This window comes from Orcinus orca, chromosome 16 (genome assembly GCF_937001465.1).
Source record: "Orcinus orca chromosome 16, mOrcOrc1.1, whole genome shotgun sequence".
NCBI classification, from domain to species: domain Eukaryota; kingdom Metazoa; phylum Chordata; class Mammalia; order Artiodactyla; family Delphinidae; genus Orcinus; species Orcinus orca.
Genome location: NC_064574.1, coordinates 46,658,557 through 47,235,127, shown reverse-complemented (window position 1 = coordinate 47,235,127; position 576,571 = coordinate 46,658,557). Strand labels below are relative to the sequence as shown.

General features: G+C 45.2%; 5 protein-coding genes, 4 long non-coding RNA genes and 3 pseudogenes across 12 annotated transcripts; 6 read left to right on the top strand and 6 right to left on the bottom strand.

The window, feature by feature from the left end:
- The first annotated feature begins 132,145 nt into the window (after window positions 1–132,145).
- RIN2 (Ras and Rab interactor 2) lies at window positions 132,146–230,862 on the top strand. Of its 3 annotated transcripts, XM_004270414.3 has the most exons (12): window positions 132,146–132,191; window positions 134,637–134,729; window positions 169,422–169,522; window positions 190,943–191,135; window positions 194,587–194,698; window positions 198,017–198,089; window positions 202,131–202,222; window positions 205,519–206,673; window positions 219,753–220,058; window positions 221,812–221,943; window positions 226,055–226,218; window positions 229,006–230,862. In XM_004270414.3, exons 2-12 carry the CDS (start codon window positions 134,673–134,675, stop codon window positions 229,327–229,329), a joined length of 2,709 nt encoding a protein of 902 aa, XP_004270462.2. In that variant the 5' UTR covers window positions 132,146–132,191; window positions 134,637–134,672; the 3' UTR covers window positions 229,330–230,862. The 3 variants fall into 3 exon arrangements, with proteins under 3 accessions (XP_004270462.2, XP_049555065.1, XP_033285286.1); XM_049699108.1 differs by lacking the exons at window positions 132,146–132,191; window positions 169,422–169,522 and having other exon boundaries at window positions 134,642–134,729; XM_033429395.2 differs by lacking the exons at window positions 132,146–132,191; window positions 134,637–134,729; window positions 169,422–169,522 and adding an exon at window positions 169,579–169,922.
- Window positions 153,384–154,074, top strand: LOC125961387 (short coiled-coil protein-like; annotated as a pseudogene).
- Window positions 164,260–171,824, bottom strand: LOC125961392 (uncharacterized). The gene is made up of 3 exons (XR_007472074.1): window positions 171,459–171,824; window positions 168,444–168,487; window positions 164,260–165,022 (listed from the first exon to the last, which is right to left on the bottom strand). It is a non-coding gene; the product is annotated as an uncharacterized LOC125961392 (long non-coding RNA).
- LOC117201526 (uncharacterized) lies at window positions 202,216–205,520 on the bottom strand. Its single transcript, XR_004483593.2, has 3 exons — window positions 204,369–205,520; window positions 204,153–204,273; window positions 202,216–203,596 (listed from the first exon to the last, which is right to left on the bottom strand). It is a non-coding gene; the product is annotated as an uncharacterized LOC117201526 (long non-coding RNA).
- Window positions 230,863–231,764: 902 nt separating the features above from the next.
- Window positions 231,765–233,173, bottom strand: LOC125961393 (uncharacterized). Its single transcript, XR_007472075.1, has 2 exons — window positions 233,079–233,173; window positions 231,765–231,889 (listed from the first exon to the last, which is right to left on the bottom strand). It is a non-coding gene; the product is annotated as an uncharacterized LOC125961393 (long non-coding RNA).
- Window positions 233,174–244,416: 11,243 nt separating this feature from the next.
- Window positions 244,417–270,684, top strand: NAA20 (N-alpha-acetyltransferase 20, NatB catalytic subunit). The gene is made up of 6 exons (XM_004270416.3): window positions 244,417–244,806; window positions 249,191–249,215; window positions 264,149–264,239; window positions 264,721–264,856; window positions 269,587–269,732; window positions 270,163–270,684. Exons 1-6 carry the CDS (start codon window positions 244,754–244,756, stop codon window positions 270,246–270,248), a joined length of 537 nt encoding a protein of 178 aa, XP_004270464.1. The 5' UTR covers window positions 244,417–244,753; the 3' UTR covers window positions 270,249–270,684.
- On the top strand, window positions 256,489–263,574 carry LOC125961391 (uncharacterized). Its single transcript, XR_007472073.1, has 2 exons — window positions 256,489–256,669; window positions 261,781–263,574. It is a non-coding gene; the product is annotated as an uncharacterized LOC125961391 (long non-coding RNA).
- Window positions 270,685–272,653: 1,969 nt separating the features above from the next.
- On the bottom strand, window positions 272,654–295,707 carry CRNKL1 (crooked neck pre-mRNA splicing factor 1). 2 transcript variants are annotated; one of them, XM_004270418.4, is made up of 14 exons: window positions 295,265–295,707; window positions 293,531–293,683; window positions 292,598–292,689; window positions 291,625–291,783; window positions 290,994–291,160; window positions 282,038–282,216; window positions 280,709–280,879; window positions 279,117–279,308; window positions 278,074–278,133; window positions 277,328–277,408; window positions 276,344–276,583; window positions 274,829–274,930; window positions 274,125–274,373; window positions 272,654–273,224 (listed from the first exon to the last, which is right to left on the bottom strand). In XM_004270418.4, exons 1-14 carry the CDS (start codon window positions 295,313–295,315, stop codon window positions 273,039–273,041), a joined length of 2,082 nt encoding a protein of 693 aa, XP_004270466.2. In that variant the 5' UTR covers window positions 295,316–295,707; the 3' UTR covers window positions 272,654–273,038. The 2 variants fall into 2 exon arrangements, with proteins under 2 accessions (XP_004270466.2, XP_033285292.2); XM_033429401.2 differs by lacking the exon at window positions 277,328–277,408 and having other exon boundaries at window positions 295,265–295,422.
- On the top strand, window positions 295,497–551,491 carry CFAP61 (cilia and flagella associated protein 61). Its single transcript, XM_049699137.1, has 27 exons — window positions 295,497–295,545; window positions 299,159–299,309; window positions 306,484–306,634; window positions 309,589–309,665; window positions 310,461–310,528; window positions 310,765–310,891; window positions 324,218–324,350; window positions 337,950–338,109; window positions 366,174–366,265; window positions 372,253–372,327; window positions 374,672–374,850; window positions 376,304–376,343; window positions 380,034–380,173; window positions 405,988–406,114; window positions 410,505–410,582; window positions 412,726–412,932; window positions 415,810–415,944; window positions 453,042–453,169; window positions 467,377–467,475; window positions 472,967–473,135; window positions 482,496–482,670; window positions 493,126–493,418; window positions 497,957–498,284; window positions 499,618–499,709; window positions 505,559–505,764; window positions 543,622–543,712; window positions 551,007–551,491. Exons 2-27 carry the CDS (start codon window positions 299,167–299,169, stop codon window positions 551,205–551,207), a joined length of 3,714 nt encoding a protein of 1,237 aa, XP_049555094.1. The 5' UTR covers window positions 295,497–295,545; window positions 299,159–299,166; the 3' UTR covers window positions 551,208–551,491.
- Window positions 319,118–320,085, bottom strand: LOC105748020 (3-hydroxyisobutyrate dehydrogenase, mitochondrial-like; annotated as a pseudogene).
- On the bottom strand, window positions 360,223–361,242 carry LOC101282392 (bladder cancer-associated protein-like; annotated as a pseudogene).
- A 7,080-nt stretch (window positions 551,492–558,571) lies between the features above and the next one.
- On the top strand, window positions 558,572–561,594 carry INSM1 (INSM transcriptional repressor 1). Its single transcript, XM_033429461.2, has one exon. The coding sequence runs from the start codon at window positions 558,911–558,913 to the stop codon at window positions 560,462–560,464; it is 1,554 nt and encodes a 517-aa protein (XP_033285352.2). The 5' UTR covers window positions 558,572–558,910; the 3' UTR covers window positions 560,465–561,594.
- The last annotated feature ends 14,977 nt before the right edge of the window (window positions 561,595–576,571 follow it).

Here is a 576,571-nt window from a genome sequence, read left to right as displayed (position 1 = left end):
TCTACCCACACGTAAGTGCAAAGCAGTGAGGGGATTCGGTCAGTCACCTCCTCCGGGGGACCTACAAGGGCCTGGCACAAGAAAGCACACCATTGGAGCTTTGACACATAACTTCTTATATCCCACCACCAGAACAAGGATACAGAGAAAAAGTCCTAAGTATGTCAAAGTACAGAGTAAGTCAAAGCACACATTCAAAAAGTTTTTCGAGATAACTCTCATGCAAAAATAAAAGAAGGGGACAAGTATAGGTCTAAGAATTGTTAACTCATTATTGCAGGAACCAGTGACTTGGTAGAGCTGGTCCCAGGGGCACTTTGAGGATCTGGGGGTTTGGAAGTACATACAGGGGCTGAGTAAAGAAAAGTGCTGGATACGGCATTAAAACTTCTGTGATGCTTCTCACTCTAAGTGTGACACATGCACAAAACAGTGAAAAACTGAAACATAGTATAGTGTTAATTTCTATTTGAAGGTATTCTACAGAAAGAAAGAAATTAAAGCATTATGAAAGAAGCTCATTCTTAAATATTATTGTCACCTTAAAAATAAGATGAAGCGGGCTTCCCCGGTGGCGCAGTGGTTGAGAGTCCGCCTGCCGATGCAGGGGACACGGGTTCGTGCCCCGGTCCGGGAAGATCCCACATGCCGCGGAGCGGCTGGGCCCATGAGCCATGGCCGCTGAGCCTGCGCGTCCGGAGCCTGTGTTCCGCAACGGGAGAGACCACAACAGTGAGAGGCCTACGTACCGCAAAAAAAAAAAAAAAAAAAAAGATGAAGCAAGAGACAAACTTTGGCTTCCTTTTTAAAAGAGATACACTGACTTTATCATAAGTAGATGCTGAATCTTGTCAAAAGGTTTTTCTGCATCTGTTGAGATGATCATATGGTTTTTATTCTTCAATTTGTTAACGTGGTGCGTCACACTGATTGATTTGCAGATATTGAAAAATCCTTGCATCCCTGGGATAAAGCCCACTTGATCATGGTGCATGATCCTTTGAAGGTATTGTTGGATTTGGTTTGCTAATATTTTGTTGAGGAATCTATGTTCATCAGTGACATCGGTCTGGTTTTGGTGTCAGGGTGATGCTGGCCTTGCAGAATGAGTTTGGAAGCATTCCTTCCTCTGTGATACACTGATTGTTTTCATGCTTGTATGAACACACTTTCTCTATATGTGTTTTGCCATTCATGGTAGAGGGCTACTTGTGTTTCTCACTCTTTTTTCCGATTGCATGCATTAATTAGGAGCTTAACAGAGGTGAGAGCATGTATTTTTCAATTTTTCAGTAATCTAGGTATTTATAAACCAGTCTTTCTGTATTTGAAAAAGTTGGAGCTATTGGTAAAGCTAGGAAAATTTCACAATACTATTGTTCAAAGAATAACAAGATTTGTCACATTTTACTATTTTGATTATCTTTTAATTTACTTTGATAATTGTTACAGATTGAATTGTATCTCCCCTGGCCACACACACACACACACACACACACACACACACACAATGTTCAAGTCCTACACCCTGCAACCTGTAAAGTGGCCCTATTTGGAAATAGCCTTTGCAGATATATTCAAGTAAAGATGAGACCATACTGGAGTCAGGTGGGCCCTAACCCAATGACTAGTGCCCTTATAAAAGGGAAATTTGGACAGAGACACACACGGAGAATGCCACATGGCCACGGAGGCAGAGGCTGGAATTATTCTGCCACGGGCCAAGGACTGCCAACAACCACCAAGCAACTCAGGGAAAGGCATGGGACAGACTCTCCAAGTCATTTCTCCGAGATGAAAGTCAAGGATCTCCACCTCTTTCTGCCTTCGGGGGTCCCCCTTTCCTTTAATATCCAAATACTACGTTTCTAGAAATCGTGTTCCAAATGGCAGACTAATCATACACATTTCTCTCCCTCCCCTCCCCAAGTCCTCTTAAAATGAAAGTAAAGGTGAACAAGAGGAATTAAATCCATAAAAACAATGAGATCTACATGAAATTCGTCAGGAAATTTGAACCTATGATAAATTTATTGAAGATAAAAGCAGATAAGAGGATACTGATGGATACAACAAAGCAATGTAGACATACAACAAAGCAATGTAGACATGTAGACATTCACAGACATATCCCTGTGAATTTTACAACTTGGAAGATTAAGAAAACTTTCCAGAGGAAAAGAAAATCAGATCAATTATAAGGAGAAGGAGATTCAGACCAGCATGGATTGGATCTCTTTTCAACAACATCATATAGTGAAGCACAATGGAGAAATGTCTTCAAATTAAGAGGGAATGTATTTTGAACCTAAAATGTCACTGTTAGTCAAAATATCGATCAAGCATGAGGGCAAAATAAATATGTTTTCAGACATATACAGACTCTGAAAGTTAGCCTTTTGGCGCCCTTCTTGAGATAAAATAAGGAAGAAAAGAATTTGAGATCTATTGATAGAAAACAATGGATCTACCCTGGAAATACAGGGACAAGAAAAAAAAAACGGCCTTGGGTCTATAATTCCCTGCAGATCTAGAAAATAAGGAATTCAGATTGGAGCGGAAACGCAGAAGTCTCTGGAAGCACATTTTCAGAAAGAAAGCGGATTTTCTGCAGCAGTTTGTAGAATTGAAAGTCTGGATATTTCTGAAGGTCTGTGGTAGTAAATGTCCTCTGTTGACAGCAGAAACAATAAAAAATTGTAAAAGGAAGGACAGATGGAAGAGAGGGAGGGAGGGAGGGAGGGAGAAGGAAGAAAAAGAAAGGCAATTAGAAACCTCCTGAGGAAGGGACCATTTAAGAAAATAAGGATTCAAACATGAAGTGAGCTGAAATACAGCACAATCATAATTTTGAGCAATTGAAGGGGGACGAGAAGAGAATTCATTTGACCTTGATGCTAGAAACATTTCCCTTTAAATGTCATGGGAGTAGTGACGCTGGAGTCACAGAGAAGGAGAATTCATCTTAGCTCACGATGAGGCTGCAGAGTTAGCACCGGTTATCAGTGTTAATGTGGTTCATTGGTGTTCAGTCTGTAGAATCAACCTCTAAACAAAGTCTAGAAAACTGACTTATGATTACAGAGCAGGACGCACCTGTAAAAGTAAACCTGTAGCTGACAATGACAGTGTCACCGAGGCCGTCAGATGACGTTTGTCCTCTACACGACGTCTCCTCTCCCAGATCTGTTGGGTTTGTTGTTCAACACGCCTTGCAGGGCCCAGCTCTGCACCTCGGGCCTGGCTGCTCTGTCTCTCTCCTTCCAGCCAAGGGGATCTACCCTTCAGGCTCCAGCCGGCTCCCTCGGCAACCCCAGTGGATGATGACCTCTCACTGCACGTTTGGGGACGGCTTCTCAAGCTCAAGGTGACTACCTGATGTAGGAGATGGGGGATGTTCTCTTAACACTACTTATAAAATCAAAAAGCGTGCTGAATGTGATAGCAAAGGGAAATTCCAGTGGCTCCTTTAGAAAACTAGCCTACAGCTGGGAACCTGATCTATCCTTGAGCTAATATTCTTGATCGTTTCAACTTTCAGGACAAAAGCAACACACCCTTTGTTCTCGTTACACTCATTATCCATCACACTTAAACTGCACATGCCCCTTTTCTTACTGAGAAGAGCAGAGGACCAAGCCGGTTCCCTGAGGGCACCTTGCTATCTGGATGCAGGACCAGCGGTTCTTGCCGTTGGTTGCATGCTGCCATCACCTGGGGAGCTTTGGAAAATCCTGACCTCACTCCAGACCAGTTCCCTCAGAACCTCTGGTGCTGGGGCCCGGGCATCAGTGTTTTTTTAAAAGCTTTCCAGGTGATCCCCAGGTATAGCAAGGCTAAGAACTGATTTGCAGGCTGCAGCTTCTAGACTTTTCTACGACTTTGGCTACATATTAAAATCACCTGATAGCTATAAAGCTGCTGTGGCCGGCACCTCACCCTAGAGACTAATAGGTCAGGGCTGTGACCTGGGCCTCAGGGTTTTATCAGACTCTCCAGGTGCGTGTAATGTATGGCCAAGGTTGAGCCCCGCTGCCCCGTGTATAACAGAGCACTGATGGTGGAGAGGAATGGGCGAGAAACCCCGTAGCAGGAGCCAGGGGATCCTGCATGTGAAGGAAGCCACGGAAGAGACAAGTAACGCTACGGACGCATGTGATGGTGTTTGAGGGAATAGAGTTTTTCACTTACATCATTAGAGAGACAGAGAACTGGGTAGTGGATTAGGTGATCAGTTCCCACTTTTAATAAGAAGAAAGCTTCTAATTTCTGCTCTTGCCTCTCCCCCCGGACCCCACTACCCTGCAACAGCGGCCATGGGCCCTTTCCCCACAGGAATCAGCCAGCATCCTGTGGTGACTGTCCCTGGAAGGAGGCTCCCAGGACCAGCAGCCCCTGGGCATTCCTTCCTCGAGACCCCAGGGTGGGGCTGGCAGAGCCTGGGGGAAATGGTTTTCTCCCAGTGTTGCTTCTTCTACGAATTTAAAGATGAAACCTGGGCCAGGGATGTTTTCGGTGGAAGCCAGTAATGGGCGTGACCAACAAATGTTCTCCAGGGCTTGAGGCGCTGCTCAAGGGCCCCTCCCCTCCCCCACTGCAGTAGACAGAGTCTGACATGGGGTCAGAGGGCCTCATGCTCCCCAGCCCTGGAGTTCCATCCTGTAATCCTCTCCTCCCATTTGCACAGGACTGTGACTCACTTCTAGCCTATAGAACATGGCAAAGGTATGGCTGTCACTCCTGTGAATACATAATGACATATATTAAAAAAACCCTGTCTTACTAGTGATGAAATAAAATTTATATATATATATATATATATTTTTTAAGATGTTGGGGGTAGGAGTTTATTAATTAATTAATTTATTTTTGCTGTGTTGCGTCTTCGTTTCTGTGCGAGGGCTTTCTCTAGTTGTGGCGAGCAGGGGCCACTCTTCATCCCACTCTTCATCGCGGTGCGCAGGCCTCTCACTCTGGCGGCCTCTCTTGTTGAGGAGCCCAGGCTCCAGACGCACAGGCTCAGTAGTTGTGGCTCACGGGCCCAGTTGCTCCGCGGCAAGTGGGATCCTCCCAGACCAGGGCTCGAACCCGTGTCTCCTGCATTGGCAGGCAGATTCTCAACCACTGTGCCACCAGGGAAGCCCCTAAAATTTATATTTTAAGGCAGGACAAGAAAAATTAAACATAAAATTCTCTCTCTGCATTTGTTTGGGCCTCCTCCCTCCTTCCCCGCTGGGCAGTGTGCATCTGAATTACACATGAACCAGAGCTCCTCAAAGATGGGAATGCCTGCCCAATGTAAAGATCGATTCTTTTCTTTCCTCTGATGCTCGCAATGCAACTTCTTAAAAGAACAGTGTTCTTTCCCAGCTCCGTGGGGAGTCACGGTGACGTGCTGCTCGCTTCGTAGGTGCTTACCGGGACTATGTGTCCTTCGTGAGCTTTATGTAAAATACCTGATGTCACTTTGATGTATCATCCTTTGTCTGGAAAATGTGTATGACTGTGCCTTCCACTTCTAACAGGCGGAACAGTTCTCAGAGCTTTCTGAGAATCTGCTTCCCAGGTTATAAACTTCAGTTTGGATTGAATAAAATTCCTTTTTATTTCTTCTTAACTTGATAGTGAGTTGAATTTTCGGTGACATTAGAACGCATTAGAGTGACAGATGCTCTCTGCTGGTCCCGAAGAAGCAATTGCCGTGTTGTGAACGTCCTAAGGAGAAGGCCATGTGCCAGGGGCTGCCTCCAGGAGCTGAGGACCGGCTGTACCAACAGACAGTGGCCAGGCCATAGGTAGAAAGAGAACCCTGACCCACAACCTGCAGCAACCAGCCCAGGAAACCAAGCCGTTATCTACAGTAACCAGGAAGCGGCCACCCCATTTACAAGTCAGACTTGTAGGACATCAGACCGCTGTCTCTAGCCACTGGTCCAGGAAGACAAACAATGCCCTCTGTAGCCATTGGTCCAAAGTGCCCAGAACTTTTGTATGAAGGGAGAGAAGGTTAATGCTCCCCTTGACAAAACAACCAGAACTTGATGAATAACTGACAGCCTCCTGATTTTGTCCCGATTTCCATCGTGGAACCAAGCAGAGAAACCTAAACACGCTACTGAAGAAGCCACACAGGATGCTCACAGCAAGTCAGCCCGCCTCCTGCTTCCCCAGCACAGTAGCCCTGGTCCGGGCACACCTGAGCTGAAGCTGCCTCTTTTCTCCACTGTAAAGCTTTCCCAGCCCCCTACCTGCCTTCGAGTCTCTGCCAAACTCAAATAATGGTGGCCGACTCCCTTGCTATTGAAAGCTCTGAAAAAATGGCCTTTCCTTGTTGTCATTTGGTTGGTCTTAATTTATTGCCACCGAGCCAAGAGCCTCAGCCACATAGCTGCAAGGGAGTGGATTCTGCCAACAAACACATGAGCTTAGAGAATCCAGAGGAGGGAGCAGGGGTCTCAGCTGAGGTCGCAGCCCTCGCCAACACCCGGATTGAAGCCTCGTCAGGACGGGAAACCCAGCTAAGCTGCACCCAGACTCTTGACCCACGGAAACTGTGAGATGATACAGGTGTGCTATGTCGGGCTGCTACGTGTGTGGCGATGTGACATGCAGCCACAGAAAAGGAGTACACAGATCCTTACACGCACGAGGAGTGACACAGCCTGGAGCTAGGCTTGGACCCTCCCCCAGTACATCTACCAGTTAGAATAGCCAGTACCTTCAGAATGTCATGCCTGAGGGGTACCACTGCCAGAAAGGGGCAGCAAATGTAACAACATACACCACCTGAAGCAGAATTACTGGAATGGCCACACCAAAATTTTCAAATAAGCCTGATAAAAATGTTAAGAAGGAGAAATTAGCCATATGAAACAAGAATCAGACATCACACCAAAGGGAAGCAAGTGGAAATATTATATGAAAAAGAATAATTCAGAAAATGATAGGTGGAATAAGGAATAGATGGATACCGGGAATTCCCTGGCAGTCCAGTGGTTATTACTCCATGCTTTCACTGCTGAGGGCCTGGGTTCGATCCCTGGTTGGGGAGCTAAGATCCCACAAGCCACACGGCATGGCCGAGAAAATAATAATAATAAATGGATGCAAAGAACCGATGAGCGGGAAGATGTGATCCAGGACCTCTCCAAGGGGGCCTCGGGGGAGACTGGAGATGGGAGGTGGAGAAGTTAAAGGGCTCGGAGGACGGAAGTCAACGTGCAGATCCAGAAGGAGAGGAGGAGAAATTTAAAGGCGTGTCTTTAACTTCCCCCGAATTAAACAAGATGAAAGTCTACAGATGGAAAGGTACATAGGGCACCTCACGGTGGATGGGGAAAACGCTCAGACCCCATCATAGTGGAATTCAAACACATTGAAGACAAAGCTATTATTCTTCAGCTTCCAGATGACAGAAGCAGACCACCTACAGTGGAGCAGGAATGAAACTGACCTCAGGCTTCTCAACAGCCGTGTTCTGATCAAAAAGACCAGGAAGTTAGATTTCTGAATAAATATGACTCTGGACCTAGAACTTTATAACTAGCCAAACTGTCATTGAACTGTGAGGGTGTAATAAAAACATCCTCAGGTCTATAAAGTCTTCAAAAGTGCACTCTGTGCCAGTGGTGCAGATATGCAAAGGACCACAGAGAAAACAGCTCGTGCAAAGGCTCTGAGGCTGGAATAAGCCCCATGTGTTCAAAGAACAAAGGAAAGACCAAAGTTGGGTGGCTGGGGGGTGATGGGGTTAAAGCCAGGGCACAGGCCAGAGTGTGAGGACTCCGTGAGCCTTGAGAAAGACTTTGGATTTCCTGAAGAATGATGAGAAGCCAGACGGGTGAGCAGGAAAGGAATGTGATCCAATTTCCCCTCTAACTGCAGTACATCATTCTGCCGGCTGTGTGTAGAAAATCCCCGTAGCGGGCAGGAGTAGATGCAGTTTTCCAGGGAGAAGGCTCCTGGGCTTGTGACGTGGTGGTGGCTCAGCCTAGCCTGGTGGCAATGGAGATAGAGAGAAGGGGACAGATTCAGGTTAGCTTTGTGGGGAGAGCAGGAAGGTGTCATCGATGTGTCTGTAGTTGGAACCAAAGAAAAAGCAAAAGTTATGTCTTTGTAGGTTAACAGATTTGTAAACAGACTTATCGTGGGGATCATTTTGAAATGTATGGAAATACCGAATCACTTTGTTGTGCAACAGGAACTAACTGTAGTGCTGTAGGTCAATTATACTTCAAACAAACTCATAAAAAAGGAGATCAGATTTCTGGTTATCAGAGGCAGGGGTTGGGGGGAGGGGGGGAATTGGCTAAAAGTAGTCAAAAGGTACAACCTCCAGTTATAAGATAAATAAACACTAGGGATGTAACGTACAACATGATAAACATAATTAACACTGCTGCATGTTATATATGAAAGTTGTTAAGAGAGTTCCCATCACAGGGAAAACATTTTTTATTTCTCTAACTTTGCATCTATAAGAGATGATGGATGTTCACTAAACTGATTGTTGTATCAGATTGATGTATGTAAGTCAAATCAGCATACTGTACAATATACAGTGCTGTATGTCAATTATATCTCAATAAAACTGGAAGAAAAAAGGTAAGAGAAAAAGAAAAAGCAAGAAATTAAGGAAAATGCAGAGATAGGGAAGTCTGGGGAGAGTTTTACGGGAGCAAATTAGGAGTTCTAACTTTGGTATGAAAACACTGAGTAGCTGTTACCTCCCAAGCATAGAAGATGTAAGAGGATCGTCGAGTATAGAAGTTTGTCGAACACGTGAGAGGTCACGGCTGGGGTTACAGATTCATGATCATTGGTATAGATAAAGTGTTTAATTAATTCCCCAGAGAGAGTGAATGTGTATAGAGATGGGGCACGGGAGGGGGAGGGGGGACTCGCTGGCGTCTGGTGTCACAGGAAGAGGCAGCAAAGGAGAAGAAAGGGAAGCAGCCCAGGAGGAGGCGCAGATCCAGAGAACATGCTGTTGGCATAGAAGCCAAGAGAAAATGGGGCTTAATTGTATGAGGGAAATCAGTTTGTGTGGGGTAAAATGAAGAGAGGGAAGTGCCAACGGAATTGGCAACATCCTGGCAATGGCGACTGACAAAAGCCATTTCAGCCTAACATCAGAGGAAATGGTGGGTGAGGATGACGCGGACTTGGGACAAGAGTGGCGTGATTTCAGAGTTACAGGTGGCCCAGTCCAGGGGACAGCAGACTTTTCAATAAATGGCCAGGTGGTGAATAGTTTAGTCTTCGTGAGGAAGATGATGGTTTAAAATGTAGGTTTTATTATTATTCAGGTTTGGCGAGGCAACAGCTCAGGAGAGGACTGCCACTGAAAAGACAGTTTGTCACTCACAATTTCCAAGGGAAGGGGGCACAGCACACCACAGGGGGCCTCGTGGGGAAGCACCAGGGTGGGTCAGGAGGCAAAAATGCTTAAATTAGAAACATGAATAAAAAGTCTAAAAGCAGGGCTTCCCTGGTGGTGCAGTGGTTGAGAGTCCGCCTGCCAATGCAGGGGACACGGGTTCGTGCCCCGGTCCGGGAAGATCCCACATGCCACGGAGCGGCTGGGCCCGTGGGCCATGGCCGCTGAGCCTGCGCGTCCAGAGTCTGTGCTCCGCAACGGGGAGAGGCCTTCACAGGAAAACCCCCAAAGTGGTTAAGCCTAAGTGCTTATAAACTAGGTTGAACAAAGAGTGATTGTGAAAAAGCAATTGAAATATACGAGGAAGCAAAGAGGAGATAAGAGTTCTTTTCATGTGTTTGTACAGATTCTTCTGAGGCTCATATATTTATCATATAGCCACAGTGCCTGGAACTGTGCCTGCCACCCAGAACAGAATCATAATTGAATACAGGACTGAATGAACTACTCTCGGTAAAACAAGAACTACACTTTTCAAATGACTGGAGAACCTACGAAGAGATAGAGTACAGTCAGCTTAACCCAAAAGCATAGAACTCAGGAAATGGCAGGGGTTTAGAAAACCCCCAAACCATAAAACAAATGGCAAAAATGGAAACAAATTCACCAGTTGGGTTTAAAAAGAAAATTCAGTTATATAACCGAAAATTCAGTTGCTTCAGAAAGGCTCATCTAAATAAAAAGATGCAGAAAGATTTAAAATAGAGGATAGACAAAAGAATTTATTAAATGAATACAAACACAAAGAAAGCAGGGGTCATGATATGAATTTCAGAATAAATCAGGACAAACACACTTAATGGGGCAAAGGAGGTTTATTATACTGATAGCTATGCCATCCACGGTGAAATCACAATACACGTAAATATTTATGTACTGTGTAACAGCATGAAAATGCTAGAGTATGAATGGTAGAACATTCAACGAAAAATGTCAAAACTCCAAGTGAAATGGAAGATGTTAACACATCTGCCCTAAGTCCATTTTATTCAAGAAGGTGGGTAGGGGAGAAGGTAGGATATCAATTAGGAGATTGGCAAAGAGAATAGTAAAAATAAACGACATGGAGAATTAAAATAAATATAAAAGATGAATTCACATTTAATTAATTGGTATTCAAGTTCAGTAAAAAAGTTTTGAACAACTACTATATGCTACGTATGAACTAGATTATGGGGGGCGTTTAATAAACATTCTTTTTTGATAAATATAGAATTTTTTTTTCAAAATAGATCATATACTAGGTCACAAAGAAAGCCCCAATTAATTTCAGGGTGGCTATGGGGATTGAGCAAGGTAATGTTACCCATTACCACTGCAGATGAAAAAATAAAGAATGGCCATGATTATTATCATGATTACGGTACAGCTCAGACCCTGGAGTACAAAACCACTCTTTTGCAGTCATTCTGTGTGCACAGGACACTCACCTCTACGTGCCCTGCTCGACAGAGGAGAGAAACAAATTGCTGAGTTGCCAGCTCTGGGCAGTGCTTCCAGACCAGTGCTGCTTGGTTTACTCTGGAAGGGAAATAACTTCATTAGAAATGACATTTTCTTGGCTGGCTGGCCCTCAGCTGACAGAAGTGCCCCTGGAGCACTTGTGATCTCTGCGGCTGATGGAGTGCACGTTGCCATCTCCAGGGACCCAGAGCAGGAGGCCAAACCTGCCGAGTGTAAGTCCCGGAGAGGGTCCAAGCCTTGTTATTTTAGAGTTGTTTGTTTTTTTTTCCTGGAGTTTTCTCTGACCACCTACCTTAAATCGCAGCCTCCCTAGCACCCTCTCTTCCCCCTCAACCAGGTTAACTTTTTTCCATGGTACGTTTCATCAACCATGTCACATATTTTCCTTGCTCGTCTGGTTTCTGGCCTCCCTCCCCATGAGACCGTGGGTTCCAGGAGAACACAATGTTTTATCTTTTGGTTCCCTGCTATCGCCCCAGAGCCTACAACAGTGCTTGCACATACACAGTTGCTCCTCAATAAATAGTTCTGATGAATAACCCCAAATCCATCTCTACAGTAAGATGTTTTCCGGTGGTGGGGGGTGGGGTAGGGGACAGGGCCAAATGGGCCCCGAGTTCTGGAACAGATTGAGCCTGTGTCCACAAGACGAAGGAAGTTTTCAGGAGGGTGCCTGGAAAGGGAGACAGGGAAAAGAACAGGAAGAAAGGAGCAGAGGCCATACCTGTTCAGCATTTACCTGGGGCACTTTGTCTACAAAACACAATCAATCCGGTGGAAGAAGGGAGAAGGAGGAGGAGAGATGTGGGACCAGGTCTGTCTCTGTCTACTTCTCCCTTCTGCCAACGTATCCAACCGCAGAGGAATTCCTGACTGTTCTACCTGCAAAATAAATAAGAATCCATACTTCCCTCCAGCTCCAGTGCCACCACCCTGCTCTGTGCCACCTTCATCTCCAGCCAGGATTATCTCAACAGTCTCCTAACTTGTTTCCACCTTTGCCCCTTACAGTAGACGCTCCTATACAGCATCAGGCCCATCTTTCAGCAATATAGCCAGACCACATCACTCTCCACTCAGACCCTCACGATTTCCAGCCAGCGGCTCAGAGCCTTTGCCCCTAGTTCTCTCCCCAGGTATTCCCTTCCTCACCTGCCCAAATCCCACCTTCTCAAGCAAGCCTCCTCTGCCTACCCCACCTGTTGGATCCCACACACTGCACCACACACTAGCACTCCCCAACCTCCTTATTTGGCCTCCTTATTCTACTTTTTCTTTGGTTCCCTATCACTGACCTCTTCTACCATCCCAGATAATTAACTCATTGATGTTCATGGTTCACCCTCTGCCCCTGCCCCCACAGAAGGCCAGCTCCACCAGGGCAGGGAGATCTTTGTTTCTAATCAATAACAAAGATCTTTTCATCTTTTGTTCCCCAGCTCATCCCAAACATTAGAGCAGTGCCAGGCACATAGCAGGTGCTCAATTCTTTATTGAATGGTTGACTTGGAGCAGAAGAGAAGCACAGTGGGCTGTTTTCCTGGGAGCTGAGCTGATTACAAATGAAAAATAAATTTGGGGATTTTAGAAGGCAGGATTCACAGGAGCCAACACCAGTGAAATCTAAGTCGCCTCTTTGGGTACTGGTCTGAAGCAGAACAGCAGCAAAAATAAGGTCTTTGTCCGTTTGTTTCCTTTTTCTGCTCTGTCCGAAACAGGTGTCTTTGCGTTTTTGGTTTTTTTTTTTTTTTGCGACACCAGCTACTTCGGTAACTCGAACGCTGTTAGGTATTTCTCTGCAAAGGTGCTCTCCCCAGCGCGGAAGTGGGAAAACTCAGCAGCTCACCAGGGACCCGCCCGACTCGGAAGAAAGACTGCTGGTTCCTGGCCGACAACCGGCCAGCAGCTCCCCGCCTGTCCGCGTCGCCTCCCCAGGGGTGATAAAGGTCTCCCAGCGCGGAGCCAAACCACATCCCTCCTCCCCGCCACTCTCGCTCCCGCGGGGCCGGGGCTGGGTGGCCCTGAACACACAGAAACCAACCCAGGCGGTCCCCTACCCAGCGAGGACGAGCAAAACACCTCGCGGCGGGGACACGGCGCGGCCAAACCCGGGACAAAGGGCCGCGCCCACGCGGGCCTCCCCAGCTGGGGCTCCCAGACCGCGCGGCGGATCGGGGTCCGCTGGGGGGCGGCGGGGCTCGTCACGGGAAGGGGGTGCAAGCGTGTGTGCTGCCCTGTGATGGGCGGATAGAAAGGAGACTGGGCCGAGTCTCCGAGAACAAAAGTCCGGTCCTCCCCGGGGACTGAGAAGAGCCGGGCGGCGGCGCCGAGGCGGGGCGGGAGCCGGGCCAACCAAGTTCGCTCCGGGTCAGATCAACTTTCTGGTCCAGCTCTCCTCCCTGCAGCCTGGGTCCCTGGTCCCCGGGTGAGCGCAGAGGCTGCGCGTCCCCGCAGCGGAGGGTGGGCGGTACCGGGGGCGCTGGGGGCCCCGGTCGCGCAGGCGCCTTCCTCGCCCCCTCGGATTCCCCCGCCCCATCCCTCCCGAGCTCTGTAGGGCGGTTGGGGGAGGGGGATGGCTAGAGCTGGAGCCGAGGGAGGGCGGGAGGCAGACACAAAGCCCTTCCCTCGCCTCCACCTCCCCTCCTTCTCTTCCTCCTCCTCCTCCCGGGCGGGGAAAGTCAGCCCCGCGCTAGTCCGCGGGGCCACCGGTCGCCCCCGCCTCCAGGACCTGCGGGGAGGACCTGCGCGAGGTAAGGGGCGGCGGCAGCGGAGACCCCACCCCCTGTGCCCGCACCCGGCGCGCCGGGAGACTCCTAGACTGGGGCGGGGGCGTTGCGGGGTTCGAGGCACGGGTGCCGCTCCTCGCACGCTCCTCCCCTAAGGCCTGGGGGCAGAGCGAGCGAGCGGCCTCGGGGGTTTTGGGGACGGGCGGGGGAGGGGGGAACAGGGAGTGGGGGCGCCGGGACGGGGGCAGGGTGGGCTTCCGGGCAAGGATCTTCAGCGGACCTCTGCCGGGGTGGGGGTGGTGAGGAGCCGCCGAGGCTGCGGGTGCGGGCGCACGGGGTGCGGGTGCGGGCGCGCGCGGCGGAGGAGGTAGGGACTTCGGTCGAATTCTACCTGCGGGGACGCCTACGGGGTGTCAAGTGCGCCCCGCGCCGGCGCGCGCGGCCCGGAGCGGGGTCGCATGCCTGGGTGCCCGGCGAAGACCGGGTACGTGCGCTCAGCCCATGAGCGGGGCGGACGCTTGGGCTAGGGATTTCCTCCCCCGGGGGGAGAAGCCGGACTGGGGGCAATGGGGTTTTCGCGGTGATTGATGGCAGGCGGAGGAGGAGTCCGGGTTCCTGCCGGGAAGCAATGGGGCCACTTTCCCACTTTGAGGCCTCCTAGCCCCCCACCCCCACCCCCCGGGCTCGGCCTCCACCCTTGGCCTCGGCTCCCACCAGCGCAGCGTCCACCCACCCGCGCCCCTCGACGGCCGCGGAACGGCGGGGAGTTTGCAGAATTCAGCTTTAAACCCTGTGATGTGTTGCCAAGAAATACAGGGCGCGACCGACCCCCTGGGCCCTAACCGGCGCCTCGCTTCTCCTCCGAGCTTTCAGATCCTGGGGCGGGGTGGGGGTGGGGGGCTTTCCTAAGTCAGCAGAGGAAGCCGCGCACGAACCCGAGCGCTGTGGAGCGGTAGTTTCTTGCAGGCCTGAGGGTTTCAGGCACAGTGGGATTTCTTAGGAACATGCTGTCATCAACAAGGAAACCCCAGAGCAGTCTTCGGACCAACAGGACTTTGTAAATATTGCAGCAAAAGCAAACATCTGGCGGAACTCGGTCATTAAGAAAAATAGTGTTTTAATGCGATATTGAAAAACATCAAATTTCATGTAAAAAATCCACAGTGAACAAAATATCAACATTTTACATCAAGTCCGGGTTGTGGTTATGACCTTGCATCATTGTTCAATGGAAGCAGTGTTTCCAATCGCCCTCAGTTTATCTGGACCCCACCTGGGGGTTTATGAGGCTTGACAGTGGCATGCAGCAGATTATGCAATGCCGACTTCGTATATAGTCATGGGTTTTTTTTGGTTTTACTATGAAATTTTTTTAAATTGAAGTATATAGTTGATTTACAGTGTGTTATTTTCAGGTTACAGCAAAGTGATCAATTACACACACACACACACACATATTTTTTTTTTTTTTTTCAGATTCTTATCCCTTTTATTTTTTTGACTGTGGAACTCTTACTAACTTTTTACTCAGGTCAGATATGCGAGAGTATTTTGACGAGTGGACATAAAGGTGGGCATTTTCTCTTTTCCAACGTGTCTCTAGAACAATCGTGCAGTCCCTGCTCTGGCACCTTCACAGAGGGCATCGGGGGCCGTGGGTTGGGAGGGGCCTGGGGGGAGACTCACATTTGGGACTCTAGAAAGTAGGCTGTGGGTTGACAGGAGCTTTGGGGTTTGGGGACTCCGCCTTCAGCATTTGGAGACTGGGGATGTGAGAAGACCAACCTGCTACCGTGACCTCTTTGTCTGGAGACACTGTCCCATAGACAGGTTATCTGAGTAGAGAAGTAGCCCTAAAATAGTCCACCCTTGACTCCCCACTCCAATGCAGGGGCAGATGGGAGCAGCTTGACTCCCAGGTCTGTGGTATGCGCTTGTTTAGAGATAACTTCCCAGCAGCCGCCCCACCCCATGAGGTCCTCCTCCCCTTCGCCAAATTCAAGGGCCACTACCCACAACAAAGAGGAGTTCCTTCTCCAGAAATACCTCTTTTCAGAGGTAAATCCTCCCCCTCTGCTTGGAGGAGACAGATAACTCATTTCTCCTCTCTCCAAGGGCAGTCACCACTGGGAGGTCAACCTCAACTGGGCCCAAGCAGCACACACGGCCTGCATTCCATCATTTTGCTCTGTGTCCCATTCCCCTCGTATATCCGATCCTCCTGATGATCCTTCAAGATTCCTAGTGGTTTCAGCTGGGAAGGATTCCCTGGTACGGCACCAGAATTCCTTGGGTGTGTATTACTTACGAGCAGTATGCAATGGCCGCCATTTGCCCACGGTGAACTTCCTAAGGGTGAGAGCCAGCTCCTAGTTCTAACACTTAAGGAATGGGTGTTGAACAAGTGAACAGAAGTATCCCCCTGTTAAAAAGCATTTTGAGGAGTTACAGGGCAATAAGTATATCCTTAGCAGATAATATTTTTTTTAATGTCACTATTATTGCCCTTGACATTTTATTTTTTTAATATTTATTTATTTATTTGTCTGCACCAGGTCTTAGTTGCGGCACGCGGGATCTTCGTTGCCACGTGAGGGATCTTTAGTTGCAGCATGCGGAATCTTTTAGTTGTGGCATGCAGGATTCTAGTTCCCCAACCAGGGATCGAACCCGGGCCCCCTGCATTGGGAGCGCGGAGTCTTAACTGCTGGACCACGAGGGAAGTCCCAGCAGATAATATTTTTATAGTGCTTTATAAAATGCTTGTCCAGATAATATCTCAGTTGTTTCTCACAACAATACTAACAATTGCATTTGGTAGGTGGGAAAACAGAGGCCTGGAGAGGTCAAAGCACCAAAGTTGGAACCAGGGCTCCAGGCCCAGTAATCATTTTGCTGAACCACTGCTGACTTGCTAGAGGTGACCCTGCTCAGATGCACATCCCACGCAGTGTATGTCCAGAGCAGAATTTACACAGTGGTGTTTTAGGAGGCGGTTTTACTAAGGAATTACTAGAGTTACTCGGGTAAAATGCTTTAGAGAAATGCTAGTGTTAAGCAGGTTTTCCACTGCAGGACTTTCCAGTGCCTTTATTATCATTATGTGCATTGGGACTCTTTAGGATGACTCCATAACATGTAATGTTTGCCAGCTTCTTTTGGCCACAGAACCATGGAACATCTTCCGGATCCAGTGTTCTAACGGGTCCACTTGGGGAAATGTTGCTTAGTTCACTCAAAACCTTCTGACATCTAGGCAGTGTTCAAGGACCACTAGTGTGCAGAATAGTAAACAAATGTATGTTCTGGACATTTAAAAGGCACAGTAATAACCCCCTTGTAAATTTAGAGTAAATTGCTGGTTCCCCAGCTTCTGTGCATCTGATTAACACGAGTCAGTTCTCCCGGGTTTGATCAGATCTGAGGGAACTGGAGGAGTTGGGTAGACAATGCAGACAGGCCCTAGAGAGCATGGGCCCTTCATGCTGCCAGCAGCAGGCAGAGCTCACCCGGCCTCCCCGGAGAACCCCTCAGATGCAGCTGTTTCTATGGAGTGGCCGCTTAGGGCCTCTTGTCCTGATGGTGGCTCGTCTTTATTGACCGCACCCATCGAGTGGGAAATACAGTTGCCTCCCTTCTTCTCTCCCTGGGAGCTGTGGATCCTGTAGGGGATCCATGTCTACATTTACTCGTGAAGAGGAAGCCACGGTCACTGTCTGAGTGCCTGGGATCAGAAACGAAGGGCTGCTGACGGTCATCCGTCATCCAGGTCCCCCACTGCAGGAGGTGCAGCCCCCAGTTCAGACACGCGCATTGTTTGAAATTGTTTTGAATTAGAGCGGGCCTGCAATCCACTGTGAGGTACTTTTCACAGATCAGTAACCCTGGCTGTTCAGGCTTTATTGCATTTAGGAGAGGAGATGAACAGTGGATTCCAGAGTTTGTATTTCAGGGATTCAGAGGAGAGTGGTGGGTTTGGAGGAGCCTTGGGAAAGGTGATGCCGGATCAGAGAGAGGCTGGGTGAATTTAACGTCCGTCTGCTTTTGGATGGAGACATTTCTAGGTTTCCAGTGCTGAGCAAATTATCTTCCAATTTGTTTCATAGATGTTTCCAAAGCACAGAATCTAAGCAGCTCATTTAGAGATCTGTAATTGAATAGGGTGGTGTCACAGAGGGCAAGGAAAGGAATATTTTGAGAAAAATGACCTATCAGATGGGATGGGTGTTCGTGAGAGGAGGATGTGTGTGTGTGTGTGTGTGTATGTGTGTGTGTGTGTCCTTCTGCATGTGTGGCCAAGGAAGAGAGTGGGGAGGAAATACTGAGTGTGATTTCCAACCCGCTGAGTTTTGAAGTCCTGTATGTTACCTGATAGAAATTGTCAATAAGCAGGCAGAGGCAGGGGTCCACGGGGGTGCTGTGGGGGACTGGAGCAGGGGAGTTGGTGAACTCACCCGGAGAGAGGCCACGGGCCAAGCAGAATGGCGTCAAGGTAGAACCTAGAAGCCCACATCCAGGTCCAGGGAAGGAAAGAGAAAGAGCCTGCATGGATGACGAGCCGGACAACCCAGAACTTTCAACCCACTAGTTCCTGGCCAGCATGTGTTGTGATTGACCAGGGCCCAGGCTTACCCCAGGTTGTGAATTTTTTTTTAACAGACATCATATTAGTTTCAGGTATATAACTTAATGATTCAATATTTCTATATATTGTGAAATGATCACCATAAGTCTAGTTAACGTCCGTCACTGTTGAGTTACAGAATTTTTTTCTTGTGATGAGAACCTTTAAGACCTATTTGCTTTCAGCAACTTTCAAATATGCAATACAGTATTATTAACTACAGTCACCATGCTGTTCATTACATTCCATGACTTATTTATTTTATACCTGGAAGTTTGTACCTTTTGACCATCTTCACCCATTTCTTCCCCATCCCTACCCCCTGCACCTGCAACTCTGGCAACCAGCAATGTGTCCTCTGTATCTATGAGCTTGGTTGTGAGTGTGTGTTTTTAAGATTCCATATATAAGTGAGACCATAAGGTGTTTGCCTTTCTCTGTCTGACTTATTTCACTTAGCATGATGCCCTCAACGTCCATTCATGTTGCTGCAAATGGCAAGATTTCATTCTTTTTGATGGCTAGGTAATGTTCCATTATATATATGTACCACATCTTTATCTGTTCATCCATCAGTGGACACTTAGGTTGTTTCCATATCTTGGCTATTGTAAATAATGCTGCAGTGAACATGGGGTGCAGATATCTTTTCAAGTTAGTGTTTTCATTTTCTTTGGATAAATACCCAGAAGTGGAATTGAAGGATCATATGGCGGTTCTAGTTTAAATTTTTTGAGGAACCTCCGTACTGTTTTCTATAGTGGTTGCAGCAATTTACATTCCCACAAATAGCACACAAGTGTTCTCTTTTCTCCACATTCTCACCAGTATTTGTTATCTCTTGTCTTTTTGATAATAGCCATTCTAATGGGTGTGAGGCGATATCGAATTTCCCTCATGATTAGTGATGTTGAGCATCCTTTCATATGCCTGTTGGCCATCTGTACATCTTCAGAAAAATGTTCAGATCCTCTGCCCATTTTTTAATCAGATTGTATGATTTTTTTGCTATTGAGTTGTATGAGTTCTTTATGTATTTTGGATATTAACCCCTTATCAGATAATATGATTTGCAAATATTTCCTCCCATTCAGTAGGTTGCCTTTTCATTTTGTTGATGGTTTCCTTTGCTGTGCAGAAGCTTTTTAGTTTGATGTAGTGCCACCTTGTTTGTTTGTTTATTGTTTTTGTTGCCCTTGCTTTTGGTGTCAGATCCAAAAAATCATTGCCAAGACTGATGCCAAGGAGCTTGCCACCTATGTTTTCTTCTAGGATTGTTATGGTTTCAGGTCTTATGTTCAAGGCTTTAATCCATTTTGAGTTGATCTTTGTGTATGGTGTAAGATAGTGGTCTAGGTTCATTGTTTTGTACGTGGCTGTCTAGTTTTCCCGACATCATTTATTGAGGAGACTGTCCTTACCCGTTTTTAAAATTCTTGGCTCCTTTGTTGTAAATTAATTGACCATATATGTGTGGGTTTATTTTGGGGCTCTCTTTTCTGTTCCATTGATCTAATGTGTCTGTTTTTATGGCAATACTGTACTGTTTGATCATGATAGCTTTGTAATATAGTTTGAAATCAGCAAACTTGATGCCTCCAGCTTTGTTCTTCTTTCTCAAGATTGCTTTGGCTATTTGGGGTCTTCTGTGGCTCCATACAAATTTTAGGAGTGTTCTAAATATTTCTGTGAAAAATGCCATTGGAATTTTGGTAGGGATTGCATTGAACCTATAGATTGCTTTGGGTAGTATGGGCATTTTTAACAATGTTAGTTCTTCCAGTCCATGAGCACAGAATATCTTTCTGTTTAATCCCTGAGAGATGTGGAGTGTCAGCTGAGAGTGTGAATAGATCCACATCAGTTAATACTAGCAAACTGACTCTACAGAATTATCACATTTTGAATGAATGAGTGATTAAATGACACTGTTTTTGGTAGTAGAAACTTTTAAAACTTGCTAATGCTATGGTGAAAGTCTAAACAGAGCCATTTTGCAGAAGTTTCTTAAAAGCTAAAGTTGGATTTGAGGAGGAGCAGGGGATGAAGTTATGGGCACTCCATGTGAGATGTCTTATTCTGGTCAAGAATCTTTGGTGGCAAGGAACCCCATTAGTAACTTTGAATAAGCCCAAAAGTTGTAGGAGGGTTTATGAAGGTATGCTGATTTGTTTAAGCCATCATTTTTTTTTTTTTTTGGCAAAAATCCTTATTTTAAAACCTAAAGGAAAGAATCACATGTCCACTCCAACAGCTTTACCGGCATTTTAGCAGTGATTTCAGTGATGATGCTGTGCTTCATAGTGTACAAATGAGAAACTAATTTAGGAAGTGCATTACCAAACTTGGGTCTACTCGCCCACTGCACAGCAAAGCCAGTCTACTGACACCAAGTTGTGGTGAAGGGCACCACAGGGCACCAAGCAAGGAGAATGCCTGGGCTCAAAATACCTGAACTCCCTGATGGCCTTCAGACAAGGGTTTTTCAAGGCAACATTAGGGGTAGGGGTCATAGGCTACATGGTCAGCTCGTGGACATTGTTCTGATTTATTGGTGGTGAGGTGACAAGGTGAAGTTTCTGGAATCTCAATCATCAATCTTCTGGTTCCAACGAACATGTAGACGTCATGTAGTTGCCGTCCTCCACCTGGGTGGGGGTCTTAGTTTTTGCAAAACAACTCGAAGATATGCATCAGATGTTAGCTATATCCCTTGAGGAGGAACTAGGAGTCCTGCGACTGTTTTATGGCTGAATTGTTGTTTAAGCTATTATTACTTTTCTTGTTGGACTGCTTTTCCTTTGTTTCTGCATTTTCTCACTTCTCTAATTATTCACTACCTGACTCTGCTCTTTGGAACTCGTGGAAGGCCTAGGAGACTAAAATTTTTTTACAGACAAGAAGTGCGGGACTCTGAGGTCTCATACCTCTGAAGGCCCTGCAGGGCCCTGCTTGGTTTCAGGTGTTCTAATTCCTGTGAGCTTCTGTCTCATTTGTATTTGATCATGACTTGTGGTCAAGTGACGGTCAACGGAGTTATTATGTAATTCCCCCACTTGCTTGAAATTCTCGAAAGTTGAGCATTTTAAAGATAAGGCTTGGGTGAAACATTGGTATTTTACCATTTTTAATGAGTTAAGTCTATTTTAATTGAGTAGGTTAAGTCTAATTGAGTAGGTTAAAATTGAATTAAGTCTATTTTAATTGAGTAGTAAATGAGATAAACGACAGGTATTTTAGATTTCATGTATATGATTTCATGTTAGGTCAGACATGCAAAATACAGAAATCCAAACATTCAGCTAGTTGAAATATTAGCTCGATGAACTTTATTTGCTTGAAAAAGCTTTTTTTTTTCCCTTTATTGAAGATAACACCACAGGTTTTATTACAAATATCTAACTCCCCATTGCATTTAAACTCAGGTTTGAGTACAAGAACATTTTTGAAAAATGAATTGAGGCAGATGTCTCTCCTGGATGGTTAGGGAGGGGCACCTTCACAGGTCAAATTGCTCCTGGACCCTGTGTCCCCAGAAATCAGCCAAGACCCCCCCCCCCATGACCCCGCAGGGCCAAAACCAGAGACCGTATCTCTGTAACCAGCCTGGGGTTTGGCTGCCTTCAACATGTGGCGACAGAAAGTGAGACGTCATCTAAACAACCATCCTCGTCTCACGATCCAGACTTTGTTCAACTAAGTGCTGTGCGTTCGTGACTTTTTATCACACAAATACTTTCACTTTCCATGTAGTCAAATGCCTGGACTTTTCCTATGGACTTCTTTAATTGGCTTCTGTGCGTAGAAGTCCTTTCTGCATCCTCAGTCAGCGAGCCGTGTACAGTTTCATCTTATTTTGATGCTTTCAGTTTTACAGATGACTGTTGAAATTCATTTGGAATCACTTGGCAGATGGTCTGTGAAGTAAGGATGCAACTTCATTCTTTTTGGTCCCCACTAGTTTGCCCAAAGGCCCAGCGTCATTTGGTGAATGAACCCAGCTCTCCCCAGCTCTGTAAAACGTGCTGTATTTAGCTGAGCAAATCCCACTCCACTTTTCGCCTCTTTATCTTTCTTTCCTTTTGTCCCCCAGATTTTCTTGGCAATGTTCGCCTTAATTCTTCCCATTAGTTTTATTCCATGGCGTTAGTTTGGAGTTGTATTAGGCCTAGCCACTGGTTTGGGAAGACCTGAGACATCGTTTTGATTCTCTTCCCCCATTAGTTGAATTAGAGCCTGTAGGCATTTCTTGTGCAGATTCAGGCCTCACTGATTTCCTAGGCAGCAGGATGCCTGGGGGAGAAGATACAAACCTGGGCTGGTCCTGCAGGGATGTGGTTGCTTTTGGTTTCAGTGATGCTGGGAGGTGTGGGTCCTGGCTGACTTCTGGGATGGGCGCCAAGGTTCCTTTGGGATCTGACCTCTGCAGGTATCCCTCTGTAATTCCCCGCCTGAAGGGCCCCTAGCCTTGAAGGGGATACTTACAAACACTGGTGAGGACGGGGCAGGGTGGTCAGTGTTCCACTCATGTTACTGAGTCCAAGCTCATACCGCTCGCCACATGACAGGCCAGTAAATGGAGAAACGAGTTGTTGGGGGAAGGAATGGTGACTTTATTTGGAAAGCCAGCTGACTGAGAAGATGGTGGACTTGCGTCCCAAAGAGCCATCCCCCTCTCTTGAACTCTGTTTCCCTGGGACTGTGGTACCTCCTGGGGGTGGAGTCATGTCAAAGCGCAGGGAGCTGGCAGAGGGCAGCGACCTCCTTCTTCCATTCAAGGGTGGCGTGGTTGCACATAGAAGGGGCATTTCCTCCTGTCTTGGGTGTCACAGAGGAGCGCAGTGGAAGGGATTAGCTGGATGGACGGGGTGGTGGGTGTTAGCTGGTATCTGCTGGGTTTGGGATAGAGGAGGGTCCAATGCAAAGAACAAGAACCAGGAGGAGTGTGGACGTTTGGGGGAAGAATGCGTTGTTCACTGTGGCTCCATTATGGACCCGAGCTTCCCCGCCTGTGAAGTGTGGAGAGAGGGAGGCCGTGGTCCAGGCCCTCTGAGGGCTCCTAGACCAGGGAGGCAGGTGCGTCACATGCGGGACCAGCAGAGGCCGGCTTAGGGCAACATCATGTCCTGAAGACCCAGACCGTGTGGAGAGATGGAGAGGGTCTCGGAGGGAAAGCTGTCATCAGCTGCCCTGGGTGGAACGGCTCAGGCCCTGCGGGGAATTGTGCTCTATTTTTGATCTAAGTAGAATCTCAGCTTCCTTTGTCTATAAGAGGAGATAAGGGGACATCTTCACAGGAAAGTGCTGGAGACAGTGTGGGACCCAGGAGAGTGGCCGGATCCGAGGCCAGCTCACTGGACGCAGGCATCGTTGTGCCCCCTCGCGGGTCAGTCTTTGGCCGAGGGCTGCCCCAAGCACTTCTGGCTCCTGCACGCAGTCCGAGCAGGGCCCGTCAGCCTGAAGGCTGTCCTCCCGCAGAGACAGGGGCGCCGGCGGTGGGAGGGAAGATGTGTTTGAAAGTGGCACAGGGACCCGCGCAGACCTCGGCCTGGGACGCTTGTTCTCAGCCCCATAGAAGCCGGCAGGTTGGGTGGTTGGAAGATGGTCCCTCCTCCATTTCTTGGGATGGTGCGAGGCACAGGAGTTTCTTACTAACCCTCTGCTGTGAGGGATAATGTGTGCGGCTTACTGGCCCGTGGTGGTCACACTGGCTCACCAGAAACCATCTCTGAAGCTTCCTCACCATGTTGATTTCCCTCAGTTCTGCTGCAGGTATTCATGCCCTCAGATCTTATTGGAAATAGTCAACATAATCACAGGGTGCCTGTAACTGTGCAAAGAGCCTTCGTGGACATAGTGAGCCCTTGGTTTCTACCACTGTTGGCTCCCAGTTCCTTGAAGACTGATGAGGTATAGGACAGGGGACATTGAGAACCTCAGGGAACTTTAAGATCTGAAGAGCTTCTTAATCCTGTCAGGAGACGACAACATAAATCCTCACTGTCCCGGCCAGTCACTAAATACACCTAAGCATCTGAGCGCATTAGTACCTGCACCTTCCATCTTTTCTGTGCTGTAGTCACCCTCCCCCTCCCGCCTCCCCCCACCCCCACCCCAGTTCTGGTAGTTTGCACCAGCCCCGCAGTGGAAGCGTAAGACCATGGACTTGTGAATTGCTTCAAACTAGCCAATCACAGGAGGCTTCAGAGATGAATGAAACCCATGGCTACCAGGGGCTGCAATTCAACCTGCAGACCCTCCCGTGATAAGGAGTCCACTCATCTGCTCTTCTGAGAACCCAGCAGCTGGAATAAGGGTTGAGACAGAGAAGCCAGAATTACATGACAGTACCACATGGTCTGAGATGAGATTTTTTTTTTTTAATTGAGTACAGTTGATTTACAATGTTGTGTTAATTACTGCTGTACAGCAAAGTGACTCAGTTATACATACATATGCACTTTGTAAAATATTCTTTTCCATTATGGTTTATCGTAGGGTATTGAATATAGTTCCCTGTGCTATACGGTAGGACCTTGTTGTTTATCCATCCTATATATGCTAGCTTACATCTGCTGACCACAACCTCCCACTCCATCCCTCCCCCAACCCCCTGCCCCTTGGCAACCACAAGTCTATTCTCTATGTCCGTGATTCTGTTTCTGTTTCATAGACATTTGTGTCATATTTTAGATTCCACATATAAATTATATCATATGGTATTTGTCTTTCTCTTTCTGACTTCACGTAGTATGATAATCTCTAGGTCCATCTATGTTGCTACAAATGGCATTATTTTGTTTTTTATGGCTGAGTAGTATTCCATTGTGTGTGTGTGTGTGTGTGTGTGTGTGTGTGTGTGTGTGTGTATATATATATATATATATACACACACACATACCACATCTTCTTTATCCATTCATCTGTCAGTGGACATTTAGGTTGTTTCCATGTCTTGGCTATAGTGCTGCTATGAACGTAGGGGTGCGTGTATCTTTTTGGATTATAGTTTTGTCTAGATATATGCCCAGGAGTGGGATTCCTGGATCATATGGTAACTCTATTTTTAGTTTTCTGAGGAACATCCATACTGTTTTCCACAGTGGGTGCACCAACTTACATCCCACCAACAGCGTTGGAGGTTTCCCTTTTCTCCACACCCTCTCCAGCTTTTGTTATTTGTACACTTTTTAATGATGGCCATTCTGACCGGTGTGAGGTAATACCTCATTGTAGTTTTGATTTGCATTTCTCTAATAATTAGTGCTGTTGAGCATCTTTTCATGTGCATATTGGCCATCTGTATTCTTTGGAGAAATGTCTATTTAGGTCTTCTGCCCATTTTTGGATTGGGTTGTTTGTTTTTCTGTTGTTGAGTTGTATGAGCTATTTGTATTTTGGAAATTAAGCCCTTGTAGGTCACATCATTTTCAAGTATTTCTGAGATGAGATTTTAAACATTATGATTCAAGCTCTCAAGAGATCTATCACCAGATCTAATTTTAACTATCGATATAAGGTAGAAATATCTATTTCTTAGTTTTTTCCTAAGGTATTTTTCATTTCGTGTAAGTATCAAGAAACCATTAAAATAAGAATTGCAAGAGAAAAAAATGATCAACTGTAAGGGTAAAAGAAAATGAATAGTTTGAAAATGTAGCATTTTCACTTCTGTTTTTCCATAAGTCCATTTAAAGTCCTGGGTCTTAGTTGTTGTCTACTGTTCTGTGGGATTCTCTATACATCCCATGAAAGATGATACATCCCGTGAAAGTATGGGAGGCTTCAGGGTAAGCTGTACTCAGTTCTTCCAGAGAGAGAAAAAGAGCCTGGCATAAGAACCAAGACTTCGTAGTTCTCAAAGATTTTGATGCTTTTATAAATTAAACAGCATTCTAGAAACAGAGATAAAAATCAATAAATTATGGCCAAGTAGTTGTTAAAGGTTGACTGAACTGAAGGTACTTATACAGCTGCATCATTAAGTGTTATATAATTTAGCAAAACTGCCTTTGAGGAAACATTTTTTGGTGAGTGCTAGGAAAATGGACCAAGCTATTAAGCCATTTGACTTCAAGCACGTTTACACACCATGTGAAAACCCAGCACAGAAGCAAGGAGAAAACCTTCTGACTGATAAAGCATTTTCCAATAAACTTAACGTTTAACAGAAAAGGTCTTCGAATGGACGGTGAGGGGACGCGATCCGCCTTGCCCTCTGTCTCGAGGAGGGGATGTGGAATCTTGTTTTTCCTGTAGCGTTGCTTTGGCTTGGCCACAACCATGCTCTACAATCCATTGACCCTGCCACCTGGTCACTGCCCCTCGTCCATGTCACATCCTCACCTGCGTCCTTCTCAGCCTGGATCTCGGTGTCTGGGGTTATAGCTGTTCCTTTGCATAAACCTTAATTTTCTTGTCTCTCTCAGGGGACTCCCCTGACTGAATCCAAACCCTGGTCTGTGTCTGCACCAGGCAGGCAGACAGGCTGGAAAACCACGGGCGCGTTGAGGGTTTGTGGCCATTGATCTCAAGGGCTCCTGTTCCATTTATCAGTCCGTCCGCTGTCTTCTTCAGATCAGATCTGACAGACTTAAAAAAAAAAAAAATCACATTCACATATATACGAGAGATAAAGTTTCAGAAACTAACACTGCTCTGATGTTTCCTTTTTGCCTTCTCTCTGATCCTATCCTATTTCATTTACTTAAAGTGTGCTGATGGTGACCGTCTAAATCGATTTCACAGCCCACTAATGGGCTTGGAAAAAAAGAAGCCCCGGATTATTTCATGCTGATTCCTCCCTTCTAGAACCTCCCACGCACTCCTTGCCCTCCTCACTCTCAGTTGATGACCTTACTTCTTATTTCACTGAGATGCTAGAATTAGAAGAACTTCCATGACTCCTGCCCTGAAACTACCAACAGACCTGCACCTGGATGTACCTTCTGTGTCCCCCTCCTGCCACGATGGATAGATCGTCTGTCCTCCTCTCTGGGGTCCACCCCTGCGCTGGTGCAGTGGACCCCAACTTTTCCCCATACTCGAGGACATCCCTCCCACAGTGGCTCCCTCTGTGTCCTGGATCACCAGTTTCCTGGCGTCTCTTCCGACTCACTTCCGTCCAGGTACAGTCATACCGTCGTATCACCCATCTTTAGAGAAGCTTCCCCTGACCCCACACCTGCCTCCCACTCCTCCCTTTTCTCAGGGGTGTGTTCTCTGTCCCCACTGCCCCGTCCATTCTTTCCTAGACCCACTCCCATCAAGGTCTTGTAACCCCATCTGACCTTGTCAGGGGCACCTGTGACCTCCACGTTGCCACATCCTGTGGCCAGTTTTTGGTCTCCATTTCCCTCCGTCTTCCAGTAGCATCAGACACAGGTACCCGCCCTTCCTTCTTACAAATCCTTGGCTTTCAACGCCACACTTTCTCTCGCTTTTCCTGATTCTCTGGGGGCTCCTTCTCAGCCTCCTTTGCAAGCCCCCCTGCCTTTTCCTTAATCCCTGACCATCGAGTGCCTTGGGGCTCAGTCCTTGGTCTCTTCTAGTTGATTCTTCCGCTAGGCGATCTCATCCAGCCTTGCTGCTCTCAATCCCACCTGCGCGCGATGGTTTCCAAGTCAAGCCTCCCCGAAACTGCAGCCGCTCTTGGGTGCCCAGTGGTCTCTTGGGTATCTCCGCTCGGTGGGCTCGTAGGAATCTCAGACTGGATGTGTCCCAAGCGGACTCCTTGTCCTGCCCGCCTGGTCCTGCCCCCTCCTCTCATTTCCCCAGTTTATCCAGTAGCACCATTCTCCCAGCTTTTCAGGCTCAACACCATGGACTGTCCCCCTACCCCAATATCTTGCATCCAGTCCCTCAGCAGGTTTGATCAACTCTGCCTTCAAGCAGTATCCCTGAGCTGTCCACATGTCGCCTGCCCACTGCCGCCACCTCTAAGCCCCCATCGTCTCTTACGTGGAGTCCTGCAGTGTCCGCCTGACGCATGGCCTTGCTCTGTTCTTGCCTCCCTGCAGTGTTTCTCTCCACGGGGTACTCACAGCCGACTTCTAAAAACATGTCAGTGCCTCTCCTTCCAGTTTTCATCTCACTCAGAGTAAAACCCACAGCCTTCTCTACAACCCGCAAGTCCCTTTATGGCCAGGGCTCAGCACCCGTCTCCCCTCCCCTCCCGCCCTCCCAAGAGGTGGCAAGCCTGCCCGCGTCCCAGCCCTGTCCGGCTCCTCCTTAGCCAGGGATGGGCCCCCTCCAGATCCCCACGTGACCCGCCCTCACTGCTTCTGGTCTCTCCCGAGCATCACTGCAGAGACGGTGTCCCTGACCGCCCCGTGAAAAACGGCAAATCGACCCACGCCCTCCTCTGTTCTCCCGGCATCTGTCTGCACCTGACACGCGCTGGGCAAGTCGGGGGTCGTCTGGTTTGTCCCCAGAGTAGTGCTGGCATATCTATAGCAGGTACTTAATAAAAACTTGTTGAATTAAATAATGAAGGCACAAAGAATCGTGAAGCTTGGGCGGGGTGACTAAAGGGCCAAAATATCCCTTCGGGCTAAAAATAAAAGTACGCCTGTTGTGAGGCAGCTTTCCAGCTTCCTGCAGGAGATGCTGCCCACTTGGCTGCACCAGCCCAGGGCGCGGGGGCCGTGCTGTGGAATCAGGAAGAGCACGAGCCTTGGAAGCTCTTTCTCTTGATTCTTTTCCCCGAACCCTGGAAAAAGTTTCTGCAAGAGAGATTCTTTTAAGTCTAAGTACATGCAGTGCTCAACTTTAACACAGAGATAAAGACATTTGGAAATTTGAATGCAGCCTCCAGAAGGATGGGAGGGATGGGCCGAGGGACTGGGATGCTTACAGCTAATAAAGGCTCCAGACCCGGGAGAGTTGCTTCCGTCCTCCGGAAGAGGGCGCCGCCCTGCAAACCCCGGTGACAGACAAGTTTCAACCCACGTGCGTGACTTGAGGGGCCAGGCAGGACCGCTACATAATTTGCAGGGCTCAATGCAAAATGAAAATGGAGGCGCCCTGGTCAAAAATTATGAAAAATTTCAAGGAGGTGTCAGAGCGTTAAACCAAGAGTAGGGCCTTCCTGAATGCAGGTCCTGTGCGACCACACAGGCCACGTGAGACGTGAGCGTCCGCTGACCAGGGCTTCAAGGTCCAGCTGAGGAGCACACCAGCCAGGGGCACCGAGCGCCTTTGAGGTGGTTACCCCCTGTGTTGTCCCTTGGGACACAGGAAGTGGTTTTATTTTTCCCTCTTTTCTTCAGATCGTAGACCCGAGGCACAGAGAGGTTAAGTAACTTGTCTGTGGTCACAAAGCGTGAAAACGGAAGAGCCGAAATTCAAAGCTGCTCTGTCAAATGCCAGGACCTACACTCTTAGCCACACCCATCACATCTCCAGAGCATCTCTTTGTGGAAATACGAAGGTGTATTAGAGCTGCCTTTAACTCCCTCTGGAGGTGCCAAGGACAGAACCGGTCTGGGCCCCTCTCCTACCTTCTGGTGGCCTTGGGCAATCCTCAGCCTGAGGACGCAGGGCTCCAGTCTCCACCTGCGTCCTCCGGTGATGTCCTCCCTCTCCGTCCGCACATGGCCTTCCCTCTGCACGTGTCTGTGTCCAAATTTGCCCCTTTAATAAGGACCCGGGTCACACTGGATTAGGGGCTTAAAGGCCTCATCTTGACGAAATCAGCATAGACCCTATTTCCAAATAAGGGCCCATTCTGTGTGGCGCTGGGGATCAGAACCCCACTGATCTTTTGCAGGACACATAATTCAACCCATAACAGGATGTAAAGTTGGAAAATGATCAAATATGCAGGAAGTGTGACCAGTGCACATGGTCAGAAGTAGAGTCAGGCATTCTCGGTGGTGAGTAGTTATTCTGTGGTCAAAGCGCCCGACAGGAGTCACCTCACTCCTGCCCTCCTGCCTTGTTCTCAGGGCAGGGAGTCCTCGGCACCCGCCCAGAAGTGGAGGAAGCCGAGAATGGGAGCCGAAGGCTTAAAGAAATGACAGGTGAAGTGGGTGGATCTCGACTGCTGGTTTGGAGGTGTGCTGTCTGTTAAACCAGCAGCGCTGGGTGCCAGGGTCCCTGGAGAGTCAGCCCTTAACCAACCACAGCTTCTCCTTCTGCTGCCTCAGGGAGTGCTAGAGACCAAATGACTGGATTTGGGAGATGAGTAATAGAACTTCCGAATTCCTAAAAATGCAGATTCTGATCACAGCCTATTAAAAATAACATCATGAAAAAAAAAATAACATCGTGGAGTGTGACACTAAAAATAATAAAAAAGATTCTATGATATTACACAAATACCATAAAATAACATATACATGTAATTAAAAGAGTAGATTTAGCTTTGTAGAAAACTCATGGTCCTGCCCTTGCTTTCCCCCTGACCAACACCATGACCTTGGAGTTTCCTCCGTTCAAACCCTGAGGTTCTGTCCCGTGGAACCACTGCTGTCACACAGGGGCAGGATTCACAGGTCTCAGCAGGCTCCGCTCTTTTTTCTCACAGAAAACTGGTGAGGGCAGAGCTCAGGTTCCTGAACTCAGCTTACGTAAGGCATCTGAACTGGCTCCAGCAACGCCTGCCCCTTCCCACCCCCCGAAGCCCGGCACTGAAGTAGGAGAGAACCTTGGGATTGTTCAAGAGGACGGGTGACAACACCTGCACTCAGTGGAACCAATTGTAATAGGATTTTATCTTAAAAAGATCACGCTGACTGCTGGTTACAGAAAGGGTTTCAGTGAAGCAAGAGTGGCCTCGAGGGGACCAGATGGGAGAGTCTTATAATCCTTCAGAGGGCGGCTGTGGGTTCTCAGGAAGAATCAGAGGCACTGTTTAGAGAAGACCCAGCAGAGCTCAATGATGGATTTGCTGTGAGGTGTGCAAAGGAGGAAGTCATCCGGGATGGCCCCAGGCTTCCTGCACTGACCACTTGGGCTAGCGGGAGTGCCATTGAAGGAGATGGTAAACCTGGGAGGAAAAGGCGTGACACTGAAGAGTCCTCTGTTGTACGTGTTAAGTTTGCAGTGACAGTGGGAACTCAGGCGGAGGTGTCAAGGAGACTGATTCCAGGGTCTGGAGCTTAAGAGAGCTTTGAGCTGCAAACCCACAGTTAGCCGTTTTAGTATATCTAAATCCAGGAGAGGGTGACATTGTCTATAGCAGAGGTATGGAGGTGTTGTCCTAGGGTTAGCTCATGGAGCAGGATGGTCATAAGTGCAGAATTTTATGTTTCTTGATCTGGTGACAGGAGTCTGAAAATGTTGCAGCTCAAGGGTTGCTGCTGGTTCATTCCTCTTAACTGCTTATCTTCCCCGCAGACAGAGCCCCTCTGATAGTTGGGACTCATCTGGCGCCCTCTAACACACGGTTTCTGAGTCTGATGGAGAAGGGCCTTGGGGCTGAAGAGACCACTTGATTTTGTCGATAGAGTACTGAGGGCTGACTGAACTGGGCATCATGGTGAGAGCTGACCTTTATTGAGTCTGTGCATGTCTCGTACCCCGCACAGACCATGCACTGTCTTTTCAAGTGCTTGCAGCAATCCTGAAGATGGGTACTCTTCTTATGCCCATTTGACACTGGGAAGATGGAAGCTTGGACAGCATGAGTGACCTGCTCAAGGTCAAGCTAATCAGGGCTGGAACAGTTTGGCCCCAGGTGTATCCATGGACAGAGCCTGATTCTCCGAGTCAGCAGGCTGAGGAACTTTCCATCACGTGACCCACCGTTGTACAGGTGGGTGTGACAGTTGGTGCATCCGGGAACCTGTGTTCCCCCCACCCTCCCTTGTCCGAGCCTCCAGCTTGGCTCCCACCACAGCTGTGGAGAAATGCTCAGGAAATCTGGTTTCACAATTTCCCTCTGAAATAGAAATACTTAACACAAATATTTTTGTGATGTTTATAGTTCGTTTATAGTTCACTTTCCTAGGCATTCTCAAACCTCCATCCTTTCTGTGCCCTCAAGTCTACCAATAATTTCTTTGCAGTGAGTTGATGAAATAGGAAAAGGGGTGAAGGGCGGCAGTGGAGGTGTGAAGGCGCACATGTACCGCCCCACCCCACCTTTAACCATCTTCTCTCTTATTTGTAAGCCTGTATTGCTGGTGGACCATCAAATTCTTTAACAAAGAAAGAATTTCAACTAATAGACTGGTTATAGTTTTTTTCCCTTCTTTTTTAATTGTAAAATATAACAAAATTTACCATCTTCACCATTTTAAGGGTACAGTTCAGCGACATGAAGTGTATTCAGATTGCTGTACGTCCATCCCCACCTTCCATCCACAGAACTCTTTTCATCTTTCCGAACGGAAATACCCACTAAACAATAACTCTCCATCCCTCTGTCTCCAGATCCTGGCAGTCACCACTCCACTCTCTGTCTCTGATTTCCACAGCTCTAGATGCTTCATATAGGTAGAATCATACAGTATTTGTCTTGTTTATTGGCTTATTTCATACAGCATAAATGCTATGTATTTACCACATGAAATACTGGCTTATTTCACTTAGCGTAATGTCCTCAAGGTTCAACCGTATTGTAGCACGTGGCAGAATTTCCTTCCTTTTTAAGGCTGAATGATAGTCTATTGCATGTAATACCACATTTTGTTTATCTGTTAATCTGTCAGTGGACAGCTGGGCTGCTGCTGCCTTTTGACTATGGTAAATAATGCTTCTCCGAACATGCAAGTTCAAATATCTCTTTGAAAGAGATATTTGTTTTCAGTTTTTAGGGGTGTATACCCAGAAGTGGGATCGCTAGATCATATGGTAATTCTATTTTTAATTTCTTGAGGAACTGCCATACTGTTTTCCATAGCAGCTGCACCATTTTGCATTCCCACCAAGAGTTCACAAGGGTTCCGATTTCTCCACATCTTCGCTAACACTTGTTATTTTGGGGTTTTTTGTGTGTGTGTGTGTGTGTGTGGTTTTTTTGGGTAATAGTCATCCTAATGGGTACAGCATAGTATCTCACTGTGGTTTTGATTTGCCTTTCTCTAATGGTTACTTACGTGGAGCATCTTTTTATTTGCTTGTTGGTCACTTGTATATCTTCTTTGGAGAAATTTTTACTCAAGTCTTTTGACCATTTTTAAATCTAGTTGTTTGTTTTTGTTGTCAAGTTGTAGAAGTTCAGTCTATATTGTGGATATTAATCCTTTATCAGATACATGCTTTGTAAATATTTTCTCCCATTCTGTGGGCTGCCTTTTCACTCAATTGCTTGTGTCCTTTCAGGCACACATGTTTTTTAATTGTGATGTAGTTCAATTTATCTTTTTTTTTTTTTTCTGTTGTCTGCTTCTGGAGTCGTACCAAGAAATCATTGCCAGATACAATGTCTTAAAGTTTTTCTCCTATATTTTCTTGCAAGGGTTTTATAGTTTTAGCTTTTACACTTCGGTCTTTGATCTGTTTTAATTTTTGTATATGGTATGAGTTAAGGGACCAGCTGCGTTCTTTTGCATGTGGATATCCATTTTTCCTAGCACCATTTGTTGGAAAGGCTGTCCTTTCCTCATTGAATGGTCTTGGCACTCTTATTGAAAATTATTTCACCATATATGCATGGGTTTATCTTTGGGCTTTATGTTCTAATCTGTGGGTCTTTTTGTCTATCTTTATGCCAATACCACATTGTTTTGATTACTGTAGCTTTACGGTAAGTTTTGAAATTAGGAAGTGTGAGTCTTCCAAAGTTGTTCTTCTTTTTCAAGATTGTTTTGACTATTCAGGGTTTCTGGAGATTCTATATGAATTTTAGGATGAATTTTTCAATGTTTGCAAAAGAAAATATGGTGTTGGTATTTTGCTAGGGATTGCATTACATCTGGTTAGTATTGACATCTTAATATAAATCTTCCAATCCATAAACGCTGAATGTCTTCCCATTTATTTGTGTCTTCTTTAATTTCTGTCAGCAACATTTTGTAGTGTTCAGTGTATGTCTTTTGCCTCCTTGGAAAAATTTAAATTTATTCCTAAGTATTATATTCTTTTTAATGTGATTATAAATGGAATTGTTTTCTTAATTTCCTTTTTGTACTGTTCATTCTAAATGTATAGAAATGCAACTGATTTTGTGTGTTGATTTTGTATCCTGCAACTTTGCTGAATTCTTTTATTAGTTCTAATTGTTTGCAGAATCTTTAGGATTTTCTAACATATAAGATCATGTCATCTGTAAACAGGGATAACTCTTCTTTTCTTTCCAATTTGGATACCTTTTATTTCTCTTTCTTGCCTAACGCTCTGGCTTGGGCTTCCAGTACTGTGTTGAATAGAAGTGGTGAAAGTGGGCGTCCTTGTCTTATTTCTGCTCTTAAAAACAGGAGGGAGTGTGTTTTAATCCTCCTCCATCCTTTAATCCTTCTCCATCATTAACAGCAAAGTGTTTTGGATTTTTGTTTGTTTTTTCATTCTGTTTGAATGTGAAGCCTTTAAAGGGGCTGAGGATGCAGGCAGAGGCTGTGGAAATCCTGGTGAGGCGGGGAAAGGAAGGATGCTGATGGGCATTGCTAGGGGAAACACAAGGAAACGGGGAATAAGAGTGTGGCTGAGCCGTGCCCCCAGGAGTGGGGTTACACCAGCTACTGGTGGCCTGGTCCATACAAGCTCCTTCCCCTCTAAGCCCAGGGGACCCCTTCCCCATCCCCAGTCCACCAGGGCCCCTTCTGCCTATGGCTCCGTGCTCACCTGTCTGCTGGGGTCTTTGCTGCAGTGGAGAGCCAGGGTAGGGTAGCCCCAGCCACACTGAGGAAAAGATTGTTTGGAACCTGAGCTCCGCTTTCTTCACATTTTTTCCTCCACACAGGAAGTTTTAAATCCCACACTCCAGTTACCATAAAATGACACCACAGGGATTAAACAGGCTTTTATAAATTGTTGATTAGATTTGACACCGCCCCCCAAATAGCCTGGAGGTTCCAGAAAATGACGATTTTAAACTAAACCCTCAAGCCAACTGGAGCCATCTTGACTCATGGCAGAAACTTCACCAATATTTTTCTCTGACTTTGTATTTGTTTCCAGCTGAGAATCAACCTTCTTTGTGATGAGGGGGATTTCCTGTTCACATGAACTCTTTCATGGCTCTGGTGCAGTTTTCATTCCACAAGAATTAAAAAATACTGTGAAAAAACAAATAAAATGCTCAGGGGGAGCAAAGCCTTGCTTTGTGGCATCCCTGGGCTTTTACTCTGCGGTTTTCTAAAGTCAGATTTCATTCTTAGAAACAAAAACATAATTGAATATTGGGAGACTTGGGACCTCTGATTACAATCGACACGTGCTACACTCCAGTCTTACGGGGTGTGATTTTCCTCCAAATCTAATGAAATTCCCAGAAAGGCAAATAATGCTATAGAAGCTATATTTTCAATGGAAAAGAAAACAATCACGTCTCTGTTTGAGGTCTAGCTGAATAGATTTTTATTTGTTTGGAAAGGAAAAATAAAGTCTCCTGATACAGAAGTGATAACTTTAGAAATGCAAGGGGTATTATTGCCCCTGGGCATTTACAAATTTATAAATTATCTACACGAACATGCTTCCTTGACAGGTGTTATAAAACAGGTGCAGTATCGGTGTTCAGACAAGATGGTGAATTAAATTTGCATAAGCATTTACGTAGGCAAAGAACTTTAGATAACAAAAGACCCTAAAAATCGTTGAATCCTAGCACCTAACTTTACAGAAGGGGAACACCAAGTCCTAGAAAAGTTAAATTATGTGTCCGGGTTCTCACAGCACACACACTTCACGTTTGAGGCCCTGTGGGCCATTTATTTAAATGTTGCTGGGGTGAATAACAGTTATGTTTGATTTTAATCTCACATCACTAGTTGCTTTTTGTCCCCTTTCTGGAGAGATCAAGAAGTCTAATCTAGCAGGAAAGACATTCTGTGTTTTTGTTTGCTTTTATGAGATATGCGAGACTGTAAATTGTACTTTTATGACTGAGTTGTTTTTACCTATTTGGATTTTCCTTTTAGTTTCTTTGCTTCCTGTGTGCTACCTGCTCTAATTTCAAACTTATCTTTTTCTAATTTTTTCAAATTAAATAAGTAAAAAAAAAACAACCCAGAAACCAGAAAACAAAACAGCATTATCTTTGCTCTCTTTGCTCTTGACATCACAGAGGACAGTGTCACCTGAAAAAAGCCTGAGTGAAACAGTGATCCAGCGGAGCTGGACTCTGAGACCTTAAACAACTGATTTGCTCATAGTTATCTTTTTATGGGTTTGTCCAAGAGTGGTTATGGTTTATAAAAAACGTGTCTTAACTTGAATAGAGCTCTTTTGATGAGAATTTTTTTAAAGTCTGTGATTGAAAGAAAAGTAGTTCCCACTGTGCTGGGAACCTTCTCTACGTCATACCATTCAGGGTCCCCACATAGTTTGTGAAGTAAGCTCCTTGATCCCATTTTACAGATGGGTAAACACAGGCTCTGAGAAGTTAAGTAAGCTTGTCCCAAGTCACAGAGTTCGTAAGTGGGGCCAGAGCCAAGATTTAGAAACCAGGAGCGGACTTCCCATGCCACGTCCCGAACACAGAGCAGATGCTGGGAGAGCCCCGAGCCCGTTGGGGTGCAAGGAAGGGAACTGAGGCCCAGAGAAGCCACAGAGCTGCCTCGTTAGTGTCTGGGATGGTGGCCCAAGCTTCCCGACTTTCCCACGACTCCAGGGTTCCTTGAAGACCAGCAGTGGAGAGGCTGGATCTTGAATTGGGGAACACTACAATGAGTAGAATTTGGATTGGGGAACATATTAAGTCAAAAGGTATGAATACCCAAGAGAAAATTAAAAGTAACTTAAAAGAGAAGACAGGGGACTTCCCTGGTGGCTCAGTGGTTAAGAATCTGCCTGCCGGTGCAGGGGACACGTGTTCAAGCCCTGGTCCGGGAAGATCCCACATGCCATGGAGCAACTAAGCCCGTGTGCCACAACTACTGAGCCCACGAGCCACAACTACTGAGCCCATGTGCTGCAACTACTGAAGCCCACGCACCTAGTGCCCGTGCTCTGCAGCCACTGCAGTGAGAAGCCTGCGCACTGCAATGAAGACCCAACTGAGCCAAAAAAAATTTTTTTAATTAAAAAAGAAAAGAAAAGAAAAGAAAGAGCATGCAGCTGACCCTGTGAGAATGCTAATGGCAGTGTTTCGGAGGATCTATCCACTTGGGTCACTGCAAAGTGGTACGAGGAGACCTGCCTGGTGATGTTCTTTGCAATTCTGTGTCCAAAGAAGCGGTGTCAGGCCTGGGAGGGGATTGCAGTGCGGACGGGGAGGGTGTCTGACTTCTGGCTCAATTCTCACTACATCAGCCAGTTCTACAAGATAAATGCTGCATCTTGTGTGTCAAAGCGAGAGCAGGCATTCAAAGCCCAGATAAAAATGACCTTCACAATAATAATAACAACAGTAGTTACTCTCCATCGTGTGCTGCCCTGCAGCTAAGGGCACTTCCAGTTATGTTATTGAGTCTTCCAGTCATTAAGCTGAAGGATTGTGATAGATATCAAAAAAGCACACAGTCAGCAAAACCAGATGCTGAGGAACAGTGTTGAAGGAAACTTCTGGCTTGTGTTTTCAGAGGCTCACTTCTGAGCACGGCCGGCCCCCAGCCAGTGTGGAAGGGAGGAGGGACGGAGTGAGCAGCTCGTGGGGCAGCTTCTCTGGGCCAGGCCCTGGGCTGGACGTGCCACCGATGTCAGCTCATCCCATTCCTACTACATCCTGGGGTGAGCTGTTACTTCCCACTGTTCATGGATCAGCAGAACTGAACTTCGGGCGGATGTAATTCACTGGCTTGGGGTCCCAAGGTGAGAAGATATGGAAGCGGGGATTTGAGTGAGGAGTGTGATTCCAAATCCCAGGACCCGTGATGCCTTCCAGGAAGAAAAACATTCATTTTGGCCGCTCTTGTCAAACTGTAGCCAAGCCGAGAGCCTCAGATAAGTAAGCATCCCAGATCCAGAAGCTAGAAATGGGAGTATATTTACAAACCTGAACACTTAAGAGATTTTGTAAAATAAAACCTTTGCTGCCGAGACCGTGCCGCCGCACCGCACTTCTAAAAGTATCACAGCTGTTGCTTACAGAGCTCAAGTCAGTGCGATTGATTTGGTTTCGATCGGTACCAGCATATTTTGTGCCTCGAGGGAAAGAAGACACCAAATCTCGAGTCAGTCCAAGCCTAGTAAAACCCACCCCACTCCGGGAGTCCGAATGTTTGCCCTAAAAAACCGCTGTTACGGCTGGTGTAATAGTTGAGCGTTTCTCCTCCCTGTGAGTCCCTCTTTAATAGATAATAGCTTTCATTTCTGATTATAAAGGTACTATCTACCTATACACAATTAGAACAATTCCGAAAAATTCAGAGACGAAAATATAAAACACCAAAGCTCATTGATGGAATTCTTGGGCCAGAGTGGAATGTGATTCAGAGCATGAGTTGGTAAAGGAGAAGATATTTCTTGAGAAACTTCATCCATCGTGGAGGCAGCTCTATACCCGGGGCTCTGTTCGAAGGAAGGCATTAAAATAACCTGGAAGCAGTCGTTTCCCAGGGCTGTTTGCAGAGATAGCTTCCCATCACGGTCATGAATTTCTGGGTTTTGAAGAAGCACTGTCTCCCAAAAAGTCCAATCACAAGGGGCCATGGTGTTTCATTCTTTGCTGAGACATCCCGTGCCCTGCCCTCCTCTGAACCTAGGGTGTCATAAATCTCAGGTCAAACCAAGTGTGGACAGGGGTATCACCGTGGGACGCCCGTGGAGCAATGCAGTTAGGTGAAGCACGCAGCCTCCAGGAGATGGCTGGGGCGGGAGCAAGAGGCTGGCGGAGAGGCAGCGCTGTGTGGTGAACAAGAGCATGTGCTGTAAAGCCACGGGGCCTCACTCTAGCTGTGTGTATCGAGGCAAATGAATGAACGTCTCTGAGCCCCAGTTTCTTCATGTGTGAAATGGGGCTAAGAACAGCCCCTGTCACAAAAGAGAGAATTAGAAAGAGTTATGCGTGCGTCACAGTTCAGTCCGATGGGCAGTGAGGACGATAATGGAGGTCCTGAATGGGAGGCAGGGCCTCCGTGCATTTTATGCCAGGTTTCCCAGTAACAGAGAGACACAGGGCACGTCTGACCAGATGGTTGCGTTTGTCTGGAGAGGTTAGTAAATAAACCCCAAACTTTCGGAGCTTAACACATAACGGTGTGCGTCTGGCAGTGCGTGTTGGATGGCTCTTCTGCAGGTCGGGGCTCAGTGCCCCGGGCTGTCCTTTACTGCACCAAGTCATCAGGAACAGACAGTTACAAGGTCACTGCAGGAGGGGCGAAGGGGCTGCAGACTGGGATGGTTAAATCCCACGTCTAAGAGGGACACACGTAACTACCACCCCTATGTAGCTGGACAGAACCCAATCCCATAGACTCCTCAGATGCAAGAAGGTCTGAGAAATAGACGGGGCACGTGGGTGCTTGGGGAGCAGCCGTGGCGTCTGCCGCAGGGGCTGCCGTGCTGGACGCAGTGCTGTTGGATCACCTGCTTATCATACTGCTAGATATAATCATAGAGCGCAAGAGAGAGAGCACCGACTGTGGCTTTGAACAGGTGAGGCTGGGGAAGCTCATGTCCCGGCTTTGGGGGTCTGTTTAGAAAAGCAGCAGTGTTGCATCACCTGGAAATCCTGCATCCACATCCCCTTTACCGCGCTTTGACGAGAGGCCGATGCCAACAGAGGAGGATGGTGTGCTACTTGGTTTTGTTTTTTCCGGGAAAGGTGTATCCAGGTGGAAGTCTGTGGCCAGTCTCCCTAACCTGTGCTTGCACTTATAATGCTCCTCACAGTGAAGGGTGCAAAGCCTTCATGCAGACCTATGCACTGAAGGTTGTTGACCATCAAAGGTCCCATGATCAAGGTCCCAGAGCATCACAGAAATGTTAACGTTTCTCCTGACAGGTTGCTTACTTAAGGGAGAGTGATTTAGAACACATTTTATATAAAGCCCTGTTTAATTCTTTGAGGTTTTAATGCCTAAATGGTTAGGCATTCCTTATCTGGGCTCTGTGACCAGATCCCACAGACCCACATTAGACAAAGTAGATATTTACAGGAGAATTAGTCATAAAATATTCAGTGGATTGATTGCACTAGAGTGGCCTTTCTCACAAAGCTCCTTGAGGGGAGGGTCAAGCTGGAGCCTGCCTGTTCCTGGCCGTGTCCCCAGTATCTAACCCCATGCCAGGCATGAAATGTGTATTAAAAAGTGTTGATTGGGCTTCCCTGGTGGCGCAGTGGTTGAGAATCTGCCTGCTAATGCAGGGGACACGGGTTCGAGCCCTGGTCTGGGAGGATCCCACATGCCGCGGAGCAACTAGGCCCGTGAGCCACAACTACTGAGCCTGCGCGTCTGGAGCCTGTGCTCTGCAACAAGAGAGGCCGCGATAGTGAGAGGCCCGCGCACCGCGATGAAGAGTGGCCCCCGCTCGCCGCAACTAGAGAAAGCCCTCGCGCAGAAACGAAGACCCAACACAGCAAAAATAAATTAATTAATTAATAAACTCCTACCCCCAACATCTTTAAAAAAAAAAAGTGTTGATTATTGTAAAATAATGAAATTTAAAAATAACTGTTGATTTGATGAACTGATGTCTCCAAGAATTGAAAACAGCGGTGATCTTGTGTGTAAATGTTCATCTTTCTCTCCTGCGTTCAAAATGCTTCCCTTGCTCCTGGGTAGGACATGAGCTTTGCGTGGCCTCTTCTGAAACAGGACCCAGGTGGACTGTCCTTGTCTGAATCACTAAGGTGGGCCCTACCTGGTGAACAGGTGCATTGATCTCAGCCCCTCAGTGAGCACTTCGTGGGCTCCACTGCACTGGATGCTGGGATGCCAGCTCCTGCCTCTAATGGGTGGGGTGGGGACGTGGGGCGGGGACGTGGGGCACCCGCCAGCCTTGTGGCAGAGTGAGGGGCTGGGGAGGCGCCCGTGAGCCGTGTCCACGTCTCCACAAATGACAGCTCCTTCCACATGCGACCTCACCCAAGAATTCGCCGCAGAGGATGCTGGGGGTCGGTGTCGGGTTTTCAGAGCCCCACGGTGGCAGCGGGAGGGATTCTGTCGAATTCAACTCCAGCTCAGCCTGCTGCCCTGATTTCTCTATTGCATCAGGAAACAACAAATGTTCCCCTGTTGTTCGAGCGCTGACCGGAAGAGGCTTCCGTGGTGAACAGGGTTTACGTTAGTGCGGTTCCCTCACGCTGAACTCCTCCCTTCCACAAATATTTACAGAGACGTTGCTGTGTCCACAGGCCCGGGTCAGAGAAAGCCGGGGGTCCTCCTCACCACCCGCCCTTTAAATGCTCCGCCGCAGCCCCACCAGTGGTCCAGACTCTGCTCGGCACTCCCATCGGGACCAGCTCGGGAGCCTCCCAGACCCGGGGGCATTGCATCCACGACCCCGTCCATCTCGCCCTGTTTGGGGCTGCCTTCCTTGCTCTGACCTGGGCGATGACTGTCCCACTGGAGGCTCTGGGAGGCTGGAGGAGAGGCTCCCCCAGGAGGCTGCCTCACTCCGGGTGCCTCTAGAAGCAGGCCCTGAGCAGAGATCCAAGTGTGACTCATCGGGGGAGGGGGATGTTGGGGCCGGGGAACCCCAGGAAACACCGGGAGGGGAGCGGGGGTGCTGGGAGGCAGCTGATCCAGGGTGTGTGATCTGTCAAATCAGCCTGCGGACAAGGTCGGTGACAACCTGACTCGGTCACCCTGCTGAGGGTGAGCGCTGGGGGGGGCCAGGATTCCAACGCCTGCTCCCAGCAGGCCTGAATGGGGGCTGTTTGGCGGGAGTGGGGGGCAATTCCCAGCCCTCAGGCCTGCTGTGCCCCCGGGAAGGGCCTGTCCTCCTCTCCCCCAGCCACAGACATCCTCCGGTGCTGGGGGGACAGCGTCTCCTGCAGGGTGTGTCTGAGCCGGGCTGGCACCGAGGCCAGGAGCGCCCTCCTCCAACCCTGAGGATTATCTGAATTTAGGCGGAAACTTGAATATCCCAGGGCAGCTTGAAACCCGGATGTGGCTTTCCCAGTGACTTCTGCTACCTGAGGTTTCATTCAGTGTGGCAGATGGTGTCAGGGGCTCTGCCCTCTGCTGATCTGGTCGGGGCAAGTTGGGATGTTTTGGTGACAGCTGATGGTATTTAAGAATGTTTGCTCCAGTCTGCTTTAGTTGTCAGAAAGTCTTTTAAACAATTGGTTTTGTGGGTGCGTGTGTGAAAGCATGCTAGTGATGACAAAGTGTTCCTTGTTTAAAAAGTTACCTATACTGCTGCGCTGAGACATTCTTGTATTGTGAAGAGTATGTAGGTTTGGGTAGAACGGACCTACTTAATGCAGTATATGGCATTTCGACATATAGAGCTCTGAGTTACAATAGAATGCTGGTTACTTAGGTCCAAATATCTTTGCATAACTTCCCCCAAAATAACCCAAATCGACAAATAGAGCAAAGAAAACCATTGTTTACAGATGCCGTGCATATTTCAAGGAGACAGAATTCTTCAAACTTCCAAGTTACCTGTGATTAATGAGATAAACACCCAAGTCCAGCCAGGCAGCTCTGGAGTCCACCCCTGTCCGGAGCAGTGGGCAGAGATAGCAGAGAAAATGTGGAGAAAAGGACAGGAGTCTGGGAAGCCTGTGGTGACCTAGCCCAGAAAACATCACCCCTAGAAAGACAAGCCCCATCCTGGGTGGAAATACTGGAATACGTGTGGGACCCGAGGCTTCGAGACAGAAGGGGAACCTTGGAAGGTTGTCCCTTGGAGAAGATGTGGAGAAAGAACAGTGGAGGAGTCCTGCAGAGATGAAAGAGATCAGAATCGCCCTCGCCAAGAAATGCACTACGCAATAAAGAAACTGCACTTCACCAAACCAACAGCAGGGGGCGAGCTTGAATCAAGAAACCTCGTTAGCCACCCCAGGCCCCGTCCCTTGTCTGTGTCCAAGCTCACTGCCGGTCCAGGAAAGAAAATCTATTATAAAAGGAACAGAATGCCGCAGGCCACATGCACGCAGAGCTGCAATCAGAAGAAAAGAAGAGTTTGAGAATCCAAACGTTTCAGGGGTTAAATGTTCACCCCTCTCTAAACACACATATATACCCCAAAGCAGAAGAAAATGGCAGTGTTCCAACATTAGTTAATTAAATATCCTGAGATAAGCATTTTCTTTTAAAAGTTTTTGATTCAAGGTTGTCGTACATATATTTGTCATATATATATTTGTGTATGTGTATATATATATGTTTATGTACGGCAACCTTGAATCAAAGACTTAAAAAATCAGAACTAAAATGGACAAAACCCAGGAAGATGTGAAATGAGAGTTGGCTGGACCCAGGAGAAGAAGTGAGCTTCAGTTTGCAGACGGTAATGTTGTCCTTGGGACCGTCCCTTCCGAGGACAGCAGACTGACCAATCACCTGGCACCTGCTGTGTTGCACTTTCTTTCCTAAACTGCGGCCCAAGGCAAGCATTCCTTGCCCACAGCTGTACTTACTGTCTCATCCAATGAGAAACAGTTTATAAGGCCAGTCTTGGTGATGGTTTTTACTTTCCAAGTTCTCTATTAAATGAGACTCTAGGAAATACCCAAATACTTTCTAAGGGCAAGTCAAGTGCTACTTGTTAAGAAGATAAAACTTGCCAAGGAGAGTGTCATCTCCCTTGATAATATGTCAGAATTTCAGAGATAACAAACTTTTCAGAGATGTTTCCAAATTGCATTGAATGATCACGACAACTTCAAGTTCACAAAGTACTTTCCGCATGTTGTATTATCTTTAAAGTTGCAAAGGGGCTAAAACACAAGGATATGATGGTTTCTCCCCCTCCTCTGTGTGACAAGCAGCTTAGAAATGCTTTGCCTGGTGTACATACCTCAGAAATGAGAATGGCGATGGTTTCCTTGTATGTGACGTCTGCCGTACACAGCTAACCTTAGACTGGGGGAGGCTCACTTCTCTAAAGATGGACGCACCGTCGTCACATGTTCTCTTTGCCCACCCGCACCCCACACCCCAACAAGAGATAAAGTCTCATCTCTTCCCTTTGAATCTGGCTAGGTTTGAGTCTCACTTGTAACCAGTAGAATGTGGCAAAAATAACACTGCCTTACTTCTGAGGATGAGTTGGAAAAGGTGATGCATTCTCCACCTTGCTCTCTGGACCATGCTGAGGCTGCCACGCTGTGAGGAAGCCCAGACTGGTCCATGGGAAGAGACTGACTGCATGGTCTGAACCTACAAGAAGTAAGAGAAAGATGCCCTGCCGCTCTCCACCTGTGCCAGCTGTCTCTCCGCCCCCCACCCCCACTCCCGCCCTTTATTCCAGCCCCAGCTCCTTTCTCTGTGGCTGCAGTCACATTGAGCACTCTCATCCGGAACCACCCAGCCAAGCCCTGCCTGAATTCCAGACCCTCAGAAACCAGAGAGAGAATAAAATGATGGCTGTTTCAAGCCACTGACTCCTGTGGGGATTTGTTATGCAGTGATGGGTATCTAGAATGAATGGGGCCTCAGTGACTAAACAAATAAGGACTGTTTTGATGGAGGAGTAACTATGCCTAATACCTTTTGTAGTGGTTTTGTTTTGGATAATTTTTAACCGGAACGTCTCTAGATGTAGCTTACAAACTGACCTTTCTACTGGTAAAGAATTGAGTTGTTTTCAGGTTTTCTTTTTTGTAGTTTTAGAGCTTTAAATATCTACTGCTTTTGGCAAAAGTAACTGATAGGAGAGAATGCTGGAGAGATCTGTTTACCTTGTCCTCAAATGGGGTAAACCTCCAAAAACGCAGCAACTGAGAACATGGGTACCATCCTCAAGCTTTCCAATGGAGCCCAAGGTTGGGTGGCTCCCACGCTGGCTGGTGGTGAGCAACTTGCCTAATGCCCTAGGTCACAATGGAGAGAAGTGACCTCAGACAGAGGGCTGGAACGAGATTTCATTCCTAATGGTGCAGTGGCCATGCTCTGGATCCCACCCGGCCTGCCCCTGGAACCTCAGACTCAACTCATCCAAAAGTGACATAATCACACACCCACTCAATTCCTCTAGTTTTAATGAGGCCAGCGGTCAGGATGCCTGCTTCCCACACAGGAAACTTGACCCCTGGGCTTGTCGATCACAAGGGCAGCTGTTAACCACTTGTCCTTCATTCTCCATCTGTGTATGTGGGTTTGTGGGGAGGGGACTTCTATGCTGAAACCGAAATACACATTTATTCCTGTTAATTTTTCAACTAGTGTTGGACTTTTCCACTTAGACTCAACTTATCTAAAAATATAATAATCGTCACCTGCCTGCACCAGCTCCTTCTCACGGCATCCTTTTCCTCTTGGGGGCCCTTTTGGAGCTTCCTCACGTACAGCAGTTGCCTTCTGTAACAGCTCTCGTGTCCGGTACCGTCTTTCCTAGTTCAAGGTCGTAGTTCATGGTTCAGGTCTTCATTATCTGCCCTCAGTGGCCCTTCCACCTCCAGCACCCCACCCCGACACAGACTTCGGTGACTCCCCTAGGTTTACATTGTACAGTGGAAGCCCCACCCTTGGTCTGGGCCCTTTCCTGGACTGCCTGTCCTCTCCCATCCCCAGGCCTCCCAAGGCCAACTGGTGTTCTAATGCTTTGACCTCGGCACACCTGCTTTTGGCCAAGTGGTTTTCTCTAAAATGCCTTTCCTCTCGCTCCCCCGTTGAAACTCCACTCGTCTTCTGCATCTCTTTCAGATGCTCACATTTAAAAACAGGGCCCTGTCTGTGTCCCCGCAGTGTCCAGCTGAGACCTTGAGCAAAACCCAGCCAATATTTATTAAAGTGAATAAACAAATAAACTGCTGGCCCTTTCCTTAACTGGCAGAATAGAAACAGGAATGGTTGCAGAATTACCACGGTTGTGTCTGCATTCCTAGAAATGCTGGTCATTTCTGAAGCTAAGAAGACGTTTCCATAATAGTGAACCTATTTATTCGAGAAAATTCTTTAAAACAATCTTGTAGATCTTATTTAATTTAATCGTACATGTTTAAGCAAAGGTCAAAGAATCTAATTTAGTGAGTTAGTACAGTGCTAAGGTTTGGATTGTCAAAGGGCAACAAAATTCTTGATTTGTCCTTTGAAAGAAAACATATCAGAGTAAGAGATGACCCACCAGGAGAGGAGGTGTGCCCCTCCCCTGGAAGTGAGAAAAATTTGCATAAGGAAAGTTAACTAACAGGTCTATTTTAAAGTAATCGGAAGTAATCTAAAATTTCTCAATTACCCAAAACTCTTTGGAAAGGGAATAGAAAATATATAGCTAATTTGAATTCTTATTTCATAGGTATTGTAACTTCTATTAATATTACCAAAAAGTAAATTATTTCTTGGGATAAATGTTCCTAGAACTGTTAACAGAAGATGTGTTTTGGGAAATGTTCCTATTCTCATGCAAAGGCAGCATTTGGAATGATTTATCTATCGGTGTGACTATGGGTGTTCATTCTGACTTTTTTTTGTGCCCACTCAGACAATAAAATAGCTAAAGGTTAGAGTCTTCTAGACTTACCAGAAATGTTCGTGTGTTGGAAATACCCGTAATTACTCTCCTAATTCCTTACATATTTCCTTCCTTCCCTCCCCCATCAGTTTCTTCTCAGGCAGTTTTCTGTGGTTGGGTAGGTGGGGGTCAGGATGCCCTCTAGGGACAAGGTCAAGGACAGGGTCAACCTGACAGCATGAGGTGAACGAGAGAAACTAAGAAGGTCCTCACAGGTGGCCCTGCCGGAGGGGACCTTAGACGCCCAGCTGCTCTCCTTTGCCGCCCCTTTTAGGTTCCGCCTGTCGGCAGCGGGCGTCCACACCAATTTCCCCAATTCCATTTTCAACAGCCAAAGTTTATTATTTGTAAAAGGTGGTGAGAGGAGGACATTCAAATATATAATATGCTGTATTTTAGTCAAACACTGACTGAGGTCCCAAAGTGCCGTGTTCCATGAAGACTTAAGCAAGAGCAGAGTTCATCCTGGTCTTGAGAGGAAATTGTGTGGGTCAGACAAAATCAAGGTCATGACAGTACAACATAGTAATCCACGCTGTGGAAAGGCATGTAAACAGAGATGTATTAACCAAGTTCAGTGAGCCTTCAAAGGAGTGAGGGACACATGCTACACGGGACCCAGAGCAGACTTGGGGAGGGGGCAGGGGCCACCACGGGGGTTAAAGGTGGGGACAGTGGGGACAGATCTGGGTTTTGCCATGACCAGCTCATGGAGCTAAGCAGCTCACTTCACTTTGTCCTGCTTTCAGTTGAGACTCTAATGCTGCTTGCCTCATGAGGCTGCTGTGATGGTGTAGGGGAGTCGGGGGAAAGCAGTTGGTGTAGTGCCTGGCGTGCCGTCAGTCCTTCGTACGCGCCCGCGGTGACCTGCTGTACTTTGAGATGGATATTAAAGGAAAGCCTGGATTGGAGCAGGAGGTGGCAGCAGAGGGTGAGGGGTTTTAGACTGAGCATCCTCCTGTGTGTGTGTGTGCATGTGTGCGTGTGTGTGTGTGTCTCTTTGTGTGTGTGTCTTTGTGTGTGTGTGTGTGTCTTTGTATGTGTCTTTGTGTGTGTCTATGTCTGTGTCTTTGTGTGTGTATGTGTCTTTGTGTACATCTGTGTGTATTTATATGTACGTGTATTTATATGTATGTGTCTGTGTGTGTCTTTGTGTGTGTGTATCTGTGTCTTTGTGTGTGTGTGTCTTTGTGTGTGTTTCTGTGTCTTTGTGTGTGTGTCTTTGTATATGTGTGTCTGTCTGTGTCTCTGTGTGTGTGTCTTTGTGTGTCTGTGTGTGTGTGTGTTTGTATGTGTCTTTGTGTGTGTGTCTCTGTGTGTGTGTCTGTCTTTGTGTGTGTATGTGTCTTTGTGTACGTCTGTGTGTATTTATATGTACGTGTGTTTGTGTCTTTGCGTACATCTGTGCGTCTTTGTATGTATGTGTCTTTGTGTGTGTGTGTGTTTGTGTCTTTGTGTGTGTGTGTGTGTGTGTTTAGAATACAGCAAGTACACCAACCAAGGCATAGGAGACAGTAGTACTAGGAACCCATAAGACTTTGAGGGCTGTTCCACAGAGAAATGCTGTCCAGTAGAAATATAATGTGAGCCACATATTCTAAATTTTCTAGGAGTTACATTAAAAAATGTTAAAAGAAATAGGTAAAATGAATTTTAATAATATATTTTATTTAATACAATGTATTAAAATATTTCAACATGCAGCGACATTAGTGAAAAATGGGTGCTGGAAGCAACATTGAATTATAATTTGCTTGTGTGGCAAGAGCACCGGATACCTACAACTATAGCCTGATGTTAGGAGCACGGTAACTATTGAGATATGGCTGGGGATAGCAAACCCCCTTTTCTGTAAGGCCAGATAGGTTTATCAGCCTCCCTAGTATACTATTTTGTTAAATCCAAGTTGGAAATCTATGCCAGAATGCTAAAACTCAGTCAACAGGTATTAATGCAAATGCCTACTTCATGCTCCGTACTGTGCGATGCACCAGGGTGTATGGACAAAGGAAAACTTAAGACCAGCACCTCTGCACACATTGAAACAGTGTAATTAAGCTCTAAGTTTTGGGGTCCACAATGTAATAATTTCAGGATATTTCAAGTAGACAAAACGCTGCCTGATAATATAGTTGTGAAATCATGGTTAGTGGGCAAAGCAGAACATACACAGACATATGTGCACACTGAGTGGACAGACATACGAGTTTGGCCTTTCCTGTTTTGTCAAATGAGAGATTGGAGTATAATGAAGATTTTCAAAATGGGCATCTGTAAGTATGGACTTATGCTCAGGAATTCATATATCCTCTTTGGGAATGTTTGAAGTGTGTTTTTATTTTAAGGATAACGGTTCATAATTCATCTAACTATATTCTGGGTCATCTAAGGCAATGTTTATCAAACTATGGGTCATAACTTCTAGTGGACTAGTGGCTTATGACTCTTTAATAGGCATGTCCAGCATTGCTTTCAGTAAAAGTGAATGGACTGGAAAACATCAGGATGTAAGGGTTAGGTACTGTTTTATAAAATGTTTGTTTCTGTGCTGTATGTGTGCGTGTAGGTCTGGGTCATGATGTGAACTGTATTACTGTGGGCAGATGTCCAAAGAGATTGAAAGCCATTCATCACTAGATCACTGGTTCTCAACCTTCACTCAACATTGGAATCACCCAATGGGCTTTGAAAATTGAGACTGTGTGGGTCCACCCCCAGAAATTCTGCTGTAATTGATTTCAGGTGTGACCTGGCCATGAGGCTTGCTTTGTTGCGTAAACCTTCTTAGCTGTGCAGCCAGGGGTGCGACCCTGGCAGGGTTTGAGCCTTGTAGCCAAGTCTTGCCAGGTAACTTCAGTCCTGCCTCTGGTTTGTGTTTCTTTAATTTGCCTTGGGGCCAAGTCTTCCCACAGACTGGAATTGTTGGAGGGTGGGAGGAGGGAACAGGGGGGCTGAGGGCATAGATGCTTTGCCCCAGGTGAAGGCAAGTGCAGTCTAGTGGGGCAAGTGGATGAAGTTCACAGAGGTTCAGGCAGAGACACGTGGGTTGGGGTGAGGAGAACACAGAGAGTGGAAGAGAGGTTGGTATCATTTGAATCGTGTGAGCAGTTTCACCTGCTCTTCCCCTCGGAGTCTGCGATTTCTCCAGGTGGTCTGTGCGTGGGTGCCTCCATACAGCAGCTTACCTCGAAGGGTGACCCTTGACTGATTCTCTTCCGTTAGCCCTTCCCTCACAGAAGATGCAACTCCACTATACTCCCGTCACAAGGGACGAGTTTCAGCAGAACAACATCATCTCTTACATTAAATTAATCTTGTTACTTCTAATCGTATTGGTTACATTCTTGTTCTTATATAATTTGTCATTGTGCTTGGTTTTATAATTGTACAAGCTCATGAGAATAAGGTATTGATGCCTAGTTATTTTATTTGTCTATACTTAATTAATATAATAGAAACAATATAATGGAGAAAGCACTGGATTTTTTGTGCCTTGAAAGGATAAGCTTCCTTTCCTCGCTGGGCCCCTTTGCTCTGTGTGACTGTGCAGCCCACCTGGATACAGTGGCCAGTAAATTAACCCGACCTCTTATTGATCTATTAGCAAAGATCAGAAGACATTGTGTAGTGTAACGGAAATAAAAACAAAAATAAACAAATGGGACCTAATTAAACTCAAAAGCTTCTGCACAGCAAAGGAAACCATAAACAAAATGAAAAGACAACCCACAGAATGGAAGAAAATATCAATATTTGCAAACGATGCAACTGACAAGGGATTAGTCTCCAAAATTTACAAACAGCTCACTATCAAAAAAAACCCAATCAACCCAATCAAAAAATGGGCAGAAGACCTACAGAGACATTTCTCCAGAGAAGACATACAGATGGCCAAGAGGTACTTGAAAAGATGCTCAGCATCACTAATTATTAGAGAAATGCAAATCAAAACTACAGTGAGGTATCACCTCACACCAGTCAGAATGGCCATCATCAAAAAATCTACAAACAATAAATGCTGGAGAGGGTGTGGGGAAGAGGGAACCCTCCTACACGGTTGACGGGAATGTAAATTGGTGCAGCCACTATGGAGAACAGTATGGAGGTTCCTCAGAAAACTAAAAATAGAACTACTATATGATCCAGCAATCCCACTCCTGGGCATATATCCGGACAAGATGAAAACTCTAATTCGAAAAGATACCTGCACCCCAATGTTCGTTGCAGCACTATTTACAATAGCCAAGACGTGGAAGCAACCTAAATGCCCATCAGCAGATGAATGGATAAAGACGTGGTGCATATATACAATGGAATATGACTCAGTATAAAAAACAATGAAACAATGTCATTTGCAGCAATGTGGATGGACCTGGAGATTATAATACCAAGTGAAGTAAGTCAGATAGAGAAAGACAAATATCATATGATATCCTTATATGTGAAATCTAAAAAAAATAATAATAATACAAATGAAATTATTTACAAAACAGAAACAGACTCACAGACATAGAGAACAAACTTATGGTTGCCGGGGGGAGGGGTGGGGGAAGGATGGATTGGGAGTTTGGGATTGACATGTACACACTGCTATATTTAAAATAAAATGCCTTTCCATGAAAAAAGAAAATAATTTTTAAAAAAGAGAAGACTTTATAAGTGATGTAAATGGAGCTTGAAGCTTATTGGGATTATTTTTCAGTAGCCCTATCTACATGTGAAATAGGGGTTCCGAGGAAAATCTGAATTAAGGAGGAAAATGGGATTTAAATTATTATCAAAAAAAAAAAAAAGGTGAGGATGATGATGACAGCGACTGATGTTGGTGATGGTGGGTGGCAGTTAACATTTATTGAGCATTTGCTGAGTAACCTGAAATGGGCCTGTGCTTTCCATGGTTATTTTACTTGACCCTTAGAACAACCCTTTGAGGCAGGTGCTATTACAATCACCCCACTTTACACAGAAGGAACCCAAGTAAGTAACAATTAAGTAACTTGTCTGAGAGATTCAACTGGGATTCAAGATCAAATATGTTGCCTCCAGGCCTTAGAGCTGAGTCTTAAGTACATGGAGAGGGCAGGGAGGCTATTCCAGGCCAGAAAATGTGAACCCAGGGAATGATGGAGGGGGTGTGTGTTCCTGTGCTAGGGAGGGTACCAGGGGAGGTGCTGGCAAGGAGGTCAGCGTCCATTTACACAGCCTGGCAGAGCAGTGAGACTATGAAATACTGATGAAAGAGTTTAAAAAAAAAAGGATGAGTTCATCCTTTTATACTGTTGTAGGAACCCCGATAAGACATCCTGAGAATGGAATAAGCAATGTGCAGGACGACACAAACATTTATTTAGAAAAGAAACACGTGTGTGTGTGTGTGTGTGTGTGTGTGTGTGTGAGAGAGAGAGAGAGAGAGAGAGAGAGAGAGAGAGAGAGAGAGAGAGAGAGATTAAATGTTTGCACAGAATTGATCTGGAAAGATGTCCTTCCAAGTTCTGACAGTGTCCATGTGAGCCAAGGATGCAGGCTGCAGGTATTAGTGGTGACAGTCAAAGGAAACTTGAGCTTTTTTTAATTTAATTTTTATTTTATATTGGAGTATAGTTGATTTACAATGTTGTGTTAGTTTTAGGTGCACAGCAAAGTGAATCAGTTATACATATACATGTATCTATTCTTTTTCAGATTCTTTTCCCTTATAGGTTATTACGGAATATTGAGTAGAGTTCCCTGTGCTATACAGTAGGTCCTTGTTGATTATCTGTTTTGTATGTGGTAGTGTGTGTATGTTAATCCCAAACTCCTAATTTTTCCCTCTCCCATTTTGGTAACCACACGTTTGTTTTCAAAGTCTGTGAGTCTGTTTTGTAAATAAGTTCATTTGTATCATAGTTTAGATTCCACAAATAAGTGAAGTCATATCATATTTGTCTTCTCTGTCTGACTTACCTCACTTGGTATGATAATCTCTAGGTCCTTCCATGTTGCTGCAAATGGCATGATTTCATTCTTTTTTATGACCTGAGTGATGTTCCGTTGTAGTTATGTACCACATCTTCTTTATCCATTCCTCTGTCAGTGGACATTTAGATTGCTAAAGGAAACTTGAGCATTGATCTAGCATTTATGTTTTGTTTTCTGTTTGTTTGTAAGCAAGATGACTGCATTCATGCACTTAGGTAATTCTGAAAAGGTGAGGGTGTTGTTAGGAGAAAAGAAAAAAATGGAATCATTTGGGAATTTCATATTCTGTACCATCTCCAAGTCCTAGGCTTGAAGATTTCAGGACTGTTCACATTGTTGGAGCTGAGGTCATGCAAGGGCTAAAGGAACAAACTGTCACTGAATTCATGGCGAAGACAGCATCCTTGCTGATCAGTTCCTTTTTTAACGTGGAAGACTATTTGGAGTTTTAGAAATCTGAGCATTGGCATAGGGGTGTAGAGAACGTTCTGGTAAAGCAAGTCCCTTCTTGCGTTACCTGGCCCAGAGGTGGGAATAGGGATCAAAATAGGAAGAAAAGACCCTTTTTTTTTTTTCTTCTTTTTTTGCGGTACGCGGGCCTCTCACTGCTGTGGCCTCTCCCGCTGCGGAGCACAGGCTCCGGACGCACAGGCTCAGCGGCCATGGCTCACGGGCCCAGCCGCTCCGCGGCATGTGGGATCTTCCCGGACCGGGGCATGAACCCGTGTCCCCTGCGTCGGCAGGCGGACTCTCAACCACTGCACCACCAGGGAAGCCTGAAGCATGCTATTCTTGATGAAGGAAAGGCTGGCTTCTAACTTTCCCAGATATGAGAACCAGGAGAAAAGACATGGAACCTTGGATAGTGAAGATAAAAAATTTTTTTAATTAAAAAAATTTTTTTAATTGGGAGAAGAAACTTCACAGCCACCAGTGTGTTAACAAAGGGGAGAACAATTGTTAGCATTTGACTAAAGGGCTCCAAGTACAGTCAAATATAAATATTTATTGAGTAACCCAGCCCAAGGCATGGAGCTTAATAATAAGGAACTTGGACGTTGTGGGTTTTGGTATCCACAGGTCCTGGAACCGACCCCACGCAGACACCAAGGATGACTGTGCCCTCACCTCTCAGCACCCCCTCCCAGCCAGGTGAAGGGCAAGTCCCCGTGTGGTTTTCGTGGCATTTTAAAAATGCATACAAATGCTAAGTGGCCAATTCTGTGTGTTGTAGATGGATAAAGGACATGTGGACTTTTGAGCTTCTGCCGGAGAAGATAACAGTTCAAGCCCTTCAGGATGCTGGGCAGGTGGGGGCTGGAGTGAGAGATGCTGGCGTGAAGGGTAAGTGACGACTGAAGCCCAGTGCGCCATGGCCTGGACTCTGGTTTCCAAGTTCCTCAGTGTGCAGGGATATGGTGTGCTCTGGCTTGGTGCGCTGCTGTGGATGTGACCTCTCTCTGACAGAGGATCAGGGAGGATGCTTACCTGTTTCCTGGTACCTAAGGGATTCTGTTATCATGCAGTGGCTGCAGGGCCCAACCAAGATGAGGACAGCTCAAGAGCCCCAGAGCGTAAACTAACCGTGCACCTTTATGGAGTGCCAACTGCGTGGCAGGCCCCGGCGCTTTAATGCATTAATTCATTTCGTTCTCATCTTAGAGCTGGGCCACCAGGGAGCGCAAGGAACCTGGTTGATTACTGAGAGCATATGGTCCTGATGGTGGCCCCATCCCAAGGGAAAAGCCTCTTCCTCTTCCTCATACATCCCCCGCTCGCCTTTCTCCCCATGCCCGCTTTTCATCTTTTTTTTTTTTCATGGAATCATAGATCTCTGTATGAAAGGGACTTAGCATCAGAGGGACGTCAGCATAGGTCACCGTGGCGGATCATAGTTTCCCTAAATGGCCACCGTGGTATCGCTGCTCTTCCAGAACCTTGCAGGGTCCCCTCAAGCTGGGAGGTCTGCTTTCCCTCCTCTTGAGTCTGGGTGGGACTCGGCGCCCACCTGCACAGGGAAGGCGGCAGAGGCGACACTGAGTGACCTCAAAGCGGAGATCAGCAAAGCGTACGGGGCTCCCAGCCGGCGCTCAACGCTCCAGGCAGGGCTGCCTGTGAGACCAGCTGGGCCCCGTGGAAAGGCCCCGAGTAGGGGTTCCAGCCGACAGCCCCTCCAGGGCCCCATTGACACGTGAGGGAGACTTCCGATGGCGCCAGGCCCCAGCCTTGGAGCTGCCCCACCACTAACGAGTGGACAGAGGACAAAGTGAACTGTCCCCGCGGAGCCCTGTCCCCACAGCAGATTCAGGAGAGGATAAACATCGTCACTGCTTGGTGCTCTCTCATTTAAACCCACCACGACACCGTTGAAGGTAGATGTCATTCATTACACAGATTTACAAATAAGAGGAAGGAGGCCGAGTCAGATGAAGTGACTCACCCAAGGCCACACGAGGAGCTGGGATTGGAACCCAGGGCTCCCTGATCCCCAGCTTGTGAGATCCTCCCCTACCCCAGGGCCCGTTCCTTCTGGACTGGGAGCTGGGGCCTTTGCTGCCCCTCAAACACAGCCCTCTCAGAGAAGGCGAACCATTTGGAATAGGAGGTCCAGAGAATACAGCTTTGGAGAACTAGCTTTACATAGTTGGCTCTGACTCTCTTTCCTTAATTTGAATCCTAGTTAAACCCTGGGATCCTGCCTTAAACATACAGTCCTCTCGGGAAGCTGCCTGCTTTCCCTCCCAGAGCTTAGATTCGTGGTATCTGCTCATGTTACACGAGATTCAGATCATGTGAAGTAATAATCATGTTTCTGTGTCATCCCTGTTTGACTTCAGGCTCCGTGAGGCCAGAGCCTGGCCTGTGTCTCCTATTCAGTTTTTAGCACAGACTCTAACCTGTAGTAGACAGTGAATAAATGCAAGTTAAATAAATACCAAAGAGCCCTTAAGTGTGAATTTTCTCGAGAAGGATGGTGGTAGCATATAAGGAAGTACAAAATTCCAGGTATAAATACTGAAGTCTTATCTTGGTGCTAAAGGTTTGTCTTTTGAGGCCAAGGTTTCTTTGTCATTTCCTCTGTTTCTCCTGTTAGATAAAACATCTTCGGGTTTCACTTTTATAAACAAAGAACTTCCACAAAAGGCAACAGTAATCTAAACAATAACAGGAACTGGCAGAGCTCTGAGACAATATTTCTCGGGTTGTTATTCAAGTGGAAGATATTTTCAGATGTGCAGCATTGGAGAATTGACTTTGGTATGAATGTTGAAATGTGACATGTAACGTCCACACTCATCGCGGTCGACCTTTGCTCATAGTATCGGTGGCCTTGTGTCTTTCAACTTGAATTTAGTTCCGTGTCTGCGTGGCATTGCAGCTGCTCCAGAACTGGGGACAGCTCTTCTCTCTACGTTGTCCAGTGTCCAACACTGGATCCTATGCTCAGTAGGTGGAAGATCCGCAGGACCAGAATACGAGGCTATTTGTTTCTTTTATTTTGGCCTCTGGGATCCTAGTTCCTAGTTCCTAGTTCCTAGTTCCATGGCCAGGGATCAAACCCTGGCCATGACAGTGAAAGCACCGAGTCCCAACCACTGGACCCCCAGGGAAGCCCCGAGGATTTTGTTTTTTAAGAAGGAGAAATGAATGCATGCAAAATGTTAGGCAAGTTTAAATCCTTAATCATCTTTTTTTAGTGCCTAATCTATCTGTCAGCTTTTGCCGTCTAACAAACCCCCAAAACTTAGTAGCTTCAAATAATAGTCATGGATTTAGTTCACGATTCTGCAGGTGGGAAGTTCAGGCCACCTGGGTCAGCTGGTCTAGCTGGGTTTTCTGGGCTAACTGGTTGGCTGGGAGCTGACAGGTGGAGGAAGCCTCGGCCCAGGTGACCCACCTCTGCTCTGCTCCCCTCCCCCCAGCAGGATTCCAAGAGGACGCACGTGCACGGCTTCTTGAGGCTGGGGCTCGAGAGGAACACAGGGCTACTTCTGCCGCTTTCTATTGGCCAGAGCAAGTCACAGGACACTTCAGATCCGAGACATGAGCAGTAGGCTCCAGCCCTTGGTGGCAGGGTTTGCAAAGCCTGCAAGGGGCAGGCTCGCAGGGAGGGTGGAGAACTGTGGCCACCGCGGAAATGCACACACCCAGTGAGATGCGGCATTGCGCGGGGGACGCTGGCAGCGCTACGGTGCAGGTGGTGGAAATGAAAACTCCTTATGTGCTTTATAACTTATGAGAAAATGGGACTGGAGTGAGAGGAGAGGCTAGCAGGAGAGGCTGAGATGGACACAGAAGAGAAGAGCCCTGGGTGCCACACCTCCCCCCAGTTCTCCAGCTCCCAAGTCTGGAAAAGGGGGTGTTGAGACAGGTCGGGGTAGGGGAGATAGAGGCAGAGCACAGGGTGGATAGTTGGTCGCAAAGAGGGTTTCTTTTCCTCTGCTGCGGTTTCTCTCCCTCTGTCTGCTGGGGGTGGCAGCGGATCACAGGTGAAGAGTAAGGAGCCGCCTTCACGTCTGAGTTAGCGGAAGGCGCCCTGCGCGGAACCCGACGACCCGGGGACAGCCTCAGTGCCGCCTGCTTCCGGCCCCTGAGGCTTCAACTGCATCTGTTCGTCTGATGGGTTTGTTTGCTGGAGGGGAGGGGAAGGGTCGAATCGTCCGTCTGCGGCATCCCTTTTGCCATGGCATTTCAGGGAGGCGTCACCTTGCACCGCCGGGCCCCAGCCTCCTGACATCTGTTTTGCATCTCTTTGTCACAGTGGCCCTAGAAGGCTGAGACTGAGTTATCGTCGCTTTACAGATGGGGAAACCGAGTGCTGAGAGGTTCAGCAACTTGCCTGGGTCACACAGGTGGGCGGTGGCCAGAGCAGGGTTCGAAGCTGGGCTATGCTTTGGGTTCCACGGTACATGGCCTGCAGGTCAGACAGAAACGGCTGCCCAGCCAGGTGTAATCAGGACAGCGGGGTGTCATCCCTTCCCCTCCCTGGCCGCTGCTTGGAAGGAGGTCTGAGGTCTGAGGACTGTGCTTAGGAAGGTGTCACCCTAGAGAATTCAGCAGCAGCAAGAAGCAGCTACCTGGGGGAAACCCCGCTCTCCCCCAGGTCATCAGGAGCCCCGGGTAATCAGGGTGGGGAATTTCCAGCCTCCTCCCCTGGCAGAGTCCTGAGCCCCCACCCCACCCCCGAGGCCGGGTCTGAGCACCCTGCTTCACAGCAGCCCTGGGAATGCTCTGGTGGGGGCTGGGCAAGCCTGGTCCTCTGCCCAAGTCCTCGGGCCGCTGCTGAGTCTGTTTGAAATATTCCTCACTCGGTTCCTCCCAGTTCCTCTGGGAAGGGCTCGTGCGCCCCAGCCACGTGCTCCGAGGAGCAGGACCCCGCTGGCATCTCCCCCCGGACGCCCCTCTTGTACCATCTCTGGTTCTCAGGCTTCCCCTGCTCTCCATGCACAAGAACGCCCTGAACCAAATATAGTCGATGGAGGATGCTCGTTTATGGCCCTGCTCATGGTTTAGTTAAAAGCAGTGCTGCCATCAGCTGGCTGAGACTTTTAAAGTGGTTTCATGAGGATGGAATGTGTTCCTTTTTCTTCATTCTCTTTTTTTTCCTTTTTCTTTTCCTCAGTCCTACCCATTCTTTCCAATAGGCGGATGCAGCTTGGAAGCCCGACGGTAATAAGGAGAAGCAGGAATTGCTCGAAAATAGTAACATTTATTAAAGGCTTTGCCACAAGCCAGGTCCTGTTCTAGGCACGTTACGCTTTCTTTTCTCACAACAGCCCTGAGGGGCACTGGTTTTGTCCCCATTTTACAGATGAGGAAACTGAGGTACAGAGAGGTGAAGTCACCTGTGTGTCATGATGCCTGGCACATTCAAGTGCTTGATATTATTTGTAAAATGAGCCATGTCTTAGTTTGAGTCGAAAATTCAGGTGCAAGGGTTTCTATGGGCAGTTTCTATGGGCAGTACAGAAGGGCATAAGGGGGTGCAGCTGGGGCAGGGAAGGGGGAGAGGCCATTCAGGGTGGGGCCTGAGCAGGTGACTGCTGTGGGTGACCGGGGCTGAGTTCCACTGGGGACCTGTGACAGACCATGTAGGGGGCATCTGGGAATTGTCTCACCAAGGGACACGGAAGCTGGGGTGTTCCTAGCGAAATCGTGGGGACCTTTTGAAGCAATTGTGAATTTCATAATTATATCCTATAAGTTGCCCCCATTTGTCCAGGGAAGGAAGGAAGGAGAACCTATTGTGCAGGATTCCCCTGGCTTGCCGAACTTCCCCTTGGTTCTCTGCATCTCAACTCTTCCTGTGCAACAAACTGCCCCCAGATGCAGTGGAAAAACTAATAATAAGCGTCTGTGTAGCTCCTGCACTGAAGGTTGGCTGGGGCTTGGCTGATCTGGGTTGGGCTCAGCTGGGCAGCTCTGCTGACCTTGGTTGGGCCAACACACATTGGAGGGCAGGGGGAGTGGCTGATCCAGGCTGGGTTCAGCTGGGTGTCTGTTTCCGGCCTGGGTCCAGCTAGGCTTGGCCTCTCGCTGAGGTCTGGCCTCAAGCCTGCTCCACCCGAGTGCATTCTAAGTCCAGCCTTACAGACAGTGGCAGCCCAGGGCAGCTCTTCTCATGACCAGGGGAGAGGCAGGGGGTGCAGGTGGAGACCCAGAGGCCTCTGCACTGCTGCTTCTATGTTATCGTATTGATAACGCAAGTCACACGGTCAAGCCCAAGTCAAGAGGCCGAGCGGTGAACTCTGCCTGTCCTGGGGGTTGTCTCCTGCTGGCCTTGGTCAGGACCCAGAAAGCCCACTGCTTCTGCCTAACTGGGCAAATACAAGGTGAAATTTAAAGGCCTTTACCAATGGCAGTTTTGGTTATAACTCTGGGCAAAGCCTCAAACCTTTAATGACAGTCTGAGTTGTTATTAATGGGAGATGACGTGGTTATTAAAAGCTACACGGCCTCAGGTTGCAGAAACTTCTGGTAGCTCAGACCTTCCCCGGGGATTGCTGCCCCACCTGGTCCCGCGGCTTTGCTCCTCGTGGACTTGGGAGGTGTCTGGGGTTGTCCGGCTCCCTCAGTGACAACCCACTGCCTCCCCACAGCTGCCTAAAATGGTTTGACTTGGCATCAGTGCGTACTGGTTGCTCAAGTGTGTCGGACTGAAATAAGAGCAGCCAGTGGGATGAATAAACTGTCAATTACATATATGTGTATGTTGTCCTCCGTTTTGGGAGAATGCTCTGAGTTCTGAGAAAATGTCATTTCTTTGCCTCGATCAATACCTTGGCTCTCCCGCCTGGCACAGATACAGTTGAGCTGGAGAGGCGGCCATGCTTCTGTGTTGGTTGGAATTAGCAGCAATATATTTACAGGACTTTTTCCCAGTGAGCATGGAAAAAACTTGCCACTTTATGCTTTTTGTGAGTTCTCAGTCATAAAGCATTCTGCTGAGGGTGGCTTGACTGTTGTGTTCTTGGCCCTGAACATCTTTCCAAACACTTGTAAGTTATTCATACTGTGTTTGCACGTTGGCCAAGCAAGTAATAAGACCTTGCTGAATGACGGCACCGTATCTGGCCCGACAGAGCTTTCTAATTAACCGATCAGTGCAAAGCACACGCCTTACGAATGCTGCTAAAATGCCTGTGGACTCAGTGGCTTGTCTCTATCTTCGTGAATGCGTAGGGATAAGGCAGAAAGTACCAGATGTGTGAGCCAATTCGTGTGTCACTTCTGGGTGGGAAGGATGGTGGGGGAGTGGAGAGGTGAGACGAGAAACGGAAGCAGGTGTGTTCACAAGCATGTGACCACTGTGGGCAGCTGGGTCAGGCCCGCCGGGGAGCTCTGGGAGATGGCAGTGACCTCACCTCAGAGTTACTTCACCCAGGGAGTGAGGACCCTGGGGCGTTATCCACCAACCCCCATCCATCATTGGTGAGGACCATTCCAAGGGGCAATAGCTCTTTGGTCTTCCAGCCCACCTAGGCGTACCCCTGCCCACCTAGGCGTACCCCTGCCATCAGTCTTCAGATCAAAGAGAGATGTGGGTACCAGAGGATGGTTATTTTGGAGGAGCTAGGTAATTTGTGATATTTTTAAAGAAAAGTAACATTGATCTTTCTTAAAGTCGAAAAAATGGCATGTATGGGAGGGTGGTGCTGAGGGGGCATGGGTGAGGCACCCTTAGCATCTGCTATGGGGTGTGCCAGACAGTTTGAGGAATGGAAGGAGGGAATGCGTAGCTTTTAAATCTGAGCACAGCGGAAACTAAATCCCTCTGAGGCCTTCGGACGGAATGGGGAAAGGAGAACATTTTTTTTGGCGTGGCTATTTAATTTATTTCTGTTTTGTCATAGCCATACAATGAAACATTATACAACCACTAAAAAAGGTAGAAGAACTACTGTGATGATATGCAACTGTCTTCAAGTTACAGTTTTGAGTAGAGAAAAAGCACAATACAGAACAATCTTTAGAACAGGTTCCTAATTATAGAAATAGCTTTATTGGGATCTAATTTACATATCATAAAATTCATCCCTTTTAAGTGTACAGGTATGAGTGCTTTAGTAAACTTTTACAGTTTTCTAGAACTTTCTTGCAAATGGAATCATACACTGTGTGGTCTTTTGAGTCTGGCTGTTTTTACTCGGTCGTCCGAGTCTGTAGCATGTCAATAGTTTGTTTCCTTTTTACTGTGGAAAAGTATTTCATTGATTGGATATATCACTTTTTGTTTATCCATTCCACAGTGGATAGACATTTGGATTGATTTTAGTTTTATTATTATGAACGATGCTACTGTGAACATCCACATACAAGTCTTTATATGGACATGGATTTTTATTTCTCTTGAGTAGGTGCTTAGGAGTGAAATTTCTCGGTCGTATGGTGAGTGCTTGTTTAGTTCTTTAAGACACTGCCAAACTGTTTTCCAAAGAGGCTGCTCCCTTTTACTGCATTCCCACCAACAATGGGAGCCTGATTTCTTCCTGTCCTCACAAACAGTTGGTGTGGTCAGTTTTTTTTGGTGCTCGCCACTCTGATAGACGTATAGTCGCATCTTATCGTGAGTTTAGCATTTCCCAGTGACTAAGGATGTTGAATATCTTTTCATGGGCTTATTTGCTAGTGGGTTATCTTCCTTGGTGAAGCGTCTGTTCAGATCTTTTCTTTGTGTTGTGTTCTTTATCTTCTTATTCACTAGTAAGCGTTCTGGACTATTGCCATTTTTTCTATAAGTCTGAAATTATTTCCAAATAAAAAGTTAAAAAAAAAGTCTAACCCCCACCACCCTCCCCATGCCCCTTCAGGATGGTACACCCAGGAATTGTTTCAGCGTGGACATGCTCGCTAAAATAATTCAAGGGAAGGGAGAGATCAGACTAGGAATCTTTGGCCAGAAGGAGTCATTGTCTGGTAACGACACAGTGGCTCTTTACTAAATCGAGACATACTTCCTTGACCACTTTTTCACTATGAGTGGGAAATCAGTGATTAAAGCATGTCCAGATGTTGGATAAAGGAATGCATGATAGAGCTTATTAATATCTCCCTTCCTCTCCTTACTGTGGAAGTTACTCAGCCTCCTTAGCCTTCCCCTTCACGTGTGGTCAGGAGGCGCCTGGTGGGCAGGTCACACGGTGGGTCTGGAGGGGTGGGCAGGGCTGCGCGGTCCCTGTTCTGGCAACGAGAGAACAGACACACCTGTGTGCAGTAGGCCCCCCCACCGAATCCCCTCCTTCTTCTGTAACTTCTCACATCATGAACGTGAACCAAATCCACGCCTGTAGCTAAATGTACTGAATTCAAACAGGACTTAATGGGCTGATTTAGTCAACAGCAGAGGAAATAAGGATGATGAGGTGGAGAAGGAAGACCTTCCAACCCACTTGCCATCTCCCTGACGCCGGCCACATCGGCCTGTACTTACCGGCTTTCAATTTTCCAAATATTTAGCGAGTATCAACTGTTCATTGTTTCATTCATTCACTAAGTCTTTATGAACTCCTAACATGCCACTCCAAACTCAGCCACTGTTTGAGGCTGGGGGTAGGGATGGGAGGGGGGATTAGTAGTGAAGCAAAGGGGCAAAGTGCTTTCCCTCAAGAGGCTTCCATTCTCTTGGAAGGAAGAAATAGATGGATGGAAGTGGGAGAAACAGACAATAAATAATTAAGCAAATAAATACACCATAGATATCAGGTTATAATAAGCATTACAAAATGAAATACAACACAATAAGGAGGTTGAGACAGATGGGTTCATAAAAATTCTGGAAGGATGTACTCCAGAGGATTAACAAATAGACCTGTAGTTTTAAAAAATTTACGTTAGTAATTTGTTTTCTAATTTTTCTATAACAAACTTCTATTGCTCTTTGTGGTAAAAAAAGTTATTCCAAATTTGCCAAAAACATTAGACTTTAAGTCCATATGATTCATTGTGTCACTTGTATCGTAATTTTATAACCAAAAATATTGAAAAAAATCAACTGGAAAATAATACATAGTCTTTATTGTCTGCAGTGTGGTTTCTGCATGTTTTAGGAATTTTGATATGTGGAAATATAAGATCAATAAATTATGGAAAACCAGACATGTTTATGAAATGCCTTTCTGATGGGTAACTTGGAATGATGAATGGTCTCTTCAAGTCTTGGTCAATTACAAATATTTCTAAGTTGGCCAGAATAGAAAATAGTAGCATTAAATGCAAGATGCGGAGACCAACCATTTGAGCCCCAAATGCTGCTTCTAATATTGTTTTGTTTTCACTGGCAAAGCGAACTGCAAATGTGTGTCCAGGAGTTCACACAGCAGAACATACAGTCATTGGGTTAGCTTGGCCCAGGAAGACTCCCAGACTTGTAAAGTCAGACAAAAATAAAACATTTTAAGGCCCCACCCAGACTCTTTGCCTGGGGCTCAGCTCCCAGGAACATGCATACATGTATGATTACGTTGCCCCTCCCTCCTTCCCTCCTTCCCTCCTTCTCTCTCCCCTCCTCCGTGCTTCCATATGACTAAGTCTACCTTTTCATTGATTGGTGCCGCTTTCCAAAAAAGGTGACACTTCGTCTCCTAAAGTCACCACTGCTTATAACAACCGCTCATGACAACTCGTGTGGTCACACAACACTCCCACCCAAGACATCCGCCCCAAACCTTCCCACGCTACACAGTCAAGTCATTCCGTTTCTGGTCTAGGCTGACATTAAAATCCACTTGGGAATACATCAGATCCCATCCAAATAGTAACTTCATTGGATGGTTTGCAAGCTTGGTCATGTTTTCTTATAACTGATTCAAATTCATAGTTATCCATATACGCACTGATAAAGAAACTCAAAATCTGCGTCCACGTGAATTATTATTATTTTTTTGGTTGTGTTCGGTCTTCATTGCTGCACGCAGGCTTTCTCTAGTTGCGGTGAGTGGGGGCTACTCTTCGTTGCGGTGTGCCGACTTCTCATTGTGGGGCTTCTCTTGTTGTGGAGCGTGGACTCTAGGCGCACAGGCTTCAGTAGTTGTGGCACGTGGGCTAAGTAGTTGTGGCTCACGGGCTCTAGAGCACAGGTTCAGTAGTTGTGGTGCACGGGCTTAGTTACTCCACGGCATGTGGGATCTTCCCAGACCAGGGCTCAAACCCGTGTCCCCTGAACTGGCAGGTGGATTCTTAACCACTGCACCACCAGGGAAGTCCCCATGTGGATTCTTAATTGGCTCTTACTTTAAGTCGGAGTTCCGTGGCTCTACTCACTGTTTCCAGTGGTTTCCGTTGTTCCAGAGCGATTGATCCCAGTAGCTTTGAGGTTTCTTTTTTGTTTATTTATTTTTTACTTCCTTGTTGATTGGATTCTAAGGAGCCCAACTGTCACTCCTTTGTTTTACGTTCCTAGATCACTCATTATTGAGAAATTAAATGATGCTACTTGAGAGAAGGCTTATAATGAGGCAAGAATTCTAGCTACAAAGATAAAGTACACTTTGAGCAAAAGTTAACTTTTTTTTTTTTTTTTTTTTGCGGTACACGGGCCTCTCACTGTTGTGGCCTCTCCCGTTGCGGAGCACAGGCTCCGGGACGCGCAGGCTCAGCGGCCATGGCCCACGGGCCCAGCCGCTCCGCGGCATGTGGGATCTTCCCGGACCGGGACACAAACCCGTGTCCCCTGCATCGGCAGGCGGATTCTCAACCACTGCGCCACCAGGGGAGCCCAAAAGTTAACATTTTAAAGTTTGATAGTATTCAACAAAAGTTAACGCAGGTATATAAAGGAGTATTTGACATTGAGTGAAAAATAATGTATTGGTTCCTTTTTTCTTATAACAAATTCTAGCTTCACTAAAAAGAATGCATTTGTTTTTATATAACTGCATTTTGCATTGTACTAGTTCAGTGTTGCCATAACTAGGTTTTATTAGGCTTTGTTTTGAAATTTTGCCCTTTTTTTTCTTCCTTGGACTTTAAAAAGCGTGTCACAGTGACATGCTCAGTGTGGCATTTGCTGATGCGTAAGAGTGCCTGTGGTTTTAATTTTTGGTTGTTTTTTCTCCCTCGACCTTTTCTTTTAGTTAATGTGAATCACATTGCGTTTTCCACTCCTGAGCACTGATTATTGCCATCCACTTCCTCTGGAGCTATTTCCTCTACGGTCGGTATCAGCTCCAACAACCGTGCCTTTAGGAGGAAGATGAAAACTGCTGTAGCGTCTTCCTTTGGGGAAGGAATAAGGCCTCAGTTTGGGGGTGTGTATGGCTTGTCACACTCCCTGGATTCATCTTTATGATATAACACACAGGCGATAGGATATTAAGAAAGACAGAGATCTCATTTGGTTATGAAGCTTCTCAGGCACACTTCTGCCCTCAGGAAACAGACATCAGAGTTGATCAGAACCTCTTGCCTGTGGCACGTGCATAATGTTTGGGGATGGGCTGAATCTTAATATACTGATGTGATTTTGAAAACCTTGGAACAGGTTTATTTATCTCCAACATGTTTTCACCTAATCTACTTGAGTCTAATTTCAGAAAGTTTCAAGCCAAAGGATTTTTCTGTATAGGCCAGACTTATAAAGACATTCCCAAGGTCACGCCTTAATCATATCAATAACTGTTGCTAGGTTTCAGCTTCCATTTAGCATCATTGATTGACAGCTTGTGACCCCCTGTCCCCAGGTGTCGTCGCCATCTTCCCCCCATTTGGTATCACCTGACCTAAGGGTGCTGCGGCTGTGGTCTCTATGATCGGGAGAACTCTTTGATTTTCCTATTCAGAGTGAAGCCCCTTCCAGTTTGAGGAACTAGAGCAGCTGAAGGGCAGGGACCAGTGGTTAACCAGTTAGAGAAACTGACCAAGGTGTCAGGAGATCACATTTTGGTCTGAGCCGGGGGTGGCTTTGGGGAACTGTGTGTGCCGCCCTCGGCCTCAGTTTCTTTGAGTCTGTTAGCTTGTAGGGGGGCAGAAAGGCCAACCCCGAACAGTGTAGCCAAGTGAGCACCGGGCATGGTGGCCCTGCAGTCAGAATGGGGTCACACAAACAAAAAGCCTGACCAAACATTAGGTGGACATACAGGGAGTATAAGCCCTTAACCTTCACAGTAAAAAGGATTGCCAGCTCTGTTTCCCGAGACAGCGGAACATTCGTCTGGAGGTTCTGCTGTTGCCTGTCCTGTTGGTCCTCTGGAGCTCAGGGGCACACAGAGCACAGTAACCCTCCTGATCAGTTACAAGTTAAGGGTTGGCGCGCGGGTAAGACGACCCCGAGAGCCACGCTCTACCCCGGCGCTGGCCAGCTGTGAGGACTCGGGGAGGTAACTCAGCCTTCGGACCTCACCTTCTTCCCTGGTGGAATCAGAGTAGGGCCTCTCTACCTGAAGGCCGGGAGTGCTGATGGAAGAGGACGCTGGGGACCCCACTGGGAAGTAGCACCACAGCTGTTACCAGTGTCTGCAGCGTCCAGGAGAGAGGCAGCAGCCCCTACCCACCATCCACACGCTCAGTGAGCTCTCAGCTCCCTGGGGCTGACAGCTGTCAGCTGTGACTTGCGGCAGGTCCAGAAGCCCTGCCTGTTGCTCACATCATGGATCACTAGCTAGCCTGAGCGCTGGCCAGAAAGCGATGCAGGCACAGACACTAAGTCTTTCTCTGTCTGTCTTACTTCCCTCAGGATGATAATCTCTAGGTACATCCATGTCTCTGAAATGCGTTATTTCATTCTTTTTAATGGCTGAGTAATATTCCATTGTATATTTGTAGCTCATCTTCTTTATCCACTCATCTGTCAATGGACATTTAGGTTGCTTCCATGTCCTGGCTGTTGTAAATAGTACTGCTATGAACATTGAGGTGCAGGTATCTTTTCGAATTAGAGTTTTCTCCAGATATATGCCCAGTGGTGGGATTGCTGGATCACATGGTAGCTCTATTTTTACTTTCTTTTTTTTTTTTTTTTTTTTTTTGTGGTACACGGGCCTCTCACTGTTGTGGCCTCTCCCGTTGCAGAGCACAGGCTCCGGACGCGCAGGCTCAGCGCGTCCTATTTTTACATTTTTTAGGAACCTCCATACCATTCTCCATAGTGGCTGCACCAACTTATTGTACCTTCCCACCAACAGTGTAGGCGGGAATGTTCAGTTGTAATTATCGTGTCACTCCTGGCTGGTACGGTGAGGAACAGCAGTTGGTGTCAATGTGATTCCAGTAATGTTTGTTCTCTTTAGCCTTTTCTTTACTTCCTATTTTAGTCGCTTCACAGGACTTAATTTCGGGAACTTAACTGGACGTGGTGTGAGCTGGTCCCAGCACATCGCTGCAGGTGATGCTGTCCTCTGATCTAGCGGAGCCCTCTGGCTTTACCTCAGATTTCATTGGTGGCATCCGTTAGCCATCCCGCCTGTGCTAACGCTGTCTCTCCAACCCCTGGCCATGTGCCCAAGCTTCAAACTCATACCCAGCTCTGTCGGTCATCTCCACTTTGGTGACCCACGGTCTCTTCACATTCCACTGCTCTAAAGTTCATCTGTTTTTGTTTCTCCCACTACACCTGCCATTTTTCTGGATGCCATAATTTGGTGAATTCTACCACCTTCTACCCAAGTTTCCTACAGCTGAAACCTGAAACTTCTCTGGGAATCCCTATCCTCTACCCACCTCCCACATGTATCAAGTCCTGACCCCCTTAAATATTTCTCACCTATATATGCCTCACGCTTAATATGCATGGATCATCCTCCCACCCCCCCACTTGGTTGGCCCCCCAAAATGTCCATCTGCTGCTCAGAGGTATCCATTGATGTCTTGTCATCACCCATAGGGTCAAATCTACATTTGTTTGCTTGGCCTACAAGGTGATCTGTTCTGTGCAACCCCAGTTCCGCTTCCACAGAACCCTTGGGGCTCTAGCAATACTGAGAAAGATTGGATTTATGGTCTCCCCAAAGCACTTGCTCACCCCTCGCTTCTGAATGGCATTTCTCACCCTCTTCTCTCTGCCTGGAATCCCTTCCACTGCCTACTCATCCTTCCAGGCTCAACTCCGATGCTGCCTTCTTTGTAAAGCAATCCTGGTCTTTCTCAGAAGAACTTACACTTTCTATCTTCTGTTGCCATTGTGCTGGTCACAAATCTCAGGGTTTTTTTTTTTTAACATCTTTATTGGAGTATAATTGCTTTACAATGGTGTGTTAGTTTCTGCTGTATAACAAAGTGAATCAGTTATATATATACATACATCCCCATATCTCCTCCCTCTGGTGTCTCCCTCCCACCCTCCTTATCCCACCTCTCTAGGTGGTTGCAAAGCACCGAGCTGATCTCCCTGTGCTATGTGGCTGCTTCCCACTAGCTATCTATTTTACATTTGGTAGTGTATATATGTCCATGCCACTCTCTCACTTCATCCCAGACAAATCTCAGTTTTAACAGTGATCTTGCTGTACATATCTGGGTGCAGAGGGTAGCTTTTTTTTTTTTTTTTTGGCCACTCTATGTGTGGCTTGCAGGATCTTAGTTCCCTGACCAGGGATTGAACCCGGACCCATGGCAGTAAAAGCGCCAGGTCCTAACCACTGGACCGCCAGGGAATTTCCAAGGGTAGCTTTTTAATATGCCTGTTATCTCATGCTGACAGCCTGGTGCCTTGTAGATGCTCCACCATGTTTGTTAAATAGAAGAATGGTTGAATGAATCATCGGCCAAGATACACCCATCCTCGGTGCATGGGTTGGGAAAGAGAGAACTGGCAAGGTGGATGCGAGGTTAGAGCAGGCTCATTCCTCTTCTGCAAGTTTATGGAGGATGTTTTCAGACTACTCATGAATATGGTCTCCAGAACCTTTAGGCCCATGGAGTTTATTCTAGTCTGTGTTCCATCCTTTAAGATGGACCCACGTGTATTTTATTTCAAGGTGGCTCAGAGGTCTGAGCTTCCTGGGAGATTTGCAGACTAGAAATAGTGCAGCACATGTCCGGGGCCAGTCGACCAGTTCTCCAAGACTGAGGTGGTGGTATGGAAACCGCCTAGATTTGACTAGTGGCAGCTCTGGTGGGATAGCAGCACTATTTTTTTCCTCTTGGGCTTCCTGTGTTTTCTCAGAGCTTACAGATGAGTGTCTTATCATGAATCCAAAGAATGGCAAGAATTTTCAGGGGCTGGATCAATGGAATAGATGGAAGAGCCCATATTAGTACGAAGAGACACGGGGAATAAGGAAATTTAAAAGCCAAGAATAGATTCTAAACTAATGTTCTGATTTGATCTATGAAGCTGTCTTGCTCGGGGCCATCCTTCCATGACCCTCTCTAAGTACCTTTATTGTAGCAGATACTGTGCCCACTGATCAACACTGAGAGAGAGACACATACACACAATTATAAATCCTGGATGCTAAAATACCACGTACATCTATTTGGATGAGAAGAATGAAGTTTTAATTATTGATGGTCACTATTGCTCATGCTAATATATGCATTCTTATGGCTACATAATTTTGACATAATTTAACTTGAAAGTACTTTGTGTGCATTTAGTGTATCCTTTCTTCACAATGTACTTTGTAAAAGGAAGTGGCTGTTTGCCCAGATACTTCTTAGCTTGGCCTAGAAACTTAGTAAACCGTGCTTTAAAATTAAAAAAAAAAAAATTCTAGTGATTGATAATAATCATTAGAATAGCTAACATATATTAAAGATGTACTGTATTCCAGGCATTGTACTAAGAAGTCCTTTTCCATAGGTTATTTCATTGAATACCCACTTTACTGATGAGGAAACTAAGACATAAGGAGACTAAGTCACTGCTCAAAGCCTCCCACTTAGTGAGTCCCTGGGAGGGGGGAACCCTTCCCAGTTTAAATAGTCACAGACGCATAGCAAAGAGATGTTGCTGATTGTTGGAGTTTCTTATCTTAAAATCAAAGCTGACTGATAGTGAACATGGTAAGGAAGCAAAAGGTAGTGAAAATGTTCATGCTCTGAAATCTGGACACTGAGTTAAGTTGGATTTCCCCCCTGCGTAGCTGTTTGACCTCTGAGCAAAAGCGAGTGGGTGGTAAGCGAATGAACCTGCTTTGTTCCCTTCCCTCCTAGCGGCTGGGTGAGCACTGACTGAGTTAGTAATTGTATAAACATTCTTTGAAAGCTGGACCTGAGCAGGGTCCTGCTTTAGGGGCCTGAACTAGGCTCCTTCCAGGTGACTCTTTCGGGATGAAACCTAGGGTAGAGAACGAAGCATCTAAGACTGTCTCCTATCACCACTTATCCAAAGGGATTATGTCTCCCTTTGGTTGAACATGAGATGATTTTAGATGGACCAAAGATAAATCTTCTTTGAGCTTAGGGATTCGTTTTAAGATTATTTAAAATACATGTAACTAGTGCATCAAATTGTGATACCACCATGATTATTATTTAGGATGAGTTTAGATATATTTGGTTTTAAGTGAATTAATTTTAAAAGGTAAATAAATAATAGTACAATATTCCATTTACATGGCAAAAATTACTGCAGGCAGACGTAGATTTTTGGGGTATCAAGTAACACTCAAGGGTCATGTAGGCCCTTGCCTTGCCCTTCCAGTGGCCTGTAGGCATCTTGCATTAGTAATTTTGTATTCTTTCCCATTAAGGGGGCTTCCAAAATGGAATAAGCCTCGGGCCCCCTAAAGCCTGGGTCTGCCCCTGCCTGACTTGGACGTGGTAACAATTACAGGAGCCTCTTAGAGAAGCGAGATTTTTGCAAGTTCTGGCTGTCAGGGACACAGTAGGGGCCAAGAAGAAGACAAATGGTCTCTAACAGTTTTTTAAAACTGAACTCAGACATTAGTTACAAAAACTCAGGGGCCACCAATCATTTCCAGGTGGAGAGGACCACGCAAAAGCCACCTTCCTAAAGCACCCAGGTCTCCTCACAGGCTGGGGTGGGTGTTGGGTTCTGATGGCATCACAGGGGCCCCCTTCTCCGGAGACCTGCTCTCAGTGACAGTTAGGAGGACACACCTCACAGGGTAGGTCAAGCCACCTGCCTGACAGTAAAAGGCAGGCCCCTGCCTCCTGTGGGATAAGCGCAGTTCCGGTCACGCTACAGAGCTGCTCGTGGGGTCAGGCCAAGGCTAGACTTAGCTGCGAACACAGGCTTGCTGGGGTCTTTATCCTTCCCCTCTGCCTCTCTCACTCCCAAAGACACTCCCAATAAGCCGTGTGCATCTGAATCCCCATCTCGACCTCTGCTTCTGGGGAACTTGGTCCAGGACTAAGCCTCTCTCAGCTCCAAATGCTTGAGCAGCCTGTGCTTGTCCTTCCCAGCAATCAGGGGCTCCCTCCTTCCAGGGCAGCCAATCCCGTTTGTAGGCAGCTCGGATCATCCGATGGGTCCTTCCTAGGCTGAGCCCAGCAGGCTGAACCTATTTGTAAGAAGACAGCCCGCCTGCCCCATCCTACCCTGCTTCTCAGTCTTCCCTGGGAAAACCTTCCCAGGCTGTCAGCTCATCTTTTTGTGGCCAGGATTCTGTTCACCTCACCCCAGTCCAGTGTGTCAGAATCCCACCCTTGGTGCCCACCAAAGCTGAGCCCCGCATTCTCAGTGAGAGCTGGGGACTCACGGAGCAGGACTTGCCGCAACGTAGAAACTGCCTCCCATGAGCCCAAATGCACGTCAGGGACTCGGGCATCTCCATCATTTTGCAGGAAGAGTCAATTCAATCCAGAGTCCCTTTCACGTGTGCTCCTGGCCCACAGCACCGTCCCCAGCATGTGCTCCATTAATGCTTTCTGTACCCCTGCTCACAGGAGTTCACATTTATTTCTACCAAATTTCATTTTGTGAACCTGTTGTCTCAGCCAGTTGAGTGGTATTTTGTATCCCAATGATGTCACCTGGTCCCATGTTTCCAAAGCATGTTACAGACACCGCTAGAGATAGCCCAGAAGATTTTTAGGTGGTACTGAGATGAGCATTTTTTACACTTTTATTTCATTGTTCGTTTTAATTCTTATGAACTTAATTTATTATATAAAAATGTAATTAACACATCAAATACATAGCTTCTTTTTTAAAAAATTTAAGTTTAAAATGAGTCAACTTAAAGAAAATCCTTAAGCCCATGTGGTGAGAATTATGAAGGCAGTTCACAGAGAACTGATGTTTAGAAAACCCTGGCTTAGAAGATTTACCATTTCTCTCAACTTTAAGCCATTTGTCAGTTTAACCTTGATGTACTCCTTATCCTAATTTAACTTTTTAAAAAACATCCTGAACAGAACGGTCATGGGAAGAAACTTGGGGCCTGCTCCCGTGTGATAGTGATATATCAACTAGGGGCTCTGGGTGTGTGGACGTTTAACAGCTGTTTTGTCATCCTGTTACACACAATTTTCCATCTTGCTTAAAAGGTATCGTTACTTGTCAGCTCCTTTTTTGAAATTCAGATCCATGTCTAACGGGTTTTGACCATTCCTAGTCTAACAGCCCTGCCAAAAACATAGCAAGTGTGAACAGCTATGAGCTGCTCTGAGCACCCCTGAGCTGACATAGCTTGTCTTTAGAAACCCAAGGTGACCCCCCTTGGGGATGAGCACTTTTGGCCAAAGATAGACCTTTTTGCCAGTAATCCCAGTTAGAGTCATGCGTAAGATGGCCCTGAAGCCCACATCTTCATAAGGAAGAGTCCAGTGCCTTCTCTGATTTTGAAACCAGGGGTCAACATTACGTACCCACCTTGTCTCAGCACCTCTTCAATTCCCTGTGAATGCTGGATGGTGACCACAAATTATGTCACGTGCATTTTAGTTTTAATCAGACCCCGGCAGGTGGTCCCTCCAGGCTGGGAAATGGAGATGCCCATGGAACACCCAGATGCCCTCTTACAGTGGTGCCGTGGCCTTGAGGATCCAGTCCTGCTTGTTAATGCTGGCCTCCTCTTCCCAGCCCAGAAGTCTTACTTCTTTCTTTATTTGCTCCTGTCACGGGTATTAAACACTCCAATGGACAGGAGTTGAGTAGGTTTGTTTTCTTTTATTCTGCCACCAGTCAACCTTATCTTGTTCCAAAAACACCTTTAAAAAGTTCTTTGATGATTTTCTTTAGCTTTATTTGCAAGACTCCCTTCCCTGGGTCTTAGGCTTGTAGACATCATTCATTTAGACCCGTCTCTGCCTCCGGAACCGTTCCTCGTAGTTTGTCCTTTCTAGCCGTGAGTTCACTGCAAAGTTGTCGGCGCAGACACAGCAGCTTGTTGGGATTCTTCTACCTCTTCACTAATGATTTGTGTTTGTGGTGTCAGAACCCCATTTTCAAGAACGTCTCACCTTAACTGAGAAGGAGGACTTTTTTTTAAGATTCCAACTCACCTTTCAACTTTTTGGAATCTCTGCTCAGAAATGACAGGATTCGGGTGGCGCAGGGGTTAAGAATCCGCCTGCCAATGCAGGGGACACGGGTTTGAGCCCTAGTCCGGGAAGATCCCACACGCCTCAGAGCAACTAAGCCCGTGCACCACAACTACTGAAGCCTGCGTGCTCTAGGGCCCGTGTGCTGCAACTACTGAAGCCCGCACACCTAGAACCTGTGCTCCGCAACAAGAAAAGTCACAGCAATGAAAAGCCCGTGCACCGCAACAAAGGATGACCCCTGCTCGCTGCAGCTAGAGAAAGCCCACGCTCAGCAAAGAAGACCCAATGCAGCCAAAAACGAACTAAATTAATTAATTAATTTTTTAAAAAAAGAAAGAAAAAGAAATTACGGGATTCTCAGCCAGACTAGGTTTCTCATTCCTGGCCATCGTGAACATAAATGTGACGTGAGTGTCTTCCCTTGTGGTGCTGGTCACTTCCATTTCTCTCATTGCTTCCACTTCTCCCATCACTTCCTCCTTGTTAATTGGAAGTAAGTCAAGACCGGTGGCCCCTCCCACTACTTTCTCAAACTTCCGAGGCCTGGATCTGTCAGTGAGTTGGGTCAAGGACGTGTCAGGCGCAGTTTTGATCACAATGACACTATGAGAATACGTGTGCACAGTTGAATCCCCACCAGTTCTGTCTTTGATGTTTCCTCCTGATTTCTGTAGCAGAAACAATCAATCATTTCCTGTGTTTGACAGTGGCTGTAATATCCTGCTGCTACAGTAGCACTTTTCTCGATTCATCCCCATTTTTATCCAGCGTGAGAACTGGTGCATAGATGCATAGATTTATTTGTTCTTTTTTTTTTCTTATTAGTTAACTATTTTATTCATGTTAGTGTATATATGTCAATCCCAATCTACCAATTCATCCCACCCCCTCCTATCCCCCCTTGGTGTCCATACGTTTGTTCTCTACGTCTGTGTGTCTATTTCTGCCTTGCAGACCGGTTCATCTGTACCAGTTTTCTAGGTTCCACATATATGTGTTAATGTATGATATTTGTTTCTCCCTTTCTGACTTACTTCACTTTGTATGACAGTCTCTAGGTCCATCCACCTCACTACAAAATAACTCAATTTCTTTTCTTTTTACGGCTGAGTAATATTCCATTGTATATATGTACCACATGCTTTATTTGTTCTTGACTTCCAGAGACAGCTTACTGACTCTTCAAACCAACCAACCAAAACTCTATTCCTTATCAACAGAACATGACAGAGCACGCCCTCCTTTTGTTGTATTCTAATTAGAGTCTTGTTTCTTGTGGTCCTCCTGCCTCCTGTGACCTTTTGCCGAGCTGTCGTGGCCTCCACTGCCCCAGATCCAAATTTGCTTTTCCCTGACTCTGCTCCGTGTGGCAACCGGACTGACCCAACCAGCTACATTTCCTCGGGCTCCCTTTGCTAACTGGCTCCCCGCCGGGTTTGGCCGATGTGAGCACTGGTGGGTATTGGGGTGGAAGGAAGAGAAAAACCAAGGCAATTCACCAGCCTTGGTGTATTAGTGATTCAGATTTGTGCCTCCGCAAACTTACAGATGACCTGCGGTTATCACTGCAGCATAGTCATGTCTGCAAATGGCAGGCCCACGAACGCTAAGGGCTGTTGAAATGACCCGTCAGAGGATGCGAAGCAGCCACTGGAAAGAGCTTTGGGAAGAGTGCGCAGGTAGATAACATCATGCCAGACATGCTAGGAAGAGGGAAGAGTAGATAAACAGGTCTGGAGACGCAGAGTTGTAGGGCAGGCAGTGCGGATTTGCTGGGAAGGACTTAGAACAGGAGGCATGATGGATAAAGTAGAACAAAACAGGTTGGGTCCAAAAGAGGTTGTAATTCCCTTTCCACTGTTGTCGGTGACAGGAAGTATATTGGTCAGAGTTTTTAGATGCATACAACTGAATCGCCCCTAGCTGGTTGATATAGGAAGAAATGTTGAGGAACAGAGCTCTCAGGCCCCTGCGCTCCATCAAGAAGTGGGTTGGGCTTCCCAGGTGACTCCCAGAAAGATACAGCAGAATCAGCCTGCCAAGGGTCAGGAAGCTGGTGAGTCAGGGGACCCCTTCCCAGCTGCCACTCAGGCCACACCAGCTCTGCCTGGCTCCTGGCCCTGCCTCTACTCCTGCCCCCTTCCATTCCCAGCAGAGGCTCCCTGGAGCCCTTCTGCTTGGCAGAACCTAAGTCACACGACTGCATCCCAGCAGCATGGAGGCCAGGAAGTGAGGGTTTGGTTGTTTGATTTTCTGCATTCTCCATTGGAAAGACAGGAATTATCTTGTAAGGTGTTATCGATGTGGGTAGTATGGTCAGAGGGGCATCCACAAAGGACAGGTGTCCACTTCAGGAAGGGACTTAATGTTTTAAAGGAAGGAGTAGAGCGTAATGTCCAGCTGCTGCAGCAAAACACCAGGGACTGGGTGGCTTATAGACAACAGAAATTTACTGCCCACAGTTCTGGAGGCTGGAAGTCTGAGGTCAGCGGCAGCGTGGTCAGGTGAGGGTCTTCCTGGTTGCAGATTTCTTTCGTGTCCTCACGTGGTGGGAGGGACTAGGGAGCTCTCTGAGGCCTCTTTGAAAAGGGCGCTAATCCTACTCATGTGGGCTCTGCTCTCATGACCTGAGCACCTCCCAAGAGTCCCATCTTCTAATTCCACCACCTTGGGTGTTAGGTTTTCAGCATGAATTTAGGGGGGGTGCACAGACATTCAGATACTGGGGATAGATTTTTCAGTGTAAAATATCACTTTGATGAGACCATTTGGTTTTTCAGCCAAGGCTAATCCTAACGATTGTGTATAGAGTCTGTGACTGCTGGCTTCCTTAGCTAGCGTCACGTTTTATTTTGACTAGTTCTCTGAATCTAGGTAAGCAGTCCATTAGTTTTTTTGTTTTGTTTTTTTTTTTGCGGTACGCGGGCCTCTCACTGCTGTGGCCTCTCCCGTTGCACGGCACAGGCTCCGGATGCGCAGGCTCAGCAGCCATGGCTCACGGGCCCAGCTGCTCCGTGGCACGTGGAATCTTCCCGGACTGGGGCACGAACCCATGTCCCCTGCATCGGCAGGTGGACTCTCAACCACTGTGCCACCAGGGAAACCCAGTCCATTAGTTTTTACACCAGGTCTCAAATCATTTTTTACTCACATGGCACAAGCCTGAAATCCTTTCCTGGTCCCTCTCTGCTACATCACTGGTGCACAGTTTGGTGAGTACCACCTGCTGCCTGAGGTGCAGCGCCCTCCCATGGCACATGGGGAACACCCTAGTGATGGAAGAGTCAGCCATGAACTCCAGCCCTTTGCAGAGTCATTTCCCACCCGGCTGTTAAATACAAGCAACTGTTTATCACAACCTACTCCACGCCGCTAATTCAGACTCCAGGACCCTAAACATGGTTTGGCTGGAATTTCCTGTTGCTGTGGAATAAAGCTTGTGCAGTTGCCCCATGATGGGTCTCTAAAACGAGTGAGGCGTCGGGACTTCCCTGGTGGTCCAGCGGTTAAGAATCTGCCTTCCGACAGACGGTAGAGAATGGACTTGAGGACACGGGGAGGGGGCAGGGTAAGCTGGGACAAAGTGAGAGAGTAGCATTGGCATATATACGCTACCAAATGTAAAATAGATAGCTAGTGGGAAGCAGCCACATAGCACAGGGAGATCAGCTCGGTGCTTTGTGCTAGAGGGGTGGGATAAGGAGGGTGGGAGGGAGACGCAAGAGGGAGGAGATGGGGGGATATGTGTATATGTATAGCTGATTCACTTTGTTATAAAGCAGAAACTAACACATCATTGTAAAGCAATTATACTCCAATAAAGATGTTTAAAAAAAAAAAAAGAAAAGAATCTGCCTTCCATTGCAGGATGGGGTGCGGGTTCGATTCCTGGTCAGGGAACTAAGATCCCACATGCTGCGGGGCAACTAAGCCCGTGTGCTCTAAGCCTGCGCTCCGCAGCAAAGATCCCGCATGCAGCAACTAAGACCTGATGCAGCCAAATAAATAAAATAAAATGAGTGAGGTGTCAACAGTGTGGTGGACTCTGTGGTGTGCCACCAGACCGTCTTCCAGGAGGGACTTGTCCCCCAGCTCTTGGGCGTGCCCACCACCGGCAGCCCTCAATGTCAGCCCCTGCAGGGGTGCTTCAGCTGCAGAGAGCACCATGGTCAGGGGAATAACCATGACCAGGGACTGATGGCCTCAGAGATACAAAAGCCCAGCCATCTCAGCCGAACTCAGGACAGCTCTGCACAGCATTCTCGCTCCCCATGGGGCTGGCCGTACCTGCACCGCGGCTGCACTTCTCCCTCTGTGACTCCTGCTTTCTCCCCCTGGAGGCCACAGGCATTCGTCCCATGGATGCTTCTTCATAAACTTCTTGCCTCCTGGAGACCCCATCCTTCTTGCAATGACTAGCATCTGTAGGAAGCAGGTAAACAGAGGCCGAGTGCCACATTCCAAGCAAATGCTGTGCCCACCCAGGGCATTAAATGCTCCTTAGAAATGAAGAGCTGCCAGCTACTCTCAACCAGGTAATGTCCTGGTGCTTGGAAGTGATTTTCATTCATTTAAAATCTCATTGTAAACTTTACGTTAAAAGAATAAAAACTGAAAAAAGGCTGGACTCTAGTTAATTGTATGCATGGTGAAGTATATATTTAGGGGAGAATACAGATGTCTACAATTTCCTTTGAAATACACCAAAAATAAGATGGATTGATGGATGAGAAAGGGATGGATAGATGGATAAATACGTGATAAAATAAGTATTGTAAAATGTTAATGGTAGAATCTAGGCGGTGTGTATATGGGTGTTCACTGAAAAATTCTTTCGACTTTGTTTGATATTTTTATTATAAAATATTGGAAAAATAACTATGTATAACCTTCCTAGGAAGGGCAGACTGGGAAACTTGTATGAATTTATTTCAAAGATAAGGTTAAGCCCATCTAGTACTGAAGATTATATCAGTATACATTCCCTGATATTTTGAATTCATTATTTATTCAGCAGACATTCATTGAACGTGTACTATGAACTTGTATATAGAGGAGATGTTCCAGGGAGGATAAAGAAATATAAGAGCTTTTTTCTGCAACTGTTATTACAGTAGATAAAACAAATACATAAAGAAAGTTAAATAATAATCTTTCATGTCATATCATCCTTGACATAGATTTTTTAATGTGTTTATTAGTTCCACTGTCAGATACCATGTCTGGCAATTGGTAATAATTAATCATGACAATGACAGCCACTTACACAGAGCTCACCGTGTGCCCGGCCCCGTTCCAAGGGCTTCACGTGTGCAGGTTTCCAACTAAAGGGGACATGACTGACTGAGGGCCCAGCCACTGTGCTCTGTAATCTGTCACCAAATTTCCCAGCCAGTGACTCACCCCAGCAGGGATACTGAGTCCGGCCCATTGCTGAGAGATGGGGGGCTCCTTTGATGGCCATCACTGCCTCCGTGACCCCTGGGGCCTCCCCAGCCTTCCTCAGGCTGCACAGTGTTCTAGGGTGTTCCTCTCCCCTCCCCCTTTCTCCCCTCCCTCCTTCACAGGGAGGAGGCTTGCATCTCAGCCGGATGGCTCTCCCAGCCTCCCACAGGCATCCCTCTAAGACAGTCTTTGCACAGTTGATCCTGTCTGGGTATCTTCATCTCAGAGGACCTGCACTAACACTTCTGTCCTATGAGCAGTAGTGTTTTTATCTTCATTTTACATACGAGGAACCTGAGGGAAGTAACTTGCGAAGGTCATACAGCTGAGCTGGCATTCTGACCCGTGTCTCTGGCAACATCTTATTTCTAAGAAGATGATGCTCTAGGGTGGGTCTTGAATGTTATAAGTTGGGAAGGCAGCATCTAGAGGTTATAACTGAGGAGGAGGAGGAGGAGGATGGTGATGGTGATGATGACAACTCGCGTATGAATGGTGCAGGCACTCTTCATCCAGTTTAATCCGCAGCAACCTTGCGCGTGGTATTATCTCCACCCACATCAAGCACCTGCTAAAAGGCAGAGCTGGCTCCTCCCCTGTGACTCTCCTTTGGGGTCTTACTCTTTTTTTTTTGGGGCATCTTTATTGGAGTATAATTGCTTTACAGTGGTGTGTTAGTTTCTGCTTTATAACAAAGTGAATCAGTTATACGTATACATCTATCCCCATATCTCCTCCCTCCCACCTTCCCTATCCCACCCCTCTAGGTGGCCACAGAAAACGGAGCTGATCTCCCTGTGCTATGCGGCTGCTTCCCACTAGCTATCTATTTTATGTTTGGTAGTGTATATATGTCCATGCCACTCTCTCACTTCATCCCAGCTTACCCTTCCCCCTCCCCGTGTCCTCAAGTCCATCCTCTACGTCTGGGGTCTTATTCTTGACTTGACGTGCTGCCACACTGCTATGGAGAGATCTGGTATTTAGAACCTGCCCCTTTAAGACAGAAGGCGTGGAGGAGAGCAGTGCTGGAGGGGATGTGCAGCTCTCACCCTGTGTGCTTGGTTTGTGGCACGGGGGCGGGGTGGGGGGGCCACTGATCTTACAGAAAGATACAGGTACAGTGTATAGTGTTTGAGGGCAAGGCCGGGCTTTCACGGGGAGTTCTGCTTCACCGAGGTAAGAAACTTGGTGCCTGGGGCCCCGGGGATGCAGAAGAAGACAGGTGGGCAGCAGAGGCAGGACTGGGGTTTGACCAGGCCCTCCAGATAACAAGCTGCCTGGGCCGCTCAGGTGCCCTGGACCGTTGGGCTTGGTTGTACAGCCCCTTTCTTCAGGTTTGGGGCCAGTGCATCAACCACGTCCTGTATCTTCTGCGTTCGGACGTATTAACAGCTGGGGCCTTGCTGACCCTCGATTTAGTAACATCCTAGAAATAGTCAACCACTCACCCCAGTGAGGGCACCTTTCAAATGCAAACCCACCCATCCAGAACCCACACCGCCACCACCCCCTTTATGGGCCTCTCCCAGCCTGGACCACTATCCCCCTGCCCTGATCACCCCAGGACCAGGCAGCAGACCACCTGGGACAGGCCTGTGTCCCGGAGCCCACTGAGCCAAATGTAAGCCTGCCTGCCCTTCTCACCCATGTCTTCCCCGTGGAAACCACAGTGAAGGCTCTTGTCACAATACCAAGGGGGAAAGCGGGGCGGTGGGATGAACTGGGAACTTGGGATTAATATAGACACACTACTGTATATAAAATAGATAACTAATGAGAACCAACTTTACAGCACAGAGAACTCTACTCAGTGCTCCGTGGTGACCTAAATGGGAAGGAAATCCAAAAAAGGGGAGATATATGTTTACGTGTAGCTGATTCACTTTGCTGTACAGTGAAACTAACACAGCATTGTAAAGCAACTATACTCCAATAAAATTAATTTTTAGAAAAAAGTCTCCTGCCACAGTTTCCCCCTTCCCTCTGCCTCCTCACCAACCATGGTGCTTCCCCGTGTGGCCCCCATGGTGACGGAAGCCAAGGGCGGCCCTTGCCAATCACTGATCTGTGTGTGAGCACCGTGCTGGGAACAGGCAGGTTGGGTCGGGCTGTCTGGCTGTCCAGGGCGACAGACAGGCCCCCTCATCCTGCACACCCAGAGGGAGATCTGAGCTCCGCACCAAGCATGTTCAGGACAGACCATGGGTTGAAACGTGGCCACTTCCTGTTCCAGTGATGTCATTCTGTGATGTCATCCCATGATGTCATCATCCCGCACAATCTGTCCTGTGCTCTGCTGGGCAAAGTGGATTAAAGAATGAATGTATTCCCAACCACATGGATGGAACTTGAGGGCATTATGCTTAGGGAAATAAGTCAGACAGAGAAGGGCAAGTGCAGTATGATCTCATATGTGGAATCTAAAACAGAAACTAAAACCAAGGTCATAGAGGACAGATCGAGGCTGGAGGTGGGGTGTGGGGTGTGGGGAGCGGGTGAAGGGAGTCAAAAGGCACACACCTCCAGCTGTAAGTAATGGGATATAATATACTGCATGGCGACTGTAGTTAACAGTACTGTACTGCACATTTGAAAGATGATAAGAGGGTAGATCTTAAAAGTTCTCGTCACAAGAAAAATATTCTGTAACTATGTATGGTGAGGCATGTGAACTAGACTTACTGTGATCATTCTGCAGTATAAGCAAATACTGAATCCTTATGTTGTACAACTGAAACTGTTGTCGTATGTCAATTAGACCTTAATTTTAAAAGACCACAATAAATTCGACCATAAGCACTAAAAAAGAAAATGGTGAATGCATTTAAATTCCTCACCATGATAACGCTGAGCGTAATAGACTTCCTACCCTCCCTCCCCATTTCTTTCTAGTTTCAGTTAAATAAAATCAGAGTGAATTCTTGAGTGACTGTTTCCTCAGAGCATCACACCAAAGCTAACAGGATTTACCCTCAACACTCAAATCAACAAGTTAAAAATGACGCTATGAAGAGATTTATAATTCTCCTTGTGTATCACCAGCTTGTTCTTCGGAAAAACTGAGCTGATTGAATTCAACTTCATTCCTTACAGTTATGTCAGTGTTTTAGTTGGAGTTACATTAAATCTCTATTAAATTAAGGAGTACTGTCACCTGTAGTATTTTGGGACTGCCAACAAGGAGACCATGATTTCTCTCCCCGTTATTTAAATCTTTCTTCATTTTTCCCATTAGGGTTACATAATTTTAAATGGTTCTTGTTTATTGAATTATATAGTTCTTTTCTATTTAATTTCTGTAGCTATTATGATGGGGGAAGATAGTGAGTTTCTACTCTGTTACTAAGATCAAATAATGCAATTGATTTTTCATTTATAGGTAACATCCTATAATTTTCCTGAACCTATTTCCTCAAAGAAATTTTTTGTTGATTTTTGTGCAACCCTAAGGTATGTAAATCATACCATTATGAAAACAACAGCAAATTATTAGACTCATAACCATGCAAGTAATAGATATTCATTTTAGAGGAATTGGAAGATATCAAAAGAGGATCATTATGGCCATCCCACCATTGTTATTGCTGTCACTTATCACTTGTCATTTGCAGGTACTTCCCTTAAAGCTCTACTTGTCCCCACTTTATGGATGTGGAAACTGAGCCTCAGAGAGGTGGAGTAACACAGAACATTGAACACACACACTCTCACAGACACCTTCACACCGTAACTTACAGTGCTGGGTTTTAACCCAGTTCTGACTGAGTCAAAAGCCTTTACATTTAATAGCAGCAAAAAAGGAAACACTTGGGAATGAATTTAACTCAGTTAACATGGGGAAATGTTCAAAGAAAATTAAAATACCTCAGGGGAAAATAAAGGCTCTGAGAAATCAACAAATTTGTGCCTTGTCTCTTTCCTAATTTTGGCTAATTTCATAAGTGAGAAACAGCCTTACATTGTCAGTTTTATTTGCATTTTTATTCCTAGGAAGTTTCAACATTTTCCAATTAACCACATATCTTTTCTAAACTGTGTTTTTTCATGCCTTTTTTTTTTTCTGTTCATAACTTCTGCTAATTTCACCATTGGGAAATTTGACTTTTTACTGACTTATTTGAATTAATTATATATTATTTTTTGTCAAATTCCTAGCAAATGTTAAATCATCCTTTTACTTTGCCATTTAATTGTGTTCATGATGTGTGTTAATGTACAGATACTTTAATTATTTTTAAATATAATTACGTTTATCAGTCTTTTCCTTTTTGATTCCTTTGTTTGTTTTTCTTGGATTGGCCTTCCCCATCCAGAGATGAGATGGATGAATGCCTGTAATTTCATCTAGTTTTATTACTCGTTTATTTAATTCTATAATACATCTGAAATGCATTTTGAGTTGGGGGGGCAAGAAAAAGAAAGCACTTTATTTAGTTGCTAACACAGTCACTTCATAAAAATCAGGTCTTTTTTTTTTTTTTTTCTTTTTTACTCAAAAAATTTTCAGAGATTTTAGCTTGAAAATAAAATCACATCTTCTCTCATTTGGGAGGCTGTTCTGTTCTTCCTTTAGCGTGAAGATACTTTTGTTAGTTACCTTCTAACTTATTTTTAAACAGATTCTGCATTGTCAGTCTAAGACTGGTCTTATCATATGACACAGGGTGAGAGGTTGTGAGATGAGCTGGCCTTTGCTCCGTGTCTTGAGGAGCAGAGGTCTGCCCTGGACAAATAGACTAGATGCTGTGGTTAATTAACTAGTTTCTTCAACCAAGTTGAACAGTGGCCCTAACTTTAATAAGACCATTCCTTTTCTTTTTACTCTTAAAAAATTGAGATATGATTCATATGTCATAAAATTCACCCTTTCAGAGCCTACGATTCCATGGCCTTCAGTATATTCAGAGTTTTGCAACCATGACCCCTATCTAATTCCACAATGTTTGCATCACCCTAAGAAGAAACCCCATAACCATGAGCAGTCACCCGCACTCCTCCTTCCTCCCAGCCACTAGCAACCATTAATTTACTGTCTTTCTCTATGGAGTTGCCTATTCTGGACATTTTGTATAAATGGAATCATACAACATGTGACCTTTGTGTCTGTCCTCTTTCACTTAGCATAATATTTTCAAGGTTCATCAACGTTGTAGCATATATCAATACTTCATTCTTTTTTAGAGCTAAATAATATTGCAGTGTATGGATATACCACCCTGTTTATCCATTCATCAGCTGATGAACATTTAGGTTATTTCCACTATTTGGCTACTATGAATAATACTGGTATATAGATTCACATACAAGGTTTTCTGTGGATATGCACACAGGGTTTTCGGTTCTCTGGGGTATACCCAGGAGTGAAATTGATGGGTCAGAGGATAACTCTGTTTAGCTTTCTGAGGAATTGCTAAACTGTTTAGTATTGGCATCATTTTACAACCCCACCGGCAATGTGAGGGTTCCAATTTCTCCATATCCTCACCAACAATTGTTATTACCCCTCTTTTTGATTATAGCCATCCCAGTGTGTGTGAAGTGGTATCTCATTGTGATATTGATTTGCATTTCCCTAATGACTAACGATACTGAACATCTTTTCATGTGCTTATTGGCTATTTATATATGTTCTTTGGAGAGATATCTATTCAGATCCTTTCCCCATTTTTTCATTGGGGTAGTTCTCTCTTTATTGTTGTAAGAATAAAACAAGTTCTTTATAAATTCTGGGTACAAGTCCATTATCAGATATATAATTTGTATTGTAGCTTTGTAGTAAGTTTTGAAACCGGGAAGTTTCAAATTCAAAGTTGAATCCTCCAACTGTGTTCTCTTCGAGAGTATTTTGGCCGTTCTGCAGTCTCTTTCACTTTAGGATCAGCTTGTCAATTTCTGAAAAAAAAAGGTTTTGAAAGCAATCGTGTTGAATATGTAGATCAATTTGGGGAGCACGGCCATCCTAATATCTTCCAATCCATGAACATGGAATGTCTTTCCATTTATTTATATCTTCCTTATGTCTCTCAATGATATTTTGTGGTTTTCACTGTTCAAGTCTTATACTTCTTTTGTTCAGTTTATTCCTAAGTATTTTGTTCTTTCTGATGCTATTGCAACTTGAGTTGTTTCTTAATTTCATTTTAATTGCTAGTGTATAGAAATACAATTAATTTCTGTTCACTGATCATCTGTCCTGCTAAACTTGTTTATTGGTTCTGGTTTTTTTTTGTGGATTCCTTAGGATTTCCTGTATACAAGGTCATGTCATCTGTGAATAAATATAATTTTACTTCTTCCTTCCTGATATGTAAGTTTTTTATTTCTTTTTCTTGCCTAATTGCCCTGGCTACAACCTCCAGTACAATGTTGAATAAAAGTGGCAAAAGCAGACATCCTTGTCTTGTTCTTGATCTTAAGGGGAAAGCTTTCGGTCTTTCACCATTAAGTATGATAGCTGTGGATTTTTCATAGCTGCTCTTTATCAGGTTGAGGAAGTTCCCTTAGAGTCCTAGTTTTTTAAGTGTTTTTTTTATCATGGATTAGATTTTATCCATTGCTTTTTTCTGCATCTATTGAGATGATCATGTGGTTTTGTCCTTTATTTATATGGTATATGACTGATTTTTTTCAACTTTATTGAGGTATAATTGACAAATAAAATTGTAAGATATTTAAAGTGTGCATCATGATGATTTGACGTATGTATACATTGTGAAAAGATTCCTTCCATGTAGTTAATTAACACATCCATCACCTCACGTTTCTTTTTTCCCCTTCCTTTGCATGAGAACATTTAAGTTCTACTCTCTTAGCAGATTTCAATCCTAGAATACAGTGATATTAACCATAGTCACCAGGTTATACGTTAGTTCCTCAGACCTGATTCATCTTTTTTTAAAAATAAATGTATTTATTTATGTATTTTTATTTTTGGCTGTGTTGGGTCTTCATTGCTGTGTGAGGGCTTTCTCTAGTTGCAGCGAGTGGGGGCTACTCTTCGTTGCAGTGCGTGGGCTCCTCATTGCCGTGGCTTCTCTTGTTGCGGGCTCTAGGCGTGTGGGCTTCAGTAGTTGTGGCACGTGGGCTCAGTAGTTGTGGCTCGCGGGCTCTAGAGTGCAAGCTCAGTAGTTGTGGCACATGGGCTTAGTTGTTCCGCGGCATGTGGGATCTTCCCGGACCAGGGCTCGAACCTGTGTCCCCTGCATTGGCAGGTGTATTCTTAACCACTGTGCCACCAAAGAATTCCCCCTGATTCATCTTGTAGCTGAAAATTTGTACCCTTTTACCAACTGCTCCCTATTTCCTCCCCCCCCCCCAGCCTCTGGAAACTAATGTTCTACTCTCTGTTTCTATGAGTTTGACTTTTTTAAGACCCCACATATAAGTGATACCATGCAGTATTTGTCATTCTCTGTCTGGCTTATTTCACATACCATAGTGCCCTTAAGGTGTTGTTGCAAACAGCAGGATTCCTTTCCTTCTTGTGACTGAATAATATCTCCTTTATCGATTCATCCATCAGTGGACACCTAGGTTGTGGTCATGTCCTGGCTATTGTGAATAATGCTGCAATGAACATGGGAGTGCAGATATTTCTTCAATATCCTGTTTTCATTTCCTTCAGATTCATGCCCAAAAATGGGATTGCTGGATCATACAGTAGTTCTATTTTGTTTTTTAAGGAAACTTTATACTGTTTTTCATAGTGGCTACACCAATTACATTCCCATCAGCAATGTATAAGGGTTACCATTTCTCCACATCCTTGCCAATACTTGTACACTGATTGATTTTATATGTTGAATTAACCTTGCATTCTGGAGATCAATCCCAGTTGGTCATGATGTTTAAACCTTTGTATATGTTGCTGGATTTGGTTTGCTTGTATTTTGCTGAGAATTTTGCACCTATATTCACAATGCATATTGGATTGTAGTTTTCTTTTCTTGTGATGACTTTGTCTGGTTTGGGTATCAAATAATATGACCTTATGGAATAAGTTAGGTAGTGTTTCCTCCTCTTCTGTATTTTGGAAGAGTTTGTGAAGTATTGGTATTAATTTTTTAACAATTGGTGGGATTCATGAGTGAAGTCATCTAGTCCTGGGCTTTTCATTGTGGGAATTTTTTTTGTCTTTTTTTTTTTTTTTTTTTTTTTTTGCGTTACGCGGGCCTCTCACTGTTGTGGCCTCTCCCGTTGCGGAGCACAGGCTCCGGACGCGCAGCCTCAGCGGCCATGGCTCACGGGCCCAGCCGCTCCGCGGCATGTGGGATCTTCCTGGACCAGGGCACGAACCCGTGTCCCCTGCATCGGCAGGCGGACTCTCAACCACTGCGCCACCAGGGAAGCCCTTTTTTGTCTTTTTAAAACTAATTCTACCTCTATCTCTTTTGAGTCAGTTTCAGTAGTTTGTGTCTTTCTGGGAATTTGTCCTTTCATCTAGGTTATTTAACTTGTTGGCATATAGTTGTTCATAGTATTCTCCTATAATTCTTTTTATTCTTTTTAATAATGTAAAGTAGATAGTAATGTCTTCTCTTTCATTCCTGATGTTAGTAATTTGAGGCTTCTTTCCTTTTTCTAATTCAGTCTACTTAAAGGTTTATCAATTTTGTTTATGTTTTAAAGAAACAACTTTCTCAACTTTTCTATTCTTTAATTTATTTATTTCCACTCTGATCTTTATTATTTCCTTCCTTCTGTCTGCTTTGGGTTTAATTTTCTATTTTAAAAAATGTCCTAAGGTGAAAGGTTATGTTATTGATTTGAAGTCTTAATGTCTTTTAAATATAACCATTTTACAACTGTAAATTTCCCTCTAAGCACTACCTTAGCTGCATCCCATAAATTTTGGTATGTTGTGTTTTTGTTTTCATTCATCTCAAAGTATTTTCTAATTTCCTTTTTAATTTCTTCTTTGATCCATTGGTTATTTGAGTGCATAGTTTAATTTCCACATACATGGAAATTTCCTAATTCTCCGGCAGTTGATTTATAATTTCATCTATTGTTGTCAGAGAACATGCTGTGTGTAATTTTAATCCTTTTGAATTTGTTGAGACTTGTTTTATGACCTAAGATATGATCTGTCTCGGAAAATATTCACGTGTACTTAAGAAGCATGTGTATTCTGCTGCTGTTGGGTGGGACGTTCTATGGATACCTGTTAGGTCTTGTTGGTTCCTAGTGCCATTCAGTCTTCTATTTCCTTGCTCATCTTCTAATTCTTCTGTTCATTATTAAAAGTGGGCACTGAAATCTGCAGCTATTTTTGTTGAATTTCTGTTTCTCCCTTCAATTCTGTAAGATTTTGCTACATGTATTTGGAGACTCTGTTGTTAGATGGATTGATCCTGTTATCCTTATAAACGTTCTTTGTCTAGTAACAATTTGTGTCGTAAAGTCCATTTTGTCTGATATTAGGATAGCCCCTCCATCTCTCTTATGGGTACTGTTTGCATGGTATAACTTTTTCCATTCTTTTACTTTCAAGCTGTTTGTGTCTTTGAAGAGAAAGTGAATCTGTTACAGATAGGGTATCAGTCAGGGTTCTCCAAAGAAACAGAACCAATAAGATACAGAGACAGAGATATAAATATATGAAAAGATTTATTATAGTAAATTGACTCACATTATTTTGGAGACCAAGTAGTCTCACAATCTTCAGTCTGTAAGCTGGGGAACCAGGAAAGCAAGTGGTTCAGTTCAGTCCAAGCTCAAAAGTCTGAGAATCAGGGGAGCCAGTGACGTAAGCCCAAGTCCAAAGGCCCTATAATCAGGAGATTGGGGGGTGGGGGTATAAGTACCAGTGTGAGTCTAAAGTCCCAAGAACTTTAGACTAGAAGCAACAATCTCTGAGGGCAGGAGAAGATGAATGTCTTGACTCAAACAGAGAGAGCAAATTTGCCTTTCCTCCACCTTTTTGTTCTGTTCAAGCCTTTAGCAGATTGGATGGTGTTTGTCCCCACTGGTAAAGGCGATCTTCTTTACTCAGTCTGCATATTCAAATGCTAATCTCTTCTGGAGACATCTGTACAGACAGACCCAGAAATGATATTTTACCAGCTCTCTGGACATGCCTTAACCCAGTCAAGTTACATACAAAATTAACCATCACAGAGAGCATATAGTTGGATCAATGAAAAATTTTTTCTTCTGCCCATCTCTGCTTTATTGGCGTGTTTAGTCCATTTACATTTAATATAATTACTGGTAAGGTAGGGTTTACATCTGCCACTTTGCTATGTGTTTTCTATATGTCTTATGCCTTTTTGTTTCTCTATTCCTACACTGTTGACTTCTTTTATATTAAATAGAGACTTTTTAGTGTACCATTTTAATTCCCTTGTTATGTTTCTTTTTTAGTTATTTTCTTAGTGTTTGCCCTGGGGATTACAATTAACATATTAATTTGTAACAATTAAGTTTGGACTAATACCAACTTAATTTAAATAATGTATAACAACTTTGGGACTTCCCTGGCTGTCCAGTGATTAGGATGCTGTGCTTCCACTGCAGAGCGTGTGGGTTTGATCCCTGACTGGGGAACTAAGATTCCACATGCCAAGTGGCACAGCCAAAAATAAATTATTTTTATATATATATATATATATATATATATATATATATATAACAGATTTGCTTCTGTATAGTTATTTCCTCTCCTTTGTGCTAATATTCTCATACAAATTACATCTTTATATACTGTAAGCCCACCAACACAGTTTTATAATTACAGTTTTATGCAATTGCCTTTTAAATCAGATAGGAGAAAAAAGATGTTTTGAGCAAAAATTGAGTAAATGAGCAGTGTGGCGGGGAATGCATCTATGGGCAATTTAGCACTGGAAGGAGATGAAGATGGAGTGGGGGCCTTTGGGACAGTGGGTGGTTGCAAAGCGCAGGGAGTTTCACAGCACTTGGGTCAGATTGTCATTGAGGCCACTCCCTTCCCCGGGGGCATCACCCTGGGGTCCGCTGCTGGCTGTTCCCTTCCCGTCTCTTTCTTGTCTGGGGAAATCACAGTCCCAAATGTGGTAAGATCTAAACCAAAGGCCTGGGTAAGTCTATTGAGGAAGTTTGGCACTGTTTGTGGCCACAGTGGGCTGGATGACCCGGCACATCTGGGCACACCCAGCTGCCAGCGCCTGTTTCCCCAATGTGGGCTGTGGCTCTGGGTGGAGCGCTGACGCCAGGGATGCCACCCAACGCCATACACCGGACCGCTGGAGACCTCACCCAATCCTCTGCTAGTCCCTGTAACTCCTCCCAGTGGCCTGACAGCACATGCTGCTCAGCTTGGCAGGCCTCTGCGATCCTTTTTAATCTGTACGTAGGTGGACCAACCTGTTTATTAAGAGCAGGAGTCCAGCAGGAACTGTGGGCTGAGGTGGTTTTCTCAGTGGGAAGGGCCCGAGTCCCATCCTGCGCTGGCCTGTGCTTGCCACCTTGCTGTGTCATGCCGCTCGTTCTCACCCCAGGTCTGCTTTAACCTTGGCTTCATCACCACGCAGTCTCCACGGGAGGAACACAATAACCAGTGAGAAAAGCTCTGTGCACACAGGCCCTTTTGTGGGTCTGTAGCTGCCCAAATACTTATGAAGGAAATAAAGGCCAAAGTGGGGGAAAGCCTCCTTCCCATCGTGGTGAGAATGACTTGCCGTGTAGACGCTCAGAGCTTGCCTGCAGCTTTCATGAGCTCATCCATTTTACCCTCCCGGCCACACTTTGCAGTAGGAACCATTGCCTACATTTTACAGATGAGGAAATGGAAACTCAGGGGAGGTTCAGTCACCCACCCAAAGTCACAAAACCAGTTCCACAGTGGAGCCAGACATGTCTCCTGGCCTAATGCTTTTCCTCTACCAGTGGCTGCTCAGCTACTCAGTCTGCTGTGTCATGAGCAGTGTTTGAGGAGAGAAAGCCCTGGTCCGTTTTCTCCCTCCAACCTTCTCCTGGAGGCTCTAGTTCGGTCCTCGGCCCTGGCTGCTCCCCTAGGCTTTCTTCTCGTATCTCTGTTTCCCCGTCCCCCTGCCCCTCCCCACCTCGGGTGTGATGCGGTCCGCAGGGTTTTCCTCTTTCCACCCATCCTCTGAATGAATCATGGATTATTACAGTGGGCATGTATTCTTTCTATAATCAAGGGAATAAAAACACTAAAAGCTAGTTTTTCAGTACTAGCAGTTTCAACCTCAAATTTCTCGAACAAAGGGACAAAAACTCATAGAGAACATGCCTGGTCCAAGGTCGCAACAGTGGAACCGGCCAGATCCAGGTCTCATAGCTCCTGTCTCCGTGGCTTTCCCCTGGCGCCACCCGTCAGAAGAGAGTGGTCAGTCTTCTCAGCACTTACTTGGGCAGGAGTTTGCGGTTTGGTGTTTGTCTGTTCCTCAGCAGGTGCCTGAGTTTCCCTGATGTGACTCAGAGCAGGCAATGTCTAGAGAGACACAAACTGAAACAAAGAGATGGCCCTGTTCTGTTTTGATTTTTAGCATACAGACATCATCATTCCCTCTCCACAGAGAGCCCTCCCCACAGTTTACAGCAATGTTTTCTTTATTTATTTACTTCATTTTTGACCACGCTGCGAGGTATGTGGGATCTTAGTTCCCCAACCAGGGAATGCAACGCATGCCCCCTGCAATGGAAGCACAAAGTCTTAACTACTGGACCACCAGGGAAGTCCCCAGGAATGTTTTGTAGTTGTTGACACAGTGTATTCACAGGTCCCTCTCAAGGCTAAGTCTCCATGCCCCTGAATCCAACCCAAAAATCCTTCTGATAATTAAGGAGGTGTCTTTACACGTCCAGTCATGCCCTGAATTGCTGGGAGAGCATCTCTGGCCACGATAGGTAGCGAGTGACCAGCCTCAAATGCACACTGTCCTGGGGCCTGACCGAGCCTTTTCCGTGCACATTTTCCAAGGTCCTGTCCTGGACATCTTCTCGTGCCTGGACTTGTCCAAAGCAATAGAGCAACAGATGGCTTTTCTTTCTAGGAACTCACAGGTTAAAAATCTTAAAATTTGGTCAAGGTATTTTGTTGAAAGGTAAGTCAGATTCAGGAGTGTTCCCATCATCCCGATGTGGAGATTGTGCACCACTTTCTCCTTTCTTCTCTGGGTCCTCTCATTCCCTAAAAGATGTCTGTTCTTTTGGGGGCATTTGATCAAACGGGCTATATCCAGTCCCTCATCCATAACACGTAAGGACTTTTTCAAAAGGACTTTATTATGATTGTTTGGCATCACTGCCTTGAACATGAGTTGGCCTTTGTTCTTTCAGCTCCACTGAAGCGAAGTGAATCTATAACTTAACCTAGAGTTGGGAGTAACAAGTGCAGCCTCATAGGGTGTGCCGGCTTACGGAATAAAAAGGCCACTGTTGAAAGGATGATTTGACCCATAGAGGCAGAGCTTCCTCTTTGTCGTCTATAAGTGTTCATATTCATTTTGGAAGATGATCCGATGGTACAATGATGTTTCCTCATTGTAAAGGGGCTTATTGTGTGATGAAAGGGACCTTTTCAAAGGTCAAAACCTTTGAGAGCCTCCCACAGTCTAAAATCAAGGGGAGGCTCTGGGTCCACCGTGGAGGTGCGCGGCTGGCCCCCGTCCCTCCTCCGTGTGGGGTTCTGTCAGGGGCGTTGGTCGATTCTGCACTAAGGTCCCAGTAACGTCAGTGCTCCGTGGTGGAGAAGGGACCTGGGGAGAAGTAAGATGGGGGTAGGATAGCCCCAGGTGTCTGAGGAAGCTCTCTGGAGGGAGGTGGGGCTTGAGAAGCTCTTGACGGGTGAAGTTCAGACAGCAGAAAGGCGGGAGGGAGAGTGGCTCACCAGATGGTCCAGGGCTGTTCAAGCACCTGACAGAGGTGATGGGGAATCTTTGCGGGGCTGCTGTGCTGCCCTAGGCCATTTTGATGATTGGTTCAGAAACTCTGCTGCCTGGAAGAGGAATGAGCGTGTCACTCGGCCACTAGCCACAGCCATGGCTGCCTGTGAGGAGGGGGGGTTGGGGATCCCAGCCAACAACCTCACACCCGCCCCCATCAGCAAGGCAGCTCTGCCCTTTTCTGGTGAATTGAAGAAAGGAAATCTGGTAAATAAGTAATGTAGGAATTGGCCACTCCAGGCCTTACCCCGTGCTAAATACAGGGAAACTGAGGCTCAGAGGGGTGAGGCTGTTCCTTTGTAGACTGTCCAGCTAGTCAAAGACAGATTCAGTCAGCCTTATGCTACCACACCCCACCAGCATGTCCAAAGCAAAATGGCAAGCCATGTTGAAGCGTAGCCACTTTCTTTGAATTCTTTTGAGAGGAACTTCTGGTTAGAAGTAGAAAATTATTCTGACAAAGTAACTTTCAGCCCTCAAAATGTTTTCACGTAAAAGATGTTGACTTTATAAAGAACACATTTCATAGTTCTGTAAAACATGCAATGCCGTGGCTCATAAACTATAACTTAATACAACATGACAGAGGTACATAAACAAGATTCAGGGAACAGATAGCTGAACTGGGGATGCCAAAAGACAAAACTGCTTGTTTCCTGATTGTCAAACATATTTAAATCCTCAAGTGTGTCAGACTCCAAGGCCATAATAATTTAAGAGAGAATAACTCTAAAAATGATGTTGGTGGAGTGTTTTTCCAGTTTGGCCAGTGATATTGGAAAGAGTTTGTGATCGCAATTGTGTGCCCTTGGGAGCTGCCTGTAGACACTATATCATCTCGGATAATTAAAGGATAAAAAAAAAAAATCACTTGCCTCTGAATCTGGGACCAACTATTCTACCAATATATAAGCTAAAGGATCAAAGCCCCTCAAGACTGAAACCACTAGAATATAAACCTGATAAATAATAGTTTTTACTCCTGCTAAAATTTTCCCCATTGCCAATAAGATGTAACTGCATTGCTTTCAACGTTAGCCTGTCATACTTCCAAAAAGTTATCTTGGTGTCTCAAAGTTATGTCTACTGAAGAGGTACAGACTCAAAAACAGGGACTCGTATAAACAGGTGCATGGCTGGTGTGTGATGACCCGGAAGGATGGGGACTGTGGCCCGCTAGAGAGCACACATGCCATCTGTGGGCGAGAGGCACCTGCCGTTCCGTCCACCCAACCTGGGTTCTCAGCCCTTGTCATTTTTCGAAAGATGCCAGAAATTCATTGGTAAGCGGTATGTCTTAATTTTTAAATAGTGGCAGCTATTTAGTTTTGTTTGTTTGTTTCTGTAACACTAGGCAAACCAAAATTGAATTCATGCTTTGCCCTGCAGTCAACATTCTTTTATTGCTAAATAGAATAATCACACGGCTGAATTGCCAAAGATATTCTGAAGGGATGTTCATCAAGTCCTCTTTTCCTTCTGTCCTTCTTCTGACGCCTTTAGCGTTTGTTTATTTTAGCTTGTTTATTAGCATCGTTTCCCCCTGACAAAGTTTAAAGGGTTCTAATACTCCCCATCAACTCATTCTGCCTTTTCTTGTAAAGCTGTGAGTATAAGCAGTTCTTTCACTTTTTGTCCCAGGGATGTGTTACAAATAAAACTTGTAAGAATTCTGAATGTGATTCTTCTAGTCACTTTTTTTTTTTTTTTTTTGCGGTACGCGGGCCTCTCACTGTTGTGGCCTCTCCCGTTGCGGAGCACAGGCTCCGGACACGCAGACTCAGCAGCCATGGCTCACGGGTCCAGCCGCTCCGCAGCATGTGGGATCTTCACGGACCGGGGCACGAACCCGTGTCCCCTGCATCGGCAGGCGGACTCTCAACCACTGCGCCACCGGGGAAGCCCTTTTATTCACATTTTTAAAGAATCAGGGAAGCTTATGCCGCATGGCACATGCAGTTGAAGGGGAGGAGCCCAGGCTGGCAGGGGGGTGAGCCAGGGGGTAGAGGTGCAGGAGCTCCGGGTTCCGAGAGCCAGAGGGTGTTCCAGAACTGTGCTGTCCAACATAGTGGGCCCTGGCCAAATAGGACTGTCCGGCACTTGAGTGTGACTACAGTGAATTGAGATGTGAAACACACAGGCTTTGGAAACGGTATAGAAGAGAGAGAAAATGTCTCATTTTTTATATTGATTACATGCTGAAATGATAATATTTTAGATGTGTTGGGCAAATAGAGATTAATTTTACCTATTTATTTTTTACTTTTTTCTTTTTTTGTTTATTAAAGTATAGTTGATTTACAATATAGTTTCAAGCGTACAGCAAAGTACACTTATTCAGTATGTATATTCTGTATGTATATTCAGTTATACATACATTTTTTCCAGATTCTTTTCCATTATAGGTTATTACAAGATATTGAATATAGTTCCTTGTACTATATAGTAAATCCTGTTTTTTGTCTATTTTATATGTAGTCGTGTATATCTGTTAATCCCAAACTCCTAATTTATCCCTCCCTCACCCCTTCTCCTTTGGTCACCGTAAGTTTGTTTTCTGTGTCTGTGAGTCTATTTCTATTTTGTAAAATAAGTTAGTGTGCTAATTTTTGAAAATACATCAGGCTCTTTATGTATAACTGGCATATTTGTGCATATGTACACTAAAGAGCTGTCTTAAAAAGAGCCAAAGATGTGCGTCTGCTCTTGTCAATCAGTGACCATCCTCTTCCCACTTTAAGAGTATTAAAAACAAGACAACAGGCCCCCAAATGAAGCCCAACACCACCAAACCGAGTTAATGACAGTTTCAGCTCTCCCAGAAATGGAATCTTAAACCAGTCACGGAGTTGCGTGATCAGCGCTAGTGAGGTCACCTACCTGATCGACCCCTACCATCCCCTAAAGGAAAGTGATCTTACAATAAACAACCCACTTTTTTACCTGGTGTAACTTCCTTGTTCCTGCTCCCTCTGCCTGGGGAAGTCTTTCATTTTTGTACAGCTCCTCGGAGCCCCTTTGTACCTGCTAGATCGGGTGCTGCCCGACTTGGATCGATTTTTGCTCCAATAAACTCGTAAACGCTTTGATATGCTTCAGTTTATCTTTTAACAAGAGTGAAACCAGTTTTTTAGTTCTCCACCAGTGGTCAACCATTTAAATCATCCAAATCATTTGGCTTTTGCCCCAAGCATCTGTAACTCCTATCTTACTGTCCGTTCGTTCTGTACAATGGTCACTACCTTTGGGAGTATCGTGCAGGGAGAAAAGTCAAGCTCCCGGCCACGTGGGGGAGTTTTAAGGGGACAGAATTCAGTGGATGTTAAAATCTTAAGCTGTATTAAAGCTGCATGGCCTTAAAGCACCAGATTTTGCCAATTAAAAAAAAAAAATTCTGATTCCCTATGAGCTCATCTTGTCTGTAGAATGAATAAACGGTTTTAAGATTTTCTCAATGAAGTATAAACAGCCAGAAAGGTATGACTTTCCCTTCTGGACCTCGATGCTTACCAGCTCTCAGGGCACTTGTGGGTGCCTGCCCGCTGGGATCTACGGAGAGAGCCTGGAAAACGGGCGAGGTCTGGGCAAAGGAACTCCGTCCGCAGGCATCCTGGGACACAGGGAGCATCCTTCTACCCCAGATCTTTGCTTCTGCTCGGCGTCGAAGTTGCAGGGAGAGGAGCCTCCAGAAGTGGAAACATTTTTAAATCAGTCTTTTAACTTTTCGCCTGTGGATCCAGCTGCGTTGACACAAAGCCACGTTTGAGCCTGATGTCTCGGAAGCCTGGCACCACGGAGTGTTTTTTCTACTGGGACCCATAATGGCTGCTTTTAAGAGTTCAGTTCTATCAATGTGGTGCTTGAACCGGCTTTTCAGCTGACCTCCAAAAGGAAATCGTTTTAAAAGGAAGAATTTTAAGTCTGCCAAGAATCAGATAATGGCACAGCACAGAAAAAGCAAGGGTTGTGTGGTTTTTATATTAAAATACAAGTCTCTTAATGCCTCAAAACAGCAGCCTCCAGAAAATGTGAAGTTTCATCGATGAGGCTAGAAAAAACAGTTTTTTAAATATCCAAGTTTTCCCTCTTTGATCCTTGTGATTTATCAGAAAGGAACAAGTTCCTTCTTCCTGAATCTCCTCCTGCCTCTATTTTGAGTTTTACACAAGCGACTGTTGTCATTAAAGTAAATTTCAAAGTTCTCTGAAAGTGGCTATGCTGTGGGCACAGCCTCCCCTGGGGAGCTTTGAGCCTGGCCCTGCGGAAAAATGTGCCCAGGGACAAAGGCCACTGACATTTGCTTAATCCCACATCATCTTTAAACTAACATTAAGAGAACCCTCACTCGGTTTCTGTTTTCTGAGCAGGTCTTGTGTAGCTAACCCCACCCCCCAGCTCTCCTTTTGCCAGATGCAGAATCGACTGAGGCCCCCCGAGGACGAGGGGATGGTTCACTGTCCCTGCACATCCGTCTGGCTCGGGGAGGCTGTCATTTCTCCTAAGAGAGATGGTTTGTAAGGAGAAATGCTGTGCATCCCGTCATTGGTGTGGACTCTGGCTGGACTCCAGATGGGACATAGCACATGGATCAGTCAGTTCGCGAGTGATGTAGTCTATGGTTCTCACAGACCTTTTGGCCACCGTGGTCATTTTACCTTCTGTTTGCAGCCGTCACAGTCATAGGTGCGGCTGAAAGCACAGCACAGGCTACTAGGAGGCTGGGTGTGGGGTACCCTGAATTCAGCAAAAATTCCACCTGCACTCTTCTCACCCGGTGCTCGCTCCTGGTGCTGTATATCCAGTTCTGAGATCAACTTCTAAGGGAGTGTGTGTAGGGGTTAGAAATGGCCCCCAGAAGGGAGGCTGCCTAGTGACCCTGGACTCTGACAATGACCTCCAAGCCTGCTGGGAACTGGGGCAGGGGGAGAGGACAGTGCAGCAAGGCAGCAGAGAGAAAGCCTTGAGGAGTATGAGATGGAGGTGGAGGAAGGAGTACAGGTGGTGCAGAGGTGACGCTGGAGGATCCAGTCCAAGGGGGAAGAAGGATTTTCAGTTTCTGGAGTCCCAGACAAGGTGAAGCTTGGAGACAGGGACAGTCAAAGGGGATTGGGAAAAGTTTCCAGCTCCGGGGAGGCCTACCCAGCTGCCTGAGACCCAGAGGGACAGAGAACCCTGGGCTCCCGAGAGCTCCAGGTGGGGTGACTGCGTGTTGGTGGTGGCACTGTGGCAGCCAGAGTGAGACTGGCTGGGAAGGTGTATCAGTCAGCTGTCATCTAAATGGTGCTGCTTAACAAAGCGCCCCCAAACTCAGAGGCATACAACCACAAGTGTTTCCTTCTCGCGGTCACATCTGCAGGTTGGCTGGAGTTCATCTGGACATGGCTCCCAGGCCTGGGCTGGTTCAGGTGTGCACGTGCCTCTCAGCCTTCTGGGCTCTCTGGGATGTGTCTTTCTCATGCGGTGACAGAGGTGCGTTAGGACACAAATCCCACTGCACAAACACTTTTAAGGCCAGTGCCCACATCACTGCTTCTGTTGGCCAAAGCAGGTCGTACAACCAAGCCCAGTGTCGAGGGTGCAGGGAGATATGCTCTGCCTCTCTTGAGGGGAACTGCAAGGTCACGTGGTGAAGGGCATGGACCAAGGGAGGTGTGAAGAGTTGGAGGTGGGTAGTATGAACAAGTTGATTTCTGCCAGCATGTCCAGGTGGTGGTCACGGCTCAGATGGACTCCCGCTAGCTAAACTCATGCAGCTGTCCCGTAAGCCAGGATGCCAGTGGATTGATTTGCAATGAGAAACCAGAATATGCTGTGGATCGGTAATTCTTACCATCCACTCTGTGTATTCTTTTCTCCTAGGAAGCCTACTGAGAGCACCTAATCATAATTCAAATTTTGCTTATGAACATGGAGACAGAGCAAGGGGCATGGTTGGATGATCTGAATGGCCTGAAGGATCCAGGTCTGGTTGCTGAAGGCTCCCACCTCCTCTACAGGAAAATATCCACCACAGGGGGACCGGGCAGGCCATCCCTATTTAGGTGGGGACCATGTCAACTTGTTGAACTACTCTTTCCTAACCTCAGATCCTTCTGAATCTCCATTCTTTCTTTAGGTATGACTCAAGTATAGTTTTAGAGATCCAAATGGAATTATTCTTCTCTGACCTCAGGCCGACCATCCTGTTGAGAATTAAGGCATATGCAGAATTCCGCAGCCACTCAAGTTATTGACTGTGACTCAGGACAAGGTGCTTTGTATTCATGTCTCTGAAATTGTGGGTATCACATCTGGTGGCAGGGTGCAGTCCCTGCCAGCCACATGGTCATGTGGTGGTGGTTCTTTCCTGTGTGTGTGCAGACGTGCTTGTTATTCTTGGGGACCTGACTGAACATCTGTCGCCTCAACGTTTCAGTCCACAGAGCATTTCAGGACCATTTGAGGAAGGAATAAGAATCTAGGTTGTCATCTGAAAACCTTCCATTGACCCCTTCTGTGAGATCAAGAAAATACCAGCATCATGGGACTTTTCTGGTGGCGCAGTGGTTAAGACCAGACTCTGTCTATGGAGGAGTTTCAAGACTATATTAATCAATTTATTTTGCTTATATTTTCCTTTCAATGTGTGCAGAAAAATTATATATGATAGCACTGTATGTCTAGATAAACCTTCTGGCTTTTGAGACCTCTTTCAGTAAGACTGAGGTAAATTCTGAGGGATTAGAAAGCATCATGTCATGGTTTAATTGGCAATGTTTAGCCTATGCTGGGTGGTGTGTAGAATATGGGCCTTTTGCTGTCACCGGTGACTTAGCAGCTTTCAAATTTAGTATTTCTCCACTGAAGCATTCCAGTGATTGGTCACCAGAAATAGGGAACTCTACTCAATATTCTGTAATAACCTATATGGGAAAAGAATCTGAAAAAAGAGTGAATATATGTATATGTATAACTGAACCACTTTGCTGTACACCTGAAACTAACACAACATTGTAAATCAATTATACTCCAATATAAAGTAAAAAATTAAAAAAAAAGAGACAGTCAATCTCAGTAAGAAAAAAAAGGTGGACACATGGTATTTTCACATTTTGTATAGTGACAAGAAATTTGATAGAGCTAGAATAAAAGATTCATAGTTGGGAGTGATATTAAAAAAAAAGAAATGGATCTAGAACCCTGAGTGGAGTGATTCTAGACTCTGCAGCATGGCTAGTAAGGAAGAAACAGGAAGGGAGACCGCTTTCTGTATTGATTTTTAAGGCCTTTACTGGCATATCTTAGCCTCTATCTGCCCTCATTATTTTAAAAATTATTTTTATTGAGACATGATTTTCGTACAGTAAAAGTAAAATCTTACATGTACAGGTCAGTGAACTTTTTGCGTCACACCCCTGTAGCCAGCACTCAGATCAAGGTATAGAACCTCTTCATCACCCCAGCTGGTTTTTGTCAACATTATTTCTGAATAAGAGTGGCCACTATTCTGATAGCTGTCACATAAAGTGACATAAAGTATATATACTTCTGTGATTGCCTCCTTTTGCTCAATGTAAGGTTTTTAAATTCATTTGTGTTGTGATATATATCAATAATTTGTTCCTTTTAATTCCTGGGTACTTATTCTTAGTATGAATATAGCATCATTTTTTTTTTTTTGCGGTACGCGGGCCTCTCACTGTTGTGGCCTCTCCCGTTGCAGAGCACAGGCTCCAGACGTGCAGGCTCAGCGGCCATGGCTCACGGGCCCAGCCACTCCGCGGCATGTGGGATCTTCCCGGATGGGGGCACGAACCCGTGTCCCCTGCATCGGCAGGCGGACTCTCAACCACTGTGCCACCAGGGAAGCCCTATAGCATCATTTTTGTATCCATTTTCCTGTTCATGGATATTTAAGTTGTTTTCAGTTTGACCTTTTATGAATTAGGTTGCTTTGGATATTCTTGTCTTTTTGTAGACACATACACTCATTTATCCTAGATGTATACCTAGATGTGGAACTCCTTGTTACAGAGTAAGCATAGACATTAGTAGATATTCTAGTTTTCCAGCGTGGTTGAACCAAATTTTACTCCCACCAGCAGTGAAAGAGAGTTCCAGTTGCTCTACGTCATTGCTGACACTTGATGTGATCGGCATTTTAAATTTTATCAGCTGCTTACAGGGATGTATCTCATTGTGGTTTTAATTCTGATTTTCCTGATGAGTAATAGCATTGAACACCTTTTCACGTGCTTTAGATTTGCATATTCTCTTTACTGTAGGGTACATTCAAGTCTTTTGCTCCTTTAAAAAATTTGTTTTGTCGTTTTTCTTACTGGTTTTCAGGGTTCTTAAAAATATATATTCTGGGTATAAGTTCTTTATATATTCACTTTTTTTTTTTTTTTTTTTTTTTTTTTTGCGGTACGTGGGCCTCTCACTGCTGTGGCCTCTCCCGTTGTGGAGCACAGGCTCCGGACGCGCAGGCTCAGTGGCCATGGCCCACGGGCCCAGCCGCTCCGCAGCACGTGGGATCCTCCTGGACCGGGGCATGAACCCGCGCCCCCTGCATCGACAGGCAGGCTCTCAACCACTGTGCCACCAGGGAAGCCCTATATATTCACTTTTTAATGATGTTTTTTGTTGAACAAAGTTTTTAATTTTAATGAAGTCTATCCCTTTTTAATGGTTTGCCCCTTTTAAATGTTTTACTGATATGGTTCTTGCTTTTTACGTCCTATTAAAAAAATCTTCGCCCACCTGTCGTTGAGGGGGTCAATTAGAGATAATTTCTCTTGACAATTCAGTTGCATGCCAAAGTCAACATATTTTCTTGATTAGGGAGGACAGAAGTCAGATCAGGCTACAACTGGGTGAGGTGGGAATTATGCCAGAGGTTGTCAGGAAGATGAATTCAGCTGATTTGTAGAATTGAAGCAGAAAGAGGCCCAGCGCTGTTAGGTTTTGGTCCAAGGACTGAAAGGAAAAATGTATTCTAGAGGCTTTGTGGTTGGGTTACCAGACAATTGTCTGTATTGCTGTCTGGCCCATGTTGTATTTCTTAAGAGTATTTTGAAAGGCTTGTCAAACTCCTTCATAAAGTCAAACACTTAGATGTTCACAGCCCCTGACCTATTGCTCAGAAACCTTAAAAAGTCAAGAAATTCATGTTTTAGAGACATCATGCTCATGTCTACCAGCCATCCTTTTTTTCCTAAGTGCTCAGAACCCACCCTCTTAACAATTCTTTCATAACCATATTCAGGAAATAAAATTTCCCCTTGAAATAACATCTACCCAACCCTCGCTCACTCCTCTCCTGTTCTCCATAAGTTTTCCTGAAAAAAAATCAATGTCAATAGTTCCGTGATCTCATCTGTTTTCCTGCAGTCCAGGGTAAATGTTTGGGTCTGCTTTTCATAGTGAGACCCTGGCAGGACTGGGATGGAACTGCCCAGGCTTGGGGACAGAGCCAAGTGGAAGTTGGCAGGAGGCACAGGACATGTGGGGAGAAGGCAGGACCACTGTCAAGTCCGTGTCCCAAAGTGGGTTGAGCTCAGGTCCAAGCAGCTGAGCTGAGACCCCAGAGCTGGGAGGGGGACTCCGGAGGCCATGGGGGCGGCAAGGCTTTCCTGGGAAGATAATGGGAGGTCCCTCCATGCCAGGTGTTGGGAGGTGGAGCTGTTGAATAATATCCTCCGAACTGAGAAGGAACTTTGAGAATGAAAAATGGAGCAGACAACTCCATAAGGTGCAATTGTGAAGCCTGTTGTGGGGAACTTACATAGAGGCAGGAAAGATGGGGCAGACAGATGATCCAGAGGCCTTCGAAGCTGCCTCTGTGCGGCCGAAAGGGGGACAGCGGGATTAGAGGGGCCAAAAACAGAATCTGACTGCCGAGTGAGAAGCACGTCCACACTGACTGCAACTGGGGGTTTTCCTCCACCCAGGGGTCTCATGACCCTTAACCATCTGTGTCAGCAAAAGGCACGCTTCCAGTTTTCATATCGGATGAAGGCAGGGGTGCGCGTTGATAGGGAGCTCATCTGGCTTGGGTGCATTCCTCGCGAGGAGGCTGAAGAGGGGAGTGGGGGGACTGTGGGCCTAGGAGGGAGCTGGCGAGCGGAGTCAGTGTGGTTCAGCTGCACACCAGGCCATCCCAGGAGTTCATCCTTAGAATGTTGGGACAACAGCAATGGAGCGGAGTGTCCTAGGGGACAGTAAGTTGGCAGGAACAAGGTGGGGAGTAGCCACTCACCTTCCAGGAGGGTGAGCTGGCTGAGGCCACAGAGGTGCCCTTGGGCCCTCACCCTCAGGAGCAGGATGGATGGAGATGGTGCCGCAGAAGGGGAGGGCTCTTGGTCCCAGCTCTACCGCTCCCTAATTGTAGGACACTGGGCAAGATGGTACCTCCATCCCGAGACTGACAAGGAGATCAAATAGAATAGTAAGTGTAAAATGCTGACTTTCCTATTTTCCTCCCATTTTTTTAGCCCTTCCTTCCTGTTGCTACACCCAACAGGAAGCTTCCAGGCCTTGTCTTTTCTGCCCACTTTCCACACTGGCTCCGTTGAACGGTCACAATGTCTTGAAATAAAACCTGCCCTTGGCTCCCACGTAGATCCCTCTGTTCCATGACAATGGCTACCATGTTGTATTAGTTGGCGAGGGCTGCCATAGACGGAGTGGGTGGTTTAAACAACATGAATTAATTTCCTCACAGTTCTGGGGGCTGGATGTTCAAGATCAAGGTGCTGGTGGGTCAGATTCCTCTGAGGCCTCTCTCCTTGGTGTGCAGATGGCCACCCTCTTACTGCTTCTTCACATGTTCTTTCCTCTGTGTGTGTGCATCCCTGGTGTCTCTCCCTGTGTATCCTGATCTTCTCCTCTTACAAGGACACCAGTCATATTGCCGTGGGGCAGCCACCCTAACAGCCTCATTTTAACCCAGTTACCTCTGTAAAGGTCCTGTCCATAAATACAGTCACGTTCTGAGGTACTTGGGGTTAGGGCTTCAACATTTGAATTTTGGGGGTGAACTTCAGTCCATCACACGTGTACATGCTGACAACTCCCATGTTTCTATCTCCAGCACGTGTCCCCCCATCAAGAGCCAGGTCAGTGGATGGACCTATCTCCTGAACTTCCCTACTGACAGCTCAAACTCAGCAGTTCTCAAATTCATGAAGCCAAGACTGGGTTTTGAGGTGGGGGGGGGGTTCAAAAAATCCTACTGTTTTGTATATAAATCCCTGGTGGCGCAGTGGTTAAGAATCCGCCTGCCAATGCAGGGGACACGGGTTCGAGCCCTGGTCCGGGAAGATCCCACATGCCTCGGAGCAACTAAGCCCGTGAGCCACAACTACTGAGCCTGCGCTCTAGAGCCTGCGAGCCACAACTACTGAAGCCTGTGTGCCTAGATCCCGTGCTCCGCAACGAGAAGCCACTGCAATGAGAAGCCCACACACCGCAATGAAGAGTAGCCCCCGCCCACCACAACTAGAGAAAGCCCGTGCGAGCAACGAAGACCCAATGCAGCTAAAAATAAATAAATTAATTGATTAATTTAAAAATTAATTAAAATTAGGGCTTCCCTGGTGGCACAGTGGTTGAGAGTCCGCCTGCCGATGCAGGGGACGTGGGTTCGTGCCCCAGTCCGGGAAGATCCCACATGCTGCAGAGCAGCTGGGCCCGTGAGCCATGGCCGCTGAGCCTGTGCGTCTGGAGCCTGTGCTCCACAATGGGAGAGGCCACAACAGTGAGAGGCCCGCGTACCGCAAAAAAAAAAAAAAAAAATTAATTAAAATTAATTTTAAAAATCACAGAGATACATCTGACAACGTATAAACAAATATACAGTATGTCTGTGGTATTCAAATTTAATGAGGGGGACTTCCCTGGTGGTCCAGTGGTTGGGACTTCGCCTTCCAGTGCAGTGGGTACGGGTTCAATCCCTGGTCGGGGAACTAGATCCCACATGCCTCAGGGTCAAAAAACCAAAACATAAAACAGAAGCAATATTGTAACACATTCAATAAAGACTTTAGAAAAATGGTCCACATCAAAAAAAAAAATCTTTGAAAAAAAAATTTAATGAGGGAATTCCCTGACAGTCCAGTTGTTAGGACTCCATACTTCCACTGCAGGGAGCATGGGGTCGATCCCTGGTTGGGAACTAAGATCCCGCATGCTGTGTGGCACAGGCAAAAAAAAAAAAAAGAAAAAAATTTTAATGAAAGGAATCAATTGGAAAACATTGTCTAAAAGTCTCCTGGAAGAGGGGTCAGGCAATAACAATAATAACAAAACCCCAACGGCTTATAACAGGCAGGAAAAGTTACTATTGACATTACCCTGGCTTTGGACCATCTTGGTGGCACTATTTAGTTTGCCGGGTTCATGTCCTCTTTTCTGGAGCTGGGAGTTAACAGCTGAACTTTCATAAAGTTGTTTGGTTAAGTTTGCTCTGAGAGGCACCAGGCTTTTTGGCAAAACATCTGTCTGTTTGTGGTTAAGATTTTCCTGGTTCTTATTACAACAAGACTTGGTACATTTCAAGAACCGTGAAGCTTGGCTCTGGTAAACAAGGGGCCAGTTCATCAAAGACGGTGTCTTTTGAATCTTTCCTTCCTCACTTCTCTAAAGCTTCTCCTCCTCTTGGCTGACAGAACTGAATTTGACAAGAAGAAAAAAGACCAGATTCTTTAGTTCCAGCCCGTATTTCCTTTGTCAAAGTATGATCGTTAAAGAGTTTTTAAAATATAGCTCTCCTGCAGACGTCAAAGGTACATGACCTAAAGATTTTCTTCATCCCTTAAGAAAGCATCAGCAGAACGACCAAGCTAATTCCAAATAGGTTACAGGAGACTGATGCATATATCGTCAACTCGAAGCAAGGCTGCTAAAATAGGCTCGCAACTTAGAGACCCAACTAGTTACTGTCCTACAGGGCAGTCAAACTATAATCTTTGGAGTTCTCCTCTACTGGACAAATTTAATTTGTAAATTGTATTTGGATGATTATATCTGGATATTTTGGACAATTTTTCTAAAATTGTCATTTGGATTCACCTTAACGCTTTCTATACCAGTCTGTCTGGGCTATGAAATCTTAACAAGCTTTAGTTCTTCATTTTCCCTTTGGAGTATCTGAAAGGCTATCTGAAAAACTTTTACATCAAAGGCACCTAGTAGCTAGGTGCCTCCACTGGTTTGCTGTAAATGTTTATAGCACCCCAGTATGTAGTACTTGCCTATTTTCGTGGTGTAAATACTCCAGTCAGGGTGAATTTCGGCCGACTAAGGCATTGAAGACAGAGTGGGGAAGAGATTTATACAGTCACTACTACGTGCCAGTATTTTCTGGTCCCAGCACATCATTGGTTGTGTGTTGTGACGTACATTTTATGGATTATTGCCATGGTGTTCAAGTTACTTTCCAAGGGTGTGGAATCAAGGTCACTGGGTAACTATCTTTGAAGAGCCTGAGAGATTAGCTCATCCAGTTGTTCTAATATTATAATCCTTGGAACTATAATATTCCTTGAGAGTACCTCAGGAGTTACACAAACTTAATTCAGATTTCTTTTTAAAAGTTTGGGCTTCCCTGGTGGCTCAGGGGATAAGAATCCGGCTGCGAATACAGGGGACACGGGTTTGATCCCTGGTCCAGGAAGATCCCACACGCGGTGGAACAACTAAGCCCACGAGCCACAACTACTGAAGCCTGCCTGCCGAGAGCCCGTGCTCCGCAGCAAGAGAAGCCACTGCAGTGAGAAGCCCGCACACCGCAACAAAGAGTAGACCCTGCTCGCCACAACTAGAGAAAGCCTGCGTGCAGCAACAAAGACCCAACACAGCCAAAAAACAAACAAACAAACAAACCATGTAGCACTGTGACATGTACATAATGTGATAGGAAAGTGGTACAGCTACACTGGGATGTTCTAGTGGTTTCCAAAAAAAAAAAGTTTTATTTTTAAAAATATGATGAAAATATACACATATACATATATGTAACAAACATAAAAAGAAATATAGGGGGGCTTCCCTGGTGGCGCAGTGGTTGAGAGTCCGCCTGCCGATGCAGGGGACGCGGGATCATGCCCCGGTCCGGGAAGATCCCACATGCCGCGGAGCGGCTGGGCCCGTGAGCCGTGGCCGCTGGGCCTGCGCGTCTGGAGCCTGTGCTCCGCAGTGGGAGAGGCCACAACGGTGAGAGGCCTGCATACCGCAAAAAAAAAAAAGAAATATAGGGGACTGATGAGCACTAAGTTTAGAATTCTTGTAACTGCTTTTTAATTTAATTTGTTTTTATTTTTTAACTGAAGTATAGTTGAGGTACAATATTATATATGTCACAGGTGTACAATATAATGATTCACCATTTTTAAAGATTATACTCCATTTATAGGTATCATAAAATATTGGCTATATTCCCTGTGTTGTACAATATATCTTTGTAGCTTATTTTATACCTAATAGTTTGTACCTCTTAATCCCCTCCCCTATGTTGCCCCTCCCCCCTCCCATCTCCCCATTGGTAACTGCTAGTTTGTTCTCTGTATCTGTGAGTCTGCTTCTTTTTTGTTCTATTCACTAGTTTGTTGTATTTTTTAGATTCCATGTATAAGTAATATCATACAGTATATGTCTTTCTCTGTCTGGCTTATTTCATTTAGCATAATCCCTCCTAGTCCATCCATGTTGCTGCAGATGGCAAAATTTCATTCTTTTTTTTTTATTAACATCTTTATTGGAGTATAATTGCTTTACAATGGTGTGTTAGTTTCTGCTGTATAACAAAGTGAATCAGCAATATGTATACATATATCCCCATATCCCCTCCCTCTTGCGTCTCCCTCCCACCCTCCCGATCCCACCCCTCTAGGTGGTCACAAAGCACCGAGCTGATCTCCCTGTGCTATGTGGCTGCTTCCCACTAGCTATCGATTTTACATTTGGTAGTGTGTATATGTCCATGCCACTCTCTCACTTCATCCCAGCTTACCCTTCCCCTCCCCGTGTCCTCAAGTCCATTCTCTACGTCTGCATCTTTATTCCTCTCCTGCCCCTAGGTTCATCAGGACCTTTTTTTTTTTTTTAAGATTCCATATATATGTGTTAGCATATGGTATTTGTTTTTCTCTTTCTGACTTACTTCACTCTGTATGACAGACTCTAGGTCCATCCACCGCACTACAAATAACTCAATTTCGTTTCTTTTTATGGCTGAGTAATATTCCATTGTATATATGTGCCATATCTTCTTTATCCATTCATCTGTTGATGGACACTTAGGTTGCTTCCATGTCCTGGCTATTGTAAATAGTGCTGCAATGAACATTGTGGTACATGACTCTTTTTGAATTATGGTTTTCTCAGAGTATATGCCCAGTAGTGGGATTGCTGGGTCATAGGGTAGTTCTATTTTTAGTTTTTCAAGGAACCTCCATACTGTTTTCCACAGTGGCTGTATCAATTTACATTCCCACCAACAGTGCAAGAGGGTTCCCTTTTCTCCACACCCTCTCCAGCATTTATTGTTTGTTGATTTTTTGATGATGGCCATTCTGACCAGTGTGAGGTGATACCTCATTGTAGTTTTTGTTTTTTTGTTTTTTGTTTTTTGTTTTTTTGCGGTACGCGGGCCTCTCACTGCTGTGGCCTCTCCCGTTGCGGAGCACAGGCTCTGGATGCGCAAGCTCAGTGGCCATGGCTCACGGACCCAGCCACTCCACTGCATGTGGGATCTTCCCGGACCAGGGCACGAACCCATGTCCCCTGCATCGGCAGGCGGACTCTCACCACTGCACCACCTGGGAAGCCCTCATTGTAGTTTTGATTTGCATTTCTCTAATGATTAGTAATGTTGAGCATCCTTTCATGTGTTTGTTGGCAATCTGTATATCTTCTTTGGAGAAATGTCTATTTAGGTCTTCTGCCCATTTTTGGATTGAGTTGTTTGTTTTTATGATGTTGAGCTGCATGAGCTGCTTGTATATTTTGGAGATTAATCCTTTGTCAATTGCTTCGTTTGCAAATATTTTCTCCCATTCTGAGGCTTGTCTTTTCGTCTTGTTTATGGTTTCATTTGCTGTGCAAAAGCTTTTAAGTTTCATTAGGTCCCATTTGTTTATTTTTGTTTTTATTTCTATTTCTCTAGGAGGTGGGTCAAAAAGGATCTTGCTGTGATTTATGTCAGAGTGTTCTTCCTATGTTTTCCTCTGAGGGTTTTATAGTGTCTAGCCTTATATTTAGGTCTTTAATCCATTTTGAGTTTTTTTTGTGTGTGTATGGTGTTAGGAAGTGATCTAATTTCATTCTTTTACATGTAGCTGTCCAGTTTTCCCAGCACCACTTATTGAAGAGGCTGTCTTTTCTCCATTGTATCCGTTGCCTCCTTTATCAAAGATAAGGTGACCATATGTGTGTGGGTTTATCTCTGGGCTTCCTATCCTGTTCCATTGATTTATATTTCTGTTTTTGTGCCAGTACCATACTGTCTTGATTACTGTAGCTTTGTAATATAGTCTGAAGTCAGGGAGCCTGATTTCTCCAGCTCCGTTTTTCTTTCTCAAGATTGCTTTGGCTATTCAGGATTTTTGTGTTTCCATACAAATTGTAAAATTTTTCTTCTAGTTCTGTGAAAAATACCAGTGGTAGTTTGATAGGGATTGCATTGAATCTGTAGATTGCCTTGGGTAGTAGAGTCATTTTCACTATGTTGATTCTTCCTATCCAAGAACATGGTATATCTCTCCATCTATTTGTATTATCTTTAATTTCTTTCATCAGTGTCTTATAATTTTCTGCGTACAGGTCTTTTGTCTCCTTAGGTAAGTTTATCCCTAGGTATTTTATTCTTTCTGTTGCAATGGTAAATGGGAGTGTTTCCTTAATTTCTCTTTCAGATTTTTCATCATTAGTGTATAGGAATGCAAGAGATTTCTGTGCATTAATTTTGTATCCTGCTACTTAACAAATTCATTGATTAGCTCTAGTCATATTCTATTAAATTCTGCTAACTCTGGGGTTTTTTTGTTCTTCTTTCTCTAATTGCTTTAGGTGTAAGGTCAGGTTGTTTTTTTGAAATTTTTCTTGTTTCTTGACGTAGGATTGTATTGCTATAAACTTCTCTCTTAGAACTGCTTTTGCTGCATCCCATAGGTTTTGGGTCGTGTTTTCATTGTCATTTGTTTCTAGGTATTTTTTGATTTCCTCTTTGATTTCTTCAGTTATTTCTTGGTTATTTAGTAGTGTATTGTTTAGCCCCTGTGTGTTTGTATTTTTTACAGTTTTTTTCTGGTAATTGGTATCTAGTCTCATAGCATTGTGGTCAGAAAAGTTACTTGATATGATTTCAATTTTCTTAAATTTACCAAGGCTTGATTTGTGACCCAAGATATGATCAATCCTGGAGAATGTTCCGTGAGCACTTGAGAAGAAAGTGTATTCTCTTGTTTTTGGATGGAATGTCCTATAAATATCAATTAAGTCCATCTTATTTAATGTATCATTTAAAGCTTGTGTTTCCTTATTTATTTTCATTTTGGATGATCTGTCCATTGATGAAAGTGGGGTGTTAAAGTCCCCCACTATTATTGAATTACTGTCAATTTCCCCTTTTATGGCTGTTAGCATTTGCCTTATGTATTGAGGTGCTCCTATGTTGCATAAATATTTACAATTGTTAGATCTTCTTCTTGGATTGATCCCTTGATCATTATGTAGTGTCCTTCTTTGTCTCTTTTAATAGTCTTTATTCTAAAGTCTGGTATTTTGTCTGATACGAGAATTGCTATCCCAGCTTTCTTTTGATTTCCATTTGTATGGAATATCTTTTTCCATCCCCTCACTTTCAGTCTGTATGTGTCCCTAGGTCTGAAGTGGGTCTCTTTTAGACAGCATATATATGGGTCTTCTTTCTGTATCCATTCAGCCAGTCTATGTCTTTTGGTTGGAGCATTTAATCCATTTACATTTAAGGTAATTATCGATGTGTATGTTCCTGTTACCATTTTATTAATTGTTTTGGGTTTGTTTTTGTAGGTCTCTTTTGTTTTCCTTCTCTTGTGTTTCTTGCCTAGAGAAGTTCCTTTAGCATTTGTTGTAAAGCTGGTTTGGTGGTGCTGAATTCTCTTAACTTTTGCTTGTCTGTAAAGGTTTTAATTTCTCTGTCGAATCTGAATGAGATCCTTGCTGGATAGAGTAATCTTGTTTGTAGGTTTTTCCCTTTCATCACTTTAAATATGTCCTGACACTCCCTTCTGGCTTGCAGAGTTTCTGCCGAAAAATCAGCTGTTAACATTATGGGGATTCCCTTGTATGTTATTTGTTGCTTTTCCCTTGCTGCTTTTGATATCTTTTCTTTGTATTTAATTTTTGATAGTTTGATTAATATGTCTTGGCATGTTTCTCCTTGGATTTATCCTGTATGGGATTCTCTGCACTTCCTGGACTTAATTGACTATTTCCTTTCCCATGTTAGGGAAGTTTTCAACTATAATCTCTTCAAATACTTTCTCAGTCTCTTTCTTTTTCTCTTCTTCTTCTGGGACCCCTATAATTCGAATGTTGGTGCATTTAATATTGTCCCAGAGGTCTCTGACACTGTCCTCAATTCTTTTCATTCTTTTTTCTTTATTCTGCTCTGTGCTAGTTATTTCCACTGTTTTATCTTCCAGGTCACTTATCCGTTCTTCTGCCTCAGTTATTCTGCTATTGATTCCTTCTAGAGAATTTTTAATTTCATTTATTGTGTTGTTCATCATTGTTTGTTTGCTCTTTTGTTCTTCTAGGTCCTTGTTCAACGTTTCTTGTATTTTCTCCATTCTATTTCCAAGATTTTGGATCATCTTTACTGTCATTACTCTGAATTCTTTTTCAGGTAGACTGCCTATTTCCTCTTCATTTGTTTGGTCTGCTGGGTTTTTACCTTGCTCCTTCATCTGCTGAATATTTCTCTGTCTTCTCATTTTGCTTAACTTACTGTGTTTGGGGTCTCCTTTTCTCAGGCTGCAGGTTCGTAGTTCCCATTGTTTTTGGTGTCTGCCCCCAGTGGGGGAGGTTGGTTCAGTGGGTTGTGTAGGCTTCCTGGTGGAGGGGACTGGTGCCTGTGTTCTGGTGGATGAAGCTGGATCTTGTCTTTCTGGTGGGCAGGGCCGCATCCAGTGGTGTGTTTTGGGTGTCTGTGAACTTATGATTTTAGGCAGCCTCTCTGCTAATGGCTGGGGTTGTGTTCCTGTTTTGCTAGTTGTTTGGCATGGGGCTTCCAGCACTGAAGCTTGCTGGCCGTTGGGTGGAGCTGGGTCTTAGCATTGAGACGAAGGTCTCTGAGAAAACTCTCACCAATTGATATTACGTGGAGCCAGGAAGTCTCTGGTGGTCCAATGTCCTGAACTTGACTCTCCCACCTCAGAGGCTCAGGCCTGACACCAGGCTGGAGCACCAAGACCCTGTCAGCCACATGGCTCAGAAGAAAAGGGGAAAAAAAAAGAAAGAAAAGATAAAATAATTAAAATTTAAAAATTATTAAAATAAAAAAGTAATAAAAGAAGAGAGCAACCAAACCAATAAACAAATCCACCAATGATAACAAGCGTTAAAAACTATACTAAGATAAACATAAAACTGAGAAACAAGTCAGTTGCAGACAGCAACCCCCAGTCTACAGTTGCTCCCAAAGTCCACTGCCTCGATTTTGAGTTGATTCACTGTCTCTTCAGGTATTTCACAGATGCAGGTACATCAAGTTGGCTGTGGGGATTTGATCCGCTGCTCCTGAGGCTTCATGGAGAGATTTCCCTTTCTCTTCTTTTTTCGCACAGCTCCCGGGGTTCAGCTTTGGGTTTGGTGCCACCTCTGCATGTAGGTTGCCCTCAGGCTTCTGTTCCCACCCAGAAAGGACGGGGTTAAAGCAGCAGCTGATTAGGGGGCTCTTGCTCATTCAGGCTGGGCCAAAGGAGGGGTACGGTAGTTATAACTGGAATGCGGGGTGAGCCTGTGGCGGCAGAGGCCCGTGTGACATTGCAACAGCCTGAGCTGCGCGTGTGTTCTCCTGGGGAAGTTGTCCCTGGATCATGGGACCCTGGCAGTGGCGGGCTGCACAGGCTCCCGGGAGGGGAGGGGTGGATAGTGACCTGTGCTCGCACACAGGCTTCTTGGTGGCGGCAGCAGTAGCCTTAGCGTTTCATGCCCGTCTCTGGTGTCTGCACTGATAGCTGCGGCTCACGCCCGTCTATGGAGCTCGTTTAGGCGGTGCTCTGAATCCCCTCTCCTTGCGCACCCCTAAACAATGGTCTCTTAGGCAGTTCCAGACTTTTTCCCGGACTCCTTCCTGGTTAGCTCTGGCGCGCTATCCCCCTTCAGGCTGTGTTCATGCCGCCCACTCCTCTCCTCTCCCTGGGCTCTCACCTCCAAAGCCCGAGCCTCAGCTCCCAGCCCTGCCCTCCCCAGCGGGTGAGCAGACAACCTCTCAGGCTGGTGAGTGCTGGTCGGCGCCAATCCTCTGTGCGGGAATCTCTCCTCTTTGCCCTCCGCACCTCTGTTGCTGTGCTCTCCTCCGCGGCTCCGAAGCTTCCCCCTCGCCACCCCATGTCTCTGCCAATAAAGGGGCTTCCTAGTGTGTGGAAACTTTTCCTCCTTCACAACTCCCTCCCAGAGGTGCAGTTCCCATCCCTATACTTTTGTCTCTTTTTTCTTTTGCCCTAATCAGGTATGTGGTGAATCTCTTGCCTTTTGGGAAGTTTGAGGTATTCTGCCAGCGTTCAGTAGGTGTTCTGTAGGAGTTGTTCCACATGTAGATGTATTTTTGATGTATTTGTCTGCAGGAAGGTAATCTCCACGTCCTACTCCCTCGCCATCTAGAAGGTCTCCCCCCTCTTTTTTTAATTGAGGTGCAATATACATAACTTAAAGTGCACCTCAGAGATGTAAATACCATTTACATGTGTATATACCCATTTTATCATCACCCAGGTTAAGATATATTTTGTTTCTTTTAAATTAAATTAAATTTATTTACTTATTTTTGGCTGTGTTGTGTCTCCGTTGCTGCACGCGGGCTTTCTCTAGTTGCGGAGAGTGTGGGCTGTTCTTCTTTGTGGTGCACAGGCTTCTCATTGGGGTGGCTTCTTTTTTTGTGGAGCACAGGCTCAGTAGTTATGGCATGCAGGCTTCAGTAGTTGTGGCACACGGGCTTCAGTAATTGTGGCTCGCAGGCTGTAAAGCGCAGGCTCAGTAGTTGTGGTGCACAGGCTTAGTTGCTCCGCGGCATGTGGGATCTTCCCGGACTAGGGCTCGAACCCATGTCCCCTGCATTGGCAGGCAGATTCTTAACCACTGCACCACCAGAGAAGTCCCTCATTCTTTTCTTTTTTTTTTAATGGCTGAGTAGGATTCCATTGTGTGTATGTGTGTGTGTGTGTGTGTGTATCACATCTTCTTTATCCATTCATCTGTTGTTGGACACTCAGGTTACTTCCATATCTTGGCAATTGTAACTAATGCACTATGAACATTGGGGCGCATGTATCTTTTTGAATTAGTGGGGGAGGGGTTGTATATACATCCAGGAGTGGAATTGCTGGGTCATATGGTAGTTCTATTTTTAACTTTTTGAGAAACCTCCATCCTTGTACACTGTTGGTGGGAATGTAAATTGGTACAGCCACAGTAGAATTCTGGTAACTTCTGAAAGGGAGAAGAGGATATAATGAAGGGAGTGCTCAGGGGTGGTGAGGTGTGTGATACTATCTTAAAGCTTTTCTGCATCTCTGAAATACTGCATAAGAAATAATAAAACACACACCCACAAATGCATTTTATATCAAATTTCAAACCTTTAAAAACCACTCACCCATCAAATTGTGCTGCCAGACTAACTTATTTTGTATAAGCGATGGCATAAAGCTTTCCCCCGCCCTCTCTGTTTAATTGAATGTTTTCCAGTGTTGTATGGTGAGCTGTTCAAAAATATTAAACTGTCACTAAAAATCTTGTTTTATATTATTTTATAAAACGAGGCAGTGGAATGTACTTTCAGATTTTAAAGCAATTTCAAACTTAATACATGTTGCAAGTGTAGTACAAAGAATACTAGTATGCCATTTATTTACCCAGATTAATAAATTTTTTTAAATTTAGTTTATTTATTTTGGCTGCGTTGGGTCTTTGTTGCTGCACACGGGCTTTCTCTAGTTGCTGCGAGCGGGGGCTACTTTTCATTGCAGTGCGCGGACGTCTCATTGCGGTGGCCTCTCGTTGCAGAGCTCGGGCTCTAGGCACGCGGGCTTCAGTTGCTGTGGCACGCGGGCTCAGTAGTTGTGGCTCACAGGCTCTAGAGCACAGGCTCAGTAGCTGTGGTGCATGGGCTTAGTTGCTCCGTGGCATGTGGGATCTTCCCGGACCAGGGCTTGAACCCGTGTCCCCTGCACTGGCAGGTGGATTCCCAGCCACTGCACCACCAGGGAAGCCCTGGCTTAATAAATTTTAACATATTCCCACATCTGTTTTATCATTCTCTCTCCTACAAACACACACACACACACACACACACACACACACACACACACACACAGCCCTTTTCCTAGAGGTTTTGAGAGGCAATTGCAGGCATCATATCTCTGTACTACTTAACACTTCAGTGTTTATTTCTTGAGAACAAGGACGTTCTTATGTCACCATAATACAGTTACCAAATTCAGGAAATTTAACATTGATGCAATACAGTCCATATTCCAGTTTCAGCAGTTATCCCAGTAATGCCACTTAGAGCAGTTTCCTTTAGATTTAGATCCAGTCCAGGATCATGTGTTGCATTTATTTGTCATTTCCTTTTAGATCTGTCCTTTCTCCCTCAATCTGAAATGGGTCTTCAGCCTTTCTCTTCCAAGACCCCGACATTTCTGAAGACCTCAGGCCAGTTGTTTTTGCAGGGTGACCCTCAGTTTGGTTTGTCCATTGCTTCTGACACGTGGATTCAGGTCACATGCTCTTGGGCCCAGAAGACATGCTGTATCCTCCTCCGTGCCCAGTTTCGGGAGGCATGGGGGGCTGCAGCTGTGTCCTCCAGTGGGAGGTTTTTGAGAGCCATGATCTGACTAAAAATGAGGGATGAATCAAACGGAGATTATTTAGATCTTTCAGGGTGATGCGTCCCAAGTTGCTCTGAAGAAGTCATCTCGCTGGGTGAGCGGGCCTGCTCTTTCAGCTGTGAGGCACTTTGGTGCCCCAGAAAGGGACTCTGCTCGGTGGCAGGAGCTGCAAAAGCCATCATGTCCGTGTGTCTGGCGTGGGGCCCCCTGGGGCATGAAGAGCTAACACCCACCAGGCCACCGGGATGATTGCGGAGTGTGGCTGTTTGCCCCCGGTTCTCATTTGATGATGTGATACTTGTGATTTGTGGCTTTTCTGAGATTTCCCTTTTTCCCGTATGAAATGAAGACAGTCTTTCTCCTAAGCCAGGGCCGGGCTGCCCATCATGCATTGCCCAACCCAGACTGGGACAGTGGCCTCTCGGAGAAAAACAGGAAATTAGAACATATGCAGTGGCCACGTCTCGGCTAAATCTTGCGTTTCTCAGTGGTTCCATGTGGCTTGAATAACGGTAATTTTCCTTCCCAGAGTAAAATACCCAACCTAATTAAGATGTATTTTATTGGGTAATGGTTTATTTTAGTGAGTTATTTAGTGTCTAGCACTATTGTAAGCACGTTCACAGATTGACTTATGCAAATCATTCCACATAGTTTTACTGGGCAGGGAGCACGTGGTGTCGGCAGGGCAGACGTGATGCTCGGGTCCATGGTTTGTGGGTATGTGGGCACTTTCTGAACCTTAGACCATAGCCGGGCTTTGCCCTCCAGAAGCATAAGGCCTGTGGGTAGCAAATAGAAACATGGACTCATACATCATGGGAGGCTGTCTGAGGGGCCGAGGACACCAGGAAAGGGAAGGCCTTGTTGGGGGGGTGGGGAAAGGTCATGTAGAGGAGGTGCTCCCTGAGCCGAGTCTTGAGGGACAGAAAGTGTTTACCAAGTGGTGGGGGGTGGAGACATTTGAAACAGAGGGATTGTTGCAGAGAGTCGGGGGTGGCAGGTGAGGGTTGGCTCATGGGGGTGTCGGAAACGGGAATGAAGGTTCGAGTGAAATTGGAGAAGACCTGGGGTATCTGCTGCATCAAAGCGTTTAGGGAATTTATGCTCAAGGTGCCAGGGGCGTCCTGATTAGATTCTGTGTGTTGGAGCAGGGTTTCTCAGACGTGAGGGAAGAACAGGCCCTCACTTGCCCTTCTGAGGGGGTGGGAAGCCTGGGCCCCCCACCAGCCCGTTCACCCCGGCCACTCTGAGGATGGGCAGCGCTGACCCCAGGAGGGCAGAACCGGGAGACAGAAGAAAGCCAGGGAAAGTAGGGCCTCGTTGAAGTCACGGAGCCACTGGCTTGGCCCCCTGGGTCCCCTAATGGCTTTCACTGCTCAGTGATTGTTAAGTTTTGATTTTGAAATACTTTCAAACTTCAAGAAATTTGCAAGAATGGTTCAGAGAACCCCCATTTACCACTTATGCAGATTCACCAATTTGTACCATTTTATCCCCAGGCTGAATCCTCTCTGAACCCACTGAGAGCAGATAGCGGACATCACGCCCCTTGAGCACGTGCTACTTCCGTATGTTGTTCATCAGAACAGGGACCTTCTCTCACATCCCTGCAGTCCTATCACCCAGGACGGGAGCTTAATCATTGATACGATAGTTTACTCTAAACCACAGATACCAATTTTAATCAATTTTCCCAACTGCGTCCTCTATAGCAGGGGTCCCCAACCCCCGGGCCATGGACCAGTAGCGTTCCACAGCCTGTTAGGAATGGAGCCACACAGCAGGAGGTGAATGGTGGGAGGGCGAGCAAGTGAAGCTTCATCTGTATTTACAGCCGCTCGCCATCGCTCGCATTACCGCCTGAGCTCCGCCTCTTGTCAGCATTATGGTGAGGTGTATAATTATTTCATTATGTATTATAATGTAATAATAATAGAAGTAAAGTGCACAATAAATGTAATGTGCTTGAATCATCCCGAAACCATCCCCCAGCCCCCCAGTCCGTGGAAGAATTGTTGTCCACGAAACCAGTCCCTGGTGCCAAAAAGGTTTGGGACCGCTGCTCTATAGCATGTTTCTTTCTCTAAGTCCAGCATCATGTGTTTTTGGAGGTTCAGGTCTCTTTAATCTCTTTTTATCTGGGAATGATTCCCCAGCCTTTCCTTGTCCTTCATGACATTGATATTTTTGCAAACTCCAGGCCAGTCCTTTATCGAGTTCATGTGATGTTTCCTTATGACTGGTTTCAGGTTCCCTGCCTCCTGTTGGGATACCCTGTAATTGATGTTGTATTCATCTCGAGTGTGGAGGAACACAGCATCTCTCTGCCCTCAGCGGGGTATTCATCTTGCTCACCTGGTCCTGGTGTGGTCTAGTTTCTCCACCGTTTGATGACTATCATTCCTCTTGCAATTAATGTACCATCTATAAGGAGACGTGACTGTTTATTCTTAAGCCAATTTGAATTGGGTTTTCTGTTGCTTACGACATAAAAGCTCCTCACTGATTCAAGGGCCTATTTATATTGTGGGATTAATTGCTCATTACCATGGGGAAACAAGAAAGGGATTATGATGAGAAAAATCAGAGGAGTTTCTTAAAAGCTCTAATTGTGGTCAGATGGGAGCAGAACTGGACCAAAGTGCATGGGTATCCTGAGAGGACTTGTCCTCCGCTGACACTTCTTAGTCTTTGAATTTATTTTGCAAGGGCTAGACAAAGAAAAGATTCTCTAGTAATACAAATTACATCCTCGTTTAAAATAGATTTATCATTAGTTGCACTGAGTAATATAACATTTTAACTTATTTGCAAATAAGTCTTTCAAATTTTTTGCAAATTTGCAACAGTTTGCAAAGTCAGTCTTTTGTTTCCATTTTTGCCTGGAAATTGTAAGTTATGCTCACAAAGAATATTGGTTATTTACAGGGACATAGAAATTTTATTCAAAATATGTTTGTGTATTTTTTCTGGATTTTATATTGGCAAATATGTTTCCTTTAATTGTGAATTCCGTACCAGATGAGCAGGATTCCTAAGAGAACTAGTGAACCAGTCTCTGAGACAAGGATTTGTGTAGAAGTCACCTTCCTGGGAGGTGATCTCAGGAAACTGGGGACAGGACACAGGGCAGGGCGAGCAGCCGTTAAAGTGTGTTGTGCACGTGTGTGTGTGTGAGTCTGTGATTGTGATTGTCTTGGTTTGGGTGCCCCCAGAAGCAGACTCTAAGATAAGGATTCAAGTGCAGATAGTTTGGGGGGATGGTTTTTTTTAAGGACCAAACTTTAATATTTCAAGGACATCCCAAATGCATTACTGGTGGGCGTCACAGAAGCGTGCATTCACACCAGCATGGCGAGAATCAAGAACTCTGAAAGTTAGAGCAGTTACCTCTTTGGATACATAAAAACAGCATATTAAAGTGGGTCACAGAGTACAAATAAGGAGGCATTCAGCAGAGCAGAAACAAGCAGCGGGCTAATTGTCCTAACAAGAGGGCAGGGGAGGTCCTGGAGCTCACAGACCCAGAAACAGTCAAAAAGAAGTGCAGGCATGGCTTTGGGCTAATTCTCATTACAGCTAGTCAGAGGAAACCGAGGTTTAGATCTCCTGTGTCTGCAGCTGGATCTCACAGCAAAGAGAACCTTTGGTTACTTGTCACAAGGAGGCCAAGCAAGGAGAGAGGGGTGAGGTTTAGGCAGCGATGCTCACCCCGGCCAACATCTCTGCGTGAGCTCTGAGCCCGTCCTCTGGTCAGAGGATGTGAAGTGAGAAAGGAAAGGTGAAGGGGTGTGTCGTCAAGCCAGCTCCCACCCTTGGGCGACTAGAGCCTGATCTCACGGGGACCCTGGGAGACAGCGCAGGATGGCGCCTGGGAGCTGCCCGATCTGGGCGGTCCGGGAGCCGGGTCCGGGGAGGCATCGCTGTTGCGCCAGGCATCACATGCCTTCAGAATCTCACCTGCCAGCGGCTGCCCACTTAGGCCACGTCACCTTGCTGGTCCAGGTTTGCGGTGTGGCCGGAAGTGACAGTGTGCAAATGTCAGGTGTGAAACACCTCGAGGATGGGGGTGTCAGTGAGGAATGTTCTCCTTCTCTACTCTTGTGGGAGCTCCATTCTGGAGGGGACGGGGCCGGTCTGCACACACATCACTGCTGAGGTTGGAACATCAGGCTGGAAACAGATTGAAAAGGGGCCATGAATACTCACCCAGGGAACATGGACATTAGGTTCCTAAAAACGGGCTTCAGTGCAGCAACAGGAAGCGGGATGCTGGAAAGGGCCATTCCCTTGAGGTGGACCCGCGGGATGAAGGGTAGCAGACACACAGTGGGGACCACAGATAGCAACAAGATGCCCAAAACATTGAGGATGCCTTGGTCCAGGGCCTGAGTGGACGTGGGGAGTGGGGAGGAAGATGACTGAGGTTTGGACAAGAGACCCCGCAGGACTGGGGGTGATTGATGGGAACAGTGAAGTGGGAATTCAAGCCTGGTGTTGTCGTTAAGAGACGGGAGCGCGGACTTCAGGGGAAAGGAATGCTGAGTGGAAAGTCAGCGTTTCAGAGACAGAAACCAAAAAGGAGTGCTTCTTTTTGTAATTTTTTGTAGGCAGATCTTTCTGAGTTCAGAAAAGGAGGTGGGGGAGGAGTAAGAGGACCCGACAAACACTTTTTGGTTTGGTTTTGCTTTTTTTAATTCCTAAATTGGAAGCGGACAAAACAAAGAGCTGTGATCCAGAGATCACACGTGAGCCTGCCAGCTGAGTGATTGACTTCTGCCCACTCTCTTTGTACACCTCAGTGAAATCATAGAGGGATAGAAAGTAATCAAAAACAGGGAGCAGGGGGCTTCCCTGGTGGCGCAGTGGTTGAGAGTCTGCCTGCCAATGCAGGGGACAAGGGTTCGAGTCCCGGTCCCGGAAGATCCCACATGCCGTGGAGCAACTAGGCCCATGAGCCGCAACTACTGAGCCTGCGCGTCTGGAGCCTGTGCTCCGCAACAAGAGAGACCGCGAGGGCTTCCCTGGTGGCGCAGTGGTTGAGAGTCCGCCTGCCGATGCAGGGGACATGGGTTTGTGCCCAGGTCCGGGAAGATCCCACATGCCGCGGAGCGGCTGGGCCCGTGAGCCATGGCCACTGAGCCTGCGCGTCCGGAGCCTGTGCTCCGCAAAGAGAGGCCACGATAGTGAGAGGCCCGCGCACCACGATGAAGAGCGGCCCCCGCTTGCCGCAACTAGAGAAAAGCCCTCGCACAGAAACGAAGACCCAACACAGCCATAAACTAAATAAATAAAAATTAAAAAAAAAAGTAGGGAGCAGGAAGGAAAAGGAAGCACTCGAGCACTGAGAACAGGGTCCCTGGAGAAGACGCGGTTAAGATAGAAGCTTCCGGCTGTAGGGGAGCCTCGTGTTTGTAGATGGAGGAGCCTGTGATGCCATGGCAGGCAGGTGAGATGGCTGTATGGGTAAAATCCCTCTGTAGAGCAAAATACCACACACCAATTGGGTCGCTGTCCTGACAGCGCTGGGACGATAGCTCTGGTATAGCCAGACTCCTCCCCCTACGATCTGGGTTAGGCCAAAGGGGACTGTGAGTAGCACGGTCTGGCCCTGCACTGAAGCAGACATAGACTCTCTTCCCGGCTTTGACGAAAACACTTTTGGCCTCGTGGAGAAAAGCGAAAGGATAAGGCCTTCGGGAAGATGAAAGCATTCACCTCTAATCTTCCCCTTTGTTGGGGACCTGTTACAGCCACCCAAAGAGAGGGAGGCCTTGTTTTACCAAGATAAGCAGCTCGGGTGGATTCTCAGGCATGTTATCCAGTGTTCTGTTATCTACAGTAACTCGAGGTCAGTAGAAGCTGATTACAGAGGGTCATAGAATATCCCCAAACCCTAAGCAAGTGTGCGTATAGGGCCTTGATCTCAGACACAGGGCAGAGGTATTTTGTCAGTGCGTACTGGGAGTGTTTGGACCTCGGCAGTGAGGATGCTGGGAGGAGAAGGGCAGCTGGTTTAGGATGAAGACAGGATTGGGGGAGAAGCCCAGGGTGGTAGACCCATAGTGAAGGGGCTACAGTGTTTCAGGATAGCTGGGGAAGGAGAGAAGGCAGAGGAGAAGCATGATGGCTGGGCTGCTTTGAAGGAGAGAACATGACCTTGTAAACTGGAATTAGAAGCTAGAGAGAGATTAGGAGGCCTTAGGGCTATTGAATCCAAGCTTGTCTGTTTTCTCCAAGTGCCACAAGGGTGTAACTCAGGTCACTTGGGACTGAGCCTTACACACCTGCAAATGAAGGTCAGGTGAGGGTGGGAGAAGCCCCGAAGCAGTGGTGGAACCCGTGTGCATCCTTTCGTGGCCCATGGAATGACCCAGTCTGCCCTCTGGTAGTGTCCTTAGCCCCACTCTAGCCTCATCCCTCCCCATGGAAGGAGAAGTCTACAGGGTCAAAGGCTGTGCTGACCCAGTGCCCGCATCCCCCGATGCCTCTTGCTTCAGATACACGTTCCTTGGAATCCCTGTCCTCACGCCGCACACCTGCTTGCCCTGCCTGTGCAGACTTCCCCCACATCCCTCCACCCGAGGGCTGGCTCTGCTTCTGGAGACGTAGTTATTACACTTCCGTAGGCTGCGGGTTTGGGAGGGAATGCGAGATGGACAGGGCTTGGACGGGAAGGCTGGGGTGTCCACCAAGCTGCTCCAGGGAAAAGAAGGGTGACAAGCCAGGGAGTAGGTTCAGGATGGCCCGTGTCCCCACAGTCAACACAGAATACTGAAGAGTCTGAACATTTTAAATTGCAACCAGGCTTCCCAAGTCCTTCTAATTTCAATTTGTTGTGGTAGAAGAATAGAATACATTTTAGTTAACAACGTCTTGTCGTCTTGATGTATAACTTTAAAAAATTCAGACATAAAGTATCTGAGTCTCCATTTGTCCTCTTGCCCTGAAAATACTGGTGTCTGCCCAGCATGCCCTTGAAGGCATGAGAGCCCGGACACGGTCAATGGCACACTGACTGCCCTGTCCACTCAGACCATCCGTCCGTGAGTCCATTTGACCCCATTGCCTTTGATTTCTTTTTCCAGGACTCTGACCCCAACGCTGTCATTATGACCCAAAGCTCTCTCCTCAGATGTGAGTGTGTCCCCACCCGCCAGGACTCCCGATGGAAAGGGGTGATCCAGCTGCCCCCCTGCCCCCTTGGCCTCCACGCTAACTGTGCCTGCCTGTCTGGCCTCTGTGCCCTAAGCCTGGGTCAGACACCTGACCAAGAGGATAGAAGGGGTAGACCACTGAGAGGAAAGCCCTGAGCTTTAAAGACAGCCTGCAGAGCCGGCAGAAACTGTTTGGTACTTGTAGCTTGTGCCAAACCGAGTAACATGAAACTGGATTTGTGAAATGCCCCAGTCGTCTGTGCTTGTCTCTCCCAGCAAAAGCTGCAAGTGCCCTTGGCCAGCTGAGAGACAGACTTTTTAAACACGCCCGAACTTCGGAGGCACAATTTCAGACAAAAACCACCTTTTTGGTGATGGCAGCAGACATCACTGAGAACCTTACTGACCTCTGTGGGTTTCCATGACTCTTTTGCAGACACATAAAGTAATAAATTATTTTGGAGAGCAACTGTTTATACCTATATGCACCTCCCTTGATAACACGGATTCTGGCTGTGAGATAGTATTAATACATGTTAATGGGGCACTTACTCTGTACAGAAGGTATCGTGGTATTTCGTTACTTTGGTGTTGGACGGTGCGCTTCTGCTTAGCACCCCACGTGGAATCTGCGGGCTTAGAAGGAGGGTATCTCCAGAGGAGGCTCAACTGTTCTCCATCCCACTTCTTAAGAGGAAGGATGGGAATTTTAAGGGTCTCATCCCCGTAACACATGATGCAAGTGCGTGCACAAACACACGGAGAAGCCCACTTGCTCGGTTAGTTATGTTTCATTGGGAGTTTGGCATCTTTTCTGTGGATTTCTTTCGTTTTGTGGTCTCAAGTGAAGCTGTGCTAGCTTGGACACACACCTGGAGGCCTCTTGAGGATTCTGTTGGTGCAGAAATGAAAGAGCTGAGGAACATGAGTGGCTGAGGATGCGGAGAGAACAGTGGGTCTGTATGTTATAGAGAGAGGAGAGGCTTCCAGATCACAGACTCCACAGGAAAAATCCAGTCGCAGGGAGAACACATGGGCTCCATAAGCCAATGTTCCTGTGTTTCAAGGTGGTATAAAGAACGTTTCTTCCAGCATGTTGTGTGGGTCGACAGCATGGAATGCACGTTCCTGGCATTTGAGCTTGCCTTGCCGTTCCTGAAGCTGTGTTCTTCCTATCGTCTTCTGCTTGGATGAAACCATTCCTTTAAAACCCTCCCTTTCAGCCTCAATGACGTGTGTGTAAGATCTCATGCACTTACTTTTCCAACACTTATTGAGCACATCCGTGCCAGGCACTGTGTACGGTACTGGAGAGACTACTCCGAATAAGGCATGTGAATCCCCGGTGTCTGTGGGCCAAACGAAGCTCTTCTCTTCTTCAACCTTTAGAACATGGCACCTTCTAAATCTAAAAGAACAGACTGAGCGTATAGCTTCCTTCAGTGTTCCTGATGGTACCATTTAACGTGGTGAAGGTGATAGCCAGAAATATTTCATGTCTTACTAGGGACAAATAATGTGTTTTCATGGAGAAAGCACTGGTTTCAGTCTGGAGATCCCGTTTCTTACTTTTGCTCTCTTGTATGACTTCCGTGTATGAAGAATCAAATAAAAGCAACCTCTTCAGAGACCTTGTGGTGGAGAATGGGTGAAGGGGGTGCAGTGGGAGCTGAAGCCAGTTCTCTCTGCTCACTAGAGCTGATTGTTAAATTTTCGTGAATTCTACGAGCCTGCTGCTGTCACGTTGCTAGCTTGAAATTGGCCCCGATGGGAGTATTTACCCGACAAAGGCGGCAAATGATAAAACTTGGAGCTTTTATTTCCCAGGAAGCCAGTTGTTGGACATTTTCCAGCATATCACTGATTAAAGGGGAAGATAAATATTCTAATGATGAAGTGGAAAGTTTGGAAAGATGTCGGCATGTGCAGGATCAAGATGAAGGAGAAGGAAGCAAATTAGTCCATGAAGTCCCAGGCACTCTCCACCCTAGTTTATTACATAGTGATGACGTCGTCGTTTTTTTTTTCCTTCATAGAGGTGGTTGTCATGACATTTTAACCTGGGACTGTTTTATTTCACTTTATTTCGTTTCAGTAAGAACGCTGAACATGAGTTATGCTCTGTTAAAGAGGACATTTTTCTGTGGCCGTTTGGACCTGGTGTACGTTCTTTACTCTTTTGTCAGCTAATGACATAGGTTGTTACTAAACAAACCAAAAAATATTACAAGAATAAATGGTATGGAGTTTGGAATTATAATAACCCATTGCTGGGGTATTCCTTTTTTACATTAATTTTTATTGGAGTATGGTTGCTTTACAATGTTGTGTTAGCCTCCACTACACAACAAAATGAATCAGCCATGCACATACAGATATCCCCTCCCTTTTGGACTTCCCTCCCGTGTAGGTTACCACAGTGCATTCGGTAGAGTTCCCTGTGCCATACAGTATGTTCCCATCAGTTGTCTGTTTTATACATAGTATCAATAATGTATATGTGTCAATCCAAGTCCCCCAATTCCTCCCTCCCACCCCTTCCCCCCTTGGTATCCATACATTTGTTCTCTAAGTCTGTGTCTCTGTTTCTGCTTTGCAAATAAGATCATCTATACCATTTTTCTAGATTCCACATATATGTATTATTATATATTTGCTCTCTGTTTCAGACTTACTTCCCTCTGTATGACACTCTCTAGGTCCATCCACGTCTCTGCAAATGACCCACTTGCCTTCGCTGTGGTGTTGCTTGAGTGCTCTCAGAGGCCCTGAGGAGAATCACTTTCACTTTTCTCACTGATTTTCTAAGAAATACAAAATATCCAGTAATGTAGCCAGTTCATAATGAAATAGATAAAGCTGCACTGAACATAGTTTGTGATAGATCCAAACCTGACGTTACATTTGTGTGTAGTTTTTGAAAGTGAAAAATACTTGGTCTGAGAAATATTTTATGCTGGTAGACGAAAACCTGACAACAGCTAAAACTGCACAGTCATGTTTGTTATTGACTAAGATTTTACGGAAGCATCAAATAATCTTGCAAGATATGTAGTCAAAATTTAACACAGGAAAATTGGGACAACTTCATAGAAATAATGAGAATAAACACAGCCACCCTACAGGGCAGGGACTTTAATCAGTAGCATTTCATGAAGACAAAATTCTGTTCGATCAATCACAGCTCTGATATAAAGTTTGCAAGGAACAGAATTCCCTAAAAACTAGTTTCCATAAATTTAAAATTAAATGGGTATCCATATGGAAAAATAAGGACTTTAAAACCCCTGCTTTCCACAGAGAAAGGCAATCACAGATTAAAAAAAAAGAAAGAAAAAAAAGACCCTGCTTTACACCATACACAAAAATTAATTTGAGATGGATCATAGATCTATGCATTAAAGCTAAAACTATAGGGGCTTCCCTGGTGGCACAGTGGTTAAGAATCCGCCTGCCAATGCAGGGGACACGGGTTCAAGCCCTGGTCCGCGAAGATCCCACATGCCGCGGAGCAACTAAGCCCATGCGCCACAACCACTGAGCCTGCGCTCTAGAGCCCATGAGCCACAACTACTGAAGCCCGCGCATCTAGAGCCCATGCTCCCAACAAGAGAAGCCACCGCAATGAGAAGCTAGAGCACCACAACGAAGAGTAGCCCCCGCTCGCAACTAGAGAAAGCCCGCGTACAGCAACGAAGACCCAACACAGCCAAAAATAAAATAAAATAAAATAATTTTTTTTTAAAAAGCTAAAACTATAAAGCTTTCAGAATAAAACACAGAATATTCAATAGCTTTAATTTCTTATGTTAGAAAAGAAGGTACAAAATTAAAATAGGACAGAAGAAAGTTTTAAACAGTTGTCTGCACTGTATAAGAAACTGATTAAGGAATTAAGATGGCTTAATGGAGTTTGCTCCAGAAAATATTTTCTCCATGAAAATGATCGATATTGGTATAATTCCAATGAAAATATTTGTGCTTATTAACCACTGAGTTAAAACGTCCTTGAGGACACAGAGACCAGATTAAAATAAGGTAAAAACATCTTTACAACAGTCCACAACTCTTATCAGAAAAGCCGACTCAATTCCATTTCTTTTAAGTCAGAAACTTAAATTTTTTTTTTCTTTGACCTCACCGCGCAGCTTGCCGGATCTTAGTTCCCTGACCAGGGCTGGAGCCCGTGCCCCCTGCAGTGGAAGCGCGGAGTCCTAACCACTGAACTGCCGGGGAAGTCCCAGAAACTTAATTTTTTTCAAAGAGAAGAGGTCCACCCAGGCAGCAGAGCCCACACACACCTTTGGGATCGTGATAGAAGACGGGGAAATGTGTCTTTTGCCCGTCCTCCTCACCCCACAACTGAAGCATCTTCCCTCGGATGGTCCAAAGGCCTCCCTCTCTCATACTCACTTAGGAAACCCCCACCAGTGGAGACATCTGCAAGTTCTGTTCTGGTTTAATGGAGCTTTTCCTTTATCGGTGTGTGCTTTATTCCAAGATCTTTGCTTTTTTAATTGAAGCATAGTTGATTTACAATGTTGTGTTAGTTTTAGGTGCACAGCAAAGTGATTCAGTTATACATATACATGTATATGTTCTTCTTCAGATTCTTTTCCATTTTAGGTTATTACAAGATATTGAATATAGTTCCCTTGCTGTACAGCCGGTCCTTGTTGGTTATCTTTTATATATAGTAATGTATATCTGTTAATCCACAGATAATTTGTGGATTAATTTATCCCTCCCCCCCTCCTTTGGTAACCATAAGTTTGTTTTCTATGTCTGTGAGTCTATTTGTTTGGTAAATAAGTTCATTGCATCATATTTTAGATTCCACATATAAGTTATATCATATGATATCTTGTCTTTATCTGGCTTACTTCACTTAGTATGATAATCTCTAGGTCCATCCATGTTGCTGCAAATGGCATCATTTCATTCTTTTTTACGGCCGAGTAGTATTCCATTGTGTGTGTGTGTGTGTGTGTGTGTGTGTGTGTGTGTGTGTGTGTGTGTCTTTATGCATTCATCTGTCAATGGAAATTTAGGTTGCTTCCATGTCTTGGCTATTGTAAATAGTGCTTATGAGCATGGGGTGCATGTGTCTTTTCGAATTGGAATTTTCATCTTTTCTGGATATGTGCCCAGGCATGGAATTGCTGGATCATATGGTGACTGTATTTTTAGTTTTTTAAGGAGCTTCCATACTGTTCTCCACAGTGGCTACGCCAATTTACATTCCTACCAACAGTGTAGGAGGGTTCCCCCAAGACCTTTGAATTAAACATTTGATAAGATGATGATAAACAGCTTGAAGAAGCTCTTCTGGTCAAAGCATATGTGATGGAAGGGAATATACATCTATCCACCTGCTCAAGAAGAGGGGACCCTTATTGTCAGGATACAAGATGCCCTGGACCCTGGCACTGCCAGGCCTGGTGGGAAGTACAAAGCCATCAGCCTGAGGCTGAGATTCAAGACTCTCCCCTCCCCCATCCCCCCCACCCCCGTGGTCCAAAGGCTTCTCATATCTGCTCACTCAGGGTATCTGCTCCTCCTTAATTAAGCTGGCATGTGGCTCACAATCCAGGTTTCATGGGTAAGCACGTACCCTGTGACTCTCAGCTCAGAAGGTTCTCCCTCATCTGAGAACAGCCAGTGAATTACTAGCCTGGGTCATATGACATCACTAGGTCATCCAGTCAGCCGAGAGAACCGAATGGGCAGAATCACCGCCCTCTGCACGTCAGGCAGGAGCTGGGCATGGCAGGTGCTTTACGAGGGGTGTGGTAGGTCAGGCAGGGTGTCTGGGTACAGAGAGCAAACCTGTGGGCACTGTTGAACTGGAGGAGCTCACATCCCAGCCAGAGAGAACCCTCCAAGCCAGCCAGCCATGGCCATTCTGGGATGACAGCTCACTGTGACAGAGAAGCTAGACACCCACATTTTAGGCAAAATGTCCTGATATTTTTGAGCCGCCAGGTGTAGCAGACACTGTCAAGACCTTCCCGTATCCCTTGGGTGTTTGGCATTTCCACGCATGGTGCCCTGATTTCCACCTGCCAGCTTTGCCCAAGGGCTCTCTTCACCCCAAGAGCCCACTTTGCCGGCACCAGGCATATGTTGGAGGTGCTGGTGACCCAAGACCCCCTGGGGGGAGTCAGAAAAATACCCCTCAGTTGGGACCACCTGAGCCATGGTCTACACTGGCTCTCAGAGTTCCCAACCCCGTCACCCACGCTGATTGCTTGCTTGGTGATGCCCTTTGTACTGCTGCCCTTCCTCCCCTGTGTCACATCCCCTCTGCCCGACCAGTGTGTCCTGAAGTCACCTCTCATAAACGACTGGGACATGAATTTTTGACTCGGGGTCTCCGGAGACTGTTCATTCAAATTGTTAAAAAGTGTGTTACTTCGTCTATTGTATCTGCAGCGTAGACTCCATCCAAGAGCCGCCTGGTTATAAACCTCCAGTTAAAATTAACCACCAATGTAGACCCTTTTACCATCGTGGCCAGAGAACGTTGGGAAGCAAAGCTCTAAACTCAGGTGCTCACGTGTTGACGGTAAACCCGGGGGAGCCCTGGAGGGTGTGGCTTCCCTCTGTGGTGTCCTTCAGGTTGAGGGCCGATGTGGCTTATGGGGCTTCATTGTACGTGTGGTCTCTGCGCATGAGTGCCGGGTGTGACCGCTGACTACGGGGCGCTTTTCAAGTGAGGAGGTTAAAAGACACATACTTCTGAGAACGACCTTGTGGGGGGGTCACCCCCCTCCCTTCTCAGCCCTGTTCCAGGCGGGCAGGGTGCAGCAGCCCTGAGGCCTGAGAAGCTGTCGCCCTGCAGGGACAAGGGGCAAGGAGAAGGAGGCGGGAGGCTAACTCTTGGATGGCTGGAGGGGTAAAATGAGGGCATCGGGTGGGAGGTAAGAGAGGCAGATTCCCATGCGAGGGAAGGGGGAACTTCCGACAGCAGAGCTGCCCACCTGTGTCCAGGGCACGTTCATTGCCTTTGGGGGAGATGTCCACACCTGGGCTTCCTGGGCAGTGGCAGAGCTTCTGCAGCGTCTCTGTGAGACATCTGTTTTCCAAGGACGAAAGGGATGGACCTCCCCTGGAATTTGTTACAGGCCAATCCTGTGAGTGGCAGAAATGCACAGTCTCACCTGTGAGCACCTTCCTAAAAAAAGAAGAAAAATTATTTTATTATCCTTGGTTACTCTTGTGAAAGTCAAGACAAAGAGCATTGTTCCTAGTTCTATTTAAAAGCAGTTATCGAGGGCTTCCCTGGTGGCGCAGTGGTTGAGAGTGCGCCTGCTGATACAGGGGACACGGGTTTGTGCCCCGGTCCGGGAAGATCCCACATGCTGCTGAGCGGCTGGGCCCGTGAGCCATGGCGACTGAGCCTACACGTCCGGAGCCTGCGCGTCCGGAACCTGTGCTCTGCAGCGGGAGAGGCCACAACAGGGAGAGGCCCACGTACCACAAAAAAAAAAAAAAAAAGTTTAACAATTGAGAGATAATCGGTGCTGGGCAGTGATACAAGATGCTCAAAGAACAAATTTTAAATTTACATAACTTGAATTGTCAAGGCAGAGGCTGGAATAGAGATTTTCTATTCCACTTGTAAAATCCGTGATCATACAAAGATAATTATGGAAATATTCAGAGACCTTGCCTGGATCCAGACACAGAACCGCCCCACTGGCTTTTACCTCTTAGTAAAGACGAAAAGCATTCAAAAGAGGGAGGACCTGCCATCCTCGGAGCCACTCAAGGAACCAGGCAAAAAGGTGACCTGCCTGTCTCAGGACTGGCCTCGACCTGACAGGTCCCCAGGAGTGAGTCACTTTCTTTTACTTCAGTCAGTTTGGCTGTAAAATGATTATGAGCTCTTGTTTACCAAGAAGTGAAGTCCGCTTTGCCTCGCTTTATTCAACTGCTAGAAACAAGAAGGGAGAACGGAGTGATTAGAAAGCTTCTGTGGCCGACTTTCACAGCAGCAGGTGATGAGAACCCCCGTGACTTGAACAAGACGAGTCTCTTTTAAATCAGACTTGGGGGTCGTGGTTGCCAGTGTCAGTGTTACTGCTGCTGCTTTGTGGCTTTGCACTTGTGACCTGAGGCGGATGGAATGGGAAGGGTATGGGCTGACTAAATAAATCTGGGTGGACAGGGGGAGGACGAGGTCCCTCTCAGATGTAAACCTGTCTTGCCCAGATTTGGCAAGCTGGAATTTCGAGCAACAGCTGGAATTTTGCCAGTGACTTAGCTCCGTGGCTCAGTGAACTGAAAACCAGGCTCTGGGTGTTCCAGCCCCGTCGGCCAGCCCACAGCCCAGGGCCAGGTGGCGGTGCCCCAGCGCTCCCAGCGGAATGGGCTGGAAAGCCGGCCGGGAGCCATCCTGCTTAGCGGCAGTCCATGCAGCCTGGCGCCCAGCCGGACGACTCAGTGAGTCCTGGAGGCTGAAATCTCAGGACAGACTTCACCTCAGCACTCGCTCTTGGGGCCACATGGAAGCCACTGCGCGCCTCCCTCCAAAGTGGCCGAGCCCGGTGTTGGGGGAGAGTCAGGAGTATTCACTTCCTGCCTTTGTCTTTTAGCCGGACCGCAGCGACCAGCTTCGTTTACATTCCTTCAGTGCTGTTATTGAAAAGCCTTGGCAGCTCCAAAGTGCTTGCAGTGTCCTTTAGTCCCATTAGGGCTTTTTTCTCTCTCTCTCTCTCTATTTTTTTTTTTTTTTTTTTTTTGCTAGCTTTCAGCTAGCATCTGGAAAGATCCACTGGATGTGCTAGGCTCCTTTTTCGAGACTCCGCTCCGCCATTCAGGGAAACCAAGCAAGAAGCAAGCTTCCACCGTATAAGTCTGGAGGAATTTTACAGCCTCTCCAACTACGGTACCTTTTCTGTTTCTTGGTCCAGTCTGTTCCTGGGGGTGGTTTTCGGATGAAACTACCAGTGTAACCTAACCCTTTGGGGGGAAGGGTAGGAACCACAAGTGGAAAGAATGTCTCCTTATAAATTGTATTAAACGTCTGTCTGTGTTGAGTTGGGGTGTCAGAGGCTATGCTTTGGGAAGGACTATTGCTACGACAGGAAAGACCTGAAACCCAAACTTCTTTGGGGCCCTTAAGAGCTTTTTTAAGAATTAGAACAAGGTGTGATGTTCTGTCCACTTGGATTTCATTCTGTGGGAAGGGCCTGCCGTGGCCCCTGGCCGCCTGTCTTTGTCACCTGCTCTCATCTCTATCCTGGAGCAGCCTTCTGAAGAAGCGGGGATGCAACCTGCATCCTCTGGAAGAAATGTGATGGCTCTGCCGCTCTCGCACAGAATCCAAACTGGGTGTTTCCTTGAGGACCACTTGAGGTGGAAGTGTTCGTGTGCAGTTTTCAGGCAGCTAATTAACGTAGTAAACGTGCGGAATCCAGTCTGCTCCATTGTTATAGGCAAAATTCCCTCCCTGTCCTGGATCATCAGAAAGGGTTTGTACTAGGAAACTTTCTGAACAAAACAAAAGGACTTAGGTCTGGATGAGGAATGAACGGCTTGGCACTCCCCAAGCTCTTCCTTCACTGCTATGCCATGCCAGATTCCTTGCAGAGAAAGCGTCTGGAAGAAAAAGAATTACAGGCATTAGGCTTGGTTTCAAGAAGTGTACTTTTTTCTTTGTGTGCTTCTGGGTTGAAACAGTTAATCATTTGTTCCCCAAGGTTACAGTGTGGTTGTGGTTCTGCTTCTTGTTCTGAAGACAGCACCCTACTTTCCTTCTGGACTCACTCCAGTCCGTGGACTTCGCTGTTAAATGATGAACTTCAAAGGGCTTAGAGCTGGGGCTGCATTCAGGGGCTGAGCCCAAGAATGTGAATCTCAGAGTCAGCAGAATCGCAATAGAAAGCTCACCAGTCATCTCAGGAGGCTTTTGGAAGGTTGACCTTCATCCCAATGGGATTCCAAGTGAGAAGAATCGCAGGGAAGATACCTCTGAACCTTTAAAGGGACCGAACCACGGAGAAACGACTAACATAGGTGACGGCCCCAGAGGAGGGGTGGGTGTGCGCTGCGTTCTCATTTTCCGAGATGGAATTCCACGGGTCATCACAGCGCACCGCGGATGTGAAGGGAGGGGCCGATCTTGGGGCAGAAATGTGCCTGTCTCCAAAGATCCTTGCTTCCTGACGTATGCAGTTCTCTGCAAAGTCATTATGCTTTTCCACTTGTTGAAATGCCCTTGAGTGCAGCTGCCTCTCTGTTCCCCGGCTAATAATGAAAGAGCCTCAGCAAACTGGCAGCGGCTACTGTGGCTTTGGTGCCTTACCGCTCTACCCCTGCAGCTGAACCCCTTTTAAGATTCCCCAGACATGTTTTCATTTAATGTTTCCTTTATCGTCCTTCCACCAGGCTGGTTGTGGTTAGGACCAGCCACATCTTGTGCAAGTTATGTGAGCGGGAGTTGGTTTCATAATTGCTGCTGGTCCAGGAGATGGTTTGGGGATGCTCCCCCAGGTATCCTCTCCATGCATGCTGGCCGGGGCGGGGCCAGCTGCGTGGGAGGGTGTGTGTGTGTGTGTGTTTTATTTACAAGTGGACACGGAAGGCGTTGCAGCCAGGAGGGAAGATTATTGGGTTCTGATGCTCCAGTGAGGGAAATTCCAAGCTCAAATAGCCACAGTTGTGATTCAGAATCATATCATGCCCTTAAATTCCTCTCCGCGTTCCAAAGTACACTCCCCTCTTCCCCGGTTATCCTGGAGCTGTTTCTTACACAAACTGATCTCTGAAAACAGGGGCACAGGATTTCATCCCAGTCTTTGATTTCTTTGGAGAAAATAGAGGGATTTATTCCCAGTGCCCTTGTGTTGACCTTGCCGGAGGGAGAGGGCCAGCCCAGCTCATAATGACCTCATCCCATTCCTGCAGGATTTCCTGGGACATGCAGGCCCTCACTCTTCCGCTGGCCTTGTGTGATCAACCACATTAAGCCCATGAGCTTTGGAGCAGATTACAGTGACATCTAACATAGTCCCTTTAGGACTTGAGCGTGAGGTCAAGCAAACACACAGAGCAATCATTATGCTTTCCGCAGTCCCAGGGGGCTTCGGCGTCAGCTGGAGGAGCGGGCGGGGGGGCAGCGGGCAGCGAGGTGGGGCTGAGTCTAGGAACTGTGCTGTCTGTAGCAGGAAATCAGCCTGAAAGGAGATGGAAGGGCTTTGGTGGGAAATAAAATGGCACTCTGTTGTTGATGGAAAAAGATCTTGGCAGGACTGTTGTTGTGAGTGTTCTGTGGCTTAGAAAGGAATTTCCTACAGGCTGGACTAACCATTACAAATGTCTCTACCTTCAGGAGTCCCAGGCGTGCAGTAGAGCCTCGCCGCGGGAAATGTCAGCTTGGACCATGGGCGCCCGCAGTCCGGAGAAGCGAGGAAGTTTCTTTAAGGTAAAAGGAGGCCTTGATTGGGGCTGCTAACGGGCATCTCACTCCCTGTGCTGGCTGCACGGAGAGCTGCAGGGCTGCAGAGAACGGTGGGGGAAGCCTGCTCTCTGAGCCAGCTCTGGCTGGTGGGGGGGGGACCCTGCCTGAGCCCAGCTGTGAGCTATTCCCAGATTTTACAAGAGGTTGGGGCTTTTGTGAGTCAGTGTGCTTCCAGACAGGCCCAGGACCCAGGCATGGGGAGATGCCACCTGAGTGAGACAGTTGAGGCATCCTTCCTTTGTCCACCGCCAACCTGGTCCTTTTTCATCTGGACCGTTTTTGATGGAAGCTGGACTTGGCATTCTAGTGAGTCGGTTGTAGGCTCCTGTGCTTATACACGTGGCTTGATTCTGTGAATCACTTAAGTGCTCATTAAAAAAAGAGAACTACACACAGATCCCTGGGCCTTACCCTAAACTGACTGAATGTTTTTGCTGGTGTATTTTATCAACACCCCAGAGGCCTGAGAGAACCAAGGCAGCCTGATTAAAACTGGACCACTTTTCTCCATGCCTTTTGATGTCAATGGGAGACCTTGCTAGCTTAATGAGATGAGCTGCTCAATGGGTATTTTATATACTCTGTGTGTGTGTGTGTGTGTGTGTGTGTGTGTGTGTGTGTGTTAAATTAAGACCTGACAATCGTTTCTAACATACACTTGGGAATTGATTTTCTTCTTATGGTGTTTGCTTTGCATCCTCTCACTCACCCTCAAAATAATGCAAACTCATTGTGGAAAATTTGGAAAATACAGAATCATGTAAAAGAGGAAGGAAGTGGAGGTGAAATGTGCGTTTGAAATCTGTCATAGGCTAGTCATAGCTTTTATATGCTTCCTGTTTCCAAGAGGCCAAACCTGATTTATTCTGTCAGTTGTGGGCTCAAAAAAATCCATCAGAAGAGGCTGTTGGTAAAGCAAAGCCAAGTTCATTCAAGCAGCTGCTGTCAAGGTGGGCGTCGCCAGGGCACAGGCCTATTGGTGTCTAAGGTCAGGAGGCATCTTAAAGGGTTTAGAGGTCCAGGCCCAAACCCTTTAAGCTGTGCTTCTCAAGGCAGAGAATCGACTGGGTTTCAGCAAAGTTTGTGACGTAATATAGTTCAGGATGGGTGGATACAGCAGGACGAGGGCCTTAAAGGGAATCTTGGCGAGTAAACCATTGATCAGCAGGCTGTTTTCCCAGGTGAGCAAACTGTGCCAGGACAGATTGTTTCGTAGGAATTTCCTGCCGTGAACAGCAGAGTTACTTATTGGTTTACAATAACTTCCTGGAAGAAATGCTTAAGTTGTGTTGACACAGATGGTCTCGATTCTCAGTCCTAAGAGTTAAGCTTTGTGGACGCAGCCATCTTAGTTCGCAGCCCGTTTACTTGATTTGAATCAAACCTGTGTAAAATCCACCACTGGAGGCACAAGAGGGGCCCCTCAAGCCCCCAGTGGACCAGGCTCCTGACTCCTCTTTGGTTCCTGGATTCTGTCTTACGCTGAGATATTCATTTCCTCCTGGTGGACAGGGTGGACCCAAACCCCCCTTCTCCCAAGGCACCGCCTACATCAGCCTAAATATTGGATCGTCCGTGATCACCACCTTAGGCTCAGGAAGTGCAGTGGGGCTGAATCTCACCTAGTAGTTAGGTTTTAAAGTCCCAGCAAAAGGAGAAAATGGAATAGAGTCCAAATTGCCGTTGAAAATTCCTGAGGAATTTGTTGGACCCAATACTACCTACTGTTAGGTCCAATGTAGCCAGTTTTTCCTGCAGTCCTGGGAAAAATCTTTTTTTTTTTTTTAAGTTGTGTAGCAGGTAAAGTAGTTAACTTGTATTTCTGGGCCATGTCCTGTGAAAGAATCCATCAGACAAGAGGTGAGAGGCTGCCTGAACCCACTGAGGGCAAGTCTGCTTCTCGCCTGAGTCAAATGCCCTTGAGGAAAACGTGTGGAAGTGGCTGGAACTATAGAACTTGGTGTTGTCTTTTTTTTTTTTTTTCTGCAGAGCTTAAATTGTTTCGTTTATTCATTAGATGGTCCAAGTGGATGATATAGTTACCTTATCCTTCTTTCTCTCTTCTTTATAGACATTGTTACTCTTTACTATGGCTATTTCGTAGTTATTATGGAATAATAATATCATTCATTATTATAATAGTAGATAAATAATATTGTTAGTTATTATGAATTATTCCACAATTTAGGCATGTAGTTACCCATGAGGATGAAGACAACTGCCCCTTGGACATGTAATACTGACTCCTTGGAGGTTCGTTGTAAAAATGGTTGCCAGGGTAGCCCTCGGTCGCTGAGATGGGCTGTCCCTCCGCACAGCCCTGGACCCACTGGCTCTTCGTTTACTCGTCATGCTTATTTTGACTCACATTGATGGAGCACCTGTGATCAGCCAGGCTCTGTCCTAGGCGCCAGGGAGAGAAAAGCCAGAAGCCACCCCACTTCATGGGGCTTTCAGTCTGGTACCAAAGAAGGATATTGATCAAATATAATATTAAACCCATAATAATGAATTATAAGAGAAAACAATGCTTTGTGACAGAAGTTAAAGGGACTCTGAGGACAGATGACCTGAGTGGGGCCCCAGCGCAGTCTTTCCTAGGAAATGGCCTCTGCTGGAGAGCTGGGGTTGAATCTAGGGACTCAGTGAACCTCTTGTGTCCCTGCAGGGCTGCCCTCCACCACACCAGCGATGCCCTACATCCAGGTAGGACCACTTCATAAGGTGGGGATTCGTGGTTACATTCTGGGCTCACAGCTGGATTCCACATGTTCATTATCCCTTTCTTGGTTATTAGGGCTCACGTGATTTTGTGCAAAGCGTGGGTCATTGAAAGACGATCAGCAGACCTCTTTTGCAGCGTCATCTTCTCCTATCCAGTGTGTGCTTTTAAGCCAGAGCTGCTAACCACGAGCAGCGAGCCTTGATTTGTGGTTTCGCATCTGTCCTGGCTCCTGGAAGTGACCCAGATGAGTTGCAGGACGCAACGGTCTTGGGGAAGGTGGATGGTCTGAGCATTCTGGTGTAATTGACAAAGCCCCGGGGTTGTGGTGCTCGTGGAGTCTCTTCCTGGAAGCCTGGCCACAGAAATCCTGTGCCGGACAAACACATGGTCCACAGCCCTTCCCAGCATCATTGCTAATGTTCCTCAACCACCTGTGAGAGAAGTATCTTCCTGCCCTGCAAGGTCTCTGTGAAAACATGTGAGGGCAGACAGGTGATGCCCTAGACAAGGCAGCAAAGTTATCTGCACCTAGTCATAGACGTGGACGCAGAGAGCTGTCAGATTGCAAGGCTGTGTTGTGTGAAAGAGACAGTAAGAAAGGCATCATCTGGGCTGGAAGAGTTCTAAGTGGTCCTGGCTGAGGGCCGAGAAACTCAGCATCATCTTGGAACCCTCCTTTTCCTGGATTGCCTGGCTTCCAAAGCCACCCCTCCCCAACCCCATCCAGGCGCCCAGTGCTGGCAGATCCCCCTCGAGTCTTCAGGATCCACCCCTCCTTCCCTTCTCTACATCCAACTCCCTGCTTAGGGTCTCGTTCTTCCCTTTGCGGACACTGCAGATGATGCCCGGAATCCATCTGCACCACCTCTGAATGTGGTTGGTTGGTTGTTTCTTGTCAATCATTCCATCCATCTGAGTTGCCTGCTTGCAGACCCCGGCTCCGTGCTGCACCCTGGACCAGGTCTGTACTCTTCACCTTGACATTCGAGGACTTTCAGACGGTGCTTCCACCTTCTCCCAGCTCTTTCTCCACCGGTCTTGTCCCTGTGCCCTCACGGGACTGCCTCTGTAGCCCAAACCTGCTGTGTCTCTCCCTCCTCCTGCCCACCTTCCACCCCTCCCCATCAGGCTCCCAGCTGCCCTTCCAAGCTGGTGTCAACCCCCTTTATCCATTGACAACGGAGCTCATGTGGGCTGAGCGGGTGTCTGCCTGGTGGTAGAAATGTCACGTAGGCCTAGCCGTGGCCCCGGCATAGTGCCAAGAAGTCATCCTCAATTCACAGCTTGAGCACTGCCATGAGAGATTCGTTCTGTCTTTCGTTGCCATGTCCGTGACCCCGAGGGGGATCCTCTTGGAGCAGAGAACGGTGCGGGAAGAGGACTGGTGTGATTGCCCCCCTGAGCAGTTCTACGTATACCTATACCATTCTTTTTTAGATTCGTTTCCCATATAGGTCATTACAGAGTATTGAGTAGAGTTCCCTGTGCTATACAGTAGGTTCTTATTAGTTATCTATTCTATATATAGTAGTGTGTATATGTCAATCCCAATTTCCCAATTTATCCCTTCCCCCCCCTTTCCCCCCGGTAACCACAAGTTTGTTTTCTACATCTGTGACTCAACTTCTGTTTTGTAAATAGGTTTGTTTGTACCATTTCTTTAGATTCCACATCTAAGCGATATCACATGATGTCTGTCTTTCTCTGTCTGACTTACTTCACTCAGTATGACAATCTCTAGGTCCATCCACCTTGCCGCAAATGGCATTATCTTGTTCTTTTTTATGGCTGAGTAATATTCCATTGTATATATGTACCACATCGTCTTTATCCGTTCCTCTGTCGATAGACATTTAGGTTGCTTCCACGTCCTGGCTGTTGTAAATAGTGCTGCAGTGAACATTGGGGTGCATGTGTCTTTTTGAATTATGGTTTTCTCTGGGTATATGCCCAGTAGTGGGATTGCTGGGTCGTATGGTAGTTCTATTTTTTATTTTTTTAAGGAATCTCCATACTGTTCTCCATAGTGGCTGCACCAGTTTACATTCCCACCAATAGTGTAGGAGGGTTCCCTTTTCTCCACACCCTCTCCAGCATTTACTGTTTGTAGATTTTTTTTGATGATGGCCATTCTGACCGGTGTGAGGTGATACCTCATTGTAGTTTTGATTTGCATTTCTCTAATAATTAATGATGTTGAGCATCTTTTCATGTGCCCCTTGGCCATCTGTATGTCTTCTTTGGAGAAATGTCTATTTAGATCTTCTGCCCATTTTTTGATTGGGTTGTTTGCTGTTTTGTTATAGAGCTTCATGAGATGTTTCTATGTTTTGGAGATTAATCCGTTGTTGGTCGCTTCATTTGCAAATATTTTCTCCCATTCTGTGGTTTGTCTTTTCATTTCGTTGATGGTTTCCTTTGCTGTGCAAAAACTTTTAATTCGGTCCCATTTTGTTTTTATTTTCATTACTCTAGGAGGTGGATCAAAAAGATCTTGCTGCGATCTATGTCAGAGAGTGTTTTGCTAATTCGTCATAATAATATTGCAAAGCATACCTGACATCAGTATTCGGTGTGTCTTTTCTTTCTTCCTAGATGCTTACACCTGGAGAGGCCTTAGAGCAGTGCTGCCCCATAGAAATACAAAGTGAACTGCAGATGTCATTTTAAATGTTCTAGTAGCCACATTTAAGAAAACAAAGGAGCGACATTGATTTTTAATAATATATTTTATTTAACTTAGTATATCTAAAATATTGTCATGTCAACATGTAACAATATAAAAATATTAATTGGATATTTTACATTTTATTTTAGCACCACGCCTTTGAAATCCAGTGTGTATTTTACACCGAGTGCATCTTGATTCAGGCTAGCAGCATTTCAAAGGTTCCACAGCCACACGTGGCAGGTGGCTTCCGTATTGGAGAGTGAAGGCTTATGTTTTGTGGACTCTGTACCTCCTCCTTTCACAGATAGTGAAACTAAGACCCAGGGAGGTTGGAGTGCCAGGGGCTGGTTATTAGTCCCCAGCAGGGGTGGGAATTGCACCTGGCCTGACTTTCTCATGTGGCACCCCCATCCCACGTAGCCTTCCTGACGGTTCCACTCTGGTCGCTTCACCCTTCTCCAGAGAGATCCCCCAGGAAACTCCATCTGAAGAGGTCATGGGGACAGTGGCCTCTTTCTGGAGCATTGGTTGGGTTTTTTTTTGGACACACATGCATATCTTTCACCATCTGCTCCAAATGCTTCCAGGACACAGGCCGCACACCCTGCACCCCTACCGCCACCCAGGGCCTGACTTTCTAGGAATGCCCTGAACATTTTGGACAGCAGTTCCTGTTCGTGTTTCCAAAAACAGTGGATTTCATGGTTTTAGAGGGTAGTTTCCCAGCACATGTTGGCCATCCATTTCTGATATTAAATGTTGCGTGTTAGGCCACAACACGTTCTCACTTGCTTCTGCCTTTTAAACATCGGGAGTGAAATAGATTCCCCCAGGTCCCCTCAACCACGTTATTTCCACAGGCTTACTTGTAACTCTGAGTTTTTATAATTAGGAGGATACCAAGGAAGAAGATGTAGGTTTGAAGGACTCTTGTTTCAATGTATGATTTTCGAAAAATTAAATCATGCAATATAAAATGAACACCTCACACAGTATAAAAGGAACATCTGTCAAAGCTTTATTCAAACCATGCATGAATCCAGGAGGCCAGTGTAAGGCTGGTTCAAATAACACTTGGACAGATGATGTATTTGTAGTTGACTTAAAAAGTCATTCTGTAATAAGTTTGCTAAGTTCAAGTCAAAACTGGTAGTAGTACTACAGGGCAATAAAACTGTGTCCTTTGGGGTAATCTTTTTTTTTTCTGAACCGAAATCTGCAGGCTGACTTGTATCTTCACAGTGCCTGAGTCCTTCATTAACAGCACAGAGCAAAGTCAAACACAGGTGCACCCCTTAGATAATTAAATAATCTTTAGGTGACCTAGTTAAACAGTGCCAGAGCATGACAATGAAAGGATGTACTCCCTGTGGGTTCTTATTAACATAGAAACTCCCAGGCCCGTCTCATATCCATAAATCAGAACCTCCAAGGGAAGGAACGGAAGCCTCTGGCATTAACAAGGGCCCTGGTGATTCCTGTTTTTGGAGCCACCAGAAGACACCGATTCACCAGGTAAACCTGTCAAGGTGAGATGCCCGAGTCTGTGTCTCTGCATTTGCCTGCATTTTAGGAAGTAATTGACACGTGAAATGTGGTCCCCGGACAGACGGGCAGTGTCGGCATCACCCGGAGTTTGTTACCGAGGCAGCCTCGACTAGTGGTTCTCAAAGTGTGATGCCAGCTCCCCGCGTCAGCTTACCTGGAGACGTCTTAGAAATGCAGGTTCTTGGATTGTGGAATGTGGGAATCAGATGATGGGGTTGGGGCCCGTGGTCTGCGTTTTAACAGGCTCGCCGGGGGGCGTCAGGCTGGAGAATCACTGCTCTATGTCTTAGATTTGAATGACTAAACAGACTGATAGAAAAAAAACATAGAAATGGCTGAATTCTGGGCTTGTCTCCATGTCCCCGTCTGGAAAATGCAGTGACATCACCTTCCCAGTGGAGTTGTGAGCTCAGACGTGGTACTTTGATGATTGTGCCCACTCACTCTCTACAAGCCTTGGAATAATTGCCACCGTCTGATAAGATGTTCTGTTTTATTCTGTCTGTGCCCTCACCCCACGCCCATGTTTCATTCACTCTCTCAAGAGCGGCTGCACACAGACACTGAGGCACCTGCCCCAGCCCCTGTAAACCAGAAGCCAAATCGCCCACCAGGCCTCCGACACCTGCCCACCGGTGCTCTGATATTCTCTAAGCTGAGGTTCAGAGACGTGGGCTCCTCCCCTCTCCCGGGAAGGCTTGGGGGAGGTTAATTTTTTAACTCTGTTGTTGGTCTACACGGCCGTTAGCCAAAGGAACCGAAGAACAAACAGAAGCAGCATGTCCTTTGCTGGATGCCTGGCATGTTGGCAAAAACTACCATCCTGGTGCCACTTCACATGCACAGCCCACCTTCCTCCTTATTCAACTACTTTTAAAAATTTATGTTTAGTTTCACACTCTCCCAGGCCTGTTCCAAGCACTTTCAACCCATTGAGTTATTTAATCCTCACACTATCGTTATGCCCATTTTACAGGTGGGAAAACTGAGACCGGGAGAGGTTACAAAACTTGCCCAGGGTCACACCACTTGTCAATTCTGTGGTGGTTCCCTGGTGACTGTACTTCAACTTGGAAGGAATTTTGTAGAGCTGGGACCTAGCACCCTCGGGGCCTTAAATTGTTGACCTTGTGCCTCGTCCAGTGCTGAAATGAGATACTCCCCCCACACGTCTTTCCAGGTTGCAGCCCCTGTATTGGACGCTGGTTAACTAAGATGTGAGCCTGACTCCACTTTCCCTGCTTGTCACCCCCAGCCTGTCCTCTGCTGGCCACTCACAGATATCCCTTTCGGACGACCGCCTCTCAGAGTTTCCTGCCTCAAAAAGTGGGGATTGTTCTTTCTAAAGACACCCAGGAACACAACCTGCATCAGAGTCAGGGTTTACTAGCTGCTGCAACTGCTGAGAACATACTAGAAGAACCCTCAAGCAGAGGACTCTCAGCAAGAGGGCACCCGGAGGCGCATAGTATAGGATTTGGGCTAATTCTAAGGAATTAGGTTGCAGACTGGCAAATAAAAATACCGGACACCAGCTGAATTTGAATCTCAGATATAGCATAAGTACATCCTATGCAATATTGGGGACATACTTACATTAAAAAAAGTATTCACTGTTTATCTAAAATTCAGATTTAACTGAGCACCCTGTCTTTCATCTGGCAACCCTGAAGGAGGCTTGGAGTGTCATCAGGAAGTGAGGGCAATCCCGTGATTGGGCAGCGCAGTGAGTTTTATCCAGAGGCAGGAGGAATGGAGGAAGTCAAGGCGCCAATGCTAAGAAGCAGCGACACTGTGTGTCAGAAGAGGGGGCCGTTTAGTCATTTTTGTGGTTTGAGTGTCTGTGTTCTGTCTTGTTTCAGACCTGGCCCCTGGCAGCCTTGTCGAATTGGTGTGTTGACATTCTGTGTGTGTTACTTAAGTTCAGGTGGAAACAGGCCAGTTCTCGTTGAACTTCCCAGTTCGGGGCTTGTTTCCCGAGAAGCTGATGGCTGAAAATGCAGATCCTCCGGGTTCTGGTCCAGGACAGCCAGTCCAGTCTAGGCCGCTGGTTCTCTGGACATACTTTTGGTTGTTATAGCTTGGGTGGGTGTGCAGCTGGCGGGCTTCCTATCACACACAGGCAGCCCCCAGAACAAAGAATCATCTGACCCTGAATTTCCACTGTGCTGAAGTTGAAGACTCCTGGTCTGCAGTGTCAATTAGGAAATAACCCATTTCTGGGGTCTCTGTCTCTGGGGCAGGTCTTCCAGAAGTAAAGAAAGCAAGGAAAGTGTGAGTGTAGTTAGCACCCACTGTCCTGGCCATTAATAGTAGATGTTCAATAAATATGCTGAATGAATGAAAAAGCGTGTAATGCATGTATGTGTGTATTACCCATATATCGTTCATTTCTTCAACCTGTATTGATTCAGCACCTATGGTGGCAGGGCCAGCCCTGGGCACTGAGTGTGCGGTGATGGGGAAGCAGATAACGATCAGAGAAACTTGAGCTTGAAGGACAGACAGGTAGGCAGGCCTGAGGGGGGAGGGCTCGTTGAGGAGGTGGTGTTTAAGCTGAACCCTGCAGGAGAGAAAGAGGCAGGGAGAAAATTATTCCCAGACAAGGGGGAAGCACACAAGCCGGGGAGCAGGGCCTGAGACTCTGAAAGAACAGGGTGGCCAGTGTCTGGGTGGTGGGAGACGGGGGGGCATGAGGTAAGGGCCCGGTGCGGGGGGAGTAGCCAGGGCCATCGTGCTGACTGGGTGAGGACCTGGGAATCATTCTTAGTGCAGTGAAGCCATGAGCATTTGGGGGAGAGGGAGTGACATGATCCAACACGAGCAGCCCTCGGAAAGCTTGGCAACAGCACCCTGTCTTTAATCCATCAACCAAGAAAACCAGAGTGCAATTCACATCTTCCCTGGCCCCCACCCCTCATAGAGTGCAGAGTGGGCCTCCCACCCAGCACAGCTCAGCTTGCTGGTCAACCCACCCGTGTCCCCGTGCCTGGCCGCTCCCTCCAGAAACATCCCTTCTCCCCTCTCCCAAAATGCCTCCCGAGTCTCCCCATCACCTCCGGTTCACTCTGCCTCACCCTCCACCTTCTCATCTTTATTGCGCATGTCATCTTGGCCTGTCTGGAGCCGTGGACTTCGTGTTTTCCTTCTCTGAACCTTCTCAGAATCGGCCCTGGGAACGCTGGACCAGAGCCACTTGAAGTCAAGGCGTTTAGGAATGTTGTGAGGTCTTGGTGTGTATTTGTTGCTCAGGCCCGCCCCAGAGTTTTTGAAATAACTTCTCTACCTGAAATATGCGGAGTAGACCGGAGGGCAGACACCCAGGCAACCGGACAGTCACTTAGGGCAGAGTCAGCAAACTGCCACCCTCAGGCCAGACCCGGCCAGCACCTGTCTCCATGGTGGGGACACAGACACACCTGGTCACTGAGGTGCTGTGCACGGCTGCTTCCATCCCACGGTGGTGGAACCAAGTTGCTCCAGAGACCATACGGCCTCCGGAGCTTAACATATTGACCCTCTGGCCCTCTGTAGGAAGAGTTTGCTGAGCCCTGACTTGGGAGATAATTGCATTTTGCAACTGAATTCTCAAAGGCAATCTTGAGTGTGGGTAGCAGCGCCTCCAGTTTACAGATGAACACATGACAGGGCCACTAAGGGCCTGGTCTCCAAGGGCGTGGCCCATGCGCTTTCCCGAACCACATTCCCTGCCTCCTGTAGATCATCAGAAGTAGCCAGAGTGAATATACCAGAGCTCTCGACCTCTGGTGCCTACAGGGGCCAGGCGCATAACCTAAACCAGTCGAGCCCTCCCAGGTGCAAGTTGGTAATTGAGCACTGACCTTTGGTCTCAGTATTGGCGAACAGTAGGGAGTGGTGGGGACTGAGGCAAACCAGAAGCAGATATCCCGTATAAAGAGGTCAGCATCACCACGGCCCAGAGTTTTTCAGTTTCAAGAAGCTAGAAACCTAGATTTTTATGGAAACCTCCTGATTTTTTTTGTAGGAAACATCATATGTTTAAATGCTGAAACCATTTTAGTTATAAAAGACAGGACAAGCCCACGTGGGGCGAGTCAGACAAAACATAGCTGAGTGTGTCCAGAGGCCTCCAAGGACCTCTGATATATGACATCCACGTTGGAGGGACTGTCAAAGCCGTCCTCGGGAAGGGCGGGTCCCTAACGAGATGCCAGGCAGCTGGGAGTTGCCCTGGGCTCTAACCAGGGGAGCTTCCGTACCAGCCTTTAGCCCTGGCTTCTGGGCAAGCCTTCAGCTGGGCATGAGAGCAGCTTCAGACTCCAGTTATGTTCTGTCCATAAGAACTTCAGAAAGACTTTGGACATCAGAGAGAGGGGGAGACTAACCCACTGGTAACTAGAATCATGGTGCGGAAGGAGTCTCTCATCGCGGGGCATACAAGTGAATGAGAGTTGGGGATAATTTGAGGAGCGCAAAGACATCATCATTTATAACTAAGGCTTCAAGTTCAAAAGTTCAGAGTTTTTCAGAATCAGACTGGAGAGAGAGAAATGACTGCCAGGCCGAAGAAGGTAACGCTTCATTTCCATTCGGAGAGATTCGTGGTCATTTGATGAGCATCTCCTGTTTGAAGGAGCTGTATTTCGGGCTTGAGTGGCGGAAAAATATCCCCACCGGGAACACTATGCCTGCTCTCAAGTTTTTGCTAGTAATCTACTAAAGGACATAAAACACCTGTCCCCAGTGCAGCCCATTTCATAATCTCCCCCCGAGCCCCCCTCCCTGTCTCCTTCACCCCTGCCACTCACCCTACGGTGCTTTCCTGCCCTACCCCAAGACCACACTAAATGCCTTTAGAGTTTCCCAAAGCCTGAAAAATTCTGTCCCACCACCACCATTTGTATATAATTTAAAATATTTTTTTATTTTTCCCACGTGACACGCAAGTTAACTATATGATGAAATTAAAATGCTTCCTTCCTGGAAACGTTTGACAGCCAAGTGCTGGGCTCAGCAGCCTCCACCCACCACCGGCTGGGGCTCTTATGGCCACAGATGTGCGGGCACCTTCCCTATGCTGGTTCCCATTCATCCCCCCACCAAGTGATCATCACCCCTTGTACAGATGAGAAGACTGAGGCTCAGGGAGGTTACGGTCTCCCCCACGGGTCCCCCAGGCGGCAGGAGCCCAAGCTGGCCTTCCAACCAGGGCTGTGTGGTTCTGGGGCTCAGCAGGAAGCTCGGCGGGTCTGCCTGGGGACCCCTGAACCTTGGCTCGCCAGGGGGCTAAGCAGGAGCCCCGGTGAAGGGGCTCAGCTCGGTGTGGTCAGGGTGCCCAGGGGCCATGGCACAACCAGGCCTTGGAGCCCAGTGGCCTGTGCAGGAAGAGGTGTGTCGGCCACACTTCCTCTGACGAGGGGTCCAAGCGTACTGAGACGCAGATTTTGAGGGTGAGGAACAGAGCTGCCTGAACTTTCCAAAGCAGAGATTTCCCAGCAAGAAGAGTGTGCAAAGTGAGCTTTGGAGATGAGCTGGGAGAAATTAGGGAAGTGATTCCTGGCAGCCTGTTTTGTTTTTTGGGTTTTTTTCATCTTTACTGGCATATGATTGCTTTACAGTGTTGTGTTAGTTTCTGCTGTATAACAAAGTGAATCAGCTATACATATACATATATCCCCATATCCCCTCCCTCTTGCGTCTCCCTCCACGCTCCCTATCCCACCCCTCTAGGTGGTCACAAAGCACCGAGCTGATCTCCCTGTGCTATGCGGCTGCTTCCCACTAGCTAGCTATTTTACATTTGGTAGTGTATATAGGTCAATGCTACTTTCTCACTTCGTCCCAGCTTCCCCTTACCCCCTGTGTCCTCAAGTCCATTCTCTACATCTGGCAGCCTGGTTTTCATTCTTAAGTACGTTGTTTTAATTCCCCCCCACCCCGCCCCGGGGGTAGGGGGTGAGGGTTTTGAGTGATATCATTTCAAATTTACAGCAGAGTTGTGACGATGGCACAAAGGATTCTTTGTATTATATACTGTCATGTATGTTATATAGTATCACATATACCTGCTATACAATTTCAAATTTCCATATAAAGTTGCAAGAAGAGTTCAAGGGCCTTCCATATGCTCACAGAAGTCATCTGGCCATAGACAAGTTTCTTGTCTGAACCAAAATGCTCAGATCCAAAACCAGGCGAGAGCTTTCGGGCATTGCTTGTAGGCACCAAAGGAAGGCATGTGGGGTTGGACCCAGCTCTCTAGCTCCGACCCCGACCTCAGGCCTGCAGGTCGATGCACCTGTTGTAAGATCAGCTCTTCCCTCCTGGAGGGTCTCAGCCCAGCCGCCTGGTTCCAGGAGGCTTGTCCAGCATTGGGAAGATTCCCAGTATCCTGGGCTGGGCTGGTCACTCCTAACCATCTTGGTGTGTGAACGTCAGGCTGTTCTCCATCCTGAGTGTTTGTTGTCATCAGGAGACAGAAGACGCCGAGGTGTAGGGACACATGACCGCGGGGGCTGCATTTTATCCCGGCATCAAGAGGCCCTGGGTCCGTAGGTGTGGAATCGGTGGACAGGCTCTCCAGAGGTCACATCTCGGACCCTCTGGGGCTTCGCTTCAGACGACCGTTACCTTCTTAGGGGACCCCAGGGTTTAGAAGCTGCAGCTGGGCCATTGTAGCTTATTTCCTCCAAAGACAGTCCCTGTAGCATAGATCTGTAAAAAAGACAAAACAAAAAACTCTGAAACCCTGTTTTCTGACTTTTGTGGATTCTGGTTTTTAACTGTGGTAAAACATACATAAAATTTACCGTTTTAACCATATTTAAGTGTGCATTTCTGTTGCATTAAGTACATTCACATTATTGTGCCCCCGTCCCAACCATCCATCTTCAGAACCTTTACATCTTCCCAAACTGAAACTCCGTACCCATGAAACACTCACTTCCCCTTCCTTCCTCCCCCCCAGCCCCTGGCAGCCACCATTCTACTGCCTGTCTCTATGAACTTGATTATACTCTAGGAACCTCGCATCCGTGGAATCGTACAATGTTTGTCCTTTTGTGACTGGCTTATTTCACTCAGCATCCTGTCTTCCAGGTTCACCCATGATGGAGCATGTATCAGAATTTCCTTCCTTTTTAAGGCAGAACAGTATTTGATTATGTGTATAAACCGCATCTTGTTTATCCATTCATCCGTTGATGAACATGTGGGCTGCTTCCCCCTTCCACCTATTGTGAGTAATGCAGCTATGAACATGGGATGGATTCTGCTTCTAAAAGTTTTTTTTTTTTGTGGTACGCGGGCCTCTCACTGTTGTGGCCTCTCCCGTTGTGGAGCACAGGCTCCGGACGCGCAGGCTCAGCGGCCATGGCTCACGGGCCCAGCTGCTCTGCGGCATGTGGGATCTTCCCGGTCCGGGGCACGAACCCGTGTCCCCTGCATCGGCAGGCGGACTCTCAACCACTGCACCACCAGGGAAGCCCCTCTAAAAGTTTTTAGTTCTCTTGCCCTGAGTACGGACATTAAAACGTCTCTAATAGAGGAACATCACCCACAAGGCACATGAGCATGTGTGTTGTGGGGAGTGTGTGCTACGGCTGAAGTTAAGCCTGAGTCTCTTGCAAAATGCAGCTCCTGGTGTCTGCCCGCTGGGGCAGGGGCCATGCAGTCCGCTCGGTGAGCAGAGGGGCGGCACTGTGACTTAGGACCAATTAAAGTTGTTCAAGTCACTACCGGCTGTGGCCACTAACCAGGCATGTGTTTCCTGTTACTTTTCTCTGTCTTACCTTTCCGGTCACATTGTAAGCCTTTTTAGGGACAGGGACAATGTCTTCTACGTCTTTCAGTGTCCATTGAGCCCAGTTCCCCAAAGGTGGCCGATCTTCAATAAATGTGTGTTGACAGTGGCTCTCATTCCAAATCTGCTATCTCCCCGTGCTGTGCATGGACATCTTTGGTGTCCGGATATGCCAAGTATGTACTTTCCCACCATCAGAAGGACTTTTCAACAGCTGTTCTCGTGTTTGCAGCTGAGCAGCTGAATTAGTGAATGGAAGTCTTAAAACAATTCGAGTTGATTAACCTATATATATACATATATATTGGTTTTGTCCTCAGGGCTCTTGGACCCCTAGAACCTTGTTGCACGTCAGCCGAGGAGTTTGTTGAAATGCAGAATCTCAGGCCCTACCCCAGACCTAGGAACCAAGACCTGCGTTTCTGACAGGATCCCCAAGTGATGCGCGTGTGCATCCCAGTTTGGGAAATACTAGTCTGGGGAATATTATTCTGCTAGTTTCATTCTGAATGATAAAAAGGGTTGAAACCCTCTTTATCAAACTTGTCCTGTTTGTGTAGAGGAGAGATGAGGCCAAGCTAGCGCTGGAACGCTGTGCCCCATTCTGGTCACTTTACGTAAGCAGAGTTGCAGGAATAGTCCCGCGTATACCTGTTACCTGGGAACATTAGGGAGGGACCAAGGCACCCAGCTGCCTCAGGTGGAGGAGGTAACCTGAGAGGCCTTGCTCTGAATTTATAGTGAAAAGAACCACACCGGTTGGGGTCCCCAGACGCAGGTTCAGAGAAAGGTTATGAACACCAGCAGTCTGTTTAGGAGGTGACCACCAGAAGCTCAGGTCGGGGCATAGGGAGGTGAGACAGAGAAGGGAGAACAGCCACTGGGGCTCAGTCCCGCTGGGGGCCTTGGGGAGACTGTATAGTGAGCATCAGAACTGTCCCTCCTGGGTGAGGGGAAGCTGGGGTGTCTGTGCATGGAGCCCCTCCTGCTCAGACCTCATCCGCCCACAGAGCATCTACAGCCTTGGGCAGAGGCGTCCACGTGCTTGCAGTGGAGCCTGAGGGAGCAGCGACCCCGGGAGGTACGGGCGGGGTGCTACCTGTACCTGCTGCCTGTATCCCATCTGAAGTTCTGGGGTGCCTCGGCTGACATCTACATCAGAGCTCCAGGTCCTGATTAGAAACAAAGCCTTTGCATTTTAGTCAGTTTCAAAGCCTCAATGATTCATTGCCTGCGAGTTACTAATCATCTTCACAAGACTGAAAATGACCAGACTTTACATTGTCTTACAATCCAAAGTCCCTTTTCATAATCCCTCTGCTTTCTTCCTTCCCTAAATTAAATATATGTGCTCAGAGGATGTTGTCATACTCAATTTACAGAAAAAAACATTTTTGATGATCGATTCTAAATTTTTCATCTTCATGTTGCAAGTTGGAGATTCATGTCTCCTCTCCTGTTACTTTCCCCTTGAATCCTTACTCCATTTCTCTTTTTAAAAAAAAATTAAAATTGAAATTCCAAATACGGCAGTTACTATTCCTAGGGGCCATGTCAGCATCTCCTCAAGTCAGCATTTCCTTAAGAGTTTCTGTAGAACACTGTTCCTCGGAAAATGTCCTCAACAGAGTCTTAACGATCAGAAGGGCTTATAAGGGGAATCTAAAAAACTAATAAGACACATGAACTTATTTATAAAACAGAAACAGACTCACAGACTTAGAGAATGAACTTACGGTTACCAGTGGGGGAAGAGTTGGGGGAGGGATAGATTGGGAGTTTGAGATTGATATATACACACCACTATATATAAAATAGATAACTAATAAGGACCTACTGTATAGCACGGGGAACTCTACTCAGTACTCTGTAATGGACTATATGGGAAAATATCTAAAAAAAGAGAGGATATATGTATATGTATAACTCACTCTGCTGTACACCTGAAACTAACAAAACATTGTTAATCAACTATACTCCAATATAAAATAAAAATTAAAAGAAAAAAAAGATCAAGAAGGCTGTGGAATCCTACACACTCTGTTCTCTTCCTGGAGACCCTCACTTACACCGGCTTCTTAAAAGGTTCTGAGGAGTCCACGTGAACTTGTTTAATTGAATGTTTAACCCAGTTTCATTGGCTATTTCCAATGTTACTGGAGCAGTAACTCTTGTTTTGAAATCATGCCTGTTCACATCCCACACTGCTAGTGTTGGGTGAAAACATTTGAAGAAATGCCACTTGAAACACTCTCAGTGCATTTGAAATTAGTAGCACTGGGGTGGGCTGAGCAGAGACAGTGGGCACAGGAAAATTACAGCTCAGAGTTTGCACTGCTTTTTGTAGCTAGGAAAAAAAAAAGAGAGAGAGAAAACTTCCTTACGTGTAACTGAGGTTTTGGAATGAGGAGTGACTCTGATTCCATGCTGAAGTTAACCCCTGGCCTGTAATTGAGTAGACTTGTCAAAAAAAAAGGTGGGCTGTGTGGGTGAGGTACAGCTCTGAGTGTCAACCTGGCCTCGAGGGGAGAGGAACATAATTCATTAGCTCAGGCCATGACAAGTGGCAGAGCATCCCATTTCCTTAGTTTTATCAAGGCCTGCACCAACCAAGTGGTATATTGCTGGTACTTCCATTAGGCAACTTTGAGCACCTACTGGCCGACTATCATATTGCCAAACCCAGGAGCTCTGAAGACTGATCTAACTGCTAGGCTGTTAACTCCGGGCTCTGTATGAATTCCACCCGTTGAACTGTTCTTTTACTTCTCTTTTTCCCAAAGAAGATAGCTATTTTTCCTATGGAAAAAAAAAGCTATTGCAGAAAAAATTCTTAACGTAAAGAAGAACGAGAATATCACCTATATTGTACCCTCTTTAATTGCACCACCTGGAAATGAGCCCTGTGAGAATCTAGATGCTGATGAGTACAGAATTTTGCTTTCTCTGTTTGTAATTCTAGTGTATTATATTAATCCATAGATAAATATATTACATAAATGGGCTCAGAGAATACATACAACTTTTTTTCCCACTGAATAACAGGTCTCTGTATGTATATACTGACATATCAATAAACATATATATGTGTGTGTGTATATATGACAGAATCACCATTTTAAGGGTTGTATAATATTCCAATACCTTGCTGTACCACACTTTTAAGGAGGCCACTGTTATTAGACACTTAGTCCTTTTTCCATTGTTCATGATTATAAATGATGTTCCCGAGAACCTTCTTTAACATATATCTGACTGCTTCTTTGGATCAATTCCTAGAATTGGAAATGCTGAATTCGATAGTTTGCATACTGAGTTGCAGATATATACATTCAGATTGACTTCCAGAAAGGGGGAGTCATTATTTCTCCTCCAGGGCTTATTGAAAGTCCTGTGCAGGCAGCTGCTCGGTAGGAAGCTGGAGGTGGTAAAAAGGGAAGTGAATGTGACTTAGATATTTATGCCACTGCATTCCGGAAAGGCTAAGGGGGGCAGCTGGCCGTCACCAAGAGTTTGAGCCAGAAGAGGCGTTAGAAATCCATTGATGTATTGAATGCTTGAGGAAACTGAAGTCCAGAGAGGTTAAGCGACCCACACCCCTCACCCTATACACACACAAGGCCAAGGACCCACAGTCGTCAAGTCTCTTAGAATGGATAGACGTGAAAAACATAATTCTCATACAAATACGTAGTGAGCGTGTGTCAGAGATTGATTTAACTCATTAAGGAGAAAATCAACAAGTTATTAAAGCCAATCATAGATGGCAGAGACTAGCAAATAAAGAGTGGGCCAGTTGGTCCAAGTGTCCAGACCTTAGTTATCCTCTGGCTCCCTCCCCCTGCCGGTGCCTCAAACGGCAGACCATTCACCAAGGATTTTGTATCCAAGGCCCAGAAGTTTTGTTCCTGAAGGTGATGAATGCTGACATGGATGCAGTCGATGCTGAAAATCAGGTGGAACTGGAGGAAAAAACATGACTTATTAATCAAGTGTTGGAACTCCAACACACACTTGAAGATCTCTCTGCAAGAGTAGATGCAGTTAAGGAAGAAAATCTGAAGCTAAAATCAGAAAACCAAGTCCTTGGACAATAGATAGAAAACCTCATGTCAGCTTCTAGTGTTTTTCAAACAACTGACACAAAAAGCCAAAGAAAATAAGGGATTGATATCCCTTATGTCTTATGGAATTGCTGCTGACCTTTTTTTCTTTAAAACTTGGATAGATTGCAAAAGTTATAGTACTTTTGTTTGTGGCTTCACTGAGTACTTATGAAGATAATGTCAGATCTAAGCAAAATTAAGAGCATAACAGGAGACTTCCATGAGTTTGTGTATTATGTTAGTCTACAAAAATGTGCAGACGTAGAGACTTTATAATTAGAAATGCATATATTTGTGAAACTTGAAAATGAAGTTATGTCAAATTTGCTTTGATCTATAGGTTTAGCATTGTCTTTTATTATAGGCATAGTTAGAGATACAAGAAGATAACCACCGTGTTGTGAAAAAGTGACCAAAATCATGTACTGAATGCACAGCTTTATACACCCTGTCCACCATCGTGTGTCTCTTCTCCATTTGCTTTCTTCCCATTTTCCTTCCCCTAAGGAAAAAATTGGTTTCACATTTGTAAAAAGTAATTTTAGTTAATCATCTAAGAGAGTAGCCCGAACTCTGTTGAAACTTAACCAAAGTAAGATACTTTCTCGGTTTAGGGCTTATTTGTTATATTTAGTAATAAGATAGGATAGTTGGTTTCTGTTTCATCAATTGAAAACGGGGGCTATAAAGATGAAGATTTTTCTTTGAAACTGAATTATCATATTGGGAAGATTTGTCATTAAAAACTTCCTTTGCACAAGATAATCCACTTGATATCTGAAAAGACGAGCTCTGGTTGTGTGTGTGTTTGAAATAGAAAATTTTGAGGAAAATAGAAATAGGGTAGGAGAAGTATTCAATACTTGGTAAGTACTTATAACCAAGTACTTGGTAAGTACTTGGTAAGTACTTGTTTTTAGTCCAGATTTGTGGTATCTCTGGCACAGATTAGATTTGGGGGGGAATATATAAGAAAATGGATTAAGTTTGGCTAACCTTATGTAAACCACACCTAGAAGGGAATAATTTTGGTCTCAGGTTTATTTGCAGTTCCCAGATGATCAACTTTGCAAAGTCCCTTAAAAGTGTTTTAGTATCAGAATCATGAATAAAATGGGAGAGTTTTACATGTATACGAATTGATGCTTTCTCAGTATTTTATCTACTTCTCCCAGAATTTTCTGTAAACCCAGCTACTGGTTTGCAGAGTTTTAGTCATTTAACAGTTTTTTAAAATTTAGTTTGTAAAAAAAAAAAAAAAATTAGTTTGTAGATTCCGTTTGGTAAAGAAATCAGTATCAGAAGTAATGTTAAAATAGTAAATAGGAAGAGAGATCCACTAATATAGTTTATGGTTATTAAATTTAGGCTAATCATGGAATAATCTTAATGTTCGTATTGGTGTAAGATTTGATGACTTTAGCTGTATATATGATAGTCATACTGCAAACATTTTGCATCCCTTTGTGACCTAATTTTCAAACATTTAAAGTTTTCAAACATTTAAAGTTGTGTTGCCATTATGCTTTGCTGTTTAATAAAAAGCTGTTTCAAAAAAATAAATAAATAAAGAGCGGACAAAAGTATTTTATCTTGAACCAGCTTTAACATCTGCCACTGGCCAGCTTTGTGTATCTAACTTTGCAAAGTTAGATATGGGCTTGATATTGCCGATATGCAACCATTTTTTGCACTTCCAACACTGCAATTTTATATAATTCAGCCTAACACAAAACTGGCTCAACGTAGACAGGGCAATAAAACCAAAACCTTTGGGGTTATCTTTTCTGCCAAACAAATATCATTTGCACCGTATCAATCTTCCATAAGTTCTGCATCTGACTTTACAGGATCTGAGCCTTCATCAAAAGAAAAGAGTTGAGGGAATTCCTGGCTGTTCAGTGGTTAGGACTCTGCGCTCTCACTGCCGGGGTCCCGGGTTCAATCCCTGGTCGGGGAACTAAGATCCCGCAAGCCGTGCGATTCAGACAAAAAAATAAAAAAAAGAAGAGTTGAACAAAATGAGATCCCAGGCGACGCTTAGGCAGGCTTGTTAGATGGTGCCCAACTAGGACTTTGAAGGGAACTTTTTTTTTTTTTTTTTTTTTTGCGGTACGCGGGCCTCTCACTGTTGTGGCCTCTCCCGTTGCGGAGCACAGGCTCCGGACGCGCAGGCTCAGCGGCCATGGCTCACGGGCCCAGCCGCTCCACAGCATGTGGGATCTTCCCGGACCGGGGCACGAACCCGCGTCCCCTGCATCTGCAGGCGGACTCTCAACCACTGCGCCACCAGGGAAGCCCTGAAGGGAGCTTTTTCGCTTCAAGTTTTGCATAGTTTTTCTTAACTGTAGGAACAACTTTTGTGGCTGAACCGATGGGTGGGCAAGGCTGATTGTAGTGGTGAACCTACCCACATTGGGATTCCTCCGAATGCTCGAAGGCTGAAAGGGCAGCACATTCGGGCTTTAGCTCTAGTTTCCCATGCGATCGGCCTCCCAGTTTCCTTTTTCCCAGGACCTGAGCAGAGATGCCTGCTCGCTGTGTGGGAATCTGCTCTGGCCAGTCTTCCAGCCTCTGACTTTGTGGATCACCTCTCGGGAGACTGTCACACCTGGAGGGGGTGCCAGGTGGAGCCCAGGAAGCTGGAAGGCTGGCTGGTCATCCGACCGCACCCGTTTTGTAAGTTCCAGGATGTTAGTCACACGCAGCACGTTTGTTACTAAGAAGACAGCAAAACAAGGCACTAACAATCGACCAACACAACCTCAGGCCCTTCCACTTGAGCTCCATGAAGACAATTGACAGCGCATTTCGATTCTAAGATGTACTGATTTTCAAGCTTTACCATCTCTGAAGTTATTTGTATCCTATAGTCAAGGGTGTGTTATAACTGGCAGATCTTTTTTTTTTTCTTGATGGTGTCTTATAATGATACTATCTTAAATTTGATGGAGCACATTGTATGTCTTTCTTCTCTGTTGTTGACCTAGAGTACTCTATATATGTTTCTTTTTTTTGCTTATTTTCCCCCAGCTTTATTGAGATATAATTGACATCCAGCACTGTTCAGCATAATGATCTGACTTGCATACATCATGAAATGATGATCACACGAAGTTGAATGAACATCCATCATCTCATATAGATACAAAAGAAAAGAAAAAGAAAAAAGATTTTTTTCCTTGTGATGAGAACTCTTAGGATTTACTCTCTTACATTACATCCCAGTACTTATTTATCTTATAACTGAAAGTTTATACCTTTTGACCACCTTCATCCAATTTCCCCTCCCCGACCCTCCACTCCCACCTCTGGGAACCACAAATCTGATCTCTTTTTCTATCAGTGTGTTTGTTTTTGAAGTATAATTGAGCTACAAGACCAAGTTAATTTCTGGTGCACAACACAGTGATTCAGTATTTCTGCACGTTACAAAATGATCACCACTGTAAACATTTCTTTAAAATCTTTTTAAAATATGCAAAATCAAGACTTCAGACACAAATGCGGAAGCCAGGGCTGTAGAAACATTAGTGCCAACTCTTAGAAAGAGCTTTGTGCTTCTGTCGGTTAGCTTATTATTTCACCTTAAAACACAAAGCCACGGGCAGTGATATGGCGATATCTGTGACATCTGAGGTCATTGAAGAATCTAACGCAACAGTGGCCTCAGACAACTGACAGAGTAAACCAGGACCTCAGCCAAATGACTGTTTCAAGGTACACCACACTGGCTGCTTCCATGTTTCGTATGTAGAACTACAGACACTCTGTGTATCTTTATTTTTTAATCAATTTATTTATTTAATTTATTTATTTTTGGCTGCGTTGGGTCTTCGTTGCTGCGCGCAGGCTTTTTCTAGTTGTGGTGAGCGAGGGCTACTCTTCGTCGCGGTGCGCGCGCTTCTCATTGCGGTGGCTTCTCTTGTTGCGGAGCACGGCTTCTAGAGCGTAGGCTTCAGTAGTTGTGGCACACTGGCTTAGTTGCTCCATGGCATGTGGGATCTTCCTGGACCAGGGCTCAAACCCGTGTCCCCTGCATTGGCAGGCGGATTCTTAACCACTGCGCCACCAGGGAAGCCCCACTCTGTATCTTTAAAAAAATTTTTTTTTCCAATGTAACTAAATTTAAAGTTATATCAGTGTTTGCTGTGGAGGATCATTTCAAATATGGCTAAACTAACAGACAGCTTTGGGCTGGGCCTCTAGAAGTGACACCGATTTATTCCCCATGTTTGGTGGCAAGTGTCTGGCAGGGTAGAGCCAGTGCGGGTCTCTCTTACAAGTCGACAGAAGCAGTTTACAATTGAGTCATTAGAGAGGCCGTGTTTTAAAGCCAACGGCTTCCGCTCAGTGAGAGCTTAATCATGGCTCAGAAGAGAGCTCTGCGCTCTGCATGTGCAACCACATCGGTGTGTTTGCTGGTGAATAATTGAAAACTCTTAAGCGGCACCTTTGCAGTGGCTGCCGCAATGTCAGCTACTTCCCCATGGTGTCCAGCTGAGGCTCTAATGGTCGGGCTGGAGCGCCACCCACTCTGTGTCCTGATTTACCCCTGGTCTAGAAGGAAATGAACAGGGAAGTTACCAAGAGGAAGGCGGAAGAGGGGAGAGCACCCATTCATTCAACAACTCCTGGGCCCCGGACTTTCCTGAGTTCAGAGGTCTCCACAGAGCAGAAGGACACCGTTGCTGCTGTACAGAATTTACATCCAGGTGGCAGCCATTCGAGAGAGCCTCTGGCTCCAGGGGGGTCCCAGGTGCAGGACCATCAACCTCAAGTGGTGAAAGAGGGCGGCCAAGTGGGAAGGTTGGGGGCATCTTGGGTCAGTGTCTCCAGAAACAAACCCAGAGCTAAAGATTTTCATGAAAGTGGCTTATCAAGAAGTGCTCCCGAGAGAAACTCAGAGCGGAGTGGGGCAGAGAAGGTCAGCAAGGGTCCAAGTTCAAGCACAGTCCCCTGAGGGTAACTTTGGCTCCATCTTAAAGGAACAGAGCTGAGGGATCTGGAGTATTTACACCCCAGCGCCCATCAGTCAGTGGTCCAGAACTGACTCTGAGGGCCCTTCTGGGTCTCTGTGCACCAGACAAATCAGGTTCCGTCCTCCGACAAGGGACTTGGGGCTGCCGTGGAGGGCCAGTTCCCTTCCCCTGAAGGCATTGGGGAAGCACCTAACGTGTCTGGCAGAAGCACCAGTCTCGGGGGAGGCCACTGTGCAGCAGGGCTCTTCAGATGTGGGGAAGGCCCAAGAGGCTAAGCGCTACCGAAGCCTGGTCCCTCGATGAGGTCCTGCAAAGAGTACCAGTGCACGTAAGGGGCACCAGTACTGATTGGGTCTCCCGGAATTTCAAATATTTCTACCCGTTCAAAGTACATCCATGCTGGACTTCCCTGGTGGCTCAGTGGTTAAGAATCTGCCTGCGAATACAGAGGACATGGCTTCGAGACCTGGTCTGGGGAAGATCCCACATGCTGCAGAGCAACTAAGTCTGTGCACCATAACTACTGAGCCCACGAGCCACAACTACTGAAGCCCCCACACCTAGAGCCCGTGCTCTGCAACAAGAGAAGCCACCGCGATGAGAAGCCCGTGTGCCACAACGGAGACCCAACGCAGCCAAAGATAAATAAATTTATTTTAAAAAAACAAAACCAAAGTACATCCATGCTTATCAGGCCCCTAACAAGCCCCGTGGAATTCAGGTGCCGGGAGGACATAGCACGTGGAGGGCTCCCTCATGGGCGTTGTCGCAGGACCTGCGTCCCCAGCAGATACAATCAGCCAGCACATACTGCATCCTTAACCCCAGCCCATACTTCTGGCACGCCTGAAACCAGACTCTCACTTTTCTGTCCTCCAACGGTGGTGGTGTACATCGCTAAGCCCTCTCCCCACGGGCAAACACTAAAGGTGCCCGTCTGCTGCGGACTTGGCCTGCAGCACCTCCTGGGACTCTTAAACAGCCCTGAGAAGCAGGCCTCAGAGTGTCCTCAGTTCATGGATGAGAAAATTTAAGGGGTCAAATTATTTCCTCAAGGATGCCTTGCTTGAATTAGCAGAGCCAAAGGAATTTGAAGCTGGGCCTTTAGCCAAAATTCTGCTTTTAAATATTCAGTTATTCACTTGTGTTTGTTTCTTCTAAATACTGCTATTTACTGCTTTGTGCTAAAAACAGAAAGTTACTCGTGTCAAACCATTCACTTAACCCAGAGGACGGGGAGGGGTGGGTTGCTCGTCAGCTTTTCCTCTGCGTGAGTGTGTTGGAGATAGGCTGTATTTTTTTTAATTACAAAGGAGAAAGTGGAATAAAAAGGTAGTGTGTGTTGTTTTTTGGTAAATGGGAAGGTTCTGATTGTGGTTAAGGGGCCGTTTTGGATCAGCAGGGCTAGTAGGGACTGTGGCATAAATACTGTGGCAGCCTTTGGCTTTCCGTTTGGAATGAAAAGTCCAGGGCAGAGCTCATGCCTTGTGGGCCACCCCCAGCCTTTGGGCAGGTTGAGGAAAAGCAGCCTTCTGGGCACATTCTTTGGTCTGCAGAAGGCCCTGGGGCAGATGTAGGCATCCCAGGGCCAGGGTTTAGGGGCGGGGGACCGGGGGGCATGGGTAACCAGCCCTGGCCTTACTGTAGACATCTCTTCACCTCCTCGTCCTGACCTCACAGCACACTCAGAATTAAGTCCAGATGGATGAAAGGCCTACAAATAAACAAATACATCATATGTACATAGGAAAACTATGTGTGTCTTAGCATAAAACAGAGGAGACTTTATTGCTTCAAGATAAGGTATGTCTTCCTAGCAAAGTTCAGTCAGCAAGAACCGTAAGGAACTTTTGATTCTATCAACATTGAAAGTTTAACGAAACGTAAAAGACAGAGACGCAGGATGAGAGAAAATCTTTTAAATATTTGAGACAATGGACTCATATCCACAACTTACACAACTTACAAAAAATCAAGAAGCCCCAAAACGGCAACAAATAAATGCACAGGCAGTCCTTCGAGGAGGACATACAAATGGACAACAAAACAGGTAGGGGAGAAAAAGTTGCCACCCCAAAATATCTCTTTGGCGTGCAGATTATTTGGAGTTGAAAACAATCACCCAGAAGACTCAGGAAGGGGACTTCCCTGGTCGTCCAGTGGGTAAGAATCTGCACCTCCAATGCAGGGGGCCCGGGTTTGATCCCTGGTTGGGGAACTAGATACTGCATGCATGCCGCAACTAAGGAGTCTCCATGCCGCAACTAAGACCAGGCACAGCCAAAATAAATGAATAAAATAAATATTAAAAAAAAAAAACAACTCAGGAGGAACCTTTGACCTTCCCCCTAAACTGCCTAAAAGAATGCAGATAGAGGACCTGTTCCAGGAAGGGAGCCGTCACCATAAATACCTCTAATATGAACGAGGTGGTGGACAGGAAGTCTGTTCATACTCCTCTCCGGGTCCCATTGTCTCTGCAGGGCCCAGCAAACCTTTGTTTCCCAAACATCTGCTGTTCCATCTCATGTGAACTGCCTTCCTCCCCTTTGAAACCCCAAACCACTATCCCAACATCCTCTTTTGTCTTGAGCTGAAGGTGGTATATAAAGGTTTTGGCCATTTGGCCAGTTACTCAGTTCTCCTGGGTCTCTCCCATGTGTACGTGTTATTAAACTTCTGTTTGATTTTCTGCTGTGAATCTGTCTCCTTTTAATTTATTTAATTTATTTCAGTTCTTAACTCTTAGACCAGCCAGAAGAACCTAGAAGGGTAGAGGAAAGTTTATTCCTCCCTGACACATCTAATCTGGGCAAAGCACATTAAGACAATAAAAAGCCACTTGTACTCATCAGATTAGCCAAAGCTTAGAAGTCTGATACCAGCAAACACTAAGTGAGGTGGATGTTTTCAAAGAAGGTGGAGGCACTGTAGCTGGACACGGACCCAGGGAGAGCCACGTGGTACCACCTCAACCTATCACGTGCCTAGAACCTGGCATTTTCTCTGAGGTTTCACACAATACACAGGGCTGTTCATTATGGTAAGGATTGTGACAGCAACGTATTGGAAACGACCTAAGCGTCTATCAAGATAGAATGGATAGGACTCCCCTGGTGGCGCAATGGTTAAGAATCTGCCCGCCAATGCAGGGGACACGGGTTCAATCCCTGGTCTGGGAAGATCCCACATGCCACGGAGCAACTAAGCCCATACGCCACAACTACTGAGCCTACACTCTAGAGCCCGTGAGCCACAACTACTGAGCCCGTGAGCCACAACTACTGAGCCCACACGCCACAACTACTGAGGCTTCACTCTAGAGCCCATGCTCCACAAGAGAAGCCACCTCAACGAGAAGGCTGTGTGGAGCAACGAAGACCAACGCAGCCAAAAAAAAAAAAAAGATAGAATGGATACATGGTATATTCCTCCTGCATGGTTTATCCCTCTGGTGGAAAACCACTCCCACTTAAAATGAATGAACCAAGGTTTCGTGTATCAACATGGATAAATCCTACAAGATTTCCTTGGGTGAAATGAGTGTAGACAAGGTATAGGACAATACGTCAGTACGATTCCATCTGGTAGAAAAAGCACACAGTGATAACATTCAAGAGCGATACGTACAAAACTGATCGTTGTGGTTCCTTCTGAGTAGGTGGGATTATAGGTGTTAGTCCAGGGAGGTTAGTTTTGATTGTTTGTGGCTGCGCCATGCGACATGCAGGATCTTAGTTCCCCGGCCAGGGATCGAACCCATGCCCCCTGCATTGGGAGCGTGGAGTCTTTAACCACTGGACTGCCAGGGAGGTCCTGAGGGAGATTAGTTTTAACTATGTGGACTGAAAAAAATGCACAACCTAAAAGTTGAGAATTATATTTTATTCGGTGGACATCCTGAGGCGATAACTCTGAGGGACTGTTCCAGAGAGGTCAGGGAGGAGCCAGATATATAGGAGTTTTTACAAAAAAGAACAAGTAGTCCGAACATCAAAAGATTACTGTTCATTAAAGAAAAAACAGACATCTCAAATTAATGAATTTAGCACTTTCCTCTGGGAAAGATGCAAGAGTCTGGGCTCATGGACATCATTCCTCGGAATGCGCCTAGCTATCTAGGGACACTACGCTGTGTTGAGTCCCCTCAGGGTGCACAGGCAGGGAACTGCAGTGGCTGCTGGCCTGATGGCCCTGACATCCTTTGTTTACTGATATGACAGGCAACACTCTTCATCTACAACTACCATAATCTGTGTTTTTCATGGGAATGTATTATGTTTGTAATTTTAATTAAATTTCAAAAATGTAAATGCAAACACTCTTGGGAGACGTGACACACACAGAGTAAAAGCAAAACAAAGAAAAGGGCAAGGTTCCGAGATGCTCCAACATTATTCCCCAGACACTCCTCTGCAGGTGAAGGGAAGCAGCTTTCGTTACTTCTTGGTTTCCATGGTGACGGTTCCTGGGGGCAAAGATCATTTGAAAGTTTGTAGGAAGTCCATTATTTTCCAGACTGCTTCAGAAAAACTCCAGGGTGTGCCCGCAAGACCGGGAGCCTTCTCCAGCTCAGCAGAAGCAGACAGGAAAGGCAGTTGTCAGGGTCAGTGGTTGTTCAGGACCTGGAGTTGGGTCTAATCCCACAAAGCTGATAGGATTGTAAAGGCCAATCACACCCCAAGGCCAAGTTGATGCACTTGGGGAATAGAAATTCCGTGGCTAAGGGCCAAGCACTTGACTTTTCCCACACCCTAGGTTTCAAGTCTTCATCTTTCAGTGGTACATCCTTTTCAGAACCACGGGTAACATTCCTGAGTTGGTCCTGGAATTCCAAGAGCGCTGTATCAGAACTTGCTCTATAAGTACTTTCTCGTTTTATTTTTGCTTGACCTTCAAGAGAATTTTTCTCCTTTTATCTAACCCTGAAAGAAAGAAAACAAGGTTTGGAGTCCCTCCCTTTTCCCTCCCTCCAGGCTGCCCTGCAAGCAGGGGTGGCAGACAGCAGCTTCTCTCCCGGTCGGTGGTGGAAATTGACATCTAGTGGGCAGATCTCGAGATGAGAGACTTCTGGGCAGACAGGCAGAAGGAGGGTTGGAGTCTGCGAACACTGGTCTTTTGTAGATCCTGTCGGCTGCTGGGGATGAAATGGCCTCTTTGCAGGCTGGGAGGTGTGTGAGTCCGTTTTAAGTGTCAGTTTTATCAGCTCTCTGCTTCCTAGCAGGTCACCATTGATAGAAAGAGAGGATTTAACTAGGAAGAGAATGCGAGAGCATTTAGGGGCATGCTGCAGGATGTTTTAATGTCATCATCCTATTTAATCATCCAACTCTCTCCCCCAAAGCATCCAAGGTCCAGGGATGAGTGGGCCCAGATGGGTTCAGGACTCAGCTGACAGGGGGCCGAGGTGGGATTTGAAGGCAGGTCTTTCCGAGCCCAAGCTGGGGCGCTCACCACCCCTCCTTGCTGCCAGACCACCCGGGAGTGGCTGGAAGCTGGCTGCCTCCACACTGTGCCCGCCTGCTGCTGGAAGTGTGGCCCCGAAGGTGAGCTTCCCGCCGACTGGGACGTTACCCAGAATGATTACAGAGTGGTCCACATCAGTGTAGACTCCTGTGCCAGGCTAGAGCCCGGCAGGTCCCGCCTTGTCCAGGCCGAGTCCTGGGTGTGATGTCGGGAAAGAACCTGGGACTTCCCGAATTCTTCTCCTGCCCTTGGCCTGGCTGCCGGGAGAGTGTGAAAATCGCCTAGGTGAGCACTTCCTGTGCTTTGTTTTGGTGCCCCGGGGTGCTGGCTTTCTGAGCAGAATGAGGGAGGGACCCAGAGACCCAACCCCTGGCTTGGTACCCCTGAGGCGGCTGCAGAAGGGCTCGTCCTGCTGGTATGTCCAGCACACCAGCCCCGTCTCCCCAAGGGGCGTGGCGGACACAGACAGTGCCCTGGCTCTATCAGGGCGTCTCTGCCGTGCTCTGACTGTGTCACTGCCTGTGGAGCTTTCTGGAGAGGTGGATCACACCTGCTGTGTTTTGGTGCAAGAACTACTGTCTCACCAGCTCAGTGCCCTGAAACCTGATGGCCCATCTCTGGAGAAGATTCACTGAAGAACAGCCCTTTGGCTCTGTTGCCTCCTTCCCAGGTGTCCACGGCATGTCCTGGGCGGCCAATCAGGGTTGTGGACAGAAGCGCTGGCTTCCCAGCTTGGCACGTGCTTAGGCAGCCCCTTCCCCCTTGAAGGAATTCTCGACAGGGACCAGGATGTGTTGGGGTTTCGGGTTGTGTAAGTGGGTTTGGAGAAATTTTGATGAGGCAGCACTGACTTGGATAAAGCGCATACGTTGAAACCACTGTTGGCTTTAACATGGGAAAAGGCTAAAACTTAGGTTCAAACTGGTCCCCTTTGGTGGGTGGTAAGTTTTCTCTGTTTGCCCTCAAGGCCTCAAATCTGGAAGAACATGAGAGCACAGGGTTGAGGTCAAACATCTGCAGGAATTAAAACCAGTCACACACACACACACGTGTATCTGGGGACAATGTGGGGAACAGCTCAAATCCCATCAGTGACATCTGGGCCGACCTCAGGGGGTGGCAGAGATTTCAGGATGACTCTTACTTTTGGAGGGGCCTGGCTGGCGTATAAACAGGTCACTCAGAGGCAGGCCTGGCTCTGGACCCCTAGCCTCTGCTCCATTTGTCGGGTAAATCTGTGCTGTCAGGCGGATGAGTTGGGGTCGAAAGGGATGGAGGGGCTGAAAAAGCCCTCATCCGGCCTGAAGAGTCCCATAGCCATCCAGCCAGGGGCAACCTCTGTCATCACCCACCTTTGTGTCTTGGGAGCACTACGCCTCCCTCTGCCTTACAGATAAGCAGTATTACCTGTGATTTGCCATCCAAGTGCGGCTGAGTGGCAACCACAGTTTGTAGTGTGTGTTTGGGAAAAAACAGCCTGGCCGGAGCGGGTCAGCTGCTTTTCCTGGGGAAAGCCATTTGGGAATTTTGACATTCAGATCACAGTTGTGGCCGTGAAGGGGACTGAGGGCGGAGAGGCTGAATGTGCTGCAGTGGGAATCTTTCCTCCGAGGTTTGCCGGAGGCCGAGGCTTGCCCGAGCCCGAGGCTGGGCCTCCCCAGGGCAGACCTGTCTGTCCTGTGTGTCCCTCATGGGCTGTGTGTGGCGCTCCTGTCCAGGACCCCAGCCACGGCCTAGAATGGGAGGGGGGACCTACCAAGCTCACCCCACTCCTCCCACCGTTTTAGTTCGTCCTTTTTCCATTTTCATATGCATCCACCCTTTTTCTTATTTTCCTAATAATTTTGATGATGAAGTCGTTTAAACATACAGGAGATCACACATGATACTAAAACACACATCACTAGCTCCGTCAAATCTCATCATTTTGTCATTTTGCTTTCAGAAATGAAAAGTTGCCAGAGGTTGAGCCCCTCTACCTGTGCTCACCTCCATCCACTTCTCTTCCTGAGGTTTAGGAAGATAACCCTGTACTGCATCTTGCAGTTGTCTTTATTTATGTGTATATCTACAAACCCTCAATAGTACAATTTTGCCTGGTTTTAAACCTCATGTACTGAATGTAATCCTTTTCAACCTTTTTTGTTTTCGCTTTTATGAAAACTTGTTTGAGCTTTTGTGTCTATATATGTGTTGATTCATATAATCTGGTTCATTAATTTTAACTGCCACGTAGTATTCTATCCCTCCATTTATCCATTCTCCAATTGATGGACATTTAGGTGCGTATAATCTGGTTTTCTTACAAATGGCGGTACAGCCAATATTCTTCTCAAGGTCTCCCTGTACCCATGTGCACGAGTTTCTCTCGTATGTAGTACGTATGCAGGTCTGTGTATCTCCAGCTCTACAAGAAACTGCACGTCACTCTCCAAAGTGCTCTCCAAATGCTCCTCCAGCAACACGTGGGGGTTTGTTTCCCCACGTCCTCGAGTGTTTGGCATTGTCAGACTTTTTAATCTGTGCCCCTGGACTGTGTGTAAAAGGTCTCCTGGTCTTCTCTCCCAAGGCCCCGGTGCTTCCAGAAGCTCCACCTACAGCCTGCACCCCAGTCACACACGAAGGGGATGGACTTGGCTGGTCTCCTGTCCCCTGACCTCTAAGTATTGGGAGTGCACAGAGCTGTTTGCTGGGGCTCCTTCTCTAACTTCCCCACCCCCGTAGGTAATCTCTCCTTGTCACAGGACTTTGAAACAGTAACACCTATTCCAGTGACTTCCAAACGTACAGGTTGTTCCACCCTTCATATCAAAAGCCACTTAATACATTTAATTGATGGCCAATAAGCAACTCAGTTAAAGCTTAACCTGGGGTTTCCCTGGTGGCGCAGTGGTTGAGGGTCCGTCTGCCGATGCAGGGGACACGGGTCCGTGCCCCGGTCCGGGAGGATCCCACATGCCGCGGAGCGGCTGGGCCCGTGAGCCATGGCCGCTGAGCCTGCGCATCCGGAGCCTGTGCTCCGCAACAGGAGAGGCCACAACAGTGAGAGGCCCGCGTACCGCAAAAAAAAAAAAACCTTAACCTGCGCAGTGTCCAGCTTGATTTCCTCCTCAAATCTAATCCTTCCCCCTTTTTTCCCAGCTCAGTCAAGGGCGCTGTCATCTAATTGCTCAAGCCAACAACTTAGGAGTTGTCCTTGACTCTTCTCTTTCCCCACCGCCACGTTCAGCCCATCAACGTACATTAATTTCCGTGTCCAGTTGTTCCTGGATTTCCCCCCTTCTTTCTAATTCCTCTGCTACCACTTTGACCAAAGCCACCCTCACCTCTTGGCCGGACCATTGCAGTTGCCTCCTAACTAGTTTTGCTGCTTCTCCTTACAAACCGTCTCTAACCAACAGTCAAGGGGATCTTTTTAGAACATAAAACAGGTAAAATGCCGTTCCCCCACTAAAGCCCTCCAATGGTTCTCAGTTGAAAACTCAAATCCAAGGGTACCATGATCTAGAAGGCGGACAAGGTCTGGTCGCAGGCAGACTGCACCCTTCCACATGCCTCCCTAACCTCTGGGACTCTGTGTGGATGGCTCTTCCCTTGATCTTTTCATGGCTCCCTTGTCATTCAGGGCTCCATCACTTCCCGGAAGACCTGTCCTGACCACCCCGCCATAGCTAGGGTGGCCCTTTAGCTGCTCCCTGCAGCATCACTTGACTCTCTTTTCATTCTGGAACGTCTCAGTGCTCAGTGCTCTGGTCTGTGTCCCACCAGAATATCATCTCCGTGAGGACTGTCAACCCTACTCTACACTTGCAGTGCATGGCAGGAAGTGGGTAGCCATAAAGTTATGAATGAATGAATGAATAGATGGACGTCAACATTTTGGAACAGTCTCTAGGCTCAAAATGAAATTGCTCCCAGAGTCTGGGTGGGATGAAAGCTGCTTGAGGCAAGACGACACCTGTCTTTAGCCAAAACAGTGATTCTCAAGCGTTTTATAAACCCCAGGACCCCTTCACACTGTTAAAAAATTATGAAGGGCCCTACAAACTGCTTGTGTTCATGTGTATTATATCTATAGATACCTGCTGTACCGTAAGTCCCCTACATACGAACCTTCAAGTTGCGAACTTTCAAAGATGCAAACGTGCGTTCGCACGTCCAGTCACATACGTTAGTTCACGTGTCTGGTGTACATTGTCATGTGCATGCATCCTCTAGAAGTGGTTGTGCTTTTGTGTACTTTACTGTACAGTACTGTATAGAGTGCAGTAGTACAGTATCTTTATTTCAAGCCCAGGATGTCCGGAAGCAAGCGTAAAAGCAGCGGTATATAGCCAATTGTGTTAGTTGGGTCCCTAGGCTAACTTTGTTGGACTTAGCAAACAAATTGGACTTACCAACACGCTCTCGGAATGGAACTCATTCGTATGTAGCGGACTTGCTGTATTACGAAATAAATGAAGAAAAAATTTTAAATATTTATTTTAAAACAGTAATTGATTACATGTTGACATAAGTAACATTTATGTGAAATAATTAACTATATTTTAAAAAAATGGATGAGCAGTGACACTTTGAGAGCCTCTGTTCCACACACGCAGAGCCGGGTTAGCACCAGTGAAGATGCTTTTGAATGAGCAGTTGGGGGTGCTCAAGAATTCACACCAAACTTCAGGGTCAGATGTAGCCTCTTCCAGGCATGTGGGCGGGGAATGCGAGCCCACACAAGTCTTTTCCAAGAAGAGGACACATTTACCCATCTCTTCCCCCTGTGGCTCCCTGACTGCCCACACACCTGCTCCCAGCCCCACACAACCCTCTCTCTTCCCTTTCCCCTAACAATCTTCTCATCAAAAAAAAAAAAAGAAAGAAAGAAAGAAAAAAGAAAGCAAGAAAGCAAAGAATAAGACGAGAAATAAATTAAAGTCATTGGAAATTGATTTGCCAAGTGTATATATCTTTGAAATAGGCTTCTTTCTGTAACCAGAATAAGGATGGTATACATTTTAACCCAGGGCATCCTTTAGGAGTTTTCACTTTGGCAATAGGAATTTTGAGGCCTGCCTGGTTTTGCCAAGATTTACTTATTCCTCTTTGTAGTCATGTTGAGAAGCCAAACTGGGTGTCAATATTTTTTTATTAGGGTGATACCGAAACCTAAGTTCTTCCTCTTTCTAAGAAGCTGCTCCCTCCCTCTCTATTTTGTGCCCCCCCCCCCCCCCGCAGCTGGGTAAAGGAAATTCACGAAGCCAGGATTTAAAAAAAAAGAAAAAAAGGTGGTCATCTCTGTGCTCCTATTGCAGCGGCTGGAGCTGCCCAGCTCTGCACACGCCTCTTCCACTTCCTGACGTCACACTATTTTTGTCTTTGAATAGCTCATTGACACAATCGCCTCGGAGATTGGAGAACTGAAACAGGAGATGGTGCAGACAGATGTCAGCCTGGAAAATGGCCTGGGACCCACAGAAGCCCACAGGTGACCGAGGCGATTAGGCGTCGGGCGCGTGATGGGGGCGACGTGAGCCTGTTAGCCACGAGGACTGCCGTTCCGGTCACCCCTCAGGTTTGGGAGCTGGGGGTGTGGTAGCCGCTCCAGAAGAAGCTCTCTGTAGGAGGTGGGAGTGGCCTAGGAACCAGTTGTCTGGGTTCCCGTTAAGCCCTGTGAAGGCACTTGAATTTTACACCTTCTCCATTCCTCCTGGCATCAGAACCTGGAAAGCTAAAGTTCTGTCTGTCACATCCACCTACTCACAGTGATGGAAACGGTAACGCAGTGGGATCCTCCGTGTGCAAAGTAGAATTCAGTGTAGCCCGTGTCAGTCTCCAGAAGGTTTAAAGGGAGCACTAAAGAGGATGGACTCGTTTTGCATTCTCAGGTCAGAAAACACCCCAGCCCCTTCCGTGGCCCTTAGCCTGAAATGCGATCCAGCCCAGCGTATTGGAAATCGGATGTGGTTGTGAGTGATTAAGGAAGGCACTGGTTAGATGTGTTACAATGTGTTCACATTGCACGTGGTCTAGGTAGGTAGGTAGGTAGGGACTGGCTTTTTCTGCAGAATGGGGGTGCAGAGGTCGGGGTGGGGGGCAGGCGGAGGAGATTCCCCCAAACCTCTTCCAGCTCTTGGAGGCTCTAGTTCATTTCTAGCAAGGACAACAGAGCATAAGCAGTACAGAAACGGCATGGACACTTGCTGCCCCGGAGGCCAGATTCATTGTCAGCTTCCCCCTTTTCTCGGGAAATGGAGTCGAGGTTGCCTGGTGGGTGCAGGGCAAGGGTGAGATCTGCAGAGTTGGTTTTGCTTGCAAGTCATGAGACGGGCAGGAGGGGTCCTGCAGAGGCAGACGAACCAGGTTCTGGTTATCCAGGCAAGTTTCAAACCAGCCAGACTTGTTCCTGCCCTGGAGGAGGGGAGAGCTGGCAGTCCCCGCGAGGCACCCTGCAGCTGGGAGATGGTACTTCCACACCCTGCGTCTCTGGAGAATTTCCCCCTTAGCCGTGGAAAATTCTCGTGCCTTCCATTTCCTCTCCTTCCTACAAAAACGACGGAGGTAGACCAGGTGGTCCTCGCCGTGGTATTGTGTGATTCCCCTTGATCTCGGTGTGAACAGCTTTGGTGGTTTCATTTTTTTCCCCATAAACTAGACAAATGCACAATGATCTTTGATTAGAGATTTTCTGCTCCATGTTCAGAGTAGTTCCAAACTCTTGGAACTTTTAGCCAGAGGATCTCTCTTTACCCTTAACATCTCCTTTAAGCTTTTCAAATTTAAGAGTGACTGTAAGCATTCCACCATACCTTTTTTTTTCCCCAGGTTAATGTCAGTTATTCTTGAATGCTCTGTTGGTTAACACTGAATTTATGAATTTTAAAAGGCGTTTTCCTTGTTTTTTTTTAAATGGGAATCAGAAAAGTCAAGCTTGTCTTTATTTAACGATCTATGTGGTGTTTACCACGTGCCAGCCACTGTTGTAAGTGCATTACAGCTGCCAACTCATTGAATCTCCTAATGACCCTATAAAGGAAAGCTCCCTCATGACCCTCGTTCTGCTGGTGTGGGACCCACGTGACATGGAAAAAAGCCAGCCTGAGGAGGCTGTGGCTCCTGTGCTGGGGTCTCTCATTGATTGTTCGGAAGCGTGGAACAGTGACTTTGTTTTAACCCCTCCACTTTGCCCAGCAGAGAAGTCAGGAGAGCCAGATGACGGGGGCAGGGTATGATGAGGAACACTCTGAGTTGCTTCCAAAGTGAAGGCAGAGCAGAGCTGTGGTCACAGGGAAACAGCAGGTCAGCCTGGCACCGAGCAGCCCAAAGGGCAGACGAGAGGGAAGGAGAAGGAGTAGGGGTAGCAGAGTCATCTCAAGTGAGACCCCAGGAGAGAGAAGAAGCAATTCCCTGCCCATCCCCCATACCTGGGCTGGGCACGTTCTGGTGGCCGCAGGGATGCGTCACAGTCGTCTTCGTGGCATCGTCCTTGGTGGGGGTGCCTGTGAGCTGTGATCTAACCTTACCTGCCCCAGACACAGTCATCAGGAAGTGTCTGGGCTTCCTTAGCTTGTGGAATCCGAGGTTAAGTGCCAAGCTGGCGCCCTAGGTTAGGTTGCTGTTCCCCAACCTGCGGTGGCTTTTGGTTGTTCACCTGTGGTTAATATTGAGATGAGCTGGAGATCTTTAAACCTTTCCTGGTGTCATGAACCCCTTCTCAGGGTATTTTAAATGCATGGTATAAAATATGTAGGCTGACAGGGGAAAGAGTTGTATTGGGATACAAGGGTCAGATTTTTTTTTTTTTTTTTTTTTTTTTTTTTTTTTTGCGGTATGCGGGCCTCTCACTGTTGTGGCCTCTCCCATCGCGGAGCACAGGCTCCGGACGCGCAGGCTCAGCGGCCATGGCTCACGGGCCTAGCTGCTCCGCGGCATGTAGGATCTTCCCGGACCGGGGCACGAACCCGTGTCCCCTGCATCGGCAGGCGAACTCTCAACCACTGCGCCACCAGGGAAGCCCTAAGGGTCAGATTTTTAACATGTGTGATTTCACAGCATAGGTACTTCTTTACTGACACGTTAAAAAGCCAAGTGAGGCTGTGGGTCTAGGAACTGCTGTCATCTGGAAGCAGAGATGAGCACACAGGGTACTTCTGCACCGACGGTGAAAGCACCTAGGGCTGCTGCTGGTGACAGAGTCTCAGGGGCTGAGAGAACTACTGGGATTTGTTGCCTGCATTCGAAATGGGAGGAAAGTAATTTCAGAACCGGGTTAGTGAAAGCAAAGCTGTCCCTTTCTTCCATCCAGTGGTCAGCTTCCACCTCCTGTCCCCTGCAGGGACACCTGTGGGCTTTGGGGACACCATGCTGCCTGGTTTCCTCTCACCTCACCTGCCACTGCCTCTACTGTCCCGGCTGGTTCCTCCTGGTCTCCCTGCCCTCCTGACCCTGGAGTACCCAGAGGCCTCTGCACTGTCCCCTTGTCTCTCTGAGGAAGTGCCTTAGTGTCCACATCAGTAAGATGGGGATAATAGCGGAGCTTTACCTCCGAGTTGTCAGGACGATTGAGTCAATAGCTGTAAAGGACTTATTGTTAGCACAGTGTTGGCACGTGGTAAGTACAATATGTTGTCTACAGAGAGATCTGTAGAGTAACTTTGTGTGCGATCTCATCCAGGCTTGTGGCTTTGATCCTATCTATATGTTGGTGATTCCCAACTTGTATCTATCCCTACGTTGGTCCTCTCTTGGAATCCAGATGTTTGCATCCAGCTGCCCACTCAGCCTGACCTTCGGCATCTCAAGCTTACAAAGACCGAGACTGAGCCCTCGGTTTCCCTTCACAAACCTGCTTCTTCCCTGGTCTTCCCCATCCCAGTAACCTGCCTCCAGGTGTTTGGGCCTTGCATCAACCCTGATGCCTCTTCTCTCATAACCGCCTTCCCCTCCCCCTCCAGATCCTTGCAGTTCTACCCGTAAGATAGACCCAGGGTCGGACCACCCCTCACCACCACTGCAGTAGACCCCTGCCTGGTGCCTCTGCTTCATCATCACCGACCCACCTTCTCTGGGCTGTTATCTAAGCAGCAGAGAGGATGCTCTGACTTTAGTTCCTCTGAATCCAAGTCATGGCACTCCCGTTCAAAGCCCTTTAGTAGTTTTCCATTTAAAACCAAAATCCTTCAGCCCTAAGGGATCCGATCCCTCCCCGTCCTCGCTGGCTCTTCTTACAGTGTCTTCCCCTCTATCTGTCTGCTCCAGCACCCCGGCTCCTGGCCAAGCAGGCTCCTCCCCTCCGGCCTTTGTACCTACTGTTCCCTCTGCCTGGAATGCCTCTCCTCCAGGAAGCAATCACCCATGGACCTTCCCTTCTTCTGTCCCCTTAGCTGGCTTTATCTTTTTTTTTTAATAAATTTATTTATTTTATTTATTTATTTTTGGCTGTGCTGGGTCTTCGTTGCTGTGCGTGGGCTTTCTCTAGTTGTGGTGAGCGGGGGCTACTCTTCGTTGCAGAGCACGGGCTTCTTGTTGCAGTGGCTTCTCTTGTTGCAGAGCATGGGCTCTAGGCACGTGGGCTTCAGTAGTTGCGGCACGTGGGCTCAGTAGTTGTGAGTCATGGGCTCTAGAGCACAGGCTCAGTAGTTGTGGTGCACAGGCTTAGTTGCTCCACGGCATGTGGGATCTTCCCAGACCAGGGCTCAAACCCATGTCCCCTGCATTGGCAGGTGGATTCTCAACCACTGCGCCACCAGGGAAGCCCCTGGCTTTATCTTAATTTGTAGAACTTGTACAGACCTGACATAGATTCACTTGCCTAATCATGTGTCTTCTGACTCCCAGCACTAGAAAGTAAGCTCTGTGAGAGCAGGGATTTGGTCTCTGTTCAGTGCTGTTTTCAGTGCCCAGAATGGTGTCTGGCATATGGCATACACTCAGTAAATGTTTGGTGAATGGACAAATGACAGATGCCGGCCCCTTGGAGATTCTAAAAGTATTCAAGCACCGGAAGCCTCTTGCAGAAACAAGACGTCACGCTCGTAAAGCCATTAGGGGATCCCAGCTAGTGCGTAAAAAATAAAAAGGGGCCTCCCTGGTGGCGCAGTGGTTGAGAGTCCGCCTGCCGATGCAGCGGACACGGGTTCGTGCCCCGGTCCGGGAGGATCCCACATGCCGCAGAGCGGCTGGGCCCGTGAGCCATGGCCGCTGAGCCTGCGCGTCCGGAGCCTGTGCTCCGCAACGGGAGAGGCCACAACAGTGAGAGGCCCGCGTACCGCAAAAAAAAAAAAAAAAAGTTGAAGATGTGTGATAGGCCTTAAACTTCCTCCCTAGCAAAGCGGAGGGAGGGCCCAGAACCCCTTCCCGCTGTGTTCCAGACATGCTTCCTCCATCAGTTCTGAGTTACAGGCTGTTGTAATGTTTACCAATAAGGGAGCAGCTGATTAGCTCCGCCCCAGGCCCTCTGCTGGTGTTTTACTGGAGAGAAGCTGGGAAGCCCGGAGGAGGCTGACGGGTTTCTTGCCGATGCTCTCTCCAAATGCTGCAGCTTATTCCCTCTTTCTCCCCACCCCTTTCCCCCAAAGACTAGAGTCTGGGAAAATAAAGGCTTTTTACTTTCCCCTCCTTCCCCCGCGATTTCCCAATCCCTTTGCAGTTGGGGGAAGGGTGTCTCTGGGCAGGCACGTCATCAGTGCTCCCCCCGCATCCCCACCTGGACTCATCACCTCTGGACTGAGGCCCATCTCCAAAGATCCCTTTGTCCTCAGGTAGAAAGAGGGATCCAGCAAAACAACTTCACTAAAAGAGGCTCCGGCTGGGTGTGCAGGCCCCCTGGGGATCCCGGCTGGACCAGGTCATGATGGCTGTCACTGCCCCTCTGTACAGCCCAAGTGGATGGCTGGGGGTGCCCAGGCTCCTGAAACTCCACCCCCATCAATCCACCCCCCAGTTCAGACACACAGAATTCAAAACTCCCTTGGCCAGCCCTGCCCAATGCCACGGGGTAGCAGGCGTTCCCCACCACTGGCCACTTCTGGAAGGGTCTGTGTCCCTGGGGAAGTTGCAAGCTTCTTAGCAGCTGTGCAACAGCATTGATAGCAAAACCACAAGACACTCAGACTGCCCGCCCCTGGTACAGCCCTTCACTTCTTCACTTGGCTAGAGGTTGGAACACGAGATTGGAAGAGGAGAGTGGTGGCTTACAGTCTGGGGAAGAGGCACAGCCAGGACCTGTTAGCTGCCCTGTGGCTTCTGAATGAAACCCTCTCGCATTCAGTGCTGCATTTCAGAAAGTCCCACCAGAGTAAAACAAGATGAAGAAAAAGCACACACATCAGTTCGCAGTTTGATGAGTTGTCACAAAGTAAACACAGCACAGCACCTAGATCAAGACACAGAACATTCTCAGTGCCCCCAGGGGCTCCCTTCTGAACACTGCACGGCAAGGTAACCACCTTCTATTGCCATCGATTAGTTTTGCCTCTTTTTGAACTTTATGTGACTGGAATCATACAGCACGTATTCCGTTCTGTGACTACAACACAAGTTGTGTATCCATTCTACTGTTGATGGATATTTGCGTTGTTTCTAGCGTGGGACCATTTTGAATAATGCTGCAGTGAACATTCTTGTGCGTGTCTTTTGGGGAACACATGTGACATGCTTCAATTAGGGGTATGGGAGTGAATTGTTTGGTTGTAGGATGCTTATATATTCCACATTAGTAAACGGTGCCCAGGAGTTTTCCAAAGTCATTTTGTCAATTTGCACTTCCACCCACAGTGTGTGGGAGTTCTGAATGCTCTGTTCTCATCTATACTTGCTATCGGCTACTTTTTCTATCTAGCCATTTGGATGGATGTGTGGGTGTAGAGCTTCTGAAACCATGACGGATGAACGCAGGTGTGATTACCTGTATGTTGCGACTCAGTGCTTATCTCAATGCTCTGGGAGTCAGGAATTAGGGACTTTCCAGTTTTTCTGTTTTGTTTTTTATTTTATTTCTGGCTGCGTTGGGTCTTCGTTGCTGTGCGCGGGCTTTCTCTAGTTGCGGCTAGCAGGGACTACTCTTTGTTGTGGTGCGTGGGCTTCTTATTGAGTTGGCCTCTGTTGTTGAGGAGCACGGGCTCTAGGCATGCGGGCTCAGTAGTTATGACACATGGGCTCAGTAGTTGTGGCACACGGGCTTAGTTGCTCCGCGGCATGTGGGATCTTCCCGGACCAGGGCTCGAACCCGTGTCCCCTGCACTGGCAGGTGGATTCTTAACCACTGCACCACCAGGGAAGCCCTGACTCTCCAGTTTTAACAGAGCATTCTTTTACCATTTTCATATGTCTAGATTCAAGGCTAAAGTCCTGGGGAATTCTGAGCTGACAGCCAATTCATTGGGTGATATTTATGAAACCTGTGAAGTTATGGAAAGGATTATTTGGGGGAGGGGATGAAAAGAGACAATAATCCAGAAATAATGAGAAAAAATATGTACCTTTTATTATTTCTATTTCTGCTTGTGAATCTTAAATCATAAACCTGCAGCAGGAAAGAACTGCCAACAAAATTCTCTCCATCTCTTAAGCTTCTTCTCCTTTACTTTGCTCAGTACTTACATGCAGAAATATTTAGCATCGCGTGAATTGATTTGACCAAGGCCATTGGCTGCATCATAACTGAGAACTGAATGTGCCCAAATCTGATACAGCTACTATGGGCGTTTAAATTCTTCTTTTAAACTCAGGATACATCTGCCTCCAGTACGGTTTCCCATATTTAATAAATACATGTCCTCAATGTCGGTAACTTCAAACGCAGAATTTAATGTGACTTCATATTATTCCTTTCCATTTTTTTTCTCTTGGAACGTCACATACAGAGTGACTATTCTTCTCTGATTTATGGCTACTTCTGCTCTTCTGAAGATCTTGGAGAATGTATTCATGAGGTCATTTGGAAGCAAGTTCAAGTCATTGGAGGCAAAACTCGCTTTGCATTTTGTCTCCTTGCATAGTGTCTGTGTTGTGTGCAGTGTTAGCCAGAAGAACAAACATTTTCCTCTTTTGCCGTATCTGGAAACCTGCCTGTACCTCAGGCCATTCGTTCAGATGCTGTGGCATCTGAGGGCAGGCCACGCCTAGAACCAGCCACACCTGTCAAAAAGGTTGGTTTGCTTCCTGCAGCAGACACAGGAAGCTCAGAATGATCATTTGCTACAGAATATTAGGTGTATCTTTCAGTATCTTAGGTCCCTTCTAAAAAATGTTTGCTGTTATCAAAGTTTATGGCTTTGTCTTACACATGATCTATTGCTAAGAATTGTTAATGCACATTTCCACTAATTCTAATTTGTCAGTGCTTGCCTGTTCACATTCTCTCTCAAAGAATATCTGATGGCAAACAGGATAGAGAAGCTCTTTGCTTGGGTTGAAAACAGTTGAAACTCCATTTGTCTGAAACACCCCAAGGGACACCATAGACACAGCCCCTCTTGCCTTCAATGGAAGCAGGACAGGTGGGGTGCTTTGGAGGGACATAGCTCTGTTCATAATTAGCAGTAACCGTTTTGCAGTAAGACATTTACCTATCACGCTCATCGAGGATGTTCTTTTTTTTTTTTTTAATTTATTTATTTGGCTGTGTCGGGTCTTAGTTGTGGCACGCAGATTTTTCGATGACGCATGTGGGATCTTTTGTTGCGGTGCGTGGGCTTCTCTCTAGTTGTGGCGCGTGGGCTCTGTAGTTGAGGCGGTGAGCTCAGTAGTTGTGGTGCACGGGCTTAATTGCCCTGCGGCATGTGGGATCTTAGTTCCCTGACCACGGATCGAACCTGCATACCCTGCGTTGGAAGGAGGATTCTTTACCACTGGGCCACCAGGGAAGTCCCGAGGATATTCTGCTATGACTAGCTTGATCAATTTGCCCCCAGTTCCTTAAGGTGTTTCCTGATTTCAAGGCACCACGAGTGTCTGGAACAGTGTGTCAAGGAATTCTATGAGGATTGACCAACTCCTTGCTCACACTGTTACCAATGTAGCAACAATTAAGTTCAATTTACAGAAACTATTTCTTGAGTGGGTGCTATTTGCTAAAATACCTATAACTCTTCAGGGGAGCCTGAAGAGTTACCCAACCTAAGGGAGAAAGAATTGTAAACAAGTATTGAAAAATGGAATGAGGACATAATAGGGGACTATGCCAGATGTCCCGGGGACCTCGGAGACAATGCAGGTAATTCCAGGTAGGAGGTGGTTTTAGGAAAGATGAGACTCAGCCTTAAAGAATGAGGTGAGCAAGTGTAAGTACAAGTTCCCCAAACAGCTGTTTTGCCCATCTTGATTGGAGATATTGGGGAAGGTTTTTAAAAAGAACATGTAAGATTTCTTTTTTTAAAAAAATTTTTATTGGGAGTATAGTTGATTTTAAATGTTATGTTAGTTTCTGCTGTACAGCAAAGTGAATCAATTATACATATATCCACTCTTTTTAAAATTCTTTTCCCATATAGGTCATTACATAGTGTTGAGAAGAGTTCCCTGTGCTATACAGTAGGTCCTTATTAGTTATCTATTTTACATATAGTAGTGTGTATAACGATTTCTTTTTTGATTAGCAAAGTAGAACATGTACATTGTGGAGAAAGCACAGTGCAAAAAATAAAAATAAGTATTACATGAACCACCGCCTGAGATAGAGCCACTTCTGATTGCTTGTTGGCTATTTTATTTCTTTGCCTGGCTGCGTGTCCTGCCAGTGTTTTCTGTGCGTCCAAGTGGTAGATCGTGCATGATTTTCGCTGACTTACGAGGGCGTTTTGGATCATCCTGGAAAGGCACAGTGTGTCCTAGAAGTTGATTCCATCTTTGTTTTGGGGCTGGCGTCCCTGCCCACACTGCACTTGGGCACACAATTTTGACAGTGGCATCCTTTGGAGTTGGATCCATCTCGGCCTTTACAGACCCTGGCTGGCTGCTACATTGGTAGTTGACTCTGCCGCAAAACATCTGCTCGGTTAGATGCAGTGGTGATTTAGTTCAGCTCGGAGACAACAGCGGTGTGACCCAAAGGAGAGCTGCCTTTCCGTGAAACCCCGCACTGGCCGCAGCCCGGGCTCCAGGGTCAGCGGGCGAGACCCAGCCGGCCTGGCCCCTGCTCCTGCTTTCAGCTCCAAGCGTTCCCAGGACAACAGGTTCTTTGTTCCTTTCTTAGTTTTACAGGAACGAGTGAAGGCCCCTGCCAGCTCTGGCCCATATCTGCCCTTTTCATCTCCCACTGGAGAGATGACGGCAGGAAGTTCATAAGCAAACAAAGTCACCAAATCCTTCTCCTGTCGTGAAAATGGCAGGGCCTCCTCCCCGAAGGGGAAATGTTCCCTTTTCTGTGCTGTTCTCTCCAACTGGTCCTCAGTAGATGAAGCCTTTTCACAAAAATCCTCCTACCACGTGCTTTTAGAAATCTCTTTGAGGAAGTTGAGGCCTCCTCCCCCAGAAAGCAGCAGCCCTTGAGGAATAAAGCCCGTGACCCAAAATCTGTTCATCTTTTTCCTTGCAGAGTTTAAGGGTACAAAAAGGCCTTGAGGAATGAAAATATCCATTTTCATGGTATAGGGAAACTGCACAGGTCAGGACTGGGCCCAGTTCTATCAATTTCTAGCGTTTTGACCTCAAAGAAGGCAATAAACTAAATAAATAAAGCCTGTGCTCTGCAACGGGAGAGGTCACAACAGTGAGAGGCCCGCGTACCACAAAAAAAAAAAAAAAAAAATTTGGAACTTGTCCTTTTGCCAGAAATTTTTATTAGATGGATCTGTTTGGGATGAGCTGTTGTTTTCTCTGTCTCTCTACAGAGGAGTCTTTTTCTGCTAACATTTTTCTAGAACCTATTGATGTCCTGATTCATCTCCCACCAAGCCTGGCATCTTAGCCACTTCTTGGTATTTGGGGTGTGTTTGGATTCCTTCTGATACATCGGCAAGGATCTACTGCTCCAAGAGCAAGGCCAGGGTGGACGCAGGGCTCCGACTTCTGTCTGGTCCTTAATTCTGAAGACAACTCTACACTGGCCTCTTGTAGCTGGAAGGCTGAGCCCTCTGGAGGGCCGTGTCCAGGTGCATCTTCCTTGCCATTGCAGCTGGTTCATCACGTGAAGAGGTTCTGTTAGGCTGGGGGGCAGCTGAAGGCTCAACACGGGCAGAACGAGGAAGGGAGTCTCCCCGAGAGGGAGGATATGCCTGGAAATTTCGACACAGAAACATCAGGAGAAGTAGCTTTCCATCCTTACTTTTTTCCATCTGGAGGTTGAGGATGGCGAGCACCAGAGTCCAGGTTGGGACTCGACCCTGATGATGGACGGAGGGCACCCCAGCTAGAGGCACCTGCTGGGAGCCATCCTCAGGAAGTCTCACTTTTTTTTTTTTTTTTTGGCCGCACCACGTGGCTTGCGGGATCTTAGTTCCCCGACCAGGGACGGAACCCGGGGCCCCTGCTGTAGCAGCGCGGAGTCCTAACCACTGGGCCGCCACAGAATTCCCTGTAGAATAGTATTTGAATAGTCTAGAGTGAAAAGACATTGCCTTGTTTCTTTTTCTGAATTTCTAAAAATTAGGAGAGAATAAGAGACATCCTGGAAACTACTGAACAGAATCTACTCGTAGTTCTCAAGATGCTCCAGGCTCTTCTACTCAGCTCTTTTCGGATTTTGTTTGTTTTAGTAACAGATTCCTTTTTTCAACAAGAATCCGTCTCTAGAGACGGGGCAACTGAGACTGGAGGACAGGCAGTAATGGGCCCAAGCCTCACAGTTAGAAAGAGTCAACTGAGGCTTTGATCCAGGTCTGACTACAAATGCTCTTCCCCCCAAACCACTGAGGATCATGAGGCTTAGCGGACCCTAGGATCGGGGTCCACGTGCCTTCCAAAACATTGCGTCTTGATATTGCCTCGTTCACATGTGTGGGAAGTGGGGGGGTTTGATTCTGAGTAAATGAGAATCCACTGATAAATGAATGGTACGTCCCCAGGAGATGTGTGCGTGAGGTTCCCACTTTGGGTTTTTCCTTTCCTTCACCAAAGGTAGCTTTCCTGCCAGGAGGATCTCCCGATGCCTCCTGTGCTCAACCAGCTGGGGCACATCCGGCCACTTTGGTTGGAATTCTAAGTCTCATCCCCAGTGGTGGGGGAGGCATTCTGTATCGGGGGGCCTTGATTGGAGAGCTTAGCACCAATGCCCTTTGTCTGGCAGGCGTGGAAGTACAATTCTAGACCAAAACTCAGCAATGACTTTTACACTCAAAGTCTACCCCTTCTTGCTCAATGGGAGGCTGGAGGGGGTGTCCATGAGGGAAACACACGAGCAGTGAGGACAGAGCCGCTAAAAGTTTGGATTTGTTGCCCTGGAAGGATTTGGGCTGCTTCTTTTCTCGCCCCAGACCCTGAGATGGCCAGAGGCCAGGGGGCTCTTGCTGGCTCTGGTGATTTTTGCCACTGTAGGGGAGGAAAACTTTCCTTTCTACCCTCTAGCTTCTATATTGATCTAGTAATTAAATTGACATAAGACCTTAACAGGAGAAAAACAAATTTTGTACGTAACAGGGCCCTAAAGGCGTGAAGCCCAAAGACGGTCAGCAAACAAGTCTTCTGTGCCATCCTGAGCTAAGAAAGGGCTCAGGATCTCCTTCAAAGAGGAGAAGACAGTTCACAGGAAGGCGAGAGGAGCAGGTGTTGGTAAACAGGTGTCTGCGATGCAGAGAAGTCTTTCTGTTATGGAAGGTCACCTTTGCCAGTAGCTCTCTTCCTGGCCAGGGCTCTATCCGAGTTCTTTCAAGCAGTTAAGGGGAAGGTGGCTCTCTCTGAGTCAGCTGGGCTGAGTCTTCAACTTGAAACAATCCACTTGCCAAAGTGGTGTATTTTGGGGTGGCGTATCTGCTTCCCCTCCCCACCCATTTCCTGGTAAACACAGAGACAAGAACCCTTTGTCTCCTGAGACAGGAACCAGTGGCCAGATTCTACTGTCGGGGCCTGGCTGAGGACAGGCCTGAGTCAGAGGATGTGCAGTGGGGACCCAGGCAGAAGCTATGGAGACCCAGGGTCCCCCACTTCTCTTTGCCCACTGAGCTTCTCCCCTTTCTCCGTCACAAGGAATCAACCTCCTACCCCACCCCTGTCATGCCCAGAGCAGGCATTTATTCCACGCCTGCCCAGGATTAGGCCTGAGTATGGCCAAGGGATGAAGTAAGGCTAGAAAGAGATACGTGTGATACAGAGTAAAATGGGGTGAGCGCCCCGGAGGCATATAAACAGTGGATGAAGGAATTCAGCGCAGCTGCCGGGGCCCGGGGCGGGGTGGGGGGGGCGCTGGGGACAGGATTTGAGCCTGGTTTTGACAGGCGGGTCGGAGTCAGTTATGGACACTCAAGAACAGCTTGAACGTGAGCAAGGAGGGGGCTGAGCAGAGGCAAATAGATGCTTGTCTCAGGATGACCTTCCCCCTTGAAACTAAGAGAAGGGTTTGTGAAGATGAATACGGGAAAAATATTCTCTTCTCATTTGAACTGTCTCGGCCCAAGCTTCATTGATTGTGCCATGATTTTTCCCTTATTCATGTACCATCTTTACTCTTCATTTACCTCATGTTTTTCTTTAAATTGACTCGTTACATTTATTTTAAAATAAATTTAATAAGTCAGTCATGAAAAGACAAGTGCCACGTGATTCTACTTAGAGCTCAGGCTCAGTAGTTGTGGCGCACGAGCTCAGCTGCTCCGTGGCACGCGGGATCCTCCCGGACCAGGGCTTGAACCCGTGTCCCCTGCATTGGCAGGTGGATTCTTAACCACTGCGCCACCAGGGAGGTCCCTATATGAGGTATTTAGAGTCGTGAAATTCATAGGGACAGAAAGTAGAGGGTGGTTTCCAGGGACTAGGGGGAAGGGAGGAATGTGAGTTACTGTTTAACAGGTATAGAGCTTCAGATGTGCAAGAGGAAAACAGTTCTGAACATGAATGGCTTTATTGGACGATTCTCAAATCAGGAAGCATCCCATCTAGCCAGGAGAAAGGAACTCCCTAGAGCTGCAGAAAAGGAAAGGTTTTTTAAGGTAGAGAGGAAATGGAAACATGAAATTATTAGCAAAGAATTCGTTGTTTTTGGCAAGGTCACCCTCCTAAGGGAAAAGAAGGGGTCTCTCAGGCTGAATATCTTATTAGTGCTTGCAAGGAAATTTCAAGCTGGCTGGTTAAAGGGCACATTCCTGGGGAAGGTTGAAACCATACTTAGGTTAGGTAGTAAGTTTTGATGAGCTCAGCACAAGTGACTCCATTTGGGACCTGTTGTTTCTTTTTGAACAGTACTGATGGTTGTACCACAATACGAATGTATTTAATACCACTTAAAAATGGTTAGGATAGTAAGTTTTATGTCATGTGTATTTTTCCACAATAAAAAATGGGGAAAAAAGTAAATATCCCCACCATAATTGGGAATTACACTAAATACATGTAACTATTATATTAAATACTGGACATTAAAATAAAAATTGTGCTTCCATGAACTACCTTAGTGTATCCAGCACTCTTTGGGAATTACTGTCAACTTTTAATAAACCACTGAAAAGTTATAAAATATCAAAATTAATCTGTTCTATCCTACCAGGTAGGATTTTGTTTTGTTTTTGAGTTCTTCGCTTTGTAGCAGGACTGCAGCTCTCTATGTCAGGCAAATAGGCAATGAGATGAATCTTAAGCCATAATTAAGTCCTAGACAAAAGCAACTTGGAACCTTGGGCTCTTCTCTTGTTTGTTTTTGTTTTGTTTTAATGACGACGTTAGCATCTTATTGATAATAATCAGCCCCATCTGCTTCTCTTGATTCATCCTCTGACTGTTTATTAGGCCTTTACAGTGTAAGTAAGGAAAAACGATTAGTTTTCTTAAAGGTCTGGAAGGTCCACTGGTGACCTTCAGGGAACCAGCCCTTGGGCTGCAGGAAGAGCTCTGTCTTCCCTGAGAGTTATCTTTGCTGGAAATCCAGGTAGGGCCTGGGAGGTAAGACCCAGGTAGAGCCTGTCTCTCACCCCTTCAGATCCCACGAGGCGGCCCTTGTAAATTACTCAGTCCCACATCCAACGCCAGGATTGGCCTGAAAAGAGCAGGCACGGCGGGCAGGGTACTGCTTCCACGAAGAGAACTGCCTTTTGTAAAGCCTGATAGAGGAGATCAAGGGTGGTGCGTGGGGCAAGGAATCGAGGAGTAGGGAAGAAGGAGACAAAGGCCGAAAGCCAAGGTGTACTTTAGGGGGTTTTCATAATCCTTCCTCCAAATAATCCTGCAGACTTAGTCATCCACATGTCTCCACATGACTCAACTTACAGGGCCCACTAGTTCTGTTAGTAGAGGCAAAGCAGAAAACCTAGTTAAAATATAAGGACGGCTTTTCCATGAAGGAGATTGCAAAGGTAGCGAATTCCAAGGTAGATGGGATAGGGTTTGTGCAAAGGTGCATTGCTCTCCTCCGTGCAAACACACAGAGTGAGCCAGGGAGCCATGGAATCTGGTTTGGGAGCCCACCTTATATATATATCATATAATTACATAGATATAATTCCTCAGAGCACTTGCCATTCATTCTACGAGAGGTTTTCTCAAGTTGTTGATTGACTAAACCTGTCTCTTTTTTCATTGAACTGGGATATAACACTCTGCTCTAGATAGGAAAAGTCTTAGCACATTTAAAATATTTAATTGAAATAGCTTTTGTCCTTAAAAAATAATCAAGTACATCTTATCATAGGTGTTGATATAAATTATCCATTTAAAAAATGTAATTGTTCAGCTTCATGATGTGTTTCTAATGCACATAGGAAAGGTTTGGAGGGCTTTCTGTTTTCTTCTGTATACTTGTTTTGTCCCCGTGTCCTGACTGAGGACAGAGCCCCCCAGAGCACTGCACTCGTGCTGAGACCCATTCGCCAGATGGACGTGTGCCACCCTTGTTGAGAGTCACAGTTGGGCATTTTGCCTTGTATCTAGTTCCCTTAAAGTTCATTTCTGCTATTCGACAGCTGAGCTAGGATTCTTGTATACAGAAGGCTGTCGAGGGTATCGACTGCACTGAAACAACTTCACGTCAAAGTTTCCCGTATTTTATGTATTGCTTTCTTAATTGCCTGTCTTTATTTGAAAAAAAAAAAAGACTTAGCTGTAAAGTAATGTGTTGTTGGGGCTGGAGCTGGGGAGAGGGAGTGGTGTGTTGGGAGGGACAAGGGAGCCTTTCTGAATATACTTTGGTTTAGACCCTGGACCTTAGAAGCTGCCTCAATGAACTGTGCCATCCTCTGGGGTTCTGGATTAGGAGGAAAAGAAAGCATCCCTTGGGAACACTGCTGCAAGTTTGTGGTTTCTCTGAGCTGAATCTGATTCTGTGATCAGGTCTTTCTGCCCGTCCTGCATTAGGATGTGCGGGCTGCCATCACTTTTTCTTGCACCTGCCTAGGCTACCAACGCCTGGTGCCGGGAATGACGGGAATACAGCCAAGTGGAAAGGCCACTCACATCCCACACTCTGAAGAGTCTTAAATTGAGTGTGACCAGAATGTTAGAGAGCGCGGCTCCTGCCAGAGCCGGTGTAGTTGCCACCCATCTGCCGTAGAGCCCTGAGGCCCGGGTTGGTTGGAATGGGAGCACATACTGTCTGAGTTTTCCAGTGCTTTTCTCTCTGCCCCTGGAGGCACCTTAGGTGTGTGGGGCATTCTGTGCTTTGCCCAGTATTTTCACATGTAGGTGCGGGTCTCACTGAATCCATAATTGAACTTCATCTCCCCATGAAAGTGGGCCTAGACACTTGGCAATAGTAGTAATAGTTGAATAAATAAATGAATCCTATGGTCATAAAAGCCCAGTGAGATGCTATATATTTTCCCATCCCATTTCCCCCAACCTATTATTTTAAGAAATTTCAAATTGCAGAAAAGCAGCAAGAAGAGTACTATTCACCCATACTCACCAGTTGTTGAAATGTTACCACATTTTCCTTACCTCTGTATTTTCCCCTTTTTTTGAGGGGGTGGAAGGGCATGAGGGGCTGATCATTTGGTACTTAATTTCTAACATTTTCACACTTTGCCTCTCTCATGCATCTTTTAAGAACAAGAACATTTTCCTACATAACCATAATAAAGCTAGCACAGTCAGGAGATTAACTATCAATAAAATGTTATCTAATATCTACCCTTTTCAGTTATTCCCAGTTGTTCTTTATAGCTGCTTTTTTTTTTTTTTTTTTTTTTTGGCGGTACGCGGACCTCTCACTGCTGTGGCCTCTCCCGTTGCGGAGCACAGGCTCCGGACGCGCAGGCTCAGCGGCCATGGCTCACGGGCCCAGCTGCTTCGCGGCATGTGGGATCTTCCCGGACCGGGGCACGAACCCACGTCCCCTGCATCGGCAGGCGGACTCTCAACCACTGTGCCACCAGGGAAACCGTATAGCTGCTTTTTATTCTGAGGCCATATGTGATCAATTCTGTGCACTCAACATGGTTATCACATCTGTTTAGTCTCCTTTTATCTACAATAACCCACAGTTTCTTTTCTTTAAATAATCTTTCACCACACTGACATTTTGAAGAGTTCAGGCCAGTGGTTTTGCAGAAGTCCCTGAATTTGGATTTGTCTGTTCCCTCCCATGTGGATTCAGGTTAAATACATTTGGGGGCAGGAGGACTTGGTGGTGTTATAACCTTCGCAGAGCATCAGAGGTCAGAGGTACCATGTCAGGTGCTGGAGATGTTGACCCTGATCGCTTGGTCAGGGAGATGTCTCCCAGGTTCCTCCACTGTCAGGGCATCTTCTCCTCTTCAGGATAAGGAATCCGTGGGATGATATTTTAAGGCTCTGAACGTTCTGTTTCCTAAGTCTTTCATTAGCATCCATTCATGAGATGTTATTTGCCACTTTCAGACAAAGCTTAAAAAGGGAGCTGGCCAGGTCTCAGGCTCCAGTCTTCCCACTGTGACCATCTCCTGAGTCTCCTACTCGGTGGTTTATCTTTTATAAGCCACTCATCCTTTGCCCACCTTCACATCTGCATGCAGACATCTGTCTTAGAAATCATGGTTCTATTCATCTCATCAGGTTCTTTCTTGGGTTGGATTCTCTAGAAACAGAGCCAGAGACGGGGCTTATAGGATGGGATGGGGAGGAAGCCAGGCAAAGATGTGGGGTCAGCAGGGGTGTTGCCTCTGCCTGACCCTGCAGGGAGCTCTGAAGTGGGACTAGCACCCCAGACACGTCCCACTCATAGCAGCAGGGGCATGGATGCCTGGTTGGTAAAGGCGGTCTAGGCGGGCAGGGCGCCAACAGCATCCACTACAGTTTTAGTATTTCCCTCATTAGTTCTTTCCCAAGGCTTGTCCCCATAAGCAGGACAAGCGTGAGCTTAGTCATTTGCAAAGACAAGGTCTAATTTATGGTTGCTCCTTTATGAGGCCCCATGAATCTTATTCACCGCCTTCCTGTCTGGGCCGTGGTTTTTATATTTTTTTCTTTTGCGGTACGCGGACCTCTCACTGTTGTGGCCTCTCCCGTTGCGGAGCACAGGCTCCGGACGCGTAGGCTCAGCGGCCATGGCTTACGGGCCCAGCTGCTCTGCGGCATGTGGGATCTTCCCGGACCGGGGCACGAACCCGTGTCCCGCATCGGCAGGTGGATTCCCAACCACTGCGCCACCAGGGAAGCCCTGGGCCGTGGTTTTTAAAGGTGAGGTCTGTTGTCAGAACAAAGTCTTTATAGCTTCTTTTTTGGGGGGGGGGGGTGGATCTCTCTCACTCTTATATTTCTTTTCTTTTTTTTTTTACCATCTTTATTGGAGTGTAATTGCTTTACAGTGTTGTGTTAGTTTCTGCTGTGTAGCTTCTTAACAACTGGATGAGCAGGGTGGGCCCTTCTAAGGAAGGAAGAAGTGTCAACTCTCAGCACGTGAGTGTCAGGATTGCCGTGTTACAGGTGGTAGAATTTGGTCTTGGTAAAATATCGCCAACTTGAGATGACAGGCCTGAAATATATCTTTATTAGAGTTCCCAGAACTCTTTCAATGGCTTGTTACCTGTCTCCCCTGCCCTCCAAAAAAAAAAAAAAAAAAAAACACCTAATTGGGTCTGAGTTCAAGTGCATATTTTGCTCTTAGGTCTCAAGCACGTGCTCCTCAGGTTCTGGGACTGGCAGCATCAGCGTTACCCCAGAACCTGCTACAAATGCAGAATCCTAGGCCTACTCCGGACCTGCACAATCAGAATATCTGGGGCTGAAACCAGGAAGTGTGGCTTCACACTCCCCAGGAGATTTCTCACCCAGGCTCAAGTGCTGATGCAAAGCAATGGTTGTAAACTTGGCTGTACCCTGGGGAACCTAAACCATTCTGATGTCTGCGTTCTGCCCCAAAGTGTCTGATTTATTGGATCTGGGGGTGCAGTCTAGCCATCACAAAAATTTTAACTCCCCAGGCGATTTTCATGGGCAGCCAGGGGTGAAAATCACTGCCATAAAGTTGCCTGCCTTACCTCATGGGAAAGGAATTTTAACACCAGCTTCATTTTGAAGAGTTTGTTCCTAGAACTGCAAAGATTCACTTCAAAATACCTGGAGGCCCTGGAATGGCATTTCCAGAATGAGGAACTGCCCTCTCTGGGCACAGATGGTCCCATCTGGAAAACTGCAGCAGCGGTAAAGAAAAACACTCACATATCTGAGAGCAGAGGAAATGTAAATCTTGAATGGGAACACGAGATTCTTTAGATCTGGAGCGAGTCAAGAGGTGATGGAGAGGGTGTGGGGAGGGGGGGTCTCTGGCGGCCCTCGTGCTGTCATCGTGGGGGGCTGTTTCTGAGCCTGCATGCCCCAAAATGTTCACTTAGGTGGGCTTCCTCTTAGGGGTGGAGTGGTCCACGTGGGGGTGACACACTTCCTTTCCCTCCCTCCCCTTCATTCAGACCCACCACCTGTCTTCCTCACTGTTAAAGCCTTCCTCCAGGCCATACATTTGGGTCTCTTTGGGTGCAGACATTTGAAGATGGTGTGTACCCCACCTGAACTCGGCTGTGCAGACATGGATGGTCAGGCCTGGTGGTCCCACTGGCTGTTCCAGGGCCATGTTGATGACCAGCTCATGGAGAGCTCTGAGCGTGGTAGAGGGGAAGACACCCCAGAGCTTAAGCAGCCTTGGGCGGGGGTCTCCACCCTCTCTTGACAGAGGCCTGCCCTTGGGCAGGCTCCTCAAGGAAGGAAAGAGCCTCCTCTGGTCCTCTTTTTGAAAACTGGGATCCTGGCCCCTCCTTTCAGGGCTACCGTGAGGAAGGGATGAGAAAATATTGATAAAGGTTGGGCCAACAGTAGGCACCACGTGATACAAGCCTTCCCGTGTTCACGATCTCACCTGTTACTTGCAAAGTTGGAGGAACACCAGACCTCTGGAATTTCTACCTCTGCCATTTCATGGTTGTTTATTACTCTGGACAGCTCGGGAGCTTCTTGGGGCTCAGTTTCCTCATTTGTAGAATGGGGATTAAATACTCAATAGCAGGGTTAGGGTTGGGTGCCAAGGGAAATGACGGACAGCAATATGGTATCTTTTTTTATAAATTTATTTAGTTTTGGCTGCATTGGGTCTTTGTTGCTGCACGCGGCCTTTCTCTAGTTGTGGCGAGCGGGGGCTACTCTTTGTTGTGGTGCACGGGCTTCTCATTGCGGTGGCTTCTCTTGTTGCGGAGCATGGGCTCTAGGCGCGCGGGCTTCAGTAGTTGTGGCTCGCGGGCTCTAGAGCGCAGGCTCAGTAGTCGTGGCGCGCGGGCTTAAGCTGCTCCGTGGCATGTGAGATCTTCCCGGACCAGGGCTCGAACCCGTGTCCCCTGCATTGGCAGGCGGATTCTTAACCACTGTACCACCAGGGAAGTCCAATTTTTTTTCTTTTTCTTTTTTGAGATTTCATCACATGCCATGCAGTTCTGTGGTTTTCAGTATTTCACGAAGTTGTACAGCCATGAGCTCACTTCATTCCAGAGCAGTTTCGTTACCTCGAAAGAACCTCCACTCCCATGAGCAGTCATGAGATACCCCACGCCACTCCCCATCCCCCAGCAGCCACTAATCTTTCTGTCCCTATGTTTTTCCCTAATCCAGATATTTCATATAAGTAGAATCAGTACACTATTGTGTCGAGCTTCTTTCACTTAGCGTGGGGTCTTCAAGGTTTATTCATTTCGTAGCATGGACCAGTGCCTCATTCATAAAAAGAATGAATGACTCTAATGGCTGAATCAAATTCCATTGTATGGATAGACCACATTTCATTTATCCATTCTCTAGTTGATGGAGATTCGGGATGTTTCCACTTTATGTATGGCAATTATGAATAATCATATGATTTTATGAATAGCAACAACACACCATTCAACTGTGGTTTTCTATTGGAAATAATATAGTAAGGAAAATGAAAGTGCCTGGAAAGAAATGAAATGCAGTTCTTTGGGTTCAAAATGAGTGTGCGTGAGTGTGAGTGTTTGTCTTTGCTTTTAGCGCTTGCCTGGTCATGCTCTTGATACCACGGTTACCATACGGAATTTAGCGTGTTTGGCTCAAAGTTAGAAATGTTCTATGGCAGAAGACAGAGTAAACAGCATTTAGGATGTTTAGAACCTTGTGAAAACTGGGTTAGAAGTAGAAGGTTGGGTGTGTTGAGTGTTGTTGCGTACTGTCTGTAACGTTAGCGTTAAAGAGTGAACTAGAACTTTGTGTCTGTCCCCGGAAAGCTTTCAGTCTGGAAGGGAAGGCAAAGGAGGTGGTGATGACAGGACAGCCCCATCAAGGAGACCGAGAGATGCTGTCCTTGTGTGGGGGATTGTGCCGCAGCCATTTGACCCCTGCCAATTCTCTCTCCTAGCATGGTGAGACACAAGGACGATGGCTACCCCGAGGAAAAGGATGTGAAGACCTGTCCCCGGGACTCTGGCTACGACAGCCTGTCCAACAGGCTCAGCATCTTGGACCGGCTCCTGCACACCCACCCCATATGGCTGCAGCTGGGTCTGAGCGAAGACGAGGCGGCAGGAGTCCTACGGGCACAGCCTCCGGGGGTAAGACTCAGAAGCGGGAAAGCAGGTGGAGGTGGGCAGGGCTGCCGCTTCCTTAAAGAGAAAGACGTGGACTTCCAGAGAGCTCTTCCCAGCCTGCAGGGAGCACGGTTCCCAGTGTGTACCTCGTTACACCGCAGAGAAGTTCTGGAGGCAGCTCCCAGGAACAGAGCCCTTCGTGATTTGTCTTTCTGCCTTCCTCTGCCCGGTGACCATGTGTACCCAGGTCTGCAGGGTAACCGGGCACCGGGGTCCTGAGGAGGGGCCGTTGGCTGGAGGCCCTGGGCCTGCCTTCTGGAGATATGACGTTGGGGATGAGTCTGGTTGTGGGGTCCTCAGTTGCCCCTGTGGTTTTCCTTTCAGCATGAGCCTGGGAACCCTGCCAGGGCCCAACCATCCAACATGGGACCCAGTCTTCAAAAGTTCCATGTCCATAGTCTTGTCTGCTCTGGCTGTCAGTGTGATCCTCCTTTCCTTGGATTGTCTCAGGGACAAATCAAAGTCCAGTTGGGTTTTTTCAGCTCCCCCCTACCCAAGACCAGTCTCATCTTACTCAAGCCCACTCCATGACGCTAGAGAAGTTTCTCAGAAAATGTTAGTCAGTGATGGGTAGGTATTTCCTGTGCTGTCTGTCATGGTAGCCGCTTGCCTCATGTAGCTATTTAAATTACATTAATAAAATAAAATAGAATAAAAAATTCGGTTCCTCTGTGGCATTAGCCACATTTTAAGGGCTCCCTAGTCCCAGGGGTTGGTGGCTACCATATTGGATGGATAGATCAAAGTAGTGAACATTTCCACCATCATAGAAAGTTCTACTGGACAGCGCTTGTGTACAATGTCTACTTCCAAAACAAGGATAAATACAGTAAATCACAGATAAACTAATACTGGAAACAACACATAACAAGAGATAGAAACTAAGAAATAGATGGAGAGGCAAGGAGAAAATTCCTTCCGTAGCTGGCTGAAGAATGTTGTAACAGTTGGGCACAAAAATAAACTTTTAAGTTTCCTATCAGCCAGAGCTTGTCAGTGATCACTTTTTGACTTGTAAGTGAGTCTTTGTTTCTCATCTGACAGAAGCAGACAGGACTAAGTCCTCTGTTGGAACACACTCAGGGTGACAAGCGCAGTATTCGATCATCTCTGCAGAGAATTCCTTGGCCAGCGTGCCGGGTTGTTGCCCTTGGTTTTGGTCTATATGATCAGGACCCCCTTCTGTGAGGCCCCCACTTTTTTCAGGCTGAGTTGTCTGCTCCTGTATTTCTGCAAAAAATTCTAAAGAGGGAGGTTGCCATGTTGCTAGGCAACAGTTCCCCTCCCTGCCCGTCCCAGTTCCTGGAGTCAGGCACGTCCATTCCTGCTGAGACCTGATGGGGAACGAGTCAGGCAGAGCCCTGGGCAGGACCTGCCTGATGGGGTGGGGCAGGCCGAGGGTGGGGTGAGGACGGGAGAGGCCATGGTTCACCAGGAGAAGTGAGGCTGCTGAAGAGAAAGAAGGGCAGGTGTGTGAAGGAGAGAGATTTGAAAGAGCAGCTCTGGTGGCATCTGGTCCTTGGGCTGCCACCATCCCTGATTCATCTACAGCCTAAGACAGTGGCCGGCAAACTGTTTCTATAAAGAGTCGGAGTGTCACTATTTGGGGCTTTGTAGCGCATACAGTCTCTGTCACAGCCACTCAACTCTGCCATCGTAGGGCAGCCATAGCCATAGACAGTACGTAAACCAAGAAGCAAGGCTGTATGTCAGTAACACTGTGTTTGTGAAAGCAAGCAGCAGGATGGATTTGGTCTGTAGGCCAAGCTTTACCAACTGTTGACCTAAGGTTTCAGACGTTCAGGAGATACAGCTTAGAGGTTGTGCCCTCCCTGACCCCGAGGCTCAAGGAGATCCCACCTCCCTGAGGGAGCATACGTCTTTCCACCCACCAGCAGCTACCTCCCACCAGTACTTTGGGGCTTTTACTCAACCTGATAGCACTGAGGAAACACCTGCTTAAGCTTCAGGGTGACCCAGAGCCATTGACTCCCAGAGCTGGCAAATTTTTTGGCTGCCTCTCTATGGGTGCTGGGAAAAAAGAGGGAACTTAAGATCTTCCTGTCTCCTTACCAGATACCCAATTCCCATTACCCCTCCTCCCCCAAAAATCATCTTAGAAGCTATTGACTGGACATCGAGAAACAAATGAAGATTAGGTGGAAAAAATAAAAGGCTTTAGAAAAGCAGGAGAGAGTAGGTATCCAAATGCAGAGGAAAGAGACGTAGGTAAAGAAACAGGACAGGATGGGATCCTTGGAGAAGGCTCATGTACCCCAGGAAGGAACAAGGACGCAGCGGATCACCACACTGCAAACTCCAAGGAGTGCCATTTGATTTGTTGTCTAAATAGGTGGCGGCCCCTGGAGTTGTGCAGTGCATGGCCTGCACAGAGCAGTACACGGCATACTCACCTCTGCAGTGACAGAGGCTAGGACGGTCTCCCGAGATCAGCACCGGGGCTTGGGTGGGTTTAAACATACATCTAGGGCTTCCCTGGTGGCGCAGTGGTTGAGAGTCCGCCTGCCGATGCAGGGGACGCGGGTTCGTGCCCCGGTCCAGGAGGATCCCACATGCCGCAGAGTGGCTGGGCCCGTGAGCCATGGCCGCTGAGCCTGCGCGTCCGGAGCCTGTGCTCCGCAACGGGAGAGGCCACAACAGTGAGAGGCCCGTGTACCGCAAAAACAAACAAACAAACAAAACATACATCTAAAGACATTATTTGGAACTGGAGGGAGCTGTCACAAAGTGAAGCGAGTCAGGAGTAAAGTTAGGACCGCCACCTCAGTGTTGGCTGTGGCGAACCTCAGAGCCCAGCTACCTGTCTCCCAAGGAAAATTGCCATTTTCAGCTCCAGCGGATGTGGCCATGCCTGGTCTTGCCTTATCATCCCATTCTCCAAGAGAAGCTAGACATTCGGATTTTAATGTGAAAAACAAAACACCTTGTGCTTTTTCACTGTTGGCAGCAAATTCAGATTTCTATCTTAAATACACCCATAAGCCAAATTAGCCAAAGAACCTCTAATTCACCACCTATGGCTTAGCCGTGTTACCTGTGTCTAGAAATTTAGGGTCCGTCAACCAGGATGCCTTTATCAGACACGGGCTAGAGAATATGTACCGTGAGCTGTAAAGCAGTCACCAGGCTGAAAATGCTGTTGCAGACTTAGCCTCACGGAGAAGGTTCTGGCAAAGGGAAAGTGGGATTCTCCTGAGGCCAGTTACCCAAGAAGGGCACCTGTGGCCTGTCTGCTCATCACCCCTTTCCATGGCAGTAGTGTTCTGCCTTAAGCCGTGTAGCTCGGCTGCAAGAGGGGCTCCACTCATAGATGCTGGGTGTGCAGGTTATCACATGCCCAGGTCCCAGCCTTTGAGATGTTTACTAAGCTTGAATTTTTTTTTCCCTCCCCTAGATCTTCCTGGTTCGTAAATCCACCAAAATGCAGAAGAAAGTCCTCTCCCTTCGCCTGCCCTGTGAATTTGGAGCCCCACTCAAGGAATTTGCCATAAAGGAAAGCACATACAGTAAGTGGTCATCGGGTGGTTGGGTCCCGGTGACACGGGGGCCTGGGGTCTTTGAGCCAGTAGAATAGGAGAGAGCCTGCACTTTGAGACAAACAGACGTGGGTCTGTGTCCCAGCGCTATCGCTTGTCCCAGGATGACTGGGCAGGTAACCTGCCCTAGGAGCCTCGGTTTTCTTATCTGTATAGCGACATCTGTACGGTGTTAACAGTTCAGTTAAACAACTTGTGTGCAAGGTTCGCGTTCTACTGCCTGGCATACAGCAGGGGCCTAACAGAGGCTGGTTTCCTCGCCCTCTTCCCAGTTATGCAGGGCGCGGTCCCCAGGTTTGCTGATGACTGAGCTGCAGGGTGGGCTGTACCGCTGAGCCTTTTTATGGGCTCTCATGCCAAAGAGTGTGTCTGCACAGCTCTGTGAATAGTCCTTGAGGGGATATGTTCCCTCTAGGCCATCGCTGTTCAGTGTGCTATGAAAGGCAACTGATCGTAGGCAGAATCTAGCCCTTTGGAAAAAATGGACCGGCTGAAGTTTTGGAGGGATCGTGGTCAGGAGTGTCGGTTTCTTTCTGCCGAACCATGGTCATTGGAAATCTGAAATCTTGGAAGGCCAAGTTTTCAATGGGAAAGGGAACAAACAGTCCTGATGTCCTGACAGGCTCCCAGCCGCCATCAGAAGATGGACCTACGCCCCCAAGGGGGAGGCTTCACTGAGCCACAGGCGAGCAAGCTGAGGTGTGAAGGCGAGTTTGGATGCTGGTCAACTATCCAATAAGATGACGGAGACCAGGTTCTCGTTATAACCTGAGCGAGCCTCAGTCCCTGCCTTGGAAGGAGCCGAAGGTCCTGAGACCAATTTCAGGGCAGATCCTGGCTTCCACTCAGCCCAGAGTTCATAGTCTTGCTGAGCCCAAGAGTCGTTAACTGGGTCTGGAGGAGGTGTTTCTGGAGCAGCCTCTCTGTGATGTATGACTGGCCTCAGGTCCCATGATGTTTTCCCTCCAGGCCTCTCCCAAGGCCCCTGGCTTCAGGGAAAAGCTTCCACGTGCAAAATCATCTGAGCCATCACTGAACCTGGCTAATGATCCCCGGTTTATTTACGTTAGGAGGGAATCAGAAGGTAGATTTCAAACCCACCATCTGAAAGGCAATGAATTAAATATTAAATGAAGAAAGGTGGTTCTGAGTTGGCTTTTGAAGCTCAGCTAGCCAAGAAGTGATATATCTAAATGTTTTTTTTTTTTTAAATTATATATTGACTTTTGGCTGCGTTGCGTCTTCGTTGCTGCGCGCGGGCTTTCTCTAGTTGCGGCGAGCAGGGCCTACTCTTCGTTGCGGTGCGCGGGCTTCTTATTGCGGTGGCTTCTCTTGTTGCAGAGCATGGGCGCTAGGCGCGCGGGCTTCAGTTAGTTGTGGCACACGGGCTCAGTAGTTGTTGCTCACGGGCTCTAGGGTGCAGGTTCAGTAGTTGTGGCGCACGGGCTTAGTGGCTCCGTGGCATGTGGGATCTTCCCGGACCCATGTTCCCTGCATTGGCAGGAGGATTCTTAACCACTGCACCACCAAGGAAGTCCCCTAAGTGGTTTTTAAATACCTTCTAACAGCCAGAGTTAACCATGATAAGTTAGCCTGCAAATCCCTCCTTCCCCTCCTGAAATAAGTACAGTTAGTGTTTGTAGTTTAAACTTTACTTGTTGTTCACCTGAGGTCCCTCCCTGGCTGAACAATTTCCTCCCTATCTTGTAAAGACTTTTATCACTTCCCTAGTCCTCTCCAGGTGACTTAAAGTGGCTGAAAGAGCTAGTCTGAGCAAAGAATTAACCTGCCTATAACTGATTACCACAAGGCCTCAGTCCCACCAGGATGGCCCCTTCCCGGCCAGGGTCTACCTTCTCTGCAAATTGAGGTGCACTGAGAGAGGAAGGGCTGGCTTTAAAAACACAGATATTTTATCATAACATCTGGACAGTGTGTTTCATAATAAGTACCACCTCATATCTGTGTAGATTTCTTTCACACGTTACTCCATTTTTTTTAAATGTTCATTTACTTACTTATTTGGTTGCGCCGTCTCCTTAGTTGCGGTATGCGGACTCTTAGTTGTGGCATGTGTGTGGGATCTAATTCCCTGACCAGGGATTGAACCTGGGCCCCCTGCATTGGGAACGTGGAGTCTTACCCACTGGACCACCAGGGAAGACCCTAAGTTACTACATTTGTTAAAAAATTGCACTTCCCACTACTATCCTTCTGGGAGACAAGGGAAGTACAGTTATTGTCCATTTTACAGATGAGAAAACCGAGGCTCAGAGAGGTTAACCTACCCCAAGTCCATTCCCTTTTACTTAACTCACAAAACTGTGGTGCACATGTGTGTGTGTTTCTGTTTCTGTGTCTATCTGTCGCTCATGGTATATGTGTGGAGGTATAGATGTGTTTTGGGTGCTACAGAAATAGTAAGTGAAATAATACAATGTAAGCAAATAATAAGCAAAATAAATGAGGCTATGGAAGGGAGAGAAACTCGTCTGATTGAGGAAATGAGGAAATCTTCACACAGCTGAGGCTCTTTGGAATGTTGCTGGAAGAATGGCTGCAGGGGTGGCATTTCAGCAAAGAGGGACTGAGGAGTGGTTGGCAAACACATGAATTTTTGAAGTCAAGCCACTCTCTGTTCCATCAACTAGAAGACGTATGAAATGGCACACCGACTTGACAGAATATTTCTTGCACGCTTGCACGCTTGGTGGTGGTGGTGGTGGGAGTGGGTAGGGGCTAAATAAATTAATTTTAGAATCTTTCCTACAGAGTTGACCTCAAAGCTGATTTATGAGAACCCCATGTTATCCTCCAAGCCTCGAGCTCCTTCTCTGCCTTGTGTCTGTACCAGAAGTGGCCCGTTTTGACAAAGAGGGTTGTGACCCAGGAGGTCCAGCCCGGGAGGGTCAAGGGCTGGTGGGGCCTTGGTGTCCCCCAAGCCCTGTCTCCTGATGGCCTCTCACTCCTGCCAGTCTGGCCCCTGGACCCTGCCCAGCTTTGCATCCCAAACTTTAGCTGTGTCATTTGAGTCTGTGCTGGTCTGTTTACCAGGCACTGGAGCACGTGCTCCAATGAGTCAGGGGCCAGACTTCTAGGCCCCCAGCCCCTCCCCTGGCCTGTGTCTGGCGGCCGCACAGCTGGTTCCCGTCAGCCGTGTGAGAGTCGGTCAGGGAGCACAGGGATGCTCCTGCCCTCGCAGCAGGCAACATCCAGCACTGAGGGCCCTTCCTTTCCCAGGATGCGCTCAGGGACACTCAGCTGGTTTCCAAACTCTCTCTTTTCCAGCCTTTTCCCTGGAAGGCTCAGGAATCAGTTTTGCGGATTTATTCCGGCTCATTGCTTTCTACTGCATCAGCAGGTAAGGCTCTTCGTCTCCCGATTTCAAGCCCCTGCTTGGCGTGTGCGCTATCACCGGCCCCCGGGTTTCTTGATGCGTCCCAGGCGCAGGGCTCTGGAAGGCTTGTCACCTATTGAATGTCCCTGGAAGGATTGGCCCCTGAGGTGAAAGGGTCACCAGGCCCCCTGTACCAGGCTTAAGATCAGAATAACTAGCCCAGCCCCTCTAAGTGTAAAATAACACACATGCAGAAAGGGGCCCGTGATGCAAGCGTGTAACATTTAAAGGTCCCTGATAATGTTTCTGAAAAACCCCCAGTGGATGCAGTTCATCTAGAAATGTGGTTCCTTCAACCAGTCCGTAAATCTTGCATCGCTCTCCTTCAGGCCTGCTGGGTACCCCTGTCTTTTTTGTAACTAAAGGGACTGTTTCAGTCTACATGAAGCCAAGCCCCAAATCCCGTGTTAAAAAGTGTCAGGGGAGTGCAAGCTGGGGAAGGCTTTCTTCTTTCTTTTCTGTGAGCCATCCCAGTTTCTCAGGTCAAGGGTTCTTTCCACGAATGAGGCTCAAAACTCATCGTCTGCAGAGGTCGATGTTGCCTCCCCTCAGGTCGCCTGGCTCAGTTGGCCTCTTTGGTTTTTCTTGTGCATCCGTCACAGCCGATAGAGCAGAGACGGGCTAGATCCTTGGGGGTTGGGGGGAAGGTAGGCACCAAGCTGTCCACTCCTGGAGGTCCCCAGGCCAGCCCAGCCGAAGCTGCAGTCAGTGGCCTGATGGGGGAGGGCACTTCCAGAGGGGGAGCCCAGCGGGAAGAAGTGGGGGGCTTCCTCCAGAATGGGACCAGAGCCCTGTGAGTGCCCTGCAGGGGCCGCCACCTGCCAGGGTGTGGGCAGGAGCCCTCACCTGTGTGAGGAAGTCCGCCCAAATCGAGGAGGCCAGTGCAGAAGCCCTCACATCCCCAGGCATGCACACCTGCACTGGCATGAGCCCGGCAGCCCCTGGGAGTGACTGTCAACCCTGGTATGTCGGTCAGAGGTGAGGCTGGCCGGCATTTACACGTTATAGTTTGCTCCTTGATGAACCTGCTGTTGTTGTGAAAGATCATCCCACCTATAAAACAGGATTTGGCAGCCATGCACGAAAGGTACCATCTCTCCCCTCAGTGGTCACTGTCAACTAAGTGTCGCTGTCTGGAGTCGCTTGGTGACTGAAGGGGACCGAGTACCTAGAAGGCTTGGTGACCCACAAAGCATGATGCCAACACGAGATGCTCCCAGGCAAAGCCCTACGTTGACATTTTGAGATTAATAGTCAGTCTCCTCCTCTTTAGAGATATGACATGTAGAGTAAAAAAATATTAAAAAAATAAATTAACTTATACATGCATTAAAACTCTTGAGTGAAACGTTTATACAGAAGATGGCTTTATTTTGTCTGTTATGCAAGTTTTAGAACCAGGGTTAGGTGAGAAGGAGGCGCCCCCTCTTGTGTGTGTGTGTGTGTGTGTGTGTGTGTGTGTGTGAGAGAGAGTGAGTGAGAGAGAGAGAGAGAGAGAGAGAGAGGAGAGGCTGTATCATGCCCTTGGCTGGCACGGCGGGAGAGTACTCACGCACAACATCTAATTTTCTAGTAGATCAAAGCCTAAAACCACCCATTAGTGAATGACGGGTGTGGTTTCCTGTCATCTCTGTCATTAAGGAAAACCCAAACCAATTATGCAATATTTTGGCTCTAGGTACTGCATTGGGCAAAGTAAAACCTTAAAATAAACGTAGGTTGGTTTTGTTATGTGTGGCTTTCCTCCCAATTGCCTAAAGAAAGTAGGTTTTCATTAAGTGGGTACAGCCATGGAAATACAGATTTGCATGATGCTTTGACGTTACAAAATTCTGGTCTCAATAGTCTTCATTTAACATCATAATCAGGGCCATGGCCTCTCCTGGGTCCGGCAGCAGCTCTTATACAAACGCTGCATCCCCTGACGCTCCACCTGCTTCATCCAGAACAGATGCAAGTGGACGAGGTGCTCACAACGGGGACAGATGAAAGGGTCTCCTGGAAGCAGGAGGCGACCCGGGCTTAATACCCCAGGAAAGAGGAGCCTGCCGACTGCCAACTCCTAGCATTTATGTGAGCCCTCGTGTTTTGCTCTTTCCATCGACCTTACTAATTTGTTATTCATTGCCAACAGCCTCAAGGGTTCCAAAAGTCTCCAGTCATCCAGATTTAATCTGATTCAGCCTACAGCGTTGCCCAATGTTACCGTAAACGACTAGTTGTTTGGTATAGTTATTTTCTTCAGTGGAAACGTTCAGGTCATCTTGTGTTGACAGAACACAGGCAGGAGCTCCGAACTTTGTCCTCACTTTCTCCACCCCAGCCACGGGGGCGCGGGGGTGGGGTCTCCTTGCTGTTCTTCATACATGCCAGACCCTCTCCCACCCCAGGGCCTTTGCACCTGCTGCTCCTTCTGCCTGGAATGTTCTTTCCCTCATAGTTTACTTCCTGGCCACCTTTAGATCTTCGGTCAAATGCTACCTGCTCAGGGGGCCTTCCCTGGCCAACTCTCACACGTGAACCCTCTTTATTTTTCCCCTTTTGTGCTTTACTTTTATCCATGGGGCACATCCCCTTCCCGTGTATTCTATGAATTGCTTTATTGTTCTCTGTCTGCTGGCGTCCGCTGGAGTGAAGCTCTGTGCAGGTGGGGACTTTGTCTGTTTTGTTCCCAGCACCTGGCACATCATAGATGACCATAGACTTTGCTGGATGGATGAATGAATTCTTTCTTTGTAACACCAGTACCACCACTGAAAAAAATAAGTCCTTTTCTGATAAGTCACCCTTGTCATTGCATATTCATTCATCCATTTATTCAAAACACATTCTCTCCCTATCTGTGTCAGGCAAGGCCCTGTGCTGAGCCCCGTGAGGATTTCATCAGTGCTTAGAGCATGATCCTAACCCTTGTGCATGAAGATGAACAAGTGCTTTTGAAGTCTGCCTCTGCCCTTTCGGAGAAAGCAGGAGGTCATGGTGGCGACGCTATGCCCTGGCCGCAGCAGGACCCTGGTGCCAGCCCAGCTCCTTCCTCTTGGGTCTGCTGGTCTGTGATGCTGCAGTGCATTTGTTTCCTGGTCTACACATGGCATGATGCTGCTTGGGGGAAATGTTGTCACATGAGGTCCTTTAGATTTGCCTTTCTGCTCAAAGCATGGCCCAGGGTCAGGGGGCTTGACAGAAACGCCCAACCTCCGGCCTCCCCCAGACCTGCTGAGTCAGAGTGCAGACTCACAAGACCCCCCAGAGATTCAGGTGCACATTACAGTTAGAGAAGCACTACCTTAAGACTCAAGAGGGAGTTTTGTCCCCAGCACACAAAGGACAATACATGGGCTGTAGCCGGAACACGTCACAAATAAAACCAACAGACATTCATTGAGAATCTGCCGTGCCTAAGGCAGTGGGGTAATACATTTTGGTTTAGGATCACACATTCCTGCCCGGGGAGTCGGGGCCCAACATTCAGAGCATCTAGCAAATCAGTACCTAATGTGTTATTTATGTGATGGATCCACCAACATAGTTAGCGATTCTGATATTAACTCTAGATACGGCTTAGCTGCCCAGGAAGGCAATTTGGTCCTCGCTGCAAATACTGAAACCATGCGGGCTTGTCTCTCAGCCTGTCCTGCGTGTGTTAACACAGGCAGGAGTAGTGATCCCACAGTCCTATCAGTAAAGACGGGTCTGGTTGGGTATGCTGTGATGTCTGGGCCATCTGAAATAGTTTAAGCTATAGACAAACAACAGGGACCTACTGTGTAGCACAGGGAACTATATTCAGTGTCTTGTAATAACCTATAATGGAAAAGAATATATATGTATAAAACTGAATCACTTTGCTGTATACCTGAAACACTGACTGTAAGTCAACTATACTTCAATTAAAAACTAAAACAAAAATAAATAGTTTAAGCTAAAACATCTCTAGGATGGAAATGAAAGCAAGAGACAGAACAAGACATGTAATTACATGTATTCTCTCTTTTGAAAAATCAGGGACGTCCTGCCGTTTACCTTGAAGTTGCCTTATGCCATTTCAACAGCCAAGACTGAGGCTCAGCTTGAAGAACTAGCCCAACTGGGACTAAGTAAGTGGGTGCCCCTGCCCGGTTTCTCTTGATGTGAAAGCATGGAGCAGAGCCAATGGCAGACGATACATCGTTGCATCAAAAAGCAACCCTCATCTCCATGGTAGAACTCCATGAGGCCCTGAGTCACACCTTCTGAGAGTCTTTTTCTAAGTCAAACGTCCAACCCGCTCTCAGAGGCAGGTGCCGAGTTTGCCTGAGTAGCCCACGAATTCTCCCCAGCATCTCCCGTCGATGAGTTTGAGCTCCCCAAAATGTCCAAGTCTTAAGGTGAACCTCTGTCATGGGTCCTGCCCTTCTGTGGCATCTTGCTGGGGAAAGGCCGTGCCTGATGGACAGGGAAAGCCAATGCAGGCACCTCGTGTGCATGAGTTTTATTCTAGAGGAACACACGGTATTGATGGCATTTCTGTGCTTTGAGGAATTTGACAGCGCAGGCTTCCAGAGTAACATCTGTCTCAGTTCCTCTCTTGCTCGGTTCCGGCCCTGGTGTTCTGGGCCATGTCCCTTACGCCGCCGTGTATCCTCACTCTGGCCAGCTGGGCGCTCGCTTCCCCTCCTGCCCCTTGCCAATGCCCCTCAGCCCAGCCCCGTGGTGGACGGTGGATGGCAGGGGCTCAGGACACACCACTCCCCCAGTGTCACTTCTTGGTTCTGTTGCCCTGGGGAACCCGTGTGGGTTTAACTTTCACAAAAAATGTTTTCCTCCTCGATGGGAAGGGGGAATTCTCTTAAGATTTTGGGGCTTCAGTCTTCAGATAGATGAACAACCAGGCCATAGTATTTGAGTTTATATACCAGTAGATAGTATTTGAGTTTGGGATTCTGAAGTGCAACTACCAGGATTCCAAGGACCTAGGAAACTGTGATACTTGACCCAGCAAATAAGAAATATATGTGTCCCTCCTTTGGCCAGTTTGCCCCTAAATCTCAAGAACTTGTTCTGAAGCGGGTACCGTTGCCAAGAGAGCCTACAAAACGCATAGAGAAGCCCGGAGGTGGATTCACATTCCCCTCCGAAACTTGGTTTCCAAAGAATTGCCACGTGCATCTGAGGCCTGTCTGATGGGCAGCTGGGTTTCAGGATTGGGAAATAGAATCCAGGTAAACATATCAGGGCCGCATAAATGTTCCCGCTGAAAAGTCACACCATCTCTGCCACCGAGCTTTACACACCTTTGGAGAGAGTTTAAAACATTTCCTGAATTTAAGAGCAGATCCTCCACTAGATTATAGGCCTCTTGAGGACAAGCGCCAGGTCTCCGTTTCCTCTGGTGACCTCCATCCCCAGGACTCCTGGTTCAGGGGTCAGCCTGCTGTGTGTGCTTCGTGCCAGGGCTCCAGGACCGCAGTATCAGGGACAGCACTCGTGCCCTGCAGAGATCGAAGCAGAAAGAGCTCGCTCTGGTGGCCGCTCACCGGAGGCAAATAAGGTCTCATTCAGAGATATTCCATGTGTAATGGTCAACGTGCACCTTATCCATTTCGTGAAGAGACAGCACTTTAAAAAATTCTGTACCTAATTTATTTGTTTGTCCAACAAGTCTTTCTGGAGGGTCCGCTATGTGGCAGACGCTATGTCCCACAACAAGGGTTCAAAGATGCATAGGGTCCCTCCCTCTCCCCCACTCCCCAGGTTTAGTCTGCATGGGAGGAATACATAACATGGGAACTAAGTGTTCTAAGTTTGTAAAGTCTTACAACGGTGGCAGGGGGAGTCTAAGGAGGACGCAAAGGAGGCGAGAGCTGCTCTACACTGGCCAGTAGAAATAGATGTAAGGCAAGCCAGTGTGTACCTTTAAATTTTCTAGTAGCCGCATGAAAGAAAATTAAAGGTGCAATTAATTTTTACAATTTACTTAATGTGATATCTGCAATGTTATTTCAGTATATCATCCCTATTTTTTAAAGTATTGATCAAATATTTTACCTTCTTTTTTTCATGCTAAGTGTTTGAAATCCAGTATGTATTTTATCCTTATAGCACATCTCTATTCAGGCACTAAATTTTTGTCAGAAGTACATGGATCTGTATTTAGATTTCGTTACATCTACAATTGAAAAAGTAGTTTCATATAAAGTTTCACATACTTTAGAGTTTCCCAGTAACTGAATTGTGTCAGTTTTTACATTTAAATTGATTCACCTGAAATAAATGGAAAATGGAGCCCCTCCGTTTACGAGCTGGATTTCAAGCGCTCACTGGCCACAGGTGGCTGCTGGCTCCCCTATTGGACAGCACAGACCTAGAGGGAAGGAAGGATGAGAGAAAGCGGGCAACACAAGTCAAGGTCAGGCATGTTCACAGCACAGACAGGACAGGGCCAGGGCTCCCAGCCTCAGCCTCTCCCCAGGCCCCTGTGACCAGCCATTCTGGGCCCTCGGGAAAGAAACACAGTTTCAGCAAACACAACAAGGCAGAACTGTAGAGACAAGAACCTATTCCAGATGGAAATTACAACAGGTGTTCAGCACCACCACTGCCTCCCTCGATTTGTGTGGAAAACGGACCCGTCTGTCAAAGGGCGCCCAGGCAGTACGGCTGCAGTCAGCGACGTGCACCACTCCAGAGTGCTGAGCACCGATAGTCAAGGCCAGGAGGTTGTAGGATTTGGGAAGGATGGGCAGCAAACCACAAAGATGGACGGGCGAACTTGCACTTAACCTTTGCATGAGCTGGCTGTCCTGTTTTTTGCTGATGGGACCCATGAGTGTATTTTTCCTCCTTTCGGGTTTTAATGCTGAATGTGTCAAACCCAAGGCAGATTGTGTAACGTCCGCCAGGCCCAGCTGCTGGTCCTGCCTATTAAAGGGGAACTGCGGGCCCCCTGCGGAGGGCACCCCGGGAGAAGGAATCAGAAAGGATGCTGCTGCTTAGTGGGAGGACTTTGTGGAGCAAGTAGGGAGTCCCACGGCCTTTTCCAAGCTCGTACTGTAACCACCCCAGTTCCTTTTTCCTCACCTGGGGAAAGGCCTGGCCGGCTCAGTGCCACAGCCAAGCCATCCCACAAGGGCTTTGAAGGTGAAAAGCCTCCGGAGCCTTCCCAGGAGCCGGCAGCTGGGCCTGGCAGCATTTCCACCCTTTCCAGTAAAGGAATGCAGTGAAAACAAAAACAAAAAAAAAAAAGAGAGAGAGAGAGACAGAGAAAGAAAGAAAGAAAGAAAAACACCACACTCCAGTACAGCAGCGCCTCCCCTTCCAAAGCTGTGCATTGCCAGGCAAGTGTGATTTTTTGTGAAGGACTGACCGAGTGCACTGTATTTACATTCTTGTGTTCACTGATAATGACTTTCAGATTTTTGGAGCTCTCCAGCTGACAACAAACCCCCAAACCCTCCACCTCCCCATAGGCCTCTCTCCTCCGACGGTGTGGGTCCTGCCTCGCGTCAGCTCTGCCTTATAAATGGAGTGCATTCTATAAAAACCAGGACGCCCTCGGAGCTGGAGTGCAGCCAGACCAACGGAGCCCTGTGCTTTATTAATCCTCTGTTCTTCAAAGTGCACAGCCAGGAGCTCGGCGGAGGCCCGAAGCGGCCCTGCACCCGGACTCCCCCCGACGCGAATGGCACGGACAGGCCTCGGTCCCCCCCACCCCGGCCCCCGCCCCCCGCTATTAATAGTGTGCACGGCAGCCCCCAGCTGTCCGGGCCCGCGGCCGCCGCGAGCATGCCGGAAACCGTGGCCCATCACCAACACGGCGACGGAGCTCGGCTTGGAGCGAAACCAACCCCCGTCCCTCCGCCCCGGCTCAAGAAGCAGGCGTCTTTTCTCGAGGCGGAGGGCGGCGCCAAGACCTTGATCGGCGGCCGGCCTCGCCCGGAGCCCGCGGCGGGCTCGGCCGGCGGCGCAGGTGGAGCCCCGGCGGCGGTGGAGGCGGTGGAGGAGGAGGCCCCGCGGGATTGCACAAGGGCCCGACCGGCCGCCGCCCCTGCATCCCCATCCCGGGCCCCGTGGCGCGGAGGCCGACAGAGGCTGAGTGACATGAGCATTTCCACTTCCTCCTCCGACTCGCTGGACCTGGACCGCAGCATGCCCCTGTTTGGCTACGAGGCGGACACCAACAGCAGCCTGGAGGACTACGACGTGGAGAGCGACCAGGAGACCATGGCCCCCCCCATCAAGTCCAAGAAGAAGAGGAACAGCTCCTTCGTGCTGCCCAAGCTCGTCAAGTCCCAGCTCCGCAAGATGAGCGGGGTGTTCAGCTCCTTCCTGACCCCCGAGAAGCGCATGGTGCGCAGGATCGCCGAGCTGGCCCGCGACAAGCGCACCTACTTCGGCTGCCTGGTGCAGGACTACGTGAGCTTCCTGCAGGAGAACAAGGAGTGCCACGTGTCCAGCACGGACCTGTTGCAGACCGTCCGGCAGTTCATGACCCAGGTGAAGAACTACTTGTCCCAGAGCTCGGAGCTGGACCCCCCCATCGAGTCGCTGATCCCCGAAGACCAAATAGGTGAGTACCCACCTTGCCTTAAAAAAAAAAAAAAAAATATATATATATATCTAATCGCTTATATGTGGAATCAAAAAAAAAAAAAAGACCCAGGTGAACTTATTTACAAAACAGAAAGAGACTCACAGACATAGAAAACAACCTTACGGTTACCAAAGGGAAAGGGGGGTAGGGATAGATTAGGAGGTTGGGATTAACAGAGGCACATTGCTCTATATAAAATAGATAACCAACAAGAACTTACTGTATAGCCCAGGAAACTATACTTAATATTTCATAATAACCGATATGGGAAAGGAGGCTGAAAAAGAAAAAATATATATATATATCTGTATATCTGAATCACTTTGCTAGACACCTGAAACTAACATGACATTGTAAATCAACTCTACTTCAATAAAACTACAACAAATATATATATATATATCTCTGTAGCCTGGCAGGACAGCGCATCCTGTGTTAGTTCTCTTGGATGGAGTTTTCTCTGGAGTTCAAAACAGCAACACACTGCAGCCCCTGGGCTGATTTGAACTGGAAACACAGCTTCTTGAAGGAGACTTCACGTTATACCTGACTTGGCTGCTGTGCGCCACGCTTGGACGTGTTTGGGGTGGGGGGTGACCGATGGAGCAGCAGATGGGTCTGTTCAGGGACGGAGCTTGCCTTCTGAGGGTCCGTTAGCCCACCTGATTTTGTGCTGTGTGTGTGACACGACTGTTGAGGGTCTCCTGAAGGTGCGTCTCTGCAGGTTGTGTGCAAGGAAAAGGCGTTTTTTGCTGTCTTCTGAGAGGCGGGGGGTTTGCGCTGCTTTGGTTGGGAAGTGCCCTTTTTACCCTCAGAAGAGGGCAGAGCCCACGGTGTGCAGCTGGGTGAGTTTCCACAGGGAACAAGCCCCAGCCCAGCAGAACATGACAGCATCCAGAGCCCCCTGGGATCCCCGCCTTGTCCCCCTTCTCCCCAGAGGGTAACTGCCTTGCCGGCTTCTCATCACAGAATTCAGTAAGTAGCACTGTGAGGGAGTAAGCAAAAAAAAAAAAAAAAAAAATCAAATGGACAGGTTGGTTTGTGTACCTTTACACTAAGTCACATATTTGGAGGTCACATGAAAGGTGTTTTCTCCAAAGTCAAGGGGAAATACTTTCTTTATAACCTTGTTGGAGGGCTGAATTGCTAGTGGTTACTTTGGCCAAGGGAAAATTGAATTTGGCAAGCCATCTTTTTTTTCCAGGGCGAGAGTGTTAAGGGATTTTTTTTTTTTTTTTTTTAACTTCAGAAGATTGACTCTGAAAGGCTAGTTTCAGAGACCTCATTGACTGGGCACAGCAGCCAGAAGGGCTCCCAAACATTTGCAGGCAGTTCGTAAAGCAAAACCCCAATTTCTCTTTCTGATTGGGTCCGTTTGACGAAAGGAGTAAACAGTGTGTGGTAGCAAGTGTTGTCTCTCTGTCTCTCTCTCCTTCCTTCTCCCTCTCTCTCCTTTGGGTTTCAGCAGCTTTTTGATTTTCTCACAAAGGAATCAAAGCCTTGTTTGTTTTCCTATGGCTTGTGCCTGGGTTGATGGGGCGTGGTTAGAGCTGGGCTGCTGGAGAGAACGCTGGAAGGAATGTGCCCCAGGATATGCCTTAGAGATGGAAACGCCTTCGGGACAACAGAATAGCCACCCAGGCCCCCTCTGTCCCCGCCCCCCAGAGCCTGCCTCTCAGAGGAGACCCACTCAGACCCCGAACCGGCAGGAGCAGCTTCCTCTGCGGGCGCTGATGTCAGCCCTGGGTTATGTGGCCGGCAGCGCCAACCAGCCCACGGAGAGGAGGCTCCTCCCTGGGGAACCAGGCCTTCCCTTCCTTCTCCGCCGATGCTGTGATCACCAACAGAAGCGCCCGTCCCAGGAAGCTCTCCTGCCAGCTTCTTTGTGGGTGAAGTTCAGAGAGGGTACTTGCTCTTGGAGCACCAAATCTCCTTTTCTCCAAAAACAAATTTGAATTTGGCCAGCAGTCTTTGCTGCAGACACTTTGCTGCTCCGGAAGGATGCAGCTTTCAATTTAAAATCTAAGGTCGTAAGGAGAAGGGAAGCTGACGTCTAGGGCGCCCCTAATTTGAGCCAGGCCGCCTGTCCAAGCGATGGCAGTGGGTCCTGGCCTCAGCCCAGTGAAGCAGGCATCCGTGTGCCATGTAGCAAGGCAGGGCTCTGCCAGGTGGAGCGGGGTGTCCCAGGGCCACGCCGGCCAGGAATTAGCCCGTGCAGCTTCTGAACTTCCTTCTGTCGGATTCAAAGGCCATGGTTTTTGAACCTCACCCCTCTCGCCTGCTGCGGCCTATGTTCATATTTTCTCATCAGAAATTAAGGGGGATAAGGTGGGATTGACAGGTACACGCTGCTGTATTTACAATGGATAACCCACAAGGACCTACTATATAGCACAGGGAACTCTGCCCAATATTATGTATCAACCTAAATGGGAGAAGAATTTGAAAAAGAATAGATACATGTATATGTATAACTGAATCACTTTGCTGTACACCTGAAACTGTCACAGCACTGTTAATCAACTGTACTCCAATATAAAATAAAAAGTTAAAAAATTTTTCTCTTAATAAAGATAAAAAAATAACAAGAACATCAAATGTTCTACAAGGGAAAAAGAAAAGAAATTAAGAGGATTGGAAAACTGTTTAATTATGTTATACACCTAAAATGAATATGGTATATGTCAATTGTATCTCAATAAAAATTAATTTAAAATTTAATTTAAAGGGGAATTAGAATACAGGCTTACCCTCAGTGGAGGCAGCTCAGACCGAAGCTGCCTATGGAGGTGTAGGTGTGCCCAGCCCGAGCACTGCCTCACTTTTTTATTGGTTCGTTTTGGTTTTTTAAGCTTTTGCATTAAAGCAGACACTTCATCGTATCTGTTGCTTCCCCAATGAAATCATTATTCTGTTTTGAAAAGTGCAGTGAACGTGCTGGGCTTTTGAAATTAAGAGGAAGGCGAGCCAGAGCAGACAGTGACCCGAGGAACTCATCATGTGCCCAGCTGGAGGGAAGGATGTGACCCTAATTATTTGAAAACCAGTCCCTTTAAACGTGCACATTTAGATTAGGACCCTGGCAAGAAAATGGACTTAGTCTAATTGTCTGCTTTACATATTCCTAAATGAAGGGCTCACTAGTTTACTAAAAACCTACTAATACAGTGATTCCTTTAAACCTCGTAACCAGCTCAAGGTTGGTACATTTGTGTAGATTTTGTTCACATTTTGCAGATTCAGGAATGGAGGCCGAGATGTATAAAGTGACTTGCAGAGGGTTATGCTGCTGGTAGGTAGGGGAGCTTGGATTCAACCCCCATCTCCTCTCGCTTGTCTGCTCATTCCCACCAATCTCACTTCCTGGGAGGTTGTAATTCACTTTGAATGGATTCACTTGAATGCCACCCCCAGAATTCTAAGCCTCAGATTTGTTCAGAACAGGTGTCCACTGATGCTCCGAAGTCTTTTCAAGAATGCCACTTGGGTTTCTCTGCTTCAGAAAAAATCTAGTCCTGTCCTCCTTTCCCACAGCTTCTGAGGGAGAGAGCTCTGAACTAGGAGGTGGGATTTTAAAGCCTAGATTTACAGAATTCCATCCTGAAAACAAGGAAGTTGGAGGAGGTATTTCACTGGTTTAACCCACGTAGAATTAGAACCATCATTCATCTGCGAAAAATAACCATGTGAATGCACGTATATATGCGTTTAGTGTTTCGATACAGTGCTAATCTTCTTCAGAGAGTGGTTCTTCAGTTGCATAGAGAAAAGCCAGTGAAAAAACTGAATCGCCCTCCCCCACTGCCACTTTGTCCATGTGCTCTTGTCACAGCCCTGTAAGTCAGCACTTTCTAGGTGAGAACAAAATGATAAACAATCTCAAAGATGAAAAACTGCCAGTCTAAACGGTTGTGTCCTATCGTGGAGAATTTGAATTCTGTTTAGACCACTCTTTAAAGCACTGCCACGCAAAGCCCTGACATTTAGAGGTTCTTCAGTAAGAACCTCTTGGTTGATTGACATCAGCTTTGCTCTTCTGATTGGAGGATGAGATGAGTTCCCATGAGAGCCAGCTCTTTCTTGATTCCAGGGCCACTTACTGTGTTTCCCTTGTGGGGACCACTCCACCCCCGACTCTACAAAAGTGGTACATGGAGGGACAAACAACTGCTTTAACAAAGTGTGTACACTGCTTGGCATCTTCCTGAAAAGCCCAGGATCGGTGACGTCATGGACAGAGTGAGGTGTACTCACCACCAGTGTGTCCAGCCCTGTAAGGTACTGACAGGTGCGACATCACGTATTATCCCAACACGTGCTGCTCATTGGTGGGTTTTCACATCACACCACTCTTGCTTCAGTCTCTTTCAGCCAATGGGAGAACTTAGTCCAAACTTGCTGGTCGTGAAATCTACACTTTGCAGAACTTGTTGCATTTTTGTGGTTAGTGTTTTGATTTTATTCAAGCAAAAGAAGTCTTACTTCTGATTTGATGTTAATCTTGGAAAATCCCTCTGTTTTCAAGTCTTGTTTCAAGAAAAACAAAATTTTTCCAACTCCAAAAATGTTAGTAATCCCAAATTTTCTATTTCATTCAAATTGCCCATAGATGATCAACAAAGATACAAATAAGCCAACTGTATTCCTAAAAGTCAATAATGAAAAACAAGACAATATATTGTTTTACTTTCTTTAATAGCTGTCAAAATGTGTATTTTCTCTGAAGAGCATTTCAATTATTTGAAGAAAAAATATCCTTAAACACGATTCCAACATATTTCAAAGAGAACATCAATTTACTTATGTGTGTGTGTGTGTGTGTGTGTTTAATAGAGAAATGATACTGAAATGTGGTTAATCACCAGAGAGCATAGCATGAATAAGAAAGGAGATCTGAAGTCATTCCTTAGACGTTAAACAATTAAAACTACTTTGCTTCAGATCTTCTTTTTTTTTTTTTTAAATGAAAGTTGTGGCCAGAGAGGCATATTGGTGCCAAGTTGAGATTAAAACCTTGACTCTGACTTCTGATCTAGTCCTTGTGTCCATATCACCTGCAAGGAGTCAGTCTCTTTGTACGTTAACAAAGGGTAGAGAGAAGGAGAAAGACTGACCTCTTGCAGCATAGAAAAAGAATGCCTATAGTATTTTTGAAAATTAGTTTAAATAGATAGAAGACCGCAGCAAGAAGCCCCTCTTATTCTCCATGGGGCATCATTTGTTGTATAATTTTTACTTCAGGGCGTCAACATTGGGTTCATTATGTCATATCAAGTAAAAGAAGGTTCACAGCCCTAGAGTTAAGAATCTCTGCCCAGTAGTCGCTGTCTCTGTGATGCTCTGAGCAAGGGAACCGTCAGAGAGCTCTGCTCTTGAGGTGGGGAAGGGGGACGGCGTCACAGAGTGTGAGGCACACGGAGGTGTCTGTGCTGGCGTGTTTCCTGACTCTATCCCTGGAATCTGCCATCTCGAGAGAGAGAAGCACCTCCCTGGCAGGGAACGCCCCCAGGCGAGAGAGGACTCCACATGGGAACTGAGAGCTGGAGCCCAGGCACACTTGAAGGGCCAGGCGGACTGAAAGGGAAGCATCAGAATCTTTGTCACTGTTTCCATGACTCTGCTCCACAGAAAGGATGGCTCTGATTGGCTGTCCTGGTGAGGCCAGACCCCACAGAGGAGCCCTCATCCTCCTGGCCTCATCCCAGCCTTGCCTGGTTGGCCCAGCCTCCCAACAGGGACTACATCCTGCAGGGCCAGCCCTGCTCCCGCCACGGACACGGCGTCCATGCGGGAGGTTCTCACTTATCATCCAGGCCCAGGGGCTTCTTTGAGAAACCGGAAGTCACAGCCCACCGCCTCTGTTGAGTAGAGAGTATGTATTAAATGCATCCTGTGTTTTTAGTAGAACCAAGTGACAGCCTCCACAATAGTTTAAGAACACTTTTATGCAGAGGATCCCTTAACCCCCCTTACTGCCTCGGGAGGCCCCGTTTAGTATCCTCAGGTTTATAGATAAGGAAACAGAGCCTAGTGCCCTCAAGCCAGGATGCATGTAGGGCCAAAGCCAACTCCTGTGGAGGCCTTCCTGCCCCTCCTGTGGCGGTCACCACACCAGAGGGTCCTCCCGTCCACGTGACTCCTCAGTGATGGTGTCAGCCTGGATCACCAGCCCAAGGCCGAGCTTGCCAGATCTCTGCCGTATAAAAACGTCCCCCCCGGGACTTCCCTGGTGGCACAGTGGTTAAGAATCCGCCTGCCAATACAGGGGACACGGCTTCGAGCCCTGGTCCGGGAAGATCCCCCATGCCGTGGAGCAACTAAGCCCACGAACCACAGCTACTGTAGCCCGCGTACCTAGAGCTCGCGCACTGCAACGAAGAGTAGCCCCCGCTCGCCGCAACTAGAGAAAGCCTGCAAGCAGCAACGAAGACTCAACGCAGCCAAAATAAATAAATAAATTAAAAAAAAAAAAAGTACTCCCCTTTCCGTAGTCTGTTCTTCGGAAGGAGGCCCCTAGCACTGTTCACACCCAAGGGATGAGGGTAGAATTAAGTCCCAGGTCCCTGAGGCCGGAGGGGCTGCATAAATTATTTAGAATTGTTCTGTAAGGAAGCTGGGTCTCTTCTCCACTGCCTTCATTTTTAACAACCTTTTACTGGAAGGCACTGAAATAACTCTGGTGAATTTCGTCCATAAAACATTGCATGAATGTAGCCTATACGTTTACAGCATGCCCTTCCTAGAAGCCCACCAAAACGAACAAAAATATACGTGAATGATCGACCGCCACCCCAGTGCTTGTCATTTTTATTTTGATCGTCTCTGCTGGGCTGATGGGATCTTCCTTTAAGTGATAAAGCATCCTTTATCATTCATTATTTAAGCGCCGAAGGATGCATTGCTGACGACAATCCTTAAAGCAAACCCCGGTTACAAGACATCCCTGCAGGGGCCTCTGGTGGCTGCCCCACACCCGAGCAAGGGGCTCCTCTCTAGAGTCACACTTTCTGGATTCTGCAGGGCTAAGGAGAAGAAACATAGTTTTCATGTAGCCACCCCAAGGAAGGATTTTCAGTTCCATTCAGAGGTCACTTGTGGAACACACGCTACATGTGGGCCTTGGGCTCAGGGCTGCAGGCAGCTCACCTCAGGTCTGGTGTGCGGAGGGCTTCTCCAGGAGGGAGGTCATGTTTGCTCTGTGCCATGCATTGCAGACGCAGCAAAGAGCTCCGAGGATGCAGCAAGGGGGAGCTGTGTGGGGAGGCAGGCAGGCAGGCAAGGCTTCCTGGGGATCCCTGTCATCGGGGGACATGAGGAGGCTGCCGGGCACAGGGAACAGTGTGAGGAAAGGTGCAGAGGGCCGTTGGCTTCAGCGAGAGCGTGGGCTGCTCGTTCGTGGGGATGTGGCAGGAAGAAGGGATGGAGGGCGAGTCAGGGTCCATCCCTAGAGCTGCCTGAGCCTTAAAGGTGCTGGAGAGCATTTTAGAGAGATCGCCCCAGGCAGGGTAAGAGTCACACTCTTCAATAGTCGCTCCAGCCCAGGTACCCGCCAGTCAAATCAGACACTGGCCAAAAACACCTGAGGATCCGTGTGACAGGCCGGGTGCCAGGGGCCTGGAGTGGGCACACACAGGGCAGGGGCAGCAGCGTGACCCAGGCCCTCTGCAGCTAGTTGACCAAAAAGTGTTGGTGATGAATTAAACCCACCCTTCATCCCACACGCCAGCTCATCTGCAATGGGGCTGGGGGCTGTCTGTTCCCATCGCTCTGAGACACACAGCTGCCCAAGACACTCAGCTCATCTGTGGTCTTGAGCTGTGAGATGGGGTCGGAATGAGGTAGTGACAAAACACTGGGAGTTTCAGGGCAGGAAGACCCCGAGGGCCAGACTTCAGATCCTCTGTCCTTGTACCTGTGGATGGGAGGGGCTGCAGAAGAGTCGGAAGACAGGAGAGAGAAAGGTGTACACTTGTCCTTTGGTATCTGAGGGGGGTTGGTTCTAGGACCCCCGTGAATACCAAAGTTCGAGGATGCTCAGGTCCCTTATATGAAATGGTATAGTATTTGCACAGAACCCACGCACATGCTCCCTATACTTTAAATCATCTCCAGATTGCTTTTAATACCCAAAACAGTGTAAATGCTATGTAAATAGTTGACCACGTACAGCAAATTCAAGCTTTGTCTTTTGGAACTTTCCGAATTATTTTTTCCGGAATATTTCCATCCACAGTTGGTTGAATCCACTGATGTGGAACCTGCAGATACCAGGGGACTGACTGTACAGGAAGCCAGGCGACCTTTCTATTCATCAAACCAAGTAAACCACAGTTAATACAGAAAAAACCCAAACCAAACCAAACAGGCCTGAATCAGTAATCCTGGTGTCCTTTATCAAAGACATACACTTCACCGTGGAAAGGAACAGAGGGAACCAGTGACTTTTGCTCACTTACTAGGTGTCAGGTGCGTACGAGGTGTTCATTATGTAGGTCTCCCCCAGTCCTCCCGACAGTCCTATCAGGAAGCTGTGAGTGGTCCCATTTTACAGATGAGGAAGCTGAGGCCTGAAAAGCTCATCTTCTTCCCTCCAGGCCGCAAAGTAGAAAACCGCTCGTTTGGAGTTCACATCTGACCCGAGGGCCACTGGGACACAAGGTGGTCTGTCTGCTTTTCATAATTAGTTTGTGCAGAGGGTTAGACAGGTGTTCCTGTGGCCACCTGGGTGTCACATCTCAGCTCGCTAAGAAGGGTGAATACATTTCCCAGATGAAAGGTAGGGGGTGGAGGGGACAGGGGGTGGTTTAGAGTAAGTGCTCAGGCTGGACTGTGGTTTTATTTTTTTTTTGCGGTACGCGGGCCTCTCACTGTTGTGGCCTCTCCCGTTGCGGAGCACAGGCTCCGGACGCGCAGGCCCAGCGGCCATGGCTCACGGGCCCAGCCGCTCCGCGGCATGTGGGATCTTCCCGGACCGGGGCACGAACCCGCGTCCCCTGCATCGGCAGGCGGACTCTCAACCACTGCGCCACCAGGGAAGCCCGAACTTCGTCTTTTGTCAAGCAGGTTGCGACCCCCTCCTTTTGGAGATCATGTTGTTTAGACTCTGGGTTCGGTTAGAGTCCCTGGAGAATGTTGAATATTATTTTGTTTTACTTTGACAACCGGTCAGGTTCAGAGTGCTCCTTCTGTCTTGCCTGCCATGGGGGAGGAGTCGATGGTGGTTCAGAAGTTCCAGGCGGTGACGGTGAGAGAGGTGAGGTGAGGTCACATGGCCAGAGTCACTGAGAAAGATGGAGACAGTCGGGCTGCCAGGCCGCTTCCTCGCACCCTTTCTAAGACACGCGCCTTCTCTGGACTTCATCTTCTGGGCTCTCGCGTCCCCTACGGCAGCAGTGGGTGAGCAGAAAGTGTTCAGATGAGCTGCTGAGTGATCCTGTCCTGTGATGGTTCCTTGTCTCAAGTCTGACTTTCTCTGGAATCTCTGTCCTCATTCCTAAGAGGGGGGCGATCCCTTCACAGCACCAGAAACCGACACATTTAACTCTTCCTGTAAATCACGGTGTTGGGTCACACCAGGGCAGGGATCTCCAAGCCAACGCTCCTTACTCTTCCCTTCTGTGGCTGAGCTTTGGGGCCAGTTGATAGGATCTCTATAAATATTTTCAGAGAATGTATTTCCAGTTGGTGATTCAGTTAGCAATTGGTTTCTAATATTCCAACTGTTGTAGCTCAGACAGTTCTCCAGTATCTTCTTGTTTCTATGTTTGTAATTAAACACAGGTGACATAACCAGAGTTCTTGGGTTTGAATCGTCGCTACCCCTCTTGCTACCTGTGTGGCATATCTCCCTGGGGATCAGTTTCCTCATCTATAAAATAAATCATCGTCCTTCCACCATGGGTTTGTTGGAGGATCTGAAAAGTCAGTGCATGTAAAGTGCCTACAACAGCATTATTCTTGGGTTTAAAGCAACCGGAGATGGTAGAAAAAAACAGACAGTAGTAATTTATAAGCCACGTTGACCGATGTGTTCTTACCTTTTGTTCTGAGCTAGCCCACATTCTGAAAGATTTTCTGTTCCTTTTGTTTCCTAAAATCATTTTTCCCTCTTGCTACATGAGCAGAACCTTTTTTTTCCTATTGGAGAGAACGAGTTGGGTACTGGGTTCCTGTCCCTTGGCCTTTTTTTCTATTCATCACGTTTATTAAGGATTTGTGGGGGTAGAGAGGTAGTTAGGAATAAAGTCCTGAAAAAGAATGCAAAGAGACCAGTCTTCCTTATTTCTAAATTACGGCCTTTAAAAAACGTACTAAGTTTGTTTTTGTTCATTTGGGGTTTTGAGGGAGTGGGCACATGGCAATGGGTTGTAGGTTTCAACCCTCCTAGCAGATTTCCACAGCCCCATTTGCTCCTAAGGGCGGAGTTTATGGCACAAAGGCCAACGTCCCTTCCCTGGGGACGAGGATGCGTTGCTCAGGGGACCCGCTCAGCCTGCCGATGACGAGCTTTCTGCTCTGTCCCCGGAACAGCACACAACCTTTTGGAGATGACTTGTGTGCGTGCTCTGACCCAGAGGTGACCAGCCTTGCCCGGAAGTTAAAAGTTGCCCTTGGGGCTCAAGGTCTCCAGAGATGGTATCTTGCAGACTCAGCTGGTTGTGTCTGGAGCAGCAGTGTGCTCTTTCTCACGGAATGAATCTTCTGTTGTCTGAATTCCATTTTCTGAATTCCATTGTGTGAGTATATCCTTGCATCCATGCCACTGGGATGGGCCTTGGGTGGTTTCCAGTTTTGGACTGTTACGAGTAACACTGCTGCCAACATTCATGTGCACCCTGGTTAATGACTGAGGTGATTTTCAACCCCCTTGGTGACCTCGTTCCTGCAGAGAGGTCACCAGGAATGTAGCTTCAGAACCTTTGGATAGAGGAATAAACTGGTGAATGTTTATGAAACACCATGAACTTTAGAACTAAGAAATCATTGACTTTGAAAAGCAGGATGATTGGTTGTATGGCCTCGAGCAAGCCATTAGGCATCTCCAAGCCTCAGTTTCCTCATCTGTAAAACGGGCATAATTGTTGTATTATGCAAAAATAATAGAGGTATTGTAAAAATTAGATGAGATAATGATATAAAGTACTTAGATAGGGGCTTCCCTGGTGGCGCAGTGGTTGAGAGTCCGCCTGCCGATGTAGGGGACACGGGTTCATGCCCTGGTCCTGGAAGATCCCACATGCCGTGGAGTGGCTGGGCCCGTGAGCCATGGCCGCTGAGCCTGTGCGTCCGGAGCCTGTGCTCCGCAACGGGAAAGGCCACAGCAGTGAGAGGCCCGCGTACCGAAAAAAAAAAAAAAGTACTTAGATAGAGCCTAGCCCAACTGAGCCTAGCCTAACATTAAGCCTAGCACTCAATGTTAATTGCTGTGATTGACTTTTCATCATAGTGACCATTTGGGGTGAAGTCAAAGATGCTGTATGACTTTATATAAGTTTATTAACACAATGTAACCAGTGCAAACCAAGTAATTTGTTATAATGCCAGATGTGAAGTGAAAATGCTATTCTGTTTTTCTTCTTACTTCATAACCTCTTTTGCTTCAACCTTGATTTCTGTGGGTATGTCTGGTTTAGATTTCTCTCTGTCCCTGATCTTCTAATAATAGGTGATCATTTGGATTCAATGTGATCTGAACTATGTCAGGAATTCCAAAGGCCAGAGAGGTAACTCGGCTATTTCCATGGATCTGTGGGCTTCCAAGATGAAATCACATCCTAGTGTCATATATTAGATGTGGTTGCTACCCGTGGAGCTTTGATGAGAATGTGAAACATTTGAGATGGAAAAGCGGGTGTGGGAGAAGCAGAGAGCTTCTCACAGTACAGACCGTCTTCAGACCAGACCTCCAGATTCATGGTCCTGGTCATTGTCCTGTCAGCCAAGAAAGCTACTCCACTGGGCAAAAGCATTCCAAGAAAGAGGGAAAACTAATGCCTCCCACACCTAAAGGTGTTTCCTAACTCTGAACGGAAACACACTTCAAAACTTAAAAAATTTTTATTTTGAAGTCATTTCAGACGTACAGAAAAGTTGCAAAAAGGGTATGAAGAAATCACGTCTGCCCTTCACCCGAATTCCCCAGTGTTAATGCTTTGCCACACTTGCCTCATTCCCTGCATCTCTCTCTGTTTACACACGCGCGTGTGTATACACACACAAACACGCACACACATGCACACATTCTCTTTTATCTAAACCACGAGAGCGGGCTGTAGGCATTGTGTCCCTTGATCCCAAAATACTCACTGGGTATTTTCTAAAAACAGGGACATTGTGTTACAAAACTGCAGTGAAATTAACTTTCATTAACTTTCACGGAAGATTCATTCTGTGAAAAAGAGCACACTTCTGCTCCAGACACAGCTGGCTGAGTCTCCAGGAGTCCATCTGTGTGAAAGAGGCCAGGTTCACTGTTAACAATATTATCGAATCTGCAGACTTTATTCAAACCTCGACTAATGCCCCACTCATGTCCTTTATATAGAACAAATGACATAAAGACTTTTTATGGTCCAGAATCCAATCCGAGATACCATGTGTATTTGACTGAATTTTTTTTCATCAGGAAATATTTTAAGGGAGCTGGAACCCTTGCTATTAGCAAATCCTCCCTTTAACATAACACATTTGCTTAACTGTCCACTGGACCCTCAGTGGAAGGACTGGGTCGAAAGAATGTCTTCTAGAATATTCACCTGTGCTTATGGGTGAGGAGGTGTAAAAGCAGTTAAAGCCAAGTATATTCAATTGTATGGACTGCATGCAAGGGAGACTGTAAGACTATTAGGGAAGATGCATTCTTCCTGGCTCTACTGAAGAGAAAAGGTTGGCGCGTGAGTGATGTGGCGCTAAATTTTGGCTGGTTGGGTGTGTAGTTCGGACGCGTCTGCCCGATAACCAATGCACTAGGTTGCAGTTGTCCATTCCCAGAAAGCAGACCTTGCACTCCTTCGTTCTTCAGTCAATGGTCACAGTAGCTGTGCTTTCTTTGGCAGATGTGGTATTGGAAAAAGCCATGCACAAGTGCATCTTGAAGCCCCTGAAGGGCCACGTCGAGGCCATGCTGAAGCACTTCCACGTGGCCGACGGCTCATGGAAACAACTCAAGGAGAACCTGCAGCTCGTGCGGCAGAGGAATCCACAGGAGCTGGGCGTCTTCGCCCCCACCCCTGACTTTGTGGACGTGGAGAAAATCAAAGTCAAGTTCATGACCATGCAGAAGATGTATTCACCAGAAAAGAAAGTCATGCTGCTGCTGAGGGTCTGCAAACTCATCTACACCGTCATGGAGAACAACTCAGGTGAGGCCACACCGCCCGGGCTCTTGGCCTCGCGATGGGGCTGGGACACGTCGGGCTTTCTGATTCCCAACTGCTCTTCCTTTCAGTTTCTTGACTTCACCAAGTGGCTCACAAAAATACAAGTGTTGCTCTGGTGTCTGGCAAATTAGTCCACGTGCAGCAGACAGCACCGAAAAAGTAAGCGGAGGAGGGCAACAAGATGCCAGATGATAAAAGATTTAGTTCAGGGTAGTGGATACAGAGTCAGTCTTGGGAGTCTGAGTTCAGATCCTAGCTCTGAGAATGGGTTCATTAACTGTGGGGCTTTGGCCACCATAATCAACCTTCCAAGCTGCGGTTCTGCACCTGTCGTGGGTATGACCCCATCCTTCCTCCAAAGGTGCAGATTAGATGGGACAACGCATGCATAGCCCCAAGCATGGTGGAAATATTTATGATTATTCCTGTTGTTACTACATTTTGGCCAGTGACGGTTTGTGTCAGTGATTTACAGCAAACTTGGAGCATTCGGCTATAATGTGGCTTCATCATAGCCATTTCATTGGCTCTCCCTTCTTTGCTCCATACTGATGCAGTGTAGTAGGAATTCACATAAGTCAGCCCTCGGGTTTCCCCTGCGCTGCTTCTTGTAGGTGCAGGAGTGACCCTGATTCGTGGGTAGCGATGAGCCCTACAGGGCTCCAGGTCTTGGGTGAGCCTTTTTAATTCCGTGGATGGTCACAACTTTTCCTCTGAGTGTAATCGCTCGATGCAGAAGCAGCGGAGAGAAAACACAGGCTCTGTTACCCATGGCTGGAGGAGGTTGCCGTGTGCAAGCACTTTGCAGACTGTTAGGCAGAAACGTTAACACATGCGCTCCAGAGCTGGTGATGCTGACGAACAGCACCTCTGCAGTTTTGAAGATACTTCACACGCAAGAAATGTACTTTCTGGAGTCCGTGAAGTCGTTTATAAAACGTCCCCCGAATTATATCTGCACAGGGTTCTGCTCTTCTCAGGCACAGTTTCTCAATCCCAGCACTAATGCCATTACATCTGGAGAATTCTTCACTGTGAGGCCATCTTGCTTCCTGTAGGAAGTTTATCAGCATCCGGATGCCATGAAAAATGTCTCCAGACAAAGCCAGACTCCCCTGGTGGGGATGGGGGGGCGGGCAAAATCACCCCTAGTTGAGAATCTGCATTGTCATAAAAAGTAGGAGTAAAGACTAAACATTTTTCGCCAGATATTAATCGTATATATGTATTCAGTGTACACTGAATGAGTACATTTAGCTCACATTGAAGACAGAGAAGGAACAAGTTATTCCTTGCTCGAGTTTGGTTCTGTCACTGAGTTTTGATTACTTTGCACAGAAAGCAAGAGGAAACAAGACTCAAAGGAGTAACAGCATTAAGCAGACACTTCCGCAAATGGTTTATCGTGTCACTTGCTAAAAAGTTTAAACTCTTTCAAAGTACTCTGTTCTATTGCGGAGGTTGATGCAAATCATGGAAATGGGGAGAAGATCTTCCCTGTGTTCATTGACTCAGACATTCATTCTGAAATTGTGAGTTAGGGTTGGTCTCTGACGTGGGCAGTGGGGAGAGGCCCAGGCCCTGTAGGATTCCAGAAACACCCATCTCTCTTTATGAATAGCTCACTTCCCCAGCATGACTCCTCGCTGTCTAATAAAAGCAGCAAGTAGGATATGAAAGGAAGAAGTGTTGATAAAAATATCCCCGTCTGTCTCCCCCTTTCTTCCTACTCCAGGGAGGATGTATGGAGCTGATGACTTTTTACCGGTCCTGACCTATGTCATAGCCCAGTGCGACATGTTGGAACTGGACACAGAGATTGAGTACATGATGGAACTCCTGGACCCATCCCTGTTACACGGAGAAGGTAACAGGCTTTTGAAGAAGTGGGAGGATCTGGGTGCTTTTCTTCGGTTTCATTTTCTTTAAATTGAAGTTCACGTGACATAAGATTACCATTTTAAAGGGAACAATTCAGTAGCATTTAATACATTCACGATCTGGGGCAATCCTCCACATCTTTCCAGCTCCAAAACATTTTCATCCCCCAAAATAAAACCCCAGGCCCATTTGGCACTTATATGGGTGCTTTTTTGACATCTTCAGGGGTAATGGCCGTTTTAGTTTTGTTCATTTATAAGAATGTGCTGACTTTTTTTTTCAGATTACAAAAGTAATACATGTTCATCGCAGAAAATTTGGAAAAGTCAGAAAAACACAAAAAAATGCAACCCTGCCATAGTTATACTTCACTGAGATTGGTTAAGTGCAATAAAAAACAACTTTCAGTAAAATAAATGCAATTTTTTAGAAGAAATGATTTCTTTGATTCCAAAGGGAAGCTATAAACTTTTGTTGGAGAATAATTCCACTGCTGGCACAACCACCCGCTGTCAGCGAATCGGACAAAGCCCTGTCTTTTGTTTTCATCTTTATTTTTTAAATTTGGTTTTCAAGACGAAAACAGCATTAATTTCCTTTTCTATTAAAAAAAATAGAATCTGCTCATCATTAACATAAAACTACAGAGGAGTAAAATCTGGGCGATTTGCTTTCGATTTACTTTGTCCGTTCAGTCTCCTTCTTTTTTTTTTTTTTTTTAATAGTGCTGCAATGAACATTGTGGTATATGACTTTTTTTTTTTTACATCTTTATTAGAGTATAATTGCTTTACAATGGTGTGTTAGTTTCTCCTTTATAACAAAGTGAATCAGTTATACATATACATATGTTCCCATATCTCTTCCCTCTTGTGTCTCCCTCCCTCCCACCCTCCCTATCCCACCCCTCTAGGTGGTCACAAAACACCGAGCTGATCTCCCTGTGCTATGCGGCTGCTTCCCACTAGCTATCTACCTTACGTTTGGTAGTGTATATATGTCCATGCCACTCTCTCGCTTTGTCACAGCTTACCCTTCCCTCTCCCCATATCCTCAAGTCCATTCTCTAGTAGGTCTTTGTCTTTCTTCCAGTCTCCTTCTTGTATCCACATGTCTTCGCAGGAATTCCTCTCCTTACACATTTATCACAGAAATAATTGGGGTGTTTGTCACTGTGATGCACAGGCTTGGAATAACTAGGACTCTTGTGTGACCTTATCTTCTTAAAGGGGAGCAGATCGGAGCCTATTCATCCTGGTGCATTCTGACAGTCCATTTCCATGTGTCCCTGTTGGAGCCCAGATAGACCCTGAGTGATGAATTGTTGCATAACATGTTTTCTCTCCAGTGAGCTTTAGTCTGGGCTTGAGTAAAAAGGTCCATCCACGTGCTCATGGGATTCCCCAGGGAATGCATCATCCCAGGATTTTCCCTGGAGGAAGCTGCAGTGCAGTGTCACCCCCCGAGTGTGTACATTCGTTCACTAAGTCCCCAGTGCCTGGCTTTCGTTCAGAGTGTCTGACCTCCAGGGAGCCCTGAGGGTCCCCCTTCCGTCCCTGTAGGGACAACGCTGACTCGGACCAGTGATGAATATCTTCGTCCTGTGAATGAGCCTGTCCATCCCTTTACCTCTCCCCCATTTATCTCCCCTCATCAATATTCACGACGCTGAGGCCAGACCCTCTGGCCAGACCCTGCCAGGAGCATTCCTCCCCTGCTCTGCCCTGGGATTTCCAGAAGGGGAGAAGCATGTGGCTGTGTCCAGGGACTAAGAGGAAACATACATCTGTCTCTGTCCCATGCTTTCCTTTCTTCCGCTGCGTTATTATTATAATTTTATATGCATCTGGGATTTTTTTGAGCTTCAGTCATATTTAATTCTAGTAAAAAGTGTGCTGAACTCTTGGGGCTTTGGGGGAAGGGCATGCCAGTTTCCCTCAGAAAATTACCATTCTGCTGCTGACAGAGTGTGCTTAGGACAAACATACACTTACATCATGTGGCCTGAGGGTCGAGACAGCCACTTCCTGCCACCTTTCCCATCGTTTCCCCGGAGCGAGGCACTGCCCTGGCCACTATGTCGGTGACGGATGGGGTGGGCGGCAGTGCTCAACTCCAGGAATCACAGAGAGAGACAAGGACCCAGCTAGCAAAACTGCAGCGCAGCCAGCAAGCTCGGGTTTTCACTAGAGCCTGCCTCCACTCAGCCGTGTCCTGGTTTCTCAGCCTGCTTCCTGGGAGAGCAGGGCGGCCCCGTCGGGTGGCCATGGTTGCAGACCAGGCCCTCCTCTCAGACCAGAGCTCTGCAGTCTGGGAGGAAGAGGCAGCCAAGCAGAGATGCACTGCTGGTCCAGCCCTGCATCCTGCCCTACTGCCCAAAGCCCTCTTTGGTTTGCGGGACGACAGCCCACATCTGTTTTCTGCTGTTTAAGCAGGTAGTTTCATTTGCGGAAAAAGCGTCATGGAATCCCTTTTACGTGCACAGCCCTGCTGGCAGGGTTAGAGTTTTGCAGAAATTTAAACCTTCCTCTAATTGCATCCACATGTTTCAAAGTGTGGTCCGTTTTGTGCTTCCAGCATTTGGAGTTTTCTCCACAGCGGCCTGAACTTTGAGCCGTGGAGTCTAAAATTTGGCGTTCAGAGGAAACAGTCCCCTCCCAAACTCAACTGTCATAGTCCCTCCAAGTCCGAGCTCCAATCCTGACACCTCCACAAGCCTCTCTTAAGTATTAAGTCCATATTGGTTTCTCCTGAAATCCTCTATGTGGCATTTAAATTCCATACTACTGAGTTTCCCACTCAATCATGTGATTTGTTCATGGGGAAAATATTTAGTAAAAATCAGCCACTCAAAGCGCTGTACTCCAAATCTCTGCCAGCGACCTGAAAGCCACAAAAGTGTGTTTCTTTCTCAGTATGAGTCACAGGGGGGCGTTCAGCTCATTTCCTAGATGGTGGACCAGTTGCCATCTTGAGTGTTGTCACCTGTTGACCAGAGAGAAAGTTCTCCAGGGTCTTGTGTTAGCAGCTAAATACTTTGGCCATGAAAGAGATACTTGCAGACAAAACTTATTAAACCACAACTAACTTCCGGTCCCTGCATGAATAAACCGCCAATGTCCGTTTTCTTTAATACATTTATAAAGCAGGGACTCTGATTCTAATTTTTACAAACCCACCCCCGCTCTGTACCTGGCTCACGGTGGAGATTCAATAGGTATTTGGACAAAGAAATGTCTCTCGATGATGTGCTGTGCCCAATTAGGGAATTTGTAATAAGTGTTTGGGGCGCCCCCTAGTGTTTCTCTAGCACACAGCTTACAAGTTTCAGGAAGGCACCTAATTATAGTTTAAGACCAAACTGTGAACACACTTATGTCTCTCAGAGTGTTGTAAATCTTTTTAACACTCCCCCAAACATAAGACATCGTTCCCAAATGCACCAGCAAAGGGGCATCACTTGCTTTTCCTTGTAAATTACTCTTTCCTAAATGTCACGTTATGAGAGTCCCCAGGGAAGGGTAAGAAAGGGAATCAGGAGGGAGAAGTTATTTTGAAGAATCCATATCGTGAGCACACATGTATACTGTGTATTCCTTTCAAAGTGTATAGTTTACTCAAACTTTAGAAAAGAGTAATTCCTAAAGGAAAAGCCCCAAAGCAGGTGTTGCCAGAAGTAGGTAGGTTCCTGTTCCTGTACTAAAGGGTTCTGGGCTCAGAAAGGTGGACCCTGCCGTCCTCACACGCCTCCCCACCTGCATCAGGCCCCAGCACCCTGACCTTTTCTGGCAAAGCATTTTCACAATTGTGTTTAGATAATAGAGATTCTGTGTGTCTCACCCGTTGGAATGGAAATTCCATCAGGGAAAGCAGGGCGTGGTCCGCGGTGGGCAGTGGCCCAGGCCTGGGTCAGCCGTACATCCACGGAGACGGATGCAGGAATGGATGGGTTAGGATGTGCTCTCATGCGGTCCCTCAAGGAAACGCATGCGGAAGAGAAGGAGAAAATGCGGAACCGGACCTCCAACACGGTGGGCCCCCAACTGGTTGTCCAACTGGTAAACCCCTGGAGAACTCATTCTTTCCACCCTTTCCAGGAGGCTACTACCTGACCAGCGCCTACGGAGCACTTTCCCTGATAAAGAATTTCCAGGAAGAGCAGGCAGCGAGACTGCTGAGCTCTGAGGCCAGGGACACCCTGAGGCAGTGGCACAAGCGGAGGACCACCAACCGGACCATCCCCTCAGTGGACGACTTTCAGGTATGTGGCCGGCCGGCGGTGGGGACAGACTCCTGCTGCTTCCTTTGTCCTTGGGAAGCAGAGCTGGCTCATGGCGCACGCAGCTCAGGGCACCCGAGGGCCTCCCTTCGTCGGACCATCTGGTGGAAGAGGGATATTTTAAACCACCCTCTGACCTTGTTGTTTCACTTCTCTGTTTTCCTTAAATTAACAGAATATATATATGTGTGTGTGGATTTGGCCCAAGTTTTGCTGCCCTTAAGAAATCAGAGTCGAGTTAGGGCAGGATTTCCTCCAGAACGTCCAGCGTGGATACTGCCCACCTGAGCGCACAGGAAGCCAGAAGGAAGGATGCTCTCAGCACAGGTGGCAGATGGGAGACTGGGAGGTGGAAGCAGCCATGTGAGGCCCTGCACTTGACCTGGTCTCTCTGAGAAGAGGGACACCTCTCCTCTTTCATCTCGCCACCCCCCAAAACAGAAGACCTCAGCATCTCATCGGCAGCGTCAGCTCTGGCAGCTGGTCAGGGCCAGAGTTGAAGAGTGAGCATCTGGGCCAGGTCCTGCCTGGCTCCCCTTCCAGAATTTTCTGTGCCCCTGAGCTGGTCCCTGGGAAGGCGGGTTCCCACAGAGCTCGCTTCCTAGAGAGGAGAGGCAGGTTGAGGCTCTAGAAATCTTGACGCAACACAGGAACGCTTGATTTGCTCAGTCTATGAAACGATGAGTAAGTCTGCAAATGTCTTCAGATAATACTTCAAAAGTTTCAAATAGAATTGTAAACCCCGACCGTGCTTTGTGTCCACGTGCCACGCGGTGAGTTTCCAAGCAGGACAGATTTGCTCCACATCCAGATTCACCTTCCTTGCCCTTTTTGCCTTTTTAATGCTCTGAAAGCACTCAAAAGGTACATTTGGTTTAAAGCCACCCATCGTGGAAAGGCAAGGTCAGCAAGGTTTTCTCCAAGATAGGAGTGTTCCCAGAAATTCCTTCCCAGGCACATAAACCTAAGGGGCGAGAAGGCATCCTGTGCGCCCCCCACCCCATGGATTGTTGAAGAACTGTCCACGTGCTGAGTGATTTAGCATCCGCAGGCCCTTGGAATGTGGCGACTATTGGCCATCTGGGGACGGGGTTCCTAAGGCCACACAGCCTCTGGGGAGAAGAACGGAGGAAGGGAAATAAGAAGGGATAAAAACGCATCCTTCCACATCCCCACCTGCCATTAGCCCCTTCCCCCGGTCCCCTCTCTCCATCTGGAGCTTCTAACCTAGAACCCCCAGAGTCCATGCCTTGTGCACACCCCTCCCCACTGGCCTCACTCACCTCAGAGAGGCACATCTTCTAAGAACGGACCCAAGATGGGAATTGTCAGCACTCAGCTTGGCTATAGAAGCCAAAGCCAGGAAGCAAAGCTGCACTTGGAACTCCTAAGTCAGGGTCACAGACACACACATCTGCTCACCCTGGAGAGGCAGCACACCTCACCTCAGTGGTCGAGACACCAGAACGCTGGCCCTGCCACTCACTCGCTGTGTGGCCTTGGGCAAGTTCCTTAACCTCTCTGTGCCTCAGTTTCTTCACTGGTCAAACAGGGATAGTGGAGGCCTCCTTCACAAGGTTTTTTTTAGGAGTCAGTAAGTAAATGCATACCTTGTGCAGGCCATGTGCTGGGGGGCGGTATGGGATAGGAGGGGTTGGTGAAACCGGGCGTGTGTGTACCCGAAGGTGCCCTCTATTGTTCGAGTTCAAGAGCGTCGGTGTTCTCATCCGTGTGCAGGGTGCACTGGCCTTCCCAAGAGCTCTCTTTTCTATCACCTGAGGAAACCCTCAGGGTAACCGTGTAGGACCCCCGGCAGAGAGCCCCACTCCCCATTACTCCCGAGTAGGGCGGCCAGATTTCGAAAAGGAGGATGTATTTGTCTTCTGTCTGAAAATCAGATTTAACTGGGCGTTCCCTATTTTATCTGGTAACCCCACTCCTGAGGAAGTAGAACTGCAGAATGACCCGGGGCCACAGAATCTCAGAGAGCCGGGCAGGAGCCTAGGATGCCCCGCACCTCGTCCGGGCCCCAGGTCTGTTCTGTTCCGTGGAGCCGCTCGCCTGGTACTGCTCACGATGCAGGGCCTGCAGACACCCCCCAGCCTGCAGCCCCCATCTCCACGGCACCGCCCTGCACCCAGAGGCGCCCTGCATCTCCCAGGCCTTTCCACAGAATCCACAACCCCCGCCGACTTTCCCACACAGCACTCAGAGCCACCTTGTGTTGGGTTGAACCGTGTGAAATTGCCAGTGGGGGAGGGGGGGGATGGTCAACCGTCCGCAGTATTTCGTGGTGCAGCCTAACGCCATCGCCCCTGCTTAGGCTTCATAAAAAGGAGTCCAAAGCGAATAGAACGTGTGCTCTGTGTCGACATATGTTAATGTGTCTCCTGCTGCTGACTCCTGGCTCTTCTGACATTTGGTTGGTTTTTCAAGCTGGGAATAAAATAAACCCGTCAGATCTGGTTGACACTCTTAACCAGGGATTTCTCAGCCCAGCTCTATGAGAGAGACTGAAGGGTGAGAGCAGGGCTGAACGGACTTCCTCCCGCTTCTTGTATTGGGGATGAATTAAAGTCCATACAGTTGTGCTCCCCACCATCCCGTTTCACATCAGCCTCTTTCCCTGTACTTGGGGGCCTCGTCTCCTGACCCTGGACGTCCCGGCGAGGCTCACCTGTGAGGCCTCTCCCTGGTGTCCCCCAGCTCACCTGCACCATCTCACTTCCTCTTCTGACGCCGCCCCTGCACCTCTCTTTCCACCTGCAGAATTACCTCCGGGTTGCATTCCAGGATGTCAACAGTGGCTGCACGGGAAAGACCCTCCTTGTGAGGCCTTACGTCACCACGGAGGACGTGTGTCAGCTCTGTGCCGAGAAGTTCAAGGTGGCCGACCCCGAGGAGTACAGCCTCTTCCTCTTTGTGGACGAAACGTGGCAGCAGCTGGCAGAGGACACATACCCTCAGAAAATCAAGGCCGAGCTGCACAGCCGGCCACAGTCCCACGTCTTCCACTTTGTCTACAAGCGCATCAAGAAGGATCCTTACGGCGTCATCTTCCAGAACGGGGAAGAAGAGCTCACCGCCTCCTAGGAGACACGCGAGGCTTCCCAGTGGTGCATCCGAAGAGCGGAGTTAGGAACCTGGCCTCTGGCTTCCACGTGCTTGTGCTTGCAAAGCAGTCACCTCCTTGGGGTCCGCTCGGTTCAGTGACGGAGCCATCCACAGGCCGACTCGGCCAAGGGCACCTTTAGCCACGACGCCCAAGCACAGTAGCTGAGGTTCATGAAACAGTAGGATCCGTCCTTCAGAGATGGAGAACTGAATCTGATGGTTCAGGTGTCCCGAGATCGTTTGCTGCCTACCCCCAGCCAGGCACAGGGTTGGCTCACGTGTATGTATACGTACTGAATGAACATTTAAGGTACAAGCTCTTCTCTTGAGTTCAACAGCAGGCGTTTGACAAGACTGTCCGATGCAGTGCATCAAGGACCTCTCAGTTCAGTGGGTGCCTTCATCCTTTCCTTCCTTTCTTCTTTTTTTTACGAAGAGCCTTTGCGTTTTTATATATTTCATAGAAATTTTTATAGCAGTTGCAGGTAAACTGTCAGGATTGGTTTTTAAAATATTTTTGTAACTTTAAGATATTCTATAATTATGCATGTGATTTTAACATTTAATATGCAACAAGAAATCTCTTGCTGGATTTGAGAGTATTGCATTTTAAAAGTCTCTCTTCTGTAACTGGATGTTTGAGCAACTTTGTGGGGAGAGACTGCTGGGTTTCTTACAGCGATGTATTACTGACACTGGCCACAGAATGCCTTTGGAAATCCAACGTACTGTTATTACCTTGTTCACGCTCAGTGGTATCGCGTTGTTTTGTGCTTTCACCAAGTGGTGCTGGGGATCAGGAAAGAAATGAATGTAGAGAGAGGTCGAGAGGGAAATACAGACTCTAACAGAGGACTAAGGGGTGGAGTCTGCTGGTTCAGACTCCTTGAAGGAAGTGGGAAAAGGAGATAAAAGGAACCACCTATGCTGAAAATACTGTAAATGTGCAGTGAGATTTGCAAAATCTGTCCCATGTTATTTGCTTTCGGAAGCAATTTTGAAAACCCCACGAGGAAAAAAAAAAAAAAAGAACACCACTTTTTTTTTCCTTTTCCACATAAATCAAAACTAACAGCATCAGATTATTTTGGGCAGAAACCATGTATTGTGAGTTTCATTGAGTTAAATAAATGCCATTTGGAAAGGAGTTTGCAAATGCACCAAAAAGCCCATCTGTGTTGTAGAATGTGTGGCGGAAGTTAAATTTCTGTTTTATGAAACCTGTTTGGGCGGGGCCTGGGGAGGGGCGGTTTGCACAGGGGATGAGGGTCTCGTATCAACATAACAAAGGTAGTTACAAAAACATGTTATTGTACTGTGTAAGGATGCGTAGTCATCTAATTTTGTTGGCTTTGTACCTTGTACCTTTTTAAGCTTTTGCTGTACATCTGGAACCCTCAACACATACTGTGTTGTACTTCCTTTTGTAAATGATTTTTTTAATGGAATTTTGCACATAATACATTGTAATACTGTGCGATAATCATGTGTGAAAATAATTCTTGAAATATTCTTCAGTTGTCTTTTTCCTTTGAGAAGCAGAATGTGATTATGCACCAGAGCATGTTATGTAAATCTGGAACCCACGCCAGTGTTTGTGGTTAGATAATCCATAGAGAGGAAACAGAAAAGTTGACATTTTTTCACCAAGCTCGTGTTCTGACCGCAGCAGAAGGAAAAGAACGTGTTCTAACCTGAAAGATTTGGTGTTATCTGGGACAGTCCTTCGCTTAGTTGGACCAAGAGAACATCACAGCTAATCAGAAGAGCCCTGCAGACACCCCGCCCTGGTCTTTTTTTTTATGTAACCTCTGAAGTGCCCCAGCTGAAAGTTCAGGGCTGTTTCAAAATCAGCACGGCAGAGGCTGGCCTATTCCTGGTGCTTGGCAATGGCTTGATAGGTCCTTGTTGACTGAACGCACTTTCTAACCCGTCAGTAGGATGGATGCTTAAAGATCAGAACTGTGGCTGAGCCGACTGCCTGCTTTGCATATTTACAATGAATTCAGAGTGACAATTCAGTCCCTGTAGTTTAAGGTCGTCACGCTCTCCTTGTCCTCCGAAGTCAGTACACTGCTGACTTAAAGCAGGTCACTGTGCCTGAATGGGAGACAGCCGGAGTAAACTTCAGTGAGATCAAAATAGGACGCTAGTGTGAGCAGAAGAAAACATCACAAGACAGCCCCTGGTTTTGTCGTTGGGCAATGTTTCCATGCTAAAATTACAGCTTCACATGCGTCTTCACTTTTTTCCCCACGCCAACATTTCTCACTTCTCAAATTGCCAGGAAACAGATTTTGGGGCAGTTTGAAGGAATAAGAGGAGAATAAAAATATACATGCTGGGTGGAGGGAGAGGAAAATGTATTTCCAAATCTAAAAATATAAAAGTTGAATGCCAGCCAGAGGAAAGGATTTCTTTCTTTTTTTTTTTTTTTTAATGTTATATGCAGTGCCAAATATTCTCTCCTCAGGGACGCAGAATAGAAATAGAAACTATTCGAGCAGATCAGTATCGTGTGGAAGTTACAACTTTAGATCTGTAAGGAAACACAGAAGGCAGGAAACCCAACCATGAATGCTTTCATTCATAAATGTGGCTTCACGTCTGCCGGGCATCTCTTACCTCCATCTTTAAGAGACTGGAAATGAGACAGCACTCTGATTATCAACAGCACTGCCTGCTTACTCGCTAAAGTCTGAGAGGAAGGGCTACGTACATGGGACACGGGCATTCTAATCGCCTGGCAGTATCTGATGATAAAATACTAAAAATCATCATCTTTCAAACCATGCTTGTGATGGTGAATTTGAGACCGAAAGTATTGTTGGTCATTTAGTGAACCCTGATTAAGTTGGAAATGGGAGAAAATTCACATAACATGGCAGAATCCTAAAGGGATCGTAAAAAAATAGAAGAGGTGGAGGGAGGAAGATCTGGAGAACACGCTCTTATTTGAAAAAGATGTTTCCCTCCAACGTGGAAGGATGGGTGGCATTTGGCACAAACATATCCCCCATGGACAGTGACTTTTGTCAGGAAGGTATGCAGGGGAAGTTTATAAAAAATTATTCAGAAAGGTCTGGGCCGATACATTTAATAAAGTAGTACCGAGGGTCTGCCCTCAGACCCCCACCCAGCAGGCACGTGTGCAGGGCGGCAGCTTTGATCTGGAGGGTGGGGGGCCGGGGGCCGGACAGCTTCTTGTCTCTTGATGCTGATAACCTAACCTTCCAGAGTGGAAGTTGCCTGAAAGTTCTGTACGTAATAGACATTTAGAATATCATCATAAGAATGAATCTGAGTATTTCCTTCCACCGAACGCAGATCTGCTGTGGTGGATCCTGGACTCTGTCAGCCTGGAGGGGGAGGCGCTCAGGGCCCATGGCGGGGAGAGGGACAGTGGCTGGGGTGGGCGGGTAGCGGGGACCAGGCAGGGCTCAGCTCTGGGCTAAGGTTTCCTCCCTGGCGTCTATCGCCCCCCCCCCCTCCCCGCGGCCCGCCCTCGGTCCCCTGGGGAATACATCACCTCACACAGCTGAAGGCAGTTCCCCCCCATTTAGCTCCATTCCTTCCCTTCCCTCCCCCAGGACCCTTGGGGGCAGGTTTTAGGTTTTAATGAGCTGGGCGGGCTCTGGCCTTTCCCTGAGGCCTGTCCACAACACACGCTTCTCCAGTTCTACCTGAGATGCAGGGTGAGCCAGGTGCCACCACCTACACCCGCCCACCTGGTCTGTCCCCAGGGCTCAGTGTCCGCTGGTCCTATTCCCATCAGGTTCTCAGCTTCGGCCGCTTCTTCAGCTCACCTGCAGCCCTTTAAAACCCGAAGGCCAGGCTGCCCAGACCATCAGAATCTCTGCACGTGGGACCCAGGCAGCGACTTCTACTGAAACTTCCAAGGTGATTCTACTGTGAAATCGGGGCTGAGAAATACCAGGATAGATCAAGACACAGGTCTTAGGAGAGAAACACACCTGAGAGAGGTAAGACTTTGTCTACAGCCCCTAACGCCTAATCAGTTACAGGTTCTTGGTCTTAGTCGGCTGACTTCAGCAAGAGACCATGGAAAATGTACTTGTAGCATGGCACCGTTCCATGGAAACAGGAAGCAAGCCACACAGATGATTTTAAATTTTCTAGTAGCCACGTTAAAAAAAAGAAGCAAAACAAATGGGTGAAATCAATAGCACTATATTACAGTATTACTAATAATTTATTTTATTTTAGTAATCTATTTTATTATCTAACCCATGCTATCCCAAATATAATATTTTAACAATTAATCAATCAAAAACATTAGAGGTATTTTACACTAATTTTTTTTCATCACCTCCAAAATCTTGTGTGCATTGGGCACTTATGTCACGTCTCAGTAGCCAGATGTCGAATGCTCAGCAGCCACGGGTGACTGGTGGCTGCTGTGTTGGAAAGTGCAGTTCTAGCAAACTAACTAGGAGTGACTTAAGAAACTGAAAAAATACAGTTACCGGTGCATGTAAAATAAAACCACGTCACAAACACACACACGCGCACTGTCAAACAGGCACCCCTTACCAGCCGAGGTGCTGACGGCATCTCCCTCTTGGCTCCTGCGAGAGCCACGAGGCACTGAATTAATCCATGTGACGTCTTAGAACCCGGTACTCCACAGGCACATTGAATATTTGTCACTATTATCATGAGACAATCAACCTCTTCGAAAGAAAATTTTCCACTGCCGTTGTTTGTTTCTACGGACACATTCACGTTTTTATCTGCTGGCAAGTTTCTTGTGAAAAAAAGAAAGACAATAACAGGTACTAAGGTTTAATATAGATAAACTATATATATCAATATACATATTATATATATATCGCTATATATTATATATATTAACTATATAAATCTATATATTATATATATTAAGTATATATCTATATAGATTATATATATTAACTATATATCAATATACATATATATTAACTATATATCTATATATATTATATATATTAACTATATATATCAATATACATATTATATATATTAACTATATATATCAATGTATATATTATATATTAACTATATATATTATGTGTATATTATATATTAACTATGTTAATATATATTATATATTAACTATATATCAATGTATATATTATATATAAACTATATAATGTATATATTATTTATATTAACTATATGTGTTAATGTATATATTATATATATTAACTATATATGTTTATATATGTATGTATGTATATATTTTATATATATATACATACATATATATACACACACACACACACATATATATATATATATATATTTTTATATATATATATATATATATATATATATATATATATATATATAGGGATGAGATGCCCAGTGTGGGAGGATTAAAAATAAAGTGAATGCCATCCGTTAACTTTGTTGTTGATGATGGTGGTGATGGAGGAGTACAGGTGTGAACTGGGAGGATATTCCCAGTGTTCCCTACTGGCCAAGACCATCAGCAGGGCCCTGGCCAGTGGTGACTATTGCCAAGAGGGGGAAAGGGGAGGAGGGAGGGAGATTGCAGGGATGGCCAGAGTGACATCCTGGGAGGAACCGGCTCTGCCCCGAGGGTGGCTACAGTAGCGCTTCCCAGAAAGGAATGATTACTTAAGTAAAAGTGTAACTACAGTCAGTGATTATTGCCACAGCTTTTCCTCTTTTAATTTTATTTTTTACATTCACTTATTCATTTAGATATTTATATATACATGTCTATTATTTAACTGGATTACTCTTAAATACAATAGGCTTTACCAAAAAGAATAAGGTGTGATTTGATGCGATTTTCCTTATCTCTGATGTCTCTGCTTCCTCTTTCCTGCCAGTTCTACAAATTTTGAGAGAATGGACTCAGATTGCAGTTTTAGTCAATTTTATCTTTTTCACTCTGTTTCTTCAGTCTACTGATATACAATCACGCACAGAACAGAAATGCATCGACAATGAACTGAAAGAATGAAAAATTGCAAAGAAAAATAAACTGCCCAAGACTCTTTAACCAATCAAAATTAAATACACGTGAACTAGCTAGGACACTGGAAAGCTTCTGCTTTTCACAAGCATGTGGAAATACAATACTTGGCAAATTGCAAAATCTCATTTCACAGATAGTTGAAGATTTTGCTGGTGAAAATGCAATCCATGGACCAAGCATAGCATCTTCCAGGAGCTCCTCAGAGTCTCAGGACCCTCCCAGACCTACTGAAACAGAATCTACATTTTAACAAAATTCCCAGATGATCCACGTGCACGTTACAGTTTGAGCAGTATTAGTTCAAGGCCTGTTTGTGTTGAGGGCATTTGTGCAGCTGATACAATTAAACTTAAACTGCTGCTGTTAAATCTCTGGAGGGATGGAGCTTGTGACACTAACTAAAAAAAAGGCATAACCTCACTTCAAACCACGTACATGATCACAAAAGGCTTAAAATGCAGATGTCAGGAAACACGTGCTTTTCTGATGATGATTTAGTCTTCTTGCTTTCACAGGGAAAAGAGACCTGAAACGTAGGGGGAAAGACTCAAAATGAGGTGGGGTTGAAGACAAATACAGTGGTTTTGCCAGGCATCTTCTTTTACCTCCAACTATGTGAGGCAAACAGAAGCTGAGTCAGAAGGTTCTTTCTGTCTGGGCCAGCTGCTCTCACATGTGTACTCGTGTGTGTGTGTGTGTGTGTGCGTGTGTGTGCATGTGTGTGCAGGGACATCATTATGTAGTCTGGATAATTAACTAGTCACACTGTCTGCACGTGATATTGGAAGTTTATGGGCTTTTTTATTTTCTGAAAGGACAGCCAACTTTCTTTTAAAGGCATTTCATTCCCTGAGAATCTATTATCTACAGGGCCATTTTGCTCATCGATTTTGAAAAGCAGGGAAGATAGATGTATTTAAAATGTATTTGGTGACTAAGGAGTGAATTGTTTAAAACATCTTTGGACTCAGCAGGCGGCGGCTGCAAAGGGAAAGTGCTGTGGACCCTGCAGAACGCTTGCATTCCTCCGGACAGTGATTCCAAACAATCCTGAACCCTCCTATGCTTGCAATGTTGTTTCATGCATGTGGTTTTGCTCTTTTTTTGTGGGGGAAGGGAGGATTTGTTTTTACAGAATAAACACCACATCAAATATTCCCAGGTGTATAATGAAGCAGCAGTTCCTGTCCCCTCCCCCAATCCCATTTCTATTTTTAAAAATATTTTTCACTTAATGTACAATCCTTTTTAAAAATTATTTATTTATTTGGCTATGTCAGGTCTTAGTTGCAGCATGCAGGATCTTCGTTGCGGCATGCGGGATCTTGCTGTTGCAGTGTGTGGGCTCTCTAGTTGTGGCGCGTGGGCTCTAGAGCTCACAGGCTCAGTAGTTGCGGCGCGGGGGCTTAGTTGCCCCATGGCATGTGAGATCTTAGTTCCCTACCAGGTATTGAACTCCCATCCCCTATACTGGAAGGCGGATTCTTAACCACTGGACTGCCAGGGAAGTCCCCGAATCCCATTTCTGATGCCTCCCCCTCTAAACAACTTCTCCAGCTCCATCTGCCATTATTTATCTGCATATTTCTTTAAAAAATGCTTATACTGTTGCTTATTGATTTCTTTTCCAATATTAGACATTATTTACTGAGTCCGTACTATGGAAGGTGAGGATTTAATCTTCTTATACCATATACATAGACATGCAATTTTTCTCTGCCAGTCTCCCCAAATAATTATATAACATTTTGGATAAATTCATGTTTTTTATTATGATGGCAATGTAAATATTGTTGAGAGCTAAACTATAATGCAATTGTATTTCCTTTTTGTACAACTTTTTGTTTTTCTTGGAGTTAATGATTGCTTCCATTTTTATGGTTTACCTTTAATGTACCCATCACTAATTCATTCTCAACCTCTATTCCACAGCCGAGAAATTCCTTTCAACATGCTCTAATAATGCAGAATAATCTATCATTTCCTTTTATTTTTTTCATTGAGATATCTTTCCTAGAGCTGTCCTCCTGTTGTAATGTGGGTGGGCCAGTTGGTTTCTAGGACTGTGATAGAACTGTCTTCCTGGAAATTCTCCTTACCATTCTACAGAGTTAAATGTCCTATATCCTATTTCTTGGATCCTTTTTTTCTCTTTCTTCACTCACTTCTTTTTTTACTGGAGCACATTATTTAGAAGAATTGAAGGTGAAACGTTTGAGGCTTTTACATATTCTTCTGATTCTTCTATCATTCCTAGTGCTTGATAGTTTGACTAGGTCGAGAACCCTGTTAGAAATTTCCTCTCAGAATCTTTTTTTTAAAAATTAATTAATTAATTAATTAATTAATTTTTGGCTGTGTTGGGTCTTTATTGCTGTGTGCAGGCTTTCTCTAGTTGCAGTGAGCGGGGGCTACTCTTCATTGTGGTTCGCGGGCTTCTCATTATGGTGGCTTCTCTTGTTGCGGAGCACTGGTTCCAGGCACGCAGGCTTCAGCAGTTGTGGCATGTGGGCTCAGTATTTGTGGCTTGTGGGCTCTAGAGCTCAGGCACAGTGGTTGTGGCACATGGGCCTAGCTGTTCCACGGCATGTGGGATCTTCCCGGGCCAGGGCTCGAACCCGTGTCCCCTGCATTGGCAGGCAGATTCATAACCACTGCGCCACCAGGGAAGCCCTCCTCTCAGACTCTTGAAGGTTAGAAATAATGTTTTTTTCTCTTGTCATCTAGCTTTCAGAGATGCTGGTGTCTGACATCACTTGATTTCTAATCCATGCATATATGAATCTCATCTCATTTTATACCATTGAATCATCTCCTTCCACCTTGACTGTAGGCCCAGCCAGAGGACTCACCTTGGTCAAAAGGACTCTAGTAAACAGGGTGCAAGTGGAGGTTTGAAAAGTGCTTGTGCATTGGGCTGGCCCCTTCTTGCTGCTGAGAACCCTTCCATCACCCTTGTGAACAGAACAAACTAGTTTCCTAGAAGATAAGAGATTGTGTAGAGAGAAGTCCCAGCCATCCCAGGACATCCCAGACACGTGAGCGAGGCCGTCTGGGATGATACAACTAACAAGCCTCCAGCTCAGACCAGAAGAACCACCCAACCAACCCACAACTTAAGTCGCTAGGTTTGGGTGATTCGTTACACAGCGAAAGCTAACTGATACACTTCCCTTCCATTTTCCAGAAGCTGTTAGAAGAGTCTCCTTATCCCTACTGTTCTCAAATTTCAAAGATGTGCCTCGATGTGGATTTTTTTTTCATCAGTTGTGTTGGAGACTCAGATCTCTTTCACTCTCTGGAAGCTCATATTCTTTAATTCTGAGAACATTTCTCATATTTTCAAAATTATTATTTCTTCCCATCTATTTTCTCTTTCCGGAGTTCCTATTATTTAAATATTGGACCTGAAAACGTGCCCCATTGGGTTAACAGAAACTGGTGACTAACAGAAATTCTTGATCTTGTCTTACAGAACACCAGATAAGGGAACAGCTTGTTAAGAAACCCTTCACTTGTGACCTGCCTTCACTGACCAAGCTCACCTTAATTATTTTTTGGCTCCCTAACTGCCCCCTATAGATAACACCTTTGAAGTAGGGGTTGCTATAGTAATGGGGGCTTAAGTTGTTTTCCAGGAACTTGGAGTCAGCTCCAGTGCAGTTGAAGCTGAGTAAGACTGATTAGGAATGCCCACCCTAAAATTTGGCTTGCGCAGGTGTCCAGTGAAATACATCTTGACACCAGAGGGCTGAAAAACTCCACCCTCAGATCGTGCTAAATGCCTCCATTTTTTTTTAAACAGGCATCCCGTGGAAAAGCGTGTAACCCAGATACACCTGCGCACAACACCGGTTACCTCACTTTTTCCCTACCTCCAGTCACCTTTTCCCACACCTAAGACCACCCTACTCCTTTATCCCATAAATATCTCAAGCCCTCGCCTTCAGGGAGGCAGATTTGAAATTTGTTCTCCATTCTCCTTCTTTGGCTGCCTTGCAAAGGAACCTTTTCTGTGTGACAAACCTCCATGTCTTAACGTTTGGCTTGCTTCAGGTCAGGCAAATAAACCTGGCTTGGTAACAGACCTACTAGATTGCACTCCTATTTGTTTTTTTCAAGCTTTAATTCCTACTTCTTGTCTCTATGTCTTTTTCTTATACTTTCTGGGGTATTGCTTCAATGATTGAATTTTTAATTTATAATAATAACATACTTTGTTTCTGAATGTCATTTTTATAATATTTAGTTCTTTTTTTCCCTGGATGAAATATCTTGCCTGTGGATCTTAGTTATAGCATTATTTTTTTTAAAAAAATCTCTGTTCATCCCACTTTTCTTTTTCTGTTTGTTTTATTCTGTCTTTTGGATTAGCGGCTGTACTCAGATGTTCAGTGGCTTTTGATTATTCATAGTTTTGGGTGGCGGGTTGTGGGGTTTTTTGGTTAATATTTATTTATTTATTTTGGTTGCACCGGGTCTTAGTTGTGGCAGGCAGGCTCCTTTGTTGCGGCTTGCCAGCTCCTTAGCTGCAGCAGGCAGGTTCTGTAGTTGCGGCAGGCAGGCTCCTTAGTTACGGTACACATGTGGGATCTAGTTCCCTGACCAGGGATCAAACCTGGGCCCCCTGCATTGGGAGCATGGGGTCTTATCCGCTGTACCACCAGGGAAGTCCCGATTATTCATAATTAAATGTAAAGCACCACAAAGCTTCTTGGAAGCTGTGTATATTGGCAGAGTTTGTGAACTGGCGGCCCTCCCTTTAGGGTGACCATGTCGCAACCTGGTCATTTTATTGGAAGGATGAAAAATGTGAATATCTTTGGGGCTTTTCTCTTGGGTCAGGCGATTTCCCCAGGAAAAGTTCTCCAGTACCCTACTGGGGGTTGCAGGGTGGGATTAAATCTCACTGCCAGCATTCTGGGACCTACGTAGGGCAGGGTGAATGTGCCAGCTCTTACTTAACCCCGATTTCCAATGCGGTGGTCTGGAATGTAGGGGACACGGGTTCGATCCCTGGCCCGGGAAGACCCCACATGCCATGGAGCACCCAAGCCTGTGCGCCACAGCTACTGAGCCCGTGTGCCACAACTGCTGAAGCCCACGCACCTAGAACCCTTGCTCTGCAGCAAGAGAGGCCACTGCAATGAGAAGCCCGCGCACCACAGTGAAGAGGAGCCCCCACTCGCCGCAACTAGAGAAAGCCCGTCTGCAGCAACGAAGACCCAATGCAGCCAAAAATAAATAAATTTATGAAAAAAATCATAATAAAAAACATTAGTTTATCCAAAATGTTACATAATTATTTGGGGAGATTGGCGAAGAAAAATTGCATGTCTATGTATATGGTATAAGAAGATTAAATCTTCACCTTCTGTAGTATGGACTGTGCTCTGGGAACTTGGGAACACAGCTTCCTATGCCTCTCCAGGGAATAAGGCTGTCCTCTTCTCCCTGCCGTTGTCCCTGCCTTGTCTGAATCCTGAGCCTCAGCAGATTCTGCACTGGGAATCCATTGCCTTGCCCCTTGGCTTTTCGTCCTGTAGTTGCTGAACTCTCAGCTTGCGTCTGTCTGCTAAATGAGTTTACTAGCATCTGTAACTGTGCGGCTAGCTCTCATCGGCTATTGTCTCCTTCTCCATTCTCTTTGTTTTTATGAATTTATGCCTTTAAAAAGTTTTTTAATTCTCTTTTCTTCTCATCTTAAGTGAGGTGTTGATAGGAAGCTCGTGTGTTCAGCTCATCTTGTTTCACTGAAACCTGTAGTCAGCTTTTCATACGAATGGTGAGTGCTTTTTGTACAAGCTAGTTACCCAAACTAAAAATAATTGATTACATGGGTGGTTGGAGTCAATGCATCTATCTGACCCACTTATTTTATAAAGAAATAAATTTTTTATCTGAAGGCGACTACCCATCCCAGCTGTTTCATTGTCAAGCACATTGCTAAGGATTTATCAGAATATATACTTACTGGGCACTTTGTCTTTTCCACTTGATCTGAAGGAAAAGAAACAGAGTAGCAAGGGATGAAACGTCAAGCTCTTTGCTTGTTTAAATGTCAGAATGTTGCCACAGTGAATGATGCAGGAGAGCCTGGGTCAGCACTGTTTACAGAAGAGCACATGATGTTTTGTCTCAATGAGCAGGAAGATGTTTTGTGATAAAATGTGGTAAAAGCTTGTCATTTTTTCCAACTAAGCAGTAAAAGGAAGTACACAATGTAAAATGATCAATGAGAAGCTCTGAGTCATCAGTAACATAGGACAATGGGCAGGGTAAAAATAAGATTGAACGTGCTGAAACAGAAAGCAATAACAGCATGGCCTAGGAGCCCAAGTAACTATGGGACTCCAAGGCATTTAAATGTAGTTCGTGCTTTTTAAAGTTACTGAGTGGTGGGGACACTGAGGTAAACCATGGTGGTTCTATTTTCTTTAGAGTCAGGTTTATTAAGATATAACTTACATACAGTGAAATTCACTCTTTTCAGCGTACGTTCTATGAATTTTGACAGATCCATTCAGTGAGGGAGTCACCGCTGTGATCAGTCCCATAAAACTCTCCCCTAATTTCCTTCTGTTCCCCAACCCCAGCCCCTGCAACCAATGATCTGTTTTCTGTTCCCGAAATTCTCTCCTTTCCAGTTTATCTTATAAATGGAATCATACAGTAGACAGAATTTTTATTCTGGCTTAAATATTTCTGTACAGGTTTTTGTGGGAACATAAGTTTTCATTTCTCTGGGATAAATGCCCAGGAGTGCAAGCTGGGCTTAAATGGTAGTTGCATATTTAGTTTTTAAAGAAACCACCAAACTGTTTTCCAGAGAGGCTGTGCCACTTTACATTCCCACTGGTTATGTGGAAGTGATTCAGCTTTGATTTTTTTTTTTTTTTGTAAATTTGTGTTAAACTGCTGAAACTGTCAAAGATTTACTCAGGTTAAAATGTATGCACTTTTAAGAATGTTTTCTTTCTCGAAGTGTCATGACTAATCTCACTGCAATAAAAAAAACCTAAGTCACTCCCAAAAGGGAAAACAAAAATCATGCTGGCCTTACTCTTTTCCCCCAGAAACTTTAAACCCCAGGGAAAAAATAGAATAATGATGTTTACAAAGTTCTTGGCAGGGAGAGAACATGGGATCCATGAATATCCAGCCAATATTCTAATCAGGCATCTCACAGACTAAGGAGCTCTGGGAAAAGAGCAGCAGCCCCGTGGGGCCCCTGGAAAACAAAGCAAAGCAAAGCAAAACAAAAAGAAAATACTATAATGAAATCCAGCCAACCCATAAATGAATCGAAATGAAGAGTGGAACGAGAAAATTGTAATAAAAAAATGGCAGTGCACATTACATCCACTCAATTATAGATGGAAATCAAACAACTGGAGGATGCATAGTTGTAACACAGATGTATATAAAAGTTCTGAAAAATAACAATAATACAAGCAAAATAATCAGGAGACTAGGGCAGAGCAGACAAAGATCATTACAGAGATCATTATAGCTTTCATTACAAAGAGACAATAGTGCCCTAAATGGAAACTTATGATAAAAAATACTTGGATCTCAACGATTTTCATTAAGATGTTGAAAACACATAGATTATATGACATAATATAATATATATCTTAGGCATTAAAGGAAACTTTTAGGTACCCTTATTTCTTTGGTAGTCAGTAATCTATTTAGTTTTAACTCAGTTCATTTGGAAATAACCAAAAAAAAAAAAGACTGGGTGTCCTGCCAGATATACTGCACGGTGAATACTAACCAGCTGTACATCTATTTATAAATACATTTCAGCATTCCTGATTGCCTTGTGCAGTTTAAATTCTCCTTTGAACCGATTGCAACATCTTACTGGTTCTTTCATAATGAATGAGTTGAAATCTTTGTCATGTGTTCATTTCATATTTGTATGAGAATCACAATTTTACCTTTTCTAAAAATTATCTTTTAGCATTCATTTAATGTAGCACATTAGGGGCAGTTGGTGGTGGTGGGATGAATTGGGAGATTGGGATTGACATGTATACACTAATATGTATTAAATGGATAGCTAATAAGAACCTGCTGTATAAAAAACTAAATAAAATAAAATTCAAAACAAAATAATGTAGCACATTGGGTTTTCCTGATAGGAAATTGTCTCTGAAATTTCTCCCTGTTGAAACACCTGGCAGGCAGGTGAGCTTATGAGGTCAGTCTCCCCTCCTGGAGCATTTGTAGAAACCTTGGACATGAGTTTGTTCCCCAGGGACTGTCACATGCCTCTGTTATTGGGCTTTTGGAGACAAGGCCTGGAGCTGAGCTTGGACCTTGGTGGGGGGCATCTTTCTTGGGGGGCCTGCCTACTTCCTCTGTCATCGCTCTCTCTACCTGCCCTGCCTGGGCCACACATCTGGGCAGGGGCTGCTGAGATTCCTGTGGGGCAAGTAGGGCCCCAGGGCAGTTAAGAGCTGTGAGGGCTTTGAATTTAGACTTCAGTTATGTGGGTTGGTTTGACCTCTGCAACCTGTCCCCCAGGACTTTAACTTTATTTAAATAACTTAAATTTACATTTGAAAAGTGATATTCCATTCAGTTATTTGAAAACAGCATGACTGGAACCATTTGGGTATCCACTTTTTAACCATACATTTTATGAAATCTAAATACAGAACAAGAATTTCCTATGACAGTTTAGCTCCTGGATTGAAATATGCTGCAAATGTAAAAAAAAAAAAAAAGCAAAACATTACATTAGTTTTTTTTTTTTCCTACTGATTACGTGTTTGTATATTTTTGTATATATTTGATATACTGGGTAAAATATATTAAAAAAAATTTTTTTTTTAAATTTTATTTTTTTTAAATAAATTACCCAGTATATTTTTGATATACTGGGTAAAATAATATATATATATAATTGCAATTAATTTCACCTTTCTCTTATGTTGTGAAACATGATACTAGAAAATTTGCGATCACATGCATGGCTGTCATCACTGGGACAGGCCACTTTGGACCGTGAATTCTCCCATCCCTCTCCGCTTCCTTCCTCATTTGCCAGGCGGCACCAAGTGGTCCTGATCCTCGCTTTTCTGCTTTGGGTTCCTAACCCCTGGCAGCGTCTTGTCTTGTTCCCCGGAGGATCACTCTGCCTGCTTTCCCCTGTCACTCCAAGGAGGGGTTTTGAGGTTCTAAGAGGGAAGACCCCAGACTTTACAGGCTTTCCCGGATCTGGCCGCCAGAAGGCGCTGCGTCGCCGCCGCCGTTGCTAAGCAAGTCTTGGCCCGGAAGCAGTTTCCCATCCCGCCCCGCCCCGTGACTGCCGCGCGCCAGATAATTTCCGGTGGGGAGTGCGCTGAGTTGCGGAGAGCAGGCTCCTGCGGTGGCGACGCGATGACCACTCTCCGGGCCTTCACGTGCGACGACCTGTTCCGCTTCAACAACATGTGAGTGAGGCGCGCCCGGGCCCAGCTGCCGCCGGCGCGTCCCCGGGGCCGTGAGGGGGGGGGGGGCCGGGAGGACGTGCGGACGCCCCGCTGACCTTGGCCAGGCGGTCGTCCCCTCGCAGCCCTGCGCGCGGTGTGGGCGCTTCTCGGGGCGCCGGGCGGGGAGGGGGGCGCCAGCCCGGCTCTGACCCCCGGCTCCGGCCCGCGTTCCCCTCCGGGCGGGTTAACACTGTGGCCCCGTCCAGGGCCCGGCGGGTTTGCGCGTCTCGTTACTGTTGCTGCGCATCCCGGCGGGAGCACTGCTGCGGCAGGCCCAGGGTATGCACGTTCCTCCGTCCGAGTTAAGTCAAGGACTGTGACTTGCAGGTGCCATTTTTTTTTTAAGTTTTATGAAAGTTCCTGAACGCTTAAGAAGTTGGTAGAATTTTACCGTGAACACGTGTAGACTATTAGCTGGACTCTACCGTTAACATTTCGCTACATTGGCTTCATCACATTTCTGTCCACCCACCCATCTATCCATGCACCCACCAATCCCAGACCCAGTTTAAACACTCCGGGGCAGTTATGTGAAAACTAAGGACCAGAGAGTACATATTCAAGTGTCAGGAGGATGGAAAGAACTTGAGATGAGGTGGCTAGAAACATTCAAAGAGGGGCTGAGCCTTGGAAAATGGGTAAGTGTTGACAGGGTTGAGGAAGGAGGTTCTGGAGGAGGAAGCAGGTGCGGGCGTGGCCGACACCTGGGAGGTGAGTGATGGTAGGAGCGGGTTTCTGTAACTCAGTGGTCAGAGAAACTGGTGAGACTGGACTTCTGCTCCACTATTGGGGGAACTTTCTGTGGGGCCTCTCCCAGTAGGAGCAGTGTAACTAAGGCGACTGTTGAGGGCTCGCTGTGCCTGGCACTGGAGTAACCCATTTCCTCCTGACAACTCTGTGAAGTAGCTGCCCTTCTCATCCCCAGTTTTGGTGTGAGTAAACTAAGGTCCTGAGAGCGCAGGGGAATGGCCCAGGTGGTAGAGCCCTGCGTGGGAGTGGGCAGAGCAAGGAGACTGATCAACGAGATTGGCTCCAGGCGGGTGGTTCTTACAGTGGTCCGTGAGCACCGGGAGCTTTTTGGAAATGCACGTTCCTGGCCGCCCAGGAGCCTGAGCTCGTCACCGCGGGCCTGCTGGAGGAGGTATACCAGGCAGGTGTGAGCCATTTAGGTGGTCTTGGCAATGGCCGGGAGATGATGACTTGACAAAGGCTTGGGTTTGGGAAGCCCAGGCTCTGGAGGTGACAGTATGCCTTGAAGTTTCAAGAATAGATGAGGCAAAGCCTGCTGGAGAACCAGTTATAACCGAAGACCTAGGAAGGGCCAATATTTTTATACGAAAATGAATAGAGTAGAAGGAAAATAAGCATGACCATTTATTTATAACAAAACATTTGATTTCCGAGAATCATGTAGCTTGTGAAGTCTTCTTCAGAATATGCCAATAGGGGAGCTCCTCTCCCTCCTCGTTTTCTCCTACTTCTCACTTTGATTAGGGCACTTCCATCAAGAACTCCGAGAATCACTGGAGTAGGGTGTTGCAGTAGTAACTGAAAGAAGCAGTGGATGTAGAAACGTTGCAGTTAATTTAACAAATATTTTATTCTTGGCAAAATGTTTTATGCCTATTGTGCACCAGTGCTGAAAAGACAGTAGTGAACAAAACAGAAAAAAAATGTTATCTTTATGGAATTTACAGTTTACTTATTTAAATTGGCTGTGCTGTGTGGCTTGTGGAATCTTAGTTCCCTGACCAGGGATTGAACTTAGACCCTTGGCAGTGAGAACCAAGTTGGGGGAGTCATAGTCATAACCACTGAACCGCCAGGGAATTCCCAGAATTTACAGTTTAGAGGGAAGAGTAAGATAGAACTTAGCATTCAGTACAAAGGAAAAAATGTGAGCTGGAAAGGGAAATAGGGAGTGAGTGGGGATTCGGCTTTGGGTGAGGTGTTCAGGGAAGGTGTCACTGCAGAAAGACCTGGAGGGGAGGGAGTCTGTGGGCACTGTGGGCGGGAGACTTCCAGGCAGAGGGAGTGGCACGGGCACAGATTGCTGTTTCGGAGGAGGAGGCAGCGGCAGCTGTGCTGGAACAGTGAGTGTGGGAGTGTGAGAACACCAGGTCCGATCGGAGTCAAAGGGCTCGACCTCGGAGAGGCATAGAACGTGGGTCTCCGCCAAGGGCGCTCAGACACCCAGGTGGAGAAGTCAGCTGGGCATCCGGATGTGGGAGTCTCAAGTTTAGGTCTGGGCTAAAGATAGAAATTTCGGGCTCAACACTGTGTGGATGGCATTAAAACCAGGTGGCTAGGGACTTCTCTGGCGGTCCAGTGGTTAAGACTCCACGCTCCCAATGCAGGGGGCCCGGGTTTGACCCCTGGTCAGGGAACTAGATCCTGCATGCCGCAACTGAGATCCCACACGCGGCAACTGAGATCCCGTGGTGCTGCAGCTAACACCCAGTGCAGCCAAATAAAAACAAACACAAAAAACCACGTGGCTAGGTGACATCAGTGATGAGTGAGTGCGGACAGGAAAAACGAGGTTCCAGGAATGTGCCCCAGGGCATCACATGTTAAAGGAGACACAGTGGCCCTGTGAGGTGGGAGGAAAACCTGATGGTGGGTCTGGAGTCTGAGAGAGGACAGCATTTCAGGAGGACGGAGCCCTGAACTGTGTCAGGTCTGCCGGTGGCTAGGTGTGCAGCACGTTTATACATTTCTTTCAGGGGAGCAGAGTCCTGGGTCCCGAGAGGTGGGGGCATCTGCTCACCAGGCCTCCAGGCCTGGGTCCAGGAGTGCAGGTGGAGTGTGGGCGCAGAGGTGTAGGGGGGGTGGGGCGGGGGTGGGACCTTGGTGAAGCTTTCTCCTTACTGCTGTTTTCTTCTTGAAATTGGAAGCAGCTGAGGTGGAAGGGGGAGTGTTGAGGAGACAGGAGAGGGTATAGAGTAGTCCTGAGAAGCAGGGGAGAGTGAGTCCACATGGATTAGTGATTCTCCAGGTGTGGCCAGGGGCGCCTCAAGATTGTTTTGGGGGTTCTGCAAGCCATTTTCATGATAATAAGGGTTTTGTTTGGGGTGGTTTTTCTTTTGCCTTTTTCATTTTCATTCTCTCACAAGTGCACAGTGGAGTTTTCAAGGTTTGTGATCATGTAATAGTAAGCATAACAGGCACAGAAATGAGAAATCAGCTGCCTTCTATTAAACCAGACATTAAAAAGATCTGTAAAATTGTTAAAATAATGCCATTCTTGTCACTAAATTTTTGTTTTCGAAAATAGTGACGTTTTTGGTTTAAAAAAAGTTATTCATATTAATGTATTATTTATTTTTTAAATGAATGTTTTAAACATTTAAATGTCAATAGATGTAATCCACATAAACAGAAGTTCTTGGGGTTTTCAGTAATTTTTGAGTGTAAAGGGATCCTAAGAACTGCTGGTCTCCAGAAATGCAGTGTGACTGTTTGCATTGTTAAGGGTCCAAAAGCAGAGTTTGACTGTGCAAGAGGAAGAGTTGAAGGTAGCTGTTTTGGGGTCTGGCAAAATATTGGTTCCATTAATTGAATAGGAAAGTAAGGGGCAGAGTTCTTTGTAGACAGAGGCAGGTGTGCATTTAAGAAATGCTGTCGGGAGTGTTGTGATCGGATATGCTGGCGTGGCAGGCGCTCAGCAGCTCCAGAGCCAGATCAGGAGCTTCCCTCTGAGAACAAAATTGAAAGTAAGGGAATGGGGGCGGTGGGGGGCAGAAATGTAGAAGAGTGGCGAGCAGAAGCCTGAGTGGTGAGATGGCCCACATTTTGGGGGAGGAGGGAGGGAGGAGGAGGAATTGGCAGAGAGGGGGTGCTTGTCAGATGCTGCAGGGCTAGGGTTATTACCCCCATCTGTGATTGACATGCCAGCTTGGTCCCCAGTTCCGGTAACAGTTTATTGCCATTTAGAAAATGGAAGGTTTTAGGGACTTCCCTGGCAGTCCGGTGGTGAAGACTCGGTGCTCTCACTGCTTCGGGCCTGGGTCCAGTCCCTGGTCCAGAACTAAGATCCCACGAGCCACTTGGTGCAGCCAAAGGAAAAAGCAAAAAGGAAGGTTTTGATGATGTATTAACTATAATTTGTAAAGAAGCAGCAGTTAAATGAAAATGTACAGATGTCTTTATAGTGGCTGTGATGATAGCTCATTATGGTCATTAGGTAAATTAAACCATCTTTCTTAGCTGTAAAGTTGGTTTTAAAGTTGTGGATTTAACATGTTTTGTTTTCCCTGTGCATGTTATTTTTAGTTGTAGTCTCCTTATTTAAACTGGTTTTGTAAACACTGCTTACTGTTGACATTTTTCTTGTTTCTTTTAGTAACTTGGATCCACTTACAGAAACTGTATCCTTTTTTAAAAAGTTAAATGAAGGCTTACTAAGAATAAGGAAAATAGAGGATCAAAAGGAAAAAAATAGACTTGAGTACCGAAAATGTTTAAAACTTGGAGGTCAGGAAACATAAGCAACATTGAAAGCAGTTGAAAATAAAAAACACTAAAAACCTGGGAACAAGAGTTATCTTACACCTGTTGACAAGCCGCTAATATAATGACCTCATAAATCAAGAACAGTACAGTTCCCTGCCCACCCTGCCCCTCAGTAGTAACCATAGCTGTGAGCAGCAGAAAGTGGTGACTTCAGCAGGAGGGGCTATTCCTGCCTGATGTGAATGAGTCTAGAGTGGACGAGCAGTCCTGGTGGCTCTGTGACATCCCCAGCGACCGGGCTCTGCAGTGGAACCACTCTCCCGTTCCCGGGTGTTCCTGGCTTCCTGTCCAGGTGGCTCCCAGAGCGTACCGCATCTCAGCCATGTTCTTGGCAGGAGGATCGATCAACAGAGGGGAAGGTGAGTGCGTCCTTCCCAGACTCCCAGGGGTACCTCTGGGAGGTGCCACACAGCCTTCTGCATCCTGTGGACCCCTGCCTCGTGCCATACCTGCCTATCTAGAACAGAGTCTGGAATGAGCCTGATTTATGTTGGGGCGTGTTGCTAAAGTGAAAGAAGGACTTTGGCTAACATCAGCAGTACTTCTCATGCTCCCCACTAGAGATACGGGCAAAGATGTGTGAAGTGAGGGTCCTCTGACCCTAACAGACAATCCCCACACGCTCAGGAGCGTGAAACAGAGCTGCACTTTGGGGTTATGTGCCATGTCCACTGCAGGGTAGGAGGGTAGTATTAATTGATAATTTAACAAAGAGGGCATATAGGATGCTATGAAAATATTAAAAAGAGTTCGGTCTCACCAGTTAAAAGACATGCAGATTAAAACCAAAATGAGATACCATGTTTTATCTATCAAATTATGAAGGATTTCAAGCAGTGATAAAACTCAAGGCTGATGAAGGTGAGGTGAGGGGAGCAGTCTCATAAACTGCGAGTGACAGAGTAAATGCTAGTCTTTCTGGAAGGCACTTTGGTAATGTAATACCTAGTAATTCAATTTCCTGGAAGCTGAAGATAATAAGAAATAGAGTCAATTATGTCGGGTTGGCACAGTAATGTGCATGGGCCAGGTTTGGCCCACTGCCTTTTTTTGTAAATAAAGCTTTATTGGACACAACCATGGTGAATAATGTACATATTGTCTGTGCTCTTCTCCTTGGTTTTCACAGTTTTTTCTTTTAAATGGAAATAGAGTTGATTTACAGTGTTGTATAAGTTCAGTAGTTTTTTATGGTAAGAATGCACAACAAGGTAGAAGTAGAAGAACCTTTCTTAATTTGGTAAAGGTTTGATACTAAAAACCTTCAGTAAGCATTATAGGTAAGTGAGAAATTAGATTCGTTCCCTTTAAGATTGGGTGTAAGATGAGAATGCCTGCTGTCACTACTGCACGTTAACATAGTTCCAGAGGAACTGACCAAAGGTATTGGAAAGAAGAAAGAAGTGAAAGAAAGTATAAGGATAAGAAAAGTAGAAATAAAACTGTCATTATTTATAATTGATAATACAGTCATCTATCTAGAAAAAAGAACAACCTATTAATAATAAGCGAGTTCAGCAATGTTAGAACCAAGATCAAGTTTCGAAAAATCAATAGCATTTCTGTACACTAGCAGTAGAAATCAAGAAAATATTTTTAATTGAATACTTAAAACATGAATATCTACTTAAAGAACATCATGCATAAAACTAAAAAGTTGAAAGAATGGAAGCAGATTTTTTTTAATATCTAAAACTGACAGGAAGTGAATAGCTAGAATATATAACGAGTTTTTTTTCTGTTCTGTGCCGTTTTTTTAAAATTTTATTGGAGTATAATTGATTTACAGTGTTGTGTTTCAGGTGTACAGCAGAGTGATTCAGTTATATTCATTATTTTTCAGTCTTTTCTCCTACAGGTTATCACAGAATATTGAGTAAAGTTCCCTGTGCTATACAGTAGGTCCTTATTGGTTACCTATCTTATATATAGTAGTGTGTGTATGTTAACCCTAAACTCCTGATTTATCCCCCCCCCTCCCCTCCACGTTTCCTCTTTGGTAACCATAAGTTTGTTTTTGATATTTGTAAGCCTGTTTCTGTTTTGTAAATAGGTTCATTTGTATCAGTTTTTAAATTAGACTCCACATATCAGTGATACATGATATTTGTCTTTGTCTGACTTAGTCTGATAATCTCTGGGTCCATCCATGTTGCTGCAAATGGCATTCTTTTTTTTTTTTGGCTGAGTAGTATTCCACTGTATATATGTATACCATATCTTCTTTATCCGTTCCTTTGTCGATGGACATTTAGGTTGCTTCCATGTCTTGGCTGTTGTAAACAGTGCTGCAGTGAACATTGGGGTGCATGTATCTTTTCAAATTATAGTTTTCTCCTGATAAATGCCCAGTAGTGGGATTGCTGGGTCATATGGTAGTTCTATTTTTAGTTTTTTAAGGAACCTCCATACTGTTCTCATAGTGGTTGTACCAATTTACATTCCCACCAACAGTGTAGGAGGGTTCCCTTTTGTCCACACTCTATCCAGCATTTGTTTGTAGACTTTTTGATGATGGCCATTCTGACCAGTGTGAGATGATATCTCATTGTAGTTTTTTTTTTTTTTTTTTTTAGATTCCGTATATATGTGTTAGCATATGGTATTTGTTTTTCTCTTTCTGACTTACCTCAGTCTGTATGACAGACCCTAGGTCCATCCACCTCACTACAAATAACTCAATTTCTTTTCTTTTTATGACAGAGTAATATTCCATTGTATATATGTGCCACATCTTCTTTATCCATTCATCTATTGATGGACACTTAGGTTGCTTCCATGTCCTGGCTATTGTAAATAGAGCTGCAATGAACATTGTGGTACATGACTCATTTCGAATTATGGTTTTCTCAGGGTATATGCCCAGTAGTGGGATTGCTGGGTGGTATGATAGTTCTATTTTTAGTTTTTTAAGGAACCTCCATACTGTTCTCCATATTGGCTGTATCAATTTACATTCCCACCAACAGTGCAAGAGGGTTCCCTTTTCTCCACACCCTCTCCAGCATTTATTGTTTGTAGATTTTTTGATGATGGCCATTCTGACCGGTGTGAGATGATATCTCATTGTAGGTTTGTTTTTTTTTTTAAAGAGAAAAAAAGTTTTCTTAAATCTGGAAAAACAAAGCACAGAAGAACCAACAATGTTTCAAACAGAAAGTCACAAAAATTGTAATCATCATCATCAGTTCACTCAGTCCCATGTAATTATTTTTCATCTTGATCTTTTGTTAGCACTTTTTTGAATTCATCAGTTTTCCATTAGAGTTCTGAAAATGCTTATTCATTCAGTTCAGCAGTATAGTCACTTACCAGAAACCTGTACTTGTCAGTCTTTTCCATGAATTACTTGAAGATAAAACCCTTTATAGGAACATTTTTGCAAAAGCAACAGAGTACACCCAGAACTGTCTGTAAATGACAAAAGACTTAAAAATGACCACAGTTAAAGATTTGATGAAAGTTCATAATAATGCACTTGACAAGGAAATTTAGTTATTTCTGAGATATACATTTAAAAATAATAACTAGAATTATGACTTATAACGTTATACCAGAACATATAAGATTTTTAGGAATTTCTTGTAATGTCTGAAACGTTTATATTAACATATTTCCATACAAATAACCCAAAGAAAGTTTTAGTACTAGTTGTTATTTTTAATTTTTGAATTTTACTTTATTTTTTTATACAGCAGGTTCTTATTAGTCATCAGCTTTATACACATCAGTGTATACATGTCAGTCCAAATCGCCCAATTCATCACACCACCATCCCCACCCCACCATGGCTTTCCCCCCTTGGTGTCCATACGTTTGTTCTCTACATCTGTGTCTCAACTTCTGCCCTGCAAACCGGTTCATCTGTACCATTTTTCTAGGTTCCACATACATGCATTAATATACAATATTTGTTTTTCTCTTTCTGACTTACTTCACTCTGTATGACAGTCTCTAGATCCATCCACGTCTCAACAAATTACCCAATTTTGTTCCTTTTTATGGCTGAGTAATATTCCATTGTATATATGTACCAAAACTTCTTTACCCATTCGTCTGTCAATGGGCGTTTAGGTTGCTTCCATGACCTGGCTATTGTAAATTGTGCTGCAGTGAACATTGGGGTGCATGTGTCTTTCTGAATTATGCCCATCATTTCTGATGATTCTAACTGGTGTGAGGTGATACCTCATTGTAGTTTTGATTTGCATTTCTCTAATAATTAGTGATGTTGAGCAGCTTTTCATGTGCTTCTTGGCCATCTGGATGCCTTTGGAGAAATGTCTATTTAGGCCTGCCCATTTTTGGATTGGGTTGGTTGTTTGTTTTTGTGGTACGCGGGCCTCTCACTGTTGTGGCCTCTCCCGTTGCGGAGCACAGGCTCCAGACGCGCAGGCTCAGCAGCCATGGCTCACAGGACCAGCCACACCGCGGCATGTGGGATCTTCCCGGAACAGGGCACGAACCCCTGTCCCCTGCATCGGCAGGCGGACTCTCAACCACTGCGCCACCAGGGAAGCCCTGGTTGTTTGTTTTTTAAATATTGAGCTGCATGAGCTGTTTATATATTTTAGAGATTAATCCTTTGTCTGTTGATTGGTTTGCAAATATTTTCTCCCATGCTGAGGGTTGTCTTTTCGTCTTGTTTATGGTTTCCTTTGCTGTGCAAAAGCTTTGAAGTTTCATTAGGTCCCATTTGTTTATTTTTGTTATTTCCATTACTCTAGGAGGTGGATCAAAACAGATCTTCCTGTGATTTATATCAAAGAGTGTTCTTCCTATGTTTTCCTCTAAGAGTTTTATAGTGTCCAGTCTTAAATTTAGATCTCTAATCCATTTTGAGTTTATTTTTGTGTATGGTGTTAGGGAGTGTTCTAATCTCATTGTTTTACATGTAACTGTCCAGTTTTCCTGGTACCACTTATTGAAGAGACTGTCTTTTATCCATTGTATATCCTTGCCTCTTCTGTCATAGATTAGTTGACCATAGGTGTGTGGGTTTATCTCTAGGCTTTCTATCTTGTTTCATTGATCTGTGTTTCTGTTTTTGTGCCAATACCGTATTGTCTTGATTACTGTAGCTTTGTAGTATAGTCTGAAGTCAGGGAGTCTGATTCCTCCAGCTCTGTTTTTTATCCTCAAGACTGCTTTGGCTATTCGGGGTCTTTTGTGTCTCCATACAAATTTTAAGATTTTTTGTTCTAGTTCTGTAAAAAATGCCATTGGTAATTTGATAGGGATTGCATTGAAGCTGTAGATTGCTTTGGGTAGTATAGTCATTTTCACCATATTGATTCTTCCAGTCCAAGAACATGGTATATCTCTTCGTCTGTTGGTATCATCTTTAATTTCTTTCATCAGTGTTTTATAGTTTTCTGCATACAAGTCTTTTGTCTCCCTAGGTAGGTTTATTCCTAGGTATTTTTTTCTTTTTGTTGCAATGGTAAATTGGAGTTTACCAATTCCTTAATTTCTCTTTCAGATTTTTCATCATTAGCGTATAGGAATGCAAGAGATTTCTGTGCATTAATTTTGTGTCCTGCAACTTTACCAAATTTATTGATTAGCTCTAGTAGTTTTCTGGTGGCATTTTTAGGATTCTCTATGTATAGTATCATGTCATCTGCAAACAGTGACAGTTTTACTTCTTCTTTTCCAATTTGCATTCCTTTTATTTCTTTTTCTTCTCTGCTTGCCGTGGCTAGGACTTCCAAAACTATGTTGAATAATAGTGGTAGGAGTGGACGTCCTTGTCTTGCTCCTGATCTTAGAGGAAATGCTTTCAGTTTTTCACCATTGAGAATGATGTTTGCTGTGGGTTTGTCATATATGGCCTTTATTATGTTGAGGTAGGTTCCCTCTATGCCCATTTTCTGGAGACTTTTTATCATCTGCATCTATTGAGATGATCATATGGTTTTTATTCTTCAGTTTGTTAATATGGTATATCACATTGATTGATTTGCATATATTGAAGAATCCTTGCATCCCTGGGATAAAGCCCACTTGATCATGGTGGATGATCCTTTTAATGTGTTGTTGGATTCTGTTTGCTAGTATTTTGTTGAGTTTTTAATCTATATTCATGAGTGATACTGGTCTGTAATTTTCTTTTTTTATAGTATCTCTGTCTGGTTTTGGTATCAGGGTGATGGTGACCTCATAGAATGAGTTTGGGAGTGTTCCTTCCTCTGCAATTTTTGGAAGAGTTTGAGAAGGATGGGTGTTAGCTCTTCTCTAAATGTTGGATAGAATTCACCTGTGAAGCCGTCTGGTCTAGGGCTTTTGTTTGTTGCAAGATTTTTAATCACAGTTTCAATTTCATTACTTGTGATTGGTCTGTTCATATTTTCTGTTTCTTCCTGGTTCAATCTTGGAAGGTTATACCTTTCTAAGAATTTGTCCATTTCTTCCAGGTTGTCCATTTTATTGGCATAGAGTTGTTTGTAGTAGTCTCTCAGGATGCTTCGTATTTCTGTGGTGTCTGTTGTAACTTCTCCTTTTTCATTTCTAATTTTATTGATTTGAGTCCTCTCACTCTTTTTTTGATGAGTCTGGCTAGTGGTTTATCAATTTTATCTTCTCAGAGAACCAGCTTTTAGTTTTATTGATCTTAGCTCTTGTTTTCTTTGTTTCTGTTTCATTTATGTGTGCTCTGATCTTCATGATTTCTTTCCTTCTGCTAACTTTGAGTTTTCTTCTTCTTTCTCTAGTTCCTTTAGATATAAGGTTAAATTGTTTGAGATTTTTCTTGTTTCTTTAGGTAGGCTTGTATAGCTATAAACTTCCCTCTTAGAACTGCTTTTGCTGCATCCCATAGGTTTTGGATCATCGTGTTTTCATTGTCATTTGTCTCTACGTATTTTTTAATTTCCTCTTTGATTTCTTCAGTGATCTCTTGGTTACTTAGTAATGTATTGTTTAGCCTCCATGTGTTTGTGTTTTTTACGTTGTTTTCCCTGTAATTCATTTCTAATCTCATAGCGTTGTCAGAAAAGATGCTTGATACGATTTCAATTTTCTTAAATTTACTGAGGCTTGATTTGTGACCCAAGATGTGATCTATCCTGGAGAATGTTCCATGCGCACTTGAGAAAAAAGTGTAAGCTGCTGTTTTTGGTTGGAATGTCCTATAAATATCAGTTAAATCTATCTGGTCTATTGTGTCACTTAAAGCTTGTTTCCTTATTTATTTTCATTTTGGATGATCTGTCCATTGGTGTAAGTGAGGTGTTAAAGTCCCCCAGTATTATTGTGTTACTGTTGATTTCCTTTTTTATAGCTGTTAGCAGTTGCCTTATGTATTAAGGTGCTCCTATGTTGGGTGCATATATAATTGTTACATATTCTTCCTGGATTGATCCCTTGATCATTATGTAATGTCCTTCCTGGTCTCTTATAACATTCTATATTTTAAAGTCTATTTTATCTGATATGAGTATTGCTACTCCAGTTTTCTTTTGATTTCCATTTGCATGGAATATCTTTTTCCATCCTCTCACTTGCAGTCTGTATGTGTCCCTAGGTGTGAAGTGGTTCTTTTATAGACAGCATATATATGGGTCTTATTTTTGTATCCATTCAGCAAGCCTGTGTCTTTTGGTTGGAGCATTTAATCCATTCACGTTTAAGGTAATTATCAGTATGTATGTTCCTATGACCATTTTCTTAATTGTTTTGTTTTGGGTTTGTTTTTGTAGGTCCTTTTCTCCTCTTGTGCTTCCCACTTAGAGAAGTTCCTTTAGCATTTGTTGTAGAGCTGGTTTGGTGGTGCTGACTTCTCTTAGCTTTTGCTTGTCTGTAAAGCTTTTGATTTCTCCATTGGATCTGAATGAGATCCTTGTGGTTGTAGGTTCTTCCCTTTCATCACTTTAAGTATATCATGCCACTCCCTTCTGGCTTGTAGAGTTTCTGCTGAGAAATCAGCTGTTAACCTTATGGGAGTTCCCTTGTATGTTATTTGTTGTTTTTCCCTTGCTACTTTCAATAATTTTTCTTTGTCTTTAGTTTTTGCCAATTTGATTACTATGTGTCTCGGCATGTTTCACCTTGGGTTTATCCTGTATGGAACTCGCTGCACTTCCTGGACTTGGTGGCTATTTCTTTTCCCATGTTAGGGAAGTTTTTGACTATAATCTCTTCAAATATTTTCTCAGGTCCTTTCTCTCTCTCTTCTTCTGGGACCCCTGTAATGTGAATGTTGTTGCGTTTAATGTTGTCCCAGAGGTCTCTTAGGCTGTCTTCATTTCTTTTCATTCGTTTTTCTTTATTCTGTTCCACAGCAGTGAATTCCACCATTCTGTCTTCCAGGTCACTTATCCGTTCTTCTGCCTCAGTTATTCTGCTATTGATTCCTTCTAGTGTAGTTTTCATTTCAGTTATTGTATTGTTCATCTCTGTTTGTTTGTTCTTTAATTCTTTTAGGTCTTTGTTAAACATTTCTTGCATCTTCTTGATCTCAGCCTCCATTCTTTTTCCAAGGTTCTGGATCATCTTCACTATCATTATTCTGAATTATTTTCCTGGAAAGTTGCCTATCTCCACTTCATTTAGATGTTTTTCTGGGGTTTTATCTTGTTCCTTCATCTGGTACATAGCCCTCTGCCTTTTCATCTTGTCTGTCTTTCTGTGAATGTGGTTTTTGTTCCACAGGCTTCAGGATTGTAGTTCTTGCTTCTTTTGTCTGCCCTCTGGTGGATGAGGCTATCTTAAGAGGCTTGTGTGAGTTTCCTGATGGGAGGGACTGGTGGTTCGTAGAGCTGACTGTTGCTCTGTTCCGAAGAGCTCAGTAAAACTTTAATCAGCCTTACTGCTGATGGGTGGGGCTGGGTTCCCTCCCTGTTGGTTGTTTGGCCTGAGGCAACCCAACACTGGAGCCTACCTGGGCTCTTTGCTGGGGCTAATGACAGACTCTGGGAGGGCTCACGCCAAGGAGTACTTCCCAGAACTTTTGTCAGTGTCCTTGTCCCCACAGTGAGCCGCAGCCATCTCCCACCTCTGCAGGAGACCCTCTAACACTAGCAGGTCTGGTTCAGTCTCCCCTGGGGTCACTGCTCCTGCTGGGTCCCAATGTGCACACTACTTTGTGTGTTCCCTCCAAGAGTGGAGTCTCTGTTTCCCCCAGTCCTGTTGAAGTTATGCAGTCAAATCCCACTAGTTTTCAAAGTTTCATTCTCTAGGAATTCTTCCTCCCGTTGCTGGACCCCCAGATTGGGAAGCCTGATGTGGGGCTCAGAACCTTCACTCTAGTGGGTGGATTTCTGTAGTATAAGTGTTCTCCAGTCTGTGAGTCACCCACCCAGCAGTTACGGGATTTGATTTTACTGTGATTGAGCCCCTCCTACCATCTCATTGTGGCTTCTCCTTTGTCTTTGGATGTGGGTTATCTTTTTTGGTGAGTTCCAGTGTCTTCCTGTTGATGATTGTCCAGCAGCTAGTTGTGATTCTGGTGTTCTCTGCAGAGGGAGTGAGAGCACGTCCTTCTACTCTGCCATTTTGGTTCCTCCCTCCCTCATTGTAGTTTTGATTTGCATTTCTCTGATAATTAGTGATGTAGAGCATTTTTTTAATGTGCTTTTTAGCCATCTTTTTTTTTTGGAGAAATGTCTATTTAGATCTTCTGCCCATCTTTTGATTGGGTTGTTTTTTTGATATATAGATGCATGAGCTATTTGTATATTTTGGAGATTAATCCCTTGTCAGTTGCTTCATTTGCAAATATTTTCTCCCATTCTGTGGGCTGTGTTTTCATTTTGTTTATGGTTTCTTTTGCTGTGTAGAAGCTTTTAAGTTTAATTAGGTCCCATTTATTTTTGTTTTTATTTTCATTACTCTAGGAGGTGGATCAAAGAAGATACTGCTGCAATTTATGTCAAAGAGTGTTTTGCCTGTGTTTTCCTCTAAGTTTTATAGTGTCTGGCCTTCATTTAAGTCTTTAATCTGTTTTGAGCTTATTTTTGTGTATGGTGTTAGGGAGTGTGCTAACTTCATTCTTTTACTTGTAGCTGTCCAATTTTCACAGCCTCACTTATTGAAGAGACTGTCTTTTCTCCATTGTATATTCTTGCCTCCTTTGTCATAGATTAGTTGACCATAGGTGTGTGGGTTTATCTCTCGGCTTTCTATCCTGTTCCATTGAGTTGTATTTGTTTTTGTGCCAGTACCATACTGTTTTGATGACTGTAGCATTGTAATATAGCCTGAAGTCAGCGAGCCTGATTGCTCCAGCTCTGTTTTTCATTCTCAGGATTGCTTTTGCTATTAGGGGTCTTTGGTGTTTCCATACAAATTTAAAATTTTTTTGGTTCTAGTTCTGTGAAAAATGCCATTGCTAATTGATAGGGATTGTAGTTGAATCTGATTGCCTTGGGTAGTATAGTCATTTTGACAGTATTGATTCTTTCAATCAAAGAGCATGGTATGTCTTTCCGTTTGTGTCATCTTCGATTTCTTTCATCAGCATCTTACAGTTTTCAGAGTACAGGTCTTTTGTCCCCTTGGTAAGTTTATTCCTAGGTGTTTTATTCTTTTTGATGTGATGGTAAGTGGGATTATTTCCTTAATTTCTCTTTTTTGGTCTTTCATTGTTAGTGTACAGGAAGGGAAGAGATTTGTGTGTCTTAATTTTGCATCCTGCAACTTTACCAGAATCATTGATGAGCCCTAGCAGTTTTCTGGTAGAATCTTCAGGATTTTCTATGTGTGGTATCATTTTATCTGCAGTGATGATAGTACTTCTTTTCCAATTTGGATTCCTTTTATTTCTTTTTCTCTGACTGCCATGGCTAGGACTTCCAAAACTATGTTGAATAAAAGTGGTGACAGTGGACATCTTTGCCTTGCTCCTGATCTTAGATGGAATGCCCTCAGCTTTTCACTGTTGAGAATGATGTTAGCTGTGGGTTTGTCATATATGGCCTTTATTATGTTTAGGTAAGTTCCCTCTATGCCCACTTTCTGGAGAGTTCTTATCATAAATCAGTGTTGAATTTTGTCAAAAGCTTTTTCTGCATCTATTGAGATGATCATATGGTTTTTATTCTTCAGTTTGTTGTTGTGGTGTATCACACTGATTTGCAGATATTGAAGCATCCTTGCATCCCTTGGATAAAGCCCACTTGATCATGGTGTATGATCCTTTTAATGTATTGTTTGATTCAGTTAACTAGTATTTGGTTGAGGATTTTTGCACTTATGTTCATCAGTGATATTGACCTGTAATTTTTTTTGTGGTATCTTTGTCTGGTTTTGATATCAGGGTGATGATGGCCTCACAGAATGAGCTTGGGAGTATTCTTTCCTCTGCAGTTTGTTGGAAGAGTTTCAGAAGGATAGGTGTTAACTCTTCTCTGAATGTTGATAGAATTTGCCTGTGAAGCCATGTGGTCCTGGACTTTTCTTTGTTGAAAGTTTCTTAAACACTGTTTCAATTTCAGTACTTGTGATTAGTCCGTTCATATTTTGTATTTTTTTCTGGTTCAGTCTTGGAAGGTTGTATCTTTCTAAGAATTTGTCCATTTCTTCTAGGTTGTCTGTTTTATTGGTATACAGTTGTTTGTAGTAGTCTATTATGATTGTTTTTCTGTGATGTCAGTTGTAACTTCTTCATTTCTGATCTTATTGATTTGAGCCCTCTCCCTTTGTTTTTGAGTCTGGCTAAAGGTTTATCCATTTTGCTTATCTTCTCAAAGACCCAGCTTTTAGTTTCATTGATCTTTTTTGTTTTGTCTCTATTTCATTTATTTCTGCTCTGATCTTTATGATTTCTTTACTTTTACTAACTTCGGGGTTTTTTTTTTTTTCTTTTTTTGTACTCTCTCTGGTTGCTTTAGGTGTAAGGGTAGGTTGTTTACTTGAGATTTTTGTTTTCTGAGGTAAGATTGTATTGCTATAAACTTCCCTCTTAGAACTGCTTTTGCTGTGTCCCATAGGTTTTGGATTGCTGTGTTTTTGATGTCATTTGTCTTTAGATACTTGATTTCTTCTTTGATTTCTTCAGTGATCCATTGGTTGTTTAGTAACATAGTTTAGCCTCCATGTGTTTGTGTTTTTTTACAATTTTTTTTGCCTGTAATTGATTTCTAATCTCATAGCATTGTGGTCAGAAAAAGATGCTTGATGTGATTTCAATTTTCTTAAATTTACTGAGGCTTGATTTGTGGCCCAATATGTGATCTGTCCTGGAGAATGTTCCATGTGCACTTGAGAAGACAGTGTATTCTGCTTTTGGATGGAATGATCTATAAATATCAGTTAAGGCCATCTGGTCTGATGTGTCATTTAAGGCCTGTGTTTCCTGATTGATTTTCTGTCTGAACGATCTGTCCACTGATGAAAGTGGTGTGTTAAAGTCCCCCCCCATTATTGTGTTACTGTCAACTTCTCTTTTTGTAGCTGTTACCATTTGCCTTATGTATTGAGGTGCTCCTATGTTGGGTGTCTGTATATTTACAATTGTTACATCCTTTTCCTGGATTGATCCCTTGATCATTACGTAGTGTCCTTCCTGATCTTTTGTAAGTCTTTAAAGTTTGTTTTGTCTGATATGAGTATTGCTACTCCTGCTTTCTTTTGAATTCCATTTGCATGGAATACCTTTTTCCATCCCCTCACTTTGTCTGTATGTGTCCCTAGATAAGAAGTAGGTCTCTTGTAGATGGCATATATATGGGTCTTGTTTTTGTATCCATTTAGCCAGTCTGTGTCTGTTGGTTGGAGCATTTAATCCATTTACATTTAAGGTAATTATCAATAAGTGTTCTTACTGCTGTTTTGTTAATTGGGGTTTGTTTTTGAAGGTCTTTTTTCTTCCTTTCCTCTTGTTCTCTTGTGATTTGATGTCTATCTTTAGTGTTGTTTGGATTGCTTTTTCTTTTTTGTGTGTGTATCTATGGTAGAGTTTTGGTTTGTGGTTCCCATGAGGTTTTGATAGAGCAGTCTGTATAACTACAAGATTGTTTTAAGTTGCTGGTCTCAATTTCCAGTGTATTTCCAGTATCCTGCATTTGTACTCTTCTCATGGTTGCTGATTTTGATATCATATTTATGTGTGGATGGTTTCCTACCTTTATGTTTGCCTTTACCAGTGAGCTTTCCCATTTGTAATTTTCTTGATTCTAGTTGTGGCCTTTTCCACAGAGAAGTTCCTTTAGGTTTTGTTGTGGTTTTCACAGTTTGAGTAGCTGCAACAGAGGCCAATATGGTCCACACAGCCTTGAATATTTACTGTCTGTCTCCTTTTTTGTTTTCTGATTTTTATTGGAGTATAGTTGCTTTATAGTGTTTTGTTAGTTTCAGGTGTACAGCAAAGTGAATCAGTTATACATATATTTCCTCTTTTTTCGATTTCCTTCCCATTTAGGTTACCACAAAGCATTGAGTTCCCTGTGCTTTACTTTAGGTTCTTGTTAGTTATCTATTTTATACATAGTATCAATAGTGTATATGTCAATCCCAATTTCCCAATTCATCACCCACTCCCCCCACCCTCCAGTCTGGCTCTTTAGAGAAAATGTTTGTTATTTTGTTAGCCCCTGAGTTAATGTCAGTAACAGCAGTAAAAATCAACTATAGATACATGCAGCAACAGGGCTACATATCAGAAACAAAGTTGAATGGAAAAAGACTCCATAATTTTCATTTGTATTTAAAACATTGACCTATTAAAGACTTCTCCATGTTTATAAAAAAGTAAAAGGAGTTTGAAGAATTCTGAATGGCAGAAAATTTTCACTGTATATAAGGGAAAGTATTAGGATGCAAATCAATGTATGTGGTGTGCTTCCTGTTACACTTAAAAGTTTTTGGTGAAAGTCCCATAATCCAGGTGAGGCCATGTTTCAGAGTAACCTGCCAGGGCTTCTTGGTCCATGAGCTTGAGCCAGGGGCTCCTCCAGTAGCCAGAGAAGAGATGGTTATGATGTCAGTGGCTGGATGGCAGAAGGACTTGACGACTGCCATGTTAAGGGTTATGTTTGAAGAGACAGAATAAAGGCTGTTCTTCAGAGGAGAGTTTGAAGAATTTACACTGAACAGATTTTCCAGGAAGTTTAAAAAAAAATGATTGATGGTGTCCCCTTATAGAACTGCATCAGCAAGCTTATACTAAGGAGGAGGACAGGAATTGAGTACAAGTCAGCAAGGACACCAGGGTTGAAGAGTTAAGTAATGAGCAGTACTCAGGCATTCACTTTTAAGTCAGCTTTTTTTTTTTTTTTGCATTACTAGAAATGGAGACCTTGAATTGGTGGAGGGGAAAAACTAGGTTTGTTAAGTAGCCTTTGGAAATACTTAAGTTTAAAGTTATTTTCACTGTCCCATGGCTGAAGCTAATGTAGGAACTAGTCGTTAATTTCCCAGTGCAATTATGAAAAATAAACATACTGAGCATGTGCTGTTTGCCAAGCACCAGGGATAGAGGGAACATGGCATACATGTTCCAAGGGGAGACAGTAAACAAGTAGAGTATCAGGTGATTATGGATAAAGTGCTGTGCAGGGATCTAGACACAGTGTGAGCAGCGGGGGAGACGACTGTAGAACTTGGGAGCCTGGTTCTTTGCTGTCTATTGGATGCTACTGTCTCCAGTCATATTTGAGTTTATATATATTCAGTCAATTTTCTTAAAAATTAGTGCTTAACCTAAATATTTCATCCAATAAATTGATTATGGAAGTCATACATATGGCTGGGGATAAACAATATACTTTTTAAAGGAAACTTGAAAATACCCCTTTCATGAAGAAATCTGACTGTCCATTACTTTGCATCCTCCTTAACAAGACTCTAGTATGGGATTCCTTTTTACTTACAGTACCTCGCCCACTGGCCAGAGTACTTCATTGTTGCAGAGGCCCCTGGTGGAGAGTTAATGGGTTATAGTAAGTATACCACTAGTACTTTTTTGGATAGGCAGTTGAGATTAAAATATAGGTTTTAACTGATTATTTTATATTGATCACAGAACTGGAAGTATAATCGTGATGCCCATAATTTTATTTCCTTTTCAACCATTTGACAGCTCACTGATCCCTTCTGATCTGTTGTATTTTAGGTACTATGCTAGGCCCAGGGGATAGAGCAGTGACCCAGACAGACTTGGTTGCATTGCTAACAAAAATTTGAGCTGTAGATTTTCTGTTATGTGTACATGACACACATACATACCCACATGAAATGTAGATATTTAAAAAAATACTTATCAAGTAAAAGCATTAATAACAATTAGCTAGATGACTTTTAAGTATTGCTTAAAGATCAGAACTTGGTCATTAGTTTCCTTTATAATAAAAATGTACTAAACAGCATTTCTGTATGTGTAAATCCTCGTGTTAGTTACTGGATGTGATCTTTCATTGGCAGTCATGGGCAAAGCAGAAGGCTCGGTGGCGAGGGAAGAGTGGCACGGGCACGTCACAGCTCTGTCTGTTGCCCCGGAATTCCGACGCCTTGGTCTGGCTGCTAAGCTTATGGAGTTATTAGAGGAGATTTCAGAAAGGTAGGCACCTGCTTTGCAAATGATTTTTGAACTCTAACCATTTGAGTTTTCTCTTGGTGAATGTTTTATCAGATTTTTTCCTTCAGATTGAACATCTGTCATGATGCAGTTTCATAGGAATTTCATTTTCAGCCTCTAATAGTCCTTATACCAATTCTGTCACATATTCAGAGTGATATTATTGTTCCTGTTTGGCCACTGAGGAAAATTAAGGCAGTGTGAGTGACCTGCCATAGGCTTATGAGCTGGGTAACTGGTGGAATCAAAATCTAGCCCTCAAGGTTTCTGTTAGTGTTCTTGCCACTGCAGCAGGTGTTTCCAAATTCTTCGTTAACACTGTCCTTGGCATCTCAGTCATTTTCTCATAGTGCCCTAGGCTAAACAGAAGTGTAGTCTTAAGCAGTTGTGTCCCAGCAAGCTAGTAGCTATTAGGAAGAAAAAAATATTTTCATTTCATTGTTAAATAACTGTGGTTACCTCCTAATGAGATGTGTATACCTGCTGGGCATTGCATGCTTCTCAAACCTTGGAACCAGAGTCTGCAGAACTGCCAGCATTCTTGTTCCATGTTGATTTTCATGTAATCACAGGAATTGCCAGAAGCCTGGCTTCATAAAGATACTATGTCACCAAAAGGAATATAATGTGATATGATGTGTATTTGTGAACTATATAAAGCTAGTAGTTTGCCAGTGTACAACATGTAAGGTTTGCCTACGTTTTCCCCAAACATTTGAAATATGCACCTCCATGAGTTTGAGAACTGCAAATATTGTAGCTTTTTTTCCAGACCCGTTTTATGTGTCAAACAAACACTCACTCACTATGTGTTACTTTTATTAAATCCATTAAAGTGGAACATTTTAAAGAAGTAACCATGGCCTGAAAACACTGAGCCAAGTCAAGGGCAAGAAGAACCTGAGCTCATTCTTAATTTAGCTGAAAAAGTCTAGTCCTTAAGAACTTAAAAAATTCTTCCTAGAGTGAATACAGAAGAGGGAAAATCTTTAGCAAGATTGTAGTTTACACACATTGGTTAATGGCATATCTTGTTGAAAACAAGTATTTGGCATTATCATGTATAGTTGACAGGGAGTTAGGAACTGTTCTAATTACACATCAGATTTAATGTATTTATAGGATAGACCATCTCTTAGAGTAGAAAACCACTATGCTCCCTTCCCTTACAGGGTCTAAACGTTCATTTACTTTACAATAGTTGCTAAGATTTAAGTGGCCTATATTTGTGTAGGGGGTGTGTGTGTGTATACGTATATACACACACACATATATATTTTTAATGTATACATTAAATGTGTACACTAAAAATAGAAACAGTATATAATATCCAAAGAGAACAATAGGATAATAAAAGTCAATTCCAAAGAAAAATAGGAAACTAAAGTAGCAAAACATGTACCGCATGAAATAAGGCGGTAGCAGTGAATCCAAATATAATTGATAAATGTAGTAATTGATAAATACAACAGCAAATGTTAATGGACTAATGACTCCAGTTAAAAGACGTTATTATGCCAAGTGAACCAGGCACAGGAAGACAAATATTGTGTGATTCCACTTAGATACCTAAAGTAGTTAAATTCATGAAGAGTGGAATGGTGGTGGCTGGGGACGGGGGAAATGTCAAGTTACTAAAGTTTCAGTTCAGCAAGAAGAATAAGCTCTAGAGTTTGATATATAACGTTGTATACCTACACTTGAAGATAGTGTACATTTAAAATTTATTGAGAGGGTAGATCTCATGTATTCTTAGGACAGTAACATTAAAAAATGATGGACTGTCAGAACTGTATTCTATTTACAGGAAATATGTATAAAGGTTAAAGATCGAAAGTAAAGAAATTTTTTTTAATTTTGCAAATTCTAACAGGGTGTGCTTAAATTAACAACAGTCACATTATAGTTCAATAATTACGAAAATAAAAAAGGGTCTGCATACTGAAAAGAGTTAATCAGGGAGATGTAATAATTAAAAACTGTACGTACCCAGTGACAAATGCAAAGTAAAAATGCAACAGTTGACAAAACTACAAGAAGAAATAGACAAATCATCATAATTAGAGATATGAGCATGCCTCATCCTAATTGTTAGGACAGTCAGAAATTGATTAAGGGTACAGAACAGGGGTCGACAAACTTTTTCTGGGCCAGATAGTAAACGTTAAGGCTTCACAGGCCACCCAAGGTCTCTATTGCTTCTTCAAAATTGTAAAAAACCATTCTTTGCTTGAGAGCAGCATAAAGATAGGTTGAAAGCTGACCCCTGCCTTAACTAATTTCAGTCAGTTAGCCAGAATCTTTCCACAAAGAAAGCTATGGCTTCTCTGGCAAATTTGCAAATTTCACCAACAATTTAAGAAATAATGACACTAAGTTTACTTTTACACACAAAAAGGGAACAATCACAAAACCTGACAAGAGGAAGGAAAATCTCATGACAGAGGCAAAGTCCCAGAAAATTCTTAGCAAAATGGATTCAGCAATTCATGAAAAGGATGACATATCGGGGGAAGTTTGTTTTAATATTAGAATGTATCCTACCAGTTAATAGGCTGAAGAATATTTATCTCAGTAAATGTAGAAAATGCTTTGATACAATCCAGAGTTCACTCTTGATAAAAACTGTTAGCAATAGGAAAACTTACTTAACCTGAAAAACTGAAAACCTGTAGTAAATATGAGTGGTGATGCACTGAATGATTTCTGGGACAGGACAGGATGCCTAAAGTCGGCTTCTCTTCAGTAATTTACTGGAAATCATCCTCTACCGTACAAGTGAAGCAAGCAAGAAAAATAAAAGGTTTGAGAAGAAACAAAACCGTTATTTTGGATAGGTAAGATTGTACAAATAGAAAACCTACAGGAAGGAATCTACAAATATTTAGAATTTTAATAAAAGTTAAGCTAAGTTGTTGGATATAAAGTTAGTATAAATTAAATTGCTTTTCTATACAAACAGTAACATTTAGAAGAGGATGTGATTTGCATTGGCATCAGTACATTAAGCCCTTAGGAGAAATCTAACAAAAGCTGTGCAAGACCTCTCTGAAGTTTATACAACTTTACCCAGAGACAGAACAGATGACCTACCTAAGTGGAGGGAGGAACTACCGCTGCAGCATAGAGTTAGCCGTCTCTACAGTAGACAGGTAACTGATCCACAGTCAGCGTAACTGCAACCCAAATCACAAGTCTTTTCCGTGCAACTTGTTGATTCTGAAACTTACAGGGAATGGAAGGAGCCAAAAAGAGGTAAGACACTCTTGAACAGCAAAAAAGTGAGTGGAGTAATTGTCTAGGCTAGTGGAACAGAATTTGAGACACAGACTCAGGAACACATGGACTTTAGACACACCTTGGAGGAGGCAACTGCAGATCAGTGGTGGGGAAGGATACACTTTCCAATAAACGTGGTGGCACCACTGGATATCCATATGGGAAAAGATTTTCCCACATTAGTACCTTATCATGCACAGATCAATTCCATATTTATTAAAAACCTATATGTGAAGAGCAAAACTAAAAAGCCCTTCAAAGGAGAGTGTCTCCATGACCTCAGGGTAGAAAAGAACTTCTCAAGCCCTAAAAAGTGCAAGGAAGTCATATATTCAACTTCACTAGAGTGTGGTAACTTTGTTCATCAAACGATACATAAGGATGATGACAAGTCACAAATTGGAAAAAGATTTGCAAATTGGGGAGAAGACTTGCACCATCCTTTCTTTACACAAGGCTGAATATCCAGAATACATAGAGAACTACATGTGGGGGAGAACGACCAATAAAGACCATACAGAATGAGAAATCTAATGGTGGACACAAATATAATCAGCCTTGTTAGTAATCAGAAATGCCAGCTAAAATTGCCCTGAGATGCCATCAGGAGTCTACCCCCTCCTGTGGGAGTGTCAGGTGGCACATGTGGGCTGGGAGACAGGCATTATCTGATAAAGTTGAAGGTGTCCCTGTGAGCCAGCAGTGACACTAACTGCAGACCTTAGATATCCTGGATGTACCACAAGACACACAACAAAATACTCGTAGCAGCATAGTTGATAATGTATAGGACCACAGACATCTCACATCTCATAGTGTGTCCATACAGGGACACACTAAACACAGGGAGGACGGACAAGCTCCAGCTGCCCTGGGACTGACTCAGTACCGACTGGGAGGCGAGTCACTAAAGAGTAAAGTAAGTTGGACTCCATTCAGGTGATGTTCACAAACAGGAGAAATTAAACCAGAACATAAACCAGAACAGGTGGTAAGTCTACTGCATAAAGCAAGGCGCTGATGACCACACGAGTCAGGACATGGAGACCTGGGTAAGAAAGGGGCTGTCACTGACCAGAGGGACCCAAGGGCTTCAGAGCTGTGACCAGTGTCCTGTAGTTATACAAGGCCACATTGGTGCTTTCTTCAAAACCTTGGGTGAAACTATTATATGACTAATTGGTAAAATGATTTTTAAAGCCAGGTAACAGAATTGTGGTAAAAATTTAAAGTTTATCTTTTAAGAAAACCTGTAGGTTTTGAAATGTTACAGTTATCTTTTGTACTGCAAAATCCTCAGCAGTAAAAATTGATAACATGATGTAATTGACTGCAGGGTTTCATAGTACCATCCTATGAATAGTCAAAGTAGTTTTAAAAATTATGTATTATTTTCAAGGACTTCTAATTTTTTTTTTTTTTTTTAATTACAGAAAGGGTGGATTTTTTGTTGATCTCTTTGTAAGAGTGTCTAACCAAGTTGCAGTCAACATGTACAAGCAGTTAGGCTACAGTGTGTACAGGACAGTCATAGAGTACTATTCGGCCAGCAACGGGGAGCCCGATGAGGATGCTTACGGTGAGCTCCCCCCTGAGAGGAAGCCAAATGTCTACATTCATCCTACAGACTGAAATACTCGGCTATTTTAATACACTTAAGAGAATCATATTTAAAATCTGGGCTGTAATTAAATCTGCTTTAACCTGCCCTTAAGAACCTACCACTGATTAACTTACATTAACTAACCATTGGTTAATTACTGTCAATTATTGTTTTACTGGTACAGACACATTTTTACTAAGGTTCTGTCAAAAGAACATTTGTAGGAAGAGCTGGATCCCAGCTGGGGTTTGGTGTACTTGTGATTGAGAATCACTTACAAATACATTTCTCTTAGAATATGGTAGAAGTGGGGGTAGGGGACAAAACCTCTTAACCTATACACTTTAAATTTGATATAAAATATTCTGACATTTGGGTACTTACATTAAACTTTGCTTCCTAACAGATATGAGGAAAGCACTTTCCAGGGACACTGAGAAGAAATCCATCATACCATTACCTCATCCTGTGAGGCCGGAAGACATTGAATAACCATGAGCAGTGGTTCTTAGGCTGATGATGCTCCAGATATTTTATGGACAATATTATTTTCATTAGATGATCCTGGAGCTCTATTAGGAGAAAAGGGAATTGTTTAGATCTTAAAGACTTCAAGAAAAAAACAGGTTATAAACTTGTCTTGTTTCCTATTAGCAATATCATGCCTTCTAAAGCTGTCCACTGTAATAAAATTCAGCCAAAAAAGGCAGCTAGGTCAAAAGGAAACATTCCACTGTTATGGTTCATAATGTAATATTCATGGTATGCTAGGGAAAAAGCTTGCTCCAATCTCCTCCTCAATTCCGTGCCTGAGAACCACTGCTGCATATATATTTTTTATTTTGTATTGAACTGTTAATTGAAGCTTTAAAAGCATATATGGAATGTGTAAATCTAAGATGTATAATAAAATGCACTGTTGACTCGAGTGTTTTCTGGAAGGTTTTTGGTCATTTATAAACGTCAGGTTATCAGGATTGAAGAAGGTCATCATTTAGGGTATGTTGTTTCCCTTACATTTTTCATTTATATACAAAGCATTGTTTAATTGCTTACTTGGACAGTCCCTGCCCAGCACACTTAAGCGTCCTTCTTATTGCAAAGTTCTTCCCAGATACTTGTTTCCATACTGCTGGTCTCAGGTCTTTTCTTTGTCTAGTCTCACAGTGCTTTGCTTAAATCCTGCCTTTCAACAAAATACAAAAAGATGCTAAAATAAAGGGGAAAAAGAACCTAATTCCCAAAGAAAGGCCACGTAATTAGATCACAGGCTAACCACATATTTTCATGTGTAGTTTTCATCGCATGCAGTATCTGAAAATATCCAGTGAGTAACAGTAGCTAAAGAAAACGAAATAAATCACAGAAATGATTAAAACCCTGTTACTTTTGAAAGGACTTATTTTGGTGGAGTTGAGGGTGAGAGAGAAGTGAGGTTCTCCCAGGAGAGTAATTTTTTCTTTCATGCATTTCACACTGGCACATTACCTGCCCGAAAATGGCCTTAGGAGTTTACATGAGAACCTGACTGCTAGTTTTTTTCCTGACACACACATGTGACACAAACAGAACATATTATGATTAGTCACTTACTTAGAGTAGCATCTGGCCTGTTTTCATCTCACCCCGTGGCCCTGTGTACTTAGCCAACTCAGAGCAGTGCTCCTCTTCGCTGACTGGACAGACCTTGGAACTCAACAGTCAGAGCCTCTGATCCCAGCAGCTGAAGCTAGTCAGGTGACTGAAGTAGCGAGGCTAAGAGCAGGTTGCTTTCACCTGCTAGTCCTATTTCCTTCTGCCCCCAATTTTCAAGATACAATTTAACACTGTATTGATTAGCTTTTATTCCCTTGGGTGAATAATACACTTGAAAATGTAATAATAAATTTGCAAACAGTATATTTGCTAATTGGCCTTATAGGTGAAAAAAACACAAAGATACGGTTCTAGTCAAACAGCTTGTGTAGTGAACAAAAAAAAAATAGGCTTGAGAAATACAGGCTGGATTAAAGGAAACAATCTCTCAGATGAGTTAATTAAGGCAAGTATTTTTTGCCTGAGAATATAAGCAGCATATCAGCCAGCAAGTACATTATCATCTTGTGCTGCTTTGTTTCATGACTTAGCATATAGTTACCTCAGCTGTTTTTCACGTTCTAAATCGAGGCTAAGTTGAACGTGTCAGGTTTTACAGGTAGACAGTCTACTGCAGCACGCCGGGCAACATTTACTGGTGCTCTAGGTAGAGATGATTCCCTTGTCCATTAAGTTTGGGAAGCACAGCCAGCATTGCACCTGGGGATTCACAATGTATAGGGAGTGTTATCAAGGGCCCTGAGAAGCCTAACTATGAAGAGATTTGTCAACAAGGCTTAACCCTTAACCTAGGGTTTCCCAAACTCACTGGAGCATGGGACATTGTTTTTCACAGCTCTTGCATTACTATTCTTTAAACAAGCCACTGCAGAGCTCAACTAGTTTGGGAGACTGATTACAGCATAACTGAAATTCAACTAAAATGTTTTTGGTAAAAAAAAAAGACCTTGTTCAGTAATACAGTAACTGTAAATTATTTTCTAACTGGTGTTTTCAAAAACACTTAGTATAAATGGCCATTAAGAAGGTATAGCTATTTAGAAGTTAATCTAAGCACATTCAATTCCACAAGGAATGAACGTTATTTAAGAAAGTGGCCAGGAATGAACATTTTATTGAGCACTTACTCTGTGCCAGGAATACTCCCTTTCTAATTTAATCTTCAAAATGAGCTGGCAAAAGCCCATTTTATGAGTGAAGAAACTGAAAATAAACGTTATGTATCACCAAGTGGCAGAGCTGGGAATGGAACTCAAGTCAGTGTGACTCTTAAGATGTAAATAAGTTACAGGATTCAGATGAATGCATAAAACATCTTTATGAAGAAGGCAAGCATGAGAAAACTTCACCTGAAAAGTTACTGTGAGATGTGACTGAGAACTTCTAAAAAAAGACTCTTTCAAAATTTTGCAGTTCGATCTAAAAGACACGCTAAGTGTTACCTTAAGGATTTCCTAATGCATGATGCATTAGGACAACACAAAATGTTGAGACTCAAAGAAATCCAACAGTTAAAAAGATTCCTTTACTTGCAACCCACCCGTAACTAACCCAAGAACCTTTTAAAAATAATTCAAAAGTAGCTGCCAAAGATTCCCATCGATTCATCACTGGTGAAATATCCAAAAACTTACAGGAGTTGCGAGAGTTCCAAACTATGCATCTATAAAAATAATAAAACACCTCTCAGCAGGAGCAGGAAGGCCCGGACTCCTGCTCGGCAGCGTCCGCATCTGGGTCTTCCTCGCCAGGCTCCTTCTCCTGCTGCTGTTTCTTCCACAGTTTGGCCATGGCCAGGAGCTTGAGGTTGGGCTGGTTGGCAGCATCTTCCGGAAAGATGTAATCATAGTATTCTTCCCAGCCTGCATCCGACTACAGGAAAAAAGTAAAACAGTTAAAAGATAAGCTAACACAAGGCTGGAATACGTTTCAGTTAAAGTGGAGAATTCTCACTGGGAAACCCAGGGTTCAAATTCAACTTACCTTCATTGTGCAAAACAACATCAAAGTCTACTTGGAAAGCAGAATTTTCAAAGAGAAATTAGAAGGGCCTGGCCTGGTAGAGTGGGAGTAATTGCTGTTGGATGGGTGTTGCTGCAGCTGTAGCTCACTGAGAGCTATAACCTGGTGGAAAATGCCCTAAAAATCTAAGCATAGCTCCTGTATGGTCAATCGAAAAGACAGTCAGTGTCTTCAACCCCATCTTGCAGTCTTACGTGAGTCTTTAAATTTTTAAAGATTTACTTAGTATTTACCCAATAGTGAAAGCCATAAATCTGTGATTATCCTGACACCCTGCCTTTGAATCCCACCTCCAATCGGGCACTGATTTCACTTCCTAAAGGTCGCCCTGGTCCCAGCTCCCAACACCACCTTGCTTTGCTTACAATAGCCTCCCAACAGACCCTCCTCCAATGAAGCCCCTCAAATCAACCCGCAGGAGACACCAACTGTGTCAGAGCTTTACTACAGCCTACAAAGCCTCCACCCTGACCTCCTGCTTAATGCTCCGGAAATACATTTCATGCAGTTTCTGGAACCAAGCACCAGGAAGAACCTTTGCCAACCCCCACCCCCCACCGTTCTCCAGCCCTGGGTGGACCATACACCCTGCTGTGTTGCCATGGTAGCCAGACTGTGACTGTCTCCTCCTCCAGCTGTCAACCCCCTTTCTCAGATTGTATACACGCCACTTCAAAGTATGCATTTCAAAGTCGAGTGCATTTCTGCTCAGCTGGCAGGGAAGGACCAGCTCAGGGGCTCAGTTCTTACCCCATCATCAGCTTGGACCTTTCTTCTCTTCTTGACTTTCTCTGGCATGAGTTGGTCTACTCTCTCCTTATCTGATACTGTTCCAAATTCATCTTCAAAGCTTCGCCAAGATTCCAGCAACATAAGTCTCTCTTCCTTTTCTTCACAGTTCCGCATGGTTTTGTTAGCCTCTTCATAAATTTGTCTGCATTTAGCCAAACTTCCTTCCTTCCCTGAGGACAACTCAAACTGTGCAAAACTGATCCATACCTTAAAAAATATTATTAAAGAACCAAATTAACCATGTCACCCAGAAAACAATGTAATAATAAAGCTAATTTCTTGTTAGTGACATCTGAGCATAGTAACGTGTTCATCTCTAGTATTTCAATACAACAGACTGACTAGATGCTTCTATATAGGAATGGTGAAGCAGTCTGCTTCTACATCCAATTAGGTGTCTGAAATAGTCTTAAAATCCTGAAGTTTAATTTTTTATTCAACCCTACGATATCCAAGTTATTTACACGCAGTATAAATATTGACCTGGTATAAGCTTAACATTCCAAAGTCCTCTGAGACTCACAAGCTCTCTGTAAAAGTAAGGAAATCATATAAAATAAATATATTAAAAAATCCCACACACTTAAAATATAGAAATACACTATTTCTTCTGGACTGCTGATTCAAGCAAAATTAAAGATAACCCACAATGCACAGGATACCTTGACATGTTGTGTCCGTTGAAGCAATCGTCGGTAAAGATTTCGTGTTCTTTCAGTTTCTTCCTGCTCAATTTCAAAATCAATATATGATTTCCAAAGCACCTAAGAAAGATAACCTCATAGGTCAGTCTTGACATTTAAGAAGCAACATGCCCCTATCCAAAGTACAGCCTAACTAGCATTCTAACTTAGGAAATCTAGGAACCTAGAACTTTCATGACCAATTAAGGAACAGACTGTATGTGGATACAAGAAATAATACTGGTGTTTACAGACTGGCCAAAATTTGGCTAAGTGTCTACATTATGAGAAAAAAGACCTTGGGTTCACTTTTGGATTCTCTTCTAGACTTATCAAAAGAGCAGGGTAACTTGCCAAACCTCCCAGGCACTGTCATGAGGCTGCCACAAACCACGGACTTGCGGGGAGAAAACAGGCCTAGATCAGCCAGTGCACACCGTTTTTGTCTCCACTCTAAGTTCCCTGATATGCCTGAGTCCAACTCAACAAGCATCCAGGGCACAGCTGCCCACCCGCCTGGCACAGCCCGTCAGGGCACAGGGACCAGGAAGATGTGGCCCAGACCCCTGGAGGCCGCAGTCTGTGGAGCGGCTGAGGCCAAGTGATGGGACCAGTGACACATAGAGCCCTGCCCAGTGCAGTCAGCAGGGCCTGGTGAACCGCTCAGTGCAGGGTCACACCAGAGCGAGAGTCACTGAGCGAGCTCAGTGGTTCCTCAGAGGTTCACGCTGTCCTAGCTGTTGTTTGGTGCCACCTCGCGGCTCAAGCTTAGATCCTGACGGGATGATTTCAGGCCCTGTGGCCAGCCAGGCCGGCCTGGACAGGGGCAGTGGTACCTCCAGGAACATCCTGGTTTAGTGAGAGCCTAATCCAGGCAAAACTGCACCAGAGGGATCCGGGGCTGTGCAGTCTCAACCTTTACCTCCCTTGTTCTCCAGGTGGCCTTGACTGCGCTGCCCAGGCTCATCCTCTTTAGCCTTCTGTTAAGAGAAAGGGAGGAGGGCTTCCCTGGTGGCGCAGTGGTTGGGAGTCTGCCTCCCGATGCAGGGGACGCGGGTTCGTGCCCCGGTCCGGGAGGATCCCACATGCCGCGGAGCGGCTGGGCCCGTGAGCCGTGACTGCTGAGCCTGCACGTTCGGAGCCTGTGCTCCGCAACGGGAGAGGCCACAGCAGTGAGAGGCCCGCGTACCGCCAAAAAAAAAAAAAAAAAAAAAAAAAAAAATCCACGAAAAAGAGAAAGGGAGGAAGATCCCACCCATAAGATCCCAATTCATCCTGGCATCACAGTGGGGCTGTGTTGTGCTGTGCTACCCGACTAGAGAGGGCTGCTTCCCCCGCCTTCCTGTCTCCAAAACAGGAAGTCCTAATCTGAGTGAAAAAGACTATAGGTGAGATGGTCTTTATACTCTAAGAGGCACACATATTCACAAGGTCATCTGAGGTAACACTGGGCAAGCGTCTAAGATAAAGCCATAGTCACCCCGCGGGCCTCACCTCTGGCATGTCCAAGCGTGGCTGACTGATGGCTAACTCGTAGATGGCCCGGGCTCTCTCGATATCGCCAAGGATTGTCTCTAATTCTGCAAATTTAATCCAAGAGGTACAATTTTCAGGCCCAAATTCCAGGAACTTTTCATAAAGCTTCCGGCATCTGTCAAATTCTCGAAGCTGTAGCTCCAGTTCTATGTAACCTTTAAATAACTTGTTCTTCGGACACTTGCCTATGGAAGTTCCCTGGAAAAAAAGATAACCGACCACTGTGATGTCTGAGTGGGTCTGACTTGTGCAGACATCCTCAGCCTGGCCTAGAAGCTGTTCTCTGCTGAGCAACAGCCTTGGCACATCAACACGGCGCACCACCCTCTCCCTCTGCAGTAACGCACTGCTCAAACTGGCTCGACAGAGACCAAAGGAAACCCTCCAATTCACTCAGCTGTCAAGTCGGCCTGTTTTGCAAGAGATATAGTGTTCCAGAACTGTTCGGAAAACTATTTTGAATTTCACCTGGTTTCTCAGGATGTCCTAGTGAATGCGGATGTCAGATGGACAACACCTCCCATGAGTAAAAGGATAATCAAGGGACGAACCCTGCTGCCCACAGCCAGGGTGAGAGTAGCTTACCAGAAGAATAGCTGCATCTGATCCTATTAAGAAATTTTAGAACACTTGTTAAGAGGAAGGTGCACTTAATACACCAAAAATCTTGTAAAGGATCAGAATACTAAAGAGCTAAGATCCGATGTCTCTAGCCGGAGGAAAGATCTGAAACATCTCTAACTGTCCAATGTTGACACAGAATAACTTAAGCATCATCACCCAATCTTTCTTCAAAGGCCGTGCTTTCGAACAAGTCTCAGGTTATAAAGGCACAGTATTTCTGCTGCCTTCTCAAGAGGAATCACATAACCTGTAAGCATTAAGATTTTAATTTCCTTCTCGAAGGACTTAATGATGCATCTTGAGCCTTTCTTTACTCACCAAAGCTCTTCTGGCAAATGGTAAATTTTTCTGTCTTATTTCAAACTGTGCATACAGTAACCACATTTTGGCAAATGTGAACTAGAAAACAAAAGCGCAAAAACTCACATAAGTTAAATTTAAATTAACAAGGGCCACAGACGAACTTCCCTAAAGCTACAGAGCTAGGACAGATGTATCTTTTCATTTATAAGCTAAGAAGACAATATTTGACAGAAATTAGGAACAGTAATCTAGGCACTTCACTATAACGCAGGGCTCTGCAGCCCCTACTGAGAGGCAGCTTGGTTTGTGGGTGTGCTGTGATCAGGCAGAACATGGCCCTCTATTCTAGAAGGCAACTCGGTCAACACCTGTGTCTCTCATGCTGGGAAATACACAGAGATCATGTGTCAACCATCCCCAGAACGTGCGTGTTCCCTGCGCCTGCAGACGACCACACAGGTGCCAGCAGCCGGTTGGCTGTCCCCTCTCATGCTGAGCTCAGTCTCTTCTGATTACCATCCTCCTGGAATTTTTCCATTAGCATATATATCAGTCATTGGTCACTTAACACAGGCTGCCTGCTCAACTAGACTGTAAGCTGTTTTCAGAGGCAAAGAGTGTATCTTATTCTTATTTATGTTTTCCACAGAGCCTAGCACAGGGAAGAGCCAATCAATAAATATGATTTCACTGAATTATTTCACAAGTAACAGATGCAGGAGTTTGATGTGTCTGGAACAGAACATTTAGAGCAAACATACCTTTTTATGAGGAATGAGTTCCAAAGAGGCTTGGTAAACTTGTCTTGTCCTCTCCGGATCCTGCATTAGGATAAGAAATTTGCACAAAATATTTACGTCTATTACTAATACTAATTTTACTATTACTAATATATACCCCTAACATTGAATATGTTCCTACAAGTTATTTTCAAACCCTGATTGCATTTATGATCAAAATTGAACTGCCTCTGGCCATCAAACTTTGATCACAGAATCACCCACAATACAGCCCTCAAACTCTTTCGCCTGACAGCAGAAACAAAGATGTTCTACAGTCTCGGATCAGCAGCAGAAAGTTAACATTTTCCTATTAACTTACACACAACCAATTTCTGAAAATTTGCTAAAAGTAAGAATGTGCAATCCAGCTGTGATCCCTCTTCATGAGAAAACCCAGGAAACTATAGATAATGAAACTAAGGGCTAGTTCATTGTTCCCTTTCAAGTTCCAAGTAATAATCTTGTTGCATCTCAAGGTTTAAAAAAAAATACAGCAAAACTAAAAACCACCTCACCTATGTCCACTACAGGTGTAGAGTTTAAAACGTGGCAGAGGGGACTTCCCTGGTGGCATAGTGGTTAAGAACCCGCCTGCCAACGCAGGGGACGTGGATTTGATCCCTGGTCCAGGAAGATCCCACATGCTGCAGAGCAACTAAGCCCGTGCACCACAACTACTGAGCCTGCGTACCTAGAGCCCACGAGCCACAACTACTGAAGCCCGTGTACCGCAACTACTGAGCCCACGAGCCACAACTACTGAAGCCCATGCACCTAGAGCCCATGCTCCACAACAACAGAAGCCACCGCAATGAGAAGCCCGTGCACTGCAACGAAGAGTAGCCCCCGCTCCCTGCAACTAGAGAAAACCCATGTGCAGCAACGAAGACCCAACGCAGCCAAAAAAACCCCAAAAAACAAACAACCTTATAAAATGTGGTATCAGTTCCCAGCCGCGCCAGCAGGGCCAACGCGCAGGGGGAGGAGCCCGCCCCCAGCCACCCCAGGACTAGGCTCTGCACCTTCGCCTCCAGCTCCTCGTAGAGGGCGTAGTTGATCCACAGGTAGATGTAGCGCTTCCAGTGCCTCTTCTCCTGCACAGGCGGCACGTTGGCGATGGCTCGCTCGTAGACTTCCCGCACCGTCTCTGCCTCTGCGTCGCTTTCAACCAAGCGCAAGTAATCGAACCATGCATCATAGTTGTGCGGGTTAGCCTAGAAAGATAAGGTTAATAATTAGAAACCAAACCCAGAGCTGCACCTGCGGGACTATGTGAGCTGAAAGGCAGCAGACTGACTTTCTGTACTCTAGCAACTTTTTTCTAGACTTTACAGGCTATTTCATTTAAAAATACCATTCTTGAGGTTCTATAATAGAAAAGGAAAAGGACTATAGAAGACAGACTATTAGCCAGAGGTTCCCCCAGCAAAGCCCCTTTTATCTACAACAGCTTATTTTTTTGGACTATACCAATTTTTCATTTTTTTTCAAGAAGGTGTAAGTGGAAAAATGACTTAGAGACAGATACATAAAGATCAATAACAACTGATGTTTTTTCCTTTTTTGTTTTTTTTAATGCAGCAGCAAATGGTAATCAGAGTAGACCCCTGCTCTGGTGGTGCCCTGGATGCCTCTCCTCCACAGAGGTGAAGGGTGCCAGCTCCCCGTCTTCCCACCCTGGCAGCCACCGCACTTGGCTGAGTAAAGACCCCTGATTGAGGGTCTGGGGCACATGAGTGGGTGACGTGGAGATGAAGCACACTGAGAACTGGTTTCTGGAAGTAGTATCCATTGGTGGGTCAGTCATCCCTGGCCAGACTGAAATGTGACTGTCTCATCTCCTGCTCCAGGACTTTCTGCAACTGCCCTGATTCCCGCCCATTATCCAAGCCTGCTCCTCCAGCTTCCTATTGATTCTGTAAACCTCCCAGTATCTATAGCTATGAAAATAGACATCTATTTTTTTATGTGTCTTTGTTTATATATGTGACTCCACAGCACTATGCCTAGATTTAAAATTACGATGGAATTATACCATGCTCACAACTGCAAAACCTGCCTTTTCAATTAACAGCAATATGTCTTGAACATTATCTTGCTGACCCCATTTAACACCAGACTTAGTCCTTTGTTTGGAGATATCTTAATTAATTTGGCCAAGCAGAAGTATTTTAAAATACAGAGCAGAGCAGTAAAGGAAAACACTACTACCTTTGAATTCAAATCAAAATAGTACCTTACAGACAGAGATGAGAATGGAACCCTAACTACAATATGTCTTTTGTTCAAGCAATTAAGCCAAAAGGTAATGTATAAAAATGGGTTTTTTCGATCAATCTCTGACTCTTCCATCTTCTTTAAAAAATGAGCTCAAATGGATTTCAGATTGCTTTTGCTCAAGTTCTTTGTGTATAATCAGCAACCAACAAAGTGACTTCCAACATGCGAGTGGCAGAGCAAATCCAAGCGCTGTCTGCTTGCCTTTTCTACCAGCCCCGTTTACCTCCCCATCTGGAATGCCAATTTACTGCACACACAGGACGGAGAGCGATGCTGTGGCCCAGGACTAGCCAGCAGGTCCCTGCCAGCACAACCACTCACCGCCAGTGCTCACCTTCACCTCCTCCTCGTACTGGAACCTCCGTTTGCTCACGATGATGTCTTCAATGCCCCGCCTGTCACCAAACTTCTTCTCAAAGATGGTGTAATTTTTAAAGAGTTCCTGGGCTTCCTGCTTTGAAATTCGATCCAGGGCGTACTTATAGATCACTCGTACCCTCTCAAACTGAAAGCAGACAGGATGATTATCTTCCAGAACACAGTATTCTCATTCTAGCCACAACTTGAAAAGTAATTATGACATAAAACATTACTTGTAAGTTAGATTATGAGGCCTCAAAATGCCCGAAGTACGACTTTTCTTCTCCCTTTTGTTGAGGTACTTTTAGCCAGGATGGACTGACACTCTCCTCTGAGCCCCACATTTAACAGTGTACCTAACGCTGCCAGCTGGATGTCGTCCATGCATCTCAGACTCACCCAAGCTCGCTCCTCCCGCCCAGCTGGGTCGTTGTCAGACTCCCCGTCCTGGGCAGTCACACCCACCACCCTGATCACACACCTGCTGTCAGGGGCCTCCCCAACTCCTCTCTCCTGCATTCCTCACACTGGCTGCTTCCACAGCCCTGCCCTTTCTACCTCCTCAACACAGCCCTTCACTTCTCCCCAGGCCTCTGCCGACCCACCTCCATTTCTCCCTTGACCACGTGAAAAGCGCCCCCATGCCCACTCTGCCGCCCTCTTCCCAATACACTCTGCATGAACCAGCCAGAGGCTCCCCTCACAGCACAGATGATATCCGACCACTTCCTGCTTAAGACCCTCCACACTTCCCACCGGCCTGAGGACAGAATCTGAACTCACCTCTGGGACCTGTGCAAGACCCTGCATTCAGATCCCAGCCAACCCCTCCCCCTCCTGTATTATCTGAGCTACATTTCAGGATTATTTTCCGTACATACTATGGGAGAAAATAACTGACTTCTCGTGGGACAATCTCTGTTTCCATTTCATATTCTGTTCTCTGTACTGAGGGCTCTGGGGCTTTTTGTTTCCCAGGTTCATTACCTGTAAAGCCCTTTAATCAGAGTATCAAATGACTCTCAGTTTACAGATAATATTCTCATTTAGGTTTAAAGACTTAATTTTGAAGCAGAGCACAACAAAATTAAGACAGTTATAATATAATCCATAATCACTCACTCCCAATCTGCAGCTTATCCAGATATATGCTGTTTTCCTTGAGAAATCACGTTTTCATATCTTGAAAGCATTTTCTCCAAGGATAAGTGAATAAGAAAATGTTAATGAACTCAATGTGCACAAAAAGTAATCTTTTCTAAGCTGTTTTGCAACATAATCAAGTTCCTTTAAGTTTACTTACTTCTTTCTGATTTTCCTCAAATTTGGCAAAGGCAACATAAAGGTGTTCATCCATATGTTCATCCCCAAAGAATTCGACAGCTCTCTCATACACCTTCCGCGCATGGGCAAAGTAACCATGCTTTTCTTCAAAGCGGGCGTACTTGATCCAGTTCTTCACATCAGGATGCACAAGAACAAGTGAGTGGGATTAAAGAAAAACCAGGCAGAACAACGTGGCTTAAAAAACAAAAACCCAAACCCAGAACCTCAACACCACACACTATGGGTGGCTACAGGGGAGATAACACATGTACGAAGGTGGAGACCCACTAACCTGTGACCACCCAAGAGGCCGTGTCTTGTTTGTGTGGCCTCCTCCAACTCTTATTCAGTATTTCAGGAGTGGTACAAACAGGAGTTTGGAGCCACGAAAAAGCTGAAGCCTATGACTAGGCACGTGATCTGGACAAGTCATTAATCTTATCTAAGCCTCAGTTTTATCATCTATAAATAGAGGAAAATAATACCAACCAACCTCATTTGATGATTGCCAACTTTAAATGAGAAAAATGTGTGTAAAGCTCTTAGCAATTTCAGGCCAAAAGAATGTGCTCAACAAATGGCACTTTTTGTAGTATCTGCTCAATAACATTAATATTTGAATTACTGATTAAGCAAAAAAACATGTGGGAGGAGTCAAGATAGCTGAATAGGAGTACATGGAGCTCACCTCACCCCACAAATACATTAAGAATACATCTACAAATGGAACAGTTCTCACAGAGCACCTGCTGAACACTTGCAGAGGACCTCAGACACCTGAAAGGGCAAGAAAGATCCCTGCGTAACCAGGTAGGACAAAAGAAACAAAAAGAAGAGGAAGGGGGATGGGACCTGCGCCCCTTTGGGGGAGCTTAAGGAGTGGGGAGGCTCCCGCACCCAGGGAAGCCCCCTCCCTGGTGGGGAGATCAGCTGGGACAGAAGGGGAGCTTCAGGGGCTTGCAGAAGAGCGCAGCAACTGGTCTGTGGCAGGCAGGACAGAGTGTGACCTGCACAGATGGTCCCTGCCTCAGCCCTGCACACCCCAACCTGAGACGTGTGTCTGCCGGTGCAGAAGGGGCTGGGTGCTGGAACATGGCGTTGGAAAGCAGATCCGGGGAGAAGACTGCCGTTGGCTGCACAGAGACAGCCTGGAGGGACAGGAGTGCGGAGCTCCGGCAACCAGGAACGTTTGTGGAGGAAGCTGGGGCTGCCATTGCAGCCTCCTTCTCCACGTACCAGGCTCTGCCTCCATATGCACTGGGAGGGACTCCCACGTGGGTGGGCTTGAACACCCCAATTCCTGGCCCAGCCCCCTCTGACCCGAACCCAAGGAGGAACAGGCCAAGACACATATTGTTGTTTTTTTTTTTTTTTTTTTTTTGCGGTGTGCGGTCCTCTCACTGTTGTAGCCTCTCCCGTTGCGGAGCACAGGCTCCGGACACGCAGGCCCAGCGGCCATGGCTCACGGACCCAGCTGCTCTGCAGCATGTGGGATCCTCCCGGACCAGGGCACGAACCCGTGTCCGCTGCATTGGCAGGTGGACTCTCAACCACTGCGCCACCAGGGAAGCCCCCAAGACACATATTAATCAAAGTGACAAAAATTAAATACAAAGAAAAAATATCAAAGCAACAAGGGAAAAGCAACAAATAACATACAAGAGAATCCCCATGAGGTTATCAGCTGATTTTTCAGCTGAAACTGCAGGCCAGAATGGCGTGGCACCATATATTTAAAGTGATGAAAGGGAAAAATGTACAACCAAGAATACTCTACCCAGCAAGGCTCTCATTCAGATTCAATGGAGAAATCAAAAGATTTACAGACAAGCAAAAGCTAAGAGAATTCAGCACCACCAAACCAGCTTTACAACAAATGCTAAAGGTACTTCTTTAGGTGGAAAAGAAAAGGCCACAACTAGAAACAAGAAATGGGAAAGCTCACTGGTAAAGGCAAACATAAAGTAAAGGCAGGAAATTACCCACACACACGTTATCAAAACCAGTAACCGTGAGAAGAGGAGAATACAAATGCAGGAAATGGGAAATGCACCTGAAATTAAGAGACAAGCAACTTAAAACAACCTTGTGTATATATATACATAGGCTGCTATATCAAAACCTCATGGAACCTGCAAACCAAAAAACTACAATAGATACACACACACACACACACACACACACACAAGCAATCCAAACACAACACTAAAGACAGTCATCAAATCACAAGACAAGAGAACAAAAGAGGAAGGGAAGAAAAAAACCTACAAAAACAAATCCAAAACAATTAAGGAAATGGCAATAAGGACATACATATCGATAACTACCTTAAATGTAAATGGATTAAATGCTCCAATCAAAGAACACAGACTGGCTAAATGGATACAAAAACAAGACCCGTATATATGCTGTCTACAAGAGACCCACTTCAGATCTAGGGACACAGACTGAAAGTGAGGGGATGGAAAAAGGTATTCCATGCAAATGGAAATCAAAGCTGGAGTAGCAATACTCATATCAGACAAAACAGCCTTTAAAATAAAGACTTTTACAAGAGACAAGGAAGGACACTACATAATGATCAAGGGATCAATCAAGAAGATGTAACAATTGTAAATATAGAGGCACCCAACATAGGAGCACCTTGATACATAAGGCAAATGCTAACAGCCATAAAAGGGGAAATCGACAGTAACACAATAATAGTGGGGGACTTCAACACCCCACTTTCATCAATGGACAGATCATCCAGACAGAAAATCAATCAGGAAACACAGGTCTTTAAATGACACATTAGACCAGATAGACCTAATTGATATTTACAGAACATTCCATTCGAAAGCAGCAGAATACACTTTCTTCAAGTGCATATGGAACATTCTCCAGGATAGATCACATATTGGGCCACACGTCAAGCCTCGGTAAATTTAAGAAAATTGAGATCATATCAAGCATCTTTTCTAACCACAACGCTGTGAGATTAGAAATCAATTACAGGAAAAAAACTAAAAAACACAAACACTTGGAAGCTGAACAATATGTTACTAAACAACCAAGGGATCACTGAAGAACTCAAAGAGGAAATCATAAAATACCTAGAAACAAATGACAACAAAAACACAACAGTCCAAAACCTACTGGATGCAGCAAAAGCAGTTCTAAGAGGGAAGTTTACAGCAATACAATCTTACGTCAGAAAACAAGAAAAATCTCAAGTAAACAACCTAACCTTACACCTAAAGCAACAAGAGAAAGAAGAACAACAAAAACCCCAAAGTTAGTAGAAGGAAAGTAATCATCAAGTTCAGAGCAGAAATAAATGAAATAGAAAAAAAAATAGGAAAAAAAAAATCAATGAAAAGCTGGTTCTTTGAAAAGATAAACAAAACTGATAAACCTTTAGCCAGACTCATCAAGAAAAAAAAGGGAGACGCCTCAAATCAATAAAATTAGAAATGAAAAAGGAGAAGGTACAACTGACACCACAGAAAAACCAAGGATCATAAGGGACTACTAAAGCAACCATACGCCAATAAAATGGACAACCTAGAAGAAATGGACAAATTCTTAGCAAATTCTTAGAAAGATACAACCTTCCAAGACTGAACCAGGAAGAAATAGAAAACATGAACCGACCAATCTCAAGTACTGAAGTTGAAACTGTGATTAAAAACTTCCAACAAACAAAAGTCCAGGACTAGATGGCTTCACAGGTGAATTCTATTGAACACTTAGAGAAGAGTTAACACCGATTCTTCCGAAACTTTTCCAAAAAATTGCAGAGGAAGGAATACTCCCAAGTTCATTCTACAAGGCCACCATCATCCCAATACCAAAACCAGTAAAAGGTACCACAAAAAAAGAAAATTACAGGTCAATATCACTAATGAACACAGATGCAAAAATCCTCAACAAAATACTAGCAAACCTAATCAAACAATACATTAAAAGGATCATACACCATGATCAAGTGGGATTTATCCAAGGGATGCAAGGATGCTTCAATATCTGCGAATCAATCAGTGTGATACACCATGTTAACTGAAGAATAAAAACCATATGATCATCTCAATAGATGCAGAAAAAGCTTCTGACAAAATTCAACACCCATTTATGATAAAAACTCTCCAAAAAGTGGGCACAGAGGGGACATACCTCAACATAATAAAGGCCATATATGACAAACCCACAGCTAACATCATACTCAATGGTGAAAAACTGAAAGCATTTCCTCTAAGATCAGGAACAAGGCAAGGATGTCCACTGTCACCACTTTTATTCAACATAGTTTTGGAAGTCCTAGGCATGGCAATCAGAGAATAAAAGGAATCCAAATTGGAGAGAGAGTAAAACTGTCACTGTTTGCAGACGACATGATAGTATACTTAGAAAATCCCAAAGATACTACCAGAAAACTACTAGAGCTCAATCTGGTAAAGCTGAAGGATACAAAATACACAGAAATCTCTTGCATTCCTATACACTAACAACGAATGATCAGAAAGAGAAATTAAGGAAACAATCCCATTTACCATCACATCAAAAAGAATAAAATACCTGGGAGTAAACCTATTATGTAAGAAGGCAAAACACTTGTACTTAGAAAACTATAAAATGCTAATGAAAGAAATCAAAGACAACACAAGCAGATGGAAAGATATAACATGTTCTTGGATTGGAAGAATCAGCATTGTCAAAATTACTACACTACCCAAGGCAACCTAGAGATTCAATGCAATCCCTATCAATGGCATTTTTCACAGAACTAAAAGAAAAAAAGTTTTAATCTGTATGGAAACACAAAAGACCCCAAACAGCCAAGGCAATCTTGAGGGAAAAAAATAGAGTTGGAGGAATTAGGCTCCCTGGCTTCAGACTATACTACAAAGCTACAGTCATCAAAACAGTATGGTATTGGCACAAAAACAGAAATATAGATCTAGAGAACAGGACAGAAAGCTCAGCGATAAACCCACACACCTATGGTCAACTAATCTACGACAAAAGAGGCCAGAATATAAAATGGAGCAAAGATAACCTCTTTAATAAGGGGTGCTGAGAAAACTGGATAGTTACATGTAAATGAATGAAATTAGAACACTCCCTAACACCATATATAAAAATAAGCTCAAAATACATTAAAGAACTAAATGTAAAGCCAGATACTCTGAGAGGAAAACAGGCAGAACACTCTGACATAAATCACAGCAACATCTTTTTGGTTCCACCTCCTAGAGTAATGAAATTAAAATCAAAAATAAATGGGACCTAATTAAACTTAAAAGCCCTTGCACATCAAAGGAAACCATAAACAAAACGAAAAGACAACCCACAGAATGGGAGAAAATATTTGCAAATGAAGCAACCAACAAGTGATTAATCTCCAAAATATACAAATAGCTCATGCAGCTCTATATCAAAAAAACAAACAACCCAATCAACAAATGGTCAGAAGATCTAAACAGACATTTCTCCAAAGAGGACAGAGAGATGGTCAAAATGCACTTGAAAAGATGCTCAACATCACTAATTATTAGAGAAATGCACATCAAAACTTCCAACTTCCAAAACCAATGAGGTATCACCTCACACCAGTCAGAATGGTCATCATCAAAAAGTCTACAAACAGGGCTTCCCTGGTGGTGCAGTGGTTGAGAGTCCACCTGCCGATGCAGGGGACACGGGTTCGTGCCCCGGTCTGGGAAGATCCCACATGCTGCGGAGCGGCCGGGCCCATGAGCCATGGCCGCTGAGCCTGTGTGGCTAGAGCCTGTGCTCCGCAACAGGAGAGGCCACAACAGTGAGAGGCCTGCGTACCGCAAAAAAAAAAAAAAAAGTCTACAAATAATAAATGCTGGAGAGGGTGTGGAGAAAAGGAAACTCTCTTGCACTGCTGGTGGGAATGTAAATTGATACAGCCACTATGGACAACAGTATGGAGGTTCCTTAAAAAACTAAAAATAGAACTACCATACCACCCAGCAATCCCACTACTGGGCACATACCCTGAGAAAACCATAATTCAAAGTCATGTACCACAATGTTCATTGCAGCACTATTTACAATAGCCAGGACATGGAAGCAACCTAAGTGTCCATTGACAGATGAACAGATAAAGAAGACGTGGCACATATATACAATGGAATATTACTCAGCCATAAAAGAAACGAAAGTGAGTTATTTGTAGTGAGGTGGATGGACCTAGTCTGTTATACAGACTGAAGTAAGTCAGAAAGAAAAACAAATAACATATGCTAACACATATATATGGAATTTAAAAAAAAAAGGTTCTGAAGAACCTAGGGGTAGGACAGGAATAAAGACGCAGACATAGAGAATGGCATAGAGAATGGACTTGAGGACACGAGGAGAGGGGAAGGGTAAGCTGGGACGAAGTGAGAGAGTGGCATGGACATATATACACTACCAAATGTAAAACAGGTAGCTAGTGGGAAGCAGCCGCATAGCATGGGGAGATCAGCTCAGTGCTTTGTGACCACCTAGAGGGGTGGGATAGGGAGGGTGGGAGGGAGTTGCAAGAGGGAGGGCATATGGGAATATATGTATACGTATAGCTGATTCACTTTGTGATACAGCAGAAACTAACACACCACTGTAAAGCAATTATACTCCAATAAAGATGTTTGGAAAAAAACACAAACTACACATAGAACTACCATATGATTCAGCAATCTGAGCATACATCTGGAGAAAACTGTAATTTGAAACAATACATGTACCCCATGTTCATTGTAGCAGCATTTACGATAGTGAAGACATGGAAACAACCTAAATGTCCATTTACAAAGGAATGGATAAATGAGATATTGTACATATATACAATGGAATACTACTCAGCCATAAAAAAGAACGAAATAATGCCATTTGCAGTAACATGGATAAATCTAGAAATTATCTTACTAAGTGAAGTACGTCAGGCAGAGAAAGACAAATATATATCACTTATATGTGGAATTTAATTTTAAAAAATGATACAAATGAACTTTTTTGCAGAGAGAAACAGACTCATCGATCTTGAAATCGAACTTATGGTTACCAAAGGGGAAATGTCAGGGGAAGTGATCGATTGGGAGACTGGGATTAACATATACACACTACTATGTATAAGATAGATAACAGGGACCTACTGTATAGCACAGGGAACTCTACTCAATGTTCTGTGGTAACCTATATGGGAAAAGAATCTGAAAAAGAATGGATACATATATATGTATAACTGATTCACTTTGCTGTACACGTGAAACTAACACAACACTGTAAATCAACTATACTCCAATAAAAATTTAAGGAAAAAAAAAAAAAGGAAGTTCCCTAGCAGTCCAGTGGTTAGGACTTGGCGCTTTCACTGCCATGGTCCAGGTTCAATCCCTGGTCTGACAACTAAGATTCTGCAAGGTTCGTGGCGCAGACAAAAAAAAAATCTTAAAAAAAAAGAAAGGAAGAAAGAAAAAAACATGTCACAAAAGGAAAACTTCTAACCAGAGCCAAAAGAGAAAGTTCTGAATTACCATTTACTTCTTCACAGGACGTATGTATTTTTAATCTACCTTCCGTGAAGAAATCGTTAATTTCTTAAGTAGTAATACATTCAAATAGGGCAACGATGTAAAGAGTGCAGGCTCTAAAGCGGCTACTGGGTTCAAATCCCATCTCCATCACTACCCGAGAGACCCTCTCCTGCCTGTTTCCTCATCTGTAGAATGAAGCAATTTCCTGAGTCACAGGGCTGTGGTGGGGATTAAAGGACAATATCTGTAAAGTGCTTAGAATAATGCATGGCACAAAGCAGTCACTATAAATGCTGTTGTTAAACTAGTAATATCAAAATGAGTAGTCATAATTAAGATGTTAAAATTGCATAATAAAGTTGTCTTGGATCTCGCAGTAGTTATGTTCTATGAAGTCATTCTGCCTAGCAAATACCAAATCACTGCTCCTAGGGGAAATACACATACACACATATATACACACACACACCTCACACAGATTGTGATTTTAAATCCTAAAAACAACTAATGTTGGTAGATTCTATTTTCTTTATTTTATGAAAGAGAAAACAAGTCTCAGAAGTGTTAAGTGACTTGCCTGAGGCTGCCCACTAACTGGTGCCAGAGAAAGGATTCAGCCCCATGCAGCTGGCTCCAGAGCTGAAGTGTCTCTCTCTCCCCTGTACCGCTCCCCCCCATCCCTTGCCCCGGTCATCCTTGCAGGACAGCAGAGACAGAAGGCAGATGATTGTCTTGTTTGTCCTCAACTGGGACCATGTGCCTTGGGTGATTCAAAGTTTTCATCACTCTGGGCTTGTCTGCAACTCACTGCCAAAGTACCACAAATACTGATTTTGGGTTTACAAATAAACTTTAGCAAGTAGGAGAATTCACAAGTACAAGAACAGTGAAAAAGTAGAATCAACGATTTCAAGTTCCTCAGAGTGCTTTCCCGTGTTACCATCTCCTCTTCACAGTCAGCCCACAGCGGGAACTTTTACCTTCCTTTTAAAGATGAGGACACCAAGGCTCCAAGGAGTTACCCGATGCATTGAGGTCACATGGCTAGTAAATGGTAACCCTCTAGATCGACTCCAGTACCGCTGCTAATGACCAACATACACCCCAGAACAAACCAGGACCCAATGCAGCGGCCAGGGCCTTAGGATGTCACCTTCCACAAGGAACCACAGTGTTAATGCCAAAGTATAAACAGACCAAAGTCTCACCGGAAAAGATTCAATTATCCAGACCACACACTTTTTTTCTGACCAACCTGTGTCCCTAGAAAATATAAACGAAGTCTACGCAGCAGATGTTGACTTCTAGGCCAACACCAATGACCACATGTCCCAACCAGACCACAGCCCCACGGGAGTGCAGCACCTGGGAAAAGGGCACCACGCAGACCCGTCCAAAGGATATAGCGTTCATAAATGGTGCGGGCCCGATCCACCTCTTTGTATCTCAGCTCGAAGTTGATGTAGGAGTGCCAGGCCTGCTCCTCTGGCTGCCACTCCATCCAGCGCTCGAACACCTGCCGGGCACCCGCCATGTTCCCCAGCATCTCCTCCATGTACGTGTACTTGTACCTTTAACAAAATCATCCCAAATTATCTGTCATGGTCAAAATGACTTAGGGAAAAAAACAGTCTCTGGCAATTTCTAGCTCTAACTTTGTTAAACATGAAAAAGATTTAGGGCTTTATCTTCCCTAAAGGTTAAGTCAAACATGTTTTCTTATTAAAATGTAAATCTGAAAAGGATCAACCATTGGAAAAAAGGATTTTTCTCCTCAAAAGTTGCTTAGTTTGACAAGATGATTCTTATGCATAAAAGATTACAACCAAAATTTGTTTTGATTACACAGCTATTATACATTGAGATTATAACTTAGCAGACTAAAGAACATTAAAAAGTACTGATAGTATGTTTAAAGAAAAAATAAGATGTAAGATTAAATATATATACGATCACAACTATAAATAAAATAAATACACAAAAATGTGGATATTTGTAGTCTACAAAAAGCCATTTCAATAGATCAGAAACTTACCAGAACTGGTTGACGCGAGGCAGAGTCGTTATGGCCCGGTCCCAGATATTTCGGGCATGGTTGACCTGGCGATTCTTCATTTCCATTTCTGCATATTTCAGCCAGAGTGTAATATTTCGATAGTCCACATCCAAAGCACGTTCGTATATGGATCGAGCCCTAGAGAAGCAAGATTTGGAGGGTATCAGAAACAGTACACGCAACACACATGGCAAGCAATTGAAACCGTCTGAAGTGCTCTGCTATTCTGTCAGGTGTTTACCATGAGCCAGGTTCTGAGCATAAAAAGGTGAAAAGATCTGATGTTCTCAGGAACCTTAACAAGACTCAGAGAAAGACTGACATGCGTGTAATTGCAACGCAATGTGACAAATGTTATAGTCAAGGTCTGCACAAGGAAGTAGAGGGGAAAGAAATGAAAACGTCTGGTGGAAAAGGCCAGGCAGTAGGTAAGAACTTGGGAAAAGTTCCAGAGGCCAAGGTGGGTAGGGAGGATGCTCAGTGCGGGCAGAGAGAACAGCCAGATGTCAGGTTGAGGAGGCAAGATGTGTCCAGGGAGCGACAGGTGCTCGGGCCCAGCCAGAGCAGGGGGCATGCTGGGAGAACACAGAAAAGGGGACAACAGGAAGGCTCAGGCTGTGATGTCATCTTTTTGGCCACTGGTTTTCAGTGGAACAATTTTTATTTAAAAAAAAAATCCCAATATGGAGACAGCAGATGGAACTGCACTTCTCTGGCTATAAAGTGTGTGCCCATGGCGAGACCCACCTTGGAGAGTCTCCACTGCTCCCCCAGGACTGTTCCACCACAGTGGCCCTCACGCCCCTCAAAGGAACCCTAGGGTCCCATGGAACAGACTTTGAAAACTACTACCAGAGACACACGCTTTTACTCGTGCTTTAACTTTTTCTGTTTTAGTATCTGGTAATTTATGAATTTTTATTTACACAATTACATGCTCAGTGATTTTTACCTTTGAATCTCCTTTAGACTCTCTTCCCATTGTGCATATTTTATCCAGTTACTAATCACAGTCCTGTTTTTTCTTATGTTATCTTCAAAAGTCTGGCAAAAGGCAAAAAGGGTCAAATTAAAGGGAAAATAACTAAAAATGATATCGTCTTTTGTCTATTGATCTTTGTACTAAGAAGTTTATTCATTTTGCTCTTATTTAAGAGAAATTACATGCTGGAAGCCTCAAGAAATAAGAAACCTACTAAAAAAGGTTACGGTCACAAGTATTTCCTTAAAGTCTTACATGCAAACAGAGAGAAAAACTTCAGATAAAAAGAATTATTAGTAGAATTGTTGATATTTTCTCTTATTGCTCATGACAACTAACTGGTACTTTAATATACTCTATACTTTTCCTAATAAGAAAACGTTTTTACCTATTTAAGTCCTCTCAATGTCTCAGAATTTCATACACAGCTCATTGAGGATAACTAATAAGTAGATACAGTAAGATTAGCAGTTTAAAATGATCCCACATCCTAGGGTGAGAAGGTTGGATCAGATCCCCAAGTCTTCTTGCGGCTCTATCCCAGGTGTTACCTCTTAACACACAAGGCGGTACAGACAGAAGAACATAATGCAATCTCGCTAATTCCACCCCTCCTCCAGCTGTCTGTTGTTCTGCCTGTTAAACTTCCACTCATCTTTGTTTCAGCACCAAACATTCTGTCTCTGATGGATTTAATTTCTTTAAGACAGACAACTCATGGCATATTTCATAGAGCTCAGCACAATGCAATCACCTGGTAACCAGAAGTTATACTATTCATGTGGCTAGAAACACTCACCTCTTCTTAGCTTCTAGTCTCTCTAACCAGTGAGGAACTTTTCAAACTCTGACCTATAAATTCTTAACAACATCAACAGACTAAAAGATATCACATGGACCCACCTTCCTCTTCCTTAGTTTGTAATCATTTAACTCTTCTTCATCTGTGATCTTCTGTTGAGGGGGAGGTGGAAGAAGCTCAAGTTCTCTTTCCTTAGCTTCTCTTAGCAGTTGCTCTGCAGTTATCTGCACCTCAGCTGGGGCTTTGTTTTTCACCTTTTAAGACAAGAAACATTTCTATTTTTAGCAAGTGCTCTTCACAACAAGGTTTAAGAAACAAATGAACATATTTTTGGATGTGAACTTTATAAACATTACTACAAGATGCCCTCTTTGCATGACATGCTCCCATTTCTCTATGAAACAAGGTAAAAAAAGTATTTTCTATCTTATGCAGGTTATCTGTTACAAAGCCATAGGTAAAAGCCTCAAGAGACAAGATAGCAAAACCAGCAAGTTTTCCCTTTTAGAATAGTGTAATAATAAACTTGGAGGCTGCCTTGGTAAAATTCTCACAAAAGGTTTTATCAAGATGTGTGCCATTTCTTATCTGGCATTTCAACCTCTATTTACAGAAGTCTTCAACTTCTGCCCCAGGTGGATAACTGCGTTTGACTTTTCATGGCATTTCAAAGACATATTCAGTAAGTTCCCATCATTAGACTGTAAGCTTCTTGAGGTCTGAGAGCTGTGCTGTCCAACACAGCAGCCATGAATCACATTTGGTGAGTCCAAACTAGGCTGCAAGTGTAAAACACACACGGGATTTTGAAGACTTAATATGAAAAAGAGAATAAACTACCTAATTAAACTTTTTATATTCCTTACATGTTGGAATGACACTATCTTGGCTACACCAACTAAATATAATATATAAATTAAAATTCACGTCACCTGTTTTAACATAGCTATGAGAAAACTTACAATTACCTATGTGGCTCATGTTATATTTCTGTGGGACCCATGGAGCCCAATAGAAGTTTATGGAACTGAATTATAAGAAATATTAAGTATTTAATGCCATGTGTAGAATGATGCTAATGAAAATGACGATGGCTCATACCTAATGAGTATTAACTACCAGAAGCTGTGCTATGTGCTTTCTACGCATTATCTCAGGGGGTCATCTACATGGGTATGTAAAGGACAGGCTCCAGAAACAGAGTGGAGGGAGAGTAGCTGTAAATGCTTTATAACAAAGCCTGTCACATATATTAAGCACTCGCTAAGTATTAGCCGCCGACGGAAATATCAGCGCGTTTCAGATATTTTGTTTAATTGCTTAAATTATGCCAACACACAACTCATCTACTCTCATTCCCTCCACTCTCAGCTGGGTAACTCCTATTCCGCCTTCAAGGGTCAGCTTAACTATCTCTTCCTCAGCAAAGTTTACGCTGGAAACCCCTCACACAAGCCCAGATGCCACGGCATATTCCACTCGGCTTCAGTAGCCTTTGCAAGCTTGCAATTTTACACTTAAGGTATCTTACTGGAGGGCTGCTCGTCGCCCGCCCTCGTTGGAGCCCCCCAGCGCCTAGCGCTTACCCGGCTCAGCTGGTCTGTATCGAAGGACCCCACTCCTTCCCTCGCAAAACACCTCCCCACACTACGGCCCCGCGGACACTGGTGTGTCTCCCCGCCCCCCACCGGCTGGCCCTTCCCTCCCGCTCCCCCGCGGTCCCGCACGGGGTGGGCCGGCTCCCGGGACCACACGCCTCCCGCCCCGGGAACCACTCAGGCGGGACCAAACCCTCTCCTAGGCCTCCTTCCACGAAGCCCCGCGCCGCCGCCTACCTTGGCCACTTTGGGGATCCTCTGCTTCCCGGCCGCGGTGGAGGCCGCCATGGCTGCAACAGCAGACTCAGGCGACCCCTAGACCCCAGAAATGGGCCCAGGGTACTCGCCCGCACCGCAAAGCTTTCCAACAAGCTGGATCCCGGAACGGGAAGCGGAAATGCCTGGAGTGACCTTTGACCTCCCTCTCGCGCCGTGACGGAGGCAACGTCGTTTCTGTGGTAACCGGGCTGCGCGTCCTCCTCGGAGCCGCGGTTGGAGTACGGCGTCTGGAGTTGCAGGTGAGGTGGGGAGGGCTGGCTGCCCGGCAGGGCGGCGGGTAGGTTCCGGGGCGTCCGGGGCGCATTTCCAGGTCGCCTCAGGGACTGGGATGACCGTGCGAGGACGGGTGGCTCTGTGGAGCCGCGGCACCGGGCAAAGGGACAGGAACCAGGCTCCGGTCCGGACGCTCGAGGGCAGGGGAAGAGAGGCAGGCCAGAGCGCGAGCTGCTGCGCTCCTCGGCGGCTTGGCGGCTCGGCAGCCCGGCGCCGCGGTGCATTCTAGGCTTTGTAGTCCCTGAGGTCTACTCCCACTTGGTTTCTGGACAGGTGTGACCCAATAATTAACTCTAAGGCTTGTAACTAAAAGCAGCTGAAGGTATTTTAAGGCCAGATAATAGAAAAAAGTGAAAATAAGTCATCAGAGTACTAGTAAATAAGCCAGCCTTGTGATCAGATAAGCAGATATTTAAAGTTTCTGTGACTGTCTTAATTTCGTCAATTCTCTTAGCCCCAGTGTCCTTAACTATACGACAAAAATAATATCTATTTCACCAGGTTTAAAGAGAAAATCTATGTAAAGTGCCCAGTAAATGTTAACTGGTATAGTTCTTGACCTGTCTTCAGAAACAGAAAAATTAATTATGTGCACGCAAATGGCTAAGAGAATTTTTAAATAATAGACTTTATTTTTATAGAGCAGTTTTAGATTCACAGAAAAATTGAATGAAAGGTACAGAAAATTCCTATTTCTCCCGACCCTTCCAACCCCCCCACTATCAATAGTAGTACATTTGTCACATTCCTTGGACCCACATTGACACATCACATATCATCATCACCCAGTGTTCATAGTTAACAGAGGGTTCACTCGTGGTGTTGAACAGTGTATGGGATTTGACAAATAATACATTGCCATGTATCCATCATAATAGAATGATAAAGAATAGCTTCACTGCCCTAAAAATCCTTGTGCTCCACCTATTCATCCCTCCCTCCCCTTTTGCTTCTGCAACCACTGACTTTTTGTCTTCAATGAGTCTTTTTCAGAATGTCATATCATTAGAATTATATAGTGTGTAACCTTTTCAGATTGGCTTCTTTCACTTAGTAATATGCATTTAAGATTCCTCCATGTCTTTCCATGGCTTGATGGCTCATTGGTAATTTTTGACAGTTACAAGTCACTTATTTATATATTTATGTACATAGAACTATCACATCTACCTCTGCTTTCAAAATAATAGTGCTTTCAAAAAAATTTTTATGCTGATTTCTCAAACGGAAGTCATTCGTAACTGATATAAAAACATTTGCCATAGCTCTGTACCACCGTATTATTATTTAAACATTTTAAAGTTATCTCATTTTTCAAATCTTGGATAAATTGAATGAGATTTTATATAACTGCGATAAAGAGAAGTAAATAAATAAATAGCTATTAAAATAAAAAGGTATTTCCCTTGAGTTCCCTTAAATTTGTAGCTCAACGCAATTGATTTGACAAAGTTTAATCATCTGTAGCTGCCTCTAAAAGATTCAAACACCTTAGAATGTTTTATTTCTGATTGCCTTCCTTCCATCTCACAAATTTTTAATTGTCTGGTAATTCAATTCAGCTATTGTTTTTAAAGCAAAATTTATCATCATTATTACTTTTTTTTTTTTTCTGGCCATCAGTGCTTATTTAGATACACATGCATGTTTACTAGTCTCTCCCCAGCGTTTCATCTGTATTCCGCTCCTTTCTGAGTTTAATTTTCTTCTTCCTGATATACATCTTTTACTCGTCCTTTCAACTGGGTTCTTTGAATGGTAATTTCTCTCAGTCTTTGTAGTAATTGTCTTATTTCACTTTCATTTTTGAATGATCATTCAGGTAGGTATAGAATTCTAGGTTAATGATTATTTTTACCTCTGTATTTTTAAAATACTGTTCTGGTGGTCGGGAAATGATAGCCCATAGGCCAAATTCAGCACATTATCTATTTTTTGTGTGGCCCATGAGCTAAGAATTTTTTTTAAACATTTTTAAACAATTGAAAAAAACCCAAAAGAATATTTCAGGATACACTCACTATTATAAAAGTCAAATTTCAGTGTCCATAAAGTAAAATTTTATTGGAATACAGTCATCATGAAATTTGTGCAAGAATATATCTAAACAACATCAAAAGGCCAAATGATATAATACTGTGTTCTGAAAGAAAACCATACACACTGTATAATTCCATTTATAGGGTGTTCAAAAAGTGGCCAAGGGCATCTGTGTGATAGAAGTCAGAATGGTGCTTACCTTGGGATGGGGCAGCCTTCCAGGGCACTGGGAACGCTCCACGCTGCTCTTTTTATTTTTTTAATATTTATTTATTTATTTATTTATTTTTGACTGTGTTGGGTCGTCGTTGCTGCGCGCGGGCTTTCTCTAGTTGCGGTGAGCGGGGGCTACTCTTTGTTACAGTGTGTGGGCTTCTTATTGCAGTGGCTTCTCTTGTTGCAGAGCACGGGCTCTAGGCACGTGGGCTCAGTAGTTGTGGCACGTGGGCTCAGTAGTTGTGGCACACGGGCTCAGTAGTTTTGGCTCGCGGGCTCTAGAGTGCAGGCTCAGTAGTTGTGGCGCACTGGCTTAGTTGCTCCACGGAATGTGGGTTCTTCCCGGACCAGGGCTCGAACCTGTGTCCCCTGCATTGGCAGGTGGATTCTTAACCAGTGTGCCACCAGGGAAGTTCCCACACTGCTCTTAGAGTCAGTGCAATGGCGGAAGTGAACTTCCCAATGGCTAAGAAAATAAGATGTTTTTCCTTAGGCAAAAAGAAGAGAGGAAACAGAAAGGAAGGGAGGGAGAGATGGAGGTAGGAAGGGAGGAAAGGAAACAGAGAGGGAGGGAGAGACACACACATTGAGGCCTCGAGACATCGAGAGAGAGAGATTGAGCTCATTTGCTGCCTGCTGTTCTGTCAGCAGCATCCCCACCGTGTCTCTCTGAACATGAGACTCTCCACCATTGCTGTCATTAGAGATTCTCCTCAGATTGGCTGTGGGAAAGGCTGAGTTCTACAAAGAAAGCAGGTACTGTATCCTGGAGCTTCCCAGAGACTTTCATGGGCATAGCGGCCCCTGCAGAAGGCCTTTGCAAGCAGTGCCTCTTACACTTATTTGACCACAGGACTCTTTTCCCTTCAAAATACCTCTCAGGACTGCTGCCCCTCAGGGCTCCAGTTTGGGGAGCTCTGTATGGACCATGGGCGGCAACTGTTTTTCCCCTGTAACTCCTGACCACGTGCCATGGCAGCTGATTAAATATGAAGACCCTGAATCAGTAAATAATTCCTTTCAATGTTCTTCAGTCCTATTGTTTGAATATTTTAAAGCAGCTTTGTGGGAAACAAAGAATACAGCTGCAGACATTTCTAGACAGGCCAGTCCTCAGAAACATCATTCTCCTGGAGAGACACGTGTCAACTGGTTTTTGGGGACAGTCGTCACAGCCTACCCCCAGGGGAGATGCGTCCCACCAGCCACGCTCACTCTGACCACACGGAAATTGAAGGAATGTCCTGTTTCGTAAGTACTGAAGCCAGACTGGCTTGTCATCTCAGGCTAACTGTGGGCTGTTTTTCTCTCTTTCGGGGACAGGATCAAAAATGTCAGTACTCACTTCTCCAAGAGGAAAGGTGGAGGTGGTTCACTGCCGAAGAACAGAGTCACAGGATATTTATTGCATCAAAAACCTCATTAGAAAATTTACCCAGAAGCTGTTTGGGAGTCTTAATATCATCTCTCTTCTGTAAGTACATAGCAAAGGGGCTCCACTCCTTTGTCCTTGTGGGGCTTGGTGAGGAAAGGGCAGCAGGAAAATCTGCCCTATTGAGCGGGAGATCTCTGGGAACAACCATCGCTAAGTCCTGTAACAACATGTAAATTGAAAAGACTTCTCATGACTTCTGGATTCAGGCAAACTAGGGTTCAAATCTCAACTGCCCCACCCACTAGTAGAGTCACTTAGCTACCCGTTTTGAGAATTTATTTTCTTTCAGACTCTGTGCTTTGCCAACATTGTCTTGTTTAACTCTGAGGTAGCCACTGTCATGCCCATTTTACAGATGAGAGAGTGGAGGCTCGCCCAAGGTCCAGCAGTTAGTAAGTGACAAAGCCTGGATGTGCTCTTAGCCACTCCTGTTGAAATGTTCTTCTAATCTTCAAAATATGCGTAGGTTTTTTTTTAAATCTTTTTTCTCCCTGTTTTGTTTTGGTTTTTTTGGACACCAGAATATGAACATCCTATATGCTGTTCCTCATTATTTTTATTGGAAATGATAAGAGAGAGCACAGTGTTTTGGATTTCATAAAGCTTCAGGTTAAATACAATTGAAATGTTTAAACTAGGCCAGCCTAAGACATTAAAATTTGCAATTTCTGATCACCACACTGATGAATGTAACGTAAATTTGGCACAGTTTTGTTGGAGAACAATATGTGTATAAAAATGCTTTAAAAATATGTATAACAATGAAATGATTTCATTTTTTTTGACACTATGGTGAATTAAACACCTTAATGATGTCCTCTGGATGGAAACATGTTGATACATACACACACACACACACACACACACACACACACGTACGGACTGTGCAGAGAACATTGTCAAAATGAAATCAGAAACTTCAGGACAATAGCAGGAACCCACACCACTTTCTCCTTGAGGATTTTTGCTGCATTCTAGAAACCTCACAGTTTTGTTTTGACAGGTTCACAAAGAACAGAAGATAAATACTCCATCCACTTAAGGAGGGAAGTATTAGATTTCTTTGTATAAAACTGTGCAGTTCTTTGTAAGGATGAAGGAGACAAACCCACTGCATAAAAGTAAGGAAACTAGCCTGTTTCAACCTCAGCATGAATGAAGGGGGATAAATCCTTCCCCAAGAATTCATAAGCACGTGTTGATTCAAAGTCTGTGTTAATTATCTGCATGGTCCCCAAAAGCTTCAAAACTTCCCAAGTAATGAATGCATTTTTAGACCACCTAAACTAGTTTACCCATAGACTGAATAAAGTAGAGGAAGTGGAGAATTTGATTAAAAGTGGTTGCACGTTAGTAGTGTGTCCAGGAGACCCACTGAAATAAGTACAGCTCAGGTCTGAAGGGGTGGAGCTTCAGCTCAGACTTCAAATAATACTCACAGATAAAATTCTAAGGAACATGAGCTCACAGTCAAAAATCAAAAATATACAAGGAGACATTCACCATTAGTGAGAACCAACAACAAAAAACTATACAGCGGAATCAGACTCTCAAAGACTTCAGATATTAAGTCAAAGAATATAAAATAACTATGCTTACTTTGTCTAAAGTGAGAAGATATGTTTTAAAAGACCATAAAAATGAAAAATGAGAATTAAAAAAAGTCTAATAGACCATCTAGAAAAAAATAGAGTTAATATTAAAAGCTCTGTGGATGAATTAAACATTGTAATAGACACAGCTAAAGACAGAAGTAGTGAACTGGGGCATCAATACCAATAAATCACCTAGAATTCAGCACAAAGAGACAGAGACAAAAAATAAGAATGGAATATTTAACAAATAGGTCTAATCAGACTTCTAAAGGGAGATAATAGGAAGTGCAAGAGTCAATATTTGAAGAGATAATGGCCCAGAATTGTTGAGAAGCACCAATTCTTCTAGAAAACTCAATGGATCCCAAATAGGAAAAATACACAGAGAATTCTACAACTAACCACATCATAATGAAACAGCAAAACACCAAAGCTAAAGAGAAGATCTGAAAAATAACTATAAAGAAAAGACAAATTACCTGCAAACAACTGAAAATTAGACCAATGATGATTTCTCACTAGCAACAATGGTACCCGGAAGATAGTGGACTGTCTTTAATATTGGAGAGAAAATAACATCAAACTAGAATTGTATACCTAGAGAAACAATTTTTCAATACCTAGGGGAAAATGAATGCATTTTTTAGACAAACAAAAGCTAGTTTACCAGTGAACTCTGAATTAAGGAAATTCCTCAGAATATACTCTAGGCAGACGGAAGAATATCCCAGCTGGAAAACCCAAGATAAAAGAAGGAATGTAAACAAAAATATGTACAAATATGAGAAAAATCTAGCTTGTATGAAATAATAACATTAATAATGACTAATTTAATATAGGTATTAAATGTAAATGGTAAGTTATAAGATATGAATAATAAGTTAGCTAAAATATAGGACAAAAATAGCAGATAAATTGGGAGTCATGTGATTAGATTGAAAGTACTCTTAAGGTATTGTTCAGGGGGAGGGTTGGTAGCTAGTATTCAGAGGTGCTCCCCCTCCCTCCCATGAGCCACATGTCCTGCATTCAGTCCTTTTGTAGTCCCTTCTTGTCCTGAATCAGGGTTGGCCCTGTGTAACCAATAGAAGTCAGTAAAAGTGATGTTTTATGACTTCAAGTCTAGATCATAAGAAGTCTGCAGCTTCCACTGGGCTCTGGAATGCTCCCTCTTGGAACCCAGATGCCATACTGTTAAACGCTCAAGTCATGTGGCCACACGCAGGTGCTTCACTTGGCATCCTCGGCCGAGCTCCCAGCCAACAACCAGCATCAACTGCTAACAGTATGAGTGGAGCTGTTCTAGACATTGGATAGTCAGGTGACTCCAGCCACCAGCACCACTTGACTGCCATCACCTGAGAGATCCCAACCAAAAACTTCTCAGTCAAGCCCAGCCAGCCCACAGAACCATGAGGGATAATAATGAATTGTTTTAAGCCACTAAGCTTAGGGGTGGTTTGGTACATGTCAGTTGATAACTGGAGCAGAGGGTAAAGACCTTGTTAGAAATATATGTTAACGTGGCTAGAATAATCATTTAAAGATAGGTGTAGAGATTATAGCTTCTGATCTATAGAGGGAAAATGGAACAAGAAATTTATAACAAACTGAATCTCAAAGAAGGCAAGAAAGGAAGAAAAAAGAAACAAAACATAGAACATATTAAAATCATGTAATAGGAAGATAGAAAACAGTTCAGTTATATCAGTAATCAAAATAAATGTATTTGAACAAAATTTTTCAGTTTAAAGAGAAAGATGGGCAGATTGGCTAAAAACAGAACAAAACAAACAGCAGTCATATTTTACATATAAGAGACACACCTAATATATAAAGTCACAGAAGGATTTAAAGTCAAAGTATTTGGGAAAAAAAAGATGCCAGCCAAAATCTCATCCAAAAAAAGGCTACTGTTGCTCTATAAATAGCAGACAAAATATACTTTTGGCAGAAAGGATCATTGCAGATAAAGAGGGTCATTATAGCAATATAATGATAAAAGATTTTGTGCTTGAGGGAGGTGTGACGATTTAAACTTGCATGCTCCTAATGACAGTCATAAAATATATAAAGCAAAAAATCAATAGAACCAAAGGATGCAATAGACATACCCACCATCATAATGGGAGATTTAATATACCTCTGTTAATAATTGAAAGGTCGGGCTTCCCTGGTGGCGCAGTGGTTGAGAGTCCGCATGCCGATGCAGGGGACATGGGTTCGTGCCCCGGTCCGGGAGGATCCCACATGCCGCAGAGCGGCTGGGCCCGCGAGCCATGGCCGCTGAGCCTGCGCGTCCAGAGCCTGCGCTCCACAACGGGAGAGGCCACAACAGTGAGAGGCCCACGTACCGCAAAATAAATAAATAAATAAATAAATATAAAATAAATGAAAGGTCAAGCAAACTGAAAATCAGTTACAACAGGAAAGATTTCAGCAAGAACCCAATTAAAGAACTTGATCTAACGGATATATGTAGAACACTGTAGCCAGTGTTAGAACGTACATAATCTTGTCAAGTAGACATGGAAACATGTATAAAAACTAACTTCCTCTTAGGCCATGAAGCAACCCCAGCAGTGGTTAGTACCACAAAGAGCGTTCTTTGACAACAATGCAATGGAGTTAGAGATCAATAACAAAAAGATAATTAAGGAACGCCCATATATTTGAAAAATTTTAAATGCAATAATAAATAATCATGGGTCAAAAAAGAAAAATTAGAATACATGAGTTGAATGAAAATAAAAATATATGTTAGATATATAATTATACGTATGTAAATGTAAATACATACAATACGTGAAATCAAGTTAACTCTGGTGTTGCAGCTAAAGCAGGTGTGGGCGTTGATGACATTGGAGGCTCCCATGCCTCCCCTATTCTCTGGGCTTCTGTGTTCCTCCCTGCACTGTAGTCTCTGCCTCTGAAATTAGCCTGGAGCTGTGACTCATCCAATAGAATGTGTTGGACATGTGCTGTGCCGGTCCCTGGTCCCTGGTCCCTGAGCACCCTACCCCTGCTGGGCCTTGGAGTGGCTGTAAGGGTTCCTGGAATCCATGTGTCTGATGTGTTTATGTATTTTCTGAATTGGCGGTTACAAAAAGCGTAACTTACATCATGTGGGAGGGGAGTAGTGAAAGTTTTTTTAATGTGAAAATGGGGCCCTTATAACGTTGAGACCTGCCTTAGAAGCCAGCCTATTTTCAGAAGTAAAAGTAAATTTACATTTTCATTAGTGTCCTGGAGCTCCCCAAACAGCTCCCTTGCTACCCAGCCCTTGTAGCCTTTCGTTTTCACATTAGGTAACTAACTCCCATCCCTTCGCCGGCCAGCCTCAAGCTTCCAGACCCATCTTACGGGCATTTCTAAAACTGGCGGTTTCTTTTCTCGTTTTTTCAGTTTCCTTTTATTGACTGCTGGCTCAGTCACAGAGATACAGGAATGAGTAACAGTGGTCTCACCTAAAAACCCTGCTCAGTTTTAGGGGAGGACATGAGCGGATTGGGCAGAGCGGGTGAGTGGGGAAAGGGCCACAAGAGTGGGCCACTTGGTGTGCAGATGGCACAGTGCAGTCAGGGGGGGGCGGAAGCTCCACGGTTCAGACCATGAGGAGGGGCACGTAAAGGGACTCTGAGCCCTGTTTCACTCACGCTGCTTAATGAGGCAGAAAATGGAGACACTGTTTCACCAAGATTTCCACCAAGTACGGTTAAGTAAAACGAGTGTTGGCTGAACTTGGAAAACTCCTTAAACCAATTGAATAAATGAAGCACTGCTCTAATGAAAAGAACTCTAATTTCTATTGCTGGATAATATCTTCGAGCTTTAATATATTTTCTGTGAAATACATACCTGTGCTCGTGCTTGTGTCTATATATTTTTAAGGGCTCCTTTGGTTTGGATTTGGCTTATTACAAAGAATAATTTTAAACCAGCTTTAAAGAAACACACCTTCTCCCTCTACCTTTTTCCCTCCTCTCCCTCTTTTGCTCCCACGATGATTTTTATCTGTCCTGTAGAGGACCTACTGGCTGAGAGGTAATAAGAAGTGAAATTGTACATACAAAAGGATATGCTGCCAAACTTACTTTTTGTAGTCAGGCTCTCTGGAAATTGCAGTGCATTTTCCCATTGAAACAATGTTATTGGTGGCTGGCTGCCCACAAAAGCCTATTTAATCTCTAATGTCTGTGCCATGTAGTACCATGCTAATTGTACTACAGAACACAACCGCCACCCTAGGTTCCCATGGATAAATGCATTTCAAGTTCAAATTGGGATTCCAGGAACACATTTCCCTTGCTTCCCTGAGGGGATGGCAGCTGCCTGGTCCCAGCTCTTGCTCACTTCCTCCTCCACCACCTCTATCACTATCATTGCTGATGCTCCGTGGTCCCGTGCCCTGGGCCTTTTCTCATCTGGGTTAGAGCGAGGACTGTCAGTGTGAAGCCATAGGTCGTGGCTCTGGGAGCCCGGAGCAGGGGACCCCAGAGGACCAGGAGCTGGAGGGAGCCCTGCGGGAGTGGAATGAGGGGTAGGGGCTTCAGTGAATCAGACAGGAGGAGCTGGGGGGCTACCTCCTCCCGCTAATGAGCGCCCTGTGTGGATCCCCTGTTCTCGGTACCAGAGGGCAGCCAGCTGCAGTGCCTGGGCCAGGGGCACCCCTGGTGGAGTCCCCGGTGGCTGAGGACTGTGACTTCCTGTGAGAGGGGATGGTGGCTGGAAGTGCTGAGATTGGTGTCCTGAGCACAGTGTTTCCCAAAGGTGCCCACAGCTCTGGTGGGCCCCAAGTGATTTGACTCAAACCATGCAAGAAATTTTTTTTTTTTTTTTTTTTTTTTTTTTTTTAGTGGTACACGGGCCTCTCACTGTTGTGGCCTCTCCCGTTGCGGAGCACAGGCTCCGGACGCGCAGGCTCAGCGGCCATGGCTCATGAGCCCAGCCGCTCCGCAGCATGTGGGATCTTCCTGGACCGGGGCATGAACCTGTGTCCCCTGCATCGGCAGGCGGACTCTCAACCACTGCGCCACCAGGGAAGCCCCAGAGCAATTTTTGTTTTAAGTGTCATCTCTTCATTTTTATAGTTACCTTCTGTTTATAGGAAGGTATAATGGTTTTCCATTTATGATAGCGATGTAAAATTTTTTTATTGGAATAGACTTATTTCAGCCAAAAGTGAACTGGCTTAAAGAAAATAATTAAGTACTGGAAGTGCATGTGTGTGAGGGACACGTACGTGGGCCAGTTGGCCATCCTAAATGTATGTGTTTAGGGCAACACAGTGGAGCTGGCAACATGGAGAGGATGGGGAAGACTACGGTCAACGGTTTCCCCAGCCTGTCTCCAAGGGAGGGGTATTGGACACGTTATATCATAGACGTGACACCTTTCTAATGAAGTGTAATTTTCTGTAAAGATGGGGTTGGTAGCACCAGATGTCCTGAAAGATGCACTTCCATACTTGCTGCCACATCGCTCCCACCTCTTCCATAGGCTAATGTATCTCGTGCAGTGGTTGCCAAGATCCAGTAGCCAAAGGTGGGAGAAAACGACACCTCTTCATCTCACTTCTGGTACCTTCCTCATGTGTGCAATTGGAATCATTTCCGCAGGGAGAAGGCAAACCTTGCCATCACCCTCCACAATGACCAGGAGGAGATCATGGCCCAGGCCATCTTCGTAGACTATCCCAACTGGAATGTCGCCCCACAGGACGACTGGGTGTCCGTGTTCCGGGAGCTGGACAGTGAAATCCCATGCACAGTGAGTAACCATGCACGTTGCTTATGAGAACAGCTTGAATTTGGAAGGGAAGTCCTATGTTTGCATATAGGTTTTCTCAGTTTTTAGACTGAGCAGTTCAAAAGTCACAACAGAAAGTGTGTGACATCATGACAGACAGAAATGAACTTATCTGGTGGAGAGGGAAGGGGAGTCTGAGAGCAGGAAGCCTCAGAGGAGGACTGGGGGTGGGGCACGGCAAGGAATTAGTGGAACATCAGGACTGCGCTTCCCAGGCCTCCACGCTGTGCTCCCAAGTCTTTGACCTGCTGGGAGGGACCTGCCATTTACACATCTGCCCCTGAAATAATGACAACAGGGCCTCAGATTCAAGTCATGCTCTGTAATTTTCAAAGTGCCCTCATGGGCTCTGGCTTATTTGATGTCTCCCAGCTGCGGACACAGAACACCCTGTCGACCCACAGAAGCCAGGTCATCGGGTCTCGGGGAGTTGGGCTTTGGTAGCCTGAGCTGTCCCTCGGCTGCCAGAGCCAGGCCAGCATCCGGGCCAGTTGCTGCAGAGAGCCAGAGGCTGAGGCTGCAACTGCGGGCAGCACGCTTGCCCTGTCGGTGGAGTTCAAGAGTGCGTCCCGGAGCCCTGGGGAATGGCAACGGTGTGAACGAGTGGACTCGTGCGCGCGCACACACGCAAACACGCACAGCCCAGCACTTAGTTACCCAGCATCTGTTCAGCTAGAGGCTGCCTCCCCCTGGTCCCCTGCGCTCGCAGTCACCACTGTCAGAAAAATTATCTCAAGCTTGGAAATAGGCCAACAAGATTCTTTCCATTGTGCTTGTACTTTTGATTGATTTTCTATTGACTGAGCTATTTTACAGTTCCGCAGGAACAGTGATGAACTGGTAGATTTTTGTTCATTTGAGATGTAAATAACTTCAGTGTGGTGGAAGAGATAACCTCAAAGGTTACAGTTTCTGGCCCGGTGGGACCTGAACTCTTTTGTATCTAGCTGGGCAATCTTCTAACATTTCCTCATTAAAACTGCCTGAAGCCAGCGTCTCAAGTGCAATGAATCGTTTTGTATCATCTCACTGGTCGCCTCATGGATTGATGGGTTGAATCAATCTCTGATACGTGCATTTTGTATTTGCATTAGGGTCATGATTTTATCTTTTTGAGAATTATAAATTAACATCATTCTTCCTAAATTCTTCTCCCCTTTTGTTCCTTTTCTTGTTCTTTTAAAATTGTTTCTTTTTAAACTACTTCCTTCAATAGTGTAGAGCTGGGCCGGTCCTGGAGGGTACATCAGCCATATGTAGCTATTTGGGCACTTGAAATGTGGCTAGTTTGAACTGAGATGAGCTCTGAGTATAAAATATGCACTGGCCATCAAACACTCAGTAGGAAAAAAAAAGAGTATAAAATACCTTGTTGAGAATTTTTATATTTACTACTTCTTAAAAGGATAATAATGTGAATATATTAGGTTAAATAAAATATATTAACATTTATTTCACCTGCTTACTTCCTTTTAAAAATATATCTACTAGAAACTTGAAAATTACATATGTTCCCAGCATTTGTGGCTTGAATTATTTTCCTGTTGGACAGCATGGGTATAGAGGCTTATGACTTAATGGCTTACCTACCCCGGGGGTATCTGCAACTAAAATAATGATTTTTATCTTAAAGCTAAGGAATAAATATTGAACTGTAATATTTTTGATGGAAGAGAGAATTTGGGGGATAAATCAGCCAAGTCATAAACCATGCGCTAGCAAGGCGAGTCCTGACCAGAATGTAAAGCAGATGCCATGGGGTTAGGTGAGTCCACGCATGGGAAGTGCTCACATTGCGACATTGAACTCTCACTGTCGCTGTTGTTATCTGGACTCTGGAGTTCGTGTTGCTTGCCTCTGGGGAGTTTTCAAGCTCATGAACTAAACTCATGATTCTTCTCTCGCCATTTTACGTCTGATAAACACCTTCTGAGTGTTCTTAGGGCACGTGCCACCCAACAGGAGGGGAGACCGAGGCACACGGATGTGCAGGTGGTCACCCAAGGCCCTCTATGAAATTGCTCAGGAAACAAGAGACACAGAAGTGCTCCTGTTGTCCAGATCGAGGTGCAAGCACTGCCCTCACCTCACCACTCAGCCCCCTCCCATTTGCATTGTCTCTAGAATTTGAGGATCTGTCCATAAACACAGGGGTACTGAGCTGAACAGAGGGATGTGGGGATGTGTAGAGCAACTCCTCATGACCAGCCACTTAGAAAGTCTTCAGTACAACTGAGTCACATTGCTGTACGGAAGAATAATACAGTGTCGTAAATCAACTATACTTCGATAAAATTAAAAAAAAAAAGTTACGGGGCAGCATTCTTTAAAACCCCTAAAGACGTGACCTGAAAGCCATATTAGAATCTTGCTACTTTGTTTTCCGCTCCCAGGTTTTCTGGGTCCCGAGCATAGTATTTGCTTCTGACTCTGGGAATGTTGAACAAAACAAGCCGTTGGATTCCTAGTGGGGCATCTGCCTTCCATCCTCCAAATTCATGAGAGGCGCTTTCCCTGGTGTCACTTGAATAGAGCAGCAGCTGCTGACTCCAGAGCCCCGGGGGAGGAGGATTGTCTTTCACTTGGGCTGAGGCGCCCTGGGGACAAGACCACTGAGTTCAGAATCGACTTCAGTCCCCCGCAGGCGCCCCCCTGCCCGCGGCCGTAGTGAGGCGGGAGGAAGGGCCCGACACGCTGGACTCATTTACGACCCCCCCTTTCCTTGAATAATTCCAAGCTAGGAGGACAGAAAGTGGCTCGAACCCTGCCTGGGTGTCTCCTTATTTTAGACATAAAATATCTTCCATCGACACCAGGCAGCTCTGTGCCATGGCTGCCCCCAGACCCTCCCCCTATCTCCCACCCCTCCCCTTGCTCTGACTCAGCCTCTAATCGTGTCCTCTTTTCTTCTGCAGCCTCTGAACACGTTGTTCATGCACCTCTTTGTGGCCGTGGACGAGTATTCTGTCGGCTGCTGCAAAGAGATTATTCGGTGAGTGGCCACGGCGTGGCAGACAGTGACATGGGGCAGTGGCAGCAGCATCGTAGACGAGACACGTTCATGTCTTTATCATGTCTTTAACTATCTGGATAGTCAAAAAAATATTTTTAAAGGAAATTCTTTGAGGTGTTCAATTTGCTTGTACTTTCTGGCTCTAGTCAAGCATTTACTCTGAACGGTGGTGATGTTTCTGAAAGAATACAATCCTTCCTTTGAATGGACGCCTTTAACTACCACTGTTGGAGGCAAACAGGTCACACGGTCATTTGAAACAAATGGATTTGGGGGGAGGAGGGGAAGAGAAGAGGTCACAGGCTTGGATGTTTCTAAAAATAGTTTTCCTCAATCTCATCCTTAGACATGTTATTAACAGGACCGCCTGCAGAAACCTGACCCGCAGGGCTTCCGCCACAACGGGTCTCTGACAGGCTGCATAGACACTTGGGGGTGGTGGCCTCAGCTCTCAAGTCACTTTGCAGTGTCACACCAGACCATCCAGATGCCAGGGCAAAGGTTAATCTCAGCAGAAACCTGGTGCACCGCGTGGACATGGTGCCTCGGTTCTCGCTGCCTCCATGGAACAGATAGAAGAGGGGGCATTTGGAATCCAGGGAAAAGCAGAGAAGAAAAAGGAATTGCCTCGAAGACGTTCTTGCCTTTGCAGGCAGGGAGCAGGGCACCCAGGTGGATCTATGAACGCCTCATTTTTGTAGTGAAGGCGTTCGTCTCGCCAGGTGCTGGCTAATAGGATTGTTGACACCCCGTCCCCTCCCATTCCCTCGCCAGGACCGTGTTCAAGGCGGTGCCAGACCTGCACTTCATATTCCTCATTGTGCCGTCCTACATGAGCCTCGGTAAGTCCTCCTCCACCACCTCCTGACCCCAGTCGCTAACGTAGGAAATTTGTGCTTAAAATGGGGCTTTGGGGATGGGACATAAGAACCACGGGTCTCCAGGTCCTCAATGTATAATGTGCCCATTCGACTGTAACAATTAAAACACACATTAGAATGGAAACTACATTTGCCCTGAAGTCCTAAAGTCATTCCTTGGTAAATCGAGGCCTCACTTCTTTGTCTCTGGGATTTAGGCTCGACTCTCATAACTGTGTTCGACCAAGTGGGGAACATTCCAAGCCTGACATATGATGAGGACTTTGCCGTGCACATATGTCACAGGCACAGCCACTACCCTCAGCTACACATCCGCAAAGCCAGGTAAGTGTGGAGCCGTGTCTTTTGCTACCTAAGCTTTACCCTGACGGTTACCTTACAAAGAGTTTAAAAATTGCCACTTCTTACAGTAAGTGATTATAGCTTGAATGAAATCGCTTTATAATACCCAGAAGCATTACTTCATTTGGAGATGTTTACAATTCCCCTTGATGACATAACTTGCAGGACTGAATATCTGATGAGACCCATTTGGTGCCGTGTGGTCAGCAAAGCTGTGCATTTCCTACTTAAGGGTTTCTGAAGACACACAATCCTTGGCTCCACACTGAGTGAAATAACTTTCAAATAAAACAAACATAGAAATGATTCTGCCTATTTAGTTTCCCCAGTAAAGCCCACCTATTTTCCAGCATTCAGTGAATGAGGATTCTGTTGACCCCAAAGAGGAGTTTTCCAAGCTGAAAGTCTTTACCATCCATGGCCCACATGACATGCCTTGAAGGTCAGCAATCTCAAGGCAATAGCTGTGGCAGATTCTGTTTTCCAAAGAAGGCCATCTTCCGTCCTGCATGCTCTCCTATAATGTGGCCTGGCCACTCTTCTCATCAAGAGGTGGGCTCCGTGTCCGCTCTTTTTGAGTCTGGGTGTTTTATGGCTGCTGTGACCCACACAGCATGGCGGAAGGGATGCTCTGTGACGTGGGAGGTTGGGAGGCTTCTGCCTGGTTCTCTTGGGATGCTCGCTGTGGAGGAGACGAGGGGCAGAAGTCTGACTGCCCTGAGACCACCGTGCCGGAGAGGCCACAAGTCAGTGCTGGGCCTGCAGCCCCAAGGGGCTACCACTGACAGCATTCACCATGTGGATGTGCAGCCCAGGAGAACCCCCAGTGTCTGCATCCCCGCTGACATCTGACTGTAGCCACATGAGAGACCCCAAGCACGCACTGCCCAGCTGAGTCCTCCCAGGTTTCTGATGCACAAAACTGTGAGCAAAATAGAACGGCTGTTTTGAAATAAGAGGGCCTATAAAATCATTTCACAAGGGTGGTTGGTTCCTTTATCAGTGAAGAGTAAGCTGTATCTTTTGGGGGTAACCATTGCCATATTTGTTTTTGTTTGTTTGTTTTTATTTTGGGCTGCACCACGTGGCATGCGGGGATCTTAGTTCCCCGACCAGGGATTGAACCCGTGCCCCTGGCAGTGGAAGCGTGGAGTCCTAACCACTGGACCGCCAGGGACTTCCCACCATTGCCATATTTGATGAGTGCTGCATTTCTTTAGAAAGTATAGAAACTAAATTTTTTAAAAAGCAAGAGCCTAATGTTTACCAGGCATGTAGTGTTATGGCATAATTGTTAAGAATTTGCAGTAATGACATGAGGTAGATCTTGATCCTGATCTTGGTTTTACTACTCACCAGATGGGTTAACTTAAAGAAGGAACTGGGCCTCTGCAGGCCTCAGTTTCCTCTCTGTCCCTGGGTGTGAGCATATTGTCTGCTGTATGGGACTGTTGTAGTGATGGGATGAGCTGATAAAAATCAAGTACTTAGCACGCTGCCAGTCACATGTAGGTGCCCAAGGAAATTAAATATTATTATTAATATTATTAGCGTTATCTGGGGAAGAGAGACCCATCTATGATAAACTGTGATGCTGTGTAGCTTGAAGGAGGGAAGGGCAGAGAGGGATGAAGACAGCTTCAACCCCCCAGGCCCCCCAAAATCTAAATGTTCATCAACGTGTAAATGTTCACAAACTGTGGTACCTCTGTACAATGGACACTACTCAGCAATGAAATGGAATAAACTACGTGTACACACAATAGCATGGATCAGTCTCAGAAAGCTTATGCTGAATGAAAGAAGGCAGACATAGAAACAAAGACCATATACTGTTGATTTCACTTGTAAGATGTACAAAACAGGAGAGGTCAGATCAGTGGTTGCCTCTGGCGGAGGGAAGAGTGATGGTGGGAGGGATACGGTGGGGAGACAGTGCTCTGTGCATTGATCGGGGTGCACGCGGCACACGCGGCTGTCAAAGGTCATCGAGCTGCACTCTTAATATCTGTGCACTGTACACTATATTATTATACCTCAGTGGGAAAAATGTAAAAGAAAAGAGACTTCATAGAGAAGGTAGCCTCTGAATCTGGTCAGGAAGGGTGAGTCAGAGTTCAGCCAGATGGACAGATGGGCAAAGGCGTGGAGGCAGGAAAGCACCCAGAATGTCTGCTACCAGGCAGGTGGGCAGATGTGAGGAAGAGCAGAAAAAGTGTGATGAGCAGGCTTTAACTTGGAGCCAGCAGGGAGCACTGAAGTAAGGCATGGTATGGACTGTATGTTAAAAAGAACTGCTTTTCATGTGGCAGTGGCTTGCAGGGGAGGAGCACAGAACAGTCTGGCCAAGAATGATGCTGGCTGGAATTCAGGCAGTGACGAATCAAAGAGGTCCAGGTTGGGGAATGGATCAAGGCAGGTGCATAGATGGAAAGAAATGTTTGAGAGGGAAGGTGCAGTTTGATTACCAATTGGTTAGAGAAGTTGAAGGATGAGAATGAGTTAATGGTGACTCGGGGTTTCAACTTTAGGGGGGATGGTGGATTCATTAACTGAAAGTGGAAATAATAGCACTAGTTGGACAGGAGACAGTTGGAAATACAGGGCTTCTCATGAATGAGGAGATCATGAGAATAACGGAGATGGTCTAGTTGAGGGGGAGATTTTAAAGTGGAAAGCAGAGGATTAGAGCACAATTTTGAAAGATGAAAGTGAGCCGTTAATGATTGTAAAGAAAAATTGGAAGAGGGGTATTGTAGAAGTCAAAGACTCTTAAAGTGGCAAATCAAATAATTCGTAGGGAAATCAAATAATTTGAATACAAAGAAGAAACCGTTGGATTTGGTAATTTAAAAGACACAGATGAGAGGAATAAAATTGATGAACTACTAGCTAAACTGACCAAGAAAAAAAAGAGAGAAAATATATCACTGATATCAGTATTGAAAGAGGTGATATCATTACAGATCCTAAAAACATTGAAAGGATAAGGGAAGACTGCAACAACTCTATAAATTCAACAATTTGTGTTCAAACACAAACTACCAAAACTCATTTTAGAAATAAGAATAGGACTTCCCTGGTGGTGCAGTGGTTAAGAATCCGCCTGCCAATGCAGGGACACGGGTTCGAGCCCTGGTCCGGGAAGATCCCACATGCCATGGAACAACCAAGCCCACGCACCACAACTACTGAGCCTGCGCTCTAGAGCCTGCGAGCCACAACTACTAAGCCCTGTGCGCCTAGAGCCCATGCTCCGCAACAAGAGAAGCCACCGCAGTGAGAAGCCCACGTACCACAATGAAGAGAAGCCCCTGCTCGCCACAACTAGAGAAAGCCCGCACGCAGCAATTAAGACCCAACGCAGCCAAAAATAAATAAATAATTAATTAAATTTACTTAAAAAAAAAGAATAACTTGAGTAATTCTATACCTATTGAAGAAAAGTCCAGTGAACTTTGGGTGAGAGGGAGGGTGACTGCCTGCCCTGACGCTGACCCCTCCCCCAGCCCCCACCCATGCTGACTTGCTTCTTCTCTTTTCTTTCCTCTTGTTGTTGTGGCTCTGAACTCTGCCCCTTCCAGGATTTGGGCCTCAGCTTTCTCCCAGGCTCATCCCTTTGGCTCCACTGCACCAGTCTTTGCCATTCAGTCCAGTGCTCTACCTCTGGCCACTTGGCAGTTTTTTAAATTATGTTTTGAGAAATTTCTGATAATTAATTTCTTAGGATCTTGTAAGTAGTCTCACAATTGCTGTAATTTTGTCTTCATTTCATTTAGAAATCTCTCATTTTTTTCCTGCCATTTGCTAATTAATTTGAGACATGGGCTTATTTAATAAAATGAATTATATTTTCAAATCAGAAAACATTTTAAAGAAAAAATTACTCATTGTTTCAGTCTTCTATGTGAGTATGTAACCATACATGCAAATGCAAGTATATGTGTGTATTCACTCTCTCTCTCTCTCCCTCTCTCTCTCTCTCTCTCTCTCGCTCTCTCTCTATATATATATGCACATATATGTCTATAGTCATGATAATATGTTCTGTTAATTGTATTTTCCACTTAAGGTACCAGCTCATCCACCTTCCAGATCAATTTTGTTCTTTTTCTTGGCTGTGTGGTATTTCATCGTGTGGTTCTACTATAATTCATTTAAGTATTCCTTATTTATGGAAATTTGTCCTCTTTTTTTTTCTATAACAAGAAATGCTGTGGTAAACAGCCTTGTACATATATTTTTAAGCATTCATGCTATTTTTCTCTGTAGTATAGATACCTACAAGTGGAATTTCTGGGTAAGGTTGCATTAAACACTAACATTTAAAAATAGATACTACCAAATTATTCAACCAAAATAATCATGTCAATTTGTATCCTAACCAATAGAGTCTCATTTTCTTGCACCTTCATTTATGCTGGATGTTTCAGTTATTAAAACTGTCTCCAGGGCTTCCCTGGTGGTGCAGTGGTTGAGAGTCTGCCTGCCGATGCAGGGGACACAGGTTCGTGCCCCGGTCCGGGAAAGATCCCACATGCCGTGGAGCGGCTGGGCCCGTGAGCCACGGCTGCTGAGCCTGCGCATCCGTAGCCTGTGCTCCGCAACGGGAGAGGCCATAACAGTGAGAGGCCCGCATACCGCAAAAAAACAAACAAAAAAAACTGTCTCCAATACAATAGTAATTTGTTGTTTTAATTTGCATTTATCCAAATACTTGTGGGTTTCAGTGCGATTTTACAGGTTCCTTTTTAAGTGTAGAAAATAGTTGCATTTAAAATAATTTCCAGTTTAGAAATTATCCAGATGGATGATTAAACATGTGCATGCAAAGCAGACAGTTCTTTGGGGGAGGGTAGAGGGGAATGGTTACAGTTGAGGTAGGCACATTTCCAGGTCTTTTTTGTTTTTTTTTTCACTTACTAGGTCACCAGTTTATTACAAAAGGATATAACTTAGGAACAGTCAGATGGAAGAAGTGCGCAGGGCAAGGTGTGGGGAAGGGGCTCAGAACCTCCGTGCCCCCTCCAGGCTCACCACTCTCCCCAAACTTCCACGTGTTCACCAACCTGGAAGCTCCGAATTTTCTTAAAGTGTAGGCAGTATACAAACTTTGGGTCATGGGAATTGTCATTTTCTTGAGGCATTTTAAAGCTTATATACTTTCGACATAGATATTCAGCAAGACATGATTGTAATAGAAAATTATATATAAATCTAATACTGAAACTGACATATGCGGAGGCAGCCTATCTCAAAATCCCCTATTTCTGGGGTAGGGGCATGAGTGGAATAGGTGAGGGAGATTAAGAGGTAAAAACTTCCAGTTACAAAATAAATGAGTCACAGGGGGAAAAATCACCTATTTCTTTCACTTTTTGAAAAGTAAGTGGCATCTTTGCTAACTTACTCACAGATCCCCACTTATCATTTCAAGGATGTAGGGCGCTGGAGAAGTCAGGTGTAGAGTGTGCCTCGCCCAGTGCTGGCTCCTAGAAGCACGTGGTAACTGGTGGTTATGAGCTGGTCTCCCAGTTCCCTCCTTCCCACCCCCTCCTTCCTTTCTTCCCTCTACTCTTGAAAACTTGAGTGTTATGAGTGCTAACCTTCATGTGGACAGGCTGTCCTGGCCTGAACTAAACTTCACAATTCCTTTCCCTGAGGTCATGCTTATTCAGCCTCTGAGGGTGAAATGTCCTGCTGGTCCAGAAAATCTGCAAGAAGCAATTCACGAGAGGAACATAGTGCTGGTGGCAAAGCGATGACAGAGGGTACTTTGTAATGAGGAAGGGATGTTTAGAAAAAGAGAACTTTTTAGTATATAGTCGCGAAATACAGAGATAACTGACATTATGAGAGTTGATGCTTTTGCTTGCAGAAGGGGAAGTGTAACACATTTTAAGAGGCCCTCTGTCCACAGCGTTCATATTAGACTTTTGATACTTACAGGTGTAGGACTTCAGGTATCTGGAAAATGTACTTATGTGGATGATCTCCCTCCTTAAGGATACAGGAAAAAAGGACACTTCAGAGTCAGATGGGCGTGGCCATGCATCCACTTAGGCTGCCTCATTTCTCTTGTTTCCCCCGCATTTATTTCTCAACATCTGTTTCATCAGTTGTTACTTGCACTGATAATTAATGGTGAAGAACACAGTTCTTAAGACACTAAACCAGTGAAGAGTTTGGGGATGTAATTATCCTTCTGCCATTTACCTAGCAACGCATTCAGAGCCAGCGAATTAACACTGTAATCCCCAGTCCCATTTCTTTGATTTACCCATGTGGAAAATTGTGCTGTAATGTGCCCCTCTACTTAGACACAAATTACTGAAGTTCCTGTTCTGTATTTTGCATAATATATGAAGTAAAGCATAGCTGCTTCTAGACACATCTTTATAATCTGTAATGGGCTTGATTAATCATTGGTGGTGGATTTGAGATGTTCTCAGATTTAGAAGCTATTGGAATGGCCTTTCTGGGGGGAACCTACCTTTTTCACAAGGATAGGAGAGGACTCACTAAGGATAGGAGAGGACTCACTAAGGAAAGGATTGTGTGCTGTCAGTCAGTGTTGTAAAGTAATTTAAAGTTTCCTTTATGTAGTACTGCTTTTTTGCTAATAATAAAAATTAAGTTAGGTCAACATTTAGGACGTTAGGTCAATTTAGGACTTTAAAATGTAAGATGTGGTGTTTTTTAAATGCTAACTTCTCACCTTTTAAAGCAGTTATTTTTATTAAGCGTTTGATAGTCTCACAATTATTAGGAATCCACTTAAGCTTGACTTCTGAGCAATTTCATGTAAATGAACATTCTGATGCTTAAGTGATAAATATCCTAAAGCATTCGAAAGAAGTAGTAGGGCAGTTAGGAATTTCACCACTAGTCTTCTTGAGTCCTGATAAGTAACCCAGCAAATAGAATTTGGTTCACAATCCAACTGGAACTATGGTGTGCCAACACAGACTTTTGGATCAGATCCCAGTGGTGTAAGTGCAGGGGCCTCTAATTGGCCCTGAATGTGCTTTGAAGCACTTCATTCCGAAGTCCTCCATAACTTGTAAAATCATGACATTTTCCAATAAGTAGAAGCTAAATGGCTCCAAGACCCATGTTAAAGTTTTGAATGGAATATACGGTTTAGAAATGATGGATTTGATTCTCCTAAAGAAGACCACTAGAGGTCACAAGAGATCTTGGAAAGAAAAAGGTGCTTTGTTTCACACAGCTGAATAAAAAGAAAAATCCAGTTGCTTAGCTGGCACCCACTGTAGGTTCTCCAACCCCAAGCTGAAACTGTTCGTGGTAAGGGTTGGTTTAAGCCAAATACATTGCACTTTTTAGCGCTACCACTAAACTGGATTCTCTGAATTTTTCTTTATTCATTGATTTCTTTTTTTTATCAACATAGAAATTTATTTGAATTCAAAATAATATGGTTATATTTAGGATAATATAATTATGTAAAGCACATATCATCGTTGGCTCTGAAACAGTTCTAAAGATGTTATTCTTTTGAAGTCAAAAATTATGTAATAAGAATGTACTGTACAAATGTACAAAAATATAAAAAATAAGTTTGCTGAGCATTGGGAGTTGTTACAAGAGGGGCACACCAGGGTAATGTAACAGAGTCCAAATTACATAGCATGCAGCAAGGAGTTCTCGCCTTATCAGCTCCTGGAAAGTGAACCGGTAACCTCACAATGCACGAATACCACCACTGGGTTAACAGGACAAACTTTCTGAGGGACACAGGGAGAAATTCACTATACTTCCCCTTTCTCTAACTCCTTTCCTCACACCGATTTCTTTTCTTTCCTCCAGGATAGGTTTTATCCTGTGGGAAAAAAATTTGCTTTTATTTGTAAAGTGGAGTAAATAATATCCTGATTGGAGTAGGCAGCGTTTTAGCTGACAGTGCTCAGGAATCAAACTTTTGGAAAAGGTCAATCAGCTAGCTAGCAAAGACCATCAGTGGCTTGCAGAAAAAACCACAAATTCAGATAATATGTCCTTGCTAAATAGATAAAAAGAATAAGCAGTTAAATAAATATGGGTGAAAAATCCCAGGGTTTACTGTGACCTAGACAATCAAAAGCAGACAGGTGACCTTTGATTACGCTCATTTACTTGTGGAGTGAGCTATAAGGGGCTCCAAGATAGAGTGTGGTTTCCAACAGCGTCCACAGCCAAAGGGCAAACTCAGAACGTCTCCTCCTCTCATAGAAACTGGAACACGGATGAGAAGTCTTTTTTGGAGTAGCCTTTCACGCATATCATCCTGTAGATCTGATGGGCCTGAGTGCCCAGAAGGTTTGAGCTGTTCGTGCTGGTAGCAGAGTCTTGTGTTAATCCCAGATCCTTAGCCATGAGTGTTGTTCCGAGTCTACCCTGATAGTTATCAGCCGAGGGAACTCCATCCGTCACCCCAGGTACAGGATTATAAGTGTCACTTGACCAACATCGTCCTGAGCTCATATTTAGGATTTTAGCCAGGAGTTTTGGGTCCAGCCCCAACCTGATTCCCAGATTCATAGCTTCAGCAGTTCCGGTCATACTAAGCTAACAGCAAGTTGTTGCAGATCTTTGCAACCTGCCCACTCCCAGCAGCTCCACAACACACCGCATTGGAGCCCACGCATCCCAGCAGCTGTTGGGCAGCAGCAGCAAATTCGTCTGCGACTCCTCCCACCATAAACTTGAGGTTCGCAGACCGAGCAGCTCCCACACCACCAGAAACGGGCATCCGTGAAAACTGCTCCCATTTTCTCAACTTCTTTGGCCAATTCTTTCAAAACCATAGGATCAATAGTGCTGGAATCTATTAACAGTGAGCCTTTCTTCACTTTCTTTAGAATCCGTTTGCTCCAGAATAAGCTTCTATCGCACTCATGCTGGTGGGCAACACTGTGATAATTCTGTCAGCTTTTTCAGCTACATCTGCTGGGGAAGACACTACCTGTTCACGTGCATCTAGAAACTCTGCATGCATCAGGGAACACATCATAAATAATGAGTGGATAGCCATGTTTCATGACATTTTTTGCCATTGGATTCCCCATGTTGCCTACTCCAGTGAATCCAACTTGAGTCTTAGAAGCCACTGACCTAGAACACACTGCTGCAAGGCTGGCCACTGCTGGTTGCTGCCGGCGGCTCCACGGAGCCATAACGAGGCTGCCATGCTGCCCCACCCCGCCTCCCCGTGGTGACTTCTGTGGCTCCCAGCTCACCCACTGACTGCTAGGGTGCGCAGTGCAGCGGGTGGGATCAGCTGCAGCTATTCACTGATTTCTTAAAGAACATGCACACATATATACACACTCTCTCAGGCTTAAATAAATACAATATTTATGGCATTTAAATATCAGCATCGCTTTTCCAGTGGTACATTTTTAAGTCTAGCTAATGAAATTCGGATCCTCTCTGGTTGTGGAAGTTGCCATCAGACAGGAGAGAGGAGGCCATGCCAGTATTCTGAACGCAAAGATGGGCTGCGGCCGTCCTTACGACCCCTAAGCAGGAACTTACCATCTGTGAGTTCGCAGTGGTTTCTTTGCTGGCAAGGAAACAACGCACACCTCCCGCATCCAGGGAAGCCACCTGTAGGTTCTCCTCTAGGCTTGTGATGCTACAGAAGAGTGGTCCGGATGCTGAGAGGTCCACCTGCCACCACGGGACAGTGCCAGCCGGCCGGGCAAGTGCCCTGGGGTCTGGCATTGCGCTGCTCCTTGAAAGCCCCGTTCACTGATGTAGTGGAAGTGGTGAGTGAGTTTGTCCTCCCTTCTCCCCACCTCTGAGGAAGCCAGCGACAGCCACCAGGGCCCTGTCATCCTTCACCTTGCCTTCTCCTGGGTTTACAGGACACCCAAGCCCCAAGTGAGGTGTCCTGAGAGGCTGTTGATTTTCTTCAGCTTTGGATCCCACCACATTTTCACTAGCATGTTTTTCAGAGTTTAGTGGACATTGAAGGGCCTGGATGATCAAACCCGTTTCTATGGGATGGACCTTTTGTTTCCTCCAAACAAGTTAAAATAAAATAGTCTATAATCAATTACATTAACACGCACGTGGTCGCCTTCTCCAAGCACGTGCTGGCTGGAAGCTCCAAAGGAAGGCTGATCCTTATTCAGCGGTGTCAGCTTCATTGTACTTTGTGTTGGTCAACCCTAACCTTCATAATCATCACCACCTAACCTCTGGGGGTCACGGAAGTGCTGGGCACGTGGCCCTGATGTGCCCAGCGGCTCCACAGGAAGCTGTGGCTCTCCTATCCGAGCAGCAGGCAGTGCTCAAATTTAAACATTTTACTGAATGAATTGTTTTCAGTAGCCAGGGTGTCTGTTTCCATGGGGCTGGACTTTGTCATATGCCATTTGAGACTCTGCGAGGCTGATGTCATACTTCATCATTAGCACCGGGGCTGATGCAAGATCATAAATCATCGATCACCCCAAGGAATGCGTTTCTTAGAACAAGTTCCTCTTTATCCATTTTGGGGAAGGGCTGAAGGGAGAGACTCTTCAGAGCTCCACGATTTGGATGTTTTCTTCTTATTCCCAGAAGAGTAAGTGTTGAGGTGTGATTATGGATCACTTTGTCCACGGGCTGCCAAGGGCTCATGATTAGGCTTACGGCCCCGGGTCTCTCTGAACCTTTATTCCTGATTTTTATACCACAAAGTAGTATTTTTGTGTCCATCATATAGATAAAAGCCCATGGTACACAGTGATAGCTGTCTTGATCCACTTAAGAAGATTAGGATATTGAATTACTTTCACATAATTTAAAATAATTATCTCTGTTAATAAATACTGATGTGGACTTTGTTTTTTGGCAGGATATTTGAAAGTAGATTTGTTGGCTGTTCTCTCCTAGAATCTTCTTGTTTTGTTTTTTCTTAACCAATATCGTCCAGGACTCTTTTTACAGAGAAAAGCCATCTCCATTAGCAGCACCTTTTTGAGGGTGGTTTTGCGGGGAAATGAGGGTTTTTTGGAATGCACTGGGGCCTTCTCGGCCCTTCCAGCTGAGGTCCGGGGCTCTCAGGTGGAGGCAGCTGATGGGGGTTTCGGAGCATATCAGATGGTGGGGGGACTGTGAAGTTTCCCACAGCAGACGCTGCCAGGGGCTGACTGCCTGCCCGAGAGTGACCTTGAGGGCGTCCCCACACTGTACCCTCCCGCTCTCCTCGTACCTGCCCTTGTGCAGGTGAGACACCAAGGCTCAGCAGCGAGGGGACCGGGCCAATTTCTCAACCAGGAGAGGCAGAGGCTGATTAGAGGGCTGGGAGTTGCCAGCGTGGAGCGGGGGTCACTCCCCAGAGGCGCCCCCTTGGGCCACACGTCCGCACCTGCAAACAGGCCGAGCGACAGCACCCCAGCGCTGTCAGTGCGTGCGGTAGGGCCCCATCCATGTTGGCTGTCACTGTTGCCCCTGGGCTGTGGGCTCCAGGGTGTGCAGATGTCAAAGGTCGACAAAGCCGGATGCTGGTAAGGACAGATTTTAATCCGTAATAACCGTTGCGATAGGGGGAAACATCCAGGGTGGACTGAACTCTGATTTGTACAGAGGTGACTGGGCCTTTTTTTCTTTTTAATTTTAATTTATGTATTTTTGGCTGCATTGGGTCTTCATTGCTGCACGCCGGCTTTCTCTAGTTGCGTCGAGTGGGGGCTACTCTTTGTTGCAGCGTGCGGGCTTCAGTAGTTGTGGTGCGCGGTCTTCAGTAGTTGTGGCATGCGGGCTCAGTAGTTGTGGCTCACGGGCTTAGTTGCTCCACGGTGACTGGGCCTTTTGAAGAGAAAAGGAGGGAAAATAAAACATAAATAAAACAAATAAATAAATAAAATTAAATAAAATAAAGAGAAAATGAGGGAGCTGGGTGGGTGGGGAGTGAGCAGGGTCTCAGTAGAGTCAGGGAAGTGACAAATTACAAAAAATGGGAAGGCAGGGTTGGTCCCTGTGAGACCCATCTGCGTCACTCACTAGCCATGATGGAAATTAGGCTCCTGCCCTCCCAAAGAGGCTGGGAGATGGGGCCTTATCCTCAGGTGTCGCTGGAACAAACAGGAACTTCTTCTGGCAGCCCTGAGCTTTCTCAGGCAGGCACTTTAAGGGGGTCTCAGGTCCTTCTAGGGATGTGGCCTTGAGCTGTTAGGAACTGTTAGTATTTGTTCATGTCTTTTCAAGCCTAGTGGAAAAGAGGCTCAGGGTGTACTAGGCTAGGGTCTGGTCACGGAGTCTTTGTCACTCATTAGATGGAGCTGCTATTAACATCAAAGAGAACATATTGGAAGATAAAGTGGGATGATGAAGATGTCAGAGTAATGAAATAAGGGGGAGGGAGGATAAAGGTAGTAGCTAAATCAGTTACACTAGAAAAATATAATATGAACATGGAACATTTTAAAAGAAAAGGACCAGGAAAATGTATAAGAACATCCCAGACAGGTAAAATAGAGTAGACTTAATCACGAATCTGCTAAAAAGAAGAAAGGAATGTGGAATATGGCAGCAAAATGGAGACCAAGGACCAGCATCCTCATGCTGCTGTAAACCTGGTTCTTGGGTCTTCCTCTCCCCACGCACACTGGTGGTCGAGGTCACGGTAGAGGTCCTGAGAAGGAGGCTTGAGGTAGACGTGCCCAAGATGGTGAGCAGAGCTTCGTTACCTTCAAGCCAGCATCTCCCCCTCCATGGAAGTAGAGAGACATTTTAGGAGTAAAGGGTACCATGGGCCTGTTGGGAGGAATGCATAAACAAGCTTAAATATTCTTTACCTTAGTAATTCCCAGAGTCTTTATAACTGTGACGATCCATGAGGGACACTATAGCAGAAAAGTGTTTTTAGACAGTGGATTTCTTCTAAGGGGAGGAAGGGCTGCTGGGAGCAATATCATAGAAGCAGTGCTCCTTGGAGCACTTTTGGGAGGTGCTGTGCCCACCTTGCTGTCCTCTGGCTCGTGAGCGATGCTGCCCTGCAGTCCACGCCCAGCAGGGCCGAGCGTGTCCCCTCTGCCTGGGACATCCCACCTCCAATTCTCGACACAGCTTCCTCCCCGTCTCCACTCAGGTCTCCCTCAAGTGTCACTCCCTGACCCCATCACTCTCCATCCCAAAGCAACTTACCACTCTTTGAAATGTTCCCGGTGATTTGTGTGTTACATTTTTGTTGTCTGTTCCCCCCATTAGAATGTAAGTTCATTTCGTGGGTGTGTTGCTCTATCCCTGGCATTTAGAACAGGGTGGCAAGAGCAAGCAGAGGAACCAGCACTGAATTTAAGCCTTTCCGGTAAACAGGGTGGAAGATCACGACGACCTCGTGCCAATATTCCTGCACCATGACACCATCCTGAAGGAGACTTATGGCGAATACTTCCTGGCTGAACTCATAGAGGCCCAAGATGAAGAGAATCATGCCATCGTGTGTGAGGTGCGTGATAAACCACCTGGGGGCCCGCTGAGGGAGAGGGATGACAGAAGTGAGCAGCCCTGGTCCCGGTTTGCTGAGCATCCCGGGAGCTGCCTCCCTTCCTCCTTCTAGGTGGTGTGCCCGGCCCTCCTCCCAGCTGTGCCATCATCCACCTCCCCAGGGTTCCCACTTAAGGTTTTCAGGTCTTAGGAGGTCCTTCCAGATGCCCAGTCTTAACAGGCTCCAGCTCGAACTAGATGCAGCTGACTCCAAGTTCCTGAAAAACAACTCGGGCAAACATCTTATCGTTTGGGCTTTGTGCCCCTTGGAGGATATGCCAGTCTTTGGTAGCAACAGTTAAAGCGAGCTTGATCATGACGGTGGGCTCCAGGTGTGATGGATTTAACTGATGATTACCCTTGGTTTCAGTAGGTGAATTCTATCTCAGAAAAAGTTTCTGATGCCAGGATGCACTGAGACCAATGAAAGAATCTTTTGGGGTAGAGCACATCAGTATATTTAAAAAGCTCCCCACATAATTCCAGTGTGCAGCCCAGGTGGTAAAACATTTATCTACATGATGGAAAACACATCAGGTGAAGAACAGGATTAATTTAAATATACGTGGGCGTTAGTTTCTTAAGGTAAGAACTGGCCCTGAAAATTAGATTCTGATATACTAGTCCATGATAGCTGTTTCTTCTACATTTCAGCTACATTTTTATTCTTTCATATTTAGGTTTCTGCATTGTCTTTTAAGGACTTGCTTTCAAATATTGTCATTTGACCTTTAGCTCCACGCTGGTGACAGAAGGAAGGGTCAGGAAATACTTGGGCCCAGCTGCACCATTTTGAAAAACCATGTCTTACTCCATGAAACAAAAACTGCTGATAATTAAAATGATTCATACAGACCCAAATAAGGGCTTTTAATGGCGCAACTGTACCTATTCAGTTTTGTCAGGTCTTTGTTTTTTGGAGAAGGCCTTTATTTATTTATTTTTCCAGCTTTATTGAGATATAATTGACATATAACATTTTATAAGATTAAGGTGGACAATGCGTTAGTTTGACACACTTATATATTGCAAAATGATCACCACCATAGCATTAGCTAACATCTCCATCATGTCACATAATTACCACTTTCTTTTGTGGTGAAAACATTTAAAGTCTACTATCTTAACAACTTCCAGGTATATCATAGAGTATTATTAGCTATAATCAACACACTATACATTAGATCCCCAGAACGTATTCATCTTATAACTGGAAATTTGTATCCTTTGATCAACACCTCCCCTTTGCCCTGCACCTAACCCCTCATAGCCACCATTCAACTCTGTTTCTTTGAGTTCAACCCTTTTAGATTCTACATAAAAGCAGTATCATACAGTATTTGTTTTTCTCTGTCTGACCTATTTCACTTAATATAATATCCTCAGGGTCCATCCTTGTTGTCACAAATGGCAGGATTTCCTTCTTTCTCATGGCTGAATAATATCCATTACATATATGCACACATATATATGTATACATACATACATACATACCACATCTTCTTTATCCGTTCATCTGTTGATGGCCACTTAGGTTGTTTCCATTTCTTGCCTATTGTGTATAATACTGCAGTAAACATGGGAGTGCAGAGATCTTTTCAATACCCTGTTTTCATTTCCTTTGGATATATACCCAGAAGTGGAATTGCTGAATCATATGGTAGTTCTATTTTCAATTTTTTGAGGAAACTCCATATTGTTTTCCATAGTGTCTGCACTAATTTACATCCCCACCAACAGTGCACAAGAGTTCCCTGCATCCTTGCTAACACTTGTTATCTCTTGTTTTTGGTGGGTTTTTTTTTTTTTTTTTGGCCGCACTGTGCACCACGTGGGATCTTAGTTCCCCAACCAGGGATAGAACCTGCACCCCCTGCATTGGGAGCTCAGAGTCTTAACCACTGAACCACCAGGGAGGTCCCATTTCTTGTCTTTTGATGGTGGCCATTCTAACAGGTGTGAGGTGATAATCTTATTGTGATTTTGATTTGCATGTCCCTGATGATTAGTGATATTGAGCATCTTTTCATGTACCTGTTGGCCACTTGGATGTCTTCTTAGAAAAATGTCTATTTAGTTCCTCTGCCCATTTTAAAATTGGGTTGTGTGGTTTTTTGCTATTGAGTTGTATGGGTTCTTTGTATATTTTGGATATTAACCTCTTATCAGATATATGATTTGCAAATACTTTCTCCCATTCTGTAGGTTGCCTTTTCATTTTGTTGTGTCTTTTGCTGTGTAGAAGTTTTTTTGTTTGATATAGTCTCACTAAGTTTTGCTTTTGTTGCTTGTGCTTTTGGTGTTATATCAAAAAAATTGTTGCCAAGACTAATGTCAAGAAGCTTTCCCCTATGTTTTCTTCTAGGACTTTTATAGTTTCAGGTCTTATGTTTAAGTATTTAATCCATTTCCTGTTCATTTTTGTCAGTGGCATAAGATAAGGGTACAATTTCATTCTTCACCGTATGATTATCTCGTTTTCCCAGCACCATTTATTGAAGAGACTACCCTTTCTCTATTGAGTCTTCTCGGCTCCCTTGTCAAATTTTAGTTGACTGTAAATGTGGGAGTTTATTTCTGGACTCTCTATTCTGTTACATTGGTCTATGTGTCTGTTATTCCAGTAGTGTACTTTTTTTAAAATTTATTTTTAATTTATTTATTTTTGGCTGCGTTGGGTCTTCATTGCTGCGTGCGGGCTTTCTCTAGTTGCGGTGAGCAGGGGCTACTCTTCATTGCAGTGTGCAGGCTTCTCATTGTGGTGGCTTCTCTTGTTGCGGAGCATGGGTTCTAGGCACATGGGCTTCAGTAATTGTGGCACGTGGGCTCAGAAGTTATGGCTTGTGGGCTCTAGAGCGCAGGCTCAGTAGTTGTGGCTCACGGGCTTAGTTGCTCCGTGGCATGTGGGATCTTCCCAGACCAGGGATTGAACCCGTGTCCCCTGCATTGGCAGGTGGATTCTCAACCACTGAGTCACCAGGGAAGCCCCCATGTACTGTTTTGATTACCATAGCTTTGTAATATTGCTTGAAATCAGAAGTGTGATGCCTCTGGCTTTGTTTTTCTTTCTCAATGTTGCTTTGGCTTTTGGGGGCCTTTTGTTGTTCCATACAAATTTTATGATTTTTTTTTCTGTTTCCATGAAAATGCCTTTGGAATTTTGATAGGGATTAATTGAATCTGTGGATAGCTTTGAGCAGTATGGACATTTTGACAGCATATAATTCTTCTGGTCCGTGAACACAGGGTATTTTTCTATTTCTGTCTTCTTCATTTTCTTTCATCAGAGTCTTGTAGTTTTCAGTGTACAGATCTTTCACCTCCTTAGTTAAATTTATTCCTAGGTATTTTATTGTTTTTTTATGCTATTGTGAATGGGACTGTTTTTGGTATTTCTTTTTCAGAGATTGTATTTCTAGTGTATAGAAGTGCAACTGATTTCTGTGTGTTGATTTTGCGTCCTACAACCTTACTGAATTTGTTGATTAGTTTTAACAGTGTTTAGGTAGAGTCTCTAGGATTTTCTGTATGTAAGATCATATCATCTACAAACAAAGACAATTTTGCATGTTCCTTTCCGATTTGGATGCAGTTTATTTCTTTTCCTTGCCTGATTTCTCTGGCTAGGATTCTAGTACTTTGGTGAAGAGGAATGGCGAGAGTGAACACCCTCATCTTGTTCCTGATTGGAGGAAAAGCTTTCAATCTTGAACCATTGAGTATGATGATAGCTGTGGGCTTGTTATTATTGGCCTTTGTTATGTTGAAGTATGTTTCTTCTATACCCAATTTGTTGAGCATTTTAGTCATGAAAGGATGTTATATTTTGTCAAATGCTTTTTCTACATCTATTGAGATGATCGTATGATTTTAATCTTTCACTCTATTAATGTGGTGTATCACATTTATTGATTTGCATGTATCGAACCTCCTTGCATCCCAGGGATAAGTACTGCTTGATCATGGTGTATGATCCTTTTAATGTGCTGTTGAATTCAGTATGCTAATATCAATATTTTGTTGAGAATTTTTGCATCTGTATTTATCAGGGATATTTATCTGTAGTTTTCTTTTCTGTAATGTTCTTATTTGGCTTTGATATCAGGGTAATGCTTGCCTTATAAAATGAGATAGGAATGATCCCTCCTCCTTAATTTTCTGGAGGAGTTCAAGAAGGATTGGCATTAATTCTTCCTTAAATGTTCGCTAGAATTCACCAGTGAAACCCTCTGATCCTGGGCTTTTCTTTATTGGGAAGTTTTTGATTACTGATTCAATCTCCTTACTTGTTATTTGTCTATCAATATTTTCTATTTCTTCATAATTCGGTCTAGGTAGCTTGTCTATTTCTAGGAATTTATCTGTTTCTTCTAGGTTATCCAATTTTTGGGTATATAATTTTTCTTAGTAATCTTTTACCCTTTGTATTTATGGCATCAGTTGTAATGTCTACTCTTTCCTTTCTGATTTTATTTCAGTCTTCTCTCTTTTTCTTAGTCTAGCTAACAGGTTGTCAATTTTGTTTACCTTTTAAAAAAACAGCTCTTAGTTTTTCTATTATTTTTCTGGTCTCTATTTCATTTATTTCTGCTCTGATCTTTGTTATTTACTTCCTTCTGCTAACTTTGGGCTTAATTTGTTCTTCTTTTTCTAGATCTTTGAGGCATACAGTTAGGTTGTTTATTGAGATCTTTCTTTTTTCTCAATGTAGGCATTTACCACTATAAACTTACCTCTTAGAACTGCTTTTGCAGCATCCCCAAATTGGTTTATTGTATTTCCATTTTTGCTTGTTTCAAGATATTTTTTGATTCCCTTTTGTTTCTTTTTTGACCTCTTGGTCTTTCAGGAGTGTATTTTAAAATTTCCACATACTGTGAATTTTCCAGCTTTCCTCCTGTTATTGATTTCTAGTTTAATACCACTGTAGTTGGGAAAAATACTTGGTATAATTTAAATCTTCTTAAATTTGCTAAGACTCATTTTGTGATCTATCATATGATGTATCATGGAAAATGTTCCATGTGTTCTTGAGAAGCATTTGTACTCTGCTGCTCTTGAATGGGATGTTCTGTACACGTCTGTTAGGTTGATTTTATCTAAAGTATGAACCAAGTCTAACATTTTCTTGTTCATTTTCCCTCTGGATGGTCTATCCATTGCTGCAAGTAAGGTATTGAAGTCCCCTGCTATTATTGTACTGTTGTCTATTTCTCCCTTTATACCCGTTAGTATTTGCTTAATATATTTAGGCGCTCCAATGTTGACTGTATGTATATTTATGATTGTTATATCTTCTTGATGAATTGACTCCTTTATCATTATATAATAACCTTCTTTGTCTCTTGTTAGTGTTTTTGGCTTAGTCGGTTTTGTCTCGTATAAGCATAGCTACCCCTGTTCTCTTTCTGTTTCCACTTGCGTGGAATATTTTTTCCATCTCTTCACTTCGAACCTATATGTGTCCTTAAAGCTGAAGTGAGTCTCTTGTAGGCAGTGTATTGTTGGGTCTTGCTTTTTATCCATCTAGCCACTCTGTATATTTTGATTGGAGAATAAAATTCATTTCCATTTAGAGTAATTATAGGTAAGGACTTACTAATGCCACCTTATTGTGTTCTGGCTGTTTTGTAGTACCCTTGTTCCTTTATTCCTTTCTTGCTGCCTTCCTTTATGAATTGATGATTTTCTGTAACGAGATGCTTTGATTCCTTTTTCTTTATCTTTTGTGAATCTACTGTAGATGTTTGCTGTGTGGTTACCATTGAGGCTTACATAAAGCATCTTACGGATATAACAGTCCATTTTACACTAAAGACTTAATTTCAACTGCACACAAAAATTTTACCCTTTTACTTCCCCTGTTATGTTTTTAATGTCACAATTTATCTCTTTTTATATTACATATTCATTACTAAATTATTGTAGCTATAGTTATTAAAATATTAAAATTCTTGTCCTTTCATACCTACATTAGAGTTACATGGTTAATGCTTCACCATATTAAAGTTTTAGGATATCCTGAACTTGACTGTATACTTACCTTTACTATTGTGTTGTGTATTTTTCTATATCTTCATGTTATTGATTAGCATCCTTTCATTTCATCTTGAAGAACTCCTTTAAGCATTTCTTGGAGGGCAGGTCTAGTCGTGATGAATTTCCTCAGCTTTTGTCTGTCTCGGAAAGTCTTTCTCCTTAATTTCTGAGGGACAGCTTTGCTGAGTAAAGTATTCTTGGTTAGCAGTTTTTTTCTCTCAGCGCTTTGAATATATCATCCTGCTAACTCCTGGCCTGTAAGGTTTCTGCTGAGAAATCTGCTGACGGTGTTATGGGGGGTTACCTTGTAAGTCCCAAGATGTTTTTCTCCCACTGCTTTTAAGATTCTCCTCTTGTCTTTGATTTTTGAGTTTTATTATAATGTGTCTTTGAGAGGATCTCTTTTTTTAACATCTTTATTGGAGTATAATTGCTTTACAATGGTGTGTTAGTTTCTGCTTTATAACAAAGTGAATCAGTTATACATATACATATGTCCCCATATCTCTTCCCTCTTGCGTCTCCCTCCCTCCCACCCTCCCTATCCCACCCCTCTAGGTGGTCACAAAGCACTGAGCTGAGAGAGGATCTCATTAAGTTGATTTTATGTGGTGACCAATGAGCTTCATGAACTTGGATATCTATAATCTCTCCCCAGATTTGGGATGTTCTTGGCCATTATCTCTTTAAATAAACTCTCTGCCCCCTTCTCCCTCTCTTCTCATTTTGGAACTCTGGTGATTCACAAATTGGTCCTTTGGATGGTATCCTATAAATCATAGGATACCATCCTATGACCCTTTTCATTCTTTTTACTATGTTCTCCTCTGACTTGATACGCTTAAAGTTCCCGTATTCAGTCTCATTGATTCTTTCTTCTGATTGCTCAAGTCTGCTGTTGATGCTCTCTGTTGCATTTTCATGTCATTTGTTGATTCTTCAGCTCCAGAATTTCTGGTTGGTTCTTTTTATGGTTTCGCTCTCTTTGTTCAACTTCTCATTTTGTTTGTGTGTTGTTTTCCTGATTTTGTTGAATTGTCTTTGTTTTCTTGTAGCTCACTGAGTCTCCTTAACACAGCTATTTTGAATTCTTTATCTGGTAAATGGGAGATTTACCATTTACTCTTGTCTTTGGGTTCAGTTACCAGAAGATTATTGTGACCCTTTGGTGGTGTCATGCTTCCTTGATTTTTCGTGGTCATTGAGTTTTGCATTGCTGTCTTCACATTTGAATCGCAGTCACCTCCTCTGGTCTTCGGAGGAGAAATAACTTCTCTCAGCTCTGCTGGAGACTCTGAGGCTTCCTCAGACCGTCTATGGGTATGCCTGCTCCATGCTTCTTGCTCTCTCTTGTGGCAGAATTCTTAAGCTTCTGTGTCTTCTCTGGACCCTGCAAAGCACCAGGTCGAGTGCTTCTGTATTCCCAAAGGTGGCACTACAGCTCAAATTTGTGGTCTCTTCCTGACCCACAGATGGGGCTGACTTTCTCCATATGCTCCTTAGCCATCTGCCAAAGTCTGCTCATGGCACCATTAGGAGTACACACAGGGAGCTGCCACAAGGTGGGCTGGTGTGTGCGTAAGGCACGTGGAGCACTGGGGGTGCTCGTGGGCAGGCTGGCAGGATCCATGGGTGAAATATTCCCAGTAGCTCGTGGGTGGGCTTCTTGATAGAATCCATGATGCCTGGTCATGTCCTCTGGGGGTCCTACCTGCTGCTGTCCCAGACTGCTTCCATCCCCCAGTCGTGAGCTCCCAATTTAGTACTCTGGATCTGGCAAGAGAGAAATGAGCCCCTCTGGCAGCATCCTGCATAGCTAGGGAAGCCAGGTGCTCACTTACACAGTCTCCCTCTTACCTACCATGGGATAAATTAGGGGGATAATTCTTGGCCCTAAGCTGTGCTGCCTTGGAGGATGGGTGTTGTGGGGAAAGGCAGACTGTTTGTCTTACCCACTCCAGGGCATCCAAACTGGTATTTTTTTGCTCCAATGGAGCTGAAACTTCTCCTCGGGAAACCTGAACTTCATCAAAGGTTCTCTCATCCATGAGTGATTGTCTAAGTCACTGTTCTCAGGGGCTCTTGGACTGAGGCTGAGAGAGGCTAGAGCCAGTTCAGCAGCCTCTGCAGGGTCCACAGCTGTGACCGAGGTCTGTCTGCCTATTTCCTGATGCAAAGGTGGGCAAGACTCCTCCCAGGCCCCTTGGTGGGTGGCGCTGGATCCCACGGCTCCTTCAAAGGCACTTTTGTTCTTGGATGGATGTCGAATATTTGCTGTTGAGCAGGGGACAAAAATAAGGGATGTCTTTTACCACCATGATGCTGACCTCACTCTGGAGAAGGCTTTTAATTCTTTGGTTTCAAGGTGCAAGTTTGAACCCAAATCTCTTGAGTTAGTTCTTGTGAAGAGCAGCTGCAGTGACCTCTTCCCTCAGTTCCTTCCCTCTCTTGTCGTGTGTTACAAACTTTCAGCATGTGTAAATATCAGAGGAAAGTTGTAGGCTGAAAATTGCAGTCCCAACCCCGCAGGGATCCTTTGGTGTCTCCAAAGACACAAACGGAGTCCAGCCTGATCTCTGAGAGGCCGTGCTGCCTCAGACATCAGAGATTGCATGTCCCATGGAGATGTGACCACGGGCCTCAACTTTAAATGGAAGGGCAGGAACAGGACCTGTCAACAGTGAGCAAACCAGCCTAGAATCTGGGAGTGAAACTCTGGTCTTCACCAAGCCCTTAAGACACCCACAGGTGTCTTAAGCCTTTTTGGGTTCAAGATCAGTGCAGTCACCACCCTACCACCTACCTGCCAGGACCCTCCTCCCAACGACCTGGGCTTCCTCAGACCTGCCTTTTGGCAGCAGTGTGCTGGAGCTCGCTCACCTTGGCTCACGAGAGCCAGTTGCTAATCTTTAGGAACTGGCAAGCTGCTTGTTAAACACGGCCATTGTCAAAAATTAAGTTATATCAACTAACAGTGTAGTAAATTATACTAAAAACAAAATTAATAAATCCTCAAAATTCATTACTTTTTAATTGTTTTACTCTTATTTGTCCTCTTGGGGTCATTTATATCTGTGGTCTCTGCAGAGTGGAAATACTGTAACTACAGCTACTGTGCATCTTCTCCCAATTCTCTACTCAGTGACATCACACCAAGAGCTTACAATGGGCTGCAATGGGAATATTTACACCACAGAAATTGGCAAGTGTTACAATTAAGCTTTTCCCTACAATGCCGATTAGGCATTAACCAGCACACTATACTTTTAGGTGACCAGAGATAACGGGACATAGTACACCAAGCCTGTCCCTTCCCAAACCCGTCCATGGCAGTCACAGGCCATGGATGTGGATGCCCTGAGAGCCATGTCTGCACCGTTGGGGGGCCCTCAACTAAAGGTTTTTAACTGCGAGCACTTTCTTTGACTTAATCGCAACTTTGGAGGAGTTCTGAGTCATCACTTTGCTGCAAGTTGCTTTTCATAACTTTATCCTGGCTGACCTTGACATCTGGTGTTTACTCCAAACTGCGATTTCAGGGCAGGGCAGTTGGAGGCCAAGGGCAGCTCCTAGAGACAGATGGGCAGAGCGTCTGCCTTGGCAGCATCTGTGGCGTGGGCAGTAGCGGTCCGAGGAGGCACTGGGGCAGAGCCTGCCAGCGCAGCCATGCCTTTGACATCAGGCAGGAAGGATCAGAGCTGGAAGTGGTCACGATGAGGGCACCCAGAAGGGGCGGGTGACGTAGGGCTTTTTAGATGGAAGCAGGAACGATGCAGTGCATACGGGCCTATGAATGGTCCTGCTTGTGAAGGTGTGGCCACTGCACACGTGGTTTATAGCGACCTGAGCCTTATGCCTCATCATAGGGATCCTCAGGGAAAACCAAGGACAACAACAAACTCCCAGTTTGCTCTCCAATGTGAGATAATTAAAGGCACCTTTGTGGTGGAAAGTATTGGTTACCTGGAAGACAGACAGCAGCCAGCAATCAGTGCCTTTTCACTGTACAAGAAAAAAAAGTCCATCAAATCAATTTATTTTTCCAGAAAACACACACACACACACACACACACACACACAAAGATGCATTTGAATACTCCCACAAATTGATATTTAAGAACAGTGTTTCTCAAATCGGAACCGTCATCCCAAAGAAACCCAAAGGAAAAAGCAGACACTTCCACAATACGTCCTCGCTCTGTTGAGTCGATCGTTCTTAACTTTTGTGAATTGTCACAGTCCCGAGATGAAAGATGGGAATATAACAGGTTGCAGAATTGGAGAACGTGAAATCTTTGTTCCTAATGGTGAAACGTGTTTTTCTCATTTTCCTCAGAATGTGTGATCCATGCCATTTGAATCAAATTCCAAACATGACGAGCCATTAGTATAATAGCTCATTACTAACAGCGGTCTTATAAATAATGCATTCTTATCATGCACATGCAGCTCGCCATGAAGCCAGCAAAAGGTATTTCAGGCCATGGAAGTTGCATCGCGCCAGCGTGGCTCTAGATGAGAAGGACATCTCCATGTGAACCAAAGATGGATGCCAATTTTCCCTGCCGAGAGGGAGGCTGGCCGGCTCTCTCTGCACATATGGTAGAGGGATTGGCTAATCAGCGTCTGCTGAGTCTTGGGCCTAAAATTACAGAGAAGCCAGACAACTGTGGCTACACAGCCTTTTTTCACATGTGCAAACAAGACAAACGATCACTTGTTATTTGGGAAAAAAATTAAAACGTGTATTTTGGACTTTTATTAAAGTGTCGATGGCTTTATAAAACAGCTGTGTAAATCCAGCCTTTTACAGCTAGTATTTTGGGGAGCGTGTAAAGAAAAGAATATGCATGGAAAAAATCAATTTTTTAAAAATTCTTTTTGTATTCCAGTATTTGGGAGAAAGTACAGGGAGTCTTTACTTTTCAAACACATCTTTGAGAACAAGTGGTTTTAAACCAGAAGAGAACATTTGAGAACAAACAGTTAAATACCTCATTTTTTCCTCTGTTGTTTAAAGGAGTGTTGTAGCTTCTTTCTCTACTTTAGGAAGTTCAAGTATTAACCATTTTCTCTGACTGGGCATTTATGGAATGATGCTGCCTTCTTAGGAACAGGGAATGCTGGTGATTGTTGAGTTTGTTTTTTTTTAAAATTTATTATTTATTTTTGACTGTGTTGGGTCTTCGTTGCTGCACGTGGGCTTTCTCTAGTTGCGATGAGCGGGGGCTACTCTTTGTTGTGGTGCACGGGCTTCTCATTGCGGTGGCTTCTCTTGTTGCAGAGCACAGGCTCTAGGTGCGCAGGCTTTAGTAGTTGTGGAGCACAGGCTCAGTAGTTGTTGCTCGTGGGCTCTAGAGCACAGGCTCAGTAGTTGTGGCACATGGGCTTAGTTGCTTTGCGGCATGTGGGATCTTCCCAGACCAGGGATTGAACCCATATCCCCTGCATTGGCAGGCGAATTTTTAACCACTGCACCACTAGGGAAGTCCTGTTGCGTTCTGCTTCTTGGATGGAATGGCTGTCTCGAGAAATAAAGTGTGAATTCTGGTGGGATCGCACCTGCCCAGTAAATGCTGGTTTCTTATAAGAGCTGTCAGAGTCAAATCAGTCACCAGAATTTGCTTAAAACCCACATAATGATCAAAGGAATTATTTATGTGAAATTTATTTATTTTCCTTTTTTTCCAGTTTTATTAAGATATAATTGACACATAACATTGTATAAGTTTAAGGTGTCCAACCTAACATTTTGATTTATGTACATATCACAAAATAATTACCACCAAATAAGATTAGTTAACGTAAGAACTCTGCATTCTCTCTCGCCTCTTTTAAAATTCTAAATGCTTTCCTTGCAGAGAAGAATGAAATACAGAATTACCGATGGAACATAATAAAGAATTTCAATCACAGTCATCTCTCAATGTGGAATTAAAATTTGATAGAATTAAAATTCATTGTTAATTTATAATATTTCAGTACCAGTAATAGGCTCAGCTCAGCTAGTTACTCACAGAAAGATAAGTTGTTTCCTCTACTCGCAATACTTATGACCCCAAATGTGTTGCATTTTTCCCATACCAGCCAACTTTCCAGCTTCCTAGATACCAGCTGGGTGTCCTGCAGTTTGATTCACTTCTGACACAGCCCAGACTTAGCACAGGCCCTACAGTTTAAGGACTCAGGCGCACAAGACTGTCCCCTGCCCCTGTCAGATGCCAGGTACAAGACCCAGGTTGTCACCTGTACTTTGAACTGACCGACTATAAATCAGGGTTTCCCATGACCCCCTTCTCGGGTGTGACAATCTGCTGGAAAGGGCTCCCAGAACTTAGGAGAACACTTTACTTGCCATCATCGATTCGTTGTAAAGGATACAATTCAGGAACAGCCCAAATGGAAGAAGTGCGTGGGGGGAGGTGGGGAGGAGGGGGCGGGGAGCTTCCATGCCCTCTCTGGGCTCGCCGCTGCCCAGCACCTCAGTGTGTTCACCAGCCTGGAAGATCCTGAACCCCATCGTTTAGGGGTTTCTCTGGTGGTTCCATAAACGACTGATTAAATCATTGGCCACTGGTGGTTGAACTCAATCTCCAGCCCCCTTCCCCTTCCCAGAGGTCGAGGGGACGGGGCTGAAAGTTCCAACCTTCTAATCACAAGGTTGATTCCTCTGGTAACTAGCTCCCATGCTCCGAAAGTCACCTCTTTAGTGTAAACTCAGGTGTGATTGAAAGGGACTTAATTATGAAAAACAAAAGATGCTCCTCTCAGGAAATTACAGGTGTTTTAGGAGCTTTGTGACAGGAGTGAGGGATGAAGACTGAATATTATGTCACACTGTCACCCTCATCTTCCCACTTATGTATTCCTCATCAAAGGCCTAAAATGATGAGGGCCATTGCAAGAGGTTCAGAATCAGGTAGGGTGCTGGGAGGTGATGAAGTTGTAGGTCAGGCACATCTGGTGAACAGGTGCAATGAGTTTATTTCACTCAAAGCTTCCCACCAAACCTCCTTCCTCACGTCTCCTCCCCGTGAGACCATCCAATCAAAAAAATAGATGAGTTTAAGAAGATCGAAGCATTCCTACCTGATGAGGAGCGAAAGACCATGAACTTTCTCTGAACCGAGGATCAACCAGATGGCCACTGGAACAATGGCCAGTCTTCCTGAGAACCGTATTGTGGAGGGGAGGAGAGTGGATGGGAGGGCTGGGCTTGCAGTGGGGCAATAAAGGGATATGGGGCAGGCAGGGGCGTTGTCTGGGCAAAGTTCCAAAGAGTTTTCCCTAAGGAACATCCTGGTGGCCTCCCTAAGTTATATACCCACCTCTGGGAGTGCCCACAGTGGTCGTCCACGGCATCGTTTTTCGAGCCTGTCCTGTATGCCGTGCATTGCTTTGGACACTAGGGCTGCTCCCTCCCTCAGACATCTCCAGGTGCCCATGGGCTGGGGCTCCTGGGAGTTTCGTGATGAGCATTCACCTGAGGTCAGACAGTCATGAGATGTTTTGGACGTTTCAGGTGGAAGGTGTAGCCGTCGGGTTCATGAGCGTGTGCTCGAGAGTGAACATGCAGCTCCTGCATGAGTGCTTTGACTTGGGGCCCTTCCACGGACTCTGCACCCCGCATCCCGATGACGTCCTGGAGCCACCCCAAGAGCTAAGCGTTCAAGGAAGTTCAGGTACAGTGGCCGTCAAAGGAGCGTGTCAGGAATTCAAGCTTTACATGCTGTGCTGTGCTCCTGGCTAAGTGCCGGAACTAGGTGGCACCTACTATAGCTCTGTCTCCAGTCCCCTCTGAGGAGTAGTTCCTGGTCCATCTCATCCTTGTGCATGTATCTGTGAGCACAGGGAGTCAAGGGTGCACTGCGGCCTTGCCACTGAAGGTTTCCTGAATTCAGAACATCTACCTTCAGGATGTTCATTGTTAGAGGTAAGCTGTGGGGAAATAACTGATAGCATTTCAGGATTTTACTCAGACGCACACGTACAACACAAAACCTGAATATGATGAGTGAATTTTTCAAGTCAAGAACTCGAGAAATTATATTAAGTTTTTTCTTTTCTAAATTTTAAAAAAATTGAAATATATAGCTGATTTACAATGTTGTGTTAGTTTCAGGTGTACAGCAAAGTGATTCAGTTATACATATATATTCAGTTATACATATATGTGTGTATATATACATATATTTTCTTTTTCATATATGCCTTTAAGTTTTAATCCCAGCAGTTAGAGCTTCTGTGTTTATGTCTTCAACAAATTATTATGTAATACAGGTCTATTGCAAGTAGTCAATACTTGCACTGATTCTAAAATAATGTCTGTATTAGGGTTTTCACCAAGTGAAACTGGGTCATCTCAAATTTTGGTATTTTAATGAGGTCTTCCTGCATCCATGAGTATCTTTGAGGTTAAGTGTTTTGGTTCTTAAATCAGGCAGATGCAAGGAGAGCATGTAAATTCAGTTCTCCAAATGTGGGTTTCCTCATTTGTAAAATAGGAATAGTAGTAATACCTCCCACATGGGGTCTCGCCGAGATCACTCACGTCCAGGGCTTTATTCAGTGTCTCGGGCAAAGTTAGCACTCAGTCAGCATGGACCATCATCTTGAGCGGTCATTATTATCACTTTGTGATTGGCCTTTCACCTAGTTGAGTCTTCCCAGGTTAAAATCGGGGCATTTTGAATTGCTCTGCTTTCTTGTGTCTGAGAGATTCTACCAAGACTGTTCAAAAAACAGGAAGAGGAGCGTGTTGGGGACACGATTGACAAGCAGGAGACTTGTTGATCTGAAAAACGGCAGGTGTGGGTTTGGCAGATCTTATCCTCTGGATGGGAAACCAAGTGCAGGGAGCTCGTCTGAATGTTCACAGTCGTTACAAAGAGCTTGCAGAGCTGAAGCTGGAGAGGTGATTCCCTTTTGTACTGATGACGGTGCTCTTCCCGAAAGAGAGCTTTTGAGGTCTTTATTGTCTAATGGTGAAGGCTGGCTAGCCCTTGCTTCTCAGCAGAGACACAGGAGAGTTCTGAAGGACTTTTCAGCATGAGACAGTCCTGAACAAAAAGTTATCACTGTCACTTTCGAATGTATCAACACAATATAAATTCTTCTTGAAGGCACCATTAAATAAGTTTTATGGCTCAGTTTTCTCATGTCTAAGATGGAGATAAAAATAGTATCGAACCCAAAGAGTTGTTGGGAAGATTAAACGTTAGAATCTACATGATGTCCTTAGGTCTGTGTGCCAAACACAGAGTAAGTTTTGAAAAAATTGAAGTCGTTTTTCCTCCCCCCGTGACTGTTGTCATTATTAAAAATAAATTGAAAAGATATAGTCCTTTCCAGTATGTTTCTGAGTGGCTCTGAGGTTACGTAGAATGACTGGGAAGTTCCCATCTTAGAAACTTTATGGGCAGGAACAAAATTCAAAATTTAGGCTGAACCCTGGACTTCAAAACACACATAATCTATCTAGTACCTCTGTCTAGCAAAAAGCCCCAGAGATATGGAAGCTGAAAGAAGTCTTACTTCTCTCTACCACCTTTAATATTTTTACTTAAAATTAGTTGATCTAGAACAGGATGGTAAGTAAAGGAGATAGGAAAACTTCTCTTGTTATTTTGTGTGCCTTGTTTATTTCTGAAAATCCAGCTTTATTTTCACTGATGCAAAGGTGATTACGAAGTTGTCACTAGGGAGCACTATTGTAGACTTCCGAATAACTCAGGAATGGATTCACAAATCGTCAGCAGCTCATTATATCTAAGAAAAGAGTCATCAGCACATTTTGCTGCGATCTTCCCATCAACAGCAGCAAAGAATGAGACTCCAGAGAAAATCTGAAATGTCCTATGATCTGTCCATTTTCTTTTTCTGATGAAAGTCTCAAGTTAAAGGAAATATAATTTCTCTAAAATATGAACTAAAATGCTTGTTTCATTGGGCACACACCATTATGCCCTATGCCTTCAATTTTGTTTATGCTTTTTACTTTTCAAAGGATTTCTGTATATATCATCTCATTTTATCCTCATAACTTGATGTAGGAGAGCTAGGAAAGGTGACACCTGCCCACACTCCCAAAAGGTGTTGTTACAGCTCAACAGGGGCTGACCCAGAACCCAACTGAGGCTTCAGCTTGGCAAGGTGACTTCTTATCTAGGATGGCTGTGATTGAAAACTCCAATGGTGGGCCTGCTACACAAATACATGATCAATTTTTTCACTTCAATGAGTTATTTAATGAGTTATCACTTTTAGGAGTTCTAGGTGACGTCTATGTGTATGCGCGTGCACGTGAGTGCTTTGAAAACTTCCAACTTCTGGAATCTCCACCTCTGTGTCTGTGGGATTTGCCAGAACCATGTGAGGCCACTCTGCCCTGCTCCAGAGGCAGGCTGGAAGTGCCAGGACATTGACACCCCAGGAGCAACCTCTGCTTCCCTATTTCTTGTCCCTGTACTCCTACTGCTACTTTCTCCACCAACTCCCAAGTAAACAGTTGTGCTTGAATCCTTGACTCAGACTGTGCCTCTGAGAGAACACACCCCAAGACACTGCTGGTCTAGTCTTTTCCCACCAGCTGTGAAAACATTTATTTACACACAACTGACAGGAGTCAGGGTATAAATACCCCAGCTCCCTCACCCCTAGGGTGGGATAGCTCTGAGACACAAGTTTTTTGCTGTTTCTCAACGTTCCTCCAGGATCACCTCCAGCTGGTGATCCGTGTGATGACATGTGTTTTGTTAGCTGCCTTCCTTTCCCATTCTCTCTTCCTCACCACCCTACTGTACTTCCTGGAGTCACTTCCCAAATAAACTCTTGTTCTCAAATCCTGAACCCAAGGTCTGCTCTTTTCCCACCAGCCGTGAGACTTGCAATTTCACATGAACCTCCACCCTTCCAAGCAGAATAACAATGTCACGGCTCGACATTCCTGAGCTCACACAGTGGTCCCCCTTCTTTAGCTACTGCATACATTGTGATTGGCTTGCTATCTCATCATTTCAGCCGTATCAGAAGTTTCCATTGGATCTAAAAAGTGTAACCATACACATTCATTTTGCATTTTACTTGAATAATTTTTAAGTGATCCCATTTTTTTAGTCACCTATTCGCCATATACAAACTATTACACACACTTGTAAATTTGGGTTTTTATCTACTAAACCTTGGGACTAAACTGGAACCAATGTGAACAAAGTCAAAGTGATCTCGGGTGGCCTCGGCCTGCAGCGGCTTGAAGCAGGATTTTGATTCCCTGACCGGGAATCAAGGTTGGGCCACAGCAGTGAGAGCTCTGAATCCTAGCCACTAGACCAATATCCAGTGACAAGACCCTGCCCCTTTGGCTTTGCAGAAATGAATTCCCACAAAGATGGAAAGTAGTAAAAAAAAAAGTGTTTATTAGGAGGAAAGAGAGTACGTGTGAATAGACACACGGGCAGACTGAGAGAGAGGGTGGTAGTTTAAGTCACTTACGTGGGGCATTTCTTCTGGGTTTCCTTTGGCCAATCATCTTGCTTTGCCTGGTTCTGAGTCCATATTTGGTTTATCTCAGGGTCCTCCCATGTGTGCATGCGCATCTCTTAGTCAAGATGGATTCTAGTGGGGAGGCCTATGGGTAGGTTGATATCACTCCCCTTTTGACTTCCAAGGAGGCTTTCTGCACATGTATAGTCCGGAAGTTCTCCTTGACCTTGAGAATGAGAAATATGTGGTCCCTATCTCTTATCTGGGCGGGGCTCAGCCTCTCCTGTTAGCCTCCTGCTATTATCTCTATCTTGGAGTATCTGTCCACAGGGGACAAACTCCAGCTGCTCAGCCTGGGACCCATCTATCTCCTGCCTCATAAGGATGCAGATTTTGTCCCAGTATAAGGAAAATCTAGTAAAAGTTTATTTTTTATTAAGCAGAGTACCTAGTTTAGAAGTAGCAAGTTCCCCAAATATTGGAAGAATTCATAAAGAGTCATAGCTGCTCAGGAAAGGGCTTTCTGCTTGTGTGGGAGATTGTGCGAAATGAAATCCAAGATCCCGCAAATGGCAAGAGTCTGAAAGCTTAGTGAACACGCAGCGGCGACCGTATGCTGGTAGTTTATGCATATTTTCCTTCAGCGACAATACAGTGGTTCAAGACAATAGTTGGGTCCACCACTGGCCCTGCCCAGCGACGGCACATCAGGCTGTCTTCTGTTGACTGCATCATCACAATAAAGACTTTGGAACTAGAGTGAGCTGGCCATTTTCTTGATGATGCAGAAGGCAAAATAGGGCACAGCCTGCATTTCCACAGCTGTATTGGCATCGACACATTTACCAGTTAAAATGAAAAAACTGAAAGCAAGTGAAAGACAAAACTTTTGTTTGTCACACGGCTGGTGTGACCTGGGGAGTGGGAGTCTCGGTTTTGAAAGAGCCCTGAAAGGTGCATCTCAGTACGTACATGGGGCCCACCACACAGAGTCTCTGTGACCTCGACGTGCCCTTGGCAGGGAGAAATACAATTTCATACAACAGAATCATGGGTGTCCCGAAGAACATCCAGGGCAGCTCCTTATAACCAACCCACCCAGGAAAAGTGCTGCTTACTCTACATTTATTTTATTTTATTATTTTTAAATTTTTTTAAGTTTATTTATTCTTGGCTGCTTGGGTCTTTGTTGCGCACGTGGGCTTTCTCTAGTTGTGACAAGCGGGGGCTCCTCTTTGTTGTGGTGCGAGGGCTTCTCATTGTGGTGGCTTCTCTTGTTGCAGAGTGCAGGCTCTAGGCGCACGGGCTCAGTAGTGGTGGCTCGTGGGCTCTAGAGCGCAGGCTCAGTAGTTGTGGTGCACGGGCTTTGTTGCTCTGTGGCATGTGGGATCTTCCCGGACCAGGGCTTGAACCTGTGTCCCCTGCATTAGCAGGCAGATTCTTAACCACTGCGCCACCAGGCAAGTCCCTTACTCTACAGTTAAAAGGCCCTTTGAAATATAATTTTCATAACATTTCCATCCAAAAACATAGCAATGTTGCCTTTTAAATGAAAGAAAATCACTCTTGCTGTCAGGAAATGTTTCTTTGTGTCTTGTTTAAATTTCTTTCATGGAACTTACACTTGCTTCTTACCTCAGGGTCTCTCCTCCACAGGGCGAGGAAATGTCTGGAACAAAGATGGCAGGGCTAAGAAACAATGGCTAAACCGAGTCTGATTTATTGAATAGTGATAGCCCAGGTCTTCTAGCCTCTCTTCCTAAGGTTAGATTTTATATGCCTGGGTGGCTTTCTGTTTTAGTTTATTCTTCTTTTAACTTGGATTCCAAATGTGGATGAAATACTCATCTACAGAGCATAGTAGTATTTCTGCCAAGAGGTTTGCATTCTGTATCTCAGACCATGTATTTACCACCTGGTACGTTCAGTAGTTATTGAACTAGTGACCCACTAGGACTCTGTATACGTTTGCTCGGGCTGTTTTAGCAGAGTACCACAGACCAGGGGGCTTAAACAACATAAATTCACTTTCTCACAGTTCTGGAAATATAGAAATCTGAGATCAAGGTGTCAGCAGGGTTGGTTTCTTCTGAGGTCTCTCTCCATGGCTTGGAGATTCTTTTCCTTGCGTCTTCACGTGGTTTTCCCTTTTGTTCCTGTCTGTGTCCTAATCTCCTCTTCTTATAAGGACACCGGTCACATTGGCTTAAGGGCCCAGCCATCTGACCTCATATTACTTTATCTCTTTAAAGGCCCTTTCTCCACATTTAGTCACATTCTGAGGTATCAGGGGGTGGGGGTTAAACACGAGTTTTGTGGGGACACGATTCAATGTGCAGCACCTAGAATCCTGTGTCACCGGTTCTCTGGAGCCCTGCGGTCAAGGCTGTATGGTAATAATGCCGATCGTGGCAACAAGGTCCCTTCTACTTGCTTGCTTCTACCCATGCTCATGAAAGCCTGATACACTGACTCATGTTTGCCACAATTTAAACTGCATCTTTTTTAACCACCAAATGTCTTTTTAGTATATGAAGGTAACAAAATTGCGTCCTTCTAAAACTTGAGCCACTCTTGCCAACTTTGGTTTTCTAGAAGTAACTGTGTGAGTTCTTTGTTAAAGATGTTGACAAAACAAATAAATAATTCCAGACTTATGCCCAGGCTGACATGATTATCTCCAAGGTTGGCGGTGTCGACGAAAAATTAATCAGTCAATCTAAGAAAGAAATGGGAAATTTTATTGGAGCCAAACTGAGGATTATAACCCAGGAACAACCTCTCAGAAAGCTCTGAGAACTGTTTTACGCCTTAGAGGTCAAAGCACAATTACACAGGTTTTTGAGACAGAGGGGCTGTACATTAAATGATGTAGAGAGTTTGCACAGTCCAGATCTTTAAGTACAAAGTGGTGGGTCACTGTGATCCCTTACAAGGTCAAGAAGGAATGTTACCTTTTAAGGAGTTGTCTTGTGGGTGCGGGGAGAATGTCGCTCTTTATGGTTGAGCAGGTACTTCCGCCAATGGGGAGGTCTGGTCCATGCATAATGTCGATACACAGCAGAGGGGAGAGAGGAGAACAAGGGGCAGAGAAAAATGTTTATGTTTAAATTTTCCATGACTTGCCTTAGAATACGAATTTTTACTTCATCAACAGTATAAACTCTTGCATGGGTTCCCTGGGTGGAACCCTTGGGCTGGTAACATACCAGGAAGGAGGCCATCCAGACTTGAAATCAGTCTTGTCAGGGTCATTGCCCCAGAAGCCTTTTGATTATTTAATAAAACCTAGTGCTGATTTTCCACCTTCATTCAGATACTGGTTTCTAAGCCCTTTTGAATGCCTTTAAAAACAGCAGCAACAAATGAGGGTACCCTCTGAAGACTCCGTTATTACGCAGAGCACAGGATGACTGGGAGCCACGTTCCTACTCTCCTCAGCACTGGGAGCCACTGGTTAAGTGATGATTCTGCTGCGCTCGTCACCAAGCAGATTCGTTTCTCAGTGGTCGAAATACAAATGCATTTGTATATAGGACCTGGAGGTCTTCGAAAGAAAAGTGGCGTTATTTATATTCGTTATGATCATTATGTACTGGGATTATTTTCTCAGTAGGCGATGTGTCTTTTGCCCATATTTATGAAGCAGGGGAGAAGGCATTTAATGAATTTCAAGAGTGTATTTGACTGTAAAACACCCCTCTCTTAGTACATTCACATGTAAATAGCCCTTTTATTTGTTCTCTCTGGTGACCTTCCTTCTTTTGGGGGTAGATCGCGCTTTGTTGTTGTTTTATATTTCCAAATGGGAGACTGAATGATAATAATGAAAGATTATGCAAAAAATCCATGTTTAAAATAATGTTGATATGGCACTTGTGTTGCAGGATAATTATAGTAATTTGGCTCTTACACTATATGGAGTCAGGAGTTAGTTGCTAGAAAATACGGTGGTAGGGGTGATTCAGAGGGTTTTCATCCCAACAGGCTGTTTGATCCTGCTGACTTTTCTCTTGAAAATCAATTGCTTGTGATGAATACTCTGAATTCCCCCTTGATTAAATTGGCTCTCGGCGGGCTGCACCCATTGCACTTGGGTCACTGTGAGTTCTGTGTCTGTTTACACAGGGGTTTTGACGACTCTTAAAATATCACGGAGCAAGTTTAATCCAAGCAAGCGAAGCAACTGAAGAGGCAATTGCTAAAAATCAGTCTTTGCACGTGGCAACAAAGGAAAACGTATTAATTCTAAGCTCAACATGAAGCCGGTTAATTTCATTAAGGGGTTGCAAACCTTTTCTCCTCTGCATAGCGCTCTGGCTTTGGGTGTTTTCAGACTTCCAGGAGCACGTGGGCTCACTCAGTGGAAGACCAGGGACAGTCACCTTGGACGCTGGTTCCAACTTCAGGTTCATGTTTCACGATGTTCCATTTCCCCTCAAGGTTACTCATACATTCAGATTTTCTATTTCTTTTGAATCAACTTTAGGAAATTAGATATTTCTAGAAAAGCATCATTTAGTATACGAAGGTTAAAAAATGATTAGTGTACAGTGGTGGGTCTACATATATATGTATCTCCAGTGTGTATGTTTGTATATGTATATATACATACACAAACACATATGTATATAGCAGTATATATATATATATACTGTTAAAATGATTAAAGAAGACAATTTAGGTGATATAAACAAACTTTATTTAACACTTCATGAAGTAGACAGTCTCTTTTCAGAGAACTGCAAAATGGGCGAGAAAGCAGGAAGCTTTTATAGGATAAAGAATAAAGAACAAGGAAGAGAAAATACCTGATTGGCTGGGGTCCTGCAGTCACCCTTGTTTGGGGTGAGAAGATCCAGGGTTGGGTCAGCAGTTGGGGATTGACTGAAGGATCGACTGCATTTCTGGTTGTGTTGCATTTTACCGGGACACGAAAGTGACCCAAGTTTTGGTTTGCTGACCTGGCACGCCCTCATCCCCACCCTGGGCAGGAGTGGCTCCACCTTGGGCCTAGAAAGTTATTTCAGCTTTCTATATATTATGTCTCCAACTCCGTTTGGAAAAAAACTTGTCTTTTTTTATTGAGTGCTGATTTCAATCTACATAAAATATTTTAGAGAAAAGAGAAACATAAGTAAATCACAAAACTAACTATACAAAAAATTATTCATACTAAGTGTGGGAAAATATTCAGCTTCCATAAAACTAAAATGCACGTTAAAACCCAAGACCTTTTTCTCCCCGCTGTTGCCTACTAAGTTTTAAATATGTGTTGTAATTAAGATGCTCGGTTCTAGGCAAGAAGCTTGGCAACTAGTCCTCGGTTTCTGACAGCTGTGAAGGTTGTATTTCTGGAATACGGTCCAGAAATGGCTACCAGAATCCATTAAGTGCTCATATTCTTTGACCTCAACTGTAACAAGTCTGAGGAAATAATCCTGAATCTGTAAAAAGATACACATTCAAGACTTTTCCCTAAGCTTAATCATAATACTAAAAATGAACGAACAGAAAATATCCAAATAAACAGACAAATTAAAAAAACCCAAATCTCCCTTAACAGAGGGATGGCTAAACTTGTGAGTATTCACTGTACGGCTGTGCAGTAGCCTTTAAAAAGTTTACAGACAGTGAAGGGAAATGGGTACGATATAATCTTACGTGAAAAAAATAAACGCGACGTGAATTGAAGTGTGGGTAAAACTGTCTAAGAAAATGACAACATGGACCTAGTCACAGAAGTGACACTAAGGCAAGGCTTTTCCTTCGTTTCTGTTTTTTAAAATATGAAAACAATCTTAACTTTACAGAAAAGTTGCGGGTACTTTTTTTCCTTCCTGAACCATTTGCAAGTGAGTTGCTGACATGACGCTGACTCACCTGTGACTACCTCAGTGAGTGTAGTAGTCACTACTTCAGTGAGCCTCAGACATCCATCAAAGTCAAGCAATTAACTTGAATATGTTACTACCATCTAATCCACAATCCCAGACCTCATTCAGGTTTCTCCATTTGTTCCAATAATGCCCTTGCTAGCAAAAATGTCCAGTCCAGAATGACAAGCTGCATTTAGTTGTCGTATTACCTTTCATTTTGGAGCAGTTCCTGTCTTCCCTTAACTTTCACGACCTAAACACTTTTGAAGATTATCGGCCCCTAATTTTGTAGAATGTGCTTCCGTTTGTGTTTGTCTGATGTTTCCCGTGATGGGATTCATGTTGTGCACATTTGGCAGGACTATGGTGGGAGAGATGGGTTCTCATTGCATCCTCTCTGGTGTTACACATTTTCAGCCTGTTCCACTGCTGATGTGTCACTTGGATCACTTGATTAAAGTGACTCTTGTAGGTAAAAAATGAAAATTATTTTCGCTTACCCCAGCCTGTGCAGAGTTCTATAATAACTCCTTTATTCCTGACCTCTCTGTTTGGCTCTCTCTTGATTCTCACTCGGAATCAGCAACTTCAATTTGCTGGTCCTATTTTAACCCCACCTGGGAGATTCAGCTTGGCTTCCCACCACAGGTGCTGTTGCTGTCTCCCCGGATTAATGACACGCGTGGTTTCTCAGAGAGTCAGCACATCTGTGCCTGATCCAGCTTCAGCCTCATAATCGCTGCTGCATGGTTCATGTCAAGGAAATGGTTCCAGACTCTCCTTGCAACCAAAATAGCCTTCACACAGGCAGGCTCTGCTGCAGCCTCTAACTAGGATGCTTGCAAACTGCATGGACCCAGCTTCCAAGGGCCCAGGCTGGAGCTCTACCTACAATTTTTTCTCTGCTGTAGCTGGTTATAGCTCTTTCTTCTCCCTAAGGTTGTTTTTGCTTTTTAACCTTTCTTTCTTGCTTTTTTTTTAAAGTTTCTTTTGCTTGATTGGCTTTTTCAAAGAGCTTGCTTTTCAATTTATCTGTCAAGTTTGTGGGTTTATTTCTTTTTGAATTTGTTAATATCTGCTTTTAATCCTATGACCTCCTTTCCCTTAATTTGGCCTTGTTTTGTTCTTCCTATTCTAGCTGCTTGATTAATTTATTTTCATTTCTCTCTTGTTTGATATAAAAGCATTTGTTGGAAAGAAAAACTTTTCCTCTGTCAACTCAGGTCCAAGTGGTCAGGCACCTGCAAATTAACTGACAGTAAACAGATTAACAGGAGAAAAGTTAATTACACATGCAGGAGTACTCTGTAGTGGTGTGTAACTCACTGAATAGCCAGGAGTAAAGGTGTATGTACCAACTTAATCAAAGGGGTGGGGGAGGGTTAGTTAGGGCTTCAATGGGAAAATATGGAAGGTTCTATAGGGCTTTTAATGCTAATGGGATTGTGCCATTAAACCATTGAACTTGCTGCCATGGGCAGAATCATACTGGAAATGTGGACTATATAGTTGAGGTCAATGAAGGGATCATTGATGGTGACCATATCCATTTTGCCAGAGTTAAAAGGAGCTCTGGTGACCAGGTACCCAATATGGCCAAATCTGTTTTCTCTCAGCTTCACCACTGTGACTCAGGAACATGCTGGCACTGCAGAAGAAAACGCAGTATTGACTGGGGAGGAGCAGAAAGCCTGCTTTGCTGGAATTTTGAGGAGGCTTACATTGGACTTTTAAAAGCTTCTCAAGGCTAGGAGGCCAAGCCAAGAACTCACCACCAGATTTCACTTGCAATACCTATAGATTTGGGTGAATTTCCGTCTTCTCAAGGTCCCCCAAAATATCCTTCTTTACTCACTTGTAATGCTGGGAAACCTGTAAGCCAGGCACTAGATACCCAAGAGGGATTTGTAAGCCTTAGCTCCGTAAATCAACCTAATTCCTTAAAACTGTCTGGTCATATTAGGTTCTATACACATCATTCTCAAATATGACATTTTAATCAAAGCCTTGGTCATATAACCAACGTTCCCAGTTATGTTCTATTACAAGGAGGACAGATTCTTATTAAACCTGTGATAACAGCTATATTGTCATGAGAATGAGAATACTAAATAAGAGTTTCTGATTTCTGGAGGGATCAGGCAGAGAGAAAAATATAAATATTTCATTTCTGTTTATAAAAGTATAATTTAAACTAGTGTTTACCAGTGAGAAGAGGGAAGTAGAGGGGCAAGATAGGGCTATGGGATTAAGACGTATGAATTGTGTTTAAGTAACAAGGATATACTGTATAGTATGGAGAAATATAGTCATTACTTGGTAACAACTTTAAATGGAGTATAATCTATAAAAATATTGAATCACTGTTGTAAACCTGAACTAATAAAATATTGTAAATCAACTATACTTCAATAAACCAGAAATGAAAAACTAAAACAAAGTATAATTTATTAAATTGTTGTAAGTTAAAAATAGCTTAAGAGGGACTTCTCTGGTGGCACAGTGGTTAAGATTCCAAGCTCCCAATGCAGGGGGCCTGGGTGCTATCCCTGGTCAGGGAACCAGATCCCACACGCATGCCACAACTAAGAGTTCTCATGCTACAGCTAAGGAGCTGGCAAGCTGCAACTAAGAAGCCCGCCTGCTGCAGATAAGACCCGGTGTAATCAAATAAATTAAAAAAAAAAACCTTAAAAAATAGCTTAAGAGAAAAAGAAAGTGGTTCCTTAAATCCAGGAAAAAATTTTATTTTTTTATTTTATTTTATTATTTTTTTAGTGGTATAGTTCAATCAATATTTCCCTTATTTGTAACTGTTGGTTCTATTCATTGCCCTTGTTCTTTGTTTCTTTTCTTGTCTTCCACTCTTTCTCTGCCTTCTCTTTTTTTTTGGTTTGTTTGTGTTTTGTTTTATTATTTGGCTGCGTTAGGTCTTAGTTGCGGCACTCAGGATCTTTGTTGCGGTATGCAGGGTCTTTCATTGTGGTGCGTGGGCTCTCTAGTTGTGGCACACGGGCTTCAGAGCACACTGGCTCAGTAGTTGCAGCACGCAGGCTTAGTTGCCCTGCAGCACGTGGGGTCTTAGTTCCCGGACCAGGGATCAAACCCACATCCCCTGCATTGGAAGGCAGATTCTTAACCACTGGACCACCAGGGAAGTCCCCAAATCCAGGAACAAAATTTTAAACAAAAACTTAATTATCCTTCATCAGTTCATTTAGTACCATGTAATTAATTCTTGTCCTGCTTGATCTTGGGTTTGCAGTTTCATGAACCCATCGGCTTCCTCATGAGAGTTTTGTAAATCCTTACTCTGTCCACTGATATTATCTCAGAGTTATTTAAACAATGCCACCAGAACCTGTCCTCCATAGTACCTTGCATAGTTCCTTTACCCTAGGTCTCCAAGACAGTTCCTTTTGTTGAAGACAAACCTTCTGGCTTGTAGCTGATTGCAAGAGCTTTCAGGAAATCATCAGAGTAAAGCAATAACTATTTGTGGATGACAAAAGACTTAAATGGCTGTGGCTAAAGATCTTATGAGAGTTCATTTAAAAATTACTCAGTTGACAAGGAGATGTGGTTGTTTCTGTGGCATACTACATTTTAAAATAATAACTGGCATATTGGTAACATTATGTTTTTCTTATTTAATATCAGGCAAAGCAGTACTGGGACATATGGACTGCAAGGACATTGACAAATTCCTAGGCACTTCATATAATTCCTGAAATATTTATATTAATAACACTTGCCCATACAAATATAACCTAGGGAAAGTTAAGCATCTGTTCCTGTTTGACAGTACTTTTCATGCAACTCCACACATCTATTTTTTTCTTTCCTCATTTGGTTTGGTGGCAGCATATGGGTGTGCCATAGTTATGTTCATTCTGTTCTCTTTTTTTTTTTTAACATCTTTATTGGAGTATAATTGCTTTACAATGGTGTGTTGGTTTCTGCTTTATAACAAAGTGAATCAGTTATACATATACATATGTCCCCATATCTCTTCCCTCTTGCATCTCCCTCCCTCCCACCCTCCCTATCCCACCCCTCTAGGTGGTCACCAAGCGCCGAGCTGATCTCCCCATGCTATGCGACTGCTTTCCACTAGCTATCTATTTTACGTTTGGTAGTGTATATATGGCCATGCCACTCTCTCGCTTTGTCTCAGCTTACCCTTCCCCCTCCCCATATCCTCAAGTCCATTCTCCAGTAGGTCTGTGTCTTTATTCCCATCTTGCCCCTAGGTTTTTCATGACCATTTTTTTTTTTTTTTAGATTCCATATATATGTGTTAGCTTATGGTATTTGTTTTTCTCTCTCTGACTTACTTCACTCTGTATGACAGACTCTAGGTCCATCCACCTTACTACAAATAGCTCAATTTCTTTTCTTTTTATGGCTGAGTAATATTCCATTGTGTATATGTACCACATCTTCTTTATCCATTCATCTGTTGATGGACACTTAGGTTGCTTCCATGTCCTGGCTATTGTAAATAGAGCTGCAGTGAACATTTTGGTACATGACTCTTTTTGAATTATGGTTTTCTCAGGGTATATGCCCAGTAGTGGGATTGCTGGGTGGTATGGTAGTTCTATTTTTAGTTTTTTAAGGAACCTCCATACTGTTGTCCATAGTGGCTGTATCAATTTACATTCCCACCAACAGTGCAAGAGGGTTCCCTTTTCTCCACACCCTGTCCAGCATTTATTGTTTGTAGATTTTTTGATGATGGCTATTCTGACTGGTGTGAGATGATATCTCATTGTAGTTTTGATTTGCATTTCTCTAATGCAATGCTTAATGATGTTAAGCATTCTTTCATGTGTTTTTTGGCCATCTGTGTATCTTCTTTGGAGAAATGCCTATTTAGGTCCTCTGCCCATTTTTGGATTAGGTTGTTTGTTTTTTGATGTTGAGCTACATAAGCTGCTTATAAATTTTGGAGATTAATCCTTTGTCAGTTGCTTCATTTGCAGATCTTTTCTCCCATTCTGAGGGTTGTCTTTTCATCTTGTTTATCGTTTCCTTTGCTGTGCAAAAGTTTTTAAGTTTCATTAGGTCCCGTTCGTTTATTTTTGTTTTTATTTCCATTTCTCTAGGAGGTGGGTCAAAAAGGATCTTGCTGTGATTTGTCTCATAGAGTGTTCTGCCTATGTTTTCCTCTAAGAGTTTGATAGTGTCTGGCCTTACATTTAGGTCTTCACACATCTATTAATTTCTGATATCTGTCTTTTACAAGCTAAAAGAACAAATCCTTTGAGATTTTCCAAGGGGGCTCTCTGGAAAATCAATTCAGGATCAAGCTTTTATTTAGGATTTGATTTGGGGAAGACAAAATACCAAAGGTTGTCAAACACCTTAAAAGGTTTGAACACCTGATTTTATAGGACCACAAGTCACTATGAAAAAAATACCTAGTTACCTATTTAATCAAAGTAACAATAAAGAATCTAAAAGTAACTATAGGAGGTGAGATGGTTGTAAAAACAAACAAACCTTAGCTCTTTTAAAAGCAAGAAGACTTAGTTCTCTTAGTCAAGGACATAATAAAGGTCCACATAAAGCACAGGAAATTATTCTAATAAGACATAGAGTCTTTGTTTCCTTGGCAGATTACTTAAAAGGTAAATAAAAACCTTTGCGATGTCTCATTATAGTAGACCAATAACCCAAGAAAACTTTGTTGTTTTAATAGAGGAAAAGCCAAACTCTAGTTTTGCATTCAAGTGTTATTGATACTAAAAGCTCATTAAAAAAAGAAACCTTCTAAGTAAATCCGCCCAACCTTTACCAGCTTTGACCAACCACTTAACATAAAATTTCTTTCCATAAACCTTCTACAGCTTTCTGTATCATTCAGGTTTTGTCCTATTCCTTCCCTTTCTTATTCTGAAATGAGTCAATTTCTTTCTTTTTCACCTTAACAAAAACACATTCTACATTCCTTGCATATTTTTCATACAAAATTGTTTCCCTTTATCCTTAATATTTCTAGTAATTTCAATTATATATGTTGATTATAATTTTTAACCATTATAGCCTTCATTTTACAGAGAAAATGAGGAAGTAGACAATTGTGGATTGTCTGTCATATGCTAGCATTTCCTAGCAGACTAGCAAATTTCATGAATTTCATAATTTTTAGAGGTATATGCTTCTTTACAGCACAATTTTTTGACGTGGCATATCCAAATAGCTTCATTAACAGATCCAAATATCTTTAACCCCTCTGTAAAAAAAAAAAAAAAGAAGCCAAAAGTATATAAACTTAAACTTAGTAGTGAATGTTTTAATGTTTTATCTTCTTCAGAAATGATTTAGAAGTTTGCTAAGTGTTTATTACTTAAGTTAGCATAACTCGGGTTGTAGACAGTCTTGGGGTGTGGTAATGAAGAATGGGTCCTAGACAACTTTGCTCAATTCCTCACTTCATGTTGGTGTGCCTTTCACATTTAGATCTACCATACACACGGAATTGATTTTCATGCGTGCTGTGGCAGAGGAATTGTTTCATTTAAAGAGTATGGATAGCCAATTGACCACCATTTACTGAAAAGGTCATCATTTCCCTTGTTATAGTGCCACCTTTGCGTAAATCAATTGCCCATATTGTATTTGTGGGTTGAGTTTTGGGATTCTTCACTACTTTTTTTTTTATTTTTAAATTTATTTATTTTGGGCTGAGTTGGGTTTTTGTTGCTGCACGCAGGCTTTCTCTATTTGTGGAGAGCAGGGACTACTCTTCATTGCAGTGCGCTGGCTTCTCATTGTGGTGGCTTGTTGCGGAGCATTGGCTCTAGGCGTGCGGGCTTCAGCAGTTGTGGTGCGTGGTCTCAGTAGTTGTGGCTCGGAGGCTCTAGAGCGCAGACTCAGTAGTTGTGGCACACGGGGTTAGTTGCTCCACGGCGTGTGGGATCTTCCCGGACCAGGGCTCAAACCTGTGTCCCCTGCATTCGCAGGTGGATTCTTAACCACTGCGCCAGCAGGGAAGTCCCCTCATTGATTTTCAGTTGTTGTTCTTTTCTAAAATGAGTGTTTAAACTATAAGTATTCCTCTATGCTTGGATTTAGCTGCACCTTACAAGGTTTGTTTTATAATGTACTCATTATCAACATTTTTGAAATTTCATTTTATTTATTCTTTGGCTCATAAGTTATTTAAAAGAATATTTACTCCCAAACATATGGGGATATCCTATTTATCTTTAAAAAATTTTTTTTTATTATGGTAAGAACACCTAACATGAGAATTACTTTCTTAAATTTTTAAGTGTATACTGGATTTGTGTTAACTACAGTCACAGTGTTTTCAGCAGATCTAGAACTTACTCATCTTGCGTGACTGACACTTTACACTTTGAATAGCATCTCCTTATTTCCCCGGCCCCCCAACCCCTGGCAACTACCATTTTACTGCTTCTATGGGTTTGACTTTTAGATACCACATATAAGTGAAATCATGTAGTATTTGCCCTCCTGTGACTGACTTATTTCACCTAGCATAATATGTTCAAGGTTTATCCATATCGTCACATGTTGCAGGAGTTCCTTCTCTTTAAGACTGATTAATATTCCATTGTTTGTACATACCACGTTTTCTCTGTCTATTTGGATAGTCTCGTTATCTTTTTATCACTAGCTTTTAGCTTAATTGCACTAAAGTCAGAGAACCTACTCTGTGTGCTTTTGACCCTTTAAATTTTGTTCAGCATATGGTCTATTTTGGTAAATGTTCCTGGAGTCCATGAAAAAAGTGTATATCCTTAGTTGTTAGGTACAGGGTTCTATATGAATCAGTCACGTTTGATAATAATGTCAAATATTTTATCCTTTTGACTTCATCAGTTGTTTCATCAATTCATGAGAGGTCTGTTAAAGTCTCCTGCTTTGATTGTGGATGTACCAATTTCCATTCATAGTCTATAATTTTTAATTATGTATTTTGAGTCTATGTTATTAGGTGCATAATTTTTAAGTCATTATGTCTTCCCTGAACTTAAAATAAATCAGTTATGAAGTGTCCTTCTTTATCTCTAGTGAAAATTTTTTGCCTTAAAGCCTACTTTTTCTGATTTTAATATGGCCACACCTGCTTTCTTTGATTCATATTTGCATGTTATATCTCTATCCACTCTTTTATTTTCATCCTTCCTATTTCCTTACATGTTAGATGTGTCTCTTACAAACAGCATAAGTTTGGTTGTTGTTATTTTTATCTAGTGTGACAACTGTTGTCTTTTAATTATAATATTTCATTCATTTACATTTAATGTTCTTATGGGTTTATATCTACCGTCTTACTTTATAGATGTCCCCTATGTTTCTGTGTTTTATTCCTGGTATTTTGTATTTGTGTCTTTTTTTCCATTAGTCTCACCAGTGTTAATTTAATTGGTATTTTTCAAAGAACCAGCTTCAGTACTTACTTGATTCTCACTGTTATATTTTGTCACTGCATCAGTAGTCCATTACCACAATAATGCTGCTAACAAACAACTGCAAAACCACAGTGGCGTCCCACAATAAGTGTGTTTTGCTCATGCAGCTGGGGTCAGCTAGGCAGCTCTGCTGATCTTGGCTGGGTCTTCTCACGTGTCTTGGGGTCAGTTGCCTTTTGGCAGATCTAGGCTGGCCTTGGCTCTGCCCCGTGTGCCTCTCGTCCCGTAGCAGGCTGGATGGGGCATGTTCTCATGGTGACGGCACAGCTGCAAGAGACCAAGTGGAAATACACAAGGCCTCTTGAGGTCTAGGCTTAGAGCTAACACATGTCACTTATCCAAAGCAGGTCCCAGAATTGGAGTGGAGGCCACTACATGACAAAGGGCCTAAACAAAGCGAGGCTGAAAAATCAGCATCATGATTACAACCCATGTTCCCAAAAAAAGAAGAACGCTGGTGATTTTTGTCATGGCCTCCTTTCTCCTGTCCTCAGGAGACACAAACTCCAGTTTAGCCTGTTGGAGGATAAAACCTACAGTCTCATGTCAGGACAGTGATCTGGGAATTACCAGTGCACTGAGCTCAAGTTCACCGTACTCTATGGCTTGGAGTCTGCACTGCAGTCCAGGAGGGAGGAGTTTCCTTGAACAATATGGAAAAGCTCATTGTCCTGCTTTCATGCGGCCTGCGAGTGTTTTCCTTTGTATCATTGTAGACTTCATCATCAGCCTCTTGCTGTTCATTCAGCTAATACATCCCATATACTAACCTTCGGGAGCCTGGTCTAGCACCTGGTGAGCCTTGCATGGTCTAATGACAGGATAAACATACAAGACAAATGAATTTATAATCAGAGATGTGTTTTGAAGGATAGAAAATTGTGGTGGGACCACAGCAGAGTTATACCTAAGTCATCTTGGGAACATTAACATAGACTTCATAGAAAAGAAAGCTTTTGAGTCAAAACTTCAAAAACAAATTGGAGCTTTCATAAAGATTTTCCTGGCAGAGGAAAAACAATGTGCATGTGCAAAATAAGGAGGTGTTAGAGACCAGGGCGTATGAGGGGAAAGCACCAGCTCAGTGTTGCTGAAGCGGGAAGTGAGGGGGTGGTGGGAAATAGGAAGCAGGACAGGAGATGGAGGAGAGGCAGCTGAGGTCTTATGAGCCCTCACGAAAGAGTCTAGATTCTGTTTAATCACAACATAACTAATGAGCAACCATCAGGAACCTTAAACTAGAAAGGGATACACCGTCAACTTCTAGTTTCTAGGAAGACTTTCCAAGGGCCACTGGACTGTGCTGGAAGGAGATGAGGGGCTGAACCAGAAGCGTGACTGTGGATGAACCTGGGAGATATTTTGGAGACTTAATGGAACTTGATGTTTTACTGCATATGGGGAAGGAAGACTGTGGAAGAGGGAAACCTCCAGGGTGACTTCAGAAACTAGGTGGATGGTGGAGCCGTTTTGCAAGATGGGAATAAGAAGAGTGAGTGAATCATTTGGTGGAGGTGCTCTGACTTCGGATTCGGACAAGTTGAGTTTACCTTCCTAGGAAGCACTTGGGTGGATACACAGCACCCAGGTGCTCCCGAGGTTAGACTGAAACGTGACTTCCCGAAAGATCTTCACATCCCAATCCCTGGAACGTGCAAATGTTACCTTAGTTTTGGTAAAAGGTCTTTGTAAGTGTGATGAAGGATCTTATGATGAAATTATCCAAGACAGAAGGAGCCTGCCCCTGCCAACACCTTGATTTCTGCCCAGGGATACTGTACTGATTTAGGACTTCTGGCTTCCAGAACTGTGGGAGTATACATTTCTGTTGTTTTAAGCCACCAAGTGAGTGGTAATTTGTTACAGTGGCCACAGGAAACTAGCACAGTTACGAAGAAGACCAAAGGGTCAGAGGCAAACCAAGGAAGGAAACAGGTCAGGAAATAAGGACATCTCCACTCTTCAGCAGAAATGCTTGATAGCACTGTCTGCTCACTCTTTCCATCCTCTTACTGTCTCGAGGCTACTTCTTATCCTTCAGATCTCAGCTTAAATGTCCAGGGGGACGTCTCTGACCACTCAACCTTGAAGCAGCTCCCGTGCTCTTATTTTCTGCATCTAGCAGAGCTTAATGTTTCCTCCTTCTCTCACTGACTTGCTTTGGGAGTGCAAGTTAGTCTTGTTCGTTGCTGAATCTTCAACGTCTAGTGTGTTAATGTCTACCAGATGGTAGGTGTAAAATATAAATTTTTAAATGAAAGAATGAATAAATAAGTGAACACGCACTGTGCTTTGTTCATACCTCTGCTTTAGCAACTTTCACACTGCAAGATCATTAGAGGTGGGGGGGGGTTGGGGGGTGCACTCACACCCTAATTACTTGTGAGCCTCTTAGAGTAAGGACGACATCTGATTCATTATGTACTTCGCAGTACCTCTAGAGTGCCCTCAACTCCCCGTTCTCCACTGAACTTCAGTTGAATGAATGATTTAACGCGAACCTCTAATCTTTCCTCTTCTTAGAGCTGAGTGGCTTAAATTCATTTGTCAGTCTTTTCTGAAATCATAATATTAAAATACTAAACAAAATGACCATTTTGTAATATTCTGAAGATAGAAATTTACTTTTATAATTAGACATTTTGGGGGGAATCTTAATTGTGTTAATAATACACAAAACTGTCCTCCTTTAAAAAGTTAGGGTAATGCAGTAAAAGTTGAATTCCTTTTGGTCAGTGGCCAAGCCTGCACAAGCACAGGCTCAGTAGTTGTGGTGCACGGGCTTAGTTGCTCCGCGGCACGTGGGATCTTCCCGGACCGGGGATCGAACCCGTGTCCCCTGCATTGGCAGGTGGATTCTCAACCACTGCACCACCAGGGAAGCCTGTGGCAGTTTTTTTTACATAAATGGCACCTTTGGGGTATGGGACGTTCTGAAATTTGCTTCTTCACTCAGCTCTTTGAGATCTAATAACGTTGATAAGCCTAGGTCTGCGACTCTCCTTTTTTTTTTTTTTTAAGTTTATAAAGGTTTATTAAACATTTCAAACGCTGTGCAATGAACACACCAGAAATAAAAGGTCCAGAATAGCAGTCCAAATGTTCCACAAGTGTGGCCCCGCAGTCCCATTCCCTAGATGGACTGCCTCCAGTTCTGTCCTCTGCCTGGCCCACCTCCCTCCCCCTTCAGGCAAGAGAAAGATGGATGGTTTAGACTGGAAGGACAACCATGCTGATCCCCAGCGGGCAGGGGCCAGGAGACAGTCTCATTTGCCAACACTTTTACTGAAGCGCAGAGAAAGAAAAAAGCAAGTGACAGTCACAAAGTCTTCCCGTGTATTCTTCGTAACGTATACAGTCTATACGCGCAGGACCGGAGAAGCTCCTGGCACGAAGACGATGGCCACCGCTCCCCTCTGTCTCGTCTGAACCACCTCGGAGTCCAGTGTGCTGGTCACTCTGCAATCCCCATACTAAATACCAACTGTAGCGGCCCCTACAAGCTAGCTATTGCTACACCCCAAAATCACAATACGTTCGATAAAGCTTCTTTAAAAAGGATTTACACATGTACTTGTACACGTACGTATACACACACGCACATGCACGGCACACCACACCAAAAAATATCCAAACACCTATCAGGGGATCGTGGCTGTTATGAAACACACAAGTACTCTCCCATTCACTCGGCTGGGGACTGCTAGATCTACGTAAACACATCAATCCTGCAGAGCATGCATGGGAGACAAAATGAGGCCCCCTCCTTGCGACAGTTGAGAAAGGCAGGAGGAAGGGCAGAGGAAGCGAAGCTGGGCTGCTGAGCCAGAGCCCAGACCCCCAGGTGAAAGAGCAACATATATCTGTTACTTCTTCCTTCAAAATGAAGTGGGGAAAATACTGAAGATTTGTGGACAGCAGTCAAGACACAATTCTGTCTAGCCTGCCGGCCAGGGAAGAAGAATAAAAAAGCGAGGCTCTCGGGCATCAGCAATCTCTTTATATTCAAGATAAGTGCAAAACTGAGCCCTGTCTTGGACAGGTGCTCCCCAAAAAAGGAAAGGGCTAAAGAGAACTAACAGGAAGCCAAGAGAGGGACGGAGGAGTCAGTAACACTCTGACAAGGAAGGGTCACAGAGGTGACAATGAGACTGGCATTTTATCTGCCCGGATCATGCTGGGGCAGTTGACCAGGATGGGTGCAGGCTCCTCGTGGGAATGAGGCGAGGGGGGTGGCCATCCTGCCAGTCAGGGGCCAAGATGGGGACAGAACACACACAACCACGAGACCACCCACGACTACAGGACTCTACGATAAAAGCACCGGTCAGTGCTATTATTCACATTGTAAGGATAAAACGTCACAGGCCAAAAAGGCGCCATTAGGAATGTGGCCCCCGCAGGGCCGCAGGATTTGAAACTCCAATGCTTTATGACCTATGTCAATGCCTCCCCTCCCGTCTTCTGCTTCCTTGGAAAGCTAACTGGGCTGGCTGTTAGGTGCCCACAACGCCGGGGTCATGTGCCGATTCCGGAAGCGGGGAATCGGAGCAGTGGTACAGGAAACAGTTTCCCCAGCAGCTTTAGCAGATGAGTAACAGGGCTGCCAGGAAAACCAAGACACAAATTGTGCACGGCTTCCGTTCCAGGAGGAAGCTGAGCAGGTAGAAGCCCATGAACATGGAGTGGCTGAACCACAGGGCGGGGTTGAGGGGCTTGGGGATGAGGAAGACGGGCAGCAGCCACTGGAGGCAATACATGATCTCTGCTGGACAGGGCCTTCGCCAAGGCCACCGGGCACCACTGCAGGAACCGACCTAATGGGAGCCAGTGGGCGCGGGTGGCTGCCCTCTGCTTTCTTCAACCCTCACTCTCCAGGAGCTGAGCCGCTGTGGTCTCTGGCTGTCTGCCCGGGATCACCAAGGCAGCAGGGATCCTGCGAGTCCTGCCATGGCGCTGCCACCACTGCTGACACCTTTGCAGCCTCAGCCTGCCTCCACCTCAACTCACCTCCGACGCCGCAGGAAGCTGCGACCCTCCTTTTATCTTCTGGGTAGGATTCCACTGTATGGAATGGGTCACATTTGTCCTTAGATGGAAATTAAATTGTTTCCACTATTTTGTTATTGCAAACTGTGCTGCAATAACTATCCTTGCATACGTATCCCTGGGCCCCTTGCAAGAGTTTCCACAGGCTATATTCCCAGAATCGTTCTTGTTGGGCCTGGAAATACATTGCCACCAAACATGGCCATAGCAGTGGCCTTCCTCCAGAGCCTCTCCTAGTTTTCCAGGATTTAGTGTTGTCAGCATTTTTAACTTTTGCCAGTATGATAGCTGTGAAAGGAGATATTGTTTTAACTTCATTTCTCTATTACTGAGGTTGGACACTTTTTATGTGTTTATTGGTCATTTGCATTTCCTGTCCATTCATTTCCTTTGCCTATTGTGTTTTTTTTCCTCTTTCCCTAGAATTCAATTGTTGGTCTATCATGTGTGTTGCAAATATTTTCTCCATGTATCTACTTATTTAAAAAATAGGGGGTTCTTTTGACAGACAGAACTTTTAAATTCCGATGGGGTCTAGCATGTCAATTTTTTTTTATGACTTCTGCCTTCTACATTTTTAAGGAAGGGTTTCTCCACCCCCAAGATAATAGAGATGTTCTCCTATATTTTCTTCTTGTAATTTAAAAGTATTAAAAAAACTTTAAGCTGTTAATATATCTGCAAATGATCTTTGTGTATTGTATGAAATAGGGGCCCAAATGAATTGTTTTCCTTATGGTTAGCACTATTTATTGTACAGTTTATTCTTCCCGCACCAATGCTACCTTTAACATATATGAACATTTCATAATTATCTGGCTCTTTTCTGGATTGCATTCTGTTCTGTTCCTACTCCCAATAACCCTCTGTTTTAATAACTATGGCTTTATAATATGTCTTTTTTTTAAGAAAAGTATCTCCATTTTTATTTTGGGATTATGTGATTAAATAGTTTTTTGTTTTTCTGTTTGTTTGTTGTTTTTTTTTTTGCGGTACACGGGCCTCTCACTGTTGTGGCCTCTCCCGTTGCGGAGCACAGATTCCGGACGCGCAGGCTCAGTGGCCATGGCTCACAGGCCCAGCCGCTCCATGGCATGTGGGATCTTCCCGGACCCGGGCACGAACCCGTGTCCCCTGCATCGGCAGGCAGACTCTCAACCACTGCGCCACCAGGGAAGCCCAATAGTTATTTTTTAAATTAATTTTTATTTGAGTATGGTTGCTTTACAACGTTGTGTTAGCCTCCACTACACAACAAAATGCATCAGCCATACACATACAGATATCCCCTCCCTTTTGGACTTCCCTCACATTTAGGTTACCACAGTGCATTAGGTAGAGTTCCTTGTGCTATACAGTATGTTCCCATCAGTTGTCTATTTTATACATAGTATCAATAATATAATATGTCTTAATACTCATTAGAAAATATGGCCCACTCTTTGTTGTTATTTCTTAAAATTTTGTTGACTAGATGTTCTTCCATATTTGCTCTTTTAGAATCACTTTATTTCATTTCACAAAAAAACCTTGTTAGGATTTTTGATCACTATTTTTAAAAAATGTCAAAACCCACCAGATTGTATACTGCTACTTTTTCCTAAAGCCTTCACAATGTATTATTTAGCTTTTCCTCTGTATTATTTCTGTTAAAGAGCAAGGCAGACACAGGTCTTGGGTCTATACAATTTGGGAGCTCTCTTTAAGAAAAATAATACAAAATTAGGAATGCAATAGTGGGTGCTGTGCCTTGGGAGGAACCTGGACTTCCAGCTTTATTTGCTTCATTGTAACCCCGCCTCAGGGTAGCAGTCTGACTGAGAGAGGAAGAGCTAGTAAACGATGCCTTCGCTCCCACTAGAATAAAGCCCTAGTTCGTGACTACCAAGCTACTTAGGTGGTGTAAGCAATAAAATAACAGTTAAGGGGCTTCTCTGGTGGCGCAGTGGTTGAGAGTCCACCTGCCGGTGCAGGGGACACGGGTTCGTGCCCCGGTCCGGGAAGATCCCACATGCCGCGGAGCGGCTGGGCCCGTGAGCCATGGCTGCTGAGCCTGCGCTTGGCAACAGGAGAGGCCACAGCAGTGAGAGGTCCGCATACCGCAAAAAAAAAAACCAAACAAAAAAACAGTTAAATTTGCAACCTCAGTCGTGTTTCTAGCTGTGTGTTATATAATACCGCTGCCTTGAGTTTTTGCTAGGACAGCACCTCACATCTGAGGATCTCAGGGCACATTAAGAACATTAATTAATTAATTAAACCCCACAAAACCCCAGAGACACAGGAAGGAGGGACGTGGCATCACCTTGCCCAGTTCTGAAATGCAGCCACCTCTGGGGACGAGCAGGGCAGCTGCTTCTTAATAAATGGCAACGCCCACGACACTTTAGCCCAGACAGTTAGTCGTTGTCGTTGGTAATTGTCTTGTGAACATCAGCCTGTCAGACGGTGAGGGCTCCAGGATGAACTGTTCACTGCAAATCTAATTCAGTCTCTGAAATTTCTGGCTTTTTAGTAATTTTGTCCTAATCATAAAGTATATTAAATATATAAACAACAAGGACCTACTGTATAGCCCTGGAAGTTATACTCAGTATTTTGTAATAACCTATAATGGAAAAGAATCTGAAAAAGAATATATACATACACACACACATATACATATACATATATACATAAAACTGAATCACTTTGCTGCACACCTGAAACTAACACAACATTACAAATCAACTATACTTCAATAAAATAAATAAATTCCCAGGGAAAGTCTAGTTTTCTTTTAAACTCAACAGTGTTTTTGGTAGTTCTTCAAATTTAAAACTTAATATAAGAAAAGATTATTTTTAAAAAAGTGCAACTTAATAGGGAGTTATTGATAACGTTTGTTTGTTTTTGATTCAAATACTTTGCTGCTGAGCAAAACGAATCAGTGATGGTAGAAGTCAGGCCAGCAGCTACCTTTAAGAGGTGTGTTGGCTGGACAGCAGGTGAGGGAAACTTTTGGGCCCTGGAAAAGCTTTAATATTCATTTAAGGGGTTGTTAACATGCGGTACATACAGGTAGAGATTCATGCACCGTGCCGTATACATGTTGTGTCTTTTTTTTTTTTTTTGCGGTACACGGGCCTCTCACTGTTGTGGCCTCTCCCATTGCGAATCACAGGCTCCGGATGCGCAGGCTCAGTGGCCATGGCTCACGGGCCCAGCCGCTCCGCGGCATGTGGGATCTTCCCGGACCGGGGCACGAACCCGTGTCCCCTGCATCGGCAGGCGGACTCTCAACCACTGTGCCACCAGGGAAGCCCTACATGTTGTATCTTAATAACAAGCTGAATTAACCTGAAAAGCACTCTAGTTTGCTGTTGTGAGAACACTGGAAACACTGTACAAACGATCTGGAAAGTTTTGCAGGGAGCAGGACGTATCCAGGTGCTAGAGACTCGCTAGGTTTCATTCTCCCCAAAGCGTCTTTCTTCAGAAGAGTGATTCTGAGTGCTTTGTCCCCTCTCATGTCATTTGCTCTCCACCCAGAAGAGCTACTTGCTCTGTTGGGGTGCCATTCTCTCATTTTACCTTCAACGTTATATGCCTCTTCGTCTCTGCCCTTTACACCTCCCTGGGCATCTGATTCTTCTCTTAGAATTTCATTCTACTTCATTTGCCTGCATCTTTTCCAGAAGCAGATATAGGGCATGAGTAAGTGGGAATTTGGGGTTGAGAGGCATCTGCAGGGGCCGTTGCACTGGCTGTTGCTGCAGGAACGAATGCAGTGGGAGAGGAGGATGTGGTGAGGATAGGCTGCCTCTGATGCCACCGTGTCTGCTGTGACGCTTAGAAACAAGAAGACAGGGCAGCAGGCCACGCTGGCAGCCCAGTATCTGGGGCCTCCAGCAGGTCCTGGGTCCCTCCTGTGTATGTGCGGACAATTCTGAGGAGGGGCAGCCCCTGGGCAAGAGCATCCTAGGGCTGCTCTGAGCTAAGGCCGAAAGGCTGCAAGCAGGTGTGAGGGCTAAGAGTCCCAGTGGAGCAGACACAGAGTGAACAAGAAAGGAGGGGCCAGGGGTGGCGAGAGAGCGGGGGAGGGTGGGAGGGAGAGAGTGAGACAGTGGAAGAGGAGGGGGGTGGTGGTGCGGAGAAAGACAGACAGGAACAAGGAAAAGAAAAGACAGCAGAAGGAGAAGGAAGAAAGGGAGGGGCAAAAGAATTTTTCAGACAAAATGGGAAAAAAGTTTTTTCTACTTTAGTTTTTGATGAACGGTAAATATATGAACACTACCCCGATTATTAACTTTCCAGAACATATTAAAACAATAATGCAAAGTTAGCTCCAGGTCTTGCTTAGAAAGTAGAAAAGTTAACATCGTGGCCTCTGTCAGATGCCTGTTCACAGTATTTCCCAGCACGGGGAAAGCAGCCCTTGTGCTAATCTCTGTGTTCTGAGAGCACTGACATAGCCGATTGTGGTCTTTTCCATATTCTGCCTTAAAATCATTTCAAAGCCTGCCATCCAGGAGGTTGATAATCAGTTGTTTACAAACTTCAAAGGGGCTCCCATGAAAGGATCACGGAGCTCGGTCTCTGGCAGGTTCGAGGGCCTCCTGGGGGGCAGCCCAGCCCAGCCCCATCCTGGCCTCGGTTTATGTCCACAGCTCCGTCGGGCCAGGTATCACTGGACCCCCATCCTGTGCGGATGGCGGCACAGAGAGGTCAGAATCCGAGTGGGCTGCGAAGACCCTGTTCTCCCCACCTCGCGGCTCTGCCCTCAGCAATATAATCCTTCAGATATGCTGCAGCTTAGAAACACGTGACCACGCTGCCTCCAATGTCCTGTGCTCTGCAGATATTTACCATCTCTTTTCTGTCCTCTTGTCCCTTTTTCTCTGAAAGGCGCCGAGCTCAGGAGCAGCAGCCAGGAATGCCAGCAAATAGTCAAGGAGCCGCAGGAAGCTGTCACCCCGGAGACCGAGGAGAGCATCCAGGTAACGGAGATCATCCCCCCAGCCTGGTGCTGCTTGTGCCGTCGGGGTCAGGGGTGTTCCTGGCACTGGAGTCACTCCCGAGAAGGGAAAGGTCTCACTGACGTTAAGATCTGGGGGACAAGGGCGGGGAGGAAACAGGCTGCGTGTTTGTAACAAATCAGGCTCACAGCACCCTCAAGAATCCAGCTCAGGATGGAGCCCCATCCCTTCTCCCCCTGCCTTCTCACTCATCCCCTGGCTTCAGGAGGCTGATGTGGATAAAGCAGCTCGCTTAAAGGCGGTTAGAAAGCTCACCTTGTCCACAGACTCAAATGAAGCAGCATTTTCCTTCCTGCCCCACTGGGCCCTGCAGGCTCTAGAACGACCTGCCACAGCTCCCTGGATTGCGCCTGGCCCACTGGCCCAGCCTGGCTTCAGCAGGGGCCCCTCTCACACCCTCCTGCTCTGTGAATGCTGCCACCGTGACCTAAAGGGGGGCATACCCCCACTGAAGGAGGCCACAGTCAGCCATGTAATAGAGGACATAGGATTTGGGGGATGGGCCTGGGGATCCAGCCATTGTTCCATCTCTGCCACCCTCTGACCACTGACGGGTCACAGCAATACAAACGCCCATATTGACTGGGCTCTGGGTCCTCACCTGCTCCTGCAGGACCTCAGGGCATGTCCCTTGTGTCCTCTGGAACTGGCCTCACCAAGGGGGCTGGGAGAATGAACGGGCTTACCTCTAGGCCACCGTTGGCGGCCTGGCCCTGCATCAGCACTGCGTGTGGCCAAGAGTCCCAGCACGCGCTTCACTGCATGGGCCCTTCTGCTTCTGGTCCTCCTGACTGTTCCGTCCACCTGAGGCCAGGACGGGGGCTGGTGCAGTGCCATTGCTTCTTGGACTCCAGCCCCCAGCTCTTCTTTTTTTCTCCTTTCCAAGCTTGGACAAAATAACATTCCCCCTGCCCATCAGCTCATACAAAGAAGATCTTGGGAAGAAGAGGAGTCAGGGAACACCTTTATCTTAGCATTAGGCCACATGGCTCGTCCTGCTGCATTTTCACATTGTCTGTATGGAACATGCCTTCTTATACCCCAGACCACAAAAGGACCCAACCTGTAGCTGGGTGGCTGTTGTATTTCGAGGGCTGATTTATTCTCTGCACAGAGGTTGGACGCTCACAATGGCCAGGCTCTCTGCTAGGTGCTGAGGGCGCTCGCGAGACCAAAACACAGCCACAGCCTTCAGGAGGTGGTGCACGGTGGGAAGAGGAAAGTCTCCTAATTCAGCATGTGGAAATGAGGGTGGAAAACATCCCAGAAGAGGGCACGAGGGACACCTGAAGCTTTTAAAGAAGGTTGTTTGGCATGGACTAGATTGCGGGAAATGAAGCTGATGAATGGAATTAATAGAAAGAACTTAGCGTGAGGGATTTCTGCTTCTGGCAAAGATGGCTAGATTTACTTTCCTGCCTGAAAAAAAACAAAAAAATGGCCAAAGTATATGAAATAAGTTTTTAAGACACTTCTCATCAGGTAACAAAGGAGAGTGATGCCTGGGAGGTGGGAAACAAGCCAGGTAAGCCCTCCAAACATCGTGGCCTCCTCCTTTGAGAGAGTCCCTGACCACGGCACAGGGCAGGAGGAACCACAGAAGCCAAGTGGTATGTCCATGGAGACTAAAGCCACTAAGTTTTGCAGGACAGAGTACCAGAGAGGAGAGAGCTGTACAGAGAGGTGGTTGACACCAGCGAGGGTCACTCTTGGGTATTCAGCTGAGTACTGATCTGCACATGCTGAGTACTGGTGTGCACATGCACATCAGCCTGATCTTCAAAACTACTGAAGATCAGGCTGAGGAAAGAACTTCCTAAAAGGATTAGCATTAACAGTGCACAGAGCTCATACAAGGCTGGGAATAGTGCGTGTTCCATCAGCCAGACCAGGGAACCCTGTGACTCACAAGGCATTGGGAGAATGCACAGAAGGATACTGCATCAGTAGCGAGGAATAATTAGCTCTGGAGAGAGCACTGCTCCAGTCCTGTCTAACAAATCTTTAGAGCAAGATCCAAAAGCAACAAACTGCTTCCAAGTAATTTGAGTCCCAGAACAAAGTTCAAGAATATTTGTAGGAATACAAAATTATCCAGCACCCAAGTAGATTAAATCCACAATGTTTGGAATTTTTTTTTCTTAAAGACATAATGCTTTTGCACACTTAATGTCCTACAGTATAGTATAACATAACTTTTATATGTACTGGGAAACCAAAAATTCATATGACTTGCTTTATTGCAATATTCACTTTATTGTGGTGAATGAACCTGGAATATGAACCTGCAATACCTCCAACGTATGCCTGTAAAAACACCCCAAATAAACCTTTTAGAGATTAAAGCTACAATTCATGAGATGAAAAATACACTGGAAGGATTAACCACAGATTAGACATTGCAGAGAAAGGGATTAGTGAAACAGAAATGAGAATTAAAAAAAAAAAATCAATGTATCAGTGAGCTGTGGGATAACTTTAAGTACCTAATATGCGTGTAATTGGAATTCATAAAGAAGAGGAGAAAGAGGTTGGAAAAAATATTTGAAGAAATAATGACTTAAAAATTCCAAATTTTATGAAAACAGTAAACCCACAGACACAAGCTCAACCAATAACAAGCACAAGAAACATGAAGAAAACTATACCAAAGCCCATCATAATCAAATAGTGGAAAACCAGTCATAAAAAGAAAATCTTAAAAGTACCCAGAGGGAGAAAAAAAAAGGACAAGTTGGGAACAGAGGCCCAAAGGTAAGGATGGCAGCAGATTTCTTGTTGGAAACAATGTGAGCAAAAAAGATGGTGGAGTCACATCTTTAAGGAACTGGAAGAAAATAAACTGTCAACCGAGAATTTTACACCCATTGAATATCTTTCAAAAATAAAGGTGGGGCTTCCCTGGTGGCGCAGTGGTTGAGAGTCCGCCTGCCGATGCAGGGGACACGGGTTCGTGTCCCGGTCCCGGAAGATCCCACATGCCGTGGAGCGGCTGGGCCCGTGAGCCATGGCCGCTGAGCCTGCGCGTCCGGAGCCTGTGCTCCGCAACGGGAGAGACCACAACAGTGAGAGGCCCGCATATCGCAAAAAAAAAATAAATAAAATAAAATAAAGGTGAAATAAAGACTCTGCCTACGCAGAAAAGGGGAAAGAATTCATTACCAGTAGACCCAACTACAAGAAATGTGAAAGGAAGTCCTTCAGGCAGAAGGAAAATGATGCCAGATGGAAATCTGGATCTACACAGAGGGCGATGAACACTGGAAATGGTAACTAAATGGGTAAATGTGTAAGATTTTGCTTTTATTATTTATATCTCTTTAAAAGATAGTTGACGGCCTAAATAAAATAAAAACAACATAGTGTGGAGCTTTCAACATGTGTAAAAACATCTGACAAGAACAGCACAAAGGCCAGAGGGCACAATGTAAGGACCCTATTTTAGGGTCCTTATACTACACCTGAAGTGATATTATATCACCTGAAGATAGACTTAAAGATGTATACTATATACTAAAAGAACATGAAAGTTACAAGTCAAATTCAGAAAGTTATATCTAATAAGCCTACAAAGAGGTGAAGTGGAATCATAAAAGTATACAATGACTCCAAAAGAAGGCAAAAAGAGAGGAAAAGGGGAATAAAGAACAGATAGGACAAATAGAAAACAAACAGCAAGATAACAGACTTAAACCTAACCACATCAATAATTACATTAAATGTAAAATGGTCTAAATATCCCAATTAAAGAATGTATAAATCAGATATAGTTTGGATTAAAAAGCAAAACAGTTACATGTGAATTACAAAAAAAAATGCACTTTGAGTAGATACAATAGGTTCAGATGAAAAACATGCAAATAGATACATCATGGTAACACTAATCAAAAGAAAGCTGGAGTAGCTTTATTCATTTCAGACAAAGTGGATTTCAGAAAAGGGAATATTACCAGGGATAATAAAGGTCAAGAGGACATAACAATCCTAAATATTTATGCACCTAATAGTAGAACTTCAAAACACATGAAGCAAAAATTGATAGAACTGCAAAGACACATAAATAAATAAATAAACAAACAACTATATTTGGAGATTTCAATATCCCTCCCTTAATCATTGATAGAACGAGTAGACAGTAAATCAGTAAGAATGTAGAAGATTTTAAGAATACTATTGACCAATTTGACCTAACTCTACCCAACAACGGCAGAATACACCTTCCCACATCTACATGGAATAGTTACCAAGTTAGATCATATTTCAAGCTAGAAAAGAAGTCTCAATAAATTTAAAAGGATTCAGGTCATCTAAAGTATGTTCTTTCCCAACAAAAGACATCACAGGGAAATAAAACTTCAAATCAACAGCTCTCATAAACATCGATGGAAAAATTCAAATAAAACCTTTAATAAATTGAACCAATATATTAAAAGGACAATGTCATGATCAAGTAGGCTTTATTCTGAGAATGCAAGGTTGGTTTAACATAAGAAAATCAATGTAATTCACCATATTAACATTCTAAAAAAGAGTACTTATATGTTTATCTCATAAATGCAGGAAAGGTATCTGAAAATTCACATTCATTCCTCATAAAAACTCTCAGAAAATTAGGAGTAGAAGAGAACTTCTTCAATTTGATAGAGGTTATCGTTGAAAAACCTATAGCTAACATCATCCTTGGTAAAAGACTGAGTGCTTTTCCGCCAAGGTCAGAAACAAGACAAGAATGTCAGTTCTCACCATTTCTATTCAGAATTATTCTGGCGGTTCAAGCCAGTGAAAAAAGACAAGAAAAGAATCAAAAGAATATACACAAAATTAACATGCAAAGTTCAATTTTATCTCTGTATAATGGTAATGAACAATCAGAAATTTAAATAACTACCATTTACAACAGTACAAATACACAGAATACTTAAATCTGACAAAAGATGTTGTCAGATTTAAGTATTTCGTGTATGCTAAAAACTACAAAACATTTCTGAGAGAAATGAAATAAGACCTAAATAAATGGAGAGATATCCCCTGTACATAATTTCGAGGACTCGATATTGTCAAGTTGTTGATTGATCAATGAAATACCAGTCAAAATTTCAGGAGGAATTTTTAGAGAAATTGAAAAAGTGATTTCAAAATTCATGAGGAAGTGGGAAGGACCTAGCACAAAGAAACTATGGAAAGAGAACAAGGTTGTAGGTCTAATGCTACTGACTTCAAGATTTATTATAAGGTTTTTGTAACTGAGACAGTGTGGTAATGATGTCAAGGTCAACAAATAGATGAACGGAACAGAATAGAAGATCCAGAAATAGATCTTTCTGTTTATCTTTCTATTTATCTTTCTATTTCTAGATCTAGAAAGATCTAGATCTTTCTAGATACTCAGCATACAATCTACAGTGACAAAGAGCAGATCATTGTTTGCCTATGGTTGGCAGAGTGGCCCCGGGTGGGAGGAAGAGCCATACAGAAACACAGAAGCTTTGGGGAGTGATGTATATGTTCATTATTTTTATCGTGGTGATATTTTTATAAGTACCTATAGGTCAAAACTTTTCAAAAGCTACACTTTAAATATATGCTGTTTACTGTATGTCAATTGTACCTCAATAAAGCAGTTTTTAAAAAAGCCCTAGTGCATCTTTTAAGTTACACAGAAGAATAAGAATAAAGGAGGAATAACTAACATCTATAGAGAGTCAGAAGATGCTAAGCATCTCTCCATCCACCTGTCCTTATTTTATCCTCAGGACAACCTTATGAGGTAGGTGCTGCTCTTAGCCCCTTTGTACAGATGAGGAAACTGAGGATCCCTCACTTTCCCAATGCCACATGCCCTGTAAGAAGGGAGGCCAGGATCTGACCCAGGCAGCTCATACAGAGCTCGAGCTCTGAACCACTGTGGGTGTTGATTTATTCTCATGTCTTGCCTTTGTCTTTTGCAGAGAAAAAGCACAGAAGAAGCCGCAACGGAGGAAGCTTTATCACCAGTCCAAAGTGGAAATGCTAGTGAAGCGGAGGTAGGGCTTGTGAGGGCCCTTCAGGGGGCCAGTGCGGCTCACTCCTCTCCACCTGTGTCTTCGTGCGCTTTCCTCGCCAGGCATCCCGCCTTCTTTCCCAGTTCAGAGCCGCCTCCTTACTCAGGACCTGCTCCACAAAGCCTTCCTTGGTGAACTCTCACTCCACTGTCATGAGACCTTTATTCTATATCTCTTGCACAGCTTGGTCCTAGAAGTTACACTTTCTACATCAATAATTTGCAACCATTTCAGTAAATAGAATCTTTCTGTTCTTCCCATTGTCTAGAGAGAAAACATGTTGGAGGGGCAAACGTCTGTAGGAGTTTTCTCCTGCTCTACGTAGAGTATGTCCATGTACACACTTATGTGTCTGATGTGTCATTCACACGCATCTCTGGTTCCAGGAACTGCTTCCTCCTGTTACAGATTCAGGCCAAGGGGTGGTAGCATCTTCCACCAGCTGCCAGGAGCGGGACATGCTTCTGGAAGGAGTGGGCCCCAGGCGGGCACAGGTCCGCTTTCCGAGCCTCACGTTGGCATGTGCTGCAGGTCCCCTACCAGCTCCTCTGGCACTGCTCACCCCCCAGCACCCTGAGGATGGGGGCTTCAGTGCCTGCTCTTTCCCTGGGGCTATTCCTGCAGGCAGGTCGCCACCTCCGGGGGCAGTTGGAGAATCAGCCCCCAGCTCCTCTGCCTTTTGGGTAGGATGGCTCCCAGGGGTGCTCTCCACATCTCCCCGAGGTCTTGGCGGGATTGACAATAACCCACTTGTTCATTGTGCCACGTTGGGGTCCTTCTCTTCCCTCCTCACTCGCCCACTAGCCTCACAGAATTTCCTGGCATCGCTCCCTGTGTGAACTTAGCTCCTTTTGCTTCTGGGGAACCCACATTAGGGTGTCCACTCCTCGTGCCCCAGGGAGGAGGGAGCAGGGCACGCAGCAGAGGGGAGCAATCTCTCTCCAGTATTTCTAAGAGGGTAGCCATTCCTTTAGGGACCCAAACAAGGATGTGGAGGGGGTCAGGGTGGTCCATACTGCATTAGATGCACTGGCATCCCAGAGGGTATCCGGGTCAACAAGGAGGATTGATCTCCCATGTTTATCTCCTCTCCCTTCTGGAAAAAACCACGGAAATAACCATAAGGGAAGAATAAGGGCACAAATCCACACAGACAAGAAGACTGGGAGAGGAGATATTGGAACACGAGCACTTTAAAGGTGTTTAGAAAGAAGGAAATCGATGGCGGGGTCTGCACTGGCTCTTCACAGCTGGGGAAGGTGGAGGCCGGGCACCGTGATGAGGAGGGATTCTCCACGTGTGCCCACAAAGAGTCCGGGCCCTGGGGCTTCTGCAGAAGGCGGGGCGAGGGCTCTGTGTGACAGTCTGCCAGGCGGTGTTGGGGACAATAGATTCCCTGCAGAGGACACTTAGCTTGTCAACTACCCCCCAGGTGAAAGGACCAGGTGATCGTTCTCTGAAGGGTCAAGCAGAAGCAGCTCCAAATCCAGTGCACGGTGCGAGGCTGTGCGATGGGGAAAGACAGAGAACAGGCAGATCAGTGGGATTCTCCATTTCACGTGGAGGAACCCCTGCCCTGTCCTCCCGCCCTGTTCTCCAAATACAGACACCAGCATAATAGTACTCAGAAATATAGAGGTAAAGGCCAAAAGAAAGGAAAAAGTTGAAAATGCTTGTCAATGGGGGAGTAGGAGGCTCCTGACTTTCTTTATAACCTTGTAATGCTAATATTAGTTTACTTTTTACCATACGCACGCATTACTTCAATTTCAAAGAACTCCGAGAGGATCTCGGAGTGAATCATGTTCCTCTCACTGAGCTGTAACACCTCCTTCGATGAATGAGACCTGACAGGACTCAGCACTGACTCTCCAGGTGGCTCCGGGCAATTGGCTCCCCGGGCTCCCCCTCACTAGCAAACCACCTGAAGAGTCCCAAGATCCAAAAATTCTTGTAGCACAAAATCACAAGGAAAACTGGGGACAGAGGTGTTTTGCTTATATGGAATTAATACGCATGTAGTAGTCCCATGCTCTAACCTCTATCCAGGGATGCAGTTAAAATATGGATCCTGTATCAAAGACCAACTGAGACCGTTCGTTTTCTGACCTTCGCGCGAGAACTTGTTTCCATCCTCAACAATTTTGAAATCTCACTAAGAACACCTCCTTAAAACCGGGCCTGGCTCGGGGCGGTTTGTTTCAGGTGAGGCAGTCACATCTGTCCTGGGAACAGTGTCCTGTGGAGACAAGGCAGCCACTAGCCCATTAAATGGTAGAAAATAAATAGGATTCCCAGTTCAGTTCCTCCTCTCTCCTTGCTGTAGGACACAGAAAAACTCAGTCAGGAGTACAGTGTGGATTACACGGATTACTGCATCAGCAACACGAGCTCAGTATCCATCTCTCTGCCCGAAGAGACGAGCAACTTCCGCCCCATCTACAAGGGCGCCTCCACTGCCTTCTGCATCCAGCTGTTTTGTATTGACGAGAAGTACGAAGCAAGGTAAGCGCTGGTCCCCAGGGTGTCTGCCGCGCAAAGACCTTCTCCTGGCCTTGGTGGCCCAACACTGGAAGCCCCACTTCCAGACTCCAGCCCATAAAATTTGGGTCAGACCTACAGAACTGGGCTGCCCAGGGTCTGGAAAATCATCCCTTCCTCAGCCACATGCTGTTCCCCATTCTCTAGAGTTTGCATTTTGGGGGGACTTTGGGTTTAGGTTGCTGCTTGTCTGGAGTCTTTTAGTTGCAAGCAATAGAAAATCCAGCTGAAACTGGCTTTGGAAACATGGAATAATTGCCTCACGTAAGAAAGGATAATCCAGTGGTGGGACCGATCTTCAATGTGGCTTGATCTAGGACTTAGTAGATACCCCAGTCACAGGCCAGGCTTCTCACTCTACCCGCTACCCTATTCCTGAGCTGACGGCAGGGGGCCAGGCCAGGCCACGATGATGGCTTTGTCCCTTGCTTTGTGCTCCCCACTGAATCGGGGCTGGAGTCTCAACCTGAGAGGGGTGTTAGCAGGACACCCATCAACAATCCAGGGCAGCTGCCAGAGGTAGGAGGCCTGGTCCCGGGCAGACGAGGCTTCCTGTCCCTCCAGAACCACCCCGTGTTCAGTGCTCGCTGCGCCCTGTAGTCTGGATTGGACCCCTGCCCTCGGTGCCGAGATTCCACAGCCCCTTTGGGATGCCCACATAGGCCACCATTCCGTCCACAGAACAATGTTGAAAAGGAAAGACTGGCCCATTTTGATAGACTGGAAGGTTCCAGAGTATCTTTAAGATGACCAAGAGCATCGCTGGACACTCCCGTTTTAGAGGATATATTTAATCACATTCCCGTTCTCCTAGCTTTCCTTAGAACCATGCTTTTCTTGGACTTTTATCCTTTCAAGTTTTTGATTTCTTTGGAATTGAAATTCAATTGAAAGGTTGAAAAGGGAAATCTTTTTATTCTAATTATATTATAGACATCTAAAAAGCCTGTAAACCCTTCTAGATCTGTCATGTATATTTATTTTCCCCTGTGCATTCGGATAAGATTGTGCTTTTTGAATTTTCAAACAAACATTTGATGACCCATTATGGTTCGCCTATAAATATACACCTGCAGCTGGTCAGAAAATCTTTTGCATATAAAAGAGAAAAAGATCAGAGTAGCTTATAATATGCCCATGTCTCCCCCGCAGCACCTCCTAAAAGGAAGGGAGGGATCGTGTCCACAGAATGACTATCTTGCTTTTTGAATGTGTAGAGATTTTTAATTGCTATAATAGTACTTTTGGTTCTAGAAAAACACTTCATTACTGACATTTGAAGCTTATGCCTTCTGCAGCTGATTACTATTCAGTTAGACACAAATTCTGGTTACTGGTTGGCTAATCACTGCCTAAGCGGGGAGAGCCATAGGTCTTTTTAAATGTGCACTGACAGTTTTTACTGTCTTGTTTACAGGTCACTGGACTTCATGAATTTTGTTTTCAGTCTTTTTCCTGTAAGTACATGTTGAATTTTGAGTAATATAATTGATTTTATAAGCTAGAAAAACGATAAAATAGTAGGATGCCATATTCATTGTCCAAACATTTAATCTGCTATGAATGTTAAGGTTGGAACCACTTCTCTGTTCTGAAAAAAAAGGTTGAATGACATGTCCTGAACTCTTAAAAGTAGAAAAGATTGTCATTTTCAATAATTTTTCAGTCATGCTGTTGTAATAGTTTTCTTTCAATGCATAATTTATTTTAGAGATTGCTTCATCAGTGTCTTATTACAATCAAATCATGAATAGAATGCTGGTAGTACATGAAAATGTCAGGAATTACTCTAAAGTGAGTTAGACTGTTGTATTACTTTATAGTTTGCTTTGGCTCAAAGAATGCTGACACCATTAGATTGCTTTTCTGAAGGTAGGAAAGTGGGAACTTGCAGTTGATCTTCTGGTTGGTGTCACCTGACACATGGGATTGACTTGACCCTCTGCAGTTGGTTGGTGGATGGCCCCAGGCAGGCACACAAGTGCAAACAAGGTTCTCCATCTCAGGGTGTCCAGGCCACCTCCTCCACTTTTGTTTCATGGTCGTCAAGGGATAGAGATTCTGACCAACCTCTCATCACTTTATTGGAGGGAAGAAAGTGGGGCAAGAAGACAATTTAGGTTCCTTAATTGGAGTTTTATGACTTTTTCCATGGCTGGTCTATCAGTTTAGTCAAGTCAAAAACCATGCTTCTTCAGTTAGCTAATTACAGGTAGATTATCTATTTTTTTATTTTTCCTCGATGTTCTTTATACCAAGGCTAAAAAACAAAATAGGTTTAATTCTGTTGCCTGAAAGCTATGTGATCATAGATTGTATTTCCTCATTTTGTTAAGATGATGAAGACTTGGCAATGATGTTTTCCATCGTAATTTTTTTGAATTAATTTTGAAGCTCATAAAACACTGTAGATGACCCTGAGGGAGGGTTTGCAAAGCCGGCTTCCCTCCGAGATGCCCCAAAGTAAATTCAGTAAGTTCAATTCATTCCTATTTTGAAGTCCATGCAGAGACAGATCTTCAGTATTATTACAAAAGCAATGCTGGCTTTAAGGTAGTAAAAGACATGTTTACTTTTTAATTAATTATTTCAGGATATGGGGAGACAGAAACAAAATACCTTCGTTACTTCATCCTTAATCCTTCCCATCCATGTTGAAGCAACTCATTACGTTCATTCTCTTTTATGGCTGAGTAGTATTCCATTGTGTATATATACCACATCTCCTTTATCCATTCATCTCTCAATGGACATTTTGGTTGTTTCTATGTCTTGGCTATTGTGAATAGTGCTGCGATGAACATTGAGGTGCATGTGTCTTTTTGAATTAGAGTTTTGTCTGGGTATATGTCCAGGAGTGGGATTGCTGGATCATATGGTAGGAATTACTCATTTCTCCCAGAGAAAGCCCCCCAGGGCTTGGCACTTGGTCCTTATTTTCAGCTTGAGTATTTCAACAACGTGACTCGCAAGTTCCCCAGAAGGAGCTGTGTTGTTTTGCTAGAAAGAAGGAAGATCAGGTGAAAGAGTGATTCACTCCTTTGGGTTGCACATGTGTCCCCAGGGTTTTGGATTCGCCCAGGCAAGGCCTTCACAGGGTTCAGGAGGAGGTGAGACGCCAAAGGGACAAATTAGCTCTGGGAAGAGCAAGCTGCTTCTGCAGGCACCTGGCAGAGGGTCACGGTGGACGTGAGGAGCACAGACAGTCCATGGCAGCACTGTCCCATAGACAACAAACTCTAAATGTTCCAGCAGCCACATTATAAAAAAAAAAGTAAAAAGACACAGGTGAAATCAATTTTAATAATATATTTTACTTAATGCAATATGTCCAAAATTCAATGATTTTAATATGTAATCAGTATGCAAAGTATTAATGAGATCTTGTACATCCATTTCCTCAGTTTTTAAAATCCAATGTGTATTTTACATTTAGGGCACATCTCTATGCAAGCACTAAATTGTCATCAGAAATCCTCACTCTGCTTCTAGATTTTGTAAAATTTACAGTTGAATGAGTAGATTCACATACCCAAATTGTTCTAAACAGACATAAAACTTTTCCAATAACTGAACTGAGTATCAGTTTTTATTTTATTATTTTTTTCTTTTCCATTATGGTTTATTATAGGATATTGAATGTAGTTCCCTGTGCTATACAGTAGGACCTTGTTGTTTATCCATTCCATATGTAATAGTTTGCATCTACTAACCCCAGACTCCCTGTCCAACCCTCCCCCACACCCCCTTCCCCGTGGCAACCATAAGCCTGTTCTCCATGTCTGTGAGTCTGTTTCTGTTTCATACATAGGTTCATTTGTGTCACGTTTTAGATTCCACGTATAAGTGATATCACTTGGTATTTGTCTTTCTCTTTTTGACTTACTTCGCTTAGTATGATAATACCTAGGTCAATCCATGTAGCTGCAAATGGCATTATTTCATTCTTTTTTATGGCTGAGTAGTATTCCACTGTGTATATATACCACATCTCCTTTATCCATTCATCTGTCAATGGACATTTCGATTTTTTCTATGTCTTGGCTATTGTGAATAGTGCTGCAGTGAACATTGAGGTGCATGTGTCCTTTTGAATTAGAGTTTTGTCCGGGTATGTGTCCAGGAGTGGGATTGCTGGATCATATGGTAGCTCTATGTTTGTTTACTTTTTTGAGGAACCTCCATAATGTTCTCCATAGTGGCTGCACCAATTTACATCCCCACCAACAACGTAGGAGGGTTCCCAAGTATCAGTTTTGAAATGTAAATTTAATCAAATGAAATAAAATTAAAAATTCGGTTCCCCAGTCTCACTAGCCACATTCCAAATACTCGGTGGCCAGACTCAGCTCCTGGCCAGCATATTGGACAGCACAGATACAGGTCAGGACACGCAGATCCCACTGCCCAGGTTAACCAGCCCTTAGATCTCATCACCCAAGTGGGACTGTGCCCTGATAAAATACACAGACATCCATTGATGTGTAATCACAGGACTTTAGAGCAGAAAAGGCCTGGAGCACCACGCTCTCATCTCACAGAGGTGGGGACCACGGCTGGCGGCTGGTGCGGCATTACTTGGTAAATGCAGGGCCTTTGCCATGATACTGAGCAGCCTCATCACTCCTGGATACAAGTGAATTTGCAAATGCAAACGTCCTTAGTTTAAAACTCTACTTCTGGAAAAGAGCTGTGCTGAATGGGTCCTATGATTCACAATATGCCTTTATTCGGGTTTCAGTCAAACACAGATATTTTCTCCATATTCTTTTTTTTTTTTTTTGCGGTATGCGTTCCTCTCACTGTTGTGGCCTCTCCCGTTGTGGAGCACAGGCTCCATACACGCAGGCTCAGTGGCCATGGCTCACGGGCCCAGCTGCTCCACGGAATGTGGAATCTTCCCGAACCGGGGCACGAACCCATGTCCCCTGAATCAGCAGGCAGACCCTCAACCACTGCGCCACGAGGGAAGCCCTTCTCCATATTCTTGCAATTGCTTATCCCCTGAATTTTCTGATTACTTTCCAAATGATAGGAATCTTTAACTTGAATACCATCTCCTTTACACATTTGACTCCTATTTAGTGTTTTATGGCAGGAACTTGTTTAGTGATAAATGATTTGTATCTGGTCTCCAATCATGCCAGGACAAGAACTTCTGCATCATTTCTCTGCCACATCTCACCCCTGAGTTTGCCCTCATACAGAACTTCGTGAAGATTGTCCCCTTCAACAACTGCACCCTGGACCAGGACCTCTGCGTCTTCCATCGGGCAGGATTGCTCAAGTAAGCAGATGCGCATTTGGCCAAAAGATAGTCCATGAAATTTAAAAAAGAGAATGGAACAGGAGCTCCGTGACATTTTAATTTAATGATTTATTTTTAAAATTGTCTTATTGGCGGAGGACTTGATCAAGTGATTTTAACCAGTCCATTTAGGGGAAGAGTCATGGTGAAAGTTGCTGGTCTAGTCAGATATTAGAGCATAATCTAACTCCAAAATAGTCAGAACAATAGCCATGTTGACATTTCTATGGCTGGAACAAGGTAACACAAGAAAGAGTCCCACTGCAGACCCCAATAGAGTAAGAATTGAACGTGTGTCTGTGTGTAAAGGTATTATAGACTGATGTATATGATGGCATTTGTGTTACAGTGAGAAAAGGAAGGATTATTTTGTAAATGGTGGGACAAAATAAAGACAGAAATGTTCTTCATATTCTACAGTAAAATACATTCCCAAGTGATCGAAGAGTTAAATGTAGATATTGCAATAGTTAAAAATTAGAAACTGTTACCTACAGTGCTAGGTTCTGGGCCAGATTCTGAGAATACAGCAATGAACAGCCTACTGGTTGTCCCACATCCTTTCAAAGCTTATAAACACTCCTGTAAAAGTAAAACTGCATCTGCGATGGGTGTACCAGCAGTGGGTCTGTGGGACTATGGAGACGTATCATTGGGAGATGCAGCCCAGTCAGAGGAAGCTTTCCTGAGGAAGGACGCTGAGTTCTAGACAAGGAGTGTGAGTGAAGATTGAACTTGATTGTGCCTCAGGATGGGGAAGGTCTTTTTAGAACATGGAAGAAAAAAATTAAGATTTTTTTTTTTTTTTTTTTTTACTATATGAAACTTCAGAACCACTCTAATTTAATTAAAATGCAGCTGACTAGTGGAAGGATATTTTTAACAAATATAACAGACACAAGGTTGGTATATTTTATATATAAAGAGCTTTAATAAATCAATTAGAAGACTATTTAACACCAAAATAGAAAAACTAACCCCCCCACACAAATGGCCAGACTGTTTGCATATGAAAGAAACAAAAAATCAGTGGGTATTAAAAAATCTTCAAACTTATTGCTAATAAGGGAAAAGAAACAAAAGCAAGAATGAGACATCATTTTTGGTCAGTTGGCGAGAATTAGAATATAGAAACATTCAATTCTAATGAGAAAAATGTAACTCTTGTCAGAATGTAAATAGACATAAAATTTCAAAGGGCAGTTTGGCCAGAACATTAAGGTAGTTTATATTTTTTCACTCTTTACTTCCACTCCTAGAAACATATCCTAAGAAACTTGTTGCAGAGATGCAAACAAAAATTTACATCTGAGGATTAAAGAACATTGGAAATACTCCAAACATCCAGTAGTAAGAGAATGTTTAAATACTTTATGGTACCTATAGGAAGTAATCTATAACTATGCTTACAGTTCATTTTAAAACTATCTAATGATTAGAAAATGCTCAGAATGTAATGTTGGGGTAGAAAACCTATCAAATGAAACAGCATTTAAATATGACCAAAATTTCTAAAGAAGGAAAAAATGCATGAACAAAGTAGACTAAAAGGACACGTGCAGATGTAGTTCATGCCGCCCAGGCCCCCTCGTTCAGGACTAATTTCGCACCTGCGGGATGTGTGGGCACCACCAGCTCAAAGCTGGGTGCCCCGCCGAGGAGACTGCCCTGGACAGAAGAGAGGGCTTTGCCCAAGGTCCACCCTCCTGAGGGCAGCCTGCATCCAGCAACTAGTCTGTGTGTGTGGAGCTGGGGGAGGGACACCTCTGAAGGGTCTTCCCAGGGCCAGGACGCCCCGAGGTGTCAGCTGGGCATTTGTTGTGACCCCGTGGCTTGCAGTCCGTCTTCACCTCTGCCCCGACCTGCCCTGCCCCTCCCCATAGGTGTGGAGGGTCCCAGGAGCCACCCTCATCACCCCCAGCATGCAGATCTCTGTGTGAGGCTGCCTCCTGGGGAACCCGGCTAGCGGCGCTAGAGATGGCCCGTGGTTGCCTCGGGGTGGTAGGAGGACTGTCATGGGTGATTTTTAATTTCCTTTCTCACATTGCCTAAATTTTGGAATTTTCCTATACCAACCTTGGATATAGCAAGTGGTTGAAACCCATCAAATAGGCTTAAGTAACTGGAGAATTTATTACTACACAGAACCAAGGGAAGACTCCGAGGGCAATTCAGGTTCCATACGTGGATTATTAGCCCTGTTGGATCTATCTCTTCCGGGTTGACCCCTTCTCAGACACAGTGGTTGTGGGACGAGTGAGGTAGCTCCAGACCCTTTATCACTTAAGTCCACCAGGTGAAGAGTGGTGGGGATGCTTCTGTTCAGAAGCCCCAACACAGCAGTCTTACTGCATCTCAGTGGCTCAGATTGGCCCTCTGCTGGCTGACTTTGAACCCATCACCGGGGCAGAGGCTGCTGGTTGGCATCCTTGGGTCTGGTCCCAAAGCTCAGGGCTGGGTGGGGGAGGGGTGCATCACCTATACAAATGTGGAGGCTTTTCTGGAGAAATGGGCAATGGAGCTGCTCCCCACACTTCCATCTTGGAATAGGACCAACTCGATCAATAGAAAGTGAACAGTAGATCTATTACAGGAACAATGTCAATACCGTCCATTTTCTATAATTTAACTTTTTCAAGCTGTCTTATTCACATAGTCTCATTCTTACAAAATATTATGGAGCTCATCAAACTGTGCATTTAAAATGGTTATATTTAATTGTATGTAAATTATGCCTCAGTAAAGCTGTTACAAAATCTTGTGGCAAAGGGATTGGTAGAGTAGTTTCAGAGAACTTTCTCTATAATTGATATATTAGCCTTTTAAGTGAAACTTTGAGGAACCTTCTAAATGATCACTTTATAATTGGGGAATGGTTAAATGAATTTTGGCATATTCATTCAGTACATTATTATGCAGATTTTGAAAAAATAAAAACAGATCTATATCATACTGTATGGAATAATAGCTGGGATGGTGAGAAAAGCAAGGGTCAGATGATAATAGTAATAATCGTAATGACAGCTTACATTTATGGAAGGTTTGTAGTGTTTCAAGGACTTTCTTAATCACTTTCCATGTGTCTTTACGCACAGTGACCTTATTAGCTAGATACCATTATTATTATCCCCATCTTACAGGTAAGGAAACTGAGACACAGAGAGGTTAAGTAACTAGTCCAAAATGCACACAGCAGAAAGTAGCAGAGCTGGAACTGGAACGAAGGCAGCTGGCTTCCAGAGCCAACTCATAACTGCCTCACGTATTGCTTCCTATGCTGTGTTTTCAGCGTAAAGCTGTTGTAGCAGAGAGACCCTAAAGCACAGTGGCTTGAGCCAGAGGACAGTTCCGCCTCTACCACACAGTGGTCCAGACAGGAACAGGTGGTCTAAGGAGAGTCATGGCTTTTCCCCACAAAGCTGTCCAGGGACCCAGTTACTTCTCTCATTGCTCCTCCGTCTCATAGAGCAAGGGTCTCACCTACTGTCTGTGTGGAGAGTCAGGGGTCTGCGAATTTGGATGGGAAGAAAAATTACATCTTTCTGTTACTAACCTCTGATTGAAGTTTGACGTGTCCTTCCACTGTGAATGGAGGCAACAAACCTCAGAAGTGTCAGTGAAGCCGTGACTTTGTAGCCCGTGGAAGTCACGGATATTCTCCTGTCACCTTACGGTTGTCGCAGATGTCTCAAAACATGGATGCTCATCATACTTTGAAATTTCAGTAAATTTATTCTCAACCAAAACTTGTTACTTGACGCATTGATGAGGAGGCACAGATATTACCAAAACACACATTTTAAAAAACATTTTGATAGCTCTACTCGATATAATTTGTTGTCTTTGATTTTACACGTTGAAAAGCATCCGTCTGAGAAGGGGTCCCGAGCATCCCCAGGCTGTCAGAGGGGCCCATGGGGCACACAGGTGTTAGACCGCCGTCAGAGTGAGCTCTTTTCCTCTTGGTGCTGTGAGCCGGCTTGGGGCACCGTAGTCACATGTTAGCCACGGGGAAGGGTGCAAAGAGAAAGGGAGGGGAAGACTGTCCTCTTACGGAAGTTACATCACTTCTTGTCACAGTCTGTGCTCGGGAAGTTGGTTGCATGGCCCTGCCGAGCCGCGGGGGAGGCCGGGGGACAAGTTGCTGGAGGGTCAGATGTGCGCCCGGCAAAAACTCAGTTGACTCAGTTATTAAAAGGGAGAAGGGGAGAGGGAAACTGGGGGACCATCGTATCTAGTTTTTATCTTGCATATGTAAAGATGTTCTAGAAGGGTCCACGGGAATTTATTAACCTTTTGTGCTTCTGAGGAGCAGGACAGAGACGTGAGGGGTGTAGATGGCGACGTACTCTTTGCTTTATGTCTGTCGGTTCCGTTTGATTTTTTTCATTAATAAACTTTATTTTTTAGAGCAGTTTTAGGCTCACAGTACAACTGAGCAGAAAGTGCAGAGGGTTCCTACAGACCCCTTCCCCAGTCCCCCCAAAGACTCTCCCACAGTTAACATCCCACACCAGAGCGACACCATTTGTACCATCAAGGAACCTACAGGGACTCACCATTATCAACCGGAGTCCACAGTTTACATGAGGGCTCACTCTTCTGTTGTACACTCTCTGGGTCTGGACAAATGTGCAATGACGTAGCCACCACCATACTAGCATACAGAGTAGTTTCTAAAAATGCCCTCTGCTCCCCCTATCCATCCCTCTCTCCTTCCCCACAGCCTCTGGCAACCACTGGTCTTTCTCCTGTCCCCATAGTTTTGCCTTTTCTAGAATGTCATAGTTGGAATCCTACAGTACGTGGCCTTTACAGATTGGCCTCTTTCAGTTAGTAATGAATATTTTAATGTTCCTCCATGTCTCTTCGTGGCTTGATAGCTTATTTCTTTTTAGCCCTGAATAATATTCCATTGTCTGGATGGACCACATTTTATTTATCCAGTCACCTGCTGAAGGACAGCTTGGTTGCTTCCAAGTTTTGGCAATTATGAATTTCAGCAATTATGAATCTATGTGCAGGTTTTTGTATGGGCGTAGGTTTTCAGCTCATTTGGGTATATACCAAAGAGCACAACTTTAGATTGTATGGTAAGAATATTGAGTTTTGTAAGAAACTGTCTCACTGTCTTCCAAAGTCCTCCACCATTTTGCATTCCCACCAGCAACGAAGGAGAGTTCCTGTTTCCTCACATCCTCACCAGCATTTGTCAGTGTTTTGAATTTTCGCCATTCTTATAGGTGGGTAGTTGTATCTTGTTTTAATTCGCGTTTCCATACTGACTTATGGTGTTGAGCATCTTTTCATTTGCTATTTGCCATGTGTATGTCTACTTTGGAGAGGTGTCTGTTCATATCTTCTGCCCTTTTTTAAGATTGGGTTGTTCATTTATGTTTGATTTTTAAAAAATTATGAGCATGCATTACTTCCATAATAGAAAGTGTAGTTAATTTTTAATCACTGAGATTTTAAATTTTACTATGACTCAGGTGAAACTTTCATTAGAATGTTCTTTATGCTCTCTGCATTCTTACATAGAGTGTATTGGTGGCATTTCCTTACGACTTGGGCTTCTCTTTATGAATAAATACACGCTGATGAGAGCAACCAGATGACGGGATCAGGGTCGGGCCATGGGTCTGCCTGAGGTAGTGGTCTTGTTCTTAGTGGCTTAATTACTTAATTCACAGTAATATTCTTTTCTTGTACACTCTCTCTCTTATTCACTATGTACGTGTATTGCTTTTATTAACAATTAAGTTTAAGCTTTTAAAACGATGAGACTTTCAACACTTGTCTGGAAATTAGTCCTGGTTGCAGCATGGCCCTAGTTTTTCTTTGCAACCATTTGCAGTGTCAGCTTCGTTTTTGTTTTGTTTTAATCACTTACGTATAAAGTTGGAGCAAATCATGTACACCTGGGTTCTTTTCTGAAAAAGTAAAGACTTACAAACCGAAGTAGTTTCTGTGCCTTTAGAAGATCATGACCTTTGTCACCATTCCCATCTGAACCCTCATTGGGAGCTTTCCTTTGTTGCTGTGAGTTTTGTCGCCAGCCCAGTGACAACTGCACACCCGGTTCTCAGCGTGTCCAGCCTTTGCACTTTTACTCTTGTTCCTGTCTGTCTTGTGGCCATGGCAGCAGGTCACTGTTCTCTAGAGCAAGCTTAGATTTTTAATTCTTTAAGTTCTAAACACAAAGAGCTTTACAAATGTTAGGAATGGTAGTTTTGAGTGTAGGATCGTTCAGCTCATAAAGGGAACACGATATCAGAACCGGCTTCTTCCCTATGCTCTTTTTTTTGTTTGTTTTTTGAAAATCTATAAAAATTATTATTATTTTTAACATCTTTATTGGAGTATAATTGCTTTACAATAGTGTGTTAGTTTCTGCTTTATAACAAAGTGAATCAGTTATACATATACATATATCCCCATATCTCTTCCCTCTTGCGTCTCCCTCCCTCCCACCCTCCCTATCCCATCCCTCTAGGTGGTCACAAAGCACCGAGCTGATCTCCCTGTGCTATGCGGCTGCTTCCCACTAGCTATCTATTTTACATTTGGTAGTGTATATATGTCCATGCCACTCTCTCACTTTGTCCCTGCTTACCCTTCCCCCTCCCGATATCCTCAAGTCCATAAGTCCATTCTCTAGCAGGTCTGTGTCTTTATTCCCATCTTACCCCTAGGTTCTTCATGACATTTTTTTTTTCTAGATTCCATATATATGTGTTAGCATACGGTATTTGTTTTTCTCTTTCTGACTTACTTCACTCTGTAAGACAGACTCTAGGTCCATCCACCTCACTACAAATAACTCAATTTCGTTTCCTATTATGGCTGAGTAATACTCCATTGTATATATGTACCACATCTTCTTTATCCGTTCATCTGTTGATGGACACTTAGGTTGCTTCCATGTCCTGGCTATTGTAAATAGAGCTGCAATGAACATTGTGGTACATGACTCTTTTTGAATTATGGTTTTCTCAGGGTATATGCCCAGTAGTGGGATTGCTGGGTGGTATGGTAGTTCTATTTTTAGATTTTAAGGAACCTCCATACTGTTGTCCATAGTGGCTGTATCAATTTACATTACCACCAACAGTGCAAGAGGGTTCCCTTTTCTCCACACCCTGTCCAGCATTTATTGTTTGTAGATGTTTTGATGATGGCCATTCTGACCAGTGTGAGATGATATCTCAATGTAGTTTTTATTTGCATTTCTCTAACGATTAATGATGCTAAGAATTCTTTCATGTGTTTGTTGGCAGTCTGTATATCTTCTATGGAGAAATGTCTATTTAGGTCTTCTGCCCATTTTTGGATTGGGTTGTTTGTTTTTTTGATGTGGAGCTGCATGGAGCTGCTTGTAAATTTTGGAGATTAATCCTTTGTCAGTTGCTTCATTTGCAAATATTTTCTCCCATTCTGAGGGTTGTCTTTTCATCTTGCTTATGGTTTCCTTTGCTGTGCAAAAGCTTTTAAGTTTCATTAGGTCCCATCTGTTTTTGTTTTTATTTACGTTTCTCTAGGAGGTGGGTCAAAAAGGATCTTGCTGTGATTTATGTCATAGAGTGTTCTGCCTATGTTTTCCTCTAAGCGTTTGATAGTGTCTGGCCTTATATTTAGGTCTTTAATCCATTTTGAGTTAATTTTTGTGTATGGTGTTAGGAAATGTTCTAATTTCATTTTTTTACATGTAGCTGTCTAGTTTCCCAGCACCACTTATTGAAGAGACTGTCTTTTCTCCATTGTATATTCTTGTCTCCTTTATCAAAGATAAGGTGACCATATGTGTGTGGGTTTATCTCTGGGCTTTCTATCTTGTTCCATTGATCTATATTTCTGTTTTTGTGCCAGTACCATACTGTCTTGATTACTGTAGCTTTGTAGTATAGTCTGAAGTCAGGGAGCCTGATTCCTCCAGCTCGGTATTTCCTCCTCAAGATTGCTTTGGCTGTTTGGGGTCTTTTGTATTTCCATACAATTGTGAAATTTTTTGTTCTAGTTCTGTGAAAAATGCCATTGGTAGTTTGATAGGGATTGCATTGCATCTGTAGATTGCTTTGGGTAGTACAGTCATTTTCACAATGTTGATTCTTCCAATCCAAGAACATGGTATATCTCTCCATCTATTTGTATCATCTTTAATTTCTTTCATCAGTGTCTTATAGTTTTCTGCATACAGGTCTTTTGTCTCCTTAGGTAGGTTTATTCCTAGATATTTTATTCTTTTTGTTGCAATGGTAAATGGGAGTGTTTTCTTTATTTCACTTTCATATTTTTCATCATTAGTGTATAGGGATGCAAGAGATTTCTGTGCATTAATTTTGTATCCTGCTACTTTACCAAATTCATTGATTAGCTCTAGTAGTTTTCTGGCATCTTTAGGATTCTCTAAGTATAGTATCATGTCATCTGCAAACAGTGACAGCTTTACTTCTTCTTTTCTGATTTGGATTCCTTTTATTTCTTTTTCTTCTCTGATTGCTGTAGCTAAAACTTTCAAAACTATGTTGAATAATAGTGGTGAGGGTGGGCAACCTTGTTTTGTTCCAGATCTTAGTGGAAATGGTTTCACTTTTTCACCATTGAGGACGATGTTGGCTTTGGGTTTGTCATATATGGCCTTTATTATGTTGAGGCAAGTTCCCTCTATGCCTACTTTCTGGAGGGTTTTTATCATAAATGGTGTTGAATTTTGTTGAAAGCTTTCTCTGCATCTATTGAGATGATCATATGGTTTTTCTCCTTCAATTTGTTAATATGGTGTATCACATTGATTGATTTGCGTATATTGAAGAATCCTTGCATATCCTGGGATAAACCCCACTTGATCATGGTGTATGATCCTTTTAATGTGCTGTTAGATTCTGTTTGCTAGTATTTTGTTGAGGATTTTTGCATCCTTGTTCATCAGTGATATTGGCCTGTAGTTTTCTTTCTTTGTGACATCTTTATCTGGTTTTGGTATCAGGGTGATGGTGGCCTCGTAGAATGAGTTTGGGAGTGTTCCTCCCTCTGCTATATTTTGGAAGAGTTTGAGAAGGATAGGTGTTAGCTCTTCTCTAAATGTTTGATAGAATTCTCCTGTGAAGCCATCTGGTCCTGGGCTTTTGTTTGTTGGAAGATTTTTAATCCCAGTTTCAATTTCAGTGCTTGTGACTGGTCTGTTCATATTTTCTATTTCTTCCTGGTTCAGTGTCAGAAGGTTGTGTATTTCTAAGAATTTGTCCATTTCTTCCAGGTTGTCCATTTTATTGGCATATAGCTGCTTGTAGTAATCTCTCATAATCCTTTGTATTTCTGCAGTGTTAGTTGTTACTTCTCCTTTTTCATTACTAATTCTATTGATTTGAGTCTTCTCCCTTTTTTTTTTCTTGTTGAGTCTGGCTAATGGTTTATCAATTTTTGTTTATCTTCTCAGAAAACCAGCTTTTAGTTTTATTGATCTTTGCTATCATTTCCTTCATTTCTTTTTCATTTATTTCTGATCTGATCTTTATGATTTCTTTCCTTCTGCTAACTTTGGGGTATTTTTGCTCTTCTTTCTCTATTGCTTTAGGTGTAAGGTTAGGTTGTTTATTTGAGATGTTTCTTGTTTCTTAAGGTAGGATTGTAGTACTATAAACGTCCCTCTTAGTACTGCTTTTGCTGCATCCCATAGGTTTTGGGTCGTCGTGTTTTCATTGTCATTTGTTTCTAGGTATTTTTAAATTTCCTCTTTGCTTTCTTCAGTGGTCTCTTGGTTATTAAGTAGTGTATTGTTTAGCCTCCATGTGTTTGTATTTCTTACAGATATTTTCCTGTAATTGATATCTAGTCTCATAGCATTGTGGTTGGAAAAGATATTTGATATGATTTCAATTATCCTAAATTTACCAAGGCTTGATTTGTGACCCAAGATATGATCTATCTTGGAGAATGTTCCATGAGCACTTGAGAAGAATGTGTATTCTGTTGTTTTTGAATGGAATGTCCTATAAATATCAGTTAAGTCCATCTTATTTAATGTATCATTTAAAGATTGTGTTTCCTTATTTATTTTCATTTTGGATGATCTGTCCATTGGTGAAAGTGTGGTGTTAAAGTCCCCTTCTATGATTGTGTTACTGTCGATTTCCCCTTTTATGGCTGTTAGTATTTGCCTTATGTATTGAGGTGCTCCTATGTTGGGTGCATAAATATTTACAATTGTTATATCTTCTTCTTGGATTGATCCCTTGATCATCATGTAGTGTCCTTCTTTGTCTCTTGTAATAGTCTTTGTTTTAAAGTCTATTTTGTCTGATATGAGTATTGCTACTCCAGCTTTCTTTTGATTTCCATTTGCATGGAATATCTTTTTCCATCCCCTCACTTTCAGTCTGTATGTGTCCCTAGGTCTGAGGTGGGTCTCTTTTAGACAGCATATATACGGGTCTTGTTTTTGTATCCATTCAGCCAGTCTATGTCTGTTGGTTGGAGCATTTAATCCATTTACATTTAAGGTAATTATCAATATGTATGTTCCTATTACCATTTTCTTAATTGTTCTGGGTTTGTTATTGTAGGTCTTTTCCTTCTCTTGTGTTTCCTGCCTGGAGAAGTTCCTTTAGCATTTTTTGTAAAGCTGGTTTGGTGGTGCTGAACTCTCTCAGCTTGTGCTTGTCTGTAAAGGTTTTAATTTCTCCATCAAATGTGAATGAGATCCTTGCTGGGTAGCGTAATCTTGGTCATAGGTTTTTCTCCTTCATCTCTCTAAATATGTCCTGCCACTCCCTTCTGGCTTGCAGAGTTTCTGCTGAAAGATCAGCTGTTAACCTTATGGGGATTCCCTTGTATGTTATTTGTTGTTTTTCCCTTGCTGCTTTTAATATTTTTTCTTTGTATTTAATTTTTGATAGTTTGATTAATATGTGTCCTGGCATGTTTCTCCTTGGATTTATCTTGTATGGGACTTTCTGTGCTTCCTGTACTTGATAAACTATTTCCTTTCCCATATTAGGGAAGTTTTCAACTATAATCTCTTCAAATATTTTCTCAGTCCCTTTCTTTTTCCCTTTTTCTTCTGGGACCCCTATAATTCAAATGTTGGTGTGTTTAATGTTGTCCCAGAGGTCTCTTAGACTGTCCTCAATTCTTCTCATTCTTTTTTCTTTATTCTGCTCTGCAGTAGTTATTTCCACTATTTTATCTTCCAGGTCACTTATCCGTTCTTCTGCCTCAGTTATTCTGCTATTGATCCCTTCTAGAGAATTTTTAATTTCATTTATTGTGTTGTTCATCTATGTTCGTTTGCTCTTTAGTTCTTCTAGGTCCTTGTTAAACGTTTCTTGTGTTTTCTCCATTCTATTTCCAAGATTTTGGATTATCTTTATTATCATTATTCTGAATTCCTTTTTCAGGTAGACTGCCTATTTCCTCTTCATTTGTTAGGTCTGGTGGGTTTTTACCTTGCTCCTTCATCTGCTGTGTGTTTCTCTGTCTTCTCATTTTGCTTAACCTACTGTGTTTGGGGTCTCCTTTCCGCAGGCTGCAGGTTCGTAGTTCCTGTTGTTTTTGGTGCCTGTCCCCAGTGGCTAAGGTTAGTTCAGTGGGTTGTGTAGGCTTCCTGGTGGAGGGGACTAGTGCCTGTGTTCTGGTGGATGAAGCTGGATCTTGTCTTTCTGGTGGGCAGGTCCACGTCTGGTCGTGTGTTTTGGGGTGTCTGTGGCCTTATTGTGATTTTAGGCAGCCTCTCTGCTAATGGATGGGGTTGTGTTCCTGTCTTGCTAGTTGTTTGGCATAGGGTGTCCAGCACTGTAGCTTTCTGGTCATTGAGTGAAGCTGGTTGTTGGTGTTGAGATGGAGATCTCTGGGAGATTTTCGCCGTTTGTTATTACGTGGAGCTGGGAGATCTCTTGTGGACCAGTGTCCTGAACTTGGCTCTCCCACCTCAGAGGCACAGCCCTGACGCCTGGCTGGAGCACCAAAAGCCTGTCATCCACACGGCTCAAAATAAAAGGGAGAAAAAAAAGAAAGAAAGAAAGAAGATAAAATAAAATAAAGTAAAATAAAATAAAGTTACTGAAATAAAAAATAATTATTAAAAAAATTTTTTTAAGTAATAAAAAATTTTAAAAAAGAAAGAAAGAAGAGAGCAACAAAACCAAAAAACTCCACCAATGATAACAGGTGTTAAAAACTATACTAGGAAAAAACAAAAAAAACGGACAGACAGAACCCTAGGACAAATGCTAAAAGCAAAGCTATACAAACAAAATCACACACAGAGCATACACATACATGGTCACAAAAAGAGAAAAAGGTAAAAAAATATATATATATCGTTGCTCCCAAATTCCACCACCTCAATTTGGGATGATTTGTTGTCTATTCAGGTATTCCACAGATGCAAGTTACATCAAGTTGATTGTGGAGATTTAATCTGCTCCTGAGGCTGCTGGGAGAGATTTCCCTTTCTCTTCTTTGTTCGCACAGCTCCTGGGGTTCAGCTTGGATTTGGCCCCGCCTCTGCGTGTAGGTCGCCTGAGGGCGTCTCTTCTTCGCTCAGACAGGACGGGGTTAAAGGAGCAGCTGCTTCGGGGGCTCTGGCTCACTCAGGCCGCGGGGAGGGAGGGGTGCGGATGCGGGGCGAGCCTGCGGCGGCAGAGGCCTACGTGATGTTGCATCAGCCTGAGGTGCGCCGTGCGTTCTCCCAGGGAAGTTGTCCTTTAAGCAGCGCTCTTAATCCCCTCTCCTCGCGCACCAGGAAACAAAGAGGCAAGAAAAAGTTTCTTGCCTCTTCGGCAGCTCTAGACTTTTTCCCGGACCCCCTCCCGGCTAGCCGTGGTGCACTCGCCCCCTTCAGGCTGTGTTCATGCCGCCAACCCCAGTCCTCTCCCTGCGCTCCGACCCGAAGCCCAAGGCTCCACTCCCAGCCCCGCCCGCCCTGGCGGGTGAGCAGACAAGCCTCTCGGGCTGGTGAGTGTTGGTCGGCACTGATCCTCTGTGCGGGAATCTCCCCGCTTTGCCGTCCGCACCCCTGTCGCTGTGCACTCCTCCGCGGTTCCGAAGCTTTCCCCTCCACCACCTGCAGTCTCCGCCCGCGAGGGGGCTTCCTAGTGTGTGGAAACCTTTCCTCCTTCATGGCTCCCTCCCACTGATGCAGGTCCCGTCCCTATTCTTTTGTCTCTGTTTTTTCTTTTTTCTTTTGCCCTACCCAGGTACGTGGGGAGTTTCTTGCCTTTTGGGAAGTCTGAGGTCTTCTGCCAGCGTCCAGTAGGTGTTCTGTAGGAGTTTTTCCACGTGTAGATGTATTTCTGGTGTATTTGTGGGGAGGAAAGCGATCTCCACGTCTTACTCTTCCGCCATCTTGAAGCTCTGTCAATCAATGTGATTTTTAGTAGACAGTACAGGTGTCTTAATGACTAAGAAAAAAAGGAGCTATGGAGGTCAGAAATCCAGAACACCAAACACTGGGGCTATAGGTGCTGCTGCAGTGGGCTGGCCTGGGCTCGCCTTCCCTCTGCTGCCTCCACCAAGGCCGGGATGCAGCTGGTGGTGGCGGCGCTAGTGGGCGGCTGGACTGCCGTCTACCTGACAGACTTGGTGCTGAAAGTGACAACCTTGGGTCTAAGGACAAGCCCACGGTACCCAGGGTCGGGGCACAAGGCCCGAGGCCTTTTCTCTTCCCCAACCTGCACTGGAGGCAGGTGGCCGGTTCCCACGTGCGGCCTTCCGTGGAGTAAATTAAGCAGAGCCGGTCGCAGTCGGGTTATGGCAGGTCCCACCCGGGAGGCAGGCGCCGCTAGCGGGCTCGGAAGTCCATGCGCTGCCAAACCCCATTCTGCACCCGGGAGGAAAATCAAATGTCCGCCTGGAAAGGCATTGTTTTCCTTCGTTGTCTGCCTTCACTGTCAGCCTTCCTTGTCTTTAAGGCTGCAACCCTCCAGAGACTCTGGTATCGGAAAGAATCTAAATCAAGTTCCTGTTGAGCTCTTAAGGCCCTTCTATATTGTATAAATAGACCCCTGGGCTAGATTTTATAATATTTGAACAACGGCAGTCTTGTGGATTTTTATCTAATACAAAGTAATGCTTTAATTTCTCTTATCTTTTTCTAATTCTTTTTTTAAAATTGAAGTATAAGTGACTTACAATATTACATTAGTATCAGGTATACAACATAGTGATTCAATATTTTTATAGATTATACTCCATAAAAGTTATAAAATATTGGCTATATTCCCTGTGCTGTACATTGCATCTAATTCTTGTCTTTTCGTAAACATGCTTCTCACAGCATGAGTTCTTCTAAAACCATCTTTTGAAATTTTAAAACTTAGAATATCAGTGGAAACGTTTTCAGTTGGAAATAAAAGAAACCCCAACTCAGAATGGCTTCAGCCATAGGGCAGTCATTGGCCTCCATAGCTGGGAGGTCTGGAGATGGGCAGGGCTTTGGGGTTTGAACCTTCGGGGTCCTGGCTTCTTTCCGTGTCCACTCTGCTTCCCCCGTGTCCCCCAGCGTGAAGTTGGCGTCCCTCATGTCGGCCTGATGGCTGACACCTGTGATCACCACAGGGGGGAGCTGGCAGCAGGTGGGCTTTCTTTCCCAGAGGCCCCAGGCCCATGCCCCCCTCATTCACCCTGTTCTTGACATTGAGTGTGCAGGGTGTGCCCGCCCCCATCCTAGGTGCTGGGGAAGCAAAAGTGAGCCAAACCGACAAAAACCCTCGCCCTTATGGTGCCTGCACTCCAGGTGGAAGAGAAAGACATAAAGAAAGAAGAGCGAGAAGATACAGTGTGTGTAAGCGTGAGGGTGACCGCGAAGAGGGATGAGAGATGCAGGTGCGCGGCGGGGTGGGGGGGAGGGAGGCAGGGGAACAGCCAGGTGGGCACGGCCCTCCACACCCACGCTTTTCCTGCCGTGGCTTTAAAATACATCATGTTCTTCCGTTGTTTTTGTTTCACTTCTCTTGACATTTGGGATGGATCGTTCATGCCCTTAAGTTTGCTTACTCTAAATTTCATGACCTCGTGTCCTGGTCTCCCACCCGATCGCATTCCTCTTCCCTTGGGAAGTTATATTTGTGTCTGTCACCTGCCCTTTGGCCATGCTGCTGAGCACGGGGACGAATCACTAACTCAGTCGCTAGCAATGCCACCTCTCTCGTCAACAGATTCCACACTAGGGCCCCTCTCGTTTCCTTTATGGCTGCTGGTCTTTGAGAGGACGGTTCTCAATATTTATGTTAGCTTTCATTTGGAATGTGCATAAACTAAATGCTTTTTAACACCGTACTTCACTGAGTGATCTCTGGGATGTTTCCGCATGTAACCTGAGGCTGGAGTGTGGTACAAGAACCTCTTTCCTTTTCCTTCTGCTGCCCGTCCTTCATCATCACCCCGGCTCTCCTCCTTTATTCATGAGCAGAGGACACATTTGGGTGAACCAGCCACTTATTCCATCTTCCTGCCCTTCCAAACCATGTTTTTCTGAAATTTGCCGTTTTTCATTTAGGGGACTATGTTTAGAACTTACTCATCCAACTGATATTTACTGTGCCAGAAATGATTTTCTGTGAATAAATATTGACAGCTAAGTTGAGTCATACCACCAATTGTCAACTTTGCTCAGCAAATAAAAATGCCCTTAGGTAGTTGGCTTTTAAATGTTTCCTTCCCTCAGTATTTTTGTTTTATGTGTTTTTCTGTGGGTGACTCACTCATGCCTGGTTGTCACCTTTTTCTAGGACGTCACCGTTATACCTATTTTGGGCTCATGTTGTCACGGAGGGTGTTTTAGGGATATCAGTCTTTCTGGTGCTTTTAATCAGCTTCCTTGAAGAGAAGGCAAGAGAAACTTTATTTTGTGGTTATTGTTTTGTTTTGTTGTTCGGATTAAACTGAAATGCTGATGGCTGTCGAATTATTTTATGTTTCTGTTACATAGATCACTCCTTTGGAATTCAGAAAGTCTCAAATTACTTTTTATTCTTTCCATCATTTAGTTTTAATTTACTGGCATCAAAAAATTGCCCTATATTCTGCAAGGCCGAGGGACGATACACACATAGACTGCTAGGTGTCTAAAATCATGCATTCGTTCAACTTAGGGTCGAAAAATCAACTGTTAAATCTTTTCCCTTCTATTTTTATGTATGATTTTCTGTTTTGTTATGCATGTAGTCTGATTAAATGCTATAAATTCTGACCTTTGAGGCCAGAGTCTGCCAAAAGCAGAAGAAAAACTCCTGGGAATCAAAACTTTCCAGACCCAAGAAGGGACCAGTGGGCAAGGGCGACATCATTTCTTCCTGGAGAGGCTAGATTTCCCCAGGCATCCAAGCACATCAGAGGGAGGACGTGTGAGAGAGTAGTGCCGTGGGGAGGGTGAAGGACCACGGGGAAGGGTCAGGAAACATGGAAGCCCCACGCAGGACCCCTCAGGAGACCTTGCTTTTTCTGTGGCTGGAGGAAGCCCTGTGGATGGATGAGGACAGCCACAGCAAAGTGCCTCTCTGATTCAAGGTGGCTTTAGAACCACGTGTGAGCCCTTGAGGAAAGAATGGCTAAACCATCCTGGCGACTGAGCACGTGTTCACTTCCAGGAAGGTCGTGCAAGGCGACCTGTATAACAGGTGGGAGCTGGGGGCGTGGTTTCCTTCCTGGTTCCGCACCTGGTGTTGGGACAGGGGAAGGGGCTCAGTATAGAGGTTATAATGAAAGAATGAATATCAGAAACTCCTCATTCCAAACTTGTGGAGAGACGAAAGTGGGACCACGTTTAGGTATATCTGGTGGGCCCGCCATCTGTTTCAGTCCCGCCAGGCCCCAATTCTGATATGTAAACATCAAAATGAACTTTGTCTCTTTGGATATTTATTTAGCACATTAAAAGTTCATTCCACAGAAGGTCTTGACATCATTTTGTAAACCCTCAATCGACTATTCTTAATCTTTATGATTTATCTGAAAATATGGCAAGAAATAAAGATAGCTGCTCGATAGTTTGACAGTAAATGCAGTCTCCTTTTGGTGTGTGCATGTGTGTGTGACATCCATGTATATTCAAGAAAATTTCATTTTAATTAAGGATCACACATGTTGAGAATAAAATACTAAGCATCCTTACAGCTTTTTTTTTTAACATCTTTATTGGAGTATAATTGCTTTACAATGTTGAGTTAGTTTGTGCTACAACTTTCTTTTGAAGTCATTTTATTTTTCCAGAGGCCCTCTATGGCTAAAACACAGACTGAGGTCTGCGTAACACCCGTCCATTTCTAACCTCATTCTCATCATTTAAAATTTGAAGGGATTTCAGAGTTACTTCTCTGAATATAGTTCTGGAATCAATAGTAGGTCAGCTCCACGAGGGCAGGCCTTGTGGACTGTCTTGTTCCCAACACCCAGGACATGCTGGGCACGAGCGAATGTTGAGACAGCGTCTGGCTGACTCAGTCAGAATGACTGACTGAGTCATTCTCAATAAAGCCGCTCGAATCGTTGATTTTTAAGGCATGCATTTTAATTGAGGATCTGTTGCTTATGCATATTAATTTTTCTCTTTTTCTGGGTGCTCCTGTCAATTGCCACATAAAAGCAATTAGGACGCATACCTATTGCCACAGTTTCCCTTTTGCCGTCTCTAGGTCCTCATCATCTTATTCCTGGTAAAAGCAGAACTAACAGGCTCCCGATGTGTAAGCAGGTCGTATCCACACCAGCCACTTGCCTTAGAGCCCTGGTGAAGAGGTCACTTGTGGAGCAAAACTACATTCTGCTTTTTGAGCTAAGCAGAAAACAATTGAAAAATAGCGTTCAGAGGCAAACACGAAGCAATAGAGAGCAGCCTTTTCCAATAGAACTACGGAGTGAGCCGCAGAGTATGTGATTTTAAGTGTTCTAATAGCCTCAGTAATTTAAAAATCAAAAAGAAGTAGGCAAAACTAATTGTAATATTTATCAGTTAACGCTTTGTAGTCAAAATATTATTGCTTTCAAGTATAATCATTAAAAAAAAGTATCAATGAGATTGTCTGCATTCTCGTTTGGGGCCAAGTCTGCAGAATTCAGTGGGTATCTTGCATGGACAGCACATCTGGATTCAGAGATGCTACCTTTCAACGCTCAGCAGCCACGTGTGGTTTGTGGCCTCCAGACTGGACGGCATGGCCTTAGAGCAGGGCACAGACATGCCGCTGCTGCTCAGTCCTCCCCTGAAAGTCCAGGAACTTTCATGTAAATTGTGAAATACTCTTCTTTGGCAAATGTAAGTAGCAGAGGTGAGAGCTTCACAATATAACACAAAATGGTTGTGTTCCCTAATCGACAGTAGATTTTCAAGTACAAACTAACGAAATAACGTTTGAGTTTTTGTGATACTTGGCAGTAAAATGGCCCCTTTCCCTTTGAACATGTGAGGACTGCTGTGCGCTAGGAAGAGCCCTGGGCTTTCAGAGTGGACCATGATGTGGTCTGAGCTGTGAGCCTGGCTTGGGGAGGGTAGGGTGGAGGGGGACGATGCCCACAACCCAGAGAGCAAAGGCCAGCACAGTGGCTCCCCCAACACTCTTAATAACTCAGTTGAAGCGTTTGTCATGCACAGAAGCCTGGGGGAAATGCTCTGGCCGTCTACATGCAAGCTGTATAATAATTCACTCATTCAACAGATGTTGCTTGAGCACCTACTATGTGCCAGGTGTTGGTCTGGCCAAGGGGAGGCAGCAGTGAGCAAACAGACCCAAATTCTTTTCCTCATGAAGTTTTACTTTAGTGAGAGGGGACAAGCAATGAACAAAATAAATAGAAGGTAGGAAGTACTATGGAGAAAAATACGAGATGAGTCAGAGGAGGGGTGCTCAGCCATCCTGGGACTTTGGGAATCATTGCTGAGGCCCTTAACCTTGGTCCACGGGGAGAATTCAGGAGAAAACCGCATCTTTATTTTTATTAAGGCTTAACTAAAATCTAGCATTTCCTTCCATTGTAAAAGTAGGCAACCAACCACAATAGTATCAGTAGCACCTGTAACTTTCTCTTCCATTGAAACAACAGGTATTTTCCTATCCTGTCATATCATGGGATTTGCAGATATCTGCAAATGTTGCTTAAGGCCTATGCTCATTTATACAGCAAAAGTATGGAGATTATTAGATCACTGCTGAGTCATGTCGTTTAATGAGGCCATAGAGAGTAATCCTACATATTTTATTTTGTGCATTTAAAAACACTTTTCTGAGAGGGGTCCTTGGCATGAAAGAGCTTAAAAACCCTGCATTTACTGAGCTTTGAGTAGAAGAGTGGTATGCTCTGACTTAGCTTTTTATTTATTTATTTATTTTTGCCTGCGTTGGGTCTTCGTTGCTGCCCTGGGGCTTTCTCTAGTTGCGGCAAGCGGGGGCTACTCTTCATTGCAGTGCATGGGCTTCTCATTGCGGTGGCTTCTCTTGTTGTGGACCACGGGTTCTAGGCACATGGGCTTCTATAGTTGCAGCATGCAGGCTCAGTAGTTGTGGCATGCAGGCCCTAGAGCTCACAGGCTTCAGTAGTTGCAGCTCGCGGGCTCTGGGGTGTGTGGCCTTCAGTAGTTGTGGTGCACGGGCTCAGTAGTTGTGGCTCGCAGGCTCTAGAGCACAGCCTCAGTAGTTGTGGTGCACGGGCTTAGCTGCTCCATGACATGTGGGATCTTCCCAGACCAGGGATCGAACCCGTGTCCCCTGCCTTGGCAGGCGGGTTCTTAACCACTGCACCACCAGGGAAGTACCGACTTAGCATTTTGTAAGCGTCACTCTACCTGCTTTGTTGAGGATGAGTGTCGGGCGGCAGAGGTGGGAGTGAGGAAGAGCCATCAAGGTGCTGCTGCAACAGCCAGGCAAGAGGTACTGGTGGCTGCGCCAGCATCCGAGGTCATGAGAAGTGGTTGGTTCTGGGCACATTTTCAGGGTGAGCCAGCTGACGTGCTGCCGGGAAGTGAGGCGTGCAAGAAAGAGAGCCAAGACTAAGCCAAGGGTTTGGGCCTGAACCACAGGAAGGACGGAGCAGCCATTGACTAAGCTGCCAGAGGCTCCGGGATGGTAAGAGCGAGAGGACGGGTAGAGGGCCAGGTGTTTTCATTTGGGAGAAGCAAGATCCTTTAGATTAACTTTATCCAGATCTTCAACAGTGTTTTAAATCTTTTGCCCGATACCAATTTGTGAGCAAAGTGTCCCCAACTCTAGCAATGTGATGGTGGAATTCGTCTTATTCTTGTCATAGTATGTCAGTGTTTTAATTCAGTATTCTGAAATTATATTGTTAGATCTCTACAGATTTGATATTGTTATATCTTCCTAGTGAACTTTTACTTTTATAGTTAAAGACCCTCTTTTCCTCATAATGCTTTTTGCCTTGGGGTCTAACTTACCTGATATTATGTGCTGCCCCAGCTTATTCTTTTGACTCTTCATTGCCATTCCCCTGTCCTTTTCCCTTCATCTTTCTTTGGTATTGTATATATGTGTATTTTGTAACTGCTTTATTGAGGTATAATTCACACTATACAATTCACCCACTCAGAGTGTACAGTTCTGTTGTTTTTAGTACATTCTCAATTCATCACCCCAAAGGATACCCCTTACCCATGCTGCAATCACCCCTGTCCCCTTGTCCCCCCCAGCCCCCAGCAGCTAATCTACATCCTGTCTCTGTACACTTGCCTATTATGGGCATCTCATATAAATGGAATGAAACTATGTGGCCCTCTTTCACTTTTCAAGGTCCATCCCTGCTGTAGCCTGTGTCAGTACTTCATTCCCTTTTGTGGCTGAATAATATTCCAGTGTATGGATAGACCACATATTGTTTATCCCTTCAGAAGTTGATGAACATTTGGGTTCTTTCCATTTTGGGAACTATTATGGATAATGTTGCTACGAACAAGGTTTCCTGTGAACATATGGTCTTAATTCCCTTGGGTATTTTCCTAGTACTTTTGTGGTCTTGTTTTTTACATTTATATCTTTAATTCATCTGAACTAGATTTTGGCATAAGGTGGCCATATCAGAATCAAGTTCTTACCTTACACTTAAAAATTGCTCATACTATTTGTATTATTAATGTGATAGTAAATTGATCATCTTTCTATCAGTTAATTATAGATGTAGATTGTTCTTGGCAAATATGCCGCGTTGTCCATAGAACGGAAGCATGCACTAAAATGTAAGCACAAATATTCACTACAAGTGAAAGCTAAGTAGGTTAGAGTATTTCACTTTATTAATAGTAGGAGGAGTAGCCCTGCTCTATTTGGTAATAACACCCCAATGACTGGAGAGCATGCATTATATGAACCCTACATCGTATGCAGGGCCCATTACAAAACGAAAATGTGGGACTCCAGCCTAAGGTGGAGAGGTCATCTCCCCCTCACATAGGCCCACGGCTCCATCCCGTGGCAAACAGGCACCGGCATGCCCTACATACCTGGGCACGGGGTGGGCTAGAGTTCCACACTGAGTTGCCTGCCGAACACAGCATGGCACTGCCTGCCCTGGGTGGGGACCCTCGGTGAGGACGGCCACCACCCTGCTCTGATTAGACTCCAGGAGCACACACCTGACCTCGATCCTCCCCATGCCCGTGTCCAGGACCCCAGTGAGGGTGGAGCGGGATGGTTCAACATGGGGCTCCCCGATGCAACCCAGTCGTCACCCCTGGCAGAGGGTGGCAGCAGTCACAGGGCAGGGTCGGGGAGGTGCCAGGGGCAAGGTACAGATGGGGGAGAAACCATCACGGGTGCTGGTGCGAGGTGGGTACCACGTGTGAACCAAGGCTCCAAGCCCCGGACGTGCTCCACTGTCCTACTTGACTTCACGTAAAAACACGAAATCAAAAATAAAATTAGTAAGAATTTTGAGACTCATGAAGCCCGCCTGGGTTCAGTTTAATTTTTTTAACTTCTTAACATACTTTGAAAACTGGGGGAAGAATTTGGCTTTATGTACAATGTAAATATGACATAAAACATGGTGCTGAACATTTTAAATTAAATAAATTTAAAGTGTGACATTGTGTTGTCTGGTTAATGGGTATAATCAGTGATTTTTTTTAACCTTATTCTTTGTACTTTTAAAATTATTTTTAATTTTATTTTTTTAAATTGTAATAAAATTGCTTTACAATGTTGTGTTAGTTTCTCCTGTACAATGAAATGAATCAGCTATGTGTATACCTATATCCCCTCCCTATTAGACCTCCCTCCCACCCATCTAGGTTATCACAGAGCACCAAGCTGAGCTCCCTGCACCGTACAGCAGGTTCCCACTAGCTATCTATTTTACACATGGTAGTGTATTTATGTCAAACCTAATCTCCCAGTTCGTCCCCCCCTGCTTCCCCACTGTCCACATGTCTGTTCTCTACGTCTACATCTGTATTCCTGCCCTACAAATAGGTTCATCTGTACCATTTTTCTAGATTCCACATATATGCGTTAATATACACTATTTGTTGTTCTCTTTCTGGCTTACTTCACTCTGTATGGCCGTCTCTAGGTCTATCCACATCTCTACAAATCACCCGACTTTTTTCCTTTATATGGCTGAGTAATACTCCATTGTATATATGTACCACATCTTCTTTATCCATTCATCTATCATTGGACATTTAGGTTGTTTCATGTCCTGGCTATTGTAAATAGTGCTGCAATGAACACTGGGGTACATGTGTCCTTTTGAATTATGGTTTTCTTAGGGTGTATGTCCATTATTGGGATTGCTGGGTCATATGGTAGTTCTAGTTTTAGATTTTTAAGGAACCTCCATACTGTTCTCCATAGTGGCTATACCAATTTACATTCCCACCAACAGTGCAAAAGGGTTCCCTTCTCTCCACACCCTCTCCAGCATTTATTGTTTGTAGATTTTTTGAAGATGGCCATTCTGACTGGTGTGAGGTGATACCTCATTGTAGTTTTGATTTGCATTTCTCTAATAACTAAGTGATGTTGAGCATCTTTTCATGTGCCTCTTGGCCATCTGTATGTCTTCTTTGGTGAAATGTCTATTTAGGTCTTCTGCCCATTTATTAATTGGGTTTGCTTTTTTGATACTGAGCTCCATGAGCTGTTTGTATATTTTGGAGATTAATCCTTTGTTCATTGCTTCATTTGCAAATATTTTCTCCCATTCTGAGGGTTGTCTTTTCATCTTGCTTATGGTTTCCTTTGCTGTGCAAAGCTTTTAAGTTTAATTAGGTTCCATTTTTTTATTTTTGTTTTTATTTTCATTACTCTAGGAGGTGGGTCAAAAAAGATCTTGCTGTAATTTATGTCAAAGAGTGTTTTTCCTATGTTTCCTCTAAGGGTTTTATAGTCTCTGGTCTTACATTTAGGTCTTTAATCCATTTGGAGTTTATTTTTGTGTATGGTGTTAGGTAGCGTTCTAATTTCATTCTTTTACATGTAGCTGTCCAGTTTTCCCAGCACTACTTATTGAAGAGGCTGTCTTTTCTCCATTGTATGTTCTTGCCTCCTTAGTCATAAATTCTGTGACCATATGTGCATGGGTTTATCTCTGGGCTTTCTGTCCCATACCATTAATCTGTATTTCTGTTTTTGTGCCAGTACCATACTGTCTTGATTACTGTAGCTTTGTAGTATAGTTTAAAGTTGGGGAGCCTGATTCCTCCAGCTCCGTTTTTCTTTCTCAAGATTGTTTTGGCTATTTGGGGTCTTTTGTGTTTCCATACAAATTGTAACATTTTTTGTTCTAATTCTGTGAAGAATGCCATTGGTAGTTTAGTAGGGATTGCATTGAATCTGTAGATTGCTATGGGTAGTATAGTCATTTCCACAATATTGATTCTTCCTTCCAATTCAAGAATATGGCATATTTCTCCATCTGTTTATGTCATCTCAGATTTCTTTCATCAGTTTTTTATAGTTTTCTGAGTAAAAGTCTTTTGCCTCTTTAGGTCGGTTATTCCTAGGTATTTTATTTATTTATTTTTTTTGCAGTGGTAAATGGGATTGTTTCCTTAATTTCTCTTTCTGATTTTTCATTGTTAGTGTATAGCAATGCAAGAGATTTCTGTGCATTAACTTTGTATCCCACAACCTTACCAAATTTCGTTGATTAGTTCTAATAGTTTTATAATGGCATCTTTAGGATTTTCTATGTATAGTATCATGTCATCTGCAAACAGTGACAGTTTTACTTCTTCTTTTCCAATTTGTATTCCTTTTATTTCTTTTTCTTCTCTGATTTCCGTGGCTAGGACTTCCAAAACTATGTTGAATAAGAGTGGCAAGAGTAGACAGCCTTGTGCTGTTCCTGATCTTAGTGGAAATGCTTTCAGGTTTTCACCATTGAGTATGATGTTTGCTGTGGGTTTGTCATATATGGCCTTTATTATGTTGAGGTAGATTCCCTCTATGCCCGTTTTCTGGAGAGTTTTTATCATAAATGAGTGTTGTATTTTGTCAAAAGCTTTTTCCTTGTCTATTTAGATGATCATATGGTTTTATTCCTTAATTTGATAATATTGTGTATCATGTTGGTTGGTTTGCATATATTGAAGAATCGTTGCGTTCCTGGAATAAATCCCACTTGATCATGGTGTATGATCCTTTTAATGTGTTGTTGGATTCTGTTTGCTAGTATTCTGTTCACGATTTTTGCATCTATATTCATCAGTGATATTGACCTGTAATTTTCATTTTTTGTGATATCTTTGTCTGGTTTTGGTATCAGGGTGATGGTGGCTTTGTAGAACAAATTTGGGAGTGTTCCTCCCTCTGTAATTTTTGGGAAGAATTTGGGAAGGATGGATTTTAGCTCTTCTCTAAATGTTTGATAGAATTATCTGTGAAGCCATCTGGTCCTGGGCTTTTGTTTGCTGGAAGAGTTTTTTGTTTGTTTTTTTGTTTGTTTTTTGTGGTACGTGGGCCTCTCACTGTTGTGGCCTCTCCCGTCGTGGAGTACAGGCTCCGGATGCGCAGGCTCAGCAGCCATGGCTCACGGGCCCAGCTGCTCCGCGGCATGTGGGATCTTCCCAGACCGGGGCACGAACCTGTGTCCCCTGCGTCGGCAGGCGGACTCTCAACCACTGCGCCACCAGGGAAGCCCTGTTGGAAGAGTTTTAATCACAGTTTCAGTTTCATTAGTTGTGATAGTTCGGCTTCTATTTTCTGATTCTTCCTGGTTCAGTCTTGGAAGATTGTACCTTTCCAAGAATTTGTCCATTTCTTCCAGGTTGTCCATTTTATTGGCATATAATCGTTTGTAGTAGTCTCTTATAATCCTTTGTATTTCTGCGGTGTCAGTTGTGATTTCTCCTTTTTCATTTATAATTTTATTGATTTGAGTCCTCTCCCTTTTTTTCTTGATGAGTATAGCTAAAGGTTTATCAATTTTATCTTCTCAAAGAACAAACTTTTAGTTTTATTGATATTTGCTATTGTTTTCTTCATTTCTGTTTCACTTATTTCTGCTCTGATCTTTATGATTTCCTTCCTTCTGCTGACTTTGGCTTTTCTTTGTTCTTCTTTCTCTTTTTTAAATTTTTATTTTTAAATTATTTTAAAATTTAAAAAAACTGAAGTATAGTTGATTTACAATGTTTGCACTTTTTAAAATGTGTGTTTTCCAGGTTTTCTAGAATGAAGAATTACTTTTGTAGTTAATCAAACCCCAATGTTATATAAAAAATATTTTACCAGATATTATTTTATATAAGTGTGATCTGTTACAATTCTGTCTCCATTTGGGTGGAGGACGGAATACATATTTTAGTACGTTAACCTGAAAAAGAAAATGTGTCTCTCCTTACCCAGGACCATTAAAATAAGATTAGCCACTCTCTCGGATACTCCTGGTGTTGAAAATCTTGTCAGCACCCTCATGCTGAGTAAAAGCATATTGGAAGATTTACAGCAGTACAACGAGGCTCGCAGGGACCCTGTAAGTACCTGCTATGACCAGACTGCCTTCTTTTCCTCATGTTTTGGGACCATTATGACTCATGTACGTTCAACCCAGAAGTTTCCTTGGGCCTAGTTGGAGAATCGTGTGGTGGGGAGTGGTGGAGGTGGGGTTGGAAGGTGGGAGGGAGAATAAAAGAACAAGGAAACTGAGGTTTAAGGAAGTGGATCTGTTCTTCTCACTAGTTGCCCTATGAGGGCTGATCAGATGCCCTAAATTCTTATCACGGGGCTAGAAAATTTGAACTTGATCTAGACAAATATAACAAAATTAGATCTCAGTGCTTGGAATAGGCAAATCTGACCAAGGTTAGTGGATCCTTGGGGTGCCTGGTGCCCATCCCAGCAGCACCCCATTTTGCCCTTCTGGGTGATGGGTCTGTCCATACCCTTGAGGACGCTGGCTGCATCCTCAAGGATCGGATTGGCTGGGAAGATCCTGTATGACCAATGCTGGGTTCTCTTTCTAGTACAGTAACTGTACTGTACTTTTGCCATTGCAGAGGGCAAGCTAGCAGTGGTCCTTACATCATCGCTGCTTTCTTAAGGACCAGGCCAGTTAACTTCACCAGGCATGGAACAATGCATGTAGCTAGGGAAATGCTTAATTACTTCTTGATGAATTATATTAAAAAGTTTAACCAATAAAAAGTTTGATGGCTTTCACAGTTTGAATACGCCACATAACGAGCACCTGTTTCAGGAAACAGACTGACCCCAGCCCACTGGAAGTCCCTTTCAAGCTCTCATTTAGTCACTCTTCCCCCAGTTAGTACCACCTTGACTTCTAAGATCATAGATGCCTGGCTTTTGAGCTTTATTTAAAGGGATCATACAGTGTGTTTTCTGACATCTAGCCTCTTTTGCTCAGCAATGATTGTGAGATTCATCCACATTGTGCTGTAAAGTATTGATACTTCATTGCATGAGTATACTTCAATGTATTTCTTCATTCCGCCTCTGGGGTCATCTGGCGAGTTCCCAGTTATGGGCTCTTTTGGGTAAACCTCTCAGTTAATTTTAAACTCATCAAGAGGGAGACAACAAACACCAAACGTGGTGAGATGTTTAATATTTATAAAGGCATTGAATTAAAGTAAAACTTCCCTCCAGCACATGTTTTTTTTGTTTGTTTTGGTTTGTCTTGGTCTCTTTGTTTCTTTTTTTGTTTGTTCCTTCCCTCCTGGCTCACTGACACAGGGGTCTCCAAGACACATGCAGGGAGTCTATGAGGTAAAAACTATGCTCAAAATAAGAGTAAGAAATTATTTTCCTTTTCCACTGAATTGATATTCAGCGGAAAGGCAATGGTGGGCAAAACCTCAGGGACCTCAATGTGGATTGAAGCAGTGTCACCAAACTTCCCAGTGGCCTTCGAGTTTGCTGCGATGCACTCACAGCAACAACAGGAACAGAAAATCCACAACGGGATGTCACTGTGCACCAGGAGAATGGCTAAAACAAAGAAGAGTGACACCACTCAGGTGTGGCGAAGGTGCGGGGAAATTGGATCACTCCTATGCTGCTGGTGGGAATGTGAAATGGTACCCCTGCTCTGGAGAACATTTTGGCTGTTTCTTAAAAAACAAAAAAAAAAATGCAACAGTTATCTCTGAGCATTTATCACAGAGAAATGAAGACTTGGTCACAAATGTTCATAGCAGCTGGAATCAGCCCAGATGTCCTCCAACAGGGGAATGGGTAGGGTGAGCTGTAGCAATTCCATGCCATGGAATAGTGCTCAGCAGTGCAAAGGGATGCACCAGTTTTTCTGTTTGTTTGTTTAAGTATAGTTGATTTATAATGTTGTGTTAGTTTCAGGTACAGCAAAGTGATTCAGATAAATATATGTGTATCTATACAGTCAGTCCTTGTTGTTTATATATTTTATATATAGTAAGTAGTGTGTATCTGTTAATCCCAGACTCTTAATTTATCCCTCCCTCCCCTTTCCCCTTTGGTAACCATAAGATTGTTTTCTATGTCTGTGAGTCTGTTTCTGTTTTGTAAATAAGTTCATTTGTATCATTTTTTTTTAGATTCCACAAATAAGTGATATCATATGGTATTTTGTCTTTCTCTGATTTACTTCACTTACTATGGTAATCTCTAGGTCCATCCATGTTGCTGCAAATGGCAAAATTTCATTCTTTTTTATGGCTGAGTAATATTCCATTGTATATACGTACCACATCTTCTTTATCTATTCGTCTGTTGGTGGACATTTAGATTGCTTCCATGTCGTGGCTATTGTCAATAGTGCTGCTGTGAACATCGGGGTGAATGTATGTTTTCAAATTAGAGTTTTCATCTTTTCTGGATATGTGCCCAGAAGTGGGATTGCTGGATCATATGGTAGTTCTACTTTTAGTTTTTTAGGGACCCTCCATACTATTCAGGAATGCACTGTTGATTCATACATCAGCTTGGGTGGATGTCCAGAGAATTATGCTAAATGGAAAAATAAGCCAGTCCCTAGAGGTTACATACTGTATGATTTCACTTATATGACATTTTTGAAATGACAACATTTTAGAACTGGAGAACAGATCATTTGTTGCCAGGGTTAAGGATGGAAGTGGGGCAGGAGGCAGATAGGTGTGGTATAATAGGCAACCCACGAAATCCTTGTGTTGGAACTGTTCAGTATCTTGACTGCAGTGGTGGACATATGAACCTACACAGGGGATAAAATTGCATAGATCTTAATATGCACACACATGGGTGCGCGCGTGCACGTGAAATGTCATCAGTGTGGGTTCCCTGCTATGATACTAGTGTTTTGCAAAGGTTACGATTATGGGATACTGGGCAAAGTGTAGAAGGAATCTCTCTGTATTGTTTTTTACAACTGCTGGTGAATCTGCAACTATCTCCATAGACATTTTAATTAAAATTCAAACAAAAGGGAAAGCCAGTTTCCCTTGATGCTGTAAACATTAACTTACTAAGTCTTAGCCCTTGAGTACATGTATTTGCAGTATTCTGTGTAGCAAAATGAGACGTGCGCATACTGCTCTTGGCTGCAGGCTGAAGTATATTGGTTGTTTCAAGAAAAATGTTTCTGCAGTTGTTTGAATTGCAGGCTGAAGCAGCACCGTTGTCACAGAACAGCTGGCAGACAAAGTATGGTAATTCAGTCCTGGGGAGCTGGCAGACTTTTTCTTAAAAATGAGTGAGGTGAGAGTGTTACTCCAAAGAAACAACCGACAGCATGTGTTCCCCCATGATAAAGTCCACGCTTTCAAGAAAAAATTAGACTTTTAGAAAGTCAGTATCTGCCATCATGAGCTTGACAGCTTCCCAAAACTTAAAAAAACTTTTTCTGATGAGACTGGCGGTGATATTACCACATGCAATGTTTTGATATTTTGTAATGAAATAGGTCAACGTTTGGAAAATCTGCATAAGCTTGGTGAATCAATATTTTCCAGATAGACAGTACACGATGTTACAAAAATCATGCATGGGTAAAAGATTCAAAGTGCAAAAGAGACCAATACATTTTAATGTAGTAGGGTATACAAAGGTCACTGACATGGCTTCAGAGCCACATTGCAACTTATCTTTAAAACATTACTTACTACATGTTGAGTTTTGGTGGCGCATCAAAGGAGAATATCCATAATTATCTGAAAATATTAAATACTCCTCCCTTTTCCAACTACATATCTTTGTGAAGACAGATTTTTTTTGCATATATTTCAACCAAAATAACATGTTACAACAGATTGAATACAATACAGAAGTAGGTGTGAGAATCCAGCCGTCTTCCACTGAGCCAGATATTCAAGAGATTTGCAAAAATATGAAACAATGCTACTCTTCTCTCTAAATATTTTTATCAAACTAAAACATGTGCTTTAATTAATAAATTCAACAAAAATTAATCAAAGAATTCAAAATTTTCTCAGTTTTAATTTCTAATATAGAAAATAGTGGTAGACATTACATACGTGAACCAAAGCTCTTTAGCATCCTCAGGACCAGGGGGCTTGGGATGACAGTGTTTGAGAACCACTGATGTCATGCTAAAGAAAACAGATTCCCAGTCAAAGGAATGTGGTTCAAATCAATAGGTCCATCCCGTACCAGCTGGAGCTCTTGGCAAGGCAGCCTCCCAGGCCTTATTTTCTCGTAAATGAAGTAGAGATGTAATGGTAATACTTACTTCAGAGGGGTTGAAGTGAGGGTTAAACGCATACAAAGAGGGCATTTAACCTATTACCTGGCCCAGAGGTAAGTGGTGATAGGATGGTGGCTTTATCATTGTCGTTATGTGATCACGGTTGAAACCCTTTATTGACAGCTTACGGAAACACTAATAGCAATATTTTTTAGGGTCTTAAAATATCTGCTTCTCTTGTCAGGATGGAACACCACTGAAGGCATTTGTAGCCGAAGTTGCAGAACAAGTAGTTGGCATTGCAGTGATCAGAGATGAAATGGTAAATTGTGAAGTGGATACTACTTCCCTTGATCGTGCCTTTTCCTCTCGTGAATTAGCACACAATACCTCTTTTGAAGTTTCATTTTTACTTATTTAGGATGAATATCTTCTTTTTCTGAAGGCTGTAGATCTGCTTGCATCCCACTGGGCAGCCTTTCAAGTCTCCATTTTTTTTTCGGTTCAAAATGTTTAAAATATTACGAAGAGTACCTGAAAACATTCACCATCTAAAAGTTCAAATAACCTTCCACCACCAAAGACAACTCCCAGCTCCCTCCCCAAAGGATTACCACTATTGAGAGTTAGGCATTTATCCCTTCCAGCGTTCTTCCTTGCACTTATTTTCATGCATCGTGTGCGTGCGTGCGTGCGTGCGTGTGTAAGTGGACATCTAATTTTATTTTGTCCCAGTGCACAGCCAATTATTCCAAAGTATTTATTACTGAGTAGTCCATTCTTTCCCTACTGATTTAAAATGCTGCCTTTATATTATTAAATTTCCATGTGTCTGTGTCTATTTTTACTCTCTGTTCTGTTCCATGGATTTATTTGTTGATATCTATTGCACTATCACGTGCTTTGGTATCTGGTGGGGAAGTCTTCTCTTATTTATATTTTTTTGCCTAAAGTTTCTTGGTTAAACTTGGGTGTTTTCTTTTCCAGATAAACCTTGTAATACTTACTATGAATTTATTTGTGCCTATGTAGATTTTACAGAACAATTTAGGCAGAACTGATAATTATAATATTGAGACTTCCCTTCTGGGAACATGGCTTCTGGAAGATACCCTTTATCATGTTAAGGAACTTCTCTCCTATTTCTAATTTACTAAAAGTTTTTGTTAAGCATGGGTGTTGAATTTTATTAAATGTGTTTCGGCATTTATGGAGATGTTCATATGACTTTATTTCTCTAATGTGTTCAAACTATCCTTGTTCTTGGATTCATTTCTCTTTTGATTCAATATATCTTTAAGAATTCTTGGAGAGTGAGTGGAAGAGGGTAGGGTCTCTGAGTCCACACACATATACAAGTTTTCATCTGTCCTCACACTTGAACACTCATTCAGCTGTGAATAGAACTCATATGCAAATTATTTCTCATCAGAGTGTTGATGTTTTTACTCTCATTATCTTCCAGTATCCAATGTTACGGATAAAATACAGTCTGATGTAAATAAATGTATGTATGTCTGCTTTCTCTCTTGAGAATTAGTTTTTCCCTTTTATTCCAAAAATTCTTATGAAGTACCTTATGCCTCTTTTGAGCTTGGGAACATCTTTCTTCTGATTTCACTAATGATTTCTTCCCTTCCATTTTCTCTATTCTCCATTCCTTTTTGGATGGAAGTGACCCTTCACTGTCTTTTACCTTTCTTCTTGTACTTTTTAATCTCTTGTACTTCTTACTCTTCATTCTAGGAGTTGTTCTTGATTTTATCTTCCAGATTCCTAATTTACTGTTCAGCCACATCTAGTCTATTATCCAGGCCTTCTATTGGAATTTTAATTTCAGAGTTCATGTGTTTAACTTCCAAGTCTCTTCCTTGTTCTCTTATTGTTCCTTTTTTGTAGGAGCTTGTTTGTCATGTTTTATGCGAGATCCTTTTTTGGTATCTCTGAGGACATTGAGTAGAATTTTTAAAAAATTCTCCTCCATTTGCTGGATAACCTCTGTTTCCTCTGGAGTGAGTTGTATGTTTCTCTAACTGGTCTTTTGCATTCGTCAGTTTTCCCCAAAAGTCTCTCCATGTCATGAATGAGAGATTATCAGTGTGGATGGTTGGCATGGGTCTTTGACGGTAGTGTATATCTGCTTCTCCATTGCATTGCTCTGGCCACTGGGAGGCTGTCCATGAGCAGGGACTCAAGGCTCTCCAGGTTTTTAGCATGGCTGTGAGGAGCAAATCCCAAAGCTCTGAGCCACCCTCCAGAAGTAAGCCATCAAAACAAGTGACTTTCAGGAAACATAAGTTTTAGCTTTAAAAAAATTAACAATGAAAATAAGATAGTAAATAATAGGAGGGAAAAACTCGTCTCTCATTATTGTACCTAAAGTCATTTTTAAATGATGTTTCTCAGAAAGCGTATGCCGTTTGTTTAAAACCTTCTTAGGTGTCCTTTCTCACATCTCTTTTTAGGATATAGAGTACATACGATCCCACTACAATATTGAAGACTTCATATACTTTAGTCACCACCAGCGCGAAGAGCATGGCCACCTGTATCACTTTGCCCTGAACCCCATTTTTCAGCACTACACCAAGTTTTTTCTGAAGGAGATCCTCCGTTTAGGATATAAGTCCTGTCTCTACTACCCTGTTTACCCGCGAGCCAAGGAAGGCAAGGTAAAAGAATGTCTTAAGTCACTTTTCCAGCAGATCTGTGTCACGGTGTCATTTGTGTCGTGTGCCATATTTTATTTCTTCTTCACTCCATGTATTTTGATTGTAATGTGGCTCTGAATTTCAAATGGCCATATTGAGTTTGGTCCTTTTCTTACACTACAGTGAAAACCCAGAAGGCTTTGAATTTCTGAAACCATCACAACCCATATAATTAGTAGAACAAATTGTTGGCTTTTCCATATCTACAAAGCAGACACTGAAAGCTATGGAAAAACACTCTAAGGGATGTGAAAATCAAATTATTTCTCATGTGAATTAGTGAAGGCCAAAATGTCCTATGATGTTCTTCAAGCAAAGAATGTTCTAGTAGTGAACCCATAGAATAAATTAGCTCAGTCCTTAATACTGGTGTGCTATCACGGTATTGCAAAACAGCAGTATAACATCCCCATAAAAGTGATGGATAAAAAGTGGAGATATGTGTTATTGATGTAACCTTTATGTAGTAGATACCACTATGTCTGCATAATACTTGTACTTACGTAGAGCAATACTTCTATGACAAACACGTGTCTACTGTGTATACACTATGTATATTGTGCACAGATAGCAAGCTCTTGCTTCCTGCTTCCGTGTATCCTGCTTCCGTCTCCTTCATAGCACTTCTCACTCGCTCACATTCTGTCTTGTGCCGTAAAGCTGGAGCTGTTTGTCCTGTTCAGAGCTGCAGCCCTGTTACGTAGAAGGGTCCCACACACTCACACGTGCTCACACGTGCTCACACGTGCTCACATGCAGTGTCCTGCTTGCTCACAGGCAAGGGCTTCTTGGAGCTGGATCCCCAAGCAGTTCTTTCCTGCAAGATGGTCCCTCTGTCACTGACAGTGTTGATGCAGACTTGAGGGGTGTTGAGAACTGAACCCCCAGGTAGAAATTTCTACCCCCCTAGGTAGAAATTGTCCCATAAGATCCCATTCGTGACCAAAAACTTTCTTAGGCTCTGCCTAGAGTCTGACATTGTCACGTTTCTTCTTAGTTACCATGGTGAGCTAAGTGGGTTTTTTAAATGCTCTGAATTATTAAACTTAAAAACAATCTAAGGTATATGGGTACATACACATAACAGTAATTTTACCAATGTATCTTATTTGACAAATGCCTTTTGGGGAAAAACAGAAGGAATGGAGGAGAAAGAAGAAAAAACATGGAAAAGATAGGTAGCGAATGTAGAATATGCTCTAGTGATGATTTTTTTCCTGTCAAAATGCAGCCCTACAGCAATGTGAATGCCCCAGATTTGAACCTGGGACATGGGAAGTTTAACAGTTTTGCCTGAAAATCCTGGTCCTGCACAATTTCTTTGTACTTCACATTTGGCCAAGTGCCAATTTGGTGACCTTTAAGGATGTGATGTTACATTCTCAGTTTTTATTCCCAGTGTTTCCTGCCAGTGCCCAGTTGGTAGAAAGTCCTTTTGCATGCATCCTAAAAAATGGTGACTTGAACTGAACTCATTGAGTGTTCACGTATTTCCCTCCATGGTGTGGAATTAGGACCATGTTACGCGCTATTGTATATATAACATAGAAACACACTTGGAAACAGATTTCCTCTCTGTCTGCACCTCTAGTTGATTTATACACGTACATTTAAATAAGTGCAAGAAGCAATACCAAATAGTACAGGTAAGAATCTCCAAACTCTGCTATAAATCCCCAGTAGACTGCAGTACAAGTGAGCTTTCGGCTGACACGATGAAGACGGTTTTCTCCACACCCTCCTGCCAGAACATGTACTGAGAGCTCTTCCAGGCTTAAAAACACAGCTTTGGCTAGAGATCCCTGGCTTCTGTTTCTCAGTGTGTAAAATCAGGCAGTGAAGTTCAATAGTGAAGGATTTTAGAAATCCCTTCCAGAAGCTCTTAGAAAGGCCTAGGGGCTATTTTTAGAACCACAAATAAGTCATGTGTAAACCACGTCATTTATTAAACTACAGCTACAGTTCCGTTTTACTTTCTTTGCTTTCCAGGTTAAATTCGGTAAATGTCTCATTAAAAATTTTTGGTTTGACAGTTTGAGGTTTACACAGTTGAAATACCCAAAGCTTAGGGGTTTCACCAAAACCCCTAAGAGTTCATAAATGTGAAAGAAATAAAGATCACCATGTTCAGTTTTCTCTGCCAAGTCTAAAACTTGGATAAAATTAATATTTAAAGCATTCACCTAAAACATGATTTATTGTAGCCCGTTTCAGTAAGCATAAATCCAGCTCACAATTTAGTATTAATATAAAGCAGAATAATCTGGTCCAGCCCCCTCCCCCCTCCACTCCCCCACTCTCCGGTTTTATCCTTTTGTTTTAAAACACTTATCTGATCAACAAAGGTCCAGCTGAAGTAGCAGTGACTTTCACAAACATGAGGATTTTCACATCTGCGCCCTGTTGCCCCTCAGATGACATTTTTATCTATGTGCCTTCTTAAAGCAGCTTGTGTGAAACACGCAAAGGTTACCAGGACGCAGGTAACACAGCTTAATGGGGTCAAATCGAGCTGATTCATGATCACTACGGAGAAGAATATCCTCCTGGGGAAAATACTTGTGCTGAAAAATCCCATAAACCAAACCACTTGTTTATCCGTCATTCCCACAGAGATAGTAATGCAATTACTCCCGTAATTATCTTCATTAGTGTCAGGCATTATCTACAATTCATTCCTCTGGTAGAAGAGTATGTTTGTTTATTTGCTGGTTCCCCCCCCCCCCCCCACTCCGGTTTGGCCGGGTTGGGAGTTTTGTATTTGTCGAGGCGCGTGCCGGCAAATGTGCGCGCGGCTCCCATGCCCTTCCCCCTAACATCGAGGTCGCTGTCTCCCAGTTTCAGAGCTCCAGTGCCCACTCGCTGACGTCCGCCCTCCACTGCTTGGTTCCCGTGCGGCCCCGACGACAGATTGTCTATCCCCTGGAAAAGCTTGGCATCAACGCCCCATCAAAGGAGGTCTCCAGGGACGCGGTGGGTAGCCGGCGGCAGCAGGCGGGGCGCAGTGCCAGCGCGGGCAAGCGGGCGGGCGGGCGTGGCAGATGGGGCGGCGCTGCATACGCGGAGCCGGAGCCCAACGGCTGCTCCTTCATCCAGGAGCCCAGGCTCCCTCCCACCGGCCCCTGCCCTAGGGTGGTGCCTCCGCAGCGAGCCCGGAGCAGAGCGGACGCCATGTGGGCCCTCGTGACGCGCCACCCCCCCTCACACGGGGGACGCCGCCGCGGGCTGCTGCGCCTCAGTACCAGTGGCTTGGGGTCCACCTCCCAGCATCTTTCTGGGTTTAGCCCCCTTGCTTCAAAGCAGACTCCCCTTTCCTTCATGCTCTGCTTTCTCGGTTTGAGAACCTAGGTCTGGCTGCGTGAGGACGTTTGGGGCTGAGTCCTGAGCTAGGTTTGTTCCCTCCTCCTGGGGGAGTCCGCGTGATGAACAGGAACGTCTCAGCTGTCCTGGGTGGCGGGGGCTTTGAGCTTAGAGTGCACAGCCCTGGGACACTCTTAGTACCAGAACAGGAAAAGGGACCAAACAGAACCTAGATTTCGCTTTCAGTGGAAGTGTACGCGTAAACAACCATACACAGAGCCGTGTTCAGGAACTTGGCTGGAAGCGTGACTTTGTCAGGCTGACTTACATGTAAGCTCGTACTGTATGTGCACACTTCCACTTAAATACGGTAGCAAAACGCCCCGCAGTGGGCCGACACTTGTTCTTTGTGAGAAAGGAGGAAAGTGGAAAGTTTAAACTCTCCAAACGTTTAGCAAAGGAGCTAAAAATGGTGCTGGAAATGGTGCTCAAATCAACACCCCAGTTTTGCAGGACATGCGTCACCTCACGGCCCCCAGCTCCTGCTTTACGTATGGGGGGTGGGTCCACCAAGACCCATCTTAGAGGCAGGCTGCTCTAAGTCCTATGTAAAGTCCTAAGTCTTTATATTTGTAAAATAAAAAATAAATTTGTATTTATTTTCTAAGTTCTAACTTTGTATTTGAGTAGAGACTAAAAACGAATAGCAATTCTTTTGCTCTACCCAAATCTTCATTATGGAAAATGTGAAGCATGTACAAAAGTAGAGCAAGTTCTGCGAAGCAGGGATTCTCCTTCTGTCTGTGCTGAGGGACCTCGTCTTCTTTTTTTAATGTACAGTCCCTCATAGACTGATAGTTTTGTGAAATGTGAATTCCTAGAAGGAGAGTAAAAACAGAGACCAAATTCAGGTCCTATTATTTTATCACTAGGTTTAACAGACACAGAATTACTCTGCCCACTTGCTCTAAAAGCTTCTGAAGGCAGACGGGCACGTGTTTCAGCCCACACGATGGGCTGCGCAGAAACAGCTCCAACAGGGTTCAACTCTTGGCCAGTTTTGCATCTTCTACAGCCTTACCCACTTCTCCTTCCTCCCTTATCATCTTGCAACAGATACATGTCATCACTTCATCCAAGACCACAGGTGTGTCCTTAGGTAGCAGGGCCCCAGCATCACACTCTAGAGAGGAAGGGGCCCCGGGCAAATCTGTAGGACTGTGGGGTCGACCACCAGGTGGTCTGCTGGTGTGTGGAGATCCTGGGATTGGATTCTTTTGGAATGAGAGCCAAGAGAGTGTGTCAGGGTCAGGAAGGGTGGCCTCATCTATATCTGTCACTGAAACACAGCTAATGTGACATCCTCCTGATCCCAGGAGAAGGGGCCACAGGTACAAAGTACAGAGATGTAGCTTCTGTGTGAGAGGTGCTGCCCTTTTGCAGCCACTGCTGAGATGCCTTTGAGTTGGGATAGACCATGTGGCCGGGCCAAGAGAAGCCCTCACACATCGGCAGCAGCCCGCAGCCCCAGCACCTTCAGCTGGTCCCCAGGGGGCGTGAGTGGTATGGCTGGGGGGACAGGGAGCAGCACGGGGCTGCCACCTGGTATCAAGAGCCGTGTTCCTGAACCTCTGGAGCTTCCCCATCCTCACCCCACCCCCAACCCTGGGAATCTACAGACCTGGATGACTTTGAGTTGAGCTGGAGCTCCTGGTGGGGAAAAAGCCAGAGAAAACATTTTATTTCACTTAAAACAACCCTACCGGGACTTCCCTGGTGGCGCAGTGGTTGGGAGTCCACCTGCCAATGCAGGGGACACGGGTTCGAGCCCTGATCCGGGACGATCCCGCATGCCACGGACCAGCTAGGCCCGTGCACCACAACTACTGAGCCTGCGCTCTAGAGCCCCACGAGCCACAACTGCTGAGCTCGCGTGCCACAACTGCTGAGGTCCGCGTGCCCGGAGCCCATGATCCACAACAGGAAGGGCATCTGTAGTGAGAGGCCCGCGCACTGCACCGAAGAGTGACCCCCGCTCGCTGCAACTGGAGAAGGCCCGCGCACAACAGCAAAGACCCAGCGCGGCCACAAATAAATAAATTTGTAATAAATAAATAAATAAATAAAATGATCCTATCATGACTTCCCAGGTTGTTATGAGTTGAAATCATTGCTTACATTTAATAAGCTTTTCCATGGCCATCTCTCTGTGCTGTGTCCCCACAGAGCCCCTGGCTTATTTCAAGACCTAGCAGAGGATGGATTTTGTTTAATTAATTAATTAATTAATTGATTGATTTTGGCTGCGCCGGGTCTTAGTTGCGGTACGCAGGATCTTTGTTGCGGCATGCATGTCGGATCTAGTTCCCCGACCACGGATCAAACCCAGGCCCCCTGCATTGGGAGCACGGAGTCTTTTTTTTTTTTTTTTCGGTACGCAGGCCTCTCACTGTTGTGGCCTCTCCCGCTGCGGAGCACAGGCCCTGGACGCGCTGGCTCAGCGGCCATGGCTCACGGGCCCAGCCGCTCCGCGGCATGTGGGATCTTCCCGGACCGGGGCACGAACCCGTGTCCCCTGCATCGGCAGGCGGACTCTCAACCACTGCGCCACCAGGGAAGCCCAGGGAGCACGGAGTCTTACCCACTGGACCACCAGAGAAGTCCCCAAGGATGGGTTTTTAAATCCCTGCTCCAGGAAGACAACCACTTACCAGATGGGTGGGGCTGGTGCTCGTATCCGCCACTTTGTGCTGTGTTGTTTACTGTATTGGTGAATTCTGACTTTTTAAGAAGTACTTTACCGCTGCTTGTTATACTTATTCTTGAGAAGGGTTTAGTAAAGATTTAGATTTAGTAAACAAGGTTTAGTGAAAATGTTAGAAATCTTAAAGTTGGACCAGAGGATTATCGAGAGCGTAATCCACATGGGATGAGCCTAGACATTCAAACGTTAAAATACTACATTACATTATTTTAAATTTTAAAAAACATTGTAGGCGGATTTAATGTTTTAGGCTGATTATCTGAGTCAAGGTGAGCCAGATGGAAAAATTTTTGGAGGACTTTCTACAGGGTCCTAAGCACATTGATTTCTTAGCAGAGCAAATAGTACCGCAGCCGTTGAAGTTGAGCGATTGTCTTACTAAATGAATCTCTCTTTGTCCCTTTAAGTTTTACACCCCCCTCTGCCCGGAGCTATGAGCAACCCTCAGCGCCCTCACGTGTCCGCACACTGCTCTCGCTGGGCACTGGCCTTTCATACTTTTTATCCCATCTCAGACTGACCATCCGTTCCCTGGCTTTCACCTAGGAAGCCAGTCTTCAAGGGAACAGATCACTTCAGGCATGAGTAATGGGATAGAAAGCGTTTCATCTCGGTGGGTTGCCAATCTGACTCTGGCACAAGCCAGCAGAGATTGAAATTCATCACTGCGTGGCAGGGTAGTGTGCTCCCCTCGCCCCAAGGTCAGGTAGCTGCTGCCTGGTTTAGATGAGTCGGTGTCCCTGCCACCAAACTGTCCCTGTCATTCGTATCAATTGACAGTGTGCCCCGTGTCAGGTCACAAGAAAGGACCTGGAAAACATGTGAATGGTTTTCATCACACATCACCGAGGTAGGCCCGGAAGGTTCATCATGTCGCCACAGTCAACCAGCAGAGATACGTGGATAAGAGAAGGCTTTTTCCTAACCGTAATCCACGTGGCATGGACCGAGAAGATTCGTTTCTTAGCTTGAATGGGCTGTCTTGGCCTGGGCATTTGCACTCTGAGAATTATTATGATGGGAATTGTTAATGAAATGAATCAGTGTGGCCCACTTGCATGCGAACTATGATCCGGGAGGTGCTCAGAATTTGGCTGAATGAACTGATGGCCATATTAATTACAGACTGTGGACCAATTTGACCCACGCTTACTTTCGGGTGGTTCCTTGGGCAAGCTGGCTTGCTGTCCTTCCTGCCTCCCCTTAGGGATTCAAACATGACCGTGACAGGGGCCTTGTCCTCGGGGAGCGTACAGCCCCGTGTCAGTATTAACGTGGGACTGCTCAGGGCTGGTTAAACCAGGGATGGGAGAGGGCTGCATGGGTCCCTGAGCCCCGCCGGGGTCAGAGCTGTTCTGCGGAATCCTTTAGGAGGGAATGTGTCTGGTCGGAGGCATGGTTTCCTTTCCAAGACTGGGGTTTTAAATGACTCTTACTTGTCATATTAAACACCAGAAAATCTGCTTGGAACTTAAAAAGCTCCTACCTTTGCTTCAGTATTAAGAGATGCTCCCCATTATCCACTTCAATCACTTTAGTTCTCTATGTTGATTTCTAGTATTCGTAGAATTACAGTGTCAACTCACCTCTCCTTTTTTTTTTTTTTTTCCAAAATTTTTTTGTACCAGATCAATCCATCTTCTTTCAGATGACAGAATCATCTCAGGAATCAGACTTTCAGAGTGATCAACACCTGTTATTTTTTTTGTGGTTGTTTATTGGTGACGGTCTGTTTAAATCTCGACTAATGAATTATTTGAAGCCTCTGTTTTCCCTTTGTCCTTCTACAAAAGAAAAATGACGGTTTGTTTAACCCCCCTTCTCGGAGCTAAGTGCTGGCCCGATTTTTCCTAGTGTGTGATCTCTCAGGAAGATGTCACGCTCTGGCATTCGGTTACCCTTTGAATCGCCCCTTTCATCTGGGCTGTTCTTCCCCAGTTCAGCTATAATTACCATCTGATGGACTGTTGCTGGATACTGTTTCACTTGTACATCTGCTGCCCTAGGAAATTGCATTATTCTCCCAGCACCTGCTAGATTTTCCCCAGCTTAATTGTTTCTCCAACCCCTTCCTTAAACTTGGAAACTTTCACTGCCCGCGTTAGACTTTCCTTGGTTGTACTTGTGTGTGTGTGTGTGTGTGTGTGTGTGTGTTTAAATTAGCCCTTTAGAATCTCCTTGGTAGAAGTTTCTAAAAATGCAAACCCATATTTTTCAACATCATATACGCACTGAACATTATTAATGTGACCATGGTGATATTTTCCTGAAATGAAATTAACCCACTTCAAATCACCGCCATGAGTCCAGTTTGCTTTTTCAAGCCACTTCCCCGCCATTTCCTACAGTTACCCTACCTGTGGGAAATGCATTTCCTCCTATTTATGATGAACCCTTTTCTCTGACATTCTTAGAATAATTTACATAAATTCCTTTGTGAGGTTTTTTCTTTTTCAAACGAATACAAGTTGTATGGTCATTTCTTTCCAATTCTTTGAATACTATCTAGTTTAGTATTGTACATAGTGTATGTGTACATCACAATGACTTATGAATCAGTGATTTATTCTCCTTGTTATCAAATTCCTCCCTCTGAGAAAGGTTACAGGGTAATAAACAACAACTACTATTACTAACATGCTGTCGCTAAAGGCTCCCCATGAGTTGTCGTTTAATCCTCATATCAACACTTGTAAACAGTTACTGCTACTGTCGTCTTCAATGTACATAAAGAAAACAGGCTTGCAGGAGGGAGAGTAAGTGACTTGTCCAAAGGCGAATTCTTGACAGAGCTTCAAACCCAGGCAGTTGGATGCCAAAACTCATACCATTATATATGCTCTCTTATCTAAAAAGTTAAAGCAGTGATATCATAGCTTATTGTAGGAAAACCAAACCACAGAAAAGGAAGATGGCTTGACAGAGACCTTTTGGAATCTCCCAGATCTTTGGCACCAGCTACATAATCAAAAGGTGACCCACGGATAATTGGCTTTCCGCCCGAACAGCTGGATTTTCCTCCTGGCTGAGCCATCCAGCCTTGGGTTTGTTCCTGTGCCAGCTTGACCCTGGCTGGGCTGGGAGCAGACACAGGGGTCCAGGATAGAGCCCTGGGGTCAGTTTTTGGACAGCAGCTGATCCAGGCTATCTCCATGTCTCTCTTTGCTGTGTCAGCTCGTTGTTATAAACCTTTCGAAATTATAGTGGCAGCTGCTGGGAAAGGTGGAAAAAAATAATAACCCCGTATGTGGGTCACATTATCCGTTTTTCAAGATTCACTTCCATGCTATGTGTGGCTTCACGGTGTTGTTAGAAAACCCTCGAGTAAATGCCCAGGATAAGCAACTGAAGGTTTACTCAGGAGGTGAGGGGTGGGTGGGGGTGCGCTGGCGACGTGATGGACCCGCCTGGACGCTGTTTAGAAATTGAGTTGTGGTAGAGTAGCAAAAGGAGGTCTCTAGGGTGTGATAAGAAATTGTGAAAAGTAAAGTTACTTCTTAATATCTCAGTATTGTCAAAAATCAATCCTGTATCTTATCATCGTTTTCTAGGATAGATATTATAGGAGAGTTGATCTCTTTCTCTCCCCGCCCCACACCGTCTTCCTCCATCTTCCCTCCCCCCCTTAACAGATTTATTGACATATAAATCACCTACCATACAATTCACCCACTTAAATTGAACAATTTATTGGTTCTTAATATATTCACAGAGTTGGGCAACAATCACCATCTAATTTTAGAACATTTTTGTCACCTCTCCCCAAAAGAAACCCATTAGTAGTCACTCCCTCTCCCCCCACCCCAAGCCCTAGGCAACTACTATTTTAGTTTCTGTTTCTATGAATCTGCCTTTTCTGGGCATTTCGTATAACTGAACTCTACAATACATGGTATTTGTGACTGTCTTTTTTCATTGAGCATCTTTTCAAGGTTCAAGCAATTTGCAGTACGTATCAGTATTTGATTCCTTTGTTTTTGGCCGTGCTGCACGGCATGGGGGATCTTAGTTCCCCAACCAGAGGTCGAGTGCATGGAAGCACAGAGTCTTAACCACCAGACCACCGCCAGGGAAGCTCCCATTAATTGCTTTTTATGGCTGAATAATACTCTGTTGTGTGTACATACACCATTTTACTTGTCCATTCATCAGTTAATGGACATTTGAGTTGTTTCCACTGTTTGGCGACTATGAACAATGTTGCTATGGACATTTGTGTACAAGTTTCTATGTGCATGTATGTTTTAATTTCTCTTGGGTACTATGCCTAGGCGTAGAATTGCTTGGTCATGTGGTAAGTCTAGGTTTAATGTTTTGAGGAACTTCCAGACCATGTTCCCAAGTGACGGCACCACTTTGTACTCTCATTCGTAGATCAGGCTCAGCATCACTGCTAGTAGGTGGCGAGGTGCTGGCCAACTCAAGGCCATGGTTGAGCCGTGAACCTGACTATTCCTTCAGTTTCAGGAGTGGAGCTTTCTCACCGCTTTGGGAGAGCACCATACACATATTTGGCAGTACACCACCAATCGAAGCTTCATTTCTTTGGAAAGCAGAGATTTTTTCTAAAATAAAATCTCTCCTGCACTCATCTTCCCTGCCTCACCCTCTCTGGCCCATCAGCCTCCCAGGGGCCTGCACAAATGTTTCAGAGAGCTCCTGCAGCACAGGGAATGCCCATCCAGACCCCAGGAGTGACGTGGAGAACTTTCTGTTGTTCACACCAGCACGTCCAGCACTTCAGCCCACCTTTAATAATGTTATTGCTTTTAAAACAGCTACCAACAGAAAAAAAAAAAAAATTCTGAGGCTTTCTTAGATGCTGATGGGGTTCTCGCCACAACCCAGTAGGGGGAAAATGCATTCTGTTCCCTGCAGAGCCAGGGTAATGAAGGCCGCGGAGGTCCAGAAGGGCCTCGGGATGCGCCAGCTGCCGGCTGCAGAGCTCTGGACGCCACGGCCCAGCAAGGCTCCCGAGTGGACCTGAGCTAAGAGGCAGGAGCTGGCCTTCGCAGCTAAGTGGCTTCTTCAGAATCCGCCTTCAGGGAGGAAAAGCACGCCCGCCAACAGGAAGCTTTGCTTTGTGTATTTTAAAGGAGCTGGGGATATAAAATGACAAAGGGGACAATTAGAGCTGCAGATGCCCACTAGGGAAGTTACATCTTTCCCTTTGATTAAAATAATATATGTGGTTACAAAAGCAGTGCATATTGATAGGAGAAATTTTAGGGGGAAAAAAAGTAAAGAGAAAATGGATGAAACCTGCAATCCGCTATAGATTACCTTTCTTAATACTTTGGTGTTTTCACTTCTAGATTATTTTCTGTGAAAAAAAATACATGCAATTAAATACGGAGTTATACGCACATAGTGTTTTTTTGTTTTGTTTTGTTTTGTTTACCACCATCCCCACCCCACCACGGTTTTCCCCCCCTTGGTGTCCATACGTTTGTTCTCTACATCTGTGTCTCAACTTCTGCCCTGCAAACTGGTTCATCTGTACCATTTTTCTAGGTTCCACATACATGCGTTAAAATACGATATTTATTTTTCTCTTTCTGACTTACTTCACTCTGTATGACAGTCTCTAGATCCATCCACGTCTCAACAAATGACTCAATTTCATTCCTTTTTATGGCTAAGTAATATTCCATTGTATACATGTACCACAACTTCTTTATCCATTCGTCTGTCGATGGGCATTTAGGTTGCTTCCATGACCTGGCTATTGTAAATAGTGCTGCAATGAACATTGGGGTGCATGTGTCTTCTTTTTTTTTTTTTTGCGGTACGTGGGCCTCTCACTGTTGTGGCCTCTCCCGCTGTGGAGCACAGGCTCCAGATGCACAGGCTCAGCGGCCATGGCTCATGGGCCCAGCCGCTCTGCAGCATGTGGGATCTTCCCAGACTGGGGCACAAACCTGCGTCCCCTGCATCGGCAGGCAGACTCTCAACCACTGCGCCACCAGGGAAGCCCAGCATGTGTCTTTTTGAATTATGGTTTTCTCTGGGTATATGCCCAGTAGTGGGATTGCTGGGTCATATAGTAGTTCTATTTTTAGTTTTTTAAGGAACCTCCATACTGTTCTGCATAGTGGCTCTATCAATTTACATTCCCACCAGCAGTGCAAGAGGGTTCCCTTTGTAGATTTTCTGATGATGCCCATTCTAACTGGTGTGAGATGATACCTCATTGTAGTTTTGATTTGCATGTCTCTAATAATTAGTGATGTTGAGCATCTTTGCAGCACATAGTGTTTTGAAACAAGCCTTTTCACTTCCGATGCTGTGAACATCTCGCGTGTCACTGTGTCTTCTAGAGCGTCGTTTGGGTGGCCTCCTTGTCCTCTGTGCCAGGCTCTGTGTTATGTGCCCACTTGGATTATCTTGCCACGTTCTCAGAGAAGTTTATGTGTTATTTTCTCCATTTTGCAGTGGGGGAAACTGAGGTTAGGAGAGGTTTGGTTATGTAACTGAACATTAATCCAGCAGGACTTGTGGGAATAATCATGAGTCCCCTTGATCTCTGTCTCCCATCAGTCCCCCTGAGAATACGTTCCCCGGGGCCGGGTTTCCCATGGACCCGGACAGAGAGTGGGCAAGTCCTGTTACTTTTCTGGTCAGTTTTAGGTAGTTACAGTGGGTCACTCCAAATCACAAAACATGGTCTTAATTCTGTAAAATGTCCAGTTTTATTTTGTGTAATAATCAAAACTCAAACTCAGTTGTCATCTAAAGACTAGAGTCTGTCCTCCCCATATCTCCACTGAAGCCAGTAGCTGGGGAAGGAGGGCGGGGCCTCCTTGCTCTCTCTAACTCACTATGCCCTCCGCTTAGCATCTATTTAGCTTATTATTATTTAGCTTTCGGAAAGAAAGCCTGTTGGTTTCTTGATCTTGTTTAGCTGTATTTCCGGTCCTTCTGGAATTGGGACCAGGGCAGGGAAGGACAGTTGGGAGAGCAGGCATGTGTCAGAGGGTGGCTCCTGCCCCGTGGGCCGGGCGGCTCTTCTCATGCGTGTGCTTGGAGCTTCTTTAGAGATTCCTGTGCCTCAACGTCCCACCTGCATCCCGTAATGCAGGCAATGCACCCTCCAACTCTGCGGCCGGAATCTGATTTGCCCCTGGAGGCGGCCCTACAGGAAGGGCCTCCGATAAAAGCCAGGCTGTCTGGTCAGCAGATGCGCCCAGCAAGGCCACCTTCCCTCCGGCCTTCCAGCAGCTGGCCGGCTCATCAGTTTCGTCAATATGGGTGGGAACCACATGCCACTGTGCTGTGTCCACTAACTGTGGGAACTCACTCCAGGGTCTCTGAGGCTCCCAAACCCTCGTCTTGTGACTTGAAGGACGAGACACCCCCCAGCCCTCCTCCTAGGGGTGGAGTGGCATGCGGCCCACAGCACATCAACAGTTCTCATAGAGGAAATTTCCAGAAAAATCCTCTTCTGTCCATTCTTCCAACGCTTTTGTATCTTCATTGTGAATGAGGGGTTTAAAAGTCACTTAACCAGTGCTTGCCCACCTGCTTTCGCATTTTCATGAGAGCAGCTCCTGTGGAATGCAGCATGCTTTGTCTTCCTGCTTCACATGTCCTCGGTGACATCAGCTTCCCCAGGCCGAGCAGCTGCTGGGCTGAGGCGCCGGGACACAGTGTAGGGATGCCAGATCCCGAGAGCCACCACTGCTGCTTGTAGCCAGTTCCCTAATGTACTTGACAAATTTTTATCATTATAAACAATGCCACCATGTCCATCCTTATTTTTTTTGAGCACATTCATGATGAGTTCATTTCAGTAAATTCCTAGAAACGGTTTGCTAGGTCAAAGGTAAAGCTACTATCTCTTTAATCAAAAGGGATAACGTTGTAGAATTTGAAAATGGAAGCTTGTGATTCCCAACTTTAAAAGATGATTTCTCCTTGCAGTGTGTTTGTATTATCTAAGTAAGCCGCCAGCATGAGGAACACTCTCTTTTATTGTGAGATGTAGATTGTTTTAATTCATTTTTTTTCTTTTCCATCCTGGTTTGTCCCAGGATATTGAATATAGTTCCCTGCGCTATACGGTAGGACCTTGTTGTTTATCCGTTGTATATGTAATACTTTGCATCTGCCAGTCCCAAACTCCCAATCCATCCCTTCCCCACCCCCTCCCTCTTGGCAACCACAAGTCTATTCTCTATGTCTGTGAGTCTGTTTCTTAGATAAGTTCATTTGTGTCATGTTTTAGATTCCATATATAACTGATATCATATGGTATTTGTCTTTCTCTTTCTGAGTTACTTCACTTAGTATGAGAATCTCTAGGTCCATCCATGTTGCTGCAAATGGCATCATTTCATTCTTTTTTATGGCCGAGTAGTATTCCATTGTATATACATATACTACAGTGAGATGTAGATTTTTAAGCAGATAATCAGGTGTGCAAGTGGCCAACAGCCTTTCATTTCCCCGTTTTCCTTTAACTCAGCTGGATCTCTGCTTGGAGCCTCCATTCCACCTGATGGGAGGACAAGGAATCTCCATTGATTCCAGGCACATTTAGCCATTTACCATTTAAATGGAGTCCATTCAGGAGTGTTCCCTCCTCACAGGCATCTGCTCATTTTCAGAGCTTCAGCCTGTCTTCAGCCGTCCCTCATTTTGGTATCCAGGCTCCCAGATGGCCCTCAGGGCTCGCGGTGGGGTCCCCTCTTCGGGTCAGGACTCAGGTTCTGGAGCATGCGCGCCCTCTCCCTCCCTCCCTCCCTCCCTCCCTCTTTGGAAAGCTCCTGGCCGGCCTCATCCTCTCTTGCCCTGGCTCCACCCTCAAGCAGCTCCACCTTCTCGGGAGAGGCAGCCGGGCGTCCCCATGCGGCTCAGGCCTCTCTACCCTCTGTGTTCTTCAGAACCCCCTTGGGGATCCTGCCCCCTCCTTCCACTTTGCGGCCTTAACTGAGGGAAGGAGAGGGTGGGCTGCATTTATCTCTCTCTCCCTCCCTCCAACTGGCCTCCTCTTCTGGTCTTGGGACAGCAGACTCTGCCGTCACCACGTGTTCTTCTGAAATCTGTTGTTTGAAGCATCAACTCTGATTTTTGGGACTCAGAAGTCAGGCTCTCATGAGGCCCCAAAGCCTCTCAACCTGCTCTCTGCCTCGAAATGAGGAAGCGCGTGTGTACGACGGCTGGTGTCTCCTGGCTGCTGCTTGAGGGTCAGGAGGGGCTGGGCACTTGGCAGGAATGAATTGCATCTGTTAATATAAGACAGTAGCTGACTATGATGATGGCAGTGATGTACACACGGACTGCAGACGCAGCAGGCTCCTCGCGGGGCTGGCCCACTCCCTCTATCCCCTGGAGGGAGTTATACAAGCATAGCCCCTCGGTTACGACATGATTTTATGTCAACAGATACCTGTACTAGAAAGTGCGTAAGTCTAACTTTTAGGTCTTTTTGTGAACGTTTTTAGATGGTGCATCTTGTTAATAAATTCTAGTGGAAGCAATGTAGGGTATGCTTTCTTGAAAGATGTGAAAGACGAGGAAAAACACCAAACAGACCAAGAGTCTAGGGAGGTTTTACAGTCAAATTGAGCACAGGTGCATTAAAAGCCTTCCACATTTTAGTAATTTTCATGAAGCTGTCCGAGTTTATTTATCATTATTTACACACTCGGTGAATCTGAAGGGAAAATGGCATTTGTGTTCATCAGAGGCAAAGGATTAAATGAGCCTTGGAAACTGAAGTGCCGGGTATCTGGGGGTGTGGCCTCCCTGCCCATTCTGGCCACATGGCTGGGGAGCTGCTGTGCCCTCCCCCATCATGTGCCCTCCCCAGTGCTCTGCCCACCCCCATGGTGTGCCCTCCCCAGTCAGAGAAGCAGCTCGAAGGCCTCAGACCTCAGGCTGCTGCTCTTGTCTGGGGTTGAACCTCTTTCAGGAAGAATAAAACCCTTTACCCCGTATGTTGCCTCAAGACCATTAAGCTTAGTCAAGATTACTGATGTCATGATCTCCATAGTAACCAACTTAATAAGCAAGAAGAAAACAAAAAGCATGACTTAAAAACAGGGGAGAAAGAAAAAGAGAATAAATAAGGTGTGGAAGAAGCGTGGGAGCCAGAAAGGATTTTATGGCTGCTTCTTCGCGATATCAAACATGATTCAGCCACTGTGCTGCCGGCTCCCGCCCTCTAGGGCTGGGCACCTGTGGTGATAACCGAGAATTACACACTATACCCTGGCTCCCACCTTGGCGATCTTCAATCATGTCCTAGCTTTTGTTTGTTTTGTTTTTTTAAAAATATAATTCAGTGCATTGAAATGATCACCACGGTAGTTGTTATAATCGAGGGTTTTATGGTAGTTTATATATTTAACCAAAAGGAGCCGTGCTTCCAGGGAGTCAGGCTCAGGGAGCACTTTCTGGTCACCATAGTGAAGCTCTGCTGGCCAAAAGCACCCCGATTTCCCCTCAGTATGGTGCCTCCGTGAAACCAGAGGTGATTGCTGATTTTAATAAGTGAGCCGGGTATTATTATCTTTCACAAGTTACAATCTGTGAGCAGGTCACAAAGATGGTCTGACCTGCTGTCTGACCTGATGGTCTGTCCCACGGAATTATGTACAATTGACAACTATTTTAATTTGTTACTAGACGACCTCCCTCCCCACCCCCTGGGTCTTGGGTCACTCTGGGTTGGTAGGACCGAGGCTACAGACAGTCACACAGACAGACAAATACCTACACCTGTGATCTGATTCACCCCAAAGAGGGGAGCAAGTGCCAGAGGCGGAAGGAGTTTCGGCGGCTGGGCTCACGTCTGCCCCCGCCCTTGGCTGTCCCTCCCCTTTGACTTTTCAGGTGGAGGCGCCTGACATGGGGTTGTCCCCGCCATCTCCCCTCTCGCTGTGTCCTGCTCCCTGAGAGCTGTGTGCTCTGGGGGATGCTGCTTGGAGCCCGAGAATCCTTGACTCCACTCAGGGCAGCCACACTGAGACCCTGGTTCCCCTGAGCACCAGGAGAGATGACCAGGCTTCTCCTTCCCAGCTGGGCTGCCCTCTGGGGACTCACCCCCACTGGAGAGCAGATGGGGGATGCACCCCACCAAGCCCAGATTCCAAAAGACTCTCCAGACCCTGAGTAATCAAATGCATTTGTGTGTGTGTGTGTGTGTGTGTGCGCACGTGCACGTGTGTGTGTGTTATTTAACTATGGGTTTATTTCAACTTTCTAGAGATATGCATGCATAGGACAAAAACAGGAAATATATACAAACAAAACTAGTTGTGTTTAGTGCTTGCGTTGGAGAATTAAAGGTTTTTTCTGAATATTATTGACTTTGCAAAATAAAACATAACAAAGCACTGTGTAATTGAATGAGACTATTCAATTAGTCTCATTATATTTCTTTTCAAAATAAAAAAATATGCTAAAAGTAAGAACAACCAAGTAAAGTCAAGAGAAATGTCAATAATAGTTAACATTTGTCATGTGTTATGTGTGAAAGGCACTCTTCTATATTCCTTATAAGAATTAGTACATTTAATCCCAACAACCACCCATGGTGTAGAAACTCTCCTTATTGATAAAGCACATAGTTAGGTTTCAAACCCAAGTCTTCTCAAATGCTGCTTATGAACCAACCTCCCTCTCTCTCATTCTCTCTCTCTCTCTCTCTCTTTCTCACACACACACACACACACACACACACACCCCCCACAATCACCGTCCCTAGAGAAGTGCCCGAATTCCAAGCACGTCTACACCTGGTCAACTCCTAGAGAGCAGTGGGTGACCACGGCCTGGTTCTGAGTTCTGTTCTTCACCAGCCTCCCCCGTCCAGGTCCTCCCCACCTGGAGCCTGATCCCGCTTCTCTCCCCACGGCATCACTGGTCCCGGTGTTGTGTTCTTTGCCCGGACTCTGATGCACACCACAGTGTGGACCCACCTTTCCCAGAGTCACCCCTGCCCCTGCGTGGACAGGCCCCAGTGCCCGAGGTCCTGTCTGAACCTCGGGCCCGGGTCCATCCTGCATGGATGGTTGGGAAGCTTGGAGGTGGACAGTTAATTTATGTCATTTGTTCCATCAGTGCTTATTGTGTGCTGACCACATGGAGGGCCTGTTCTGGGCACTGGGGCTGCAGCAGTAAGAAAGTGGACAAATCCCTGCTGCCCTGGTGCCTGTGTCCAGCGGGGAGGTAGACAAGGGACAGACGGAAAAGGATGCTCTGTGCCAGGTGGGGCAAGAAGAAAACCCAGGCGGGGCTGGAGGGTGACGCCGGTGAGAGTCATTTAAGCAGAGGCCTGAACTGATGGGGCAGAGGCATGGTGTGAGGGCCAGGAAGGTTTCTCTTCTTTCTTTACACCCACAGAGTGCAGCCTGGCCCTGAGCCCTGTGGACACATGGCCAACGATGCAGCACTGATGCTTTGACTTCTAGTTCATGGTTATTTTAAAAGAATTTAGTTCCAGAAGTCCATCAGATGCAGTGGAAACATTTCAAATTATGTTCCCCCCGTGCCTTTTCAATCTTCCATAGCTTGCTTAAAGCAGAACTAGAGCTATGTGGGATTGTAACTCCCCTTGAAATGATTATTTCTATTTTTAAAAGGAGCAGGGGAAACCCATGGACTCAGATAAGACTTTAGAATTTCACACGGCCAACTGTTTGGAAAAGGTTAACTATTTTACCTGGATGGCAGTTGGCCTCCCATGGATTCCTAGGAGGGCGTTGTATCTGGGTATGAAAAAATGACAAAGTAGCTGCTATTTTGAAGGCTCTATTTAACAGATGTGCAGAGTATAGAAATCTATGTATTATTAAATAATTCTTTATAATATGCTCAAGCATAAGCAATTGGTAAGCTTGTTTACATTCTCACCATCTGGGTGCATTCTGTCACCCATCTGTTTCATGTAATTATGTAATTATCAATATAAGGAAAGAATAGGTGATATAATTAACAAAAAAAACTGATCCTCGCTGCAGAGTAAAAATGACATGCATCTGTTGAATTGCTTTTTGTTTCTCTTTCTTCATTGTTAACTGTTTTTTTTCGTTTCACAGTTGCATTCAGGCTGTCACCTTGTGTCACACCCTCAGGAGAGCTGTTTTTGTCATGCTGCACGCTCTCCCTGTGTCTCTCTGTCTCTCTCTCTGTCCATCACACACACACACACACACACACACACACGTACACATGCACACACGTGTGCAAAGGCAGAGTGATTAATCAAGAACTAGAGGCACCAACGCCACTTTGAAAGAAAAGAGCAAGGCCTTCTTGGTCTTTCATCCATCCTCAGCCCCTGAGAGAGCCCTGAGAATCATTTCCAGAACATGCCATATAACAGCTAGAACTCTAGGAAGTATTTAAATTAATTAGTGACAGATGGAAGGACAGGGCGAGTGTGTGGTGCTTTCACAGGATATTGGATAGGAACACTGCTTGAGGAGAATCCCCCACTTGGTGCTTTTGTCTGAACGTCAAGGCTTAAGCAATACATGTTACATCATAATAGGACAACAGTCCCTGTGGTTGAGGTTCATGTCCACATAAGCTCATCGGAGTTAGTCGCTGGAGTGGCTTCTTTGTGCGGGAGAGACTCGTGGGCGTGTGCATGGAATTGGGCTGCTTCCACACGTGGTGCGCCTTGCCAGGTACTTAGGACGGCAGGGAACGTCGAGTGGCACCCCCGCCCCTCTGTCTGCCCAAACTGGGCTCTGAAGTCCTCCATCAAAGGACGGGTGGCTCTCCCTGGCAATCGAGGAAGCCGTCCTCCCAGACTCACTTGACAAAACCTGGGATTTCAATCCTGGAGCGCACAGAGGGGCGACCCCAGGAGCCACTGAGATGACAGTCAGCCCTGGGGATGAAGGCGTTGAAATCCTGACATTGAAGTCCTTCCACGGATCCAGTGATGGGAGCAGGGCTCCCACGAGGGCGTCCTGACTCTCCTGCCCGGCCTGGTCCCCCTGCTACAGGGATGCCCTCCTCTGCCTCCTGTGCTGGGGCTGTGCCTGCAGGGGCGGGAGATAGTGGACAGGGAAACCCGCCTGTCACGCAGGCCTGTAAACCTACATGTCAGTTCTCACCAAGGATTTAAGCCGGACTCACAAACTGAGCTAGAAATCTCTAGTTCAGTCATCTCTTGACTTCTGCCTAAAACTATTTAAAAAAACAAAACAAAACAGTGCTGTTCACTAAAAACAGAGCTTCCTCTGTTTCCTCTTGATAAGTGATCCTTTTACGTGTCGATATGGTGTTATTTCAAGGATACATCCTCCTCGGAGTATCCCGTGACAGAGCCTCGGTCCAGGCTGGGTCTGCTGGTCCCCCTCCCGCCTGCCGGGAGGCTTGTGTCAGGGCAGCCAGGGGCTCCCCACCTTCACTGTTCTGTGTCTAGGAAGAAAACAAGTAACTCGTTCCCACCTTTGTCTCTCTTTGTTCCTTTGAATCCAACAGTATTCTTTGATGAGTCCTCCATAAAGCCAGTAACCATCGCCCAATCTATCTGTATTTTGAATTGTTATTTCCATGGATTTTTTTTTAAAGCCGTGGATACCCATAGAAAAAGAAAAAAGGAAAAAATTACTGGGCACCCTGTGGGGAGAGTACTTTAAAGGACTAAGTAATGGGGACAAATGTGGCTCGATTACTCAAGGGATTTGGTTGGTTTTGACTTTATATTTACTTGTTTCCTTAATTCTAAGTTAAAATGATTTAATTGCAACCATAACTGAGCAATCCATTAAGGATTTCAAAGGGAAGAATGCCATTTGAACCTTCCTTTTGTCATTTCTAGTTTTGAAAAGGTTTTAACATTGACTTCTTTTTTAAGAAACATTTCAGTTTATATTTTTGAGTAATTTTTTTAACAAAAGAGCATAGACTGGTTGTTTCTCAAGAGAAAATTATTATAAAAGAGTTATTTACATGCATATATCATGCTCACCTAAAAAATTTTAAAATCCCTGTATTCTATACCAAACCATATTGAACATCATTAAAGCTTACACTAAATGGTTTTCATTTAACCCGCAAAAGTGACATTAATTTTTCAAGTGGTAACTGTTGCTTAAGATGCTATTGTGCCTGAGTGATAAATGTTTAATGATTTGGTAGTACATGCATGGCTTAAAATCCATTATTTATTGCACCTTCTCTTGCCTGGCAAAGGTGATGATTTTATAGCCCCAGCAGTCATGCAAACACATTTATACAAACCGACGGCGGATAATAAATTTCCTTACTGTAAATGTCAGTGGGTTTCATGTGTTGCTGCCATTACATCTTGTTTGGAAGCCGAACGCTACACAGTTATGGGAGCCGACAGATGGTGTCATTAACACGAACGCTGGGGCTGTTTACCGCTGACGTGCATGCGACAAATGAAAAGTTCTGGGCCTGTCTTTGCACTGAAGCGTGATGTCAGCCGTGCACAGGTGTAAAGACAGAGCAATACGCTTGCCTCTGCCCTTCCGCCCCACCAAGAGCCATTTTAGTTGTTGTTGTTGTTACACTTTGTGTTTGAATACACAGCAGAGTGAGCAAAGGGGGACATTTTCCCCAGGTCTTCTGCTTGATTTGATACGTGGAGACTCAGACACCCTGCCAGTGACACCTGCCATCCCATGGGTGGTTCCCACAGGAGCGGCAAGCCAGCTTCCCTTTTAAGCCCTCCAGGCCTGGCCTGGCCTTTTGTGCTAATTAATTACAGCAGGATTGTTATTGCTGTGCGTGTGTGTGTATGTGTGCGTTTGTGTGTATGTGTGTTGTAACTTCAGATATTTAAAATACTTACTATCTTACTATGATGGGAAAGTTCCCGTTGCGAGCGTGGAATTAGTGTCTCTCAAAAGTGCTGTCAAAATCATCAGGAATGGATTCAAAGAAAGAGGGGAAGGAGCGAAGTAGAAATCTTCTATACCGATGTCCTCTGTGCAAGGAGATCTTCTTTTCATAAGAACGAGGAGCGGAACAAGGCTTTTGCTTTCCCTGATCTGATGTGAAATATCTGCGTGGCTGAAGTTAGCCTCCGTGTTTTATTCACACGTGTCCCCACCTTTGTTCAGCTCTGGCCACCCCCGTTTCTGGTGGCCAGCTTCCTTCCTGTTGTGGTTCCTGCTTCGCTCTCTACCAAGCTCTCTTTTAATTTCAATTTAAAAATAAGCTGGGTTTGTTTCTTTCCCCCCTGCACGTCCTTCCCTCGAACTAAGTGGCTGGCCCACGGATTCTGATCAAGGTCCTTTGAGCCCTGTTTTCAGCCTTAGCGTTCTCCATAGGAATTTTCAGAAAGGCTTATTCTTTCACAAGAGTCGTTGTGTGTTGCTCACACAAAAGCCGAGTGAACCTTTCATTTAGGTGTGCAGAAATGTCAAGTCGTGTGCAAGAGAGTACAAATGTTGTTTGCATCGAGGTGAAAGAGATGATGTGCTTTATTTCTTCAGAGCAGCTCTGAGATACAGTTGGATGTCAACGGAAATAACTAGCCTGATTGAAAGACTAAAAGTGTGCATGAAGGCACACCTTAGACGTGAACAGTGGAGCCCTGCTTACAGGACGTGCAAGTGTGTGTTGAAAAGATCCAGGAGTGAAAATAAAGAAACAGCTGCGGGGAGACAGCCAGATTGAAAAGTTGTATCTATAGAATGGCACTCGGGTGGACCGGAGTTCTCAGGAAAATGAGTTCCTTTTCCACTGCTGTCATTTTCCTGGCAAATGAACCCGAGGCCTAAACCAGCAGTGCAAATAGCCAGGGACCTGACCTGAGCAAACAGCTTGTTCCCGGGGAGACCAGAAAGTTCCCATCGTGCTCTGTGCCCAGAGATGCCAGGGTCTCTCCTGACCCTGCTCCTCCCCGTGCAGCCCCTCTATGTCTGCCTCCCATGTGGCCCACACAGGACCACTCTGCCTTCTCAGGACATCATCTGAAAATGCACGTGTAGAGGCTTATTTGTTCTTCAGTGGGACGTGTCACCCTTCCAGACGCTTGCACTGGCTTTTCCTCCCATCCAGAAGGCTGTTCTCTCCCTCGCCCACCTGGGAAGGATCCTTCTAAACCCAGCTCAGCTATCATTTTCTCCAAGAAGACCTTCCTGACTTCCCTGCCATCATGAGTTCAGTGAACACTTGTTCTTTTAATCCACTCAATCTTGGACTGGTTTGTTACACAGCCATAGCTTCCTGATACACTACTGCATTTTATTTGTTTACATGTGTGTCTCCTGACTTAATGAGAATTCCTTAAAGACAGGAGCTGTGCCTCATTCTTACCTCAGTGCTGAGGCCAGTGCTTGGCACATGGGAGATGCTCAGTGGGTATCTGTTGGATTGAAATTGTTGAATTAAGGTCTGTGTTAAAGTTTTGATGGAAGAATATCAGGCATCGGGATTCTGGATGGATAACCCTGGTGCCCTCAGAATCACTCCATTTATCCAACTGCCTTCTCTGCCAACAAGTCAGACTGACCTTGTTGCTAGAATGTTGATTTCATACAAACAGTTTTTCCCAGAGTTGCTTCTCACACTGAGGAAATGACTCTATGCCATAAAACTCTTTGCTATATATTTGTAAGTTGCTTCTATGGGAATAAGGGTGGATTCCAGTCTACTTCTGGGATATTAAATGCAAAATATTTTTAAGCCTGTGGCTAAATATCAACTGTACATGCATCCTGATAAAGCACACGTCCAGATCTGGGATGGAAATGGAAGGATGGCCTGAAGTCCTCTTTCTTGAATCAAATAGTGTTCAGACATATGACACCTGACACATTTTCTTTAAACCTTCTTTTTTTTAGCAAGCAGAAACAATTAGCAGTACAACTTTTTTCCCTTAACAAAAGTCCTGAGAGAATAAACTTATCACCGATCATTTTGTATATTTCTCTGATTCCTTACCTAATTATTAAGACATTCAAATTCTATATTATAAACATACATATATGTATATTTTTAACATCTTTATTGGAGTATAATTGCTTTACAATGCTGTGTTAGTTTCTGCTGTATAACAAAGCGAATCAGCTATACATATACATATACCCCCATATCCCCTCCCTCTTGCGTCTCCCTCCCACCCTCCCTATCCCATACCTCTAGGTGGACACAAAGCACCGAGCTGATCTCCCCGTGCTATGTGGCTGCTTCCCACTAGCTACCTGTTTTACATTTGGTAGTGTATATAAGTCCATGCCAGTCTCTCACTTCGTCCCAGCTTACCCTTCCCCCTCCCCGTGTCCTCAAGTCCATTCTCTATGTCTGCGTCTCTATTCCTGTCCTGCCCCTAGGTTCTTCAAAACTATTTTTTTTTTTTTTAGATTCCATTTATATGTGTTAGCATACGGTATTTGTTTTTCTCTTTCTGACTTACTTCACTCTGTATGACAGACTCTAGGTCCATCCACCTCACTACAAGTAACTCAATTTCGTTTCTTTTAATGGCTGAGTATTATTTCACTGTATATATATATATGCCACATCTTTTTTATCCATTCATCTGTCGTTGGACACTTAGGTTGCTTCCATGTCCTGACTATTGTAAGTAGAGCTGCAATGAACACTGTGGTACATGACTCTTTTTGAGTTATGATTTTCTCAGGGTATATGCCCAGTAGTGGGATTGCTGGGTCATATGGTAGTTCTATTTTTAGTTTTGAAGGAACCTCCACACTGTTTTCCATAGTGGCTGTATCAATTTACATTACCACCAACAGTGCAAGAGGGTTCCCTTTTCTCCACACCCTGTCCAGCATTTATTGTTTGTAGATTTTTTGATGATGGCCATTCTGACCGGTGTGAGGTGATACCTCATTGTAGTTTTGATGTGCATTTCTCTAATGATCAGTGATGTTGAGCATTCTTTCATGTGTTTGTTGGCAATCTGTATATGTTCTTTGGAGAAATGTTGATTTAGGTCTTCTGCCCATTTTTGCATTGGGTTGTTTGGTTTTTTTGATATTGAGATGCATGAGCTGCTTGCATATTTTGGAGATTAATCCTTTGTCAGCTGAATCATTTGCAAATATTTTCTCCCATTCTGAGGGTTGTCTTTTCATCTTGTTTATGGTTTCGTTTGCTGTGCAAAAGCTTTTAAGTTTCATTAGGTCCCATCTGTTTATTTTTGTTTTTATTTCCATTTCTCTAGGAGGTGGGTCAAAAAGGATCTTGCTGTGATTTATGTCATAGAGTGTTCTGCCTATGTTTTCCTCTAAGCGTTTGATAGTGTCTGGCCTTACCTTTATATCTTTAATCCATTTTGAGTTTATTTTTGGGTATGGTGTTAGGAAATGTTCTAATTTCATTCTTTTACATGTAGCTGTCCAGTTTTCCCAGCACCACTTATTGAAGAGACTGTCTTTTCCCCATTGAATATCCTTGCCTCCTTTGTCATAGATTAGTTAACCATAGGTGTGTGGGTTTATCTCTGGGCTTTCGATACTGTACCATTGATCTATATTTCTGTTTTTGTGCCAGTACCATACTGTCTTGATTACTGTAGCTTTGTAGTATAGTCTGAAGTCAGGGAGCCTGATTCCTCCAGCTCGGTTTTTCTTTCTCAAGATTGCTTTGGCTATTCGGCGTCTTTTGTGTTTCCATACAAATTGTGAAATTTTTTGTTCTAGTTCTGTGAAAAATGCCAGTGGTGGTTTGATAGGGATTGCATTAAATCTGTAGATTGCTTTGGGTAGTGTAGTCATTATCACTATGTTGATTTTCTGATCCAAGAACATGGTACATCTCTCCATCTGTTTGTATCATCTTTAATTTCTTTCATCAGTGTCTTATAGTTTTCTGCATACAGGTCTTTTGTCTCCTTAGGTAGGTTTATTCCTAGGTGTTTTATTCTTTTTGTTGCAATCATAAATGGGAGTGTTTCCTTAATTGCTCTTCCAGATTTTTCATCATTAGTGAATGCAAGAGATTTCTGTGCATTAATTTTGTATCCTGCTACTTTACCAAATTCATTGATTAGCTCTAGTAGTTTTCTGGCATCTTTAAGATTCTCTATGTATAGTATCATGTCATCTGCAAACAGTGACAGTTTTACTACTTCTTTTCTGACTTGGATTCCTTTTATTTCTTTTTCTTCTCTGTTTGCTGTGGCTAAAACTTCCAAAACTATGTTGAATAATAGTGGTGAGGGTGGGCAACCTTGTCTTGTTCATGATCTTAGTGGAAATGGTTTCAATTTGTCATCATTGATAAAGATGTTGGCTGTGAGTTTGTCATATATGGCCTTTATTATGTTGAGGCGAGTTCCCTCTATGCCTGCTTTCTGGAGGGTTTTTATCATAAATCGGTGTTGAATTTTGTCGAAAGGATTTTCTGCATCTGTTGAGATGATCATATGATTTTTCTCCTTTAATTTGTTAATATGGTGTATCACATTGATTGATTTGTGTATATTGAAGAATGCTTGCATTCCTGGGATAAACCCCACTTGATCATGGTGTATGATCCTTTTAATGTGCTGTTGGATTCTGTTTGCTAGTATTTTGTTGAGGATTTTTGCATCCTTGTTCATCAGTGATATTGGCCTGTACTTTTCTTTTTTTGTGACATCTTTGTCTGGTTTTGGTATCAGAGTGATGGTGGCCTTGTAGAATGAGTTTGGGAGCGTTCCTACCTCTTCTATATTTTGGAAGAGGTTGAGAAGGATAGGTGTTAGCTCTTCTCTAAATGTTTGCTGGAATTCACCTGTGAAGCCATCTGGTCCTGAGCTTTTGTTTGTTGGAAGATTTTTAATCCCAGTTTCAATTTCAGTGCTTGTGATTGGTCTGTTTATATTTTCTATTTCTTCCTGGTTCAGTCTCAGAAGGTTGTGCTTTTCTAAGAATTTGTCCATTTCTTCCAGGTTGTCCATTTTATTGGCATATAGTTGCTTGTAGTAATCTCTCATGATCCTTTGTATTTCTGCAGTGTTAGTTGTTACTTCTCCTTTTTCATTACTAATTCTATTGATTTGAGTCTTCTCCCTTTTTTTCTTGATGAGTCTGGCTAATGGTTTATCAATTTTGTTTATCTTCTCAAAGAACCAGCTTTTAGTTTTATTGATCTTTGCTATCGTTTCCTTCATTTCTTTTTCATTTATTTCTGATCTGATCTTTATGATTTCTTTCCTTCTGCTAACTTTGGGGGGGGGGGTTTGTTGTTGTTCTTCTTTCTCCAGTTGCTTTGGGTGTAAGGTTAGGTTGTTTATTTGAGATGTTTCTTGTTTCTTGAGGTAGGATTGTATTGCTATAAACTTCTCTCTTAGAACTGATTTTGCTGCATCCCATAGGTTTTGGGTCATCGTGTTTTCATTGTCATTTGTTTCTAGGTGTTTTTTGATTTCCTCTTTGATTTCTTCAGTGATCTCTTGGTTATTTAGTAGTGTATTGTTTAGCTTCCATGTGTTTGTATTTTTTCCTGTAATTCATATCTAGGCTCATAGCGTTTGGTCAGAAAAGATACTTGATATGATTTCAATTTTCTTAAATTTACAAAGGCTTGATTTGTGAACGAAGATATGATCTATCCTGCAGAATCCTCCATGAACACTTGAGAAGAAAGTGTATTCTGTTGTTTTTGAATGGAATGTCCTATAAAATCAATTAAGTCCATCTTGTTTAATGTATCATTTAAAGACTGTGTTTCCTTATTTATTTTCATTTTGGATGATCTGTCCATTGGTGAAAGTGGGGTGTTTACATCCCCTACTATTATTGTGTTACTGTCAATTTCCCCTTTTATGGCTGTTAGTATTTGCCTTATGTATTGAGGTGCTCCTATGTTGGGTGCATAAATATTTACAATTGTTATATCTTCTTCTTGGATTGATCCCTTGATCATTATGTAGTGTCCTTCTTTGTCTCTTGTAATAGTCTTTATTTTAAAGTCTAATTTGTCTGATATAAGAATTACTACTCCAGCTTTCTTTTGATTTCTATTTGCATGGAGTATGTTTTTCCTTCCCCTCACTTTCAGTCTGTATGTGTCCCTAGGTCTGAGGTGGGTCTCTTGTAGACAGCATACATACAGGTCTTGTTTTTGTATGCATTCAGCCAGTCTATGTCTGTTGGTTGGAGCATTTAATCCATTTACATTTAAGGTAATTATCGAAATGTATGTTCCTATCACCATTTTCTTTATTGTCTTGGGTTTATTATTGTAGGTCTCTTGCTTGTCTTGTGTTTTCTGCCTAAAGTAGTTCCTTTAGCATTTGTTGTAAACCTGGTTTGGTGGTGCTGAATTCTCTTAGCTTTTGCTTGTCTGTAAAGGTTTTAATTTCTCTGTCGAATCTGAATGAGATCCTTGCTGGGTAGAATAATCTTGGTTGTAGGTTTTACCTTTCATCACTTTAAATATGTCCTGCCACTCCCTTCTGGCTTGCAGAGTTTCTGCTGAAAGATCAGCTTTTGACCGTATGGGGATTCCCTTGTATGTTATTTGTTGCTTTTCCCTTGCTGCTTTTAATATTTTTTCTTTGTATTTAATTTTTGATAGTTTGATTAATATGTGTCTTGGTGTGTTTCTCCTTGGATTTATCCTGTATGGGACTCTGTGTGCTTCCTGGACTTGATTGATTATTTCCTTTCCCATGTTAAGGAAGTTTTCAACTATAATCTCTTCAAATATTTTCTCAGTCCCTTTCTTTTTCTCTTCTTCGTCTGGGACCCCTATAATTCGAATGTTGGTGCGTTTAATGTTGTCTCAGAGGTCTCTGAGACTGTCCTCAATTCTTTTCATTCTATTTTCTTTATTCTGGTCTGCGGTAGGTATTTCCACTATTTTATCTTCCAGGTCACTTATCCGTTCTCTGCCTCAGTTATCCTTCTATTGGTTTCTTCTAGAGAATTTTTAATTTCACTTATTATGTTGTTCATCATTGTTTGTTTGCTCTGTAGTTCTTCTAGGTCCTTGTTAAACATTGCTTGTACTTCCTCCATTCTATTTCCAAGATATTGGATCATCTTTACTATCATTACTCTGAATTCTTTTTCAGGTAGACTGCCTATTTCCTCTTCATTTGTTTGGTCTGCTGGGTTTTTACCTTGCTCCTTCATCTGCTGAATATTTCTCTGTCTTCTCATTTTGCTTAACTTACTGTGTTTGGGGTCTCCTTTTCTCAGGCTGCAGGTTCATAGTTCCCATTGTTTTTGGTGTCTGCCCCCAGTGGGGGAGGTTGGTTCAGTGGGTTGTGTAGGCTTCCTGGTAGAGGGGACTGGTGCCTGTGTTCTGGTGCATGAGGCTGGATCTTGTCTTTCTGGTGGGCAGGACCACGTCCGGTTGTGTGTTTTGGGTGTCTGTGAACTTATTATGATTTTAGGCAGCCTCTCTGCTAATGGGTGGGGTTGTGTTCCTGTCTTGCTAGTTGTTTGGCATGGGGTGTCCAGCACTGGAGCTTGCTGGTCGTTGAGTGGAGCTGGGTCTTAGCACTGAGATGGAGATCTCTGGAAGACCTCTCGCCAATTAATATTATGTGGGGCTGGGAGGTCTCTGGTGGACCAATGTCCTGAACTTGGCTCTCCCATCTCAGAGACTAAGGCCTCACACCTGGCCAGAGCACCAAAACCCTGTCAGCCACACGACTCAGAAGAAAAGGGAGGAAAAAAAAGAAAGAAAGAGAAAGAAGAAATAAATAAAATAAATAAACTTATTAAAATAAAAAATAATTATTAAAATTAAAAAGTAATTTCAAAAAAGAAAGGAAAGAAGAGAGCAACCAAACCAATAAACAAAACCACCAATGATAACAAGTGCTAAAAACTATACTAAAAAAAAAAACCAAAACAAAACACACAAAAAAAACCGGACAGACAGAACCCAGGGATAAATGGTAAAAGCAAACCTATACAGACAAAATCACACAAGGAAGCATACATATACACACTCACAAAAGAAGAAAAAGGAAAAAATATATATATATAAAAATAAAGGAAGAGAGCAACTAAATTAATAAACAAATCAACCAATGATAATAAGCTCTAAATACTAAACTGAGATAAACATAAAACCAGAAACAAATTATATGCAGACCCCAAGTCTACAGTTGCTCCCAAAGTCCACCACCTCAATTTTGGGATGCTTCATTGTCGATTCAGGTATTCCACAGATGCAGGGTATATCAAGTTGATTGTAGAGATTTAACCCACTGCTCCTGAGGCTGCTGGGAGAGATTTCCCTTTCTCTTCTTTGTTCGTACAGCTCCTGGGGTTCAGCTCTGGATTTGGCCCCGCCTCTGGGTGTAGGTCACCCTCTGGTGTCTGTTCTTTGCCCAGACAGGAGGGGGTTAAAGGAACGGCTGATTAGGGGGCTCTGGCTCACTCAGGCCTTGGGGGAGGGAGGGGTATGGAATGCGGAGCGAGCCTGCAGTGGTAGAGGCCAATGTGACGTTGCAAAAGTCTGAGGCGCGCCTTGTGTTCTCCCGGGGAAGATGTCCCTGGATCATGGGACCCTGGCAGTGGTGGGCTGAACGGGCTCCCAGGAGGGGAGGTGTGGATAGTGACCTGTGCTTGTGCACAGGATTCTTGGTGGCTGCAGCAGCAGCCTTAGCGTTTCATGCCCATCTCTGGTGTCCGTGCTGATAGCTGCAGCTCGCGCCCGTCTCTGGAGCTCGCTTAGGCGGTGCTCTGAATCCCCTCTCCTCATTCACCCTGAAATAATGGTCTCTTGCCTCTTAGGCAGTTCCAGACTTTTTCCCGGACTGCCTACCGGCTAGCCGTGATGCACTATCCCCCTTCAGGCTGTGTTCATGCCGCCCACCCCAGTCCTCTCCCTGGCATCTCACCTCTAAAGCCCGAGCCTCAGCTCCCAGCCCCCGCCTGCCCCAGCGGGTAAGCAGACAAGCCTCTCAGGCTGGTGAGTGCTGGTCGGCACCGATCCTCTGTGCGGGAATCTCTCCACTTTGCCCTCTTCACCTCTGTGGCTGCGCTCTCCTCCACAGCTCCAAAGCTTCCCCCCGCCCATCCCCCATCTCTGCCAGTGAAGGGGCTTCCTAGTGTGTGGAAACCTTTCCTCCTTCACAGCTCCCTCCCAGAGGAGCAGGTCCTGTCCCTATTCTTTTGTCTCTGTTTTTTCTTTTTTCTTTTGCCCTACCCAGGTATGTGGGGAGTTTCTTGCCTTTTGGGAAGTCTGAGGTCTTCTGCCAGCGTTCAGTAGGTGTTCTGTAGGAGTTGTTCCACATGTAGATGTATTTCTGATGTATTTGTGGGGAGGAAGGTGATCTCCATGTCTTACTCCTCCGCCATCTTGAAGATCCCCCCCACCATATATGCATTTTGTATTTAATATATACAGGACCATTTTTATCCTTGGATACCTGTAGGAAAATGCCATCATTTTGGAAGGGCATTATTTAACAGGAAGAATGCCTTTCATCGCTCTTGAATTTGATTATTTTCAAAACCTTTGAGGCCACACCTTCATTTTATTTCATTAAAAATGGGTCTTTCTTAGGGCTATAGAAGTTGAGAATGATTAGGCAACTACATGCTAAGTCAATGAGCTTTTCTTAAGAGACACAGATATAACATAATAGTAATTTGTCATTGATTCTGCAAATCATTTCCCTGCCATGGATTTGCTTTCTCCCTGCCTTTTGCTGTCTGTTCACCCCAGAGAGGTCATTTCTCCGGTTTGTGGCTGACTCTGTATTGACAATGATACCTGGAGGTAGCCAAGTAGCTGAACCCTAAGAGATAGGATTTCCTGGGAGTGATGTGGGGCACAGAGGACATTTCTAAACACTTGGTACCACTCCAGGTGGGAAGGGGAGGGACGTGGAGCCACTTGAGGTTATCCTGGCACCTGTGCTAGCATCCCCACATTCGGAATCAGTGAGTCACTGTGTCCCTGAAAAGCCAACAGTGGGTCTCCCTTGCCCATGCTCGAGTATTGCATCAAATAACCATATTTTCAATGATTATATAACTACTTGTTCAGGCTGTTATCTAATTAAAAACAAGTGGATTTCATCACCCTTATCAAATCTAAGATGCCATTATTATTAGATGGACCCTTACTTTATGTACCATTAAGAAAAAAACATGGCCAATTAAACTGTGACACAATGTGTTAATAAGAGCCCTGAACAGAATATGAATCAGTCATATAAGTCTTATTGCTTTGAAATTTCTTTTATCTATTCAGAGAGGAGAGCCAATTTACGTACCCTTCAATTGCATTGTTTGCTGCATGATGGGAAAAAAACTTTTGCATGTGTCTTGGTAACAAAATGTGACACAGCTTCGTCTGCTTGTAGGTATCTATCATCCCTGATTTGTTCCTGTAAAGCATTCGATTGTTTCATTGCAAGAAAATATGGAATTGCAGCCATTCCCTCCGATGACTAATATTTGCTTCATTAATATCAAATTTACACCCTGCCGCTCGGTTTCTGGGCCTGCATGGGAACATATTAAGTGTTCATTTCGATGCCAAATCATGCTGTAATCTTTTTGAAGGCGTTGTCAGCAGCAGTTAAACTCAACACATGTTATCCCATAACGCACATGACTCTCCGAAATGATGACAGTGAACAGCCTTGACCAAGTCACCTGTTCCCAGGAAAGGACAACTGTGTCACTGCTGCTACCTGGCCAATCCCAACGGCTAAGGGGACATTGACCATGAGGCTGATTTCAGGGATGCTAATGTGGAAAAAATGTGCATCCTAGAACTGGCGAATTTCAGTAAAGTCACTCAACTTCCAAAACACTTTTCTTCCCCACATATAAATGTATAAGAATGGTTGTCAGTGATTGTCATGGGGTGGCAATAATTTGAACTTTTAAAAACATTTGCAAAATAATGATAATAGCCAGGTTGGGAACATGGGTGTAGGAGGGATTGGGACAGATGGAGTTGATAAGAAAAATATAAGAAAAATGCAAGTTAAAGAGATTTACTCATTGAATTATAGAGGCTTAAGGAACAATAGCAAAGACCATGAGTTGCCCCCCAATATCCATTCCTCCCTTTAGCCTTAGTAAAGAGATCTCAATTTTGTGCAAGGCAGCAATGCACCCAACTAAGAGAATATGTTTCCCAGCCTCCCTTGCATCTGGCATGACCATATGACTCAATTTTGGCCACTGAGCTGGAAGTAGCAGTAGTTGGAATGGGAATTCTGAGATGGCTGCTTAAAGGGTGTGGCTCACTGGAAGGAAGGGCCTTCTTTCTTTCCTTCCTTCTCCTTCCTGCTCCCTGGAATGAGGACGTGATATCTGGATGTCCGGCAGCCATCCTAGGCCATCCTTGAGGATTGAAGCCATGCACTAGGATGGGGAGTTAGGCAGGTAGAAGTCTGGCTCTGCCTCAGTAGCCCTGGATTATGTATTTCCAGATTTCTTTTGCATAAGTGAGAAATTATCTTCTATCCTGTCAAAGCCTCCGTTTTCTGTTTAAGCTGCATTTTCTGTTGTATGCAGCCAAGCCCAATCCTAACTGAAACAGGACCCTCTTCTTTAGCTCGGGTTCAAGCTCCCACTGTTTGCCTGGGATAATGTGAAGAATGTAAAGGAATTAAAGGTATTATAGTTCTTTAAAGAAATGAGAATTCTTCATGGGTAGGGTTACTAATAATTTTGCAGAGGCCAAATTAGTGCCTCATTCACTTCCCAAACTTTACTGTGTGCCTAGCTTGTGCCTGGTGCAGTGGTGGGGATGCTGCAGGAACCCCAGCCCACCCTTTGGCCCATGTTGCACGGTTTTGAGTACACTCCTCCCCGTGATAGGAGAGCAAGCCAGAAAGGGTCTTTGAGTCATTGTCACTCTCAGCAGATGCCAGAGACAGAACAGTGTGCATTTTCCCCACATGATGGAGCTGCAAGAAGTGTTAGAAGCTCCCCATACCCTAACAAAGAGGAAGGTTAAGGGAATCCTTCAGAAAACGAGGTTCAAAACCATGGCGTTGTCTTGACAGCCTCCTCGTGTTCTGCTAGGACAGAGGTGATGGCGTTCCTATCATAGTTTTTTTTTTTTTTTTTTTTTTTTTTTTTTTTTCGGTACGTGCGCCTCTTACTGTTGGGCCTCTCCCGTTGCGGAGCCGGACGCGCAGGCTCAGCGGCCATGGCTCATGGGCCCAGCCGCTCTGCGGCATGTGGGATCTTCCCGGACCGGGGCATGAACCCGTGTCCCCTGCATCGGCAGGCGGACTCTCAACCACTGTGCCACCAGGGAATCCCCCTATTGTAGTTTTGAGCCCTTTTAATGATCTTAGCAGAAAGGTTTTTCAAAATTGCATTTTGTGTCTGTGGAAGAGATGCCCGACTTACTGGTTCTAGTTTACATGTCTGTATCTCCCTACTCTTTATGTATTTGGTAAATATTGCAATACTTTGACCCCAAGAGGTCAATTCGTTTACTTTGAACTCTGAAACTGACACTGATATTTATAGCTCTGTCAACCTGTCATTATTTGTTTTGATCAAATTGGGGAAAGGGGAGCTTCTCAAAAAGAAGAGAGAGAATTGAAAAGTGTAAGGAGAAAAAATTACATTTATAAAGCAAAAATAGGCTTATTAAGAATTTCAGAAATTCTATTTCTAATGGCTTTGAATCTCTCCATCTTCCATTTTCTTGCCTGGACAGAGCTCCCTTTGAAGTCTTTGGAAGCTTTCTAGAAGAAAAAATATATATACACATGGGTGTGGAGCTGAAAATGGAGCTCCTTGTTTCGCCCTTTTAAAACGTGTTTTTCGAAGATTTGCTTTTCATATTGCAGATGCGAGAGAGGATGTGCAATTTTACCTTGTGTAACATCTTTGCCTGAAAAGCTCCAAGTATTTGTAGACGTTTTTTAATGAATAGTTCCCGTGTTTGCCTGCTGAGGAAGCAGAGGTTTGTGTAATTTACTTCCATTTTACACCTGAGGAAACTGATGTTTAAGAAAAAGAGGCTCAGAATTTCAACCAGTAGCAGAGTTAAGAAAACAGTCCCTTGTTTGGACTGGGCTAATGATGCCCAGTCCAGTGATCCTGGAGGTTGAATGTGACCCCCAAACGAAAGGGTATCATTAGAAAAAATTCACTGTAGACGCTGTCATGTCCCATTTTAGTATGAATTGGGTTCATTATGTAGGATCATTTGTAGTTATTTTGACTGCTTTCTAGTTCAATGGCCTATTTGTTATTTTAGCAGCTTCTGATTTGGGATCTATTATCAAAACCGAGTTTTAATACTGTTTTTGTTGTCATTCTAACTCATTCTAAGTGCATGAGAAAAACTAAACCAGATGTAGAAACACAGAACTCAGGTCTGTGTGTATCAGATAAAATTATACTTTGACGAATTTTTCTTTTTGTACACACAGAACAGTTAACAAACGTGCATGAAATTCAGAACTGTGTCTTTAAGGTCTCTTGATAAATGTATGCGAATCACAGCATAAACTCACCTGAGCATGTACGTCAGTGTCACTTTTACTAAAAAGATCAAAGTTAATCCAAGTTCTTCTCATCATGTATAAATCATTTGTTTGTCATGTAAGCAACTGGAAAGGCACCAACAGAAATAACCTGAATCAGTAGAAATTACGTCAACACCCTTTAAGAAGCGCTCACGGAACGCAAAGTCAGCATATCTGTCCTTTCATCATTTACCAAACGTCCAAAAATGTGTGGCGGGAATTGTTCAGATAAAACAAAACTAAACTAAAACTAAACGAATGCCTCAAAAAAACAAAGACATAGCCCCTGACCTCAGAAAGCAAACAGTCTAGGTGGAGGGCAGCAGACAAACCAGATGAATTAATAAAGGGACCAAACTGCTCAATGACTCACTTGCACAAGGTGTGCCAATTCAGAAGCTCATAGGAAATTACAGATAAATAGCTTAAAATTTAAACATGTGCTCGTTTCTGTTCCCTATTTTCTCATCTCAACAACCCCCTCACCTGACCTTTATTGTCACTTCCCTCTGAATCCACACTCCCTCCCCTCCCCACACCTCAAGCCTGGCTCTAGAATTTCCAAATAGGGAGTCCCATTTTATCATTCTTTCTTCTTCCATCTCAGGGATGGAACTTAAGGCTTGTGTTTTAAACTTATTATGAGAGCCGTAATCAATTTTAAGGAACATTTCTTTCAGCCTTGAAAGGTCAGCTTATACATGATATATGGCCTATTCCTTCTTGCTGGGGTGCCTGTTGATCTATTTAAAATCATCCGTTTGTCTAAAAATACTAACTTAGTGTCATTAGGAGAATAGAAGCATAAATGTCTCCAAAGAATATGGAGGTAAGAATCTGATTTCTCACCCATATTATCACTGGTATGATATGTAGTTAAATAGCTTATAGAGACTCCTCTGTTTCATCTTTGATAATTTACTATTACAAGGCACATTTAATTTCTGTCTATAAAATATGAATCAGTAGATACAGCTTTTATTTTTACTTTGCTGTTAAGGAAATAAAAAACAAAAACAAACATCTAAAACAGGATCTCTAGTGCACGGGACATTTTTGGTAGATGTTCAGACAAAGAAAAGGAAAAGCTGGCTTGGCTCAGAGGGTCTTCCGTACCTGTTTTTCTTTACTGGGAAAACCTGTAGTTTGAAGGAACATAAAGGAAGGACATATTCTGCTTTCTTCCAAAAATGCCTCGAGCTTCCAGCTTATGGGCAAAACAAACCCTTTGAAAGCCGAAGAAGCCCTCTTCATTTGCAGTTGTCACTGAAAGATATTTCCAGGCTGGAAAGAATTTCTTTTCAAGGTATTTAAAAACCATCTATCCTAACAAAAGAAAAATGCGGCTTTTTCAGGTCACTTCTTCATACCCAGTGATGAATATGTTTTTAATTAAAGCCTGGGCACAAAATTGGGTTTCGTGAGAACCATTGTGGTGCCTGAGTACTGTCCTGAGACACCCACCGCCGTTGGTACTGATGCTAACTCTTGACACCCGAGGCCACTTTGTGTATTCAGAGGTTAGAAAGGTGATTTCTGAGGCCTGGCAGCTGTTGGTGTTAAAGCTATTGTGTGGGAAACAAAAGCCATTCTGTTCTGTTCCCCAGGTGCCTTTGTATCATTGATTCAGGAACTGTTTCCTAAATGGGGTACAGTTCTTTACCAGGGAATGTCATTACTGCCCATGTTTTAGTATATGCTTCCGGACAGCAGAGGGGAATGTCTGAACATACCTCCTATGGAAGGACTCTTGGGTTCTGACCTCTGTGAAGATGCTTGCATCTTAAGTCTCTTAATTAGACCTGTGACTACATGCCTTCATACCACCATTTAGGCTTCCTATCTTCCTCACTCTAAACCACCAGACCCAATCTGCTGCTACCAGGCTTGTCTTGCAAGTTAATGGGAACACAGGACACACTGGCAGCCAGATGTACCAGTGTTAACTAGTTTTCTCCCAGAATTCCTCACTGGCCTGTGCTGGGAAATTTTCATAGGGCAGATCAGAATGACATTTATTTGAAGAACAGATACTCTTTCACCCAAATGATATATTCATTATTGTCATTTAGAAAGTCTATCGGTTTAGGAAGTTTTTAGTTGCATGTAAAAGAATCAAACTGAGCTAAACAATCAAGGAAACACAGTGGGTTGCAGTCTTTCTCCCCAGTTCTTCCTCCCTCCCTGGGTTGTGCCCTTACTGTGTGACTTTGAGGTTCCTCCCACTACAGGGGAGTCGGCTTCCCCACCTTATGGGTGTTGGGCTCCACCGTGTGACTTGCTTTGGCCAGGCTGAAGAAGTATTTCTTATTTTCACTTACCTTCTTGTACTTCTGCATTGCCGTGAGAAGAACAGACCCAGCTCTTTCTCATCAAAAAAGATAGGAGAGGGCTTCCCTGGTGGCGCAGTGGTTGGGAGTCCGCCTGCCGATGCAGGGGACGTGGGTTTGTGCCCCGGTCCGGGAAGATCCCACATGCCGCGGAGTGGCTGGGCCCGTGAGCCATGGCCGCTGGGCCTGCGTGTCTGGAGCCTGTGCTCCGCAACGGGAGAGGCCACAACAGTGAAAGCCCCGCGTACCGCAAAAAAAAAAAAAAAAGATAGGAGAGATGTGAGGCTAAGCTGAAATCTGCAGAGTGGAGCCAAAGCCAGCTGAATCCCGCTGACATCAGCCTTCTTCCAGCTGACTCAGAGTTACATGGGTGAGGATAGATGGCAATTTTTTATGCCAATGCATTTTGGGGTGGTTTGTTATGCAGCACTGTTTGGCGATAGCTGACTGATATTTATTGCTCATGTAACTGAAGAGTCCAAAGTTAGCATGGGCTTCAGGTAGGATTTGAAAGGAATTCCTGTTCTATTTCTTTGTGATTCTCTTGGGGCTTCATCCCAGAATGGTTTCCCTCTTGGTGGCATGATGACTGTACTATTTCAGGCTTCACAATCTACACCTTGTACCATCTGGAAGGCAAGAGGCTTTTCTTCTTAAAGCATCACACCAAAGTCCTGGGCTTCACTCTGATTAAGCCAGCATAGGTCATGTGTCTATCCTGGGCCAATTGTTGAGCAAGGAGGGTGGGATTATGCAACTTGGTTTATGTCAACCAGAGCCCCCTCTTAAAGATGGGAGTGGGTTCAGTCTTTTCCAGAATCCCTGGTGTGTCTCATTAGAGGTGGGAGTGGGGGTGGGACAGATGCTGAGAGGCACCAGCAATGTTAATTATGGAGAGAGTCTAAAACCTCCAGACTTTGTTTTGAATTTCTATTAATACCTTATTTGGCTCAAGACATTTTTTTTACCTGCATGTTGCTGGGCTAGCTCGAGCTAAAGAGAGGGGATTTATCATCTAGGTCACACATGTTGCCAGGTAAATTGCAAAGCATGTGACCCCACCCATGCTGCCTTAGGCAATGGAAGGTGGGTGGGAGCCTAGCTTTCCATAGGACTTTACCATTAGCCTGCTGGACTTCCAGCTCCTGGTATCTCAGGATTTTAAGAAAATTAAAAATAGGTTTGTTCTACTAGAATTTGAAGGTCTCTGACCTAGAGGGTGAGTTAATGCTAATGTAATGAGAACTTGAACGAGTGGGACACATTGGTGTGGATGTCATTCCACTGACTCCTGTCCTCCATTGCCTATGATGAGAAGTCGGCTGTAAACCCTGTTATTGTCCAGACACACAGGAAGCATCAAATAAAAATGTGTGTTGAATTTATGAATTAAAAAAGAGAATCAAGGTCTTCTGACCCAATCCAACGTTCTTTTAAGAGTACCCCAACTTCCCTGGCAGTCCAGTTGTTAAGAGTCCACGCTCCCAATGCAAGGGGCATGGGTTCGATCCCTGGTCGGGAAACTCAGATCCCACATGCTGTGCCTTGTGGGCAAAAAACAAACAAACAAACAGACCCCACCACCTCTTTGTAAAACCTTCCTTTGTACATTTCATGTTCCCACTGAAGCCTCTGCAGGAAAGTAACCAAACAAATCAATCCAGGTGATTTTTTCAAACGTGGACATTAAAACGATCACCTGTTACTTTCTGTGCTTCTAAGAGTCCTCCCTGACCCTAAGTTATTTGAAAGACTGAACAATCCTTATCATCCAATATGCTTCTGTCATTCAACACATTTGTCCTTCTATAAATATTACTGAACACCTACTGTGCTCCAGGTGTTGTGTGAGGGATGCAGAATTGAATGAGAGCTAATACCTTCCATCAGGCACCCAGCTACTGTAATATAATTGTTCAAACCATGGACAGGAGGAAAGATTGGGACCTTTGATGAAACTACAGATTCTCAAGCAGCAACTTGCCTGTCTTCTTGGGGAATTATTTACCTTATCATCTCTAGTCATAGATGGCCTGGGTTCTATACGAAACATCTGTCAACAATAAGACGAAAATGATCTAAATCAAGTATTTTGATGTGAACCAGCCTAGGTGTTAGGTATATTGCCATATTCTTACATTAATTTCTTAAAAATTACTTCCCATAAATTTCCTCAGGGCTGCACAGGGGCATTTTTCAGTTTGATTTGCTGGTAATTACTGGTTAAGTAATTGCCAATTTGGGAATGCAGACTCAACTACATTTTCCTCAAGTCCCTTTTTCTCTTTGTATTTTTTTCCAGTTGAGTTATGCCTTGAACCATATAAACAGAAAACTAACGTTGGAACCTAAAATAACTGTCAATGCCAAGATTGTTGTGGTTGGTGCGTCCAATGTTGGAATTTCCTTCCTAGAGACACTGATATTTTGGTGAGTTGTTTTACTTTATTTTTTTGTTTTTAAAGGGCCTTTCTCTTCCTACACCTGAGAGGGTCCCTTGAAAGGACAGACCTGAGCTTTCTGCTACCTCACATACGTTGTCTATGTGGATTAATGAATCAGTGGAATATTCTAGATCAGGGGTTGGCAAACTCTAGCCCCCCAGGTCAAAACAGGTCCACCTGCTTTTGTAAATAAAGCTTTATGGGAACACAGTCGCGCTCATTTATTTATGTGTTGTCTCTGTTTTGTTGATACAGCGGCAGCTTTGAGTAGCCGTGACAGAGACCGTTTGGCTGGCAGTGCCTAGTATATGTCACTCTGACCCTTTCCAGAAGAAGTTTTCCAGCCCCTATTCTATACTGGTGCTCCCCTCTCTTGGCTGGATTATAAGAATCACCTAGAGCATTTGTTAAAGATGTAGATTCCCAGACCTCACAGACACAGAGAAGCAGAAACTCCTATGGAGGGCCCTGGGAACCTGTATTTTAACAGGTGCTCTGTGTGATCAAGCAGGTTTGGGGACCAGTTTTGACTGTATGCATCACAAATAGGCTTCAGAAGTGGCAGACAGTCCAGGACCTTTCCTTCAACACCTGCATTTCAGGTGCCAGGGAACAGAGTACATTTCCCCAGGACAACTGAGGTCTGTGCAGCTGTTTGATGTGTTTTCTATTATCCTCAAAGCACTGCACAGTTTCCTTGCAGAGCCCATTTTCCCGATAGGTGATTCCTGAGGGTTCTCAGCTCCCCCAGTTAGCTCTTCATCTGCTCAGCGAATTTCAGCCTCTCTTTAACAGGAAGAGCCCTGGGTTATTGTCCAAGAACTTGGATTCATGGCCTGGCATTGCCACCACTGGCATGGAACCTTCGATGTGTGCCTGACTTCTCTCAGACCTAGCTTCCTCATTCATTTCGTAAAAAGTCTCTAGATGTTTTCAAAGACCCAGGCTTTGGAGAACCACAGACTCCTAAGTTAGGAGAATCCAGTTTTTCCCAGACCTTTTGCTCAGGATCGCATGAGAAACTTTAGCTACTGTTCAAAGCTGTAGGTGCTAAGAGGAGAGTGGCAGATGGGGAAAGGCATCCCCACCATGACTCCTCCGGAGGCCAGATAAGTGGTGAGGGTCTAGACAAGGAAAAGCGTGGAGGAAATGACCCCTAGAAGGTGTTTGTCCCTGGTGGATATGGAGACGAAGTAACCCAGATGGTTATTTTGCTCATTTGACATCATACGTAACCGAAGATTTTTTCACTTTCTAGCCAATTTGTTCAATTATCCGGAACACACCCTTAGTTAACCAGAAATAAGTCGCCTGTCTTTATTGAAATTAGCAACCAAGTTCACAGGCTTTAAATACTGTGGTCAGTCTACAGCAATCTCTCATTGCAAGAAAGAAATCATGAGAAGCACCCAGGAATCTCCATTTTCCTGCCTGTTCCACTCTGTAGTTTGAGGGCTTTCCCTATTCTGACAGGTCTCTTCACCTCAGACTCTGAACAGCAATCTGCACAGCCACTTTTGAAAGATGAACCATCAGGGTGGAGTTGTGAAATTACAGTAGTCAAGAAGTTACCATAAACAGATCTTAAATCTTAGTTTAGCTATATATCTTGTCATTATGTCTTCTTTAAAATGATTACATTAAGATATACACATATAATTTTCTTTTTGTGGAATCAACTTAGATTTAATAAAGAAAGGTATAAATTTTGATATAAGTACTTGGTTGATTAAATTCGTCAATCAGACAGAGCTTTTTAAAGCATTTTAAAGTACTCATAATTCTCTATCATCGTTATACAGATTACGTGCACTAAAAAGAGACCGGGATCAGTTTACGGATATCAAATCATGGAGAGAGGAAGTAGTTCTCTCATTATTTTCTCTAATTATTTCATATCAGCAGTCACCATAGTAACCTGCTGCAGATTTTACTTTACCAATTTAACTGCCATTTGAACTAAACTTTGTAAATGATTTGAGTTGGGATGGAATTGAAGAAACAGAGTTTTCACCAAACACTGACCTCCAGTGAGGATTAAATCCACATTTTGGAGGCAAGATTTAGGAAAATCGCCCTCCCACGCTCATGCCCTGCATTATTAAACTCAGTTGGGGCACTGTAGTTCCTGGAAAATCCATTTGAGGCCCAGTACAGCCGCCTCTTTTTCCAGAAAATCTGGTCATCCTGTCATCTGGTGACAAAACAAGCACAACTCTTTGTTCTTATATTATTTACATGCAAAACAAATTGCAAAGCACCTTTGGTCTCCTCTTCAAAGACACCAAAAGCAGTCCTTGCAGAAATTCTCTTTCCACAAGTGCCACGGTGCTACTAGGGGTGCTGACGTGACTTGCCCAAAGTCACCAACTAATACAGACACCAGGATAGAAGCTCCATGCGAGGTGTGAGTGTTGAGGGGATATTTGGGGTTTTGGTTTTTAGTACAACCTTCTATCTGGTCCTCAGCTGCCACCAGTCCACAGTTACACCTGCACGGAGGACACACTTTCTTTTCTGGTTGTGAGGCCTGTGGGTCACCCTGCATCTTCTTCTTGTCCTTACAAGGGCAAGACCTCCTGGGCCCTCCAGTACCTGGTGACATGAGTGACAGGCGTTTTCTAGGGACACACACCAAACCCCCCCCCGCCGTGGTTCTCTGTGTCCTCCTGGTCCTGGTGAATATTCCAGCGCTGGGCTGAGTGGCAGCCCTGCCCTTAGACTTCCTGCAATCTCCATGGACACTCCTGAGGCCCCTGGCTAGCTGATGCAGAAGGGCGAGGGTGCAGGGTGATTCAGGGTGGAGGTGAGACTTGGCTAATTTGTCCCCCCTCCCCGCGTCTTGTGCATCTGTCTTCTGAGGGTGCTGTGCCCAGGTAACTCCATGGAGGGCAGAGGAGGGAGCATGTTCAGGCTCCCAGGCCCCACCCTGCGGGCACACACGTCCTGGCCTCCTTTCCCCTCATCACCTGCCTTGCCGGGCTGTGTGCCCCCTGGGTGGGGACCAGGGGCTGGCAGGGGGAAGGACAGCAGGCACAGAACCAGGGCTGGGGAGCTTTCTTGGGGTGGGGGGCATAGAGGAGGAAACCCTCACTCATCCTATGGAATAGAGGGCAGTGAATTGGAGGGGAAAGGCCACTCTTAAGACACTTTGCTGTGAATTATCTGTGTTTCTCATCATGCCCAAGACATTCAGGTGACGAACCTGAGCTATTTTTAAATTGTGGTTCTCATGTGTTTGTTCATTTGCCTGGCTCTTCCGGACGGAAAGGTGTTGGCTTGGGCACCGTAGGTGTTTCATGTACATTATCCTTCTTGGTACTTCTATTAATAAAACCTCTTTAAAACCCCAAACATTGGTTTTTGGCAGAAAGATCTTGGCCTCGGTCATCAGCCCACCTCTGCTACCAACCAGTGCTGTGGTCCTGCCCTCCTCCTCTGCTGAGGGAGGGTCACGGCAGGGCTCCCCTGGCCCTGCCAGCCCTGGGCGCTGTCACACTAGGAACTCCACCGACCGTATCAGAGGTCTAAAGGGAACTCCCTATTCTTGGGTCAACAGCCAAGGCCAGAGGGGAGCTTCTGTCATCTGTCAAGGAAATGCTATTTCCCGAAGGAGAACTTTGCAATGAAGTCTGAAAGCTCTTTCCAGAAAGCAAGGGGCCTCTTTTCACGCAGCTTAGCTGGCCATATTTTTAGCAGTCCCTTTGTGTACCAGGTCTGGACCTGATGAACTCCCCAAAGTAATGCTACTTTCCACAGTAGTACTCCAAAATCATTTAAAAAAAAAAGAAATATGGATATGCTCTACCAAAAAAGGAGTAGGAACCAGGTCTATGGACTCATCCTACGTCTTATGTCCTTTCTACTCAAAAGTTTGGTCTGGAGTCCAGCAGGATTGGTATCTCCTGGGAGCTGATTAGAAACACAGAATCTCAGGCCCTGCTGCAGTCAGTGTCCCAAACAGACATTTTATTTTCCAGAATTATTCACAACAGCTTCTTCCCTATGTCTTGGGCGTCAAGTCACTGAGCTGAAGCGGTTACTATTTGATTCTGTTTCAGCTCGTACGTCTCTATGCTTTGTGTATTATATTATTTACTTCCAATTATGGAGCAGTTCCTTTTAATCCATTATTTTAAAATCTTACCTAATTCAGTTCTGATGTAAAGAATCTCTCAAGCGGCCTATAACAGGGCTAGAAAAATTCATGTATGACTCCTGGGATGACAGTGAATGAAGGCAGCCCTGGGTGGCATCCCGCCGAGGCTGGGTGGTTAGAAGAAGATGCACTTTGGTTCACGGGAACCACCCACCATCACCTCGGCTTCCACTTCCACCCCCGGGAAGAGATGTCTCAAAACGCCCACCAAGTCATCTCACCAAAGGGTGAAGTTTCTGGTTTTCGACCTGGGCATTGATCCCTCATCTGATGGGTGTGTCGAGAACAACTAAGACTAGCTGGGAACGACAGGGCACGTTTGTGAAGCTGCAGTTGTGGCTGGATGACCGGAACACATGTTATCGGGCCGCACAGGACCACACAGCATCCGGCCCAGCTGTGGGGTCTGGCGGCAGCAGCCGAGCGCTTGCAGATTAATGAGGCTTCTTATCTTTACCTTTGAGGACATCTGAAGGCTTCGTTGTGGTTGTCACTAATTAGGTGACTAATTAAGTAGTCAGTGCTTACGTGCTGATCTCAGCGATAAACCCCATGAACAGGTTGGTGGCTGTCCATGCCGTCGGCCTCTGCCACACGAATTGAGGGCTGCGTGCTCTCCCCAATCACCCTTTGGGTACCAGGGAAATGCAGGGTGGCGGCCAGGCCCGTGGCATGTGCCCGGGGCACAGGTGGAGATCCATGGGGCAGGTCACATCTCACCATCTTGTTATGTTGGCATTACAGTGGGGCCTGTCGGGACTGATACAGAGGCCCCTCTGCTGGCCTGGTAGGGGGGAAATAGAGGGGTGGGGCAGTATGTCAGGTTCAAAGGCTCAGCCTCCCCAGGCAGAAGGACCTGACATCCTGCCTCCAGAAAATACTGACCTGGAGCTGTCCCTGGTTCCTAATCACCATCCCATTTCCTAACTGATTCCAGTATTTAAATGTACAGGCATACCTGGTTTTATTGTGTTTCACAGATACTGCGTTTTTTACAAATTGTCTTCACGATCGCACAAAACACAAACTGCAAACACGGACCAGTAACTTCAGCCTCTGTCCTCTACTATCAGGTCATTTTCAAATGACGACATTGGCTCCGTCTTGGTTTGAGGTCCTGCAAAAGCTGAAAACAAAGAATTTGGTGCGAGTAGTTTATTTGGGGGTGATCCCTGGGAACTACCCGAGCGAGCAGGTGAGATGGGACCGGCAGGAATGCCAGCAAAGCCCCCAAATCATGTGCCTTTGGCTCACCATGGGCAACGAGGCTCAGTCCCGCCGGGACCCCCTCCGAGGACACGGCTGGGAACAGTCCCTCCACACCCGAGGAAGTAGGGTATTTACCCAACAGTTCCTGTCCATCTGGTCACCCTGGGCTATGCTTCCAGCCTGTCCCTCAAGCTGCCACAGTCAGGGGGAGACCCCGGGCAGAGAAGGCAGGAAAGCACTGGGACGGGAGGACCATTTGCAGGTGATGAGGGTGGGCCCGCTGCCGGCCTGGTTTCTTTCATTTGTTCTCCTTTCTTGATGCTCATACAGTTGCCCTTTAACGAAGGCGTGGGTCTAGACAAAGGCAGAGGGAAGCAAGGCCAGACGGGAAAACTGTGTCGGGAGCATCTCCTGATCTCCTTCCACCTCTCTCCCCGGGCGTCCTGGCAGCTCTAGAGAGAACCCACGTACTCTGCTCCACCAGCAACCTCTGCTGGAACAAAGAGGGAGAGTGGGCCTGTCTTGGCAAATACTTGATTTCTCCTTTGGGATGGAGATGAAATTAGATCAGCAGTTTTCACCTTTAGCGCTGCCTGGGAACCTGTTGCAGGTGCCGATACAGGCCCCCCTGTAAGGACTGAATCGGAAACCCGGGGCCGGGGGCTGGGACCCGTGTTTTCACACTGATTTTGGGAGCACGAGAACTGCTGAGTTGGGGTAGAGTCAGCTCTCTGCCACTACTTCTGGGCACCACGTGGACCATCTGACCTCTCTGAACCTCCGTCGTTTCCACAGCTGTACAACAGGGAAAGCACCCAGGATCTCTCCTCCTCCACTGGCAAGAAGGCAAAGCACCTAGAAAGACCTAGCACTCAATTCTTGCTAGACTGACACCTCCCCGCTAATGCCGTTTGCATGTCCAGATCCCGGTGGGAGCTGAGCGTTGTGAGGAAATTGCCTGGAGAGTCATGATGTGGGAGGTGCTCTCTTCCCCAAGGACTAGGGATGAACCCGGGGCGTTTCCTGAGGCGTCCGCGCCTGCTTCCCTGCACTGAGGGAGTCAGGGGGTGTCAAACCCCTCACCTTCTGCCTTACAGCATCTGATGTTAGGTGGAAACATAGGCCAGGACCCTTCCGTAGAGGTGCCCGTAGCCGTGATCTTTGGAGAAAGGGAGCACCCGGAACCATTGTGTGAGACCCAGACCAGGCAAGGCCGCCCGCTGAGCAGAGACTTTATCTCTAAGTGTAGTTCTCTGAAGAGCGTTCCTTTCAAAGGAACACTCGCCACATGGTAAGGTGCTAGGGCTTGGGAAAAACTGCTTGCATTTCCCTTCTTTTTTTGTTTTTTCTGCGGTACGCGGGCCTCTCACCGTCGTGGCCTCTCCCGTTGCGAACCACAGGCTCCGGACACACAGGCTCAGTGGCCATGGCTCACGGGCCCAGCCACTCTGCGGCATGTGGGATCCTCCCAGACCGGGGTACGAACCCGTGTCTCCCGCATCGGCAGGCAGACTCTCAACCACTGCGCCACCAGGGAAGCCCTGCATTTCCCTTTTGATTTTAAGAACTGTGGTGAAGAAAAACGTTGTGGATCAGCTTCCTAGACCTCGGGGTTAAGGTGGAGTAACTTTCCATATAAGCAACAGTTTGTGGAAATTCCAGACTCTACCATCCGGTACATCAGAGCTACTTTTGGGGTGCAGGTAAGGGTGGGGAGGTGGTAGTTGTAAAAAGACAGCTTCCTGGGCCCCTGTTCCTGTGGTTACAATTCACCAGGTTGGAGTGGGCTCCAGGAATTTGTATTTTTAAGACTCTCCAGGTAATTCTGACATGCAGCCGGGTTTAGTAACATTTATATAGACATTTCCTCAAACTTGGCAGTCTTATCTATGAGGAAACCTATTTCCCCCTCGGATTGCTCATTGTAACTGAGCTGTTTTTATGGGCCGTGTTTTCCAAACCATATTTTTAAATTCTCAACAAATCATAGAACTTCTAAGTCACATCATTACTTCAGGGCTTACCAGGCATAATTATTAATGTATCATTAAACATTGCATAGCTGAAGTCATTACCCTAAGTTCATAGTATTTACATGCTGCATCGGACCTAGTAGAAAGCATTTCACAAAGCTTCATGCTTCAACTATTCACCATTGAGAATGCAGGTCCAAGGAGATACACCTGCCAAGCATGAGGAAACCTGCCCTGATGGTGTCAATAAAGCCTTCCTAACTGCCAGCATTTGCCCAAAGCATAAAACCTTTCCTCATCCTTCGAGACTAGAAGTGATCTCACTTGCTTTTGAATTCCCATAATGCTTGGTTTTTCCAGTCCCATGGGACGACCGATTTTGTCTTGTACTTGGCCGCCTCTTGTGTGCGAAGGCTTTCCGGCTTGTCTTTCATACCTTCCATCTTGGTATTTACATCTTACATTTATATGCTCAAAGGATAAATGTATGACATTTTTACTTCATGTATATAGAGATGAAAACATCATAAATCATTTCCCCTAAATCATAAAGCAAAACTCAATTTCATTTTGGTCTTTTTTGCCAGAACTCCCAAATTTTATTCTTATTTGTTCAGTGGACATTTCAAACATTACACTCATTTTCTCTTTTTCAGTAAGGATTTATGTTTTCCTTTCATGCAGAGATACATAAGCTTTTCATCTGAAATCCTGAAGCCCCAAATCTCCCTCCCCCATACCCCTTTACCCCGGTCACCAGCCCCCTCCCCTGCCAGGTCCCTGGAGAATCCACAGAGCACTGAGGTCCAGCCAGGCAAGCTTTTTTACTTATTATTGGATCCAGTGCTGATCAGAGATCCTTGCCCCGGGACACAAGGCTGGACTCAGGCAGGCTGAAGAGACTTGCTCCTTGGCCCCTTCCGCTGGGCTGTATCCCAGTTCCTACAGGGGCTTCCATGAGCAGGGGAGCCGAGGAAGATGGCACCCGCCCCATGAACACTGACCGCATCCCTTCTATCGATAGAGAGCTCGGAATCCTTGACCACACGCCCCTACGCCTCTGGTCTCCCCCAGAGGTCAGGGTGTGCTGTTACTGACAGCTTTGTGGCCAGGCGTGCAGCTGCTGTGTCATTTTAACTCACACAACAAAAATGAAGTCAGTAGCCAAGGACGTTGTCCAAAGGTCTCTTTTGTGATCTAAGCGGAAAAAATATTGCTGAAATTAAACATTTTTCAAGGAAAAACTGTAGATTCTCTTAACTGGTTCTCAGGATAAATATTTTGTTTTGATTTGTTTTGTCCCTATTTTTCCTCTCCTACTGGAAGTTCATAGAACTCCTAACTTTTAAATCTCATCATCTTATCATTAATTTTGTGGAATTATGTGGTATCATTAAGTCGGAGTTATTCTCTGACAAGTCACACATGCAGTTAGGTTAAATATCTGTCTTGAGCTGGAACTTACTGTCAGTTGGCAGATATTTTTGTCATTGCTTGAGCAATTCAGGAAGCAGAGATTTTAGTAAATTAAATTGTAACGTTTAGATCGATATGGGATAATTAGTTTCCCTCTATATTATTTGTTCAAATAAAAGCATTAATGAAAACAGTTAATTAAATCCCTTGCTTTGGTTGTCCCTGTTATGTGCCCTCCCCCAAATAGGAAATCAGCAAAAACATAAAAATAAAAAATAATAAGCATTCACCTGGCAGGTTGGCAGGTTTCTACCGCTCAGAAGGGTAAGCCACATGAGAAGTGTTATGTTTCTTTTACCATGTTCACCATAAACTGGCAATGTGACCCTCTTTATTTGAAGGATAAGAATGCTCAGACCTGATTTTGTAGCCGTCCTCCCGAAGCATGGGATGAAACACAATAGCTTTTACTTATTTCCCTGGATACTCTAATCCCTCCCTGCTTTACAAGTATCTTTGAGCTGTTCCTCCCTCTGTATCCACAGCAACGTGAAATCCCACCGGAATTATCTGCTGTGGAAATGCAGGTGCACTTGTTTAATGTTTCATTGGCCTGAGCGCTTCACTTGAACTTTTTTTGCTTCCACAGCATGGTGACCTTTGATTTTGGAGCAGAGGGCTCACAATGATGCTAGGTTTCCTTTCTATACGTTAAGCCGATACCATTAGACCCGAGATCGTGCTTTTCCCAATGTGCTGCTGCTTCTGCCATCTCGTCTAACACGTGTCCAAACCAGGATGCACCCCGTGACCCACTTCCATGTACAGGAACTTTTTTAAAAAAATTCATTAATTAATTTATTTTTGGCTGCGTTGGGTCTTCGTTGCTGTGCGCGGGCTTTCTCTAGTTGCAGCGAGCAGGGGCTACTCTTCATTGTGGTGCATGGGCTTCTCATTGCGGGGCTTCTCTTGTTGTGGCGCACAGGCTTAGTTGCTCCGCGGCATGTGGGATCTTCCCAGACCAGGGCTCGAACCCGTGTCCCCTGCATTGGCAGGCAGATTCCTAACCACTGCACCACCAGGGAACTCCCTGCAGGAACTTTTTGAATATTCATAGGTAATCAGAATAAAAGCCTTAAATGTTTTATATCCATATTTCATCCTCAGAAGAGCTAAGATCTGTTTGTACATTATAAATAGTATAATGACTTTGGACTGATACTCTTAGATAGTTATAAATTTAAGAAATCAAATATTGGATGTTTCTAAATCAGATGACAGAGATAACTATCACAGCAAAATATGAGGTTGAAGATAAAATGGAAATGCTGATGGTAAGTTCACATAAAGTCATGAAAGAGACAGGGAACCTTCATGGCATAGCAAAAAGGTTGATGTTACAAAGAAGGGTGAAGAGGCTAGGTTAGGCCCCAACCATAAGGGCCTGAGATACCATGCTCATGAATTTGGACTTAGTATTTTGGTTATAAAAATAGGTAACATTCATTGAAAATGTTTTGTGCAGCAGGCAATAGTCTAAGCATTTTACAGATATTATTTCATCTCATCCTCACAGCACCCCTGTGAGGAGCTAGGTTCTATTGTTCCCATTTTACCGGCTAGCAACTGAGCCACAGAGAGGTTGAATAACTTGCTCAAAGTCAGAGTTAGAAAGTGCTCGGGCCAGGAGTCCAGTGAGGCAATCTGACCCCTGAGCCCATGGTCTTAGCTGCTCTGCTCTGCGTCTACCAAAGCGGTGAGCAGACATAGACGTGAGATGGGATTTAATTTAAAAAGAGGTTTCCAGTAGCCGTGTGGAAGATGGGCAGGAGAGAGGCTTGTGCCGGGACGACTAACCCTGTGACTGTGTTCTCTGGGCAAGAAGGTGAGCAAAGGCAGTGTGTCCTGGGAATGGCAGGTGTTGGGCATTCAAGAGATGTGGACGACATAGACATGACTGGACATGGTGACCAACTGTGGAAAGGGAGAGAGAGGGTAGGAGTTTGAGGTTGGTTCCCGAATTCCTAACTTGAGAGGCAGTCTGTTGACCATGCCTTTGATGAAGTTAAAAGAGGAGTGGGACTGGGCCACATGGACCTTTGTTTGGACACGTATTGAATTTGGGATACCTGTGGAGGGGCCGCATTAGGACTGATGGGCATCTGGAAATTAGGTTTCTAGCTCAGAAGAAAACTATAATGTAAAGATGTAAGATGAAGTTGTGGTGTCAATCACATCACCCAGGGAGCTGGGCATGGAGACTGGGAAGTTTGGCAAAGGATAGATGGGGCATGGAGGAGGAGCTGGCGAGGAAAGCAGTCTTCAAAGAGAACCTTAAGACAGTGCTGTCTCAGACCACGTGTTCTATGGCGGTAGCTCCTGGGTGTGGCCTCCTGCATGGTCCCAGCTGTCCACATGTCCTCCAGCCCTTGTTCCTCAGGATTCCCACCAGCAGTGGCACCCCACCCACCATTGCTAGTCCCTGGATGAGCCCCAGAACCCTGCCCACACCTCTGCCTTCACTCAGTCAAACACTGTGGAGTCGGCTGTCTACTTCCTGCTCAGACCCTGACTGATACAGCATCTTCCCTCATCACCCCCCCCTTTCCTTTAGGAGTCAATACATAGAGATTTCTAGTTCCTTTCCAGTGTTTATTCCGTACTTTGTCCTTGACAACAGAACCCTGGGCAGTGTGGTTCTTGGAAAACCCATTGTGTTTCTCTTTGAAAAGCCACATTTCTCAGCCTCCCTTGCTGCTATATATGGCCATGTCACTAAGTTCTCCCACGTCAACAGAAATGTCATGTGAGACATTCAGGGAAGCTCTTTAATGGGCATCCTTTTCTACCCATTCCTCCTCCCTTTTCTGCCTGTAATGTGGATGTGGGGTGTGATGGCTGGAGCTCCAGGAGCCACCTTGGACCTGAGGTGACCTTGCAAATGGAAGGCACACATTGAGAAGTGGAGAAGCAGGGCCTGCTGACAGCGTGGCTCCACCTGTCAGCACTAGACAGGTCACTTCCAGGTTTCTTAAGTGCAGTTGTAAGAGAAACTTGCTGGGATAGGGAGAGGGAGAGACAGGAGAGGAACTTGAAGAGGAGACAGGGTTAATGGGACACCCCTCCCTTCTGAATGGGGGGAATGGAAGATGGCTCTTGTAGCTGTATCTGGAGGTGGCAAGAAGGGAAATGGAGGGAGGGGTCTTGCCAGGGGACTAGTTTCTGTTTTCCTTATGACGTGGGAGATGTTCTCACTTGAGAATGAGAAAGGGGGATAGTAGGGAGAACAAGAAAGGGTGAAGTAGGGACCTTGAAGATTGGATATAGAACCAGAACAGCCACAATGAAGAACGCAAAAGGAATTTGGCTAAGGCTAGAGAAGAAGGGTGGGAAGCTGGTTCCTTAATAGATAAAAAGTAAGAAAAGGCCCCTCCCCCAGTCTTTTGGCGACATCTTTAATTGTACAATAGCATAATTCAGGGTAATACAGTGTGGTAATTCGGCAATTTACAAGTCATTTTACAAGTGATCCACGTTGTTAGATAGTTCAGACTGTTCAGTGCCAAAGAGATTGTTTCTTTAGTAAAAAATACAGCTGGATAATTACTAATCCACTTATTCACATAGAGACGTAAAAGAAGCCTGCATATAATTGTATTATTAGTACAACATAAACCACATTTTAGCCACATAGGCTCCAAAGCCCAAATAAATTTTGACCGCGTGTAAGTATAAACACGTATTATTATTTGCATTTTCCGTTAAATGGTAATTGGTGTGTTTGCAGACTGCAGCCATAAGTAGTCGGGGTTAATTGTGACCTTTATGTTATTTGAACGTATTCAAAATTTTATTCTTATTATTAGGGGATAAAATGTGCTTGCTTTTCTTTGTATCAAATAAGAATATTCATTCTTAAATGACACACATCCTTAGAGACTTTAAAGCAAAACCCTTCCTAATATTTAGCTATTTTTAAATGTCAGGTGCAGTTGAGTTTCTTCCATTGCCTGCCGTGCCATCCCCAGAAGTCTCCTGCTTTTAATGGTACTTAACGGATTGTCCGCAAATTGATAGCATTTCCACGTTTGGAAATTTTCCAGTTTTCTCCTGGGAAAAGAGGGCAGGTGTTTTCCTCTAACTTGGAGAAGGTTTCTTTTTCTGCATTTGGTTGGTCTAAGGGGAGGGGTGAACCAAGAAGAGATTTTTAGAAAAAAAAAATGTTTTTCTCATCCTGCTGAAGCCAAGAGATCAGCCTACCCATAAGACGTTGCTGACTGTAGCTGGAAGGCAGATCTGCAGCAGGAGTATCTTAACTATTTCAGGGAGACACGGCGGGAGCGCTGAGGAGCGTCCGCTTAGTGTGCTGGGCGTCTGCTTACTATACCTGGGGGACTGGTCCCTGGGCCGCCTGGGTGAGTGCAGAGGGCACTACTTGGGCTCAGAAGATGTGGCTTTCATTTCCGGCCCTGCTGCTTCTGAGCTTTGTGACCGTGAACAAATTACCTACCGTTTCCAACCTCGATTTTCTTCTGTCTGAAATACAGAGAATACAAACCTGCACCGCCCCCCTGCCACCACCCCCGGCAGAAATTGTCCTGAAGATTAATCTCTATGACGACACCCATAATCATGCCTCGGGCCCTGGAAAGCCTGATGCAAATAAATATGAGGCAGCTTTGCTCTTGAAAGGAATCTTCTAGAATTCTCTCCTCTGTGATGCTGTGCTCTCCTGATCTGAGTAGTTACATATATCTGAAAGTCATAAAGCTAATGTTGACTATGGGAATTAGATGAGCTTTGCATCCCTGTCCACAGTTTGGGGTCTACAGGGCAGTGAAGGCCAAGGTTAGATGAGGAGATGCTAAAGCCAGATGGCCTGGGTTCACACCCAGCCTCCAGATTACCTGGCTGCACCGTCTTAGGCAAATCACTTTGCCTCTGTTCCGCATAATAACATCGGGGTAATAATAGTACTGACCTCATCGTACTGCTTCCAGGACTCAATGAGGGCCTTGCAGAGCACTGGAGTGTAAGCACTCAGCAAGTTTCACCGTGGTGGTTAGAATTCCAGGCCATCTCTCAGAAGGAGTCTGAAACTCAAACTTGGCGTTGACTTATACTACATTTACCTGCTTCCTCCCCGTTTGGGGTTTTATTTTGTTTTACTCTGAGAAGCAAATTTTAGAAAGTTAAATGGCAGCTGCCTTCACAAGGTCACAGCTTTTGGAAGTTTCTGCCATTAGCTGCTCCGGCACCCTCTCACTTCTTTCATTTAAATGGTCGGTTCTCTTGGAAGGTTTGTGCAAAAAGAGTTGCTGCGTTCAAAGAAAGACTCAACAACTGGAAGACGCGTGAAATAAGGTTAAATTGAATTGTAATAAACTTTCACTGAATTGGGCTTTACCTCTTTTTTTTTTTTTTCTTTCTCCTTAGCTCTCACCTGAAGTTCAGTAATCTCACCCTGATTTCAACCCACGGACTCCCAGGAAAAAACCTTCTGGGCACTGAACAAAGGAAGTTTTTAGCAAGCGAGTATGTATTCTATTTTCTTTCTTTTTAATTTTATTTTATATTGGATTATAGTTGATTTACAATGTTGTGTTAGTTTCAGGTGTACAGCAAACTGACTCAGTTATACATATACATATATCTCCTCTTTTTCAGATTCTTTTCCCATATAGGTTATTACAGAATATTGAGTAGAGTTCCCAGTCCTATATAGTAGGTCCTTGTTGATTATTTAATATATAGTAGTGTGTGTATGTTAATCCCAATCTCCTAATTTATCCCTCCCCTGCTTTTTCATTCTGAAGGCTGAATGTCCTAATTTGTGTGCAGTCCTTTTTCTGCTAAATGGTAGAAAAGGGAAGTGGCAGCCTTTTCTCCTGAGTTCAGAGATTCCTTAAGAGATACAAATGCAAGTTAAGAGTGAATAGCAGGTCTGGGAGGATGCCGGCCCTGTTCCAAACAACTGGGACGGGTCTGTGACCCAGACACCACCTGCTTTTGGGTTCTGAGTGACACTCCAGGGCATGGGAGCTTGGTGACTATATTTGCATCAGACCAGGCAACTTGCCGGAGGGAGCTAAAGTCTGGGCACCTCCATGGGGTGAGGGTCTCAGGCCCACCTGGCCCTTTGTCATCAGGGCTGATGAGGCAGAGGCCTTCTGAGTCCTCTGAGCCTGTCACTGTTTCTGTCCCAGTAGAATCAGTCTTTGACAACACCCCTTCTAGAAAATGCCAGTTCATTGTCACACAGCTTCCATTCATTTTAATTTCCTGTACAAAGCATGAGTACAAGAATGATTAGGCTCCCTGCCTCTAGAAACAATGTCCCAATTTTTCCAACAAGGAGGGAGGAAATTGTTCTCTCTCGGGGGGGTTTCATTTTAGATCCACAACGAAGGACCCTCTTTCCTCTGTGAAAAAGGCTGACTTTGCCTTCAAACGGTGAGAGAAACGGCAGTCTCCTTGCCAGCAGAACTAGGCTCATTTTGACCTAATACTTTGATCAGACTATAAACTTTGAGGTTTGGGGAAGGACATCATTAGGGTGCAGTCAAAAAGATGTGGTTTTTTCTTTTTTAAAAAAAAATTTATTTATTTATTTATTTATTTTTGGCTGTGTTGGGTCTTCGTTTCTGTGCGAGGGCTTTCTCCGGTTGCAGCGAGGGGGGGGCACTCTTCATCGTGGTGCGCGGGCCTCTCACCATCGCAGCCTCTCTTGTTGCGAAGCACAGGCTCCGGACGTGCAGGCTCAGCGGCCATGGCTCACGGGCCTAGTTGCTCCGCGGCATGTGGGATCTTCCCAGACCAGGGCTCAAACCCGTGTCCCCTGCATCGGCAGGCGGATTCTCAACCACTGCGCCACCAGGGAAGCCCCAAGATGTGGGTTTTGAGCCAGGTCGATGAATTCAGATCCTGCTGCCACCACAAAGGGGATTTCATCTCTCTGAGCTTTGGGGGTTTTGACTGGAAATGTGTATGATAAGCCAGCCTTGCTGGAGTTTTTGGTTAAAATTAGCCTAACACCAAGTTCTGGCTGAGCATGGAGGATCAGCCCACGTACACCCGCTTCCCTCACTTTCCCTTCTTTCCAAATGACATAATTCCCAGGAAATGCTGGTGTTCCTGCTAAATGTCTCATGAGGAATTTCATTCAGTCGGCCTGGCAAAGGTTCTGTCAGTCCAGGTCAGGTGTGTTCCAGGAGAGACAGGCTAGCAAGTGATGCTCTGCTGGCCTGATTCTGTGGGGACCTGCGTGTGGCTGGGTGCATGGTCACCTGGGGTCTCTGTCTCTGTCCTTCCCCCTCCACACTCCCAACCAAGTAGCCAGAGCAAGGCTGCAGAAACGTGAATCAGATCCCATCAGCTCCCGAGCAGCCTGGAGCTGCTCTGTCCAGTGTGGCGGCAGTGAGCCACATGTGGCTGCTTAAATTTCAATTAATTACAGTTAAACGGGATTAAAATTCAGCTCGTTGATTACATGAGCCACATTTGGAGCGGGAGGCCAGCCACGTGTGGCTCGCAGGCCTATCAGACAGCCCAGCTGCAGAAGGATTCTGTAGTCACAGAAATTTCCAGATGCTCCGATCTGAAATCTGCCCCTGTTCTGCTGGCTCCTCCGACCCCCTCTTTTACTGTTTTTGCCCTTGTTCTCTCTGCTGTCACCACACCGGCCTACTTGATGTCCCTCAAACACAACAGGCAAGTCCTCACCTTGGGGGTCTTTGCTTTTCTCTCTTCAGGTCTTTGCTGAAATGTCAGCTTTTCCATGAGACCTACGCTGACCATCCAGTCGTCTGCAGCAAACTCTCCAACACACTCTATCCTCCTTCTCTGCTCTCTTTCTTGCTACTGAAATCCTTGTAAATATTATACAATTTGCCTTTTAAAATTGTTTATTCTGAATCCTTCAACTATGATGTAAACTCCACAAGGGCAGGAATTTTTTGCCTTTTGTTCACTGATGGGTTCCCAGCATCTGGGACAGTGCTTGGCACTTAGCAGGTGCTCAGTAAATAATGTCAAATAGATGACAGTTACCTCCGAAAGTACCTGAAGAAGTCCTCTCCATCAGGGTGTAGACAGGGACTAAATAACACAGCCATATAAGGTGTCTCTGAATGGGTACCTGCATGTCATCCTCTTAGAAACCACAAATTGAAACATCAACAAGATGTTGCCTTTCAAATGTTCCTCAGACCCCAATACAGGAAATTATGTCTGGTCATGGAGTTTAGAAAGAACAAGTGCATTGATATCCAAAAATTTAATGATTCAAATTCCTCACGCCAAATACAAATTCTGAACTTTTCCATAACCAATGTTTTGATTTATTATTGCTGTTACTAGTTTTTGAAAAGCCATGTTTTGTCTCCACACCTCCCCTGCCCAAACCCCGCCCTGTCCAGCCTCTGGTGGACGTGCTAATGATGTGCCCGGGATGCAGCAGAAAGGAGGGCAGAGGGAGGAGAGGAGGAACCGGCAGTGGGAGAAATCCACTAATTGGACAATCAGCTCTGAATAACTGAAGGTTAATTATGATGCTCCTTCTTCTGGGAGCGTCACGATAAACCCTTGCTGGAAACTTCTGAGGTTCTTTCCGGTCCTGCAGGGTTCTGATTGCATGAAATGCAGGTCCTCACCACACTTACGTTTATTCCTCTGGAGTTTGCTCTTAATTTTGTACCTGGAACTTTAGGCTAAGTCTTCCCATCACTAGATTTGGGGTCACTGCAACTTTGAGCAAGCTGGCCACTCTCCACATATGTCCTGTTCCAGCAATTCCCCCATCCTGCATTTCTACTTTTTTTCTCCTCCTTATTACCTGTCTCCAGAATGTTCTGTGAAGACAAGCTTCCACATTATTTTTGCGTCAGAGTCAAGGTCACTTGAGAAACACGAAGTTTCATTGACCTACCTTCTTTGGTTCCTTCTCTCTCTTCCAGAGGACTCTAGTGGAGATATTTCTCTTGTCCTCGAGCCTGGAGATGGTCCCTGCCCTGTGGGAATCTTAATGCTCATTAACTCTGCTTAGGAAATAATTTTGGAGAAATATCATTTACAGTCTCCAATATCTAGTCTCACTGCCTCATGGGTAAATTAAAGAAGGTCCAGAATGTATTCTAATATCCGAAACAGATAGGCATCAGCTACCCGCAGTGTAAATTTCTCAGTTTCGAAACTGAGAAATGTCATTCCATGTGGTCACAGGCTGTAAAAGCAAGCACCCCACATTTTTCAGTGCTTCCTAAGGTCCCTACAACCCCAGCGTTCCCGAGGGCCAGTTCCCACGGGACAGAGCTTCAGATTTTATCTCTGAAGTATGCATTCTGAAATTATCAACACCGCTGGCCTACTGTCATTAGAAATAACATTGTCTTAGCCTTCCCCAAATTTCCCCTGAGAACTTTCATCTTCGAGCAAACCCTCATATGACGAATCTCTGTGCATTAACTATATTTAATTTTTCCTCATCTTGGACGGCTGACAGTACTGCTTCTGTTAGGAATGGATCACATCCCAAGTAAGAACAATCCCTTGTGGGTCTCTCACAGATGTATGAAATCAGTGAAGCCTCCTGTTTTCCTGTAAAGCTACCAAAATGGCTTTTTATTAGAGAATTTCATCTCACTATCTGTTATTTTCCTGTGGCAGACCAGCCCCCGATTTTCTTTTCTTATTAAGAAGAAATTTTCTTGTTTTTAAGTGTCATTGTGTGGAGAGATACAAAGCCCAGACTCCGTTCTCTTTCACAGGCCCTATAACAGGGTCTAATGTGCATCCATTACCAGGATTCTTTTTGTGTGGTGAGAGCAGACTCATGCGTGGATCAAAAAGAAAAAATGTTCTCCCATTACCACTTCAGAATCCTGTTTGCCTCCAACGAGAGTAAACAGGATTGTGTACCATTAATACTATTTGGAATAATACCCTTCACATATGCATCCCACTTGACAGACAGCATCTCTTACATTCTTGGGTCCATCCCTTGCAATGCTCGAGGCATGTGAGGAGGGGTCGTTATCTCCTGCTGAGAGGTGAGGAAACTGAAGTTCTAAAAAGGGATGCAGAATCCCCAGGGTCCACTTGCATTGGCGACAGAGCAGGGACACAGACCCTGGCACGGGGAAGCCTAGATTTAAACAGACTCTCACTGTTCTGCTGCCCTACACTCTGCGTCTTCAGAACAGGGTTATTAAAACGTCATGTACATGAGGTCAAACCTTCCAGAAAATTCTGGAAACAACCCTCACAGAACTCTAAATAAACCCAAAGCCACAGGAAACCCACTTTTCTCCCATTACAGTATTGTGTTCACCCTCGAATAGAACCCAGAGAACAAAACCCGTCTACCCTGGGCCTGCTCTTATGGAAGCAGTGGTCCCCGTAAATCACCTTTACCCTGAGAAGTGACCCCCCCCCCAGAGTCCCCAGGGATTGTACTGTATGCAAACATAATTCCCTAATGGACACTTTCTCTAAATAAAATGCATTTTGTTGTTTTGGCATGAATCCATACACTAATTCTAAGAATGAATCATTTATTGAAAAGCCTTAGCAAATAGACAGGGTTCTCAATATGCTGGACCTTGACCCCTGCCTGTGGGAATCCTCAGATGTCACTTTCTTCATCCTTATTTGCTCCGAGTCTGTGGTCAATATGACAGTTGTCAATATGACACATCAACCGCTAGGGTAAATTTACATATATACTCTTGAAATGGAAGCAAGAGTGTATATGAATGATTACACGCACGCACGCACACACACACACACACACACTCCCTGTTGTGGACTGGTCTACCCCAGGCAGAACAATTTAGCTTTAATGGGAAGATGTCAATTTGCGACTAAGTGTCTCATAAGGACAAATCTCCTGGCTAGCCCGGGTCCCGGTAAACTCCCAGCAAGAGCACAGGCTCAGCCAGCCAGGGGACTTGAACCAGCTCAGCAGATGTCTAATTAATGCCCGCTGTCAGCTGCTCAAATGTCACTGATGGAGCCTCTCTCTCCGCAGCCACTGTTATAATGACAAAGATCACGCGTTGATGTCGCTGTGCTCCTGGGTCAACGTGGTGGTTGGTAAAATGACGGCCATAGACCGAGCAGCTAAGCAGGTCATTGTTTCCAGAGAAGAAGTCGTGCTCTACGACCACCTTGTCCTCTGCACCGGGCAGCAGTACCAGGTGAGCCCTCGGGGATGGCAGGGGTCACATGCTGACCAGGCCCACGTCTCAGGGTCAAGAGCGTGCCTCCCACCTGCACATGTGGCCGGAACTGGGTCCAAAACCCTCCTGGAAACCCATTCCAAGAAAAACATTCTGCTCAAGGATAAGAATCACAGCAAGTTGGAGACATGTCATCCTGGAAGCTGTTGTCCAAAAGTCTAACACGTACTGCTCACCAGAGCAGAATCCAGACGCAGCCCGGCGTGCGTCTGTGGAAAATTAATTTATGCTTCAAGAGGCTAACATTTGGCGGTGGTGATGGGCTTGCGAGAAAGTATTTCAAACATGCGCACCTTCTGTCGGCCTTATTTTATTTTGTCTCTCGGTTACAAAGCTAGGAAGTGTGGCTGGTTGCTTACCTGGTGACCGTGCTTTCCAGCTCGATTAAATTCTCAAGCCACATTCCAGGGAAGTGTTGCAGGATGTTACCTATTCAACGTCCGACAGAAGCGAATTTGAACATTCTTGCTTTGCAACGCTGGAGCATTTCATGCAGAAATGCCACAGAAATAGGGCATCTCTTTGATGAAAAGAGATTTAGATGATGGAGTCCTTTCATTACATTTTCTCTCAGGGACTGGATAGGCCTCCAAGTTGGGTTTGTAGGGAGTTATCCACTCTCCACCCCAGGCACTGGCCATGTTTTTCTGCTCCTGTCCTAGGCCACCTTGGGGATGTGCTCAGGCCTGCTTCCCACAGATGAGCCACGGGTGGCCGGCCTGGTGGGGATAGACAGCCCAGCAACTGCGCACATCACTGACTTCCAGCGCTGAGCTTGGGCTACCCACTGAGAGCACCTGGGGCACTTTTGAAATAAACCCAGGCCAGGGCCCTGCCCCCAGAGGCTCTGTTTTAATTATTCTGGGGATGAGTGGGGTCCAGTCATCAGTATTTTTTTGAAGCTCCCAGGTGATTCTAAGCTAAGGTGGAGAAACACAGACTTGAACTTTCTCGACCTAGAACCTCATCTGTACCTTAGAGCAGCACTTCTCAAACTGCCATGTGCACACACATCCCCTGTGCATCTCGTTAAAATGTAGATGCTGAGCAGGGGGTGGGGGGTGGGGGGGCTGTGGCTGAGATACCTCGGTTCTAACACGTTTCTGGGTAAGGCCAAGGCCGCTAGTGAGGGGACCACCTGAGGACCCAGCTTGGATCAGCGTCTGAGTGATTTCTTTTCTTTTCTTTCTTCCCCTTCCTCCTCCCCTTCTTCCTCTTCTCCTTCTCCTTCTTCTTCTTTTAAAGCAATCCAATTCTCAAAGTGTAGGAAAGGATTTTTTTTTTTTCTGGATAAAGGAGAAAAATAAACTGGTTACTTAAGTACTCCTCTTTTTCAAACGTGAAACCAGAAGAAACCACCAAGCACCCCTTTGTCCCCCCTCACCTACCCCTCCGAGTTCCAACTGCTGCCTGCGACCGTGGACTTGGGAAAATGTGACAGGAAGGCCCGGCCAGCTGTCCAGAGACTCAGGCGTCTGCCCATGTGTGCCCAGCTGCCCCTGCGGCTTTAGTCTGTGGTACATTAAGCTCTTGCCCTTTTAACAATGGGAAACACGAAATGAAGTGATAAAGAGAGTTTCAATTTAATTCTTCCAGAAGGACATAAAGATTAAAAGTACGTAGACTGATATAAAAATGGCAGCTGGATTCACTAGGAGCTTCCGGCTCGAATTTCTTTCCCTATTTCCCTTCTCCGCCACTCTCACGGTTTTGCCCCAATTTTGTGATTTAAAAAAATACCAACAAGTTAAAATGATGAAAATAAGCAAGAAGACTACCTGTTATAAAATATAATTACAAATCTTATCCTCTAATCTGACCTGTAAATGGCATGTACCAGTCTAAAATATTGTGCAGTATTTTTGATATCCAAATCCATAGCACTTATTTTTTTAATCAGAAAATCCATGCACAAGATACAGTGTGCTGCAGGGCAGCGTGTGAGGGGCCCTGGTCTCTACTTCCAAGCCCTCTCGCTAGGGTCAGCCATTCTGAGGCATTTCTGTTGTTTGTTCTTCATTGGTTACCTCCCCGAACTACAATGTGTTTATAGAAGTTTTCCCCTTGAGCGATCAACTTCCTACATTACCTATGACCTTTCCGCTTTGGACGATGAAGGTTTTTCTAGCTCGCGTCCAGTACCCTCTAAGCCCCTCCCCAGCCCCACGGATGGATTTGATTATTTTGATTGGTGAGCACATGCTGGTTCTGAAAAGCTGTCTGCAAGACCTTATAACCAGGGTCCCCGAGCCCCCTCGCTGGCTCATGGAGCATTGAGCAGAGACGGAGAGATGCCCACTCCCACGCCTGGGTGTGGGTCATCTCAGAGAGAGGAGGGATAAAAATGTGTCAGCCTGAAGTCAGATGAGTTGGTGTGGGCCATGGGAAAACCGTGGCTGGGACTCCCACGGGGTGACGCTGGGGGAAAGCCAGCGGGGGGTGGGGCGAGAGCATGCAGCCGGGTGAGGGCAAGTGGGGTGTGAGCTCTGGTGAGCTTGGTGTGGGTGAGCAACGGATGTGGTCTCCAAGGAGGCGAGTTATGTCTCAGATGGGAGATAGAAGAATGTGGCATCGGGACAGTGTAGGCCCGGGCGAGAGCCTGCTGCAGAGGGTGGACAGAGCTGCATGCATCAAGGTGCCACCCCTTGTCGTTTGGCAGCACCCAGCATGAAGAGACCTCCCTGTGTTGGGGCAGATTAAAGGGGAAAATAACAGCATGAGGCCAAAGAAAAGAGTCCGTTTTAAATCAAGACTTCAGATTCCCTGAGGCTTCTCCCATCAGAGCCAACATCTCCTCCCCTTGAATCTGTGACAGCCTTGACCGGCAGACTACGAAGGAAGTGACATGGCATGAATTTAAGTCCAAGTCAGAGGCTAGGCAGCTTCTCTTTGTCTGTGGGAACAGTGGCTCCTGGAGCCCTGAGCTGCCACATAAGGATTCCAGATACCCTATGACCGCTGTGCTGGAAATGCCATACATGGGTTCTCCAGTTGAGGGTTCCAGCCAAGCCCAGGCTCTCAGCCATCCCTGCCAAGGCCCCGGACATGTGAGTGAAGCCATCATGGACCCTCCAGACCAGACCATCCATACACTGAATGTCACCAAGTGCTCTCTATCGATAACACGTGGAATAAAAGGATTGCCCAGCCAAGCTCTACCCGAACTTCTGGCCACAAAGTCATGAAAGGTGATAAAATGGTGGTTTAAACCACTACGTTTTGGTGTGAGCTTGTTGCAGAGCAAGAAACAACTGGAACAAAAAGATAACAGAATAAGAGAAAAGAGAACAACATCTAGAAAAATCAGAGCAAGGACATACTTTTGAAAATATTCCAGAAGGATCCTCTCCCTCTCTCTCTCTGTCTCTCTCTCTGTCTCTCTCTGCCCCTCCTTCTCTGTCTCCGTCTCTGTCTCTCTCCCCAGGACACTGTGCATCATCCTCATTACGGCCTCCATCACAGGAGCCAAGGACATTCGAAGAGCAGAGGCTGCGCTGAGAAGGCCACAGGGTGAGATGAAAAGGGAGATGGAGTAAGAAAGGATTGATGTTACATCTCCATCAAGAGACAGACCTGCTTCTGTACAAGTTGGTGAAGTCAGCTGGAGACCAATCACAAAACTCCCCTGGAGGGTGGAGGCAAAGGGCAAAGGGATACACTGGGTGCCAGAGACAAGAAGATATGCTAGAGGTGGAGGCCATGCCTGGACAGTGCTTCTCCCAAAGAAGAGGCCCAAATACATGGAATAGAGACAATAAAGATATGCTAGAAGAAAACTTTCCTTACCTGAAAACATCATCCAGTTGACCACATTCTTGGCAAAATCAAGGAAGAATTTTCTCAGCTAGTTACATTCTGATGAAATTTTGGTTCTATGAGAACGATAGGGAAAACAATGAACAAACTTCAAGAGAAAAATAGCAGATTACCTCCCCCCACCCTGCCTCAAAAAGAACAAAAATAAGGCAAGGCAAATAAAGCAAAAAATCACCTCTCCAGCCTTCAGTGGTTTAAGAAAATGAAACTGGCTGCTCAGAATTTTGAAGAAAATGGGCAATTCAGTCATCACATGCTCGCCTAAGTGTATCCTATTGGAGGATGGCAAAATGTGTTCTTTATGGGCCAGGCCTGAGAAAGAAGATCTTCCGTGGTCTTTAATTCGCACTCTGGATAACGGAGACAGAAAAGAACTGGACACAGTAGTATAAAAGGACACATGGCAACACCACAAACAAAAGGTAATCCAAATCATTTTTATGAATCTGAGAATAAATCCAAGATGGGCAATAATGAATCTTACTCTGAAGTAATCTAATCAAAACCGAGTTCTTAAAAAAAAAAAAAAAAAAACCCGAGTTCTTGAAAATAGGGAGAGAGGTGGCCAAGGACTATGTCTTAAATGGGGAAGCACAAGGCAATGTTTCATTCTTGACTCTTATATTTAGAGGAAATAAGGTTAAAGAATGCTTTTGAGCAGCCTAAATAAATTCACCTTCCAAAAACCGGAGAAGATAAAAAGGAAGAAAACATCCTTCATGTAACCAGAGGCAAGAAAAGAAAGAAAATAGCCACGATGCTTACACTTGAAAGTATGAACCAGAATGGCATAAGGAAAAAAAACCTAACAGTTGTAACAGCGAGTGTCATGGTTTTAAATTGCCCCCATTACAACATCAAGGATCTGTTTTTACGTGGACGTCGAAATACAAGAGGAATACAAAACGAACCACACTCAGAGTTTAAGAGTGAAAAGATAGTTCCAGGGGCACCAGCCAAAGATGTCAGGCAAATTCAAACAGCTGTTACGAGCAGCAGCAATAGTCATATCCGGCGAAGCAGAATCAGCTGGAGAAATAAGAGCACTGATCCTAACAAAGGGTGAAATTCGTGACGACGACGTGGAGGTCACGAGCCCGTTACATGGCACAATGTGGTTGTGTCACAGAGTGTATCCCAGGACAGAAGTGCACCTGCAGCATGACGTGCATTTCTTGGTGTCACACGTAAGGGAAGGAACCAGCTGAAGCACCTCCAGAGATAAGAGGTCATCCCGGATGTTTAGCCAGAGGGGCAAAGAGTCCAATGGCTGAGAGTGTTCGTGTAGAAATGAATTCAACTCAGTGTGGCCCGGGGAGCAGATAACGACAGACATCAGAAGCCATGGGACTACAGCGCGCGTCCATCCTAAGAAACTACCTCCTAAGGGTCAGAGCCTCTGCCAAGAGGGACTGTCCAACCCCCGGGTACAGCGGGCAGCCGGCAGGAGGGGTCAGGGCACCTGACCTAGATCGAGCACTGGCCTTGCACCACACCAGTGCTCCCTGAAGTCACCCTTGTGGTAACACCCTGAGCTCCCTGCCACTCCCACCCCCATTTCGCAGGTGAGGGAACCAAGCTGCAGTGGGGCTGAGGTTAAAAGTCAGACAAGACAACTTGTCCAAGGTCGCACAAGGGTGGCAGACTAGGGGCTAGGGTTTGAGCGCAGGTGGTCTGGCTCCAGTTCTTCGCCGCTGCCTGTCTCTCTCCTCCCTCCCTCTCTCCCTGTCTCCTTCCCTGTGCCTCCTCCTTCCCTCCTGCCCTCTCCCATCCATGTGCTGCAGAGGTTACACTGGATGGCTTTAAAAGTCTTCACAACTCACAAATTCTAGAACTAACCGTTTATAGCTAGAGTCAAATAAACAGGTTTTTTTTTAAGTTTTTTTTTTTCCCTCTCTTTAAAACTATCTGGGGCTTCCCTGGTGGCGCAGTGGTTGAGAATCTGCCTGCCAATGCAGGGGACACGGGTTCGAGCCCTGGTCTGGGAGGATCCCACATGCCACGGAGCAACTGGGCCCGTGAGCCACAACTACTGAGCCTGCGCATCTGGAGCCTGTGCTCTGCAACAAGAGAGGCCGCGATAGTGAGGGGCCTGCACACCACGATGAAGAGTGGCCCCCGCTTGCCACACTAGAGAAAGCCCTCGCACAGAAACGAAGACCCAACACGGCAAAAATTAATTAATTAATGAACTCCTACCCCCAACATCTTATATATATATATATATATATATATAAATATCTGGAGAAAAGCAACCTCAGTTCTGGTAAGGTGGCTTCCTGGTGCCCTCAAGAACCCAGGCCCTTCTGTCTTTTGTTCTTCCATCTTTGGAATGTGCCTTCCATCCTCAGCACCTTGTGGGGACTGCTGTGGTTCCAGCCATTTCATGTGCAAGAAGCAGGAAGGAGGAAAGACTAGAGCAGAATGGCTTTTCGAGTTGCCCTCCCCCTGCCCCCGAAGGACACCTGCTTATCTCTCTTGACCTCTCAGGTCATGAGTTGGGAAATGTTCCAACTGGGCATATGTCCCAGGAGTCTGTTACTAAGAAAGAAAGGGAGACAGGATATTGGGCAGGCCACCAGCATCCCCTACTGCCATGTTAACTTGCTGAGGAGAACAGGGTGGCCAAGGGGCTCCCACCAGCAGGTGATGCTCCATCCCAAATCATCTGGAATGGTTGAGAAGTGTCTGCTTCTCTCCAATCACGAGTCAGTGCCAGTTCAGTGGTGGTAGAGAAGCTCTGCTTTGGGGAGCCAGCGCTGATGGTGTGTCTTCAGTAGATGTGCCCACGCCTCTTGTTGAACTTTACTCCCTCCTGTCGAACTCTACTCCCTCCAATTGAACTCTACTCCCTCCTTTTGTTGATGACATAATATGATTTTTCCCCATAGATCCTTCTTGATATACTGAGTTTTGCTAAACTCTGTGTGGACAAATTAATTAGCTTTGGGATTTAAAATTCTAGCTCCAGTTTTACCTATTTTGTGAAATGCCACCGTGCAAACATGAAAATATATTATCCCTTTAATTTCTCTAATTCTTTATAGTTAGAAATGTGCAAAAACAACTCCATCCATTTAAGTGTGTGGAAGAATTATATAGATTATCAGAATGCAGTTGCCTCTCAGGACTGTAGCAAACTAATTCTCGTTTTTGACCTTCTTTCTTTCCCCCCCTCTTTTCCTTGTTTTTTCATATGAACACCCACTATTTGGAATGATAAGTCATTGAAAGTTTTATAAATTGAATGGCTCTCAATTTGTTCTTCAGCCCTGCCTTTTCCTGCCAAGGATTTTTCCTGACTTGTTAAAGCATGATTTACTAAACTGGTATAATGTTACCCCAATTTCATTTTCTCTTATACTATAATGCTTGTTGTAGTTCTGGTAAAGTTTCAAACCTCCAAAGCACAGTATTCAGTATTGTGCACTTTAAACCATTCACCAAAGCCCTCAGTGGACTGCTTTATGATAACTATGAATATACTAATGCCAAAATTTTAGTGTGATATTGCTAAATAAATTATATTGCTAATAAGAGCTTTCCTCCACAATTTTCGTTGTAGTAAATGACCACTACTTATTGGGTTGTTCCTTTTTACTAAATATCATTTTACTGCAGCCTCTTTGTGGAGAAAGGACATCCAGCTTTAAAAATAGATTCTGTTTTTTGTTTTAGTCCAGCCTGAAATTGAATTAAATACATCACAGCAATGTGCCAAGGCTTTAATACTTCTCTTGAGGAAGGATATACCCGAAAGTTTCCTAAATGTCATCTGGGGTTTAGTGGAGCCCCACGTGTCCCGGCACCAGCCAGCATTCACATCCCCCAGCACAGCAGGCATTGCCCGCGGTTGTCGGGGAGGAAGAGCCTCCCGAGAGCCCGTGTTAGTCTCTGCTGCCAGTGAATGTTTTGCCCTTTGTAGCTGTAGGAGTCTGGGCTCGCATCCTTAGGCCTCACGCCACAAATGTGCAGGACGGCTGCTGCGGGGCCTCTAACAGCAGCCGAGCTGCCTGGGAGTCTTGCCCTAGGTTCCGGCCTCGTTATCTCCCATAATTTCCACCTGCCACCAAATGAACCTCGGAGGGGCAGCACGGGGGCCCACTGGGCACACCCGCCCCACTGTGCCGTTTGACGTGGCTTCTACAATGGCGTCTGTTTGCTCGATTTTAATTGAACCAAAGTAATGAACAAATCAGGAGTCCATATAAAATACCCAAGTATCTGGCATTTCTTGAGCGATCAGATCTGGCCACCCTGAACCCCGACTCTACCCTGACAATGACCAGGTGGAGTTGAGTCACGGCTGAACGCTCTGGCCAGGGCCTGGGCGTCCCGCTTGTCACAGCATCCTGGACACCAAGGACAAGAGTTGGCCATCATCCGTTATTGGGTTTCCTACAGCAGAGGAAAGCGTCTGTCTTCACCCACGTCTATGTCAAAAGCGAGGGAACAGGAGCTGTACTGGGAGGGCTCAGTGTTGAGAGAGAGAGAGAGAGAGAGAGAGAGCACTTCTTTGACAAAGTGAAAGATAATCCTATAATTTTCACAAGTAAGTAGTAGCCCACTTCCCTCATTTTGTGGGTAGACCCTCTATGTGCTTGAATTTCACTCCCTTGATATAATTGCCTCAGTGCAGATTGTTTTTACCAAAAACAGTGACATCAAATCCAGTACCACGTGCTCTTCCATGGCCCTGCCCCCCTTGCAGGAAGAAGCGGGTCCTGGGTTCCCTCCCCTTGACCCTGGCCAGGCCTCTGTGAAGGCCTCCGTAACTGAACGTGGCGAGAGAGGCCCTGCTGGGCTCCCAGGACCAAGAAGAGAAGAATGTGGAGCTCTCTGGACTGCTACCCTCTCTCAGGACATGTGCCCTGGAACTCAACCCCCCAGCCCCCCAGCTGTGAGGAAGCTCAGGCCACAGGGAGAGGCCCCACGTGGAGTTCCGGCCGACAACCCCAGCTGGGATCACAGCCAGCACCAACTGCTAGAGATAGAGTGATGACTTGTCATCTTTTTAAATACCCACCATGTTTTCTTGGGGAAAGAAAAAGGATTGAGAGAGTTTATCTCCAGGTGATTCCAGCCCCCGGCCATCAGGTCACCACCCCCAGCCTTTAGGTCTTCCCAGCTGAGGCCTCCAACATTGCTAAACAGACTAACTGTCCCCCACCATTCCCTGGCTGCATGGCTGACCTACAGAATCTGTGAGCCTACTGAATGGGGGTTTTGCACTACCGAGCCTTGGAGTAACTTGTTACGCAGCATCAGATGACCAGGGCAGCTCCTTCTGAGAATTAGCTCCAAGTGATCATTTCACCCGTTTTTTGTTTTTTTCTTTAATTAAGACTGGATTATATCTTGAGACAGCAAAAGGCACACCTGTACTGGGTATTGCTCTGTTTATTTTAATTAATTAATCAATCAATCAATGAATTAACTCATTACTTGTGAGCGCTTCACCTGTTACCACTGAAATAAGCATCTCTCTGTAACGTATCTCAGGTCCCACGCCCTACAGGGGCCGACATTAGTCAACACCCGACAAACAGAGAAGTTCCGAACAGCGGTCTGCAGCAGTACACGGGCCCGGTTCCCTGCAATCATTTCACCCTCAACGACGAAGAAGATTGCTTGAAGGCCCTGACTTGGATCAGGAACAACTCCATTGCTGCAGAAGGTAAGGATGCTGGTAACTGTGCATCTTTTCAGAACAGCATTTTATCTTTATAATGAGTCTTATTCTTCGTCTAGTTCCAGTATATAATTAGTACCTAATTAATTCCAACCAAATCATTCATCTGCTGTGCTTTGTTTTCCAGATTAATTTACAACTTGTCATTTTTGGATACCCAGCATGTTTTCTGGGGGAAAGAAAAAGGCTTGAGATAGTTTAATTATCTATAATTATTTTATTACACAAAAATGAATATCCAAAGAGCAAAGCATGGCTAAAATCATTAACTAATTAAAGAATAATTTAATAAGCAAACATGTTTAGCAATTATATGGAAAATATGACTCCTTTTGTGAAGCTGAAAAGACCTCGGAAGAAAAGGAAAGGTCTGAGTTGGAAGGGCTCTTCTCTTTCACAACCCATTGTTCTCCTTCGTGGTTGCCTGCACAGTCCTTCCCACAAATGAACATATTCGAGTTGCCTGCCACTTCCTGAAGCCAAATGAGAGAGTAAAACATTTGTACAAATTGTTTTCTCAAGCATCTTCCTCTCTATTGCTTGGGTTAATGGAAATTGTTTGACTAGTAGAATAACTAGAACAGGGCCTGGCTGCCTATTTGTCTTTAATTGAAACCTGGGGAGTCAAGTTTTAGAGATGACTTACTGCAGCCCCTTCATTTTACCGAAAGCGCAGGGAGGATCAGGGACTTGGTTGGGTTATACAACCACCTGTGATGGGCTAGGCTTCTAACTCAGACCTTTGATTCAGTCCCGGGATGGAAAAATCAGTAAGTTACTGGAGTGTGGAGATCAGTATATAAAATTAAATATATTAGTTTATTGAATGTATTTGTTTAAATATAATTTCATTATGTTAGTTAATATAATTATATTAAAATTAAATATAGTTTCTTCCGATTTTTGGTGGAAGATTTAGGTGTTAGTTAACTTTTTGTCAAGTTTCTACATTTACTTCATTAAAAATCAAAAATAGGTATCAAAGGATATTCGATACATTGCTGAATTCAATTTGTTAGTACTTAGAGGCTATTTGCATCTAAACTCATGAGTAAGATTGGCCTGTTTTCTCTTTTATGCTTTACTTGGCAAGTTTTTGGAATCAAGGGTATGCTAGTCTCACAAAGTGTTTTGGGGAAGCTTTCCATATTTTTGGTGGGTCAGAAATACTTTGTATAACCTAAAAACTGGACAGGAATCACCCATAAAATCAACGGTCTGGAACCTTTGGGCAGAGGTGGGATATATAGATATATACTGGGGACCCAGAATAAAAACTTGTCAAAGTATTCAATATTTTAATTTTTTCATTAAAACTCAGTATTATTTTCAGTTTTGCATCTGTATGTGTTTAAACCTGTTTCAATATTTTAGTCATTCTTTAATCATTGCCCTATGACCTAAGTACACTTAGGGAGTTCTCTGATCTGAGGGTCAGCAAGCTTTTACTGTAAAGGGCCAGATAGTAAAACTTTTAGATTTAGCAGGCCATATGGTCTCTGTCCCAGCAACCCAACTCTGCTGCTATGGCAAGAAAGCAGCCACAGACAATATGTCAGTGAATAGGCATGGCTGTGTTCCAATAAAACTTTATTTACAAAACTAGGGGATGAGTCATAGTTTGCAGAACCCTGCTTTTATCCATACAATTTGTGACAACTCATTACCATTTCTTCAAGTCCAGACCTCAAAATGTAACTTAAGCTTGCTGAAAGCACAAAAGCCAATGGTTCAATACAAAATATACATTATGTCTTAGGAATGTGCCCAGTCCTGTTATAATGCAGTGTTTTAATTGAACTCTTGGCTGTTTTGAATGTTAGGGTTCAGGAGCCTTTTGACCAAGAAAAGGGCCTTTGAACATGGCAATGCAAGTCCTTAGGGTTGAATGCTTATGGCAGAGAACTTAGAAATTCCAATGTAAGAAGCTCTTGGTTTTCAGATGGGGGAATAGCATCCAGCTATCGTGTTGCCTTGACTAGCTGTTGAAGATGGTGATACTCTGGTGCCCACCTAAAGGGAAATAAATGCTTTTGCAAGAGTTAAGAATGTCTCCCATTAACTGTTGCATAAAACCCCTGCGTGCCCGCTTTTGTCCACTGAACAGCCAGGTTAGGGAGTTTATAGACATTAGTTTCTTGTCCTAAAAGTAGGCTATTTTCCCCAGGTCCAAGTGATTAATGACACCCCCAGGGCAGGGCATCTCCCAGGTAGGTGGTCCAAACACTCAGATGCTGGGCCCAGGCTCTGGGAGGCATCTGAGAAACAGACCAGACAAGTTCATTCAACTTAGGGTAGTGACCCTTTTCAAATGACTATAAGAAAAGTTGGAAAGAAAAATGTTAACCTCCTGCCTTGAGGAAGCTCTTTCTCTTTGTAGTTTTTCCATAATTAGAGTCATATTCAGACTTGAATTTAATTAGTGCCATTCCAGATATCTTCCTCACATGGGCTGCTATGAGGATTAAACGAGATAAGATATTACATGTCCAGCTCAGGGCAGCACAGTAGGAGTTCAATCATATGGGCTGTTGTTAGCCTTGTTACTACTACTACCGCTACATGTGATAGGGTTGTTTCTCCAGGGTGTAGGTCTCAGCCACTGCCATCCTGGTGATGGTGCAGCCTAGCACAGTCTCTACACAAAAGATGGGGAGCCGTGTACACCAGGTACCAGTCTGGTTGTAGAGAGGCATCGTGACCTTCGTGAGAGCCCTGGAGGCTGTGAAGTTTAGAGAAGGTTTCCTCAAGAAAGGAGGATTTGAGCTCAGCCTTAAAGAAAGGCAGGATAGGGGCTTCTCTGGTGGCGCAGTGTTTAAGAATCCGCCTGCCAATGCAGGGGACACGGGTTCGAGCCCTGGTCCGGGAAGATCCCACATGCTGCGGAGCAGCCAAGCCCGTGTGCCACAACTACTGAGCCTGCGCTCTAGAGCCCGTGAGCCACAACTACTGAGCCCATGTGCCACAACTACTGAAGCCCGTGTGCCTAGAGCCCATGCTCCACAACAAGAGAAGCCACCGCAATGAGAAGCCCGCGCACTATAATGAAGAATAGCCCCCGCTTGACGCAACTGGAGAGAGCCTTCGCGCAGCAACGAATACCCAACACAGCCAAAAATAAAAAAATTTTAAAAAGACTGAAATTGCTGAAAAAAAAAGAAGGGCAGGATAAGCAAGGAAGAGAGAGGTTGGGGGAGTTTGATTTGTATTCAAAGACCATGACCCAACAACTCAGGCCGGGCAGACTCCGTGAAGGGCAGCAGTGGAAGGAGAAGGTGGAGGATCCAGGGGAGTCCAGGTTTAAGTGGTTACTTTTTAGAGGCTGGGGAACCAGGGGTGATGCTGTGTACAAAACAGCACTGCAGGAAGGTGAACTCCCATCTCTGGCGCCCACGGCGGCAGAGAGAAAGCCCTCGGGGAAGGATGGGTCAGGGCTGGAGCGGGGCAGCCGTTCAGGCAGGGGCGGGCTGGAAGCAGCCATCTCTGATCCATTTGAGGTCCTGCTGGCACAGCTGCATCTAGCTTATTTCCAAGTCAGTTATGGGCTGATGGTATTTGAAGCTGGAAACTGGAAGTTGGCACTTCATGAAAACGAGGAGCAGGGCTTTGTTCCCGCATCCATTACCGTCACTCCACCTGTCAGCCCTTGGTTTCTAATAACACCAGAAAGAACGTGGACATTTTTCATGATAGTTAGCTTTTGCTCCCTCAGTGCTAATTTTCCTTTTTCTCAATAGTTCAGGCTGGGGTTGGAGGGTGGGAGCTGAGGATAGGGCCCTTCTCCCAAGAGTCTGCGAAAAAAACTCCTGTGTCTCACGGGCTGTGATTGGGTCGAATGTCCTTCCAGGAATCACACCCCGAATCCTGGGAAACTCCAGGCCTAACTTTGAAGCAAACAGACTCGAGAGGAGGGGCTTGTTTGCTGAGGACAGTGGAGGGATTGTTCTAGAAGGACAGAAGGATGCTACGTAGCAGAAAAAATGGATTTTTTTTTTTAATAGGAGGAGGTTAGCTTTCCTCTGAATTTCTGCCCCTTGAAAAAGCACAGATATCTCCCCCAAAGCATCACCACTCTCGCCTGCCCCGTCTCTGTTTTATCATGTCTTCCTCTGCTTCCAAAGGAGAAACAGTTGTTCTGTGATGGAATTTGTCCAGTCTGAAGGAAATTGTTTATTGGTCTCTGTAGTTGGATGAGTTTATAGATGTAAATTATCGTAAACTATTAGAACTGCTCCACTATCCTGGAGAATAGCTGACATCACTGGCTTTCAACTGCAAAAAAAACCTGGAGGGTTTAGCCGGCGGGAGCGGGGGGGTGTTTCAGATAGAACCCAGCAACCTAATACATTATAACAGTTTATGGCATTAATTGAAACTAATTGAAATTCATCTGCTATTACCTCTGTACTTTCCATGAAAATGAAAAGTAGGATGAAAGTAAAGTACAAAAAAATACACCGCCTTGATGGCCCGAAATGGATCAATTATTTTCATCTTCAGCTAAATACAGTTTACTGCCTTATTAAAAGCATGTTTGTAAGAAAAGTATAACATTAAAATTCCAGTGCATGAATCACCGAACAAAGCCTTTGTTATGCTATATCTAATATATTCTTCCCTTTTTATTTGACAGAGCAAAATGAGACGTGTCATAGAAATCTTATGCTTTGACTTCTAAAAAGTAAAAAGAGTATTTTCTGGTCTATTCATGAACATAATATGTTTTTTAAGTATGTGTTTATTTCACAATTTATTAATATTCTAGGGTATCTATTTAAAATTCTTTCATTATCTGGTTATTCCCTAAAGTTAATAATACAGATACAATGCCGATTAGAGGGGTTTTTAAGGAACATGTTATATATATCCATCTGCAAATATAGTGCAGTGGTGTGAGCACTGGTTCTGAAATCAGACCTGGCAGGTCTGAGTTCTGATGAACCATCTACTGCTGTGTGACCTGGAGCTTGTTACTTAACCCCTCTGTCCTCAGTTTTCTGGAGAGCATAATAAAACTTTTCTCATGGGCCTGTTCTGATCTTACATAATCTCTGTTTCTTTTGAAGTGGAAAGGAACCATAATTCTTCATTAAAATACAATGGAATATGTAAATATACATACAATAATAAGATAGCTTAAAATACATAAATTATAAAATGTAGTATATAATTCTTATTTTCTCTGGTCTTAAAAATGCAATAACTGTAAAGAAAAATTCTTATTAATATCTATGTGCATAAATCTTGAATTTACTTCTTATCCTCTTGAGATGTGAGTTCCTGGCCAGAATGCCAGATCGGAAAATCCTTCCCTTTTCTCCTTTCCAAGTGATGGTTTCCTTCCTGGAGAATCCTTCATCTTTACCTCTTGTGTGGGCTTGCCTCATTTTGGTGGTCACACAATCAGAGTTGCTGGTGTATTCATTTACACCTTCAACAAGAGTGTATCAGAAATCAAAAGCATCACCTTTACGTTCCTGCCAACATTTCAGACAGCTGGTCTTAGTGCTTTTGCAGCCTGAGGTGGAGAAGTGACAGCTCACCCAGGTGGTGATGGGAATCATCACGCCCCCTCTTCCTCCCCAGCTGGGCCCCTCATTCCTTTGGAAGCTCCCTTGCACATTCTGTCCCAAAGGTCGTTGCAGGCGAGCGTGAGAGAAGGACTGGGTGCTCCTTCCTGCCAACTTCAATTCCAGGGGCTTTCACAAGGTCGTCTTTTCACCACCGTGCCCTCCTTGTACTATGCCTCCCGATTCTGCTCTGTACTCTCAGTAATGCATAATTTATCCCCTAGAAGGAGCAACAAAGATCAGCCTCCCATGAAAACTGGTATAGTTATATTCCATTGCCCCCTATTGAAAATCCACCCAGACTGTTCGAATCCTGAGTTATCATTTGCCAGTTCAAAGTAGGGCCGCCCACCACTTCCCCTCTGTCACCCATCAGGTCAAGTGCAAAGACTGGCTGTTTCTTATCTGTTAAGTAAACTGAGCTGCTGCGAAGAAGACAGTGACCAGATCTCTTAGCATAAAACTGATATCCAGGGGGAAATCCTCAGCTTTTCCACTCTGTTTCTTCCACATATGCATAGAAACTTCCAAAGAATATATGCGAAATCCCAACAAGATAAAGGAAGCCCCTGCAATGTGTCACCTCCTTCAAAATATTTGCAAAGACTCCGTGAGTTACAGAGCACCGAAGTGGTGGAAATGCATGAGCTGAATGAATCTTTAATGAACTGGGGTTGTCTGACCTCTTAAGCCCGCTGTAGATGACAGATGCCGTGGGTTCCACATACCCTGGGGCTGCCCCCCTCTCCTCCACCAGCCGTCAGGATGTTCTGCGCCAGCAGGACCCCAGCCACCCGCCTGGTCCACTTGGACTGGGACACACTGTCAGACCCAGCATCGCCCTTACAAAGCCCTTTACAGTGTTGTTATTCACGGCTCAGTTCCCCCACCCCTCCCCCACCTCACAACCACTTTTCTCACCTGCTTTTAAACTCTTGCTTGCTTCTAACTCAGCCAGCGATGGAAGAAAATCTACTTCTCTGAGGCGTTCTGGGTTCTTCTCTCTCTCTGCCCCCTCCCTTTCTTTCTCTGTTTCCTTCCCTCTCCATCTTCCCTCTTTGATTTGGCCCCAAATTCACCCAGCTGTCCGCAGCGTGATAGTTACACAAGGGCTAACCTCCCTGTAAAACATCCTTGGTCCCTCGGTTTAAACTGCACCGACATGGCAGCAGTATTATTTTCTACTGTCGTGTTGGAGGCACACACAGTTTTGGTTACATTTAGGATCGTGTAGGATTTCATGGGCTAGAAGGGAAACCTAATAGCCAGATCTAACATGTTTCTGTGTTACAAATCTCAGGTATACAGCCCATCCTGTGGCTGGACTGGTATGTAGTGCCAACTTAATAGTGAACACCAAGTCGAAATACGTAGTAGGAAAACCTGGCCAGAGTGAGGGTGTTCTGCAGTAAATATCGACAGACCCCAAAAGGAAAGGCCAGTTAGTTTCGGATCAGCAAAAGCTGGTGAAGCTCAAACACTCATCCGCGCATCTGGTCGGGAAACGTTTTGTCACACCCATTGCAGGCCAGGCTCTGTGTGAGGCCCCAGGGTGGGCAGGGTGAGCCTGAAGTCCTCTCCTCCCCCAGGTAAGCCAGGGCGTGTAGACTGCTGATGCAAGGAAGGCAAGACGGAGACGGCCTCGGGCCTGCAGGGACCTCACCTGCCTGGGGCTGGACCTTCTGCTGGGGCCCAGGTACAACCACAAGCATAGCCCAGTCCAGGGGGCTTCAAAGGCCCTAGTTCCACCCCATCCATGCTAGTAAAATTACTCTGATAAGTATAAGTAATCATATTTTTATACCTAGATTGATTTGTCCCGAAACGCATACATTACTAATCAGAATCTTTGTCTGCTAGCTTTTGTCCTGGGGACTCCCCACAATATGTCTTTGCTTATCCTATGAATTATCTTCATGCTTATATTTTTACTGTTAGCTTATGAAAAAATTACGGGCATTTGCGTGAAGCCAATGTTATTGGTAACAGTTCTAAATGTTACTGTTACTGGTAATAATAATAATAATGGATTGTGTATTTTTTTTTAAGCATTTAGATAGGAGGCCAGGCCCAGAAAGAGAGCTGTTACCAGAGATAACTTTTTCTTTTCTTTTGGCCACGCTGCACAGCTTGCTGGATCCCCGACCAGGGCTGGAACTCAGGTCCCTAGCAGTGAGAGCTTGGAGTCCTAACCACTGGACCACCAGGGAGTTCCTGGGATTGTGTATTAAAGTGCCTGGCTTTAGGCCAGGTATATAAGAGTCACGAGATAAACAGGAATTGAATCTAAAAATTCTTTACAAAGAAAAAGTGGGAAATGATGTAGAAAGAACTCACAATTGCACAAAGATAATGGAAAGAATAATCCCCCCCAGAGTGGAAACATGTAAAAGGCAAGGGATCAAACTAGCAAAGAGTAACAGGCTGACTTTGTAACATTGGGTCTTATGTATGTGGAGGAATGTGATTTGACCTGTGACATGTTCTTATTTAGGTAGTAAAAAAATTATAATGAGATTTTATTCTGTTTTGTGGGTAATGAGACAATGTAAGTAAATAATCATATAAAACACGTTTAGATGAAAAATTTTAGATGACATCACATAGGCATGATTTACTATGTGCCCAATACAAATGTGATTTTGGACCGTTGTTCAGCAAATATGTACACACACACATCCCCGCTGTGGGCAGAGTTTGCTTCACCCCCTTGGGCGGGTGTGGGTGTGGCCGCATGACTTGCTTTGGTCAATGGAACATTAGTGGATGTCTTGCAAGGAGAGGCTTAGAAAGTGTGTGAGCGGTTGTGCTTGCCCGCCTGTGCTCCTGCACAGCTCCTGAAAGAGAATATGCCTCAGGTCACTGTTGGTCCAGAGAGGATGAGAGAGACGTGGTGCAGATCTGACCCCAACCACAGCTTGGAGCCACATCAGCCAACATCAGTCAGCCCACAGACGTGTAGGCCAACCTGCAACAGGCTTATTGTTGTTTGGCATTGAGTTTGGGGGTAGTATGTCATGCAGCATTATCGTGACAATAGCTGACAGTTACAATAACTGAAGTCTCATATTTGGGGGAGGCGTTTCAAATTAAACTAAAAGATAGACAAAACTATTTAGAAGTTAGCATATCTATAAATAAACGTCTAATTTAAATAGTAGAGCTTTTATGAAATGTATGGAAGTCCTCATCCTGTCCAGCTGCCTACAATCTGTGGGCAACCCTGGCTAAATAACCCTGCATTGCTGGGGCTTCCATGAGCCTGTAATGAAAAAGCCCATCTCACAGAATAGTTACTAAAAGCCAACATGAAGGAGAGACTGGAAAAATATTCAACTCTGAGTTGCATGGGGCCTAAGCACTTAAATCTGTTTCACGGAAAATGAATATTGTTTTTGCATGCATATTTTAAAGGGGCAGAAGACCTCAAACCTATGACAGTTTGAGGTTCAAGTTTTGGCTCTCCTGGCAGGCTAGTTCTTTGTTGTGTCAGACCGCCAGGATTCATGTTGCACAGCAGGTGGGAGCCTCAATAATTTAAGCAAAATGTTGGCTCTTTCAGCCAAGGAAAAGGCAGCTCACCCAGGAATGCTGCACTAGCGCGTCTGAATAGGGCGGCAATCAGAGCCCCCAAATCGGAGCATCCTAGGGAAGCCGGGAAGGAAGGACCCTGCCCCTGGCTGCCTTGCCCCCTTGGCATTCCACGTTTGAGCAACAGGAAGTAGGGGAGGACTTTCCAGAAGCTCTTAACCTTAGGGAAGCCATCTGAAAGCTATTCTAGTTCCTTTCCTTCTAAACAAGTAAGACAAGCCGTTATACGTCCTCTCAATTTTGGATAGAAATAGATTTTTGCATAATGTATTCCACCAAATTGAGTAAGTACACTTGCCATTTATTTTGTCTCATAAAATTCCTCTTCAGATCATTTTATAAACAGGAGGAAAAAGAGAGGTAGATTCACAAATCTATCATTTTGTGGTAAAATTGTTACAGCTCGCCCGAGATGTGAGCCTACAGCAGTTTCTGTCTTTGTGAAGAGGTAATAATGCCAATTCAGTGTCAAAAACAACATATAAATAGCATGTAATACATCTCACTCATGTAATAGGATCATTGGTCTTAAAACTTATATCATTAGTAGAAGAGCATATGTAATTACTTCTATAATATTTTTAAGAAATATAAATAAATCATATAGACTGTTACCATCAAAATGCTCTTACACAGGGGAAATCTCTCAAAGTTATTTTGTGGTTTTATTTTTCCTCACCAAAAGAATACCTGTCAATCTCTTTTGCTAGGTCTTGACACATTAAATCCTAAAAATCAGAATTTGAATATAAAATTATCTGTTGCAAGCAGAATGTTCTAGTCTTTAGTTCTCAAAGAAGGAAAAATGTCCTTGAAATCAACATGATTCAACAACTAAGTATTAAAATATCCATACCATCACGCACATGACAATTATTTTCACCATTGTCCTTTTCATCACTCAGGAAGAACTTGCATTTATTGCAAACTTCAGCCATTTTTCCTCTTAATAAGTCTAGCAAATAGGGAGCAAAAACAAGGCAAAAGGTTTTATTCTCACCAGTTTCATTTAGCATAATTTCAACTTTCAAATTATAGGAACATAAATGAATGTCCTACTTCTGTGTTAAAAGTACTTGACTACTTTGTGGGACGTTGTGTGCCCATTCTTTACTAAATTTTCTTGGTCGCTTTTGCTAGGTAACACCGCTGACCTCCCACGGCTGAAAAAAAATGAGAGGGTTGGAGGGAGCAATTCGGCATTATTAGCATTTGACTAATAAGGTTGTTGGGTTTTTTTTTTTAAACTATGTATCTAAGCATCTGTCCCCTTCTGTAGGGAATGTCATCATCTATGGGAACACAATTGACACATACACCACGGTGGAGACGCTCTTGAACTTGGGTGTGAGGGGCTCCTACATCCACCTGGTGCAGCACCCACCCACCTCCATCGTCACCTGCATCAACAACTACGCAGTGGAGGGCGCAGTGGAGGATGCGCTCCGAGCCGCGGGGGTGACCGTCTACCGGGATGCGGTCCTAGCTCAGTGGAACGATGGCCTGAACCCAGACCCCATCCACAGCGCCAGCTTCACCACACCCACCAAGCCCTTCCAGCTCCCTTGCTCCGTAAGTAGGTCCCCAGAACCTCACACACCACCTTTGGGGGACTTGGGGTCTGAAAAGTGGTAGGTGGTGAATTTATAGTCACAGGGTTCTTTTTCCCCTAAACGTTCAGATTTTCTATTGCTGAGAAATGAACCACCCAAACTGAGTGGCCTAAAACAACAACAGCCATTCCATATTCTCTCTCGTGGTCCTGGGGCTGGACCGGGCTCCCCCAGCAGTTCTCCCTGGAAGTCTCTCCTGGGGCTGACGTCAGACTGGGGCTGGGGCTGGAATCGTCTAGAAGGTGTGTTCACCCACTTGTCCGTCTGCTGGTGTCAGCTCAGCTTCAGGTGAGATTTTGACCTGAACACTTACAAGTGGCCCCTTCATGGGACTGAGCTTCCCCTCTGCATGGTGGCTGGGTTCCGAAAGCAATGGGACAGAGACAGAGAGAGAGACGCAGAGAGAAAGAGAGAGAGAGAGACAGCATATCTCCTTTCGTGACCTAGCCTCAGAAGTCAAGCTGCACCCTTCCACCGCATTCTGTGCCCTAGAAGCAGGTCACTAAGGCAGCCCACACTCAAGGGGAAGGGAACTGGACCCCGCCTGTTCCTGGGCAGAGTGTCAGGGGGGCGGCTTTGAAGAGGGCCAGCCCCACTGAGCGCTCCCCGTGTCCCGGGTACCATGCTGCACACTGGCAGTGTATTCTGTCCCCTCCTCACAACAGCTCTTTCAAGGGAAGCATCCCCACCTTACAGACGAGAACACCGTGGCTCCGCGTCAGCTGAGATCCCAACCCAGGCCAGCAGGGCCTCAAAGTCCATGCTGTGTCGACCTCCTAAGATTCTGGAAACAGCAATAGGGGATCTTCCCCCATGATGTATGGAGAGAGTACTTTGCTTTGGGGCTTGTCACAGCTCAGCTCACACCCTGTTCAGGAGATGAGCAGAAGCCAGGAGGGAGGAAGAGGGGAAAGGGGCCAGTTGATGTGATGGAGAAGCAGGAGATCCCTCAGAGAGAGGGGGCTGCGGTCCGAGTGAGTTCTGGAGCTATGGGGGTCAAGGGCTGTGTTGGCAGTTGGGATAAAGGATGCCAGCAGCATCTAGTGGGCAAGCCGGCTGGGGACCCCCGTGGGGGCTCATAGCAGTCCCTCACCTGGCAGTAGGGGTGGGTCAGCCTAAGTCAGGGCTTCTCACCCAAGGGCCCCTATGGGCCACCCTCATCCCCCCAGAGTCTGGACTGGAGCTCAAGGCAGACCACCTGCACAGAGGGGGTTTCCCTGCCACCTGTCATTTCATTCTGATAACCCAGGGGGATTTCACATTCTGCTCTCAGTACCTTCATTTACTCCTTCACTCCACAAGCATTTATTGGACACCTACTAGGTCTCAGGCTTAGTCCTAAGCGTGAGGGATATAGCAGTGAAAAAGACAGAAAAAGTTCATTTTATTTTAACATAAAAGTGACACCGTCTACACATGTATGTCACAATACCTGTATAAGGTAGGGAAAAATCAACATCTTTTCACCAAAAGTTTCCTCCCAAAATGATGATCGTGGAAGATGTATGCCCAGGTTATCCTGGGCAACTCTGGGGGTGAACATATACCCTGCTTAGGGTGCATGGGTGCACGAAAACCTCCCCCAATATCCAACTGAATACAGATTCTGTAGCAGCCCCTGCTGGCCTTCACTCTCCTGTCCAGGTCAGAATTGGAATCATGGCAAGGACATCTTGCAGATACTCTCAGCTGCCTTGATCCAACACACCTTCCTGCCCAAACTTCACCCTAAATGGATGAGTCGGACATTGGCCTGCTGTCCTCAGGTCCTGTGTCCGGCTTCCCCTGCTCTGCTCTGCACCATGACGAGGGGCCTCTACAGAGGACCCTCCCAGCCCGTTTCCCCTGACTCTCAGTAGGTTGGCCAACCTGGCAGGAGATTAGAAACTGGAAGAAGGGAACAGTCAGGGTATTTATCCCTCCTGATCGTCAGCTTTGGGTGGCATCTCTGCCAGGGAATTAGGAGACTTTTGATGGGCACGAATATATTCACGATCTTCACTGTGGCCATGTGGTCATGGTGTCGTGGGCTGAATTATGTGCCCCCAGAGAGGAGATACGGTCCTAAGAACCAGTACCTGTGGATGTGACCTTATTTGGAAATAGGATCTTTGCAGTTGTAGTCAAGTACAGAGAAGGTCATCCTGGTTTGGGGTGGGTTCGAACTCTAATGATTGGTGCCCTTACATGGAGAGAGAGACTTGATGACAGAGAGGAGGCCCATGAGGAAGAAGGCCCCATGCTGACGGAGGCAGAGATGGAGTGATGGCAGCCACAGGTCCTGGAGCAGCAGGGATGGCCAGCGCCCACCAGCAGCTAAGGAGAGATGAGGACCTCTCTGAAGTTCTCTGTCTAGCTAGACATTTGTCAATTTTATTGATTTTTTTTCCCCCCAGAGAAACGGCTTTTGAGTTTGTTAATTATCTCCATCATCTGTCAGTTTTCTCTCTCATTGATTTCCACTCTTAACAATTATGTTCTTTTTTCTGCTTGCTTTGGATCTACTTTGGCTTTCTTTTTCTAGTTCCTTAAGGTAGACCCTTAGGCCATTATTTGTAGAAGCATTTAAAGCAGATGTTCCTACTTCATATTTTCATCCACTATGTACTATTTATTCAGTTGGCATTACAGGAGCACGTGAGTTGTGTTTGAGAGGTCTGAGAGGTCTGTAACTCAGAACACGTGCTCCCACGGACAGTGTTGGATTTGCTGATCCGGCGTTCACTCTATTCCACAAACCCCTATGTCCCAAATGTAACCGTAGCGTCAATGCCTACGCCAAAACCATATAAAATAATATGATAGAGGTACTGATAGTCTTTAAAACGCAGTAAAACAAGGGCTAGTATATGTATGTGCCCCGTAATAAAAGAGTCGTTTTAAGTAGGAGAAAAACTGGGTAGGTAGAAGAACTTTGCAGGGATGCTGAAGGGAGCTGCTGAGCATTGATGGTCCTGTTTTTCATGCATAATTTCAATTCAAATCAAACGTCTTTCCTATTTTTCTGTGAGTGGGAAGTCTGTTTCTATAGAGATGGGAAACGAGTAGAGGAGGGAAAAAAAAAGAGGAGTAGAGAGACAAAGTTTCAGAGTCAGGGACTCAGAGAAATATATTTTCCTGTGGTCACTGAGCAAGGTTATAAAACAGAAAAAAATTTAAAGAGGTTTGAAGGAAAGAAGCTGCCTGGATGGGAGTAATTGGGATAGGATTAGACATCTGAGTGAACAGAGACAGGGAAAAGGGCAAAGGCCCTGCCGGTTCCCTGAGGGAGAAGAAAGGACGTCATAGGGATGGTGGATCTGAGTCCAGTGCTGTCCAATAGAACTGTCTGCGATGGTGGAAATGGTCCATGTCTGTGCAGTCTAACATGACAGGCACCGCCACCTGTAGCTTTGGGGCATTTGAAATAGGCCACCACAACTGAGGGTCTGGATTTTAAATTTTGTTTAATTGTAATTAATTTAGATTTAAAAGTATATAGTCACCCATGACTAGTGGCTACTGCAGGCTCATTTGTGGCTCATTCCTCATTGGCACGCCATTCCTAGATGTAGGGAAGGGCATGGAAGGGGGTTACCTCTGGCTCAGGACAGCTGATTTCTGTACGTAATGAGGCAAGTGAGGTGGGTAGAGCTGGCGTGTGAAGGAAGCAGGGAGTGTGGTATCCACCAGTATGATGAGGACCCAGGTCATATGTTCATTTCTTAGCATGCTTTTAATAAGGTGGCAAACCGTGTTTAGGTAAAGATAAAAATGATTCAGCTTAGCTACTTCAATGACAACTGAAGACTTAGAAACAGCTAACTTGGACTGCTTTAATGACTTAACATCAATATGGAAGATGATCTCCAGATAAGTACGAGAACGCATTAAAATTTGGGCAGAGAGTGGAGGGGCCTGCAGGTACCTCGTAAAAATTCACTGAATCAGCACCTGCCATCCCAGGGCAGGAAGTAACAAGGCAGGAGCCCAAGCCTGGGGGAGACCAAGGCAGACGGGGCTTGCATCCTCTCTGGGGCGTCCTGCAGGGAGAGACAGGCTTTCTGGGTTTAAAGGGGCAGGAATGGGGCAGCCTGAAGACTCAAAACTGGACGAAGTGACCCCAAGAAGGAACCTGGAGAGACCTAAGTGTCAGACGCAGGAGAGGAAAATGGTAGGAGGCTGAGAAGGAACGATTCGAAATGTCCGAGAATGAGAGGAAAGTGGTGTTTATGAATGTAAACCTCCTTACGGGGAAGAACGTGCTCTTGTGGGAGATACTCCACCACGTGGCACCCTCGCCCCTGGATGTCTAGATTGAGCAATTTAAAAAAAGAAGAGTGACATTGAATGATCTTAATTTCTTCTGTGTACCAAAGATACACACACCATTATGACATACTGTTTGTAGATTTAGGTTTTCTTGTGTGCACCAAGTAATAAAATAGAGACTCTTCACCCTGTTGGGAAGGTACAGTGAAGTGATAACTAGAAATAATGTGATTGTTCACTTTGTAGATGTTCTTCAGCTTCTGTGAGAAGAACGTGGATTACGAAACATTCAGAGCCTTCAACGACGCGTGCCTTGTCTACGACGGCCGCCTTGTGATAGACACCAACTTCCACACCAATGACATAGCCATCAGAGCTGCCGGCTCCCTCACCAAGTTCTCCAACAGGTATTACTCGAATGAGTGGACTCACAGCAACTTCAATTCCAAGGAAGTTGGCTTCCAGCTGGCAGCCGTGATGCTCAACCTCTTTGACCCGACCCTCGAGCCTGTGACTGAGCCGCCGGCTGACCTTGACCGCCTCATCCCCATGTACAGGGGAGCCAAGATCAAAGGTAGGTAGTGGGCCACCTTCATCCCTGTGACGGAGCCACTGGTTGGGTCTGGACCAGCCAGCCCTCCGTTTCCTGTAGGCTTGGTGAGGAGGCGCCTGTGTCCCTCAGTGGGTTTGCACAGAGACACGGGAGGGCTCTCTTTTATGTTTAACTGTTTATTATGGACTTGACTTTATCACATCAGAACTGATGTGATAAAATTTTTCACATCAGAATGTGATGCTCACTTTGCATATAAGGAAACTGAGACTAGGGGATGATGAGTAACTTGCCCAGAGGTCCCTCACAACGGGTGTAGGGTTCGATGCCCTGACATCTTACCAAACTTTCATTCTCAATATAAGTTGAGAGGAGAACTTCCAAGCCTCCCAGGCTTTGGTCTGCTGTCTGGATGGATAAGCTAGACCATTAGCAGCTGTAAAACAGTCCAGTTTTATCCCCTCAGCTTTACTGACCCCTAAGGAGATCATCATATGAGTGACACGGAACTTTCTTATATTGGGGAGGTGGGAGTTACCCTTGAAAACAGTATCTTTGAATGTTGTGGATCTTCTACCAGAAAAATGCACATGTTTACAAAACTGTATGTTTACTTCCAGAAGGTTGATGGACCAACCCCCATAGTCATCCGTGGACCCCTAGGGGGTCTGTGAGCCCTAATCCAGTAAACAAAACATCAGGCTAAAGAGACAAAAGCCCTGTATTGCAGTCCTTGTGTTTATCTGCCCAACTAAATGGCCTCCGAGAGGTCGTGATCTCCGTCTCACTCTGGATGAGACCTTAAGAAAGGTGGTGGGTGTGGGAAAGGAAGACAAGGCATGGGTGTCAGAGGCTGATCAGAGCTAGACCAGGCTCGGGCTTCTAGGGCAAGCTAGAAATAGTAACAGTTTCATAATACGAGTTTTCTAAAGCATTGAACAAGAACTTTGTTGATTTTCCTTATAACATTTACTTAGTATTTTGGTTACATAGTGGAGGAGGATGGAGAATGGGAACACCACGGCAACATTTGTAGACCAAAGTCTTGGCTGGCTTTAGCAGGCAGAGATGAGAATGCCACAAGTTATGGGAAATCAGGATGCACGGGATCAGCTTGGCACATCTTGGAACATTGGTGGCTATATTATGGGTTATAACGGCACATTCATGTTGATTTTATTAAATAAAATAAATCGCAGGGTGTTCCTTGCTAATAGAGGTACTTGAGTGGGAAAGTTTGAGTAGCATACACCACGGCAGGCATCTCTGGTTGTCCTGTGGTACAGATGTAAGCCCTGTTACCCAGTTGTTACCCGACTGAATTAAAATGTGGAAAACTTGCCATTTCCACCAGGAGGCATCCTCCCTGGGTCGTACCATTATCTGCATATCGCCAAGCCTGCCATCCCAACCCTATTGGAGGTACAAATGGCCCAGTCTGATTTTGTAAGTATTATTCCTGAATTTCATTTTACTTTCAAATATAACACTTTGTTTATGGGGGTAGGGGTGAAATTCTTAATTCAGTCTTTAGTGTAATGTATTGGTTCACGCATCAGAAAGCCATGTGGCAGTTTGGCCCCCAAAACGACCCCCACTGACTCCCACCCCTTGGTATTCATGTCCTTGTATGGTCCCCTCCCACACTGACTAGGGCTGACCTGTGTGGCCAGCAGAATATTGTGGAAATGACAGTGTGTGACTTCCAAGGCCAGGTCCTGAAAGATAATATAGCTTCCAACTTGCACCCTCCTGGGTCACTGCTGCCATATTGTAAGGTCACCCAGGTGGCCCTTCGGGAGGTGCGCGTGGAGAGGGACTGAGGATTTCTGCGCCAGCCAGTCGTGTGATGAAGCCATCGTGGAAGTGGTCCTCCAGCCCTAGTCCAGCCTTCCGATGATGCAGCCCTGGCCAACATCTTGACTAAAACGTACAGGAGACCATGAGCCAGAATCCCCCAGATAAGCTATTCCCAATTTCTGACTCCCAAAGACTGAGGTTATAAAAATGTATTGTCATTTTAAGCCATTTATTTTTTAGAGAAGTTTTAGGTTCGCATCAAAAGTGAGAGGAAAGTACAGAGATTTCCCATATACCCCCTGCCCCCGTTCATGCACAGCCTCCCCCATTGTCAACATCCCCACCAGGGTGGTACATTTTTTACAATTGATGAACCTACATTGGTACATAATTATCACCTAAAGCCCACAGTTTCCATTACGGTCCACTCTTGGTGTTGTACATTCTGTGGGTTTGGACGAATGTGTAATGACATGTACCCACCATTATGGTATCATGCAGAGTAGTGTCACTGCCCTAAAAATCCCTCTGTTCCACCTATTCATCCCTCCCTCCCTCCACTGCAACTCCTGGTAAACCACTGATCTTTTTACTGTCTCCATACTTCTGCCTTTTCCAGAATGTCATAGAGTTGGAATCATACAGCATGTGGCCTTTTCAGATTGGCTCCTTCACTTAATAATTTGCATTTCAGTTCCCTCCATGTCTTTTCATGGCGTGATAACCCATTTCTTTTTAGCCCTGAATAGTATTCCACTGTCTGGATGGACCACAGTTTATCCATCCACCTCCTGAAGGACATTAAGCCACTAAGTTTTGAGGTAGCCTGTGATGAATCCATAGATAATTAAAATAACCACCTCTGTGGCAATAGTAAATTGCTTAGGGTCTGGGATGTCTGTCCAGGCCCCCCTGTTCTCCTGCCCTCCCTGGATGACACAGGAAGGGCCAGCGAGGTGAAGCTGAAGCTGCGTGTGCTTGGGGGTTGGGAGGGGCGTTCCCTGTGTTCAAGGTAACTAGAAAGGACGCAACATGGTTGGTCGGTTGGTGAGCTTCTCAGGTAAGATTATCGGACAGTTGGTCCCAACTGGTGTTTGTTGTCAACTGGGGTTTCCTTTCTGGTGCTTCATGTTTGCTTTTTCGTCAGTGAGGAAGACACTGGAGGTTGCCTGCTTCCACTCCCATTTTCTCATCCTGAATTTTTTTGAGGGTTAATGATCTGACTAAGTTAAAATAAGCACATCTCCCAGATTTCCTTGAGAATGAGGTCAGCCATGTGGCAGGTCCCGGCCAATGAGATGTAGTGGAAGCTGCTGGAAAATTCCGTAAGGGGGAGCAGACTCCGGATGTCGCAGGCTCCTGGCCCCTCACCCTCTCTCTTCGGGAAGTCAGAATCCCAGCTCTTCTGTCGACTTCCCGTGGACTTTGGACGAGTTATCAACTCCTCTGCATTTCTGGGGTTATTCGGGATCCCATATAAAGTAACACTGCCTTCAAGGAATAAAACAGGTACCCGTCAGTGGTAGGTGTTGTTAATTATAGTTCCGAAAAATAATGAAACCTGGTTCTTCCAAGGCAAGGATGGATGCTGTGTGTTTAAAACTTATTTCCCTTGGGCCTTTCCCAGATTCTTTCAGGTGTGTCCTGTATCCACAGTCTGATGCAAAATGTTCTTACAAGTAAAGAAAGGACCATAGCGAATGGTGCTCCAGTCTGTACTGCTGTGTAACAAAACTTAGGGACATGAAGCAGCCATTGGATTCCGCTCACAGATTCTGTGGGTTAGGAATTCGGACAGTACACGGTGGGAATGGGTTCAAAAGCTAGGAAATACTGGACTTGGTTTCACACTGAACCAGATTCTTCAAGGACAGTGTGTGATTTCTGACATGCAGTGTCATTTATTTATCAACCACTGGTTCTCTCTCGGAATAAAATCAGAGGAGGAGTGAAAGGGAGTTTTAGATAATGAGGGTTTTCATAAGAATGGAACTTGACTAGCTTCTTTGGCTGGTGCTGTGACAGTATTTGAGCAGGAACCCTGACTGTAATTAACCATTTTGCCAGGTGGGCCTCCTTTTTAATTAGTACAGAAGATCTAAACAGATTTTTTCCCCCCATTTTATTCACCAAGAAAAAAAATGTAGGATGGTTCCATGGCAATCTTTTGGATTTGGAATTAATTTGATTAAGTAAAATTGTTGCCAAAATGGTCAGGCAGTCGCCTAAATATGGCCAGTGGATCGAGCATGGAGCCCACGGAGCAGTATTTCACTAGAGAAACTAAATTACTGTTCTCACAGCAAATGTAGTACAGATGAATCTCATCAGACTCTTGTAGCACTCACGCATCGGGATATGTAAGTAAGGAGATGCTTTAGTAATTCATGAGGTAACCCGACAAAAGGAAGACAGGGGACCCCAAGTCGTCTACATAATGAACTGATCCGCAGATTCCAGTCCACATGCTTTGTTGGCTTATACTCCACGGAATAAACAAATTTGTCACAACAAACTCTGCCTGGGTACCATTAAATTTAAAATTGTGTATTCATCGTGGGAGCTGGGAACCTGGTTTCTTGCATGCCGAGTCTGATTACCCCTGGGTCTTTTGTTTGGCATGAATTCCAGAGCCATATTCCAATCTTTGTCAAAATCATAAAGGAGCTCAAAAGGATAATTATATTCAGGAAAAAAGGAAGAGACAAAAAAAAACAACACATCAGAACCCGTTACTCTGTCAAAATTTTAATCTCAACACCCAAATCTCCTAACAATTTATTCATATACTTAAAGGAAGAAACTAGCCACATCCCACAGAATTGGAAAGTGTATGAAATCATCATCGTCGTTAGCCCAGAATCCCTCACCGGGTGGCAGGGCTGGAAGCTGCCTTAAGTCCTTGTTTAGTGGAGTGATTTTCTGGAAGGATAAGCAGAAAGGGTCCTGGACTTCACTGGATTTTCCCATCTGTCAGCAACAGTGACTAGGAATGACCTCAGAAATTTAGATAAGTCTGCCCAGCCCCACAGGGGTAACTTGTGTCTGAGAAACCCATCTGTAGGCGACTTGCCTTTCATGTCAGTGCAAACTATTTGGATGCCGCATGCCTAGGACGGCCCCCTGGTTCTGTGATCGCGGTGCCAGATCTCATTAACGATGGTCACGGTCACTTCCAGAGGCAAGATGTGCTGTCTTTGCACCACTGGGCATTTCTTTCCTCCGTGTGCCTTTAAATTAAAAAGTAAGGCCAACTCCCCTCCACCAAATAAACAGACCCACGATGACACTGGAAACGATGCTGACGACACAGCCCTTGTAGAACAGGGTGACCTCAGAGGGCGTGTGATGCTGAGACACCAGCCACGGAGTCACCGTGGCCCTCGAGTTGAGGTGCTCAGAATCCACTGAATCAGCCCCCAAATATAAGTGCTTGTGAGCAGAGGGTGGGATCTTCAGTGAAACTCTTTGCCAAGTCAAAAATATTGTCAGCCACGTGGGTGGATCCCGAGATGTACCCCTCTGAGGCCTGAGTTCCCTTCCTTAATCACTCAGCATAAAGAAATTTCAAAGAGGAAGAGGGGAGTCCACGACCTTGTGGGATCTGCTGTCCACTGAGGCCAGGGAAACCTGGTGCTAAAAGTATGCCAGAGCTGTGGCCAGTGCCCCCTCTCCTGGACCCCCAGCCGCCCTATCAGCAAGGCCAGGGAGCAGCCCCTCCCCCAGACACTCATTCAGCTTCACCAAGGCACCCCTGACTGCGAAGAGGCCTCCCCAGGGTCAACTTTACTTGGTGGCTCATCATAGCAAACGCGATTTCTGAATTAAATACACACAGAGCTACGAAAGTGATGAACGCGCCCGTTGCGAGCATCTCTAAGAATAAATACAAGACTTTAAAAACCATTTGAGTTTGGCACCAGCAGCTTTAGTCTTAGCCCCTTCCATTAACATTTTGTTAAAATATTGACACAGAAACAAATAAATGATACCGCTTATTTTTATGAAAATAGAATGATTCTCTACAAATTATAAAACATTATAAATTTTTATACTATACTTCTATAGTATAAAATGTACTGGGAACATATTTTCCTGTTATGAAATAACTCACCAATAATTTCTATTGGATGCATTGCATCCAGATGTGTGCATATACCATTGTTGCGTTAGATAATACCTTACTCGGTGTTTTTTTAAACACTTTGCTATGGAGGTAGATTTCCTCTCTGTATCCATCCATCTCTATGATGCTGGACCTCGTGCACCTCCCTGGGGCGCTGTCCCCCACCCCCATCCTAAGCTGTGTTTGTTCTGTCCCCCAATCTCGTGCATATCCTTGGGGCTGGCCCAGGACTTACCTGGCATCCCTCCTGTATTTCTCACCTTGTGCCTTTATAGTTGGCTGGTTCCTCCTCAGGGCTTAGTCATGTGATACACAAACACCCACCAGTTGCTTCAATTTACTTAAAAATCCAGTTAATCCGTGTGTCCTTGTTTAGATAAAGTCCCCAGGGGATGTCCGGGACTCAGTAAATGTTTGGGATCAGTGCAGTTCAACTTGCCCTGGATTTCTAAATGCCACATTCAAGTTCAGAACAAAAGCTTAAATCTATATGCACTCAGGAGAGATTTACTGAGTGCTACTGTGTACTGAGTTCAGAGTCCAGAGGCAAAGTCTGTGGGTTCAGCCACCACCAGCCAAACCCAGGTTTGTCCACGGAGGTTCTGTTTGTTGCTGGAGCCGGTGGGAAGCATGTCTCTGGCTGGTCAGTCAGTGGCCATCAGGGGCTGAAATAGAAAAAGTGGTCATGACTTGGGTAGAGGGGCATCTTTCCTTGTCATCTGGGTTCACATGGTGGTTTAGCCAGTTTCTAGGGGACATAAAGCCATGAATCTATACCTTTTACAATTTACAAACTAACAAGTAGCCCACAGAACGGTATATATATTTTCCATGAACTTGAACCTTCTTCCCAGGAACAGACCCTACCAAACAGGTGAACCTCTGCAAACCCAGCTGTCAGGGATTCACCTTTTTCCTTCTTTCCTTTGTTCGAGTAGAACTTTAAAAACTGAAATTCCTTTTGCGCACCTTTGACTAGGAGGTTTTTCTCAAAATGGTGCTGTGAAAAAATTAAAGTTAACAGTCTTACGACACCGCGCAGGAGAGAATAGACCCAGTTCCACCTATTGGCTGTGCCAGGTATTGAATAACGGAGAATTGACCGTAACCTAGCAACTAATTTAGAAACGTGGAGCGATATAATCGCAGTGTCAAATACCCTGAGGAACTTTCAGTCATCAAATTCAAACACATGGTTTCTGACACGCACTTATCTTCAGTCGAGTTTGGTCAATATCTACTACTGTGATTTGCAACAGGCGATAAGCTCTAATCCGTCCATTATATTTGAAAAATAAATTGCTATGATAAAGTTCCCAAAGTCCAGAAATGTTTCTAACGTTGTTTTTCTGATGCACTCCTCCGCCAGGGTTCAGAAATAGTAACAGGTAATGTGAAGAACGGGACTTACTTCCGAATCCACACCAACAAGTACAAGATGGTGGAAACCATCACGTGCCTTTCCAAAGTGCCTTTCCCTGCCTCCAACTACATCCGCCTGTTCGGCCAGCACGAGCAAGTCCTCAACAACCTGTGCGCTCGATACAAGGACGGGCTGGTCCCAGACCTCTACAGGTGAGCTGGACGTTGCCCTTTCCCGGGGGTTATGGGGTGGGGGGAATGCAGACACAAGCCATGGATGTCTTGTGAATGAGGGAGGGGTTTTGTGATGCGCCAGGAAGTACACGGGAACCCCTGGGAGAAGCTAGAGCTTCTCAACAGTGAAGAGTATCAGACCCACCAGCACTGGAGAGGCCCACGGAGAAGAGCACAGGCTCTTGGTGTGTCCACAAGTGGCCGCACAGCCACGTGCAGGCCTGGGTCCCAGACGCATCCATGCACGGCCTCCACGCCACAGATGATATTCAAGTCTCTCTTGAGACACAGGCTGCTAAGAGCAGTGGTCAGAAACGTAAGAGGTCGATTTGGGGGCAGGATGGAGGTACCTGGTCCTGGGGGGAGTTCCAGCACCACGGACAGGCTGTCTGTGACCCCAGCCGCCTCCTCAAGGCACATGCTCAAGCAGAGGGGGCGACCGTTTGCCTAAGACGTTGGGAAGGAATTCTGCTCCAGCAGGTTGGTTAGACTGGGGGCTCTAGATCCCCAAACGGAGCAAGTCAGCACTCCGTTTGGGGCCCTGTTTGCGAGCCTGCTCATGGCAATGCGTGTAGCTGGAGTTTGTGTGTTTTCCCTGCCGTATGGTATTCCGTGTGTAAGATAACCGTGTCACAGCTCATCCGTCCATTTTCCTGTCGATTGATGGTCATATTGTTCCAGTTTGGTGCCATTGGCATCGTGGGCACACCTGTGCAGGAATTTCTCTCGGGTGTACTAGGTGACGCCCAAATGTTCCCCACGGTAGTGGTGTCTGTTACCCTCCCTCCAGCCAGCCATGAGAGCCCTCCGCAGCCCTGGCAGTCCTCGGCACCGTTCAGCTTGAACATTTGGCCACCCTGGTGGTGTGGAAAGGTGTCTACCCAGGGTTTCAGTGTTCCCTTTCCTGATTTATTTATTTATTTTTTTGCTGTACGCGGGCCTCTCACTGCTGTGGCCTCTCCCGTTGCGGAGCACAGGCTCCAGACGCGCAGGCTCAGCGGCCATGGCTCACGGGCCCAGCCACTCCGCGGCATGTGGGATCCTCCCAGACCGGGGCACGAACCTGTGTCCCCTGCATCGGCAGGCGGACTCTCAACCACTGCGCCACCAGGGAATCCCCCCCTTTCCTGATTTCTAATGCAGTTCAGTGCCTTTTCATTTGTTTGTGGGCCATTCATGGTAGTTTCTGGGGAAATGCCTGTTTATGACATTTGTCCCTTTTTGGGGTGCGGGGGGCGTCTTCTCTTACTAACTCACAGGAATTGTTCGTATATTCTGGATACAAACTTGGTGGTTTACATTTCCTTCATACGTCTTCTTCCATTCTGAGGCTTGTCTTTTCACTTTCCTTATAGTGTCAATTAACAGATATTCTTCATTGTAAAATCATCTGTCTTTTTCCCGATGTCTTGGATATTTTTGTCCCTTTGCTCTTCTAATAGTTTTACAGTAACCTTGTGACGCTCCATGAAAAGCCCCACTGGATCTGATAGGAAATGCATTAAACCTTAGATCAATTACATAAGAGTTGACATCTTTGATATTAATTTTAGTCTCATAACATACTAGTTAACCCTTGAACTATAGTGTCAATATAGTCAAAAGTCGAAAGTCTGAGTATAACTCACCTTCTGCCCTCTGTGCCTGTGGTTCCACCTCCTCGGATTCAGCTAAGGGCCGATCAACCAAGCGTGGATCGTGTAGTACTATAGTATTTACTACTGAAAAAAATGTGTGTGTAAGTGGACCCACGCAGTTCAAACCACAGTTGTTCAAGGGTCAACTGTGTAGATCTTGATTTATGTGGGTCTGTTTAATATCTTTCAGTAAAGATTTATCATTTTCTCCATCAATGGCTTGCTTAATTTTTGTTTGATATGATCCAAAGTTCTTTATATTTTTATTGCTGTTGTAAATATCATTTTCTTACTGATTGCTTCTATATAGTGTATAGAAATGTGCTTTTCTATGGTTTTGGATTCTGCAACTTTGCTAAACTCCCTCATTCATTCAGATAATTTACCTGTAGATTCTTTTAGATTTTCCACACAAAAAAATTATGTCATCTGCAAATAATGACGGTTTTGTTTGTTTCTTCTTTTTAAATCTTTGTAACTTTTATTTCTTTTTCCTGTCTTACTTCACTGGCTAAGATTTGTGGTAAAATTTGGGATAGAAGTAGTGAGGGATGACACCCTGGCCTCATTCTTAATTTTAAAGGGAATTCGTTCAATATTAAGTGTGTGACGTTTGCCATACATATTTTTGTAGACACCCTTTATCAGGATAAGGAAGTTTCTTCTTATTACTGGCTTGCTAAGCATTTTTATCACGCACGGATTTTTATTTTTTCCCAGAAAGAGTACTTAACTTTTTTTGGGGGGGGGGGCTGTACGCGGGCGTCTCACTGTTGTGGCCTCTCCTGTTGCGGAGCACAGGCTCCGGACGTGCAGGCTCAGTGGCCATGGCTCATGGGCCCAGCCGCTCCGCGGCATGTGGGATCTTCCCGGACTGGGGCACGAACCCGTGTCCCCTGCATAGGCAGGTGGACCCCCAACCACTGCGCCACCAGGGAAGCCCAAGAAAGAGTATTTAACTTTTGAAACCTTTTATGTGTGAGGATATCTTCCTATATGCTTCCCATTATAAACTGCATTTTGATAAAGTATCAAATTCCTTAATCATAGGCTTCCCCTCCTCAGGTCTTTGTAGACATGACTCCAACATTTATTTAAAATAAAGAAAATTACAAGTATTTAGAAAGTGAATTCATTTGTTCCTCAGCTTGTGGGTAGGATTTTATTGTGGCTCTCAATCTTACGCAAAATATTTGAGTTAGAGGGGAATCGGTTGTTCGTCAAAGAACATTTTTATGGGAGCTATGTATTAAGAGTCTTCTCTGAAAAGAAAATATTTTCACATTTGACCAAATTCAGTTTGTTTTTCCTGAGAAGAGATGCTGAAAGAGACAGACTTTGTGAGCTCGAGACCACTGGTCTGGGCACAGCTGTTAACTGAGGACAGTAATAAGTTTAAAAGTGAATTTGATTTGCTAAGAGTGAATATGTGGTATGGCAAAATGGGACAACACTGGCTATTAGGACGTGCCAACTGACATCTGTAAGAAAGGGGACAGGGGGATGGTGGCTGATCATGTCCTAGTGTGGAACCCAGGGCGCTGCCAGGCCCCGTCCGTCCCTCCCGGATGCCTGTTAGTGCACGAGCAGCTGCGGCCACGTTCTTTTCAAGTGCCACGAAATGCTGCCAGGGCCCGTGCTGACTCTTGGCCCAGCACTGCTCGCCCTGTCTGTTGTCAGACCAACTGGCAAGGCTCTTTCCAAGCAGGCAGGGTGAATGGTTTAGCTGAATTTGGCCGAGATACGATTACCGATTGTTTCCCTGACCTCGGCAGCACCAGTAACATCTCTTGTTCAAATCTGGGCGCGTTTCCATCTGTTGCGTCTGGGGGTACCTTCCTCCAGGCTGGGAGGGCTGACCGTTAACCAGCCGCTCTGTCTTCTGCAAGACAGACATGACCTCAAGGTCAAGTTCCTCTCCGGGTTCAAAGAAACCCTCTGGATCCTTTCTCTCCACTTCCCTCAATCTATTCTCACCCCATCAAGGGCCAGGACAGAGGAGGTGCTGGTGGCCCCAGTGGGAATTGTGGCAGCCACTCAGGCAGACGCCGTAGCAGCCAAGGCCTCCCCAGCCGTGTCTCTGGCTGCCTGCGGACAGGCTCACTTGGAGCCATTTGGGGACACGTGGTGGCTGCCGAGCAGTCAGCCGCTGTGACACCCAGGCCGACAGCTGTCACAGGACAGCAGTGCCGCTGAGGGTCTGGAGCCAGGCTGGCTTGGATTCTACCTCTGTTTCATCCTTTGTTTTCCCCTTGGCGCTCCAGCGCAAACCACTGGTGATGGAGAGAATAAATTCACCACTGGTGACTGTGTGTGTGCGTGCATGTGAGTGTGTGCCTGTGAATGTGTGTGCCTTTGTGTGTGAGTGTGTCTGTTAGTGTGTGTGAAAGAGAGAGAAATAAATTGATGGGTTGACGGATTTAACACTTTGGAAAAAGAATGGAGTCCCCGTAATTTATCTGTTCCTTTCTGAACCAACCAGCATTTGAAAGTCACATAACGAATGTGTTACAAAATGGACTTTTCCGCAATCTTCCCCTCAGAGCACCTGTGCCCTGCGGTGTCCCACGTACGCGTGCACACGCCTGTCACAGCCCCTGCAGCTCTCGCCCACCCCCTCTGACGATGTCTAGAAGGGGCCGCTCCTTCCCTCCTCCTGCTGGGCTGCTTTGCCCTCAGACACTGGGGCAGAAGCAGCTTCCACGGGGGTGCCAGGAAGTCGGAGATGGGAACCGTGCGTGGAGAGGAAGGGGAGGTGGAGGCGGGGCCCTGCGAAGTCCCCATCACGGGGCTCTAACAAGGCCTGTCCCCTGTCCTCCCTGCTTCCTTACCTCTGCCTCATCTTCATGTATGCCGCTTAGCGGTGACCCTGCAAAGAAAAGCTCCTGCCTACCGACTTCCCCCACACCATGGCCTTAATTAACAGTCTGTAGCATCCTTTATCCTCACGGCGCGAATAGGTCTTGCCCTGGCTTCTTTGTGTGAGCCCATCAGATACTCATAAACCTTGATTAAATCACCTCTTCTCACATCTTAACGTGCTCAGCTCTCAAAGGCTGCCCTCGCCCGGCCCTCTCCTCCTGCGAGCGTTGCGTCCCTCTCCACGCTTCCCAAATGCTCGGATGCCTATTTTTAATGACTAAGTGCTGCTGTGCACAGTGTTCTAAATGGGATTTGAGCAGGCCCTTTAAAAGGCTGCCGTTACCTTTTTGAACCACGTAGCCCAAGGAGTGACTCCCTCAGGAAAGCTGCTGTGTCTTCAGAGAAGCCAAGTAGGACGCTGCCAGCCCGCGCAGGCTCCTAATTCCCTTATTAGACTCAACTGGAATCATTTAATCATGACTTAACGTGTTTTTCAGTTCCCCTGTAGTCAGTGACCTTGTGCTATGCCCGGTAGGATATCACACACTAAATACTAGGTGCCCATTTTTCCAGACTTATCAAAATTTTATTGAACTATGGCTGCCCACTCCAACTTGTCAATTTTTTGGTGCATACCTAAAATTTGTTGGATAATAGTTCTCCCAAGATGCAACTTTCCCTGTTGGCTGCTTACCGAGTCACCCACCTGCCTTTCTGGAGACCCTTTAGATCAGTGTTCCTGTCCATCATTCATTTCAGATAATGCCAATTCCATTTCATAGCCTTATGAAGAATCCTTTTTCAACTGATTTGCTAAAATCAAAATCCATCCTCTTGGGACGTCCCTGGTGGTCCAGTGGTTAAGACTCCGTGCTCCCAATGCAGGGGGCCCAGTTTCGATCCTTGTTCGGGGAACTAGATCCTGCATGCCACAGCTAAAGACCCCACATGCCACAATGAAGATCCCCCGTGCCACGACTAAGACCTGGCACAGCCAAATAAATAAGTAAATAAATAGATAAATATTTTAAAAAATCCATCCTCTTCATTTTGCTTCCCCGTTATTTAACTCTGTTTCTCCACCCTTGTGCATGTTCACACACTTTCACCTGGGGCTCCTCACTGGTCATTCCCTGGCCTCGTTGATCCAAGAGGCATCTCCTTGCCCACTGGTTTTCTCATACGATCACGTTGCGTGTGAGGCTGAACCCATGTTTTGGAACATCCCTCATTACTGAGACGGGCAACCTTAGGTCTCAAGGTATAGACCAGTGAAGGGGCCAGATTCCATTTAACACAACCTATGTCCATTTTTATTTGTAATATTGCTCTGACTAAAAGACTAGGATTCTTTTCTTCTAGTATATGTCATCTCCTTCCTTCCCACGGTGCCATTGTATGGCATTAACCTTTCCTGGGATGAAGGGCAAGATTGTTTTAAGCGGTTCTGAAGTCATGGCCAGAACGTGTCCCTTCATCCCAAGATGATAACATGCAGGAAAAACAAACGCAGGCGTGCACACGGTCAGGGCTGAATGTTAAGGTAATGACCCTGGAGCAGTGCTTGGAGTCTGGAGCTTTGCTTTTTCATCTCTTATCCGATGTGTTCCAATAATTTGCCTCATTCGTCATGAAATGATAGTTTGGCATATTATCTCAACATTTATCAGAAAGGCCTGGATTGAGATATTTTTATGGTTTTGAGGTATCTGGAAGGTACATTTTCTTATTTCAACTGCCTCAGTCTCATTCGTGTTAGTGAGAATCTTTGCCTTGAGGACAGTGCCCATAAGTGAGTGAAAGAAAAGTGCGTATCCCATCTCACAGCCAAGATTCATTTCAACGTTAAAGGCCTTTATTAATGAGAATGTGTAAAGACTCATCAAGCACACGCAGTGCCCATTCCCATCAGTCTAAAGTGAAGGATGGGGGCTTCCTTGGTGGTGCAGTGGTTAAGAATCCACCTGCCAATGCAGGGGACACGGGTTCAAGCCCTGGTCCGGGAAGATCCCACATGCCGCGGAGAAACTAAGCCCGTGAGCCACAACTACTGAGCCCGCGTGCCACAACTACTGAAGCCCACATGCCTAGAGCCCGTGCTCTGCAACAAGAGAAGCCACTGCAATGAGAAGCCTGCGCACCACAGTGAACGGTAGCCTCTGCTCACCGCAACTAGAGAAAGCCTGCACAGCAACCAAGACCCAATGCAGCCAGAAATAAATAAGTAAATAAATTACTTTAAAAAAATAAATAAAGTGAAGGATGAGGGACAGGAATGCACGTTTCTTCACCCGCCTGGTTCCATGTGAATGCCCCTGTCCTTACGTCACCACCTCTGAGCAGGCATCACCATCTCCTGAAACGGAGGAGCTTGACAGTCTCCCTACTATAAAAGAAAATGATTGCTTTCAGTATCTGAAGGGAAACAGGGATATCTAAATCACATCTTAGTACCTGGGGGAGATACCTGCAGCACAGGGATCCAGCATCCTAGACACCGTGCTGCAGTGTGACCCGTACGCGGGACAGTTCACCTGATGTGGGACACATAACTCACATATGCGTCTGTTGGACCACATCTACAATATTATGAAAAATTTCAAACTTTTCACCTAGCTGTATAAAAATAAACAAACACTTCATGGCAAAACCACCACTGCCATCTGTAAGCTCTAGATAGCCCCCCATCTCCACAGCTGCCGAACCAGCCACATTTCTGTCACGCTTGCCCGTACACTCGTGGTATATATCCTAAGGTAATTTGGTGTGAAAACCCAACAGTGCGTAAGAGTGAATCCTTACTTCTCCATCTTAGAGTGGAAAGGACGCTAGACTGAGATGGGTTCAATTTCTGCGCTGTTGTTTACTAGCCTTGCAAACTTGGGCAAGACATTTAATCTCACTGAGCATCCTCTTCCTCATTTCTGAAGTGGAGATATCACCAACGATCAAACTGCCCACATCACAGGATAAAAGCAGATGATGATGCGGAAGTATTTAAAAGACGTAAAGTAATACACAAACGCCAAGTTTCGTCATTACTTTAGCTCAAGTGTTCACGTTCCCTCTAAGTCCATACTAGCCTTCATGGAGAGGCACTCTTTCAGCCTTTTACACAGTTTTCCTTCTCCCTCCCAAGTTAATACAAATTTAAGGAAATACGGTGCTTCTTTTAAAATCAAGTAAGCAAATGTTTTAAAATTGCATTTTGTGCTTGCTATGTCCTGTTTTAAAAATTATCTTATTGGAGGTACTCATGAAATTTCACGTGCTTTTTTTTTTTCAGAGTCATGCTCTGAGGAAAAAAAAAACTTGGGGAGAGGTCATTATCAAGAATTAAATATGTGCGAAATCAGGTGCTTTATTCAGAGTTAGTGATGTATGAAGACTGTACCTCCCAGGGCGCTAAGAGCAAAGGAATGGGTCACACGTTTCTGTATAAGCAACACTTAAAGACGATTTCATTTCAAGACACTGCCACCAAAAGCAACCACGTAGGCTCTGAATAGCATCTAAAATTTGGAATTATGAGCTGTTTGAGTTATAAAGTACATCTAGAATCTAATATCATATAGTTTTAAAAATTGCTTCGGAAAATTGTTTCATACATTGTGAAGAGTTACCAACACCTTAGATCTGCACTGTCCAATATGACAGCCAATTGCCAGGTGTGACTTTTAAATTTTAATTAGGATTAAAAATAATTAAAAGCTCAGCTCCTTGGTCACACTTGCCATGGCCTGCGTACTCATCAGCCACACGTGGCTAGTGGCTCCCATATTGGATAGCACAGGATAGATGACATCCATCATGGCAGAAAGTTCTACTGGGCCGTGATGGTGTGGGCCAGTCACATTCATGGACGTGGTAAGGAGTGGTGTGGAGCAGAGCATCTCTGGACAATCATTTCCTAAAGTGCTAATCACCAGGCCCATTTGGTTCTGAATCCCTGACTTGCAGATGTGGTAGCTCAGAGATGGGTGCTCAGTGAAAGCCCCAGGGGGGAGAAGGAGGAAGTGATATCGCTCTATACCTGCTTTTGTGGGGTCAACTGGAAAGGAGATTCTCCCCAGATCACATGCCAAGGGTGGACAGAGGAGGAGCAAGGACAGCGTGGGAGAAGGGGCGAGGCAGTCGAGCTCCCTGGGGCCCTTGGTCACACTAGGGGCTTCCTTGTGTACAGTTCAGCTGAGCCCACCCCAGCCAGCCTGCACTTCCTCACCAGTTATCCTCAGCAGACTCAGTTGCTAACATTCTAGCCCTTGTCAGACCCCAGGTCTTGATCTGGGGCTCAGCAGATCTGACTGGTATGTTCAGAACTGACGAGATGCCCTCTGAGCATCTTTTCAAACTTTTGCTGCAGGAACTAAAGTCCTTTATAGATTTTCTTCCTCCATTCCACCTGGCGGCCTGTGGGTCAAAGGTATTATTTATGAGTCTAAAATAATAGCTGATGAGCCAATGGTTATCTCCAAGGCTACCAAGTTGCTTTAATATAAATACCTCTTTACCCAGCTCCAAGAAACAACAGAATTGTTCTATTGTTATTGTTATTGTCAACATAAACACATTTCAGAAATCTTTCAGTCTACTGAACTGTGAGAAGAAACTGGCCTGCCTGCCTACATTTTTTATGGCCCAATAACGCAAAAAGATGCTCCAAAGCCACCTGGGCAGAGTGGAGTATCACGCACGCGATGCTCTCATCCCCCTCCCCCCAGACCTGGATCTTTATATGTTTCTTTTTGAGGATTCTTTTGTACATTTTTTTACTCTTTAGCATTTTCCATTACAAAAGCAATACATGTTTGTTATATAAAATTTAGAAAAATATTTTAAAAGCTAAGTAGAATACAAAGTCCATACCTAATCCCACTACCCAGAACCTATTTCAGATGACTGAGCTATACGAGATGAGAAGAGTTGAAGAGTCACTGCTATCGGCTCCCAGAATTAAGACCTGCAACAAGCTTGTGGACGGTCCACCGACCCTCTCTTGTGACCAGGTGCTAGGAAGGACCTTAACTGTGGTCCAGCACGCTCACCTCGGAGATGAGAAAACGAAAGCGGCAGGGCTGGCCGTGGCTCACAACCACGAGGGTGGCATCAGGAACATAAGAATCAGAGTCCCCTGCCTCCAAGTCCAGTTCCCTTCATACAGGACCAGAGGAGCACGTTTCCCGTTGTGCAGTGACATCATTTAGAGAAGCACCTGCTTGGAACATGAGAATAATTTTGCTTCTCTGACAAAATACCTCAGAGGGTGACCAGGATGATTCACATGTGGAGGAAGAAAACATTAGAACTTCTGTTTGTATTTTTATTTTAAGCAAAAAGGAGAGCAATCAGGCTTTATTCGTATTTGAAGCACAAATACTGGCACCTTCTTGGGCCAGATGAAAGACAGATGTGTGTTCTACATGGACTCAACACATCGAGTGTTACAGGGGGGATGTCACAGCTTAGAAGGGTCAACCTTATTAGTGAACTTGGAATTACTGCAGTTTTTGTGTGTCTGGTTTTGTGGATTTATAAATAATGATCTGGTTTTAGCTAAACTAACCTCCACAGCATGGGCAAGATCATTTAAAGGACTCCTCCAAAGAAACCACAGATTGAAAATCCTGGGAAAGCATGCATGCATAAACCAGGAAAAGGCAGAGCTGACCTGTCTCCAAGTCCTCAGATGGGATCTTTACCGGCCGTATTATGAGTAAGCACAACGATGAATCCTCAGTCAGGGTTCAGTTGCAGACAACAGAATCCTCTCTGGCTAGTTCAAACAGAACATGATGTACTGCCAGTGATAGGTGGTTTATAAAATTCCTTGAATGGGGATTCCCTGGTGGCGCAGTGGTTGAGAGTCCGCCTGCCGATGCAGGGGACACGGGATCATGCCCCGGTCCGGGAAGATCCCACATGCCGTGGAGCGGCTGGACCTGTGAGCCATGGCCTCTAAGCCTGTGCGTCCGGAGCCTGTGCTCTGCAAAGGGAGAGGCCACAAGAGTGAGAGGCCTGCTTACTGCAAAAAAAAAAAAAAAAATTCCTTGAATGGGCTGGAGGAGCAGGCTTTAAACTGGCTTCCAGGGAAAATTCAGAAATCAGCTCTACAGACCTGGCCAACCTCTGCCACATTGAGGAATTTGTGGAGTCAGGAAACTGCCAGTCCACAACCACACCTTCTCTGCCACAGTCCACACCAGCAGAGTGGGTCCCCTAAGCCCTGCCTGTCACTGCCCATGGGATTCTGGTGCAGCCAACACCAAACGCTACCAGGACCAGGCTTGCCAGCAAAGGAAGAAAAACAGTGGAAACACGGTCTCCGCCTCATGGTACTCATGCCCACCTTCCAAGTGCTCCATGAGGGTGTCTCTTTGGAGGATGCTTGGTCTCATGTAGAACCTACACCAGAGACTCGGTCCCAGGTAGAACCCACATTTCCACTGCCTGGAAAATGTAGTCTTTCCCTTTCCTACCTGGTATTTTGGGTAAGTCATGCTACCAGGGGTCTGGAATGCAGCTGGATGAACTAGTCTTAATATCTCCCATAACTAACTAATGAAATCTGACCAGAAATCAGCACCCCCCCAATGCAAAACCATCAAGAAGAACACTTGAAATTTGAATTTACATCTGTTATCAATAAAGATGAACTTTGTCCTAATTATTTATAGGTTGACAAACCCTTATCCAACATCCTAGGAGCAGATATTACATTTTTAAAAAAAAGTTGTTTGGGGAGTAGATTTATCCTCTCACCTGAAATAACTAAAAAACTTTAGAAAATGTGAAAAAACATTCAAAAATAAATATTGGACATAAGACAATGAAGGACAGTGATCTCTGAGAATCTGGAAAGAAAGAAGGTGAACCCTGAAATTACTCCAGCTTGCTGCCTTAGAATTTCCAAGCTGTGGCAAAGGGACAGGAACCCAGCAGACTCCCTGAGTTGAGGACTGGAACTGTGAGTGTGCAGAGGCCAAGGCAGCTAGTGTTCTCAGGACAAGGAACTGGAGGGGAGGTCGCTGCTCAGAGAGAGGAGCGTGGGGATCAGCAGGAGGTCCCCCTTGAAAATTCAGTCTAGTCCTGCTCAGTGCATGCAGGAGAGGAAACCCCCCAAGTCTGGGAAAGAATCACTCAAAGGACTAGAGGTTATATTTCCTGGCACTCACACAGGGCTGGGAACAGTGTGTATTTCCACCAGCCAGCCTGGAGAACCTCAAGGTTCATCAGCGGGTAGAGTATACACTTATGGTCTCCCCTCAGTGGTGAGAAAAATGAACATGCATCCAAAGACTCAGGAAAATACAACCCATAATGAGGAGAAGAACCAGTCAATTGAAACCAATCTAGAACTGACACAGTTGTTAGAATTAGCAGACAAGCATATTGAAACAGTTATTATAACTGTATTCCACATGATCAAAAAATTAAGTAGAGATGTAGAAGGTATATGAAAGACCCAGATAAAACTTCTAGAGATGGAAACTACAACGTCTGAAATGAAAAAATACACTGGATGGGATTAATGGAAGATTAGACCTTGCTGAAGAAAATATTAGTGAATTTGAAGACATACTAGTTGAAACTACCCAAAATGAAACACAAAGAGAAAAAAAGAATTTAAAGCAACGAGCAGAGTGTCAGTGAGCGACGAGGCAACTTCAAACAGCCTAAAGAAATTATGACCAATTTTTTTTCCAAATTTGATGTAAACCATAAACCCACAAATCCAAGAAGCTCAGTGAATGTCAAGCATGAAAAAACATGAAGAGGAAATCAGTATGGAGGTTTCTCAAAAAGCTAAAAATAGAACCACCATATGGCCCAGCAGTTCCATTCCTGGATATATATCTGAAAGAAACAAAAATACTAATTCAAGGGACTTCCCTGCTGGTCCAGTGGCAAAGATTCCACGCTCCCAGTGCAGGGGCCCTGGGTTCAATCCCTGGTCAGGGAACTAGATCCCACATGCTACAACGAAGAGTTCGCCACAACTAAAGATCCCACATGCTGCAACTAAAGATCTCACGTGCTGCAACTAAGACCCAGAGAAGCCAAATAAATAAATTTTTTAAAAACCCACTAATTCAAAAAGATACATGTACCCCAATGTTCAAAGCAGCATTATTTACAATTACCAAGACATGGAAGCAACCTGAGTATCCATCAACAGATGAATGGATAAAGAAGATGTGATATACAGATATATACAATGGAATACTACTCAGCCATAAAAAGGAATGAACTTTCCCCATTTGCAGCAACATGGATGGACTTGGAGGGCATTATGCTTAGTGAAATAAGTCAGACAGAGAAAGACAAACACTGTGTGATGTCACTTACATGTGGAATGTGAAAAAAAACAACAAAAAATAACTAGTGAATATAACAAAAAAGAAACAGACTCACAGATATAGAGAACAAACTAGTGTTTACCAGTAGGGGGAGGGAAGGGGGAGCAATGTAGGGATAGGGGAGTAAGAGGTACAAACTACTAAGTATAAAATAAGCTACAAGGATATATTGTACAACCCAGGTATATAGCCAATATTTTATAATAACTATAAATAGAGTATAAGCTTTAAAAATTGTGAATCACTATATTGTATACCTGTAACATATAATATTGTACAATAAAAAAAGAAAAAGTTACACCAAGGCATATCATAATCAGACTGCTCAAAACCAGTGATAAAGAGAACGTCAAGAAGGAACAAAGAAAACATTGTTTTCAGAGGAATAAAGATAAGAATGACAACAGATTCCTCATCAGAAACAATGCAAGTGAGAAGTCGGTGGACTAACATCTTTAAAATACTGAAATTTTTTTCAAATTTGAGAACAAGTTTATTACATATTATATAACATCTCCAGCCTAATACATAGCATAACATCCCCTTATATTACATAGATTACCCTACCTACCCCCAACCAACATCTGAGTCATTTTCTATCCCATTACCCTGTTTAACTCCTCTATTGGTTTGTTCTCCCAATTGATAACACCACCATGACCCCAGAATTCATATGTTGAATCACTAATCCCCAGTGTGCCTATATCTGGAGATAGGGTCTTTAGGAGGTAATTAAGGTAAAATGAGGTCACAAAAGTGGGGCCCTAATCCTGTAGGACTGTAGCCTTATAAGAACAGGAAGAGAGAGAGGGACATCTCTGTTTCTCTCCTCCATCTGAGGACACAGTGAGAAGGCAGCCGTCTACAAGCCGGGAAGAGAGTCCTCACCAGAACCTGACCATACTGGCACCCTGATCTTGGACTTGCAGCCTCCAGAACTGTGTGAAATAAATGTTTATTATTTAAGCCTCCCAGTCTGGGGTATTTTGTTGACAGCCTGAGCTAGGCCAGATTTACATCCCAAGTTTGGTGCTGCTTTATCTCCCCACAAGGGCAGAGGGTATTTTGCGGCTTCCAACAGCCGCCCGCCGTGCTGCACAAGGCACACGGTACCCCCCGGGCACTCCCATTCAGCCACCATGGGAACGACCTCCATGTCAGCTTGTCCTGGGTTTGACCCCTACTTCTGACATTATACCAGCCTCAGGTTCCTTATTGGGAACTTGGTTCTCACTCGGTGGTGATAAGGTGTGAAAAGGAGAGTGCACATCTCAGAAAACACACCTGGGAGTCCCTCTGACCTCACTTACCAGTGTTGTCTTAGGCAGGTAACTCTGTTCCTGTAAGCTTCGTTTCCCTTACCTGTAAGTGGGGCTTATACCAGCTTCCAGCCCTTGCCGTGAAGACTAAACGAGATGACCTGCAGGAAGTATTCGGCTCAGAGCCTGTCCTGGAGGAGTCACGGCACAAACACCCTCTTTGCTGCACTTCTGCTCCAGGTGGGGCTGGTGGCTGCCCTGGGGTCGCCCTGCCTCAGGCCCTGTGCATCCCCGAACCTGGCACCCACCCAGGATCCCTTGCAGAGTGACAGATGGCATAGCCCCAAGTTCCTTCTCTCCAAAGACACTTTTTGTCACCCACCCAGCAAACTCCGAGCTGGGTTTTGTGACTTATTATTCCCTCTATCTGGTAATTTGGGGAGAAGAGAACTCCAAATGCCACCAGCGACACACCCGCAGCTGCTAATAGGAGCCGCTGTTTGCATCCCACGGTCCTGTCTTGGCCCCAGTGGCTCCGACAGCTGCCGGAGCACTGTTTGCCAGGCCAGGATACGTGCCGAAGGCTCTGAGGGCAGAATAGAGCCCAGCACAGTCACGCTGGGATCTCGGAGGCTCGCAGCATTAATAATCTATAGTTCAATCATTAGGAGCAAATCCAAGTGAAATAGGAAGATATACACCACGCTGGAGGCTGTGAGGCTGCTGGGAGGTTGCTCCGTGGCGGGCTTAACGATCCGCTCCCGGCCACCAGCAGCCCCAGCTGACAAGCGGCGCCTGCAAGCTGCAGGCTTTCTGCACGTGATAATTGAACAAAGCTAGGCCGCCTTCAAGATGTTAACACGGATTCGCCACCAAGGATCTGCCAGGCTTGTCAGGCCCCCGAATCGAAACCTCTCCAGGGCACCCCGAAGGGTGTCCATGGGGTTAGTTATTGCCCTCTGGACACACCTGCAAGTGGATCTTTCTGGTTGCAGGTCTGAGGCTCCTGGGGTCCTGGCAAGGATTTAATATATGAACGTATATAACCCCACCCTGATTTCTCCAATTACAAACCGGACCAAAGTGCTAACCTAGGGCTTTTTTTGCACCGGGTCAGGCTGTAGCACATGGAGTAGGAAGATAGCTGAGGCAGAGAAGCATTTTTAATTTCAGGGTTTTCTTTAAAAAAAATCAGTCATTTCAAGTTGGATAAAATGTTAAAATTTTTTGTGGTTGTTGATTTTCTTCCTGGTCATAACCATTAGTCGGGAACCTCTGCAAGTGACAGAACTGAAACCCCAGAAGAGACTGTAATGTCACCCCCCCAAAGCACCCCCTCCCCTTCCTGCAACAGCCAGGAACCCCCTCCTCCCTGTCACCCTCCGTAAGAGACTGGAGGCTTGTTCTTTGGAAAATGTGAACTGGAGAGACTGAGACGGGAGGGCAGCAGACCCAAGAGAGGAAAAGTGTGAAGAGAGAAGGAATCAGATGAACGTCCCGATACTGACCGGTAGAGTCCCTGGTCCCCCTCTGCTGCCCTGTCCCCAGCATGGCAGTAGTCGGAGCAGAGGTTTCGGAAGACGAAGTCAAGGACACTTCAGGAAAAAGAGAACAAGGCCTTTTATCTGACTAATAGGAATTCCTGAGACAGCAGAGAAAACTCAGTTGGGCGGAAGGTAAAAAAAAAAATGCCCAGAACTGAAAGATATCAATCTCCAGATTGAAAACTGCACAATAAATGATAAACAGCCCGAGGCTCTCTGTGATGAAATTCCAGACACCAGCGATAATGAGAAGCTCCTACAAGTGTCTGGTGAGGAAAGCACGTCACTTAGAAAAGAACAAGGGTCAAAATAGCACCAGGTTTCTCAATAGCAACCCCAGAACCAAACAAATGATGGGCAATGTCCCCATCCTTCTGAAAGGAAATATTTCCAGCAGTAATTCTATGACCATCCTTCAAGGAGGTACCAAGGACAGAGAACTGTCCCTGCCCATACGTGAAGGAGGAATGGCACGGTTAGAATGTCACCATTTTGCAACCCCTCCTGAATGAAAGGACATGGGGATGTGGCTGCTGACACAGAAAAAGACACAGCCAGACACCCTGTGCTACTTGTCGGGAAAACACACCACCTTGAAAAACAAATTGAACATGAATCTGTCCAGAACCTTAGGTCTACCACCAGTTTATGGGAAATAGAGGAGACAGAGGAGCATATTCACTAAAACCACAGAGCTTCTGTCCGCCAAATTCAGAGTGTAGGAAACTGTACAGAGCAAACAGCCTGACTCCTTCCACAAATAAACTGCAAAAAATGAAAGAGAGATGGGGTTGGGAGCCTGTGGAGTAAAATAGACTTTAGAAGCATATCAACTGATTTGGATCCTGATTCAGATAGGCTGTAAAAAAAATTATGCCCTTTATGACATTATTGGAAATTTGAACACTGGATGTTTGATGATGTTAAGGAATTAATTCATTTTTAAATGTGAAGATGATATTGTAGTTACACATATTTTAAGAGAAGTATCTTTACCTTTCAGAGATACACATTGAAATATCTGGGATATTCTTCAAAATAACCCCAGAGGGAGAAGAGTAGATGGGGCTAGAAATGACACAAGATTGGCCATGTGTTGATAGCTGTTGGAACTGGGTGTCCTTCTAAGTTAAAAAATACTTTAAAATTCTGCATAATAAAGAGTTATTTTTTAAAGATTATACTCCACTTATATTAATTATAAAATATTGGCTATATTCCCTGTGCTGTACAATGTATCCTTGTAGCTTATTTTATACCTAATAGCTTGTACCTGTTACTCCCCTGCCCCTATATTGCCTCTCCCCCCTTCCCTCTCCCCACTGGTAACCACTAATTTTTCCTGTATATAAGGGTTATTTTTAAGAAGCAACCCAAGGACCTACTGTATAGCACAGGGAACTCTACTCAATATCTTGTAATAACCTATAATGGAAAAGACTTTTAAAAAGAATATACATATGTGTATATATGTGTTATGTATGTGGATATATATATATAGATACATAGATATACATATTTGAATCACTTTGTTGTACGCCTGAAACTAACATTGTAAATCAGCTATATTTCAATAAAAAAAAATTTTTTAATGTAAAAAGAATATTACCATCAAAAAAAAAAAAAAAAAAGGAAACAACCAAAGTTGTAAATGAAGAGGATCCAACACTGGAGAATAGTGGGGAGAAGTCCCCATGGGCCCAGGGGACAACCAGGCCAGGCCAGGCCAGACAGGAGCACAGAGACAATAACATAGAGGGATCCTGAGGAAAAAAGAATTAATTTTGATTATTTGACATGTTTATGTGGAAAATAATATTGAAGGGCATTTTACATACCTGCTGGAGCATTTTGAAAAAAAAAAAAAAAAACTTGCGCTAGATACATTGAAAGCTAAGAAAAAAAATAGCGCCATCATTATTTCTAAGAAAAGCAAAAAGTTATACAAGAAAGAAATATAGTTAGTATTTGCATTGTTAAAATAACATAATCACAGATACTAATTTAACCAAGAGTTGCCATACAAACTGTTGGGAGAGTTTGGGATTAGGGAGAACTGGGGGGTTTGTGCTTAAAAAGATAAATCGTCATTTACCACAACAAGGAGTCGATAGGCATACTTGAAATTCATAAGTAATCATTTGTATCATGCATATAACCAATCACATTTATATCAGTAATCACAGGAAAAACCAGCTCGCTCTGTCTGAGCCACTTAGGACTCCGGCTGCAAGCAGCAGAAACCAACCAAAGCTAGATGTAAGCTAAAAAGGAGAATTCATCGTAAGGATTCACGGCTGTATCTCATAGGAACAAAGGGCGTCGAGATGGCTCCATCTCAGGATGGAGACTACAGTCAGGAAGGCTAAAGCGAGCAGAAGCCAAGCAGTAGCGGCTGCTCTCTCTCTGCAGGTCGGCTTTCTCGGCTTGCCCCTGCCACAGCCCCAAACCCACAGAGAATAACCAGGTGCATCTCAGTCCCAGCTCCAGATTCCCCACAGAGTGACGGGCATGGCTTGCGGGGGCAGCTTCAAATTATTTGGCACTCTTCCCGAAGAGAGATGGGGTCTGTGCCCCCTCCCTTGAATCTGGGCGAGCTCGTGATGGCTTTGACCAGTGGAGTGCAGCAGAAGCGGGGCTGTGTGACTTCGGAGGCTGAGTTCTAGAAGGCCCCATAGTTCCAGCTTCTTTGCTGGAACATTTGCTCTTAGAGTCCTGACCTGTCAGGTAAGAAGTCCAAGCATCCTGAGGCTGCCATGCTGTGGAGAAGCCCAAGCTGTTTGGAGGGACCAGGTAGACACTCCAGCAAGAGTCCCAGCTGAGCCAAGCTTTCCAGTCATCCTAGCACAGGTGCCAGATGTGTAGGTGAAGAAGCCTCCAGATGATTCCAGCCCCGGCCGTCAGAGTGGCCCCGAGGCATTTGTCTTCCCATGTGGAGCCCCTGCAGTCATAAAGCAGAGCCAAGCCGCCGTGAGCGTAATAAAATGGTTTTCCCTCTGCGCCACTAAGTTTGGGGGTGGTTTTTGCACATCAGCATGGAACTAGAAGGCTTAGATCAGATGCCATCTCGGATCCATGGAATCATGAAGTCACAACATGACTGCTGGGGACCTACCCCCCAAGGAGGTAGGGATGCCAGGAGCAGAGCAGAGTCCAGAAAATTATGGCTTGACAGAAACCCCTCAAGGTGTCCACTCCATTGCCTTTCGTGGTCTCCCGGCAGCCTGTTGCCTACCTAAGCAGAGGTAGATTGACCTCTCTTGAGCCTACTTCTAGTTCTTGCTCTCCCACCAGTAAAGCTATATGTGACACGGTGACACGGTAAATGGTATCATTCGTTCCTTCCCCTCCCGGCCGCATGGTGGTCTTCCAACAGAAACAGTTTCCAAGAAGTGGGGAAGAGCCTCAGAGCTCTGGCATCTTCCCTCCATCTCCAGTACAGAGGAGATCATTAGAGGGCCCTCATGTTGCCTAGCAACCCGTGAATGCTGTTTGCTATCATGTCATTAATATGATATGAAAGTGTTTCATAGAAGACATTCATCTTGAATTAATGAAAATCAGATTTGCTAATATGACACAAAATCTGTTCTTGCTTGTAACTTTCTGTACTTAAGTAGCTTATTTATTGAATTAGACCGTGAGTGGTTTTAAGCTTGAGACTGTCAAAGGATCATAATAATGACTTTGTTTTCAATCATATCAGATGGCTGTTAATGATGTGATTACACACCTATAACCCTGTGATCACCATCCCAGACCAAGCCCCCTCCCCCGAGGTCCAGCCCCACTGCCAGTTAACTGTCTGCCACCCAACTTCTTACTGTTGAAACCTCAGCTAGGAGAGGATTCTGGTTTGAGCCGGTATACTTTCCAGCCTATCCACATCTTTCTTTGGAGCTCAGAGAACTGAAGAAGCACCTGTGGCCTAAAGAAGGCTCCAGTGAATAAATGGATCTCACGTCATGTAAGCATGAAAGGAGCTACCAGAATCTATTCAGCCATCCTCTTCTTTCTAAAAAACGATAACAAAAAACCTTAAATATACCAGGCACTAAACAGAGGATAACACAGACAGTCCCCTACTTTCAAACACAATTTACTCTTGAGAAAACAAGAATGGAGTTCAAATGTGCAAAAGCCAGTCATAGACTAGTATCTTATAAGGGGAATTCCCTTTCCGTAGAGTCAGAGGGCGATCGCTCAAAGTGTCCTTTACTACCTTTAGCAGATGAGGCTCTGAACTCAGCACTCAGGAAGGAGTTTGGGGGGCATCGGTGGCTAAGATGTGCACAGGCAAGTGGTATTACAGTCAAATACACGGAGCTGACATCCATAAGCCAAGCACAGCCTCTAAAGGCATCCGGAAAGAAAACTTCCAAAACTCTAAACTGCAGCACTCTATTTCTAGAAGTATTTTTTTAACAAACCTTTTTTTTCTCTATTTACACGTAATATATATATTTTCTCTATTAAACGTAATATATAATCGCTGCATAACCCAAAGGAAACAGGGATATAAAACAGAGAAGTGCGAAGAAGAAACCAAAAGTCCGTAAGCAATCACCCAGAGACAACCATGGTACATTTTTTGATGTTATGTCCTTCCAGGACATTTTATCCTATGAATACATAAATATTTATATATATTTAATAATATTTTCAGTGCTGATTTATAGCTTTCTAATTTGGTTTATCAGGATAGTCTGAACATTTTTTCACTTCTTGGAATATTATTTTAATGGCATGACTTTTCAATGCCTGAAAAGTGTTCTACCATACGAATGTGTCTTCCTTCGTTAATCAGGTTGCTTCCGGCTTTTTGATCATTAACCCTGCAATAAGCATCCTTAATGATACATCTTTTGACCCTATCTGTGATTATTTCCATTATAGTTTTTTAAGCATTGTTAATTCGTGTTCACTCAACGTATATTTATTGAACACCAGTGTGCTGGGTACTTGGGACATAGCCACCAAACAGAAAGACAGACGGGCTTCTTGCCTTCACAGTGCTTGAAATTAAGTAGCAAAGATAGAAATGTTTCAATGGAGGTTAAAAAAATTCTACCATCACCCAAATGAGTGTCTGTCCTTCTCAGTCCCACTCCTCTCCCCAGCACAGACCACATCGTAGAGGCGTGAATGTGTGTTTCTCAAAAATACTTTACGTATTTTTCTTCATTTTTCTTTTTTCCATTAATAATACATATTGAACGTCTTTCCGCGTTAGTACACATAGGTCTCATTCTTTTTCATGGCTTCTTTATATCCCATAGAATGACTAAATCCCAGTTTACTTAGCTATTTTCTTATTAATGAGTTTTTAGGTTATTTGCTATTATTTTTCTGTTATTGTAAGTAACATTCCCATCTTTATCGGCACTAGAGGAATTTCTGGATCGAAGGGTATGCGTATTTACTTTTTGATCAAGACATTAGCTTAGGGACTTCCCTGGCGGTCCAGTGGTTCAGACTCTGCCTTCCGATGCAGGGGGTGCAGATTTGATCCCTGGTCAGGGAGCTAAGATCCCACGTGCCTCACGGCCAAAAAACCGAAAAACATGAAACAGAGGCAATATTGTAACAAATTCAATAAAGTCTTTAAAAATGGTCCACATCAAAAAATCTTTAAAAAAAAAAAAGACATTAGCTTAAATTATCCTCAAAAAGGGTTACTCCAATGTATACCCCCCAATAGCTATGAGAGTGTGTGTTTATCCCCACCCTCACCAACTCTGATATAGTCCACGTTTTAATTTTTGTCAATCTGCAGGAGGAAGAAAGAGTAAGAAAACTATCTTGTACTTTCAGCTTGCATTTCCTCAAATTCCTTGTTTCTATCCTTTGCCAATTTTCTACTGATTGCCTTTTTCTTTTTGATTTATGATAAAATAGGACTAATAATTCTCATGGTACACATGGCAAATATTTTCCTGTATATCGTTTTTTTTAGTTAATAGACTTTTTTTTTAAGACCAGGTCTAAGTTTTCAGAAAAACTGATGGGCAAGGTCAGCATTCCTACATACCCTCCCCTCCACACACACAGTTTTCCCTACTATTTATATCTTGAATTCCTGTGGTATATTTGTTACAACTGGTGAACCAATACTGTTACTTTATTATTAACTAAAGTCCGTAGCTTGTTACCGTTGATTCTTTGTGTTGTACGTTCTGTAGGTGTCTTGACAAACATATAATAAGGTATCCATCATTATTGTGTCACTGCCCTAAAAATCTCCTGTGCTCCACCTATTCACCCCTCCCCACCCCATCCCACGCCCACCAAAAAAAAAATAAGAAAACCCTGGCAACCACTGATCTTTTAACTGCCTCAATAGTTAGGCCTTTTCCAGTTGTCATATACTTGGATTCATACAGTATGTAGCCCTGCAGGTTAGTTTCTTTCACTTAACAATATCCATGTAAGTTTCGTCCATGTCTTTTCAAAGCTTGATAGCTCATTCCTTTTTATTGATGAATAATATTCTATTGTCTGGATGGACCACAGATTGTTTATCCACTCACCTACTGAAGGACATCTTGGTTGCTTCCAAGTTTTGGCAATTAAGAATAAAGCTGCCGTAAACATTTGTGTGCAGGTTTTTGCATGGACATAGGTTTTCAACTCATTTGGGTGTAAACCAAGGGGCATGATTTGGGATCCTATGGTAACAATGTTTTTTGTTTTGTAAGAAAAAACTGCCAAACTGTCTTCCAAGGTGTCTGAACCATTTTACATTCCCATCAGCAATGAATGAGAGTTCCTGTTGCTCCACATCCTCGCCAGCATTTGGTATTGTCGGTGTTTGCGATTTTAGCCATTCTAATAGGTGTGTAGTGCTATCTCATTTTTGTTTTAATTTGCATTTCCCTGATGACAAATGATGTGGAGCATCTTTTTCTATGCTTATTTGCTCTCTCTCTATCTTCTTTGGTGAGGTGTCTGTTAAGATCTTTTGTCCATCTTTTAATTGCATTGTATGTTTTTTATTGGTGAACTTTAAGAGTTCTGGTTATTTTGGACATTAGTCCTTTATCAGACATGTGTTTTGCAAAGATTTTCTCCCAATTCTTTGACTAGTCTTTTCATTCTCTTATACCATTTGTTTATGATTTTTTTCATATAAATGTTTTAATTTTTACCTAATCACATCTTCTTTAGAGCTTCTGAATTTTGTCTCCTACTTAGGAAAATCTCTTCCAACTGACAATTATAAAGTATTCTATTTTATTTTTTCACTTTTCTGGCTTTTTTTCACATTGACATCTTTAATTCATTTGGAATTTTTTTCATGCTTGTGTATAGTTTAACATGAGACTCTAATTTTACTTTTTCTAAGAAACAACTTTCCCAATAACTTTTAAAATAGTTTATGTTTTTTTTCCTATTTAATTGATATGCTACCAGTATCATATACTGAGCTAAATTCTTTCATACAGATGAGTCCATTTCTGGACTTGCTATCCTGTTATTTGCCATCCTGTTAAATGAAATGTTATTTCATTTCTGTTTCTGGATTCTGCCACACTCTTTTAATTACTGTTGCATTACAGTTTGTTTTGATCTCTTTGATGTGCAGTTTTCTTAGCTATTCTTATACTTTTCCAAATGAATACCATGTCTAATTTCATTAAAAATTAATTTTGGGATTTTAACTGTGTTTTTGAATTTAATTTTTAGGTTAGTTTGGAATATATTTATAAAATTGAATATTACCATTCATATCTTTGTTTGCTGTCTTCAGTTTGGTTGTTTTCTTCTGATAGGTCTCTTCACAGAGCTTGCACATTTGCTTTTAGATTTATTTTAGTATTGTTTATTGTTTTGTTGCTATTGTAAATGGGATAATTTTATTCTATTACATTTTCTAATTTAAAAAATATTGGTAGATAGGGAAAATATTGGTTTTTGTAAGTTGCTCTAGTCCTGAATTCTTTTTATTTAAATGTGTTTTAGTAGGTTATCTTCATATTTCTAGGTAGATGATTATCAGCTGCAAATAATGACAGCTTTTCTTCTTTCCTTTCCAATAGCTATACTTCCTGTTAATTTTTCTTGTTTTATTGACTTCCCTAGAATAACTGGTGTAATATTAAATCATAGTGGAGATAGTTGCCACTATTGTCTTTCTCTTGCCTTTCATGAAAAAGAGACAATGAACAAGTGATTTTTTTTTTTAAGAGAAACTAAATCAAGGACTTGGAAGGCTAGTCCAATATTTCATAGATTGGGATCAAATAACATTGATGTACCTTCTCATTATAAGTTTTATTCCCTCAGAAAAATTAAAGTGTCCCCAGTGAATATAGATATGCTCCATTTTACATAATGGTATGTCTCCAGAATGGTTGGTGTGGGCTCTCATCTTGATTTTAGTGGACTCTCCTGTGGCCAAGGTCACGTGTTTATATCTTTGGACTGCCATTATCTTCAACTTTGGGTAAGAAAAACATTTTTAGTTTATGTTATAACCAAGACCTTCCCTAAAGAGGAGATGGGTTAACTATCCCAGCTTAGGAAGGTAATTTAAGGAAGAAGGGAAATGACCAAATATACTTCATGAGTGAATCACTAAATTTCCTCCCAAAATGGAAAGCAGAAGATGCAGGAGCACTTGCATCCCCTGAAGGTCCCTCTTCCCCGAGGTTTCCTACATCTTTCTTCCTGATGGATCAGATCTCTGTGTAGCATGAGTCGCTGGGCAGTCGCCAGGGGGGAGGTCAGGTCTCCTCTGCCTGGAGAGAGAGCTCACAGTCTTGGGTGGTCCTCCCACCCCGCTCCCAGGCACCGCCCGTCTTGCCAGAGGCCATGCTAAAGTCACGTCCATGGTCCAGCTGACACAAGCAGACCCGACTGATTTCACTGCTTCCTCACTTTGAGAAGTGAACAAGCCTGTTTTAAAACCTGGGCTTTCAATAGTCACTTGATATTTTAACTTGCTGGATTAAACCTGCTGAATAATCAAAGCCAGTTTGCTTATGTTGATAGAACCCATGTTACAAAACAATATTCCAAATTGCCTGTGTGCCTGAAACAGCTATCTTTTGATGGTGGTCATGAGGCGAAGCAAAGTGACCCTGACCTTGGGCCCCTGAGCTGGCTACGTTCCAGCTCACACACCACTGTGCTTTCCCGGTGGCTGAGCGCCTCAGAACAAGGCACATCTTCACCTGTGGATCCTCAGCACTTGGCATGGTGCTTGGCACATAGGGACAGACGTCAGATGGACATGTGACTGTCCATCTGTCTGTCTGTCTGTCTCTGAAGGAGTAAACTACACTCAGCTCATTTCCTCTGCAACACACCCCTTCCAGTTAAGATTTTGATGGTCTCCTAATTGCAAACCCAGCATAGTTTTTGATCTATGCTTTTTATTTACTCATTCATTCAATCAACATTTATTAAGCACCTGCGGTGTACTATGTTCTGAAGATACAGTTGAGAATAAGACTGAAAAAAGCCAGCCCTTCTGGATTTTATATTCTAGAGAAGGAAGGCAGGCCACAAGCAAGTAAATAAATACGGAAATAAGACCATTTCAAATGGTGCTAAAGGCTACGAAACAAAGTCAAAAAGAAAATATGGCGAAGCAGCACTGGGCAGGAGTCGAGGTGTGCGGGGCAGACTCTGAGCCAGTCCTGGACGCTGAGACACAGCCAGGCCTGCAAGATGTGAGGGAGAGGAGTCCAGAGGGAACAGTGGGTGCAGAGGCCCGTGAGTGGGAGAGGTCTTGGTACGTCTGGGGAACAAAAGCTGTAGCGGAATGAATGAAGGTCAGAGGAGCTACATTGTGTAGATCTCTGTAGGCGGAGGTTTGGGCTGAGATGCTTATTTCCATAAAGGAAGGGCAGTAACCTGCCAAATCGCGCTTTAAAGTTCACCGCAGCTGCCACAGAGAATGGACAGTAGCAGCTATTAGGAGGCTCTTGCTGGTTTCCCACATGAGAGATGCGGGGGTTGGACCAGTTGGATGCAGGGTGAAGCATTTGGATTTGAGATGTGTTTTAGCGGCAGGGTGTGCGAGACGTGCCCTAAGCTCTGGCAAAACACCCAACTGCCCGCTTGACTCTCAGACTTACCCAGAGAGAACTCGTGGCCCTCCACCTCTGTCGTGGGCACTGCTGGGGCCCACCTCCCCAGCCCTTACTGGTCCAGTGCCCCCATCCTCTCATCCACCCCTCAACCCCCCCACCCCCTGGGGTGAATGTGGGCTGATAACTCACAGCTGCCCCCTGGAGGTAACGAGCTGGGAGCCACCTTGCCCGGAGCTTCCAATCTGCCTGGTCCCAAGGAGCCCATGGCCAGTGACAGGCACGGCCTCCAGAAGCCCCTGCCTCAAGGTCCGGCCAACCCTGTGATGCAGTTCACACCCAGAGCCGCCTGGTCCGAGGCATGGGCCAGACTCCAGTTCAGATCCGTTCCCGCTCAGCTCCTAGAGAAAAGGGCCAAGAGGACCCCAATGTTCCCATGTCCAGAGATATGGTTCAGAAAGGAGGACAGGACGTGGGGTTTGGCAGAAGCTAAGAGGAGGACGTGTTTGCAAAGTGCAGCAGCGGTCACCTGTGTCGTTTCCACAGAGGGGCTGCATCAAGGACAGAGAGCTGGTTGGTGGATTTGGCTTTCATAAGAGCTGCTTCAGAGCAGGTGGGGAGGTGGAAAGAGCCCAGGAGAGAGTTTATGACCTGAGGAACTGAAGATGCTGCAGAGTCCAACTTGGAGAAGCTTTCTGCGACGTGGAGAGAGATCCGGGGAATACTTTGCAGGGGGGAAACGGAGTCAGGAGAGGGCTTGTTAAAGAGGGGAGGTGGTGAGTCTTGTCTGTAAACAAATAAAAGATGCAAGAGAGAGAGGACAGTGGCAGAGCCGGGACAACTTTCTATCCTAACAGCTGCAGGGGCAGGGTCATGGGAGAAAATCAGGTCTCGGGGTGAGAAGACAAGGCAGTGCTTGACCGCTCCTATTTTATCAATAAAGCATGAGGCAAGGTCATCAGCTGAGAGCAGAGTAAAGCAGAAAGGGACGTTGGATGTTTGAGGAGAGAGGAAAAGTCATCTCAGAGAGCAGAAAAGTGTATTCACTCAGGCAGCGTCTGGATGGCCAGGCAACGCTGCGTGCCCGTTAGAATCTGCGAGGATGAATGGGCATGAGCTCCAATCTGGAGCATGGTCATGTGGGGTTCCTTCCATCTATGTTCTGCTGCTTGGGTGCAGGAGAGAAGTAGGCAGACAACTGGGTTGAATGGGGGGTGAGAGGGTGTTTGCAAGGGAGGTTCCTGGAGCTTCACCTCTAGGGAGCCGCTGATGGGAGGCACTCTCTCTTCCTTCCCCGTCTCAGCCTCCTGGGTCCATTCCGAGAAAGTGAAAAATGGTCCCAGAAGCCAACAGCGAGGCCGTGATACCCAGTGCTCGTGGAATGCAGCCGTGATCAGAGCACGCCCCCGCCCCGTGACCCGGTCTGAGACGGGACAGGGAGGGGACACAGCGACGAAAACCCTGCGACACCCCTCTTCTGCAAACACGAGTGACCAGGGATGGCTCTGGCCCTGTGTTAATCCTCCCGCCTCCTGGACAGAAACTATCATGTCATCAGACTGCCCGCCGCTAACACAGACCTGCTGCCCTTCACCTCCGCCCTCTGCGAAACCACTGCCGAAGCCCACACCCTGTTCTAGGACCCTCCCAGCTCCATCTTACCCAGACTCCCGGACTCCCTGCTCCCCTACTGCAGAGCTGCACAAACTCACTCTGCTTTACCACCTGGGCCCCTGGGTCTGTGCCTGGCGGGGATCCGCGGTTCCCTCCTACACTCCCAGTCACTCATGATGCTGCTTTGCTCCAGCTTCTCCCTCCGCTCCCCCACCCTACCAGTCCCCATGAGATACTGGTGTTTCCCCGGCTTCTCATCAGTCCTCTTGTCAACTCTTTCTTGTGTCTCCATCATTGCCTCCAATCTGGGACGGCTCCTCAGCCCTTTTCAGTCGGGAGCCTTCACTTGTGAAGTACACAGGCCAGGTTTTTTTTTTTTTTTTTTTTTTTTTTTTTTTTTGCGGTACGCGGACCTCTCACTGTTGTGGCCTCTCCCGTTGCGGAGCACAGGCTCCGGACGCGCAGGCTCAGCGGCCGTGGCTCACGGGCCCAGCCGCTCCGCGGCATGTGGGATCTCCCCGGACCGGGGCACGAACCCACATCCCCTGCATCGGCAGGCGGACCCCCAACCACTGCGCCACCAGGGAAGCCCTGGCCAGGTATTTTGTAGAAGTCTACCCATTTCAGTCTGTCTGATGGTTCCTCATTCATTTCGGGCTGTGCCTTCTTGGCAGGAACTGCGGGAGCGGTGCTCTGTCCCCCTCTGTGCAACCCGTGCAGATTTGTCCTCCTACTTGTGTTGTTAACTGTGGTCATTTGTAAACTGGAGGATGCAGGCTTCTCTGTTTTTACCTTCATAATCAATTAGTGATACTTTCAGACTATAAATATCCTATTTGCAATCGTCCTTTTTTCCAATTATTTTAGCATTCATAAACAATTCTTGCCTGAAACAACTGTTACTGTGTTTGCCAAAGGGTGCTTTTTGTCTAGATCCAGCATTCACTCCACATTTATTACTTGGCTTTCGACCGTAAGGAAGAGTTGTCCCTTCTCCTCCGTTCATTTATTCACTTATCTATATCAGCACGCACTTACGGATTCTTCTAGACATGGTCGTATCCATTCCCCTCATTATTATGCTGTAGGGAAATAAGAACTGGGAATATGTTAGTTGAATTTTAATACATGATTTTTGGAAACTACAAACCTGAAAGCATAAACGTAACAAAGAAAGGGAAGGAACAGTTTGCAGTTTGTCATCGTCTCTATAAAAGCTTTATCAGTTAAAAAAACATATTAATTAGAAAAACTGTTGTTATGAAAGGTAATTATTTTAAATATGTACTAATCACAATCATTGTAAACATATATCAAACATGCTGTATATATTCTGTACTAGCGAATGATATTTCTACCAAGCAGTCCTTTAGAATTTAAAGAGCAATTCGTCTAACCAGAGGACTCGTGAGGTAGCAAAATACCTTGCTTTCTGGGGTTTGCTAGCTCCCGTGGCCTCGGTCTCACAAAAGGTAATTCCACTGATTCCTTTGTTCCATCCCCCCCAAGACTTCTGGGGGGCTATGTGTGCATATATACACTTTTTTTTTTTTCTTTTCCTACAGAAAATAGATAGGAAATGGCCATGGTTGTGAGCACGGCTGAGTGGCTGAGTGGCCTAATGCTAGCCTGTGCTCTCTGCAGCCTAATTAAAGGAAAATGGTTGTGCTTTCTATGAAGAGAGGCACAGAATAGGAGGAGGGGGCACAGGAAGGGAAGCTGAGCTCTAAGAGCTTGCCTTTCTCCACGGAATTAAACGCTAACCTCGCCTCCTCCTTTGAGTCCTGACTGTATCAAACAAATCAATGTAAATAGCTGGACAACTTCCAGGGCACTAGATTTCTCGTCAAAATTCAATTAATGCAGCCCCTGAGAAACCAGCAACATCCAAGGAAATACCGCAGATGGGCTGAAAGGGCAGGTACGTGGAGCTGGATGTCAACTGGTCCCCGGGCTCTGGGCCTAGAGGGCGGCCGGCCAGCTCCCCACTGCAGCCAAAGGTCTGGGCAGGTGATGTCACAACTTCAATGAGAATGGAAAGGTCAACTTAAATAGAAACAAAATTCTTAGCTATATAAAAATCATGCTATTTCTATGAGAAGACTGTTTCGCCCTGGCAAGTCAGGCAAAAAAGCAGGTCAGAAGATAATCTTGTCCAGCTGGGCGTTGGGGCGGGGGGGCCCATGTCCTCACCCCACTAGTTTCCTCTCTGTTTCTGCATACATCCTACCAAGGGCTGGGTTAACTATTGTGACTGATTGGCTCATTCTTCATAATAAACAGGCAAAAAGAGGGAACTCCACGTAAACCTTTTATTTAACTTCCATCAGCTCAGACCAGAATAAGCAGTCGAGGCCACAGTTTATTTGTTCCCACGTAACTCTCCAGGGCACGACAGAACTCCATGAAGGCTTGTCGTGAAGCCCCTCTTACCTTGATCCCAGCTAAAATGAATTTATAGTCTAAAACTGCAGCTACATGAGTTTATGCAGACACCCTGGAGCGGAGCAAAAGCAGTCCCTAAGAAGAAGAACTGCAGAATTATGCCACAGAAAGACTTTCAAGTACATGGCAAACAAAAAGTGTTTATTTTAATCATTTATTTGGTCTCTAACTCACACCAGAAAGGGTCTGAGGCAGCTTACACAAAGTATATGCAATAGGATAATTAAGAACAACAACAGCAGTAATAAGAATAACAAGGAGAAGAAGAACACAGTACACAGGCCCTCCGCCCTGCACCAGGCACACAGCCAGACCCCTTTCCTGCAGTGTCTCCGAGAATTCTGATAGTCATTCTTTGCGGTAAGGACCATCATTATCCCCATTTTACAGCTATGAAGACTGAGGCTGGGAGGTTAAAGCAGCCCAGCTCAAGATTACATAAGTTAACAAGTGGCAGAGCTGGGATAAAAAGAAAGGCCATCAGTAAAAGGGCAGCCACGGGCAGGCCAGCAATGCGAAGCTGAGCCCAGGTGGAGAGGCTGCGCCCTTCACAGCGCAGGTGCTTCTGCAGTGAACTCGAACACTTAGCTTTGGGTTCCTTCCAGGACAAAGCAAGGAGGGAAATGTGTATCGCTGGCTAGATTTGCAGGGTGCCTGAGAGAAATGTATTCCATTTCCTAAGATGAAGCACAGCTTTTCCTGGGCTAAGTGTCCAGGATTCAGAAAAACAAATGGTCAGCAGACAGATCTTTCAGAGAATCGTGTAGGAATAGCATTTCTGGAAACCAAGACTCCGGAGGCAGTCAGGTAGGACTCCAACCTCAGCACGATCTGGGCACCGACACAGACTCGGGACAAATGTGCTCTGGGATTCTGTGTTCTTACAGACTCGTGTTTGAGAGATAGCACATCCTCCTGGCACCTCGGCTCGGGGCCGAGGGTGTGTCCACTCACAGGCAAATAAATCACACTGGTTCCAGTGCATCCGGCAGACAGCAGCCTTCACACTCCAAGCCGCTCGGGACTGTCTCTCCTGGCACCTCTGCAGCCAGGCGGGGGCTCCCAGGGTGCCCAGCCGTAGGCAGTGTCAGCTTCTGGTTCCTGGCACACCAGCGTAACTGGCCAAACACCAGCTCTGCAGAGCCACGAGCTGACCAGCACTAAGAGAGAGGTTGCTTACAAGCCAGTCAGAAGATGGTGACTTCTGCCAAAGATCAGAATTTTGCTTTTAGCGCCAGGGCATCGAGAGGCATTTTTCCTTAGAGCAGTAAACATCCTTTATCTGGTGATGCCTGTTGTAGATGGCGACAACAACACTGTAGCCGAATTATATTCAGAGGAGACTTGGTTTTCTGTTATCTAGATCTTGTGCAGGTGACAATTACAACTGATCTCAAATAACTAGTCGGTTTTGCTTTGAAAATCATTCATCTTACCTTTCTAGATCTGCCTCGAAGCAATAAATGAACTAGATAGTGATTCTGGCAAACTTGAACTGGACAGGAAATAGTCACATCAAACTTCCATTTTGGTCTTCGGGGTTTTCTTGTCACAGTGCGTCACGGGGCTGTGTCTGCTTGTGTAATGTGTGGCATCCTTGAGTAAATCCACCAACCCAGAAATGTGTAATTTAATTTTCAAGCAAACCTAGGGCTAACTGGAAATGCTTATTTGTTCCTATTCTTATTTTTGAAAACTGTTTTGAAATGCATGAATCCACTTTCTTTTATGGGCAGAATAAAATGACCAGAATGCAACCTCACAGTGGGAACACAAATTGTTCTCCCCTGTCCTCTGCATTTAAGCCAACTCAGGCCAGATGGGGATGTGGACGACACCAGGGCTTTCCCATGGACTTGGAGGTGACTGTCACATATAGAAAGTAGTGTGTGTGTGTATGTGTGTGTTTCCACAAGGCTTACTTTGGGGACAGGTTTAAATCTAGTTAAAGATATGTTCTCATTCTGGGAACTTCAACTAAACACACTCTCCCAATTTATGTAGATTTAACTGTAAGAAAAGATTGTTAAGTAGATGTTGTGGAGTCTATTGGGTATCATGGCAGACAATGTATGTTCTCTCTTTGCTCTTCAGAATCCTGAGTTATAGAATGTTATTTTGTACCTAAAATAAATGACAATGATCCCCAGACTCCCGGCAGCCAAGGAAGCCATTTGACCGAACTTAGCCAGTAAATATAAATAGAAGTACTGTGTGAGATTTCTAGGAATTGTTCCTAAAATAAAGAATAAGGACCCTCATTTTCCCTTTTTCCATCCAAGAACATATCTATGATGACTGGAGCTCAGCAGCCATTTTGCTCTGTGAGGCCAAGGGCCCTATGGTTAGTGCTGTGGTCTGATGTCTATGGAACCACCATGCCAATCCTGGACACCCCACCTAGACTTTCTTTATATGAACAAAGCACCGCTATGCCTTTTTAAAGCCAGGGTTATTTTGAATTTTTTGGCAAACACTTGCCCGAGAGGGGTGACATAGAAATGCAGCGACAGAAAGGATGCAGATGTGAGGGCAGCCGCCCCACCTGGCCCTCCGCCCCGCCCCCGGCCCTCCACTCTACCACATCCACCCTTGTGTGTGCACTTTGGGGGTGGGGACCACAGTGCCCAGCAAAGCATCTGCCACCAATGGCTGTGATGGAGTAACAGCAAAGAATCTCCCCCCTAGGTTGTCCCCCTCGTTGCCACTTTGCAGCCACTGAGGTCAGCTCTGGCCGACGCCTCAGACAGAGAGGAGGGGAGAGCACGGCGGAGAAGGAGCAAGCATTCGCTGAGGGGTGGGCAGAGGCGGCAGAGAAGAGAGGACCAGACCAAAATGGGTGTCGGAGGGAAAGACAGAGGGCTTTGAAAGGCCTCACGGAACCTGTTAGGAAGGATGAACGAATGGACAGAGGATGGAAGAAGAAAGGAAGACAGGACAGCATATGTGTTTTGGGCACACATACTGGCCTGGGGAAGGGGACGGGGGCAGGTGGCTTCAGAGAACATGTTTACACACCTGCTTCTGTTACCAACCCTTCGAGTCAAGTCCCGACAAGGGTCCTCCGGCCCCGTGTTACTTGTGCCAATAGAACAAGATGGAGATGGGCTCAGAGCGGAGGAAAGCTTTCTTCTCTGATCACGGAAGGGAGGGGTGCAAGCCCCTGCCCTAGAGCACAGGCTCTCTGGGACAGGCCTTGGGCGGGACAGGGATGGGGACGGGACTGCTTTTAGGGGTCTCACCGGCGGGAGGGACGGGGTTCTGGGGGGTGGCAGGGTAGCTGTGCTGCTCCGGCCCCGGGCCCAGAGCTGGGCACAGCCTCTCTGCACACGCCCAGCTCAGCTAGGGTGTCGGTTCTACAGCTGGGAACTCTAATCCGACACGTTAGGTGCGAGGCATCTGCACACAGTCCCCCTCCGGGCAAGTGAAACTAGACTGAGCACAAAAGAAGAGTTAGACCTTATCACCCAGATTCCATCTCATTTTTCCTGGGTACCCCAGTGGGCTTTGCTGGTGACACCTCCGTGTCACCCAAATTGCTTAACCAGGACTGGTGGGCACACCACATGCCCACCGTGGCCCCATAGGTGAGGGATGCTGGCCGGGCTGGTGGATGGACCACAAGGGACTGCAGGGGCATCTGTCCATTGAGCTGGTTGCCGCCGTAGAACAACGAGGACCCAACGTGGCCAAATCTGACGTTTTAGAGAAAGGCCGAAACTCCAATTTCCAAATGCTGTTCAGGCCAAAGCAAAGACGTCTCTAGGTCACACCTGGCCCCCAGGGTGTCTGCAACCTGGATGATGGACCCTGTCGTCTGTCACTTCCTTTCTTCTGCATGTGGAGTGTCCACAGGAGGGCCGAGGTGCCCCAGCCACGCTGCAGCCCAAAGGCTGAGGCTTCCTGCTGGGTGTCACCTACTCCCAGGCCTGGCAGGAGGAGAATGTCGGTCCTCCACCATGAGTCTGTGGTGCTGTCAGTACAAGAAAGGGCCTGGACCACGAGAACATCATGCTCCCGGGAAGGTCTGTGGGCCCCCCAGCTGCAGTGCCCCCCAACCCCCAGGAGAAAAGGCAACTCTTGGGTGAGTTTCCAGCTTGAATAAACCTCTGTGCAGGTGTGAGGGGCAGCTGGGGACCCTCTGATCGGGTCCAAAAGCAAAAACTGACTATTATCACACTAAGATAAAATGAGAATGCTTTTCATTAAAAAAAAAAAAAAATCTTGGAGGGCAAGGTGTGTTTCTTCTCTGCCACTCTCTGCCTTTTCCAACTGTTGTGTAGTTTAGCATTTCCAGTTGCTCTTCTGAAACGCTCTCTCCTTCCCTACCTGCTGCTGAAGGGCCCTGGCCTTGGGCTTGAGATCCAGGATCTGAAAGAACAGCATTTATCCACCTATCTTTCCCCTCAGACGCGTCCTGCTTGTCCCATGGCTGGCGAGTGCAGCCTCACCGGCGTGTCTTGTCCATTTGCTTTTCTCAGCATCTGGCGTGGCCAGTGGCAGAGCTGGTTACCAGGTCCCTACCCCATTGGTGTGATGCTGTCCATCAACTAGGCCGAATGACCAGACGAGGACGAGCTCTGGAGAAGTCTGACCAATTCCTTAACGATTGCACCCCATCAACCAGAATGCTTAATTCGGTTCCACAAGTTGACATTTCTTGGGCCTTCTGAGAAAAGTGTATCGTTTGCAAAAGTCACGGAGAATCTAAGTCCCCCCAGATAAACCAGGCCAGCCGTGGCAAGATGAACAGAGACATTCACATCTTCTGTCTGGGTCCTGGAGCTTTTTCTCATGGCTGTTTAGAAATGAATTTCATGATGCGAACACCCAAGTCTACACAGCCACTTAGAAACCACACGTGGCCGTGCTCTTACCAGACAGTGTCTCCTGAAGATCGCGCGGCCACCAATGATGGAGGTCTTCCGTTTTGAATGTAAACTGGGAAAGAAGCGATTGTTTTCTATTTTTTAAATTCACGGTGTTCACGGAAATATACATTTCCCCAAAGGTCAGCACTAATGCCAGCTATCCAAAGCCCCCGGGGCCGTAAGGCAGACCTGCCCCCCACCCCACCAGCCTTGGCAAGGATTCCAGAAGCCCCTCTCCTTTCTATGGAGAAGGAAAGAAACTAAAGCACAGGAGCCATTCAGTTTGGGGGAAAAACTAGACCGAAAGCTTTTCCTAAAGTAAAACTTCTTTCTAACATTATATCAAAAGGAGACGATCTTCACTTGACTAAATGTTCTCATCCATTGCAAAATGAGTTCTGTTAAATTCAAAGCTCTTCCAATTTTAAGAATGAAGGCTGCCATGTTTCCAGGATGATTTCAAGGAGGCCCACAGGGGTCCATGCCACTCAAAATCCCCTCTTGCCCACCCTAAACGGAGTCACCGCACCAGCGCAGAAGCTCCCCACAGAGCGGGGAGAAGCAGGCCCAGGTATCCTCACCGGCTCCTCCAGTCTCCTGAGAACCAGCCTGTGCTGGACGCCGTGGGGACCCGTTGCCCACCATGCGTTAGAGGTCAAGACACTCCCTGCGTCAGCTTTCCCACACGGTCAGAAGTGTCCCACGCACTGAAGTGGGTGGAAGCCTTCAGGCCACGAGTTAGCTCCACAGAGGAGGTTTGCACTGGATGTGGGCATGGATGGCACTGGGGAGGTGCAGACGTGGACACGGGTCCTCTGGGCTGCCCATCTGGCAGGAGGGCCAGGGTGGAAGGTGTCTGGAGGGGCCAGAGGAGGTGAGAGCCTCAGACCCTCCACAGGGATGCTGCCGTGGAAACACACACGGGAGGATTGGGCGTCTGAGCAACGCAGGAAAGATGGCGACAAACATAAAAGCGCCCACTGGTCTCTAACTCAGGCATTATAGTGGTTTCAAGATTTGCAAGTCCACAACTCCCTGAAGCTTTTCTAGAAGCTGCTGAGACCTAAGAGGCAGGGACCATCCTGGCACAGCTGCGCTTGAGTGTCTGGGCTTAGGCATTACTGATGCTTTGGTCCAAGAAGCTACCGTCTGAGGAGATCAACATCACCCCTCTCAGTTGATGCCTTCCAAGGTGGCCGGCTCCGCATCAGTGCCTTTGCTCCAGGAATTAGATGGGTGTTGGATGTCGGCCTGGGTCTGTGGGGGCCCAGAACCCCAGCCAGAACCCCTATCAACTCCATTCATTCAGGATTCAGCAGCCTTGAGTCACTCAGACCTCTGACAGGTTTCCACGAGTGCCCCCCGGACCCCCTCTGCCCTCCCTCCAGGCCTCAGGGCTCAGGCAGACCACCCTTCCAGCCTGGGCTCACCCACGGCTCTCCCCCTGTTCCCATGAGGCTCGCTCTTTGGTACTACTGCCCATCTTGGAGCACTTTGCAGTGTTTTGTCGCCTATTTATTTAGCAGAACTTTATTCTATATTAATGAAAGACCAATCAGGGCCAGGCAGGATGGAGTGTATACCACGCTGTGTGCAGTTTACGCATTCATTATTCCTTCCTTGGTTCAGTGAACATCTATAGGACGCCTGTTGCACACAGGTGCTGAGCTAGACAGCCGTGGAGCTATCACACAGCACGTGTGAGTGCATTTCTGCCTCCAGGATCATCCTTCCTGCCCATCACCTTCCTAAGCTCAACCCCTACCACCCCACCCCACCCCCCACCCCCGCCCTGCTTATCTCTACTCCGCCTCCTTGAGGGCCAGGCACATTCCTGCCTCCGGGCCTTTGCACCTGCTGTTCCTGGAAGGCTCTTTCCCCAGAGCCCCACGTGGCTCACTCTCTCCCGTCTCTGTCCCTCGGGCTTTACTCACTAAGTCACTGTCTTAGGGGAGAGCCTTGCTCTGTGTCTCCCGTCCTGGCTTGATTTATGTTTCCTCCTAAGCAGTTCTTATTTGCATCCTGAACATGGACCTATTTATTGCTTGGATATAAGCTCCACGGTGGCAGGGATGTTTGTCTGTGTTGGTCCCTGCTGGTTCCCCAGTACCCAGAATGGGTATGCAGCCCACATTAGTGGAATTAATAGTTGGATGAAAATATGACCTGAAAAACAAAGTAGGTAGTTAAGGATGAAATTAGGTCCTATTCTGGTCAGGCGAACAGGTGATAGGTACTGAGCCGTGTGGCTGAGTGCCAGGTTGATTGTACGCATGCTTGTCACTGCCCCGGTCCTTTAATGCCTCGGTGTCCCTGGGGCTCGTTACCTCCTTCCCAAGAATTAACTTGTCTCGGAAAACAGAAGGTGCTCATCTGCACGTGGGCACCAGTTTTTCTTCCCCTGGACACACACGTGACATCCACTAACAGTCCCAGGAACGACAAACTCACATCCAGAGGAGCTCACATCACCCACGTGTCTCTAACCATGAAGGAGCGAAGTTTCCTGTTCCGAGACACTGAACATTAAGACAAAGTAAGAGTTAAAATACCAGTAAATGTTCCTGGCTCTTCCAAGAATGCATCAAATATTCAGCAATCCCCTGTAAATAAAGGATGGCCATACTGTCTTCCACATAAGAAAGCATGTGTTCAAACAGTTTTCAGGGCAAAGTTAGCAAATAGGGCCACCAACAGAACTGCTCTCTGAAGAAAGATTCAATTAGGCGTCCGTGCAGTTGCACGAAGGCCGTGTTGCAACACCGAGGTGGCCTGTTTTTCTGGTCATTATTAATCCAGAAACCTTAATGATGAACAACATTTGTGTTATTGTCTCCCCAAATTTAATTTGTTTATGCAGCAGTTCAGTTAATCCTGCAATCTGTTTTTCTCAAACGAGGGCAGATAATGGAGACACCGTTCTTTACAAGTCTTCAGGCTTTTAAATTCTGATAAAATCAGGGTTCTTCACTGGGTCTTGCCCCAGCTCTGAATTAAACCACTTTAAATGTAATTATGGAAGCTGGCCTTACATCAGGGACATCCATTTACAAAATTGATTGGCCATGCTGTTCCGCGAGCCATTTCATGAGCAAACGATCGCAAAGGGGCCAGAACCGTGATTTATAAAGGCAAAAAAAGCAGGTAAGTACTTTATCAGTGGTAATGAGAAAGTTTCCAACTAACTGAACCTTTTTCTTCCCTCACCAGCTACTTCATGGAGCCATGGTGCATGGCCCTCTTTCACGATCGGTTTATTGATCTCCGGAAAGAGTTACGCCAGATCTTATCCTCCAAGGAGGTAAGAGTGATTAACAGATATGTAGGTTATTCCTTGCAAATTAGAAGCAGTTACAGTTGTTGATCATTTAGACTTTTCCCTACATTCCCACTTTACGGTTTCACTTTGAAAATCAACTGTCCCTCACAGAAACAAACTAAGGAGTAGGTAAACGTAGATGGTGATATTTCAGGGAATGTGGATTGTTCCAATCTCTTAGGCGGGGCAGATTTGCTTTCCCCTTTTACAAGTACCTGTACTTTCATTATCCGCGGACAGTGAGGGCTGAAAGCGCGGTGGGGGTGGTATCTCCTTGCCCTCGAGCATGAAGGCTGCGTTCCTATAGTTTCTGTCCGCGTTTGCCAGCTGTTCGCTAACCCTTCGTGTGCGCGTGTTGTTCCAAAGGTGTCAGGAGACTCAACAGGTGTCGAAATGCACTCCTTTTATAACCGACACTTCTTTCTCCAAGCAACGTAGGATTAACTGGAAGTGAGGCTGCACACCCCGCAGGCTCTGTACTCGGCAGGAAATTGGACTCTGCCATGTACGTAGCAAAATATTTGGGAAAATTTATCTTTTTCAACACCTAGAGTCCTTACCGGAGTTGCAGGGAGTTTACATCTTTGGTCAAACGTGCATTCTAGACTCCTCCTCGATTCACTCGGATGAGAGCTGGGGCTCAGCTGACCTTCCGCCTCGTCCGACTGTCTAGACGGGCAGGTTCTGCGTCTCTGTGTCGCCTCCTCGTGGGTCCCCGGGGTGTGGGCTGCCACACCGGATGCACAGATGCAGCCCAGGTCCCCAGGCCCCTCGTTCTAGCCGCTGCATGCCCCACCTCACCGAACCACACAGGGACCCTCCGAGGTGGGTGGAGGCACTGTTGTCATCACCTCCACTTCACCCACGAGGAAGCTGAAGCCGAGAGACTTCACGCAACCCAAGGGTCTCCTGCTCCAAAGCCAGGGTTGTCGGCCCTGGACCACAGCGGTGGCTGGTACCCTCTCCTCATTGCCCCGCCCCTGTTCAGTTTCATCCCTGGGCGGGTCCAAGCTGGGAAACTGATGTAATTTTACTAATCAGGGGTAGATTCAGATTGGGAAACATAGGTTTAAAGTTTAAACCAAACTCAATTCTCTTTGATGCCCACAAAGATAGGAACCAGGCGGGGAAGCGTACCCAAGGGAAGCAGAGGGGCCGACGGCTAAAGGCCCAGGTCAGCCACGGCAAGAGTCATTCAAATTGGAAATGAGAATAGTAATGAGATAGAGAGATTTAGGATGTCACAGGTCAGCCAGGTCCCTGCACTTCGTTCGGGGCTGTGAGGAAGTCGGTCCACATTAAAACATGACCCCGAGCTGGAAGCCTGGTGCTCACTGAGCTTTGCTAAGCTCCCTCCCTCTTCCCTCCCAAGACAACCTGCAGCTCACCACTGCCCCATAAGAAGGAGTCATCAGTATTCTCGCTATTCCATCAACACTCTATGCCTAAACCTTCTAAACCCCAGATCTGAACTCCTCAGTTAACCTTTTGCACAGAGCCAAGCGGTTTTTGGTGTCAAGTTTAAAAGGGGAAACTTTCCCTTCATTTTCCCAAGCACACATCCTCAAACGCAATGGTGACTGCTTCTCATGGCGCCCGCTGAGACTCCTGAAACCTTTTAGGCAGGAGAACATGTTTGCCGTGGGTCAGTCTGTAGTGCGTAAACTCGACCTGGCAGTGGGCCCTGGCAGGAGAGCAGGGAGACTGCAAGTGGCCTTTGCAGAAGATGCTCTAAGGCTTCCCCAACCATCCTCATGGGTTCTCTACATTTCCAGAAAGGGGAACCTCTGCAAGAAGAGCCTCCGCTGGGGGACTGTTCTGACATCTGTCAAGTGCAAGGGCCACAGGAGGCGTTGGGGCCTGTAGTGGTGTCTGCCTGTAGCTCAGATACACATGGAACAGGGACTCAGAGAGCTTGCGGGGAGAAAGGGAGGGTTTGTGTGCGAGCACGGGGCACAGAAGAATGGCCCCAAGGAAGTGCCGGCCACCAAAAGTCAGAGTGACTGTGACAGGTATGGTGGAGACAGCCCAATAGTGGAAGTGGTAGTCATACAAACAGACATGCGGGAATTTCACTGAGGAGTCTGGTAATAGGAAAACAAAGCAGATAGCCTTCACTACAGAATAACAGTAATTCCTTTTATCAAATGTTGAGATGATGTAACCCACTTAATTTCACTTTCTACCTTGTCTTCAGGGAAGTACAGAAGTTCAATCCCATTAACTATGATGTCCTAGCACTCAGTTTATCAATTTTCCCCTCCCTCCACGTGTGGAGAAAGAAATAAATGACTATTATCTAGGACTTCCATAAGTCATATGTAGATTTTAAATGTGTATATGATTTATTTTGAAAACAAGATCCTTATAAGACATCTCAAATCCTTTTGTGGAAGTCAAAAGGGGAACGGCTTATAAATCCTCTGGTCACGCATCTAGCCAAAGAGTCACTGACCAAGGTGAAATTCTGTATAGTCAAAATCATCCTTCAGAAAGATGGGTATTGATAGAGTTGGGAAAAAATAGTTTGAAAATAATAGAGACTTTAATATCTCACTTTCAGTAATGGATAGAACCAGGTAGAAGATTAACAAGATAATAGAATACTTGAATAGCACTAAAAACCAACCGGACCTAACAGATTCATACGGAGCACTCGACCCAACAACAGCAGGATGCATGGTCTTCTCAAGTGCGTGTGGAACATTCTCCAGGACAGGCCACCAAACAAGTGTCAATAAATTTTAAAAGACTTAAACCATACAAAGTATATTCTCCAACCACGATGAAATGAGACTAGAAATCAACTAGAAAGTGAACAACAGATTCTTAAGCAACTTCTTTGGTTTCAAAGAAGAAACCAAATGGGATGTTAGAAGTACTTAGAGACAAATGAAAATGAAAACACAACCGACCAAAATTTATGGGATGCAAAGAGAAAACAGTTTTCAGAGAGAAATTTATAGCTGTAAATGCTTACATTTAGAAAACAGGGAAGCCCTCAAATCAGTAACTTAATTCTACTCCTTAAGAACTAGAAGAAAGAAAACCAAACTAGAAAAAGAAAACCAAACTAAACCCAATGCTAGCAGAAGGAAGGACTTAATAAACATTAGAGTGGAGATAAATGAAATAAAGAATTAAAAAAAAACAGAGGAAACTGATGAAACCAAAAGCTGGTTCTTTTAAAAGATCAACAAAATAAACCTTTAGCTAGATTAATCAAGAAAAAAAAAGACTCAAATCCCTACTGAAATGAAAATGGGGACATTTACCAACCTTAAATAATAAAGGTTAAAAGAGAATATTATGAACAATTGTATGCCAACTAAACAGATAACCTAGATGAAACAGAGAAATTCCAAGAAACACACAAACTACAAAAACTGACTCAAGAAGAAACAGAAAATCTCAAGAGACCTATATGACAAGTAAAGGTATTGAATCAGTAACCTAAAACCTCCCAAAAAAGGGAATCCCAAGACCTGACGGTTTCACTGCTGAATTCTACCAGACATTTGAATAAGAATTAACACTGATCCTTTTCAAACTCCTCAGACAAATAGGAGAGGAAGGAACACTTCCTAGCCCATTCTATGAGGCCAGCATTACCCTGATACCAGAGCCAAAGACATCAAAAGAAAAGAAAACTACAGAACAATATCCCTTATGAAGTTATGATGCAAAAATCTTCAGCAGAATACTAGCAAACTAAATCCAGTAGCACACTAAAAGGATTATACACCACGACCAAGATTTACGCCAGGAATGTAAGAGTGGTTCAACATATGAAAATTAATCCACGTAATACACCACATTAATAAAATGAAAGAGGGGGAGAAGTGCTATAATCTCAATTGATGCAGAAAAAGCATTTGACTAAATCACACATGCTTTCATAGTAAAAACACTAAAAAGCCAGGAACAGAAGGAAACTGACCCAACCTGATAAAGAGTATTTATGAAAAGCCTACAGCTAACATCACACTCAATAGTGAAGGACTGAAAGTTTTACCTCAGAGATCTGGAACTAGACAAGAATGCCTGCTTTCACCACTTACATTCAACAGTGTACTGGAAGTTCTAGCCCCAGCAATTAGGCAGGAAAAAGAAATAAAAGGCATCCACGTTTGAAAGGAAAACTACCTCTATTTTCAAAGGACGTGATCTTATATAAAGAAAATTTTAAAAAATCACAAAAGAATATTAGAGCTAATAGATGGACTTGGCAAAGTTACAGGATATAAGATCAACATACAATAATCAGTTGTCTACATTAGCGATCAATAATCCAAAATGAAATTAAGAAAACAATTCCATTTACAATAGCATCAAAAATATTAGAATACTTGGGAATAAATTTAAGCAAGGAGGTATAAGACTTGTACACTGCAAACCACAAAACATTTCTGAAAGAAATTAAAGAAGACCTTAATAATGAAAAGACATCTATGTTCATGGATTTGAATATTTAATATTGTTAAGATAGGATAACCTAAATGGGAAAAGAATCTGAAAAAGAATAGATATATGTATATGTATAACAATCACTTTGCTGTATACTGAAACTAACACAACACTGTAAGTCAACTATACTCCAATATAAAATAAAAATTTTAAAAACCAAAGTGCCAAGTTTTAAACTAAAAAAAAATATTGTTAAGATAGGAATACTATGCAAAGCAATCTACGGATTCAATGCAATCCTATAAAAATCCCCATGGCTTTTTTTTTAGAAATGGAAAAGTCAATCCTAAAGTTCAGATGGAAATGCAAGCTAAAACAATTTGAGGAATTTTTAAAAAGTTGAAGGATACACACTTTGCAATTTCAAAACTTAATACAAATCAACAGTAACCAAGACGGTATGGTACTTGCATAAGGATAGACATATAGATCAATGGAGTAAAATTAAGAGCCAGAGTAAACCCATTTATATGAAAAGATGTTAACATCACTAATCTTTAGGGAAATGCAAACCACATCATTAATCATTAGGGAAATGCAAACCAGGGCCCCAGTGAAATACCACATCACGCCCACTGGGATGGCTATAGTTAAAAAAAAAAAAAAAGAGGAAATAATGATTGTTGGCAAAGATGTGGAAAAATTGGAACTCACACATTGCTAGTGGGAATGTAAAATTATTATGCAGTTGCTGTGAAAAAAATGGTTTGATGGCTCCTAACAGCTTACAAACAGAATTACTATATGACCTAGCCATTGCACTCCTAGGTATATACCCAAAGGAATACTTGTATATGAACGTTCATAGCAGCACTATTCAGAATTACAAGATGGAAGAAAGAACCCAAATGCCCATCAAGGGACAGGTGGATCAACAAATGTGGACTATCCACACGATGGAACGTTATTCTGCCATAAAAGACATGAAGTGCTGATACAGTCTAGAAAGTGGATGAACCTCAAAACACTGAGTTAACTGAAAGAAGCCAGACATAAAAGGTCAAGTGTCGTCTGTGGCATTGTGAGGTGAGCTGCTCACAGATGAGCACGTTGGGAGGGGGGGGTGGTCACCCTGGGCGGGGGTGGTCACAGTGTCGGCGGGAGGTGATCACACTGAGAAAAGGTCACACCAGGAGAGGCAAATGTACAAAAATGAGTTTACGATCTAGAACAGTATTTGTGTTCCGTAAATTTAAAAACTCCATTATGTGACCTTACACCATTTACCCTGATGTTAGAACAGCATCATGCAACACGAGCCCAAAATCTTCTCTAATTTTTGTATATTCACTGCTTATGTTTGATACATTTTTCCTGAAAAATTAAGGGAGAAAGAATCTCAGATGTACTGCATACGTGCTTGGGCACTCAAATGTTTCAGTGCCTCTAATATTTAGTTCTGGGCATCCCTTGCCATTTTCTCTCTTACCGTCTTCGTTGAGCCCATTTGGAGTCCTGGCCCCCCACTGACTGTACTTCCAAGTGATGTGTGTATAATCTGCCACACCTGGCAGTGTCTCACTTACTTAATCAAGTGATAATTACCTTATGTCTCCATATAGTTTGAATCTAGTTTTCTAAGTTCTTACTATTAATAAATTAATGATCCAATAGAACTCTGCAAGTTATCCGCTTTTTTGTGGTTTTTTGCTGTTAAAAATAAAAAAGAATTATTGGAAGGTCAAATAAATATACCATCAAAGTCCATCTTCCTTTAGGGTAATTTTCAATTATTGTGGTGTTCAGAAAGCACACAGCTCAAATCTCAGTGAAGTGATTTTATTTCGGCCACGCCACATGGCATGTGGGATCTTAGTCCCCTGACTGGGGATCGAACCTGTGCCTCCTGCATTGGAAGCACAGAGTCTTAACCACTGGACCACCAGGGAAGTCCCTTTTTAAAAACGTTTTTTAATTTTTGAGTGAAGTGCTTTTTATAACAACCCTCCTATAGATGGGCAGATAGGTGATGGGGCAAGTATGGTAGCTGTAGAAACCAGGTAGTGTGTATGCAGGTGTCAAGCGCACCGTTCTGTCAACTTGCCTCTATGTTTGAATCCTTTTACTTTATAATAAAATGTTGGAAAAATCTCTACTGTATTGTAAACATGCACAGCATATGCTTCTCAACTTCAAATAACTTTATTCCCTCTGAGCCCCATCTTTAAAGATATCAATGAAATTTGCCTTTACTCAGAATTTATTCCAGGGTTTTAAAAATCCCATTTCTTGGGGACTGTAACCAAGTAAAGTAACCATCTAGGAGTTTTCATGTAAAAATCTTTAATCACCTCCTTTCTTATTTTTAAAACAAGCCTGATATACAGATCTTTTCTATCTGTACATTAAGAGCTTAAAATTAAGAGCTTAAAATTACTACCCTTGCTGAACCTTGAAGACATTATGCTACGTGAAGTAAGACAGTCACAAAAAGACAAATAGTGTTTGATTCCATTTACACGAGATGCCATAGAGAAAGGAGAAGGGTGGTCGCCAGGGGCTGGGAGGAGAGGGAGGGGAGTCAGGTGTTAAATTAAAGAGTTACAATTTGGGAGGATGCGGACATTCTGGAGATGAGGGTGGTCATGGCTGACAGTGTGAAAGCCCCTAACACCTTTGAATCTTACACTTAAAAATGGTTAAAGTGGTAAATTTTATGCTATGTGTGTTTTGCCACAGTTAAAAAAAATTTTTTTTTTTATGTAGAAAACAAAATGACCAACCTTGGGGAGTTTTAGTGAAACTGCCCTCTTACTGTGGAGCTAAGCCCAAGTAATTTTAGTATCTGGCCTCTTACCGTATTTTCCAGGAGGAAAACCTTCCTTCCATAGAAGAATTAGCCCGTCGGATCGAAGATGAGGGCATTAACCTGCCCGAGAAGCCCAGGAATTACCTCAGAAGAGTTTTCCAGGAAACCATCTACAGGCCTCTGGTGGAGAAGAGCATCCTTGACTATCTGCGCTATAATCATTACCACCTGCCCATGTACGCGTGGCAGGGCATCGTTTAGCGGTGGCCACGGCCTCCACTTGATTGCTTCCACTCGTATCGTTCCGGGAAGTGCTCCGCAGAAGCAGGAAACCTCTCTGAAGCCTGGCTGGACCGCCAGGCACCGTCGTGGTTCCCTCCTTTCTTTTCCGTGTCCACCGATGCCTGTGGTTTCCTATCGTCCCAGTAGGTGGCGCACGGCGGTGCGTCTGGATTCTGGGGCAGGGAGACGCTTTACCAACACCAGGCGTGTTCCTGGGCAGAATAACCCATTTTAGCAATAAAATGAGACCGTACTGTGTAAAACTTGTTTTTTACCTTGGGCGTGGTTCTGTTTGATTTCCTGAAAAGTCTTGCCGCCAATGCTGCTAGTCCTTTACATGTTTACCCGGTCATACTCGTGGGCGATAAAAAAGAAAATCGTGTGCCCAGGATGGAAAATGAGTAAAACAGATGACAGGAAATTATCTCTGTAATTTAACATCAGAAGGACTGATTGCACAGACAAGTTTACAGGACCTTTTGAAACGAGGAGGCTGCTCTCACGGCCCCTGTATTTCTACTTCCTGTCCCAGATCAGGAGCATAAATGCACCGAAAAACTGGAAGATCAATTCAGGTTCACACACAGGTTTTAGACTAGAAAACGGTGGTGGGAAACTAATCTCGGTCATTTCCTTTGACCCTCAGCGCTGTTGCTTTGCATCGGCCCCCTCTGGTACCTGTCACCTGTAACGTGGGTCAGTAGCCCTCTTTCTTGTAAATAAAGCAAATTAAGTGCCTAGCACAAAATATGGATTCAGGAACAACACATAAGACTGTTTTCATTTATTTGAATCTCTTTTAAGCAGATAGTGTGACACAATTTGTGCCTGAATTTTTGACCAGTAGAGCTTAAAAGTGGCTTTCATGGACAGAATTACAGTTTTCGTTCTTTTTTTTTTTTTTGGCATTTATGTTAATATTTAGCAAAAGTTAGCTCAGTTACAATGACTACACAGTAATTTGGAGGCTGTCACAGCTGGCATTACAGAATTATCCACCATTAACAAACTGATACCTCTCAGAAATAAAATGGTTTTGGAACCCTAGACTCTGATTTTTCTAAGGCAGGCAAAAGCAAGCAATAAACTCCATTAATTCCTGCACACGTATGTTTTTCACAAGCACATGGGTCATTCAGAGGGAGGGCCCAGCTCCCACCATATGGTACAAACTGTGTAACTCTTGTGGAGAACAATTGCTACTGGTCCCCTCTTCAAACTGCAAGCCCAACACATATGGAACCATATTTCAGGGCCTGCAAATGAGTCAGCTCAAGAAACTCTCCTTCCCTCACCCCCTTCCTCTGAGAGGCCCTGGATTAAATTCATCAGCAAATGGAGTGAGTTTCTTTGACAGGCCCTGGGACCTTGGGTGGAGATTAACAGTACAACCAGTTAGAGGATCAACAGTTATGATTTCTGTGACTGAGTACTACCATTAAAAAGCTTCTGGTCACATAAAAGTGACCCCATATGATAGTGCCAACCTTAATGTCAAATCATGCATACACTTTCTAGTAAGTTTTCCTTTGCTGCCTTTTTAAAAGTAGTCTTGGGCCCCCAGAGGTATCATGGCAGATTTGAAAATGTCTAGAATATAATTTAGTCTACATGGTGCATTGGAGGAAGTTACTGACCATTGTCCTATATTCAGAAAGTGAGTCGTTTCCTGAATCTAGGCAGGAATTTTAGCATATATGTGCAGACAAGCATTTTGTCACTGAGGAACCACTTTTCTAATAAGAGACGAACCCAAGAGTTGTTGATCATAGCTTGAAACTGGCTGTTTTAAGGGCTTTAGGAAAATAAAGATATTTATTCCTCGATGATGATGAATTCTGGCAGAAGAAAGGGCTTCAGAAAGACCAAGATTTGGACTTCTCTTGGGGAGCCCTGGCATGGCTTCTGTAAGAGACGTGAGTGCCAGAAGTCCCCAGGCATTTCAGCGTGTGCTGCTCAGCAGGGAGTCTTGAACTCTAAGCCCAATCTTACTGACAGGAAAACACCAAAGTTAAATTTCCCACGTTGTATTCCCCCCAAATCACATGTCACAACCATGCCTCACAGTTGCCTCTAATGATCTTCTGACATAAGTCGGTTTTTACTAGCACGTGGCCACCTCCTTCCCCAAAATGGCTCCTGAGATGCCACCGAAATATCCCAGGAAGGCGAGAGAAAAAGAGAAGATGATGTGGGAGAGGAAAGAGAACACTGTACGGAGAAAATGTGAAGCCAGCCAATCAATATTTACCCTCAGAAGAGGGTGTGTGTGTGTGTGTGTGTGTGTGTGTGTGTGTGTCTGCGCGTGAGAGAGAGAGCGCGCGCACACGGGTGCACGGCTGAGTGTTAGCCAAGGCGCAGGGAGAGGGGCTCGAAAGTCGTCGTGAGCGAGGAGCTGTTGATTGTTTTCTGGTTGAGAGAAGAGGCGATGATAAGGCTGGGATACAGTGCGCGCCGGGCCGGGCGGAGCGACAGCTGTATGCTAATACTCGCAGAAACCAGCCTCCGCGTCCCCCATTAAAGCAGGCGGCCAGGAGGCCACACATCACTGAACAAATAGGCTCTCTCTAGACAAATAAAATAACACACGTTGGCCTGCGGGGAGTGGGGAGAGCCAGAGGGGGAGAGGAGCGGGAGGAGAGGGTGGGAGGGGGAGGGAGGGGAGGGGAGAGAGGGAGCCCCTGAAGGAGAGAGGATGGACGGGGAGAGAGGGGAGGGGAGACGAGGTGATGGGGGGCAGGGAGGGAGACCAGGGAAAAGAATGAGAGGGACAGTCCGAGGGGGAGAGGGTCGGGGGTGGGCGAGACCGTGAGGAGGAGAGAGATGGGGGAGTGAAACATGCGAAGAGAGAGGGAGAGGTGGGACGGGGTGGGCAGAGAGGGGCAGGGGAGAAAGAAGGGAGCGCCCGGGAAGGAGGAGAGGAGGGTGGGGGAGGGAAGGTGGGAGAGAGAAGGAGGCGGGCGGGGGGGGGGGGCCGGCAGAGAAGGAGGGCGAGAGGAGGAACACGGACACCTAAACCCAACAGCAGCAGCAGGACGGACGGAGTTGGGGGGTGGGGGTGGGAACAGAGGCCCAGGCGGACAGCGCGACTCTCCAGCCCCCGGGCGTCTGGCTGCCTCTCTGTCCGCCCCCCGGGGCTGGCGAGGACTGGGGACGTTCCGAGTCGCCGTGGCCTTTCTGGTCAGTTTTGCTGGGGCTTCGTCGCTGCCTTTCCTGAGACTGGGGCGCGCGGGGAGCCGGGCCGCCCCTCACAGGTGGGAGCCGCCCCCTGCGCGCCCCACGCTCGGGGCCCTCCCGCTCCGCTCGGTGCCCTCCCAGCCCTTCCTGGCCTCATCTTCTGCTTAGGACTTTCCCACACTTCCTGGGTTCTCCTTCGCCCGCTTTGGCCAACATCGCCCTTTCCGTCGCCCGGCCCGGGGACTGTCCGGCCCGCCTCCCCTGCCCGGCCCGCGACAGTCCCACCCGAGGCGAAAACAAACAGCCCCGAGGGCACTTCAAGGAGCGTGCGGAGGCCCGACGGCACACTCGGGAGGATGAAAGGGGGCGGCCGGCCACCCCGTGGGCCCCGGCGAATAATGGGCGCGCGGCAGATTGCCGGGGGCACTTGAAACTCGAGGGGAGGGAACTGCTGGAGCGCGGTCCCTCCCCGCGCCCGGCGGACGGCGCAGCCTCGCGGATTCGCCGTCTTCTGCCCTCTTTCATGCGCTCTCCTTTTGTGTGGAATTATTTAAACGGGAGATCCATGGCAGCTTTATGCTAATGTGCCGAACAAAGGCGACGGCCCGCCGGCGGGGGCCCGGAAGGTGCCTGGAGGCCGGAGCGGGACGGGCGGGGAGGCAGCGGGCTGCGCGTGGCTCTCGCGTGCCCTGGGGCCAGACACGGCCGCCCCTCATTCCTGCAAACACAAAGCCTCTCCGGCTCGGGCCGGCGCGCGCGGCGCACGGGGAGCTGGGCCCCTCCGGGACCTGACGGCGGGCTCTGCGCCTGGAACGCTTGGTCCAGGCCCGGCCGTGGCTCGCGGGCTGGGAGGGCCTCTGCGAATCCGGCAGAGGCGTCCGCAGCCGGCCCGGGAAGGCGCTGGGGGCGCTGACCACTCCCTCTCGCGCCTCCCGAGCGTCTCCAAACGCGCCGCGCGCCGCGGGGTGAGACTGCGGACCCTCCTGTCCTCTCCTCTTAGGAGCTTAGGGGCTGCCTAGTCCCGGCGACATCCCACAGGGCAATTCCTGAGCCGAAATTCCTCGCTCTGGCGCTTATCTCCAAGCTTTGCGCTTCCAGCAACTCCCTGGCGCTAAACTCGGGAGCCGAGGGTCACAGTGAACCCCACTGCGTTCCCCGACGGCAACCTAGGACTCCAGGACAGGAGATCTTAGAGCGGCCGCGGCCTCCAGCTCTGCAGCGGTCAGAGGAAGAATCCACCGCGGGGTCCGCAAGCACGAGGGCCGAAGAGGCCTCTGGATTTTTCCCAGGCGCCGGCCAGGACCCCACAGGAAGGGGAGGAGTCGCTTGGGGCCTGGGAAGGACACTTCGGGACCCTGCCTGGGATCCCTCTGCTCGCCTCCTCCCGTGAAACTCCCCAGGAGGGGGCAAGTCAGCGCTCAGTGTTTCCCCAGCCCAACTCCACGCGGCCCCTATCCGGAATCGCAATGCGCAAAGGCCCGCCGCCGCGGCGCAGCGTGGTAGCGCTTCGCTCTCTTCCAAGAGGAAGGAAAATATCTCGACTCACTGTCCAAATGCCCGCGGGCGGGCAGGTTCTGAGAAATAAAATCACGCAGAAGACGCAAACCCATGGCCGGGTGCAAGGGTGCACGTCCTTGGAGGTTGCCGGTGTGTGCGTGAGCGCAGCCTAATTCTTCCTCAGCCCTGGGTTATGAAATTAGTTTCTAATACTCGGACCTTTCAAGTTTCCATTTGTTTTTGACGGTACCTGTCTGAAAGCAGATTTCATTTTCGCTGGCCAGACTAGAAACCACAAAGAAAAAGAAATGGATCCATTGAATCTCAGTATTTCAATAGTGTTCAATAGATGCTCTTGCCTTAATTCAGAGCCCTATTTGAATTTGCTGCATTCAGGCAGGGGTTTTGTTTTGTTTTGTTTTTAGCCTCCCACCCCCGCCCTCTTTACAATTATGGGTGTTGTTATTTTTAAAGGATTCACAAGGTGACTAACTCTCCTTGTTATCTGTTGAATGAAAGGAGTGTTACACATGTAAGACCAAATACCCCGCCGTCAGTTGGGGATGGCGGGCTGAGCCCCCGCCCTATTATTCCACAATCCAGATGGGATTCGTGATTAGAAAATAAAATTGGCCAAAGCTGTCCCGGAATCCCCTTCCCACTTCTAATTTCATCAGCAGTATCAATCAGCGCTCAAAAGAGCAAGGAAATAACGTCAGTTACTTTTAGACTGAAAGATATATATAAATTTTAGATAAACTCGTTTTAGAATTTCTAACTTTTTTCAGGACTAGCATTCATCGTAGTTAGCATTTTTAAAACGATGAGAGTTTTCAAAATATATTCCATTATGTGTATTCTTCTCGTTTCAGTCTGTGAGTTAAAAAAGAAATTACAAACATAAAATCACCAAATGTTTTCCCCTTGATTAGTCAACTTGATTAACCCCTTGATTAACTAATTCTAACAACTGTCCCCATTACAACTTATTACTCATGTGGACTTTTTTTTTTTAATCTTTCATTTCCACGCCAGGGTATTTTCACAGGGAAAATCCAAAACAATGAAATACCTTCAGTGGAATCGGACGTAAGCAAAACTCAGCAAAGTCTATCTGAGTGCACAGAGCTTTTCAGAAAAGTGTTCGTTTCCTTCTCTTTCAATAAAGTGACATCTTCTTCACAACATATGACATTTTCTGTGGTTTTGCAATTTGTTCCCTAGTGATGGGCGATCAGGGCCACTACGCACTCTTGGGGTTCTGCCCCCATCCCCCGGAGATTCTGCCTTTTGTGTTTCCTTGGGGCAGGGCTGGGAAGAGGTTGGAGGCAAAGGGCCCGGTCTGGGGTCCAATCGGGGTGGCGGGGCTGGGGGGTGGATTTTCACTGTTGTCTTTTCCTGGTGGCACCGGGGGGGGGGGCGGGGGGAGGCGGCCTGTCCTCTCCGAGGCCGCAGCCTGCCTCAGAGGACAGATTGCCCCCCTCTCCCCCCGGCCGGCAGCACGCGCCTCTTTTGAGTCCAGATTGGCCGCGACCGGCGCTCAATAGCGGGAGGTTAATTTCCTTCACAAAGGTGAAGGGGGCACGGCTCCGGGGGCCCCGCGCCCAGACAGGCGGCCCCTTTATTCCGAGGCGCCTTGATTGGAGCCCTTGATTTAGCATCTGATGTCAACCGACAGACAAAATGCCCGCTCGGAATGAAAATGCATGAGGCCGTGCAAGGAGAGCGGAAACCAACTTCACTGGGGCGCACGCGGCTGGCCGCGCGTTTCGGGCTTTGGCCAAGTCCACCCGAATCAACCCGGCCCTGGGCGGCGCGGAGGCTCCGAGCAGCCTGGACCGGGCCCCTCCAACGATGCCAATCCCGGAGCCTCCGGGAACTTTAAAAAAAAAGTTCAGAAATTCAAGGTTTTTGGAACACAGCCCAGCCTGCCCCCTCCCCCATCCAGCGCTGCGTCTGCTGGCGATTGAAGAAGTGAGGTGCCAACTGTTTCTCAAACTCGAGAGGAACCTTCCCGAGGCCCGAGAGTGCGCAGCGGCTGCGGACACAAACATCGCCCTCAGCTGCTGCCAGAAGGCCAGACCCTCCACCCAAACTTGGAACTCCAGGGTCCCATTTTCGTTTAGACCCTGGGTCCCCCGGCCCATCAGTCCGAGGCCCGGGCGGGGCTCTGGGCGGCCCGGGCTTTGCAGCTATTTTCGATTCCGGATTATTTCCCAAACACCAGGAGGAGTTCCTGCGCCTCCCCCAACCCCACTCCCGCCCCGGCCGCCTAACTCAGATCTCCCCCGCGCCTGCTGCTGCCCACCGCCGCCCCTACCCAATCAGCGAGCACAACTTCCCCCTCCGCTTCGGCTCGCGGATTGAACCCTCCTGACATATTTGGGGCCATTCTTCTCCTTTGTTGCTATTTTGCTCGCGACCCGCGGGTAATCCCAGCGCGGGAGGGGGGCGAGCATTGTCGTGCTGATGGACGGGCCCATTTGGCGGCTCCGCGCCCCCGGGAGGAGAGACACAAAGCCCAGGCACGTGCGCCTCCCCATAGAGGAGCAGCCGACCGTGAAGGGAGGCGGGGCCGGGCGTGTGCCTGGGCCGGGCGGGGCGGTGGCGCCGGGCGGGGCGGCGGCGAGGCGCGCGCGGGGGCCCCGCGCCCTCAGGTACATCTGCCGCACCTACCGGGCGACCCCCGAGTCCCGGCCCCCTCTTGGCCGCCGCGTCGCCCTCCCAACCCGACCGGGCGGAGGAGCTGCGGACGCGCTGATTGGCTCCGGGGGAAGCGGGAGGCGAGAACAATGGCCCCCTCCCCCAGTTAAAAGGGAGCGGCTCCCGGGCCCGGGGATAGGGACGCGCGTGCAGGGCGCAGAGCCGGGCCGAGCCGCCGCCGGCGCCACGCGAGTCCCGCCGCCGTCGCCGCCGCGCCCGGGCCATGGGCCGAGGGCACTGAGGGCCGCCGGGGCCGAGCGCGAAGGTGGGACCGAGCCAGCGCCTCGCCCTCGCGCCGCGCCAACATGCCCCGCGGCTTTCTGGTGAAGCGCAGCAAGAAGTCCACGCCCGTGTCCTACCGGGTCCGCGGCGGCGAGGACGGCGACCGCGCGCTGCTGCTCTCGCCGGGCTGCGGGGGCGCCCGCGCCTCGCCCCCGGCGCCGAGCCCCGGGCCGGGCCCTCTGCCGCCGCCGCCCGCCGAGCGCGCCCATGCGACGCTCGCCGCCGCGCTCGCCTGCGCGCCGGGCCCGCCTCCACCCCCGCCGGGGCCGCGGGCCGCGCACTTCGGCAACCCCGAGGCCGCGCACCCCGCGCCGCTCTACAGCCCCACGCGGCCCGTGAGCCGCGAGCACGAGAAGCACAAGTACTTCGAGCGCAGCTTCAACCTCGGCTCGCCCGTCTCGGCCGAGTCCTTCCCCACGCCCGCCGCGCTGCTCGTTGGAGGCGGCGGCGGCGGCGGCGGCGGCGGGGCCAATGGCGCGGCCGGCGGCGGCACCTGCGGCGGCGACCCGCTGCTCTTCGCGCCCGCCGAGCTCAAGATGGGCACGGCGTTCTCGGCAGGCGCCGAGGCGGCCCGCGGCCCGGGGCCCGGCCCCCCGCTACCCCCCGCCGCCTCCCTGCGACCCCCAGGCAAGCGACCCGCGCCCCCCGCTGCCGCCGCCGCCGCCGCCGAGCCGCCCGCCAAGGTAGCCAAGGCCCCAGGCGCCAAGAAGCCCAAAGCCATCCGCAAGCTGCACTTCGAGGACGAGGTGACCACGTCGCCCGTGCTGGGGCTCAAGATCAAGGAAGGCCCGGTGGAGGCGCCGCGGGGCCGCGCGGGGAGCGCGGCGCGGCCGCTGGGCGAGTTCATCTGCCAGCTCTGCAAGGAGGAGTACGCCGACCCGTTTGCGCTGGCGCAGCACAAGTGCTCGCGCATCGTGCGCGTGGAGTACCGCTGCCCCGAGTGCGCCAAGGTCTTCAGCTGCCCGGCCAACCTGGCCTCGCACCGCCGCTGGCACAAACCGCGGCCTGCGCCCGCCGCCGCCCGCGCGTCCGAGCCCGAAACCGTTGCCAGGGCTGAGGTGCGGGAGGCGACGGGCGGCGGCAGCGACCGCGACACGCCGAGCCCCGGCGGCGTGTCCGAGTCGGGCTCGGAGGACGGGCTCTACGAGTGCCACCACTGCGCCAAGAAGTTCCGCCGCCAGGCCTATCTGCGCAAGCACCTGCTGGCGCACCACCAGGCTCTGCAGGCCAAGGGCGCGCCGCCGGCGCCCCCCGCCGAGGACCTACTGGCCTTGTACCCCGGGCCCGACGAGAAGGCGCCCCAGGAGGCGGCCGGCGACGGCGAGGCGGCCGGCGTGCTGGGCCTGAGTGCGTCCGCCGAGTGCCACCTGTGCCCAGTGTGCGGGGAGACGTTCCCCAGCAAGGGCGCCCAGGAGCGCCACCTGCGCCTGCTGCACGCCGCCCAGGTGTTCCCCTGCAAGTACTGCCCGGCCACCTTCTACAGCTCGCCCGGCCTCACGCGGCACATCAACAAGTGCCACCCATCCGAGAACAGACAAGTGATCCTCCTGCAGGTGCCCGTGCGTCCGGCCTGCTAGAGCGCGCCCTCCACCCCGGCCCCCCGAACCGTGCCTTCGCTTGGAGACCCACGAAGAGAGCGCGCCCCGACCCCGCGTCCGCGCCGGGGGCACCCACCCCCGGTGAAAGTGTCGTCTCCGCTTCTCTCGGTGTAGCGTGACGGTAACCCCGATCCTCTCGTTGTGACTCCTTTTGGACCCCTCGCCCCCTTTGCGTTGTGTCCCCTTCCCCCCCATGGCGCAACAGGAGCCAATCTCTTTCTGTACAAGGGAGAAAAGCTGTACGCGTTTGTCTCGTGGTTGGAAGCCTCCCCTTGGAGGGGAGATGTTTTTCTTGCTAGTATTCTCTGTGCTCACGGTCTAGAAACGCGGTTTGCTCTCGCCTACCAATCTCTGCTCTCTATGTATGTAGCGTACGGGTTGTTTTGGGTGAATCTTGAGGAATAAATGCCTTTATATTTCACAGGCTGTAAATTGAACTTCCCACACGATTAGCTTTATTATGGCTTGTGAACTGCTGGAGTCTGGCTTTACCTTTTTGTATGTGAACAAATCAAATTGCTTAAAGAGTTCTCTTTAGTCTATAGCCACAAATGCCTTGAACTGTTGTCTGTTTGGGATTGTTTTTCGGGGGGAGGGAAGGGAATTTTCAGAAGATGCTGTAGAAACTGCCTCAATGTTTCACGTAAGACTTTTCGGTTTGATCATCTTTGTTGAGGTAGGACTATAATGAGTTCCCTCTAAATGTATATGTTGATTTATGAGTAATTGTTATTTATTCTTTATTTATTTATATTAATTATGAAGATTATGATATTATTTGATTGCAGGTTTTTTTTGGTGCGCTTCCCCCCCCCCCCCGCCACTCTTGACATTTCACTGTGCATTTTAGAAGAGAGCCTTTTTCTAAGGGGATCTGTTAAAAGTTTTAACTTTTATACCTATCTGAGCGAATTACAGACAACCTACCATTTTATTCTGCTTGGAGCGCCCCCAGGGCCCTCGTACAAACGACAGCTCTTACTTTTAAATGCAATCTCTTTTCTACATACATTATTTTCTTAATTGTTAGCTATTTATAGAAAGCTTCAATAGAACTGTTTCAACTGTATAACTATTTACTATTCAAATAAAATATTTTCAAAGTCAAAGTAAGGTGGACTTATTTCTGCATCACGTGGTTTCCACAAGGATTTAAAATAGAGCTTCCAATGATTTCTTATATGTGTGTCTATTGTTTATTAAGAAAACCCACCACCGTCACTAGGATCGTGGGTTTTTAGAGCTGAGCCTGAGCTGCCAGATTCTCCCCTTCCGGCACTTCAAGGGTGTAGGCTCAGAACAGCTAAGCTGGAGCCAAAGGCTTGTTAGGGGTCCTTAGGAATGTACTGGAAGGTGGGGGTTAGAAGGGAAGCTGTGCAAACCTTTTCCAGAGAAATCTAGATAAACGTCCACACAAACCTATCCTTTTAACCAAGGGGATATAAGAACACCGCTTTAATTTAGCAGATCCTTCGTTTCCTGACAGTTTGGGGCTCAGTGTAACCGTAATTCCTCAAGTAAAATGGGTAATTTCTGATCCTTAGGTAACAACTAGGAGAAAGTAGAAACGATTTTATGGTCAGATTTTCAAAATAAGGGAAGCAGACCAATTCTCATTTGGATGCAAAAGAAGTTAAGCAACAGGGTTTGGGGTAAGGGCTCAGAAATAATTTTCCAATCAGGTAGCAGTCCATTTTGGGGGAAAAAACTGGAACACCATCTGTTTGGGGTATTAAATTTAATAACGGTAATTACACTGTTTTCCGTTATGTGTCACAAAGCTCTTTGAAGAACAATCCTGACACTCACCAGTTAATATTTTGAGTTGTTTTCCTCTGCCTTTGGAACACTTGATCACGGAGCCCAGCTAAACATCACAATTGCGCACGCCCTGCCCTTCCTGATGTGTGTTTGCCGCTTTTCTCCTGTGGCACACTAAATCTAAGATTTGCCCAGCAAAGGGATGTTAGCAATCTGTACAGTACGAGCTGCATTTCCAGAACGTGTAGCTGGCCTGATGGTGGGAAGGGCAGTACGTGAGAAACTGGGAAGGAAAATGTGACGAAAGCGATCGTTTTCAGATTTTGAACCTAAAGTTTTATGTGGGAAAGGGTTCACTAAAAGGCTCAGCTGTCAGGACGGTGGAGTATTCCTCCCTTTGTGAGGGCTTGAAATAGACTCAGGAACAATGAAGGAGCAGCCAGCACAGGTAAGTTGCCTCCAGGACGAACTGCCCCTCCTCTTATTGTTTGTATTATTTACCAGTTTGGAAAATACAAGAAGACAGAAGCTTGGTGCAGCACAACCTGAAAGCATGGGGACAAAGCTGTGTTTGTAACATCCTGAAAAGTTGGAATGAAACAAAGAAAAATTCAGATTTGTGGCCTGATGATTGCTCCCTCTAAGCAATAACGTGAGACTTTTCAAAGGTTCTCTCTGAATGACACCTCACAATAGAAGATCCTGCATCCCGAGGGTCAGCGTGTGCTCTATGCCAATGAAAAGTATCCTTAAAAACCTGGCGGTAGGCCCGCAGGGATGTCGTCTTGGCATCTATGTTTGGCTTACTTTTTCTTGTCCAGAATCATAAATCAAAAACCCTAATGTCCATCTTCATCATGGTCAATAAGGTGTGGTTGTTTGCAAATGTGCTCTTTCATCCCCTGCGGAAATTTATTTCGATTGACCAAATATACCTTTTCTCAAAAAGAAACCAAAATTTCATTTACGTGAGATACTAAGTGAAATCATATAGTGAAGGGAGCACATTGAAGGTGACTAAAAAGTATAGAAGAAATAGAAAACCTTGGTCAGTTTGTTTCAAAGTAATGCAATGCGAGTCAGCAGAATATTCCACAGGAAAGAAATCAGATTCTCTCTCTCTTTTTTTCTCCCTCCTTGGCTAATAAGTTCCCAAGAGCTCCTATTATAAAATATCAAGTGGAAACGCACCCACCTTCTTCACAAGTGTGTGAAGGATGCGGCGGACATGCCCCTGCGTCTGAGGCTGCTCCAGACTTGGATGCCCACGGGTGGAAACCGGCCACGCGGGGACGTGTTGCACAGAGTTCAGCCTGGGTAAGGGGGGTGGGGTCCGAGGCCTACCCTGGGGGGCGCTGTTCCTTCCGTGTAGCACCATCACTACAGGTGATCCCTGGGCCCTTTGACTTCATTCTGGGAGCCCAGGTCGCACGGTGGAGGCAGCCGCGCCAGGGTGACTCGTGACCACGTGGAGCGAGGCCCAACCTGAACAGCTGTGCATGATGACAGCGTCGTGGTGCAGAGCAGAAGAAGGCTGGAGGCTGGCTGCACTCTGGCCCCTCGGTGGCACATGTAGGTATACTGGGGTGCCCTGCAGAGATCTGGGTGCACAAGGTTGGGCCGGGCAATGCCAGTCACCGGGCTCCTCTTGCCCAGCGTGTCTGCGCCCAGAGGCCACCGGTGAGGGGCCCGGTCCTCACGTGCCACCATTGCTCTGCAGGAGGCTCCCTGGGGCAGCCGTCTCCTTCCACCAGCCACCCCTCCATCTCCTTGGACTTCATTCCACAGCCATCCGCAACGTCTCCAAGACTAAGGAAGCAGAAGAATCTCTTAACAGTCCTATATGACATCATAGGAATTCTTCACCCGCCAGATATCTTGTGGAAGGGAAAGGTCTAGAAGCAGCTTGGGCAACTCCAGGACTTCCTGCAGGCCTGTCTCCTCATCTCTAAACCAGAGGGAATGAGCTTCTGGGAGACACGGTGAGACACTGGAGAGGACTTCCTAGACTGTGAGAGGAGAGGCAGTCGGGACGCCAAAGGGAGCAGGTAGGAGAAAAACTCCATCCGGGGAGTGTGTCCTATGGTGTTTAGAATTAGTTATAAACCCACTGGCCTGGGGCAGGCAGGCTTTGAGCAGAACTTGCTATCTTTTTGCAGAAGGGACGTTTTGGTCTTGTGGAGAAGTTTTCTGGCAAATAGACCCTAGTGTATGAGGTCAGATTGTCATCCACACGTACTGCGTGTGTGCCACCGATGTAGCCTGTTACAGGACCAGGTTAAGTTACAGTCTTTTGGTGGCTAGGCTAGAGAAAGCTGTGTGTCTGGCAGTTAAAAGCCCGTGCTGTGGGATTTAGAAAAGATCAAGCAAGGGACTGACTTGCAGAGAGAGACCCACGAGGTAGCGAAACGCGCCAGAGTGAGAGGATCAACTGAACAGCACCAAGCAAGGATGTTGGTTCCATTGGACCGCCAAGGTGCGACCAAGGCATGGAGTACAATATGGCGGTCCAGAGACAACTAGGATTCTAATCCTAAATCCTGGAAACATCCAAATCATGTTTTGGCAACATAACCCGAAAGTAAGAGCCTGAGAATCCCATCGAGTGGAGAAAGAAGCAGCCTAATCATCTTCAAGTTATACATATCTTAGTGTGAAGCTTAGTGTCTTTATGACTAACTGCAGCATCAAACAGCCCATACTCACGGGGAAAGGCTGGGATATGCATCACTCCTGCATTGTAATACGGCGACCGGCTCTGTCAGGCCCGTCAGCATCCCAGAGAGCAGTTCGGATGTGAAGCCTGGTCACAGGACTCACAAGAATGTCCCCACCAAGTGGCCCTAGGAGAAAGAAGTGGTCCCAGACACCCAGATGAGAAGGCCACCCTCTGAAGGGCTGCTCCTCGTCCGGGCACTTTCTCCCATCCCCCCGGCCCCTCAGTCGACCAAGGCTCCCTGGTGAGGCCAGGGACCTTGAGTCCACAGGAAGAAGGGGCCAGAGAAGAGAGCACCCACCTGCCCAGGGATTTCCAGGAAGAGGGAAATCTTTTTTCACCAGGAGCACTAGGGAACTCCTGAGGTTGCTAAGGAAACCTAAAGAATTTCCAGTGGATTCATCAGCATCTCCTTGCCTTGTGCAAACAACCAGCTACAGGTTTTGGTGTCATCAAGGCAATTTCCCACTCGAGAGGATTTTCTGAAGACAAATGCGTCCTGTTTCTCTGGACAGTTAGGAGGAACTGCAGGGGTAATTGCTACGAGCCAGACTGGGTCTCGAAAGTGACCGAGCCTGATGGGAGGTATGACAGACCTTCCTGCTGAAGGGGAACTGATTTCTCAGGGTTGAGTGAGAGAAACACCTTGGCTCCCACGTTGACCACTCCCCGCTGGTTTTGGGGCATCATGGAGGCCTGATATGCTTCTTAGAATCACTGAACATTTTTGAGCCTCTGATCTGAAGTCAGTTACCATATTTTCACTGACCCAAATACACATCCCTTCATCTCTTAAACCCCAGCTGTCATCATTTGTCTGCGACACACTTTTTATTATTGTGGGCTTGTTCTATCGCATCTGGAAAGTGGAATGTTGAGGACAGGCATGCTTCCTCTGGCAGCATATATGGTGAGCAGATGGCTTGTGGGGTAAACGTGTTCATATTTGCCTTGTTTGAAGATTTCTAGACTGTATGGTCCTCCTGGTGGAATTTCCACCCAAAGCATCAATAGCCATGTTTTTTTCTTCAGCTCATCGCACAAGCTCACACTCCTGAGATAAACGGGTCTTAGAATATTCTCCATATTGAAATGACACCTATACGTGTTTACCACCAGTCAGCGCTCATTCAAGAGCATGATGATAGAGACCCAGTGTTTCACACGTCATACTCACGCTGTGCATTTTCACCAACGTCTATAAGAAGCTTGTCCACACCACTTGCGTTCATGGTTCACCTGTAGTGCCTCCCTTTCATCAGAACCCAGGTGTTCACTGTTCCCTCCACTTGGCCTAAACCAGTAGACTGAGCATTGCCCCAGGGGAAACAGTAATGGCAGAAACTTCCCCCGGAATCCACCCCTCTCCTCCTTCACTCATCAAAGAAGGCCCTTGTATTTGAAGACAACATCTGCTCCGTCTGTTGTTCAGGATAGGAGCCTTGATGCAACGCCCCTTCTCAAACACCACAGCCAGGTGACGGTCACACCTGATGGTGATGGGATGGACCAAGTGAGCCAGGAGGTTATTGTCTGTGGGATCTGATAGGAGACAGAGGAGGCGTTAGGGCACGGAAGGCTTCACAGGACGCTCTTTCTCCGGGAGAAAGTAAATTAGGCTAGAATTTCCTCTGAACACAAAGGACAGAAAAGCCTGGGGAACTTGGGCTGAAACACACGTGTACAATATTGTGGTTGAAAAGCTCATAACACCAATGGATGGCCATTCTTTTCTACCGCGATCTGTCCTACTGTATTATGTAAGATGAGTCTTTACCATTTCAGAATACAGCTACAAAGGGGTTATTATTAGGTGATAGAAACCTACAGGAATAAGGTACATGAAAATGATGTAATTGAGAACTGTCAGGCATAAAAGGAGATGGACGAATCGCCTTCTCTGGGTGTCTAAATCTGAACAGAATCATCTTAGAGCTCATCAGATATTTTACACCACAAAGGAACATACTCTTTTTTCACTCATCTCTTGAAAAGAAGGCCTTTATTGATCCTTTAAACACTATTATTATCCTTGATATCTTCTTGAAGGTTTTCACATGAAAATTTTAAATCATTTTAGTGAAACACTTATTACATAATTAAGATTTCAGATTTGCATACCCAAAACTTTTTGCTCTGTTAACCACAGAGAAAATCATGAACTTTCCCCTTTGTATTTTCAAAATGTGATCATCGATATTAAAGAGAACCCAAAATATAATTAACCACATATTATACCATCTGGCCTTCTTTGTTCCAGCAACTGTGATTTTATCTTCTAAGTTTATACTGAGAATCCAGAATTATTGCCACCATTGCAGTATTTCGCCATCTCTATCATTGTAACAGAAAAGGCTAAACCAGAGGTTGGCAAACTAAGGCCCATGGCCAAATCTAGCCCTGAGCCTGATTTTGTAAATAAAGTTTTATTGGAGCATAGCCACGCGCATTTACTTACTTACTGTCTATGGCTACTTTCATACCGAAGTGGCAGAAGTTAGTCATGAACGTAGAAATTATATGGCCCACAAAACCTAAAATATTTATTATTGGGCCCTTTGTAGAAAAAGTTTACCGAGCCTCAGGGCTAGACAATAAAATCGTGTGGTTTTATAGATCATGCAGATTTAAAGAAAATATTGTATAGATCGCCCACATTCCTGCCCTTGATGAGATGGAAACTTGGTCCTTAGGAAAACCTGTGCTTTTCTCAGTTGTGTGTTGAGTGCCACGAACTCCAGGACTCAGCACACATACGCCTGAAAATTGCAAAACTGAGTCCTACGGATTTTCACAGGTGTTACCTTCTCAGGCACCATTTTCAAAGCCCTGATCATTTAAATGAGAATGTTAGCTAGGTAGGAGGCTGCTTCCAAATGGTGTTATTCATGCTGTTCGTCATGTCAGCTGCAGCGGCTCACAGAAATCTAAATGGAAGAAGCAGCGTCTCCTGGTTTGAACGTTGTTTTCTTCACCGCAACAGTGGCTGCATTTACCAAGTGAAATCGCAACTGTTCAGCTGAATCGTAAGAGATTGCCATTTTTATAGGTAAAATGAAAAGTTTAATATCAACAAGTTTGCATGGTTCTACCTAACCTTTCAAGGACTTTTGGTAACTATTAGCTTAACAATTGAATTAAAGAGAAGACAACTTTAATTCAGCATTGATCAGTTTTAAAATAATATGAATTCAAAAGCAAAAAGCACCTTTCTGACATCTCCCGACCTCATTCAATTGTGCAAATATTTGAGCATTGGGGGCATGTAGATCAATGTCTAGCAGGGAGAAGTCAGCTCTGATTTGAAGTTTCCAACCTAGAATGTAAGTTGGTGTAGCCACTGTGGAAACAGTATGGAGGTTCCTCAGAAAACTGAAAATAGAATTAACATAAGATCCAGCAATCCCTCTCCTGGGCATATATCTGGACAAAACTATAATTCAAAAAGATACATGCACTCCCTATGTTCATAGCAGCACTATTCACAATAGCCAAGACATGAAAACAACCTAAATGTCCATCAACAGATGAACGGAAAAAAAGCTGTACAGTAATGGAATATTACTCAGCCATAAAAAAGTACAAACTAATGCCATTTGCAGCAACATGGATGGACCTGGAGATTATCATACTAAGCGAAGTAAGTCAGAAAAAGAAAGACAAATACTGTACAATATCACTTATATGTGGAATCTAAAGTCTGACCCAAATGAACCTATCTACAAAACAGAAACAGACTCACAGACATAGAGAATAGACTTGTGTTTGCCGAAGGGTGGGGGCAGGCAGGGATGGAGTGCGAGTTTGGGATGAGCAGATGCAAAACTAGTATATATAAGATGGATAAACAACAAGGTCCTACTGTATAGCACAGGGAACTGTATTCAATATCCTATGATAAACCATAATGGAAAAGAATATATTTTAAAAGTATGCATACATATGTATAACTGAATCACTTTGCTGTACAGCAGTAATGAACACAATATTGTAAATCAACTATACTTCAATTTAAAAAAATTTAAAAAAGAAGTTCCCAATCTCTTCTTGAAATTTTTTCTAGGGCAGCTTTCTGACCCAGTCTCACACGTGAGTCAATTATGGCAACAATAGTGGAGAACTTGTACTTTCCTAGCATGTATTTTTCAGAGCCTTGTTAAAGTGTGGGCCACCAACCTGTAGCATCTGTATCCCTGGGGGTTGGTTAGAAATGCAGAATTGCAGACTGCACTGCAGACCTACCAGATGAGAAGAATCTGCATTTTCACAGGATCCCCGGGGGCCTGTGTGCCTGCTGGTGTTTCATGTGCGCTGGTGGAGTTTGGGGGTCTCCATCACACACAGAGTGTTCCCAGCTGTTGCCGCCAACAGGAAGTTTGGCCTGAGAAGAGTTGACGGCTTGAAGTCTTAACCAGAGGCCACTAACCCTGACTAATGATGGACTGATCTGTAACAATCCTATCAGTGAAAAGTCATTGAGCCCTTATCACTGACATGAATTACTCGCTGATTTCTCACAATTACTCTGTGAGGCTGTATTGATGGGGAAACGGAAGGCCCTAAGAGGTGACATGACCAGGAAGTGGGGAAATTTAGTTGAGAGCAAGGACACTGGTTTATATAAACCCTCGGGGGTAGGGAGGTGGGGGCAGATGTGCCCGTGTGGGAGAATTCAACTGGAGAGTAAAATGCAAGAGTCTTGACTCCATCTCCTTGTCAAGGGGCTACCTAGGCATGGAGCGTGATGTGACAGCTTAAGGACATATATGGTTCTAATCCCAAATCGTGGAAACAACGGATTTGTGTTTTGGCAATCCGACTCCAGAATAGCCTGAAAATTCCACCCGGTGAGAGGGAGAGAAGCCGAGTATGTCATCCTTTCAAGTCACCTCCTATCTTGTCCATTGGAGAAATTGCTGATTTCTGTACTGCCCAACCTGCGAGCTCAAATCACTGACACTGCTGAGACACAGGTTAAGGTAGCCCTCCCTCCACAACGGTAACCAAGGCTACCACGCTGGCATGATCGCAGTACCAAATTCGCAGATTCTGGACCATTTTCACTGTGCTTTAACGTGCTCCAGGTGCAAACCGTAAGCTAGTGAAACGCCTGAGCCCCTTGTGAAGGATGGAGTCTGAAGCCGCACCGCAGCAAAGACATCACCCAGCGCCAGCACGCCCCAGCCGCCTCCACTCCGGCTCTAAAAGCACTTGGTTGTGGAAACCACTTACTAGTTGACACCTGCAGGCAAGTTAACAGGCCAGCCCAGAACCATGGCAACCGGCAAGAGCGAGAGAAGGAAAAATCCCGGAGCCCAGGGCGCCAGGCATCCCTGCTCAGCCTCAAGCCAGGGCGATGCCCAGGCTGGGGACAGAGGGGCCAGTCCAACCCCGAATCTGAGACTCACAGTTGAGTCACCGTGAAGTGGCAGATTCTGATCTCACTGGCAGGCCCCTGCTTTGACCCTTGTTTCTCGGAGGTGGCTGTGGGGAAGGCCCAGCACCCTGGTGCGAGCTGCAGTGGGACTTGTCTGGCAGGGTGATTTGGGTGTTGTTCCCGGCTCTTTTAGCCCCAAAGTCTGATCGTGCGGCCCCACCGGCACAGTCTGCGAGATAGTCAAGAGCCCTGAGTAGATTATTCCCTTCAGCTGGCCCTCTGCACCCAAGTACCGCCCACGCTGCTGTGGAGCTTGTGTTATTCAGGTCAAGTGCTGGTGAGAACTTGCTCATGATCATTGTTATTAGAAGTTCTTTGATCTCCATCAGCCCCAACCGCTGGATGGGAGAGAATACTGATTTAAAATTGTATAGAATGTTAATGCCCGCTGATGTAGGTTTTAAAAATATTTCTGCAAACTCTTTTTTTTTTTTTTGCGGTACGCGGGCCACTCACTGTTGTGGCCCCTCCCGTTGCGGAGCACAGGCTCCGGACGCGCAGGCTCAGCGGCCATGGCTCACGGGCCCAGCCGCTCCGTGGCATGTGGGATCTTCCCGGACCGGGGCAGGAACCCGTGGCCCCTGCATCGGCAGGCGGACTCTCAACCACTGCGCCACCAGGAAAGCCCTCTGCAAACTCTTTGATGCACCTTCCACTGAGAGGTGAGTCTGGGTCCCTCCCTTGAAGCTGAGTAGACCTTTGTGACTGCTTCCTTGAATCAAATGCAGTGGGAATGACACTGTGTGACTCTGAGACCAGGATACGAAAGGGCAGCAGCTTCTCCCTGGGGAGCCCTTGGTGCTCACAGACTCCAAGCCATGGGGAAGCCCAAGCTGCACACAGAGGCCACACGCAGGTGCTGGGCTGACGGCGCGAGATGAGATCCCAGTCAACAGCCAGGATCGACCCCAGACACAGGGAGGAGGTGAGCGCCTGACTCTGGTCCCTCCATCGCCTGGGAACACCTGCGTGAGAGAGCCCAGGGCAGAGCAGCCCAGCTGGGCCCCATCACCCCAGAACCATGAGAGAGGAATAAAGTGAGTGTTGTTTTGTTTTGTTTTTTTTGCGGTACGCGGGCCTCTCACTGTTGTGGCCTCTCCCATTGCGGAGCACAGGCTCCGGACGCGCAGGCTCAGCGGCCATGGCTCACGGGCCCAGCCGCTCCGCGGCATGTGGGATCTTCCCAGACCGGGGCATGAACCCGTGTCCCCTGCATCGGCAGGCGGACTCTCAACCACTGCGCCACCAGGGAAGCCCGTGAGTGTTGTTTTAAGTCACTCAGTTTTAAGGTGATGCGTTGTGTAGCAGCAGGTAACTGGAATACACCTTTCATTTTTAGAGCATCGTCTGGTTTCCAGGTGCTTGAATGTGTTGTTTCTATTCGGTCTTCACATCAACTCTGTATGGAAAGTATTCAGATTCACTAATCTGGACGTGAGGAAAGTGCTTGTGAATGTTGAGTGCCTTGCCCTATATCACAAGGCTCATCGTCTGAGACGCAGGGAGACCAGAACCTCGGTCTCTGGCTCCCTGGTCCTGCAGTCTCCCTGTGTAGTGATGTGGTCAGGGTCCAGAGGAATGGGGCTATCATCATCTCACCCATCGCACCATTTAAAGCACCATCAGAATGTGTCCTATGTACGCACCTTCTGTACATTAGCATCTTCCAAACACCCACTAGGTCAATGTCCCAGTCACTACAATGGTGGAACAACAAACACCCCAAAACTTAGTGGCTTAGAACAACAACAGTCATTTATTATATTTCATTGTTTCAGTGGGTCAGGAATTCAGAAGCAGCCCGGCTGGGTGGTTCTGGCTTGGGGTCCCTCAGGAAGTTACCATTAGATGTCGCCCGGGGCTGTAGTCAAGTGAGGGCTCGATGGACTGGAGGGTTCACTTCCAGAATGGCCACCTTCCACGGTTGCCGGTCTCCCCAGCACTGCCCGAGTGTCCTCCCCTCACCGTGCCTTTCTCCAGAGTAAGCCATCCAAGGGGCCAAGGTGGAAGCTGCAATACTTTATGATCTGAACTTGGGAGACTCACACCATCATTTGTACTGTGTTCTCTTGGTCCCACTGGTCCACTCTGAATCAGTGTGGGAGGGACCACACAGGGTGTGATCACTAGCGGTGATGGTCCCTGGGGCCATCTTTGAGGCTGGCCCCCACGGTCAGTATTATTACCCTAATTCACAGGTGAGGAAACAAGAGTCAGAATGGCTGGGATTCAAGGGCTCGAGGTCACACAGGGAGCACCCAGCAGGAATTTGAAGGCAGTGCTATCTGACTCCCAGGCTTGTGTTCCTCTCCATCTACAATAAAAGGTGCATTCATGGTGTGTTTTGATGCATGTATGTTAGTATTTTCAGAAACATCTTCAAAGTCAGGAAATTCCTTGGCGCGCCATCATGGAAGGAAACATGGGGCGTGTGGGGGGCAGTAAGCCGAAGGGAGGCCTCACTTTCTTTAGTCAATAAAGGCCTCATTTTACCGTGGCTGAAATCCTGCCTTTTACCTGGGTGCCCCCTTTAAAACAACGTTTCCTTTTCTTAAGCAGGTGGGTAACTTAATGAGTTCCCTCCTGCAAACATGGGAAGACACTGGTCTCCGCTTCGCTTTTTTATAGACCCCCAAAGCTGACGTTATAGAATTCTAAAATGACCAAATAGTCTATTAGGGCTAAAATTACATCTACTTTCTTTAATAATTTTAATTTTTTGCATACCTTACATTTTTTACTTGAAAAAATAGTGAACACTAAGAGCTAAATATGAAAAAGTATGTTTTGCTACAAACTTAATTACATAAAAGTTCATAAAAACTGAGAAGAAAAACATAAAAGATTGTAACAGATTAATAGAAGTAAATATGGACCTATAGTTAGTAAAGAAACGTGAAAAAATATTTAGCTCCACTAAAAATCAACAGGAAGCTAAAGATAAAATAATTTTATAAAATTCACAAAGAAATTACATCTACCTTCTGCCTCAGTAATTTCACATTTGGGAATTTAACTCACAGAAATAAAAGCAGTGGCTATATGTTAACTGTAAGGTGAGATGGTGTTGATCACAGGTGCACTTGTTATAACAAACATTGGAGACGACCCACATGTCCACAGATGGTTGAGTAAAGAAAGGTGTGTCTACACTAAGGAATAATATGCAACTATTTGTTCTTAATTAATTAATTATTATTATTATTATTTTTGCTGCATTGGGTCTTCATTGCTGCGCGGGCTTTCTCTAGTTGCAGCGAGAGGGGGCTACTCTTCGTTGCGGTGCGCGGGCTTCTCATTGTGGTGGCTTCTCTTGTTGCGGAGCACGGGCTCTAGGCGCGTGGGCTTCGGTAGCTGTGGCATGCGGGCTCTAGGTGCGCGGGCTTCAGTAGTTGTGGCACACGGGCCCAGTAGTTGTGGCTTGTGGGCTCTAGAGTGCAGGCTCAGTAGTTGTGGCGCACAGGCTGAGTTGCTCCGTGGCATGTGGGATCTTCCTGGACCAGGGCTCGAACGTGTGTCCCCTGCAGTGGCAGGCAGATTCTTAACCACTGCTCCACCAGGAAAGTCCCGCAACTATTAAAAGGGTAAATTAAGGGAGGGGTGCCCATGACATATTGCAAAGCTTAAAGAGAAAGCTACAGAATGATGTGTGTTGTCAAATGCTATTTCGGTAAAAAAGGAAAGCCTGTGTCTTTGCATTAATCTGCAGAGAATCTGTTTACTGATCGGGGGTTTGACGGGCGGCGGGCAGATGTTTAGTTTTAGAAGGAAAAAAATATAGAACCCACGGTGTAAAGTACAAATCTGTACTTTGGCTATTTCATTAAAATCTCAATGCTGATCAGTAATCAATCTTCCTTGATTAAGAGAAGCCATGGTTTTGCATTTTCTTCCCGGCACTGCCCTCTCTTTCAGGGGAAACAGCGGCAGGCCTTCCTTTTCCCGGTGCCTAAAATGAAGATGCCACAACTTCCCTGGAGGAAGGGGATGGACGTAGCTGTTTCCAGTGGCCCATAATCAGCCATCAACATGGAGGACAAGACGAGGTGACAGTTTTTAAAGGGAGGGGGAGGTGATGCCATTCACGTGCCACCCTCGCTGGTTCCAAGTGTTGGGGGCGCGTGGCGGGGGGAGGGCTTTGCTGCGGGTGCTCTGCCTGCTGGGAGGGAGGGAGGCCTGCTGGGAGCCCCTCTGCCTGCACTTAGCCCAGCGGCCTTTTCTGAGGGAATATTGATCACAAGTGCTCACCTCTGCCATCGGAGCAGCAGAGGGCAGTCCCTGAGTATTCATGGAAAAAAGCTTTTCTTTGCCAGGCTCTATTCTGAAGCCAGAAAGATCTTTTCAGGAGCTCTAATAGCAAGCCCCTGCCCACTTCACACCCGCCCAAGAGCCACACTCCAATTTTCAGGCCCCCAGGACCCCGCTTCAAGGTGGAAGCTGGTGAGCGTGACCTCTTTATAGAAAAGATTCTCCGTCAAACCCAACACGTGTCTTGCTAGAGGGTGAGGTGGGACATATAAGTGGAAGATTGAAAATTACACCGGGACGCACAGGGAACTGTATTCTTGTCCCAGACAGAATTTATTCATTTTTTTCTTTATTTCCTAAAATAATGTTAAAAATAGAATTTTGATCACATAGACAATGTCGTCTGATATTTGTGCTGGGAATATTTTGGTTTGAATGTTTAGAAAAAGAATCTAGTCAGTGTTTTTATATCTGACACGGTCCAGAAGGGAGACTGCTGAGAATTCTTAATTTTTCTTTTCTTTTTTTTTTGGCTGCAACGTGCAGCTTGTGGGATCTTAGTTCCCCAACCAGGGATCGAACCCACGCCCTCGGCAGTGAAAGCACAGAGTCCTAACCACTGGACCGCCAGGGAGAATTCCTAATTTCTCCCTTGTTCTGTAAGAGGCAGAATCTTCCAGACAAATATTTCTTACCATGACAGCTGGTTATAAATTCTCACCCCTTTCATCTCATCCAATTTAACATAGGCTAGTGGAGACTTAGGTAGCAGAAGTATTTTTCAATTAAAATGTTCAGGACAAAAAGGATGTAATCTCCAATTCCAGAAAATTCTTTAATATTGCTCAGAAAGTATCACTTCAGATGATGTCATTTCAGATGCTTTTGTTGCTGCTGTTGGATTGTAGTGGAGGGCGAGTTGGAGAGCATTTGATTTGGGGAAGAGAGTATTCCTATGATTATAGATGCCCCTGACTCCCTGGGGTGTCAGCTGGCCATGCTTTGTTATCTGGGGCAGGAGGTGTGGCTGGAGCTGAGTACAAAGAACCTCTGATGTGGGTCTTGGGAGCAGGCTTCTTTCCACTGCACTCGAGGGCCACCCTAAGGGCATGTGAGGCCATTGATGTGTCTTTCCCTCCTTTCCCTTGAACTCCTGAACATAGAACTTTTTTTCAGGAGACAATGAACAGAAAATTTCGGCCAAACTTCCCCAAGTGCTCAATGACTCTGAGGATATGTGTGTGCAGAGAGCAGAGGGTCCTTCCAGAGGGTGGCAGGCCTGCCCAGGCATCACCGCCACCAAGCTTGGGAAGCGTGCTCTCGCGCCGGTTCTTCTCCAGAAGCCCACTGTTCAGATCTGAAGATGTGAGCAAATTCATCTTTCCAGAGAGGTACCATCCAGCAGTTCCTGGGGCCCCAGAGAAAGGCCAGGCCCAGCGTCCTCTTCTCTGCCCACAGGGAGGGTCTCCCAGGAAACAAGTTCCCTGGTCTTCGTTGGGCCTGGTCTGCGTGAGGACTGCCAGGTGGCTTCAGACTTGGCCTCAGGGAAACGTGCCTGGTGGCTGAAAGGAACACGAAGCTACATTTTCACGAAGCCGAAAGGAACGCGTACACTGGTTAAGAACAGCGACTGCTGCTGAGGTAAGTGTCATCAAGAAATGGGGCCCCTGCCTGGAGCCCCACTTTCCAGCTGCGGGGCTCCAGGGAGCCTGGGTTTCAACAGCTGTAGAAGGAGGTGGTGGGAGTGGAGGGATGGCCCTTCCGACTAGACAGTTGGGCCTCGGTGAGCTGGGTGCATCAGAGCACGTCCACTGGGCTCCACATTCATGACTTCCACTTTTTGATTTGAAAAATGAAAGGCAATTAAAACCATTGCCATCTATAGAAGGAAGGTGAACGATAATAGTTCCCCTTGACATACACT

Excerpts from the sequence above, each read along its gene's own strand:
- CFAP61 (XM_049699137.1), top strand. The coding sequence starts at position 299,167 with ATGTCAGTACTCACTTCTCCAAGAGGAAAGGTGGAGGTGGTTCACTGC. Across the intron at positions 310,529-310,764 it reads GCCGTCCTACATGAGCCTCG|GCTCGACTCTCATAACTGTG; the intron begins GTAAGTCCTCCT and ends TCTGGGATTTAG. Across the intron at positions 467,476-472,966 it reads AGGAAGTTTTTAGCAAGCGA|CCACTGTTATAATGACAAAG; the intron begins GTATGTATTCTA and ends CTCTCTCCGCAG.
- CRNKL1 (XM_004270418.4), bottom strand. The coding sequence starts at position 295,315 with ATGGCGGCCTCCACCGCGGCCGGGAAGCAGAGGATCCCCAAAGTGGCC. Across the intron at positions 292,690-293,530 it reads ACAAACTAAGGAAGAGGAAG|ACTTTTGAAGATAACATAAG; the intron begins GTGGGTCCATGT and ends GCCTTTTGCCAG. Across the intron at positions 279,309-280,708 it reads AGTACGAGGAGGAGGTGAAG|GCTAACCCGCACAACTATGA; the intron begins GTGAGCACTGGC and ends TTATCTTTCTAG.
- RIN2 (XM_004270414.3), top strand. The coding sequence starts at position 134,673 with ATGTCAGCTTGGACCATGGGCGCCCGCAGTCCGGAGAAGCGAGGAAGT. Across the intron at positions 169,523-190,942 it reads GGACCCACAGAAGCCCACAG|CATGGTGAGACACAAGGACG; the intron begins GTGACCGAGGCG and ends TCTCTCTCCTAG. Across the intron at positions 198,090-202,130 it reads GCTTTCTACTGCATCAGCAG|GGACGTCCTGCCGTTTACCT; the intron begins GTAAGGCTCTTC and ends TTGAAAAATCAG.
- INSM1 (XM_033429461.2), top strand. The coding sequence starts at position 558,911 with ATGCCCCGCGGCTTTCTGGTGAAGCGCAGCAAGAAGTCCACGCCCGTG.
- NAA20 (XM_004270416.3), top strand. The coding sequence starts at position 244,754 with ATGACCACTCTCCGGGCCTTCACGTGCGACGACCTGTTCCGCTTCAAC. Across the intron at positions 244,807-249,190 it reads CTGTTCCGCTTCAACAACAT|TAACTTGGATCCACTTACAG; the intron begins GTGAGTGAGGCG and ends TGTTTCTTTTAG. Across the intron at positions 269,733-270,162 it reads GCCCGATGAGGATGCTTACG|ATATGAGGAAAGCACTTTCC; the intron begins GTGAGCTCCCCC and ends GCTTCCTAACAG.